This window comes from Anabas testudineus, chromosome 2 (genome assembly GCF_900324465.2).
Source record: "Anabas testudineus chromosome 2, fAnaTes1.2, whole genome shotgun sequence".
Lineage (NCBI taxonomy): Eukaryota > Metazoa > Chordata > Actinopteri > Anabantiformes > Anabantidae > Anabas > Anabas testudineus.
The window spans coordinates 5,616,490-6,152,268 of NC_046611.1; the positions used below are offsets into that span (position 1 = coordinate 5,616,490).

Below are 535,779 nucleotides of genomic sequence, written 5' to 3' on the forward strand. Positions count from 1 at the left end.
TGGCAGCTTACAGTGAAATCAAAGCAAATCAAAAACAAGTGAAAGTAAGAAGTGCTGCTTTGACGTTGATCGGCAGCGGAAAATGAGGTGGCGAGGAGTGATTGTTCCCTGAGGGGTGAATCAGACACTGAGGGGAGAGCGAGTCTAGCCAGAGGTTAGATGTATGTTTTATAGAATTGGTTTGTGCAGTTAAAGTGACCCCGTCTGTGTGGTGTTCACCTGCCACTCAACGGCATAATATAGTTCAGTAGTAATGACCTCCGCACTGTTTCATGTGTGACTCTCCGTGTTTAATCCTTTACTGCTTTATCCCAGAAGTGTAGCAATTATAGAGCCTAAGTATAGGTTGCTGTAAAGCGAAGGACGTCTAACAAGATTCATCAAAGCCACGCTGTTCATCACTGCTGCCAACTTCACAGACATACTGAACCACTTCAAGGTCTTGAAAATTGGATTTATTTACAACAGCAGAAACAAGGTTATAGAACAGCAGCAGAAAAAAAAAAAAAAAAAAAAGTTGTATCTTGGTATCCAAAGACAAAATGAGTTGAACTCTGTTAAAGCCTCTCGGCTTTATCAGTATAAGCTCTCAAACGACAGATATGACCTGAATGGCCATGGCATCAGTGTGATTTGAATGTATAATTCAATGCTAAAACCCTTAAATGACCCAAAAGATGCATTATACTTTATGTGAATAGCAGTGCAAACGTAACACATTTAAAAACTGCATGTGAAGGTTGTTTTAATGTGCCTTATTTGCAACAATTTGTGGTTTTAGTATATTATTATCATTCATACATTTTTTTTTTCAAGTTTTTTAATTTCACCAGCTCTGTTGATAATATCTGAGTGAAGAAACATCAGAGAGACAAATGTTCTGATGATAATGTTAAATAAGATTGTAATGAAGTGTTGACTTGCAATGTCATTGTAGTAAAATAACTCATTTTAGTAATAGTTCCTTCTGAAATGCATGTCTGTTTATTAACTTATACAATATATAACACAATTGTTGTATATAGGTATACACAGACAAATTAAACATTGCTGATGCTAATGTTTACTCACTTTAAACCTGTGTGTCATGTGACTCATCGTGCAGTTTGTCTATATTCTCCTCTTTGTCGTACTTTTATCAATGCAGTTGATTATTCCATTTGATCAAGGTTGCTATCCCTTGGCACTAATTATCACAACATTACCAGTGCAGTTTGTAATTCAGATCCTGTTTGTAGACTAGTAGTTGGATGATCCATACAGAGGAGCTAGTAGTTGAAATGAAAATATCACAATTGTTTCTGAAGTACAAAAAACTTCCTGTAGTGAAAAGCCTAAATATCCTGAATTGTTACTCCTGTTCATACAGTATAGTGGGACAGGCCTTGCAATGGGAGGACTGTGCACATCTAAGTCAATACATACCTGTGTTCCTCTCTGTAAGGTTTTGGATCTGTTCCGCTGGGCAATCCACAAAGCCATTTTGGCTGAACAATCCAATTGTAAGTCCGATATTGCAGGGCCAGATGTGAAATGAGCAAATCAAAAGTAATTTCTGAGTGGACAGTGTGGGCGAACTGAAACCTGTGAAAAGGAAAACAGTTCTGGGAGAGTTAATGCTAAGTGTGATCGGCCACTTGTGTTGTTACAGAAAAGAGTGGGTGAGGAGAGTAATCATGCCTGGTTGAAATCATCGCCGGAGAAGAAGCAGCTAGTCTGTGGTAAGGCTTGGGTGTTTTGATGTATGTTATTGTCCTGGGGAAGTGTAGGAGCCTGGAAAGGCGTGGGTAGAAAACTCTACCCATCAAATACGCTGCGGATCCAGGAGTCTGACAGTCCATTGTTTAATGCAGTTTACATGACTGGTTAATTATTTAGTTGTTTTCCTTTTCATTAACTCAGTTCATGAGCAGATTCTGTTGGTAGAAACAGTCTTTTATTGTTTCAGTGGTGAGGATTTTATAGGCGGGACGGAAAGGAAGCTTGATGACACACTGGAGCCACTGAACTGACATAAACCTGAAACTTTAGAAAACCCCATTCAAAATCAACTAATAACGAAAACAAACTCAGCCCAGTTCAACAGTATGTTGTGTAACATACCTGATGTGTGAAGATTAGTACAGCAGTTTTTATTGAAAAATTATCTCATGTCATTGTCTCTCAATATTTAGTTTTATGTTGGCCTTTAAAGAACATCATTTTCTATGAGCCCTGGGCTAAACGTCACGGCTCGACAGAAAAGGTGTGTGAGTTGATGGGTGGCAGAGAGCTCAGACTTGTCTGGAATAACAGCAAGACAGAGAGGACTCAACACAGCAGAAGTTACTAGATAGCAGAAATTATAGCAACACTGTCGAACTTTTAAACAACACCTTAGGAATAAAGTGTCAGTGAAAATTTATGAATGTGAACAATACCATATTAAATGTTTTCAGCATCATCTGAAAGTTTAATGTCAAAATTGGTGGCTCCAACTTGTGTGTGTTTTCATATAATCAGTTTAATTCAGATTTCTTGGTAATGTAACTGAAATAACAACTGTCACTAGCAGACTAAACATAGACAACTGACCTGGAAACAGCCACCGACAAAAGCTTTCTTTTCAGATGGTAAACAATAAAAAATAATAACACATGCATTCATTCAGTGTATCAAATATAGCTCTGCAGATAAGATCATAATGTTAATGAGCATTGTGAAGATATGAGAGGACCTTATGCTCTTTTGCACCATGTAATTTCATGTGCGGTGTAGGTTTTTTGTCGTTTTAGATCAAGGGGTGAATGTCTGACAATAGAAGCTCCTCTGCAATCTTTTTATTGTGTGAGCCAACCTACTGTATATGCATGGATGGTTGTGTCTGTATGCTGTGATTTTGTATCTAGGTGGTAGATGTGTGGAAAATATCACTTTAAATCAGACCCAGACAAAATCAGAGAGTTCAGCGTCAAACATATCATTAGCCACTGGACCTTGGATATGACATTTGCTCTTGTGTTGTTTGAGCAGAAACACTGTCTTTTTATCTTGCAGTGTCATTTTAGAAGGTCATCATCTTTGTCCACAAAGATTGAACTCATTAAATGATTAAATTCATTGTGCAGACACAAACTGTTCCAGGCGTCATACAACAGCAACTGGCCCCAGTTCCAATTTTCTGGCTGAAATTAGCATTTGAGATCTTAAGACAAAGTAAATATATTCAGGGTAAATAAAACAATACATTTTACACATTCAGATCTTTAGTGCCGAGGTGCTGAACACTGAATGTCCCTTAGTTGTATTCATAAAACCTTCCTGCTGCCTTTCTTCCCTGAGTTTTATTATCAAAGAGCTAATGGGTGATGGGATTTTCAACATCTCCCATGCATCATGTTTTATGAAAACTGCTTGAACACTAACATAGAATTTAATCTTTGAAAATTATAAATTAAGATGGAAACTAAGGGAAATCTTTAGTTCAGCCTGGGCTGTAGAACAGACAGCCATTATAGACTACTCAAAGGCTACTGTGTGACCACAGATAAATAGAAGTGCAAGGCCTTTTATTTATTCAGTATCTGACTTTAAAGGGAATAGTTTGACATGTTGGGAAAATAGCTATCGTGCTTTGAGGTAGATGAAACGACTGATACCACTCTGATGTCTTTAGGTAAATATGAAGCTATAACCAGCAACCATTTAGCTCAACCGATCATTCTGTCAAATTCTGCCTACCACCACCTTTAAAGCTCACTAAATAACATGTTTAATGTTTTTTTTATATATCTGCATGGAAACTGCAGTTTGAAAATGTCACGTAGTGACAGAGCCTTCAGGAAATCATCAGTCTGACTGAAGCCACAGCCTGTTTTAAAATGTATGTTTTGGCCTGAATTAAACAAGCATAATCATTGTCAATTAATTATGTTTAGAAGTGTAGGTGAGTTGTATTAATTTTGCACAGAGCCGGTCTAGTTCGTTTCCTCCATTAAAAGATGTGTTGTTGGTTTACCTTTATGCTGAAGCATATGTGTTAAACTAAAGACAATTGTAGTCGGGCTGCAAGATTATTTTATATCTCTTTTTTTAACAGCTTGGCAATATAAAGTGCTGATAACACAAACTACAAATCCCATAATGCAGCACAACAGCTGCCTTACTGAACCATTGACTATCTGTGATAATTCCTGCATCAATCAAGTGTCTGTTGATGGATACAGACCTAATTTTAAATCAGTGCTAGCCCCTAACAGTGGCCAAGAGAACAGTTGATTCTGAAATCAGAGCCTTTCAAAACCAGTGGGAGGCTGAGTGTATGATTACTGACATTGCCGGTAAAGCTGTGTCCTATTTGTGAAGCAAATGTGGCTGTGGTTAAGGTATATAATCTAAGAAATTAATTGTTTTAATTAGTTATTATTTCAACTTTTATTTAAAAGCACAATTTCTTATTATTTTTACTTTAAAAATTTTTTTGCAACATGTTCATATTTGGAATCTGTATATATATAATTTTCACAAGAGATATTTTTGAAGAGAGCAAATTATTTTAAGTTATTTTAAGTTTAAGTTTATTTATTTGGAATTAATATCGTATCCTGTCTGTTTCAAATCATATTTATATTCAAAAAACGCTTAGTTTTAGTCTGATCAATAAATGTTTCTCCTGTTCAGCCGGTGACCTAAAGTGTGCTTTGAGTTTTGGACTCCTGTGGAATTGAGTTTGACACCCCTGTGCTGAGGTAATGCCAATGCCAGTCATCTCCTGATTCTGGCTGGACCACAGTGAAACTGTGTCCGTCATCTCACCTTCCAACATATCTAGCTGTGGTTTTAATCTGGATAGGTAAGATTCAGTAAAAAGGCTTATTTCTAACTTGAAAACATCTTTAGAACCTGAGCATTTTAACCTTTTTTATCAGCTTCACCTTCTTAGTTATAATTATCCATTGTATTTAAAACTCAGCAGAAAAGCAAAAGAAATCAAAACAAACTCTCCTTTTTGCTGGCTTTACTTTAAATGCAAGTATTGATCTGAAACTCTTACTTACTACAGTACTATGCATCACAGGACCTTGTTCCTCAGTGTACAGTTGCCTGATTTATTTACTACCCATCAGTACGCTCATACTTTCTACTCACAGAATGCCTTGTCATCCCCCTCATTTGAAATTAAACAGCTAGGACCAGAGTCTTGGCTCTCTTGCTGTCTGTCTTTAATGTCCCTGCAGTCCATCATCTGCTCACTTCTGGCAGCACGGTCTTGAAGTTCATAAACTGTGAAGCAAAGGATGGCTGATCTGATGGTCATCACAGCTGAGGCAGAAAGGACCCGGTCAATAAACCCAGGGAGTGAGATGCCTTTTGCAGAACTGCAGAGCGACATTAAAGTGGGGCCGTAAAATCATGCATCCAAACACATTTTACCTTTTGCTCCCTTTCTGTCACTGTGTCTCTGAGTGTGCTTGGGTGTGGTGTGAGGGCTCTTTAGGGCTCTTCAAGGGAGGCTGAACAGTTGTGACAAAAGGCTCTCACAGCTCAGAATTTAAACAGTTATTGGGTTTTTGATTTCTTAATGAAGGCTGGAAGGTTTTTGTCCTTTGTGACTTCATTAGATGAGCTTTTTATACATACAGCCTTTTACAGTTTATATGTAACATTACTGAGATCAGCTCAGAATTGTAGGACAAAAGTGCAGATAAATAATTTAAGAAAAACGATTTAAGATAAATCTTTCTTGGGTTACTGAGACTGTCCCAGCACTGCCACATGTAACATAACTATTACGTGACTACATCATGAGAGCTCAGGAAATCAGTATTCAGGTCTGTGCCATGAGCTGTTATGGGGGTCGCTGTTCAGACATAATGAATGTGTAAGAGACCAGACTTCATGTAAAGTGAATGTGGGAAAAAATTAAGTTCACTTGACCTCAATATATTCCCCTCAGCTCCTGGAAATTGCTTTCGCTTTGGTCCTTCCACTTGATATCTTTTTGCCAATCACAAAGAGTCACAAAGATCCGGCGAGTGTCCCCTCTGTCTGTGCACTGTCAGCGCTGCTGTCATTGCTAAGATTGTGCTTAAGAGCATGATGCACATGTGCCAACTCAGCAGCTGTCACCTAAAAGTGAGGAAGGCCAGAATATGAAAAGAAATGTGTCCTTGCTTTAAACTTTTCAAGTTGCAAGAATTGCAGAACACAGTGGAGTGGCAGTGTGGCCCAGTGGGTAAACAGACTCTTGTCTGTCACAAAACACAGAGCCACACTCAAGTTGCTGTTTTGGGAAGTACTCACTCTGCTGAAGTGTCCTTGAGCAAGACCCTGAATCCCCAGCTGCTGCATGGATGCTAACACTACAAGGGTCACAGCTACATACAGATGGCTGCTAAATTATGCTTGAAACTCTACAACTTCCCTATCAGATATAAAGTCAGCAGTTTTTTTTTGCACAGTGTTTGGGTTTAAAAAGTTAATTTCACTTTTACACAAAACTATGGCCAAACACACCACGTCAAGAATATAATTCAAACAGTTTCCTGCCATTTTATCTATATATATTTTTATATTTAAGAGAATATAAATATTTGAGGTTATATAACATAGAAATGGCTCAGTTAATACTTTTGAATGTTACTATTTGGGAACAGTACTGACACTAAGGTATCAGTACTCATTGCACTACCAATGCAGATTGAATTTTTTTCTGTTGAAGAAATATTGAATCTTAAAAACTGTTATAGTTGATTACATAAGTTACGTATTATACATGTGCCTCTGCAGGTAATCCTTCTCATCAGCTGTGTATTTCTGCTTGATCCTACTATTCCATCTTCACCCATGGTCACTTGGTATCCCTGAAAAATTAATGGTAAGCAATATGTCTACTTTATATTAAGACTTTAAATTTGGTAACGTTCATTGCTAGAATAAATTCATTAGAGCTGCTCTAACAGGTAACTTGACTTTATAAACCCAACAACATCTCAAAATAAAGGAGTGAAGTTTGGATTGCAGTGATTGATGGTTTGTAGGCAGGAGAACAGGGAAGATAACCTTGGACACTGAGTCTAGGTCGCAGTTTGGTTTCCAAAGATGATCTCACTGAAATTCTCAAAAAAAAGAAAAAAGAAAAATGTAAGTCATCTCAATCATCTTTGAAACTTTATTTAAATAAATTACACAGGAAAAAGAGTCATTTTCACACTTTGCCTTGTGTGAAACCTGTGACCTGATACATTAGGAAATCCATCTTGTAATGAGTCGAAGTAGCACTAACTAGATGTTATGGTGAAGAGCTGCCGTCAGTGTAAAGCTCAATGATAAGAGTTTATTTAAATGTCACATATTTCATCCATATAACAGTCACTATGTCTCTTTGTAATACATAATTCACTCCTGAATAAATGAATAGAAAAAACTGTAGCTCATAATGACCTGAATGTAAAATAGATATAACTTGACCACAAGGAATGAAAAACCCTCTAGTGCTTAACTACATTTGCCGGCATGTACCGTTCAAACACTGTGTGATCATTGACAATCTCGGATTGGGTTTCAGAGGTACCTGGACTCTGTAACCCAACAATCTGATGTTTACATGAAGTGTTTTTTTTTACCAGCTAAGCCGGAGCATGTGCTCTCACTCCTTTTTCAAGTGCGCTGACTGAAGCAGCAACGAGCACTGAAGAAAGATTATTTCATTTTCTTCTGCATTGACTGATGACGATTCAGTCTGTTTACAGAGCACTTTTTAAACAATACCCATATGCAGTTTGATCACTGTGCTTTAGAGTGGAAAAAAACATGCTCAGAATAAGGATTTACGTAATCGTTTGCCATTGTTGAATTGTTTTATTCATGACATAATGTAATTCACAACCGCCATCACCGTTACCCATATTGTCCCATTCCACCTTGTCATGTTAGTTAATCACAGAGTGACATCATTGTGTTTCCTCTGTTACTGGCAGCAGTGGCCGGGATGCTCGTGCTCATTACCCAGACATGTTATGACAGCATTTGAAATAAGCTGTTCGGAGGTCGTGGGAGGTTGTGACACCTGATGAGCAGCTTGTCCTTCTCAAGCGCCTCGTAACATACAGGGGTTAGGATTGTAAATGATGCCAACTGTACTTGTTAATGAAGAACGTAGACACTTCTTACACAATATTATGACATTAATTTATCAAAACGAGCCTCTGTGAGGTTGTGAAGGATGTCCTTATTCCTAGCTGGTCGCATAGTGGACACAAAACACGAGAAAAGCAAAAATAAAGGGGTGGACACTGTATTGACTTGTCTTATTTCGTTATAAAGGACATTTTGGCGTGAGTGACATGTAGAAGGATCTGCATAGCATGGTTCACCTTGCGTTCTTACCCAAAGGTTCCCAGTAATTACAAATATGTTTGACAAAATGTTGGGGAAATGTTCAAAAGGTTATTTTTATCAATTTCATTATTTTAAATCAAGTAGGGAAAAATATATGTATCTGCACACAATAGAAAAAAAGACTAAATGCACCAATACATGTACAGTATAAATAAAACTCATATTACATATAATTAGTTGATTTGTATCTTTCTGTTTTTAGCAGCATCTTTTTAGTAACAGTTGTTAACATGACAATGTGATATATATATATATCACATATAGATAACTGTATCCATTTCCTTGTGCATTTCTGCATTGCAAAATTATGGTTAGTACAGGAACAAACATTTAAACATCTTTTTTGGGTATAATTTCCCAGTAGTACTTTTACCTTTGGAGTTTCACAAACCCTGCCAACATTTAGGAGACCCTTATAAATATTTAACATGCTCGACAAGTGTGATCAAATAATACATCGGAATCTTCCATGCATATAGTCTGCCAAAATGAGAAGCTATAATTTCATATATCCAGAATATTGGAATATATATATATATATTTATATATATATATTTATGACAGACATTGTGGAACCAAATAATTTCTCCAGCATAAAAAGCTGCTTTAAAAGATGAAAATTGGATGTTAAGGGGTTATGATTTGACTGGGACTGCCAGATTTCAGACCTGAAACTGTCTCCACCAGTCATTCATTTATTTCTCTCTCCCTTTTAAGTACTTGTGATTTATATAGCACAATAATTTTTATGTTTGCATGCCTGCAACTTTTATTCCTGCTATAATGCTGCTTCCTTTCTTGGCCATGTATCAAGTTAAGAGTAGCCTTATACCACAGTAGTTAAGTAAATAGTTAAATAAAAAAACACATTGCCAGTGCTAACAGGAAAGTGGACATACAAATCTAAATACCCACATGTCCTTTTAAAGGCAACTGTGACATAATGCTTTTCTTTCGGCTGTGTACGAGTACAAGACACTGATTTTGGAGTCGCAGCAAGGACGGCTTTTGTGCTTCCACAATCCAACAGCACTTGCTGTCTGGCTTCTTCAAGTGGAGTGAGGGGCGACAAAGGTGGTTAGCCATTGTTGCATAGACAGGTATAGTAATTACATTCTCCACCATTCAGCCCCTATCTCCGCACTGCACCAGCATGCCCCTCTCAAACTCCATTATATGCTTGCCAAATGGAACAAAGGCCCAACATTGAATGGTTTTGGCACTCAGAAAGAGACACTGACCCCTTTTGGGGTTAGACATCAAATAGTGTCATGGTCTCGTTGGCTGCAGACTATGACTTTTAATTTATGGTTTCAGAGTGCGGTGTCATATCAGCCTCTGGATTATCCTCATCATGGAACAAGTGCACTCGAAAGCCCTCACCCTCCCCTCTGACTGGTCACTTTAAATGTTGCTGTTTTTATTTTTTATGGTCCCACAGCGCTATAGAGTAGATGTTCTCTCTAGTTATTATTTTAAAACATAAACGTTTTACAAAGATCTCATTGGAAAGCAGAACTATGAATGTGATAAACAACTGTAACTGTAGTTGTGGACACATTTCCTTTGTATGTAAACTTCCAGTGACTATACCTTATCACTAAACAGATATAATGTCTGAATGTCCAAATCTCCATCTAAAATGCCCTATGAGTTCATACATCTTACCCTCTCATACCATAGCCTCATTTACACAGAAACGCTGCAGTATCAAGTTAACAAGGTGTCCCTGTCCTTAAGGCGCTTTTGTCTATTTACACTGCACTTTTAAAGGCTGTGAAGGTGCTCCAATGTGCGTTTTGCACAGGTAACCAGCCTTTGGAGGTGTGACATATAACACACACACCTTCAAAACATTACCGGTGAATGTCATATGCTTTTGCAAATCTTCTATGTTTTAGAGATGATTTGGACCCAAAACACAGTTCATGTGCATAGAATGAAATGTAATCACGAACTATTATCGTCACAGATTCAGTTTCCTCTAGTAAACGCTAGAAGCTGGACGAGAAATGCTTCTCGGACCACTACGATGTGCAGCTGTGCAACAGGGGTGAATTAATAGATAAAGTTTGATTTGGAGTAAGACTGGACTGGACTGCCTAATCATACTAATACATGACTGGTTGGGTTATGTCACCAGATAACTGATCACGTTTGTCTGCTGCCTTCATCCAACTAGTTGCACATTGTAGCAGTGCTTTGTCTCCCAGTATGTCTGTTCACTTCAAACTGTTGCTTAAACGTAGCCGAACTTCTGCCTCTGACACTACCCTCCGAGGCAGCTTACACTGTCTAGGTATCTTTTATAAAGCACAGCCAGGAGGCCTATTGGTGCTGTAAAGCTTCCTTGAAGAGGCAGCGTAAAAGGGGCATCATATGAGCATGTCTAGAAACAGCGCCACCTAATGACTGTACGTTTGAAATGCGAAATACGCTGTTGTCTACTATATCAAACTTGTGTTTTGATATAGTAGACTAAGCCACCGATCCACCCTAATCTGTTCTCCGTGTTGCTTCATATACTACATCATCTGACTTCCTGCTTTGGTAGACGCTAAAGGTCACGTAATAAGCTGCTTACACAGATTACGTTAAGTTTTTAATGAGAATAGTCTATTTTTGACATTAAGTGTTACAAGCTATTAGTTTGTACATTTGCCATCATAATAAAAAGTATATTTTAGAAATGTGGTTGCAAATGTGACATTTATGGCAGAAAGAATAAGAAACACACAACATCTCAGAGTAAGAATAATCTGCTCTTGATTGTTTGTCACAGCCAGCTTTTCAGATACGCTCTAAATTACCCTAAATTGAACTGTTAGGGCTCAGCAGACAATTCCTAATGAATACAAGGGCGACACACATCTCATGCACAGTAGCTTGAGAGCGCACAGATGTTATAGTGGAGCCTGAAGTTGCACACATAGCAAGGCACTTGTCTTGTCTGATGAGAGGGCTCATTTGGAACTGCCATTAGTAGACATATGATTTATGGCTCTGTCTGCAGCTCCTACAGAAAGCCGCACTTTCACTTCAGCAACACCAGCCAAGAATAGAGAGTCTCTCACTGCTTCTGTCTTGTTGCTCAAATGCAGCACAGTGAGCTTTAGTGGCACAGATAGGCAGCAGAGAGAAGGTGTAACACAGTTTAGATTTTTTAAAACATGAGATGATAAATGGCAATATAGACACGGGGGTTAATGGCCTATATCGATTCATAACTATTGGGATGTTCTCTGCTGGCATTTTAAAGATATCACAGGTTTTAGAGATTGCCAATGTAAAAGAGAAAAAGTACAGTGCCTTCATTTTTGCGAAGGCTGTGTTTGATGCTTTCTTAATTTAAGAAGCTATTTAGAGAATTAGTGTGGGATGTATTTTAGTGATTTGAACAATGATGACAAAGTGGAGGTGTGATTACGTTTGTAGTTGATTCAGATTTTTATTTAACTTGAAATGCTTAATTGGCGCATGGCCACAATAGGCAGAGTTACAGACCAATGACAAGACATGACATTATTTCATTGTGAATAATTTACCCTTAACATCCTCTGTGTCTGTTGATAATATGCATAATGTGCAAAATATGAAAAAGTAGTTACAAGTCACATAATCTGCTCTTGCTTATAACATACTTTGATGATATTGAGATGTGTTATGTCTTTATGTGTGGGAGTATGAAAGGTTGTTTCTCTATAGCAAATGAATGTACATATATTTTTTCTAATTTAAGCAAAAGCTCATCTGATCAAATATCCTCTAATCTCCTCTATGCCTCCAGTTTTTCTTCCTCTGATTCATCTGATTAGTCACTACATTTTTTTTGTTGTGTCCTATCATTTCCTTCTTTTAAAGTAGCACATACATCTTTTTGAAAGCCTCAGTTTTTTCCATTTAGTATAATTTACAGTATAAGAAGTCAGTGCACTTTACAGATTTGTACTAATGAATTATTGTGTTGCTTCTTCTTCATTTCCTTTGTATTGTACATAATGTTGTCCATCAACAGCACTTTTCAACAAACCCTGAAGGTCAGCTTATGCTGCAGTTTTGTAGTGATGTAGTAGGCGTCTTGTTTTCTCCTGTCCACTAGTGGGCCACATCATGCTTTCCTGCCCTGCCTACCTGCTCACCTGTTTCTCATAGGCAATTAACTTTCCTCAGTTTCTTGATCAGTGTTTAACTTGTTCATGACGACTATAAAAAGCCCTGATCAATGGAGCTCTGATACAAACATTCACTGGTAAATAAAGAGCAAAACCACCATTTTAATTCAGTGGAGTTAATGCGTAAATGTTAATGCACATTTATCTTTGAAAGTCACAACAGCAGTGTAAGAACCTGAGTTGGAGAAAATAGTCATAAATGAATGCTGTCACTGTGTTAGAAGCTTTGTATAGATTTTATTCTGAGCTGAGGGAGAATCCATAGTACGCATTTGAATGTGAAGACAGAGATTGCTGTTGCTGCTGTGATGACTGATTGAGCGTATAATAAAAATCTTAGTAAAGATGCATTTGCTTAACAAATTACATCCGAAAGGGACTTAAAAAACTTTTTCTCTTGGGCTACATTTCCAATAGTTAATACTGGAAATGGAAGGTGTGTTAAACAGACAGGAACTCCTGCTTTGTTGAAGAACAGCGAACAGATTATGCTCACAAGTTACCGTGGAACTTTTTCTGGAACTGAAAACCCAGAGTTAAAAACTGAGACTCGTCGTTATACACGTTCTAGAAAGCCCTGCAGGTTTGTTTGATTTTTGAGTTAAGACTGTTTAATTTTTTTTTTGTCTGCCTCCTGAATCCATTTTTGAGTTCTGGCCCAGGAACCAGTGGTACACACTAGGATGTTGCTCTTGTATAGCATGCATTATACTGAGCCACGAGGAAGCCCTGAGGCAGTGTTATTTCACAAAGCTTTGCAGTAAAAACATCCCCTCAGAGAGCACATAAACCTGGTCACCGGTCACTTTAGTTTTATCTTTTCTTTGTGTTATTTTCTCAAAATGTCAACCAGTGGCTGTTTTGTCCGGCTTTTAACAGAAAAGCTAAATCTGAGCTATTTGTGTTCTGAAAATACCAAACTGATTTTCTGTTTACTTCTCTGACTCTCTGTCATAATTTTCTCTGTCTGTCCTCGCTAAGCAGGAAGTGTTTGCTGATGGCAAACGGCAGGATCGAGGTGTCACTCCTTGCTGTGTTGCTCTTCCATGCCACATCTGTCCATCTGTCAAGCATACAGGCCCATCAATCAAACAGCTGAAAGCAGGTGAGAGCGAGGTACAATGAACAACCATTAATCACTCTGAGACATGGACACTGGTGAGATGTGTCCGGTGGGGGATGTTTAAGTACTATGCTTGTGATTGTGTATGTGAAAGATAGTGGGGTAAGCCATAATGCAAATGTTTCATGTGACGTTCAGACATTATATCTCTTTAGTGAGAAGGTCACTGGAAGTCTAATAGTTGAATTATATGTGTATGTATGTGCATATAATATAGGACGACTTGCTCTAGTTTTTAATGACAGTTTTTGATAAATGGTGACACAATTTCTTTTGGCGTGTGTCCTTATTGATTTCTGTTAATAATCAGTAGTCTGAGTTTAAGAGATTGAATCCATTATGACATCAGTAGGGTTATTTTCTCAGATTTTAGATGGCTCCCTTCAGAACCACAGAACCAACTGTAATCCCAGGATGAGGAGTACTCCAAGGGTGAGTAAAATTAATTTAAGTGTAAAATCAGTCCATAGCCCCTTTAATTTCAAGTGGGATTCAGTTATGTTGGGTACTTTAATATTTTGTCTGTCTGGACATAGGGTTAAAACTGCTTCACTCTTACTCAGCAGTGTTGCTGTTGTCATGCTGTTCATGGCTTAGGCTGCCAGGACCCCTCTCAGGGCTCACTGAATAAATGTGATGGGTTGTATAATGATTAATAGGAAAGACAAGAAGATAAAAACACATTTGAGTTCTGCTGCCATTTAAAAGTTTAGAGTCACTTTGAAATGTTGTTGTTTTACAGGAAAACATAAATTTTTAACTGTGTGAACATAATAGCTAAAGGGTGTTTTAATAATCAGTTTGCCTTTTAAGTTGTTTAACTTTTTATAGCATGTACAATGTGCCATGCCAGTCCACACTTAGGACTGTTTGTTGATAATGGACCTCTGACCACTTAGCTATTCTATTAATAGAGCAGCTATGTTTTAAGCTACGATGGTCAGCTTACCATTTCTGTCAGTGGAAATAGCTAGTAAGTAAGTTCTAACCCCCTGCCTTTTTGTGTTTTTACTATTTGTTCTGTTTTCTCTTTCCATTCTTGTCTTAAACATACACTACCTCTAAAAAGTTTGGATGTACTTTTCCAAAGAAAAACATATTTTTATGCATTTCACAAACAATTAAAAAAATGAATGAGGCCTCTATGCAAAAATGTAGATTGTTCTTTAAAAATCATCTATTAGCATTTGTCAATCATGTACATCAGTCTCCTGGTATGGCTGCTAATTCAAGGTAATCATTTTATAAGGCTAATTGATTATGAGAAAACCCTTCTGCAATTGTGTTGCACAGCTAAGAGCAGTTGTACTAATGAAGCAAACAAGGGCGCATGGCATTCTTTAGGTTAGTTTAGCATCTGAACATCAGCAGTTGTTTGTTTACAGGTTCCAATAGATACCAATAGCCATAAATAAATAACTTTCATTAGAGACCCGTCAGTCTATTGTTGTCCTTAGAAAGGAAGGTTACCCAATGCCAGAAATTACAAGGAAACTTTAAATTTCTTATCATTCTGTTAACGACTCCCTTCAGAGAGCAACACAAACTGGCCAGCAAACAACAGCATCAACAGTGAAGAGAAGACTTCAGGATGCTGGACTTCATACTTACTCATACTTCAGACTGGTCAATACAAACAAAAGACTGAGATGGGCAAAAGAGCACAGACAAACTGAAAGACTGGAAGACGGTGTTTACAGGTTAGTCCAAGTTTGAGGTCTTTGGATCAAACAGAAGAACATTTGTGAGACACAGAACAAATGAAAATATGCTAGATTAGTAATACCTTTAGTGAAGCAGGTGGAGGCAAAGTAATGGTCTGGATGCACTTTGGAGGTGGTAAAATAGGATATTAGTACAGAGTGGAACCTTGAGGAAGAAAAGCTGACAGCTAGAAGTCCTAAGGTCTGCAAGGCTGTAATTGCTGCAAAAGGTGTTTTTTATGATGGCAAAGTTCAAAGAACACATTCATCATTTCCATCAAAATCATTATTTCTAACTCTGACAATGTCAGCATGTCCTGTTTTTCTGCTATATTTTCTATTCAGACTAATTTCACATGTGTTTTCTTGGGAAACTATAAAATATCTAAGTGATCCCAAACTTCTGAGTGGTAGTGTATGTAGAAATAGATTTAGGAAACTAGTACTAAAACACATTCTTTGTATTCTTGAGTATTTGGTAATAAAACAGACTCAGATTCTGATTTCCAACCTTAGAATATTTCTAAGTGATCCAAGACCTTTGGGCAGTAGTGTACACTGAATTATATAAATTATGATTTGACATTTCTGTAATTTCTTTTTTTCAAATTAACATCAAAAGAGAAAATCGTTCATACTTCATGAAACTGCTCATTAATTAAATATATGACGAGTAAATATTGCTTTTAAAAGCAAAAAGTTTATGAAACATAGACTTTTGTGTGATCTCTCCTCTCTTAATTTTATCTGTTGTTTATCTGACTGAAGTGTATGTTTAAGTAGTCCAGAGACAGAAACAGAGACAAACACATGGCTAGTGCGAATAAGCCAGAAACAGTCTGTCTGAATCACGTTTAGGTTTTTTATGCAGCTCTTGGGGATGCTCCCTGCTGCGACGATACAGCATAGCAGCGTGAAATTCATAGCGAAATGTTAACTAACACTTGGGGAGCATTAAAATAATGCACCAGTGGGAATTGACGTAGACAACGCAGCCCTCTGGGGTGCATTCAACAGAGCGCGACTGATGTAGGTGAAAAGTGGAGTTGTTTTTTGAGTGAATAGAGCTGTAGTAGACGTCAGTGGCAATGACTGTAAAGGTATTTTAAAGGGAGATGTGACAGGTGTTGTAGGATCAGTTAACATGTTAATAGTAATGTGGGGGCTCTGTCAGAAATAGTTATTTAATGTCCATTACATTACATTTCATACGTGTGTTTCTCTTGCAGTTTGTATTACATTCCTTATGGCTGGCTTCATTGGTCTAGAAATTTCAAACTCAATGTTTTTCTCTAACAATTTTAAGCCCATCAATCTTCCCAGCTTTACAGTGCATACCTCAATGACTGTCCCTGGTGTCTCCCTCTTGTTCCAACAGAACAGCTCTCTTGGAGCATACAGATCTGTTTTTTGAAGCCAATACAAAAAGTTTGCTGACTGAAAAACAAAGTGAAGCTGAGCTTAGCTAAAATAAATGCAGCTACAGAAGGAACCAGTCAGACCACTAAATAGGGATGGATCGAAATATTTCACTGCTTTATTTCTGTTTTTGTTTTTTGTTATTTATGCTTGCTTTGTGATATTCTAGCTAGACAAACTATGGCACAAAGAAATGCCGGTCACTGACAGTTTTGAATTATAAAAAGGGAACTTTGATCTGATTTGTTTTAGTTGCTGCATTGCTTGACAATTTATTGACTGAAGGAACATGTTAATGAGGCAGAAATTACCACACACAATTTTTGTGGAAATTTAAAAACCTGCATTTGTAATATTGTGTAAAAGATATTAAAAAGCTTTTTATTTGATATTCTGGAACATGTCAAAACCCAATCCTTAGTTTGATTTTTAAATTGGGATGTGTAAAAACACATTCAAACTATTTTAGTAATTACATCTACACTTTACCACTCATGTCTTGTTTGTACTTTAACTGCGATTTGCCATTTTCCTCCTAAGCCACCTGATGTAAACTATGCTCACAAGCCAATTAGAGTAAAAAATGTCCAGGTCATGGTGTTGATTATATAATTTTTGCTATTTTCATCCAGGCAGACTGCTGCGTGTAAGGCTGAAACACATCAAGAATGTAAAGCAGGGTTGTGCAATAATTTGGTATGAGCAGAGGACAGACCTGCCAGAGAAATATTTAATAAATTATAGACACCCTCCAACTTGATGCAACTGGTTGTAGCACAGGGGAAGAATGAGGAGTGACTCAGTGGCCTCAAAAATGTGCAGGAAAATAAATGTCAGTATTGTTGAACATGTTGACTGTTGCAGATGCCCTTTAAAGCTTCAGATTTTAAACATAAATGTGATATTTATGATATGACTTTTACCCCAGAGCGACTGCATCTGTCAACTTGAGCATTTACTGACTTTTTAAACCTATTTCCCATGGTGGTATGCAAGGCCATATTAGCTGAGCTGGTTCAAACGGTGAATTGCTTAATAGTGGTGTTGAGAGAGGACATTAAACAGTTTATTCATGTTAGAAAATGTCTTATGCTGCTCACCTGGACCTTTTGATTCAACTGGCCAGAAAAATTGAGAAAGCCTAAAAATAAGACAGAGACAGGGAGGGAGCATAATGAAGGATAGTTTGATATAGGAATAAATAAAAAGCAAACATAGCACTAACCTGTAGTGTGTAATACCCAAAGGTAGTTAACTCTGGGTAAGAGAGAGGGCAATTAATTTTGTTTATCAGTGATGTATGCCTTTTATATAGGCCCACGAGACCTAGAAAGTCTCTATTATCTGTTTTTATGAGGCATGTTTTATTCAGATGCACATTATGGCTTTGTGGCCTTTGTGTGAATGTCCGTCTGATAATTATATGAATTACACGTGCTTTTAGAACTACAGTGTAGAAACTACAGTACGGTACACTGAGATCACAACTGGCTTTGTATGAATTTGTCTCTATAACCACAGTGTCTCTTATTCAGATGGTCACTAAACATATTTATGCTCAGGCAGCTGTGCGCAGGATGACATAAATGATTAACAAGCAAAAATCCCAAAATTTGTGAGTAGGTGCACAATAACTGTAAATATATGAAAGGACCTATTATCGGGAAGTGTGTATTTCTTCACACACTGTTCTTTATGCTATAAAATTTAAGGCTAACTACAGCAGCTATTTCCTGTTCTCCATTGTATTTAAAAAAAACCTTCTTCTTGTAATCTTGAAACTGAGCACATAGTTAGAAAACAGGAATTTACAATGCCGTTGCTTTATTTCTGTATCTTCTACATTGAAGTGAGAATGCTGATTTATAGCCAGAGACACACAACTGTGATATTTTTGTATGTAATGGAAGTTATAATGTTTAAGACAGATTTAAGTTTCAAAAATTACTAGTCATTAGCTAAACTGCAAATTTCCCAGCAGAACAAAAAGCTTAATATTAGTTGAAGCTTTGGTTATGGCATTCAGTCCATATAAAACTCTTGTACATCATAAACATTCCTCAAACCAGACTTCATAATAGATTTCTATATTTTTAAGCCTGATCTCCGTGAGCAAATCTTTGTGCTTAACAACCTTTGCTTTGAGTCTGGACTTAACAGCTTTGAGCCATGTTGCAGTAGAGCGTAAGAGAGAAGGGGCGCAGGAAGTTGAATGTGTTTGATCGTAACTGTCTTGTCTTCTTACCGCACTCAATTACACATGGGTAATTGAGAATGAAAATGGGGCAGTCTGCTCCGTAAAATCCTCGAATATTACCATTTCTGTAGATAATAAGTTCTTTCAGAATGGTCTTTGAGTTTGTACCATGTAAATACAGTACCAGGCTGAGCAGGACTGATATCAGGAGCCTTTTATTACTTGTAATGTATGCTGAAGAGACAAGGTATTATCAAAATAAATGCTGTGCCAATTTAAAGTCTGGAGAGTGTTTTGGACTTACCATGAAGTGGCACTGATTAAATCTCAATGATCATTTTTAATATCATGATGTGTTCATCAGTATAACTAATTATAACCAGCATGATGTCTTTAAAACATAAATGCTGAGACACAGTGGGAGACAAGCAGTAGTTTAAGATTAACAAAGTGTTTAGGAAGGTAAAGGAGCACAGAAGTTTCATCGAAAAAGTATTTATTTATTTTTAAATCATACCTTTGAATGTATTTGAATTCATTCTTAATATCCAGTTTTTTGTATCACAGTCAAATGTTTTTAGATAAATGTTTATACTGGGACCTCTTCTGATTGATCAAAGATTTCCCAAAGGTCCAGACTAATATTTCTATATTTTACAAAAAATATCAAAAATGTCATGTTTTGCAATGTGACTTGATGTAATTTAGATAGTTAATTATGTAAATGTATTTAAAGAAATTATATATTTTTTTATTAGGAATGACAGCCTCTAGACATGTTTCCACAAAATGATAAACTATAAAGAGAGACTCACTTTGTCCCCAAATTTAAAACAAATAAATAAAAGTGTTGAGTGCTTTTCTTTTTCGTCATACCCAGTGCTTTAAAGTCCTGAATGGTTAACCTTTGGTCATTCCAAGTTTTTCTTTACATCAAAAGACCATTTCTAACTTCAAAGATTGTTTTGATCCCAAGAACAGGATTTTGACCTGATGAAATCAGGATAATAGGCCTAGCCAAAAAACTTGGACAAAATGTAGTCTTGCAGCTATCTTGATCTCCTCAGAAGTTCTTTACCTATTAGACCATTAATTCAACACTTGGGCTCAGCTATAAACCAGCTGTGTATATGTGTAATAGAGAAAAAGGTATGAGTGTATGTACTTGATTGATTTTGTTTAAGTTGTATTCATTATTGGTAGACCTTTGCCATTTCCAATTATCTGAAATCAGCTGATGTCTGCACTCACATTGAAAAAATGTCTTGAGACACATCTGCAGCCTTATTAATAATAAAATAATTTGGGTGTACTTTACATTTACATTTACATTTAGTCATTTAGCAGACGCTTTTATCCAAAGCGACTTACAAGTGAGGAACAAGGCAAGCAAATGTACTGGCACAAGTGAGTGAGATGACCACATCTGATAGACCTACAGTTGTTTCTGCTCACTTCTGCTTGAGAGGAAGTCAAGCAGAACAACAGAAGGAGCCCAGGTGAAGTAACACTTTACTAGTTTGTGGCTGTACGTCATTACAGTTGCTGCTGCATAAGTGAGTTAAAGGCCAAGGAAAAAATGTATTCACAATAATAACAATTTAATTTAAATGGACTAAAGGCTCATTTGAGTTCAGCATTTGTAACTATTAAATTGCTGTAGTACAAAGAATTCTACAAAAAACAACTTAATCATATCAGTATTATATATTTGGCCTTAGCCTCCCCTCTCTTGATTGTCTTCGGCCATTTAAAAACTTGCATCAGTCAACCACTAGTATTAATCGGAAAATTGGATTATTCCATCAGTTGTTTGAGGATAAGGACATTGTCGAGAGGACTTTAAAGCAAAGCTCTTACTGAGCTTTCAGGACAAGTTGTTCTAATTCACTAATTAAACAAGAATGAATGCTCTTCCTTCATAAAATGTCCATTGAACAGTCATAGACCTTATTCAAGGATTTTTTTTGCATCAATCATCAGGTAGTTTCAATGGCTGCCTTTGAGTATTTCACACTACAGTAATAGTACTAGTCACACAGCTACTGCTGCCCTGAAACCCTGCCCTGTGTGAGGCTTGGACTCACAACCTTGTGAATATGAGACTGATGTGCTGCCTACTGCACCAACAAGTCCAAATATGTTTTAACCATTTTCAACTTAGTTTAGGACAACACACTCCCCCACTTTTGTCCTGAAAAAGAAATTCTCACCAGCTATTGTATGGATTGACATGACATTTTGCACCACATTTATTGTCTCTAGAAAATAATGGCATTTTTCTAGGTCTGACATCAAGTCACATTTTCTTTTTTCCAAACATACTGACGCCTGTTAGTGTGTTTATTTGTTAAATGACTAGTTAGCATCTTTAGCATAACTGCAACTTTCATATATTTTCTTGAACTTCAGACATATCTACAGATTTGGAATGGTTGAAACAGATGGCGACTCACCCTCATCCTGGTTTTGTTGGAGTTTTCTTCTGTTAGTAGAGTTTTTCTTCCTCACTGTTGCCTAGTGCTTTCTCAGGAGGGATTTGATGGGTTTTTCCCTTTAATTCTATAAAGTCTTGGCCTTGAGTTAAAGGATTGTAGTAAACATTTTTCAAATGACAGTGAATAGTGCATTTGTGCATTTGTCAGGGGCCATTTTCAGCTACAAATGAATACAACTTTGGTGCTCTAGTCAGTATTTATGGAAGCAGGGCAGTGTTAGTCTTATTAAAAATATGGCCAGTATTTTCTTTTAAGTTGCATTTACTTAGGGATTCTTTGCTTTAAACTCAGTCTGAACTTCAGACTATGCACAGTAAACAGTGCAAGTCCCCGTCCCCTTGGGGATCAATAAAGTATAACACTGGCTTGTTCAAGAACACATCGACAGGTAGCCATGGAAGAAGCAGGAATTGAACCGAACCTGAACTAATGCTGCCCAAAAACACTGCCCCGTGTGAGGCTCGAACTCACAGCCTTCAGATTATGAGACTGACGCGCTGCCTGCTGTGCCAACGAGGCTTACAAAAAAGTTGAAAGACATTACTTACTTGGACAGTATTTTTTTCTAACTTGGACTGACAGTAAAATGTTTTTCCACTATAAAAATCAATGGATATAATGATCCTACAGTGAGGCACCTGTAGACTGTAAAACATAGAAGAAGCAAGAGGAAAAACATGAAATGGCTGGAACCAATTTAGTAAGCCTCTTCATGCACAGCCTACCTGACCTCATTGATGTAACAATTTCACACAAAAATACAATAATAGCACATGACCCAGTCCATCCACTTCACTGTCACTTCACAAAAGTCCCCTCTGGCAACTGATGCAGAAGGTTCAGTGCAAAAGAGCCTATTTCTGCAGAAGCTTTGGCTTGCTACAGCCATAGAAATTCTTAAGTGTGCCTTTATAATGGAAGATTTAATGTGGAGTTTTTACATTTTAGCTGCACCAGAGTAAATGGAACTAAAATTCTTAACACATTTTACAACATTCCCAATTGAATAGGTGTACACAAAGGCATGTAAAATGATTTAACAGCTACATTAACCCCACTCCAAAATGCATAAATTTCATTTCTATGGTACAAGAAAATCCAACCAAATACTGAGTGAACATGAACAGCCACCGCAAGGCTGAAGGCCATGTTTGTTACCTTGAAGGAATTGAGAGAAATGTTCTAGTAAGTAAAAGAAACTCAAACCTCACAATACCAGTTGCTGAATACTATCTGTACAGCAGTTACAGTTCTGCAGTAGTTGTGCAAAGACACAGTGATTCTCTCAAATTTTATTACTATTTTGTGTCTTGTACAGTACTTGATTAAGTTAGTGCTACTATCCTCAGTTCATGAGTACATTGAACTGTATGTAGTCTTAAATGTTTTAAAATCAATAGTCCAGAACCCAAAGGTGACAACATATAATCTCATTTGAAAAGAAAAACTGTAGAACCAGCAACTTTTTACATTACTAAATGTAATGTAATATATAAACCCTCTAACTAAAGCAGTAGTTTGATGTCCTGAGAGATGCCCTTATAGTTTTATCTTGTCTTTGAAAAAAGAAATCAGATTTTAGCCTGATTTTGTCCAAAGCTAAGAAACCTACCTGATGTACCAGCTCCCTGAAGCTCAGTTAAGACATATCACATTGCTTGTTTAACTTGTTCCAAATTCAAAGTGTGACATTGACAAGCTGGTGTTTTGGTCTTTTCCCAGACAACCAAAAAGCAAAGCTATGCTACCAGGCTGCAGACTGTAGACTTTTAATGAACTGCTATCGGCATGATATTGATCTTGTCATCTCTCAGTGAGAAAGCAATAATGTAAAATACAGTTTTATATTTGTTTCCACAGCACGCACTGGTTACTAGAATACTAACCAGTCATTGTTGGGGTTGCTGTCTTCAGTTGCTTTTATTGTTTTTTTCAGTAGTGTCTCTACTATTGTAAAACTCACAGTGGCATAATGGCATGTTTATTGGTGGCTGTGGTTGAAATAACAATACTGGTGGAGTATTAAATAGCACTTGTGGCTCTAACTGTTTCATCCCTTTTGCTCTGACTAATTGTTCTGTTGTTTGAACAGCCTGATACCCTGTTTTGTACACTCACACAAATAAGCTCTTTGATGTCCAGAATGACCTTCACGGCTATGATAGCGGAAGGTACTGTAGCCTGCTCCCCATGGGCCAAACAAACTTATCTAAAGCCAACTCTCGCTCCACAGCCATACAGTATTTTCATGTTTGTGGAAACTAGTCTGTCACAGCTGGATACAGTGATACAGAGACTGCTGCAAAGGATTTAAAAGCCAGAAGCCTGCCCTATTATGAATACAAAATTGAAAATAAGGCTAAAAATCATGCAGGAATCTGTTGTTGTAAACTACTGTAGCAGGGGAGCTATTACCTAGTGCAAACACTTTGTCAAGGCATGAACAAAAGAACTTGAATAAGCAGTGCTGAATATCTGTTGATGTAATAATACTAATAAGACTTAAGGACCAGTCCTGGTTTGCTTTGAAAAGCAGTTGATTTTATTTTGTGACTTCAGTATGACTGGGTTTTGAGTTGCATGAGTTATAAATGCAGCACTGTTTGCTTGGCCTCCTCCCGTTGAATCCATAGTGACCAGAGTTGTAATGAACCTCAGCAGGAGAGGCTTCACAGTAGGTGTGGTTTTGGATGCAGGAGATTATTGCTTACCATTTTGTTGTCATCACTCATTCGGAAAAGGAAATTCTGACTAGGATCGCTCAGCGCCATATGGTGTCAACATTATGCACACAATATACAACACTGACACAATTTCACAGTCTAGTAGAGAACGCTCTGCATCCATAGGCATAGTGCAGTGAGTTGGAACTACACAAGGCATACAGGGTGGGCTTTAAATGTATTGGCTATCCTGTGGTCCAAAAACATGCACATGCACACAAACAAACAAATGCAGAAACTCCTTGTATTGAGTGACAGGTTTGTTCTCATACATGGGCTACAACATAAATTATGAATACAGTCTCATTCTGGTACAGGGTTGTTTACCTTAGTTTTGTCTGGGAACACAAGAGTATACCTCTGTTTTCAGTTCTAAATTGCTGAACCACAGTAAATCAAACACTTACTATATATATTCTTAACTTACAGTTCAAAGTGAGCTATTACTACTTAATCAAAAAGCAAATGAGACTAAGTCCATGTAACTATTCTGTCATTAAAACGGGAAATAATACCCATATTACTTCTCCTAAGTCATAACAATACTTGAATTTGACAGCACACTCGATTATTTCAGCAAAACATTAGCTACAGGCATAATGACTTAGTTCTGCCTTTTATCTTTAAACAATTTAAACCATTTTGTATTGCTTTTACTGTAAGTTTCCTAAAAAATATATTAAATATACTTTGTGAATAACTTATATAGGCACTGCAGTACATGTAAGAATAGAGCATGACAATATGAGTATAATCTGTTTGATTGAAAGTACTTATATATGATATTTATGTCAATCTTGTAATTGTTTTTTTTTTGTTACTTGTATGCTTGTTTTGTGATTGTTGATAAACTACCAGTTGGCAACTTGAGCCTTTAAATCTAAAAATATACAGTGTACTAAGATCACAAAGGATAATGAAAGTATATATTAGCCACATTTTATACTATGTTTACAGTTGGAGCTGGAGCTGCAAGGAAAGCAGTTCTGCAGTAAGAACAAATGCTCTCAATAAACAGTGTTGATGGAAAAAAAAAAACCTATGCTGTTGTCCTGAATTTGAACTTTCAAGGTCTGCTCCAAATCAGTTTATTCTAATTTCACACTGTCATTCTAAGTTGGAAGAAGGAGCCATCAAACACAGCAAGGCTAATATGTTGTTTCTTCTCTAATGGCTGACTGCTTGGTTCAGATCTGGGTGCCTTTTGAAGTTGTGCTTCCCTTGAGTTGATATGTGTGACTAACAACCAACAGCGGGTTGCCACTGAGGAACAGCAATATTGTTAAAAGTAATAGAGGTGTTATCTCACTAATGCACTTCATACTTTACAACTGTTGGAAGGAGGGGGGAGAGGATGGGAGGTTGGGGGCTGAGAGGTGTTGAGGGTAACAACCAATGTCTGTTAGCTCCATTTCAGATGCTTGTGTTATTTTATGAAGCTGCAGCTTGTCTGGCCGTCACTGTTTACTGAGCAGAGATGAATTGCATAACAGCAGCACCGTGCCTAATGAAAATAAATCATAAATGATGACTTGAGAGCCAAACTGAATTATATGGAGCAGCATCAGTCCCAAGCTTTTGTGGGGTCACAGGTTCTTGAACCCAGATCCTCTAGATTTAAAGTAGCTAATAAGTTTCTGGTTTCAATTCTGCAGAGAAATAAGATGTAAATCAGAAATGACTCAGGGGGAAATGGGCCTTGTGGAGTACCAGAGCAAATGTGGAAAGTTATTATAAATGTAGCATGGAATATTTTGGATAACATTATGTAAATCCTCATCTGGAGAAAATACTTTAACAGAAATTTGTTTCTCTCTAAATTCTGGACCTCGCAGTGCTTACAGCCACAGACGAGAACAAACTTGTTAATATTACAAACTCTGCCTCGAACACTGTGAGTCTCCGAATGCTGGCAGACAAGCTGATCTGAAAATCCTAAACACGGATAATTCCAGAAACACCAACCATGTGTCACTAATTATATAAGCAAAACTCAGTATTATGTGATCAGATTTGAATGTTCACCGACTTGGACTGATTACATGTTGATGGAATGCGTACTGTAATTTTTATGGGTCATATTTAGCTTAAACCTTCAATTTGAGCTTGGAAATATGTTTATTAAGTCTTTCTATCATAGCACATGGTAATAGACTTATAGACTTTTCCCTCAATAACTAATCAAGGATATTCAAAGGCAATACAGAGATGCAAGAAAAGAAGACTTCAATTCAGCAAGACACAAATAAAACAAGAATCCATTGAAATAAGTCTGATGGCTGATGGTTGTCTTCCCCATTGAACCTGTGATAAAGGCTCCATTAAATGGAAAGGAACATTAGTTAAGGTGAAATGAGATTAGTTAAAATTAAACTGTGTGTAAATAGAGTGTAATAAAGAATTCATTAAATAAGTAATTAGCTATACAAATGTCAGTACAATATTTGACAGATATTATAAATACATATTTGGTACATATTCCTAACCTAAAGGTTATTAGGTTAGGAAGTTTCTAAAAGAGAAAATTAAATACAAATTAAATAACAGCTTCACTAGAAATAGTTTAATGTGTAGAGCTCCCTGTGATTCAAATTAATTATTCAGCACTATCTCGGTAATTTAAATTTTACTACAATGCATAGACACAAGACAAGATAACAGTGTTTTTGAAATACATAATTAAGAAAAATTTCAATAGACATTTGCATTTGAACTTGATTATACCTGCTGGAAGTGAGTCATGAAGAAATTAGAACAAAACCTGAAAATAAAAAAATTATAAAATAATAATGAATTCTCAATAAAAGAAGAATTAATGCCTAATACTTTGATTTTGACAATATCTTAGGTTGGATAACACCTTCATCGAACATGACCCACATATAGTGGCAAGAAAAAGTATGTGTAATTTCAGGGTTTTCTGCATTAATTTGTCATAACGTGATCTAATCTTCATCTCAGTTAAAAGTATTAATAATTATATTGCCCAAAAATAATAACACAACAAAATTCTGATCTTCTATGTCTATTGAGAACAACCATACTTATTTAATTTCTGCATTTGTTTATGTGTGTGTGCATGTGAATGTTTTTGGACCACAGTGTAGCCAATACATTTAAAGCCCACACTGTATACCTTATGTAGTTGTAGTTGTGTTGATATTTAAAGCACATTATTTTGTTAATACTCTTGACCTACATGAAGATCAGACCACATTTTATGACAAATTAATGCAGGAAACCATGAAATTACAAAAGGTTCACATACTTTTTCACCTAATCTATGCATCAGTTTCTATTAAACTATATAAAAAAACTAATTAGCGGTACATAAAAGTCATTTTTAGTTGCATTTATTAGGACAGTCCACATTTATGACACATTGCTTTTGAGTTTACCTTGGGGCTGAGACCAGCTTACTTTTTTTTTACTTTTTCTAGCAGACTATTCTGCAGGATTAATGATAAAACCCACAAATCTGTATATTCACTGACTACAGAAACACGACTGGTTTGTTTTAGGAATTTAGTTTATGATATTTAAAAAGGAAATTCATGGATTAAAAAAATGTAAATACAAACTTAATTTTTGTAATGCACAGTGGTCATGGTTTGTATTCACTGCAGATATTAAACGACAGGTGTAAGTCCAGCCTCTGGCAAGCCTTAGCACTTCAAACATATTTTATTTAATACTTACTGACATTTCAAATGACTACTTATTTAAATAAATACTCTTTATCCAGGCCCACAGCCTTTTCACTGTAGGCTTCCTGATTAGCTGCCTGTCTGAGACCTCCTGAGCATGGGTGAAGGTGTGTGAGGTGGATGCGGCTGGAGGATCACATCCCTGCCTGAGTATGTTGACTATGATTAATGACTGAGAGGGAGGTTAAAACAGTGATTACTCACCAGCTGGCATGCCTCCACTTTTAACATCAACCTCTCTTCACCTGTGTCTGGAGGGAACTCTCCCATACTGTTGTAATCTGTAAAGAGCTGAAAGGAGAAAAGACGAGATAGTAGCCTCGAGAAAGCGAAAAAGTACCTACCTTGTGCCTTTTTAGCCTTAGTATTTTTAAGTAGCTACAGCCGACCTTTCTTAGCCCTTCATAATTGTAAGAAAAAATTTAACCGAGTTTATCTGCCCTAACCAAACCTGAGTAGTTGACCTAAGTTCACATTTTTGACTAACCAGTTTACTGCCTTTTAGCTAGATCAAGGAGCACATCGTTACCTAACTAATGCTGTTTTGATATCGGTGATATGAAGCTCTATAAAGCCCAGAAGTCGTGTGGGTACTGAGATGAGGAGAATTGACAGACTTTTTCTATAATAAGTCTTGTTCACTTGTTCATCTAAACCTGATCAAAGTGATTGATTATTCCCTCATCAGTCCATTTCTCTGGCTGCTGTTCCCATGACTACCATATTTGTAGCCAGCCCTTTATGTCTGAGCTTGTTCATATCTTCTACATCATTTGGCCATTTACAGATCATGTTAACCCTACCTCAATACTCGGAGTGGAGACCTGTTGGAGATGGATTTTCTTTCTGGTTTTTGTTGACGCCCGGTCTACCTGCTGACTCAGTGATCCTACTAAAAGATAATTGTTTTGTTAGGACAGTGTCCATGGTATATTATGCTTCAGCCTATTATCAATATAATGTCTTTACTGAGTGTGAGTTCTTATCTGACCTTGGATTTACAATACAGTCTTTATTCGAGGTCCACTTTCCACCTTTTTCCAGGGCCATCTCTCCCATCCTCATGTGATTGAAAGACCCAGAAAGAGCTAATAAGTGGCCCTTTCGTTAAGGCAAACACATTTATTTTCATTGTTTTCTTAATGAGCAGTTTCATAATGACTTGGCTCATTTTCCTGCCAGAAGGCAAATCATTTCTCTGGGTCATTTTTTTAAAGGCTAAAAAGGATGCTAACATTAGCGCCGACAATCCATTAGTTATAGCAACAATACCCCTACATGTCGTGAAGTGAGCAAAACATTCTTTTGGTTATGAAAATTAGTTTTCATGTGTTTTAAAAAAAAAACATATACTCCACTCTCACTTTATGTAAAACATTTCACCTGAAGTTACTCCTATTTTTGGATTGCCCATCCATCCATAGCTGGTGAATGTCACCTAGCCTTAGCAGCGATAAGCTAGTAAAAAATTAATGAATGAAATGTGTGTAGTCTAAACCAGATCAAAAAGAAATCAATAAAAATGTTGATATAAAGAGGTGACAGAGCGCAGGACCTGCCATGAAGAATGAATTCATATCATGTCTCCCCACTGACTGCTCCTCTTTCTCTGTCAGTGATTTACACAAAGCGCGACATGTATAAGCTGCAGAGGAGCAGGAGCTGGGAACAACAGCGTAACACGAGTTTGACAGTCGCTCCCTCCCTCCTCCTCTGCACCCATCATGCCTCCCCTCCATCCCTCCTCTGGTCATTCTCAAAGGAGTTGTCCCCTGCCCAGTGGCATGTGGATGTGTATAATGGAGATGGATGGTGGCTGGCTCTGCCACACCGTGGAACAGACGGACTCCTCCCTAAACGCCTGTCTGCCAGCCTCCATCAGTCTCCCTCTGACAACCCCGCGGAATAGAGCCCAGGCTCAATATTGGCCTGCTCAGGTGTTTTTGTGTGTGTGCTCTTTTAAATGACTAACGGAGTTCAAAAATATGTTCACATATTTAAACTTAGTTGAAAATGACAGCTCCTTACCAGAAGTATGGTAAACTGGACAAATTCCAGTTTTCAATGCTGATGTCTTGCAGCTGTTTAGGAAAGAAATCAAGCAGCAAAATCAACATGTACAACAAGAAGCAATGCCAGAGTAATCCAGGGGTAAGAAACTGCAGCAAGATCCCAAAGAGCCTATTTTGCAAGTGATATCCCACAATCCTTTGGGAGCTTGTACAGCTATTGTTGTTGCTCTCCTCCTACACTATGCTTCTCCCTCTTCAACTACTTTCCTGAGCCTATAGCTCTGTGGGGACTTGAACTTTGTGTGATTGTGTGTGTATATGCAGTGGTGTGTGTGTTAATGGTTGTCTACAAAGGCTGTATTATCTTCTGGTTCCTTATGCATTTGTGCCTTTGTGTTTTCTGTTGCGTAGAGTTCATACCAGATGCAGCGAGTTTCAGTCACTATGCAGTCCAAGCACTGACGTGTTTAATTAAGCTGCTGGATCAATAAACTCTCTGATTTCTCCCTCTCTCTTTTTGTGTGTGAGGTATGCCATCTTTTTTCTGTATTTCAAGCAAGACCAGTAGAACCTTTCTTGGATCCTCAATAATACCCATTAAAAATCCATTAAGAGGGAAAGAGTTTTCAGCTTGGTGGATAAAATAACATTTCTGCAAATGTGGTGGTTTTTGGTGTATTGTAATGTAGACAACATAACAAGACACCAAAATCACTATCAATTTCATGAATAGCTGGGATAAGGTGGGTGATATTTTTCTGTAATTTTCTTAGTGTTTGCAAATCAAATACATTAGTGTGTCTCTTTATGTTTCATCAGGGTGTCAAATCTATGCGTTTCTGTTGAAAATGTCAGTCTTTGATATTGGTTCACACAGTTAAATGAAACAAAATGTACATTTAAGCAAATGTTATTCAAACATGAGTAGAATTTAAGAATAAGCTATTAAATGCAGTAGTATAAGAATTGAGTTCAAATGTAAGATTAAATAACAAATAGTAACACTCTCCACTGTGCTACATGTGTTAGAAATCTGTTCCTCAAAGTAGACTTGATTACACCGGCCGGTGTGGACTGGTATCAGCTACATTTCAGTTTGACAGTCAAATGTATAAACGGTAAACATCATATTTCAAACTGAACTAAAGAAACCCAGTTGTTATGTAGATGTTCTACAAGCACACAGTAAAGTAACCCAGTAATAACAAATAGCAGCCAGTTTTCCACCAGCTGCAGCTAAATATAGTGCAGTGACCACTGCGTGTGCTCTAAAACCAAAGTAGACAGTAATTGACATAAAACTGTAAAAATGAACTCTCGTAGTAAGAAGATTCAAAATTAACATGTAAGTCTTAACCTGATTTGAGTTTTCACACCTACAGTGCTTCACCTGGATTTATTCTTTTTATCCAAGCTAATAACTCCATGAAGAATGAAGCAATTTTTATAACATTCCACACTAAATGTTTCACTGAGTTTGATTATAGCTGCCAGATACTTTCCTGCCATTTAGAAACTGATTGTATTCATATAATGAGATTTGGAAGTAGGTGGTGAAGATCAGTGGTACTCCAGGTACTTGCTGCATGTGCTTTGGCTACTAACTGACTGATGATAATTAGTCAACATTAGCTGTGAATGAAAGTACCAGCTGTTAAACACTAAGAAGTCCAATTTGTATTTGTGTAGCTCACTTGAAAATCAAGCACATTTTTTGTATTTTTGTAGACTATTGTAAGGTACAAGAGTAGGCAAACCTTATTTAGCTGAAGCACAGGTGGTGAAGAAATGTTGTCATTCACATACAGTGGGTTAAATACCTACCTGTGTATAATGTTCCTATACTGCATATCTATATATATAGATGTTGCCATCAATAATAGCAACTGTGTTGGCCACGTAAGATGTCTAGATCAGCATTATTTTATTTAATCTGATTTAAAGACAAGTTGTAACAGTATGGAAAAATGATCAGAGACAGTATCAGGTTCGTTCACCTGCTGATAGTAGTAGTATAGTGACATAAACAAAATGGCAGAGAGGTGACACTGGATCATTAGGTTTTGTGTAGAGGGGGTGGGCTGTGTGTATATTGGCTTGATGAAAGTGCAAGTGTGAAGAGCAGCATATGGATATGTACGAGTGTGCACAAAGTGTGAATAGAAGCTGTGCTCTGATAATTAACTGAGATAATTAAATATGAGCAGAGATAAATGCCATTGGATTCTATCTGTGTTAGACCCATATAATATAGACATTCATTTGAACCTGAAAACAGTGTGAATTGAAAAGTGCAGCGCTGCTGTACTGTAGTTGTGTGCACTGTTTTTTACTGTCCTTGTTGAACATGACAATTGCCTGGGGAAAGAAGCTGTGGAGGTGGTGGATGGTCTTGGTTCTGAGGGCTCTTAGTCCGATTTGTCAGACTCAGACTCGGGAGAAAGTTTTGGAAGAGGGGCTACTGGGGGTGAAAAGGGTCAGACGTGATCTTTCTTACACTCTTTTGAACCTGGAGGTATAGATGTCTTTCAGAGTGAGAAATGACTGATGATTTTCTCTGGACAACGCAGCACATGCTGCAGCCTGTGTTTAGATTGTGAAGATGCAGATCCAAACCACAGTGATGGAGGAGGAGACGAATGATTCTGTGATGCCTGTGTAGAATTGCACCAGCGGCACTTGTGACATTTAAAACTTTCTTTTAGCTGCTAGAGAAAGTACACGCGATGCTGGACTTTCTTGGTTGTAGAAATTATTTTCTTCTTTGAGGCTGAGCTTTGAGGGACGGTGGTCCTCAGTGCAACTGTCAGAGAAGCATGGACTCGCTGTGCTTATTATTACAAGTAATGTATTAGTGTCATTGTCCTGGTCTTTCCTTGTCACACAATCTGAACCTTGGGTGATTGTGTTTACATGTTTACATGCACTTAAGTAACCAGGTTACTGATTTAGAGAAATCAGTTACTGTTGTTTACTGGAGAACAAGTCAAAATGCAAATCTACATATACACACAACAGAGTAATCCAGTATCTCTGAGTAACTATACATCAGAAATGCATGCAAAAACAGATTGATGACATTTTTGCAAATAATGTTATGAATAACCTGATTAGTAAACATTCACTGCTCTACTAATTGTGAGGATATCAAATTTGAAACAGGAACATTAGGAGACCAAGAGGCTTATTTGCTCTCCGTCTCTGTTTTCTATCTTTCATTTGCCTGGACAAAGACACTGCTGTTCAGAAAAAAACTTATTTGTACCCGAGGTCAGAAAAGATTACAAAAAGGAAAAAACAAGAGCTTTAAGTGAAAGAATGCCTCAAATAGAGTGAAAGTGAGAAGAGAGAAAGGAGGCATCACTGACTTATTAGACTGGTGGTCTTGGCGCTGGAGCGAGACACAGGCCAATAAAAATGCCGTCTCTTCTGTGGGATTATCCTGGTATTGATGGATCTGACAGACTGCCTCTCGCTCTGGGATTCCTATTTGTGGGCAAAAGCGACTGGTTTCTGTGGTTATATTCAACTGTCCTGGCTCATCACTCCTAGACACTCTGTACGCAGATAGGCTTTTCAGGTTTAGTGGCAGACAAGCTGCCACCCTTGTAGCTGGTTTAGTGCAACTGAAAGAGTGGTGAAAGTAATACAAACATTAGAGGCAAATCCTGTCAGCAAGTTTAGTCAAGAGAAAAGACTAAATTGCTTTGTTGTTGGCTCTGTCTGGGTTTCAGATGTCTGCTTTAACTTAACTATCATAATATTTGACTTGACTTTGTTTTTTTTTTCATTAAAGTAGTTGGGCAGGTCACTTAGAAAATGTAATCAGTCACTCATTACATAAACTTACATTCACTGATTTTTATGTCACATGGAAACCTTACAGCATGCTGCAAACACAACATTGACATAATATTACCTTATTTTCTGAGCACCATATGTAGACCACACAGAGAAGGAGCTTTTCCAATAAAATCTTATTCATTTGGAGTTCTGTTTCTGGCCTCCATCCAACTTTTCCTGGTTGCTGTTTGGTGACTGACAAGAAGAAGGCTATAGTTTATTATTTATTTGCCTGCTGACGAAGAACCTTTCTCACTTGCCCAAAAGGTGGAAACAGGTTGCTGACCTATTAATTTTATAGATTGGTAATATATTAATATTGTTGATTGTACCTTTAATGTAGTCACATCACTTTACTAATTTGGCATCAGTTCGTTAAGTTGCTTTATTAGAGTCTGCTGCTTAGCTACAAGTCTTTAACTTAAAAACAGAAACAAGTAGACAAAAGTTTATTTCACGGTTTATTGCGTGCCATTTCCCATATTCATTGTTCATCAGCTTTTTTGTTGAGTGCTGCTGTCACTGCTGTAAATGACTACCAAGACTAAAATTCATGATTAGTTTAAGCCACAGAAACTGGAAGAAGCTATAAAGGTTATAATTGTTTTTGTTAGGACAGTGTATGCTTAGTAAATGTCTTGTCTTGGTAGTTTTTGTTTGAAAATATTCATCGTTGTTACTGAGGAAAAGATCCATGTTTTTACTACTGCTCCTATTCTGTTTGCAGAATGAGAGCAGATCATCCTGTCAGGATGTATCACAGAGTGAATACATTTTCCAGTGTGTGAATGCATTTTAACCTCTTCTCTGGCTAATGCAGTAAAATCTGTTAATGCAAACATTGCTCAGCAATTTTGCCCCACAAACTTAACTCACTTGCACAGGTGGATCACGTCAGCTGCCAGAGGCCAGGCGAGGACTTTACCAACCATGGTATTTTGGTTGTACCTCTGTATCACAGGGTATCTAGATTGTATTGGAGTTCACGCAGTAATCTCAATGTCAAAGCTCTTGTACAAAATTGGCTTCACAAAGTAATACTCCTTAACTGGTGATTTCTGTATCATCCATCAAGAGCACAAAACCTGTCCTCAAAATGCATCATCATCTCTACTGGGCACTGCTTTTCATCATTGTTATAAATATGTAGTTTCTATGTTTTTGTCAGTTTACAAGGTCTATTTCTTTCCCAAATGAATCGGCTTTGCAATAAGCAGTACAGATAGGCTTTTTCACACTACCCAGAAGCATTTTTTTCATCCACTGATATATGTCACTATAGTATAATTGAAAGCAGCTGTTTCATAGAGTAGGTCATTGCTGCACTGTTTAGCATGTCAGATCTAGTAACCAGGTGTAGAGCCTGGAGGTCAGAAAAATGTGCCCTGTAGTAACCGAAACAGCCTCCCTTAAAGTCCTGTTAAGCTGCCTGGGTCTGTTGTCCATCATACAGACCGAGAGCAGCTTTCCAATTTCTGCCAGACCAATTTCTAGCCATTTTAAGAGAATACTTTATCTTCTATAGTTAACAACGTGCAGCATTACAATGATTTGTGGGTTAAGGCTGCAGCTGTTTAAGACACATTATCTTCTCCTGTTAGTAGTTTACACACAAAACGTCATTTATGCTATAAATGCAAAATGTAATCCTTCCCATGGCTATGCATTGATGTAACTCCATTCAGCGTGAAACTTGTGACTTCACTGGGCAGCTTTTAAATGTGTAATTGCAAACGTTGTGTGTATTCAGTGCAACAACGCTGCAGTAAAAGCTACCAGTAGGAGGGAGACAGACAGAGACTAGGCTTGACAAACGCGACTTGTAAGTAAGCAGGGGAGATTACACTGGTTTCTAAACTCTCCATGGGGAAAATGTTAAGCAGATGCAATGGATGAAGTAATTCAATTTGAGCCCCTGAATAATAGCATCATTTGCCATGGAATTAGCATCCGCCACCATCAATCAGCACAGCGAAAGACTAACACAAGCTGCGCCCACCAAGGACACAAGCTTTCTGTGAAATTCAACTCATTTATCAGGTTAACTTGACTGTAGTCACCAGTCACAGCAGGAGTGTGGTGCAAGTATTTATGCTGATTTTTAATAATGAGTGCATTTTTAGGTCATGTGTATTAGCAGCTGTGAATTTGGGCTATGTTTTCTTCTTCCCCGACATTTTCAGCCTGATTAGGGTTTTAGCTGTATGAAAAAAACACTTGATCTTGCTACCACAAACTTGTGGTAACAGTATAGCATCTTGAGCTGAAAAGTACAATAAATGAACATTTTTGATTATAAAAATCTATCACATCATTGCAGACACCTAGTTTCGACATTTTCTTCGTATTTTCAATAATTGTTTTGTTCTAAAATATGAGTACACACCTTAAATATGAGTGGGGAATATGTAAATAAGCATTGCTTCATTTTAAGGGGTCACTTGGTAAAAATTATGAAGAATTATCTCACATCTTGCTGAGAAAATACAACCAACCTTCAGCTGTGTCCGATTATTCTTGACATCTGTTGGCAGAACAAGTAAATAATTACTATAAAATGTAAATTCATCTATTCCTAACAACTAACAGTTACTTTAAAAGGTGGCAGAGAAAAGATAATTAAAGCCCAGCATGTCAAATTGAAACTGTTTACTAATAAAGCTGCCAGATGCATATTACATCACTTCATCCAATTAAATCATAAACACAACAAAGAAAACTTTTGCAATCAAAATGTGAAACAAAATAAGATGGTGGTTTATTTCATTTTCACTCATGTCAACTACAGTCTGATTATAATACAAACGTAAACTCTAAAACTAGGAAACTGCATAAGGAAAAATAAATCAATTGTACTAGCTTTTTCCATAGCTTGGAGTTACATCTTATTCTTCCTCCGGGAATGGAGTTTGCATGGTTTTGCAGGGATAGCTTAGTTGCATTCAAATGACCTAGATGTAATTTAGTCATGAGATAATAATAAGCCTGCACGATTTGGTTGCACGATGATAATTATTAATTATTGCTAACAAAATTGCAATTTGTAATTTAGTAAACAATATAGTGAGTCTACTTCCTTGATTATCAAGGATAATGAACTTTAATGTATTTCTCAAATCATATGTACAAACTAGCATAAAACATATTAAAATGTATCCTAGGTACTATTGTTTTAAGCTGCCATCATCACATCAATAAAAATCTGAATCTACTTGAAATTCCTAAAGCTTGTTAAATAGACTGTTGTATAAATTAAAAAATACAAAGTCCATGCTACTAAACTCTGTGTGTGCTTTAAGAAAATAAAATTAAACCTAAATAGTCAAGTTTAACTTAACATAAACAAAGGAGATATAGTTAACAGGGACAAACACTGCGTTAAATAATTGGTCGTTCTAGCTCATTCACAGCTCATTTATGCTTCTCTCTGACTACTACTCACCTCACACCCTCAAAACAGACGTTGAAGAAGCCGCAGCCACAGGAGAGATTTTAGACTCACCTCACAGAAAGTTGCTAAACTGGACTAGAAAGTTGGGATCACAGAGTGGACATCTCTTTAAAAGAGACGTAAAGAACAAGCAACCTTAACACAAATAGAGAATATGTTGTATCATAGAAGATATATATCTTATATACATATAAGATTTTATTTTCAATAGAACACAGCTGTGCCCAGTGTCAAGAGTAAACTTTGAATAAAGCCGATTTGGAGGATGTTTTGCAGAACAAAATTATATATAAACACTAATAATCACTATGCACCATGTTGCAAAAATATATGTGAGATGTTTTGGTTTCTTTACTTCCTCCAGTGTTTCCCTGACCTGAACTGCACAGTTCTATGGGGTCGCTATCATAAGTTCAATGATTTCAGAAGGTTGGGTTTGATGCTGCTGAAGTAGACTCTTGATGTGATTTCTGCTAAATTGAAAATTCCTCGCCTCGCTCAACAAATTGGTACCCTTTGAATGGGAAAATTGAACAAATTAGATGGTGCTAGCTGCATTCAAAAAGCAGTAGACATATTCTTTTGTGAAGGATTTATTGCATTGCCGAGAATGCAGAGTTGACACATGTCTCAACACGAGGCCATTATTAGTGTCACTTTCTCACAGAATGTACTGGTGTGCATTGAAAGGTTGTTTTCTGTGCTTTCTTTTGAATTAAATAAAACCCAAAAGCAAAGAGGAGAACACTCTCTGATTTTTCAAGGCAGACCACTCCGTCAATTTTATTTTATTTTTTCTATTCTCCCATTTTGCCCTACATACTAATTCAACAAATCAGAACAAATGACTTTGTAAATTGGACCAATTTGCTGGCCAATTGGTTACAAAACGTTACTGCTGAAATACACTGCATGTTAAAGTACAGATGGCAATTTGTTACATTTGAGACCCACCGATGTAAGTTGCAGAAGTTTTTAAATTAATAGATATATTGGAAAGGAAGGAAAAATAAACTGTGCTGTTGTGCTGCAGCTCATTTCGGCTTTTGTAGCTCTAATATTGTTTGGGTGTTGCAACAAGCTTTTCTAAGGCTTAACTTCTTCTTTCGGTAAGTTTTTAAACTGGGACATAGAAAAATTTTGGACGGCTTTTTATAATAGGTTTTCATTGTGAACAACTAAATGAAAATCAAAGCATGCTTAAAAAACCTTTCCGTATTCCTCTTCTCTGGTGCGGTTGCTGTCACAAGGCACTGTTCTTTTCTGTGCAAGGGCATTCACTTCAGTAAGGACAGCGTGTGTTGTCTTAGTCTCTAAAGAAAAGACAGTGTTGTGTAGAAGCTTGGTGTGAGATGACCGGGTCATCCTTATCACTGCTCGAAGCTGCCAAAACGTCAAAACATCCCCTGAATCCGCTTATGAGGAGGAGGATCAGCACTTGTAAAATGACTGGCACTGCCCTAAGCAAGGTTTTTCAGGACTCAGCAAAAGGCAGCTTACCAAAAACAACTGATGTTCAGATGAGTTCATCATTACCAACGCAGGTCTGAAGATTTCTGGATTCGCTAAGTTTTAATCATGTTCAGTAGTGTACCTCAGGGAAAAGGGCCTATTTTTCTATTTTTTTAAGTGAACATATAGAGCTAATTCGAGGATGGCTGGAAGCTGGGCTGCTCAGCAGGGAGTCCACAAGCTTATTGAAGGATCTATCTAAGAGTGACCCCTACTTGACCGGCAGCTTGAAAAATGTTTTTAAAAGCCCCTTGTGGCAAGACTTCTCCAGCAGTTTCTAAATGATGAATGCATGTCTGCTGGTGGTAAAATAGTAAAATAATAATGCTTTTGAGGGTCATCATTTTTATTCCACATGCCAGTTCGCCAGTATCCTGGCTGACACTGGATCAGACTCTGTCATGGCATGAATCAGATCATCACATGAACAGGCTGGATGAGGAAAAGAGTGCACCAGTTGAGTGAGTTACTCTTCCACATCCAGATAGCTGCTATTTTTACAGTGGACAAGTGGAGAACCATAACCATACAAGCTCTTGACTTTGCATCTCTTTGTGCTTTCACATGTTGCACAGTTTGCTGTCACAGGTCAACAAGTTGAGGCTTGTGGCCTCAACAGTATTAATGAAAGGTAGGAGTTTTGGACAGATCTTCAGAGCTCCTGTTTTGTTGTTTCCCCACCTTTGTGTTAAGTACTTTATTTTAAAAGCTGAGAGCAACTCCTACAATTAGAACCCTGCAAAATGCATTTGATCAGATACACAAAAACTGTGTATGGAGGATGAAACGTGCTATTGCTTATAGATGAAGAGATCAGATGAACCTTCTTTTCCATCCTTTCACATGAAATGCAAAAGACTGTAAGAAGTCCCAGTCAGAGCAGCAGCAAACAGTAATGTTGCACTCGTACATGCACAGACAGTCAGACACACAGACACCTCGTGCCTCACAGTTTGACACAGTGAGTCACATTGAGAGTGCAGAACTTCATTGCAACATTTATTGACACACAGGCAACAGACTCGTATATCATTCACAGTGAGCCGGGCAAAGCAAAACAAGAAAGACACTTCACAAGCTGTTTCAGTGTTGGTTGTCAGGAGAGTTTGCTCTGTGCAACTCAGTAGGGACAATGTGGCTCATGGCAATAACACTCCAAGTTGTGGTTCTGCCATTTTGGTACTAAGTGTGACTGACTAACTTTTGAAAGAAAAACTTTATCAGCACAAGTAGTTCAGGAGAACCTTTTCTCAAGTTTCGCTGACAAAACCCGACTCGGTTTGAGGTGACCAGAGAGATTTTGGTGCCTAATGTTAACTAACCCTAAAATATATACGACATATCTGATGTTGATGGGTGAGTTTGCTGACGTTTTGCCTCTTTTGTACTGTTGTAAAATCACAGAAAAACATAAAGGTATATTTGAATCAGATGCCACAAAACACTCTTCTGTAATGGTCACTTTTGGCCACAGCAGCCACTGTGACAAACCATTGAGCAGCCAGTTTGCTTTTGTTTAGTTGATTTTTGGGAAAGTAACTCTGGGTCAAATTAGCATTTTAGGCAGATGAAGGGGTTCTTTTGCAGTTATATTTTGGTCATGATTCAATGGGAAAAAAAACTTTACTTACAAGTGCTAGGACTAAACCCTGGGTCACTGAAACTGAAGGCAAACATTTATTTGCTGTCTGCGCAGTGGACATTTCTCTGCAGTGTGAAGGATCACAGGTTATTCTTTTCTTGCAAGTGCTTTGTAGAAAACGACAGAATTAATGGCAAAAGTTGGTGCTTTGTAACACAAACTGTAGTCAAGTATGTGTTTTTAACTAATAATTAGCTAAAGTAAATTTAAAACGCTCTCTCCTCGTGAAGCTATGCCTCAGTTCAATGCATTGGCCCTGCACTTTTTAAACATCTAAACATCTCAAATGCTCCGAGTGGTTAGATTCAACCTCCCACTGTGTGAACCACTCTGGAGAGATGACAGGATTCAAGCTAATTGCTTGAATATAGAAACTTGTGTTATTTTATTAATATTTTAGCTGAGTTTCAGTGGCCTAGATCTCTGAATTATTTAAATCATATTAGTTGGGTGGGAGTGTGGGTGAGACCACATTGGGTACAGAAGCAAAAAGCAAAAAATGTCAAGCTCTGGCTTCCACCTATTGATTCAAAAATATCAAAGTAAATGAGTATTTCATTTCTGCTGCAACACAAGAAACAGTTTCTGTTTCCTCACATATAAAAGGTGTCTGTGACAGGCGCTAACAGTTAGTCTTGCTGTTTCCACACTGAAGGGGTTTAATTTGATTTCTGCAAAGGTTTTACTGAAATTGAATTATTTTCATGCAGGCATAATTAAACATTTTATAGAGCTAGGGTGTTTGCTCTTTGTCAACTGAGTTATTTCAAAACTAAATTTGGCCTATAGAGCAAATGTAAGAATCTGTGAGTGATATTTTCTGTGTGAGGGACTTACATTGTGTCTGTGTAATCCTGATATGAAATCACTTGCTGAGCACAAGCAGTGGGAAATGTTGTTTATGCATAAATATGTAATGGACTGATTCCTGTCTGTCCATACCGGTGATATCCTACTGTGTTGTACTTTAAAGGGTCTAGGCCCCTTCATAATTCACTAATGATTTTTAAGCATGACAATGCTAGGAATCAGGCTTTAGGGTTGGCAGTGTTGATATATAAGATGGTCCACAGCTTCTGTCCCTAGCTGAAAAACTGGTACACACATTCAGTCATAAACCTTCTTAACAGATTATTTGGTTTGATGTTTGGTTTATGACTCAATACTTTCATCAGTCTCAGCTGTACTTTATGTTTTAGTGCTAATTAGCAAATTTAACTTGAAGCTGAACATGTAAACATTATACCTGTTAAACAATGACACCTAAAATAAATTCACATAGCTGTTATACAGATTTTATAAAATGTCATTATGATAACACTCATGCTAACATGCTAAAGTAAGATGATGAATTAGCATGGCATTAGCATTCTAAGACACAAAACTATGAGGTTGGGGTTAAAAAACGTCTTCTTAACATCAGTATGCTGACATTGTCTTGTGGACATGTTGGCATGCAAACACATCAAACTAAAACGTAAATATAGTAAACATTGTACTTGATTGATCAGCTTGCTTTCATTGTAATAACTGTGTAAACACTTTAGCAGGCTAACATTTAATTTTCAGCTGCAAGTTTGGTTTGTGATGACAGTTAGCCTTGTTTTCATATCATCACTATAATTTAGGAAACTGCTTTTTCCAATACAGTCTTCAGACACATAAGAACATATCAAAGGTGACATCCAAAAAACAAACAATGCAGAAATCCTACTGTTAAGAAAGACGTCTTTAAAGCCTCACCCACAGTGCTGAGATAAGTTGGATGATGCTTTCTTGTAAAATGAGGTTTGTAATTACCAGTGTTACTGTGACCTGGGGCACAAATGACATGCTAATTATAAATAATTGGAGCTATGCAGATTGAATAACTTGGCACAAACAAGTGTCGTTGTTTACACTAACAGTATGAGAGTCAACAGTCCATCTCATTATGTTGCCAGTAAGCTCGGGGAATTGGCCAAATATTTTGGAAACCGTGACGGTACACAAGTGCATTTTGACCTGTGCAGATAAAAGTTGTATAAATCTGTCACAACATCTATAGACGAATAACTGTAATTTTTGGCAATATTAAATTGTGTTTTCTATTCCAATTATTTTAATGTTTTGTCCAAAATGTGGCTTTGGCTATAAGATAAACCTTCACTTAAAAAAAAAAAACTGCAGGTAAGAATTGCAAAAAGACAACTTAAGACTTGTTACTGTTGCCTAAAAATAATTCAGCACAAGCACATTTCACATTTGAATCAAAATAAATGTCCTTACGCATATATTTCAGAACCTATGGGAGTGAAAGGAAATCCATCTATAGCAGAATTAATGTGTTATTTTTGTAATCTTAGCCTAGATTTGCAAACACGAGCACCAGAGCCAAGAAATCATCAAAAGGAAAAAACTGGAGCTGCTGTCAGAGGAAAGCAGACCAACTTTTGTGGATACAGTGAATTTGCCTGAGGAGATTTTACAGGGATGTGAGCACATTTTCTGGTAAAAATAAAAACTCGGAGCAGTATAATTAAAGAAAGCTCATTTTGGATGGAAGCGCTCAAAGATTCAGAGGGTTCATAAAGTCAGCCTGTGACTCATCAGCTTGCATGGATGAAGCTGTTGTTAACATTGTTTCAAATGAAACGGCATGCTATGATGAAAGATGATAATCTTCACAGGTAAATATTAGATAAATATAGCAGCTATTCATGCTTTGTTTGTCAGTCTATATTGATATTTGTCCTTTTGAATGTGTTAATGTTGTAGATTCTGGTTACGCATCCTTTTATTTTAATAAATTGACATTTTTGAAATTCACTTGCTTTGAATTAAATAATCAGACTTAAGCCAAACACTGACTTGGTATTATGATTTGTAGATCATCTTATAATAAACAGCACAAAATTCATAGTAAAATACTCAAAATGATTATTATTTCCTTTTCATATATTGTCCTTTTATTCCCCACTTCTAAAGCCAATTAAACCATGTTTAAACTCATTGGATTATGTAGGAAAATGTGTTGGGATGTCTCTGTTTTTGAGCTATGATTAACATAGAACTGCAATATTTTCTAACCTTAGCATCTTTGAATAATTAGTTGTCTGCAGTTATGTTAAATGAAAGTTAATTTTATTATGATCTTCCCTCTCTGTTTGTCAGGATAGGTGTTTACATGTTGTGCGCATAATGTTGTAGCTGAATTGAAACCCCTGATCCTCTTTTTTCCACCCACGACTGTCTCTTCTTGTGACAATTGCTCAGCTGTCTCTGTGCTCATGTTACAACAGATCAAACTGAGAGACAAACAGGGCACCAGTGACATGCGAAGAATTCTTCTAGTTTAATTAAATAACTGATTGTTGCCAGATGACAATGGGAATGTTTATAGTAGGAATAACCCTTTACATAAAATAGCCCTGCAGATAATATTTATCACTTATTAATAATTTGTTTACATGCACGCAATCCTAGCCCTCACTGTCGTATCTACATCTATGAATAGCACTGCTCTACCTAGCAATCCAGTTGTCCTTTTTGGTGACATTTATAAAAGTTTCAGTGCAGCAATATGAAACATAACATGCCATGCTCTCATGAATCATTTCTGTCATGGATCATTGCTTCAGAGCTAGACCACAGCGCTAACAGGGGACGTTAATAGGAAGCAGCTCTCTGTCTTCAGTGGGTCTGTGTTTTCATTTGTGACAGACACGCCAAATGGTAAAGCTGATAAACTGGACAATATGTCATACAGAATAAGATTTTTTTTTTTGTAATTAATGATTACAATTTGCTTGAGTGTGCTCTGGCAAATGTGACATTTATTTTACAACCAAACCAAATGGAGCTCAAATGAGAAGTGAGGACATTTTGATAGATTTATGATTTTTTACACGAGGAGAACAGGTTAAGCATGTGTAATAGTGGGGGTTAGAGTTCACAAAATGAATGGATGACCTCTGTTTGAACATCAGAAGGACAGGAGTGTGTGTAACCATACCTTGCAAAATAGACGCAGTCGTGCATTAAGTGTTTTATCACTCCAAGAACAGGGGTGATTTTGGAAACATTTGTAATGTTTCAACGTAACAAGAGGATGGAGACATATTTATAAAATGTGCTAAGAAAGTGGTGATTTTAAAGCTCCACAGTAATAAATCCATATATACAACATCAGAATTTTCACACGTAATAATGTCAATAAATCAATGTTATTTTAACTTCAGATGGCCTTCATCCATGAACACATATTTTCTAATATTTCCTCTGAATGAGTGAGGTGCTGCATTTAGTGACAGTTTGGCATTGGTGGAAGGTGACTGGTGTCCAAAGTGCACCAGGGTTTCATATGTTAAATAAACATGTTGTGTCTGAAATCCCTGTGAACCTTGTCAGTATTAAACCAGTTTTTCTAACATTGCATTTAGTGTCCAAACATAACAAATTTAAATTATGTAGTAGCCACTGTACTACAAGATTAGGTTTTTCTTTTACTGATCCACTATGCTCAGTAACAACATCTTTGTGACTTGCCAAACAACATCATCACATTTACATGAATAGGAAAAAAATCAGTCGGAGTTACCCTTTAAAGTGGATTTGCTGTGGATTGCTCCTGCGTCCAACTTCCTGTTTATCCTCATTTGTTTGTGTCATAAGTTATTAGTTTTGCATTCTTTAATAGACAGTAAACAGAACATCTTTTTTAGTCAGTGTGCTTCAGCTGGTATTCAGTTTGCATCAGTTTGTTGTTTTGCATCTCTTTGTAGTCTTGTTTATAGTCATTTTGTTTCTCACTAAGGTTGTTGTTTTGCATCATTTGGAAATTTAGTGACTTTCATTATTTGGCATTCTTTTACAAGTGTTGGGATGTTTTTATGACAAAATTGCTTTTCGTCATAGTTTGTCTCCGTGTGACTTTTTTGTGTCTCTTTGGGGTCTTCTTCATGTATCCTTGTGGTTTTTCAAGCAAGAGGTGAACTAACCACTTCTCTTGTCCCAGTCTTTTCTAAGAACCTTTTTCCTTGAAGTTTCATATATGCAGTCTCTTCATAATTCAAAAGTGCATTCTGTATTTGATTAGATGTGACAGCAATACTGTCAGTCAAACTGAGTGATGAATAAAATGATCCAATAATTTCTCCCTCTATATATAGAAGCAGTTTTTTAAATGTATGCCTACCTGCGTGTTTTTGTATATGAATGAAAAGAAATTACCTCAGGCTGGCATTAGACTTCAAAAGACATATCTTTTTTCTTGTGAGCACATTTCATACCAAACATGAAACTTCATGGAGTGTCTTTTGGTACAGTAACTACACTCGCTTTACCCATCAGTTGAAAGAAGACACATTAGTGGCCCTGTGAATGGCAGCTAACCATGTATGAGAGAATCACCATCAACTGTGAATGAGGGGAAAAACGCACCCTCATTGCTGAACTTTATCCTCTCCAATTCTGTCTGATCTGTGTCAACTGCTCTGTTGAGAGTATGGCCCGTGAGGGAAACGTTTAAGGAGAAACTACAAGATTCGATTTAGATAGCTGGCCTCCGAACTGCATCCCCAATGCCTTTTATTACAAGAATGGACTTGAGCCTGCTGTACACACAATTACTTTTCTATTTGAGTGTTAGATGGCCTAAAATATATTGATGCAGAATTAACTTCATCTACAGGAAAGCAAATTATCACAAGAAGAACAACTCGTTCTCTCATTTATCTCTCTCAGTCCCAGGTGAAACAAGCATGGATTAATTTTTGCCACTTTCTGCTGTACAGTATGTCCAAGCTTTTCTGAAACACTGCGGTTACACTGGTGTTTAGTTTCTATCAAGATGCTTGGTTTGAAAATAAAAAAGAGAATGAGAGTAAGGCAGACTGAGTGATACTGATTCCTAAGAGGGACACAGAAGTTAAACTTGCTGAAGAAAAATACAGTTGAATAACAAAGAGTTTGAGTTCTCATTTGAAATTTACCATACAGAAGGTAAAAGTAGCAATACACTGTAAAAATAAAAAAAAATAAATGATCACAGAGAATATTGTATAATGAGCATGCCAATAATACTTGAAGTATCAAAATTAAAAGTACTTTATGCACAAAATCGTCCCTGTTTAGAGCATATGTTATATCATGGATTAATATGACGTCCTTAATGTATATTTAGCACTTACCTGTTGTTGTTGCTCAACAAGGAGTTTATGTAAACTTTTATATACTTGTGGGTAGTTTAATGTCTATAATATTTTTTTAAGATGATCATATTTTCGGATGGAATTTTTTAAAAAGCAATTAGTGACATAAGTTGATTATCTAAGAGCTAATAATACTATATGAACCTTGACTAGAGCAGGAGTATGAAGTGGAAACACTTAGTATGAACCCGAGGAGCTTGTAAAAAAAAAGAGTAAATGCACATCATTTATTTACATTCCAGCAGAATATATGCTCAATAGTTTCTACAGATAAGCAGCGAACAGGAGAAATGAAAAAAGCTCACCTGGTTCCCATCAACCATGCAGTACTTTGGGTTTACCATCATGCTACTCCCTGTACACGTGTCTGTTTGAGTAATACTGAAAATGAAAAATATATGAAAATGAAAATTTTAAACAGAAATGTTTTAATACATCATTTTTGCAACTTATGTGTGATAAATGTTTTAGTATTTATATTTAGTAGTATTCATTTCTCATGACAAATTCAGTGCATTACAATGTAATGTGTGTGGCTTAAATAACTTGAGCAGACCTGTGAGTGACATGGAGGCGTTCACAATAAGTCACCCAGCGAGCCCACAGGCTCTTGCATACACTGCGAGGTTTTGCATACATTTTGGGTCATGCGTGGTGTTGAATAACATCTAGTAGTGAGAGTAGGATAGAAGAGTGGAAAACTGACCTTCAACCACAGTTGAGGCTGTGTGAGCTAGTATCTGCTCTGCTGTAGAGTCCTTGAGCAAGGACCTGTATGTGGATTATTATTATTATATATATTTATTATAATTGGTGGTAGTAGTAGTGGCTGCAGAGTAAGCTGAGTTTCCGGGGGTGAGAGCTAGTTTTAGTTATTTCTTTGTACTGTGCAGAGATTATTTTTGTTGGAAAAAAAAACCACTTTATTTTGATGTCCTAAAAAGTCTTAGTGGTTTTTGAATGTGAGTTTAAATTTCAGTTCAAAGTGCCCATGTGGGAATATGATGATGTAACTCTAAAGTGTGTAGTGTGAAAACCTGATACCTCTAGTGCACACAGACTAGAAAAGGAGACATGTTTTGAGCAGTTAAATGCTCAAAATAAGTAATCACATATTTATAGATTATTTTTTCACTTAGAAAGAGGGAGTAGATGGTAGCAGTTTGAACTATTTTCACTTAGTAAGTGAATTGTGGAAATATCACACACAAAAAAAGCATAAGTCACAATGTATTATTTCAGATTGGGTTTCAAGCATGTTGCTCTAAAGAAGGTTAAAAAAAATCATGGTTTAGGTTTGGATTTTAAATTTACTATTTAATCAAAAGTACACTCTTTCCCTAATCAGACCAAACACTGTTAGTGCCTAAACATACCATAAGAATCATTAGTCAAGCTGTGGTCGCTAGGAATTAAAGCTGTGTTGTAGAACAAAGCACTACATTGCCAGGCAGCCTTTTTAATGATTCATTCAGTATATACTCCCTGTGACTGTGTCATAAGTTAATTAATAACAGTTGCTCATTGTGTTGATGAAAAAATGTAATTCAGTTTCATGCTTCATCCAAACGTTTTGTTTTGTTTTGTGTAAATTATTACTGTACAAACAGTATCAGGAATGTAGGAGGCAGGAATCAGATGCTTTTTTTCCATTGTTGTGGAATTTGGTAAGTGGTTAGTGGTAATTTAGCGGTTTCAGATGTAAAGCTCTGCCTGGGAGGAGGCGGAGTTCAAGGTCAAATGAAGCACATGCTCAGTACAACCGTAGTCATTCTTAATGTGCCATTTGGTAAACTATAGGCACTTGTTTTCCTGGCTTCAGATGGCAACCTGAGGGGAAATAAAAGTTCTGTTCTGGTCTTTTTTTCAGTATTTATTGTTTAAACTGAACATGAACTCCTCTTGTCCCACCTTAGGCCTGAATCAGTTCATTTTTTATTGACAAAATGCTGGACATGAATATTAACATGTTTCAAAATGCTCCTCTGAAAGTAGCAGGAACAAAATGTTATTTTAAATTAATTTTGAGGCAGTTTCTTTTGATTTGACATTACAGCGTGAACATCTACAAGTGTGTTTTTTACCCACTGGTAGGCAAATGAGATGGTATTAACTCACATGTCTCATTAAAAATAAATGAGGTTTTGACAGGCTTTGGGGAAAAGACTGTGGAAGAAATGGACTTGTGGATTGAGGTAATTGGGAAGCGCACTACCTGGTACAGTAGAAACTGAGAACTTCCCTGTAAGACCTGTGTTGCCAAACAGCCCAAGTGATTTGTTGTGTATCACATTCACACCTCACCCACCATGTTGAAGAAATCCCAGCATGTTCTCTTGCCTATAGCTGATTCCTCACCACTCTTGCAGGTCTGAGTTGGATTTTAATGAGCTGGATGAGGCTTTGGTTGCAAAAAGTAATTTTTTTTATGTCACCCTGAGATTATTTCACAGTGGGTGCAAATGAATATGATTTGATTAATTTTCATAAAGCGAGTTTTTGAAAAGCTGCTTCTACTGTACAGACAAACATAATTAATAATAATTCCAAAAACAAAAACCACAACAGGTAAACAGTATCTAAATCATTATGTCAACAACAGTCAACATCTATGTTGAATTATTAATCTATCATTTGCCATAATCCAAGTTTAGTTTTAATTCTCTGCTTTTCCTTCTGTGTGGCTGTAGTCATCAGATGTGTGTTTTGGCTCTGGTGTGCAGCAGTGGCAAAGAAAGCCAGTTGGCTGAGAAACTTTTGGGCAACTCTTAGGCACCAGCTGGCTGCTTACAAGACTTGGCCAGTGCAGCTGATAACCAGAGTCGATTTCTAAGATCACAGCATGGTAGCGACGTCAGAGTTTGGATTTTATATCTCAGATATTTGTGTGTGGCCTAACAAATTTCACAAATAACAGTAGAATATCTTCCTCTACATCTGCAGTGATTAACCCTTAGTAAATATTGAAATTAGATGTTTGCTTAATGCACTAACAGGATCAAATAAAGAGCAGCCCAGATGGAGAAAGGCATGAAAATATTTAATGTTGACTAAAGGAGGAGGGCATAAGGATTTTGGAAACACTTTGGATTGTCCAAGGCCAGCATGGCAGACAGACGCAACAGGAACCTTTAAAAGGTTAATTTATTAACATACAAATCTTATTTTTCTAAAGCTGTGTACAATATTACCATACTGAAACATTCAATTCAGTGAGTTTTATATTTATAACACCAAAAGTAGCTTCTAGCTGATCTAATAAGACTAAGGGACATGTTGATGTTACTGTACTTTTCATTGAAAAAGGTCTGAGCGTAGTTGGAGGTGCTAATGGGGAATACACAGGGAACACAAATATTGATATTTGGCTACCTAATGTGGATCCAGTGCTGATGTACGTGGGATATGTCCGTCCAAACTTGTGATTTTCAAGCTTTGCTGGGTTGTATGGTTAAAATCACTATTTATGTAGAACTACCTGGTGGAAGCATTGTTTTGCCACGATGGTTGATGTTTAATGCCGGATGCAGTAAAATTTCACATATGAATTGTGTGATATACAGTAACACAGAAATAGATACAAAAAAATGCAAAAAACACTTTTGTGTCCGTTTTTTTTTTTTTTTTTTGATTATGTAAAACTAAAAAATAACCATTAAATAACCATTACTGTAAAAATCAGTTAGCACCTTGTTAGTCAACAAGAGGAAAATGTTTTTATTTTATTATAAAACATTACTGTCTAAAGTGGTTACCATATTGGTAGAATCAATAAACCGGTTTGGATATTCTCCTTATTTATCACCCTTAACATTTTCTTTAACCACTATAAAGCATCTTTCTTGACCCTTGCCAGATAAATTTACATTACACCTATGTCACTGATACAGTTTTTCTAATGGACGTTAATGTAAAATCTCTAGATTTATTTTACAGTAAATGCTGTTGTCGTCACTGACAGTTTATCATAATTTTCCAGTTTTCCGCTGCCGGATTTCTCCATTCAGTGTGATTTTTAGCCCAGTCAGTTTCTCTGTGTCCTCTACTTCATCCTTACCTATTACAGAGCAGCATTGACAATTTTTTTGCAATTTCCTTTCTCCTGAATGCTTAAAATACAGCAGAAGAAAAAGTACTTTCCCCATATGTCTAAGAGAGAACCGAGGCTTAAATTAGGGAAAGATTCAACAGTGCTCATTGTCATAAAAAAGCTAAAACCAGGTCAATATAATAATAACCATTATGAATTTCAGAGTCATAGTGTTAAAAAATCTGGTTTTCCACCCGTCTTGAACATTTTTCTTTTTCTCCTCAAAGCGGCAACACCTGTGTCCTCTTTCTTCTCACAGCTGTGTATTGCCTGTGGTGATATTAAAGGTCACTTAAAGTCTCTTAAAATCTATCTTTATGTGCTTTTCCTAGTTATTACTTTAACTTTAAGCACAGTGGGCATACCAGATTCATGTTTATTTACCCTAGGGTCAGCTCTGACAGGACCTTTTGTTACTGGTGAGCTTTACAGCCTAGTTGGCAAAAAATAATGCTTCTATACGAACATACTAATAGGTCACTCATCTTTGCCAAATGAAGTAGAGCGGTTTTAATACTGCTTCTGTAGTAAATCTGGATTTATGTTTGGATATATATTTCCACGTTAGTGGAAGAGAAAATTTACAAGCATAAACAGACTGGTCTGGTTTTGGTGTTACTCTTCTTTGGTATGCTGGAAGAGAAGAATGGATGGAAAAAGCCATCAGGATCTGTTGTTTTCATGTTTGTGTGTTGGTAAGTAGAGCAGATTGTCCATTCATTGCACAGTTTATAGTTCAATCCTCAGCCCCTTCTCCATGGCTGCAATAAGACACTCAAGAACTCCAAAATTGGCCATAATTTTACACGGCACCTCCGCTGCTATTGGTGTTTCAATAGGTGAATCAGAGGTGTTGTCAACAGGCTTTGTCCTTATGTTGAAAATCACAGCTTTCTGCCTATTATTCATTAGATAGATAGATACAGTACATGGAGAGAGCCACATCCTCTATTGTCTGAGAGGCAGTTCTGTTTCAAAACGTGGATGTTTATTTCTACAATGAAATAAAAATCACATAAGAGACCAGGGACCATGTTGTCCTTTGCTATAATGCACATAATAATCCATGACCTCCATTCATATACTGCACATCTATTGACATTATACACATTTATGTCAAACATGTTTCCTTGGAATCAATAAAGGCATGTTGTATAACAACATAACAAGTTAATGTAGTTCATATGTCTATCTTACAACAATGTTTTTGACTAGTTCTCCTACATTATCTGCCATTGGAGTGTAATATATACACATTTTTAAACAAACTTAAAATATTAATAGTTATCTTTAGACAGAGTTACACCTGTAATGTAATGTCATTAAGGTAATAATTTCCCTGTACCGTGTATATATATGACAAACAAATATATTGTAGTGCAGTAAGTTCAATAACAAACCTATAATAGATGAATGAAGAAAAATCACATTTCTGGCAATATGACAATAACTGAACATTATACAAGTAAACTAACAGGGAGAGTTTTCATATTAATGGTGGTCATGTAAAATAGACGTAACAACATAATAAAAGCAAACAAAACAAAACTAGTAATATATAATTTCTAGGAGACAGTGTTGGTGTTTGAATAGATTAATTGTGAAGTGCTTTGTTCTATTTAAAAAGAAAATAGCCACGTAAGTGCAGCTCATTTACCATGTACTCAAAGACGGGGTCCTGCTGTTACATCCTGGCAGTTGAAAAACATTCAACATGTATTGGGGGAAAAAACTGTATTATGAAGACAACAATGGTAAATGGTAAAATATACTTCAAAGTAGTTGTAAGAGGAGAGCTACTGTATGACAGCATGTTGTGATAGGGTTACAGGTGGAGGTGGATCACTGCCTCCTGGGAGTGACAGTGTTACGCAGCATGGAGCAGCAACAGCAGTACCAGGGTTCAGTTCTGGTGAACATTTTAGATCTCTCTTGTCGTGTTTCTTTCAGTTCGTTTCTTTCATCACACCAACTGTGAAATACATATTTGCTTTTATATGCTCAGGCTGAGTTACATAATCTGTAGGAAAAACTGTTGCCTCTTTGTGCAAGTCTGAATAAACACCATTTACTATACATACTGCTTTTTGAATCACTAACAGCATCCTGAGATGGGAGATTAGTTTGGTTTAAGTTGCTTCCCCCGCTGTTCATGAATGGCTTGTTGCTAAAAATCATTACCTGATGTTCATGCAGTCAAAGGCACGTAGTGCACGTAGGATGTCTCAGTGCTTTTTCCTATTATTCCAGCTGAGACTCACAGTGAATTAGAAACATCAACACATTTGTGTTATGCAATAATGTGATGTAACCCATTTTAAAATGAAAATCCAACGAAAATTAAATTTTATAATTAAGAAAAAGTAAGCTTCGGCATCTGATATTAGTTTAGTTAAAATGTATTAAAATATAGTTTTATAGCAGGTAAGTACAACAAACCAACAACATGCTGGGAAGTATGCCTTTCACGATGTTGTAGAAAGTTTGATGAGAACATTGGTACCATTTTCATTCCTGTCCAAGCTACAGCTGGTCTTAATTTAAACTGGAATTGGGGCATAGCTCTGTCCAAATAAATGAGGCATTATGTCTTAATTTGTGCATTTCAGATGTGCTGGTAGCCAGATTTTCTTAACTTTGGGTAACTGTTTGTCCCATTTTCCAATCTTTATACTAAACTAGGCTGAAGTGTGACACATTTCTCAGTCTGTTAAACCCACTTCTCTCTTCTTGTGGTCATTTTGTGACTGTTTGTGGTCTGTTTGACTTTGAAAGGACATCTGAGTACTTGGGACAGGAGAACTTGACTGTTGAACCATGTTTATTTTAAAAGATTGCTAAAAGCCTGTTTGTAGGGCGGAAATACTATAACAGTGTACTATGTACTGTATATATGCAAAATCAGTTCCAGACTTTTAAAACCTGGTCTAGCTCTAAATTTAAATGTAAAATAAACATAAAAATATACAACAGCTTATACTGCATCATTTGTACTGTATAAAGGAACATTTTCATTTGAAAAGTAATCCATAGAGGCAAAGCCACATTTTTGAGATACAGCCTTCTGAAATTGTTTAGCATACAAATCCACCATTTCATCACATAATATGTGACATGTTTTTGCCTTGATCAAGAAAGTATTCATGCAGTGCCTTCATTTACATAACATCATGGTGAGTTTTCCCCCAAATCTGGCAGATCCACAATTTTGCAAATAGCTCTTGTTTTATGGTAATAGTGCTCATTACTTTGCATTGATTGGTAGAATAGTTCCACAACTGCAAAACGCAAGCATGCTTTTCTTCTCAAGTGGTTTATTAGAGGCATTTTATCCTGATATTACAATTTGCCATGTGATGATTTCACACACTAATCTTGAGCGTTAGTTCCAAACAGCATTACTAAAGTTGGATGCTATTATACAGGAAGGAAAATATGCAGTAAATAGGATAAAGACATGTAAATTAAGGTAAAGTAAAACAGTCATACAGTACAAAGCAAAGAGGAAATGAAGCAGCTTCTAATGTGAATCAGCCACATTTAGATTTTATAGAGACTTAAATTTTGCTGATAAACACTGATGTTCAGCTTTTTACAGTCTAGGAATTAATACACATTTCATAAATCATAAATATACAATGAATATGGCAAGAAAAGGTTTGAAAACACAACAATATTTAATCTGCAGTTAAACCATGTGGAAGAAGAGCCAAATATAACATTTATTTATATGTAATGAGGATCACAATCTTTGCCTCACTTTAACCAAATACTTTTCCTTATTATACTAAATCTAAATCATCATTATTTCTGGCTTGGTTTGGAATGGTCTAATACCTGAACCACTGGATTTGTCCATTTGGGTGTTTCAGGATGTTGTTAGTTTTTTCTTTGCACACACTTTATCAGGAAACTTTACATAAAACATATTTTTTTCGCTTTCATACCTTTTTTAGATATTCTATTATAAGTAGAAATGGGAGAAAACATGACATTCATCCAACTCTGTACTTTGTCTTGTTTTTTGTAACTCAATCAAATATAAATAGATTTATTTATTCAAATAGTTATAAATATTTAATAGAATAAGTAAAACATGAAAATCCAAAATATAATTGTAAAATATGAATATAAATGTTGATAAAATCCAAAGTTTAGTATTTTCTCACTACAAAACTAAAGTTTATTAGGACTGACAGGGAATAATTTGCAAGATTTACTTTTTTTTACTGGTAAGCAAAACTGTATAATAGATACAAATGTATATAAATGTATAATAATTATTATTATTAGAGAAAAATGTGCAGCATATCATACAATTGTACAACATTGTACTTCAAAAGCAGACAACAAATTGTGTGCCTGCATGTGTATGTGAGCGACTGTGATTTTTAAAAAAAGTTTGAATGGTGGTTCCAGCCAAAGCTTGAAGGTAAAATTGTGAAACAAGTGTATCGAATCCTGCACAAATCCTCTATGAAGTCCCTCATAAGTACAAGGAAAGGTCGCTACACTTTTGTGACCGCTGCACACCGGATAGATTAGTCATGACATTTGCTGGACAGCAACTTATTTGGCAGGTGAAAATGGAAACAAGAATGATGGACGTCAATAGAATATACCAATCACTGTGCCATAGATCCTTCCCTCCCAAAGAGAGACAGGTTGCCATGGCAACGTGGCCATTTGGTCAAAGTGAAGCTCACAACTTTTTTCTTTCTCTGCTCAAAGCATTGGAAATACCAGTGTAATCAAGACTGCTATTTGCCTCCGACGTTCTCTAAATATGAAGAATAGTGCTTGACAAAGCCACTCACTGAGTTAGTTTGTATGCAGTTTTAGGAGGAATCTGTAGTGTAATTGCATTTAGAAGATTTGTACATTTTGCTCTGTAACAGTTGGTGTGGTCTTATGTCCAAATGTCACCACAGTGTAAGACATGCAACATAATACAGTGTCTCATTTTCTACCTAAACCCAGAGACTGATGATAGAAAAGCAACATATTCTTTCAGAATTGTTCTTTCTATTTGCCCATAATGACCACTGTACTCCTGATAGTGTGTTCTTCTGGGGTCATTTTAACCTTACAATAGACAAGAAAGAATGCATTATCAGTCCTGGCTTTGAAACGACAATATTAAAAAAGACATGAAAAATAAGCTGTTCTGTTGAGGAAACAGAGAAAACACACGCAAGAGACCAGATACTAATGCAGCAGTCCACATTCATTTACAGGATACAATATAAATGACATGCTTCATGTGTTGCACGTTAAATGATGCGTCATATAACATGCTGTTGCACTGCAATGAGTGGCGATGAGTTTTTGGGTCCCCTTGAGATCAATCACACAGTAAGTTTAGTACAAATTATGCAACAGTCTGCCAGCTGGGGAGGTAGGGTTTGTGAATCCGTACGTGGTTACTTGAACAGTTGAGTAGTTTTATATTTTGTGAGGTTTTGTAGTCCTGCACTTTGTTTTTCCAGTGCTTCTCAGTGAGGTATTTTAGCAATTTAGTATTGCACAGTGATGAAAGGAAATCTTCCCTTATTTTGCTCAAGTTGAAGTACCAATTTAACAGTGTTAAAATACTCCATGAACATTTAACTACATACATACAAGTACAGAAGTAATGTCAGATTCATTTATTTCGGTCCTTTGCACCATGGCTGGGACTGTACAGAGAATGATTTTAAAGAGAACAATCTAAGCAGGAACAGTAGAGGTCAAGATATTCTGACTTCATTCTCTAGTGTTGGTCAAGCCTCAAAAATGCTGAATCATACAGTATTTCTTTATATGGTAGGTTGTTTCTTGTGATAAGTACAATGGTGGTGTTAAATAGAAAAGTGCTGTCCATTTTGTGTAGAAAACCTTGAATACCATCACATTAATCTTTCTGATACTGAGATTCTCATCTCTCCAGATAACAAGCAGAGATTGTGTCTCCCCTGCAGACGACAGCATCTCTCTCCTATGATTTGAGTGCAGCGTAATGACTCACAATGTATAATGATACCTCATTTAACCAAAGACATTTCTCAGTTTCCAGTCTGTGGACCGAATAGCTTTCACATCTGGTGTACACGACAGGGGACTGCACCAGTTTGCTTGAAGACAAGATAGACTTTAAATTGTGTTTCTGAACCACATCCAGACTAAACAGCAGCTTCTACACTTTAAACAGACCAAACTCTGAGGGCAAATGGCCTCAGGCTGAGAAATAAACAGACTATTGTGAGAAGTTGATGTTAAGAGCTGTTAGTCAGTGTAGTGTAAGAAAACAGTGGCAGTGTAATCTCCTGGCTGGAAATGACAAATTTTGGTTATTTTCTGTTTGTTGTTTTACAGTTTTACAGTTTTGGATTTTCGGTTTAAACCATCGCCCAATTTTGTGCTCTGCCTCTTTTTTCTCTGTAATGCTTGGAGGGCGGAGGTGACACAAGAAAGAAAAGGAAACAGAAAAGCAAATTTCTGTTTAGCTTTCATGACCTTTTTACCACTATTCTGTACTTCTAGAGATAACTGATTTTTCGCCCCACTGTTTTTAGCTGTTAGTGTTAAGACAGACAATTTCATCTCATTTGTTTTTCTCTGAACATGTATCCATTAAGGAGATCCCTGACATTTTGAAATTTAGTAGGCCATTTGTCTTTCTGTGACACATTTTTGGAAGAGTTTTGCTGTGACTTCTAGATGAAGTTCAAACATTAACACCTTGAATTTTAAACATTTTAACACTGACGGATAAAACAAAATGTTCTTTTAACACCATGCTTTTTAATCTACCATAATGATTATAGGGAATGAGGTTTGTAATGGTCCATTTTTCCACTTATGAAAGGCATAATGGTGCCAAAACATCACCAACCACTTTCCTAATTGGAGAAAGAAACTTCAAAATAAAAGCTGGATTTCAAAATTATCTTTTATTCTTTGAGTTTGAGCTGAAACACAGATAAATCTTTATCCACAACAGGACTTTATGTGTTCAATAAAAGACACACAGCCTACTGAGAGCGGCTCTCTGCTTGTGTGATGACTAGTTGAGAGGCAAACATTACGCTTTGATTGGTTTAATTAAATGTGCCAGAGTGACAGCACATTCAGGGATGGTCATTTTGAGAATGATCAGTGTAATCACACACTTGTTGTAATTGGCAATCTGATGCGACAGCAATTTCAATCAAATCACAGGATAGGCACACTGGCAATTTGTTTATCAGATGCGTGTGAATTGAAAGTATTGATGTGTTGATTTTTGTTTAAGGGTGGACCTGATTGTAGCTGGTGTTTAAGTGTAATTTTTGTTGCTCTTTGCTTCACATTTGTGTAATTCAGAAATTGGCTACTGCCCAAGATATATTTTTGTCTCTTCCTCTCAACAATGACAAAGAGGGCAATAACTGAATGAATCTTTAAATGATGAGTCTAAAGCTGTTTCAAGTTGTTGTTGTTTCTCCCATCCCCGAAATGTAAAGATTCAAGATTCAAAACGCCTTTTGATTCCCAGAGGGAGATTGTTTTGCCTTGTTACAATTGCTCTCGAACCAGACAGAAGGAAAGGGAACCACAACCAGAAAAGATCTATCCCAACACAATTACAAATTAACATCAATACAAAAACTCAGTATATACACAGAATAGTGAAAGAGGAATGAAATGGGGACAATAACAACAGACCAGAGCAAAACATAAATAATCATACGTCAGTTCAGTTCCCCACCTCCTTACAGAGGGGGGGTGAGTTGTACAGTTTGATGGCTACAGGCAGAAAGGATCTCTGGTGGAGCTCTGTGGTGCACTTGATGTTGATAAATCTCTGGCTGAAAGAATCCACCCTAACACACTCCTAGAGTTTGTTCTTACATCACAGGTTGCATTCTGGCAGAGTATTGTGTAGGTCCACATTTCAGTAGTGGTTGGAGACTAACATAAAAGTTAAAAAGTTAAACAGAAAAAACAGACTGGAAAACAAACAAACAAACAAACAAACAAACAAACAAAAAACATATACCATATACTAGTGTATTGTGTCTACAGTGCATTTATTGTTATTGTTTCTTTGACAAAATAGGAAATAATATACAGCAGTTTTTACAGGCTGTGTTGTTCTTCTCATGACCAGGACACTGACTGACAAGTTTACAAAACTGCCTTGCCAAAAATGACAAATTACTACATTTACATTTAACGCTTTTTAAGGTAAGCATAAGGAGGTCTTGCCTAAGGTTACTACAAGATAAATACACTGAATTTAATTTGCCTGAAGCAATGGCAGGACATCTGCAGCTGTAAAATGAGTTATGTTTTTGGCTTCAAAGCAAACACAGAGAGAGCTTTATCTAAATGCATAACTGACTTCATGGCAGTGCACACACATGTTGCTACCTTCCCTATTGTTTGTAGCAATTTGCTTCATTTCAGCCACTTCATTCATGGGAAACGTCTCTGCAGTAACTTGTAGTAAGAGACCAGTTATACTGAGATCAAAAGAAATCAAAACAGGTTGAAAATATTTGTGATTTTACAGTAAGTCGTCCTTTATCACCCCTCTCTCACACTTATGCTGTTACTGTTTCACACACTCCCACAGGGCACTGTGTTGACTGTTGGCATGTGGAGGCTGTGTTGCTGTAAGTGAGAACATTGCTATTGATTCCCGTTCACCTCTGCTGACTTTTTAAAGGGAGTTGCATTGATTTGACAGTCACGTCACCCACTGCTCATGTGACAGCAGTTCTGTCCAGAAACAAAGAAATATGCTCTTTTTGCACATTTATTTAGCCATTTAACTGTCTAATGATGTTACACTAAATTAGTTCTGCTTTTAAGCTCCATAATGTATTCCACAGTTTTCCTGCCACTGAATAGCTGGGACATGGGTCACTCTGCCTTTCAGAGTTTCTAACTCATCAATCACAATTTAATTAGTTTGGGTTTCAGTAGACTCCTCCAGAACTGCCAAGAACAGAAAATTCGAGAGAAACAGTGGAAGCTGTGTTGTGAAGTTGGAGAAAGTTTTCGAACATTGGCACAAAATATAGGCTACTGGCAGCTGAATGCATATTTCTGACATACAGTACAGAAGACCAATCCATGCAAGCAATGATTGACTGTGACGACAAGAAGAGACAAAGAGAATGGATGAATAATTTCAGACTTTGCTGCTTTTCGGGATGAGATTTTGAGGATCGACCCACAGGGCCACAGTAAAACCTCTGTGCATTCTCGAAATGGCTTGAACTTCAACCGTGACTCATTTTAGACGCTCACCGAGGACTTGAATGTTGAGCTACAGTTATTAATAATGGCTCTACTTGATATTTTCTCAAATTAGATTACATCAAGTATTAATTAAACTAATTTGGACTAAATTGAATTTGCTCAGCCGTTTCCATAGCAGATAGGAAGTGAGTTGATATGTCCTTCCCTTCTGGGTTTTGATTGACAGATACTTCACTCCTGGACTGGCAACCAAAACAAATGAGTTGGGTCTTTTGCTATCACTTCTACGTACAACGCTAGATACTTGAAGGAGAAACGAAGGAGAAACTTTACTGAAAGTTAATGCTGAACTAAACATCATGCAGTCTGACTTCAACGGTGAGAAAGGAGCACATCAGGAACTTAATGGATAACTACCTAAATATGGTGTAAGTGGCATATTAGTCAAATATGATTAACCAATGCAACTTCTCTTACATTTATGAATTAAAATCATACTTTATTAAAGAATATATGTCCAGTAGGTAATCCATTCTGTAATAAATCTGTTGTGCAATTATTTACAGATGGAATTAATAACATTTTAAGTCAGTGGGAGCTCAACTATGGCCCACAGCTCATTTTTGAGTGGGTTAATCTAGTTATGACTTTAACGCTGAGAAATGTAAGATGGAGTATGACTGAGCATGCATTGTGGTCTGGATACTGCATCCTGCTAGAGACAGAGACATGTTGTAAAGAGTCCAGCACCTTTAGATAATGGGACAGTTCCTTTAACAACTCACCACCTTGGCACAACCCATTATTATGATTAATAATGCCTCCGTCCCTGCAGGCAATTACAGCTATTTGTATATTTCTGTATGTATTTTAGTTGTTGATTTACTAATTTGTGATGTGGAAGTCATTGTCAGAAGGCCAGTTTGAGGGTCCTTTATGATGAATGATAGTATCTATGGGAGCCAGCAGTGTGAGACCGGGTTATGACTAAGGTCACTCCAAATGGAGTTTGTGGGACTGTAGGTGCTTGCAAGTCAGTGTCATCAACATAGATCAAAGAGGCCCCTGAGTGACCGAGCTGCTCTGCCGCCTTTTAACTGCAGCCTACAAAGACAGAAAAGAAGAAGGAGACAGAAGATTGGGGTTTTTTTTTGTGTATTTGCAGGTAAATGAGACCAAATGAGGAAGATAGAGACAGTGGCAGCCTGGATCTCTGTTCGGTGTTTAAGAGAAGTAGTGGACTGGCTTGGCCTTTCTTCAGTGCCTTTTGATTTATCATAAGTGGAACATGTTAACTGCTGCGTTTAGTGTTGCCAGATATAATACCCATCTTCCCCTCCACCTCTACACCACCTTGTGATCATTATGTCATTTGTTTATGATCCACAGCTCTCTCATAATGGCCCGTTTGGCGTAATGCTATCCATCAGTCTTCCCAATGGTCTGCTTTCACATAGACACCTTTCTCCCTCCTCTGTGATGCATTAACACAAAAATGTGTTAAACCAACAATTGACTTTGAAAAAGTGATATGAGGACATAGGTGTGTTTTCAGAAAAGTAGAGTCATTGCTGCAGAAAGGACGATAATGTCTATTTGGCAAGTGCATCTGGCTTTATGTTTTTGCAAAATCCTAACATGAGTGAGAAGGGAAGTTCATTCAGATAAAGCTTTGGGTGATCGACACAATGAGCTGATATTGGCAGTGAATTTAATTCAGATTCAACATGCATTCAAGTTATGTACCTGGCTAGTTGGGACTTGTAAAGGCAGCACAACAATCACAGTGTATTACCAGCTAAATGAAAAATTTACTTTTCTACCTTATCTGCTGCACTTCCATTTTGCCATTTTGCTTTTAGCTGTTTGTTTGGCTTGGACTCACTAAAGACAGCACATTCTTATGTTCCATTTTCACAAACATAGATTTGCAACCTTGTTAAAATTCCTCATTTTATCCAAGAGCCATGACTTGAAAATGTCAAGGTATCACATAAATCACACTGCTATCGCACAGGGCTCCTGAAATGCTGAACATGGACAGAAATAACTTCACATGAGCACAATATCTACTGACATTTGGTGTCTGTAGCACAGACATCAGTGTTTTCCGATAATGACCCACCGAATTAGTTGAGCCTTTGAAAAAGTTATTGTATGTGACAGTACGTGTAATATCAGGGACTGACTGGTTCATTTGCTGTGACATGACCCGACCTCCTTTACAGCCCTTCGACCACTCTGGTTAGTGGAAATGTCATACTGCTCATGTACTGATCACCCGTGCTCAGGTCGCAGTGCTTGGTAGGATGGGACATAATAAAGCAAACCTTTACATGCAGATGAGTGGCAGCAGATAGAAATGTTTAAATAAAGCAAATATACTGAAGACTAGATGATGAAACATTTCTCTCTTTCAGCAAGAAAGAGGTCTTGAACTGAACTTCTTCTTGCACTGCGTAAACTAAGAAGTGACAAATACTCAAATATTGAGAAATGTCATCATAGTTAGCTAACAAGCTGGTGACACCTTGCATATCACACATGAGAGGCTTTCACATTTGGAGCCGACATAACTGTATCACGCTGTCTTGTAACGAGCACCTCACTGAGACTGATGCCTCTGATTGCATGGTAGGAGTGATATGTTTCTTGGCTTCTCATGTTTCCGATATTTTGTAAGTTTCATGTATCAGTGCAAAACGTAGCATGACTTCTATTTACAGAAGTTGGAGCGGAGGATCAGCATGTGTTTTTCTCCAAAAGCAGCTGTTACAACAGGTTTAGCCAAACATCAGATAATAGAGACACATATATATACAGGCAAAAAAACGTCCAACTTGTGATCTGTGTGTTACTACATGTGTGAATTCTTAACTTTTAAGCAGTGATGTGTGTTTCCTAAACTTTTCTCTTCTTCCTTGTCTTCCCTTTGCTTTTGCTGCAGTCGGGTTTCGCACTGACCCCTCTTAGAGTATGTTTTCATCTGGTGCTCTGAGTGCATTTTGGTACAGCGTTGGCCAAGATGTAGTGGACCATGCATGAGTCCATGGACTCTCATTAGGCATCCCTTATAAACTGCCTTAGCCAGCACAGATGGTCATTCACAGAGATGGAAACGGTGGTGGGAGAGTGTTAAGATGAATTCAGATGCCGGTGTGGAATTATAAATGTACACCAATGCTTCCCGTTTGGGGAATACATCCATTGGCTGTTTATGTTGCAGAAGCCAAGTAGAGATATGCTCTCCTCAGAAGGACTTCCTCAGGATTGATTCATGTGCTGAAAAAGGACCCAGAAGGACACAATGTGGCTGCCAGATTACTAGCCCATCAAAGCCTCTCGAAAACATCCTGCCAGCATCTTCCTGTTGGTGGTGCACCCTGTGTTTGTGACTTCTTAGACTTATTCATAAAACACCAGGGCAGCAACTGGCTCACGCCAAGGTGTGTGTACATTCACACTTGGTGGGAAAACACAGCACTGCAACTCTGAAATCTTTTAACTTAGCCTAGACCATGTGGACTACAGAGAAACATGGCAGTAGTCCTGGTGATGATGAGGCTGTTTAGTGCAAGTAAACACGAGAGATCGCCAGTAAGAGCAAGCTGGAGGGGGGCTGTAACAGATGGGCCGCAGGCACACACCTTCATTCTAACTACTTCACAATGTATCACGACACTATGTGGGCGTCTCACACACACACACACACACACACACACACACACACACACACACACACACACACACACACACACACACACACAGTAAAATGGCACTGACAACTCCACACCAAAGTGTTAACAGCTGGAGATGTTATGTGTGGAAGTGGTAACAGTTGTCAGGTTGTCATAAACGCGTTGACATATTGACTCCCTTGACAGGAGAAAAGAGAAAAGCAAAATGCTGCAACTAATGTAAAATTTCAATCTGAACTGCTAAAAAAACAATGAGGTCAGGGCCTCTGAATGTTACCGCTGAGGTCTATTGCTAATTATCACATAAAGATGCAACCAGCCAGTCTTCAGTTTGTTTTAAAAATACAATGTTAGGTTAAAAGGGCTCTTCATATGAAATACACAGCTCAGTAGAAATGAAATACAGTACAGAATTATGGTACATTCTGAGTGAAAAGCCTTGTCTTATTTAGGATTGAGGTAACATTACTGTTAACCGTAAAGTGTTTTTTTACTGAATCTTTCTGTCAAATTGCAAAATGTATCAGCAAAATACGAACAGACAATATATTTAATTTGCTCTTGATAACCTATCCAGAACTAAAGTATAAGTTGTGTTTATATGCACATTTTTAGATCCTCAAAGGCCCTGTGTTAAGAATTTGTTAGATAGTTTGAGTTTTATATGCTATATATAAGAGACACTTTGTGATACATAAAAACTTGCGACGTGTCCTAGTTTTTCTATCGAAACTACTGCAAACTATCGTTCCAGTCTATGCAGCACTTTACACTTTATATAGGGCAATACAAATACATGTTCACAAAATCAGATTTTTACGTTTATGTTTTTTTTTTTGAGTTAGTCAGCCCATTCAAGTATTTATACCATTTTATACAGGATTTCATGATGGCTCATAGAAACATATTTTGTTACCACACAGAGAGAAAGAAAACCATAAGTGAAGATGAGTCCAAAAGCACTTTCCAATGTCTTAACTGTAGAAACTGGCTGTCGTCTGGCAAAATCTGTCACAGATGACAAGAAGCTCAAACAGACAGTCTTAGACTGATTTACATTCTGCTCTCATAGAAGGTTCAAGTTGAACGTTTATGCAAGAAAAAAGCTTCAAGGATAAGGACTCTCTTTTCAAGGATTAATAGAATTTCTGGGAAACTCTCCCAACAAGATGAGTGTGCAGTGTGTTTAGGACATCTTTATCTAAGAAAAAGCCTTTCAGACTGATCCTTTTAGTCCTGGGTGGTCCTAAACAACGATGGACTGTTGATCCCCTTTCTTAGTCTGCATTTGACATGCTACGTTTAAAGCTACACAAGTAAACACTTTCTGTAGGAGTTTGATGTGCACATCATATAGTACTGTTGCACTGTACTCTGTTTGTGCTGCTGACGTACAGTCACTACAGTCGCCCATGAGCCTGCTGTGACAGACAGGTGCTGCTTTGTGATTTAGGCCGACTTGACGAGTTTTAGCAGAGGCCCAGGAAGCTTTAGCATGTGTTCATTAGCGAATGCTGTGGAAGCTTATCATTCTGAATGGCCTCATTAGTGATAGGGATTAATATGCTGCAGGTTCATTAGAGAGACAGGCGGAGGAGTGTGTTGCCAGAATTGCAACAAGGCTGCTGGTCTGCACTAGCCCTCGCCTTTCGTGTTGTTTCAGTTATTAACAGCTAAGCCTCTGAAGAGTTTTGATCGATTTATCGCAGCAGATGATACACTGTGCATTACGGCTGAGGATAAATAATAATGAACACTTGTTGGAGTTTGACACTGCTGAAGGGAAATCAGTTTTTCCTTTTGGTTTAATGCTGGTGCACTGTATAACAAATGATCTTGGTTGTTATTTCAGTATTAACATGAAGCCTCATGTGGACAAATTGCCTTGTTGTTTTAATTGTAATTGCTGCCTTGACACTGGTGGGTAACGATAATAATCACAAACACCACACAGGGAATAGACATTAAAGTTTGGAATATAGCAAAATAATTCATTGGTAGCATGTTATGGTGCTATGAAATCCACCAGGATGTGCGTAGCAATAATGGAAAAACAAAACAATAAATGAATAAATTAGTGTACTTCTAATATACATTCTTATGTTTGTCTTAGCATGCTAATGAAGGTACAAGTGTGAGGCAGCAGTACATGATCCAGGAAATGGGGTACATCTTGGCATTTTCTTGTTACAAGTACCATTTGGCAGAGAAATAAATTTGAGATCAAAACTTTTTTACCCAGTGGATATTGTAGCTACAGCAAAGCCATAAATATTCTGACAGTTAGAATGAGCTATCCATACAGCAAACTCTCTTTTCTTTGCATTGGAATGACTCTGAGCTGCTGGTGGGCTGCTGCATACTTGTCCTGTGCCAGTAGCATGCTGAGAAAGGGACTTGTGCGGCACATTAAATATTAATTGCAGCGCTATCGTGTGTTCTTTTATTTATTAAATATTTCTCTGACTGAGCGAGTCAATGCCTGGTTGGAGTTAAAAAGTTCAGTGGAGCATGTTGTTTCTTGATACAGGGCTTTAAAATGCCCATGGGTCAGAAAAATCTCTACAGATACACTTTGTTCCTTCCGTCTTCACAGGAAACCCAGAGGGAAAACTGCTTTTGTAGCTATACACTGATCTAATGTGTTGACTTACTATATGTTGTGCTTCTGACTTTGACTTCTCTATTCTGTTTTTTATCCATTCTCTTTGGTTGTGCATACAATATTATGATAACCCTAGAAGGCATGAATCCTGTTACATAGTGAACAGCCTAATCCAACATTGGAAATGTATGAAATCCTTTAATTGGAGTATTTGCAGTCATATAAAGTTTCTTTGCATACATTTAAAATGCCACGTTATTATCAACAATCACTGTCAGTCAAGTTTCACTGTAACATGGAAAGTTTGTTCATGAGGTGTCAGAGTAAATATTTACTGCCTTAAACCAAACACATACCAGCATATGTTGTTACCTCTTCTGGGATGAATACAGTTTAAAAAGACGAGATAAGTACTTTTTACGTTACTACAACATAATGATCATCATCATCATTATTACTCTGTAACAAAATACATATGATATATGTAAAATTATGATATACAGAATATACTACAGAGACTTAATGCATGTATTTTATTCTCAAACTGACTTTAATGTAGCTTTTTGGTTGTGTTTCAAATCATTTATTCTTTTAGGTATGTTTACAATAAAAGTTTGTCATGTATTCTATTTATAGGATGTTGTCTGTTCACAAGCAATAATTATTGTAAAAGGACATTTAACTTGCAGTTATTTAATATGTAAAAGTAAAAAAATTTTGTGGCTAAATGATGTACACAGGCAGTTTAGTGTTTTCTTTGTCATTTTACATTTATATGTAGTTTCAATGTTTGTCAGATTAAAAGGTTTTGCTGCTGTAGCCATAAATTAAATTATTTACCAACTTTAGTACTAAAAAGGAGCAAAGCATGAATTCTTCACCTTCCCCTCGTCCCTGTCCTAAATCAAAATACTAATTCATAATTATTAGCTTTGTGTCCCTGTCAAAGTGTAGCAAACATCACAGCTTCCCACCACTGGCAGCAGACATTAGTATGCGGCAGATGTTGCATGAAGTCAGCGTTCCTCTTTCACAAAGACTGCAACAGAGCATCAAAAACAAATTCAAACACAGATGTACTTGACAGCCGACGAGAGAGCAGAATGAGGTTGGAGGAAGCCAGCGGTACCGGGCTCAGCTTGTCTGATATCTGCCTGACTTACAGTAAAATTCGCTGCCCGAGGTGTTGCACCTGTTGTGGAGAAGAAAAAGCAGCTAAAAGGCAGTAGTATTTTCATATGAGCCTTCCATAGATAATCAGCACACGACATATTGTACATGGAGGGATTTATGGATGTGCTACCAGTACGTCCGTCTTTTTGCTTCATCTGTTTTCTCTGCATGATTATGTTCTTCCCCTCTGCATTTCTTTTGGTCACTACAAGGCACAAGTCATTTTGGAGTTGTGTATGCTGTTCAAAATATGCCCTGGCCTTCCGGATAATCCAACTTGATCCAAACTTAATGCGCACTGAGCATCTCTGAGAGATGGAGGAGCAGTATTTGATGCATAATTCTCTGCCGTCAGCATGGAGATGGAAAGCCAAAATGACCAGTCAAAATCATTATGCTGGCTGTGATTAGTAGTGACCTTTTCTTCATAGAGATGCCAAACTACAAGCCAGAGAAGGCGATTCATGCTAGTAAAGAGCTGCCAAGTCGTCTTTCTTCCGATGATTAGGTTATTTTGGTCACGGCCTGTATTTTGATGGAATTTCAGCAACAAACAATTCAAAGATCAAATGTGATTGGCTGCTATTTTCATAAATAAGTCCTTAAGTCTGGGGCTCGGTTTCACTGTGCATCTGTCATGATTGTCGACTTTGTGCCACAACACAGCTATGATTCATACTGTTATTGTTTCAACATTTTTGGGTAACAGCATCCACATGGAAAAATGTGCCAAACATGAATTAAATATAACAGAAATAACAAGCAGGCAGTGGTTGCAATAGCTTTTTTTTTTCTATTTTCTTTTTTACAAATAATAGGAGGATATTGCAGACAAACCTGCCTCTAGATTGAATTTAAATGGTTGTGCTTTATTTATATGGAAATAAACGGCATAATCGTGAATGTTATAAGTTGGCAAATGAGCGAGGGATGAAAGTGCAGCAGTGTCTTGCTTTTCCAGCACGCTGTTGCTTGGCAGACATAATAGCACCACCAGAAACTTTGACCTGAATAACAGCAACATGCATCTCTCCCATTGTAACGTGAACATAATGGATTTCCCCCTTATAACTGTTTTAATGGACTCATTTGCATAAGGAAATGAGTAAATTCAGTATATGTGCTATCTAAAAATAGCAATGAATGAGGAATTTCATTGGCTGTATAAAATTGAATTTTGAAGAAGATGAGTGAATCTGACACCTGTGTCAGTTTTATTTCCCTCTAGCCAACGTAGAACTCAGCATGTCTGACTCACAGGGATGACGGATACATTTTTTATATTTTTCCCATCACAAAGTTAAACTTGCTGAGACATTTAACTGGCTTTCCCCCAGTTACTCATGAAGCTGCGGACTGATGAAGTCTGTTACAAGACTCAGGCCAAAGCTTTACGAGATTTGCAAAAGCTCGGGGAGCTGAGCCTCATGACTGTATTTCTGCCACTGTGTTATTTCTTTTAAATTACACCTTCAACTTTCTTTTGCAAACATATTTATTCTGGGGGAAATAAAACACATATTTATGTTGTGGCATTTGGGGGTGATAAATGACACACAAGTCTTGCATCCATGTGGTCCGAATTAAGGTTTCATTCCATTATAAATTCTGCAGACTCTCATATGATATATTAGCTCAAGGTCAGGCTTTGTAATTTAGTACTCCCTAAACACCACCACCTGAATAGTGATTATCAACCAATAGCTTAACAGCCATAACTAGTTATAGTAGAAAACGTACCCAGACTGATGCTACCTCTACATTTCACTCTCACACACACACACACACACAGTCACTTACGTCCGTCAGAATGTGTAAAACTGTTACCATAGATTTTTTTATGTGTGAAATGTCCTTGAGTCGTACATCTTACTTTCAGTGTCAGATTTTTTTTCACAAACTGCATGGCTAAAAGCAAAAAAAAGATATGTGAAGTTTGGTTTAAAAAAAAAAAACATGATTGGCACTGAATAGGAAGAACTTTTTAAAATTCATAAACAGACTGTTTAGAATCGTGATTTCATCTGACAACAACACTTTGAATTTCAGTCACTACTGAGGAAAAATGAACAAAGTCAACTGCTTAAGCTGGGTCGGAGAAAAGCTCTGTTTGCTTATCTGCATGCGCGTTTGTTATAGCAAACACCACATGAATTATAGAAACAAACACTTTGCATGTTTAACTTTGGAGGGGGGGGGGGTGGATTTCCAGCTGTTCAAGTGAAGTCAGAAAGACCACTGCCAAACAAAACCATTAAGAAAACATGGTTCAGTCAAACACAAACAATCTTTGCGGCAGCCGGATTGCTTGTCTTTTACGTGTGCTGTGTTATTTATTTTAAGGAACGTGAAAGATAAAGGACAGATCTATCCCTTTGGCATGACAAAGGAGAGCAGCAGCACAGATACGTAGTTCATTACTAGCAACAGAAGTTTAGAGGGATAAGAAGGGGACAGAAGCACAGTGACTTTACCATAAACCACAATGTCAGCATGGGCTGGATCATACTGCAAATAAGCTCTTGTTATAAATGAATATTGTTGTTGTTATGTTATGTCCCCACGTTTGACTGTTTATAGACACATGTAACTATTTATCATTACTAATTATTATTGTTCTTATTACATAATTTGAAAGATTTACTTATTAGCTCAGGTGTTCAGTAGTTGTTTTTAATTGTTATATGTAAAATAGTAAAGTATTGGGTCTTTTTTTTACCCTGATGATCTAATAGTTTTGATATTAAGATGTTTACATTGAAGATGTACAGTATTGCATGGTATTGTTATGATAAACTAGGTATTTACATGACTTGTCAATGTAGATATGAGTTTGAACATTAGGTTATCATGTTACTAAAGAGAAAATTTGTTTTGGCGTAAGTCTAATTGTTGCAGTACAATAGTACAGTATATTCTCATGGCCATTGGAACATGACTAACATTTTTATGGTTATGTTTAAACTCTCAGAGGGCTTAGATAAGGTTAGTTAGTATGTACATACTCATTATTAAGGTGGCATTTTTTTTCCTAACCTTAACCATTGTAGTCTATTTTAGTGGGATAAACCTCAGTGTAATTTTTAAAAGAAGGTTTGGCACAGCCATGGATCTGAGACTGATTAAAGGAGATCATTCTTCTTTATTTCAACATCACTCACACCAAGGCTCTCCTGAGCTGCCTGACAGCCTATCCCTGACCCTCCATCAACTACAAAGTACAGTATATTGTGACTCGAGTGAAATGCAGACAGACTGAACAATGAGATGACACATAAATATAGGATGACGGTACAGTTGAGGGAAAATGAGGTAGAGAGGGAAGTTAGGCAGTGTGTCTTATATACACAGCTAATATGGTTTAAGGAAAAATGCCCAATTGGTAAATTAAGGTTAATGGTGCTGGTACGGATGCCAGTGCCCAGTGTAAAGCACAAATAATTCAAGTTATGCTCTCTTTTGGCTAGGTAATACATTAAACCCCAGACTGGTTATCTATGGGTCTCACTGCAATTTTCCACCTGGAACGGCTGCAAGTCTTTTTTGTTCCATCTCATCATGCACTATTTTATACCCTTCTGGGAGTGTTTCAGAAGCAGAATGTCTTGTCGTCTTTTTTGTGTTTGTTGTGTTGTAGCCTACAGATTCTACAGTTAAGTTGTTTTGAACAACATGGATCAAAGATTTGTGGCTGTAATTAATCAATCAGCATTAATCAATGCTAATAATTATTTCTATCGAACTATTATTTCTATAAAGCTTATCTAACTATATTTTTATATACAGTGCATTTAAACAGGGAAACCCGTGTTTCTCCTGTTTTGAAAAGCTACATAGGGTAACGGAATGAGGAAAACTACCTGATTGGTGGATTTAACTTTTCCAGAAGTGGCTTCTGTTAAAAACAGACTCTGTGCCTATCTTTAGCGTGCACATGGTGGTGCACCAGTTGGAATCACAAGTATTGACTGGAGTGGTAGTGATCAGCTCTGGCGACCGTTTTGGATTCAGTCCCATTGGCAAAAGTTAGTCTTAAAAAGCACTGATTAGTTAAGGCACACAACAGATGACTGCTTGCCTACAGTTTGAGACCGGCTGGGGGCCATTTGTTTTATTTCACACTTTTTTCTTTCTCCTTATTTTGTGAATTTCTCTACCCCCAGTGAATGCTACTTGTCATCTTTTGGCAAAATTCACTATTTTAACATCCAAATCGGTTACCCATGTCAATTGTGTGAAAGAGATTCATTTGGGGAAGTGGGGTTCTCATTAGTTATATATGTCTAAGGGCGATTTAATTTAGTTATATTATATTATTATATTAATCATACTAACTCACTGAATAACAATTATGTCAGATATATTATTATTTAGCTACATCAGTGTGAGTGACTGTGTTCTGATGCTGCTGTTGTCACAAGTGTTAGCAAAGCAAAGCGTAGCAGTGAGCTAGTAGGTTCTCCTTTTACCGGCTGGGGATGATCCACACTGTTTCTGGTTTAACTGCAACAATAATTTCATTAGTCTTGCTGTTGATTTCTGTGCTTTTTGCAAGAGAAAATGACTACTTTATAAATTAGAGGTGGTTTAGAGGTAAGAAGTATAACACCTCTGATTTTGTAGTTTCAACAGGAATAGGAACAGAGTGAGACATCTCCTTTGATAAAACCATCAGTTTAAGCAGCAAGATTAAAATTCTTTTCATATCATGTTAATAAATTGAGTTTCAACTTTTAGTTTGGTATCAGGACCTTTAGGATATAAATCAGGTAGCTCTTGTAAACAAACAAATTCAATAATTGATTCAGGTTGAATAATAACAATGCTTCTAGTCTTTTCATTTACAGACACTGGTGCCACACAAAATAAATGTCAGCATAAAGCCCTACTCGATTAATTCAACTTCTTCCCTCAATAACTTGCTTTGTCTTAAACTTTGTGGGTGTCTTTCAGTATTTCTAAGGAGTCTGAGTGACATGAACTGCTCAAGAAATAGTTTGTCACCTTTGTATATATCACTTGTTATCAATATTAATATTATTATTAGTGTTTAACATTAGTATTTTGTATTATTTCTTAAATGCCATAGTGTGAAATGTGATTTAAATATCAATAAACAACGTTATGCCTGCACACACTGCAGACAACCCTCACAGCATTAATAACACTAATAAGGGATTACATTATTTATTGTTAATGAAAAGTAACATTTAAATCTAGCTTAAATTAGATCTGATTTATTCTTTTATGATGAATTGTGTAATGGTACGGTGTGACCTGAAGTACAATGCAACTCAAGCATATAATTATCATGCATAAACATGGTGTATGTGCATATACCATGTTATTACCTAACATGCCTAATGTAACATTATGCATTGAATCTGTAATTGTCCTTCAGAAATGAAATTACACTTAATGGTTGTGGCTGTGTCATGACAAACACTTTACATTTTCAGAATAGCTCATTTTGTTTGTATTTTTCTTCCTCTGCAAATGCAAAACGCAATGGTTCAAAGAACAGGAGCAGTTGTGTTTTCCTCACTTTGTAATTACAAAGAACTGCTTTTGGTGCTGCATTCAAAAATGTCAAAAATATAGCAACAAAAATAACAACACATACAAGCATGACACACACACAACAATTTTAAACTAAACCATTCCAGATCCTTGACGTCTTGTGAACTTTCATTCATTAATTAGTATTAAAATAAAATGTATCACACGTTGCATTAAATCTTAGACTGTAAGATGGTAAAAGCACAATAGAAGGCCTAGCCAAGATAGAAGAGTTCCATTTCCTGATCAAGTATCTGTTTAAAAAGCTTTTACTTTATAATAAGAGGGCATCAAGCATACAGAAAGATTTAATATGCAACATGTATGGCTCATCACATCCTCTTTTGAGAATCAATCTGTTTACAGGTCTGTGTTTGCCAATTAAAACCCATTAGACCTGAATGAAAAAGCAATTTTCCAGTATTTGTAACTAATTCAATTGTAAATCATATTGCAAGGGCAGTTAATTTACACCACCTTCCCTGAAGGCTACTGGTAATTTGCACCCAGCCTCTTCTTTGTGCATACTATGCCACGTTTGAGAAGTTCAGCACAATGGGCATGAAAAGGCAGAGAGGAGAGGGCTTTTGGGTTTAGTTAATTGGTGCAAAGGGGAACAAGGTTGAATGTTTCACACATACCGAAGGTGAAAGCACTTGTTTAGTTCATGAGAAGCTGTGTCTTGGGCTACATGTTATTGAAGAAAGCTGAATATGTTGTTTGTGTAGAACTAGTGTAGAACGACTTAGACCAGATGCCAACCCGTCAAGATACTGTTCTTAGTAGGAACTCTAACATGTTTATGCACAAATGGTGTATTGTTTACCATGTTACCCATCTATATGTACATCTATGAATCCATCCAGTTCTGGTTAAGAGCTTTTCAGTGAGAGCTGGAGTAAACGTTAAGGTAAAATCAAGGGGCTACCTAAGGCATTAGGATGATAGTTTATGTAGGCTATAAAGGCCTGTGCCATTTCACTCTGTGATACACCATATCCTTGAACACGACTGCGACTATACCTTTAAGTAAGTTGTACATACCTCCCTCTAACACTGGTCACATGTTCGCAGGACCACGTAGAACATTCAGCAGCTGGACAATACAAATGATATGTCACACAGAAATGAATGATGACAGATATTATCATGCTTTCATAAAGCCAGGAGAAACGCTGCTATGAGTGAGGCTTCGATTATGAGCAAAGGTAACGATCATAACTAAAAGAATCTAATGCAATCTTTGTGTTTATGACTGGGTTTCTTACAGGGTTTCAGCTGATTTCAGAGTTAAATGATAGGCTACAATTTTAATAAGCACATTTTTAAAATAAAGTACAGTTTTTATGGAATGACTTATATTACTGTCTGTTAGGAACAAGAATCACCTCCACAAATTTTAGGTTTATACACCTTTCATTTAAATTTACATCTTCTTATTCAGTCTCATGTTTTTATGGAACACTATAGAGATAAAAACAATTAGCTCTTTAAATGTTTATATCCAATCCCATAAATGCATCACACAAAAGACTTTGATGTCTCATTTAATAGAGGATTTTACTGAAAAATGTGATAACTGCAGATTAATTCATAAAACAGACTTTTGAAGGATTATAAAAGAATGCATTTTGTTGGTGCATGATATGACCGGAGAGTTTAATTTAAATGTAAATTGTAGACTGAGATACTTGAATACAAAAGCAGACAAAATGGCAGTATGGCTGCATGGAAGCAGACGAAAGTACAAAGCAGGAAACATTTACATTAACAAGATGATGGAATGGGTGCAGTATTTCTGCTTGGTCTTCTGCAGTGTTTCTTCAGCCTTACGCAATGTTTTTAAGACTCAAAATAATGTGCCAATGATATTAATGGCACTGAAGGCAAGACATTTTCAAGTATTTCTCTCATTTCCCCCACAAAAAGCAGCTTAATATCACTCACAGGTGATGTGTATTACAGCCACTTCAGGTCAGAAATCTGCAATGAGATGTAGCGCAGCTGTAAAATCATCTGAGAGATCACAGAACTGAGACTGACTGATCACAGATCACAGAGGCTGACTGTCAGTGTGTGAGCAGATATGTGTTATCAAATCATAACCTGTTGGTCTTGAAGTGTGTGTGAGGCTTCCTTCAATTTCTGTAGCCACCAAATGCAGCACATTTTCATAAACAACATATTTATTCGATAAAAAGAAATAAACAAACAAGAATCTCTCTTCCATATCACAGAAAGGAAGTTGTGATAAGTTGTAATTAATTTCAAGCAACATTAACTACAGTCCTATCTAGATGGCAAAATCTGACACTTGACTTGATAAGCTGTTTCTTTTATTTGTTGGCAAGATGGCGCAGTTCATGGCACATATGGTAGAAGTTTATATTCTTCATATGTTAGCCCAATTACTACAAATGAATGTACTGATTATTATCTAAAGCATCCAAACAATCTTTAGGATTTTTCAATTAATTTTCAACCTGCACACTTGACAACTGTCCAACAGATGAATTTAGTTAATCGCAGCATCAAAACACTAATTTAAAATATTTATGAAGGTTTTAGAAAAAGAAAAAAAACATTTCATCCAACCTTCACAGGTGGGGATGCAAAAATGTATTGTATTGGATTATAATGAAACCAGCTGTCATTACCTGCAAAAATAAAATAATTATTTTAAATGTCTTTTACTTGCATTGTAAACAACTAAAACACTTTATTAAACATATGAAACACACAGAATTGTGAAAGTAGAATTTCAGCCAGGAATCTGGCCACGGTCTAAGTTTGTATTTTAGTTGTAACTGGATCAGTTACAACAAACATATGGTATCCTCCTTATCAACAGCATTTGCTGACATATCACAGGTTATTCTCTTAGACATTTGTTTGGAAAAAAAATGTTTAAAAGTAAAATCTCTTTGTACTCTGCAGTGTTATTACGAGTTCAAGTTCTTTAATGTCGCAGCAGTAATTGCGACAGGTTTACAGTTAGAACAACCTGGACTGGTCTATAGATAGAGTTGTTGCAACATAACATTTTTTGACAAGCAAGAGTAGCATTTATTGTGTGCTCAAGCCCACATCATTTCTCAATTGCATTTTTGACTATAATTTGTTTTAACTAAAGGCAGACTTGAGCTACAAAGGATCCATCATGGAGTACTCCCACTCCAATGAACTACAGCCCCCTTAGTGCTTGTCATGTCTTAGGATATACTGATGTAGGAGGATGATCTTGTTCAGTAAATTTGTAATGTTGATTGCACTCTTCATTACTCACACGTAGCACTGCAGTGATGTGCACCCACTTTGTTTGGGTCTCTGTTACTCCCCCACATGAACACTTGTAAACTAAAACAACATGCACAATTAGCAGGTATATTTATCACAGTACAGTATGTATAATTGCGAAATTGGAACACAGAGTGGGCACTGTACCAAAAAACATACTGTGCCACAAACTGTAACAGAATCTCCATGGGTAGAGGCAGCTATTTAAGGGTGCAACCTGTCACAACCATCTGTTTAAATCACATACAGTATGTTCCTTGTTTGCAGCTTGGGCAGAGGTGATGCCACATAAAGTGAACGGTCACCTGGAAAAGACTACAGACCTGACAGGCTCCACAGAAAAAAAAAGACTTGTTCTTTCTGAACACACATAGTGAGAAAGAAAAAATTATGAGCAGCCTTTAAAACTTAACTTTTGGGAAGACAATGTGCTACAAAACAATTAGAAAATTATCAAGACTCAAGCCCAGTACTTTATAACCATGTTGATAGGTCATCTGTCTTCACATTAAGACAGTAGTATTTATACACCTGGTTGTTAGTGATGGCAATTTTGGAATCCAACACTAAAGGTCACTTAGCTGGGGTTGTCTGTTCTTTGTTTTACCTGCACTGTTGCAAGAATCTGCTCTTGTTTCAGGGATAAAAGCATCAAACTCTGTCTCTTTCACACTTTTTTTCCTTTCTCAGTCAATGCCAAGATGGCCGGTGCTTGTTTTTCAGTCCAGACTCCTTTGTGCCAGCAAGAGCACCTGTAAAATTTAAGAGCTAATGAGACCCATTTCGTGGATGTTCTAATTCCTGTCAATGAGTCATGCTTATCAAGTAATTACTGTTCCAGTTTCATTATAGTCACAGAAACATTATAAGAGCATGAATAAAAGTAAACACAGGCTAATATCATACAGTATATGGATTTTCTTTTTCCTTTCAGGTTGTCAGGGGAGGGAAGTTACTAACCCTAAAATGTACATTCAACCTGTGAATTACGTCTCGGCTTCTCATTTGGCCTTTGCAGCAATCATTGTAATTATTGGCTGTGTGTATTGTAGTTGGGTATTAAAATGCCACAGAGATTTCTAACGGAGATAAAGGCTGCCAACATGCCCGCTAAAGAAAACTAATTAACTCCACTGCATATAGCATTGTACTGCTGTGGCTTTTTATGTATCAGATAGTAAATGGAAAAAATTAATGCAGGTATTGTGACATCATTTTATTAATTCATAACTATAGTAGAAAAAACAACAGGTGGTTAGATTATGAACCAAATGTAAAAAGTTGTTAAGTGTTGCCATGAGAGAAGCTAAATGATTATACTAAAAAATAAATTGACAATGAGTCTCTGCTTTTATGAATTTTCCTGTTACTGGACTGTACACAGCACTTTTACTGTAGGGTAAATATTCTTCAATGTTTTTTTATTACTTAATTAGTTACATAATAGTCTTTTCATAAGAACTTAATTACTATAATATTTGTCCTATGTAAACCCTATAAGTGTGTAGTAAAGTGACTTTGTATTACTACTTGTGCCCTGGTGTGTACATCAAGCTTATCAACCAATTAACAAACTCTAATCCCTTGTGCAGTCTTGGTACTTGACCAGTCAACATAGTCATGAGTAAGTGGGCGAACTTGATTTCGAGGGAGCTCAGTTAGTTCAAAAGTGATGTGTACAGTGGAGGTGGGCCTTTATATCTGTTAATATCTTATTTATGAATAAACTCCTTCACTCAGCACAATTTGCACATGAAAATCTAGGTTTTGTGTTAAAATTTACATTTACATTTTACATTTAATCATTTAGCAGACGCTTTTATCCAAAGCGACTTACAAGTGAAGAACAAGGCAAGCAAACAAAATCTGATGATTTTGTATTCTAAAATTAGAATAGAAAATCAATGACACCTGAATGTTGATTTTAAGTGCAATCAACACTGACTAATTCAAAATAGAAACTTAAACACCCTTTATGTCTATTTTAGTTTAGTTTAGAACAAGCTGAATGTAAGAGCTCGTGTTTTCTCAGGTTAGATACTAAAACACATCCTTTTGCCTCATGTCCACTCTGTTAGAAAGTCTAACAAGTGAAAGAATTATGGAGTTTAGCAGAACAAAAGCCGAGGGTGAGGCCATTACAGTTTAATGTCGGCTGTCCTCGTGAATCAAGCAACCTGTACTGGGGACGATGGGAAAGTGGGGCACTTACGACTTGTCCCAGAGGGTTTTTTCGTAGTTTGGTGTCCCCAAGGTGAACATCCTATTAACCCCTCGATGTTAGTGCTGAGACAGATTGGTTCATTTCAGTGCCAATGGACCAGAAGGATTTTGGAAAGTTACCCAATCACATACATGCATCTTACACAGACAGTGAACATTATGCCTGCTTCTGCTGGCAGCCTGCGCACTTCCTGCAAACTCCCCTAAAAATGTATGGGAGAGACAAAAAAAGGCAGAGAAGGGTGCCCTGCCTTAGGATGGACAGCACAATGGTGCAAGATTCTGGGTTTGGTTCTGGCCAGTGGGGACTCTTCCAAGTTTCCATGTTCTCCTTGTGTTTTCCTTTGGAGGCTCACGTTTCTTTCTTCTTTGTTCTATAAAAAACAACCCTGTACCCTGTATTCCTTGTAATTAATTTATCATCAAATCAAATCTGCAGACTAAAGCTGTAACTCACCCTTCAATCAACTTTAAACAAGTACATACTTAATGGTCCCCTTTAAAAGTTATTGTTATAAAACAACTTTACAGGAATATAAATGGAGAAGGGTGAAGTTTGCTGCCCCTGTCTTGTTTCTTTTGGTTGTCGCCCACACAATAACAATGTGTTCACAATACTGAGCAAAACATTTCAAGTCAAATAAAAAGAATCCTAATGCCACAAACTGAGCCATGTATAAAGCTATCAACCTGTAGTGCTTTCCACTCTGATTCTTAACTGTGTGTATCACAGAGCAGCACTAAATTCAGCAAACCAACTATATAAATATGTCTTTTACTGTTTGTGCCGAAAAGTTCTGTTGTCACCTCAACTTAATCTGAGCCTGTCATCAAAATGGCAAAACAAGCTCCTGCCATCCTTGGCTCATTGTTGAGGAGATGTCACAGCTTGCACTCAAGCATATTCTCGACATTGAGCAAACACGGTTGGCTTTAGAATCGGAGGGTGAGAAACTGTAATGAGAGGGGAGCTCCAAGTTCCCTGCCTCTTCTTACCTTAGCTGTCTGTCAGGAACCTCGTTATCTCAGCTTTCTACCCCTGGTCGGCCTTGTTATCCCTAAATCCTGTCTATTGTCTTATCAGAAAAGAACCAGTGTCATGTTAAAGGACTGGACAGTATCTATTCATAGAAGTCATGACCAAATTTCATCAAACTATCTTGTCTGTAGAGATTAGGTGGTAGAGCTAAAACTACCTGTTGTATTACAGTGGGGGAACATCACTGGGATCTTGATAACACTGTCAGAATCTAACAACGCCCGGACTTTGGATCTTCCAATCCAGTGATCATCAGTCCAGTGTAGCAAGAAATTTCCCCTCTGACATTAGATTAAATGCACTGCTGCGTTATCTGACAAGATCATAACCTCAGGGTCATGTGTAACTCAGCATCTTGTGATTGTCAAAGTGTTGCACCAGTGGTGAGATGGGCCACCCTGCGGGTTAAGGCAAAATTTCTCTTCACATGCGGCCTTGTCACCCTACAGCCTACAGCAGTAACTCGGTGCTGAACATCATTAGTTAAATACATTATTTGCTGTACCCTGTTCAGAAGCAGAACATCCACTGTGTAGGAGTCAGAACACGGCTTTGAGACGTTTAGAGTAACATTAGTGGCTTTGTACTGTTCTTAACTTGGTTTGAGCAGGTTTACATTCAGCACACCCAGTCAGCAGCAGCCTAAGTCCTTGTACAGCTTTGATACGGGAAACATGAGTTGCAAATATGAACAATATTAGTGCCACTTATTATACATAATGCTCTAACAAGCCGTACCCTGCACTACAAAACAATGTCACTTCCTATTTACGTGATAATAATTCAGATTTCCTTTTGTCTTTCTAGGTTCAGCCTCAATTTTTAGGATTAAATCATGTACAGTATGTAGTCATCAAATGCATATTGAAGACCCCTCTGAGTAAGCTAGAAACATTAAACATCTCCAGCTGGAGATGGAATTTTAGTCAGACTCATTGAGTTAGTGGTAATTAGCCTGTTAGCTTTTGCTGTAGTCATCAGTTAGTACTTATGTCTTTAAGCAACAAGGGGTGAAACGGCAGGAGCAGAGCTGTGAAACAATTTTCCCAGATGGAACAAAGGGTGAGAAGTCCTGTCCTCAAAATGCTGTCTTCCTCTTAGAGTACATGATGGATTTTGCCAGTGTGATAGGAAAATAATAGATCTCGAAAGAAGAATTCTGAAGAAATTACAAGAAAACCTGATATTACCTGTAAAAGTTTTATGATTCACCTGCAGTCCACCTGCAGTACCACAGTACTAGACTATATTTCCACTGAAAATGTAAATGTGGGATGTTACTGTACTTTGTGTGTTATCAACTGAGAATGAAAATGTTGCCATCAAACCACATTTTAGGATGATTTCTAAATTGTAAAAGTGGCTCTGTGAACATGTACAGTGCTGTCCCTTGTGCCTCGCCAGCACATGTGTTACAAAACGGGACGGACAGGGACCAAACAGGTATGAACAAAAGTAAATGTATTAACAAAAGGCAGGGGACACAGGGGAACTAACACAAACTAACAGCGTATCAAATAAAAGAGACCCGAAACAGTGGGTACAAACAAACTACACCCTAGCCCTCAAACCCTGACACAATGAACACAAGCTAAAAGACAGACCCTGAAAACGCCATTGGTGGCACAAACTTCCAAACAAACTCCCACAACAAAGTCTGTTTGTTTGTTGGTTTGTCTGTGAGGCACTGTTCTGTTTTTGGTTTGTGGGTTTGAGTTGTTTGGTCTGCGCTCATGCAGTGTTTTTCAGTTGATACTTTGTCCTGTTAGTTTTGTATGTTTTGTTCTCGTTTTCCTGCCCTCTGCAGTGATTTTGGTTTGTTACTTTGTACATCTGCTTTGTCCGTTGGTTTGGTCCACATTAGTGTGTAGTTTCAGTTGTTACTTTGTATGTTGGGTTATGGTTTTGTTTGTATGTTGTTACAGCGTTTTTGGGTCTCTTTAATTTGGTACTTTGTTCGTGTTTGTTAGTTCCCTGTGTCCCCTGCCCTTTGTCAATAAATATATACTTTTTGCTGTTACTCGTTCGTCCCGTTAGTCTGTTCGTAACACAAACAAGTACAAACAAAACCCTAGACAAACATACAAAGTGACAACTGAAAACACTGTGGGAACACAGGCAAAGACATGAACTGGAAACTAACAAACTATCACGAAACAAGATAAGGCACAAACACTAACGGAACACAAACAAACTCACGAACAAGAAATACAAAGTAGCAAACAAAAAACACTGCGGAACGCAGGCTAAACAGGAACAATAATACTAAGCAAGAGGCAGAGGGAGGAAGTGTAACAACATGAGCGTAAGAAGTGGAAGAACTGGTAGAGGAACGTAGAATGCATGGGTTCTCCTCCTAGCCCATTGAGACGGGCTACAAGGGCTTTGCAGAGCAGTCTCCACACCAGTCACTCTGTCTCCTTGGTATCAGAGTGGTACTCGAAAGAAGAGTCACCAAGAACATCATCGAAGTGACAGAAAATGTGCGAGAGGATTGATCCTTGGTGAAGTGCACTACTTGGTCACGAGACCTGAAACACTGATGACTCTCATCATCTTCATTACTGATGTCGTGTCCAACTTACACCACTTGGTGCTTCAAGAACCAACAGTTAATTATTCATCTGTGTTATGTTGCATAATTACAAGGCATTTTCTTCATCTTCAGAAATCAAATCATCATGAGACAAAACAGCTCCTTGAAAGTATGTTTCAGTCTTTAAGAGCCCTCGTGTCCTCTGTGCTGCAGATATCTTGACGTGACTGAACAAAAAGCACCAGTCGTGACTAGTTTTTCTGGTCCCAACTACTGCAATTTGAATTCCTACATGCATGACAGCTATTTATTTTCTGTCTTAAAATGCTTTATTTTGGATGCTTTGGTGTTGGGTTTTGGACTTTTAGGGACGAACAACATGAGGGTATTTATAAGTAAAGTGCATTTCTTTGAAAATGTAATCGAAACAAATCTTTTACACGCAGGTTTAAATTTGTATGCATAGTAGGTTTCATTTCAGTGTTTTGAATATTGGTTGGTTGTGTCTTTAAATACTAGACTGTCGTGCTAAAAATACCTAGAAAATACAATCACTGTCTTGCAAGTATTATCTCATAGTTACTGCCTACCTGTCACAGCTTTTAGTGGCATTTAAATCTCTTCTCAAATATCTTCTAATATTTACAAATGCCTACTGACTGAGTGTTGGTGTGTAGATCCTCTGTAAGGTGGACTTTCCTTTTTAGACCTAAGTGCCACTGCATTGAGAAGTGTTTGCTCTGAGAAGTAGGGAACATTCCAGGCAATTTAAATTAGTATCACTTTCTCCTGACTAAACATCAAGCCAATCATTTGAATAGCACTCAGACAGACCACATATTTGATGAATGCCTTCACTCGGTTTTCATCATAAAATGGATTTAGTACTTAGAAAAGTATTTTGAATTGATTTGTGTGCTTTTTTTTTAATGGTCACATTCATTGCCAACCAACGTATTATTTAATATTTTTAGATTTTGAAAGCCGCCTTCTTGTGAAAAGAGGCTTTAATTAAACAAAAACTCTGCAGGCTTAAGCTGCTCTATCTCTTGAGTGCTTACAGGTCCCTTGGGTTATCACAAATAAACCAGTTGGAAGAGCTCTGTGGACTTCCTTAGTGCTTACAACACAACAGAGGTGAAGTGTGGTAGATGGGCACTGGAGAAATAAATCTTGAAACCAGCATTTAATGTCTTAACACAAAATGCATGGGAGGTCTGAAAACAAAAAACAAAACAAAACGCTAGATTCTTTTATGGAAAGAACGCCCTCGATCCACACAAAACCCAGCAACTTCCAGTCCAATTAAGAAACACATTAATTACTCATCACCATATCATTTACCCCATCACCCTCCTAGTCCATGTCTTGGCAAACGTCTTGTCACAAACAATTAAGCCAATAAAGATGGAAGTTAATTAAATCAAGGCCAGTGATGTGTCGTTTGTTGCAAAGTCATTACAGTCACGCAGCCTGGAGGGTGGAGGTTACTGATGGGTGTCTTTTTTGGGCTTAAGTCAACCACCATGACTCACATTGAACGATGTGAGTTACACGCTGGAGAACTTGATTTAGCTTTGAGGGGATGAAGCGAGGCGGCAGATTTTTATGCTACAACTGATTCCAGTTCACACTGTGAACCAGCTGTCTGTCCTGACCTCACGCCCTTGTGGTACATACATTTTTTTGCATATTTTAGTGTCTAGATTTCATCACCATGTCATTACCAATTTTTCAATAATGGGATACTGTATGGTGTTTCAGTCTGCTGCAGTAAGTGGAGATAATATTTTTAAATCACACACATTGACCAGTGTACTGTTGTTGTTGTTGTTTGAGTGGCCATGTGGTCTTTGATGTGAAGATGGTGAAAATACAAAATACAAAAATACAAAAATCCAAGCAGCTAAATTACACAATACAAGCAAAAATGGGAAATAACAGTTTGATTAGCCAGTGCATAACATTAAATGCTAAACTGCATACACATTTGGACTAGAGTGGTGAGTTTAAGACATTTAGATTTAACAATAAAGCCATAATTTTAACTTCATTTTAAAAATTATACTCATTTTAATATAGTTCCACTTTCTGGCTTCACAGAACCTAAAAACCTCTCTCTGACAGAGATGCAGAAACATGACGTTGTAGCAGAACAACAACAACAACCTCCAAAGTTTGATATGTTTTTTTTGTCTTTTGTACTTTAACATTCATCTGTGTTGTTTTACACAGGAAAATAGGAAAATACATTTTAGTCTGCAGAGTTTAAAAATGGGCAAAGTCCATGAGAAAGTCCATTAAATTTCCTTACTCACTGAAAGTCTGGCTATGCAAATACAAAGACAGGCCATTTTCATAATATCAGTGATACACACATTTTTAACCCACATATCAGTTGTATGCACATATTCTTAATTGGAGCTGAGAAGGATTAATGAATGAATTACATGCTTTAGTGATCCCTGCTGGGAAATGCTGTTTTTGCTCACCCCTCTCTGCAGGAAGGTCAAAGCACAGGGTCAGCTACAGCAAAACACCCTGAGAGCTGATAGGGCTTCTTTTTAAAGGACAGTAAAGTGGACTGGATCTCTGCCAACTTGTTGGACTTGACCCCGAGTTTGTGTGTTGAAGGCTGAACCATAACCCCATGTCTCCATCTTGGCACTATGAAAACATCAAGAACCTGAAGAAAATTCAGTGTCAGTTTCAAAACTGAGATTAATCATGAAGGGAATATAATATACCTTTGTTTTTTAAAGGAAGCTGTCTACAAAGAACCATCTTTCAAATGTCTAAGTGAGACTTCCACCTCATTAAGGCAGGAACTGAACTCCAGGAAGTCTCAGCAGGCCCCCCCTGGGTTTTGGTTACCAGGGTTGTCCACAGGTTGTTCAGCAACATGATGTTTCTGTGTCTCTCTCTGTGTCACCAGGCAGGGGAGCCCCATCTGCTGCCACACAGGGGGATAAGACTAAGAAGGAGAGATGGCACACAGTTTTTCCAAACTCTCTCCCACTTGAGTCTGACTCAGAAAAGCTGGTTTTGACACTGCAAGCGTGCTGGTGAGAATGCATAATGTACACCATCACGTAACACACTGCCTGGCTTTGCTTCTGCTCCCTGTTTCCCCTAAGGCTGACTTTTAACATCTTCTATGTGATTTTTGTCAAACATCAACTCATATAAATCCCCTTTCCTTATATGTTCTTTCCTCAAATTTCTCTTCTGTGAAAATCAGCTAAAGCTGTTGGATTAAATTCTTGTTCAGTATATTTTATGATTATTTTCCTGCTTTGCCTTGTTTTATCATAATCACCTATCAGCTATTGACCTTCTCATGGCATGGTGTTATATTTACTTGTAGCAGTAGTAGTATTAGTATTAATAACATGGGCTATTATGCGGCTGTCTCTCACTCTGGCAGCTATGAGTCTGTCCTCTGTGCCCCAGCTTCCTCTCAGCAGGTGTTTTGCAAGTCTAGAAAAGTGTGTTCCCATGCTATCAAAACCTCACCCCTTGCCACAATAAAAAAATAAAAACTTTCTTTGCAGTACAACTTTTTCTCTCTTCTCGTAGTTTCGGTTCTTAAAAAGACCTGGAGGCTTGCTAATCATGACTAGGATCATTCACCAAGTTTAACCGAGTGTTTTAGTTGCCTAACCTTAAAGCAGTATAATCAATGTTTTTACATCAACATAACAAAATCTATGTTTTTGGCATGATAAAGCAGCCCTACAGTATTTCTCTCAGTATTACAGATCTGAACAGTATGCAAAAAATTCTAGGTTCATAATCAGGTTCATCATCAGGTTAATAATTTACGTCAAGATTCAGTAGAAAAAGTAGAAGTGGTAGTAGAAGAAAAAAATGTTTAATTCATGGCACAATATGAGTGATGAAAATCAGAGGTTTGGGAATTTGTGCTCTATCTGGAGATCTAGGGTTGTGTCCTATCTGATGATTTCTATCCAGCATGCATTTCCAGTATTAGGTTGTTTAAGCTGCATGTCTAATCCTAACTTTAACTGCACCTGATCTTTGTCTAACTTTAACCCAGTGGTTTAGAGTGCACAAACATAATCATTAATACCTTGCTTAGTTTACTCCTTAACTGTTTAATACAACTGTTAGCATTTGTAGTTAAGTGGGTACAACTTTGGAAATATATATATATTTATCATAACCAAACAGTTTTTTATTTGCAAAGTAGCTGCATTTAAAAATAACTTTTACAGGGAAAAGTTGAGACAAAGGCACGAGACAGCTTGCAGGTCAGTGCTGACTTCTCATGAAAGTGAAATCCTCACTCTGGTGTTGTGGCTCATATTTGCAGCGAAGGAACTTGGTCTGTTCTGGACAGAAGTGACATGTGGTGCTGTGGGAGGAAGGTTAAGGCTTCTGAAGCTGCTACTTCTTACTGCTGCTATTTCCCTTAAGATTGTTATAGAGATTTTCTGCTTTTATTTGATGTAGAGAGGGAGGACTGGAAGAAGTGGTGTGGGGTATAACATGCAATAAATGGCCAACGCCAGACTCAGCCTAACATCCACCTGGACACAAGAGGTGAGACATGTTTTTTCAGTGCAAAACAAACTTTAGAACACACCTTCATGTAGACTTAGTTCATACCTCTGTGGGCTCAGTTTGGCCTCTCCAAGGTCTCTGTAGAGCCACGTGTTTCTGAGCTCTCGTTAGGTTGGAGTCAGCCTACAGCACACCTACAGTATACATTGTTCTCACGTACAGGTTTCCAGAGGTTTGGGTTGCTGTTTGTTTGGTAGTTAGTAACTATGACTAAGACTTTATCCAGACAGTGTGAGGATGCTGACAACTTTTCTTATGCCCTTTATGTAACCTTTAGGTAAAGCTGACTTTTCTAACTGCACTCCGTAGTTTCACAATGCATTCACAGTACTTGACAGGCCAAACATGCTCTTTCTTTCTGTATTTTGCTGTGAAAATGATGTTTTTCTTAATCTGGCAACCAGCTTCAAATAGCTCTCATAAGTGCAAATAATAGTGCTGAAAACAGTTGCATACCAATACCAGAGCCTGTTGATATGGATTGAATGGATTAGATAGTTTCATCAAAGAACAAGCTTAGTTTGTGCTCTGAAACAAACAGACACTGTTCCTCTTGTACATAACCTTTGTCTCCCATCAACACAAGAGTTTATCTTTGTAAAAGTTCAGATATTTGAGGTTTAACTTTAATTTTGTTTAATTTTGTTTTAAACTGAAAATTAGATAAATACTTCTGCAGCTGTCCGAAAGGAAGCGTCAGCTACAAGAATGATTTTGATTTGGCAAATTTTACCACAAAACTGACTTTTTCCAGTTTGTCATGGAACTGCTATGGGGGATGCACATTTAATGACTGTAAAACTGATTATAAATGTGATTAGGGCGTAACTGGTCAGTTACACAGTAGAAAACTGCTGCTTGTCACAGGTTAGACAGGAACAAACTTTCCATAAAGAAGATGATGAAAACACGGTTCACACAATAATAACAAATATACTATATAATTTACACTTCCACAGTAATTGTAGCATTTGTCATGTGTGTTTTGTATCTTATCTGTACTCTGTGCTCAGACCCATACACAATAATGGCCATAATAATGTTACTCAGTTTCATTCACGTGACTGGCACATAATAAAGATAATGAAGCTCTTACATAGAAAAGTAATTCAAACTTTATCATTAAATTAAATATGCTCTAAGCTTTTGTTGGTCTTTTGATAGACTACCTCTTTTATTTCTATTAATTTACTTTCATTCTAATATTAGCAGTCTGTTAATTGGCCTGTACTGCGTCTTGATATTTGGTCGCATCAAGTTGGCAAACTCATAGGAGCCTGATGTTCAGCTAGTTGGTCCCATGTAAAAGAAGTCCTCTGTGGCTACTGGCACATTCACAGCGTGATGGAGATACACAGCACAACAACTGCCATCTTACATCAAACATAGTTCCTTGCCATTAACTCATCATATCCTCTCCACGGACGCCCACCCCTGGAGTCGCCATGCATGTAATAAAGATTGTGTCACTCTTTGGCTTGATACGGTTGTCTGAGTCTATCAAGGTCCAGGTTCCTTGGGGAGAAATGAAAAAAGATTGCAAGAAGGAAGCAGATCTATAGTAGCTGGGTAGAATGATATTGAGAGCTCTTTCCCTTTTTCTGTCTAGATATTTTGAGCTGATGTTCCACTTTATAACATCTTAATGACATAAGCGCTGCAAATTCACAGGCATTTTAAGATAAGTGGGGGGGGAGTCATTTAGGAGATTTGAAGCATGATTATTATAAATAAGGATTCTGGAGATACGTGTTGGATAAGGTTGGATCTCTTCATTCCCATTAATATATTTAAATTTATAGCTGCTGTTGAAGTTACAAATGAGGGGAGGAATACTGATAACACTTAGAAAACCTACACTGCTGATACATCTACATATAAGCAGATAGTTTTTATGTGCTTGACCTCCCCTTCTTGCCACACGCCCACAAACCCACTCTGAGACAAAGTTGTTTGCTCTGAGGTTACTTGCCTCATTGGCTACAGGCTAATAGCAGTGACCTCAGCTACAATGAAAGCCTTTAAGTGCCTTGTACTTTTCAAACTCAAATGTTTCACAGACCTCCTCCTTGACACCAGTTTGCTCCAGATGCACATAATACAGTTGGCACTGGCCTAAACCTTATTGAACTTTCCACTTTCCCTCATCCTCTTTCAGCCTCTGCAAAAGGAGGCATACTTGTCGTACGTGTGGGGAGAATGACAGCAATAACACAGATTTAAAGTCAACAAAAAGATAAGAGAGTGATGGTGTTTTGAGCGGCAGGTTGTTCAAATTACAAGAAAAGCTGTCAGAGACAGCTGACAGATCATTAAAAACATGCTGTAGTTCTGTTGCATTATGGTCTGCTGAGGCTGAGCAAAATATAGTGGTGTAAAGTGATGAATCTGGAAACATGCCCCTGTTCTTTATTCTGAGCTGTTGTCAAAACTGCTTTTCATCTTTGATGTTTGAGATACATGAGTTTTTTTTTCTGCCTCGAACTTCAGTTACGAGCCTGAAATAGACTTTACCAAGGTACACTCTGCATCATGTGACTTTTAAGTCTTATAAAGTTTTAAGTCAGAATTTAACTTAAACTAACTAAAAAATAAACATTTTAATATTTGAATGTAACTAACTTAATTTGACCTAAAATTAGTTTATTAAAACATGTCTACCACAGTCGTTACAGCACTCCAACAGATACACAAATAAATCAATGACAAACACCGTATACATGCAGGAAGTAAGTTCCTTGTTCATTCATTATATTTTTCATCTTTCTGAACTGGCTTCATTTACAAGGATGTTACTTAACCGAAGGAAAAAGAGGAACGTTGCCAGAAATCAGATGAAAACAGACCATGATTAGCAGTGTTGGTAGGGGGATTAAACTGGGAACAATTGGAAATTATTAATACAACTTTCAGAGCTGTGCTGTACTGTGACAGAAATAAAGACGCAATGGTTTCATGTGAAGCTCCGATGTTGTTTTGCTTGTTGAAACAAAACCTTCACTGACTAAAAGTCTTGTAATGAGTCTTGGGAGATTATTAAACACAGTAGGTGATGTTAGACTGGATAATGACCTGCACAACCTCAGGCATGTGTTGTTGTGAGGGAATTATGAGATACTTTCAGTTCACATGAAAAAATGTTTAAAAAATGCATAATTGTGCAGATTGAACTGTAATTTATTGTTCAAACTTGTGAATATTACTTTTATCTAAGAGAAAGGAACTTGTCATTAGCTAGTTGTATAAAAACAAATCTGATTGTAACATGAAGCCTGTGTGTTTGAGCTATATCTATCTCATCTGGCCACTATGTTATTAGAAAATGTCATTGGCTGCAGTGGCTCTTCTCAAAAAGAGACTGGAAATCCATCCCTTCACTCTTTTTATTATCTAACATCATGATGAAGTGAGGGCACCCAGGGGAAGTGGTAACAGATATAGCGCTAAGTATCAATAATTCATGTGTTCATATATTGGACAAATATGGGCTCACTATTGTCAGGCAGTTAGATCTAATGTTACTGAAATGGAGAGGAAAGAGCCAGAAGCGGTCTCAAATGGCCCAGTGATCGTTATTCAGCGGCGGTTAATTGTCCTAATTCTGGGAAGGCTAAAATATGCCTCAGCTGACCAATGAAATTAATGTGGAGAGCAAGACATCCTCTGTTGTTTAAGACATTAATTACAAACGTTCAGTGAAAAGGAAATATTTCCATTTGCATTTTCATGGCTTCAGCATCCAGTGAATCTCAAGCTGATGTAGACTGACTGGGTTGTGAGTGAGTGTGTGTGTGTTTTCCTTTGACATGGAAACATGCTAATGGAAATTACCTTTTAACTGACATATTTAGTCGTACCAAGATAACGTCCCCTAAAAGTAATTGATTTTGGACGGTGCTTTTCAATAGCACTTATCCATAATTTACGTGGTTTTATGTCTCCTATTCTCAGCCATGCACCTCTGACAATGTGCTTGTGCCCTTCTTCAGTCAGCAATTCTCCTTCCTGCTGCGACTGGACACGTCTCCTTCTTTTTGAACCCCGAGGGCTGCATGCCTAGAGTTGAAAAAATATTTTCAAGTGTCCAGGACATTCCAATGATGCCACAAATTTATGAAGATGTTGTTTTGAGAGCTGTTTTGACCCTAACATGATGGCAGAGTACCCCGAGGATACCTGTTAATGGATCATATGAAACCCACAAAACATCAGTCACCCCCCGAGAGGGAAACAAGATAGGGGTGCAGAGACTCTCATTTTGATTAGGAGTGCCTCATTCCCTCACTTGTTTCCTACAATGCCTGAGGTCTGAGTTTTGAAAGCGTCGGACCTTCAGTGATCTTCAGCAGTTTGTTTTTAACAAGCAATGACAAACAACATCATCTCCTTTTCCTCTCCGCTGCTCTCACTCTCCAGGCTTTTATGTTTACTCAGCCTTTGAACCAGGCCCTAGGGCAGCCACATTGAAACAGACATGGCCCAGAGGAAGCCTGATTCCTAAAAGGATACCCTCTAATTCTGGCATCTCTTTGTGACAAACCAGCCGAGTGGCCACAAGGAGGGAATATACTACTAATGTATCTCCCATTAATCATCTTCCAGTTTTGAATTCTAAACTTTGCAGGAAAGTTTTTCATTTTTATGTGAAAAATGTGCACATGTATCGCACTTTCTGGAGATTGTTGTCTTTTCAGATAAAAAAAAAGAAACTAAACCTGAATCCTGTTCACTTGTGACCACTAACTACTAAACAGTGTCTATTAGCTCTAAGCAGTTCCACCGAGGAGACATTTCCTCCCTAAATTTCTCATAAATGTCAGAAATACAACTTTTTCCCTGCTTTAATCAGTCTACAGATATGATGCCTCAGATTTATCTTGTGAGTCCTTTGCATGGCCCTTAGTTTGAGAACAACTGGACATTTATTCCATAGACTATTTTAAGGGGAAGACATTGCATAAAGGTTTTATTAGTTATGTTATTGGTTCCTTTTAATCTGACTTCAAACTTTCCTTCTGTCCTCTTCTGTTTCTGATAGATAGTCAGTGAACTCGGTAGAAGAGACTGTGTGTGTGTGGTTGTCTTTTATCGTGAGTGGTGGTGTATAGGGACTACAACCTGGAGTATTTGCATTGAAACCAAAATTAATGTCAATTGGTAACATTTTTCTATCTCTCTTGAGCTTTTTGACTGACATTTAGTGTCACTTGCCAAACAAGATATGAATAAATTTGCCTGCAAATTACATGAAGTGCTTGGCATTTATCAAGGTTTATGGAAAACAAATGTATCTTTAAATTTAGAATAAGTCAAGAGAGAAATTAAATATTCAATGCAATCTCATGAGTATTAAAGCAGTAACCATAAACACTGAAAATATACAACATGCTTGACCTTTTAGCAGTAAAAATCTTTAGTAGTCAACTACTGATGTAGTGGCCTTTAAGTTGTAAATGTACATATAACAATCCAACATGTGTTGCAATCTCATTTGGAATAATTTTCTTTCAGCATTTGTCTGGGAATTTGAGCCAAAAACAACTTTGTATTCACACAAATAACTCAAAGCCTGAGCTACCCGTAAGTTGTCTAAGACAAATCACTAAAGAGCTTATGTACCCTGATGGATGCAGAGCCAAACAATCTAATGCCTCCACCATCATAAATCAAACACTGCACAAAACAGCAAGAAGACAGTTAGTTCCTTAAGCTACAAACTGGCGGTGACATGGTCAATCCCAGCACGGCTAGGTGAACTAGTTTGTTTCTTACTGATAGTCCAACAAGCCCTGCAGTCTAAATGACCATAGTGGTTATTGCAAATAGAATAAGTTTCAATAGGGTCCCTTACAAAAACTAGGTTTTGGGAAAGATGGTGATAAAATAAGTGTAATCATGTTTATGTTAGCTTAGGTTACAATAATAAGCTCTTGCACACATATCAGCCTTTCTGTACCCCCTCATACTGACTAACTTTGCTCCATTAATGGAAGACTGTCATCCTTCATGCAGCTGCTCAGTTCTACTAATACATTTCCATTGTTTCTAAGAATAAGACTTCAGACCCAGACCTGCTCTCATTTGACTTTGGGAAAGGCAGCATCACTCAGTTCTCCTGTGGTACCTGGCCCACATATTATATCAAGACATGTCAGCTTCCAGTGCACATTTATCCATCATGTTTATGGTCTAATTTAGTTCGCCTGTGCATTTGTTTGTTTCCAGTAGTGGAATCTCAGTATCTACATGTTTTGTATTTAGCAACAATATCTAAGGATTTTACTCATATATTTGCATATGTTTGTATATGTTTATGTTTATTTTATTATATTTAACTTAACTTTTTCATGAATGAGAACTTCAGTCAAGATTTTTTTATTCCTCTCTAGGCATGAAAAAAACTATGCAATTAGAATATTTAGTATTATTTATATACCCTTTTTACATGCATTTGACTTAACATTTAAATAAAAGCTATGAAATTAAAAAATAAATAATAATAATTTTAAAACATATTCGAATTCTTTAAAAAAAATGTTGAACCCAGCCCCCGAACGATGAACTGCAGAGTTTCTAGGATTTTCTACAAAGAGACAGAGACTATATATTGTCCATGTCTCTACTAACACTAACTTATGCATATATAAGAGAACAGCTTTTGAATAGCTCTCCACTGTAGTGACCACTATGCATGAAACGGTTCATTTAATTTGTCATATTAGAACCTGAAATAAAAGCAGCCGCTTGACAGAAACTGTGGCTACACAAAAACTCCATTAATTTGTGTAAAATTCGATTCAGAATCCAAGTGAGTGTATTTCAGACACGACTGACAACAGCCCTACAAGCACTGCAGTGCTTCCTGGTCTATTGAGAATACTGTCAGTGAGGAAATTTCTGCCTGTGCCTCATCTGTGATGGATTTCTCCCAGTGTGATCATTGAACATGTGATATGGCAGTTCTGAGAAGAAGCTCTCACTCTTTGATTCTGAGAGACTGAAACTGAAAACCTGACACATTTTCTGTAGAGGTTTTAGGATCATTTTCTGCCATCAAACGCTGCTTCCAGAATGTCTTTGTCTGTTTGGCAAGTTATCTGCACTGCCAAGCACAAAAGAGACTGAGAGACGCAAACTAAATCATCAGTTGGATGTTGAGAGAGATTTTTACCACCATGACTTATGTTTTTCCACAACATTTCTTTGTAAATATATGTAAAATATGTGAGGAAACCTGAACCCTACTTTAGCTTCTTCACCTCAAACTGTTAAGTTCAGTTTGTCTGTGTTGGGCAGTAATAAAGAGCGTCCTGAGCTCTGTTTGTGTGTTCATGCTGATGGATGAGACAGGCCGCACCTTATGTAAAGCAGCTCAGCATTTTTAGTTTAAGTATAACATGCAAAAATATTGTGAGCACAGAACTGCTGAACTTGGATAGGGTCAGCTTCTGTACTGTATGCATGTGTTTCCAAGCCAAAAAATAAAAGAGCAGAAAACCACATTCATAATAGATCATTTTTCCCCTTCAGGGCTAATAAAGATGTATATGTTATTTTTTCATGTCTTCCAGCAGCTGAACAGAGTGGATTTTTTGAGCTATATGTTTCTTACAGAGGCAGACTGTGTGAGATTAAATTAGCTGCAGAGAAGTCGAGTGACTTTTCTAACTTACTTCTCCCTCTCTGATATTTACACACTGTACACACACTCTGAAATGAATTAGAAAACAACTTAATGGAGTGGCTGAGGGCTTCATAAGCAGGCCTAATGACGCTCGCCTACACCAGGCTATTTGGAGATTGAAATCTAATTCACACAGTACCTTAATCTAATTCAAACACCACTACAAAGATTCTCATCATTATGACTGGCATCTAATTATAGATGGGTATGTGGTGATCGACTTAGGCAGAGAATGCTTGGTGAATTAAAAAGTTGTGTGGCATGTAAATCATGCTCCATTTAAGCTTTTCATCTGTCAGAAAAGGATTGTCTAAACAGTTTTGGCTAAATGGTGATAAAAAGCCTAATGTCTAATTTGTCTTTAGTAAAAGAAAATAGATCCAGGCTGATTATAGGGGCTGTCACATTAGCAGCAGGCCCCGGTAGATATGTTGTTATTCACAGCTCAGGCTGAGTCAGAGGAAATGGGATAAAAGGTGGGAAGGCTGTGCAGGTTTTCTTACTGTCACTTGTGAACGATGTCGACTTTTCCCGAGCAGCAACTCGCTGCAACAACAACCAACAGTATCATCCACTTCACTCTGCTCTGTTTTCTTATCTGCTTAAGATTTAGCATTATCTGAAGTCGTTTTCACTGAGGCTGCAGCTCTTTGTGAAAAATGGTCCGGGAAAATAACATGCACTGGATGAATTACAGTTTCTACAGTTTTACATTTTACACTGCAACATTTCATGCTTTATTTTGCAGTTTTCTCCTATTTAAATATCACTGTGGACGTACCATTGGCTCTGTTTATGTTCAGGTACCTTGCAGCTTTCATTTCCTGTGCTTCATTTATCAGACCCTGTGCACATTTACATGATAGATTTAGCCAAATGTCTAGTTTTTATTTTTAGTCTGTGCCAGTTCTGATGTTTTAAGTAAGATAGAAGATTTATGTTCAATTTCCCGTTTTTTGTACAACAGAGTAATCGAAAAATACCACTCAGCTTCTGTAGGAAGTCAACTTATGTCACTTAAAATAAATGTATTGAGGCATTTTCTAATATGAAATGCCTCTCAAAGTTTAATTGAATGTTGCTATTAAGTAAATTTGCCATAAACGGAACATTTAAAAGCCGTCACAGTATAAAAACTGTCACATTAGCCATGTAGCATTACTGTGTAGCAGATGTGGCTACATTAGACAGGGTAACCCAGTAAACACTCACAGCTTCAAACGTTGAATGAAAAATCAAAATTAGTCCATCGTTGAGCTTTAGTCAAGAGCTTCAAGTGAAGCCACGAAGAACTGGTTAGAACTTCACATACACACACACATATATACAAAGAAAACGTTTCTCAGTCAAAAGAGTTTTTGAATAAGGCTGTCGTGGCCGGTGTTTGGATCATCCCTGAGAAGGGACTGGGGTCCCTGAGATGCTATTTTGAGCACCAATTTTAAATGAACCATTCATTGACTGGTTTCCACAAAACAGGAAAATATGAAAAAACAGAAGGGTAAACTTTTAACATACTCTGTAACATACACATATCTGTGTCTGCATGAATATATGCCATATACATGTAGAAATGTTTTTTTTATTTTGTAGAAAATGTAGAAACGTGGATTTTGCATAATATGGGTTCTTTTAACCTGAGGCACCTACATAATGGTAACAGCAGAGTAAGGTAACACTGTGTGTTCATGAGAAGGAGCCACATTTTGCCTAAACCCAACTATAAATGATTTTAATACCACAGTAGTCGATGGTGTACTTTACGATTTAATATTCTGGCAGAAAAAAACAGGTATTTTTATTTGTGCATTTTTTTTATATTTTCAGTATCACGATATTTACAACTACAAGAGATTTGGTGATATGTGACTATAAATATTGACTAGTTATCTCAAATGGATCATTTGTGGCTGATGTATAGATTTAATAATGGCAGACATTTTGACTTGTGTCTGTATTTTTATAGCAGTGAGAATAAACAGGGCCTTTAATGATGTTATTAATTATACTTTTGCTATTTTTGCAGTTACATGTAAAAGTGATGTAGTTCTGTTAAAGGAGCTCTGCACAATCGGTTACAGACAAATTAGGCATGTTAAGGTACATTTAAATTGTACGGACAGATACGGTTAGTGGTATTTCAGCTCTGAGCCATTAAAAACATAAAAATCATCACAGCACCTGTCACAGCCTAGTTTTATAGATGCCCTTGTAGACATGGCTTTTTTTTCTCTCAGCTCACCAAATGCATTAAAACTCATGACAACAAAAGAAACTCTGGAAACATGGCCATTTAGTGACAGCTAAGCCCCTGTAGTGATGCCCGCAAACCAACTTGGGCAAAGTCAAGGACACCTTGCTCAAAGACACCACTGAACAAATAATATTTTTTTGTGTCAAACCCCTTTTTTTGACAAACCCATCAAAAATGTACAATTGCATGCAAACATTTTGAAAATTAGCTTGTAGATGGCATGGGGCCTACAACAGCACTGACCTGCATGATTCTTTTGTGTCAGCAGTGGACACAACGAAGAAAGATGAATGGTGAGTCCATTCTACTAAAATAGTCTCTGGCCTTCTCTCCTGAGTGTGCTGTCATGATTTCTCCCTTTTTGTCTCCGCTGCCTCTTTCTCCTCTCTGTCTCACATTCTGTCTTGTAAAAGCAGTTTTTAGGTTACCTTCTGTCTGAGCCTTTGACTGTAATGACAGTTGTTTTTTTTTTATTATTTATTTTTTGCCTGACCTTGCTGCATTCAAGGTCACTATTGCGTAAAAAGTAATTGATGGGAACAACTCCCTCTGACTCTGGTCTTCTCAACAGGTTCTCTTGGATCAAATCCAAGTATTGCATTGTATTACTGAAAGAAGAACATTTACATGTTTTTTTATTAAGCGTGAAAAGAGTAAATGGGTAAAAATGAGTTGACTATGACTCATCAAAGTTTCTGCTCAAACACTGTTTACAGCACAGGATTCGGATGATTTTGCTTTTGGCTCATGACCAGCTTCAGTAAGCTACACTTCTCAGGCCCCTCTGTGTCTCTTTCTTCCACTTCACAGTAAAATAGATCCCACTCCTTTCTTGAGAGTTGTAATCCATCATTGCAAATACTGCATAAGGAGCCAATGATTGTGATATTATAATGGTAATATTAACATTATGAAGTGTTACAGATTACTGTATACTGGCATAAAGTAGTAAAAGTGAAAAGGGACTGTGTTAGTAGTGTAGTTCATCCTTCCATTTGTTTAGAATTTTCTTTTCTACTGCCATTTATTCTTCTCATTACATGCTACAGTTTACCTGCTCACAAAATAACAATATATTTAAATATGTACATACATTAATAATACATGCTATAAAACTCTTAAGGGTCCAGGTTATTCACTTCAGAACTAAAAGGTTATTTCTTTTCTAGATGCTGAATGTATAGTAAGAGAAAACTGCGTTAAGTTAAATGTGAAATCTGTTCATCTTGCCTGCGTCATCTTGTCAATTTAACGGCTCCAAGAATAATCTGTTTACTCGTTTGTCATTGTAAACAGAGTCTGTAGTTGATGTGTCACTAAACTGTTTCATTAGGAACCAATCAGCTTATTAATGCGTTGATGGGCTCACACACTCACTGTCGGAAGTTCAGTGCACTAGAATGTACATTGTGCTCTGACACACCTTACTTTTAAAATTAGGAGTCTAGGAGAGGCTGAATATTTGGAATCACTTAGCTTTGATTATTATTTGTATGCAGTGGCTGACAGATTATTTTAGTGAAAGAGAGATAGAGACAGCTGAGAAACCGTCTAATAACTCATTGTAAAGAACAGAAAATGCAGAGTAAGGATGTGAAATGCTCTTACCTTGAACCTTTTCTACTGTGTATTTTTGTCTTAAACACATTGAGCACGATGAACAGAATGATTGGAATAAACAGGTGGGAGCTTGATTCAAATATAGCAGTGCCATTATGTGCAGTCCTCCACTGGCTGCTACCAGAAACATTAAAAAAAATATTTATTTATCTCTTATCAGGCAGCTTGTTACCCACACCATTAAAATATTTCTAACTTTGATACATTTTCTTTAAAGTTTTCTTTGAAGATAAAAATTTGGGTGTCAAAATCACACCTGTTGAACATCTGCCAAGCTTCATCCTGAACTACAAATCTGTTATTGAAAGAATGAAACCACACTGAATGACTGAATATGAAACTTCAAATTACTTTTTAAACTTTTAGCCTGTTTTTATTATTGGAAAATGTAAAATATAATTGCAACAGCTCAGATAATGTACATATCTGCTCATATTCTAAAAATGTAAATATTCATTTAAAGCAGGCAAATCCAGTAGCTGCTGTTCAGTCACCACTTGCAAAATATTTCTTGGAGTGAAGGTAATAACCATGATGTCAGGCTCTCTGCTCTGTAACCTCTGACAATGTTTATGCACCAGCTTCTCTGCTCTGCATTTTAAGGTGTTTTTTATTGCAGTGAAAAGCCTTTTGCTTATGTTGATGTTTGGTAACACCAGCCTGCACAACGGGCCAGGAGGTGGGTGGATGTTTTGCCTGCTTTCAGTCTTTGTGCTCCAAATAATGAATCCCATTTCCTTATTCATAATCAGAAACTCTGCTATAAGATTGGAAAAAAAAGCACCATAGTAACCAGCTGCAGTTTTCTTTTACCAAGACTCAATGAGCTATTTATTTTTAAATTAGCCGGACAAAATCTTACGTTTAAAAGCATTTATCTGTGTGCACGTTGTGAATTACAATTAATGTCTTATGTTTTACTGAGGTGTCCCATTAAATTAAATTTGCTTTTTCTTTAAAAATCCTGTCTTCTTCATTAGTTGCCTAGCAACTGTAGAATTGTTCCCCAAAAAGATTTTTTTATTTATATTTTTATTTATTTTCTTTACCTGGCATCAGTGTCTGGGACACCTTGTTCCACATCAACTCACTGTTAGGTAATCGACTGTGTTTGATGCATTTTATCCAATAACCCCTGTGAATTACTGTTTGAACGATTTTGTGTTTGAACTTGTGGCACAGACTAATTACTGTGTAACTGGTGATTTGGCTGAGAACTACAGTTCGGCCGAACTCCACTGTACCGTTAGTGGCACATTTAGTGTTTATACTAGTGAAGCTGCTTTCTTCAGCCATTTTATGATGTGAGCTGAGGAAACCAGGCCAAACTAATCCAACATCTCAAATCAGTCCCAAACTTCCAAATGAGTGATTAAACCTCAGCTGTAGATACTTAAATAATGTTTTTATGATGTGCAAGGATTAACACCAGCATTTACATTTGAAGCTGTTACAAAAAATGTCTTTTAATAAGCAGTTAATATTTAATGAGGAAAAACAGAATCTGATATTTGCCTTTGTTTTAGTGACATCTTTTAAATTAACAATGAATATTAAATTGATTGAATTATGTGCATAAGTTCACACTTTTGAAAGTTCATTTTAACCATTTGTGTTTCACCTAATCGCTCATTCAGAGACTCTCTGACTTTAATTAATATCTGAAAAAGTGTGTTAAAACCCCTTTGTTCCAACTGCGTTTATTGGGAAAATGTAGGAGATTATTAGGTAATGCTCTTGTTTTGCTTAAACTGAAGCTGCCCCATCATTCATAATGGCTCCAATCACACCCACACTATTGTGTTAAAATAATTATTGGTTTTTAACCATGTGAGTAGATTGGTTGTTGCTTTCCAGTTACTGCCATGATGTTTTTTTTTCCCACACACACAATCTGGAGTGATAAATCATTAACCAATTCCTAATTTTCTTTTGCATCTAACTTGTTGTGCAGTGGCTCAAGTTGATCTGTTGACATAATTCCTCATTTTGCCCCATGTTTGTGGAGCGTTATGAGCAGTTTATCCAGTTCTAACAATGCTTTCCTTTTATTCTTCTATTCTCAGTTGTAAGAACATGTGGTTAAATTAAATTCTTTAGAAAGTTGCTCACATGCTGCTTTGAGATCATTTCCTTTGTTAAAGAAATTATGAAGCACTTCTGTCCTTAGAGTGACTGAAACTGAAAGAGCAGTCCTGGATAAATGTATTCGTACAGTTGCTATTGTTATGCTTTATTTGGATTTAAATAATTTGTTTAGTACAAGGTGTAATGATTACTCCCAAATATCTAAATCCCTTCTAAATCCAAAGTATTAGTTCCAAATCTGGCAGACACTGACCAGATGGCATGATAGCTACAGATTTTTATTTTTTTAAATAGCCAATCTGCTCTGAACTAATGGCTTTTGCAGCAAGTCAACAAAATAACAAGTAGAGGCAGAGACAATGGTAAACAGCTGAGATTGGTGAATATAGTTTGACAACTCTAAATCCAGCTGTAAGATTTAATGTATTGACCTTTTCAAAACCTGCAAATAGTGGTCAGACGATGTGGGCACCACATTTTCCCACAACTTTGTGGATTATTTCTTATCAGATAGAGCTTTACAGTTCATTCTTTGACCTTGATTTTGTAAAGATGTGGCTAAACAAATTACATTTGTTATGAAAGTGTCTTAGTATCTGAACCCTTTGTGACAATATTCAAAATATAAAAATCCAGCCAGTGATATTTAATGTATTTGAATGTGTTCCCTTTGTGCAAGTCAAAAAGAGACAGTGCAGTTGCTAATATAAAAGGTTATTAGTTTGGCCAACTAGAATGACATTGTTATCTGGTTCATCTTGAGGTATATCCTCCTCAACAAAGGCTGTTACCTCTGCTTGTCTCAAATTGTCATGTATTGTTGATGAGCTGATGAAGATCAGCTTCATTTTGGCCTCACAGCAACAACACCAGATCTTTTTGAATCAACAAAGTTGAGTCGTGTCATGATTTATATGGAGACTTATATGTACAATATCCGATCATTTTTAATTGCTTAAAGTACATTGTATTGCTGTTAGATACCAACATTTCTAATTAGTTTGATTAAAGACAATAGATCACAAATAAAGGTGAATTAGAGGCTGAATAATCGTGTCTTGCATTTTACATGGCACTATCTCTCTGAAGCTTACTCTGTATTTCTGTTAATTGCTCAGTGTTGTTTGCCTGGGAGAGGGCTGCAGAGAAAAGGGGAAAAAGAGTGAAAGTACAATCACCATCTGTTGTCAAGGTCATTTGCCACACTATAAACACATCCATCATGACCAGAAAATGTTCACAGTTAACTGGAAATGGAGTCGTTAGTCTTGGTGACATTTCACATTCAGTATTTTGGATCATTGTGCAGTATAACAGTGCGGTAAAGACCAGATATAATCACCAGACCAGATATAATCACGTATTTGATCTTTTATTCATTATAGCAACAGCACTGAAGTTTCTTTTCAACTAATAAAAAATAGCATTTTGATAAGTCTGTAGCACAAGTCGGTCTTTATTCTCAGGCACTGTCAGATTCTGGTACAACTTCCTCGCTTGACATTCTCTGTGTAACCTCTATGAGAAACATCTAGTCAACCAGGAGAGCTCTCACAAATCCCCAGCATCCATTCAGTCATGCATACCGTATTTCAGCTTTGTTTCATCTCAGATAACAAAGTGAGGTTACATCGTCTTGGCAGCTAAATGCAGGTTATTTGGTGGTGAAATGTACCGCAAGTTCGTTTTCTGCACTGGAGGAGACATTTTTTGGATTTGATTCATTTTTGTTTTACCCGGCCTTATTAAAACCAGAGCAGTGTTTAGAAATACACAAGGACTGGTGCTTGTTTCATTAAGCAGAGTTTAGTAACCTGCCATCCTGCCTGAATTAGAGATTTTCTTGGCAGGGGGAGTCAAAACAAATTCAGTTCCAGCCTGTGTAACTTTAATTAAGCATGATGGACCTGCCCCTGCTCTTTATCATAATTTTCCTTCTTTTGTGTTCATGTCGTGTTCGTTGCTCTGCCCACGCAGGCAGGAAGCATTTCACCTCACCACAGTTGGACTTTATTGTGCTTGTCATAAGCTTTTTCTATAAGCGGGAACTGTTGATGTTCAACCACTCTCCTTATCTCCTCCAGCTGTACCCTGCTTTTTGATGCTTACACTGTTACAAATGTTTATAAATGACACTGGTTTAGAAAAATTATTGAATCTCGGTTAGATTCATGTTAGTTGAAGTCTTCTTTCAATGCTGTTTGGCTGAGAATAACATTTTAAACATGGCACTGGAAACTGGGATGATGGAGAATAACTTGTTGACTTCTCATTGTGTTATAGATACTGGAGCACAGAACAAATATTTCAATTTGTCATTTGTCTCACTTTCTTGAATTTAGTGTAGATGCCATTTATCAAAGGCTGTTGTAGTAAATACTCATGTTACATTATGTACAGATCTAATCTTTGGTTCAGAAATAGAACAAATGCTTGGGTTTAACTCAAAGGTATCAGTTAGTTCTGTAACACGTTATCAATGTTCTTTATTATTAACAAATAGATAATCAGTAAAATGTGGGAAAATAGAGCTGAAGATGATGTTTTCAAATTGTTCATAAAGATACTGATGTCTCACTCCAACTCTAACTTTTTAGAAGCTGAAAACAAATGCTTGGCACTTTTTGCTTGAAATACCAAGTGACTACAGCCATTAATCAATTATAAAAGCATTTATAATTTTTTTAGCCAGTTGACTAATCCAGCTGTATTATAAATTATACATGTATCGTTTGGGGGCAATGGGGAGTTCTTCTCCTGTGGAAAAGGTTAGACAATATTTCTTGTGGCCCTGGAAGAGCTTTCCAAATTAACTAAATAAATAACCAACCTGAGCTTGGGACACATTTTTAACAGGTCCTGCAGTAAAATCTGGAGATGAAGGGTTGAATTTGGGATTGGTGACATCCAGTGTTTTATGACTCAAACTGAAAAAGTCAAGACATCTCTGCTTCAGTTTTTCAATCTGGTTCTTTAGGGATGTACCATGCAAAGGTTACCAGAGAAGGAGAGGGGTTACCATCACCACTCCCAACCAGACATTTCACCATTCACCAGTGTTTTCCTTAGTTTTGTTGTATTATGTTATTTTTGCTCAGTTTCTTGTTCACTAAAAAATTCACTTTACCTCTAATGTCCACTGCCGCCACTAAAGTATATAACAGAACACATTTAATTACTTTTAAAATCCAAAAAGAAAACATCACCTCGAACCTTACGAACCTTATGAAACCAACTTCTGATGTGGCGTTACTATAGCTTAATGATCAAAATCTTCAAACATCCCCTAATTGACACACATTTAGGCTCAGACAGTTGGCTCATACACTCACTTACACTGTCTCCTATAACCTGCTTTTAAATTTGTAAACATCACCACAATGCCCTGCTTACATTTAGCAACAATGATAAATTGTCCAGAAACTTGCCAGAGGCTCTCTGTTATTGGTTTTTAAAGCAACATGAAGTCCCATCGGAGAGTGAGTCTGACCCAATAACAACAGAAATGGATTTATGATAAAAAGGTGCAGGAAATGCTGCTACGGGAAACCGAGTGATTGAGAGAGAAGCTCTTTGGGGAGGCGAAACAAACTAAAAGCATGGATTTTTGTAGTGCTTCAGATTTTTGTCTGTAATATATGAAGGGTCAGATAGGCGAAAATTGAACAGGCAGTTTCAATAAAAGATTGCTGGCCATCATTATTAGCTGCCATGATAGCTTTTATTGTACCCAGAGAGCTAGTTACCTTTTGTTGTTTCCTCCTGTTTGTGTTGTTGTGTAATAAAAATGTCCATTCAGCACACGTGCACTGATAGTCGTGACATAAAAAAATCACAATACCCAGGAGGATGTTCTTTGCTCTGAATATGAATGTGATGTCCTGTTGGCTGCAGGCAAACGGTACCTCTTTTGGGGTATTTTTGCTGACTAAAAACGTGAAAGTAAGATAAGTAAATTTAATTGGAGTCATGGCTTTATCTTGTTATCTGTACCTGACTACATTTTTCTTTCTGTTTTCTTCAAACACAGCTACTTAAAGTCAAGTAAAAGTTGTTTTTCTTTCTTTTGACCATTAAATCTGTCAAAAATCTTGCATTCAGCAGACATGAGCAACATTACCATTAATTTAGTGTTTTATTGTTTTGCCTTCATGATTAATGTAAATGCGATTTTCACTCTCCATTTAGCTCTGCTCTCGTCTTCACTCATGACAGCTCATGACGTTAATATATGTCTGTTCAGCTGCTAAATGATCCACACAAACTTTGTCTATTGTTGTTAGGTGGTAGGCAAGAACTGTACAGTGAGTCTATCGCAGCCTTTTTGTTGAAAACATCTCCATACTGCATCTGGAAATGTCCCAAAGAGAGCCTAGAGACTGACGTACAACAGTAGATTTGGGGGCAGTAAAATCTAATCAATTAGGTGAATCACTGCTGTGAAGAACTGCGGAATTCAAGTGGGTTCATCACCAGCACTGACTGTCAAATTACACGCAGACATTTGAAATGTTTTTTGGGAAAAATCTACAGTAGGTTTGAATCAAGTGACGAAATGCACCAACAGTGGAGGTTTACTGGTAGCTTCCAGGAAGAACATTTTATAGTAGTGTTTTGAAGCAGAAACCACCGATAGTGTATAATATGTGTGGATAGAGCTGAAATTGACTTAATAGATATGCAGCAGATGGTGTGCGTTTAGTTGTTTAATGTTTAACCATCTACAGTGGTTTTCATGCCTTACAGCCAATTTGAGTTTGCTTTACTTTTGTAACATTGAGCGGAAACTAAAACTGAGGGTTATACTATGCAACCCCTGACTTGGATGCTGATCTTTAGAGGCGATGATCAGGAAAAAATAAGAGGCTTTTGCTGTTAGAAGTCATTGAGTACATGCGTGTCATTAAGACTATCTGCTCTTAGTGCTCTTAGTAAATCCACAGTTTGGTGTCTGAATGAGGACAACATTATCAAGCTGTCACCATTCGCTGAAGCTTAAATCCCAGAATGACAAACCCTGGCTGCCCCTGGATATAAAGCTCTGGTCAGTAAGGAAATAGAGCTGCCATCCACCACTGTCCTCTCACTCACCCTGTGCGCCTGCTTTGTTAATATTAAGTTGATGTGTGCTCATTAATGAACACTCTGCTCCACTGCTTTCACAGCAGTGACACGCAGCTGTGAGGTGGTCAAGAGCTCCAGTTATCGCATGATAGGTCAAAGTACTCGCTGACGAGAATTATATATGCTGTGGCTGTCCAACTGGACTGCCTTTATGTGCTAACGGAGTTGGACTCATGAAAAAAAACGTGGGTTTGACTGAAACCCACCAACACACAAAAATACACAAAGTAAACTTCATTAAACAACTTGCAGTCATGCACCTTTGTAGCACTCTCATTCTGTACTTTACATCCAATTAACACTCAGAGTAACTTATTTTCTAATCTAATCTTCTAATATCTTTTAATTAAAAACAAACAAAAAACAGTGAAACACCATAAAATACACACTTAGACACACATTTGGATGCTCACACATGCTCCTTAACTTCAAGTCATGCGATTCTTCAATGCACGGTCATGCCTTATCCTCTGCTGTGGATGAGTGTGTTGGCATGAAAGTTTGATTTATCCTCGTAATATCCATCAGGTCAGTGGGACCTTGGGAAGGCTCAGCCATAAAATCAGGGCTCTGGCTGGGCCTTTTTTAATACAGTCTCAGTAAAATGGCTGAAGGTCAACGGCACTCTCACTCGATCAGATAGAAACAGCCCCTGCAGCTGGAGCAACTGTTGTTGTATTAAAGTTGGACTGATACTCAGCAATAACGCTGCCCTCAATAACGGATGTTTGTTCACCCAGTAGAAGCAGTGTCTGTGAGATGTTCTTAGTAAAAGATGTCATCCCCACAGTGGAATGTTATTCTGAGGTAAAAGACCTCCGTTCTGAAGTGGGAACACAGTCAGAGACATACTGTATGTTCTGCTAGAAACACAGCTCTAAGTAGAATCAAGACATTGAAAAAGAGATCTGTTTTCCACTTCATGCACATTTTGCTTCATTTATCAGCTTTTAACTTATTTACCCTGAAATGCATGAGTCAAGTCCACAAAAAGGGCTCGAGAGAAGGAATCCGATCCTCCAGATCAGTCAGATGTGCAAATCACTTAGAGACTGAACTGTTGGCAGACTTTACATGACCTACATTTGCCCAAGTTCATTTTTGTAGCGAAGAACAAATGAATCAGCTGCAAAGCTTCTGTCATATATACATATTTTAATGTTATTTACATATTTGCATAGACGTAACAGGCTTTAATTACAGCATTTTACCAGTGCTTTGCTTGTGCTTCTTGCTCAGTTAAACCCATTCGGGAGCAAAGTAGAAGACATTTTTAATTTTAGTTTAAAGTTTTTGAAGTTGAAAATCTAACAACTTTGTTGGTGGTTTGTAAATTGTTTATTAATGTTTTATTTTAGTCAGTTATAACCCAATAGAAGGAACAAACATTTGGTGCCAAAAATTGTGACAGATTCTTTGAAGAAATCTCAGTTTTTAACAAGCCAGCAGCAACAGTTAATTATATAATGTCCAATAAGTTTAAAAGGATAAGTTACCGGAAGTATCAATTCATGTTCACTTGCAGTATCATCAGATTAAATAAACCCCTGCATTTGTAGGGTCAGTGCACTGACATGATCCAACCTTACTGTTTGTCATTAGTCGCTGACAGAGAGAGGTTTGATCCACAGTAGAGATCTGGATGACGAAATAGACGTAAAGGACTTTTATGTTGTAGAAAAAACCAATGAAAATATTGGTTGTCTTGTGAAGGCATTGATTTAAACAAAAACAAGGTTGGATTTTGTTATCAGAAGTTTAACAGTAACCTGAATAAAACCAATTTAACAAAGCACAGAGTAAACACACTTGTAATTTGGTAACATTTATGGGGAAACATCAACACATTTGTGTTTATTTGACTGAATTTTAATTACTTTTCTATACTAAGTGTTTCTCAAGGACACATTTGAGATGACTGATAATATTCTGAAACAAATGTCTATGTGAAAAAGCCCAGCAGCTGTACTGTTTTCACACTCAGTCACTATGTGATGACTTATTGAGGAGTTGCTGTTGGCGGCATTGTTTTGTGTTGGTGAAGAAATTAAATCGGAATTCAAAAAGCAGCGATTTCAGCTGAAAGCCCTGGTGAAAAACAAACAGTGCCGCAGAGAAAGGCGATAGTTGTGGTTAATTGTGCGTTAATTTGCTTCCGTTAATTTTGGGAGCTGTGACAGATGAATAATGCTTGATGTTGCTTAATTATATATACACAGCACGAAGATCTGGCTGTCTTCAAATATTCTCTGAAGCATGATCCTGTGGGAATGAAATAAAGTGCGTAATCACAGCTGCCCTGCTCTCAATCAATCTTATTTTTGTCATAGAAAATTCTTTATGGAACGTGTCAAGTCAGTGTGCTAATTATTTATTTTGTGTTCCGTCATATTTATTTATGGACATTATTCATGCCATCATTAACTATATACCTATAACCTATAACTATATACGAATATTAGAAATTATTTTTAAGATAGACACATATGATTATTTGAAATCTTTTCACAGCTAGTTTTTATTTATGCTTAGGGTATAATCCATACTATACATAGACCAAGTCAGCAGTAAACAGTACCATTACAACTGCAACCCCAAGTAAAAACAACTGATTACTAGATATTATTATACTTAAATCACCATAAAAATAAACCATACATGTAATAACCTAAGATATATAATAACATAAGATCTTCGTAGGAGAAGTTAAACTTTAATGTATAATTTAAAATCCATTATTAAATGTTCATATAATAATTACACATGTGACTTGTGGGGAGTTTAAGTGTTACCAAAGATGTGCCATTCATTATGAGGTTAATCAAACTTTGGAAAATTGTTTGCATAATTAAAAACCAGTTAAACAAATGATAACTGTGATTTGGAGATGGAGATGAGCATTAAGTGTTAGGAGTAGAGAAACTGTCCTGTTGTTAAAGTTTCAAACCCAGCAACATCCAGTGTCATTTTTTCCTTTGACATTAAACACCTGCTGCTGACAGCTGAAACTCAGAAAGCTGAAAAACATCAAAACATAGATGGCACAGTTAACGTTCCCAGAGAAACCATTTGTAAATGAGACAACTGCTGCTTGCTGCTAGCTAATAACTGAGCGTTAGTCTTGTTTCTGCGTAGGAATCATGCTACTTTGAGTGGTCTCTAAAGTAAATGCATATTTCTCCTTGTGTGGACCTGTCAGGCCTGCTTACTGTCATTTACAATGACCTTGTCACTTGCACTCGGCAGATCTTTGAATTAGATCCCACAGCGTCCCCCAGTGCTATCATTACCATTATTAATGGGACATGACACAAGTCATTGCCACACATAACACTCTCCCACAACTGAGGACTAATGGCTTTCCTCTGATGTAATGTTGGCGGTTTCTTAGTTAGTGTGTCAGGAAGTCATGCTGCAGACCTAACAATGCAAGTGTTGAACTTACCGCACACCAGTACAAAATACAATTTCACCTGTAGGTGTGTGGGTTTGAATTAAATGCCCCCCACTAGTAATTTGTTTTAAATGCATCAGCTTTAATATTATCTGGACACTGATTGAAAAGGTGCTGCTGTCCGTGGTGCTGAAATTCATCTGTGGGTGTACCGCTGTGGTCAATATCTCTGTGGGGCATGTTTTGTCTGACTGTAAATCATTCCTGATTACATGTAAATTATGCAGCAGATCCAACATTAAATTGCTCTTTAGACATCAGGTGAAATTTATCACAATAATAAATCCTGAACTTCAACTGAATTTTAACTATATGCCTTGATGGGTTGCGTGTAACTTTGTCATCTGTGTTGCTTATTCAATTACAATAAAATTAAAAGGTAACAACTTTGTTATTCTTCTACAAAAGTAGTTTGAATTGCAAACAGGTATAATATGTATGATTAAAATTCATAAAGTTTTCTTTTATTAAATCTGCCCTCTGTGAAACAGTTTCCTGAAGGGCATTTTGACTACACAGGTTTGTTGGAACATATACAACCTGTCTAATACTGGAGATACATTCAGTACATTTGTTACATCTTCAGGATCATCTACACATTTTGGTGAGGAACACTAAATCGAAACACAAAAAAGCACTACATGGTCTATTCTTTTATTCTGGAGGGGTTTTAATATTAATACTAATACTAATCATACTAATTGTTATAGTATATTTGTTCATTCCTGTTGGATACTAGACTTTAGCAGTTCTACATTTTCAAAAGGTGACAGATCTGGACTGCAGGTGGTCAAGCACACACATGTACAGAATGAAGCCTGGCATTGTCCTGCTGTAGTATCTCCTAGTAAAAATCTAAATATACACACCTGCCTACCTGCCTACCTGGGGATCAATGTTGAGGTTATTACAGTATCTCATAACGATTGTTTCCATGTGAGTGTGAGTATATATACATGTTATGTTATGTTATGTTATGTTATGTTATGTTATGTTATGTTATGTTATGTTATGTTATGTTATGTTATGTTATGTTATGTATTTGGCCAAGGCAGCATTCTGAGAATTTCTTTCCAGTTGGATGGGAAACATTTAAAGGACAATACTGCTGAATTTCAGGATCTGAAGAATTTCACATTGTGCCTCAGGCAGTCATCATCTAGTGAACACTGTGTGAGTGTGTAGGTGGGTGAAGGATGAAGGATCGGGATCTTTTCGTGCTTGTGAAACCCACTGTGTTACTATTCTCATTATAAGCCACATCGTAATGACCCTACAACTCTATTCTGTGGTATGCTAAAGGTCAGATCAACACATTAATGTGCTATCTTCCTGCCTGTGACCCAGATGCAAACTTTGGTTACTTGGATCAAACCCACATAGTGTTCAGTAGCCTGCAGAATATATAAATCAATTTTCATTTAATCACTGTTCATTTAATTAAACCTTGACATTTGTTCAAGCACCCGTTGCAAGGACCATCAAGAGTAGATGAGTCTATAGCTACAGGCTTTATCATAATTTTATCATAACGGCTTTGGTTCAGCAGTTTTTTTTTTTAAGAAACATGCAAGAAACTGCAGGCAAACACTGTTAAGAGCTGACATGCACAGCATGGCCATAAGTATATGGATAGCTTAAGGAAGGCAGGCGGAAAGATCATTGCTCAGACATGATGACGTTGTTTGAGTTGAGTTTATAAGTACAAAGCACTTGGTGAGTGGGAGGAAATCCAGCCATCAATGAATGAGGACAAAACACAAGGGAAAATATTTTGATTTATTATTTTGCACAAACAAAAAAATAAGCATTGGATAGCACAAAAGTAGCAGTGGAAAATTTGTCTTGTGTTCATGAACTCCAGAATAACAAAAAAAGAAACAAAAAAATAAATGCCTGCTTTTGCTTCACTGGTGAAAACAGAACCTGTCGAGATATTTTATAAAATAAAAATCATAAAGTTGCTGCATAAGAAGAGAATAAATGAAGATTGTCTGCTGTTTTCATCTCAGGCTTGACTTTCAAGTTGTCTCTTCCTGTGGGCAAAGAAATGTCCATAACTGAACACAGAATGAAATCTGCATAATTTTAAATAAAAATGTTGAAAATTGAAGCTTTGGATTGGAAATATATTCAAGAGGCGACTTTGAGAACCCGAGCCACCCATCCTTTAAATTTTTAAAGAGGGTTTGGGCCTCTTTCCTGGTGAACCTGGTGACACGGAATAACAGTTATTATAGTTTCTCTGCAATGCCAGATCATCACGCCCTAAAGAGTCATTTGCAGTGATTGCTACTGTCACTGTACATGAACAATGAAGTAGTAGAAGAACAAAATGTCCTGATTAACCTGAAATAATCATTAGGTGAATCATTGGTTTTCTGCACACCTGTAAGCAACAGATGAAATTGCTTGTTAGTTTACATTACATTTAGTTATTTGGCAGACGCTTTTATCCAAAGCGACTTACAAGCGAGCTAGAAAGAAAGCAAAATATCTAAACCAGGGAGACGAACTTGAAATGAAAGTGCTCTAGAACAGTGATTCTCAGCTGGAGGGTTGAAACCCAATTTTAGAGGGTCGCTGTTCTTTGCCTGGGCAAAGAAATATGTTGAAAATTCTGTGCTTTTATTTTGAAAGGGGTGTTTATGCAGGGGTGTGCCGACTATTTACACTCCTCAACATCAGGTGCAAGGTGCAAAGTTTATTTTATTATGCTATTTGAGCATTGCGAAACGCAAGTGTGAAACAAGTTACTTGAGATATGGATTTTCCTACATTGAAAACAGTTGACGTCAAAAGCCCCAGTGTGTTTTGTGCAGTGTGTTGTTGGCACTGTTGGAAAGCATGAAGCTGTCGAAACTAAAGCGACATCTCTCAAAGATGAACCTGGGTACTTTGGAAGATGACTTCAAGACCTGAGGGCATCACAAAAGTGTCTTACTTCTTCATGCTTGAAGCAAGAACGGGCACTTCGTGCATCTAACCAAATGGCACATGGTACTGCTTAGTTAAAGAGGCCCCACACCATTGCAGAGGACCTTATCTTACTTGCAGCCATGGACACACAATGTTTTTCAGTGCTTAACCACTGATAAGGTATTGAGAAGAAAAGTAATATAATTGCCCTTTTTATTTGATTTATTTTGAGTTTGTTATAAAAAACTGGTCCTGAAGAAACTGAAATGTCCCATAGTGTTGGTTGTCATAGGTTCAGTGAGTATTCTCAGTTAAAACTACATCATTTCAGTCAATGTATTTCACATGAAAACACTGAGTCTATTAAGAATGATTGAATGAAAAGAATGTTGCTGAAACCTTCTGATTGTTATGTCAGCCTTCAGATTAAATGCATTTGAGAAGTTAAACATTTTCTTCTATTTCGGTTGCGACTTGCAAAACCACTGCTCTATACAAGCTGTTTCAGTTTCCTGGGGTATAAGTGCAGAGAAAGATTCAGAAGAGTTCTTGTTGTTTGTACTACCAGCAGCAAAGGGGAGAGTTTTGTCTTGATCTGATTTTGTCTTTACTGCACACAGTGTATTCCAGTAGTCATGCTATTCCTTTGTTTCTCTGTGTAAATAATTGGTTGAGTGCTCAACTTCTAATGTGTTTAGTTTTTATTCATAGAGTAAATCACACATGCATTCAAGTACAATGTACAGGTCAGCAGTTAGTTTACTCTCTGTGGGCTACTTGCCCAGGCTCAGGTTCCAGCTTCTGTAAAATGCACATCTCATCATTTGGAGCTTCCTTCCTTTACCTCAGAGCCTAGCTGCCACTCCAACACAGTAATTACCTCGTCCTCCTTTACTGCTAATGAGAAGGTAAAATATGAGCGTCTGGCAACTGCAGTCATTTGCGTCCATAGTTCGCTCCAGGCAGGAGTAGGGAGGAAGAGGGAGAGAGACTAATTTCTACCCACGCCATCTAGCCTCAATCCACCTGTACAAGTTATCCTGTGTAACCCTGGGTCTTTTCAGCACAAATAATCCACATTGTTTCTCACAGAATCATTCATGTTCGAATGTGCCCTGAACGGTTTCTTGTCAGCTTTTAAATTTCTCTAAAAAACAAGCACTAATAGATAAAAAGAACCATTCACTGTGCACCGCCTCCCCACTGTTACACCTGTCAGGCTTCCTGTTCTCTCATGGTATATATGGACTTTACTGTGCTAAGAGGGGCAGGATATATATGTACAGTAGTGTACATACATCCTTTTTAGCAGTAAGCAAAAAAGTTTGATTTGTGGCCAGAAACATCGATTTTCCAGCTAAAATAGCTGGTAGATTTAATAGCTGGTAGATTTATATATATATATATATATATATATATATATATATATATATATATATATATATATATATATATATATATATATATATATATATATACATATATTGCATCATGATAAAGGACTGAAGCCAAAGCTGCATGTCCCCAGCAAAAACTACAGGAGCATCTTCACCAGTTCAACATACAAGACATTACAATAAACATGACAATAAAGAAAAGGCATCAAGGAATCTACAGTAGTCAGTCCTGATGACTTAAATATGATAAAGACAAATGTAAGGTAAGACTTTGATAAGTCTTCAAAGTCTTCCCCTGTTGTTTTAAATACTATTTCGTACATTTTAAACACAGTTTCAAATAATCATACTTTTATTATTTGGCCAACCCTGTCCAGTAATACATGATTTAAGAGTTCCAATAGATAACCTCAGTGTTGTGAATGTGCCTTAAATTTGATTTCTCAAAGGCACCTTTCACCTCCTATCAGCTACAAAACATGAACACTGAAACACAGTCGAAATGAAATGAATGGTTTATGGGCCCGTAAGACTCGTCATTCACCAGCCAATACATATTTCCATGTCATCATGACTGTCTTCTATGCCATTATAATTTTTTATCTGATAGGAAACAAATCAAGGTTTTCCAGTGTCAGGAACAAAAGCCATTTTCATGTTGAAGGTTATAGAAAAGCACTGTGATGTAAGGGAAAAGATTATATTGGTGCCCTTCGGATAGACTCCAATGACACACATGAGGAGACAAAGAATTTCATCACAGCGGCAGTGGTTTTTGAAGACAATCAGAAACATTTTATGCTTTTTGCAGAGTTTCATATTTGCCATAAAATCTTAGAGATCGACTCCAAGCCCTTACCAGAGGGGTAAAAAAAAATCCTTTTAGATTGAAAAACAGCAAGGGACATTGAAAACGTATTAGCAATAATAACAGAGACTGCATTGCTTTGCATTCAGGATGACTATTTTAGTAGAAATGATACAGCCAGGGCATGATGAAATTAAATTCATGTTGGTAGATCATGTATTGCTAATGTTTACTGTTTATACAGTGATGTCCATTAGAAAAACCATTAGCACAGTCATCACAACAATTAACTAAAAACTGACTTAATGCATCAGTTCACTAATTCACTGATACTGGCTATAACGCAATGTATTTAGCACATTATAAAAAAAACAGACTCGTTTCAGTGTCTGTTCAATAAACTTCAGTCTCAGTCTGTAGTGAAGATGTCTGGGAGGTGCTAACACAACCCACAGAAACCACAGATTGGTAAATGCAACATGTCAATATGATGTTATTACAGTAAACCTATTGGCCTGACCTCTAGTTTCAGCAAGAAAGGATTCAGCTCGGCCGATGCAATTACAAGGATTTTATTGGAAAGGTAAAGATGTTACTGCAGCTTTTTCTGCAGCTATGGCACTTACTGTGTATGCTCTTGAACACATGTCACATATGAAATCATGGTTCAATTCCCAGAGGTCATATGAAGGTTAATTCCAAATAGTTCATGGCAGATCGATGTGAATGTTGCTGTCTACTGTATAGACAACAACACATGGACTACTACTAGTACTATGTATGTGAATAGAAATAATAATTACTGACATACATTATTGATCCTCTTGGGGACATTGTGGTGTATAACCAGATATCCATGTATACAGTCAAGTATGTCAACAAAACAAAGCCGGCATGTTTGAACATTCAGTAGGTGCTTGTTGAATGGCAGAACAACCTCTAAAACCTGCTACCCCCGGACATCTCTCATCTCAGGTACAACTATTTTAGTCAAATGTAAATGTTTACCATTAGGTGCTGCTGACATGCTCTTTTTGGTGCCTTAAATTATGCATCTGGAGGTTTTTCCAGATTCCCACTTCTTTTGAGGTAAATTAAAAGTTAACAAGCATATTAGAGAAAAAACAGCTCTTTCCCAGGCTACCTCTAATGTGTTATATACTGTGAAAAGCAACTAAGCAACCTCACCCCACAATGCTTGTAATTAAATGGGAGCTTGTGTCATTGTGTGTTAGCATTGTTCATCTACCAATCAATTAACTGCAAGTACCTCTGTCTGTCTGAGCCTTTTATCATGCAGTGTTTCCCTAATTGACTGAACTTCTAAATATAAGCAATAGCGCGGAAGACGCTTTAGAATGAAATGGATGGATTCAGTAAAAACTGTAAACAGTTGCTTCTGGCTGCTAATAGAAATGTTGCTTTTATACAATTAAAGAAATCTGTCAGTTCAAAGTAAACGTAGCTTCACTTTTCCAATCCAGGAGAACAACATTTGTATTATTCCAATTATTCCAACACTAGGTTTTAGTATAAGGTTTTATAGAATATGTGATCTTAAGCTTATTCCTGTAACAGTAAATGTAACACAAGTTTAGCTTGATCATTGTATTTTTACAACTATAAATAAAAGCTTTATATATCTGCTGTATATAATACTGTATATTTCAGCACAGTTAGGCTCTAAGTTAAATCCCAATGTCATAATGCTAACATGCAGATGTTTCTTTAGCTTGTAGGCTTTCCAACATTTGCTAATTAACCCTGCACTCAAATACATCCCTGAGGGTAATGTAACTTATTTAGTATTTGGGCATAAACCACATTAATGTGCAAATTAAAAATTGTGCCCATTAATTTTAAAATAAGAAAATAAAAATAATAATAATAAATTTGCATTATATAGCAGACATTATCTAAAAAAACTAATTTGCCATGGTGGAAAAGTCAGTAGATCAAGTCTGTAGGCTCCATCCTCTGGAAAGTTATTGCCATTTCAGTGTAGACTGATTGACAGACTGAAAAATAAAGTATGACATTGCTATCCCCAGGGCCATGTTGCTAGCATGGACAAAATGCTTGGCATGATTCAGCTGGGAGAGTTTTGTGTATATACAAGTTGGAAGCTCTGCTGTCATCGCTGTTTATGTTCAGGCCCTTCCTGGACCTGGATCTCCTCAAGTTTTACAACTAAAAACTGCCATTTTTACACTCACTTGCTTTTGTATAGATTTATTGATTTTTAAAGATTTTTGTTTGGGAATTTAGAGGTTTTGCTGAATTTTAATAAATACTGTCCTTATTTAAAAACACTGTAAATGTTCAAGGACGATAGTGAAAATATACCATTTTATTGAATAATTGTCATTACAGTCTTCAACAGTATTTAATCAGAAAATTGTTTAGGCCAATGCACAAACAACCAGAGTCTGATGAAATTGCAATGCTACAAAGCAAACCAGATCAGAAAATGGCATCTCCCTATTCAGATTCCTGTCGCAGCTTGCGTATAAAACGTGCACGCTCTGCATTTTGCTGGTACAGAGGCTAACGACACATAGATAAGGCAAAGCCTGGCTGGTGACATGCTTGGCTTGGGAGGAAAAGCAAATCATTCAGGACAATCTACTCCCACTGCTGCCAGTCACTTCACTGCTGTCGATTCAACACTGGCTGCTCCTGAGCAACACAGTGGCCCGTGAATACTATTTCCATATAATTATTCCTACATAAATGGCAGACCGCTTGCTGTTTCATCAACCTTTTGGACCACACGCTGGCAAATAGGAAAATAAATAAATAAAGTTCTGAAGTAAATAGAGTGAAGGGGTGAGGAAAAGCTAATGGAATCGAGTGTCCTGCAAATGGAAAACAGGAAGTCTTTTGTAGACGTCGTGTTCATTGCTGAATGGGATGACCCATACTTGGAGTCACTTTTCTTTTGTGGAAAGAGAGGTGAGAAGAGGTGCAATCAACAACTGACACAAGCAAGATAATAGGTCGCAGGTATGAGGCAACAGACTAAATACACATTATAAATTCATCAGGCTATCGGGGGAATGCAGTTTGTTGCTTTTCCTCTAGAGCTGTACAGGCCTGGTCTTACACAAAGTACTAACAGTGTAGACTGGGAGTCTACAAGAGTTGGAACAGTGTGATTAAACAGTTGCTGAGCTTTAAAGACAGTTTGCTTTTGGAGCTCTTGTCCCCTCATCAAGACCAGTGACTTTTTCCTGCAGACTCTCTCCTGCTGTGAAGTTAAAAGCATTTGCATTTCACAGCCACACTAGTGTGACTGAAGCTTTTATCAACCTAAATGCCCTTTTGAATTTCTTAACATATCATTTGAGTATAAAGCATCCTTCTCATCTGTCATTCATGGCCAAAATCCTTAACAACGTGGTCCTAAAACTTAGTGACTTTAATTAGACTGTTAGCAGGAATATTTTTCTGCTTATACAGAGAGACATTTTTCTATTCTGTTCTTTTTTAACAAACAAAAGACATCAGTCACTTGAGGCAGCCTTCTCCCCACTTCACTAAATTCACTGTTTCTGAGAGACAAAGTGCAAACAAGCTTACATTTATACAATAGTGGCAAGTGAATCATTACAGCATAAATAATATATAATAGAACCATCTCTATTAATTATATTAATAATTATGCATTAATGCAGCACTTAAGTAAATGTCAGGCTGATTTTTGTGCTCTAATTTCCACTGAGGAAAGGATAAGGAAGTCTTAGTTTGTATAATCACATAGATTTTGATAAACAGTTTTGTTGTAGTACTTAAGGCATGCACATAAAGGTTGATAATTCACTCTCAGTTTTAAGAATTTTAAATTTTACTTCATAATGACAGCAGGAAGATTAACCATATACTGTATTTACACATACCAGATTGTGCCACTGACAGCAGAAATGTGTGCATTCATGCATCATTTGCTGTGATCTTCACACATTTCTCCTGACATTGACCATTTTTTCTTACTTTATATTACAAATCGGATGAATGAAATGCTTTGTTTATTTGCATCTGCTATGATATCATCTTCGGCAGCTACAAAGTCCTTAACAAGCAAATCATATACTTTTCCTTTCGTTAGTTTTACATTTCATGCCATTACATCAGTTTACAAGTGCTAATTAGTCAGTATTAATCCAATAGCCTGAAAAGAATCAATATCAAGACTTGACAGATTGATTCTTACAGTGAGTCCAGCAGCTCTTTAAGCATAATTTCTAATCGCTTATTAGTAGCTTCACTTATGCAGACTAGAATGATACAATGCAAATATTTTTTTCACAGCATTTCACTTATTCATTTATTGAACTTTTGTATTTTTATTTGCTCTATTACTCTTTTATTTTACACATCCAGTAACAGTTATTTTACGTACAAATAGATGAACCTATGTTGCTCAATAGTATAAGAAGCAGAAAAAATTAGCTTCCTCTGATTCTCGGGATCCTAACGTGTACTTGTGGGGTCATAAGATGATGTAGAGAATATATTTATATATGTAAAAAAAGTTATTCTGCTACATAAAACAATGTTAGTAACTTCAACAGTTTCTGTTTATGTTGTTTTCTGCACACTGTGACCTATTATTGCTTTTAAAATACATTTACAGTAACACAGTTGAAGAAAATTGGCTCTGTAGTGTAACTGCTCACCGTTATGTGATATTGGAGTAGACATGCTTCATTTAAAGAGGTAAAAAGGTCAGAGAGCACTACATTAAAGGTATGACTCTTAAGATTTTCATGAAATGAAAACCACCTTTTTTAAGCGGCTTGTTCAGTATTTATTCTATAAAAGCCACTCAGTGTATAGAGTGGTAATTACCACTCTATAAAGCTATATCCATGGCCTACAAAGGATTTATTTACCTTCACACATAGCAGGGACTCACAGGAAACAAAGTACGCAAGTATCCAGGGCAATTTTATCTAATTATCAACATAGCCTCTTCATTCTCTTTACACACTCTCAGGGTTGTATTATATTACTAAAAATGCAAATATAAACCCCAGTAAACAAAGCATACTTCAAAATGTGTTTACAAAACACATTATTTGAAGTAGCTGTGATGTGAAGTAATACACCTGTTGATCTTTACAGTGTTCTTTACATTACACACAATGTTCATGGTTATTGTGGTATCACCAAAAATACCAGCAATGAAATCTTAAAGATTCCAACTTTTAGACATCAGTAGTAATTAAACCTGTGAATACACATTTTAAAATGCCTTGTACAATACGTGTTTCAAAAAGGTGACTGCTAACACATGGAGCAGTTAAGGTCATCACGCCTGCTACTTTAACATCTTTAAAAAAAGGATCTGAGGTTAATAACTGACACAGCCATGAACACTTCATGCTAATAGGAAAGGCTTCTTCTGCAGACGTGGGTTAAATCAAACTAAAAGTTAACACTGAAGTCATACAAGGGTGGCGTACAGACATTGCTATGGTCATCTCTGTAGTAATGACTTAAATCTATTTTGCTTCTGTAAGAAGCTTTTCATAAAATCTGTGGGAATAGCAACATGCAGAACTGTTTCTGGCAGCTGCAGACCATTAAAGTTCAGCTGTTGCTGAGTTGTTTTTTTTTCAGCTGCCAAGCTTTTTGATCGTCCGTACATCGGTTTCTTTTCCATGTACCTTCACCTTTATTAACAGTTTTTTCACTGAGGAGACATGATGTGATGCATGTAAGTTTCTCAGGCCCATTTATGGAGTAAACCATCATTTATCAGCACAGTGAGCCAGATAAGTAATCCACTGGACCAGAGGTTTCTGTTGAAGTTAGATCCATCATGTGACTATACGCCAACCTAACAATGTGCTTAGTCAGTGTTACACATAAATTAGACGATAGATTGTGTTTGGCTTGCATATAGGAGTGATCTCCCTCTTCATCACTCTCTTCTCTTTCCCTGTACGCATTCACACAATTATGTAGTCAGCTCACAAACATCATTCACTACTACTCTTTGCTGGCAGTCATTAGAGTCCCGTGAGCTCTTTTCCTTGTACCTCCTCAGTCGTGTTGATCTCTGTTGCCAATAATCGTTATAATTGATGTTTCCCTTCTAAGCTTCTAATGATGTTTTTACTATTTATGGTTACAGACAGCCAGGTAAGCTGATTCATAATAGTTTCTCCCTGCCATTTTATTGGCATGGTGTTTCTCACATTCACATCAGTAAATTAAATTTGACCGGGCAATACCATATATCACAGCAAACCACTGCACACTGTCTCTTCGTGACCAGGTTTTCTTAAGCTGTTGTCGTAAAGAATGGTTTATTGATCCTCCCTGCTGACGCTTTAATAAGTGCTTTGCATAACAAGTGTTTTACTGCGGGATAAATCACGTGGGCTGGCGGCAGCTGTCAGATGCACAAGTACACACACATATGTAGACACAAAGCGGTGGGAGTATGTAGAAGTGAGTGACCAAGTTGAATCAGGAAACATGTTTTCTTCTTTAATATTAATTAAATTAGTGTGAAAAAGAAATATGTAATTAAGAGTGGAAACAAAAACTAAGTAGTTTATTTAAGGTCTTTCACAGCAAGTAAATATTCATGTGGAGATTATAATGGCCAGATGACGGTGACGATGATGTTAGGCAGTTCCAGTGATGCTTTGAAGCTCCTTTTGGCGAGTCATGACTCACATAAGCACATTCTTCTAATGCAGGGAAAACTCAAAAAGTTTGAGTGTTTTTCAAAATCAAGTAGCTCTTGTCCACACCTACAAACTAATTTTGTAGAGTCCAGGTATGCTAGCAGCTGACTCTAGTTAGCTTTTTTGAGGTCATTAGTCCAAGGGTTCACATACTTTTACCACTAGAGCCATGGTTTAATAAAGACATAAAAGGTCAGGATGTTTTTGTGTTAATTTTTTAGGCACATCATATTTGGTAATTCTCTTTACTTAGATTAAGATCAGCCACTCTATACATATTAGTATTTAGTAATGTCTTCCCTATTACTAGCAAGCTCGACAACGTCAGTGGATATGTTAGGAGCAGCATGAATTCAATCAGGGAGATCCATGGGCCAGTTCGGAGGCCCCTGAGTGAGATCGATGGCTTGAGAAGCAGATCGAGAAGGGGGCAGCTCCCTTGGCACAATGTCATCCCCATCCTGTTGCCACTCCTGTTTAGGGAGCATGACTGTGGGTAAGAGGGGAGGCCAAAAGCACTGCTGCATCCAGGTCCCAGAGGCTCAGTCCAGTCCAGACTACCACAATAATATAATTTTATGTCAGCCACGAGTGAAAGTTTCTCCAACTTGGAGGGGGCTGATTGATGGCTGTTGTAAATCAATGCTGAGCATACTGCATGGGATTTTATAGCTGGGAAAACTGGTGAGGGTTGTATACAACCCTACGCCCAAAGCAATGTGTACCACACAGAAAATCCCTATAGAATGAATTCTCTGGAGAAGGCTCCAGGGTCCAAACAGAGTGGTCTTAAACAAGCCTCTAGGAAGAGCTCTGACCGGTTTTGGGTAAAAGGGACTGTCAGAATTTAAGATCACATGAAAAAAACCTTTTCATCCCCATACACATGTAAAATAAATAAATAAAACAGTTACCCACAAACGGCACAAAATAACTGTATGTGTCATGTTGGTATTATAATTGTTTGCTCCTTTCTTAGAGACTGTACAACACTGAAGTACAGTATGCTAAGGTCAACCATGTTTAACTAAATTACCACAAAACAATGAGTCATTACTGCTGCACAGTGGACTTAATGACCACTATGAGCTGATTGAGTATCAACAAACTGCACAGAGGGCTGTAGGCGGTGTTCAGTAGAGGCCAACTGAGGTTAATATGAACAGGAAAATTGGAAGTTTCTTGAAGAGCTGTATTATAAAATTAGTTTCATGCCATTCATGGGCAAAGTCTCTAATTCACATCCTCCTATGAAAAGAAATGAACTGTAGCACATCCATAGTTGAAAAAATGATAAATCATGTACAATAATGTCATATATACGTATATATGGAGTGATAGAACCTGTTCCTCGTGCTGTGATGGATTTGCTCTTGTTTTTCCCCCTGGAATATCCATGCAAGATAGTAAAAGAAAATTTGTTCTTACTCATAATGTGTAACTTGTAGAGGGATGAAGAGTTACAATACAAATAAACTAGCATAGATAAAACTGCAAACTATTCCTTCAAAGAAGTCTCTTCTAATTGTCTATAACCTTGTTGCATATAAAGCAACTGAGGTAAGAACAAGTATTTAATGACAGAGATTGTTTGTTTCCTCATTTAATTTGGTAAAAATGTTAACAAGTGACTCCAACCTCCAATTGCTCAGAAATAAGAACATTATTGTGCTTTAGAAAAAAAAAAAACACTTTTGAATGTGAGATTGAGTGATCAATCCCAGAACTTTGTAAAGATTCTCAGCCTTCATGAAGTGATCAATAACCACTGGAGAAAACCAAAAATAAATAAATAAACAAAGATTTTGATAGGCTTGTTGATACAGCCATCTGTGTCTAAAAATGAGGACTTATCATTACCTGTCAAGATGAAGAAAAGAGAGAAAATAACAAGTTGTAAGAAAATGAAAGAAAAATAACTAAATGCAAAAATAAAAATAACTAAATTTGCAGAGTATGACTTTGTGCATGGTTGTTTGTGTTTCTTCAAAGAAGAAAAAACAAAAATAACCAGGAAATATATTAAAAAAGGCAACTTTTGATCAGTTATGTAGACCCTAGTGATTAGATAATAGAAGAATATATTATTATTGTTGTAAATAATGTATTTACACACTGCACACAACTAAATAATAACAGTAATTTGTGGCGAGAATTCATTTATTTACCTGATGTAAGCAGGCGTCAGGTGACTCCAGAGGTTCCTGGAACCGTTGTGAAATTCAGATTTATGAGAAGCTAGTGAATCCTATTTTTGAACAGAAGCCTGGCTACAAGGCAGTGAAGTTGAGACAAATGAGTTTCAGGTTTTTCGGATAGTGAGGTTATAAGCCCTTAATTTTACGCCTTTCAGGCTCTTTATTTTACCTCCCAAAATAATTGCCATATTTACTTCAAAAACCAGCTGAAAAATGCAGATAATGCACACTGACTTTAAACACTGTTCAGAGAATGTGTTCTTTGAACTCGCTTGTCCATGTTTAGAGACAATTGCAGTCTAGTTTATATTACACTAATTAAATGTATCTTAGTTTAGGCATCTGCATGTCCAAATGAATTCAATATAATGAATTCATTTGCAATTTAATACATTAAGGCTTGTGATTGTTGTGGAGGCCAAACAAATGGTATTACCGGTGGCATTGTAGTTCAGCAAACTGAACACACAAGATATTAGTTCATAAGCACAATAACATGTCAACAGCTGCAGAAAACAAATTAGGAAATTTAAGTTTGGTTTTTGCTAAGCTACTTATGGTTATCCATCAACTAGCTTACTATAAAACTATAAAGATAAAGCACTGTTAGTTTGAGCCTGTCTCCTGTTAACAGTAACATAAAGAGTCAGAGGCGAAAGTCTAGGTGTTTTACAGAGCTAGTAGATCTGTGTTAGGAGGAGGCCGAGATTTGGTGGAGGGTCAGAATCCAGACGACTTTCCCTTAGCAGAGCAGCATTGGATTCCAGTGTGACCCCTCTATAGTCTTATCTACGTCTTTATTTTGACTTGAGAAGAAGCTGTAACATAAGATTTAAAAATACTTTATTAATTCCACAGGGAAATTGTTTTGCCTTGGTACATTTGTGCTCAACACAGACAGAAAGAAATTGAACCACAACCAGGAAAGATCCACACAAACACAAATACAGAATAACATCAATACAGAAAACTCAATGTATATAAAGGAAGTACTGATCTATGAAAGTCAGTATGACGTCCATGTTTGACTATATGTTTACTAAATGACTGTACTTTTTCTGTGTAGCACAGTGTTGTATCTGGGATACTGGTTAGTCAGTACACTGTATACAGTATTAAAATCTATAATACTCTGCTGTAGACTGATTTCACTGTTACTGGGTGCTGTTGTTTTTTCAATCTCAGCATGTGTGTTGTAGTATTGCTTGGTGTTTGCTTTAAGTGAGTGATTGATATTTAAATGGATCAATCAAGATTGAAACTGTAATTCAGCTCCAAAGAAGCTTTGTCAAGGACGGTGTTGTGTTCAGTTTAAGTATTATTATTATATTCTTTTGTAAGGATGGAAATCCAGATATCCATCGATTTCACTTCAGGTCACTGATCTGTCCGTGACACCTTCTGTCAGAGTATTTGAAGTTAAACAGCAAATCTTTTTAGTTGTAATTTAAACATGGCTACACAGTGGTCTATAGAGTTCAGAGTAAATAAATATACTCAATCAGCATGCAGTGCAGGAGGAGGGTGTAATAAAGCACTGAGATGTGTTTGTTTAATGTGGCATTATTCTCCATGATTGTCCTGAATGTCCTTCTACCTGCTGCAGAGTGTGGCATACATAGGGAAGACACAGAACTGGCTATTGTCAGCAAGTATAGGGCTTTAAATATATGAGTGTACTGTTAAAAGCACTGTAAAGTAGGATACAGTATAGTACTGTTCAGTAAATTAGTAATTTCATTTACCGTCATAAAATACAGTAGTTATAGTGTTATGTGGTAGAGTAGCTGGCTGAGAAAATGAACCTAGCTAACCTGCTGACTTAATATCGATAGGCTATATTAAACAGTCATTACCATTCAGGCTGTGTGATAATTATGGTATTACAGTTAATTAAAGTTATCAGACTCTAGTTCCTCATATATCGATGAATGCTTATCAGGAAATATTAAGTAATAATGTAAGCCTGGGACTGATTTATACTCTGCAGTGTATCTGTTCCAAAATGTTTATTGTTGCTGGATCATAAACAGAGAATGTAAACTTTCAGCTTGTGCTGAACAACCTTCAGACGTGTAATACATACCTGGTGGTTGGGTAAAGGGCATCACGTAAAAGAAAGTTGTGACATCTTCCCGTGTTGTGAGCTGTTTTAAAATACAACATTTCAGTCATGAAGCATTGTCAAGTATCAAATTCACAATGTTAAATGTACTTTATACCAATGTGGCAAGCTGTTTTTTTCTTTTTTTTAAATGTATAATTGGAGCCAGTGGCTACACAGATGTTTTGTCATGTTCTAAATCTAATACTTACTGAAGAAATGACAGTAGGGTATGACTGAAAAGTTCCATTTTCTATGAAAGTTGTGTCAGAGAAGCCAACATACTAAATTACTTCTCTCTTTTGAAGTTATATAGACGCGTCTTGCTAATTCATTCAGAAACTGTAGTTGCATTGCAGCCTTAATCATGATTACATTGCTATGGCAAGCCACACATGATGATGAATGTTATTGTTGGCCAATTTGATGTGTATTTTGCATTTAAGGCTTTTTGCTGGTGTGTTTTTTTCCCTCCATGATAAGGTCATTATTACACCTTGATGAAAATTTAAAAGCTTGGAAAAAATTAAAGACCATTATTGCACTCTTGCAATTTAACCAATTTTATGTTCTTTTCGCTCCATTTGTCACCGTCACACAAGTTACTGCTCTAAAACACACAGACGCACTCACACACCGACCAAGTCATAATCTTTCTTACTGCATCTAGCGATATGAGGAAAGCTGACTTTTCCACATCAAGATGAGTGGGGGGGGGCATTATCAGCTCCAGAGAAAGATAAGAGTTATGTCGGTGGGCCAGGAGTCCTGTGTAAAAATCCAAAGGTCACCCAAGCTTGACTTCACACTAGCAGACATGGAGACACTGAAGGTCAGAAAGATTGAAGGGGTAATCCATTCACAGGGATGACAACCATACCTTCAGTTTCATGTGGGCCCGTTTATTCACAGCACCTTTTTCTTGGCTCTGAAGCTACACTTTGCCAGATTTTATCCCTATATGTGTTTGTTTATGCCAGATAACACACAGGAATTTGGTCTTTGTAGAGAGGAACCACAAATACTAGCCATCCAGAAAGGTGACGAAGAGAATGAGGGAGGAAGCGACAGTGAGTAAAAGTACACCTGAAGCAGAGCCCTGAACCCTGCTAGTATCAAGTAGCATATTAATTCTAGTGGAGCACCCTGGATAAGTGGGGCCCCTGGGCACCACGCACTCCAGATATAATCATGAAGTCAGTGCAGTCGATAATATAATAAAATATACAGTATAATGCTAAGCTCTGAAATGGATGTAAACAATCCAGCAGCAAAGACAAATTGGAAATTGCAAAGGTTTTATAAAAGGAGTTTTTTAAGCTTGTAGATGAGGCATCAGCAATACACCAGGCGTCTTTTTCAGTGAAAATTCGATTTTGACCAAATTGAACCACGCAGGCTCTCCCAAAATTAAGTTCTTGCAAAAATCACTTCAGAGACAGCTCACACATTTGAAGATGTTGTGCATTTAAATCCAGGTATTGTATGGGTAAACAGTTTCTTGTCATTTTCCTGCCTTTTCTAGCAGTAACACAACATCTAACATCCTTTGTGTACCTGCACATAAAGCATGTTTGCACTATTTTGTGGACCCACAATGTGGACCAATCACTCTTTTAGTGAGGTCTGTTTGTGCATCACAGGTCATTCAAAACAAATAACGACACTGAAAGGTCTGACAGTACAGATCTCAGAAGGGTGCAGTTTGTTAGAGAGAATGCAATACAAACCCACACAATTCGTACTAGACAGGACTTCACATCCTCCATCTCCACTTCAGCAATGTTCCACAAAACACAGGTTTTCGGGTGAAAGATGGATGTTGACATCTGATAGCCTGCAATTCCTCACGTTTGAAAAGCCTGGCTCAAGAAGATTGAAGGCAAGTTAAAGTCTGAACCATTGGTCTTATCAAGCTATTTCTTCTCTGTGGTCTTCACTTCTCTGAACACCGGAGCAAGTGAAATACAGGTAAATCCATAACGTTTGCCAACAGTTCTCAGTAAGCCAGAGCTGTCCCCACCGAAAAATAAAATGAAACAAATTCTCAGAGTGCAGCCAAGGAGTGGTGAGCATCCAACTTCTTAATCGAAGAAGTCTTTGTACTGTCTTCATTGACCTGTGACCTTGCACTGAAGTAGTTTGCGGCCAAATGTAAAGCAGGGAAACGAGTCAGCACCTTAAAGATCAAAGACTTTGGCACCCTGCAAATGGTGCATTTCCCTGTCCAGTTTGGGAATAAGTTGGCATTAAATTGGTATTCAAGTGACCTTCAAACACCTACAAATAACAGAACTAGTTGAGGTAGAGTTTGTCCAAGCGGGAGGAGACCACAAGGCATGCCCAGAACATGTTAGGGGGACAATATATCCCATCTGACTTGGGGTCACCAGGAGGCAATAAGGTACCAAGGTACTTTCCTGAGGCTGCAATGGATCGAAGAATTGATGACTCCATAATCCTTAATTACTGGGACTGTGTTACAGAGACTCAGCCCAATAAGCAATCTACTGGTGAAGGATCTTTTCTTTTAAATTCACAGTTTTGCTTCTAATAAGACAAAGTGCAATCAGATAAAGCAAATGCAAAACAGAATACATTTCCCTCTGGTTTAATCCAAACAAAAACTTACCTGCAGGTAAAATAAAAACCTTTAGGAGCCTCTTCAGTCTGGTGAACCACATTCTTTAGTGTCTTTAGTTTCCGGCCATCACCTATAACATCCCTTCCAGCTTGCTACACAGTGTGCAGCCATAAGGAATGAAAAGTTCTCAAGAGGCTAAAACCCCTCGTGGTTTTCTGAGCCTCTCGCCCTATGACCTCACATCGTGTCGGCTGAGCCTAATCTGACAGGATGCTAATAGATCGACTAATTAACATAATGTCCACCCATTAGGAGTGGTTAACCTTTAACTCATCACACTGACAGGGATAATAGGATGAGCGGAAAGAAGCGCACAGATGCTCATGCACTGTGAACTCCTATTATTTACACACTCCACCATGTCTGTGCACATATGCACGCATGGATGCAAGTAGTTTTGTATCTTTCAATTCATCTTTTGTCCATGTCCATGTGTCTAGTGGTTTGTTCCCTAAACCATGCTTTCAGCTTCAGCCACCATTGATGACAGGAGCATGGAGCGGTGAGGCTGTTGTCTTTGCACCTCACTGATCTACAGTTGTGTGTCGCCCACGGTTGTTTCATCCAGACTTGACCACTTTCCACAGCCTTGAACTTTGGTTCGTCCCCTGTGTGTGCATGCACCACGCACACGCAGCCCACAAACACGATGATCCATCATGACGTCTCATTCCACCTCATTTCCTCAGACCCTTGCTTCTTTCTAATTGAGGCGGCAGCGAATACAATTATAGTGAGAATCATCCCGGACTGATGTGAGGACGGATTAACGGGATTAAGAAGATAATCTGTTGACCCTCTGGCCCCAGCGCAGTATGAGGCTGGGAAGGCAATTTGAAGCAGAGAGAAGACGAGATAGTGGGGTTTTAATGAGCGAGCTGACGAAAGCCTCTGACCACCGAGAGGCTCGCCTGGCGTGCCGCTGGGGGATTACTTTCTTCAAGACTCCCTTTCACAATCTCACCTAACCTTTCCCAGCTGCACTCCGGCCCACACACTCGCTGCTGTGTCAGGGATGTTCAGGAACAGCCCTGTGCATGTGCTGAGTCCAAATAGTTAATATTTAATGTGTTTTTAGATTTATCTGTGAAAGTGATGGCGGTTTAGACACATGGTTGACAACTTTTTCTGACTTTGAATTGAACTAACATTAATTTGAATCACAAAAGTCCCTATGAAATGAATAATTTCATTTTATAGTAAAACTTTCATTTAACAGATAAAAGTCACCTCATCCTGCACAATTACACAAATTTCCCTCCTGCTTATCAAAGTTGTAAATGTTTCCTCACAAACACAGTTTTCATAAAAGTTAATAACTGAAGACATTTTCTGGCTTTTTATTTGCTAAAACATTTGCGTCTGCTGGCTACTGCAGTGACTCTTGACACCAGTGTAAATAATATAAGACGGATACATCCAGGTTGAAAAGGTTAGATTTTGTATGTTATAAGTAATAATAGATAAATAAATGACAGGATGACCCCATAAACTGTGTAAACCAGCTATTTTTACAGCTCCTGTGTGAACATGACAACTGACAAACTGTAAAACTAATGGAGCCAGAACAAAGTTTGCAGTGTACACCTAAAAAATACATTTTGTACTTTAATATTACTTGTAGTCCTAGTAAAGTATACTCTGGCAGTGTGTCACGTCTCTACAGTTTTCCTGAAGTATAAACAAATGCTTTGCTGCTCTTGGGCTGAACCTGAAGGCGGGTGCATCAGAATAGCAGCCATCATTGCAAGACACGAGAACACAATCCTGTCAGATGCTGTGTTTTAGAGCATTTAATTAACAAACAGACAATATTTCAGTCTGACAGTGATTCGCCTCAAGTTGTCTGTTCTGATCTTTAGAAACTGAGCAGGATTACTTTTTATCTTTTGTCCTGCAAGTAAAGTATATTTCAAATTTCTTTTCAGCATATGACCTGTCAGGTATAATCCAGTAGAAACCCTTTTAATTTAATAGCTGTGATACAGTTGTTGATCTGTAGCATTTCGGATCAATGGAATGAGATTAAAAAACGATGTTTAATGGATGTTTGATGGGTTTAAGTGATGCCTTTGACTTAAGCTGCAAATCATCTTGCCTTTGCTGTCTAATAGAACTGTCTAATAAAGTAAGAATGAAAGGCTTTCCTTCAGTTTGAGATTTTCATCCTTTGACACCTGTCTTGTACTTTTCAAAGACTAATAAGTACTTAAAGTCCCCGCTTGACAAAATGAATAATAAATGCACACATTGGATGCTCCATTAAAGTGCCAAATATCTTGTGATTGTGTCACTCTCTTTGATTACAAATACACAGACAGGTTAAGCGTTATCATCATCATGCTCCAACTACAACTTTTACTGGTTATCGTACCAACTCACAGTATGACTTTAGCTTTAAAAACAAAAATAAGATGAGTAGTGAAATTTAGGACGGCTGTCAGCTAAACACAGTCACAATTTTAAGAGTTTGAACTTAAGGTCAGACTACATTTAGAAACAGCAAAACGTTTTTGGGGAGACTACAGTCCTGAATTTGTTTCATACAAAATTGTCTACACACAGAAAATAGGGAACATCTTGTGTCAAACTAAATGTTTACATTGAAGCCTTATATTAAATTTTTGATTTGTGATGGGATAATAATGTAAGCAATGTGTAGAAGCTTTAACATAAAAAAGAAAAAAAAACATTCTGCTATTTCTTGTCCTGGGATTTATCCTTATAATTATGACTGCTCGGACTATGGGTCATGCTAACAGAGCTCTTGCTACCTCTGTTGCACTACCTCATTTGCAAAATCAGAATTGCAGCAAAATAACACATCAAGCCAAGCAGCACATTTTAAAAGTTTATCAAATAAACTTCAGCGCTTGTCCAATACTTGTCTTTCTGTTAAATTGAAATGTAAACAGAGGAAGTAGCTTTTCAATGAGCTATTCTAGCTAACTGGATAGGAATCTGGTGCCATCTAAATAAAATAGCTTGCACGTGTGAGACTTTTGGTCTCTATTGGGAAATTGTACATTGATGCTAGAACAGATAGCCTTACACAAGCAAATACTGCACTGCTCTTTTTAGATTGGTTGATTGATTGCGTTGCTGTTATTAATACAGTTTATCTCCCAGTGGTGCATTTTTTCTTTCCACTCAAACTCAAAATAAGATAAGATAAGATAAAGCTTTATTGTCATTGTACAGTCACACTTGGTACAACAGTACAACGAAATTGCAAAAATAACAAGTTATTGTGACGTGATGTGATGTGTTAATGTGACTTTTTCTATCAAGCTAAACTCATTAAGTCGCGGTTGTATTTGAAATGATGTAAAATGAATATGACATAAAGTGTTGAATTTTTGAAGGATAGTTTTTGTTTTACACTCTGAGAGAAGTGTGGTTTGTTGGTTTATTTAAAAAAACACAAGTGTCAAGTTTTGAAAACCTAAATCTAACTGATGAAATGTGATGTGTAAAATACGAAGTCTTCCTCGATGCCTTTAAACTGCTCTTTTGAGTTTAACACGATTTTAGAAAGAAGATTTGAACTTTAACCAAAAAGCACTTTGCTTCAAACTAATTTTGCAGTAGTCGCATAGCAACAGAAAAAGCCACCACCAGCGCTTCCCACAAGCATCTGTTTGTCGCACACAACACTCACAGCCTGTCCAAATACAATTAGCAAAGGGATTTGTAATTGATTTACGCGTGCACGGCAGAAATATTGAGGAGACGGTCAACTTCAAGGCAAACAGATAGTTTGCAGATTAGTAGTTTAACACAGCATATAGCAGGTGTGAATGTGTTTCACAAAGACACAGACAATGTGTAATGTTGTCTGTGATATTTATTACCACTGAGTTCAGAGATTCCTCTTTCTGCCGTGTGCTGAGTCAGAAGGCTGTCCTGGGGTTTTTCAATCACAGCCTGGACACTGTTAGCCAGGACTGACTCACTGTGTTGTAGTTTTCAAGACCACATGACATACGAGACAATAACACGCTAAAGGTTAAATGGGCCTTTTAGCCATTAAGATCAACTCACATCAGACTCACTATATCACACTATACTCACAAAATTAAACCTGTAATTCAAGTAATTCAAAGCATGAGATGGGACTTGACCTTACATTTAGCCCAAACCACGCTTTTCCTGACCTTAAGCTAGTGTTTTGTTAAGGCAGCCTGAACCTTCTGTAATGTGGTCTCATTTTACAGTATGCTGCGGCTGTGCGGCAATAGCATTAAAAAGTCTTTTTAGGAGATAGGTTTACATGGTTTTAATTGAATTGTTATGATTTTCATCTTGTTTCTATGGATTTCATTCTGTTTTACTCTGTTTGAACTGCTAATTCCCACGTGGATAGAGATTTGTTTGCAAGTGAATCCCAATCATACTTTTGTTTTGTTGGTTTGTGAGTAGATGAAATAACCAAAAGAAAGGTCACACAACACATTTCCAAAGGGTAAAACTGCAGATACACATTCAGGTTACTCATTTGTACTTTGTTACTGTTTTAGTTCAGGCTTAAATATGCTGAGGTTGACAGTCTGAGGTGGAAGTCCCTTCAACAACAACATTCAATTTATCTAATTCCACATCACTTTGGTTCCTTTACTCTACACACACCATGTGTGATTTTTCTGAATCAACACTGTTCCACTGGCTCTGCTCTGTGTCATTTGCTGAAAAAACATGCTCACGCGCCACATTAATCATAATAATCCCGCTTTTCTTGTGTTGAATATAAAGTGTGTTTGAGACATTGCTGAGGCACGCATTTTTGTAACTTGTTTTTGCTGCCTCAATTTCACCAAATGTTTTCTTTTGACGTCAGACAGACATTTGAGGCAATGATGTGCATAACTGTTCATCAAGGTGTGTAGCTCCCTTCTACACTGTGTTGCAATACATAGTGCAATATATTGTCAAGGGAGCTGATGCTTTGACGTGCAACATCCACCACCTCAGTCCTCACTTTCAGAACAATACATAAAAATATACTCTTTTCATTAATAAGATCTGTAGTATGGAGGAAAATGATATTACATTTTGAAGGACTGAAACAAAGCGTGCTGTGTTCCAGGTCAGTACTCTGTGCCAAATCCCAAAGGGAAATATAGAATTTATTTTATTTTATCTTGTATATACATACCATTTCTTTAGTTGAGTATCTAAAGAAAAATATATGATATGCAGACAAATCACTGTAGAACTATAACACAGTGCATCACATGTCTGGTCAAAACTAGCCAACATTTATTACTGTATGTAAACTTTAATATAAAGCTTCAAACAAATCATTAAAATAATAAGTTAACATCTCACTGAAACAATAAAAAGTTGTTCAACCCTAAACTGTAGTGGACAAGAAATACTCAGGTGAACTGTAGAAATATTAAAGTGCTGAGTAGTGGGACTGTGAAGAAGCGAGGTAATGCATATTCATTCAGAAAAGATGTGATTCAAAGAGTTTGTCACTTTTTGGAAAAAAAAAACAAACTCCCTTCAATCTTGTTCAGGCGGACGAGTGTGTATATGTGTGTGTTTGAATAAACTTGAAACCACAATTTGTGTGTTCATCCCTCATCGTGGGGATGGACTTGCTTAAGCTTCACAAAGACTGAAACAATGCCTTATCTGTGCATATGACTCCAACACTGGGCCCAGTCTTCAGTACAGCCATTTAACTTGGTTGCTACGGCAACCGGCTGGGCTCTGGTGACAGTGGTGATGATGGAGCGATCACTGACAGTCTGACTTCAAGACAGGCCACAAGTTCTTCCACTTGGTGCAAAACAGTCTTTTTCCCCTGCACAAAGAAAGCTGTATTATGCAACACTTGGCAACAGTGAAGCGTCGGGTCCACACCGGTGACACGTTTTCTGTGAAATGGACTGTTTCTTTTAAACACAGTTGGACATACCCTGACAGCAGTTATGATGTTATTTATTTTAAAGCTGGTGGAAAATGTGCCGGTTTAAAGTAATAGAGTGATGCAAATGTGATTTTTTTTCTTGTTGATATATGCTCCTACCAGTCTGAAAGTGTGATGAATGGAAATGCTCTGTCTTGATAGACGAATGTTAATGTAATTTTTATTTATTTTTACAAGCCCCACCTCAGCTGTCTATTATGTATATCCAAAATGAACACTAAAAATCCCAACTCAGGATTTTAAGTAGACTTTCCCTGCACATATTTGCGTTATAGAAAATAAAAAAGGAAACCCACATGAACCAGAATAGAAGACGCACAACAGACAAAGCCCCTGAACATCCCTTTACTCTTTAAAGTGTCTCATTTTATAAATGCCGAATAGTTAATGTCAAGAGTATTTCGCTCAGGCTTTGGATTAATCTGCATTACAAGGTCTTTTGCACCTTAACTGTCCTGTTAAAGGGCAGGTGGACATTTTACATTACCAGACAGAATAAGAAAAAAAAAAAGTGAACTTTGCTATTTGGATGACTCACTGAGTCGCCCACTTAAAACAATTAAAACTATAAATTTGCCCTTAATGTCATGTGGAAACTAGTCATCACACTGGGAGCCGATGTGGAAATCAGACTTGTTCTAATGCTCTTATTTCTTCTTTTCAAAGATTTTACAGCAAGGGAGAAACGTCTTAATGCAGCAAAAACCCTGTAGTAGATATTAATTCATTTATATGTTATGTTCCTTCCAACCTGTTTCTGACCCAGGCCTCACTGAGAAATGATTATTGCTCTCCATTTTCACACCTTCTCAGTTTCCACTTAGAAAGTTTGACACAAATTGCACCGTAACAAAATCCCGAGAGTCAACAGCTCACCTCTAGATGGCTGTTAGGCAGGTCAGGACTCTACCTTATCTGCCACAGTTACCTTCATTGCATCAGTCTGTCAGGCGACTTTGGGGAATTAAAGCCATGAAGCCCTTTTGACATGTGTCCGTTAGGAGCACAGCAATGTGGGTCACAGCCATAAAATGACTTGTTGTTGTCCCAAATTGAAAAGCTCAGAGGATGCTATGGATTGAAGCAATCAAACATGTTCCCTCAGAAATCAATGAGTGATTATGATTAAATGTGGGGGATGATCTGGCTTTTTATAGCTCAGCAACAACATCTCCACCACTGAGGACTCAATACATTTCAATATCCAGTTTCAGTCCTATTTCACTGTTGTGTCAGTTTTAATTAATCAGATCATTTAGTCTCACGAGGGAAGAGATCTTTCTTTGGTTGGAGTACTCACTACGACAAATATCTTATATCTGCACTGCTATAATTAGTTTGTTACTTTGGTTTGATTGATAAAATCAGACGTAGTGTGATAAAAAGTAATAGTATAGTTTTCAGTTGAATAGGTGTTCACGACAAATCACAAATGTTTATCACCATGTCGCTAAATGAACCTGTCAACAACGCTTAAAGACACTAAAATGCAACATACAGCTGCACAAAGCTTCACGCTGACTGTTCACGAGTCAGCTGACTCCTCAGTGACTGAACTGAATGAATCGTGTACAGTGGTGATGAAAACACCACTGGAGCTGACAGATGAGTTAACTTCACCTCGTCAGTCACGAGTAACCGTTTAACCACAGCTCAAGTCTTGTCGAGTTTGTGCGGTTCAGAGAGTTTCGTGGACTCCACTGGAGTTTAGTGTAAGAATAATAATGTAACTGTGTTCATTTAGTTGTGTGTGTTTATTATTCACAGGGGGACACTTTTCTCTCTCTGTTTTTTTTTTTTTGGTCTGGATTACTGACATAAGGTGATACCAGGGGCCCACATCTAGAAGAGCTCCTGAAATATTAAAGAGGGCCACCAGAATCTGTGGACACACTCCTGCTCAGTCTGTTGAATCCTGGATCCTGTGTCTAAATCTATTTGTCTTAAAGTGTCTGTTCTAACTTTACAGCAGGTTTTAAACAACCAGTGGAGTAAAACATGAACATGTTGGGCTGATTTTTCTTCTTGTCTGCTTTCCACCAGCGGCGAGGTTGGAGACAAGTGATGCTGGGGGGGTCCTCAGCGCAGAGCAGGCACGGTGAACGAGCGGCGAGCGGGAGCGCGCGTATAGGAAGGAAGGGAAGGAAGGAGCTGAAGCAGATCAGTCGCCAGCGCAGCTCGAGACAGCAGATGAACGGAGCCGAGCGTGTGTGTCGCCCTTGTCGTTTTTTACAGCAGCTGAACGCAGCGTCCGGCAGCATGAGAACGATGCTCAAACTCGTCCATCTCCTCGGGGTGCTGGTCTGCGGCAGCCAAGGTAGGAGTGCGTGCGTGGGTGCGTGAAACCATCGAGCTTTGGTGACTTTGTGGACAAGTTGAGTGCATTTGCCATCGTGATCTGCAGCAGGCAGAGGGGGAGCTGAGGAAGAGAGAGATAGAGGAAGAGCTGAAGTGAGAGAGAGAGAGGGAGAGAGAGAGAGAGAGAGGGGTGGATTGTTTAACTGGACGTTGTTTGGTAGTTGAGGCACGTCTTCGGGGCTCAGAATGCTTTCTTAGTGAAAAGGGGGATTATGATGGGGTCCTGTTTTTGGGTGGGTGAGCTGTTGAGATGTTCACTCTGTACTCCCCAGAAGAGAAATGTTACCTTTCCTCGTACAACATGCCTCTTGAGTTGTTTTAATCTTTAAGAGCAGCCTTCAGGCTGCTGCGTTGTGTTGGTGTGTGGCTCTTATTGGCACAGAGCTCCGTCTCACCTGGTTTAGTCCGAAAAATCGATGGCACACAACTTAAGCTGGCATCATACATGGAGGCATGATTCCGTAATGTGACTCATGTGTGCACAGTGCTGCGTCTGTTTTCACCCACTCACGGTCCAGTCTGCCTCGCTGTATACTGTACACTAGTGAAGCGGAGTAGACTGAAGACTGCACGGTGCAACATCTTCCTTCAGTGTCTGCGACTTTTGCGCAGGCTGATCATGTTAAAATCGAGCCGATGCTGCGTTTACAGAGTCTGACATGATTTGGAAAGTTTGAAAATACGAGCTGCATGTGTGACAGCACAGTGACACCGCACCGTCAGCCGCTAATTGGGTTTCGTGTCCGTGGCGCACCTGATGTGGAGGGACCATGATTGTCTCTGCGCGCGCCCGCGAGTAAAATGAAGATGTTACCTGAGCCACTGCTGAAAAGCAGCAGCTGAAAGTGTTTATTCGGTCGCCATTGGCCTGTGTGTGTGTGTGTGTGTGTGTGTGTGTGTGTGTGTGTTTCTTAATGTGTCCTGGTCAGTGGAGCGCGACGCCGCGTCACCGCGTCCTGTGCTCCACGTCCTCACTGTAGATCCGTTTCTTGAGCAGATTTTTCTTCAGGATGAGATTATCTCATTCCTTCTCGTACCAGTTTAAATGCATCTAACGCAGGCTCGTGTCTTCCACACATATTTCAACAAGTTAATTTGCATCGAGCATTAGACGGGTTATCGTATCCCCATGGCGAAAATGTTCCACTACTTAAAAGAAAACAAAAGGTCTGTAGACTATAAACCAAGAAGAAGCAGTTGGTACATGGACACATTTGCAGTGTGGTCACACTGGGTTCCTGGCGCACGACGGCAGGTGGGGGTAGAGCGCTGCAAAGTGGTGCCAAGAGTGAAGCCATAAGCCACTGGTCGTAAAAGCGTGTTGCATCTCATTCATTTAGACTGCTTTGCTGGAGTCCTTCAGGGTAATGGGTCTCAAAGGGGGGTCCTTAAGAAGGGTTCAAACGTTCCCTAAGCAAAAATGGAGAATCAAAGATAAACTTTTACTATACTTAAATATTCCACAGATAACTCCAGTTCGAGACGGTGCAAAAATATGAATTTTAACAGCAGCCTGTGACATTACTGTTTTATACATTTAACACTTGTCCTAAAGACAGTGGCAGGTCATTTAGATTGTTCTCCGGTATTTGGTTTGGCAAGTTGTTTAGAGTGGTTTTGTTATGGTGGTTTGTGAAGCCTCCCTGAATATATATAACACGCCTCAGGACACAGACACAGAGAGTTTCATTATCCACAACATTTTATAAGCTTTGCCGTGTATTGGCAGTTCACATGTCCACTATTTGAATCAATAGACTGTTAGTAGTAGATTAGTAACTGCTGCTATAATGATAGAGGAAGGAGTACTGTATTTCCATTTATTACATTTCATCCCAATAAGGTAAAATGAGATATAGGCGAGTGTTACTGGTCTGTTCATTACTTTGCTACTTTCTCTTTGTTGCAGTTGTATTACATCAGCCTACCAACCAATTTCCATTCTTATCAGGCTTCTCATGATAGGAAAGTCCACACAAATTGACCTATTAGATAATGCAGAGAACCTGCTGTAATGTGAATGATAAAGGTAGTTCTGAGTTGAAGGTTTGTACTCGAGCCTGAGGGATGCTCATTCCACTGTGTCTTTTATCGCTGTGGGGCCTTGGAGCAGACGCTAGCCCATCAATGAAAGGACTAGAGTCAGAAAAAAGGTTTTACTCGCTTTCACCAATTCATGAGGACAGCTTGATTTTCTGACGGGAATCAGCGAGGTGCCCTGACGAGGAGCCACCATGCTAACTCTGCAGATATCCTCTGTTCTACCCCCTCCGGGTCCTAAAGGAAAACATTTGCTTTTGAAGTCCCAGCTCAACGTCGAGCCTGCACTGGAGTATGCCTCCTTGAAGGTTTATGTATTTGGCTTTTACTGATGCTTAGTACAATGAATTATATGCTTGCTTGGGCTCACCCAGGACCCGCTGATGTGATGTTAAGTGGCATAATTAAGATATTTTCTGTATCTCTGGGGGGAAATGTCAGTGGCTCAGGGTTTAAAAGATTTATGCCCTAGTGCTTAAGTGCCTCTCATTGCACCCTGAGCCTGAGCTTAGGCATGTTTTCTGAGGTTTGCTTACAGTATATCCTGTACTTCTGGTAAATGCCTCACATCAGTGACACACACATACTGATATTAGAAGAGTACACTACCTTTATAAATGAATATTTATGAGGTGGCTTGATCCCCCAAATGTTTCCGCCAAAAATTCAGTCCTCCTGCATTTCCTGCCATGATCATGACTTGATACTGGAACAATTCTCCCAACAAAGCAACACCGGTCACAAACTCCTATTAAAGACGTGCAAAGCTGTTCACAAAAGAAATGGCCTGTGTCTTGGTCCTGCAAGGTGAAATTGATTGCATTATTTGATTAATAGACTAGGACAGAGAGCACACATATAGAGAGCCGGTGTATATATGAAAATGGAAATGGCCCCTCGAGGCAGCCGCATATGAGAAATCAATTTAAGGAACGACTAGAGTCAGCAGGCCCCTGAATTGTACAAAGGGCAATCTCGGTGTTATGGATATGCTATTTATTTGCCTGCAAGCTTTTGATTTCTCATGTGTGCCCTTTAACACTCAATCCGCCAAGTTTAGGCCTCAGCATTGAATTGGTACACTGCATATAAGACAGGAGGAAACTGTAATATTCTTAACACCTGGATACATGAAAAGAGCGCTGCCCTGCATCTGTGCTTCAGGGGTTGTTGTCAGCTTGCCGAGAAAGAAATGGCAGAAATAAGACTGAAAGAAAATGAGCAGTCGTTTTAGATATGACATTGCCATCTTTTTTAGACTCCTACCTGCATATGTTCCAGTCTATTTCAAACTTAAAGACTGTGGAACTATTACATTTTTAAAGAGTAAGCTGTGTGACTGAAACTTTGCTCAAATACTTGGGTTCGACAGAGAATAACCTTAAATAACCTTATCATCTGTACATAAGCATGCATGGAACGGCTTCTAGACTACAACTTGCCAAATGATCACAAAGAGACAAAATCACAGTGAGATGCAAAACAGCCACAAAGTGACCAGAGAGATTCCTGAAACAACCACAAAGAGGCTTAAACAACCACAAAATGGTTACAAGAAGACACATATCATATAAACAGATGCAAAAATAATACAAAGAAATGCGGAACAATACATACACAACTACAGAATAACGAAAAAGAAGCACAAAAGAGCCACAAAGACACAGAGAATGACCACAAAGAGACACACAGAAACACATAAGTGATTTTAAAGAGACACAAAATGGCCACAAAGTTCTACATGTTGATGCCCAGGGGTCCTTTGTTACACAGCTCTGCCGTGTACATAATTACTTGAATTGGAAAAAATAAGTAAGGACAGTTTTTCTTAAATTAAATGAACCGTTTTGCTCAAGGGTAGCTGGGAAGGCTCTTAACACAAGCTGTGCAGTCATCAGCTCACAGCTCAGTTAACAGGATTAAAAACAGGGATTAAGAAACCTGTTTGGAAAAGGTGTATACCTTTCTGAAGACGTATTGTCTTGTAATGTCACATTTTGGCTTTTAAGTAACTTGTGCTGTAGCATCGATTCCGAGAGGGGAGATTGTGTTTCTGCAGCAGGTGAACGTTGGCATTTTTCTAAAAACCTTCAGTTATTTGCTATTCATGGAGCAAAAAAAGCAGCATGTTCAATAATGCCCTCTGCCAACCTCTATTTTCACTCAAATTACCCATTATTATCATGGAAGTGAACTAATGTTCTCCTCAGGGAGTGTCTCCAAAACCAGAAGCCAAGAAAATATAGACACACTTAGCAGTCACGGTCGTTCTGTAGAAAGAGTTTGGTGGTGTTCATTATATTATACATCCTGAATCCCAGAAAGGCAAAATTGGGAAGAATGGAGTGAACAACAAGAAGATTTATACAGTCAGAGGAAGAGATTATGTTTAAAAATTCATTCAATTCAAGTGAATCTGATTGCATCTGGTTAAATTGCATTGCCAGAGATTGAATCAAACTCTATGGAGTCGCACTGTGCCAAAATTAATAAAATGTAATTGAATCCTGTCGAGATGGAATCAAATTAGGCCAGAGTGACGTGATTGGAGGAGGCAGCTGCTGCATGTTGCTGTGTGCTCCTGTGGGTTTGTCTACTGTTTTACATCAGTTTGGTGCTAGCCAAGCAGGAGACCCTTTGGCTCCTGCATATGTGTGTCCTGCCAGTCTAAATGCCAGTCTAACTAGCAGGCTAATAGGCAGAGCCAGGACGCCAGAATGACAACAGAATGAGTGGGCTCACTGGCAGACTGATGGATGAAGAAAAGTGGTTGCATGGTCTTCCTCTGCCTCTCCAGTTGCTCACTTCATATCTGTACCTTATGCATTCACCGAGAGACACGTTCACACACTTCTCAGTCTACTCCTCCAAAGCACATTCCCTGATGGGCCTCAGCTCTGTTGGTCTGGGCCTTACTTTTGGGTTTGGGCACTGACAGACATGATTAAGTGAAGAACAGAGGGACAGAGAAATGGCAGAAGAGCTTCAGAACCACTCCAGTTTGAGCTGTGCATGTCGAGTGACCCACTTAGACCATTTTAATAACTAGACTGAAGCCTTGGGGTATGCTTCACAGTGAGCCAACGGAAATCATATGTGAAATATAAATTGCAAAAGTTTTCTATTACATAATACTTACATTAGCATAATTAAATAGTAACATGCTGTCTGCTTACAGTAGTGAGAAGCCGTAGACTTGGTCCAGTTGGCAAAAAAGACTTGAGGAGAACACTGACGTAGTGGGACTGATGTCACTCGTTTGACTCTTTTTCCTATTTTAAAACAAAACAAAACCTGACTACAGCTGATGATTCTACTATATTTATATTATTGAGGTTATAGTGGGCGGTGGAGTTGTACTGGAGGGTGTGATTTTAAGAGGTGTCTCCAATGATTTGGTCCCCTATTTAGTTATCTACATACAATTTGGTGACCAGTTTGAATTGCATTAGATTGTTCAGTCGTACCTATAAAGTGGCCAGTGAGTGTCTATATATGTATTCGGCAGAGGTTGCCAAATGTGGTATCAGATTTGTTGGATTAACGTATAAACTTGCATGAAGGCTATACTGTCAGACAGTTTGATCAACACTGGCGGCATTCATGTGTGAACTTGCTGAAAGATGGAGACAACTGTGAGATGTTACAGAAAATAATTGAGCTGCTGTATAGTTAAGTGTGAAATATTCGTTGATTAGCATATTTGAGCTGTTGCAAAAATAACTATTAGCAATTACTGTTCATTCCCAATGTTTTTATTCATAGGTAGTAATAGTTTTTCCATCTCTTGTACCTATTCTACAGGTCTCCTTTGGCACCATTATTTTGCCGCCCTGGTAGGGGCGCTGTTTGACACCATGGGAAGGATGGTCTGACCTGTGGTTTTGACAACAGACATAAAAACTCAGTTACAGTTTTTGTCAAAAACAAAATTTGGTTGAATTTAGGCACAAAGACAACTGGGTTAGGCACCAAAAATGTGAAAATGGTTAAGTGTAAAGAAAAATTTAACACAGTGAAAGCATGAAATAACTGCTTCAGCGCACAACGTCCCTCGCTGGACTTATTTGTTAAAGTCCTGCAAACTCAACCACCTCATCCTTCTCCCTGCTGGGACTTTGCTTGCATCATTGCTGTAGATGCAGATTGTGTCTGACACTGACACTGGCGTTGTTATGAAACACTGATGGACTTTGTGTGTGAATCTGCATCTGCAGACTTGCCACTGAAGTGTGACTGGAGGCTTTGGAAACTACTGCAGAGTTTGACTTGTAAAAGTAGTTTGACTTTCTGATTTGTCCAAACAAAGAAGTTAGTTGATTTCTTTTTATTTTCCTGATACTGTTCTCTGGTGGCTGTAAAAGAGAACTTTACATTAAATTGGAGTCTGCTTGGTTGTTTTCTTTGCACTTGTTTTCTGTAGCTGGTACTAGACTTAACCAGTATTTTTTCATGTTGTAGTTCTGTACATACAACATCATACATATACAGTAGTTTGTAGAACATGGACTAATTGTACACAAACTTGGGTGTGGCTCTTTAAAAATGTAACAGAAGTTGCCTTAAAGCAAAAGAGAAACAAGAACTTTCCCAAAATTGGACAAATAAATTGACATGGGTAGTGAATTGGCACTGACATTGTGAAGAGGCAGCACAGCAGATGCACTGGAAGAAATAATAAAAAACCCCTTTATGAGTCATCATTGGAGTTTTTCATAGAAGAGGACTGATGCTGTAGTGCATTAGTACTCTTCTGGGACTAAGATGGACACAGACGAATGACAGGAATTGGTGGCTGGATGACAGGTTAACGGGCAGCCGAATGTGCTAATGTTGAGACACAGATAGGACAATAATGAAAAAGAGTCGTCCACTGACAGCAACCGAACAGCATTTTTAAACTTCTTCCTGCAGGATGTGGACCTTGCTTTGATTGAGCATTAGTTAGCGAAGCCAACAGATGCTGGTGAATGTCTGTGTGGTCCATCGCAGTGATTGAAAGAGGGGCTAATTGTGGCTTTGTTGGATAGTGGACACTACTGGCAGAGCGTTTTGAAGTTAGGTGGAAACATCAAACCTTGTGAAAAGCAACTAAAGAAAGTCTTGGTTTCTTGGAAACTTGGAATGGCTTGTTATTGACATTCAGTAGTCATTGGGTGTTGATTGAAATTTGTGTACCGTCAAGTTTCAGAATCAAGTTTGAGTGTCATCATTTTGTTCCCTCATTTTTTTACCTGTAGTTTTAAGTTAGTGTAGTTGCTTGTGTTTACAGTTGAGTCTATTTTTTAATGGTTAAGATAAGAGCGGTGTAGAAAACCATTAATTAAAGCAATGACTGAAACGTAGGTATAATTTTACCTGTTTAATCTCAGTTCTACAACTTTTGATCAGATTTCAAGATCTTCTGTCACGGGCTTGTAGATGTTTAAATTTTCATTCTTCCAGTACTTATATCTTGTCAGTGTTAGGCTAAAAGTCAAAATTGAAAATTCTCAAGAGCTTCCTCAGCAGATTGTGTTTGTCTGGTTGCCAATAAATGTAGAGCACTCAACGAACGCCTGTAAAATAATTGCCATACTCAAACTAACATTTGCATGGTCAGCACCTTATACCCGTAGGCTACCAGGGCAAAATGGTTTAGCTTAGATAAAAACATAGCAACAATCAATAGATTAAATCAGCTCTCAGGAACTAAATGAAACTCATACTGTGGTAGTTAACTGAATGTTGTGAACCAGTCTCTCTCTTGGCTGCTACTCAACCGCTGTGCAATCTGAGTTTCCCTTTGGGCTTACAGTATTAAATTATCTTCCGCTCTATTGTATTGTATTGTATCCATCATATTTCCTCGTTTCCATTCATCCATCCATCCGTTCAGACAGTGGGCCCTTGGCTTGTCATTCCTGCTGGTTAATTTAGGCAAATTGTGATTGATGGACTCTCAAGTGAATAGAGTGTGGTCCAGTTGCTGACCCACCCAAGGAGATCGCCCCGGCTGCCAATCACACCTCACAATGGTCTTGTAGCCGGTGACTGTAACATTGAAGAACTATCCTGGTTTAACCCCCACCCCCCCTCTTCTCCTGCTTCCCAGCATTAAGATGATTTCAGGTTGTCCAGTGTCCTTGTGGGATTTGTTATTCTAGGAAATGATGTAGAGACCATCCTAAAAAGGGATCAGTCTCCTCAGATTTCCTGCCTGGTGGCCAACATCCTTGGTTCTGCGAGGCAGTGGTTGATGAGGAGCAGATAAGAGAAAGTGAGTGATAGATGAGAGAGAAAGACGAGTGGGGGGAGGAAGAGGACACTTGAGATGTGGTCGGGCTGCAGTAGAATCGCTCCCAGTGAGACCAAACAGTCTCTGCTCTACTGATTGGGTCTCTGTGCTAGAAAATGTTCAAACAGAATCTCCGAATGCAACGTGGGCAAGCTTATTTTTGTTTCTATCTCTTCCTTTTTGACTCCTCTCTCTTCCACTTTTTTCCTTTTCGTTTCTTCCTCGTCCTCGTGCGCTCACTCTGTTTCGTGGTCCTCCCACACTAGGCGCAACAGCAGTGTCTGTAGGGGAAAGATATCCTGTTCTCCCCTACGTGGGAAGCTTTTCAAGCAGCACTGATGTCCAGTGTTATTTGCTTGGGAAGCTAATGATGTTTGTTGTTCTGCTGCTCAATATAGTTATTAACACGTATGGATTTTATGTTACTTTACTCTCGTCTGCACTACAGCGGTCAGGAATTTTTAATGTCTAGCTTTTTTGTGGTTGTTCTATCAAGCGTGGTATCATCTCAGACACATAATGATCACCTTGCAAGCACTCATAAGGCACACCAAGCAAACTGTAGGTGTGTTTTAATTACTTTGTATTTCTACACAACTTCCATAATTCCTAGTTGGCCTATTCCCAATGTAGGCACTCTTCCCACCCACCATATGAAGAGTATCCAAGGACGTGTGCCTCCATGAGAATACAGAGAATTTTTCAGTAATGAAACAACTTGCCTTATCTAAACTTATATCAGGTGGCGTGCTTCCTGACGAGCTGAATCTCCAGGTGAAAAACGTTTGCTCACGTGTCGGTCCCAGTCCTTTTTTGCCTTTGAAATCCGTGGGCCCCACATGAGGCACATGGCTGAGGATATTTTTGGATAACCTTCATTGTCCTATCTACAAAAACTCATATTTATTTTCCAGTGTTACTTTGGAATTTTTACAGAAAGGCAGAACACAAGGATCTAGTTACTTTCTTCCTGCACAAAACAAACAGTTAAACAGGTAAAACTACAAATAACTGTTTCTCTAACTGAGCCACATACATGTTGTTTGTTCATGTTTAAAAGTAGTTTAAAAATAAAAACTGATGCTGGAAGAAGCAGACAAGACAGATTTGTGGGAAAAGGTCCAGGGTTGGCCTTCTTTTCATGTGAATGTGTGTGCTTCAGGGCTCAAGTCTTAAGAACGCCTTGTGATCCCACATATGCTTTTTTTTTTTTTTGCCAACAGGTTGTTGTTGATAAATAGTACCATAGCAACCAAAATACAAACACAGCATTTAGAAAAATACGGATTGTAAATGGTGGCAGTTTTCATATTTATATATGTGTTAACAAATATAATTTTGCATCACATAGTGTCAAAAACTCATAATTCAAACGTTTGGTTTTGAGGTAGTTTGTTCCTGCTGCACATGGAACTCCACCACTACTATCTTAATAGCTTGAAATCAATGTTATTGAGGTTATTCTTTAACAGGACGTCTAGAACTTAGTAACACAAGCAGATTAGATTCCTCAGAGCGTGCCATGTTGTAGTGAAGTGAATTCCAGCTAGCTAAACCCTGTATATGGCTCCAAGAACTGAGATTACTTTTATTTCACGCTGCTTTTCATCCATCCTGTTGAGTCTGGAGTAGGCGACCTAAGAAATGATAGATCATCTCAGCACTTGAGGCAAAACCGCAGCCAGAGAAACATTGCAATGCAGCTCCTCAGTCAATAAGCAACAAGAAGCTTTGCTGGAAGCTGCAAAGGGAATGCAGTACTGGCTGTGGCAGTTCTCTCCCCAAGGAGGTGGCCTGAGCCACAAATTAATAGAGCGCTGATCAGGGAGTTTCATTTGGAACCGTCACGCTACATAAAGCCCCACAGAAATGAGGAGTTCACCGAGGTCCCCCTCCGCTTCCCCAAGAGTCCCCAAATAACCTGTGTGATTGTAACACTCTGCCCACTGCTCCAACAACTTTGCACCTCCCTTATTGAAACTCCTGAGAAATGCTTTTCGCCATGCTCATCCTGGTTCAGTTTTCACAACCTATTGTCTCCTTCCCAGGTTTTGGACCTTGTTACCAGTTTATTTTCCAAGGTTGTCGGTTAACAACACCGTGTTTAGCAGAGCATTCCTGAAATACTGTTAGGTTCCATAAAGTAATCCAGAGAAACCTTTAGATGAAAATGAACTTATAAATTAAAAATGTGGCAAAAGAGTTTAGTTTAATCTCACTTGCCCTGATTTATGGCCCTGTACATTTCAAGCACAGTCTCACATTTCAGCATTTTCTTTTCCTCATAAAAACTATTAAACACTCATTTGACAACAGCGTGAAATTCTTAGTGACAAACGTGGAGAGTGGTGCACCCCTGAGGCCTGCTTTACTCTTATCATTATCTTTGCAATGCCCAAGATTAGACACAGCAACGAACCCTCACAACAGCGTGCCTTAGAGCAAGGATTAACACGACGACTAATCACTCAACTCACTGGACACAAAGCATACAGTAGTGATTCATATTTTCTCACAAAGTCTACTTAATAAAAAAAAATGGGTGTATAATATTTGCTAACTAACTAGAACTATGTCTAGAGAATAACCTGATATTTGTGTCACAGTTGCACAATATTGGTTTTAAGAAATTTCAGTGCTTGATGTGTTTAATGATCTTATGATCTTCAGAAAGATGCGTAATCATTACGAAAATCTGTTCCAGTGCTGGAAGTTTAATTACACAATAAACAAAGATTCAAATCAGTACAAGGGTATATTGTCTTTATGTGTATGCATAAGAAAACTGATTTAAGGAATTATTATTAATTAAGTTACAGTCTCAAATGTACTTTTTGTTAATGAGCACAAGTTAACATATAATTATATTATTGTGAATGTTGTAAAGTCTACACTTGTTTTGAACCACTATGTTACTATCAGAACTGAGACCGTGTTAGCATATTAATATTAGCATTTAGTTTAAGTCCAAATGCTTTAAAAAAGTCCATCACCTAAAACACATTTTGCATTGTATTGTTCTTAATCACTTTTACTTTCAGTGGAGAAGTTGCTTCTTCACACTATGATTCTTCTACACTGTCTTGAATTCTGTGTGCCTGACACCAAAAAATGTAACTTAAATAGAAAGGAGCATCCCTAAAGCACTTTTAATATTAAAGGGTCGCTTTAAGGTGGATTATTTCAACAGCTACTATTTTTATTAAGTGTGAACAATAATGACATGACTGAAGGGAATCTACAGTTTGTACGGTCAAGGTTAAGAGACTATTTCTCTTTCAGGGCTCTCACTTGAAATGATCTTTTTAATGTGGGTTTTATGCATGTGAAAATCACCTGAGCACACGCATAAGCAGTTGTGTGACGTATGAAGAAAAAAGGGACATTTCAGTGTGTGATGCTTTGTGTTGTTTGCCAGAGACAGTACAGCGTAACAATTTTCACCACACTGCAGGCTGGCTCTATTGATGTATTGCCTCAGACTGTAGCAAAGAAGTTTGCTTTTCTCTTTCACTTTGGTCTTCCTTCTTCCGAGGATGACTATCTGCTAGCTTTATGAATACTGATCACCGCTCTCTGCTGCTTCCACCTGCGCTGTCAAGAAATCCCAGCAATAGTAAAGGAACAGTCTATTATTGCTCAAGTCGGTGAGAAAATCGTGTGCTTTAATATACAGGTTTTTGCATTTTTATAGTGATCAGTCGATGATTGACATATCTTTCATTCATCTGTCACCTACAGAAGGTCTAGAAATGTGACGCTATAATTTTATATTAACATGATAAGGAAGTATCACTCTGCTCGAAGTTCTCAACCAAGCCCAACCACGTTCCAGAGATTTTCTTCTTTCCAAACACTGGTCCCCTGTGACTGCTCACCTCGCTGTTTTTAGGGAGGCATGTGGCACTTCTACTTTTCCCTTCTTTTTGCACAGAGCTTACATAACAGTTCACTTGAATAACCTGAGAAAACAAGAATCAGAAAGACAAAGACGCTACAGTATCCTAGGGTGCATCGCATCTCCCAAACAAAACCATTTGTTAGGTGGAGAGGTAGCACACTCCGGGTTTGTGAGAAGTTGAAAGCATTTGCTGTGATGAAGCGTGTGGAGCTCGGCATGACGCATGGCCCAGGCTCTAGCGGATGCTGTGTCACTCCAAGGTTGTTTAATAGGAGTGTTTGGCTCGTTATAGATTTGGGCGACGTGACTGTGGAGCTTCAGCACCTGAGTGCTGCATCTTAGCGACAGGAGCTTATTTTGTGTATGTGTGCGGATATGAGCTGATCTCCAGCTCATAGTGTGGCCATAGTGAAGTCAGACACTACACTGTATGTGTGTAAATCAAATATGATTCTTGCGAGGACCTGCTGAAGTAGAAAGTGAGTTATAAAGCGGATAAACTGCAGCTGTGTGTGTGTGTGTGTGTGTTTGTGTGCTTATTTATTTCAACATTTTGCTTACTCTTTGATTTTTGCTGCTTTGGGTTTTGCCCTTTTCTTGCTCAAGGCTGAAGCGTGTTGAGTGAAGATGCAGTGCCTGCATCTGCCTACATCAGCAGAACTATATGCAAAACAACATACACACAAATAGGCAGGGAGAATCACAAACACATACACACATTTAAGATGTCTTGGAATTCCTACATCTCTTAATACACCTACTTACCTGGCTGAAACCTTGATAACTATGAAAGTGTTAATTTAATCGAGCCGTGTGACACATGTCCCTGCAATGACAAGAAAATCAGGTAAGTACAGGATGAAGTTCAAGCGCTGAATCAAAATTAGGACCTCCCAGCTAGCTGGCCATTATAGTCCAATAATAACCTCTTAGCGGGACTCCTACTTTAATAAGTGATCATGAGAAGGCCCGATAGTCCATCAGCAGCACAGAGGGAGGGGAATACACTGAGTGAGCCCATGATCAACATGATCAGCCATCTGCTGATTCCTTCCTGGTTACACTGAGCTGCATAGTTCCTGCAGGTTTGGGAGAAAGTTGGAGAAAGCTGTGAGGCTCTATGTGAAATGTAAATGTCTAAATATGTCTAAATACATGTTACTTTATAATCTGTGCAGCACAAACTAAGAATCAATTAGAATATTTCACAATCCCAGTGAAATCGTGAAGGCTACAAAGTAGTCAGTGTTTGATTTGATATGCTGATTATCTGACAGCATGGGCTGAGTGTATGTTTGTGCGAAACGGGAGGTGTGAGCCATGGCTCGGCATGAACCTTCACAAGGCAGCTTCACATCTGAGCAGCAGGAGAAATCAGCTGCTCCCACCTCTGTTGGAGCATTAAATTTCACTCTCGCCTCGTTTTTTACAACTGTCTTTTAACGCTGCTTCACCTGCTGCTGCTTGTTGAAGAAACAGCTCCTGATGTTCAGATCAAACGCTGCGTTACTCTATTCAGCTCGTAAGGAAATCCATCAAATCAAAAGTTTGTGTAGAACAGAACCGCAGAAGTTGAGTCAAGTGATTCTTGGAAAAAGTTTTCTCTTTTCATCTAACTGCACTTGATGTACTTTGACCCCAGGAATTGACTCAACACTGTGATTGTGTGTATTTCTGTGTAAGCAAACAACTGTTTCCCATTTTGTACAAGTGAGAGTCATGTGAAAAGACCCTGCGTCAGTGTGTGCGAAAGAGAGAGTGGCCATTGTTTGCTGTGCTGGGCAAGTGATGCTATCACTGCTAATCTACTGACTGTGTTATTGTGCCGGGAGCTGCCAGACGACGGCACTGCTCCATGTGAACCTCTGCAGAGGCCAGTTAGACGCATTAGTGTGAGTGGCAGCGTGCATATGTGCACGGCCTGCTGCGTGCGTTTGTACTGTACATGTGTGTCATTTGCATTATGGAGATAATGCTTACTATGATGACCTTGTGGTTATTGTCAGCCAAACTCTGTGGGTGTTTAAACGCCAGAACTGCAGCAGCTAAAACTGAGCTACTAATAGCTATTGTCATTTTGGTGAGTGTTTTTTCCACTGAGTTTGTTACCTCTCTACCATCCAAACCCAAATCTACTGAGTCTAGTGATATAAAACACAGAAACACTGCAACTGCTCAATCAGAGGGAGCTGCAACATTCAAAAAAATTAGACAGTGATGAACAATAAAATGAAGTGGTCAGTTATCTAATTGATTAATCTGCTACCTAACCAGGTTAATTGACCAGAAACCATAATAGTCTTCTGTTTTTTTTATAGTCTGATATGTGTGAGGACGTCATTTACAGCTGTTTGCTCGTCAAAGTTATTCTTTAAATGTTTGTTGGTCTTTGCATGTTACTGCTATTATCAGACAGAATGACAGCATGGAATCATTGGCAGCAGTGTGTGGGTAGTGATGCTCACATGCCCGTGCACAACGTAAACAAAGCCAGAACACTAAAGTATAAATATACTGCTTCATAGTGCCACTAGTAGTAGATGACTCCAAATGATACCTTTAACTGTGCAGTTAGGAAGTTATTTTTCCTGTAAATGTAATTTCCATAGTGGTGTAAAATGTGCTGCATTCAAATCAGTTGGATTATGTGAAACTACTGAAACTTTAAAACACAAAGAAAACAATCGAGTTCCAGTTTTTACATTTTAAAGGTTTGCTGCTTTTTTTGAAAACATAGTTTTCACTATTTCCTGAAATTTAATAGACCAAAATATTTAATAAACGGAATCATTGATGCAACTTTACAGAGTATCCTCCCTGACAGCCACCATCCTGGCACTTAATTATAGCACCACAAAGGTGCGTTGGTGTGTGTGTGTGTGTTTGCAGATTTATCCATGTACTTGCTGACCGCCTGTCATCCACTAGTTCCCTTCCGTGTTCATTGCCTCGTTCAGTCATGTTGGCTAGATGTAAACAATAAATGAGGCTGGTGAGGAAAATCAATGGTGAGGTTGTAAGAGTGAAATGCGTTAATGAGCTCTCTGCTCATCACTGAAATCACTTTGGAGTTGCTGCATCATCCTAACATCAGTCATTCCTATTGCTCAAATTCCTGGTGGAGGTTATTATCATATTATCATCCTCTTTGTTTCATCACACATATTAAAATAAAAAATAGATGGTGGGTGTTCTTTGGATGTAAACTTTAGAAAATCTGTGACTATAACATTGTATAAAAGTATAAACAGCCCAATTTGTAAAGGCTTTTTATGACAGCGAGACATGGTGTGTCTGTGTGTCCTTCAGGCCATCAAATTGGTTGTACAGTATTTTAGTGTGTATTAAAGGCATGTGGCTGATGGCTTTATTTGAGTCTCTGTGTGTGTGTAATTGCACTTGTGTATACATGCGCGTGCATGTGCATAGACTCATGTGAGCAAGTGATTTATGGGCTGTTTTTAATCAGGCGGTAGAAAATGTTATTAGACAGCCTTCTCGCACTCCCTCCGCCTGCAAATGAGCCGGCCCCTGCTGCACCCTGGGATAGCCTCCTGTAATTAGTTCTGGGAACTCACCTGTTACTGAGCGAGACTGAGGTACAGGGAGAAGGGGGGAGTGCAGGAAGGGAGGATGGAGTGAGAGGGTAACAAGCAGACAGATAAACAAACAGAAAGAAGAGACACTGAGAACGAGGGAGGTGGAAAATGTTCAGCAGGTGAGGGAGGTCAGAGGTGAACAAAAGAACCAGAGAGGAGAAGGAGGAGCAAGAGCAAGGATGAGGAAAACAGAGAGAAATAGAAACTGACCTCAACACCCCCACAGCTTTTGGATTCCTAGTCTTCTAACAAGCTAGCCAGCCTCTACCTGACTTATCTAGCATATACTGTATAAGGATTAGCCGTTACTGGGGGAGAAGTACCATCTCACTGTAGGTGAAGGACAAAGACTCCAGAGTTAAACAACATCCACAACAGCAGAACTTTCTGTATTTCTATCACTAACTAGAAGTAAAATAGACTAAAATTAACTGGACTTAACACAATTCTGTATAGTTTGGCTTTTAAAGAATAGAATTTGTGCTCATATTAGGTCTTAACCCTCATCAGTACCATGGAGAACGTGAACGTGGCTTCTACTGGATGTAGCTGTTGTTGGACAATAATGCATGGCTATAATTTATCACCCTTTAGTCTAATAATATATGTTATATTTGTATAGAATTCTGTTGTCCATATGAATAAGTACAAACAGATGGTTAGATGGTTGGTTTTAATTTTAACTGAATCTAGTGAACTAACTATTTGGCTCTACTGCACATTTTTTCACCTTTGCACTGACTGTTTTGATTTTACTTAGCAGCAGTAGGAGGCTGAGTGAACAACGTGGAGCATTTAGCTTCGAAGGAGCCCATTATTTTTCTTCAGGGATTTGTGGAAACGAGTCCCTGAAGAACAGAACTAAAATGTGAATCTTTAGATCAGTCAGAAAGTTGGAAGCACATCCAAATTTAAGCTAATGTTACTCCACAAGTTTATTGTCTGCCACCAAGTGACCAGAGAAATGCCTCTAAATATTAAATAATAATTAAATGATATATTTTAGTTTGACCAAAATCACATGTAACAGTGAAACTATAATTACTTTATAGGGAAATGTACACACATTTGCTATATTCTGATACATGTTTAAATAATTTCAATAAGTATTTCTATCAGTATCACCATTTTTACGTTGCTTTTGGATATAATAAAACTTATCTTACAAATTCGATATTTGTTGCTTCAGCTTTTCCACTTCTCAAAAATATATTTTTCCATTCGCGAGCTAAGCTTGCCACCCTGTCAAAACCATCATGTGACCTGCCTGCTCCCTGGGCCGTCACTGAGGCCTGATGAACTGACTGTAGCTGCTGCCCACAGGCTCTCCAGCGAGCGCGGTCTTGACAGCCAATCACAACAGCAGCCTGTCACTCCCTGCCACAAACACACATCAAATAGACAAAAAACAGTGAAATCATCAGCAGACGTATATTATTTAAATCTGCACATATGCAAACGCAGATGGAGTACAAACACACATACGCTGCAGTTCTCAGATGCTCCTGACAGGCCAGTAAAAACATTATGAAATATTCAGGAAGTCTCTCTGTGGTTTGGGTTCTACCTGCCTCAGCTTTTCTCGCTCCTTTGTGTGTGTTTGTTTGTACGAGGGAGGAAGAGATACTGTCTGTGTGCATGTTGGCATCAGCCGCGTTCAGACTTCTCCTCGTGGATATATTCAGTGTAAATATGTGTTCGTGTAGGAGAGTGTGCTGGCGTTTGTACGTTTGCTGTATCTCTCTATTCGTGCTGTCACGGTTGTGTGTAATTGGGTCTGAGCCAGCCGAACCTTTTGTCTGCGCCTTACCTTGTGCTTACATCATTTATGTTGCTCCTCTAAATAGCCAAGTAGACAAACTTGGAGCCAGACTTTGATCTTCCCTATTTTCAGCTCCAAACATAAACAGCACATTGTTTTCTCAGCATTAAAAGGCAGATACCGATGCCAGTGACCGTTTATCGACCTAGTATGAAAATGACCATAATTACAGGCTTTTGCCTAATGTCATTTATGCTCTTGACATTTTTAAGCGTAGTATTCTGTTCTTGGTCTTTGTATTTCATTCATTTACACCTGCTCTACGTGGATCCTGTCCACTAAGCACAGTTGACTCTTTCATGACATTGATGATTGTAGTTTCTTATGTATTTGATAAGTGCAGGTTATCCTTTGATTGAAGTTTAACTTTTCGACAGGTTAGAGGTGTTATCTCACCGTCCTTCTCGCGTTTGGAAAATTACACCTCTTCTACCCCCAGCTGCCTTTGGAGAAGGTCTTTTGCACAGTAATAACTACATGATTACTCCTTTGCTCTTCTGTTTCCTCCCACTTGACTCCAAAGTTTCTCAGTATCTGACTCAGACAGCTGCCACTGGGGATGCTGTCTGTTGATTACCAGACCGTATCACTATTATAGCACTAAGGAGGAAGCCACCCCATGGATGTTTAGAAGAGCAAATAGAAAAGAGGACTCGTCGAATGACCGCTGTAATGTTCCCTGATTACAGAGAAATAAAATGGACATTTGTTTATATGAACGAGTAGCAAATTATATGGCATTATAAGCCATCATTATTATTCTTACCGAGCTCTTTTGGAACCAGCTTAAAGCTTAGAACATTCTTTATGTGATTTACGATTTATTAGATAATGTGCAAGAAAGGAAAAATGTGAGAAAACCATTTATGATATAATGAGAGCAGGTGTAAACAGGTAGCCTGACTCTATCCAAAGGTAACCAAATCTACCCACCAGCAGCTTTGTAGCTCAGTGGTTGTCATAACTTGTCTGGGACCAGTAGCTTCTTGAAGTTACTGTTTAGCACATAACCCTGTAAAACCACCTCTTGTTACTTTTACATCATAGAAGTTTGAAATCAGCATCAAACACCTCATCTTAGTAAGTAAACAAATAATGGTACGAATAGAGTAGAAATGTTCCTCGAATATAAACGAAAGTTCAAAAGTTATTTATTTACCTGAATTACTTTCTTTAGACGTTTGATGCAGTGTCTTCACAACCCCACCGCTGTGACCTCATGGATCGAAAGAAATGACTGTTGTAGTCAGAAACAAGTGGAAGCCCTGAGGGATCTTTTAACTCATTGACATAAATGTTTTTTTTTTTTCCGTGGATGGTAACAGCTTTATTATATTTATTCCAGATCAGACTAGGATGCAATAATTTGATGTGTTAAAGTCAGTTAGGGAAATCCCTAATAAATATTGGCACACTTACAATTACACACTTGTGCTACATCTAAGTATGTGACCTGTTAACTACAATCAGAAATCGCGTTGTTCCCGTGTCTTGGAGAGGATCAACATCCTGGAGGAGCTGACTGATAGCGTACTGTTTAAAAGCCATCCATGGCAGCTTCCCAGCGCCTGCTGTGCTTTGAAAGCCTATTCCCATTCACCCAGACATATCAGCCAGCAAGAGGCTGAGGGAAAAAAAAAAACCTGTCAAAGAATATACAGTAAATCACAGAGAATAGCAGATTTTTGCAGACCAGTCTGTACTCCTCTGCCAATAGGTAAGGATTTTAAAAATCTGACACGGTGTTTGTATTTGAATTGTCGTAATGGGGTTTCATTCCTCACTGACATCGTCTTTGCAAAAGTCTTTACAAGGACGTCTGTGTGGGAGGTGGTGCCAGAGCACTCCAAAAAGTGAAGATTGAACTTCACTCTTTAAATTCCAGATCTGGATTCAGGTAATTCATCAGCAGAGTCGATGAAAGGGTGCACACACATTTATCCCACTCAAGTGAAACAAAAATAAGAAATATATAGTATGAGCAATACCTGCTGGCTGCAGCTTTATATTTATCATACAGGTATCTTATCTAATTCTTGGTATGAGTATTAAATGGTACGTCAACCTTCCTACAGTAGATAAACAGTTATAGTTTTTTGCCTAAACCTGTTTAAAAAACTGAAATTGTGATAGACTAAACAGAAAACACAATTTATTTGAAGAACTGAAACTGATCTAAAACTGAAAACCAAACAAAAGCTTAGCTAAAAAAAATGTTAAAATTACCTGAGAACAGCCAAAGGAGTAAATACAAGTAGGAACAAGTCATTACAGTCCCAGTTTCTCTGTGAAGGTTTGACTCTTCCTTTAATATCTTTAAGCATTAGAGCTGCACTCATTACATTAGTGTCTAATGAGAGACTGTATAAAAATAGCTCCTTCTAAAAACAGCAATCATTTTCTTAATGTTTTGAAAGTTTCCGCTTTTGAATACCCCATGCATTATCAGTTTTACCATTTGCAAAGCTCGCCTGGAGCTCACCACTGGGTGACACGGTGCCAGGACGGAGGAGCAACATATCCATGTAATGGGATTACACTGTTCTACTATAAAAATGGTAACTGTAATCACTGCAGAAATAGCTCAGTAATCACATTAGCTGGTAAAAATAATCACTTTTGGATTAGAGATTGTCTCATCATAAAGGTATATGTTTGTCCAGGTGTTTAACCGTAGCTACCTGTAGGTCTCCTATTCTGGCAAAATACTTCAGCCTAATCTAATCAAATGATTAATTGTGCAAACTGAATGATTTTGTGGTGCTTCACAAATTGAGCACTTTTCAATTTAGGGCTGTAAGACTGATCTTAAATCTTGTTGCATTTAACAAAGCATCTACTCATGCATCTACCGTGCTTTCACTGTCCATTAGCACTTATGATGCAATGTTCAAAAACCCCTCCTCAAAGTCAGAGTGATGGCCGAACACGGTCCCTCCATCCCAAACACGTGTCGAGTAGCGTTCATTAGTCCCACCAGTCTGAGAGGTTCATAAATCACAACCATCTGGAATGCTCTCAGTGCTGCAGAGCGCCACGCTCGGTGCACAGCTCCCCCCGAACCTTACCCTCCCTCCCAGCCTGTGCTGCTGGCAAACAGCCATTCAGCTCGTGCATCCCATAGTGGTACGTCAGGGCTGAGCCAAGCTAGGAGCAACATAGCAAACAACCTTTAATTCAGTTAAAGATAGACAGAGTTACATGTGCACTTTTCGCAGGCTCTAATGGAAAAGCTGACTTAGAGCGAATAGCGGTCAAAAAGTAGCGCAGATGCTGATTTTTAATCACAGGCGAACCAAGGCTTATATCATTAGCAAAGGCTAATAAGGTTTTACTCGAGAACCCATAAGAGAATCGGTGTTAAATTCCACTTTTTAGTGCCTCATTTAACCCACATTGGTTGTTGCTGAATTGGATCATGTCAGCATATTTTTAAAAGAAAATCTCTCACTTTTCTCTGACACATTATAGAAGTTGATCATAAACACAGCTTCATGAAAATTCATGATAAAATAAACAGCCTTGTTCACTATATACAAGTAATATCTACATTACATTTAGTTATTTAGCAGTCGCTTAAAGTGAGGGGACACACAGGAACAACTTAAGGACACTTAGACATGGACTGGAGGAGCTGGGGATTGAACGTTGATGTCCACCTCTGCGGTTGGTGGACGACCTGCTTCACCTCGTTACCCACAGGTCAGCACAGTGCTGAAATACAAGGCTTTAGCAGCCTGAGCTATCCAAGATGAACCTTGAGTCAGATGTTACAGCTGCATAAAGATGTAAAATATAGTAAAGTCATTAATCACTTATGGTAACACGTTTCCTAGAAGCAGCTGCTATTTACCTGTTAATTATAAGTGAAAAGAAATAAATGTAAAATGTATTTCCACCAAATTACTACAGACTTTTCTGTAAATTAAGTGATGAGCGTGTCTAATTAAGAATTTGTGAAAAATAGGTCTAATATAATAAAGTAGCCACTACCTTACAGTCTGGTAATCAGCATGCAGTTTCTCCTAGTGTCATTTTAGTAGCGCCAGGGTGAAACACGTGCACATATCTCCATAAAACCTGCACAACACTCACTTCCAATTCTGATTAATCTATTATCTTAATTGTACCAGAATTAGCATTAACATGCAGCGCTGGTCTAGTATTAATGGCTGAAGTCACGGGATAAATTATGGTAATTGGATATCGCTTTAAAAGCTAGAAGTGGAAATTATCTGTGTTTGTGAACCTTCTGATTCGTGTGTGACACTAAAACATCCACACGTGTGTGTTCAGCTCAACACCTGTAGCTCACACTGAATGGCTTATTTGCTTGCAGAAACTCAATTCTGGTGTTTGTTATGTGCATTGCATGTTTTGGAAGCCGAGCTTATCATTCAGCAAACAGAGCAAAGCTATCTGACAGTTAGCCTGCACACGTGCACACAAAGACGCACACATCGAGTCTGCTTGATGTAATTTATCCCCGATACATCTTTCCCTGTTGACATTTGTGTGCTCACATTACCTGCTGAGCCACAAACCAAACAACAAAGGGGGAAATCGAATCAGCCAAAACGAGCAAGATTTCAGTATTAAGATTTGAGATGAGCAACAGTGGAAATGTTTATTTGATCTGACATATTTGGATTGTTCCAGTCCATCTGGATGCCATTAAACTGCGTGCAACTTCCAAAGGAGAAGGATACAGCAGCAATAAGACAGACAGAGACATTTTCAGCCACAATGCTTTCCCTGCCACTGCTTACCTCCTCCTCTCTGGGGAAATCACAGACGGGGGAGAAAAGGAGTGATGTTGTTTTCTTTTCACTCAAGTGCTGTTACCCCCACTTTCTCTCCCTCCTCTGTCCACCTGTGCCCTCCTCAGCCTTTCCTGCAGCACAATAATAATCTACCCATCTGCTGTAATCAAACTTTCCCTCTTTCCTCCTCTTCTTCGCCTCTTGTTCCTCACTCTTCAGCGGCCACACTCCTACCATCTTTCATTTGACTTTGCACTATCCTCTTTCCTAATTCTGATTCTCTCCCCTCTGTATCCTTTTCTCACAACCCTTCCCTCAATCACAGCCTCATGATCCCTTCCATCTTCCTCATTATCCCCAACCTTTCTGCTCCCGTCCCTCCAGCTCTCATCTCTGCTTCTCCTAGTTTTGCCGGCAGGACTCCAACAGGCCGTTATTGATCAGCTTAATCGGAGGCGTTAGAATGCAATTCCACCTGTCTTCTCCGCTTCATAGCTCCGTGAGCTATTCGATAACGTTTAGATGCTCGGATGCAGATGTGGCTGCGTTGCTTGTCAATGACAAAGAGGGAGGAGGAAGGGAGGGACGGTGCTAATAATGAGCCGCTGTCTTCACGCTCCCTCAGTCTTTCTTTCCCGCCTGTCTAAACTAAATCTCTCTCTTTTCTTCCCCTCACTTTTTCCCTCCTCAGTCGGTTTTCTCTCCCCTGTCTTTGTCTTATTTACCTGGCTGATTCAGTGCATCCATCCCTGATCCCCTTCTTTCTTTTTATCTGAGCTTGTCTCGCTTCCTTTCTGCTTCCTACAAATATTCCATGTCTCATTGTAGCTGCGAGGGGATGTTTCAAACAGACCTGTATTGATATTCAAATAATTCTTCTCCAGGAGATAACAAATAATAATTGTCTCTCATCCTCGATGTGTAGACTGTAATTCCCATTTTTCTCCCATTTACATTTTGCACGCATGAAATGAATCCCAGACGGGCTCGGATATTTTAGTTATGAAGTTTTTTCCTCTCCATCAGCACTTTTTGTGCACGTACCCTTGAGCAAGATATTTAATCCCCAGATTTAATCCCCGGTTTTGCACAGTGCCCAAAAATACAAGATTAGCAGTGTTTCAAAAAGCTCCCAGGTATGACTGCAGGTTCTTTTTTAATATCACCTTGCGATATATTCATACGACAAGGAGCTGGGAGCTGACCAGTCTGCTGTAACAGTGAGCCAATCATTGAGCTGCTTAAACAAATGCAGAAATTAGAGGGAAAAAAGAAAAAACTCCACAGATTTCATGGTTACTTTGCTATGAAAAGACAAATCCTGCCTACATATGTTCTCAGACTGTGATGTTCAAAATGCTAAAGGCTTATTTTGTGGTGAAGCATTGAAATTCACTTCATCGCGTCCCCACTTTCCCTCGGTTTGTTTTATCTTCTCCTACCTTGCCTGCATAATATTTAGACAACTCCCTGGCATATGTGTACTTGTTGCATTCATTGATGAATTAGACGTTTAATCCCAGCGAAGCATACGCAGAAAAAGTGAGGAGTTTAGTCTTCAGCAGGCGCTGTAGGAAATTCTAATGTTCACAAGTGAACATGGACATTTGCATATGAAAATGGGAGGTTGTTAAAGTGCAACCGATGTTCTCTTATTGTGGATCGCCTGTGTTTTAACAAGCAAACTTCACCTTCAGCATGACTAAAGGTCATTTGTTGAGAAGTAGCAGTACAAATATGCAGTCTTCAGCTACCGCCTCATTTACGAATCTCAGCAGCAGCATCCCAGTCGTTCACGCTAGTGTCTCTACGGTTTGTGTAAGAAATCTGAAAATGAAAATCTTTGTTTATTACTGTAGTCTGAGTTAAATGAGGACTTTTAATGTTAATTAATTTAAATGTGGCCACCTTTTATATAAATGTCTTATTAATACAGAACAGATGTTTAATATACAGGATGTAGTTTGTATTTCTACTATAAGTAGTATTTTTAGATTCAGTGCAGCTCTCTGGATATTTCTGTTTCGCACCTGCTCTTTGTGATTTGTTTCGACTAAAGGAAGTCATGTTTCTTTTCCTGCGACTTGTAAATCGTTCTGTGTTTTCTTGGTCAAAACAAAAACAAATCATGTGATCTTAGTAAATTTGCTTAGGATTTTTTTTTGGAACAAATCGTGAATCAATAAAAACATTTCTGGGTTACTTATCCTGTTTTACAAAGATGAGGGAAAATCTGCTGTTAATGTCAGTCTTAGCTACAGTTAAAGTTTCTCTATGTGATGTTATCCGCTGAAATCACACAGCGCTTACAGCAAGAGCTGTTTGATAGCATTAATGGGCTTAAGGCTGTATTTTTCTTCAGCATACTTCAATACAGACAGTAAACCCATGCAAAATGAATGATGAAACACACTCTGTATTCTGGTTAGAGTCACAGCGGTGAGCTTTTTAGCCTGTAACTTTGATTTCTCAGAGACCCCAGGCAGCCCTCTGAAGTGTTACTGTACTCGGCACGGTGGGAGGGCCGCTCGGTGGGCTGCGTCCTTGCAGCGCAGGAGAAGCAGGTGCGTCAGCTTACGACGAGCCTCACTTTGAGTCTAATTCATGTGAATGCCTGTGAGAAGGCTCTGTCTGCTTGCATCAAAGCACACACGGCCTCTTGTTGTCTCACTGTCTCTGGTGATTAGTCTAGCTCACTCAGTTTCACCAGCACTTAACAACTAGTTGAATGCTTCACTTGACTGTACTGTATGTTTTACCCGACTGTGTGTTATTGTTGTGGATCATGGAGTAGAACAATCCTTAACATGTTGGGCAGAACTGGTGTCACACGTAGAGCTTTTTGAGTTTTTATAGATATAATCCTTTAATGAAATGTAAATGTTTAGACACTTTTCCCATTCTTTATATGACTTTAAATCTTTCAACTCCGTAGCCCTGTACTCTGTGATTTAAAATTCCTATTTGGGCTTCAACCATCTATGGTTTTTTTTATCCATTAATGTGTCTGAGCATACATTTTTGATGATAACTACTGATGTGTGGAGTTAAACAAAGCACAGATTTCCCCCATGTAGCTTTGAAAGTGCCAGCATTTGACAGATATTTGCTAGCTTTGAATTCCAGTGCTTTGCTCTGTTGTTATTTCTAAAATGTTCTCTTTCTGTATTTCCCTACTTTAACTTAAGCTCTTCTTTTTGCCTCTGTACTCTGGCTCTTTGATTTCACACTCCTACTTTTGCACCTTACATTTCTGCTTGGCAGGCAGGCTGGAAGGCGGCAGTGGTGCAGCAGGTTGTCCTTGAACCCAGCATTCTCTTGAAATCATTTGAACTCCTTTCACAATTTGTTACTCTCAAAGAAAAGCACTTCGACTCACTAGTCCTCCTCTCTGTGACTTATAAAAAAAACTTTGTCGAGGGAATTTTGACCAAGCTCTCATCCTCCGTTACAACTGTGCCCTCCTTCACACTCACACTGTAACACATACTGACACTGTTGCTGCTCTGTATAACTGCCGTCTACTACTGTCGACCACTCAGTTATTCCCCCTGGAGCAAAGTGGGGTTCAGTATCTTGCTCAAGGGCACCTCTACGGACGATGTTAAGGGAGCGGAAAGCCTTTCTCACTCAATTTCCACACACAGATTTTCCCAGCTGGTCTGGGACTGAAAAAGCCGACCTTGGTGTAACAAGCTCACTGCTGAACCCCCAGGCCGCTGTCCCACTGTACCACTGTCCCCAGACTGTGACTACAAGGTTCACAGGAAGGACGGCACTTGGTATGTGTATAATGTGTGTGTGTGTGTGTGTGTGGTCTCCACTTGTATTGTTTTTGTTGATGTTTCAGATGAAGCAGATGGCTTGCAGTGCAAGTGTTTTATAACCTCCAAACTACAGTGTATAAATAACACTGGTACAGAGAAGGAACTAATGGGAATGAACAATAACACCTAGACGTTATTGCCAGTCTCCTCATTGTAACACAAAAAGTTGCAGGTTTCCATCGGCCCTCAAGTGTTAGAGAAATAAAATGTGTCATATCAGTTGTCATCTGGAGAAACAGCTAATATTATGCTACTTGGTTTGTCTGAAGGGTGTCGTCTGTTTTCCAGGCTCCTGTTAGTTGCTGTAAACACCTCCTTGCAACAAGAGAAGGGACAGGGGAGTTAGGTTTTTAATTATAGCTGCCCCACCTTTGTCGCTCATATATTAATCCGCTCTAATAGTTAGAAAGCACAAACTTCAGCCTATAGAAAATGGGAATAGGTGGACTTCACTTCACAGTGCATCATTCTTAGTATGCTGCTCCCAAGTGTGCACCAGTGTTTTCATCAAACCTTAAAGGTGTGGGGACGATTCTTTTAGAGCAAACTTGGCACATTTAGGGAGGAAACGAAATAAAAGAGCATATATTTATATATATTTCTCAAACTGTTTCAGATCAGTTTCCCTTCCTTTTCTCACCCACCTGGCTAGAGGTCAGTTTCTCTGTTTTTGTTTTGTCTTTATCTGTGATCCTTCTCCATGTTGTTTCATACCCCTGTTCCCCAGGGCCTCGACAGGTTGAAGATTGCATATCTTCTTTGGCCCAGCTGGTCTCTTCCCCACCCTGGGTAAGCCAGGAGGCAGGGGGGGGGGAGCTGTCCAGCTGCTAGTGCTGAATTGCCCCAGCATCTGATATCTAGCAGCATCGCTGTCTGTGGTGCTAAGATGCAGATTCCTTAACCCTCAGAGACCGAGATGGGAGCAGCTCAGCTTCCTGCGCCCGACTCTGCCTGGTCCTGTCAGTAATGATGGCAGATGGGGACGGGGGCGGATGTTCTGTGATGCTATTTTCATGTAACTGTGTGGATGACATGAGCAACACAGGCGCAATCACTTTTATTTTTTGCATGTGGTGTGTCTTTCTCAATCGAACGAAGGCAAGAGGCATATGGGGAGAAATGTAGGAGGAAAGGCTTAAAGATTTGACAGGGATGTGTGACTCTGACAGGAATACAGCATTTCAAGGCAGGCAGGTGTAACGGGAAAGAAAATGTTTCCTGCCTGAACACTGTGACTCAGGAGATGGTGACACATGTGGCACCAGAACACCTCTCTCACAGCGAGAGCATGGCCATTTGTGTCCCGAGCCAAGAATATATGTCTGTGTGGCGTGGTGAAAAGGTGTTTATCTACAGTACAGTGTGCCGTTTCCTAACCTGAAAAGCAAAAAAAGAAAAACTTAAAGTCGCCGTGTGGCGCAGTGTCCTCGGTTTGACACATCCTTCTGTCATCATATCTGATCTCTCGAGTGAAAGGTTTTAACCTTGTGACACACTGTCAGGAAAACACAGGGAACATTTCAGTGCTGCTCTTCACCTTTATAGGTTTGTCTCCTCACAAGTGTGACTTGTTGAGTGTTTCAAGAAGCACACTGAGCTGTTTTTTGGACTCTGCGACACTGGAAGTAGAAATTGCCAGTTCTAGTAGAAGTCAGTAGATATAAAACAACTTCTCAAATATTTACCAACTTATAGCTACTTAAAGGGACTTAATTTGTACCAGTCTGTTGTGGATATGGTTTGTGGCCACACTGATGCTTCTATACACTGCAAACGAATGGTTTGTTGACTGAAACATCTCCCAGTTTTAGGCATCTGAATCAAACTGGCTTCTTGGAACTATAATTTTTCAGAAAACATGGCTTTTGTGTGTAATCCTTCCTGTCATGAATGTCATTTCCACTGCTGGAAAGAATAAAAGAGTGCCATTGGGAAGAGAGAATGACAGATTAACCCCCTGCTGATAATCAAACTCTTCTAACACACAGGATGCCATTAGCATAGACTTTGATTTACTTTGAACCACCATCAGCTTGTACCAGAAATCAGTTATTTTTAACCACACACACTTAGATTTCTACAAATCACAACCAGAGTCACTTGTGTTGTGTCATGTTGTTGCCACAGCGTCAGCAAAACATCATTTTCAGATGTATTTCCGTCTTCAAGGAAAACGTCAAAGCTGTGTAATCGGCTCAGCTTGTTTGACTCATCTTTTCCCTCCCTCTGCCAAAATCAAAAGTCGCTATGATTACCATAATCGTACAAATCTGACAAGATGTTTAATCAAGATCAAACAAGGGAAGAGATTAGTGTTTTCATTCAGATGTTAGTCTTTTGCACTTCATGTGGATGGATGCGTTTGGCGGCTGAGGTAATCCATGAAAAATTAGTGTTGCCGAGCCGTTTAACGCTGCAGATGAAAAGTCCTCAAAAAGCTATGCTCATGTGCGTTTACACACACACACACACACACACACACACACACACACACACACACACACACACACACACACCTGGTAACGCACACTGTGAATGCTACACAAGTTCAATGAGTCAAAAACAAAAGCTCACAAAATATTTCCTCAGGCAGTGAAAGAAGGTAAAATGAAGAAGGGGAAATTCGTGAAAGTGTAGAAGACAAAGACAGAGCTGAGCAGGACTTCACTAATATTAGAGCTCTTGTTTGAATGTTTAATTATAAGGCTGAGTGGTTTCTAAGCTCGTAACTTTCAAATGAAATCTGGCAGTTGAGTCCAGCAGAGCACACACGAGGCACGTTTTATGTTGTTCAGTACAACTTTATACGGACGCAGTAAATGTCACAGACAAGCGTGACTCTCACTTTAGCAATGAAACGCAACCCTTTAATCATTTTTATTTTATGAGGATTATTTCATTGTGCCTTATCATAAAGCGGCAGATTGATCTGCAGCATTTATTTTCGAAATGACAGCCCCCTGCTGGTGTAGATAAACATGAAAGCAGCTGGTGAAAGTTGGGAAACGTGCAACAAACAGCAACAGTACTGTAGTCGTAAAAATAAGCTCATCAATCAGTGTCATTGCGTCAGATTAAAGGACTGCTTTGTGTTTGCTTCACAGTCCTGTTGCGATGTGATGCTCTAAAATGTGGCGATGTGACTAAAACTGTCTGTTCTCCCAAACAGTTGAGGGTTTTTTTATTCCACCTAATTATTCTTCACTTTTTCAAGTTAAACTTGAAAATCTGCGGTGGGCTTAATGAGTAAAACTTTTTAACCTCATGATTTGAGTTTGGGCTAAGAGAAGCCTTTGCCTGACTTTGTATTGTGGCAGATATTAAACCACTGAGCCATGCGTTTCACTTTTTCATTGCATCTTCATCTCTATATTTTCTGTTTTATTGCAGTTGAGGAAAAAAATCACACTGAGCAAATAACCGAGTCCCCATTGACGGCACTTAATCAACACCCGTCCTCTGTGACTCTACAGTGAAACAAAAAACAAAAAACAAAAGCATTTCAAGAGGGCAGCATGCTAATAAAGACTAGATTTTGTAAAGCAATGGCAGATTGAAGAGTCGTGAGGGGACAAACAACCAGTAAATTCTACTTGAAAGACAGACGAGTGCTTTAAGAGTGTTGTTTACAGGTAACAAAATGGCGAGGTTAAAAAACAGTATTGTATGATTTATATGTACATTTCCTTATTAAATCTTTACACCAGAACAGACTTTTTTATTGTATTAAGTTTGCTCCTTTTGTTTTTGAACTCTGCTGCAACACCTTTACTAATTTCTGGCATCTTCTGGAGAGCCATCCTCTGTCATACGCCTGAACGCCGTCTGTACACAAACACAGGCGTAAACTCTTGACATACAGTGTTCTTCTCTCCTCACGCCCCCCCCACTCGAAGCCTTGCCCATTTCCTCCCTTGCGCCTGCTGGAGAGCTGCTACAGGAAGGTCAAGTGTCGGAGTCAAACATGGCACCAACCTTGGTGGGCACAAGGGCAAGTGCTCACACTCTGCCGAGCTTAAACGCCTGCATGTGGTCACCAGGGATAACCACCCTCCCCTCAGCACACCTCCTCCACCACCACCACCCTCTAAGCCCTCACCCGTCCCTCCTCTCCCGCATGTCATTAGCATATGTGAAGACAATCGTAGTTCAAGGATGCAAGTGAGGCAGAGCGCAGGCATGCATATTTATTTGGCTGCACAAGCTGGGGTGAAAGTGATGGGGAGAGTTTGAGAGCTGACCCTGGAGTGGTGTTCAATTTTCACATTAACCCAGAGACACTCGCACGTAAACATGGCTGTGTAGAGGGGGCGCCAGCCTCTTAACGCTGCAGGTGATTTGTGACCCCAATTACCTATTCACATTTGTGCTTCAGTTGCACCTCATGAGGGGTTACTCATGTTTGTGTGGTTGTTGACATCGTCAATAGATGTGGGCGAAATTGTGTTGCTCGGTTGACACCACTCCCCTTTGTTTGGTGAATAACAGTCTTTGTGCATTTGATCCTGAAAACAGGGCTTTGTCTATGTGCGGCATTGGTTTGAAGTCAATAATTGGAATGATCTTTAACACCAGCAGTAATAGATTATTTCTGAACTGATTTCCCAGTAATCAATAAGTGGTGCCCTTAGAATAAGTCAGTATTCTTTGAACAGTTACTGCAACTTAAGAAAACAAGTGCAAAGTGACAAAAGTAAGTAACTGAGAAAGAAAATCACCAGTCTGACAATATATGCACATTTAATGAAATCCCTGCAAGAAATAAAAGTGGGACAAGCTGAGAAACAAATAAACCGAGGATGACAGCAGGTTCACTGCTGTTCTGTAAAGCTAATATCTCCACAGTCTTCTAAGTTATTTAAAATTTTGAAAATCCCACCTCGAGAGCAAGCGGCTTTGAATCAGAGCCCATTTTAATGTCACTCTAACATGAAAGCAAATACGCAATAAGCTCACCTATGCCCAGCGCTGTACTAAGCGGATATCTAACTTCTGTAGTTGGACTTTGCTTTGCAGCCAGGTGAGCAGCACTTCTGTCAGTCGCTGGTACGCCAAAAGAATTTTTCACCTTCACACACAGTAATTTTCACTCGCATCTACAAGTGAAATGCTTACAGTGTACTGCCCAGCTGCGGAAAAGGAGAGCAGTGCTGCAACACTTCACTCTGACATGAAAAGGAATTAAAGTTCATGATGGAGTCACCGGCAGCAGCTACAGAGACAGCGGACTCTCCTCGTGCAATATGTCACGTAGAGGGCAGTTGGCATTTGGAAATGGATGGAGGGCTCAAAAAAAACAGACCATTTGTTTTGCAGACTCTGGTGGCTTCAGCGCTACAGCCGTTATACCATTCATATCCTCCTCCATGTTCTGCTTCATTCAGCTGCTGTCAAGCGGGTGAACTAGTTCTGCTTTTCTCAAGTGAATTTTTAGACAGCGAGGCATTGTCTGCCACTAGCCTTGAATGACAAAGCATGGGGCGACACCCACCACATCGGCACACTCAAAGGAGGTGAGAAGAAGGAACTTGAATAGACTGGATTGGTAGAAAGGTTTTCAAGAAGGCGCGGCACTATCTCCTGTGGTTCCTGTGATTTAAAAAAAAAAAAAAGAAAAAGTGGTCAGATTGAGATGGAGGTGTAGCACTGAATTTCTTTTCATTTAACAAGTGAATGCTCTCATCCAGTGCACCTTTACATAGGGGCAGGATAATGGAGGAGTAGACGTTTGTGACATCACCCTACTGTCACTGCGAGTACAGCAGCGGTAGATAAAAGCAGCAGCCCCCAAAAAACAGCAAGGCTGCAGAGAGAGCAAGAGAAATAATGAAAATTTTACAATATTTAGCCAAGCAATTTGTCACTAGTGAAGACCGAAGGGGCAGAAGGCAGAACAAAGGCAGAGACACTGTTCATAATGCCTGTATAATGGTACACAATAATAATTTATACTGTACACAGCCCGTTTATCATTTTACCGGGTCGCACTGAGATTGCTGTGGTATAACTATTATTTTCATCCCTCATATTGAAAATTGTAAACGCCACACATTGCTTTGATATTGTTGCTTTATGAAATTTTGTGTTAAAAGTGTTAAACAACAATTTGATATTCACATATCCAATAGAGATGAAATCTTTAGCTGATGATTTTTGTTTATATGTTTGTCTGTATTGTTTATATGCATTATTAAGCAGTAATGCTTAAAGGTATTTTGTGTTGTTTGGAAAGAGGTACATACAAACAAGAGCTCCAGTATGTCCTGTATATTATTCTTTCTTGATTTGCTGTCTATCAAATGTCCTTCAGTGTCACCAGTTTTTTTTAAAACATGTGAATGCTTGTTAAAAATAACGGGTATAGACAAAGTAAATAGTTCATTAGGCACAAATGTTCTCTTTTATGTTTTTATCAGTTTTGTGGTCATCTCACTGCAGTTGTTTTTCTTCTTTTCATCTTTGTTGCTGACTCCTTGTGGCTGTTTTAGCTTTCTTGGGGCATTTTTTCTCTCTTTGATGATTTTATTTCATCTAATTGAGTTGTTTCATTTTCAGATAAGAAATATTAACAGTAACTTCATAAGGCCACCTGACCGTGGGCCTCTGGGCCTATGCCTGGTAGTCCTGTTCTGTAATCCATCCAGACTGTGATTGATTACATTCTGTATCTCAAGCATGCCCTCAGCCTCCGCATGATGATGATCCTGAAATTACTGGAAATCAATGGCTGCCTGGAAGGACTAAAGTCAATGTGAAAACTCATGATCTTGAAAATGGTCAGCAGTAACTTCAAGTACATGATACATAATGGGATAAAACGTCTTTTGAATGACCTTATTAGAAAGAAAAGACAACAGCTGACACCTGTTTATAGTATATTAATATATTTACAGTACAGTTTCCTTCTAACACACATAGTGAAAGTGTTTCAGCTGCAGACACCATTTTTGTGTTGCACTGCCGACAGTCGTGTGCTGCTGCGTCCTTTTGTGAGAAGGCTCTGGGAAAGAGTTTAGTGAACGGACAGATCAATGTCTCGTTGGAGCTGTGACTTCTATAAATGGACAGCAGAAAAATGAAGTGCGAGGGATGTATCTCCACTGTACAGTAGTGGAATATGGTGGAGTGACACAGACTGATGCAGATGGATTCTGTAACACTAGGCACACACAGAAGCATCTTTAGTCAACAAAAAAGAAATTCCATCCCTGCTCAGTGGCCTCCATTAGCCATCCATCAGAAAAAATCACTGACACTATTATAAATCAAGCCAACAAGGTGCACGTAGGCATATGGCCCCGGTGGCCTCACGATATGATGTATATGTGTAGGATATCATTATCCCCTAAGCCCCAACGTTTGTCTGAAAGGTTCTTTGGTCACATGGTTGGTGAGGAGGTGAAGCGTGCAGGCTCAGAGGCCAAGGTGACACTGACAAGCATCAGGGCCTCTCATGTCTGCACGGCCAAGGTGACTTTAAGACCACGAGCACAGGCAGAGAACACGGTGGTTCTGCTCGACTGGTGACCCACCCAGCAGTAATACACTCGTGCTCATTAAGATTGGACAGCCTCAGACCAGAAAGAGACAGAGAGCATGCATGGTGGGAATGCACTGAGTGGGTGCTTTTCTTAAAGGGAGTGAATATGAGGCCTCAGATTACGGGTTTTCTGCTCGATTGCTGACATTCTGAGCGGGTGAAGTCGACCTGTGACTTGCCTGCTGGTGGCTAATATTTATTGTCTTACAAGGACTTTTCCATAGTTACTGTTTAAAAACAGCTCATTTGTTTTTTAGCAGGCTGATGGTACCTACCTACCAGTATTCTTACTGCATTTTTTTATTTGGTCCCTGAATCTGCTTGTCTTTGTGTGTGACAAGGCAATATTGTTTTTGGTTTCACATTTTTTTGGACATGACTGGCCTACTGCACCCTACAGTGTAATAGGCGTCATCTTAAACAATCTAACTTGAGTGCCCTTAGGTAGCTTTTCTAGAGGTTTTTCATGTGAAGCTAAGTTGTCATGGAGTTGTAGATATTTAATTTTCCATTTTTCTGAGGAATTTAATGACTTTATACCCAACATGGGTTAAAAGTTTCTTTTCAAAGCTCAGTCTCGACCTTGGAAATATCAGTTCACAAAACAATGTCACCTCAGAGTCCTTTTGATTGTTCCACATAAGTGCAAATTTGAGGCTAACATGGCTGAGAAGTCCTCAAAGTACTCAGAAAGAACAAGCTACTAAATGGACCTTGAAGTGAGATTGTTCTGTCCACTGCTATTTCCAACAATGAACTGTGTCTCTGAGTTTAAAACTGCAATAACAGTCTGTTGAAGCTGTGGGCAGCAGAAACATGACATATCATCACCCTTTTGAGTTTAATTTGAACATACATACAGAGTCAGTGTGAATATGGCCTTCTGGTTATTGCAAGATTAAATTTTTTCCCCATATCATCTGACGTTAAAGTTGAGGAGTTGATAACTAGTGGAAGAAATGGAGGACATGTGTTACAGTGTGAGCCGTTGCTGCTGTCCTGCTGTGTGTCAGGTGAGGTGAAAGTTACATAAAGTGTGACTGCTGCGTTGTTCTGCCTAACAGAGAAGGAGGAACTTTATCATTATCTCTGGGGAATTTCTGCAAAACACTTTGGTGATGTAGTTGGCACTGATCACACTAATTTTATAATCTTTTTACAAGCTGGTTCTTCATCAGATAGTTACAGATTTGTTAGCACTGTTAGAGATTCTTAACTACACATCAATTGCGTATATTACAGGGTAAAATTGGCTTGTGGAGTTAGAAGGTTGAAGCAATTTTAGTCTGAGGAGCTGCAGTATCTCTTCTGTTTTAGGGGTGTTTAGCAAATGTACTGATAAATCATTTATAGCTTGTGACTTTGTGAGTACAATTTAACATTCATGATTAATTTAAGAGGCATTTAAGCATTACTACTTAATGTTGGATGAATAATTTAGAAATCATCCATATAAAAAGACACAAACTGCTTGTATTAAGGTCTGATTGTATTTGCTTAGGTTTGTTAAAGATAAATCAGAAACATCAAAAAATTCAGTGAGTCAGCCATTTGTGAAGTCTCTGAAGGTTTCTGCTTTTCTCTACTTTGATCGTTGTTTTCCAGCAACTCTGAGCTTTTAACCAGGGCTTTGTACACGAAACCAAAAAGTCTCAAAGTGTGAAGAAGACAGGAAGTATGAGGCAGAACCCGGAGACATTTTTATAAACTTGCAGATGGAGTTTATGGTCACCTTGTAGTGTGCATATAGTAAAGAAAAACATATAAAATTGACAGCTGGTGGATAAATTTGACAACCAGCGAAATAAAAAACAACAATGAAACAAACACCAACAACCAGCTGTCTTACAGCACGCCCTCTCTCTGCTGCTTTCTCCTCGACTTTTCGCCCACGTCGGCTTGTTTCTCCACCGGTGCCCTGCAGATGAGACGGGACAAGTGTGACTGATTCAGATACATTGAGTCGGGGTCCCTTCGCAACCAGGCAGAACCTGCTGTCAAGTGTGTGCAGGATGGATAGGACAAGGAGAGTGAGGATGAGAGACATTTACCATGAACTCCCGGTAAACCTTGCCCTCCCCTTCTGACATTTTACACAAACCCTCCTGCTAATACACACATTTTTACTCACACTCATTTTTGCACTCCGCTGCTTTCTCACCCCTCCAAATAAATCACATCATCACACATCGTCCCCCCCCCCGCCCCACACACACACACAAACAGACACACGTCGACTGTTTTTCAGCGGTTCACAATGTGAGAGCGGTAAAACCGCTAATAGGTTCCGGTGGTTGACTATGTGTGCTGCGTTTGAGTGTCACTTACCGCGATCAGGAGTGACAGTCTGCCCTAGTGGCACCCCTGCCCTGCTGATGGAGTAGGTCAGAGCAGGACAGGTGTCTGTCAGGCCTGGTCAGATGCAAACAGGTAGGGGAGGGAAATATGATGCTCAGGGTATTAGGGAAGAGATATGATGAACCAACGACCTCTACTTTCATATACAAACATTTCACGGACTGATAAGCAGCACTTCCATGAGCTCTGTGTTGAAAGCGTGCATTTGTGGACCGAGACAAAGAGACTCCGCAGCTCTCACTCCGTGTCAGAACCACTTTCATCAGTCCATCTCAGATATCTTGGATGAAGGCTCCGCAGTGGCCTTGATTGTTGATGATCATTGCCAGTGAATCACTTACCGGCTGCAGTTTACTCTCCAACTGTGTAATTTAAAGCACATCAGCAGCAACGCTCAGAAGAGACAAAGGCTGCTGACGCCTAAATGGATTTGAGAATATTTCAAAGAACTTTGGGAACATAAAAAAATAAAAAATAATACGCTCAGTAACTACTGGAGCAATGAGAGTTAAAATCATATGAAATCATTTTATTTGTAATTATCTTCTATCAAAAAACAAGAGCCCAGAGGAGGATGTTTTTGCTTGTATCTTTTCCTTATTAACAGGATTATTAGGTACTTTACGTGTGTTACAATGACACAAATGCTTTGGTTTCAACATTAAGTATAACATCACCTCAGAGTCGGTGAGTAAGCTGAGGGGTAGGACTGCTGTAATAATTCTCATCATCAATATGTCTGATGAATAATTGTTTAGTTTGCAAAATATCACTGTTATTGTCAAATCTTTGAATGTGTTATTTAGTCCAACCAACAATTCAAAGCCAAAGATATTCAAGCTGCAGTTATAATGCAAAAGAAACTGGGTCCTGCAAATGTTTGGCATTTTATATCATATGAGGGAAGATCTGGAGATCCAAGGAGCACATTTTCTGGGATTTCTGATTAGATTTCTGAATGTCTATTCTCACCGTGCATTTTGGAAATCTTGCTGCCTCGAGGTGTGTACAGTATGATCTGTGTTGATGTCTTCTGGTTAAAGGAGGTGATTTCTGTTTCAGACTGATCAGACTCTGAGGGTTAAAAAAATATGCACTGTGGCTTGTGCTGCATGTGTTTTCAATTGTTTCTGGATGTCTGTGGAATGGATGGCAGCTTCAACTGACTTTAGCCTGGTAGTATGATGAATTCAATGTTGGCTCTGCTGTTTTAATTGAGTTGAAGTTAATAAATAAAGCAGCATCATTATCCTTTAAATAAAAACATGCTCCATCAAGATGTGAAGTGCTTTAACATTTAAAGCAGGTATTAATCAACTAAATTCCAAAACAAGCATAGACACGGCTGTCTTTAATGTCAGAGCACAACCATATGGCGCCAGGCGGCACTTTGACCTCTCTTTGCGTTTGAGATGAATCGGCACATTTGGTTGCATGCAGCGTATCCTGGAGTCCCTTAGTCGCTCTTATATCACACCCATCCACAGGGATCGCTTTAATACTGCTTAGCATTAATGAAGATGAATCATCCAATGAAATCAATCAATGATGAAGTCACTGTACTCAAAGTCCCGAGGGGGTGAGAAGAGACACAACAAGGTAACTTGGACCATAACGCGCTTGGATGCACATACAGAGAACACACACACACACACACACACACACACACACACACACACACACACACACAGGTTGTGTTGAGCTGTTTCCCAAACTTATTCGGTTTCATTAAATTTAGTGGCACAAACACATCCCAGCTGCGTACTCGACTGTAATTCAAATTCACACCGAGTCTTCAACCTGTGTTTTTCCAGGACACGAAAACTCTTTCTCTTCTCTCTGAGCTGTGGCTGGTAGTCAGGAGGAATAAGGCATCAGTGTCAGATCAAAGTGAGCTCAAACTGCAGCGAGGGAAAGCAGAAATCTGAGCTTCACCCTGCTGCCATTGTGAGTGTGTGTGTGTGTGTGTGTGTGTGTAGCCTGAACAGTAATATATATATATATATATATATATATATATGTGTGTGTGTGTGTGTGCGTGTAAGCTTGCATATCTTTGAGAAAACTGCTTTCGAAAAGTAACATTTTTGTTTCTTATGTTTTTTGGCACCTCCGTTATACAACATGTTCATACCACTGTGTATGTAATCACATCACATGTGATAGAAAAAGGCTGACTGGCTGCCAGAACAGCAATAACCCGAGCGCAAATGTTTTCTTTTTAAAAGCATTATTTCTGACAAAATCCAATTCGATCTCACACAGGAAAGAAAAAAAATTGATTTCTTTCTTTGGCTTTTCTTTGTCATTTTCCATCTTTTCAGTTGAGATGGAGGATGTGTTTCCTGCTGCACACCAAATGAATCAGATATTTTGTTATATTTGTTTGGTGATAACATATCCTCCTGCACACATACAGGCAATCAAACACAGGGGCACCAAAAGTGGGTTCTGGGGCCACTTGAGCGCCCTTGTGCAACCTCAAACAATGTGAGATGATTTCAGTTCAATATCATCTTATTTACTTGATGGTAACAGTACAATGACAGAAACCTATTGCGGGATGATGTTTTTTTTCTTTATATTGTTATCTGGGCACCAACAAAATAGCCACAGATATTCAGTTTTGCTTTAACAACAAATATCTTTTGTGAGTGGTTCCTGGTTTTTGGCCTGTTTGTCTCTTTGGATTTCTCTGATATTAAAACAGGCTGAAAATCTTGGCTTACACGTTTGTGTGAGTCCACATGCGTCTTAATGGTGCACATAAACAGATTTAGACTGAGCTCACACAGATTTATATTGTTTGAGGAAAAAGTTCTGCCTCGAGCGGTTCATTAGGGATTACTTAAGTAAAACAGCCCAGTAGAGCACCAGACTGCTCAGTTTTCCACGTGTAACGACTAATAACTAATTGTTATTGAATGACTAATAATTATATATATATATAGTTCGGCTCATTGTTTCATTTTTGTCTTCATTAATTAGCTGTTTACTGCTAAAACGCACTTTTGATTCTTATCTGCAATCGTTTTAGTAGACATCCGGAGGGCAGACAGATTAATGGTGTCATTTCTTTGCTCTCGTGTGATGGACTGACTGACTGAGTTATGGTGGTCACCTTAACAGAGACAAAACTACAACAAGCTTGATAAACAAAGCACTGAAGTGTTTCTGCACAGCAAGCCACTGTTGCCCTTATTGATTCATCCACTAAGTCACTTTTTGTAGACATTTAGTGCTCGGCAGGTGCTTAATTCAAACACTGGTTGTTCTCAAATGAGGTTAAATTGCACTTTAATGATTCCCAGGAGGAAACTGGTTAAAGTTTAGGCCCTAATCATTGACCTTCAGGTTACTATGGGCATGTTTCCACTGAGCACTTTACCGTCCTCCAGCTTCTACACCAAGCTGGTGTTAGAGAAAGGGTTCACAATAGAGGGCTGAATTCGCACCAGGCTGAATTCCTCTGCTCTTTACTTGACATACTGTTTACAAAGTCATGCAAAACAAACCCTAAGCAATTAAGTCAGAACTGTGACAAGGAAAATTAGGAGCTCAGAGAGCTAGAACTTGAATGTAATTAAATCATATAATAAAAATAATTTAATGAGTGTGAGGGAGATAAATGAGTGTGAGAGATCTCTTACACACTCGTGTCTCTCATTTACACTGCATTGTTTCACTGATGATGAACTTAGGTTATTAAAGGCAATTAGTCATATCTAAAACAAAGGTTTTCACTCAGATAAATGACAATTTAAACAAATGTTTCAAGCAGACACATCAGATTTTTTTAGTGTGAAAAAGATTCTTATGGTTTGATGTGTTCTGCATGAGAAAACAGTTCCAGGATGAATGAAGCAAAATAAACATGACTGCAGATTGGAGACAGAAAGGATGTGGTAGAAGGCTTCACACAGCTCATATGGCTGAATGAAACCGGATCTTTACCTTTTATTAAAGGGCTTAATAAAATGATGTCAGGTGAAACCTGTTATTCCATATCACCTGTTATTTTAATTTTACATGGGAAGGGTCGGTGAAGAAGTCAATGTAGACTCTAGTTACTTTCCTCAGACGTCTGCACTCAAAACAAAAATCATTTGAGTTGTTAAAAAAAAACAACTATAATGATAGTGTGCCAGGAAAAGTGTTGAGGCTCAACCCCCAAATGCGCCTGAAAATATGAGTTTTACTCAAGTCTTCAAAATATCTTCTTCCATGACAGTGTTCTACCTGCTGTCTTGAAGTAGTACAGATTTCTCCAAGATAAAGACCCCACAGCACCTCAAAGTATGAAAAGGTAAAAACCTTTAAATTTGACATATTGTGGGTTAATCCATTTCAATTTATAATTCTACGCTACATGGTGAGTGGGAAGGAAGATATTTTAGACTCATTAAGCAAGACTTTTTTAACAGGAACAGGACCAAACTACACCACTGCCCTCTCTATGACAAGCTTCCCCTTCAAATTAGTTTTAAAATAAAGAAATTGGTCCATTTAAACTAGTTACAGGGAACATCCATGCCCTTTTGTAACAGCAGTATGAAGGAATGCCAAAGCAATAAATGTTTCAGAACAAGAATTATCATAACGAGTTAAATGTTTGTTTTTATACCTTTTATAAAACACCTTTTGAAACAGTTTAAATTGTCTGAGTGGAAGCTCAGATTAATGGGGATGTGCTGGGTGCAGATTCTAAGCCTGGACAGAAACGTCACTTCAATGCCAGTGACTGAAAAATTTCAAAACTTACCTTTGATCACATCCCTATATTCCCACGGGTGAAAGCTGCCTGAGTCCAACATCAAACACCACACAGAGCTGCACTAAAGAAATATCCTTCCTATAGCAGACACGAAGGAAAGTTGAACATTAGAGGGCAGAAATACCCCAAAAGAAATTGCTACACAGCCCCGTGGACTAAACATGTATATTCTTGGTGATAATTTTGCATCCAATTAGCTCTTACACATATTTGAGAAGTAAGTCGCCAGCATTACTATATGTGCAGACCTCACATAATTCGAAAATAGCTTTGTCCCATTGGGGTCTTTTCTGTAGCTCCACTGGATCAGCACATTTCTTAGCCACCCACTGTCTTGCCAATAGAATACAAGAAGGAGTTTGACATTTATAATCACTTTAAGGTCAGAATATTTGGTGATATTTGCAGCTTATACCAACTTTGTCAACTTTTCTACTAAGAAGAAATTTAAAACCTCAACTATTGAGAGATACAAGAGGAAAACACACAGCTACAAATGCTCCAGGGAAGAATGTGTGAGATTGCCAGCAATGCCAGGGCCATCTCTAGTTTCTGCAAATATTTTTAGAAATGGTAGTAGCAGATAGATCTATGTCAAAGAGTCTTGTTGTGGTCCTTGGTGAAATGTGAAAATGTGGTGGACATTTGTTTGGGAATTAACAGCTGTTGGTATTTAGAAACCAGTTATCATGTTGTGCATGGTGCTGTTTATACTGATCCTGATATAAACTGACTGAAGTTTATTTTCCTCAATACTATGACTGGTTCATAAATAGTTTTTTTTTTTTTTTAGATGAAATTAAGTTTTACATATATACAAAAATCATGGGCCACAGCTAACTCTATACACAATTGTAGAAATCGCTCAACCCATAGTAAAAACGATATATTTTATGTGTTTGTTTACTGGATTTTTTCATAAAATTCCCTCTGCTAATACATTTTTAAACAGCTCTTAGTTTATGGAATAACATGAACATCTGAGGTTTTTACCCTTCAGTTGATTATTTACATTTCTATGCTGATGATGTGATTTTTTAAAAACTCAAATCAAAGTTCTCTCTCGCATAGGACCCACGAAGCATCTCTTGTAGCTGGTGTGCTGGGTCGTTGTTGTCAGTGATAACATTGTGGTTTGGATGAACTAAACTGCTCCTCTCAGTGGTCCTTTGCCATCACTGTTGTAGTATTAAACACAATATGACATTTGTGGAACAGATATAAATGGATATAAAACAAACACATTTAAAAAGTGTGTGAGTAAAAGTTCTGTGTTTTCTGACTTCATCCACTCCACGCGTTCTTTAACTCAAGCGTTAGTGGCCGCTTAGTGTTAACACCTCACTAATAATGTGCAGTCACAAAGAACATATGGACTCATCTCACAGTCTAAGTCATTCATTAAAATCTTTCAAATTTCATTTCCACTGTTCAATCTATAAAGGAATCTCATCTCCAGTGGGATTACCTGGCAGAGTAAAAAGAAAATCCAAAAAAAGGAAGCCACTTCAAACCAAGCACCCGCTGTCTTTATATTAATGGTCTGACTTCTTTCAATTAAAAAGAAAAAGCTAAACAGAAACAACAGATGAGTCTCCATTGGGACTTTTTGTCATAAGTTTTTAGCACAATTTTACAGCTCCATAGTTGACTAAACGGCCTCTTAAACACTTTTTTTACTCTACTCTTACTTTTTTCCCCCACACACACTACAAACAGAAGGGCAGACTCGTGTTTATTAAATATAACTGTCACAGCTGGGAGTGAAGTCAATCAAAATCCCACAAGACTCGTACTGGAAAATTGGCAGCAGCAGCTCTACTGTAGGAATGAGGAGAAGTGATTCAAAAGTTGAGGGAGTAAATGAGTGTTGGGATTGGATTGATTCAGAGTTAGGATGGACGAATGTGTTAACATCACACATTTTCACAGTGGTGTGATCAATTTCTTTTGTCTTCCTGTGAGTTTTTACATTTGTGAGACTCATTGATTTCCGTTTTGCAGTTTTACTGCACTTCCTTATACGATCTAGTATAATACCACCTTAAAATGAAATTTCAGCCTGTTCTGATTCCAAGAGCATCAGATATTGATGCTTTGTCAAGTCCTTTTGCGTTGCCTGTCAACACTAAAAGTACCAATTATTGTTAGTGTAAGACATACAGGGATGTTAACTGGCTGTGTGAGACGTGTGTGTTGTATAAGAAATTTCCAGGAAGTACTTGTATCACTTAACCTAACCCTAACTCAGTTTTCTTTCTGCATAAATGATCTGTTATCTGTAGTGAGATTCTACTGGCGTCTGTATTAGTTGGTCTCCCATCTGGGGGAGTATCTATACAACTGTTAAAGTTGTCCGACAATTTCAATCTCAGAAAAGTTTTTTTTTCCACAAACTTTTCAAAACTTTTCCCCTAAACTTCGAGTTCTGTGAGTTAAAAGATCTAATTTCGTAGCAAAACACTTCATTTTACAGTTGTCTCAAAGTCCTACGTAAGTATTCCTATAGCGTTTCATTGTAGGATTCAACTCAAAAGGCTTTACACATTTGGATGAGTGTTACAGCGCAAACACCCCACATCCATAATCACACACTTGGCAGGCATGAGCTGTAATTTACTTATACTGAGCTCCCTCATTTGCATACAAAGATGTCTCTCTTGCATAGCAGCTGTAATGAAATTAGCATGTAGTGTAAAGGCCCTTGGAGGAGTCTTATTGCGCCGCACCAACATGTTAATACTTAATGCATTCTGTCAACGAACCCCTTGATGGGTGTCTGTGGCACGTCACTGCCAACGTGGAAGGACTCGGTAATCACCTCTGCTTCTACTGTCCCTCAACTTGTGCTTTTTTGTCTCTATCTTTTTTAAATTGAAGTGCAGACTCGTCTCTCTCAGATCCTACTTTCTCCTTCCCCTTCCTGCTTCTCATTCACCACCACATCTTCATCCATCACTACAAAATCTAAAATTTTATTTCGTAAATTTCTCTTCGTCTCTTCCTTTTCTGTTTTCTTGCGTCGTCTGAATCAGATGCTACTTTGCCTTCAGGGATTCTGAGTCGCACTAACTGAGTCCTACTGTAGTTATCAAGGACACACACCTCCCATTACAAAAAGAGCTGAATTGCTTCTCTGTAGAACACAAATTTGACTCAGAAAGGCCACGACTTGCCCTTGGCTGATGTTAACATTAGCCTGAAATGTAAACCTGACCTCCTCTACTGTCAAGAGAGCTGTAATAGCTGACACCTCTGTGTTGGTGTGTGTGTGTGTGTGTGTGTGTGTGTAGACTTAGTAAGTTGCCAGGAATCTTGCGAATGTTTAACAACTTTTTCTCCTGTTGATATTTGATATTTAAATGTCATGACTGAACCATCTCCACATGTGTGCAGCTATACTGTATGATTTAGATTTACAGTGTAGGAATAGTGTATCAAACTGCAAAGAAATAACCAGGTATTCGATCCTTCTAAGATGCAGTCAGGACGACAAAGAGCACAGCACAGCAGGAGAAGTGAAAACAACATTTACAGTGGCTGGTTAAGAGGAACTAAAGAAATATGCTATATTTCTCAGTGTGAAATTCTTTTTGCTGTGAACATACGTTTATCTGTGTTTCATTCTGTAATTAGCATTGTGCTGGATTTTTGCCATGATCATCATTTTGGTCTTCAGATTTCTGATCATTGTTATTGAAGATTTGATTGACCCTCTTTTAGGTTCATCATCTCAGTTAAATGTCTCCTGACTGGATAATTAGCTCCAACAACTGTTTTTCACGATGCGTCTGTCTCCTTTTTCTTGCATAACAGTAGTCAATTAAAGTCTGTATTAATTAGCATTATTTATTTTTTTTTAAGATTAAATTGCACTGATGTCTGCATTCAATGTCATTAAAGCTATACTCCTAATCTACATAAAAACACTACTGAGGAAGCTGTATCCACGTGGCCTTGTTGCTTCAACCTCCAAGATGTAAGTTAAAGTGTCAACTAACGCAAAAGTATAAAAGTACGTAACTGGATTTTAAACTCTGCCAAGACTGTAGTAACGTTACTAATGGTAGTTAATAATGTTAGTTAGTTATGTTGGTTTGCTCTGACCTGTAAGAGACAAATCAACAATGTGCACAGTGTTGCTAGAGAGTCAAGCGAGTATAGTGTCCACAAATCATCTCCGCATGGAATTATTAGCCCAGCAAAATCAATCATTAAACTGGGTCAACAGATGCCAGCTTCAGTCTGCAGTGAATAATATTAATGTGTAAAAGCTCTAAAATAATGAAATAATTGTCTTCTTGAGTCTGACCTGACATAAATGATTGTGATAAATAGCTTGGATCATGATATTCAGCAGAGTAATCAAGATGAGCATTTGTGACATAATCATGCAGTCTTACATCCATTGTATGTCTGATTATTGTTAGATCCTTCAACTGATTATAACCCTTGCTCATTATTTTGATAATATTGTAGTAATGATAAGTAGGTTTCATTAGACTTTGTCATGATGAGATGTCATCAAACACATGCTGTATTCGGAGACAGGGAGGTGGACTGATAGGGGGGAAGGAGGAGTGGAGACGTAGGGGGAGAAAATGTGAAATGACACATTGACAGCTACTCAACAAGACACAATCAGCAGTGCACTTCATCATATTTAAACCCCTGCAAGGTCTCTGCGGAGCTTTACCTACAGCATTGTTTCCATTACGGACCCAATTTTCTACCTCAATCAATAGCAGCTCACAGAACCTAAATACTCAGATTGCTGGGTTGTGACGGAATGAGCTGTTGTCTCAGGTTTCCTTTAATACTCCCTTAGGAAGACGTCAATATCCTCAAAAGTTTGCTTAGCGGTTGCTCTGTTGTAATCCTCCTTCAATGCACTTGAGAAGGAAAGAAAATACGCCAGATGGGTGAAGGATAATGTGTTCTGTGGCCCATTAGTCGAGGAGAGGGTTTGAATACCAGAACCTCTTCTGAATATTGCTCTTCATATGACCTCCACATTAACAGCTCAAATGAATCGAGATACCCTGTGGTGTTTTTAAAGTGATTAGAGATGGCTGGGACCCTATAACCTGAAGACATTTCAAAGTAAGACAGTGATGCTCACATTGCTCTAACCCATTCTAACAAAATGATGATACAACAACTATACTACATACTGTAGTATAGACAGTAGTGTAGATCCTACAACTGCAGTAGCAGCAGTATGACAACTCTTAAATTAGTAAGTTGCTATTAGCACGTTACCAAACTACACCAATTTGATGTGCATAGTAAACATACATTAGCTTTTGTAAGCATGCTCAAAGTTAAGATTTAGTAAACATCACTATATCAGCGCAGCTCTCTCACATATTGAACCTGTTAACACCGCTGAAAAGTCAAGTGGCTACAAATGTAGTTTAAATCAACTTTAAATCAATATTCTTTGTTGAGTGTCCTTTTTAAAGCATTATACATGTGCTAATGGAAGACTACATTTACATTTAGTCATTTGGCAGACGCTTCTAAAGTAATCTATCTAAAGCAGCTTACAAGTCACTAAGTCAAGGAGAAAAACATTTAAATAAAGAAAGAAGAAATGTCTCTGTTTCATGAGGTGCAAGTACCTTTTTTGTGTTAGAGAAAGTCGCGGAAGAGTTCTGTTGTTGGCAGATTTTTAAGAAAAGAGCATGCACAATACGTTGAGTTGCATAGTTCAAAAGGTAGAGTCTGATCCTTCTGATGCTGAAAAGGGCAAATCTTTATGCCCTTGAGACAGATAAAGCTCAGTTGTTCATCAATGATAACAGGTTTCTGGCAGACGTAGTTGGGACAGTCACTGAAGACCTCATGTTAGGTAAAGGTGTGGCTGGGAAGATGAAAACCTCCCTCTTGGAGAGGTGGATTTGAAGATTTCTTTCTCTCACTGAAGCAGAGATGCGTAATGAGGTAGTGGAGTCATCCTATGGATAAATCTGCATTATCTACACTTGTCTCATACAAGAAGCCACTTAGGTGCCCAGAGTGCAGGGATTTGAAGGAGGCTGACATTTTTTTAAATGACCCCTAATGAAGCTTCTTGAATGTGGACTTGGATTGTGTTGATGGAGAGCAATTGGTTTTTTGGAGACGACTACTTTTGGGTGTCCATTTGCTTTCTTAGATGGTATTTGAGAGCACTAGAAATCTCTCTACTGGACCTACTGAGCATATACTGGTCAGAAATTATTGGAATGATGGAAAATTAATGGGAAAATTGCCCATGATGCCAAATTGACAGAACAGTGCTGTAAATAGACTCTAAAGACCTGTAGCCATGGTGGAGGTAATAGTCTACAGGCATTTGGGAATAATTCTGAACAGGGTTATAGTGTCTGGTTTTACACTGTAGTTTGGATGAGGCCACTGGACCTCAGCAGGAAAATTTTAACCAGTTTCTTGCCAACATCACTTGGTTCTAGTCCCCATGTTACATCGTCCCCAGGCACAACAAATCACCAAACATGACTGACAGGCGAAAGACGAATGTCCACCATTATAGTGGAAGCAGCAGGGATGATGGAAAGTTGGAGGGAATAGGAAGTTGTGTCACGGGCCAAGAAAAATCACACATGGACACAAGTGGGAACTGAGTGTTTCAGGTTTAATCCCATGTTTGCTGTCCAGGAAACCCTGAACTTAACGGCTCATTCCCTTACACCTATTTTTCTCTCTCACACAAAAATCATTAGTGATATATGTTCTTACGTATGTGTTTCTTAACACACACCTTCTCCTGTTGCACCTTTTTTAATGTGTTTGTACCACAGGTTTCAGGTGACACTGTTTGCACATGTGTGAACGTGAGCCAAAGGTGTTGCTGAATATCATGTTTGCTCATTTTGGTTTTATGAAGCAGAAAAAGGCACTTCTTGGAACATCTGCAGTTACCTTTGAGTTTGTATTTTCACACAACGTATGAGAAAGCAAAGGAGCAGAGAAAACCACACACTGACAGGAATGGGTTACACTGCATATCAGCTGTCAGCATTATGTCTTTTACTGAAGAAATGAAAGGAAGTGATACTAAAGGTGATCATCTTTTTTCTAAATCTCATTTCTGCTTTGTCATGTTGCATACTCGCTCAGAGATATTACACATTTACTAAATGCAAAAGCAACAAATTTGAGAAACAACTAACTGATGTAGCTTTAAATTTCCATCCTGCAGAGAAGTGCGTGGTCTCTGTCCACAATGTGATGTGAGAGTGATGTTGCCATAGTTACCTGGAGGATAACATAACTGATATGAAAGGAGATGTGAATTAAAGTGACTCCAGAAGATGATACTGATTTTGTTGAATTAAAATGTTTTATTGGATGAATTTTTATCTACTATTAAGAATAAATATTAGAGTTCAAAGCAGTTTGAGTAGAGTAGTTATCAGGCAGAATGAAGCATTAAACATTCAAATAAAACTATGTTTACTTTATTTTCAGTGTATTTTTGTCTATTCTTATTTTGGCTGTTATTTCTCCAAGCACTATTAATTGAGGAGTAAAGCAACAGACTATTACACCTGTCCAGGTGTGTACGACATCTAAGATGGATGTGTTAGATCTGGAAAACAGTTTGCTCACCAGTCTTTTTAACATTCAGCGCATTAGGTGCAGATTTATAACCGATGTATCACCTCCGTTGTTCCACTTCCTCAGATCATTTTGGCTCATTTCAGATCCACTCAGCTCGTTCTCTATATATCATTTGCAGTTTCCCTCACACTCTTCTAAACAGCACAACAAGGACATCAGAAGTATATCGGCAATCATTATGCTGCCTGCCTTGCTTCATTTTACAAGTTTGCTAATTACCACTTGTGCCATAGCCGGTTTCCCCCCGGAGCCCTCTCTCTCCGCTAACTCGGCTCCTCTCCCCTCCATCGATCACGACTCGGAGAAAAGTAAACTTTCCGAGTGCTTATTCTTTTCCACCCTGATGATTCCCAGTTGAGCGGCCTGATTGTGAAAGCGCTAGCAAAGATGCAAATTTGTTCTTGACTAGTGGAGTAAAAATCATTAAGGAGTACCTCAAAACCCAAGAGGGGGAGGAGAGGACAGGTACGGGAGGAGGGATGCACATACACAAACCTGACTCCACTGTGTGAAAGCTGAAGCTGTGGGACTTCAACAACAGTTTTAGATCAAAGATAATATTTGCAAACTATATCTCACAGTTTCCTACTAACACTTTGTAAAACATATTGCCTGATATTCTGCTGATCTGATCACTGAACTAATGATCTCTCTTTTCTTTCTTTCTGTCTCATGCTTTCTTCCCCATGTGGATTCACTGCATTCTCTACAGGTAAGTCAGCCATTGTGCTTGTCATCTACACACACAGCCCTCTAGCCATTGTTTGTCTTTGTATTAGCACTAACCAAATGGCTGTCAGCGCTTTATAGCATCCACACCATCTGCAGTGGAGAATCTGTCTCTCTCTAATGCACGGTAATTGATACCTGTACGCCACATATGGGTTTGACTGTAGAGAATGCAGGTCGTTGTTCACATTCGAGTATGACAGATGTGTGTATCCTGTTACGAAGGTACGGGGATATTTTGGATGCACGCAGAAAGCAATTCATCACTGACAGCTGTTTGTGCTGCAGTAGCTGTGACTGGGAGGGCGTTGGATTGAGGCGCATGACATTTCTGCTGTGTGCATGTTTTGTGGCAGTGTTGTCACATGTAATGAATTTTTATCACCCATGAAGAAAAATCAACAGGGTGTTCGGAGACTGCCTTAACTTTTTCAGGCGATGGAGAGATGTGGGATGATTTTTCTTTTTTTTATTTAGATGCAGAAATAAGCTCATGAATTTTCTATCATGGAGCACTTTGTGATGGATTTTGAAGCAACAGCTGTACATGATGTTTTTTTTATTTAACACTCTTGCAATTGCAGTTTCGTGACAATTGTAAATCAAACGACATGCTGACGACTGAAATGTACAAGCTACTTTTAGATGGTGATGCTGCCATGATGTCTCAGTGTAGACACAGATTTCTAAGGAGATAAGTAGATGACTTTGAAGTTTTGCATAAATGAAACTCATTCAAATAATTTAATACCCTGGAAAATAATTATCATTGATGTATCACATGGTACTTTTAAATCACATTTTAAAAGCCTTAACAGTGCAAATCTTTCTAGTTTACTATTTGCTTTAGTACATGGTGAAGTTGATTTAGCGATTTGCATTTACTCCTACGTCCAGTCTGATTAAATTGATTAAGATCTGTTTTGGGTGTTTTCACCATAAACTGTTAATGTCTGTAAGTTCTAATGTATGTCTAATTTAATTAAATGTTTTTTTACATGGAGTATTACTAAATTAAAATGCAATAAATGGTAATCAAACATTGTAAAAGTACTTCACATAATGCAATCACAAATATTCACAGTAACCTTTGAGTAAATTAGTAAATTTGGTTTGTAGATTCCTGTATGAATACTACAATTCTTAGACTTAGACATGTATTCATTTAATAACTAAAAGTGATGTGTTGTTTAAGACTATAGAATATTGGATGTAAGTAAAAAAAAGCAAAAAAAAAAGTATTTACAAATCCTCATTTTTCATATAAAAGTAAAAAATTGTTGTGTCTCTGTGCAGTTGAATTAAATTAAATGTAATTGCTCTTTGTTTTATCTTTGTTTTAGTTTATTTTAAAGGTCGTATGACCCTGATTAAAAAAATCAGTGTTTATTTGTCTTGACCCATATGGAATTTAAATTAAACACAAACTGAATCTTAAGGGTCATACTAGCAAACGTTGGACTTATTTTCAGTGCAGCTTCTCTGCCTGGCTCACACTTAGTGGTTTATTTAGTCCATTTATTTCCTGTGGTCAAATTAATTTCCCTAAACAGTGATTGATCGTCAGCTAAATGTGTGGCTCTGAGAATGATCAGATTCCTTTTGCTGCTCTCCCTCAGTTAATGGCCGTAGTTATAATGGTAGTAATGGTTGTACAGGCAGCAATATGTTCTGGAGGTATTTGTTGGGCACACAGCTAGAAACACACAACATGAAAATAAGTAAAGGCTGTTGAACAAAAAAAAAGATGCTCATTGGACTCGGATGCAGATGCATTTGCTTCAAAACATCACAAGGTGATCTTAAAACAACATGTAATTTTCTCAATCAGTCAAACCTTGAAGCAGCTTAGAAATAAAATTTCAGTTTTTAGTGTGAAAACATCAATCAATTACACAGACAAAAAAAGCCTGTTTTGAGCCGACATTTGTGAGTTTATGGTCAATACTCATTCAGCCCACTTTGCACTCTCCATTTCTATTGTCCCATACTTCACTCAAACACAGCCAGTGTAATAGCAGATCGCACCAGCCCAGAATTTATTGTCTGCTTTGTAATTTCCTTCCCCAGAAGTTAGAGAGGTTATCTTTTATCGTCAAAGATTGCACATTACTGCACTAAGTGCTTTTTTTACTGCCACATGCTATCATCCAAGCTTAAACTGGCTGCAGATCTATTAAAAGCCTTTTTTAAGAATCGCTTTTTTATCCTCGCTTTCTCCAGAGCTAATGCCATGTGAGCAAGGATTTTGTCACATGTTTATCGTGTGTTAGCAGATGCATAAATCTCAAGTGTTCAGTCATAAAGGGTTCTGATTGCACATTTGATACTGATGTTAGGGGGGGAGGGATAGATGAGAGTTAGCTTGGCAGTCACTTCTCCTCTTGAGACTAATGGTTGTCGTGATAGAAATGTGTAGGAGACAAATGACTTCTGTACCATCCTTGTGATTTTGTAGTCACTTGTTGTATAAAGTATTTCTAGGTCAGTTTAAAGCTGCCGTTCCACATCACTGGGCAGCAGGTTAGCCTGGAGGACTAAGGAACAGCCCTGTTATTAACAACAGGTCCAGACGATAAACTGGACCTCCATACTGGCCAGTATGAGTTTAACGAGCCCTGTTGGGTTGTTGAACAAGCTGCACATTGTAAGTCTTGCTTTCAGCTGATATTCTTACAGAGTCTCAGCTGAATCCTTTTAAAGGTCAGTTGACAGTAAACAAATGAGCACATTGTGCTTAAGAAATTATGCAAAGATCCCTCTGGGATGGTCAGAAAAAAGTTTAACCAGGTCAGATACTGTTTGTATGTTTTTTAAAGCTGCAGTGAAGGTGCAGAGTTGCATTTTCTGCACCGGATTTTAGGCCAAAAACTAAACTGTACTCTAAAACAAAAACTTAGGTACTCATCAAAATAAAAAATGACCTCATTAAGACATGCTTATGAAAATGGAACCCTAACCCACAGCCCCATGTAATATTTTATGTCATGTAATTGGTGGTTTGTGCCAACATGAGTACCACACTCTAATAGTCATGTAATAGGTTAAATTTATTGTTTACAAGCATGTAGTTTGTGTGGAATAAACAAACATGATATAGTTAGATATGCTAGAAAACACATTTTGTTTCATTCTAAGGGTGCCAGGCTAGGTGCTAAGCTAACGGACTACTTTTACAAACCAATCGGAGTAGTATCCACAACCTTTTCATCTTACATATGTACAGTAGCATGATATAATTTATGAACAGCAGATTTGCTGCTGTCAGGAACGTGTCCCATCAGAACTGTACCAAATTCCCTCCCAAAACATATTCAGGTAAGACTATTACAACTCCTACAAGTACAATTTACTCAAAAAGTCTCCTAAAACAGGTTATAGAGTAAATGTGTTGTCAGAGATGTGTCCATGCCCTGGTTGTAATATATATGCTCCTGAAGAGCTAGTCAAGGTTTCAAGATCACCTCTGCTCTGGGGGAGGAAGCCACTCACCATTTTCTGATCCCCAGGTATTGTATTGATTGAGCTCTCAGCTGGGGTGTCGTCTTCTCTGAGTTTTCTGCTTTTCTCTTCTTGGAGACAGAGAAGGTCAATTGCAATGGGGTCTGACTTTGTGAGTTTGGCGCATTTAAAGGAAGGATGATTTGAGGAATGTTTCTGCGGCGAACAAGGGAGACGGATCGAACATAGCAATTTCTGGCATCTCCGCTCTCAAAAATGTAACAAGAAAGAAAATCAACCAGTGAAATAGACAGCATGGCAGTAAAAAGATGGAGAGATGTGTGAAGGATGGAAGGATATAATGAAGGGCAGATTTCACTGGAGAGGTTTCTGGAAATTGGCTGGCTCTTTGGGGTCTGTGACATTTCTTTGAAAGTGCTCTAAGAAGCAAATTCAAACACTTACTCACTCTGTTGGCCTGCTGTTCAGACAATACACTGTACCTTAAAAAAATAAATAATTGAAACCACCTTCCATGCATGTAATCACAAATAAGATTTAATATTTGGTTTTGAATGTCGTCATGTACTGTATAAGTTAACTTGTAGGTATTTTGTAGTGAGAAATAACTAATTTATTTAGGTTCATTTACATATAATGTGTGACTAAAGGAGGAAGTGACCAACATTTGTGTGTCTTCAGGGTTGGGTCGGTCAGCCTAAATACACTATTCCTGCAGCGTTTCCCACACTGTCACATGGGATCATGTGCAGTTTCCTCCTGAAAAGGCAAAACCTGCACTTTTTTTGTCGTCACACTGCACATGGGCCTCTTTGCCGTGGGCGAGGGCTTCCTTCACAAGCGCTCTAAGTGCTAGTTTGAATTGGTCATTTGTTACATTGATGGCGCACTGAAGGCCTCCCATTGATTTCCCATCGATGTGTAGGTGAGCGGTAGATAAGCCAGCAGACGGGAGGAGATAAGCACCTGTCGTTTTCCCTGACAGCTACAGACGCCACAAAGGACAACACAAAGTCAAATGTCTCCCAAAGTCACCCATTGAGGATTGAATAGCCCCCTACTAACACGCACGTACTCTCAAACAAAAGCACTCAACATCTTCGTACGTAGTTCAACCTCTTGCCATTGAGCACTGCAAAGCTGCTATATTGAATTAGCTATCGTCTCTGTCACATTAGAAGTCCTCGTCCTGACAGCACCGTATCAATCAACTGATTCATTCTTATTAGATTAAACTATGGAGGTGTCACATCGTTAATGTGAAAAATGGGACGTTAGAGCAAGAGGATGGAAAATCTATTTCAACAAAGGGCCAAAAGTCAGAGAAGGAACGTCAAACATTACTAATGGTAATGTTTGAAGTTTGAAGGTAACAACATTAATATTGATCGAATGATACCTTAATCTGTTTTCATAGTTGGAAATTAAGGTGTTGGGATTTTTGATAGGCACAAACTTACAAACTTTGACATATTGTGTATGTTTGAAAATCAATTACATGTTGATCAAACACAAAGGTAAGTCCAATTCAAATGTAAAGATCGTAACCTCGGTATTAGGCATTTATTATTTTTACAGAACTCCTGTTATGATCTCGTCATAAATATTAGGCAGACTTTGCCTAAAAATACTTGTCCCTAATATCTTTTCTTTGAGACGTAACCAAAATCTGCTTAGTGCTAAATCACTGAAAAAGGCTATTTTTACTTGATGCATTATTCAGAGATTATCTAATCCAGCATGTTTCATTCTCAGCAACAATAATTTTAGACGAGAAATAAAAATATTTGACTCAGCCGTGTAATTAGTTGTCTTTCTGTTCAGTTCAGAGACTGAGATCACCAAACCTGTTCTTATATGTGTAGACAGTGACTGTGCAAAGTCGAACTGCTTCAGACAAAGACATCTTCACAAATTGAACACAATTGCCTGTCAAAGCAATGAGGTCGACGTGCAAGAAAACCTCAGTCTGAAGTGGTTTTTGGCAGCTTGCATCATAGCTGAAATATGGCCACAGACTTGTGGAACAAAGGCAGGCTCTATACTGTGTTTTGTGCCAAAATTCACAACCCTGTAAATGGCCATTAAAAAGGGTTGTGAATAATGCACAGGGAAGCTAGCCAGTTAGTAGTTTTCTGCGTTGCTGCCTTCTCTGTAGCTAATGGCGATGCAGAATCGTCTAGTCAAACAAGCTCAATCAGAGATAGTTTCCCAGTTTTCTTTGTCAGAATGAAAGATCCAGGGATATGACTTTTTTCCTACACTGATTACGTTCTGTGTCTCATATCCTCTGTCCTTTTTGTCTATTTGTCGTCACTCATTTCCTCCTGGTCTTAAAGACACAGTTGTACTTTATCGGAAAAAACACTGAAGCTGATAATGTGGCGTCTGAAGTCTTCTGCCACACTCTCCCGTGGCTTGTGCAATGCCTGCAGTGGGTGCCCATGTGTCTAATTTCCCCCCCTGGGTGAAGTGAGCAATGTTCGCCCACCCGGGTTTGTGCGAGCGCAAAGGAAGTAGGAGTCAGAGGGTGGTGATTAAAGGAATGGCAGGTTGGGGGAGAGAAAATGGGGTGAGGTTGGTGAAACAGGAAGAAGAAAAATTAGGTGGCTGGAGGGAGCTGCAGTGGGAAGTGTGTTGTGGCAGCAAAGAGGCTTTGGTATCTCCTTAGTGGCCTCTTTTTTTTTTTTCTTTTTGAGCTATATCATCCAAGTCACCAGTCCCCGAGGGGACTTTGAAAGAAGTGATTTGCCTCTTTTTTCCGACTTTGTTCCAGCTGCACACGCTGTTGGTCAGAACCTCAGGGGAATTCAGCACGAGGGAGAGTCAGGCTTTGTTGCCATATTTATGCCCTAGTGTAGAGACATTTGCATTTAGAAATCTATTATTGTCACATATTTATACGCAGTACATATTAAAACTGGATGTTTCCAGATTTTTAATACCTATAATAAAGCTATTCTTGAAGTTCATTGATGTGTTTTAAGTACAGCACTGATGGTTAAAAATGAACCTATTGTTTTCCAAATTGTATTTGTCGCAGTCAAAATGCCAAATGTGAAAATCCCAGTGCTTCACTCTAGCACATTAAAATGTGATAGTAAACTGAACTGAATGCAGTATCAGTAATTGTCTTTTTTCATAATAGAAGTAGTTTAAATATATCATTTAAATGAAATCCTTTGGTGAAGTGAACTTTTTTGACATTTGAGAGACATCATGCATCTCTGTGTGCAGAGAAACCTGGACCATTTGGATCTTTTGCCTCTTTAGTCCCTGTGCTCTCTTTTATAGTAATCACAGACTGACCAGTGTGCTCAACATAATTGTGCAGTTCACTGTCATCATATTATACATCTTCAGGGTATTGGAGTGGAAATGGCCCACACAGTTGCCTCTTACTAAAAGCTGCCAACATGGAAAGTTGCCTAGCACAGCTTTAAATCCTTGTTTGATAGATAATAATTACCGACAGAATCCTCTATATTACAGGGATACAGCACAGCAGTGGCTCAGTGTGGCTCAGAGCAAAATCCAGGACTCCTACGGAGGGTACAAATGTACAAATTGTATACCCGGATCTCACACACAAAACACCCCTTCCTGTTGGTTGCCAGGGAATAAAGGGCAGGTGTCCATGTGGTGGGAACACAGTTGCACTTTTGGCAGCCTCTGGCAGGGTTATTGATGGCTGTTGGTGGCAGCAGTGATAGGATCAGCTCGAGCAGGAGGGACCTGCTTCTCCTGCGAGGCCTGAATCCCCTCACAGCATCACACACACTTAAATTTAGAACTAATATATCCACATACTGTACAGACCATGCAGACGGAATAAGATACATAAACATAACCGAGCTTTGGTTTGTGCGATTTTGTGCATTGCATTCACAGGATAGCTCACTCCCTCTCCTGCTTTTCGGTTTTCCGTGCACACACTCTCCTCGCACCACTAGATAAACAAATCAGATCATGCACACACTTTCAGATAAGCACCACAAATTAAATGATACAACACACGTGGATTTTTAGCCTCTGTCTGCTCTTAAACTTTGTCTAAAAATCCAGATTCTACTCAGCAAGGGTGTAATCAGAGCTTTGGTCCCTCCATATGCTCCACCTTATACTGCCTTTATGATTTCCTCAGCCAGGCTACATCACACTAACTCCCCCACGGCGAGGGTCATTACTGTTGCTGCACTACAGTGATTTGTAGCACAGTATCCACCACCAGCTTTACTGCTGTAATTGTGCAGTTTTAGACTCCAATTAGCATAGGTTTCCATATGTATGGAGAAGATTTACATATATTATGACTATCGGCAAAAGAGTCACCAAGAGCTAATCTGTATATTTTAATAGCCTGTGAAGGGCTTGAGAGGAAGAGGAGTGGTGTGCCAGGGAGGGATGCTGGTGAAAGATGCAGTTTTGATTCTACTTTCTGTCAAATGAATCTTGGCCTCAGGTGACCTAATTAGGCCAGTAATAAATCAAAGCACCCCACAGGCCTTCGCGTTATGTTGGTGTGAGATATGTCAGTGACCCTCAGGGGAGGCCAGGGCAACCTTCATCACTTCCCTGAATCAAGGTTACCACTGAAAATCAAGGACTGTGAGCAAACTATATCAGCTTTTGGTCGGACAGTTACATAATGAACGTAGTTATAAGATGACGGTATTAGTTATTCAGTTAAAAGAATAAATCCTGTTCTATAAGGATTTCGTCTGGTGGTGGGGGGTTGACAGAGCCACTGCATTTTGGTGGAACGCTTTCTTCCGTTTCTTTTTCATTGAGGGAGGTAACGTCTGACAATATCTGTCACAGCTAATTATAAGCTTCACTAATCACTTTCTGTAAATGAACAGTGGTTCAGATGACTCAGTAGCTTGACAGGTATCACTAGCAGTGACAAACCTACTGTGAATTATCACCCGCACTGAGCCACCATTCAGTTCAGTCAGTTTTTCAGTCAATCTGTGCATTTCTTGATTATGTTTGTACTGTTGCTGGTGGAGGTGGAAGTGCAGCACATGGATGCCTGTCGATATTGTGCACTGTAGATACTGTGATGCTCAAGATGGCAAAGATGATTTAAAGTTTTCCTTTCAGCAGATGATAGTGTTAATGTTTTGTTGGAACTGTCTATTCAGCGCCTTCTTTTTTGTAATTTTCAGGACAGAGACATGTTGTTATTGATCCAACATTGCTCAGAGCAATTGCTTCATGTTCAGAGTGCTAAGGTTAAAAATGCATTTACAACTTTTTGCAACAGTGCTTTCAATATTTGAAAAAGGTACCAGAGGGCTCTTAGCAATCAGCATCTGTGTTGTGCTTCTAGCTAAAGACAGATTCCCCGGAGGCACAGGTGCTGATGTATGTGATGCACTTGAAGTGATTATAAGACTTTATAGTAATTTATCACAGTTATTTCATAAAATAGTTCTCAGCTTTATGATCTTCGTTTCGCTTATTATGAAACAGTTTTTAAGTAATCAAAGGTAGGAGCTAGTAAAGGTAAATAAAATCCAAGTGGTTCGACTCAGTGACAGAACAGTCCTTACATGACAAACTAATGAAACCTGCACAGCCGTACTCCCCAAGTCCAAGTCACTTATTGACTCACCTGCCCACACGCGAAGATGCAGACACACACACACACACACACACACACCTTTAATGTGGCTGCAGATGCTATATGGAAACTATATTACCGAGAGGCTGTTAGTGTAGATGGCGTTGCGGTGGGCTGACAGGTGTGACGGCCCTTGTTCCCGGAGGGAAGAGAAGAAGGAGAAGGCAGCTAACAACCCTGATAGGCCAATACCTCAGCCCTTAGTCATCTGGGAAATGTCCAGCTGCTGGTCTTATTGGTGGAGAGATGAAGCTGACAGGCCTTAGAGGATGGTGCTCAGTGGAATGCCTTGTCTTTCTCACTTAGGTTCTCTCTTCCTCAATCTCCTTCTCTGTTTCCATCGTCTTTTTACTCGCCTGAAAAGTCTCCTGGTGGGTTTTTGAGCGGGTAAAGCAGCATTATCTGTCATGTAGATAATATAATCAGAAGCTTAAGTAATTGTCACGTACAGGATATCTCATACACTGCCGCTGCGATTCACAGTGCTAATGCTGCTTTAGTTTGATATTCAACCTCTAACAACCTTGTAGATTTGAATTGTTTCGATTATTTGTGTATTTGTTTGGTGCCATAAACACCAGGGCCCATGTTATCCAAAATCTAAGAACCTATTCCCACCAGTTTTACAAATTAAATTCAGTTTACTCATTACAAGGACACTAATCATCTTGTGAAAATAGTTTTCCTACCTTTGTGGAAGTGCTATGCTGCACTGTTGGAGTGGCTCCTAAGTGATCATTAATCACATTGAAGCTCAGAAAAGAATAGCCACTCAGCCTGAAGTATAGTTTTAAAAGTCTACATGCTATTTAAAAAATAATAAATGAACGTAAAAGGAAAAAGTGCTTTTAAATGATGTAAATGTGGATACACAACGAAAGGTCAGGGAAAAATAAAAACCAATGAATGAAAGTGTCATTGAGATGTTGACAGCTTTTACATTTTTTAGAATCTGATTTATTTATTATATTTTATATGATGCAACCATGCTAGAAAATCAAATGTGTTTGTGTATGTTAAACTACTTTTGTACCCTGAAAAACAAGCCCTGGTGAGGTTGTGTGTTAGTGACAAAGCGATTATAACGTGTGGATAATGGTATCCTTACACATTTTCTTTAAACAAACTCTCCCTGAGGTCACGCTTAAAATACTATTTGCCACATAAATTTCAGGCTTCCACCGGAGATGGATTGTTGTGTAATAGCTGTAAATGTAACTCCCACCGACAACAGTCTGACATACACTCATGCTTTACTCATACCGACCTATTTAACCTCCGGCTACAAGCTCAAGCATCTGACTCTGAATGAAGCACAAGAACAGCAGAAACAATGAATTATGATGAAGTGTCACTGGATGTGTGTCTGCTAATATCACCACCTCAAAAACATTTCCACTGACAACGAATATGTGTATACAAGTGTTGAAAAAAATAAAGGTTTGAATAATTCATACTTAAAGTAAGAGATGCCTCAACAAAAAGAGGAAATGCATTCCAAAGTTGGATATCTCTTATCTTGACACAAGAGTATGTAAATGCACAAGTGCAGACTCAATAGGAGGAGACGTTAAATGACACTGCAGCAGATTGTGTCGTCTTCGCCATCAGCCAAAGCGGGCTTGTTTTCACACAAACACTCTCGTTTCCATAAGACAAACACCCAAGGTCGCAAGCTGGAAGTGGGACGCCATGCCCTTCACCGGGTTGGAAAAACTGTGACTCGCTGCTTAGCTTACCATGTAGCACAGAAATGATGAAAGATGAGAGGTAGGCAAGAAAGAAAGTAGAGAAACAGTGTGAGGAAATGAGAGGAGGGGATGCATTTGCACAGAAACACCAGAGACACATTATGTCCTCGCCTTTTGTGAGCAGAATTGAAATATTTTCATGCTCCAGGATTTCTTTTTTTTATGTAGGTACATCAATATTTGACTGCAAAAAGATTTTTTAACACATGAAGCAGCCATGAAAGATTGATAGGGACTGGATGATTCCTTCACTGCATGTTTTAGCAGCTCCTTTTACAGAGAAAGTGTCTTTTTGAGGCCTTAAGGGAGGAAAAAGTGACATTGAAAATTGAGGCAAAGTGGAGTAGTTGTGCACTTTTTTAGTTTGGCTCTTAAGAGTAAAGTTTAATGCAACTAGTGAGGATTCAACTTAAAGTAAAATGAGACTCTTCAAGTTTCATTTATCAAGATGTGAACCCCCAGTAAGATGCAGCTCCCCCATAGGGAGTAAAAACAAGTGACATCATCTCCCTCCTGTTGCCAGGCCCCTCCCCTGTGGATTTGAGTGACAGCTCCTGGCGGCAGGAGCCCCCGGGCAGCGAGTTTTAAACACAGTACTCGGAGACACACAGTCCCAGAGCCCAGGGCTATGCCAGCTGCCGCGTTGATAGCCTTCTGTGGGGTGCCAGCACTGTTGCTGAGTGGGTGTGTGTGCACGACTAGAGACTTGAACACTTGAACACGTGTGTTTATGCTCGTTATTGTCCTCCGTCTGTGTGTATGAAGTTGGTTTGTGTGCATGTGTTAAAGCAAAAGATCAGGGACGGAACAGTTCAGGCAGTTCAAGGTGTTTACTTTTAATTATTTTGTTTTTTTACCGCCCTTCCCAGCAATGAATGAGGGTTTCTATTAATTATACACAGGAAATGTGCTGTGGGTTTTCACTCAGATATGCCTTTTGTACAGCCCCGCATTTTCTTTCCATTGACGCTGAGCTGATAAACAAGGTATGTTTGGTTCATATTCAGCGGCTGTCAATGGATCGTGTTTAATGTCTGCTATTACGAATGATTAGCTTTGGATTAGCTGCAGCTTTTGTCTCGTCTGCCCGCTTTGTTTTTCCTGTCCCTTTCAAATCCAAGTCATTTGGAGAAGTGCCTCTTTAGAATTGTATTTAAACCCAGTCAAAAACAGAGACAAAGACCTGTGGGGCCCAACTATTGTCACAGCACGGTTTTTGATGGTGAGTCTTTGAAGACCTTGATGGTTAGACATGTTGGCAAACACTGTGCAACTTTACTCAGAGCTGAATGTTGGCTGAATATAAAGCAGACTGCTGATGTGGTCATTGTTTGTGTGTTTGTCAAAACTTGTATAATGACTGTTGTATCCACTTACGGCACAGTGGGTGTTGTATAATTAATTTATTAAATTAAATACTAAATCAATATTAAATCACAGAGTGGAGAAAATCTAAATATATCCTCTAGGCTTATAAAAAAGTAAAAAATCACAATTATAGTTTGTACGTGTAGACGAGCCTTTCACCATGCCTCATTTACTCCTTCAATTACCAATAAATGGTTAATTGCGAGCATTGGTTTGCATATGAACCACTTTTAGTTATTGGTGGTGCATGAGTGAACCTGTGTTGTTATATCACATTTCACATTAAAACTTTCCAATATTAACCTACTTTAATATAAAGAATATATGAAGTACTTTAGGATTTATTTCTCAGCAGGGTTTAAAAAACTTATCTGCTTCAATGCAAGAATAACTGGTGAAACATGACTTTAGGAATTGGCATGATGGGATCCACCAGAGCGAAGGGGGGTCACTCTGCTGGATTTTCTGAAACTACAGAAATTATGTTACAGACCGTAGAAACTTCCATCCCTGTTAATCTTCAGTGGCTTCAGAGAGCACGTTAAACAAGTTACTCACAGTTTTAGTACTTTGTAATACAGTCATCGTCATTTCATAACAGCGACACACCTTTCAGATCAGAAATAGTAGATTCACTCCTTTTTCCCCCTTAAACACGTTCAGCGTGACTGTGCTGCACGTAGTCTGTCGAGGCTGCTGTTTGTTGCCATCTGCGACTGTTGTGATGCATTTCTCACCTGTGTGATTCAGCAGTCATACATGTGAATCCCACAGAGTGAGAGATAACAAGATAACAGCCAATAGGAAATAAGTGTTTTGCATCTGTTCATTTTTCTGAGGTTTATTAGATACATAATAGCTAAAGGCACAGCTCCATAGATCTGTGTAGCTACATGCCATTTGGAAGAACAGATACCCTTGGGTGTTGTTTGATAAGTTGTTCTCTATTGTAAGAGAGATTAGAAGCTATTATTTCCAGAAAGTGTGGTAATTGATACAGCAGGGCTTGTTAGATAAACAATAAGTTGACTTGCTCTCGGCTTGTAGCAAGAGATGGCCAATTTAACTTGTGATACAAATCAAGTAATTGTGAATTTCATCACCTGTTAATGAAACTGCAGATGATGTGGTAAATTGCACCCAGAAGAGACTCTTTCATTTGAAAGTAGTCATAAAGGATTTTTAATTTGAGTGTATTTTGAGGGAAAGATCATCTGCTTCATTAAGGTAAAGATAACTTTCATAGAGTTCCTTTTCATATCACCCAGCGTGCCCTCACCAGTGCATGTTTATATGTAATTACGATTGCAGCCTTAGTTGCTGTGATTTTTATTGAGAGCTAGGCAAGCAGTGGCCTGTCAAGTATTGGCTGTGACGCCCGCTTCCATTCAGCTGTGGCTTCGTCCCCTGTTGTGTGGAGTCAACAACCGAGCTGCTATCATTGCAGGTAATCATCTCCATGCTCTGTTGCATTCTGAGAGACGAGCCAAACACCTTTTCTGAGTAGTGTTAAGGCCACCCAACTGACCGACATGTGGCGATGTAAACACACTCCTCTGTGTCACAGAAGGACGCCATCCTCTCAGCAGGGGGATCCAATTACCTGAGCTGCGATTGGAAGTGAGGGGAAATGCCGGCAGTGGTTAGCACACACATCAGTACCCAGGAGACAGACAGACGCTCGCTTTTCCCAATTGACTCGCATTCGCATACACATACACACACTACCATGCAGAGTTTATTTATGAACTTGCTCAGTGAACCTTTAAGTCCCTGCTGGTTCTTGGTGCGTGGATATGTTTGTGTACATGTGTGTTTGTGTGTGTGAAGCTTTTGCAGTTACTGTATATTTGAATGTGACAAACCATCCATATGTAGCCATGAAGAGAGGGAGACTAACTATAAGCTCGCTAACTGTGCATAACTGGAACACAATTTTCCTTAGACTCTGTTATCAGGGCTAACTACACGTTAGTCTACAAGGAAGGAACCGTTCACAAACGTTTCCTCTGATGCTCTGAATAAGGTTTTATATCTATATATATTTTGAATAGTGAGACGATTCCTCTCAACTACTCTTTTGCTGTTCGTCTGTGTCGATGTTAAATGTATTTGACGATGAGGAAAACACATCTTGTGATGGTTCAGAAAATTTTGCCACGGCAACATTCTGACCCAATTGTTAAGCGAACTAGTCAGTGGACCTAAAAAAATGATGTAAGGTGTATGGAGTGTGGTTTGAATATTTTAATAGATTTACAATAAGCAAAATAAAGTGAATCACAAGTTTTACATGTTTTCCATCTATGTAAATGTCTATAACAGGATTTTGGGATGTTGGAATCAGGTATCTGCAGAACTTGTTCATGAGTCATGTTCCAGAACTGGCAACCAAAACCCAAACCTGTAGGACATCATGTCATCCTGCATATTAGCCTTACTGTTCTCACTTCTGTTTTTAACAACATTGTTAATTTTATTTAAAGAAATAAGTGAATTTGGAAAAGAAACACTTCTCTAAACAGCACACAAATCTATTTTCAGCTTCTCCTTTTTTGGACTTTGGACTTTTCCATATTTTCCATACATTGTATTTTCTGTAAAACTCTTTGCATAAATATTTTTTCACTAAGACATGAAGGTCAAAGAGGAGTCTTGGTCTCCTAGCCTGTTCCTGAACTCTTTCCGTAGCCATAGGTTTCATAGCTGTCGATACTGACATAAATCTGTATGTGTTTATGAGCAATGGACCAAAAACTGTAATAATTAAATGCTGCAGCGTAGTTATAGTGACATAAAATAATGTAACTGGACATTTTTGGTATTAAGTAAGATAAACACAGCGTGAAACACTGGGGTATGGCCACTATAAAGTCTATTTTTACCAAGTGTGCTGTGTCTGCCTGTGAGGGTGAGGGAGGGTGCACCAGGGTTATGTATCCTCTCCTCCTTCTGGGACAGTCATCAGTGGCCCCGGTCCCCACCAGCCCAATTAGGAAAGTAATTCAAGAGCGCTCATTCAGGCCATCAGACCGTCATTTTGCTGAGCTGCCCCGTCTGTGGTCACACTGGTTAAATCATTCACACACACACACACACACACACACACACACACTCAGAATTGCTCACACAGTCACTAAAAGAAAGAGGAACCCACACACATCGTCTTTGACCCTCTGGTGATTATGTAGATTGTGTATGTGTGGATTCCCCTTCTTTTCTCTAATTGCTTACAACAGTAGATAAGACTGTAATTGCAACTCTTGTCTAAAAAAAGAACTTGTGGTGTCAGTCGTCTTCTCTTCTGCTATTATACTGTTGATGGCCTCTTATTTCTACCCAAAATCATCATATATCAGCCAAAACATCTGAGACGCTGCTCACTAATACATGAGGAATTCATTCTTTATATTTGAGGAAACGTGTTTTCTTCTGCTGCCTCAGTTCATTGCAGCATCGTAGTGTGCAGAGCATCAAACATTAAACAGACATTAAATAAGACAAGAACGTGGTGAGACGTAGAAAGAAGAAATGTATTGAGCTAATATTGGGCAAAGAAACTCAATTGTTTAGACCAGTTGTCATTTGTCTAATTCTCATTTTACCTGCGCAGTTTAAGGACGTCTTGTTAGCTCGAAGGCTAAATGGATAAATTCCTAAATACTCAATGACGATGACACTTGTGAAGTTAGCTTCTATCTTATCATTACCATCTCACTCTTCCCATACTGATACTTGCCTATAATTAAAACCTATACATTACTATAGGTACAAACCTTTTGCAGGTTTGCACAAAAACATTCAAAAAAGAAACCAGGTGAGTTGTGGAATAAAAGTTTTATGTGGTCCAGTGAAACAAAAATCTATATCTATCAAAATGATGGAAAGAGGAAAGTGTGGAGAGGGGAAAAAATAAACCACCTCATCACCTGATCTCAATCTGACTGAGCTGCAGTCCACTTGCTGAAAACCAGAATAAAATAGCTGAGCTGAATGCATCCATGTGCGTCTTCCAGTGACTTCCAACCCCTGAACTTTGGTTGATTTGTGTGTCTGTGCTTTCTAGTCTGATGTAAACCTACTTCAAATTGAAGCTGGGACTAAGAGTGGTTGTTGGAGTATTTAAATATCATCAACAGAGGAAAACAACTCAAAATCAAAAATGTCCATAGTAGAATCAAATGTTTATCAAAAACATTCTAACTACATAATAATTAACAGTCTCATCCTAGTAAGGGATATTACATTTATTAAATATTGAACATTAGAAACCTGCACGTATGGAATCATATACAGTATTTAACATAATTTGGGTTTTCTTATACTTCAACATCTCAGCTACTCATTTCTGTGACAGAATTTGCCTCAATTACCTCTGACAGCACAACAGTGCACGCTTTGCATTACCAAAACCAGATGTTCTCTTTTTGAACCTCACTACATTTATAGATGTACACAGTTTTAGAGTTGTGAGCTAGTTTTTAAGTTTCGCTGCTGTTGTTTCAAACTGTCACACTTCCTTCTTAGTGTAAACATGAGGGACAAAAAGTCTTAAAAGTAAGTTTTCTACTCTTCAGTGAGAAGATTTCCAATGTTCTAGTCAGGAACGTCTTTCAAATTTGATGCTTTAGTTTGAGTCACAGCCAAGATTTCTAATTGGGACAGCAGGAGCTGTCCTTGGTGCTGAAATCACAGCTCCAATACAGAGTCTACCTTTGGAAAAAATACTGTACTGTGGCTTTAGTGTAGTATGCACCTACTTAAGCTCAGGATTTATTTGTTTCTCGCTCTACACTAATTTCTGTACAGTAATACATTACAGTATTTGTACACCTTACAAATTTAAAATAAAGCTTTCGTTCTGGAGAGTTATTTCAGCCAATGTGGGAGTAGATTTCAGGTGAATGTAATCTCTGTTTTGGTCTGACTGAAGATTTTTCACGTGGGAAAAGCGATAACATACTTTTGTTCCAAACCTGGCGAACAGTCAACTCTGATTGGCTTCTTTTCTCACTACTGTCACATCTCATCAATTCAAAAGGCTGTAGCCCATATAGGTGTAGCAGCGTAAACTCCAAATACAACTGACAATACACAGAGCGCCTGGTAGATTTCAAGATGGATTAGTTAAAGAAAGGCCATATTGATGATTTTCATTCCCATTTCACAGCAGCCTTTGTCTTTCACTGGCACGCTATTAAAACAAAGTGAAACTAAGTCTGAAGGAACATGTGTGTGTGTGTTTGTGTATATATGTGTGTGTAAGTGCCTGCTTAAATGATGGCGACAGATAAAAGGAGCTTAAGAGGTGGTTTGTGGGAGAAAACAGCAGGTGACAGGGGCTAGAAGGTACCCGCCTGCAGAGAGGAACCATTTGTAGTGGGCAAGAGCAGCATGAGGCCACATTTCTGCACTTGTTTTTCTGCACTTGTTTTTGAAAAACACTACTTGTCTCAATGAAGAACACAATTGTAGAAGAAGTTGGATGTCCACTCATGTTGACAAATGCACATTTATGCACCGCGGAGGCTCTCATGCACCCACACACACAGCGGGAGAAGCATTTTTAGAGATGACCACGCGACACCACACAGACAAAGTCATAGACGGGAGGAGGCTGAGAGTGATCCATCAGTGGGAGTGGTTGGAGTGCACATCAGACAAGCGAAATGACAAAGGCATCTCAGACAGATGAATCAGCCCAGTCGCTGTGAAAGGAGCGTTAAAGAGATGTTCACATTCATCCATCCATTCTGAGCAGCAGCCAGCGGGTCACCCTTCTGTCTCCCACCCCAGTGACTGACACATTCACCCACACACACTTGTATTCACACTAGAGAGGCATGCGCTCATATCAGAGACGCTCACTCAGTCACCCATGCACGCTCTCTGTGTGGTTGTAACATCTGCGTGGTCGCACACATACATTTTCTTTCCACACACCATAATGGAGGGAGCGGAGCTAGCCACATCTTGTTGACATTTTCATAGGCACTAGGAGTAATTTATGTAAGGTTAGCTTGCTCCCAGTGCACTGGGCCTGAACACAGTAAAAGCAAACAGAGGGAGAAAGAGAACAAATTGCTTTTTTTAAATTGCTCAGACAAGGGGTGCTCATTTTGCTCTATTAGGACAAAGTGCAAACACTGCTACAAAGCAGGGGGGAACCACAGAAGTGTGACTAAATCTAATAGAAATACCATTTGCCAACATGGATACCAGTGGGTTGTTGGCATCTGCATGGAATTAGTTTGATCTAGATGGAACGTATTATGATCCTGCACTTAAACTAATCAGAACAAGCATTTACCTTAAAAAAAAAAAAAAAAAAAAAGTCTGTTTGTTGTTTGAGGATTAGACGAAGTAAAGAATAGTGTAAAAATATCATGAGAATGTCACACTTGCTTTTTATATATTGTTAATACAGAACTGTTTTTAACTTTTATATTTTGTTCTCTTTGAGTAGGATTAGCTTAATATTACATAATACTTTTAGACAAAATGTACTGTACACACACATATACAAAGCTATAAATCTGAGGAATATTTCTTATTTTTCATAATCTTTGATCATTTCAACAACTCATGCCTTCTCAAATCAATATTTCATACATTATTTATCATTTTTGATTTAAATACTCATATTTTTGTATTATTTAAATAGCCTGCATGTACTTTACTTGAATGTAAATTTGATTTAATTTGAATTTGATTATGCTCAGTACTTAGCACACCCACCTGAACGTGTTGTTACGTGTATGCTACATTTTCACTTGACCCCATGCTGTAAACACATCTGTTTCTCATTTAATTGCTGGTTACCAATGTGTACTTTTCTCTCATTAGAGTGAGGCATGATTGTAAATAATTACAGAATGCTATGATGCTTACATGGTGCAATGATAGTTGATGTGGCCTTTATGCATGCAGTACTTAGTTCAACATGTCCTCAGGGCTTTTCCTAAAAAAATATATATCGAAAATAATCTTAAATTATAAGTTTTACAGTGCTGTGTGTAATTTGCGGTGCTCACTTTGCCCCTATAGTTTCTTCCTTTTGCGAGCATGATTGTGTTCAGAAGATCCATGGATATCAGTCTTCTGTATTCTTGTAAATAAGTGCTTTGTTTTTGCTCTTGGTCACCAGAGGTAAGGCTAAGGGATCACTAAGGTTTATCCTCTGAGGACCGACCATGATTAACCACATTAGCTTCATGTCATTCGGGGAATTACCAACAGTGATAAACCTTTAAACCGCTGCACTGTGCTAGAGGACAAGTCATAATTACCAAAATAGGAGATCCTTTGGAGACCTGTGGGCTGGGAGCAAAAATGACATCAGGACTGAAATATTCATGGAGACATTTCTCATGTTTATGTCTGTGAACAGGAATCTCTTGTGAGCTCTGCCGTATCTCATGTTCTGATTCATTGAATAAAGCATAAAGGGGAATCAGAAGATTGAATCAGATTGTACTAGGACAGAGTATTTAATATGCTTTTCTCAATCCCTAGTCTTACTGAATGGTCAGTATAGTGAAGCTACTTCTTTGAAAATTAAATGTAGCAAGCAGATAGAGCCATAAAGGATGCTAATTTTATTTTGTTGAAGCAGTTGATACACACTCTCTGTGCTCTTAGCTGGTCGATAACCTTCAGAGTGGCCTGTTTCCCTTGCCTGGGTATCACAGTGTCTGATACCCCCTGTGGAGAGGGGCAGATATTGGCTACCGTGTCCTGTCCATGGCCCTATTTGGGCCAAACCTCAATGGATGGATGTAATCCTGCTCTGCCCATGTGCTTGGTTAGCCTCAGCAAGGCCCCCCTTAGAGAGGGACATTGACGTTGTAGGGTGGCAAAAAGGACATCTGGCTCTCCTTGCATTGGACCATGCTCAGAAATGGAGGTCAACACACTCACTGAGCACACAGTGCAAAAATCAGTGTTCAAGTGAAAAAGGCTTTTTCAAATCAAATTAGACACAACAAGGCTAAAAGTTAATACAGCTGACATAGTTTCTTGTGTTTAGCCTTCACGGAAGAGTAGTTAATTTAGTGTAATAGTACTAGTGTACTAGTACTCAGAAACCTATTCTGTGCTCTGTAATCTAAAGATACATGCAAACATTTGCATGCATGCATGTAGTTCCACATTCAGAGGTATTTGACGTACTGTTTGCAACGCATTGCCACGTGTGGATAAGTGGAAGATTAGCAGTGATGCACACTACTCATCACATCTCATGCTTTCCAGAAGCATGCTAACACACCAACTATGTCGGTGTTAAAATGCACCAGTGATCTTTCTCGCTGAACCCTGAGCACTCAAGCAAAGTTTTAAGAATCTATCAAAGTGTGCGGCACTATCACTGCAAGGCTGTGCAGTGCATTCTGGGTAGAGATGAGCTACTACCAGCTTGGTGATTTATCTTTGCAGGTGATGAAATATACATTTATCAGAGGAGGACATACAGCTGGTCGTGGCGAATGAGGCATTTGTAACGATAAGACTATGATATACTCTGGGTGAAGTTCAAGAGGGCGAGTCCATAACACATTACCTATGATATACTATCTACACTCTGCTAAAATGGAGCTCTGCTGCAGCCAAAGGAAACAGAGTTGGTTTCTTTTTTGCATTTCTTATTGGTATGATTCATTGTGATCAGACAGGCTCATTAGCAAGATCCGAATGTTTTCTCATAATCATTTTCATATTTTGGAGTCAGAAATCCAGCTTTTTGGAAGCCACTGCCGTTGTTTTTGAAATAAAGATGCTGGTGCTGGTGCTTTTAGTATAACTGAAGTTAATAGTTTAAGATGCTGCAAAGCATTGTTTTCTTTTATCTATGACTCAGTGACACGAGCTTCTGGTGTTGCTATAGAAATACTCTAAACACTGTTAACACGTATAAAAAGCATACTGGTAAAAGCCGGCATTACTTTATGTTGTAAACGCAGCGTACTTGGACGATTTCTTCTAATATCATTCATATGAATAGCAAATTTTCAGTTGACTTATGTCTCGAGTTTTGTTCCACATCTATAAAACAGTTGGAAAATCCTTCCCTTAACAAGGATGATAAGTCCTGTTGGATGACCATGTTGCGGTAATCCTTCTCCTGTGGTCCCTTCTTCACTCTGCCCCTCCTGTTTCTTTTCTTCCTCCATCTTCCTGTCATGTTGTCGATTCTCCTCTTCTCCTGGAACACTATGTTCCTCTTCAGCCTCTGTGGAAATATGAGGAATGTTGCTCGGCTGACAACCGCTCTGCATCAGAGAAGACTGCTGCTGTTTTTTTCTCTAAGGTGAACTGTAAAACCCTGTTGGTTGTTTAGTTTTTCCTAATATATTAGGTTTTCATGTATGTTCAGGGTGTCAGAAAGACAGCATTTGACTTAATTGATGTCCATCTTTTTCAATCAGTCATGAATGTGACAGTACTAAAATTGTTAAAAATTATACTTGCGAATAGCTATTTCACCTGCAGCAGCCATTCTAGGAACTGTTATATGCATTAGAGGTGAATTTAAATCGGGGCTTTCATGAAGGAGGGTGGGGAAATGTCAATCAAACATACATTTCAGTTCTAATAATTGTGCGTAGTAATAATTACTGTCTTTCATCACAGTTCTTGCCATAAATGTGTGAAATTATGTAGACACTTGTCAGTGACAGCTGCATTTCACCCATTGCCTCAAGTAGTGAGTAATTGTGAGTCGTATCTTTTATATGGTTTTGCCCCCAGAACTCTGCCAATGCATGTGGGCTTTCTACACACTAGGTGTGGGCCTCCCTGTGCCGCCAAGGTGCCCTATTGTTTTATAACCTTCCACAAAACAAAGACAGCACATCCCTAACTTTAATGGCAGAAACCGCTCTCTATGCTACTTAATCTGAACTTGATTTACGCACAGGTCAATCACGGCAGCTCTCAGACTAATGGCATCTCCATGCACTTTATTTCATTATGTTTAATGGCTCTCTAATTGTGTGCATTTAGAATCGGTGGAGCAAAAAGTACAAAGAGAGGACTGCAAAGACGGACAACCAGGTGTGCACATACATAACAATCTTTGGAAGCATTGGAGTTTCTGTTGCACTGCGATTTAGGTGTTGATTGCAGCCACAGTGAATGACAATCAGTATGCACCAGGATAATTGTCCTAAAATTACAAGACCCCATTGTGAAACAGTCACTCACTATATGTTAAGTGAGAAATGATGACTTTAAATAGAACAGGTAGGAGTTTTATGTTTTTAACCAGCAAAGTGGAGGAACATGTTAAAGAGAAACACGTTGGAGAGTGACATTCACAGACGAGTGTGTAGTAGTTTTTGAAAGATGAGCGTTCGTCTTATATCTCTGTCTTAACTGAAAACAGCACTGAATGCTACCCACTCCAACACCACACTGTATCTTGTTAGTATAAAACTGACAGCCGCCTCAGTACTGGAGCGCTTGTGCACATCTTTTCAGAAGCTAATCGTCTGAGTATAGTGGAGCATCAACAATCGCAGTTAAATTGATTGTCTCGGAACAAGCCAGCTCCTCATGCAAGCCTTCACTCGCGCTGCCACTTTACTGTTCACGCAGATACTGTACATGATGCACAAAGCAAATGATAGACCTGCTGGAAATGTCAGATAAGAACTAAGGCGTCTATCAAGAAGTAATTCCTGATTTCCATAATGGAAGGTTCGTTTTGAAGCTATATTGAATGCTCTATCTTGTTCTAAATGGAAGTAAGTGTCCAGATTTGTACCAAACATAATGGCTCCTTGCCGCTATGTAACATTAATCCTTTCTGCTTTTAATAACCTTTATTTTAGACAATAGGTGATGTGAGTTCAAATCTTTAAGAGTTCTCTTGGTGTTTTTAAATGGCAATAAGAGGCTGAAGAACTAACCAGTGGATTCGTGGTTTCAGTAGTTCACCATTTGTCGTCCACCCATCAAACTGCATTATATTGTTGATTATGGCTCAGTCTGATTGATCTTCTCCCTGTCAAACACAAGCTCTGTTATCTGATTGCTACCATCAATGATTGCGAGCTTTTCCGTAAAAGACTTCGACTCGATAACTACTGTTCTACCACACAATCGGTACAACACTCTATCGCACATGTTCTACTGTCAGCGCTGATGTGTCCAAAACAGCCTGTACGGATGTTGAGAAGACGCTCAAGCAGTCTGATTCACCATTGTTTGGGAAATCTCTAAGTGTTGTACAATTGGTCCCAATTTGGTAAAAATGAGCAGTTTTGTCACAGAGGGGTGTTTGGTCGATCAGATAGGTGCAGTGTAAAGCACTTTAGGAGCTGGAGACTTTTAACAAGACTTGTAACTATATATCTTCTTCCCCACCAAAGTACATTAATTGGTGTTTTTGGCTACTTCAGGGGGGTTCAACACATTGTAAACACATCAATAACATACTATATTATAACCATTGTGCAAATACCCTTCACATGGAGTCATGTTTATGGCCGCCTTCGAATCTTCATTTATTTTTCCACTGTTTTGGGTTCTTCTGTAGGAAATATCTGGTTCTCCAGCAGCTAAATCATTCACTATGCTCACTGGCTAATAGCTTTGTCTGCTATTTAGAAGGTGTACACTACCTGCTCAAATCCTAGTGCTGAAAGTAGCTGTGGCTTCCTGTGTTTAAACCTGTGTATAACATAACAGTCAGTTATTCCGCTCTGCTCTGTCCAGCCTTGATTTCACCGGTCTGCTGTGCTCTCCTACATGCTACACTCTGCCATGCTCTGCACAGCCTTTCACCCTTTAACAAACTACAATACAACTACACTCTCTCAAAAACATTTAGATGCAAATATTTCTGCACCGCTACCAGGTTGTCGTTTGTTTTTTTTCCTGTTTCATTCTGTTTGGATTAGCCATTTCCTGCATATCTGCCCACTAGTGAAATTTCTTTTGGGCAAATAGAGCAACTGTGTGGTCCTCTAATTAGCAAGGACGAGCTGTATCTCACCACTATAACTGCATAATGTGATTTATGCTGCTATGACACTCATTTTCATATGTTTACAAAACTTTAAGCCTAACCATTGTTTGCGACTCGCTGCCAGCAAGCTAGCAGAAAAGCGCTGGTCAATTTCACATAAACACTTTCTTCCATTTATGTTTCTCCATGCATCACTCTCTCCCACTCTGCTCCCACTAACATCAAAGACAACTTGCACAGCCGCACTGTGAGCGGGAGAGCTGTAATGCAATGTTGTAAATAGTAAGCAGAAGATGAATGTGGGGAACATGCATGGCATTATTACACTAATAGTCGCTTGTCTGTTGGGGACTATTTTCAGCACTGCACTGTTATTTATTCCCCAGTGCTTAAAAGTAGGCAAAATAAACTTAATGGAGCAAATACCAGTGAACAAGTCATATTTCATATGTTGCTTCTGTGTCTTTTACTGCAGTGATGGATTACTGCTTTTAAAGGCGGCTGTGTCTTTGTGAGGTGCTTTTGATGTTGGAACAGGGTTGGAGATGCAGTACTCTAAAATAACAGAGAGAACAGTAAAATATAGGTGCGTGGGAAAATCAACATCATTTGTTTTCTTTAGTACGCTGAACTATGGTGCTGTATCACTGAGTGAAAAATGAAATGCCATTTATAATAGAGTGAGGATAATTGAATTTAAAAGTAAAAACAGCAACAGGAGTGCTTATACCGTGTGTGGAGCAGTGGGAGAGTGTGGAAGCATTATTAAAATATCAGAGTTATGACTTTCAACACCTGAAATTTGCACTTCATAAAATGAATAAAAGTTACTACATGGATTATCAACTGTGTGGCTGCAGTTGGAGTGCTACTCTGCATTTAAAGAGTCGGCTGTAGGAGCTTCATTAGCTCCTTTGTCGTGCTCTTTGCTGTTTGACTTTAACACATTTACACTTCAGAAACCACAACCAGCATTACCTGAGTTATTTTAATGTTTGTCAAACTTGCTTTTGATCCTCATCCTAAAATCTTTAGGATGCTAACTTGTATGTAGCCTATACATCAGTTTTGAGTCTTATTAATTAATATTAGCTTTTCATCTAACTAGTGCAACTGAAATAACGTTGTATTTGCTAGCACAAATAAAAACAATTACAGTTGTCCTATATAGGCAACATTTTTCCCTTGTCTCTATCTAAAGTCATTGATTAGTGTTTTTCAAATAATACTAAAAATGCTGAATTGCAGATCAGTTAACATCTTGTAACCTGCAAGTGTGAGCTATATCAACAGTAGCTAATGGTGACAGGGTTTGGTGGAGGCAGTCTATGTGTAATCCACCCACATTCAGTACACATGTATCTTATTAAATAGTAATTCAGCATCATTTTCGTTGAAGCACCCTCGTATCAGTTTGGATACACTGCCTTGTTCAAGAGCACTTTAGTGATGTGGATGCTGCAGTACTGGCCACCCACCAGTCTTGTACTCACTGCAGAGTCACTGTGTTCTTTGAATGCTGCAGATGGAACCAGTAACCTTTTGGATACTGGTCAGCCAACATGTCTTGGCCAATCAGCCTCCCACATACTAAACCACTGATTAAGTCCTCCTGATGCTGTAGCATCTATTTGTAGAGATAAATTCAAAACAAGCCAGGAGAGAAGGAGACAGAAAGACTGAGTGGGCAGAGACTGTAGAGGGAGGAGGCATATTGAGGAAAAGAAAAAAGAGAGCAGAGAGGTGCAGTGAGCAAGCGAGAGCGTGAGAGAGGAATGCATAAAGAGAGAAGTGAGCCTTGGTTTCTAATCCTTCTCCTTAGTCTGTTTTCCCATCTCCAGCAAACAGAGGAGGCCAATCTCATTTACATCCCAGCACACGTTTGCCTCCCAACAGCCTCTAGAGGATTCCTAATCAGACACAATTGGAGAGATGGATTTTTCAAAACGAGTCTTTGATGTGAGGGTTTAACATTAGTTTTTTGATGTAATTATATAATAGGCAGGCCAGCCATGTCAGGGGTAAAGCAGGCACATGTCTCTTCAGAGAAGCAAATCAGAACAATGCAGATATTTTCCACTGGGAACCAACTGTGAACTTTTGTTAGGTAACATAATGACTTGCTTTCTTTGATGTTTTTTGTTATATTTGATATTTGTATTGCTTTTTATAGGTTGGTATAATGTTTCTATTTAAATCTGAAATATCGTATAAACAGCACTATATTGTTTTGGCTCTCCCATAACGACAATACAATACAATAGACTACTATAACACTTATAACTATAACTCCTTGATGATTCCATTCTTCATTATTTTGCAATTAAGGCTCAAACTGGTTTTTAGATATCTTTGGATGCTGTTGTGTGAAGGTGAAGTTGTATGTTTATAATACAAAAAATAAAGTAGTTTCTTTTTATTGTCTATTATTCCAAAGTGACATATTGAAAGGTCGCTGCCCTACATGCTGTAGACTGGGGTTCAAATCCCAGCTGCTTTAGGCATTACCCTGCCTTTGTCTTGTACCTTGTAAGTTGTTTTGGATAAAAGTGTTTGATAAATGACTAAATTTGACAATCTTGTTTTTCTTAATCTCTCTGTGAAAAAGGTATCAACTAGGTTTACTGGCTGTTCCCTAAAATATTAAATAGCACAGAGGAGCTAATATTTTCTACTATTTACCATTTACCACATTTTAGTCTCAGTGCTCTACTATTAATTTCACTTAAAAAAAAAAAAAGTATGATGTGTGTGCTCCGACTCTCAGTCCTCATGTTTTATTAATTGCTTAAACTCTACTGAAGGTTTTCTGATGTCTAAAAAAAAAAGGGCTGTTTTAAAAAACAGTGTTTTGTCTCAGTCATTTTATCATTTCAGAATCAAATATTAGCCAGCATTTAGGTAGTTGTTAAATTACATAGAATTATTTTAATGGTCAGAGAGTGATTGCATGTTGCAGGGCAGTTATAACTATAACATATTATGTATGCAAATTACATTTATTAGGATGCATTTGCATTACAAAACAAAATAAAATGTGTTTTTCAGTAGATTATAAAACTACATGTCACACTGAGGTGGTATTTTCTACATGGAAACATGTGCACATCTTTAGTTAAAATAACTTGTGACTCGACACACTTAATCTTAATCTTTCAACAACCGGCTGCTTGCGTTTCTTATTTGACTGTAACGCTACCCAAGAAATTTCAAAGCAACTGTGAAATAAATGCAGCTCCCAGGTTGCAGATTATAATGAAGACGTGTCTAAGGCAAGGCAAGATGTCTTCACAAACATGGCAGCTCCAACCTAAAATGTAACGGGAGTTTACGTGAATCAAGAAATTAGTGTGATAGAGTTTTGGGTTGAAACAGGATGTTCCGGCAGGTCGTGACATAGAGGATGATCCGTTCAGTAGTGGACAGGTTGTACTACCCTTTACGGATCAATGAATGCGCCGAGACGATCCACTGTAAAATGTATTTCTCTGAAATTCAGTGTCAGATCATACTGTACATTTAATTTTCAAAGAATGAATGACTTCCAGATATTCAGAGTAATTCCTCAAAAAAATATAATTCAGTGTACAAACATGAATTGGACCTCTGCTTTTTAAATAAGTTGTAGATTAAAAAAAATATATAGGTGGACCATTTTTTGCTACAATTATTACAATAAATCATCTTTAGTTGTATAATGTAGATTGGTACAATTGGACAAACTTTATTTAGTCGTGAATATGAAAATAATGACAACAGGTTATGTGAAAGATAGATTCAGGGTACAAGTTCCTTCTATTCCATAGAAAACCGGTGGCAAAGAAACATCCCTCTCAACAAATCAATTTCAGGCACAAAGCAGCTACACTCCCTACCAGAAATCCCAAAGGAAACCAACTCGGAGCAACACAATCTGTTTAGTTAAGATCATTAGAGACAAAAAGCAAAGTTTCTCTGCCACTTTTTCTTTTGATTTGTTTTGGGGGAGCCTGGGAAAACCCAATGTTATTGTTTATTAGCACCATTGTCTTTTATCTCATCAGTGGTCATCTTCCTTGTGCACGCTTTAATCTTGCACTTCAAGTCAAGGCAATTATCCAAATAACTTAACTAATTACTCAGCGGTTACTCAGTGGGAACATAGTTTCAAGGATGATTAATGGCAGATAGAGAGATCTGTGGAAAAAGTTCCAACTAGTAATTGGAACATTCATGGAGCGAGAGCGGCCGCACTTTGTTGTATTTAACCTTTCATTTACCTTAACGCATTTCTCTCTACAAATACAGAGGCCACCAGTCACTTAATTGAAGATTATTGGAACAGTTCACACAAAGAAAGAGAAGCGTATTCTGTTTCTGTTCTGTTCATTACTTTCTTTGTGTTCATTGTGCTCTCCTCAGTGCAAGAATCCATGGTGACAAATGCTGTCGATAAAGCAGCGACCTTGTCCTCCTTCCTTAGTTAGCACTGAGTTCTGCAGGAGTGAGTGTACAAGATGAAACACAGCTTTGTGTCAAATGGTAAAACCAATACATAGTGTACATTAGTAGTTAAAAGTTTTTAGGATCACTCACACACTATTGTTTTGGATTACAGAGTGGGGTTATGAAAAGTTTGGGGAAAAAATACAGCTAAAAAGTTTTTTGTGGAAAAGTTTTGTATTGATTAGAATACACAACACTATTACAGCAGCTTTCTAAATCCACAAAAAGCCATAAATCATATAGGTTTGACTGTGCGGTCCAGTTACAGTTCTTGTTCTTGTTATTTTGGTGTTTTGCATTCAAACATGGCCCAATATTCCTCCCTATACTACCTGTTAATTTCCTGTTGTAGGATAATATTCATATCCGTTTTTCACATTAAGTGTTTGTCCGCTAATAATTATACGTATCAAATACACATAGCACTCCGTGCATCAGCTCGGTCATTGGACAACAGACCATGAGCAATTCTCTCCCTTGATGTTTTGGACCTTCTCCATAATGCATGAGCAGTGCCAGAGGCTGCTGAGTAGCGTGGGCGGAATGAGGATCGACGACAGGGTGACTAACCCAGGTGCTGACATGCCTGCCCTGCTCACGCTGCACCACTGTCCTCATCAGCCAGAGAACATCTTCCTTCTATGAATGTATTTATGTGTGCATTCAGTATATGTATGCACATCTTTTCATTTAGATCTGTGCACCTAGCACCGAGCGAAGTTAGCTTCTTTTTGGTGCAAGGAGACAAAACGACTGCTGTTGTCATAGTGACAACCTGTAAGAATTGGATATGTGAATTTGGTGGAGGTGAGATACACTTTCTATTTTTATCACCTTTCTCTGCCATCATAATGATGCAGTATGACACTGTGCACTGTATGGTAGTTCTACTTTCACACAGGCATTTTGTGTCTTGCTCAAGGGCACCTGGGGCTTGTAACCAGGTTTATCCAGTTGAGGGATGGTCTCTCTAGCCCACACTGCTCAGTTCAATTCAGCTCCATTGATCTCTCTGTCTGCCAGCTCCCTGCAGGCTAACATTTATCAGTTAATTGGGCTTAAAGCCGTTCCTCTTGGCGGGAGCGCATTCTGGCGACAACTCAATATGGCCCAGGCGACTGGCTACGATGCTGCGAGGTTTGAAACAAAGGTCTGTTTCCTTCATTGACTCTTACCTCATGTGCCTAGAGAGGAGCCTTGAAACTTTTGATCTTATCCTGTGACCATAAGGAACACTCAGTTGTGACAGGAAAGCATGATTCTGTGCAAAGCCTTTTAAATCCACGGGTACTCTCGATAGGCTTGCTTTGCAGTTGAGCGTGGACCAGATTTTAAACTGATCTTCTTTGTCTCTAGAAGTGGATGCTTCAATGGTCTCAAAATGCCACTAACATGCTCTATAGTAAATGCACATTTAGTGTATGTGAAGCTGATTAAGATTCAGCACCTCGCCCCTGCTCCTTTCTGAATACCAATCAGATAGCATCACAAAACAGACTCATTGTCCCTGTTATTAGCCCGCTAGTGAAACAGTCACTGTGTCATGTTAGTCATAACAAGCAGGTGAGACTATAGTGTGTGGTTCAGTCACAGTGGCATTTTGACTGCATTTAAATGCACCTAACATTTCAACCACACTTACACTCTAATTGTGCTAACATAAATGCAGGAGAAGCGTGGCTAATGTTAATCTACAGCAGGACACGGCTATCATTCCTAATATTGTTTGGTGCTGGTACAAAGCAGCCCACATGAGATTTCATATCTTTTACCCTTCACGTTTGTCACGGCCACAGCACTGTGTTCGTTTTTAACTGCTGTTTAAAAAGGATTATTTACATCAGTGAAGGTTGTCTTATCCCTTTGTTGCAATATTGACCCTGATCACCACATAAATATTCTGTCACTGTTCCTCTTCCTGAGAGACCGTCAACAATTTTCCCAGCATCTGAAATTATCAGTGGCTAGTGTGGCGAGAATACATTTGTTCAATGGACTCATCAATGATTGATTTGTGGGTGGTGTGGAACATGCAGGCCCCTACGGAGCTCAGATTGTGTGAGCACTTGGCAGAGTTACTACTCCGTCGCCATAGAGACCGCTCACACTTTCAGGGGGCATCAGAGATGACAAGAGAAACAAATACAAATTAAATCAGCTAGAATCAGCCTCGTACCAATGGAGCCCTTGAGACAGGAGGTCAGTTTGAAATGATTGGAGATGTTTTTGGACAGCCAACATATTTGTACTCCAGTTGTCAGCTGCTTGTTGTCTGTCTGCATTCTGTTCATCGCCGAAAAGATGTATTTACAGGAGATAAACATACTTGTACAGAGCGAGATGTACATGGGAGAAGTTTAAATTGATTCCTTTAGCCTCTAGGTGATTTTTAAATCTCCACTCAGTGCTTTTACATGTCCTTAAAGAATAGCCTAACACTAAATCCACTTTTTAGTAAGTAAAATGTGTGTTCATTCATTCTGTTAGATTCATCCTGATCCCATTCTGACGTTTGAACTACCGCTGAAGTTATTTTTCTTTTTCCACTTAAAAAAAAAAGAAAAGAAAAAATTCAATAATTCTTTTCGACTGACCTCTGGAAAATTTGTGAAAACTCCGACTTTGCCTGGGCCGCCAAGCCTGACAGTAATAAAACCTCAGTCCATTGTGAAGTGATTTTCTTTATAAAGACATTGGTGGCATGAGAAAGACTGAATTACCATAAAACAGCTTAAAACCTCTTCTCAAAGCATGCCAAGTAACTGGAACAAATATGCCTCGGACAGCCAAATCACAGCTCTAGTTACTGTAAATCACAATGCCCTAAATGTCATAAAAATATGAGCAGCCTTAGCTTTATGGCTACATAAAGTGTGATGATTCCCTCTGAGGCTAAAACAGCCACGCTGAGGGCTTCTGGTTTTTAAATCCATCAAATACGGATAACTCTGTGAGAACCCCTCATCACCGTGTACTGATGAAGTAACAGCACATGTACAGTGTGCAGAGGTTGATTTAGTTTAATTTGTTCATCTTCATTATTACTTATTATTTAGCTTTTTTATGTTGGAGTCATTTTAATTCAAATGAACATGTGTAACTAAGTCAATTTGCCCAAAAGGTGCTCAAGTACAAGATGCTTGTACTTTGATATACTATACAGTTTCCTTCACTATATATTTAATTGATTTTCACTACCATGTGCTTAATTAGAGCATTTCTCTTGGTAAATTGGTAGATTTTTTATTTTAGATTTGATTTCCTGTGCAGGACATGGGCTGTTTTTACAGAATCTTATTGGACCTTTTGCTTGAGTAAAAGATTTGGACACTCCAATTGTGTTTTAGTTTTTTCCTATTATTTAATCATTTAAATATTTCTTATTAAATAAGGCTGAGAAGCTTTGCAGTTACCTTCCAAATGTTTCCTGTTAACATCCACATACTTTGCTTTTACGCGTTTACAGCAATAGACAAAAATAAAGTAACTGCAATGAATAAATATAAAGCCTTTATATAATTTCTTTATTTGTTTAATGGGCTACTCAAACTTAAAAATGTGAAGTTTTACAGGAAATGCATTTCTGAAGGCTTCCAGACTCAGTGTTTCCAGGTCGATGCACTCAGAAGATTTGATTTGTCTCATTGTGGTTATGTTATTTTCTCCATTAATGGATTAAATCAATAAAATGAATCCAAGTAGATGACAAGAGACAAAGATGGTGATGCTCAAAAGACAAAACAATTTCAGCAAATATCTGAAAAGGAGCATAGGAATTATCCATAGGTTGTATCAGTGTAACAAAAAGACAAATGTGGTGGTTATACATTGAGCCAACCATTGATTGGTTGTTGTTTGAAGCAATCATCGTAGTGCCTGTGCATGGCCATTTCACCGGAATGACTTTGATTTCTCCGCCTCAGTTGCACTGATGTGTCACTTAAAGGAATTGTAATCGTTTTAATAAGTTGTATATGCACCAAGGAAGAAGGAGCTGATTAAGCTACCATCAAGTCCCGCCTGTTGCATAGAGACCATCTCTCTCCATTCATTACAAGACTGCAGTTGTTCTGCTTCCGGGAAACGCAGCCAGGCACACGGAGATTCAGTCTGAGCACTTGTATTTGATGAACAGAAAAACTGTGCTTTACTAATTGTGTCAAATTCAGCAGAAAATGTCCCCAGTAGACCAAGAGGGAATGGTATGATTAGACTTGCAAGCTGTGCTGCCATATTACCAGGATTGTGTGTCATAGTCTCCTCAGGTTTGGCTGGGAAAAAACACTTCACACCAACTGGTTAATACCCCAGCCCACCCATCAACACACACACACACACACGCAGTCTCTCAGACAAACACACGCTCTGATCCCCACGCAGTCTACCAGAATTTTTGAACACTTCCACTTTCTCAGGGATTGCTGGCGTGAAGCAAACCTAAATCAATAACACATCTAGGCTGATCTGGGAGAGAGGGGAGTTGCCGACTGAGACCGTTTTTAACCACAGAGCCAAAGTAGCCTTGGTCTCTTTACCTTCCACTGCGTGCAGTGTTTGTCCTCCCTGCACACTTGCTAAGATTTTTTTGATCAGTCAAGCAAAAGAACAGCCTTTGATCAGTGCACTCTTGTTATTCTGCTTTCAAGTGTGCGTGCATACGTGTCTGAGAGTGTGTATTTGTTTGTGTAAGTGAGAAAATGTTGCCGGGCTGCTAATATTAAACTTCAGTAGTGCTGAAAACATGACCTGTAGAGTTACACCACAACACCTTATTGTCTGCCTGTTACTCATGGAATCCTCATCATAAAACATTAGTTCTTGCTTTAAAATGGAATCTACTGTATGAGGCACGTGACCATCTTAACATCATGGCCATCTTTGACGAAGTGAGCCAAATGTTTGCTTTGTGTCCCAGGAGGTAAGGTACAGGCTTAAAATCTAGACTGAATACACACATAGAAGCAGACAGCCATAAAGCTGGTATAAATCCGCCACAGGTGAAATGCTGGGCAGGCACCTGTTTCCATGTCTGCTGGTTGGTGTTGCTGCTCAAGGTGTCTGATTGATTTTTCTCCTTCAGGCCAACAGCAATTATAGCTCGACTTACAGTGAGAGTGTAGTTGTTTGCCTCAGTGTTGGACGAGAAATCACAAATTGGAATGTATTTATTTTAACACTATGTGTGAGATCAAGTATGTGAACATTGTTTTATTATTAGTACATGTTGAAACATGAAAATTTATTCTTGACCTTGAAAAAACTGCAGGTACAGTAAAAGGCACAGGGCGAAGTGAATTTAAGTCAAACGTGTTTTTAGCATAGAGTAATTAGGGTTTATGCAATCTTTCGGGAACAGGAGGTCGTAAATTTGAGAATATATTAAAGGCAATAATAATTTTACACCTTTATTTATACAAGGAAATTGGCTCAATGAAACTCTTTTACAGCACAGATAACAGCAGCACACAATTAAAACACAAATCAAGTATTGATATGAAGGATCAATATACTGTATTAAAGGAATATGAACACAGATAGATAGCAACACATACATTTCTAATACAGCACTGTTGGTCACAAGACATTATTCAACAATCTAAAATTGAAATAAAATATATTTCTGAGCAAAAAGATGTCAAAATGAATAATACGGTATGTATACAGCGAGACAAAGGTAGTTTATTGTTTAATTATTCCATTCTATTGCAACGTTGACAGTAATGATGATCCTTAAACATGCTAATTGTAGAGTATCTACTGACAGTTGACAAAATAGGACACATTAACAACTGAGTGTATAGTTTATGCTGCTTTTTCTCATTAGGAAGGGATTACAGCTCTGTTTATGTGGTACCCTTTGCAACTGTGATCTGCGCTGTGAATGAATGATAAAGCTGAAAACCTTCAGGCTATCTCCAGTGTATTCTAGGTCGCACTTAACAGTGGCTCGACAAACCGCAGGTATTATTAATGTGCTAAGACAGATTTTTAAAATGTGGCGTAAATGCAAATGGCTGTGGATTTAGGAGATTTTACAGCAACAGATCACGTCTGTCCACAGGCACTTAATACTACAAGTCAGGGAGGATTGTTGGGGCATTAGTGAGGTATCAGTAGCCAAACACACTCATCTTCCCATCCTCTCTTTATTTTGCAGCCTGCTAGCCAGTGGCAGTGCTTGGCCCATCCTCTGTCATCTTTTCTCTCACTTTTCATTCTTTCTGTCACTTTGTCTTTCTCTCTGCTAGGATTAGCTGTAATATCTACCAGGGAGACTGGGCCAATGGAATCCCAACCACACAGGCTTACAGTTGGAAAACAAGCGTTAAAAGACAGGGGGATTAAGAGTGAAACACTGTTAAAGAACAATGTGTGCCCATTGCTGTGTGCCTGTTTGTGTATACAATTGTGCAGGACAGAATGAGACAAAACACGCGGGAGCTGCATGAATAGGTGCAGAGCAGCTAAGTAGTGAGCACAGGGAGAGGAAGGTGAAGTGCTCCATTGCAGAGGATTTTAAATATCTTAAGGAAGTCCAACCTCTTGTGCACCCACTGATTTCCCACCGCACACACACATAGGAATAAAGAACAGAGACACCTGTACGACCAAACCGGTGACACAAAGAACAAAGTGTCAGTTTTACCTGCCCCCTCTCTCGTTTGTCATTCCCTCTTTGCCACAGACTTTTCACCCACACTTGCTACTCCCCTCCTTTCCATTCCTTTGTCATAATAGCCTGCAGATGCTATTCATTTCACAAACTGGGTGTAGGTGGAAGCATTCTACCCAAAGCCGTGCTTCTGTGAAATCACTGCCAATGCTCGTATGCATACATACACAACGGCTCAGTCTTATTTAAGCCGGCAGCCTTCTGCTTCTTTTTTTTTCCACTAGCCCAGGGTTTTGTAGTCTTCTCAAGTATCTGTTGCACTGATGACAACCCAAGTAGCAGCACAGTAAGATAAAGCAAAACCAAACAAAAAAAAAAAAAAACAAACTACAAGGAGCTTCGATTCAGATTTAGGATTGTGAACTAAATGTCATTGTGCTGAGAAAAGGCACAACTGAAAAGATGTTTTGCCTTTTAGATAATTTTGTTTGTGTTACACCATCATAAATTGCTTGGTAGACAGAACAATACGGCACACGTTGCAGTGCCCAAATCAACTGAACGAGCCGACCCACTGAAAAACAACCATAATGAAAGCTTTGTCAATGATACTGCAGAACTATCCTCATCAGTATAATTACGTCTTACTGTATAATGGTCTGTCTGCAAATAAATGATTAGCTCTCAATGGTGATACAGTGTTGGCTTTTTCAGTGCTCAACCTTGGAAGAGAAGAGAGGGCAGGCTGAATGGCTTCTTTGTCTCCCAGTCAAGAAAACGTCAAGATGTAGAACTCGTGGTCATCTGACAAGTGACACTTGGGTTGATGAGAGTCAGTGGCTACTTCGGAATAGCCTCATTTAGCTTTTGTTTTTCTGTTCTTTGTTAAACTGCACACAGTATTAGCTGTTAATTATCTTTGATATTATTTTGTGTTGTCACAACCAAAATTAATGATGAATTTGTTTGTTCATATGACCTCCTCAGCTTGTCTGTCCTATGCATGTTTGGTCCTGATGACATAAATCTTTTAGAATGAATCACAAATATATTCTTACACTGTATATATGAGCATCAATGGAACTGTATAGAAAATGAGCTTTTGCCTTTGGCTGAGTAATGTTGGTTTTAGTCTCCTTCAAACCATTTACTGACAATATAAAAATAGAATATTAACGGATTATCCTTTAAAACACTGATGCATCATTCCTAATTTCATTTATTGCTAGAGCGCTCAAAATGACAGTCTTTCAATCTGTAGTATTCAAACAAGTCCAAGTAGAGAGGATTATTCTGAATAAATTTTATTGTTTAACTACAACTCAAAATGCGGTTTTGGGATTAGTTTAGATATTAATTGTTTCTCAAAAACAAAATAGCACTAATTTCAGCCATTTAGTTGCAAATACAAATGAATTTTGAAGCTAATATGTACAAAAAGCAATTTGAAAGCACATTATACCAGTATGGCTGTGATAATAGTAAACAAAGGTCTATAAAACACTATAACCGTGAATGAAGGCTTGTGTAAACACTGCATGAATAAACAGGAAAGTGAGTAGAGTTTATTAACAAGAATGCATTTTATGATATTACTAAGTGTTATAGACAGTACAGTGGAAACAACCGATACATGTTTTTAAATGTAAATCACAAGCTTTTAAGTAGGTTTTAAGTAGGTGAGTCTTTGTTTCATAGATCACAAAAGTAAAAATGCACTTTTATTATTATTATTATTAATGTTGTTTGTTACAGATTTGAATAAAACTGGGTTCATGTTGAAGAGCAGAGCATACGTTGAAGCAAACATATAATCACACACTAAGTTGTAAAATATATAATGTCCACCTCCTACATAAAGTTGACTGAACCTTGTTTTAATTATTATAATATTTTCTCCATCCACATCCTTACTTTATGCTCCATAGTGGTCGCTGTAGCAAACACCAGTAAATAAAGAAATATGAAGACAGGCAAGAAAGATTGTCCTCTCACAATCAGCTGCACATCCACCAAACAATCAAACAACAACAGCAGAGAAAGTAAGATATGTAACCTCAAAATGCCACAGCAAGAGGGCGCCCAGCTGGAGTCAGGGCAATTTTCACTTATTCTCTAAGGGTTCATTTCTCTTCCCAAAGGTGCACTCAAATGACTCAGTGGATGAGAGGAAGGACACCTGAAGCAGCAGGCGGTGCGATCAATACCCACCAGGCTTTGGCAATACAAGGGGTCAGGGTGTTGAGCAGTTGATTGGTGGAAAGCCCAAAATAACTTGCAGCTTATTACGACATCTGTGACCTCCTCATTGACACAGCACTTGACTAGATTGGAGCAGCATCAACAAATACAGATGCTGGAATGGAGCTATATTGGATTTTCAGCTCCTCTGTCTTTTGAGTTTTATCCATTTTACTTTCTGATTTTAAGATGACATGCACTGCGGCGGTTGATAGATTGTGCTTGTTTAAATTGCTGTGAAATTGTTATGTGTTTTTATGTCCCCTGCAGAGAGGAAAATACACACCTATATTGCATCCCTTTGTAAACCTGCTGTGATGTACAGCATGAAAGTTGACTCACTTCTCAGGATGGAGGGATCCCAGGATTCCTGTATAAACTTGTAACATGAAAAGAGTACACTGTTGTCCATAATGTTTGCTCGATTTTGCTCTACCGGCATAAAGCCCTTTGGTTTTTTAGTGTTTAGCCTTCAATGGCAACAAATAATTCTTTGCCATTGTCAGAGGAAGAGCAAACATCAAAGTCAAGCAGACAGGGAGAAATCTGAAAGAGGGAGAATTAACAACATCACATTTCTGTAGAATTGAATTGATCATTATTTAAATATGGTACTTAGCTCCTCTAATCAATTTTTTATAAGAGCAGTGGATTAAAATCCTGTGGATAATGTGAAACGTGTTTGTGACAGACTCAATGCAGCTTTTTAGCTTATTTCAGCTTGTTTTGGTTTTGCGGCTTAGAGCATTGCTGGTTAGTTTTACTCTTAACACTCTCAGCCTCCCTTTGGGTGGTGGGAAACTGTCAAACGGTCAACTTTCTAATGTATAAACAGCTTGTTTTGTGGCTAAACAGTAGCAAAAAGGCAACAAAGAGCTAGCAAAATTAGTTAGTAAAAAATCTTTTGTGTAAATATGGCAGATGAAAACACTAAACACCAAACAAAAATTTGATCAGCAGTCCTGACCAGAGGTTTTTATTCTGACTAGTGAAACATAAAATTGCTAAGTAGCCGTTTCTCAATGAAGGCATCCCACCTAGCTGTTTATGAACCGGACATGCAACAGCCTTCCCTAACAACCGGCACCCTCGATCCATTCTACCATCCTTAACACTTTAAATAAGTGTCCTGTCCATCTCCGATGACAAGATAAATACCATCTACTTCCCTACCTGACAGAGAAACCTGTCCACCCCAGGGGAGCAAGCATTCACTTTCCTAAAGGGCCGATAAGGATAAGTGATAGTTTGTAAACCAACAGAAGAGCTTAAAGATAGAGTGAAGCTTTTGAGAAATAAGCTTTGGACTTTAGAAGCGAGTCTTTGTCCCCAGATGAAGGGCAGTTATCATTGTAAGTGTTGTGATAGCTGCTGATAAAGCTATGCTTAGCCGGGTTTGCTGGGGGATTATTTTACATTTATCTGCATGTAGTTAATTTTTAATTTATGAGGACAAACACATCCTCCCAGTGCTGGAATACAGCCAGAGCAGAAGTATAAATAAAAATAAATAATAAAAAAAACTTTTAGAAAAGTTTAAAAAAAGACGGACGGTTGCATTTCTGTGATGCACTGTCTTTTTCAGATACCTCCAGCAAAGCTATGTTGGAGTTTGATAACAGAAAATGTTTCAGCTATCTTAAAGCAAGCTGTCAATCTGTCAGAATGGCGGAACAAAATCTTTCCTCCAGTCAAGATCATCTATGTGGAGAAATCTGTTAGAGAAGAGGTGGAGAGAAAGATTTTCTCTATTCACAGTAGCTTCAGTATACCCGAATGCAACTGAGCAGGCATGATTTGTTTTTGGTTGAGGAATCCAACAATTTGAGGCATGTTGACAAAGCATTCTGGGAAATGTAGGAACTCGACAACCAAATTGGAAATCGATACTCACAAAACCACTTCTGGAGTGAGTGAATCATCGCAAATTGATGATTTAAAACAGTATAACAGTGTATGACATTGGGTTTATACTTCATGCAAGTGCTGTGTGAAAAAATACCTCAGTGGCACCTTTACAGGGAAATTGATTATTTCTTGTTCAGTCTCCCTGTAGTACTTTTTATAACCCATCAAACTTTAGGTTCCAAGCTTGTTTTTTTAAATCTATTCCTCCTATATCTAAAGTCAACTCATAAATACATTTTCTCTAGGGCCCGTCTTTGTGCTTTCACTGAAAGACTGTCAAACATCTTTAAAACAGCTCTGCTATTTCAGTGCTCATATTTTTCTTGATTTCTCCTCTTTTCAGAGACACCAGGTAGTCATTGGAGCTTGCTGATGTGAATCAATTTTGCTTCTTTTTATGAATATTAAGCTTCATACTGGCGAGTTAAAAACCCAACTGATATGCCTGGGTGAGAGAAATGTGTCATTTTCAGTTGGGATTGGATAGTCACACAACACCTGTTCAAAATCTCCCGCAACTGTAATGAAGTGCAATTAAGTGTGCCAAATATGGAAGGAGTAGCACAACACACTAACAGCAGATGTGGAGGATGTTAAGATGACTCGTGTGGGGATGCTCTGTTAGTGTCGGAGAAGATTGGGTGAAGGACTGGTCAGCTGTAAACGCTATAAACGGTCATGGTGTGGCTTTCATTAGCTACTAAAGCAGATGTGACGGTGACCAGCAGCAGCTGTCACAGAAGAAGACAGAAGCCGAGAGCTGAGCCAAGATCTGTAGCTAGTGACAATGTCTTAAAGGGTCTGTACCACCACAATGTAAATTATTTGTTGTTTGATGATATCTAATCATGCAGAAAACTTGGGCTTTGTTGATCTACGGTTTAAGAACTCTATCTGTGAACATTATTCAGCAACTCAGTATTACCAGTGGAACAATGGAAACTGCCATCACTGCAGTAGAGAGTAGGGCAGGATTTCTTATTCTCTAGAGAAACCGTATGAACTTGTGTGTTCTGATTTTAAGTAAGCACTTCCTAAAAGATTAATGCTTCTTGTCCTTAACATGCAGTTCCACACATGGTGGGGCACCATCAGAACGTTGTGTCAGCAGCAAAACTAAATACAGTCGCAAATGTGTGTACCGTTTGGAATTTCATGTTTTTTTGCATTTATTTGTCATAAAAAATGATCTGATCAACTGACATGAACAAATATAATGTACCTAAAATAATGACATGAATTCTGATCTTTAATGTGTTGAGAACAATCATGAAAACCTCAAAGTGATGTGTGTATGTGTAAAGTATGTGACCCCCTGGATCTCCCCCCCAATCACTGCCAGCCAGGCCCTGATGCAGCAAAGCAGGCCCAAATCATGATGTTTCCTCCACCATACTTTACAGTTGTGATGATATTTTCATGATGATATGCAGTGTCCTTTTTATGCTGATGTAGTGCCATGTGTTCTTTCCAGATAGTTCAAAATAGTTTCATCAGTCCACAAAACATTTTGCCAATACTGGTGTGGAGTGTCAATGTGATCTTTGGTACTTCAGGTGTGCAGCAACGTTCTTTTTAGTAAGCAGCAGCTTCCTCCATGCTGTCCTGCCATAGACACCCTGCTTGTTCAATGTTTTATGTACTGCAGACTCATGAACACAGATGTTCCAGTTCCAATCCTTTCAAATCTTTGACTGTTTCTCTATATACATTGTGGCAAAGGAAGAAATCTCTGAAAAAAGAGTCTTCAAATCTGGCTACAAAGCCACATTAGAAAATGTAGTTAGTTGTGTGAAGGACACAGATATCACTACATTGAATGCTTGTTGTTTATTTCTATAAATTCACTGCACAGTTATTAGACTTTTTCTGCTTCGAACATATTATTTAATATATTTGGATTTTATCTGTAAAAAGGGTATTGCTAAATTATTCAGCCGTTCTTTAATTTATCACAGATATTTGAGATTTTCAGGTGTTTGCAGTTAAAAAAGATTTCCGTCTCAGGGGGTTGAATTTGACCTTGGTGAGGGGGCACGTTGGAACAGCAGGTCGCTTAGACAGCATAAAGTTGGGAAAAGAGGAAGCAGTTTGGGCAGCAGGTGTAGGCAGGGTGCCAGGACAGAGCTTCTTTGATATTCCCAGCTCATGAGGGAGAGGCTGATGTTGAGAGAGCGATGGGGAGGAGAGAAGCGAAAACTAGGCTAGAAATGAGAAAAAGGGGAGGAGGACAATGACCAGAGAAATGAACACAGGAGGAAAGACAGATAGGAGGATGGGAAAGATGGAGATTTAGTCTAGTTGGTTTGACAGCATCACTGCCTGTGGTGGATAGAGGGAAGGGAAGATGGGGGAGTAAGGAGGGAGAGGAATGATGTTCACTGACCTGTTTCTAATATTATCTCTGCCTTCCCTCTTGCCCTTTCTCCTGTTTTCTCTCTTGTTTGTCCCTCACGTCTTTTGTTTAATTTCTCTCCTGCGTCAGTTATTGTCAGCTATTTTCTTCTGTTTGCTTTAATATTAATTCTTTTTATTTGGACGCCATTCTTCGATTTGTTGTCTTGTCATTCCCGACATGCACTAATTTACTTTTTACTGTCTCTCTCTCTCTCTCGTTATCCCTCCTGCCATTTTCTACCATCTCCTGCCCCAGTCCCACTTTATTACTGCAGAACAATGGCTGTCCACACTCCAGGGGCTAGTTGTCCTTTACATACACATGGGTCATGGAGGTACATAGCCCCTAGACTCTTTTAACCTTCAAATACCTGTTAGCATTGTAAAGGTATCACTTCTCCCATTGTGACAGGAAAATGACTTAATTTGACAATTTTTTAAGTGACATGATATAAATATATTAAACATCCAACCATTGCCAGATGCTTGGACTACAACTTAGGATTGTATCCAATCATATTATTTTCAGTGTCCTAATTCAGACATTAGAGAAATTGTTTTTGCAGCACAGAAAAGAGTAGCTTTTGTTTTCTAGTCTAGGAGTGCAAGCCAACTGATTTTTTTTAGAGTCGCCAAAGGTCCAATATAGAATCTTCCTCCCACATAACTTGGCAGTGACCTGATGGAAGAAATACAACATAGTAAAATATAGTAGTAAATGCTGTAAAATGTCCAGGTGTTGCTTTAATTTCACCCAGGAAGCAGCAAGTGAAAGCAAGCAGCAGTGTGTGTGCGTGGAAGTTTTACACAGGGACCGATTCAAGGGGCGCGGTGCCAAATAAACATAGACAGAAGGCAGCAAGGAGCAAAATGAGGTGAGACAGCAGCACTGATAGAGGATTGTATATGTGTGTGTGTGTGTGTGTGTGCGTATGTGTGTGTGTGTGTTTGCCTGCAACTCTCTCATTAAGGACATCTCTCTTTCCAACCACCCCCTCTGCGATTGGATACACATGCAGTGCACGTGTGCAAAGATACAGTAACCAAACCTGATAGATGCTGGTTGGCTAATTTTGTCACATTAAGGTATCTGAGATCTCCCCCTCGCACATCTTTATTTCAAGTTACAGAGCGAGGAAACTAATTAATGGATTCTAAGTCTCATCTTCTGAGGCCATTAGACCCACAGCTTATTACTATTCAAGCTGACTTACTGCAGTTTTCCATTATGACTTTACTTTCACAATAATCAAAATATGCACTAATTATAAGCCAATGGTTTTGAAATATCTGTAAGCCTACGAAGCAGCAGCAACATCTCAGTATGCGTGCACTAGCACAATAAAGTCTTTTCTGCATGCTGATGTGCATGCTTGTGGGCTTGCCTGCCTCATAGTCGCACAGTGTTGCTGATCAAAACACACAAGCACACACATTGGAGACACAAAGAGTGGAGGATTTGAATTGGGTTCATACCCATGGATGGGTTCTTAAAGAGCCACAGCAACTAGTAGTATGGAAGGAAAAAAAAAGACGAATGTCAATAAATCCATCAAACTAAATGCCACATGCTAAGGAAATGTCATTGGCTGTTTATAATGGGACTACTGAGACATGAGCTACCTGCTTAGGAAGGCATTGAGTATGCACATATGGCTGAGGTGGAAACAAGCTAAAAGATGACACTTTAGGAAGAGAAAGCAGCTGGTGGTGATGTGTAGAAAATATATAATATATAATATATAAAAATACATAATTTATAGAAATGCTCACGTAGCGTTACTGTACTACGTGATGCACGTGAGATGGTCCAACTGATTGGTACCACATGATGTCATTTCAGGTTGACAATGATCTACAAGGCATGAGTGGTCACTGAACTGTCTTCACAGTGTCCTAAAATGTTACTAAGGCACTTTATTTTAGTATTTATTTAGTATATATTCACATTTTTTCACCCATCTGCAACATTCAGATTACTTAAGTTGCAGCCTTACTGAACAGGTGGATGTGGTTCATGTATTGAGATGTCTGTTTCACACCACACACCCCTTCCTTTGCAGCTAACACCTTCATGTCCTCTGCAGTTTTATTGGATGTCACACTGTCCAAGTCCCTAAGCAACACACCTGCTAACTACTACCTCATTAGCTGGTATTAGCTACGCTGTCTATAAACAAAAACAGATAACACCACCTACACACACACACACACACACACTTCTTCTTCTTCGTATAGTACTTTAGTCAGCACAGAGGAATTTCACTCAGCCTCTCCTGGACTCGTTTAACAATGACAGAGAGGCTGTAAGAAGAGAAATGTTTGTGTGTGTGCCTCCTTCAATGTTAAATCATACTGTAGCACTACAGGAAATAAGTGTGTGCACCTGCCTCCACCCTCACCCGTGGCCTTTTTCACATGATGCAAACTGACATCTAGCAGGTAGAAACATTAATATGCAACGTGTGGGTATTTGCGTAGGCGCATTCACTTGTGGCTTTTGAGTGCATGTGGCTATCATCAGCAATGAATCCTGCGCTGAGATGCTCAAGTCGTCCACCGTCACTGTCTTTGATGTCTATGCAGGCTGTCACATCAGCCACAGCGTTCACTCTGAATGTGGATAAATGTTTACAGCAAATGCCAAGCCACATTAGCACTGTGTGTGTGTGTGTGTGTGTGTGTGTGTGTTTGTATGTGTGAGCAAAAGGAGATAGGAGGCTCATAACTACCATGACTGCAGGCATGTACAGTACATAAAAAGATCCAAACCCTTCAGGAATTGAGGTCATTGAGAGTGCTGAAAATGATACAGTGGAATATCAGACCTTAAAGCTGCTGTGAAATTATAAAACATTCATGTGCGAGCCTTGAGCCAGCAGCTGTACAAGGGAGATGGTGAGCAGAGCTTACATGCATCATCTTCAGGGATTATGCACGAATAGACTGTTGAAGCATGTGAACATCACTGCATGGCGTTCTTCATGTTGTTCAATGAACTAGCTGCACGGTAATTTAAATAAATGCTCTTGTAAAAGAGACCACCTCAGGGGCTATTTCAGCAAATAATGATTTTTGATGTATTTGCACAGACTTTTTTTTTACTTTGATTAGCTTAGCTTAGCTTTGTGAGATGAAATCTGTTTCATATAATTTCAACAGAGCAAACAATACTTAGATAGCATCTTCTTTCCCCTAGCTGTAATGAATAGGTCATGTTACATTAGCTTAACTTAGCATGAAGACTGAACAGGAGGGAACAGTTGGCCCGTGCTGATTTTTGTTACCTTCACACAGAGTCAGATTCTCATTTTTAAGCTGAGCCAAAAATGACCCTGACCTAACTTATGAAACCTGTCACCTTATATGATTCACTGAATGTTGCATTAGATTTGTTTTACACGAATTTGAAAGACCTTAACTTAGTAATAAGTCATTTAACAACTCAATTGTAGCCTACTTTTAAGACTTATAAATATTTGCTCACAAAAATAAGTGTGGATATTGGTAGACGTCATTTTCAAGTGTCCTCCAGAGAAATATGGAGTGAAAAGATGCATTTATCCTCACAAAATAAAAACATAAACATGCACTTTGTAGCCAGGTCCTTTTTATTACACAGCCTGACCATAATTGTCTTCTCTGATGCTGGATAACGCTAACGAACAGACCAGCAAAGGGTGCCAGGAGGGCCAAGCCTATTAGAAATCAATTGTTGATGTGAAGAAAGTGCAGGCTGATGAGGTCAGTCCAGCCAGACGTTCTCCATCTGGCTTCCCAATGATTAGCAAGAAAGTGTCAGTGTGGTTGTTGTGACAGAGTGCAAACAGCTGACACCCTGCTGTGCATGTGGAGTGCCTGGAGTCGTTACGAAATCCACACATCTCCAGGGCTTTCTATCTCTGGAAAGAAACACTCTTTGTTGAATTGTTACTCTGATTATATCTTGAAGAGAAGAGACAAACAAGTCTGCGTTTGTTTGGAGACAACAAGCCGACTTAACATGTCTCAAGGGTTCAGCATCCCTTTGACACTAGGATCTGTGGACTGTGTAGTGCAGAGGGAGAGCCGGATAGAGGAGCAGCGCAGTCAAAGGATTAACATTAGAGCTAGTGGCTAAAGCGTTGCCCACAGGTCAGATTAACAGAATGTAAAGCTTGCACCCTTTACACCGCACTTTGAAGTGGGGCTTACATCCTCAGCTTTATCCTGTTTGGAACTGGAGTCAATGGTGAAAGGAAGCATCATCTGAGATTTATTTATTTATTTATATATATATATATATATATTTGACATGTGGGTTTGCTTGAGGTGATGGACAATGAAGGATCACAGCAGTGAGTTGGAGCTGCCAGTGTTTAGGTCGGGACTCCAGCTGTCACAGAGAAGAGCCAAGTGTTAGCTGAGGGCAGGGGAATTATTCCTACGTTAAGTATGTTCTCTGTGTTCCCTTGTGTCCCGTGTGTTCAAGTGATAATGGATTACAGCACACCTTTTAAATCCACTACAAATACTCACTGTAACTTTGTAGATCCTCTTGAACCATCAGAGCCATGAAAGGCGTCAATTTCTTGTTATTGGACATTGTTAGAACTAAAAGGAAGCCAGTCTGAAAAATGGATCCTCTTGATATCTTGAACTATTCTTTTCAATCCTTTATCAACATCTATTACAATTGCAGACTTGTACTTTCAGTGGAAATTATCCCTATAATGCAGTTTGTGCTTTATCTTGTGTGTTTATAGTCATTTGTTCAAGGTAGTAGTAACAGTTAAACTGCTCTGGAGTGATTGGTAATGTTGGTAATGTGTGTGGCATTTGTAGTTTGACAGCATCTATATTGGTCTACATCTGTCTATAGTCCTGCTGCTTTAGTTTGCTGACTTATAGATCACGATTGTGAAAACACGCCTGGTTTCCTGTTTTTATGTTGAGCTGCTAATCAGACATCATGACCCCGCACTGAGACAACTGCTGAATGTGAAATGAGTGCAGCCAAGAAGATGGAAATTCCTACGGACTCTTGTTGGTCCCCGAGGCTGACGTTTCCTGATCCAGACGACACAGTGTCATGACACAGTGTAATAATGGTTTGTCCCTCGAGCTTGATGTACGCCTCTACTGTAAGGTTACTGGAAAGCAAAATGTGTTGAGTTCATGGATGTTGTTTTGAGACACTTAAGTGCAGCTTTGTGAAATAATGGTGATGAAATGCAAAGGAGCTACAGCACAAGGCCTCAGGGGGATAATATGGTGGTTTTCATTTACATCATATGAAGAGGCTTACAGATAAATCTGCTGTGGTGATGGGCAAAATGCTCAAATTATGTTTTAGTCTTTATGTGGTTGAAGTGTAAATGCAGTCATACAGAATGACATGAATCACAGCTTGTTGGACTTTTCCATCAATAGTTGAAAAGAAAAAGCTGCATTGAACACGTGAATAGGAGAAGTGGTCCTTTAATTTGTAAGAAGAGACAAACGCTGGACACACTCCAGTGACAGTGAATTAGAAATGGACTCTGCAGATGACTAATGTAATGTTTGTTTGAACTGTCTGAACATTTGAGTGAACTTTATTTTACTGTAGTGCTTTAAGTTCTTCACCGGAGAGTGCAGCCAGATCTGTGTTAAATTACCCACCTTTCTATTTCTAGTGTTGGATTTTCATCAGTGACATTTAAGCAGCTTTAATGATGCATTTACATTATGTTAGTAGATGGAAGAACCGAATGTTCCATGTTTTCAGTGGAGAGAAGTGGAAAATGTGACATTTTCTTTCATTTGGACTGTGTTCAGCCACAGAATACAAGCAAAAATGCCCAAAATACTACAAAATTCTAGTTACTGAATTTCCTTGTAGCTGCAATTGCTCCATTACTACACAAGAATGAGAAGGTAGATGTTATACACCATTAGATTTATCATTTCTGTACAGTATAACAGAATAACTCTAGTTGTCTGAGTTTTTATTTTTTCATGGTTTAATGGATGCAAAATAAATTGAACGTGCAAATCACCAGCGCATAGACAGAAATATAATGTCTAGAGAACAGGGATGTTGCTTTTTTTTTGTTATTGTTTTCTGGTTCAACATGTCGATGACAAATAAGATTTGATCTCTTACTGATGTGTCACAATTATGTAAGTTTTCCTTTTGCAGTGATTCTCATGTTATAGGTTTTATGGGTTGATTTAATCTGAGCAGAACCTGTTTAATAATATTGCTGCATCGTCTCACATGTGAAACTAAAAGTCATCATATACACAGATAGATTCTCCGTCCTAATGAGCTTTTGTTTTTCTCTTCTTCTCTTCCATGTTCACTGTTTGACTTCTTTCATGTCTCTTCATGCTGACATCATCAGGTAAGAAAGATAAAATTTACATGTCGCTAAGCATCGTTTAACTGCACTGCTGCTGTTAGTTTGATTATGGCAACGCTGGACGCTGGAATTATGTTTGTGTTTAGTTTGAATATTTTCCATTTTTACAACATATGGGGACATGAATCATTGCTGGAACATCTTTGTGAAGTAATCTCATGAATATTTCAGGAGAATTATGGGTGTTTTAGTCAAACAAAAACTCGAAATGACTGCACTGACCTGAATACCAGCTGATTCCTCAGTGCAATAACTAGCAATTCAAAACTAAGGCTACATGCACGGTAAATAGCCATTTAATAATTTATAGTTTGTTTTGCTCTTGGCTGCATTGATAAGCTGCCCGCTTAACATATTGAGATCATGAATAAGTCAAAATCTGATTAACACAAGCACCACATTCTGCATTTACAAGCTGCAAAACCATCATAGAGTGGATGACTTGGAGGTGGGCGTTGGCGCTGATGGGAGCTGTCGGTCAAGTACAAGTTTCAGAAGCGCTGCCTCAGTAGTGCCATAATGTGAGCCACATAACCATATAGCCCTCTAGTGGTTGACCAATACGGGTTCTTCAAAGGCCAATATTGAGGGCCAAGTTATAATGTCGATATGTTTTAGTGTTTCTAAATAAAAAGACTCAATGTGCTTATACTTCAGTTGAAATTGTGAACTGCTCACAGTGCAGGTTGCAGATGTGTTTGCAGACTTTTTTTTTTAATTGGCAGCTGCAGCCATTGTTGCCACAAGCATCAGTAGCTCTATTCTGCACTGTTATTTGCCAAGTCTGATCATTAGCACCACAGGAGCAGCACAGTGCATGTTGAGGAATCAGCCCCACCTTATTGTTTCAGTCACAGCGTCTTTGTGGTCATCAGGGCACATTGTAACAAGAGAGTGGGTTAATGTTGGACTAAAGTTGTCTTATTTTCATGTGTTTGTGTTTGAATTTTTGTTTGTGTTTGCACAGTGTCTCTGTCTTATCTGTTTGCTGCCAAAATTTTGATTTAATGTCTTACAAAAAGAGTGCATAGCCTGGAGGCTCAAACTGTGTGTGAGTCACTGTGTTGTGTTGCTGCTGTGTAGTACTGCATGTGTTTCTCGTACAGTAGTTTTATCCATCGAAAAATTATTCTGTCCAAGAAGAGAGAGGCCCTTCAGAAAAAGTGCAAATCACCTGCTTCGTGCTCAGGTTGAAAATTAAGGTCAATACAAGGTCACAGGAGTTTAGAGTTGTTCATGTAATGGTGTTAAGCCTGAGTGTGGAGGTTAATGAGAAAGTGTAAGTAAGAGGGATGCTCCCAAACAAAATGTGTGTGTTTGTGCACGTGCACGTGTGTGTGCTCGAGCCCCTAATCCTTTAACGGGATTACAAGCGGCATTGTCCTTTGTTCACTTGTTCCTTTCCGCCCACATATGCTGGTACCAGGGATGTCAGAGCCTATATTCAGGATTACACCGTAATGGGTTCTCAATAGTCCAGATGAGAGGGAAGTCTGCTGGTTAGATTTTCACTTTACTGTTTTCTCTTGTATCAGTATAATTTTGCTGGTGCATCACAAATAAAGGCACATAAAAAACTTAATTACTTTTGTAGCCAAACCGACGAGACATGTTCCTCAGTGTGAACATGAGGGGAAGTAGAAAGGAACGGGTGGATTAAGTTTTGTTCTTCATTAACCAGGGACCCAAGACGTTAGCGGACCAGAGCTTCTATCTTTTCCTGTTGGACATTCAACCACACAACTGTGAAAAGATGCAAAAAAAAAGGCATCAGGCATTTTAAATCATTATGAAAGGAATACAAGCATCAAAAAACACCTACAAACTGCCAAAAAATGACCACAAAGAAACACAAACTAATGCTAACAGACACTCAATAATAACACAAAAAATGTAAATGTCATTTACATTTTGTGGTTTCTTGCACTTATGTGACCTGAGTAGGGCTTTTTATATCAGTGCCAAGGGCTCATTGTTTCATAATTCATCCAGGGGTGAGTGTCGAGAGCTGTGTGCATGTGTGTTTAGCAGCTATAGATTAAAGGATCACTGAGCTCCAGTATCTTTTTATTTCAAAGAAGAAAAACACAGCTGTTTCACGACTGGGAGGGGCTAAAACTCCATGTGGAGCGGCATGGGATCCATTAAAATATTCTCAGCTTTCTTCACTGGCCTTCACCAGCACACTCAACCACTCAAGGGGCCTTGCTGATGTTTTTGTTTTTTGTTTTTTAAATAATAGGATTTCAGTGGGTGGTGCCTGCTTTACCAAGCCAGTGATGATAGAGTGAGTTAAATTACTCCCAAAAATAACAATGTGTCAACGCGCCTGTCCACATTTATCCTCGCTGAGAAGTGTTTGTAGCTCTGCTGAGGCTTTTATTATTTAGAAATAAACCAGGAACACATGCAGCAACATGCACAAATAAATGAAAACACTTCCATGTGTGTGTCCTTAGTTATTTAAGAGAAAATGCCGACAGTTTTACATGTTTTAGTTCATTAACTACAAATTGTGTGAAGCCTACTTTATGGTCTTCCATTTCCATTGAATAAGCTTGTTTTCAGATGGATTTTCATTTTCAGGACTTTTATATCAGCACCTCATGAAAATCAGCTTGAAAAGATGTCAAACATGCACTTTGTCGTGTCTTTATTATTTTTATTGTGGTGGGGTAATTCGGTTGCAGGTGCTGTTGTTGGAATGGAGGATGCTTTACTTTGCTGCTTAGTGTTCCTGAATACATCAAACTAACATTTACATTTCACACTGTATTTACTTATTGGATCATTGGATGATTGTGCGCTGCATATAGTGCCTTCAGCAAGTATTCAGACTCCTTCACTTTTGAGATAACGATGACCTTGTCGTCCCTTGAATTTGAAATGGGTGGATGAAATAAGTCAGTTGGCTCATTATCCATCAAACAGCAATTACTAACTGATAATGTAAAGCAATGCTCAGTTTAAAAGCATGAATGCAAAAACAAAACCGACGTGGAGAGAGATAAACTCAGAGAAACTAAACTCTCATCTCTCTAAGTTGTGGATTTAATGGTTTACTTTTAAGTCATTGTAGAAAAAAATCTTAAGAACATATGGCATGATTTCAAAAGAGGTCTGTATTTAATAATGTGTACACACTTGGTTAATAATAGAGTAAAACTACCAGCGTGCTTGTTTAAGGAAATGCACGAGAGTGTTAAGTGTTTTTATATATCTACACGTGGAGTCTTTTGGTGAATAACTATGCAACATACCTCATGCATTTCTTGGCCCACAGAGCAGGTAGCTGTATTTTACAAGCACAGAAAATAATGGATATGCCCATAAACACAGCGCTGTCAGAGGAATAAGTGTCAAGTGGCCACTTAGATAGGCTCTAGATGCAGGTAGATGGAGGGAAAGAGGCAGGTGAGAGCTGCACTGGTGAGGTAATGACAACTTGGTGTTGCAGCCAAAGTCAACAGTAGTGATGGAGGAGCCCAGATTATCCCTGGAATGGTCTCATGTGGATCCATCAGTATATTTGTGCATAAGTGATTGACGCCTAAGCTGGAAGACTTGAGGAGCTGAGGAATGTGTAATACTCAGTGGCTTATGGAGACATAGATTTTTCAGTAGATTGAAAGATCTTAAAGGCAAAGTCGATACAGTTGAAGGCTCTATGTTTGATCCATGTAGAGAGCTGGATAACAGCTAAACCTTGTTATGAATGTTTTCTGATGTTTTGAGTCTGTTTGTATCTGGAATGTTTTTAAACACTGATGCAAAATACACATTTTTCTATATTTCAAAATGTGAACACGTTTGGGAACATGTGACTCATGCAAAACTACCCAACTGATCACACTCCTTCACAAAGACATGACTCTGCCAGATCTGAACACACCACTATAATACACATATTTATAGATTGAACTTGACTTTTATTGTCTGAGACCATAAATAACTGATGTTTAAAAAGAAGGATCATGATTTTTTCAGCACCACAGTAATCCTCTGACAGTCATTTGGACATCCATAGTTACTACTATTACTATTACTACTTCATTCAGCACATACTTTATGTACAAAGGTTTAAAGTTCCTTCAGATTGAACCATGAGGGGGCACGTTTAGAATAAAACTAAATGTGTCATGCGGTTTCCAACGTAAGAAGAATTGGGACACAACAAAGTGATGATGCGTAGTAGATGGGACTTGTTACCACTCTGAACAAGTGAATCATGTAAATGATTTGTTTGTCTATTTTTCCCTCCTCTGCTCATCGTGCCTGCTGCGTCCTACTTTTAGACTTTACTTCGTACCACAGTGAAAACAATCTCCTTGAAATTCTCTGCAGTGTCAGGGGGAAAAAAAAGTTGACTGCATCTTCTGTCAATTAGTGCGTTTCCACCATATGTGACGCTCAGTTATTCTGTTTGAGAGTTCCAGCATGGAAATGTCACATCGTGTCTGGCCATGTGGCGGAGGCTCAAGTTTGTCAACAGTGATCAATAATGCATCAAATTACAACGCACCATAACTTATATATGCTGATAATTACAATTACTGCTGGGGTTTGTGGCCTTTGTCAACTCTATGATCCAATTATCAATTAAAGTTTGTTCATATATGGAGAATTATTGTGTGTGTAATGGTCACATTTATCCTGAATCCAGTTTTTACTAATACGCATTCAGCAACAATAATCCTTTAACAACATGAGGAGTAATATTTTCTGTGTCAGCTATTCAGTCTTATTTGAGGTTTCAACTGAACTTCTACTGTGCACAAACATATTGGTTTGGTATTATTATGGTCAAATCAAAATATCAAGTCAGAAGTCAGTTTTATTAGTTTGTTTTCTTTACCAGTTCCTCAATGTTCATGAGGTAAATAATGAGGAAGACAGAGGCTCAGCTTCATTTAGAGAATCAGTCCATGGATCCTGTTTTGTACAGTAAATGAGTCCTGGATTCTCCAGTTGATGAAATGAAGAAACAAGAAAAATGACGTGGCAATCTGCAACAAAGAAAAAAGCAAACAGAGACTGAGGAGTTATTTGGTCAACACAGCAGAGATGTGTAAAGTCAGAGGTATGTGTATGTAGCAGGAAAAGAGAGGGGAGGCTGTTGTTCTTAACTGAGACAAACTGGAGCTATTAGAGATCCTATTGTTGCCCGGCTGGCCCCTGAAAGAACAGCTTGTCCTAGCACTTATTCGGTGAATAGATGTGGCCAGCACTCTCGCCTATCTTGGCTGATCGCACAGATCAATCTGAGCAGGGAACCTGCAGCAGCTGTATAGGAAGGTGTGTGTGTGTGTGTGTGTGGACTAAACATGTTCAATGATCTCTGTTGTCTTTAACAGTGTTGATAGATGGCTGTACAGTTCAATCTATTATTTTTGCTATTTTCTTAGTTAGATCACCATCATTTGGATGAATTGTCTATTTTCTAATAGAACATAAAGGCCCTGAAAACACATTTCCTGTATCAGCTTCTTTTGATGAAATGGGGTTCACCACGAACCTTTTTGGATGTTTCATATGAGAGATTTCTGTCTTTGGTTCTTACACTGGAAAAAGGATTATGTGAAGCACTGTAGAGGGTTTTTCTAAAACGTTTTCTTTTCTCTTTTGGCCCAGGTGTGTTACACACTGTATCCCCTAATTTCCTGATGGTTTGAATTCCATCCAGAATTGTGTTAAAATGAAAAAGGGACACACTGAATATTTTATTCCCTGCCTCTGCCTGTAATGTAATATTGACTGTTAGTGGAAGGGTTAGAATTTCAATCTAAAGGTTCACTTTACCCGACAGTCTGCATCGATGTTGGCAGAATATTTTCACCAAAGTCTGTATTTATTTTGTTATTATTACCATTTGTTTGTTATTTCTATGTGTGATAAAGCCATCACAGATTTAGTAAAGAAGTAATTGATAAATGATCATTGAACTAGACTCAGCTAAACAAAGTTACATGTTTAGTGTGAACCTAACGATTCACGTTTCATGTTCAGTTGGTGCAACAGGCTCCAGGTTGTAACAAGAATCATCCTTTATCCAACTGTTTACTGTGTTTGCTTCACAATACAATGTGCTAATGATCTATTTTCTTCCTGCTTCTTATTTACACACGTGTGGACACACACACACGGACTCTTCTACCCGTCCACCTGTAGTCATTGCACAACTTCAAAGATGGCTGATTTAGCTAGTGCTATCTCCCACTCCAATAAACAGCTTCCAAAGCAACTTTGAAGTAAGATCAATCTTCCTTTTGCATCTGTCAAACTTCTCTAACATCCACTTTCCAACCAACCAGCCCATCAAGGGAAAATCAAAGCGCCTTCAGGCGTTTGACATGCTGTAAATAGACTGGTGTGGATAAACCGCAGCGTGAATGAGCTCTGAATGGGATGAGTCTATTTGCTGGCTCATAACTATGCAGTTTCATTTCCCCCACAGACCATATAACACAGACCTCCTAATGGTCCTCTCATCATTTCAAATTCAACTCACAGGGTTTTTATCACCCTTGCCTTAATTTGTGTGTGCATAATTGAAAGAAAATGAGATTTATGGGAACCCCTATGTACAGAAGAGAAGACCTGCACTCCCTTTCTATCTCTGTCTTCTGCTCATACACACTCTCACACACACACACACACACACACGATGACCTTGTTGCCTCTTTTATTTACTGCACAATGACTGCAATTTCCAGAGTGTAATTAGAGCCGTTATAGCCTGGCCTTTGGTCTCTGTCATTTAGAGGTGAGCACACGATCGGTCCTTTTCCCTTTCATCCCACAAGTCAGAGAGTTTGCTCCCCACTTCTCGTCTTTCCTCGGCTCAGCCACGGAAGCACACACTCCCCCTATTCGAAGTCAAAAGGAGGACCATTTTCTTCACTCATTTTCATTTGGGCTACTTAATTAATCATTTCCCTGCATTTTCAGCTGAACACCCACAAATTGCCCTGGTCAGAGCCCGAAGACAAAGGGATTTTGTGTTAATTAAGCATACAGCAATTCATTTACACACCATTCCCTTCTTCCCACATGCACACATCCACTAACAGCAACTCCACAGCTGTCACCGCTTTAATTTGTGTGTTCATTTTTCTTTCTTTGTCTTTGTGCTGCCTCTGCCTCGTGCTCCTGGAAGCACTGTACCTTGGCTATAATCACATTTAAGTAAGGAGAGAAAGGATTTGGTTCCAGTTTTGACCAGGCATGTGCTTGATGAAAGGGTTTTGCACAAAGGAGCCTGAGCCAGTGGTGCCTTCTGCCATTTCTCTCATTCGTTTTGTGAAAACATTTTTCCGGGTTGTGTTTCACCCTGAGTGATACTTCATCAATTAACATTGACCAACGGAAAAACAAAACAGCAGTAATATCAGACTTGTACTTACTGCATTCACTTGTTCCCTCATTAATTATAGATACATTTCAGTAGCGTGCATGAAAAATCTGATTCCATCAGGTCCAGACAGTTTATTCACAGCAGTTATTGCACTTGAAAAATGAGCAAAGAAACATCATCAAGGAAGTGTCGTTACCTATTTGCTCTCAGCTTAATTACAACGTGGGTTTTGATACTGGCTAATATTGATTTTTTTTTTCTCTTCCAACTCCAACTGATGCCATAAAGCCTTCACATAACTCCTGAAACCAGCCCGTCAACCTATTCAGGTCAATAGATCTTCTCATTCTCAGTTTGCTGGGAGATTTGGCCAAACCATGTTTTATAATACACTGATACATCAGCTGGTGTCTCACTCTGGAGCTGATGGACGAAAGTGACCTTTCTCTTGTCATACCCAGTGATGACCACTGTATATCAGCTAGATGCAATCAATACACACATGAGCAGGCCTTGAAAAGGCAAGATAGAGATGCACGCACATGGTGCAGTGCATATACTGTATGTAAGGAAATGAGAGATGTAAACAAGTATCAAATAGTTGGAATCACTTCCTGTAAACAACACAGTATTATTCAGATTCAGATTTTCTTTTAGCAGTTACTGTAACAGTTCAACTAGTAAAAGGGCAGCCAGCCATTTTCTTTTTCATAATTCACTTGTTGTTAAAATCAGAATAAGCTCTTATCTCATGTTTCTGACAACAAGAACAAATATTAAACAGACATTATTTTCTCAGTGTCACAGTCTATTACAGTGCAGGGCACCGAAAGAAACAAGCTGCTTTGCCAGGGCCAAGGAAGCAACCACTGACTCCGTCTGGCTTTAAAACAAAGATCTTTGTGGTGGACTTGTCGTCGCCATGGCAACACATATAACTGATTTCAATAGGCATGAGACTTCATTAGTTCTGGGCAAAATGCTACACCGATGGACTGTGTAACTGCACGACTTTTCCCCCCTGAAATTAGATAAAACAAGTGAATGCACACTTCTCCTAATTGCCAGGGAGGAACAGAAGGAGTGAGGGGGGTGGTGGGGTGGTGGTGAAAGGATGGAGGAGAGGAGCAAAAGAAGGTGAAAATTACAATGGTCCTTTTTTTTATTCTGTTTTGCACTGCTCCATCGTGTTTCTGTCAGCAAGACGTGTGGTGTGTTCACCGGTGCAGTGAGGGAGCCTCCAGTGGCGTGACAAGCTTATCTTTATCACCTGTCACTCTGACATTAGGTGTCTCTGCTCAACCCCAAATCCTCCCTGCTTCCCTCCCTGTGACTAAAACACCCTCCATCTCTCCACCTCTGTCTCATATAGTATGTATAGTGTTTGTGTCTGTGTTGGCAACAAAAATGGAGTCCATACCCAGAATTTTAATACAGAAATTGATTTACTGATCTAAATTAGGCATAATAAATAACCTCAACATAATCATAAAGGGCTGTACACAGAATACAGATGTACGGTGCACCATTAGAAACAAGAGCTGTCTATTCAGTAGTTATACATATTTCCCCGACAGCCAAAAAATAGGTGTGTGCAATGTCAGAGAATCTCCTAAAGTCAACAGGGCTCATCCTGCATCTGTGCAGAATTTCATGGCAATCCAATCACTTGCTGTTGGTCTTTCAGTCTGGATTGTGACATAAATAACAAACAGTATAATGAGTCTAATTGCTTGGTTACCAATTAACTGCTGCTGCTAAACTGTGTGTGAATTTAGAAGTGTTTATTTTATTTTTGTTAAACCAAAAACATAGGAGAAATAGTTCAAAGCAAACAATGGGAATATAAAATTTGTCATTTTGGCCCATTCACAGTTCATTCATGCTTTATTCTGTGAGTGGAGGAGGCAAAGCGAGGAGAACATTTACTGACAAATTTTAGCAGCTTACCTGAAGAAAGTCAGTTTAGGCTAAAACAAATCTCTAGATTTGATGCTAGTCACATTTTTGGGGAAAAAAGTTCTAGTCTAGTGACGCAGGAGCTAACTTTGCAAACAGGTAAGTCTGTAAACAGGACCACGCTCCACTGCCTAAACCGTGGGGAACTGGTCATCTCTTTATTACATAGATAACAAGCAAACTGTGCTCTAACAGACAACAGGTTGTCGCATTTGCACACATACATATTTATTTAATTAAATCACAGCTTGCTGCAGTTATAACACTGCAGCGCAGGCTGACATCGCAATTGTGATCACGATTACATTAATTGTGCAGCACTACCTCAGTCTGCCACTGCAGCCTCCCACCAATCTCCCCCCGCAATGGAAGCATTTTAAGAGAAAACCAAATTGGGAGGGACCACCAGAGCCACCAATTGTCTTCACCAGGCATAAGGATGGCAACAAGAAGGGAAGTGGTTCCAACCATTTGATCCTTGAGCTTCATTTTTGTCCCCTACCTCCTATTTTTACCCCTTATATACACTTAAAATCCAATACCCACTTCAAGCTGAGCATGCAGACAAACAACTCACACACTGAGGAGTAAGCAAACCCCCACAGAATGCAATACAGGCTAAATTGAATATTGATTGTTGGTAATTCATGCACACTGACTCTGTATGAAATAGCAGTAAAGAGACAAAGCCTGCTGTACTCCCTGATCTCCTTCAGCTAATTCACAAAGCTCCCCTGAGCAGTTCTGCTTTGGAGTTCATCGTAATCGCACAGCAGCAATCGGATCATAGTCACATTACAAGAATACAGGAGTTTCTAGGAAATATCGCCATCAGGGTGTGATGGCAAAAATGGGGTCATTTTTTCTGAATCTGTCATCTTCACTGTCACATCAAAGAGAAGATAGTCTATAGTGCATGATGGTGGTTAGGGAAATATAACGGGGAGTAGTTAATGAAGCACATTACAGTAGAGAGATGACATGGATTTTGAGGGCTTGAAATTGGCACCACAGATGCTCATCAAGCAATCAGCACTATTTGGATGTAATTTTATGGTAATCCTTTCATTTTCTGAGCCATTTTGCTCATTTCATGGATTGTAGAGGCAACTCTAAAGAGATATTGGGAGAAAATGGCACATGGCACACAATAAATGAGCTTCCAAATTCAAATGAGAGGAATGCATCATGGTTAAAAATGTTACTGAGTCATTTCGGAAATAATTGTGTGTAGCCTATGAATAAATGCACAAGTTCAGTTACCAGAAACAGTGATTGTGTTTATGGAGCATATGGCCAAAGAAAGAGTAGAATACAGTAGAAAAATTAGGGTTTACTTCTATCCAGGCGAGCGCTGTGAAGTATCGTTTCATACTCCCAAACCATCGTCCATTTAAAAATGCATTTAGATTTATATGATGCTTGGCACAGCCCTGCTGCCTCATGATGCATTCACGGGGGCAGAAAAGTTCAAGTCTTATTTTTCACAAAGCACAACAATTTACTTTATATTGATGTGCATAGTGAAAGTGTGTTGTGTAAAAAAAAAAGACACTTCCTGTACATCTGTGTTCATAAAAGCCCACACACAAAACTTTTTTGTTAATTTTGAAGAGGCGCCAGGAGCCATATTGCTCTAATCAACACTTGCCAACTGTACTTGTCACTGATAAATCTAAACCTAAAAAGTTTCAGCACGCAATAACATGCCAAAAAATTAAATATAACAATGTATGTAACTGAAATGCTAGGTTGCCAAGAAAATGGTAGCATGCTGATGATGTTGTTTCGATTCACATAAACATGAATAAATAAAGAGTTCAGCTAAATGTGTACTTCTAGAGTTTGATGAGCCTCCAATATGACAAATCATGCCTTGTGCTGTTATATATTTTAAAGAAGGGCTCTATAAAGGCTAAAAGCCCTGCTTTAGCTCATCATGTTATACTAATATAACCAAACACCTTTGACTCTGTTATTGTGCTTAAATCATTAGACATCATCAGACATTAAAAAAGTATATATTTTACAGATGGTCAAAAAAAAAAAACACCCATCAAAACACTAGGACTAACAGGGAATTGAATCAGAACCCGCTGTGCAGCTAATGCTTGGTCTAATTACACCATCCTCATCAATAGTGACTAGTTCACCAACAGCTTATTAAACCACAGCTGAAAATATTCCCCTACAACTACAGTATTACCCTTTGAGTAATTGTTGCTGAAAGTTACAGTGTCTAGGTGCTTTACTGAATACTGAGACGGTAAATATGTGTGACTCACTTTGAGACACAGTTGAGGCTTAAAGCTACATACAAGGTGGAAGCTGGTATTTGCTGACAGTGAAACAACACTAAAAATAACTGTAATAACAAACTGTATGCATCATGCAGAGTTAAATTAAGTTCTTCACCCCTTCTTCACCCCCTATGCCTCATCTGTAATATCGTATCTATCAGCATGAATCTGAGATCCATGATTTCTATATTTAGTAGCTTTAAGCAGTATTTAATCAAAGTTATTTCTTTTACTTGACAGAAATATTTCTGAAGTCTTTTCCCTGTTGGTCTGTGCTACAATGCAACATCAATATAAATACACACAGAGCACATGTGTGCAAAATCACTGTCTTTTGGTTGATCTACAGCAGAAAGAGTAGATTTTTATAGGGTTAATGTATAAGTTATGTACTGTATTGATTTGACTTTACATAGAAGTCTACTTTGTTGGGGTTGTATGAGCAGTATCTCCTGCACTGTGAATGAATAATAAAGTAGCCCAGTGTACATGGTGTCAGTCGGCACTTCTTATTATATGTTGTATACTATGCTCTAAAGCTGGTGTTTCATTTTCACATCCATCATTAATCTCTTTGTCCTCTTTAAAATGGAATAAAATCAGTGCAGTCTCACTATTCTCAGGTCCCCATTTAAGAAATCAGTCTCATAAATAAACATTGGCATTTGAACAGTTTAATTAAACGAGTAAAAAGCTCGGGTCTGTTGTTCCCCGAGGTTAGCATATCCCAAGACAGCAGAGTCATTTACAGCGAAGCAACATATTGGGGCACTTTCCCCTCGAGTTTGTTTTCCAACAATGACAACAAACTCCAGTGATTCCACAAATAGTTGCTTTTTCAAAGCTGATGTCCATAGGCAATTTGCAGCTTGCTTTCAGAGCAAATTGCTGATCTTAAAAAATGTTCATATACAAGGACTTTGAAGTATGAAATGGTTCTTATCAACTTTTGCCAGCTGTTTTAAAGACATCCGCTCTGTGCATGTGTGTGTTGCATGTAAGGTTTCTAAAAATTGCTTTTCAGTCATGCAAATCCCCATCATTGTGATTCAGTGTGCATCAAAAGCGTACTTACCCGAGAGACATGTAGATGTATCTTTCAAACAAAGTCAGAGAAATAACTTTTGGTCCTGTTTCTAAAGATTTTTTTTTGTTAGCCTTACCAAGACCTATTTAATGAGAGGGATATCATCATCAACTTAAACACTATTAGCTTCCTCGCTTATCGACTCATCAATTTTTTCTTCTTACAGTAAAAGCTAACCAGCTTCCAGTAAGACACAATTTCACATTTCCCTTTGGGTTGCAAAACCAGCATGTGTGAGAAAGCTATTTCAGCAGGTAAAAGATAAGTGTAAGTGAGTGTGCTGAGCAAAGAGTCTCATTCTGGTAATAAATGTAAAATGGGTGTTTAAGACAGGATGGTGGAGATATTTCCAGGTTGTTAGATTATTGGCTGCAGTTGGAACAATTCAATTAACACATGGGTGAGATTAATCAGAGACCCAGCCCTACTCTCTCACACCTTGGTGGTGCAATGTAAACTTAGGCTGCAGCCAGAAGGATTCATTATGGTCGGCCTTAATCCATTTTCAACATCGTGGAACGTGGAAGTGGTCTAAGCCAGAAGTTGGAGAGATTTAATTAAACGGGTTCACTAGATCGCTATCGGAGAGCTTTATCAGAGAGATAAGCATTGAAATCTGTTAGTGTGGAGCATTTTCAGATGCTGTGATTACACTCTGTCCCTGTGTGAACTCTCATCTCTTAAAGGAATAAGTTAACATTATTTGACATTTTAGTGCCTGACAGGCAAAAGTAGATTTCTAAAGTTCTAGATTAAGGATTAGATACAGAGTGATGCAGATTAGATACAGTGTGGTTGAAGCTATGTTAGTTATTGTATGTGTCCAAATATGCAGTTCAATTTTAATATATGAAAAGTAAAAACCCAGCCACTTTATATTCAGTATGTTGGTGTAATACTTAGGTTTTATGCATACTGTAACAATATATATTGTTTTATAGTATTTCATGTTATGTGTTGGATTAAATTTTTTTTTTTTTTTAGGTTTTGTTCGGACAACTATGTGAGTTTTTAGTTAGAACTGCAGAAAAGCAGAGACTGTAGTGGTCCAGCTCACAAACTAACAATGTCGTTAGACTTTCTAATGTTTATCATGTATAATGTTTGTTAAACATTTTAATATGCTAACATTCACTGATTAGATATATTAACCAAAACATCATAACATTTAAATTTTGTTCATCCTAGATGAGGAAGTCAGGAGTTCAGTAAACCTAACTAATCAACATTTTTGGTACAAGAGCACTTCAAGATAATTTAATTATCAGTATAATTGCAAAGACATTTTACTACTTTTGTAAACCTTGTGTAAAGAGAAGTGAGTAGATGCTGTACACCATTAGGGTCCGGTGAATGTATACAGTTTGTTAGTATTGTCCTTTTACTGTGGTAGATGTTGATATTTCTCCTAAGATAAGTGAAAGGTTTGTTCTGTTGGTGGGGTTAAAGAAAAAGGTGGTTAGTAGAATTTTTTCTCTGGGGAAGAGTGTATGCAGTGAATTTTATGGCAGTCTGTTCAGTAGTGGGTGATATTTTTCAGTCTGGAATGAAGGTAGTGCTTCTGCCAGAGGACTGACCAGCAGACCAACATGGCCATGGCTAAAGCTGTGCCACTAGTATGACTAAAATGTTCCCACAACTATGCTTTTTCAAGGAATAACAAAGAAATAATTTGATATCATTGTTTTATATTTAAAAAGAAACCTTATTTAACACCCTTGAACATTCTGATCATTTATTCACCTTTAGGGAAAAACGATGTTTATGACATTTTAAAATAAATGAGAAAACATCAAACAAGTCTATAAAATGCTACTACTTAATGATCAGGAAATTAAGCAATGATTCAACCATTCATGCTACATTATGCATCCTAGTCATAGAAATTTGTGCATTGAGTTCGACTCTGTAAATGTATTAGGTATGATTCTTCTGTTTATTCTGTGCTGTGATATGATGTGACGAATAGCACTGACACATATATAAAACTATGCCAAATGAATTTATCACGGGATAATAAAGGCATGTGGCTTTATTTTTGTTAATGTTTGTGTGAATGGCTTAGGTTGCAGGAATATTCTTTCAGGATGTTTCATCAGTCTGGCTGCCCACCGAAAAGCAGAACACGCCTATTTGGCTTCACTTTGATCGAGTGGGACCCCACAAGAATACACTGAAGATTACTGTTATATTAAAGGATTAATGAAAGAGGAGTCAGCAGGGAGCATCTGTCGGTGTTCGGTCTCGGAGCTGTGATCTGTGTGCATTTGCCAGAGAGTCCAGTTGGCAAATGAACTGTCCTGCGTGACTGACCAGGTGATCGAGATAGTTGAGAATAGAGAAGTAGGTGGACAAAGGGAGGGGGAGGGCTGTGACAGCACACTAACTGGGACCATTGAGTGTTTGAGAGCTTGGCTGAGGTGTGAGATGGGTATCGCACGTGGCTGCTTGGCGGTTTCACTGAGCAGCAGATGCAAGTGAGACACTGACAAATGCTGCTGCTATTAATGTCTTCCCTTAGATATAACTTCTGAGCCAAAAAAGCATGTTAAACTTGTGAAACACTCAAGAACAGATCTTTTTATCTTTGGGATTGTTACTGCTGATTAGACAATACAAGCTGTTTGAAGCAGAAGAAACTCTAAAGGCCATTTTCTACTATTTCTAATAGTTTATAGGCTGAACAATTAATCAGTTAATTGAGAAAATAACCAGCAGATCAATCAATAATGAAATTAATTGTTAATTGCAGCCATAGTTGATAGAGTGACCTTAGAGTCATCAATTAACAAAATAAATGGCTGAACGCTTTGGGAATATCTAAGTTATGGATGTAGACTTAATGAAGAATGAAAAGACATAAAATAAGAACTCAACAATGAGGTCCATCTTGTATAACCGTACATACAGGTGAATGTGAGCCTGTTGTCAAAAGCTTAAATTCCAATTTTCAACACATCCAACAACACCTCAGACTTACAGACAAAAAACTATGCCTGGTTTTCCAGATGTTCTCCAAATCTCTGCCATTGACAGCTGCCATGACAAGATCACAAAGCTTCCGCTTTCAGTCAAAGCGGAATCATACCTTAACCCTAAGCCATCAAAAATGCCATCGATTTCCTGTAATGCTCATTTTTTTTCCCCCTCTTCCTTTTCATTCATCTTTTAAATCCTAACTGTGACGGCTGAAGGCTGTCAGGAGCTGGGGGGAGCTGAGCTGTTGCCAACACATGCATATCAAAGGCACATCATCAGAGTCAGCCATCTGTCCAGCATGGCCTGGTCTCTTCTACCACCCAGATGATGATGTACACATACTGTAATGAGATTACACAATAGTGCTCAAATGATAGGACTTGTTAGCCCAAAAACCATAAAGAGATGAATTGTTAAGTTGGAGGCAATTGTTGTAACAACTTTCTTATCAGTCCGGATACGTATTATGTACCTGTTCTTTAACCCTCAGACATAACAGGCTGCCTTTTCATTAGTTCTATTAGCACCCACAATCTTTGATAGTCAAGTTATTGTGTATTACCTTTGTGCTGCAGTGTATGGCTGGATTTCAGAGCCTGGCACTTTGAATGAAAACCAGTATAATTGTGTGATGTTATACTGCTTTTAAATGGTAGGTGTAGTGCCAATAACCGCTGTTTTGGGCATAATTTAGCCCACAGGAAGACTTCCAGAAACTGGCCAATCTGAATTTAGTAAGATGGGAAGAAGGGGAATCTTAAAGACTCAGGAGCTCAAACGAGCCTTTCAGTTTCAAGTCTTACACTTTTTAAAATCATAAACTCAAGTATGTGTGTATCAGTATCAGCCCCACAATAAAATATAAATGCTAAATCAAGCATAATATGGCCAATTAAAGCACAGCGTTATAGTGTTTCTGTAGAGAAACAGGCCCTAGTACAAAACATGTGTCTGGAACAAAACAAAAATATGCTCAAGCTGAAAAAGAATTTATGCCTCCATCATTATAGCTGAGAAACTATGTTCCATACAGTCTTATGCTAGTTTTTAAACACAGAGTGATAGTGTAGAATTTAAATTTCGGTACTTGGTTTAGAAAATGTGGACAGAAAATATCAGATTTGTCGAAACTGTATCTTCACGAGGAGCATTGGAAACTCAAGAGTTATCCCGCCCTCAACACGTCTCATTAGAATCAAGAATTTAAATAGAAAATTAGAGTTAAGTCATGCAGAGCTGTTAAATCAGTGAGCACAACATCTTAATAAATTCTACAAACAAACAGTCAGCCAGTGAGCAGCCCCTCAAATGAGGCAGATACAGTCTTGTGCTATTAGTTCCTGTTTCATGTAGAGTTTTAACACATTATTCTACCTTTTCTATGGTTTCCTGTACAACCACCTTTTTGCTTCCTTCACAGTGGTTTCAGAAATGAGGGGTGATTTTGAAATGGTTGTGAGATAGCAGAAGGATCCAGACAGCTGCTGACACCAGGGAACAAGGTTCTAATGTCAGGGAGGATGAGAAGATGGTATCTAATGTGGCGTGGTGTCCATAATAGTTAAGGCAAGTTCACCGAGAATGTACCCAGAGTTAAAAGGTACACACAGCGTATTACTGTTTACTGGAAGTGTGGATTTGTTGCTAATAGGGATACCTCCTTTAGCCTTGATGGTGGAAATCTAATTGAAATACAGTGTTATAAAATTAATACGTTCATCACTCCATAAAATATAGACATTAAAGGAGCAGGGTTCAGGAAGCAATCAATATTTAAAAAAGAACAACCAGAGATTGTGCTGATTCATACAGAACCGTTCAGAGAAACATTTAGTTCTTGTTGTACTGAATAGTAAAAGCTCCTTTGTGTTTTGTAATTAACGGCTTTATAACTTACATCTGTTTGTCTCTTCTCCATTTTAACTTTCATTTATCCAAAGTGTTCTCACAGATAAAATAGATTTGACCATAATACACCAGTGATCTATAATTATCTATTATTTTTCTTCATTTGTTTTGGTGCTTTTTTCCAGTTATTAACTGAATGACATGACAAAGCACAACAGACTGGTTTTGGATTTATCTCCACATTTAAAGGTTGTGCATGAGGCTGTAGTAAAAGGGGTATTTGGTAGTTTTCCAAAATTGATTGTGTGGAAAAGCTGATTGTTGAAGCTATCACAGCTATAAGCTATTGGATTTGTTACTTGGACTACAGCAAACCACGATAATGCTACTTTGACTTGAATATCCTCATTCAGACATTAAAACTGTTTCTATTTACTGCTGAAGATTTTTAGTTGTTTTTTATGCATCAAATGTATAAAAATACCAGTTTTACGAAATCCTCAAAGTAATATTTCTGTTGCTTGTCTGGTTGTCTCTTATTGGCTCGTTAAGGAAATGAGAGCTGCAAAGCTGCAAGCTACCTTTCATATTCATGTAAAAAATAAACCAAGTACAACTAAGGTCAGAACACCTCTAAATGCCCTTCAGCAAACTGAGGTTTTTAGTCCCCCTCCTTTGTCTAATCACTTTCACTTTAACAAGAGGAGACATTGTGAAGATTGTGAGTCATTTAACAATTTGATTTCCTTGAGCAATAGTACTCTCACATATTTTTGCTGAAGTGTTCTCTGTGGTGAAGGAGGTGGATGCTTCAAATACAAAGACAAATACGCTTTAATTTATTTTTTTGTTTACACCATCAGACACACTTTTTTTTAAGATTTACTATCCATGAGCTTTACTTTTTTTCTGTGGCCTTGTCAGTGTTTTCTGGTAACTCCTCACTGCAGTCCTTGTTCAGTCCATTAGCAGAACATGGTTGACCTAGTGCATTCTTGGGCTTTATGTCTTTTGCTCATCTTGTAATAATGGAGACTAAATGTGAGGGTCAAAGCACTACTCTGTGATGTTTCAGTGTAGGTCTGCCAGTCTTTTCTCAAGTCAAGTGGCTTGTTTAAACTGACACTGCGGTGTCCTCCTGGTTCCTGAGAGTACTCATAATACAGAAAGCAGCACGAGCACATACCTACAGACAAGGCTGCAAAACCTTTTTATATTAGTTATTTAATTCTTTATCTAGTTAAGTGGATGCATTAAAAACAACATACAGTAGACAGTATTGATATTCCAAAACATTTGAAACCATATTGTGACGGTGATATAAGCTGGCTGCAGAGATTTGCTTTCAGCCACAAAAGCATTAGTGAGGTTGGATGCTGATGCCGGTCAGTAAGGCACAGTGCACAGGCTGTTCCACAAATATCACGGTGTGGCCAGGACAATGAGGTGTTGAATTTTACCCAAACTTTCCACAAAATGTTATAAAATGCTGTAAAAAATATCATTACAGACTGTGGCATAGAGACTTGACATCCAGCCCCAGACTATGACAGGCTTGTCCTTCTGCCTTTTACCTTACAGTGCACATATCTACTGGAGCAAGAAGTAATAATAAATATCCCTGCACCCTGTATGTTTGGGCATTAGGAATCAGCTAAACAGCCATCCATGGTGTTGCTGTCACTACCAGAAACTTCTTCCTTCCTTCAGGTCAAACTTTCCACAAAATTTAATTGAAATCCATCAAGTACATTTTAAGATATGCTGCCAAGTATAAGTACATACCCTTAAAGCAGCCATATCACCTGAGGAGTATTCTTACACATCTAATGTCTCACTGACCCACAGGCCAATACCATATTCATCTACACTAAACAGAATTACCCGCGGTTTCTATCCTGCAGCTTTCCTGCCACATACTGAGGCATCTCATTTATAGCTGTGGGGCTGCTGGTTGATGCAAATGTTAAAACACTGACATACAGTGAAGGGTCGTCATTTTGAGTTACTGAGTTTAATACAATCATTTCACATTCATAAAAGATATGAAATATACCTATCTAATAAAACTCTTGTAATGAATAAGCAGCCATTGTTATAGCAGCAAACTGAACTTTTCCTGTATCTAGAGTAAAGAAAATCCCCAACCTAAACTTTTTCTTTGACTTTCTCCTGTGTTTACAGTGTTTCACAACACTTTCTCTCCTTCTTTCATCTCGGCAGTGAACCCTTTAGCCTCCTCGGCCTCGTCTCCGTCCACTCGTTTCTAGCTGCCTTCTTTCTCCTGGTTCGTGCAGGCTCCCATTTCTTTAACGAGCCAATAAGGGACAACTCGACAAACATTCCATCACATTAGCATGGAGGGCTGGGGTTAGGGATTGTGTTAAACTCAGCATTAGCCAGCCTGCCACTGCTTTAATTACGTTTGCTCAGCACTAGCAACGCTAATGGCTAGCTCCGTGCCACATTTTCTCCTCCGTAGAAGGGCAAATGAGCCAGGTTTCAGCTGGAAGATGTCATGGAAGATTGGAAGACTGAACTGAACAGGTCATATATACAGAGTTATATTCTAATTTCAGATAGCCACCATTTAGATAAAAGACTTCTAGGTTTACAATATGAGAAATGGCACAAAATCATTGAACTGAGGACAAAACCCTGGAGCCGATGATCAAAATTTTTGCAGAAGCACTGAATCTAATTGGAGGTTAAGGCAATGGTGGCTGGGTGAGGAGTGACAATTAGAATATGAAATTTGTATTAATTTCTTTTCATATTATTATTATCATGTTAAACAGTATCAGTCGAGATTCTGTTTTCAGTGTTGTCATCCGGTGATGCCAGTTTCAGGGACATTCAGTATGCAGGCTTTGTTTGAGTTTGTGATACATCAACCTAGTAATCAGGTTTTGTTATTTCTACAGCTCTTTTACATCACTACCCTTTATTTCCACTGTTTTTGCCTTCTTGATTCTGGCTGTTTTCTCTTTCTCAAATTGTCCTCTTTCCGAGTTCCTTGGTGCTGCAGATATTTATCCCTGTGGGTGGGGAAATCACTGAGATATCATCTCTGTCACTGTTACATCTGCTCCTTTCTCACTGCACAGTAAACACGTGTAGCTGCCACAGATTTGGACTCATGGATCCATAATGCATGACCAAACTTTGATTTTCAACTCTTGCTAGGAAGTTCTTTCCGTATGATGAGGATTTTCTTTGTTGCAAAACAATTCTAACCACGGGTAAAGCTCTGAGTTAAACCGGAGGCTCCAAGCATCTGGACTGTGGATCAGTATTAGGCCACATAATATGATCATGATCATGATCGACTTACACTTGGAACAGTCTGTAATGTACTTTTATATCTTTGTCTGCCATGCACTGAAGTTATAATGATTAAATAAGTAGACCGATGACAGGGGGGTATCAAGAACATTAAATCTTAGAGTACGTTCATGTCTACTTGTATTTGTTCTGGACAACAAAGTAACCACAATGATGTTAGTACAAACATAATATGACTTAAGGTGGAATTGATCAACAGTTGCCTATTTTTGCATCTTGGAGGTGCACAGTACAGTTAGCATTCACTTGTTGTATTTTTGTTTGGTCTCCACCAACTCTTCAGCTGCTTTAAACCCTTTTCACATAAAATATGTCATTGTGTATAAAAATGTTTATCGTGGCATCTTTAAGTTTGACTGACTTTCATTATTATACTAAATTATATCGGTGTAAGTTCAGAGCCCCGGCATCACATTAACTAGTGCCATTACCAAGGACGGCTGGTATGCAACCATAGAGGGATCCAAATATATTTCTAGCCATTTATTAATCCAGGGTAGGTCCCACTCATGCCAGAGTGTTTTGTATGTGACCACTAAGTAAATGAAGGCTAAGTGAAGTAAAGCAAAGCACTCCAGTTGAGACAGAGTATTTCTACATCATTTGCGCGATCCCCAGTCTTCCCATCTGGTTTGAGGATTCAGACCATTGCCCAGATTCTCATCCCTTAGGCTACGGCCACTACTGATATTAAAACTGGGCTGAGGCAAATGCCACATACTCATGACATTATGGGATTGTGTCTGGCTCATCTCCCTTGTACCAAATCAACCCCTCCCATCATCTATCTTTCTATATCTTTCCTAATTAAACTCAGATATATTACGGTGTTAGTAGAGCTCCTAAAACATACAGTATGTATAAAGCATTGACGTAAGGTTGCAGAAACATGCAGCAGCTTCTCTGGAGTATAAATAATGCTGTTTGTGATGTGAGAGGTCAGTGTGCTGCAGCTAGTTGGAAAAGATAGCTAACATTTTTTAGTTTTAACTTCACTGTAGATCATTGTCGGTTAATTAAAGGTTAACTCACTAAACTAAAACATGCTGTAGTTTTGTGTATTTTGTGAGGGATCATTTCTGACAGTAAAGTATGTGTACTAAGCAGTGTCACAAGGAAGGAGATGTAAAATGGAAATTAGATTTTGTCCCAGGTTAATTAAAAGATGATCTTCTCTTAAACATCTGGTTGTGAAGTTGTCAAATTCAATGAGGGAAGAGAAGTCAAAGAATTTCCCATGGGAGTTTTCCAACAGAGCGGGTGAAATGAAAAACAGCGTGGAGCTGTGTGTTGGCTTCTGTGCAAGCAGAAGGAAGAGATGTTAAGACAGATTTTGTCAAAATTCTGAGCTGTGCAGTGGTTAAACTCACTAAGTATGAGACTGGAAGTGATTGATGAATTCAGTTTTATCGAACAGACATATGCAGACTTGTACTTTCTTACCTCACTGTGAGGAGCATGATCATTTGATCATTTGGGCTCTGATTTTCCTATGGGGCTTTTTAGATAAGGATGTAACACAACTGTACCATCGTATTTGGAATCATTTTTGAGAAGTCATATCTTTGTACAGGTAACCACATAAAAAATCATATATACTATATAAAGAAGCCGAAGTTAATTTTACATATAACGTTTTAGCATTAAGTATTCATGACTGAGTAGGCAGCAACCAAACTCCAAAATTGAAAACAAAAAACTCACCTAATCAAATTCTAACACTGGCAGAATATGGTGCACTCAAGTAAGACCCCATTGCGCAGTGTAAAAAGCTGATTCCTTTAAGGACCTTTAAGTAATTTTCCACCCACTCACACTTGTTTTTCTCTTTCATAAGGGAGGATTGAAACAAAAGTACTTGTGTCATGGTGCAGGTAGTACTGGAGAAGTCATTAGTTGTTTAGTGAACAGGGATTAATTACAGTTGCTGAGTGCCATTGGTTACCAGCGCCATAGATAAGATCCTGAGCTCCGGAGAGGCTGATTACTGTACATGGATGGTTCCAAGTCATTTAGGCTAACTAATAATACAAGCTGAAATAATAAGTTATTTACCACATGAGGGTTATTATACATTGTCATGACAGAGATACTAATTACTCCCTATATCTGCAACACATAACATCAACTGTTCTTGCACCTGCTTGGATGACGTTAGTGCTCTTCAGGCTACTTTTAGGTTATGTTTCACTTGTTCAAATTGCAGCTCCTAGGTATAAATTAACTTTTTATTTTTGACCACAGTGTCTGTGCTGAGTTTTTTTTTTAGTGCTTAGATTCCTTCATGATTCTGTAAGCTTGAAGAGTCACAGGTGTGGTTATGTTGTTTTTGTTGATGTTGGGCAGAGAAAGGACGAGTGGTCTCTTCATGTTGCTGACATCTACCAGGGTGAGAAGGTGGTAGGTAGTTAGTTAAAACAACCAAAAAGACACCAAATGACAACAGATGTATGAAAAATGACGGCCACAGAATGTTCATATACAGTAGAAACACAAACTACCACAAAGGCACAACAACAATGAAGAGATGCAAATCAACTACAGACAACGTGGCTGTATCAGTCTGCATCCATGAGTGGTGGGAGTCCCATTGTCTCATAATCTCTTCATGGTTGTAGGCAGTTTGGATGTATTGATCCTGTTTCATATTAGAATATAATATTTCTGAAATGTAGACACACAAACACACACACATCCTTTTCCATCTCTCTCGCTTACTGTGGCTGTTTTACACTCAGCAGTCGCCCAGAGCTGCTGACAGGTTTGATACAGATGTGATGACATGTCGTGGCCTGAGGCACATAGCTGGGAATTGATTCTTCTTCTCCTTTATTTCCTTTTTTCCTCCTGCATATCTCTCCTTCATCACAAATCTTCTCTTCTCCTCCTCCTCAGTTTCTCTCTTCATGTCTCTTTGTCTTTTTCCATCGGGAGGTGTCAGCCAGTGCTTATTATACTCTTCTTACACTAATTGGGGGCAGAGGATGTGCAGATTGAGCCTTGATTGCTGCCTTCCCCTTTGCATTTGTACCATCCTCCTCCTGTCCTCTGACACCTACTTCCTCCCTTTTTCACGTGCATATATATATAATACACACACACACACACACACACACACACTCCAAATGCAGGCACTGCATTCATGCTCTGTCTCCCTTTCTGTCAACATCAAACACACTGCAAGAGTGGGCACTGACACAGTTACATGGGTTTGGTGTTGAAGCACCACAGATTATGACTCTATTAACAAGCTATTTCATTATCTCACCCCAACAATAGCTGAATCTGCTGCTTTTCCCCCTCACTGCCCTAATCCTCTTTGTTTTTGGTGGCCTTTTTGAGGTCACATAGTCTTGTATCTGATAAGTTTATAATGACTCCTAATGAGCCATTATTTATTCCTGGCTAATCAGCTGCGTATTGAGTGTGAAGGGTTTGCTGACAAGGCCTGTATCTGAAACAAAGTCTCATTTTTCATGCTGGGAAATTAAAAACAGGGCTCTCTCACTCAAAGTGTTTGTGTACAGTGAGGAATTGATGTTTGTACTAAGTGCTGCTTAGTACAAAAGTGTTGTGGATCCTGATGTTAAGGCATTCATGGTAAATCTTCAGTTTAGTGAGAACTTTTTGTCTTGCACCAAACATCTGCTGTTTGTTAGGCTAGCAAGTGAACACGCCAACAGGCTAAGAAGCACTGACTGCATACAGCTGCAGCTCAGCATAGATGTGAGGGTTTGACAGAGCGAGTCCATATGAGAGCTGTATCATCTCAGTCAAGTTGTGTCTAATGAGAAGAGTTTGTGTTGATGGAGTCCCATACAGCACAGCAGCACATATGGAAAGTAGGGGTGGACAGCAAGTGTGTATTTTGGATCTGACAGACTGGAGATAACTTTGGTTGATGTTGGTTTATTAAAGGATGGGAATCCACCACGGTTTTAATGATAATTAAAATTTTATCATTTTATTGTTCGTTCAGTAAACACATAAAAGTGAGTGTCCATTCACGTGTGTACACCTACATTCACGTGTACCTATGTTCCCACACACAGAGGTGTGGGGCAGTATTTCCATCCTGACTGACATGCACAGGTTGTGCTGTCATGACTTATTTCTTTTTTGTCTGTCTGTTTTCCAGCAGCTCTATTTTCTAAGCAACACCATGGTGACAGAAAAGGTAACAGCCCACAGTTTATGCCGTGAATATCAACACCTGCATTATGCCACCATTGAGGTGAGGAAAATGGGGAATTTATGCAAAGTCAATGCAACACCTAAACAACAGCATACAGGGTGAAAGAAATACAACACCACAATGAAAAAGAGACCAAATCTGTTGGACCTTCAGCACCCCCTGTCCCATTACACGTCTGGGCACAGAGATTAGTCTTACGTTAATAAACCCAGACTTTTGGAACCAGTCGATTATGGAAACAAACAAAGCAGGCCCAAGTGGGACTCATGGGAATCAGGTCAAAGTGACACTTTGGATACAGAGTCCCAGTTGTGCTGTTCAGACGCTCACTTGACAGATGAGTTTTGCTAATTAACATACTCTAGGGACTCAATATCGTATCCAGGTGTTATGAATGATTCTGAAAATGTACATTTCTAGGGAAGGCGTACAGTATGTTGAAACACAGTGTCGTGCAGTAAATTGTCCAGTTTAGTTTCTACATTTTTCTCTGTGGCTCAGTCGAGCACCTTCCTGCTTTTTAATTTGAATGACCTCAGCTGAAAGGGTGAATAATGAGAAATACAGATCCACTTTTATCCTAAATATAAATTAAGGCTGAAATTACATTTTGGTTGCATTCCTCATTTAAACACAACAGAGTTTTTATCAGTGTTAGCTATTTGTGTAACAGAACTTTGAGCTGCCATGCATCAGTTATACATCTAAGCATTATGATGATATACCTTTGATTTCCTTTGTCTCGTTATATAAAACTGACTTTCAATCAGCTTCTTTTCGGTTTGGTTCAACATTAAATCCACCCTTGTTTATATGGACATAATTATAAAATAGGATGATGTAATCAATGCATGTCACTCAACTGAAATTCTCAACATGATTCACTTTGTGTTTTGGGTTGCAGCCAAATGGAAATTTGAGAATGCACTTAACTCATATCTGAAATTAACCAAACACAAGGCCAACCAGTGACCACTTTAAAGTCCCTCAGATAAGTGGCCATTTAATGAAAAAAGTGGTTGTTACACCTACATCCTCAAATTCACTCTGCTTTTGCATTTGTGCATGTGAGTATCTGTTCTTAATTTTTCATCATCAAAGTTTGAAACCAGGATACTTGGTCTGTTTACTGAACTTATGTAAACCACACCCAAATAACTGGCTGCTTTTTAGACATACTACAGTAAGTGCAGATCTGGGCATGGCAGTGTCGGTCTTGGTTGGTTTGTTGTCTGCTGCTTTGGTCCAGAATTGAATATCTAAACAAATATTGGATGGACTATCAATCAAATAGGCCACCAATATGCACAAATATACCACAGATGTCCATGGTGCCCCGAGTTGAATCTTAATAACCTCTTGTAATCCACAGACATTTCATCTAGCACCAACAGCAGGTCAAAGTTGTCATCTATCCAGAGGATTAACTCTGCATTTCACACACTATATTAGCATAAGATTTGGTACAGACATTCATTTATGTATTCATGGTCCTTATAGGAAGACAATCCCCCATTTCCTGACAGCTGGATTGTCATACAATTTTGCATAAATATATTCATGGGGTCCAGAGGATGAATCCCTATGGCTTCACTGATCTTGTGTGTTTTGGGATAAGTTGAAATACAGTTACTATGTTAACATGCAGAACCAAGAGGGTGAGCAATCAGTAACTACTGTATAGACTAACTTTAACCTTTTGTACTTTACTAACTCTGAGTTAGCATAAATAAGGCTGAGACTTAATAGTGAAAATGTGACCCTCTGACCAGTCAAAGCTTCTTTTCCCCTTCTCTCAGTCCTTATTGATCTCTATATTGAGAACGTCTCCTATACAGAGTGAATTAGAGAAGTGACCAAGTGACCGACTTTGATCCGAGATGCCTCCTCCTGCACCGCACATACAGACAGGCTACACATGTACGGACTTTGGAGAAATGTCCCTCAGCACATAAAGAGGAACCTTGCAGAGTGGAGATAGTGGCAGAGACAGCCATGGAGTGACAGTGATAATGGACATCTCCTGGCAGACCAAAGAGGCGTGACGGGCCGCCATTCCCTGCCACCAGCTCCCTGCCACCGATAAGGATGGGGCAGGCAGAAAGACACTGCAATGGACAATCACTTTCTCCCACAGCATATTCACTTGTTCCCCGTGCTAGCCAGATAGCCAGCTGCACTGTATGGGCCGCGAGCTCACTCACTGTACGCTGCTGATTTACGGAATATGTGCATCTGCTGAGTGCTGAGATTTGTCCTGGAAGAAACATAATGGAGTGGAAAGAAGAGAAAGGAAGTATGTGTGTTGTCGTGTGAACTGCAGCGGCAGTGCTGATGCTATTTTTTTATATATTTACAGATGAATACTGCTGTGATTTACTAAAACGATCGAAAAGTTATTCTGCAAAGTAGTTAGACTTTTGACAACCTGACTAACAAATAGCAGAGCTCAAAGTTCAGCATTAGCTAAATCAATTAAACTGTATTTAATCTGTAATTAATCAGTCATTTATCAGTAACTGGCTCTGAAGCTGCACCCTGTCCTTCACTATTATTTCATTTTTTTTTTGCTTCTAACCAATTTTCCTACTAAGTTCAATTAATAAATTAGCCTGGAAAATGAGCATGAATAAATTACCCATTATCATTGTGAATTACGGTGGCAGTGTGATGACAGTTTGGCCTCCATTTTGCCCGCCGACTGCGTCAGTTTCGCGCTCGAAACTGACACTAAAAGCTCACCACAGCTTAGATTCAACACTCAAAACAGACTGGCAAAATATTTAGTATGATAATCAGGGAGAGGCAGACTCAGCTAACAGGAATCTCTGAGAAAAGAGGTCTGTTTCAGAAGCTTGCTCGCTCATCCTGCCTGCAGTTAAATGAAATCAGTTTGCTGAACGTGATGTTCTTAACCTGTATAACAGCTGTGTACACTTACCAACTGATGTTAGTCACCATGGTCGTAAATTAACTTTTGTTATGTGTGTTTTGTGAGAGTGAATTGTGTATTCATCACAGCACTGGTTTCCATCACTTTTGGCTTGTAGCCCCTTAAAACAAATCAATGTTTACCTGCAATCATTCATCACAGGTTCCATGTGTCTGAGTTTTCTATTCTGAGTTTTCATAATAGCAGAAATGTATTTCACAGAAACAAAAGCAAATATTAGAGAAACGCCTGAAAAAATGTTCAGACTATAGTCTCTGGTTGTGTAAAACTTATAATGAAATATGTCATAGCTTTGTAAGACTTCCAGTCATCTTAGGAGTGTATTCAACCCATGGAGGAAACATTCTACTTATATAAGGCTTCTTCATAAAGCCTAGTTAAAGCTTGAGACTGGCAACATTCAATGTTTTTGTTGTCAATACTGTAAATCCTATGAAAAAGCCAAACCACAACTTCAGTAAGAGGAGCAAATATGTTCCGTTTCTCTTCTAAAAAGGCTACGACTTAGCTAATGTCATCAAAACAGGAATGCATTTGTTTTTCTGTATTGACAGAAGCAGAAAGGTTATGTTGGATTCAACTGAAAGAAACTTTGGTGCCTACGGTCACTGAAATAGAGAAACGTGAGACATTATCTGGATGTGACTCACCTGTGTGCTTCTAATAGTTTTAATAAAACACAGAGAAATTAGATTCACCAAGTGGTGGCTGCATGGACGGTATTTATCAGGAGGAGCAGGTCATAGTTGGTTTTGTTGTTTCCATGCCTATTATTTTGTTATGTATAATCAATGTTGCTAGACTATCTTTATTTCTCTGTGCACATCTTCACATGGTCATCACAGGTGTGTATAGGTTTGTGGATCACATGCCCATGTGTGTGAGTTTCAGAGCTAGTTGTAAAGACAAATCGGCCTCAAGACAGAGATGGAGAGGATTAATTCTGTGTCCAAAACAGGAGAGCTTTTATGATGGATAGTCCTCCAGCTAATAGTTTGTTGGCATCGCGACAGACAGCAACAGCAGGCTGTGGTCGAGAAGTGCCGTTTCCTGAGAAGAGTGTGGCCACCACGTGAGCTATGGTTTCGTCTAGAAGTGTTGGATCGTTCCCCTACTCTAAATGGTAATGCCTCCCTAGGGCAGCACAGCATGGTGCTACATATGGAGCTACAGCATGCTCACCAGTGGGTGTGTAGATGTGTGTGGTATCTTCAGTCATGTCGATGGGTGTGTGGGCGTGAATGTTGTCTTAGGACGGGGGAGTAGCAAGCATGGAGAGCAGCTGTGTCCTCTGCATTCAGCTGGTGGTCACTTCACCCAATCAAACTGGATCTCACGCACTGTTGATCCAATCACCTCGGTCGTCACGCGCCATTGAGCCAATCAGCTTGGACGTTGCACTTTTGTCGAGCTTTGGCCGAGCCATGAAGCTGGACTGAGCTCAGCTTTAGACGCTGGGGCACTTGTTGGCACCAGAAATGCTAATCCTAACATGTAAACAGGGAGAGGGGGTCACAGTGCCTTTTGCAGTAAAAAGTATTACCTCACTGTTCTTACACCGTGTTGTACGAGGCTTACAGCTGTTCTTCTCAGTTGTGGGTATGTGCAAACACACACACTGATGCCTCATTTTCAACTGTGTCAGTTGACATGCACCATGATCTATGCTAATTAGAAATTAACGAGACCCTGTCAGATATGAATGAGTCATTAACGTGTTCATGTCAGTAGCATCTGTGAGGCCTGAGCCACACAAACAGAAAACTGATGAAGAATCAGTGGATTAATCTAACTAACATTATCCATCTGCTTGTCTGTTCACTGTTTATATTGTATGTCTATTTTTTGTCTGTGTCGTGATGAGAAAGCATGAATTTTAAAGTTACATCGTTGCCAAAGTCTTTACCATTTACACAGTTTGATCAGAAGTATATGAATTTTGGCCCAGAGTTGTTTACAGGACTCGAACTTAGACAAACTGCTACAACATTCAGTGATTATTTTAGCCAAAAGCATATTTCCCTTATTTCCAACTTGTGGTGATCATTTAGGGAAACCCTATTGTTATTTCAACATGACTGTGCACAAAGCCAGGCTAATTAAGAACTCCAGCTGTGAGCCGGCAGCCCATTATCCCTTGAAACTACTGTATGTTCATATTCGAGGAATCTGCAACATGCCTGCATCCACTGCCAACTGTACATTGGCAGAGAATACAGGAAATAGTGTGTTCTTTATTTAGCAAAGCAGAAAGCTAGGGTGTAGCACATCCAACCAAGGATTACTGAATGGGTGAAGCGGACACAGTGAGGCGATGGGTGCTGGCTCGACTTGGGCCACAGCCTACTTTTGAATTGACTGTCGCAAATGCAGTCAACCGACTTACAAAGACCACAAAGGGAGAAAACAGTTTTAAAAATGTTCACAATGAAATTTAAAAATGTTTTTACAAATCTCTTTAGTTGGCACTGAGATGATCTGGGCTTTACCACCGTTTTGTTTTCTGGTGATAGGGTTGGAGCCAGGTCTTATCAGCCAGCATCAGTGCCCTACCTCACTAATGCTCTTTGGACTAAATGGAAACACATCTCTGCAGCCAGCTTCCACAATCTTGTGGCAGCCATCCTGGGGGCATGCAGGTTATTATGACAGCATACAAATTGCCCATGGATTTAGACTAATAAGCTCACCTATCAGAAATGGGGGTGTTATTTGTGTCCACATACTTTTGGCATTGTAGATGTGAATAAAAGATGATAATAATCAGAACAAAACATATGTTCTCAATCCACAGGAATAGCCAATAGATGTATTCACTCTGACTAAAAAGTACAAAAGAGATATTCTTACCTAATGAGAAGCGTCTCCCATGTTTTCACTTTTCACAGCCAATAAACCTGTTCCGTTGATATCTTCCAAAATTTTACCATGTATTTATTATCTTAAGAACGATATCTGGGCATGTGAAGATATGTAAATACGATGATATCTCCCCTGATATAGAACATTGTTGTGTCTAACTGATTCCCAACAGATTGATGCTGTGCTGAAGTAGTGTAGTCTCACACCGGGACCAACTAGTGTTGTTTCCCATGGATAATGAGATAATATATATGCGTATATCCCAGACTCATTAAGGCTCCAACTCATTAAGTGGACATTGAAAGAACCATACACAGAGTTCTCCAAATTCAAGGACTTAAAATCACTTTATTTCTGCCCCTGTGACCACCACGATCCATATTAGTTTCATACGTTCACTGAGCTTCTTGAACTGTGAAGTCAGAGAATTGAAGAGAGAGGCCCACTCACATTAATGACTCACCTAATCCAAAGGCATGACGTGGAGTTAATGGCTGGTGGTGTGTGTTAGCATTTCAAAACAAGGTCACAGTCTGCTTCTGAGGCAAACTCCAATCAGGAGCATGTGATTTATGAGTCAGCGTAGCTTTACAGGGGTCTGGTGGATGTGTTTTTTTCCCTATTTGGGCCGTAATGAATGGGATCTGGAAGGCGTTAATTTGGTGGCACAGAGGACAAACTGCCTCATCTCCTCTTTCCTTAGTGATGAAAAAAAACTTATTTAAACAAGTCAATTAGTCCTTTATTGAAAGTTTTAAATGGGGAACAAAGTTTTAACAAATTTTAACAAATCAAACATAAACTTAATAAATATATGAACAGTAGTTTCATCTTTATAGAATCAACGTTACATCATGCTGAGTACCCATCTGTTCTTTCTTCCTTTAGAGGTTAAACTGAATAGCTTCATGCGCAACCACTTGCAGTGATGTAGGCGTGTACTCCACAGTCAGTATAGTGTGGTTACAGGTGCAACAGAGCCCACAACACCCCAGCACATCCATCAGTGACCCCGGTTGTCTTGTGACTTTCAGCCTGGTTGGACAGTGAAGCTCTTCTTTTTTAAGCCTGATTAAATTACTTTAGAAGTTCTTTCTTGTGGTTGACATCCTGCAGCTGCAGTTGAGAAAGTAAAAAATAAATAAATAAAAATCAAGTCATTTGTCTGTCTTCGCTGTCTCTGCTATGCTTCCCTTTTATCCTCTGTTCTATGTAGTTCTACGAAGACATGGCATCTTTCTCTTTCTGTGCCAACAGTGTGTATTTCTGTGTGAGTGGGTATGTCTTTGTGTGGCCATTATACAGCTTATTATGCCAGCAGGCCATCTGTTGCCTGCTTAGTACTGGCCGACTGGGAAGGACAGTGAGCATGAGGTTGTCCCTCTTTACATTTCATAGACAGCTAATGTCCCCAGCTTGTTTGACTGCTCTCTCTCTCTCTCTCTGTGACACACATTCAAACAGCCGCACTACGCGTACCTACAGTACGTTTACAAAACACCCACACATACACACACAGGTATACCTGACATTTATTCATGCACACCATGACACAAACCAGACACACACAGAGGACCTAATTGAGCCAGGTCTGGACCAGGTGGGGACTTTCTAAGCAGACGGGCGCACTGTTAGGTCACTGCAGGTGGACAGGGCAAGGCCACAGGCAGACAGGCACGTCTGCAGCCAGCACTGACCCTGCAGTAGCCTGCAGGCAGATGGTCACACATGGCCATGGGAGTTATTAGAAAAGAAGTAAAAAGTGATAAAGTCCAGTTTCTAATCTGCACTTCTTTTATCTCCCTTGCTCTTTGCCTTCCTTTTTTCCCTTCTTCTTCTTTCCTCGGTTATTCATCTCCCATCCTGTACCACCTACACGTCTATTATCTGTCCTGTTTTTAAGTTAACCTTTTCGGGATTGAGTTCTGACTCTTCCAGGCTGTTCCCCAGTGTGCTGCCTCTGCTTGAAGCGGCCTCACAGCTTCACAAAGACCAGTTCATGGCAGTGTTATTTTTCATCTTCAGCAGGAATAAACGTGCATAATTTTCAGTTTCCAATTAAGGCTATAGGGAAGAAAGTCATCTTTCTTAGAAGTTCTCTTTAATCTCTTCATGCACATGCCCTTTCACAAAGAAAATGAGAAAATGAATCATTTCAATTTGCTTTAAGGAATGGATCATTTACTCTGCAATATTTGAAATACTCAAAGTATTAGCCTGGTTTGTTTGGAGGCATACATGACATAGTTTCATGTCTTCTTTCTCTGATGTCAACATATTTGAAATGTCTGTTTTGCCAGCCATAAAAAGGTTCTTTACTCACGCTGTCGGCACTGATGTGTTTGTTATATCATCCAAAGGATAAGAAAATGATTTCTTCTGCAGTGTCTTGTTTTTACTCTAGCATGGTGGATAAAAGGAAAGCAGTGCGGCAGTATCCATCATAATCATACTTACAATGTCTGTACAGTTTTAAAAACAGTTTTATCTGTGATTATGTGTGATTTTCTAGACTTACTGCAAATGTCAGATTTTTACATTTCATCCTTGATTTTGTATTTCTTAATAGTAATTTCCAATACACACAGCACTTTAGATTTGAGAAACGTCAACTACATTGTGTGAATGATCATCTAATGTTAACCAGAACATCACTTAAGACGTTTTCCACTGTTAGTTTTCGTACAGACATAAAAGTAAAGTGTTAAGGAAGTTCACAAGAAAGGTAATTGCTTATGTTGTTATTGGTCTTCTTTTAAAAAGCAGCTACTGTGAGTTACAAGAAACTCTGACTCACTGTGGTGTTTCTAGTTGTAAAACAGGTGGTAATGCTAAATGTCTGTGTACATTGCAGTAACATGACACGATCCACAGTGAATCCCAGACCCACCAGCAAGTCAGAAAAGAGTCCAATGTGTGGTTTCTTTTATATTTTCTGAGCTTCCTCTCAATGCTCTGGTTGTTTTTAAATGCTCGCCAGTGAACCTGAAAACGTCCCAAGCGCTGTAGAGGCACTTCTGAAACAGCCACAACTCCTCCAGCCTGTACGAGACAGACTCCAATTGATGTAGTTGTAGCAGACATCTCCTTCTGCTCCTCTGCAGTCTCCCTTCTACTGCTGCTGCTGGCTACCCAGCTGGAGGGTGGTGGCTGGCGGGGGGGCTGTAGTTTTCTAGCCCACAGAGGGATAAATAAAGCACAAGACAATAGAGTCACTCTCCATGGACTTTGGTCTCTGGGCGATGCTCCAGCCGTACTGGCCAGTCACTCAAATGGAAATTAGAAGCAAGGCGACAGATTGTGAATAGTGCATTTGCTCGAGTCAGCCCAGGCAGATCGATGGGCCAGATTCCGCACGGCAAGGCGGACCAATGGTAGAAATTGGGGTGAAGGGGGCAAGCAGCATGTATGCCTGTGTGTGTGTGTGTGCATAGAGTTTGTATGTGCTTAGACTTTCCATAACCTCATAAGGGCCAGCACGCCCCTGTCCAGTCACACATCCTGTGCCGTCGACTTCACTTCCCAGCGATAGCTCTTTTACTCCTCCGTCGAGCCTTACAGTCGCTCTCAGCCTGCGGACACACAGTCAAGGCTAGCCACTGGAGAAGCTGCCTCTGCTTGCCAGGGGGCTGTCACCAAGCAGAACAGCCTAAACAGGGATATTGTTTCCTTTGTCTCCGAGCCAGAGCACTGTTTTAGTCACCCAAGCGCAGCGGTAAACACATCCGAGGGCCCTGTAGAAGGTTTAAGGAGTAGCGCGATGGGAAAGGATACAAAGCCAGCCCCAATTAAAGACATGGTAATAAAGGTGGCTAGTGGAGAGCCTGTAATCAGTGTTTAGCGGCCTATTGATAAGGGCCACTTGGAGTGTTCGTAGAGATTGCTTGTGCCAAATTTTTCAGTCCTGTGGTCAGTCGGTATGTTTTCTCATTAGTATTTTTTTGAAGGTCCAGGTAATGATTCCACTTTTAGTTCTGTGTGTATCTGGAACAAAGTGAGGAAAATGAGGCAGGTGATTGCTGTGTGTGAAATTCACCTGAGACAACCACACACTGTTCAGTGTTTACCACAGATCTTTATTTCACCAATAGATTGGATCAGCAGAGATGAGGGCCTTAGAGAGACATGGATATCAAGCCATAGAAGAGAGAAGAGAGAGACCACTCTCGCTCATATTTGCCATGCATACATCACTTCTGTGGTGGCACAGATAACCTTCTGCCACCATTATCTTCATGTGCCGCAAGGAGAGCCCAGTGTTTACAGCCCCTCTCATCCCCACATCACAGAAGAGGGGAAAAGGACTCCCCTCCAATAAATTGTTCCTATCAGACCTAGGCATAAGTTGGAGTTGCTGCATCAGATTTAGTGGTGCCACTAGGCTCTAATGAATTCTCCCTGCTCGCCCCCACATGTCCTTTGAGCCTCTGCAGCAAGTCTTTCCAATCGGCTGGGCTGCTCAGTGCAGTGCTATCGATAACGAGCCCTGGGGGGCTTGCCAGTGAGCTCAGTGAGGCCGTGTAATGAAGGAGCCCAGGGCTCTGCCGAGAAAACAGCTGGTGTAATGAGAGTGCGGTGGAAGCTGAGGTTACAGGGGTTCCTGCGGTCAGTGTTAGGGGAGATGCAGCTTGAGTTATTGCAAAGAAAGCTGGGAGCGTTACGAAGGAGGAGTTTGATGGGAGGTATGGTGAATGACAGCTTGGGAGAGTGTAGATATGGTTATGTACATGGACATAAATTATACAAGGGGTTTTCTGTCTGTGGGATGCTGCAATAGAGTGATTCTCTGTTGAGTAATCTTTCTAGCAGCCTAGGATTATTCCATTCTTGTCTTTTCAAGTCTCTGGGACTCTGTCCTTTAAACCTAATGATCAGATAGTGATGAGCAGCTCATGAACAAGCTAGTGGACTGGGACTTCTGATTCACCCTAGTGAGTCGTCTATTGATTGATTGAAATACCTATTAAGAAAACCGTGAACTATGTCATGTCAATTGAACACTGCTAAAGGTAAAGAGGTCTGACGATGCCATAATGCACATTGGTTTACAATTTGTTGGTAAAAAAGCAGAGATACATATAATAGATTTATTCACCTGGGAGAAAACTGAACTCATAGAAAATCGAATCGCAAGACAATTTAAAAAACAAAAAACAAAATCCACATCATATCCACACCAGGCCATCTTGCATATCTCTCTCTCAGCAAATTAAAGTTTCCATTAAAACATCATCGACCTGCAGTTTGTCGTTGCTATAATAATTGCATCCTCAATGTTGAAGCACACAGCACAGCTCTTATCACTGGTGTCACACTTAAAGGTCTGAGAGGTCAGCATGTTAATTTGGAACAAGTTCAACTCGACTCCTGCCGGTTTTAAACCATGAAATATTCTGTACAAACGGGACAAATACACTTCCTGTTCCTGTTCCTGTAGAGCTCCCAAACCTGTACAGTGCACATTTGTGATGTCTCTGTATCCATCTGTTAGTGTCAGATCATTCACAATAACAGATTATGAGTACACAGGCAGTAATTAATTTTGCAGTCACTAATAATTATGTCAACATGTGTAGCTCCATTGCACTCTATTTTGTAGCATATATTTAGCATTCTCTGTCTAAAAAGCAGCCTCCCAGGTCTTTCAGTTCTCAGAGTATGAGATGAAATTATACTAACAGATGATGAAAGAGAAATGCTTGATGCAGATGGATGTTCTGAAATGAGAACCATCGGGGAAATAGTGTACGTAGGCATGATCCTGTGAATTAGGATAAAATGGAAATCCATCTCTGTGGTTGTTATCCATTTAGCACATGCTGAATTGAAATGGGTTAAAGCTGTAATAACCTGGTTAAATCCCCACTGTGCGCTGCCAACAGGCATGCATGTTCTATTTTGACAAGTGTCAGCTTTGCAAATAATCCACAACAATCATCCTGTAAACTTAATTAGAATAGCGTTATCAAATGGTCCCTCAACTGTGAGAGGGGCAAGGTCACCTCATGCTCACTCTACTGGCTTCACTTTGCTTTTGCATTCGCAAGAGAAAACACTTTGGTCTCGTTGCAAATGCGGTCAAAGAAAGAGCTGAATATATTTTTTAACGTTATAAAAAAAGCACAAGGTGAATGGGGCTTACGTGAACATAAAGAAAGGTATTCACTTTTCATGCAGCTGAAGTGTCCAAAATAAGTGCATTCTCAACTCACTGAAATGCAGGACCAAATTCAGGCATAATGGATCTGTTTGCAGTGCATGAGTAAACATTATGTTGTCAGTCTGGAAAGATGTGAGATGCCCATTTAAAAGCCCCCTGAGGCCATGGATCAGCAGGCTGACAGGTCAGACTGCAGTAGCTAAGTATCGTTCACCTTGCATCTTAATTGACCTGATCATAGGGCCCAGCCAACAAGGCAGAGGTCCAAATATTTATGTTCCGCCATGGGATTTCAGAATCCTGGAGGCCAGTTGGACTCTTGACCTAGCCACACATTCAGATCATTTCAGGCCCGGCTGGATTATGAGGGTGAGGAAAACTGAAGCAGGAAAAGTTTGCTGTGGCATTAGTGTTGAACTTTATGCACCGATTGTGAATTAGTTCACTATCTGAGCTCAGAATGTCAGTGCCTTTGCGGTGTGGTTGATTTGGCCTCATTTCACTCATTGATTATTCTAGCCTCATACAAAATTATCATCAAAGGACCAATCTGTATCTTTTGTCAGACACACAAACGTGGTTCTTGAATCAGCTATAGTGTGAAAACACATCTTCCATCCCATCCATTAACTTTCTTTGGCAGTGTTGCCCTTTTTGGATAAAGGGCATGGGGCCATCATTGTAAATAGGAATTTGTTAATTAATCTGATCTTCCACATTTATGGTCCTGGATAAATCAACAATTCTCCTGAAGCTATGATGCTTTTGAGAAATTGAAGTCTGTTCTATGTGAAACAAAAGCCAAATAGAATCAAAGGATTAGTAGACTGGGAGAAACGTATGTTTAAATATGATTGTTGATCATTAAAAATTAACATATCAACTTGTTGAATACACAATAACATAAAGACTCATGTTAGTTTTTGCTTTATTAGCATCAGCTTATCCCATGCATTCCCTCTCATTGATTTTCGGCTTCAGCATGATTTGTCGTGCAGTATTTTATTCCCAGCTTGCTTTGATCGTAAACAGTGGTTTTGATTTGCAATTGTCTGGCCAGTTTCTTTATGTCTATGAACTGAATCCAGAAAAAAGCTGCAGTATGTCGTGACCGCAATCGATACACAACATTGAAACCAGTTGAAACACCGTGAAGAACACGACCACAGTACTGCCTCGACAATCATACGGTACACACAGCACTCTCTTATTGATTTGCATAACATGTATACCCGAGGTTGTGTAATTCCACTTTGGCAGTAGTATGCTCAGTAGTAGTGTACTCATACAGTACAGTCACAGACAGCTACATGATATTATTCCACACTTTCAAGATGGATCTCTGCAGTGAGAAAATTCCCATTAGATATTGTCAGCTGCAGGCGAGGCTGCTGCTGCTTGTTTGGAAGGAGTGATACTCTTCCAGAAGCCTATCCAGTGGCGAAGGAAACTGCCATGAGGGAAGAATGCATGGGACAAGACCCAGTTTCTATGGAAACAAAAGAAATCTAAAAGAGGTGTTGGGGGCGGAAAAGGGGGATGACAGAGGAAAAGAAAGAGGAGGAGGATGTTTTGGAATGCGAATGTTTTTGGAGATAGATGATCATGAAAGGGGTGGCGTGTGTGAAATGCTGCAAATCTGGGCCTCCCCTGTGGAAGCCACTTTTATTTATTCATCAGTTATATGCATGGCACAGCCCTCATAGCAGCAGTTTGAAACTCCATTCATATCCAAATAACGTATCAAACTATTTGCAGAGATATAACCTGCTCTTTCCTGTCCTACTTGTTCTGAACCATATGTTCAGTGCTACGATTTATTTTTATCCTCAACAGAAACAATGCTTTGCTGTGTTAAAAGGCAGGGACTCGGTTCTTCCTCCGTTACCTACAAACAAGCCACTTATGCACAACTAGCATGCACAAACATAGACTGAAGGGCCAAACCCAGCCAAGCTCCAGTGTGCAAGCTGTCATTCACCACATCTCCAGGCTGCATGTATTTCTTAAAAGCAAAAAACAAAACAAAAGAAATAAGGATTCCAGGCAACAATGGCAGTAAAAACAAGCTCAGTATGAATAATTAAACAGGCTGTGCCATTGATAACGATGGCGAAACGGCAGCTCATTAACGCTGAGAAGTGAGACGAGGGATGACTGGAAACCTGAAATTGTACTCTCTTTTTCATTGATAGCTGAAGTTATTTTTGCCACTACACTGTAAGCAGTAGCCTATACAACGCAGTGTGGAAAACCATGAAGTGCTGCAGTCACAATTTAGCAGTCACGTTCTTGAAAGTAAACAGAAATACAGGCGTGCATGCAAACACACAGAGCACTGTTGATACATATGTGATCAACAGAGGGCTTTTAGATTACTGGTTTCTTAGAAGCCTCCCACAGTCCCTGATGGTGCAGCTCCTTTCCAATGCTAATCAGAAATAAAGAGATTGTGTTCTCTGCACTTGTTTCTGGCTTTTCCTCAAACAATTGTTGCATTGCATCAGAGCCACCCAGGATGTCCATTGTCTCCAGGCCGCTGTGGCACAGCTGTGGGACCGCTATACACCCCCACGTGGTCTGACAACAAATACTATTATCAACAACAACAACACCAATAGCAGGGGAAAAAAGCAAGTAAACCCACTGGAGCAACCAGGGACACACTGGCATCTTCTGCAAACCCAGCAGGAATTCCATCTCTAAATGTTAGCATGGGTCTTTGCCAGCGATTGTGTGGAAACAGCCTCCTCTCAGTCTTCAACACAAAGGGTGGTGACAGTCAGCTAACTCAGTGCTCACCCACCAGTCACTGTATACAATTAAATGCAAAGTGGGAAATAGAAAAACAAACAACAGAAGTAACACCAGAGCATTGTTATGATTCTTCTAAGAAATGCATTCATAAAAGTGGAAAATATAGTTCACCGGTGCACTTGAATTAAGCAGTTCCACTCACTTGTTCTTAAGCACTGGATCAGGCTTCTTTTCTTTTTTGTTTGTTTTTTTTTTTTGCTCCCTTTTAGTTTTGCTTTTTTCTGATATACTGTATGGATAATTGACTTCATGGAAATACACTAAAGACAACCAAGGAGAATGCATATTGCACAAACTGACTCAAACAAACAAACATGAATATCCCTCCTTGGATAGAGCCATGAAACACTGTCAGGCGTGCCTTTGGTTCAACATATCCCTCGCCTTGACTCCTGAAACGTAGCTTCACGTGTTAGACATAACACTATCGATCAACTTCTTGTTATCTGTGAGAAAGAAATGTAGCAAAGCTTTTTAAAAATCTCCACGTTGATCTGTCCAAAACTGGCAATGAAGAACATTATGCATTGGTGAAAGTTATGGAAAGTTGGGATTCAAGAACATCCAATATTACAGATATACACTAAAATGAGGTTGGCTTGGACCATGAATATAACTTAGCTAGTTGTATGTAATGTACAAGCCATTTACTACACCTAGAAGTGTATCTGGAGCTTGATGTTTTGTAAGGGTTACTGGGTTGGGTAACGACCACATCAGCAGCATACAGACTGAATGTAGAGCAGCAGCCACTGGTGGTTTACTGCTAGCAGTGTCCTCAGCACAACAGCAATAGTAAATATGCATCTTGGTGGAAAACGCTTAGCGTGCTGCCAGTTGATGTGTAGTGATGGCCACTAAGCTTCTGTCACTGTGACAGCACAGCCACCCAGTCCACCCTCCTACTCTGCTACCACACTCCTGATACTCTTTTGATGCTACCCTGCTGACACACGTCACCTTTTGTTGTGGATCACAAGTAAAAAAAAATTGCTTAAATTGATGGGAAGTATTTTTGGATGAAGCTGTTTCAGCTTGGTGCCAACACTCTTGCCTGCATTTGTGAGTCATTTCCTGTTGGCTATCTGATAGATGCACATACTGAACGAACCCCACAGTGTCCTCTGCAGAGCAAGACCACGGACTAGTGAATGCGGAAACCCATCAAAGTTTAATATCCTCGACAAGGATCAAACAGACCTTGATATATGGTCTGAGAGTGTGTGTCATTAACTCAAATGAGCAGAGACGAGAATCGTGGGGGCATTTTTATGAGCACATTCTACCCTCTCTTCCTTCCTTTCTGATTTAGAAAGCTGACACGAGTCACTTCGCTTTGGCAGTCCATTAAAACCGGAATACCTGCACCAGAACTGAGCTTTCCTTCTCCTTTTGGAGAGTTAAGTTAGCTACGACTAGGGAAATTGTGGTAATTGTCACCACATTTTATTGCACTTCTGTTCACTGTGAAACATTTTATTTGCACACAAACACTGCAAAGTTGTTACATCTGTGCACAAGCGGTGCTCATGACATAAGCATTCACTTTGCCCATGTCTGAAAAGTTTTTTTTTTTTCCCACATGCTCATTTATATTCATTTCCTTTTTGGTATTTTCCCAAGATTCAGTTTAATCAAATTCTGCTTCTCATGTGAACATTATTGAAAGCATTTCATTTGCCAATTAGCCAGCTGCTCCCCAGTTAAATAATGAATATGCTAATTCTAAAGCTCTGGGATATGTTGTCTTTTGAGTTACATTGGCGACAATTACCCAAGCCAGGGATACTCACACTGGTGTAATGTATGTATACTTCTGTGTTTATGCGAATATGTTTGTGTGCACAGGATCATGAGAGTCATAGTTTGTGTGCTTATTGAGGACATATGCAGATGTGGATACTGCAAGAATTTCAGTGAGTGTTTTGCAGAAATATAGGCTTTGCCTTTGGCCTGTGGTTGTCATTGTAGCAAATATGTGTGTTTTAATATAATTTTCACAAATAATGCATGTTTGCTGGTAGTGTTAGTTTTAGAGGAATGATTCCCTCTATGCATATTGATTTGTTTGCCTACCTTTATCTCAGTGGGGCTCTGAGTGCATGTTCCTGACAGTTCTAATTGAAAGCCATGCAGAGCTGAGCCTATGTATGCAGATACACACCGTGCGATCATCCATCAGTGGGGGAGGCGGGGTGAGTGTGGAGGGGAGAGCTGGTGTACTCTTCTATGAGCTCAGTGACAGATTCTTCCTTAATGTGCTCACTGCAATGCTCAGTGCCACAGCAGTGTTTGGAGCAATCATTCAATACACATGTATTGTACTTTCACACACAGTGATCTGTCAGCCTATTAATTATAACTGTCACCTACTTACAATAAGTGACAGCTAAAATGCCCGAGAGCTTCTGTTTGTCTACCCATGCATCCATCCATGATTTATGAACAACAGAATTACTAACAATCAGAAAGTGTCCTCCATTGGCAACATTTCCCATTTAACGTTTGGCCAAATCTAGTTATCTGTTTATTTTAGAAAATGCAGCATCACATCCATAATGACTTGACCTTTAGGCATACCACAGGAAGAGCCTGTCTCCCATGGCAACTGATAAAGGTTTGTGACCAATAATGATCTCACATACATCCAGTGTGCTGTACATGAAAGTGGGATAATTAGCTTTCGGTTTCGCTTTCTCAAGTATAGCTACACATCATTACAGATTATATGTTATGACACTTACGATGCTGGCATCACTGACAACATCACACACCTACATTGGTCGTGTTAGTAGTAGATTAAAAGGTATTTTAGCAGCTTTTATTTCTGAATGTATTTGTGGGCTACATGGAGCAGTGCAGAGAAATATCATACATTCCTGGAAGAACATGTTTGGATAAATAAGGGCTAATCGATAGATGTTCACTATGGGCTTTTTAAAAGAGTTCTACAATGTTCAAGATACCAGCTTATATTGATTGGATTTATGGTGCTCTTCAAAGTCACCGGTTGTAAATTATCCATTAACGTAATGGATCCTTTCATCCATCCCCAGTAAAGGTCTAGAGACTAAAGGGTGGCCGGTCAGTCATCCAGCTGGACAGCTCAGAATGAATTATCTCAACAACTAGTGGATTGATTGCTGTGGAATTTTGGACATTCATGGTCCCCAGAGGATGAATGTAAATGATTTTGCTGATACCCTGACTTTTCATATGGTGTGACATATGTGGGCAGCCTTTGGATTCATTGACATTAAATCTGCTTTAGCTTTGGCACCCTTGGGGATGAGTTACAATGGTGAGGGCTTGACTCTTTGCCATTGTCAGCATTTCAATTGGTCAGTTCAGTTTCATTTGGACATCCACATCAGTTCTCAGCACCAATCTGTGTTTAGTGCTAGATGTGTAAATGATGTGTAGCCGTGATGGAAGGGTCAGCCAGAATAGAGGGAGAGAAAGTTTTGACTAATATTTATACTGGCGTGCTTTGACTCAGTGGTGGCTGGTCCTGGCATCCCAAAATCCTGGTTGGCCAGGCCACTGTGACAGTTCATGGCAGCTTCTGTCAGTAACACATGGACAACCATGAAACTGTGTGTGTGTATGTGTGTGTGTTTGTGAGTGTGAGAAATAGAGGGAGAGAGAGAAAGACAGAATAACAGACGTGATATCCGAAAGGAATCAGAAAAGGTGAACAGCCAATTCATTGCACAATGAAGCAGGAAAAGGGAAAGATGAAAGGCTCTGACTTGAGTAAAATTAAGGTTGATGGGTAGAAAGGGAAATAGAAATACAAAAGTGTGCTGGAGTGGGAGGAATTGGACAAGCTGAAAAGTGAATAATACAGGTTGAGCCTTTGAAGCACTGATCTTGTGATCAGAGAAGAGAATGACATTAGCACAGACTATGACTTCCTTTGGTCTGCAAAGCCTAATGAAAAGAAAATCCTCCATACTAGCCTCGTTCTAAATATAAAGAGATACATTTAGTCATGAATATACGAGATAATTATTTAATATCAATTTATTGTCGTGCTATACATGTACATTGTGTTTTTTGGCTGCAATGAAATCCATATGAAATTGTAATGTAATTTAGCTCCAAAGCTTGCAGCCGCCTAAATGTGTCATCATACGCTGGATATTTGCTGCTGGTTCAGTGTAACTGGGATTTAGAATTCAATCCAATTCATACGTAATTGTGAGCACAGCATTATCCTTTTCAGCAGCACATTTTAGTAAATTAGTGTAATTCAGTTTGCAATGCAGATCATTTCACAGGGAATCCCAGATTTAGTGCTCTGCACCAGTATTGTCATGGGACGTGCCCCCATAATTAGGGAGACTGTTGAACTTAAACCTTCGAATTTCATTGCAGAAAGGCTGAAAAAGACGTTTTCGCCTTGCCCCACTCCCCTTCACATAATCCCCAGAGTCTCCTCTCTCAAGCCTGGCAGGAGCCAGTGACCTCTCCTTTGTGACTGAATTAATCCACGGGCCTGAGATAATGGTCCTCTCACAGCCAGCGGCAGGATGTGGCAGGAGAATAATCAGCCCACCACTATGCCATTTCAATACTCGCAGCTCCCATCACTTTGCCACAGAAAAAAAAAAATGTTGCTCCGCTCATTCTCCAGCGTGCATGAAAAGAGAATTAAGATTATACAGCGCTTACAGGCGTAGCAGACAAACACAGACAAACGACAAATCTCAGGGATCCGTTTTGATGCTTCTCTCACACTCATGATTCTACATTAAGATTCTGGAGACATTCTGCAAGGTGAGGCCTCCCACAGTGTGTTAGGGGTTGTATGTAGGTTTATGGAATATGGTCATTACACATATTGAAAAATCTAACAGATGTACTGCAGAAGAAAATGTTGCTTGCATAAGTTTTAAGTGGGGCTGTTAGTAATCTAATATGGCCACAGTCAGATTCTTTTGAGAGCGAGTACAAATGTACTTTCGGGGCGGTCTGACTGGCAGAATAGCTTTTTGTCAAAGTGAGTCTGACTGGCCAGCTGAGACCAAATAACAGTGTCTGTTCAAAGAGCAGAGAGGAGCTCCCAGCTGGGGATGAAAGCACAGTTGTGTGTATCTGGTGGTAAGAGACAAGAGAATTGTAAATCTTTCATTTGTGTTAAGGACTTATGCTTGAGCTGTTGTTTGGATACTAAACATTTGAGTCTGAACTGGAGAAACAAAACATGTCATGTTGGTTTAAAAGGAAAGAAAAAGCAGTGATAAGAGCTCTTACAAAACATCAAGCTCCACTCAGCTGTTCCTCGGCTTTTGTCCCATAAAAATGAGCCTGAATTTAGTACAGTTACTCAGTGGAAACCTTAGGCCTTCAGTGCATATGGACTTGGAGCCGTTTGACAGGAAACAACATAAGGAACTATGCAACATAAGAGCTGGCAAACCTTTGAGACAAGAGGACCAACCAAGCCTTTTCTTTCCCACACACTGTTCTCCTTCAGTGACACGCTAACACAAGTTAACCAGAACTACAATTATTGTGAATCATTGGTGTAAAGATGTTTATCAACGGCATTAATCCCACACAAACAGCTGGCAGAGAAGAATGGCTGCACAGGAAAATGGATTACGTCTATTTTTATTTCTCCCTGCGTCTCTCTCAGAGTGGAAGAGAAGTGGTGTGCCGGTTTGAAGGAAGAGCAGCATCAAGAACAAACCTCTTTCTTGCTTCATGTTTTAGTAAATCTGACAAGCAAAACGCCTACATACCTTCACTTGGAAGGCTCTTTGTGCTGCCAGTAGTCCAACGTAATTCTTGGTGTTTGAGGCTGCTGCGCCTAGTCATGACACTCATCCTCTATTTGCATTTTGCTTGTTTGATTGTCTGTCCTGGAACTGACATTTGTCTTCATAGATGGCAAAATATGTCATATTAATGTAAAGGACTGGATACAATAAGCTATTTTTTTATGTAGAAATGATTATTCATTCGATTTTTCTTTTTATGGCGACTCCTGCAGACGCACGCCGTATTGCTCATCTGTCTGCTGCTTACAAATGTTGGACCTTCACTCTCCCACAACCTACGAGACTTCCCTCAGCGTGCCAGAAAATCAGATACTGCCTCCAAGGCCTTTAGGTTTTATTACTGAATCACTCTTCACCGAACTCAATCGAGTCACCTCCTCCCCCAGAAGCAGAACGCTTCTCATCACTCGTGGTTTGCCCATCTCGGTGCTCATGGAGGGCCAGTGAAATAATCAGCTGAGCTCAGCTGGCCCATTCGCAAGATCAATATATAGTGTTGGTTTGAATGGCAGGATATTTTGAATTTCACAGGGATCATCATAAGCAAACTTCTCGCCTACCTCTGCATGACTCTTTTCTCTTGACCAAGAAAAAACACATTTTTACTCCGCCTCCATCAGCTCCATCACCTTAGTACGACTAATGCACTTCCAGACTGTTGGGAGAAAACTTCAGAGGAAAAATAAATAAATAAATACAGGTGCAGAAGGCAGGAGAATGTGAGGTGAGATAGCCTTCAAACCACCTCCTAGTTGCTGGTGATGTATCTGTCCATTAAACTACAATAACACTGACATCTTATTAGCCTGTGATGCCACATGTGCCAATGACATTGACCTATGGTTTTAAAACGTCCTTTTTCTGTTGACCTCAGCACACTAAAGTCCACAGTGAGGCATTGCAGAGTGACACTAAAGTGATAGGAGCGGCCTCTCATTAATAAATATTTAATTAGCTTGTCTGTATTCAGAAAAATGGCCAGTCGTTTTAATTGGCTTTATTACCCTAATCATTTGACGGGAACCTTTTCGTCTTGATGGATGACCTTATTAATACGTAGAGGAAACTGCAGCAATCCTTGGAAATGCAGCGGTTCAAGTGACTCATTATATCTGTCAGCTCTGCTCCACTCATTCTTTGCTATTTATGCAACAAGCTTACACCTGATCAACACGTTAACATGGCAAGATGATTGATAGACATCTGGATTGTGAATGCCCGACTATAGTTTTAGTTAAGTTTTCTAAGTCTTCTTTTACGACAGTGTCTCAAGGTAGAAAGCAGATTAACTGTGACAGAGTTGAAAGAATCAACTAACACAGTAGGAAAAGACCGATTTGTTTGTACTTCTTGGTTTGGGATGACTATTATGCCCAGTCCTTAGAGACAACATGTGAGGAAGAATTGAAGTCAAATGAAGCATTGTGTGAAGCAAATCATTGTGAGTGACAAACCTGGATTTATTGCATCCCATGGCTTCACTTTGCTACTTGCTGATGTTGGCGTATGTAGAAAAAAAAAACACACTTGCTGATGTTGCCATATGCAGAAACAGGTTTCAGCCCGAGGAGAGAGAGAGGAAGCGAGAAGAGATGGGAGGAAAGGAATTGGGGAAAGAAATGTTAGGGTGACAGAGATAGGAAAAAAAAAAAAAAGACGAATAGATTAGACACAGGACTTAGTAGTTCCAGTACAGAGGGAATGAGAACAAAGAGAAAAATACCTTAGAAACAGTTGACACTTCTGTATAATTTCCATTGACTCTTGATTCTTTTTTGGGAATAAGGGATTTATCTTGCACTGATGTTTACAGGCCTATTTTTCTTATGTTTCTATAAATACGAACACAATATCGGAGCCAATGGGATTTACTCTATCATGGTGTGATGCTCCACTTTTGTACAATCTGGGATAGAAATCACTTTTGTGATGGAGGATAACAAAGACAAAGGTTATAAGACAATACCCGGGTCATACCGGAATTAGTTTTTTCGAGACGTTGTAAGAGTTCAATGAATATTTTTGCACTTGGTATTTTGCGTACCATCCTCTAAACGTGGGAAGAAGCACGTGTGTCTGGCTGTGTGCACAGGGCACATTAAGATGTCATTTGGGGAATCGCCTCTTCACACTTTCCAGCACATCTAGAAGCTCTGATTGCAAGATAGCAATTGAAAACCTGAGTTGAAGCCCTGGCCTGTTAACCCCCTTTGTTTGTGTCGTGGGTGATGATTGCATTGCCACTCGGGGCCGTGCTTGTTCTCTCCTGACAGCTCACCTACAGTTCAGACTGTTCCTCTGGAAAAAAACAATTCCATAGGTTGTATGTGCAACTGACCTATGTATAGAATTGAGTTTAGAGGACTTGTTGTCCCCTGACACAGCCACAATTATCTGTCCTTCAATAGGTGTTGTGTTTGAATTGTGGACAGGATGGTGTTTCGGAAATATTCCCATTATTGTGTTGTAGTGACTTGAACCGACGTGATCTGTTTGAATAAATCATCATCGGCTCACACTTCAGTTTTTGCATTCAAATAAACGACTGAACTATTTGGAGTTTTTGATCTCAGAGAAAAGGGAGTTGATAATGGACCCTTAAAGGCACCTGGTTCTGATCCTTGTGAGAACAAGAGGAACTGAAAAATAGGCGCTGTGTGACCCTGTTATGGACCTTGCTTCAGGCTTTTTATCATTATCACAAAGACTACCTCTAGAAGTAACGAGAGGTTCAGTCTAAAATATTCATTGGCCCAATAAATACAGGTAGCACAAAAGATTTAGGGACTAATTCAAGTTTAATGTAACAATAATGACTGATGACTTTTATTAAGAAGTAAAAGTAATGCACTTTTTAAGAAAAGACATTTCTCTAGGGAGTCCGAATTTTTATATTTTGACTTTTTTTAAGGTGATTTTCCTTAAGATTAATTAGATTAATTTACTGGTGTGGCCCAAGGGCTGACTGCATAATTTCTCCGATCTACTAATATGATGAGCCACAAATCATAAAATGAAAAAAATTCCAATTGATCAAATTAAATGAAGCCTATTTTGTTTTGTCATAAAAATGGAGACATGTTTTACATTTTCTCAGGCAGTCTGAATATTTTACTTACTGTATGGCAGTGGCCTTAATAAGAAGAAACAACAATAAGAAAAAGAGGGTAACAGTAGCAACACATACACCCGTGTAGGCATATCTTTATTTCTGCAAAGGGTAAGAGAGGGAACGAGGCAGAATAGAAGCAAAACAAGTCATTTTAGCCACCTGCTAAATAAGAACAAGTTGTGTTTTTGTGCTAATTAGCCAAAGATTTCACATCTGTCTGCAACTAACATCTGTGTATTTGCATGCTGCTGCACGTGTGTGTGTGCATGAGTGGAGATTTATGGTTTTTGGATATACATAGAGGTCCATCATAGCCATCACAGCCTCAGGCGTAAGAGGCTTAAGGAAGGAGACATAAATCGCAAAACAGTGGGTGAGCCAAAAGCAGAGACGGAGAAGGTGTGAGGGCGAGAGGGAAGATAATAGGTAGCTGTGGGTTGTGCCTGAGACTGTACACGTGGCCTGATACAGTATGTCGGCACGATTGGATATGGTCGGCTGAGCAGCACTCTCCTCTCCAGCATGAAAGCTTGTTATGCAGCCAGACAGATATATAGGACTGGGGACACAGGGAGCCAGATTGGCAAACAAACAGGCATACTTTGATAGGAACAACTTTAAATGAATCCATAGGCAGAGTTGGCAGCTACTAATTCACAAGAGCGCACAGCATATTATGAGAAATCAGACTTCCTAATACTGTAATATCAAGCAACAACACTGTTCTACTCACAGCGTTCTGTCTGCGCCAGACGAAGCTAATGTGAAAGGAATTTTGAAACAGTTTGTTGCTATGAAACTTAAGTTACTCCTCACACCCCACAAATATTGTTCCTTTGATTTAAAGTGTCGCCTCACAGGCTTGGGTCATCATTAGCGATGGCTCATCACACAACTCTAGTTTAAAATACATTATACTCAATTTCCCAGCATCCTGTGCCGCCAGCAAAAGCCTGAATGGTTATTTTGTCACTTTGGAAAGACTCTGATTGTTTTAGCATTTGAAAGTTGTCCTAATGCTGATGCATTGGACAGATTCAAAACAGATTCAATCCCACTCAGGTAAAGCAGCTGAGTGGTTAACTGAGCCCATTTCATCAACTGAGACAGTAACTAGTCACTGAACAGTAGGAGAGGCATGAAGGGAAATTGCTATTTCATACATCCTCTGCCATCATTCCTTTCATACACCGTCGCTAATAATACAGTTTTACAGTCACCAACTCGTTTGTAACCATCCACCAACATGGAGTTTTCCTTAAACAAAGAAATCACTTACACCTGCACTTTCTACTGTGCCACAGCTCACCTGAGAGATTTCGCAGCTTGAAAGAATGCTGACTGTTTACTGCTTTTAAAGCGGCTTTTGCCAACACCTTTGAAACAATAAATCATACGACATATAAACACAGAGTACAGTAATTAGTATTTTATCTCCTTCCTTCTTTTGCTCTTGTTCTGTCCAGTCTTACTCCTTGTTTTCGTCTCTCTCTGTGGTTCAAGGGGAAAAATTCTCTTCAATTCCTCCACAAAATCACAGACAATTAAAGCAGTGCATTTTTTGCCTCGGGGCCTATCTGCTCTGTGTGCTTTGCACATTTACACACAGAGCTGGCCACCCACCCACGCACACAGAAATAAAGACAGTACACATACACCCCCGCACACTCTTACATGTACAAACAAACACACAAAGGCACGTTCTCTGCGGTGCATTTTATTTGGCCATGGCTTTAATGGGGCTTTTTATGGAGTGCAGGATTACAGAATCTCATCCTTCACTCTCTGCCAGCTGATTGGACACTCTCCACTCTGTCAGTCAAACATTGGATTTAGCCTGCTGCTAAATGCAACGGTGCGTTTAGCCCGCTTTAGTCAGCTCTTGATTTAGTCACACTGACTTAACTGCTGGCATGTTTCACTCGCACTGGGTCCAGATGAGTTACGTTGCAAGACCATGTCAGTCTGCACCTTCTTCACTTAATGACTTCACTTTGAGGAATAAAATGATAAAGTTCGGTTTAGTTTTACAAAATCGAAACTACTGGTGATCAAATTTAAACTTGAAATCCAAAGTAAGTTTGTTTACAGCGTCTACATTGCACTTACTTGATATTAAGGTTAGAAGTAGAATATCTGTAATTTTGGCTTCTCAAAGTTTTCTTTATCGTTTTTCTTTATCTTTTTATCTCAAAGTGGTCATTTAGCAGAGCACTGCATGTTCCTGGTGTAATTTGTGAGACAAAAAAAGGGACAGTTGGGAACAGCACAGTTTCCTCTTCAGTAATATCAGTCAATAATGTACACTTGATGCTATTTTTTGGAAACTGAGCAAGCAGGAAAATTAAATTGATCTGACAGTAATAAAATCAGCTTTTCATTTATTGTGCTAGTTACTACTTAGATCTGCTTTAATAGATTATTTCTGTAACTACTCCTATACTGTACAAACACATACTGACTCATTTTCACCCTATAAAGTTGTTATAATTAATGCATGTGCAAACAGTAGCCTCTTTGTGTGCTGGATGTGTCTGATGTTGCTAACTTTGTCCGACTGCCATTTGGTGCCTGACAGGTGGCATCAGAGCTTTTCTGCTGAAAGCAGATGCCTGCTGTTGTTGGAAATGTCGCTGATGAGAGCTGTAGGAAAGAAACAAAACTGTGGAGTTGCAGCCACGAAAAAAAGTTGAAAGGCACTGATATTATCTGTAGCTTATCATTTATTAAGAGATGTTATATAAGAGAGCGGACTTTATTTTTAACAGGACTGTGTACAGTGAGTCCAGTTAGCAGTAAAAGGCAGTTAGAGATAACAGTGAATGCTAGAAAGTGGTGCAAGTTGGAAAAACAGTGAACTCTTTAGGTAATGTCAGCAACTCAGTATCTGAAATCTATTAACACAAAATATGAGGTAGTAATTAGTTAAGTGGAAACATTTGTCCAGCTTTAATCCCGGATCAAATGGCCAAAATCCAGTGTCTCCCACTTTTGCCTTTGCCGTTAAGATTCCATAACTGACGCTGATGATGATTCACGTTTCAGTGTTGTTAGGCAAACTGGCAGGTCATGTTTGGTATCGACCAACTCTGACACATTACAAATGGCAATCAATGGTTTGGTTTGTTGTCTTACTTTGCTTGTGTCCAGTGCTTCTCAGAGGAGCTAATAATTGGAGCTGATAATTGCTACCAGGCTCATGACATATTGACCCAAACAGGTGAATGACGCTGAAACATCCCATTTCTGAAAATTGATATAATTAGAATGTCTCTTTGCGTCCTCGCCGAGCGAGACAGTGTTGAATAAACAAATTCTCCCTTGTCATATTTCAAATCCAGGCAGCATTCTCATTAAAATGTCACTGTGTATTCGCTGTGGGGACTGTTGTGTATTTCAGCCTAAAAGTGCCAACAGAACGGTTGGTTGTATTTTCCAGGTTGAACTTAATTATATGATTCACACCGATGGCTCCAGCAGCACAAAAAAAAGGCTCAAGCCATTTTTCTTCTTTCTGCTGGGTTTTGTGAGCAACTTATTATGTGATCGATCGCATACAGCATGAACAGCCCGAGATCAATTAATAATTGAAAACCGTTAAACTGCTTGAAGCACTGATTGGAATCTGTCTTAAACCAGAGGCGGTCAGTGTGGAAGAGCGCGAGGTTAAATAGACATGATTAATCAACCTGAGTGTTTCTATTCATTTGTAACAGTGTCTGCATAGTATGCATGATGACATAGTACGTTTTTTTATTTTAATTTCAAATGCTGAAAATATATATTAAAATAACTTAATTAGCACCCGAGCAGAAATGATCAAATACTTTGATAAAGCGGCCATTCAACCCCTATCATGTGCTTATAGATGGCGGTGCCCCTCTACTGCCATCTATAGACAACCTGAATTCATGGCAGATGGCTCCCACTGATAACTGCTGGCTGCAGCCATCTTCCCCTGAGAAGCAGCAGATAATCATTTCATCATTTCCTCATTTATTGACAAGCGCCCTGAGTTTCTACTGTTGCAGAGAGAATTAACATCCTTTAGAGTATTATACGGAGTGTGTCTGTGTGTGTGTGTGTGTGTGTGTGTGTGTGTGTGTGTGTGTGTGTGTGTGTGTGTGTGTGTGGAGTACAAGTTTGATCCTAAGTAGACTTGCAGCTCTGAGGGCTAAGAATGAGGAGCTCAGATGTGACAGGCTCATCAAAAAGCTTGTTTCACACAGTGTTGTGTTGAGAATACGGCTGCATCGAGAGGCTCTGGCCTAAAAATGACCCTCTCCCCACTGAGTTGCCAATCATTACTCATCACATTAGACATCTAGACACACTCTCAGCTCCACCTTGCTGTGCAGCCGTTCAAACACACTTTTCTTTGTCTGTATTTGACTGCCTCCCTGCATTTATCTTCCATTTGACAAATTTATGTCAGCCAAGATTGAGCCACTCTCTCATTCAGCTAACTACCTTTCACGCCTTACAAAACTTCCACCAGAGCCCCCATTGTGTGGCATTATAGTGGTAGTTATAATAGACTGGTGCAGACAAACGGGCGTTGATTGTAGTTTGACTCTGCAAATTGTGTGGCACTGCCACTGCCTGAATGATTTTTGTCCATTTTACTGTGTCATTAAGGTGAATGGTGTCTTTCAGTGACATTTCCAGCTTGCCTATTCTTTACTAGGATCCTTGCTTGACTGGTTTTTGTCACCAAAAGAGAATACCAGCACTATTGATTTACTTACTGATATTTGTTGTTATTTACCCTGCTATTTGTGAGCTTCTTAAATTACCCTCCCACTGTTGTCCAATGCATGTGTCATTGTTGAGAGTGACTGAAAATAATATTATAGTATTGTACTTCAGATTGAAAGGATCCCATTCATTCTGAAACTGATTGACAAGCTTGTCACAAACAGCCATGTGCTTAATACAAGGTATCAGGCTGATCTGCCTCAGAGCTTTGTATAGTATAGAGAAATAGCTGTGACACTTTGAAATCATTTCAAGCTTGAATAAAAGTGTATAAATGTTCTTTTTAGCTGTAACAATGTATTTCTACCAGCAATAGCTGCAAGCAAGAGCATTCTGAGAAACTTCTTCATATAGACAGGAGGATATTTGCATGTATGTAAGCACTGCTTTTCACATAAATGCAGCAAATGGTCATACACAATAGGAAATGGTCTTCAAATAATATGAAAATCTGGTACAACGAAGGAAATTACCCACAATGCTAAAGAATCAAAAGCTTTTAGAAAACAATTTTGTATTATTCTACCTCTCCGATCTATGCTTTGCTTTTGAATTTTTACAAATTAATCTGTTTTCCTTTTCCTCTCTCTGCTTTCTCCCTTTATTCTCTATTATAGCCGCACTGCAGGTGTCCATATCCTTGAACAAAGTGGAGCTAAGTGTCGGAGAGTCCAAGTTCTTCATCTGCACAGGTACAAACGCCACACACTATTTGTTTCTATGTGGATGTACTTTATGTGCGTGTTTGTTTGGAGACTGGTCAGACGTGCAGCAGGGGGTCTTACATCAGCACTTGTGAAGTCTGTTTGTTCTTGGTATGATGGTATACACCACACAATCCATAATGTCCATATGGTGAGTGGCTTTTTGACCCCATGGTGATGGGATCCACACAGGGGGTGCACCTGTCCCTCTTGTCCTCCCTCATTGTCCTCCCTGAACAGTATATCAACACTCCACCATAACAGAGAACATAACGCCGGTGCCAGTCGCTCAGTAGGGGGACAACACACTCTGGCAGGACCAGCCCACCTCCTGCTGGCTGCCTCTTCTCTCCTGCCAAGCCACTCAGCGTGGAGCTAACAGCCAAGGGAGCAGAGGCATACTGGGAGGAGCGTCAGAGAGGTGTGGAGGTCTAACGTGTATAAATGGAATCAAACTGGCAGGAACTGAAAAGCAAAGGTAGAAGCCTTCACTGCAGAAAAGAAGCTGAGAGGCAAAAGAGTGTTGGAAGTGGGAGATAAGTAGCCACCGTCCACTGTCTAAGTGCGTAGGAGGAAGTCTTTGTGTCACTTTTATTTTGCCCTTTTCCACCACGGGCATTCACACCGAGCCTGATTTTTTTTTACCATATTCACATGCAGTTCTGCCAACTGGGATGAAAAGCAGGGCAGAGAAGAGAGAGACAAAAAGCAAAAGCCTGGTGAAACCAAAGTGAGCCTGAAAAAGAAATAAGCAATTTTTAATTTAATGTGACTGTTTGGATTTAAGCTGCCGTATCCCATTGTATGCATCAGGCATACATACTGTAAATATTGATTACAGAAGAAAGGAACAAAAGGCACAGAAAGGCAATTATACTGTATGTTGATTCATGAGTTTGAGTTGTTTGTAAGGAACAGCATAACAGAGAAGTAAATGTGTTGTTCTTGAAAGAAAGGAACCAAGGTAAAATCAATTTTACTTGCTCGATACCAATCTTTCTTGTTTCAGAAGTTTGCCAGGAAGAATTGGCAGCAGGGTAAAATGATGGAACACCTCATTTTTTCCAAGATAGAACAGCAATTTTTTTGTAAAAAAAAAAAGTAAAACCAAGCAGTTTATGGTCAAAATCGGGTTAAACGTTAGTCAACAACGTAGCCTGCAGGAAGAGGGTTGGGTTACTGTACATCTTGGTCTGGTGAGTGTGCTGCATTTTTACTCAGCACATGAAGGACTTGTCATCCTTATTGGCAGTTTCCAAGGTCAAGAATGGCTGCAGCTGTGAAATCCGACCTTCAGACAGTGCAGATTTGAGGTGCACAGCCATAAAATACAGCATATTTGTGTTCCCAATATTCAGCTAAAACATAAAATATATAAAAGACATTTTGTACTATAGATTCAATTTGCTATCAAGGCTAAATATTTTCAAAGTTCACAAACAACTAAATTAATTAGTATACATGAATCAAATAACCTCTAAACATTCTGAGTGAGAATTTTTAAAGCCTCACGTTCTCAAAATGAAAGATGAATCATCGATTCAAAGATTTCTGCTTTTACAAACTCTAAAACGATGTTCTGCCGTGAAGATTTGAAAGTGAAGGAACTGAATGTGTATTAGAAGAGAGATATGAAATGTTTCTGCACTAGTGTACTGTACCACATCTTTGTCGTATATGCTGATTAAAGTTTGTCTCTAAATGCTGTGGATTTAGTTATGCAGGAATGCATGTTGACAAGTTTTGCACTTTCCAGTATTCCAGTATTAAGTTATAGTGTTTTCTGGTCCAGAATCAATACAAAGTAAAGAACCATGGGCTCATCATATACCATGAGGTCTACTCCATATCATTTATACACTAATTCGGTGGACAGTGTCAGTTAATGGTCATTGCTTTAGAGCTATGTCTTGACTTTCAAAACCTAGTTTGAATGTTCTGTATCAACCAGAAAACATGATCAGATTTTTAGATTTAACAATTGGCTGGTTTCTACATATAGTACTACAGGTAGCATATCCAGGTTTGTTAGACTGTGTCGAGACAGAAGCATTACAGGTTGTTTACAGTATACGTGCAAAATATAACCAGATATTCCAAACTAATATGTAAGAAAACATAATTTGATTCTTTATGATACAATATGACCCCAGCAGTTCAGTACAGGTATTCCTTTGTGTTATGTTGCACAGGTCCATGTCTTGTCGAGGGCTCCCAGTGGTGCTCTGCTGGGTTGAAATCTGGTAAACGTAAAGTTAAACCATTTTCACACTAACCAAGGCAACCAGTGATTCCTCATCCACAGCATGTGTACACTTGTTGAGTTTTCCCCTCTTGTACTAGGAAATACAGTGGTATTTTCTCTTGAAAACATTCTGTAGTACATACAGTATTTGAAATCACCAGGATAACACTGTCAGCAGGAACATCAACAAAAGTGACAATCACAGAAAACAAGCACATAATTATAGAAGTAGTTTTCTTCAAGTACTCATCCTTGCATTCAGTTTCAAAATGGTCAATTAAACCTTTTGTGGGAAACACGCAAACAAATGATAGAAAAAATGGAGCTTTTTCTCATGCTAAATTGGTCTCCTGTCAGCATTAAATGAACCTGGTCCTGTGGTGTGACAAATAAGGAGGTGGATAAACTGGTGTTTAGGTGTGTTTGTTTAACCTCCCCTAAGACTGAAGTGGCAGAGAGCCAGAACAAGTGTTGGCTGCAAAAGAAAACCGAGGCAGCTAGAAAAGCAGATTCAGTAGTCAAACGAGATCCAACAGCTCGCTTTTTTCCAGATATGTCTATCGAGATCAGGGTACAGTAGCTCGTCTATCCCAGTGGACCTTCGTTTACCCATTGGCCAGACATTACAGAATAGACAGAGATGGAAAGGGAAACAAAACTGGCAATTTTGACATCATGTCAGGTTACACACATATACATGCTGACCAGTGTGATTTCTGCCCTGCTTAGCTCTCATTTCTTCCCTGCTATCTTCTTCCCCGGAGACCTAAATCAATTACTACCATGGCTCCAGTGCCAGCCACCGTGGGGACGTGGCAGTGTTTTGGCTTATTTTGACGCCAAGGGGCACGTCTAGTCAATAATCTGACTTGTGCAGGAGATCACTTCAATATTTCAGTTCCTTTATATTGCTCCCTCACTGCTGAGGAAGATCATAATCATTGTCTGAAATAGCTGCCAGATACAAAGCTTTGTTCCTTGTCTTAGCCTTACTTAAAGTTTTATTTCCATGTGCATTTCAAAAATTTATGGCCACTCAAACAGATTGAAGCTGTCGGTTTCATCAGCAGATTAGCAAAGGCCGATAATCAATCAGCCAGGTTGTTACACCTTAAAAAATGATCAGCATTGTCTGTCTTCACAAGAATCAGTCAATGAGCGTTTTCCTCATGCCAAGAATCAGTAATAATGCCAGAGCTTATGCAGATTTTAAGAGCAGTGTGACAGAGATTTTCAGCAGCTCTTCATCCAGTTGTAAAGACACACAGAGGGAGGCAGAGGAAAACAGGGCAGCACGTTACCTACTCCTGTCTTCTCAGATCATCTGTGAAGCAAATGGCCTGTCACCATGCTAGCTGCATCAACTTTAACATATTTAGCTGTCTCTGCTGTCAACAGACTGTAAAATGGTAAGAGGTGATAACGTTGTAATGCTACAGGTGTAAAGAGACGCCTGCAGTGATGTTAGACACTTATCTGCTCCCAGCAAGTACCCACATGAACCATGAGGTTCCGGTGGGAAGCCACGTGTGAAGGAAAGCAAAGCACGGAGGAGAACCGCTTCCGCTGTAATATCATTTCAGCAGTGCTCGTGTTTGATTGCCTCGTCAGATCTGTTGGCTTTGAAACATAATGAGCAGCAGATACACATGCCAAGAATGTGATCCTGATGGTTGTTGGAAACGTGATGATGGTCGGTGTTAGCTCGCTCGGCTGTGCGAGTTGCAGCCTGCATGTTTTTCTAAGTGCAGACGTCAAGAGGCAAATTAGCTAATTTATCATCATTTTCTGTCCCTTAATGTACCAGTGTACTGAGAGATTATTATATTGATATAAAACTGTATTTAAATAAGTGCATAAGCTGCACGAAATACAAGCCAAATCCTGCTCCACATTAGCACCATCTCCTCACAGTCACACCTGGGAGCTTGTGAGATTAACCATCACAGCCCTCTGCTGCTGACTGCTGAGCAGATGGAGGTTAAAAGCCTTGCTCAAGGGCATTTTGTGAGTAGTTATACAGGGAAGAGAGAGCATTCAAAATGTCTCATCTTTCTCTGGTGTAATCTCTTCCTAGTGGCATATGTGCCATTATCCTAAACACAGCACTTGTCACAAACTGGTATTACATCTATTGTTTCTTTCTGCTTCTTTGTTTCTTAATTAAACTCGGAGACCTGTCTCAGAGGAAGCAGACAAGTCACTGTCTATATCGCTTGACTGGCCAAATAATGGCCTACCACATTGAAAAGCAAAGGGCACCTGCCAGTGGCACAGGGTCATAACACCTCTAACAGTAGCCAGTAATCAGGATTTAAGCTTGTGATGAGCCTCGCTGCACCATTTATTCCTGTGTTTAGTGTGTGTGTGTGTGTGTGTGTGTGTGTGTGTGTACGTACAAGGTATTACTTGTGGAGATCTAAATCTGACTACACACCTACTGGTGGGGACACAGCTTTCCTTGTGGGTCCAGAGGATTGTTCCCATTAGGAAGTTTAATTTAAGAGTGATGACTTGGTTCAAGGTTAAGATGAGGTTAAAAATTATGCTAGAGTCAGGGTTAGGGATGTCGTGCCTATGGTTCAGGTTAGGGTAAATCTCCAGAAACTGAATGTACAGTAAGTCAATATAATGTCTCCTTAAGCGATGGAAGGCAGATTAAGTGTGTGTGTATTTATACGTGATCTCAAAAACAAGAGTGGAATTTACATCCTACATATGTCCCTCTCCCTTCACAGACTTATTAGCTATGTAAATCCAAGATTATGGCATAATCATATCATTTCAGGCCGTCTGTTCTCTCAGCAAGTTCCAACAACAACAGCATTGGCTGGTCAGCTGTTCAGTAGACCAAAGTAAACAGCGATGCTACAGTATACCACTCACATGTAAAACGTCGGTAGAATATAAGAATAAAATATGACATTAATTCAACAGCAGATCTGTATGAAGCCTAAAGGTGCTTTCAGTGTGGTTTCAATTAAACCTTTTTTTAGATTGTTTTCCCTGCAATAATCAACAGTATAAGACTGATTAAACCTTCGCTAGTCAGTGGGAAGCTGACTGCAAATCAGCCACTGTGGTGCAATCTGTTGGAAAACCCTAGTCTTAGTTTGTCACAGGCATTTTCCCACTATCTCTGTTTCAGATCTTTTATAGAAAAACACTGAACTGACTGAGAATATTTATTTTTTTAAGCCATGTGTGTGCAAAAGTGTAAGCTATACTGTAGATTTAAACATGAAGCAAACTAAGTTGTTGTGAAATGGAAATGAGGCTGATTTTACTGTATGCACACAGATTCCAAGTGAATGTCACTCATGAGTAACCCAGAATTTTCACAAGTGATCTTTATCCTGAAAGGCTGAAGGTTGAAATTATTGAAGCCATTTGCAAAATACACGAGGTCGTTACAAGTCAAGTGGCCGCTTGTAGTGAAGGAAACAATAAATGTTTTAAATACAGTGTAAGTACGAGGATGTACAGTAAAGACTAAAAGATAAATTGAATCATGACATCATTTTGACCTAATGGGCAAAACAAAGAAAAATATGATCTGTTTTTTTTCTCTCTTTCTCTCTGTCTGACCTTGCTCCTAGCTATCGGCGAGCCGGTGAGGCTGGAGTGGTACAACCCTCAGGGCGAGCGCATTGTGCCCTCCAAGCGGATGTCGCTCCACACGGAGACATCACGATCCAGACTCATCATTTACAATGCCATCATCGAGGACGCGGGTATCTACCGCTGCCAGGCCACCGACGCCAGCGGTCACACTGAGGAGGCCTCAGTCGTGCTGGAGATCTACCGTAAGCTTGACAGATAACGTGTGCTCACAGAAACCCAGATGTCCAGATGCTCAGTGTTTTCCTCCTGAGGAGATTTAGGCATGAAGACATGAAGAGAATAAACCTCCCACATTAGTGTTTGATCACAGCGAAAGCCAGCTGATTCATATTCCCACCCTCACTGCAGCCACAAGCTGTCAGAAATGTTAGCAGTTCCTGTGTGCAAGTGCATTTCAGGTCCATGTGTACCTTTGACTTTGTGTGTGAGCTGGTGTGAGAGTGTTACATTCATTCTTGTGATTAAAGTATAATGACAGGTAGTAATGCCATGGGACTCAGATCCTGCCAGGCATAATGAGGGATGTGCTACTGGGTCTAGCCTGCCTTGCTGACCCATCACTATTTCCTGGGCAAAACCTAATGTTACGAGGCAGGGGTGACTCAGTGGTCACAGAGACTGTCCCATCACTGGTCCCATCCTCGCGGTGAAAAGTGAATTAACTGCTATTTGTGCTGTTAAAGTGTCCTTGAGGAAGACATCCAGCTTAACCGTTACCAGCTCATTTCTGTAATTTCCTGTGGATGAGAAAATGTATTTAGGTGTAGTTAGTGCCAAGGACTCCAAGTATATTATGGGCTTTGGGCTTTGGGAGAGTTAGATTACACATCTAAAAAATATATAAAATTGTGTTCGAAGTGAATTTTTATAATAAACTTTGCTACTTTCCAGCCAACAACATCTAATGACAGGATTCAGTATCTTAAACCAGAGTTTGACTCTTTGGTTTAGAAACAGTGTTGAGACCACTGTGTTCGATAAAAGAATAGACAGAATCACCCAATACAATCACCCAGTTAACCGAATAAATACTTTATGAAAAACAGGGAAAGCTCTTGTAGAATAGTTCTGTTCATTGGTCACCTTGGTTCTCTACAGTGTTGTACATGCGTAGTCAAAATTGAGAAGGCACAACAATGATGGCAGCTTGTTTACTTTAACTCACAAGCACAAACGATGAGTCTACTTCAGAAGTCCTTGCTGGCCCCTGTTAATGTGTAAGAGGCAAGAATTTACCCAATACTTACAGCACCTTCTTTCAAAGGCGGCACAGTGACGGGAACTGGAATAACATTATAACACATGCAAGAGGCACACACACAAAAAGATTACATAAGAAAGTGAGTTCTGAGATGTGAATAACCCAAATACCCAGATACTCGAGGACTTTGATCAAAATTCTTCACCAACTATAATTGGAGAATACGTCAAGGTGCAGGGATTTGATTCTAGCACACACACACACACACACACACACACACACACACACACACACACACAGTGACATGTGCACACACTCTGGAAATCATCACCTGCTGTGTGGTTGCCTTTTTCATCCTCTCCCAGCGAACCATTAGTGGAGACATCACAGCCTCAATCACACCTGCCACCACTCAGCCCTCACCTCATTCACCACATAACCAGCTCCCTAAAACCATTGTTTCCATGGCAACTGGGCGTCACTCAGTCGGGCCCTCGGTGTAGATTGCCTGAGCAGCATGCGGATGAAAACCTGCCTTAAGCTCCAGCCAGCCATTCCACTAGTGCACAGCCGGCGCAGCGAGGACTCCTCAGGCAGTGCACAGGCCTGTGCACTACAACATGTTATACATGAAATTCAAGGGAAAGTGTTGACATCACTGTGATGGGCTGTTGTAATGAAATAACTTGGTGTGTCAGATCGGTATGGGGGGGAAAAAAATGTTCATACAAACAAGCACAAGAAATATGCTGCACAGCTCTGGTGATGGCAGTCGACATTTTAACAACAACTGTATGGATTGCCATGCAATTCTGTACAGACGTGATGAATTCTACCCACTTTAATAATTGCCATGACCTTTCCTCTAGTGTTAACCTGAGGTTGACATTTTGGCTTTCGGTGAAATACCTCCACAGCTACAGAATGAATAGCCGTACAATTTAAACAGACATCCAATCCAACCACTGGATTGTTGTGTTCCCACTGTGACATGCCGATCCAATTAGCGTCATCATGTTTTCATGATGGCAACATTCGGAAATGGCTTTGAATGAAGTGCTGTAGTTTGGTGCTTGAGTAATGGTGCTCCTTGCAGTTTGCCCTCACTTAATGGACAAAATCAACAATGCTGCAGAACAAAACCAGCAAAACTGTCCAGCGTAGACCTGAACAAATCTGTGTCTGAGTTGAGAGAGATCTAGGAAAATTGGCTCATCAACGTATTAGACAGTTGTCCTTGAACTGATATGCAGGCGAACAGTGAAAGAGGAACTCCGGAGTAGTGAGTATATTCTCAATTCGCCAGTGTCAAGTGTGCAGTAGAGTGTTACTCTGGAGAGGATGTTTCCCTTACTGATTTTCTTGTAGAGCAGTGTGACTACAAAAGAGACAGCAAATGGATACAAACAGAAGGAACAAGTGACAGCAGAAGTGTTCGAACCTGATAGAGAGACGGAGGAAGTGAAAGAGCACAAGATTTTGGAAATGCATTTTATTCAGAAAGAACACAAGGAAGGGAATTGATAAGAAACCAACAGAGTGAATGACAAAAACATGCAAAGGCATCCTTGAAGTTAATGAAGACACTGAGATGCCAGACACGTTCACAAGCGGAGGGTGCAGTCGGGGAGAGAGAGCTCATTTTAGGGAGCAGCCTGGCATAAATCACACAGCAAAATGCTAATGCGGAAGCCTCACTAACGGAAGAGACTGATATGGGAGCTGTCGTTGATTTATTCACACCTTCGCAATACAGCACGCAGATGAGAGCAGGTGGTTGCAGCCCAAGCAGTGCCAGCCCTGGCACGCTTCAAAGCTGACCATTTGAACAAGAGCAGGGTCCGAAGAAGGATCGTATGCTGTTAATGGGAGAGTGCTGGTCCAAGAACAGTGCCCTCATAAAAGCAATTAGTCCAACACCAAATGTATGTCAGGAGGGAGGACACAACTTCAAACCAACACGGGCTGGGATGAGTCATTGAAGCGTTCCCGAAACCAAGATTGAGTGAATCAAAGGCTGCCTGTGTTGTTGTCTAATTCTACAAAGAGAGGGCCTGCAGAATATCTCAGATCACTGATTCTTTTTTTTTTTTTTTTTTTTTTTTGGTTGATTGGCAGCAAGTAAAACAACTCTTCTGTCTCCTGTGCTTTCATCGCAATCACCTCATCAGTGTCCCAGAAAACAGTCAAAGAGGGATTCAGGTCTTGTTTTGAGTTTGACTGAAAGCTACCCATCCATGTCCAGCGCTTTCACTGTGTCTCATGTGCCTATTTCCACTTCACCTTACATGACAGCTGTGTTTTATAATGTAGTCACAGCCACGCTAGCTGCATGTTTCAGTGGATGGCAGCGTCTGTCAGCAGGTTGGCTCATTGCTTTGAATTCTTTGAATAATACACCTGTAGGCAAGCTACAATACTTAAAAAATTAAACATTATTTTTAGGAAAGGGACTTATTAAATGGTTAAATCTTTCAAAACCAAAGAATATGAGCTGGGCAAGATGATATATCAGCAACTTTGAGTGCTACCAAACCATGAAGTCCAGTATTTCTGTCCTGGAAAGATAGTATATCAGTTCCCATTCTGGGCCTTTTCAGAACAATGTATGCAGGCAACAGCATTTACATCTGTATTATAAACACAACCTTTAAAAGGGAAAAGCTCGCCTTACTAGATGTGATCCCAGATAAAAAAGTGGAAGCTAATGTATTTTAAATCAATGTTTCCAAACTCTAACCCCAAACTCGGTCTGAAGACTGTTAGAGTTAATTGGGAAGTAAAAGCACCGTCGTTTTTTTTTTCTTATTATTTTCCGTTTGATGTTCAGGTCTGCAGTAAATTGTCTGCTCTGAATGCTCAGAGAAAATAAAGCTTGTTCAATCTCCATCTTGTTTGATCTTGCAGAGAGGCTGACGTTTCAGGATGTTCAGTCGCCGCAGGAGTTTCGCCACGGTGAGACGGCGGAGGTGGTGTGTGATGTCATTAGTTCACCAGTGCCTGTGGTGGTTTGGTACTACCAGGACAAAGAGATTACTGAGGAGCACCACAGTAAGTTTCCATGACCTTCTTTCACAGTGTTATTATTTACTTTAATTACTGTTATTCATTTTTCTTGTTTTATTAGTATAATTTAGTTGTACAGCCTGTTAACCACTCCCCCACCACGCTGCCCAAGTTAAATACAGTCTGTAAATAACCAGTGATTACTGGTTGAACGAAGACACGTTCAAAAGGCCACGTCATCATGAAGTTAGTTAAAAGTTGTTGTTTTTTTTATGATTTCCATTAAGAGGTTATTGTGCCATGTATTTTACCTGAGTGATAACCCAGTAATACTACTTTAAAGTTTTGGTTTACATTCTACATGCTGTCACATGTTTGTACTTTAAAGGATAAAAACAAATACAGTGTAAAGAAAGGCATTCATTTTTCTATTACTAATGTAGAAAAATAAATTACATTTAAATTTGGGACCGTCCACATGAATTATGGGACGGCCTAGACAGAATTTTGAGATGTTCTTGGGAGGCGGTGAAACAGTTTTTTTGTTGTTTGTGCTGAAAGATTAAAAGTGTGACTTTTGTAACATAATGTAGAATAATGATCAAATACTGGACGGAGTAACTGTAACAGACACTGTCCAGCATTATCAAACTGTACAACTGATCTTGATTATAAGATCAATAGTGGATTATGACAGTAATAAAAGGTGCAAGCATGCAGCCATCTCCAAAGGATTACATTTCAAATGTAAACCTGCCAAATGCACTTGATTATTGAGAGGACAAATTCTCATGAATCCCAATGTGCTCAATTCTCTCTCTCACTGAAAAGACGCACTAATGTGCCAAAAATGCAGTTCTCTAGGAAATGCTATTTCTCTCTATTGTGTAGATTCACAATAAGACAAGGGTATCAAATTCTATGAATAGAAACCCCATCAGCCCTGGTGGAGGCGTAAAGCTTGGACAGAAACCATGTTAACAAGCGACTCAGAGGATGGATTATAGAGCAGTTGGATGGTGACATTCGATGACGCTGCTTCGCGTGATATCAAGTGCAAACCATCACCCAGTAAATTCTGGGAAAAGGCAAGCTGTGGTAAAGCCAACTCAGCCTTCAGTCGTCTTCTGTTCCATTTGATCTGATGTATGTGCTTTATGGAGCTCTCCCCTGTAATCACACCCTTTTTAGTTGCTTTAATGGTGTTAAATATCAGGAGGGTGGTCTACTCAATTTGGAAAGAAAAGAGAGATAGAGGAGGAGAGGCACTCAGAGGACAGATTCACTTCAGTAATATTCTTTCCTGATAAAAGGCATTTGCAAGAGTAGGAACCAGTAGACTAGTATTCATTATTTCCTCTTCTCCTCCTCCCTGATTTACAACTCTCTACACCACTTCCCCATCCTCCTTCCAGACAAAATGCATTCCTGAACACTGATTAGAAAGGCCGACCCCTTGAATCTGTCACATTTTTTAATTGAAATTCAAATCTTCAGTAGCACAGTAATGATGAAACATGGAGAAGACAGGGCTATTTTTTAATCATTTCACTCTAATTACGATGCATGGTTATAAATATCTTTGCTTGAGAGAAATGAGATAGAGAGCCTCATCACTCCTGGCCAATCTCACGGTGACCACAATGGGAGAGAGTGGAGACTATTTCCAACTGTAATTGCATGAGTGTTTATCTATGTGGACTTTATCAGGTAAATGTGCTGAAGTGAAGATTGACAGCCTAACTGCTGAGGAGTGGAGATGGCAATTTTCTCCCGCTGTTTTCCTAACTTTCTTATCTCGCTTCTCTCTCTATCATACACTGTTGTTCTTTTGTTGTTTCCTCTCGCCACTCTCTCCTTCTGCCTTTGTCTGGCTTTCCGTCTGTCCTCCTCTTCGCCCGTGCTGTGAAGGCAGGTTCCAGGTACTGGCAAACAACAACCTACAGATCCATCAGGTGACCAAGGCTGATGAGGGCGTGTACCGGTGTGAAGCCAGCGTCGAGGCTCGGGGTGAGATCGATTTTGTGGACATCGCTGTGGTGGTCAACGGTGAGTTCATCGAAAATTTCTAATGAGTTGTGAAAAACGCCTGTACAACCAGACAGAGCAAAGGTTAAAAGAGATACTCCAGGAATTTAGAAATGTCTTTCCATGAAGATTAAAGCAGGATAAGGGATCAGCAAGTTTAGATCATAGTTTCGGTAGGCTTAAGAAAGACCCCAGATGCAGCACAGGATTTGTAGTCTCCTTAATAACCCTGATAACTGCAGAGCGGCGATCAAACTGATCTTGGCATAATTACTGATGTAACTTGTCCTCTTAGATTTTGGACCTGTGGGTCTAAAATCAGTCTATTAGAGTCATGATAGTTATGTACAGTGTGTCTCACATCAGTTTTTTTTTTTTTTTTTGGTTACAGAAACTGACAAATGCTAAATCCAAATCTAATCTTCAAAGATTATGGGTGATGCAGCAGATGCTACACAAATGAACAAACATGTGAATCTCGTATTCTTCTAAGGTGTGATAATGCACAGAAACTTGTCCTGATTAGATTAACATTACAGATCGGTAAGCAGCTTGTAGGATATATTTTGTTGTTGTGACATAGCTCAGTAAACAACCGTGTTTCCGTGTCACTGTCAGCATGCATTGTTGAATACAAACACAGCTGAGAACTAAAGGTCTTGTCTGTGGAGCTTTAAAGGAAGCAGAGCACCTAAACCAACAGTGTCCATTTAGATTCTAAGAAGAAACATGCTTCTATTCAAACGGATTAGCATGCATTAGTTTCCTCTGCATTCACACATTTTGTTGTTATTGTTGTTTCCAAATCTCAACACACCACATTGTCTTTACTGTGCAGCCTAGAAGGCATTCAATTCAATTCAATTCAATTCAATTCAATTCAATTCAATTCAATTCAATTCAATTCAATTCAATTTTATTTGTAAAATGCGCCAAATAACAACAAAAGTCACGTAAAGGTATTTTTTACAGTGCGAGGTTTAAGGCCTTACAAAATATTACTGTATACAGAATTATATGGAAAACCCAACAATCCCACTTGAGCAAGAACAAGGGGATAATGGAGAGAAATAAACTCCCCTTAAGGGAAAAAACCTCCAGCAGAACTAGGCTCAGGATGGGCGGCCATCTGCCTCGACCGGTTGTGGTGAGTGGAAGTCTTCAGGTTACTAAGAACAACACAAGGTTAGTTCATCTCAGTCCTTAGTGACGGCAGATGAGAACAGATATAAATCGTAGTCGTATTTCGAAGCTTTGATTAATTAGCACTAAAGTGAGGAGGAGTTGAAAAAATCCTGTATTTTCAAACACCTTTTTAACTGAACACAAAAGTAGACACATTTTAGAGCTTCTTCCCAGAAGAAGTTGTCAGCGTTGACAGGTTCAGCTCCATTAACTCAGATGCTGTACAGTTCGTCACACTTACCGTGGCACTTTCTGCTACCATTGCTATGATTTTTTTATTATTATTATTCTCAGTATTCTTTACTGTGATTGAAAATTTCAATTAGCGATGGCTTCGGGCTCTGTGGCCCAAAAATCGAAGGATGTCATTTTAATTTTCTCATTTGTCCTCATTTACAGCGAGTCACCTGAGACTGCTGAAGTGATTGAAATGTGATTTCACTAAGGCCACGAGCGTCTTGTAACGGTTGAACAGCTGCAATATTGTCTCTGCCTATGTAATTCACTGTCACCTAATGTAATAGCAGAGCGGCCCTCTGCCCAAAAACTATGAATTGCATTCAATTTAGCACACCACTTACTTCACTTCTGAGGAAGATCCAATAAGCCTGCTCAATGAGGCACAACCTATTATTACAGCGACACGACACTTGCCATGTGGTGCTGAGATGGGGCAGGCTGCAGAGTGCTTCACAGAGCATCCTGAAACCAGGACCCTCTCTGAGGGAGCCAAAGCCCGGAGGGACATGCTGTGCAGTGGACTTTACCTCAAGGACACTCCAGCTACACCCAGCTCCTAATATTTGGCAGTAAATTCACGTTTTCTTTTGCAGATTTTTTTGAAATTCATTTAATATTTACACATTGTGGTGCTTTCTATTAATTTAAAAGCAAATACTGCTGGTTTTGTTTATTGTGCTATGTCAGGTTTTTGAAAGTAGGAGTTCCTTTGATCTGAGGTGTGTTCCCACTCCTCAGGGAGTCGCTTTCAGTGCACTGAGGCCTGTGATGCTCATAAAAGCCACGTGTTGCATCTATGCCCTCGCCTATAGACTCAGCCTTTTGGTGAAATTTGTTGTCCTACATCCTCAAACTGACGTTTAGTTCTGAAGTCAGCGGTCGTCCCATAAACATTTAGTTAAGCTTTTGTCATAAAAGAGTGGAGAGCTGGTAGAAAGGTGACAGGGAGATGGAGGGAAACATACTTAAATGTCACCTACTATCATGGGGCAGTCACATATGAGCTGTCCAGAGTGTTTTGTCTCACTCAGCTCCTAATGGTGATACCCAGAGCCTTCAACCACAGCTGCCTCTCATCCTTTCTACCCATGTGTCATCAATATGTAAAGAAGTGGGTAAACTGTGAAGGAACAGTGTAGTGGATGTGCTGAGTGCAAAGTGGCTCCACTGTCTGTCTTCGCACCACATCAGATCACAAACTGATAAATCTTGCATCCAGGTATTTACTTGTTGTGCAGCAGCACTTCCTTTGGTCTCAGGAGTCTACACAGTCCTTAAGGAGCTGTTTACAATGCACAGAGGCCTCTGATGCTCATGAAAGCCATATTGCATCTTTGCCCCAGCCTATAGGCTTAACATTTTACATAAGCAATCCCATGTGAATCCATTGAACATTTCCTGCCCTCGAGCAAGTACAGGTGTAAATCTCTTACTCCGAAGAACTATTTTTCCAGGGGAAGAGGATGAATTTGAATCATACTCACTCTCCACACCACTGGTTGCTCCAGACCAGACTCTACTGTGGGGCAAAGCCGTGATGGCAATGTGGAACGAGAAGAGCCTTTTTTTTTTTTTTGTTGTTGTTGTTTTTTTTTACAAAGAATTTCCAAAGAAACAGGAGCCACAGGGGCTACCAGAGAGTGTACAATATCGACAACAACCTGGACTGGTCAAACAACACAGAGGCCCTGAACACAAGTATATAGAGATGGAGTAGATTGCTAGGAGGCTCAGGTATATCAATGAGCCCAACAGACTACACTGCATGTTTTATCAATCAGCTGAGGTCTGTTGTGCCGGGGGATATGAGATAGGATAAACAAACTGATGGAAAAAAGCCAGAAACAGAGTTTGTCTACACACCCCTGGAGGAAAACTAAAGGAGAGAGGATGAGGACTAAACTGGTGCGGCTACAGGGCATCTTCAGGCTCCACCTTGTCTCCTAAGGTCTAACATGGAACACTTAAAGCACTCTTTGTGCTAAAATCAGACTGGACATCGATTCTTGTCCATACAGCAGCAGTGACAGCCAACAGGGAGGCTGCTGATTGTGGACACTTTTCTAAACAGCAAAAGTTTGACTTTAACAGTCACACTGACTTTGTTCTGTTTATTATTCTGTGCTGCAATAGCAGAATTTCTATAGTGGATCATAAAGTTTCTCTGTCAGGGGACTTGCTTAGAATAAAGAGGTGTGTAGGTCTGACCTCCCATCACAGATTTCAAGCATCTAAAGAGTTCTGAGCTGCCCACCCAAATATACAATATCTTTAGGATTCCCATGATAAGATTAAAACTATTTTTGCTAACAATTACCATTTTGTTAAAGCTACAACATGAAACATTTGTTAATCCAGCTTCCTGTAGCTGTAGGAGTCTCAAAATCAATCCACCCAGGCCACCAAACACCGACGCTGTTTCAAAACCATACATCCAAATGGCAGCGCTGTACTGTGAGTCCATCACAAGAGGCTTTTACAGCAACTCACCACATTAAGATATGTTATGGTACATATGCTTAAACAAATATTTGAAAGAGGTGACATACTGTAGCTTTAAAAATGGAGGCTCTTTGTTGTCATAGTAACATTAGAAAACCCACGGTTACGAAAAAAAAAACCATTTGGAAATAAGACACGAACACTCGTCTCGTACATTAAAGTCTGAACATAGAGCACTGAGGACAGTAGAAGTTAGATAAGAGCTAGATTTACCTAAGAGACACCTGAGGGACAAAAAGCTTTTACGTTAACAGATGAATCCCTCAATTCTGAGTATTCAATTTTTCTCGAAGCTGTCAAGTGAACCTGAGCCAACTTTATTTTAAGGGCACAATTAGCAGAAGAGTTTGTTCAATGTTGCTGTGACAGAAAGAGGAAAAGTTTGTTTTCAGCTTAGTGGAAAACCTTCATACTTTTATTATTACAGCATTAACATTTAAAAAAATGTGTCACATACAGTAATAGCTTTAATCATTTTGTGTCTTTGTGGATCATTTTTGTTTCGAGCTACTCTTGAACTTCATCACAATCTCTATCTTGGGTGATGCACATGTAGTTATATTCAGCTTGTAGCACCAATATGCCATGCGGCTCTTTCTTACACAGCGTATCAGACAAAGTGTCACTTCTGGCTGCTTCAGCCATTGATTAATTCAGACGATGCTTTAACTAGTCGTGCAGAACAACATGTTGTGTGAAAGCTGGGCAGAAATAGCTTACTGTATACTTTTTAGCCTATGAAGTCATAAATATTCATGGGTCACTTGAAAAAAAAGTGGATTCTTGCCTATAAGCATGCTGCGAATGAAACTGACCCACTGCAGCTCTCAGTCTTCAATGTATCATCAAAGCGAACCGTGTGTGGATGATGGTGTATCGACAAAGAGGGCCACCCACTGAATAGCTAATCAGCCCGAGGGCAAAAAAAAACACTGTCTAGAAGGATGCCGAACATTTCAGGAGTTGTGATTAAAAGTTGGCACAGACTAGGTCATGTACGCTTCTATTCTACTGTACAGTATATGATGTGAAGGAATGAGCTTAAAAAAGAATTTCATAAGTGAAGCTATCAAGTGATTTCCAACAGTAACTGATAAGTATGTAAATATTAGTCATTTACAAATTATAGTTTTAACTGTCTACATGCAGCCAATAAGATTAAAAGTAACCTGTACACAATGTAAAGGGAAATATCAAGAGTTACATACTCTCTGACCCTGTGACACAGTTGAGTTTATCATGGTCATATTTGTCCTTGCTGCCTTGACACGCTGTAATTTCTCATCCCTGAGGGGATTCCCATGAAATGACACATATTTCAGGACAAATGCATTCTTCTTCCCCTGAGGAATAGCTATATCAGATAGAGAGATAGAGACATAAATATCAGAATAGCAAACCTAGGTGTCATAAACCTCACCAACCTGGCCTTGCTAAACCCACTGCTGTAAGGTAATATCGTCTCTCTCAAGCTTTTTATTTTTATCCACAACACACTGAGTGCCATTCTGGACAAAATATATGCTGTTATCCTAGTTATATCATATTTAAACAATATGTTCTTCTCTTCTCAGCTTTAGTGCACATTTAAGTGTAGATATTGGGAAGTGTAACCACTTTTCATTTCCAGTGAAGTAGGACAACACATTAAACAAGCTGGTTCTGACCAACGCGTAGTCTACCATAAATCATAAATCCTGGAATCATAGAGCAACAGTAGAGATGTTTCATACACAGGCAGAGGCATTAAGGAAGTTTTCTTTGTACTGTAACTTTGTAAAACCTTTGTAAAGTGCTATGCTAGGTCTTCACTAGTATCTCATTGGCTGTTGGCTCTATGAGTATGAGTCTTATCAATCTTCTCATCAAAACAAGTGTGATTCCCAAAATGTCAAACTATTTCTAATGGGATGCAGTTTTTTTTATAATTAAATATGTTAATACTGTAGGCTACACCTTTCTGTCTGATATTTTTCTTATACCATGATCAAAGATCTCTCTCCTTTCCATTTTGATGACCCTCTAGCCACCGTAATCAGTTTGTTCCTATAGCAACTGATGGTGACACAAAATGAAAATAACTTCCTGATTTCCTCTGTATCCTTCCTCAACACATTCACTTAATTGTTGGTTCACTCACTCACACACTAGACCTGCAATTTTCCCCTTTTCAGCTGTCAGTGAAAACTACCGGCTGTGTCCTTCAAGATTTCCTAAATAATTTTGCAGTAACATCAATCATAACCGCCTGGTGTTCAAGAAGAGAATATAAATACTGTGTTCTCTGTTACATTAGATTGCCAATTATGGATCGTGGCTGGTTTGATTCCAGCTTGTGTGCTAATCTAGTAGGCAAAACAAATCCTTAATAAGCACTCCAGCAAAGGTCTTGTCTCAAAATATTCACCCACTGAATTTCTAGTAGGTGTAATATGGTAATGACATTTACCAAGAACATTTCACAACTTCTAAGCACATGTGATCCCCACTTCATTGGGTTCCATTAGTGCTTAACGGAAAAGTCCTCTAGCTCCTTATGGATGTATTTAAATAGATCTAAATGAGTTTGTATGTAGAAATATGTTTGCAGTGTACGCTTTCGCTGTTGGGGATGTCTGTAAACCTCCCATTATCTCTACCGAGCCTGTGAAGTTTCAGGGATATGACTAATACATGAAGAATTCATAAAGCTTGCCAGATTCTTTTTGGATGCTTAAACCCTGTTGCTGATTTGGTCTTTTGAAGTCTTTCTGCTTGGCAGTGTATCTCATTAACAGGGCTGCTTCAACAAGGCTCACTGATGTGGGAGTGGTATTGCATACGAAGAGGGGGGCACTGGAGAATGGAGATCTATTGGCTTGGAAATCAATGGTTATCATGTCAGGCAGACGCTTGCTCCTCTCACTTGTTGAGTCAGTCCTACTGGAAGGACCTCATAGTGTTTGATTATTACTTGGGCCATTTTTATCCCTGAAAAACTTTCTGCACCGTGATGTGCGTCTCATTCAGGGCTGTGTTTTTTTTTTATATTACTGACAAAAATAGAAGTATTCATTCATAATTCATCATATGGCATTAGCTAAACAATAAATAGACGTCATGAGACCGCAGATGGATCAGACACTGTGGAGTTTAGATGTAATATGCAGACTTATTCACTTACACAATAATACACACTGGTGTCGTTAGTGTAATTGATCTTTTAAGAAACACTGCTGTACAGTACACTGCAGTGGTTGCTTCATTTGCGTTGATGCTTCTTTTGATTGGAATTCCCTATTCATTATCTCAAGTACTGTATGTACATTTTTCCTACCAGCTTCACCACTCTTCAATAACAGCTCTACAGCTATACTTTAAGCCTTGTAGAATATTTAATCTTCATCTTTCCCCATATTGTTTGTACAACAAACACCATGTGGAATAAGTGTCCTCCGAATGACAACATTTGGAGAATCAGTTCAATCCATTAACTCTCAATAACTGCACACAAATATGATGTCTGTTTACAGGTTTGGAATACAAAATAGATCAGTACCTTTAGTGTCTGTCAACCTTTTTTGTTTAATTAGAGGAACACAAATGGTGCTGAAATAATATTGTTGTGCAGCTGCCAGTCACAATAACACATTTAATACAAGTGCAAGCATCTGTTATGTAGGTTTTCATTCGCAGGTTGAGAATCGCTCTGACACAAAAGTCCAGATGTCTTTACAAATGATTTCTCTTAATTTTTATGCTCATAGCTCTCGGTGTGGGTTGTGTTGTTACACTGATTTTTTTTATTAATCCTCATCTTAGATATATTAAATAGCTGAACTGTCAATGAAGCTGAAACAAACATAAAGTTGCTGTGAAAATTAGTATTTGTAGTACAGCACATAAGGAATATTGTGGCATTTGTTTTTAATTGATGTTCTTTTGTGAGACGTGTTTGTAAAGAAAACAATACTTGTCTCATAGTTGTGTGGACTGGAGTGATTTAGAGACACTGGCACTTTAATTGTCAGTTAAACTGTGTATTAACATGGGATGTGTCTCTAGATACATTATCTGGATAATTACATCTGATCTTAGACTTTTTTATTTATCCCTGGCATTAATGAGCATTCTCATTATCTCAGTTCTGCCCATGTTCTAATCAGATGTCATTATGCAAGTGAAGTAATTGGAGCTGGACGATGCTGACAAATACAGAATAGTCCACAAGCTTGATTTATTTTTCATATACTGAGGAAAGTATACAGCTTTTTGCAGGGCCTTGACATATCAGGGAGAGGAGAGCTTACAGGGGCATGTTTGAAGAATTTGTGTAAATGCACAGAGTGCATTTGCACCTGGCTGCACAGTGCTGGAGATCTACATGCACTTGAGCCATTTGGCTACGAGGGCTACACTTTATGAGTTTTTATTACACATTTACACAGTGGAGAGGGTGGTAATGACATGTAACTAAGGTTTGTGGCTGGACTAAAAGCGAGATGTTGCACTTTTCTCCACATTCCCCACCTGTATCTTAGAAAACTTCATATGAGCGTCAGGCTGCACCATAATCTTTGTCACTGTGTCTTTTGTTGATCTGTCTAAGAATAAGTTGCCGCCAGCTCACAAGTTCAGACTCAGCCTCAGCCTCAGGTTTTCAGGTGGCACACGTATTTGAGTTTCTCTTATTTATAAGTGGCACTGTTGCTTCAACAGAAGCAAACTAAAGAAGTAAATGTTCCAGGTCTCTCCAATAAGCTGCTTATTCATGCCCTGAGATTGGACAGGGCTACAGCCCATCAGTAATAGTGGGAGTAGGAGTACAGCATAAGTATAGACTTGAGAATGGACTAAGACGCTTGATAAACATGTTCGTGCCATTAGGCTGTCATTGCCTTGTCACAGCAAAGACAAATAGAGAAAACACCAGGAAACCACTCATGCTCACCTTTTCCTGAATGGCACGATTACAGTTCTGAGCTGTGTGGACGACAGGAATTTGCTGCATGTTCCTGCCACTGAACATAGAACATTGATAAAGTCATTAAGAGCACTGCTGCTAATCCGTGCTGCTTCTGTTTGTCAGAGATTAGCAATATATTTGTATACTGTATCTATTTGGTTACTATATGATCATTTTGTGAGCATATAGGCAATATACATATAAACAAATTTTTTTTTTTTTTTTACCAACATAGCTTAAGAGCAGATAGTGGGAAATATAGAGCTAAACCAATTGTCCCCGCAAAAATTGTTCCAACAAGACAAACCGCATCAAGCTCAAGAAGTAGACGGGGACTGAACAGTTTATTCCCAAAAGAATAAATGCCCTTTCTGTTGCTGTAACACATTTTCTGTTTTACCATTGTTTATACTGTATAAATTTAGTCGAGCATTTCGGAATCAAACATCAGTATTATGGTTTCACATCACTGCGTTCAGCTCCTTTGTGTTTTTACCAAAGCTGGGTCAAAATGTTACTTGAAATCCTCATGGGATTACCAACAGAGGAAGCATTTTCAGTGAGTGCTTACAGGCCATTCACAACAGAAACGTATCCTGTTTTCACTGTATATTCCAAATGCAGCTGTGAGTCTAGATTTCAGTTTATCACTTCCAAGAGTCTAATGAAACTGTTCCTTTCTCTGTTTCTGTGTCTTCAGTCCCTCCAGTGTTGTCAGTGTTCCAGCAGTCCTTCAATGCCACAGCTGACTACCAGGAATCAGTCACCTTTACTTGCATCACTTCTGGATCCCCTGACCCTATGGTTACATGGCACAGGTACTTTCTTCATCCTTAATCCTTAAAGTTGGTCTCTGTTTGCTCAGTGAATACATTTTAAAACACTTGAGAAAGTATCAGAACTGTAAAATGGTAATAGACTCATATCTGTCACCTGAGGCCCAGTGGAACTTTGTTGCTGGTAAAAACTGTTGTTGAAAGTGTGTGTGTGTGTGTGTGTGTGTGTGTGTGTGTGTGTGTGTGTGTGTGTGTGTGTGTGTGTGTGTGTGTGTGTGTGTGTGTGTGTGTGAGAGAGAGAGAGAGAGAGAGAGACAGAATAAGCAGTGTTTGGCGTTTAGTTTAGAATAAGTGGGAAATGTCTGATTATTTTAACCTGACTGATTTTATTAATACTTTGTGTACCTTATTTTGTGCACAGGAACAGTGTTGTGTTGAATTAGGAAAAAGTCCTTCACACAGTTATAAGCAGAGTATTGTTATAGTGTTTGTGGTTGTTATAATTTTACTAATTGGTGATATAGCAGATCAGAAAACATTAGGAGAGTGTTCAAGGTTGATATTTCATGAACCACTTAATTAAAGTGTACTTACAGTACAGACAATAGAGCAACAATGACGACTACACATAGTTATTCCCAATTGATTTATATATTTATTTGCCTGTGTAAGTTCATATTTCTTTGGAATTTGGAGGAATTTATAGTCCTCCCTCAAACATTGCCCACACAATAATGTCACACACCTCTAAGCATGTGAGAAAATTTGCACCTGGAGAGCATTTGACACCCCACTATCCACTCCACAGCTCAACATCAGGTAATTAGCATGCACCCATTCAGCATCCAGTTGTAACAGGCTATTTGCACCGGAACATCTATTGATAGCACTTTAATGGACACCAGAGAAATTCATACTTTTATTCTGCAATGCAGGTTTTTCCCTTCGTACAAATGGTTTGTTATTTTCCATTGAGTACAATTCAATTACCTACTTGACTCCACTGTAAAAATCCACTGGCATGGACAAGTAACTTTCTTGTAATAATGAGTCAACAGCATGGTAAATTTAGTTTGTGTCTTTTAAGCATCATTATTGTTGATGCTGTTAAAACCGATGTATGCATCCACAACATATCTCACTATGTTGTTAAATCCTCCTCAGGCAAGTTTCTGCAAGTTGTTGTTCAAACTGTACAAAATGAATGAAAGTCTCTGACAGGCTGAAAGTACTAAAAAAACACACATAGAAATTATTTCAGAATTAGATTTGTAGTAATGGGCCTAAAACATGCAAAATATGACAGCTTTGCCCTTAAAATGTCAACCTTGTTTACTTTATTCTGTAGGAGAAGTCTGTTTTTCTTTAGCTGCAGTTTCAAGGATGATAAAGGAAAGAAGTAGTAAAGTGGTGGCTGTTAAAATATCACTTAAATATAGCTCTGAATTGAACATAATGACACATAACAGCATTCGAGTGTGAAACGCCCACACTTAGCTTTCACTCTTAGAAATATCATGTTATTATTTCCTGTCTTAAATCATGCTTTGTAGTATCTGTTTTCAGACCAGAGGAGTTAGATTCATCCTCTGGGTTTTTGAATATTAAGAGGTGAGTATCATGGTCACTGCCAGAGGTACAAGTTCAGTATAGTAAAGACACATTAGCATAAAACTGCATTTTACCTGCAGACATGGTGACTTTAATACTTTTACACAGACTATGATTAAAAAATCACAGGAGGTACTTTGATTACTTAAGATTGTCCTAAAAAAACAATCAAATGTGTAGTACAACGTCATCTAATCCAATGTTTTGCTCTAGGTCAGTGAAACACATGAGGTTTTCTGCATTATTATGCATATGCACGGATGCGAACATCGACATCAAGTAATGTTAAGTGGCGGCTGGATAGTGTAGTGGTAAGATCACCGCCTTCTATGTGGGAGGCTGGGGTTTAAATCCTGGCTGTGGCCGACCTCCAGTAGGGGACATTAGTCAGCTTTGAATAAAGTCATCTAGACTAAAGGACTAAATGTAAATAAGTCGGAATATGTGCATCAAAGGTTTAACAGATGTCGAGATTGGGTCTCCACCATCTTAACCCAGTGGTCACATTTTCTAGCATTTATCCTGGTCCCGTTGTAGAGTGGAGTGTGCAGTTAGACTGGGGAGGAGAATGCATTGCTCTTTTATTTTATGTGACGTCTTGAAGCATAATACAGAATGAAAACTGATGTACCGGCGTCTTACCTTAAGAGAGAAGTTGATCATGGCAGAAGGAGAGAGACACAGGTACCACAATACTGCACAGCTGAAAACAACCTCAACCCTGTAGGCCTCATTCATCTTCTTCTCTAGTTTCCAACCTCAACAACAGAAATATATTTACTCAAGAGCGAGTTACATTTGAGCAACACATGAAAATGATTTAACAGCACGCAGAATATAATTTCACAGTGATGATAGGTGAGAGCTGATGTATTGATTTATATTCACTTTCATATTGAGACAGTCCATGTGACAGCTTTGTTCCTGGGTAATTATTTCACTCACTTGGTCTTTTTGCTATCTTAATAGGAAATTGAGTTATGGTTGGTGTGGTAATTATAAAAGGCGAAAGAGAAACTTGTTAATCTGTAGAAAAGGATGATCTTTATTTTACTTGCCTTTTATTATCCACTGAGACAAATTTAGAATGAACGACGCTCACTGAAAGGTTTGACACTGGGATCCCTCCTATTTTCGAGGATGGTTAAAAAGATCCCTGTTGAAGAATTGATCCCAATCGTCTGGCGTCACAGTTTGACTTACAGAGAGTGAGTTTACTCTTTTAAGACCAAAGGCTAAAAATGGGCATCTTACTTTTTAGGAGGGAATGTCATAACACCTGACACAAACATCCTCTTGAACTCATTGATGAACTGATTAGACTTTCCTGTCAATTGTACAGGGTGAGGGTGATACTATTAATACTAGTTTTAATGTAAAACAGTGAAACATTGTGCCAACACTGAGTGCTACATACGGCCACCACTGACTAGACTCGACTCTACTTCACCTTCGGGCAGAATTTGAGGATGGTACCTGGTACTTTCGTTGGTATCTGTTCCTTCTAGGCTCCAAGTGAACTGAGATGATACTGAAAGGTGATGTGACAACACCACAGACTACAGATTAGTGAGCGAGCTAAGTTACTACCACAGTCCCGATCTTCTTGTCGTCTGAACTTTGAAGTATTTCCAAAGATCTCCTGATTATTTTAAGCTGTCTTTTAGCTTGTTGCCTTCAGTTTCTTCTGAAACACAAATTGTCTCCTTGTTCTGCCAAAAAGCCACACAAAGAAACTAGAACAGCATTTCTTTGATGTCCTCCATTGTTCCTGTGTGTGTCGGCAGTTTCGCAAAGCAAAGTACTTCTTAACTACAGTGAAGTGAGTAGAGCTGAGCGTTAAAGTGCAGTGGGAAAATGCTGTTATTTCACTTTATTTACTTTACTGTAGATACTGTAGATGAAACTTTGTGTAAACATGAGAAACATCTTATTAAAATGTGAAGCTGGATTCTCACTCCAGCTGTACTTCAACACTCTGAAACATATCTCCCACTCTGCTGTGTCCACCACCTGTCAGACCTTAGTCTGCATTCTCCTTCATTTCCCTGGTCAATAAGTCCTGCGTGTCAGTCCGAGACGACAGAATTAAACCCACAACAAAAGAATTGGCTTAGGAGTAAACAATAATCACAACACACTTTAGTTCTTCTTTTGATGTCATCCCTCACAGCTATCTCCTACCTCCCGGTTGCATTTCCTGTCAGTGTGAGGTTTCGCTTCGCCCTCGTGCATCTTAGGTAATGGACTACCTGTCAGCAGTCAGTCAGTATAATGACATTCACTGCTGCAGCTTGTGCTGCACTGTCCGTTCCAAAGATGAGGCCTCTCTTCATTTCCTCTTTGGCTCGCCAGAGTTATTATTACTTGGCTTTGGTGTTTCCTGCGTCGACTTTCAATTATCCTCCCTCTCACTTTTTCTGCGATGCAGTGAGGGTGGGGCCCAGGCCTCACTACACGGTATTGCTGCACTTGTGTGTGTTTGAGTCTCGAATTCTCCCTCAAATAATAAGACTGTTTTGTTTTTCATTCACAAACCTATAGTGGGTGAGACCATACAGAAAAGCCTCTACTTACATTTTGAATTATGCATTATTCCAGGCCCTGTGATCTCATTGTTTTTGAATTCAATGTACTGTACACAATAGCTTATGAGGTTAAAAAACGGGGTGCCAGTTTCAGATTGAAGGCATTATCATCCATATTGAATGAACAGGTAAAAATAAAAGTGTTTTCATACCAATGAATATTTCATATTTTAGCTTAAAATAGTATATGGGCGGATAAATAATAAAATGCAAGCTGTAACCTCTAAACAGCTTTACTGAGATGAACTCTCTACTTTTCTTGGTTTTCTTTTATTGAAGGTTTTTTAATAGAAGAAGTAGCAGTAGTACTACAGTAGTAGTAGTAGTAGTAGTAGTAGTAGGAGTAGGAGTAGTAGTTGTTTAGCCAGATACAGTACACGCTTTCACTGCCCAGTACAACCACTGCTGATCACTGCTAGAGGTTATCTACATTCCTCAATGACACACAAATTATAGTTGTTATCGGAGAGAAGAATGATTATTTATTTATTTTGCATGCACACATTGGATTTTTTTTTATTTTTATTCAGGGGTTTAAACCACGTCAAGCCACAATGAGTCTGACCTTTAAAATATCAACTCTGTTTACACTGGATGGATTTAATAATTTCTCATGTTAAAATAATACAGTTTAATGTTAGATTGAAGAATTGTCTACTTTACTTCTGGATTATTTTGACATCTATGGGGTTAAATAAGAGATTAACCAGTCATTTCATTTCTAAATATTGTTAAAACTGTAAACATGAATGTTTCTTAATGTAAATATATTGAATAGTGCAGCTTTAAGAAATAAAGATATTCATGAAATAGAAAGTGAAAATAGCAAATTTGTAAATTAGTTTAACAGTTTCCATTTGTTTTCATTCAGTAATTGAGTTATTCTTCATGTTTTGGCTTCATGTAGAGACATAGAAACATGCATGAGTTTGTCTAAATCTGTGTAAACATGGTAAAAAAGTCAAAATTCCCCCTCTAACTAAGTGATCCCTTTAACCTTACACATTACACGGCTGGTTAAGCAGCTGCAAATAAACAGGCGGGGGAGGCTGCAGACCTGCTTCACACCATTTTGCGTCTGCTATGAAGCTTAAATATAGACATGGATCAATTTAGCAGTTGCTTTTTTTCCGAATAATTTCCCTAGAGAGTCCAATAAGAAAAGGCATAAAGTCAGCACGGTATTCCACACCACAATGAAGTCATTTAGTGAGTGCTGCAGTCCATAACAGAATGTGCACAACAAAAAGTGAGTGCAGACGAGACTCACGTATTTCCGGAGAATATGAATGTAATATTTTAGAGTTAGAGTTAGAGAAGTCGTAGAATGTCAAGAATTTTGACGACAAACTACAAATGATTCGCTGAACTGGAGTTATTTTAATTAAAGTATGATGTGTCTATTGAAAACACTTTTACCATGCTTGAAAGCGTTTCTATAAAAAGTGCTGTCATGTTTTCTCCTGTTTATGTTCTATAGATAGGAACTGCTACAAAGTCAGGCTGCGTTCACTTAGCCTATCTTTTATGGGATCAGCTGACATCCAGAGTGCTAAGATTAGACATCTATAAGATCAAACACGTGCTGTACTGGGAATTTAGTGGAGGTCACTGTCAGGTGTGAGTTGGTTGCTATATTTCCCTTTCTTCTCTCAACCAGGTTGTGTTTCTACTTTTTTTTTATTTGTGCAGGAAAGGGCAGCAGCTGGAGCCGTCGGAGCAGTACATTTTCAACAGGCTCGAAGGTGGGCGTAGCATGTTAACCATCCGCAACATCCGACAGGGAGACGGTGGTACCTACTCCTGCAAGGCCACCAACAAGGCAGGATCTCAAGAAAGAGAACTGTTCCTCAAAGTTTTTGGTAGGTGTATTGAGTAATAATGATAAACTAGAAAAGTGACGACATTTGGCTGAAAAAACTAAGACTCAGGAAGCAACTAACCATATCATCATAACAATGGTACTGTATTCCAGATTGGTGCATTTCCAACGGAAACACTGCCTGGATAAGTGAAACAATAGGAAGCAGTATTGTGCTGTAATTATAAACCCCAGTGAGTGTGACTCATTCAACAATGATGGGAAGGTTTGCTTTGTCGCACTATTTAATACTAGATAATTGCTGGGCAGTTAATAGCCAGCATAATCATGTTGTGTACATTCTTTTATCTTTGTGATAGAAACCTGCTGATGAGCAAAATATTATTAGTGACAATGGCTTCATTCGATGAGTTGATGTTACTGAAGAGGAGCTAATTAATTACCTTTTATTCAACTTGTGTATTGATCAACAACAATGTAGTTGACTAATCAATGCTCTTACATTGTACATGTGGTATCTGCCACAGCCTCAACATAAAATTGAAGACATCTTTGCTACCGTACAGCAAAGATAAAGCAGCTACATAGCTCACGTTGCTACAGTTGTCATAACCCCTTGATGGAAAACAAGACAGTAAATCCCCAATAAGAAGCTTAAAGAGTATGTTAACCCAAATTAAGGAAAAAAGAACATTTACAAAACATTTTAGAAGTACATATGAAGCTTCAACACAGACATGATTTTACTTTAACTGTGTGTAATTGAAAAACCTCACTGCCTCACTGGCACTAGCCATTCATAGGGACGGTGTCTTTAGTATAAAGTAGTTCCAAATTACACATTTCCTCCACTGTGCTGGGTGATAGCATGGTGAAATAATATCCAAATAATGTGCAAGAATATATAAATGAAAACAACTTTCTGTTGTTGTTATTTGGGTGTACTGACCCTTTAATGTAGCATGGAAAATAATGTTAAATGTTTATATGACTTTATAAATTGGTTTTCATTTTACATTATCTGTTATGTTATAGTGCACCAAAGGTTTTAAATATAATGGCACTGCCCATGCCTGTAAGAGTGTTTTATGTTTATTCATAAAGCTTTATTGTAAAGATCTCCACAAATTCCATTTAAGAAAAAATGTTTTTCAAAAGCGCAAATGTCCAGATATGGTCCTGAGTCCACCACAATAACAGCTGCCTCAATATGATGTATTTTTCCTGAAAGGAAATATTTCACTTATTGCTTCAATTTCAATTACTGCGCCTTTTCGATTTATATTTTCATAAACCTGCTGGCTATTTCCTCACAGATCGCTTTGATAGTGCATATTCCCCCTCATGAAAATGTATGGAGGTTTGTGCTCCAGTCATCAACATCCTCGTGTTGATGTGAGATGTGAGAAGCGCTTGTTCTTCAAAATGCACATTTAAATGAAAAAGTTAAGGGGGAGGGAGGAGTTCTACTTTTTATGGTGCAGCAGGGAGATGCAGTTGTAAGTTAATTTTATTGCCCTTGACAGCACAGGCGGGAAGGGAACAGACCGTTTAAGTTGGACAAGGTGTGTCTGCATGTGTTCATGTGCTCTTCAGTCATGTTTACAGTCTAAGTGATTCATATTTAATGTCAGTCGCCAGTTTATTTTTTTTGTTTTTTTACTATATTTCCAAAGAAGACAATGCTGACCTTGACCTTTTAGTAGGTCATAGTTTGGTTCACATTTCAAAAAGACAAACACTGGCTGAATGCTATAAAACTAGTCAATGATTACAAATATTGCAGGCTGGACAGTGGATTACAGGTAATTATAGGTGATAAATGAACTAACATGATTAGATCTTTTGCACAAAATGAGATGAAAGATGTGACAAAATGGGCAAATTTGTTTCTTGAAGAGTTCAGTTTTTATTTTGCATCAGAGGAAATGAGCTACAAAGCTGCACCAGCTGCTGGGTGTTCACATTTACAGGTTGTTTTTCTACATGTAGACCCATGACCAAACAACTGTGGCAATTAATTGCTTGAAGACTGTTCATTCGGGTTTCACATCACCACACTTCAACAACTGTACATCTGGGGGACCCACTGTCATCACAGTGTGCTGTCTAGCTGCTGTGTGGAGTCTCCACAGCCACCCTTAAATAAATGCATCAGTCTTCAGGGTTTATGACAGGTTGTCTTACCCTTTAGGCTCTGGGTCATTTAGTGCCTTAAAGCAAAAATGCACTGTTTATGCTTTCTTGGTTAGTTTTTAGACATGTTTGCAGCACAGCTGGAGGGATACATGTCGGTGCTGAGGAAAATCATTCCTATTTGATCAATTACTGTACACTCCCGTGGTCTCTAAAAGTTAAAATATTCTATCTTGTGGCGATCTCCTGACTTCTCCTCAGTAAACTCTCTCATCAGTTAGTGAGATAACATTGATGATTTCAATCCATGTCCCTGTTATCCCTCATTTTATGACCAAATACATACAAACATTTTACAAAGATATTCTCTTCAGTCACAGCTCTAATGTATATTTAGTGCAGATTTTTACAAATGTTAACACACAGCATGATAACACACTATAGTTATCATGAAGTTCCTTATGGCTGCAAAAAGGTGAGCATGAAGCTGTGTGGCTTTAACACATGCACACCTCACACACAAACCTCTGTGGATTCAAATTCAAGAGTGAAATTCTTCCTGTATTAGTTAGAGGTGTACAGAAGTCTCTTTTATCATTATAGTCACTGCACAAAGTGCTTTTTAGGCCACAGGGAGAAGTGGCCACTAGGAGAAATTGGCTGAAAGGTGGAGAGGTGGCACTTTATCCAGCTCTCAATACATTCATGGTTTACATCAGCTCTGCAAGCTACAGTTACCCATAACAGCCTTCTCTGCATAGGTCTGCAGATACATTTACATTCATCTCTAGAGAAGCGTAACTGTAAGATGGTGACCATGGGAAACATCAGCATGTAGGCATGCTCATATTAACATCAAAGCACTGCCCCGCATCCGCCTCACAGAGCTGCTAATATGGATGCAGACCATATGTTATTCACAGCCTTAAAGGGAAAATCCACCATTTACATTTAGCTGCACTGCCTTTCTCTCTCTCTCTGTTTTGTTTGGTGTATTTTTCATCATTTTCACAGTGAACTACGTACCTAAATGTAGACAACAGTCAACAGTGCATTTTGACAGCAGATAATATTTCAGCTATCTGAAACATCAACTGTAAATGTCAGCTTTTGGGGAAAAAAGAGCAAGGTGCTTTTTTTCTAAACTCTATATTGCAGGAGTCATATAGGGAGAAATTTATCATAGAAGCTGCAGAGATACCATCTATCTGCAGACGGGAGCCTCACAGGCTTCTGCAGCCAGCCTCAGTTTGAATCTTTTAGATGTGTTGTCAGTAGTCTGTGAAATACAGCATCCTTTTTAATGGGTTTTTCATCTTTTGGTTGTTGGCTGAACGCATCATGGTATTGTTCTCTTTCAGTTCTTTTCTATTTGTTGACTAGAGATGCATATTGTAGGCTACTATTCATTGTTCTTCATGGAAAGGTAATTAGATTGAGAGAAGTCAGCAAAAAATAAAAAATAAAAAAAAAAACAAATTACAAAGTTTCTCACTGCAAAACTACTGAATAAATAAGCTGAGTCACACACTGGTGGTTTACGTATATAATGCATAAGTGTCTGATGGTGGGTTTTTCTGTTAAACCCTCAAAACTCTGTAAAGCTATATGAGGCATCAGGGACAACAGGAGAGAATCTATGCTGACATTTGCTTTGTGGATCTGTACAGCTGAAACAACAAATACACACATTATTGATGCCAGATACAGTCAGTAGCATATTTTGTTTTCTGATATGTGTCAGTGGGAGGCATAAGAGCTTTATGTAATGACAAGTATTACCATAGAGGGGATGCAAATGGATTTTAGCTACGTAAGAAGAACTTTTCCTGCATTAACTGTTTGTATGTGGACAATAAGCATGGTTAGAACTTTTCTTATACAAACATTGTGTACATATATATATATATAAAGAGAGAGAGAGTTAAAAAGTTTGGTTGTGTCATAAAGTCATTTTCTGCTCTAACACTGTCACAAGAAGACTCAGCTTGTTTTTGTATGCATAGGGTGTCAGGACTGACAGCGATAGCTAAATGCAACATTTACAAGTATAATTATTATAATATCTATAATTAATATAATAACATGTAATTATGGTTATTAACAAATGCTAGAGTAATATACCCCTGTTTTAATTATGCTGGGTTAAAGAGAAACTTCAAAATCAAACTGACTGTGTAAAATACCCCAAAACCTGGAAGGTCAAATTAATTATGGATTTTTATCTTATAGCACACAAATGCTTCTCAGTTCTTTCTCATTTGGAGTTGAAATGTTTCAGTAATGTGTTATTAATAATGTTCCCTGCAGAGTTTTCACCATGCTAGATAAATGAGACATTTTCCATTTAATATTTGCATGATGAAGGTCATCTGGTCAAAATGGCTGCAGATAAAGGTATCATGAACTACTTCATACCGTTCTTTCCACTAATAACAGTTTTGTATGGGAATGTGTGTTTTGACTGTGTATTACACAGAGTCTACATACATGTGGAAAGATTGTTGTGTGGTTTAATAGACACAGATCAACTAAAGTCCTCCTCACATCTTCATCTATGCAGAAATCATTTTTATAAACCATCTAGTCTTAATAGGAAGCTTTAAAGCTTGTTTTTCTTACAGCAACAAAAACTTGTGTTGAGGTAATTTAATTTGTCTTCCTGGCAGCGTCCTTTTGTCTTGACACACAATACAATCAAGCAGATTGTTTCGCTCTTATTAAAAACCAACATTTCAGGTAAAGCCACTTTTGATCTTCCAAATAAAGTGGTTTAAGTAAAATAAAAGAATTGTTATGTAGTTTATTTAATAGTATACAATCACGAATTTCAGTGAAGGATTTTGCAGGTATTCTTCAAATGTTTGTTGGTGTCTGTGTCTGTGTGTGTGTGCATGTGTGCCGGTGCGATCCCGTGTTTTGTCAAGCTCCTAGAATCCCTGGAGGTGGTTGAAGCCATGTGAAATTGCCAAACCCTCCCCCAGGCTGTGTTAAAAGCCTTCAGTACAGTAGTCACTATTTTTCATTCACTTCACTTTTCCTTTTGGATTTTATGCCATGCTACTTTGCAAGCACCATGTTACAACTTAGGTGCAGTGTATGTGAGAAAAAGAAGCGGTCCTTGATTCATACGACGTGCTCAGTGCTCTTGACATGTGTGGCGTTTCAGAGCTTGCTCAGAGCGACTTATCAGGAGGCGGCAAGCAGGGGGGAGCACCCGACGACACGCTTTTCAGCGCCTATCAAGGTGCTCACTCTGCGTCAAAAGCCAATCACACAGTGCTGTAGAAGCTTTCTTCCAGATAAAAATCGATATTTATTTAAAACAAAAAAGGTGGAACACAGAGAGGTGGAGGCTGTTCTGCTGTGTTTTAAGCTTTAAAACTTCAAAGTCAGTTTCTTTGTGATCTAGGCAAAATATTCTGCACACAATAGGCCAGAGGTCACGTTTTAACACTATACCAAACCTGGCGTGGCTCTGCGGGGTTTAAGTGATCTTGGCCGAGCATGTCAGTAACAAAGTCATGCATCAGCTCTGTGTTTCGTTTACATTTAGTCATTTATCAGACGCTTTTATCCAAAGTGACTTACACGTACAAGGCAAAGACAGGGTAAGCGTAAAGAGGTCTTGACAAAGGACCCCTATGACGTACTTCACTCCTCCCTCACATCTCACTCGTGGCCTTTTCTCTATTCTATTCTTCTATGCTCACTTTTCTAATTTTGTTCTCTTATTCACTTCCTCCTCCCTCCTCATCTGCTACGGCCTCCAGTCCAGCCCCATATCACCCAGCTGAAAAATGTGACAGCCGTGGAGGGCAGCGCCGCCATGATCTCCTGTGTGGCTGAGGGTGAGCCTCTGCCCGACATTTCCTGGAGGAGAGCCAGCGATGGCCAGACCTTCGTGGATGGAGACAAGGTAGAAACTGCCAGAAAGTCCATCTGTCTTTGTTGTGTTTTTGTTTGTGTGTGTGAGTGTGTGTGTGCATCACAAAGCTTTGAGTTGAGTATGCAGCAATTAACTTATAATGAATGTATAGATCATACAGAGAGAAGAACATTTTTACATGTTTTGATTTCTCCTAAGAGTTTGGAAAACATAGTCTAAATATCCCTGCCCTCCTTGACATGTTGACTTTGCATAGATGTAGCACATTCAAGATACAGTAGTTTAGTGCTTCTAACCTGAGTAACTGCTGATCCTTTTAAAACAGAGCTATTAGTGGAAATCACCAAGTGGGGAACAATTCCACCACTTCCTTATATTGTTTAAATCACTTTATAGGACTGAGTAGGAAACATTGTCCTATTTACTGCCCATCCCAAAAAATAAAGTCACCACCTTGATTTAATTAAGCAAATAGGTAAGAGCCTACTATTGGATAATTACTGCATGGATGATTATGTTTTAGCTGCCAACAAGTTATTTAACCCTAAGTGATGCAATGAGTAGCTTCTCATTTCTTAAACAACCATGTCACATGCCACATCCTGTGTTCGAGGGAAATATGTTAATCTGTTTCAGAAGTCTGAAATTATTAACATCAAGCAAAGAAAACATCTAAAGAGATTTATAAACTACTAAAACTGGATTAAGAACTGTTCAACGGAAGAAGGGCATGTGTTTGATGAGTCCAGATTTACCCTGTTCCAGAGTGATGGGTAAGAAAAGAGGCAGGTGAAGTGATGCACCCATCATGCCTAGTTCCTACCGTACAAGCCTGTGGGGGCAGTGCTATGCTCTGGGGTTGCTGCAGTTGGTCAGATCTAGGTTATGTGCCCAAAGAATGAGGTCAGCTGACTACCTGAATATACTGAATGACCAGGTTATTACATCAGTGAATTTTTGGTAAAAATTGAATGCAACTGTGGACGGGAATAAATAACTCCAGATTTGAAACCACTGGATTATTTTACAGACATAAAGTATAGTTGAGGGTGTAGAGATTATTTGACTAGTTCTACAGGAAGTGTTGATGTCAGTATCAGGAGCTCTGAGATTATATGTTTGATGTCCTCACACTTTGAAGCCTTAATTAAGTCTACAGCAAAAGAAATACGGTACTTTCAGACAACCTGTGGTTTCCAGTGCTGCCTGTTTCCAATGTAAACATGACTGCTGCCGTGCTGCCAGCCTACTGTATAAGTAGATAATAGTTATTGATTGTCCTATGACTCATTGTACACAGAAACTACTCTGAGGATAAAAATAAAGCAGGAGTTTGTTTTACTGGTATCTGAGTTCCCTGAAATATGCATCACTTCAGCAGCAGTGAACTGGTAACTGGTAATTATTACATTATTTAATAGCAGGTGGAGGTGGATAGCATGATACAGGTGGTTAGTAGGCTCAGATGTAGCTACTATCAGCTGGTAGGATGTACATATATATATATATATATATATATATATATATATATATATATATATATATATATATATATATATATATAGTGTATAGTGAAAACATTATATTTTCCGAGTGTCACTTGGTTGTTCTCATTAACGAGAAAGCAAAGGTGTCCTTTAATGACCTCTACTGACAGGAGAACGTGCCATTTTTTACTGATGTTTTGGTATTACAGGTTATTTGTGCAGCACGGCCATTCGGCAATACATCTATGATGTTTTTTTCCTATTTCTGTCCTTATGGTAACCATTAAAATGTCTAAGTTTTATTTATATAGACAGAAATAGGCTCTGTGCTTAGTCTGGTTGAGTACTAAAAGAAATAGCTGACATTAACAGGTAATTACTTGTGTATGTCCTCATAAAAATAAAAGCAGACATAATCATTCCCATCTGCTATACATGAAATGTTGCAATTAGAGCCATTTATTGCTAGTAGTGCCACTCGGAGCAGGTCTAAAGGCAGATGCTAAAAACATTACATTCAAGAGTCGATGATTTATTCTCATTTTTCCTTTTGACAACACAGCATAGAGAGAGATGAGCTCAAGTCATATAGAACAAATGCCTGGTTGTACTGTGAATTTGTTTTCTAAGTGACATATAAAGCCTCAAAGACTTATAATTAAAGTTGTACTAAACAATATATGAACATTCACCTTGGTCCTTGTTTTTTTACAGTGTTTAAATCTCTCGACTTTGGTGAGAATGTTATCTCCAGGGAAATCAGCACACACATTTATTTTGATTAGCTCACAGCACAAAGAAGCAGCAAGAACCTTGAAGTTTCCAAAGCAAACACTTATACCTCTCTTTGACTCTGAGGCTTTTTATGTAATCCAACTTAAGAAATTGAAAAGATACTGCGCTTCTGTTGTGTATTTTTCTCTCTGCATCCATTATTCACTCATACATAAGAAGAGTCGCACAAATCATAGTTTGAATGAGCTGTAGTCGCAGTTTCTTGGAAAAGTAATTATTCTTGAATGAGCCCCCATCAATGTCAAAACCATATGTTGTTCCATCACAGCTTTCATGGGAGTAGCAAAAAAATAAAAAGATTTGAAAAAAATTTAAAAATAAAGATGGCAGCCATCCTGTTGCTCAGGAAAAAGGTCACCGCAGAGATAAATGAATGTGTGCATTGGCTCGAATCGCTCTGGTTGATAAATCACATCCGAAAATGAGAGTAAGTGCTTCTCTTCGCACAGCAAATGCAATTATGGAAATGTGCAGTGCAAACCGACATACCTAAACATATGCAAAAGACAAACACGGCTTCAGCAGCACGGGGCATGATGGACGGTCGTAGTCATTTAGGTTTAAGGCAAGATGTTCCCCTCTCAATTTACTCTCCAATCTGCATATCCAGTCTGCACACACTCCTTGCTGAGACACATTATGCTTCAGAGGGCTTAGTTTTGCTCACTGCATAATGTTGCTTCCGTTCTTTTCATTCTTTGTCAACTAACACTTTGACCCTCTGTAAAAGAACATAATGGGATGCAGTTCCTGGAATTTAATTATGAACCGAGGTGGGATTTGAGTCGGTGTATTGTTGCATTCTTCCAGTATTGTTTCTCTTGTGAGCAAGGTTAGCAAGCAGCGCTATAGCCTCTGTTGTATTCAACACTGAAAAGCTAATGACATTAAAAGTCTGCACTTCTGACTCTTGCAAAGATTGACACCCTGCGTGTGATTCAGTAGACTTGAACTTTAGAGCAACTTTTGAACCCTTTTCTCAGCTGCTCACCTGTCAGATATTAAAGTGTATTTCTGTTTATTTGAGCTCTTATCACAAGACATTTCAGAATTAAACCTTGGAAAATGTGGACTTCTAGACCCACTGAGATTATTGTTTTGTTTTCCATTTGATGGCAGCGCAAAATACATCTGAATAGATAATAGCACTGTTTAGTTGATGGTTTGCTGCTGCTTCATGTATGAAACCCCTGGTTGGCCTCTATTTACTTGAACCAGAAAGACATTATTAAATGTCGTTTTGTTGCAGTTGTGAGGATGAGGTGATATAATAATCATTATTTTGGTGCAAATATAAACACCCTGTGGTCAGCACCTACACCAAACTGTGAGAATAAGATACACTTGTCAGAATTAGACTACAGCGTTTTTCCAGCCTTGCTGACATTTACTGCTGACATTTTTAATATCTGACAATTCACCAGCATTTGGGATCAAATAACAACAGAAACAGTCTCTAGAATCCCATTTGAGAGATTGTATTTGAGATTTAGCTTCATATGCTCACTGTAAATTCACAAAAATTCTCGCTTATGGGGTCTTTTGGATCAGAGGGGGGCAGGGTTTCATATCGTTTCTCCTTTCTGACTTCCTTTGCTTCTACTACCTGCTTATCCTTTCATCTCCTTCAATTCCTTTATGCCTTCAACTTCCGAATTTCTTTGGCTTTTATCTCATCACTCAACACAGAATATGTGTGTGAGCCTGCTGTTGTAGGAACATGCATGTGTCTGTGAGTATGCATGTGTCTCGCTGTTGTGTTCACGTCTGGCCGCTTGCCTTGTCGTTCCACTGAGCTGCATATCAAACAGGCTGTGCTTTAGGGGCTGAGTTTGTCTCTAGACACAGACCCTGTCAGCTGGGGGGGCGAGTAATTTCCTGACTCAGAAGCTGCCTCCTGGAAGATTTCCTCTCTCTCTTCATTCTCCTCCTCCCTCACCTCCTATTTCTCAGCATTCCCATTCAACACACACACCCCCAATCCCATTGACCTCAGCTGGCGAGGCAAACAAGCAAAGTGTGCAGTGGCAGCACAAAGAGACCAGAACCAAGCCTCTAAAAGCTGCTTCACCTCACTGGTTGATAGTATTGCGATGATAACAGCAAAGATAAGCCATTTTAGACAGGATAATGCTGAAGCAGGCTACGAGTGACAACATAAAGAGGGTGTGATTCAAAAGAGGAGGCTTCATGGATGAGGCTTATGAGGCTTAGACACATAATGAGCATCAGCAGAGGCAGGGAGGATGGCAGCAGGGCATTAGGAGGGGCTGCTTGTGCATTGATTTAGGTGTGCACAATTTGCACACGTGCAAACTCTTGAATATGTAAATTTGCATAAATAGATGCAGACAAACATACATGTGATAGTACGCAAACATTCTGCCCAGGAGGTCAGAAAGTAGAAAAAGAGCAGCTACATGAATCGATATGTCTTTCCCCATCTCTATTGAGATGCAGTAGGTGTAATTTATTGCAGCTAAATCTAGTTCAGTCAGCTAATACTTAACAACATTTTTAAACCTCACGTCATATGGGGACGGACGGTAGTGACAGGGAAAATTCTCATGTTTCTAATTTACAAGGGTTCACAGTATGAGGCAACTTAAGACGTTTTGTTTTCTTCACTTTGCACTTCCATACTGTACAAAAAAAAAAAAGGTGTCATGTTCTCATCTAAGAAAAAAATGAAATCATGTCCTGGATTTTAAATATGCTTTACACAGAGTATGGACACTATGGAGTGAATAAAAATTGGATTACTTGAAGCTACTTTAACCTAAAGCTTTCCAGCTTAACTACAGCTATAAAAAGCATTATGGTATATCTCTACGTTTATGTTGTTTCTAATTTCCTTATTGGGAACAAACAACACTCATTTGAGTTCATTCCTTCGTTAACTTTCAGGCCTTGAACTAAATACCTTCTCTTCTATTTTTACTCTATTAAAGCTGTTTATCTAAGTTCACTTAACTAATTAACTAATTCAAAGGCAAAAGTGTGGGAAAAACAAGCTTGTGAATCAGATGCATGTTTTATTGGTCCAAAAATAACATATATACCTATGTAGGCATTACAGTATACAGTGTAGAATGTTTTATAGGAAGCTTCTGTGAATGTGTGTGTGTGTCTCTGTGTCCACTTCTCATTCCTTATTTCATGAATGATACACATATCTGCAGTAACTCTCGGAATACAACCTCATTTTCTTGCAGGTACACCATGTGCACAAGTGCTAGTCCATATCAGCATTACTTACCAGCAATCAAGAAACATTGCGGCTATCTTTGATGGCTTCTAGAGCACAATGTAAATGGTGGTATAATGTACACCATGTACTGTTTGGTGGGCACTTATATTGAAAATACCCTGCAGCACTTTCAGATTCTATGAATAATAACAAGAACTCAACTAAAACAGTTTTTCTTATTCAGGGCTGTGGTTTGTCTGCGATTGGAGAAACGTCATCCGCATTCTTCATTACATATGTATATGAAGCCGTAACAGTAAACACAGCAAAGCCTGTAGCCTTTATCCATCATGTGTATCAACTGATTTACTAAATTAAGACCGTTTGATTTTGTCTCTGGAGTGGGACAGAACAAATTTGTATTTAAGGGGAAGAGACACCAAGTGACATTGTTTAAAATGATTTCACCCAGTGTATCTGACCTTCAGCTCGTCCAGTCATGCAGCTCTCAACTGTCCACGGACAGTACTGCTGAAAAGTAGTTTCTTCGGGGTGACAGAGGTTATCTGTTAGGTAGCATTCTGGAGGCTACAGCTGTATCGTGTCTGCAACAAGGATGCTCCTGGGGTGTTTTTTCTCATTACGAGTGAATGTCGATTGCTGGAATGATAGCCTCGTCTGCTGTAATTGACCCGTTGCTTCAAATTGATACCATCTGTCTTCATACAGATGTAATGACCTTGTAATAAATCGACAGTTTATTACATTAACCCTGACTCTGTTTGACAAGTGACGGTTGCCTGCAAGGGAGGTTAAACTGGATCAAGGGGCTGTCATTCAGTCACAAGTGCAAAGTTGGACAAGGAACTTTCCTCAAATTACTCAGCGACAGAGATAGACGTAGCCTTTGTGGATTCCTGGGTGTCATTTTGCTTTATGTTTTTTGATCAGATACTTTAACAGAAGAATATACATGTGTGGGCTGTAACAGCAAAAAAAAGTAATACGGGTCTGTTTCTGTCTTCAGAGTCATGACGGCCGCTTTGAAGTCCGCGGTCGTCACGGCAAGTCGGTGTTGACAATCAGCGGCGTGAGACTCGCTGACTTGGGTCGCTTTGACTGTGAGGCACTCAGCAGGATCGGAGGTCATCAGAAGAGCATGTTTCTGGACATTGAGTGTGAGTATGAAATAGGAGTATCACTGTTGATCTCTGCTCGGGATGTGCTGCGCTGAGCACATAAGTTGCCTTAATCAGACAAAACACCTGTTGTGTAACTCTGACTGTTGGATGGCTGTTCACCTGATGTAACAGCACCCACTCCTCCATCCTCTGCATGTTTTTCTGATATCATGAACTTAATGTGAAAATGAAACATGCAATTTCAACAACTTTGCAAGGGACGTGCGAACTCCTCGCAGACACAGAGTTCAAAAGTTCAACTGTTCATAGTTCTAATAAATAATTTTTCTTACACTGTGGCTGTTTTTCTTTCTGAAGATCATTATGTTATTATACTGCAAACAAGTCAGCCCCCCACCAAAGCCTTGCATCCACCTCACCACACACACAGCCTCCAGAAGGGTTAATTAGTGAGAGGATATCATGCATCGCATTTCGCTTCCCCCCATCGACAGCTCCCCTACTTCCCGATGAGAGCCCCATTCCTCAGTGCTGGTTGTTTGGGGTTATTTGGGGCGGGCTATCCCCTGCCTAATGAGCTCTGAAGCGAGGATCTCCATTTTGGCCTTGGAATGATTAGGTTCATTATGGGAGCAGCTCTGTTGCCTGAAAGAGACCAATAGAAAGTGCATTTCTCAGTAGCAGCGGTGAAGCTCAGAGAAACAACAAAGAGAGAGGGCGGACAAACAAATTTATTCAGAAAGACATTGAGGGGAAAAAATGAATACTGTATCTCTGTTGTCATGTGGAAACCAATTTTCTCCTATTCTGGCTGAGGTGACTTTTGGGTTCATGGATTCTCTTCAAAATCTGTTTTGCATAGTTCTTGAAAAGTTGACATTTTGGAAAAAGTTTGATGGCGTCCTCATGTAGAAAAAAACAAATCTCACATGCATGCACCCACTCTCCAACCATGAGGCAAAGTTGCTGTCATTATACTGTAAACTTGTTTTGCTGGAGCCACAGCTGACAACTTGCATTCAGATATGACTTCCACTCTGCAGAAAGACACAGGCTGGGTGTCTGAGGGTGGTGAGGCTGAGGCAGCCGTTGCCACCGAACTAATGAACTCATTTACTAAGTCACTGCAAGCTGCAGGGGGATAACACGTCCTCGGCTGTGACAGAGAGCCAGGCATCAATCTCTTTAATGGAATCCTGCAAGCGAGCATAAAACAACCATAATGCCTCTCTGACTGAGCTGGACTGACTGGGCCAAAACAAATCCACACGACAGCTCACCCCAGCGATCGTCCATTACTGTCTTTCCTATTTGTTGGGGGAAATGAGCTTCTGTTTGCATCCTTTATTTTTATTCTTGGGGAGAAGATCGTAACAGAGATTTTCCCCTCAACCCGGCATGAGGTGAATACAATTAAGTTTAGGTTTTTCTTTTTAACTTTGCAGAGGGAAGCATTCGTAAAATGTGTTTTCTTCTCTCTTTGAGGTGTTTGTTGGTTAAACCTCAGCAAGTCATTTTTACGTCTTTGATCATCCTGCACAGCTCCACCTTTTGATTTGATGGTTTAATTAGCTGCAACATTTCCAGGCACACAATCACTAGCAACGTAGGTCTTGTTGCAGTGCAAAAGGCTGCTTTACAAACTAAATGAGGCATGTGCTAAAGAAAATATTTGTATTTCTTTGGACAGATATACCTAAGTTCCTGACCAACCACACCATCTATTATTCATGGGAGGGGAACCCAGTAAACATAAGCTGTGATGTGATGTCCAACCCTCCTGCCACCATGCTGTGGAGGCGAGAGCGCTTCACCATCTCTGCAGAAGGAACTGCAAACACACGGGTACACAGTGCAGAGGGAAAGTCTGTGTTGGAGGTGGGTACAAGTCAAAGCAGCAAACACTGAACATGACATTATTGTTACACTACTTAGCAAAGTAGCATAAAATAACAATAATCAATTAAGTAATGTCAGCCATTCTGAATCTGATCATTTGATTGTTGTTCAAATGTTGTGAACTTCAACATATTTGTGCTTTTGGGCAAAGTTACTGATGTTAATTGATCATGTTTTTTTTTTTTTACTACTACTTTCAGAAAATTTTGAAATGACATATTTCATCACCTAATCGACAAGTTGCAGCACTAATTACAGTGAGATAAGGCTCATTAGGTTCATCTATTGGCCATTTTTCTTCAGTATTATTCAATTCTGTTGGGCCAACAGCAGCTTTGAACTCTGACTAAATGCCATGAATTTTCATTGTAGATATGAAATCTCAGCGACAGGCGTCCTCAGACAAATAAAGTGACTATTTGCATGGCTGCCAATAGGAATATGGATGGAATTAAGATCTTTGTACCTAATTTCATCATTTAATTTTTTTATCATTCATTTCTGGTCCTAGGTGACTCCTATGTCTGACAGGGACTTTGGCCGCTACAACTGCACAGCCAGGAACAACATTGGAGTTCGATACCAGGAGTTTATTTTGGCACAGGCAGGTGGGTCTGCAGAACTGCCACTATTATGTGACCCCTTTACTTGAACTAATGAGACTGGTGGCTTAATTTCAAGTCCACAATGTGTGGAGTCAGGGACCACACAGCATTCAACTGCTTTGTAACCTTATACCTCTCTGCTAATAGCAACATCCTTAGTTGCAATTCTCGGGAAGATAAATTCCACTACAACTCCCAACCCCTATTCAGGCAAGCCTAATCTCAAATAGTGCCACCTGATTTACCATAGCCCTCACTATTTAGTGAAGTACTCCCTAATTTACTGTAACGCAGGCTAATACACAATAGTGCAGTCCAATTATCTTTAGTGCAGATTGAATTGCTCTGGCAAAGGAGAAAAGAAGTGAGCAAAAAGCTGACCTAATATGTATTCTTGCAAGAAACAATGAGTTTTGGAGGTTTTTCTGCCATTTGCAATTCTTTACAAACACACACAAACACAGAAAACACATCCTCATGTAGTAAAATTGAGCTGATAAAGGAGATGATCTCAGCACTGTCCTCAAAGCTAAATCTAGTACTGGTAAATAAGTACTTTGGTTTATGACTAAATACTTCAAAAAGTAGCTTCAGCTATATATTATGTATTAGCAATTAGCATGTTAGCGTGGTAAAAGTGTGATGGTGAATAAGATAAATGCAAAACAAAAGTCATAAAGTCACTGAGATCATGTTCTCATGTTTGCAGATGTACCATCGAATCCATACTCGGTGCGTCTCTCTGCTGTTTCCCAGCGGCTGGCAACTGTTACCTTCATGAAGCCGGATTCTCATGGCGGTGTTCCCATCAGCTACTACCTGGTCCAGTACAAGGAGGTGGGCTCCCAGGACTGGAGGGACGTCAAGTCACACAGTGTCCAGAGTGAGTGGTTTTTTACTTTCATGTAAATGAAATGACAAATGATTTTAATGCCTTAATGCTGTATTATATGTATTTTTATCATTTTATTATATTTTATTTTCGCTATTGTTACTTATGAAGCGAAATGTAAGGAACATTAGTCTGCTATTAAGGTGGACCCCATTATGTACCCCATGATCTTCTAATGGCCTAAATCCCACTTGAACACACGTGGGCTATTTCAATCTTGTTTTTTTTAAGACGGAGGTAGATTGATTTTTTTCAGATCAATATGAAAGCTTTCACCTGTTCGCATTTCATGGACCAACACGATTTCCTTGAGGTTTGTTAACACAGTGGAGTGGTTAAAAGCAGTGATCAGTACCAGTGATCCAAAGATAAATTACACACTTTCTGCCCCATGGAAGAAAAACTCACATCATTATCTCTAAATAGCACTTTTAAAAGTGGATTTCTCAGTGCCCCTTGAACATAAACCGATGGTAAATGATCATACTGCAGATTATGCATGCTTATGACAATTTAATGCACTTGCTGCTGACTGTTTTTCTATTAGTACTGTTTTAATGTATTCTTACAACTTTCCAGACAGCTGCTGATTTCTTGTCATGCATGACTCTTATACTTGTTTGAGCTGGAAAACTCACTTCAGTAATAAATCAAAATACACCATTAAGATTTTCCAAACCAATCTTCATGTAAATTTACATAATTCTACTGTAGAACCACAATGGTGCCATAACCACACAATCTTAAAATGCAATCAAAATAATCCACAAACCAACCTACCTACAAACACCATGAACTGCTGTGTTAAATTTGGATTCACGTGATAAATGAGGAGTTTAATGACTCCTCATTTACCAGAATCTGCCATAAAGCTGTTCTACATGATAAATGCACATAGTTGGAAAGATAACTACTGAAAATCTCATTTTTAAGAAATCATCTTTATAATTTTTGTCACACAGTTCAGAACATACAGCTTAGACCAGTGAAGCTGTAGGAGATTAATATCCTATCAAGCTTTAACCAGCGCTTCTGCCTGTTAACCCCACACACATCAACTGACACCAGTCAAGCATGAGTAGAAGCTGTATCGAATGATCTGTCATGCGATCTGTCAAAGCCTTGGTTCTGAGCTGTTGTTGGGCCATGACGGACCTCAAACACCTCGTGGGTAACGTGCCAGCACGCTCCTTCGCTTCTTATGCTTTATGACTACAAATTGATTTCTGAGCCTGTTGGTGGAAAAGTACACCACAAGGTGAAGGATGGATGGATGGAAAATGTAAGCCAGAAGACTAATGCTGGGGTGATAAGCAGGTCTGACAAACCTAAAGGGCTTATCAGTAATATCCCTCATTTAAAAGTCATTACAAAATGGAGACGCAATGAGGTGAATACTGAACAGCAGCTACCACCTTAATTGTATATGTTAAAATGTGCTGCACATGTGGAGGAAGCAAATCAGGGACATGGATGAAGAACAAAGTGAGAAACGTCACAAACAAAACTGCATAAATAAAGCTCAGTTGCAATTTTAATTCAATTAAATGTGGCTCTTTATTCAAGATTGGGACTGGAATATTAAAATAGTGAGCTGGACTAATTACAAGCCAGCTAAGTGGCATCATATAATCATAGAAGCCACTTCAGATATCCTCTACAGAAAGTACTTACACAATAAACTCTTCAACATAATGAGATGCCTGGACTCGTTTCATTTGAATGCTTTTGCCCAAATTGAAATGTCTGCTTATGGCCTGGAAAGTAACCTAGCACGGCTGCAAATTGCAGAATTTGTTTTCAGTTCCGGGACTAAAGAACTGCAGAAGCACCTATTACCATTCAAGTATTTAATTTGTGCAGACTGACAAAAACAACAACTTTTACTGCCGACTCTCTGCTGGCTTTTCTGAATAGTCAAGATTATGTAAATAGACTCCAGTGACTGCAGCATTTAAATAGGAATCTGTAATGTGGTGTGATAATGAGATTTCCAGTTTCATTTAATAATTGATGCAATTTACAGTATGAATGCAACATATTACTCAGTTTTCACTTTGCTGCAGGTTTAATATTCTTCATATTAATGAACTGGGATCTCATCAAATTCACACTCCTATCTAATCTTGAAATATATAGTTTATTATAATTATAATTGACTGTTTAAATGTATTGTCAGTACGTGCCATTTTTATAAATCTCTAAATGATAGATTATAAAGTAAATATTTACAGTTACACTACATGTATATATTATTATTCTGCATTGTTACATTTATGTTCAGTTTACTTTAATTATAGTTTATAATACATATATTATATAGAGAGAGTATATTCTGATATGAAAATATTTGAATACATATTTACTTTTAAGTAGACTACACTAGAAAAATAATAGTCTGCAAGGTCAGACCTGCCTGACAAATTAACAAGCGTTGAACAGAGAGTAAGCAGGGTTTAATCTTTATCTCCCTCACTCTCTATACTTAATTTCTTATTCTTATTTTTGTCCCTGTATTTGAAGAATAAAGAAGAATATCGAACGTCATTGGTATGAACTAGCTAAGTTTTTGGATCACTGAGATCTGAGGTCACATTCTTTAACACTAAATGGAATAAAAAAATGTCTTTGTCTGTGTGGCTTTATGCATCTGGGACTTTTTATATGGAGGTACAAAATGACCTTCATAAATATAAGCTCAGGTTCTTTCCATTGAGTAATATAAAACCATGTCATGAGGGACAGCAATCAGTTTCACAATAAGAATCAAATGTGATTTTTCGCTCGCTTATGTACTGATTTGCTCTGATATCTGCGTGACTGATAGCCGCCATGTACTGTATTTCCAAGTGACATGAACTCCTGGTCCTGTGTCTCTCTAGCTACCGTGGTGCTTACAGGACTGGAGCCAAACACCACGTACGAGGTTCGAGTGGCAGCTGTCAACGGAAAGGGTCAAGGAGAGTTCAGCCACACGGAGACCTTCCAGACTTTACCCATCCGTAAGTCTGATTCTCTGCTCTTTGCACTTCACCACTCATTAGGTTCCAGCTCAACGGGGATCTTCAGTACTCTTCTAACCCAGTCATAATCACTTTAATTCATTATTACAATGGGTTTATAGCAGTTACAGTGGATTCATTGGTAATTATTGGCACATCTTTGCAGTTAAGAAATTATGATGTGCAGTAGATAATATGTATTCTGCTGCCTAAAGTACAACGTTTTTATGAAATGGACAATAAATAGTGATAAAACATCACACATAAAACAGCCATGGTTTTATTTTTGCTATCAGAGAAATAGAAATGGTCTAATTTTATAAAGTAAAATATAGATGTGCAATAAAAATGCAAACATCTATGCAAAGCATCAGCACCTTGGCAAAATAAGACCTATTTGACATTTTATGAAACTCCAGCATGCTTTTATTTGAGGCTGTTCCAACCTCCTCATATTTCAGTCAGATGAATGCAGATTATTGGAGCTTGGGAAAGATCCTATCAAATTTGTGTCTTAATGTAAAACTGCAGCATCAAAATTAGATCCTGCAAGGGTTTTATGATCAGTATTTTATGTATTTTTGAAATCTGGCACAACAGGATTGCAGTAAATCCAGGCAAGACCGTAGAAGAAGTGTTAATATTCTACAGCAGTGCAGCTACTGAGAATGAATGCTGGAAAGAAGACCCAATTAGTAAAATACAGTGAATAATAAGAGCCTCCAGTCAAGATTACTTACAGCCAGGCAGTGGGAGTTGCCTTGTAATATGAATTTAATTCACCTTAAAACCTTCTCTCTCCTTGTACTGCATCCTTATCTCATATCTCATGTTGCCACCTGCTATCCTCTTTGGGAGTGCACACAAGTGCACACACACCCTCTCACAGAACAAACACACAGACACAAAGACACATACTGTAGCTTCGCTTCTTTGCTAAACACTCCTTTTCTCCCTCCTCCAGGTGAGCCAAGTCCACCGGCGGTGCATGGGCAGAGAGGAATGGGCAAGGCCTACAGGCTGGGGCTGGTCAAGCAGGATGATGGAGGGATGCCCATTGTGGAGTATATAGTCAAATACAAGACTGTGAGTAATTTAGAGTATTGTGCTACTGCAATCAGGTCTGTTCTCAGAATCCACCATAATCAGCTCTCAGTAAGGCCTTGACCTCAGTCAAGTTCGAGCCAGATAGAGGAGATAAGAAAAGAAGAATAGTGAAAAAAGGGCTGTCAGATGCTTAACGACCAGAAAAACATATTTAGATTAAAAAACCTAAAGCAAACATCAATTTTTTAGTTTCTTTTTTAAAAAGAGGTGCATCATTCTGTATCTTATTCTTAAAAATAAATAAATAAATCATATCAAAAGACCAAAGCAGAATGTCTCCTTCTAACAAGTCTGACAGAGAGTAACGTCTTCCTCTGTGCTCCATTATCAGACTGGAACTGTGCATCAGTGAGTCAAACATGCTGTGTGTTCCTTTACTACAATGAATGCTGTAGTAGTTTATTTCAATCCTATACAGACCACCCTGCTGCTGTAAATACTTGTTATTGCATCAAAGACATATTAATCCTCAGCTGAAAATAGTACCCAGCAAATACGTGTTTTACTCTGGTTTCAACAATGTTTGCCAAAGACGGCGGTGCCCAGCTGTTTGAGGACATTATTTATCCTTTTTCAGAGATGTAACCATACATGTGTGACCCATTTTCGAAGATTTACATCTTAAGAAGGAACTAGTGAGCTTGGGGCTGAGCTGCACATTCACGTAATGAAGCATGCGCACGTTGTTAGATTTGGTCTTTTTATGGATGTGTTGAAAATAACAATTATTCTCTTTAATGTGATTAAGAAAAAAAACTGTTAAATACAAAATAATGATTTCTTTAAGAGGATGAGAAAATCTAATTATGAGCTCTGAGAAACTGACAGATGAACCAAAGGTTTTATAGTTTCACAACCTGAACAAAATCAGTTGAATTTATTTAAGGTTAACAGTATTTTAGGATTTTTGGATGAGACTAGTGATCATTTTAGGTTTTATTCTTGGCTAAGAATTAATACTCAGCTCGACTGTTTTGTCTCTGTTTGTATCAATAAACTCAGGACGCCCAGAAAATAAGAATATAAGAGTATAATGCTCTTGGATAGTTTCTATTTTTTATTAATTTCATAGAACTTAAAAAGAAGCAGTGTTGATAATAACATTATTATAGTGGCTGCATTTTAAAAACCTATTGAAGCAGGCACTTACTAACTAAATTGACAATCTCACAATTTAGAGGAGAGGTTTTCTTTCATTTTGAAGTGTGCAATTTTGTCTCACATAAAAACATCTCAACATCGTTGGTTGGTCTTTGTGTCAGAACACAGGATGCTTTCCCTCTCAGTCGCGTGTGCATGACTCACTGGTTTGATAGGTTCCTATTGATTGAGCTGGGTGGGCGTGTTTGTGGCAAAATGAAAACGTTCTGCTGGGGAATCTCTACTTTTATGTCCTGGTGTTGCCTTCAATGCGTGCAAATGCGAGTTTGCACCAACTCAGAATTCCCTCATCTATTTAAGTAGTTGATTTTTGTGTGTAAAATAGCAAAAAGTAGTTTAAACTTACAAGATAAGGCTGCGATGGGTCCAGGAGCCAGAAGAGATGGCACTCATACAAAAACTCTCCACAGGACTAAGTGGATTTGAGTTGGTCCAAATCTTCTATCTCCTCATTTCATAATGTGTCCAAGTCGGCATTTCTGTGTCTCATTGAGGAAGTGACAGCAATTTAAAACAATACTGGTGCAGATTAAACCATTGCATCAGGAACACACAACTGCTTCAGGGTAGAAGCAGCCTAGACTCGTTGTGACCCACAGTAGTTGCCTGACATATCAAGCAAATATTATATAGATTAACACCCTGGATCTTGACTTTGTAAAAGCTTATGCTGCACCGTTCTTTGTCCACCTAACACTTGGATGAAAAAGGTGCCAAGAAGCACGAACGTTAAATTCAATACATTTGGCATGCTTTCAATACACAGCTCCCTGACTCTTCAGCTCCAATCCTTTGTTTGCACTTGGTCTCAAGATAAAAAGTGAGGGAGTAGGGAAAGTAAGAATGATCTAAGGAAGGGAAAAAAGGAGTCACGGTGACAGGAAAGTTGTCGGTGAACGTGTGGGAACTTGATGTACAACAGAGGATTACCCTTTCTTCTTACCTATGCAAGTGCATCTGCGTGGGCTTTTCACAAGTGCAGCTCAGTTCCTAATTGCAGTAACTCGCACAATCCCCAGATTAAAAACACAAAGGGTAAGCTGTTGTTCATCACATAAAACAACTTTCTCTACTCTGCCTAGATGCTTGCAGACATAAATGAAATGTAGAGCATCGATTGAAGTTGTAATTTATTCAAGGGTAAGAGACTATCTTTTTTTTTTGCTTCTCTTTGTATTTACTCTTTTCTCCCATTTTTTCTCTCTGCTCAGGATAAAGAGGAACAGTGGATGACCAAGCTAGTGCCAGGAGCAAATGATTTTGCGATGCTTCAGCCACTGCAGTGGAATACACGATATGAAGTGGAAATCACAGCGCGCAACGTCAAGGGTCTGTCAGAGCCGACCTTCTATCAGTTCTTCATGCCACAGAAACCTGACATCACAGGTAAAAGCGTGATAAAGAAAAACTTTGTGTCGTAATGTCCCTTTTCAGTATATACGTTTTTACTTTCCTTTACTGCTTCTAGTTAGTATTGAATTCCTTTGAATGCCCCAGAGAACATTTCTAAACTTTTTGTATCAAGGGTGTGTAATTCCTGCCACTGGAAAATGCGATAACATTCGGATAACCAAAGCAAGGCAGCAAGATGGTCCAGTGAAGATAAAGCAAACGTCAGAAAGCAGCAGGTCGTGTTGCTGCTTTGCTTTCTGGACAAATGAGGAAGCTGTCAATGGAGAAACCTAGTGGCTGTGCCTATCCTGCAATGGATTTCTCTGTGTTTGATTGTTGAATGGCATTTAAATCTCATTGACCAGAGAGAAGCTCAGAAGTTATTTTCTAGTTTCACATTGAAAAAGCTGAACATTTTTCTGCTGTAAATGTTGTAGCTCCACTAAAAACATCTGTATGACAACACAGCGTTCACTAACCTGTCTGCAGGTATAAGAAAGAGTCTGTGTTCTATTAACAACTTTTTAAATGGAAGTTTAACCCCTGATTTGGCTGTTTTTTCAACACTGTCAGTATTTACAGGCAGCACCAGTAGCTGGTGGTGTCCTAAATACCATTTTGTGGCTCTGGAGCTTTGGTAGTAATAGTCCTAAAATATTCTAAACCTAAGGGATGGATGGTATATCGCTGCTATGTCTGCATATTTATAATGTCTTCATATTTTAGTACTCACAGTAATAAATGAACTGAATAAGTTGTCTGCAAGAAGCATTAACAGACTGGATAAGAAACATTAGCTGAGCTCAGTTTGCTAGTTGGGATGTTCTGTGTTTTTGTTCAAACCAAAGTCTAATACAGCATCGAGTTGTGCTGCTGTGGAAGACTAGTTTTAAATGGTATATTTGGCAATACTGCATTTGTCTTGTCATCCTTCAGGTTAAAGTGTTCCCACACAGCTGAAGTCTTTGGCATTTTGCCTTCCCTTTAACAGCCAAGGTGAATTAGACGCGTGATGTTCAGCGCTGTGAGTGAGAGGGATGTCGGGCTCCCAAATACCGTAATTGAAAACCAAATACCTTCACAAACACAAAAGAACAATATTCAGGTCCAGTCCTATCAATCACTGTGCATTCTGCATGAAGAATCAGACTCCTTGTCAGGGTCAGAACTCAAATCTGTCAAATGTGGACACACAGACATGATGCACAGTTTAGATTCAGTGGGAGTTCCACTTTTAAAGCCTGTCATTATCTCCAGTGCCCGCAGTAACAAACGTGTTTCAAAATCATTGTAAAGAAAGAGCTCCTTACAGCTGCAGAGTGTGCCAGAGAATAATCCCTTTTTTACGTTTCCTTCAGTGTCACAGTAAACAGGAACTGTTAATGGCTAATTTGGCAAAGTTTTAATGGTGCCAGTTCGTGTTTACATCCAACAAAACACAGACTAGGATTATCTAAGGTTCACACTTCTTCCTTCTAGCGTTGCAGCCAAGAGCTGTTGAAAGGATATTCATGGTCTCTGTGGCAAGAACTTGCAAAAGAATTGAAAAATGTGTTTTCAGTGACAGACATCGAGTTGTGCTGCACATAAAGAGCATGCATTCTATCCACAGTCAAGTAATATTGTCTATTTCTAATTGTCACAACAGTAGGAACCTACTGACAGAAAATTAATCAGCAATTCTTCTGATGAAACATTTGAGTAATTTCTTTAAAAAGTTCTGTGGCTCCAGCTTTTCAAACATAAGGATTTTCTGCTGCTTTGCTCTGTGTTACTTCATTCAGAATTGACTATATTTAGTTTGTTTGTTTCTTTGTTTGACAGTCAAACAAAACAAGATGCTGAAGATGACTGTTTGGAACTTGAGATAACTTAAAACTATAATTAGATAAAATCAGCACAATTACTGAAATGAAAGAAAATGGAAATTTACATGAGCTGCAGCCGTCGAGTGTCATAATCTTGTGTTTGATTCATGCTGAATTGTCACCACAAACGCTTGTGGCTTGGAAGTGTCCCAAGACTTTCCCATTCAGCCGTGCACAGTGTTCATATCCGCAGTGCGCATTCATTCACACCTGTTTAAATAAACAGTACAAATGTTGCAATCACACCAGGGTTCACTTCAAACAAGCCCAACAGACCAACTGTGAAAGCGCCCTCAGGCTGCAGTTTTCTTCTTTAAAACATCATTCTTTTCTTCCTTCTTTTTATCCCGTGGTTCTCCTGTGGTGCTACTTTGCAATTCTGCACCTCAACACAGCGCACACAGAGTGCTTCTGCATGGCTAGTTGAGCTCATTTCTCATTTAGAAGACCAACATGCAGACAATCATATAAGCTGGTACACAAACATGGACATCTTTTACAGCTCACGGTCTTGATGTGATGTTTTGTAGCCCTGCGCTGCTCATGTTTCTCTTTCTTCGTGGAGTCTTCTAATTAGTGTTCCAGGAAAAACAAAACTATTGGATGTTCAGGACGCATCTCAGTTCCAACATGCATACAAGTAAATGCGCACACGTGAGCAGGAATGCAAACGCGTGCAGCACGCAGCACTGTTACACTTTGAAGGTAGAACACACACAGTTAAAGTCACACAGACACGTGTATTGTCGAAATAAAAATGTTTTATGCACTTCCCCCTGAAGACCGCACATTCACATGGGAAAAAAACAAAGGGAGGCTGTTTTAGTGCTGCTGCTCTCCTTTCCAAGCCTGTTACCACGTCTATTTGTGCTGTTTTGGATCGAGCAAGTGTTTGCCACTGTCATTACTGCACTTGCTAAATGGTCTGTGAGAGTGTGCGCTGCTTTTCAAATAGAAAACAAGACTAGGGGAACGACAAGCTTAAGGCGGGTCACTTCGATTGGCTGTCCTCTCTTGTTAGCGAACAGCGGTGCATCGTGGGAAAGAGCCTGGGAGAGAGAAGGGAGACGGAGAGAAAACGCTTTTGTCTTAATGTGTTTGTTTGAAGAAGAGTAACACCGCTGAGCTTTTTGGCTAAGAAGGCAATAAAGGAGTGTACAGTAGACAGAGAGAGTGATGTGCTGCAGAAACAGAGCAGAGTTGTCAGAGTCGCTCTCAAATGAACCAAACTCACACAAGCATCACTTGCTCATTAGCTCAAACTTTCCTATCTGTCTCTTTCACATGCTCAGGACTTTGCAATTACTCATTTTCAGCTGACACCAGTCCTATACCAATTTACAGCTTAATAATAACAGTTTATGTTTGCTGCATTTTCATTAAGAAAAGTCGTCAATCTCGAAATTTTCCTGCGAAAACGCAGTTTATTTTTTAATACAGTCTGGGAAAGTCGTGCAGGTTAAACAGAGAAATGACTCACATTTTCTGCTACACTGAGTCAAATTGGATATAGAAGAAGTCTGGTCAGTGTTAGCTCAATCAGCAATATTAGATGTGAAATATCTGCCAATCCCAATTTTTCCAATTTACCGCCTCATTTTTTTCCCCTCTCATATAAACACCCTCGCATGCACACTTGATGAAAGAAACTTTGCCTTGTTTTTTTTTTTTTTCTTTCCTCAACGCAGAAAATATGTCCACAATATATATAGATACCTACTATCTCTCACCAACCAATTTCTCTCCTCAATTCCTCCTCAATGTATTATCCATCTGCGAGGTATTGAGTTGGCACTTTTCTTTTTTCCCCCTCATCCTCGTTGCTCCATCCTATTTTAGTTTGTAACAGGCTGCATAACCTTCTTCCCCTCATGCTCGCACAAAACCCTTTAAGGAAAATGCCATTGATTGCAACACTGCCCTTGGTTCCTTTTCAATTTATTCTTCCTCCTTGAAGTCTTTTTTTTGCAAATCAAAGCTTACTTTTCACCTCCTAAATCACTGTGGTGTTCTTCTGCCCTCCCCAATTACATCATTGTGTCTCTAACAACTGCTTCTTTTTTTGCCTTGTCAGCTTTTTGCATCACGCAGTTCACCGCTTCATTGACACTTGGACACATGGCCTGACAGGAGGGCACATTAATATTAAGGAAGGGTCCATAATAGCTTTAGATTATTATTATGTTTAGTTTTAGTTTTAGAAACTAATTTTTTTCATAACGATCGAACAGGTTGATATATATATATATTTATATATATATATATATATATATATATATACAAATATATATATATATATATATATATATATATATATATATATATATATATATATATACACATATATATATATATATATTTCATACAATATCTTAGTCATCACAAAACCTATGAAGTGGCACGATGGCACACGCAATCAACAAATCGATTATGGTGCACTATTATTAACTAAATTATGCAGCAGCACAGTATTGAATTGTGCTCTTACTACTTCTTTACTGTGGAAAAATAAGGCGCAGTGGAGGGCTTGTGTCTGATACAGTGTGGTTTTCTCGTGCTGAGCTTTGTTGTGACTGCAGTATTTTTCTTAGCTCTTTCCTCTCCTTCCAGTCATGCACCATAAAAAGTCGTGATTGAAACAGGCGCCATAGATTTCACTTGCAATAATCTCATCAAAGCACTTGAAGAAATAATCTGGACGGGCTTTTCTCCTCTCCTGAGAGCTCCAGTGAAACTTTTCCTGGAAGAGATGTCAGTAAATCAAAATTGGAAATGAGTGCTTTAATAGCTGTCCATTACATTAATCAACTCCCTCATCAATTTTCAAAATGAAAGTCATTATTTTTAAAGCAGTGTTGTGAAAAAGATGCAGTCTGTTGGTAGTTTAGTGTGTAAAAGGTTTTTCATCTACTTACCAGGATATGTGAGGCAAAACATTTTGATTTTGTTACTAAGTTACTGATGATTTGATGACTTTTCCACCAGCTGCTGCTGAAGAAACTACCTGCAGTTATAAATAAGTAGAACTAGCATTTACCGGTTAGTATTTGGGCAATAAAGAAGCTAAAAGAGAGCCTTAAAAGAAAGCCTCAGTTGAGCTATGTTTACTGAGTCCAGTAAAAAGTCTCTGATGTCTTTACTCTTTAAGGATCCAGATGAAAAAAATAGTAGAAGGATCCCCGGAGCTCTGAAACCGGCACAGTATAAACAAAAAGACCATTACTTCTGAAACCATGTCACTGAAAATATTGTCAAATTAAAACTAAATGTTTATCTAAAATGATCTGTCCAAATGCTTGGTGGATAAAAGTTTAAAGTTTAAGGACACAGCCACTAGTGGCTGTGTCCTGTATGTCTAAGTGACCTTAGACATACTTTTAATCAAAGGTCTCCATTAGTTTCACTGATACCAGAAAAAACCAAACAAAAGGGTAAAAGATCAGTGCTGATGTTCATTTAACTTATTTATTACTGAACAAAGATAATCCTGTTGGGATGAAATTACATTTCGTATCCCAAACTCATTGTCAACCATATTATTTATCATCAGCAAAGACAAGCAGGCGGCTGACAGCGAGAGTAGGGACAATGGCATCTTTCTGAAACAGCCTGTTTATGTCCAGACTTCCCAATGATACAAATCAGAATTAAAACTATTTCTGCATTGTTAGAAAACTGTCATAAAGTCAGTGAGTTAGCTACAACTTCAGCCCCATATTGTTCATCTATATTGCTTAAGCTCACACAACTCGGCACCATTAAAAGTTTGCTGATTTAGCTATTAGCCATTTCTGTTTGCAATTTACTCATGAATGTCCAGACAGCCATCAGTTGATCCCTTGAAAACTGAAGAAAACGTGACGTGATTATTCTCTTATTTATTGATGCTGATTCACAGTGGACACAGATTGAAAATCCTCTTTTCTGGATCATACAGTTGTACATAAAGTAGTTTCGTTTGGAAACTCCACACTGAGCGTGACCTCTGAGAGGACCTGTGTGAGGACTTGAATAGTGACACCTTGTTGAACATCTATTTTTTGTCAGAGATGTAATTACGAGTTGTAAAGTGCATTTCATGCATTTAAATATGTGTCTTGCTTTGCTGTTTAAGCTTGGATTCAACTAAAAAGTTCAAGGTAGAGACACTTGAATTACCCCTGAAATAGGTTGTAACCCCAGACAGCAGTAATTACAGCAAAGTGGACCAAATTTCTTTGAAGTCTTTTAAGGTTGATTGTAAAGGATGCCTTATTCTTTTAAGTTGGGAGTAATTTGCCATGGTTTTTCATTTCCTCTGCACTGGCTCTTGAGTGCACTTGAGCTGCATCACAACTCGACTGCTTCCTCCTTGAAAATGGACAAAAAACAAGGACTCATCCCTCTCTTTCAAACTCCACAGTATTTAATGAATATCTTTAATTCTTACGGTGCCTCCTCAGACAAACTTTCCCTTCAACACTTCTCATCACATCACAAAGTGAGCACTTAGAATGAATCCTCGATCGCATCCACAAATGATTATGTTTATTACCCTGCAGATTAGCACCTGCTACCTTCCTAATCAATGAATGCCCATTCGGTCATCATTAATCAAGTCGCCTCTCCTCAGATCCAATCGAGGGGCAGTCAATCACCTCTCAGGCCTAATGAGTTTATATTGTCAAATTGAGATGTATATGAATTGCTCTAGGTGCCACACAAGCCGTTGGATCTCTAACAATTGAATGATGCAGCTAATGATCTGATATATATCAACAAGCAATCAGGAGAAGGCTGTAAAAGGGTTAATAGAGCAGAAAAATAAGAATTAATGACCACTGTGTCTGAGTTTGTGAAAACTTAAGTCAAACAGAACAAATTAGTTTTGTCCAAGAAGCTTTGAGAAGAATCTGATGGTGATGAGTGAGATTAGAAAGAAGTACTAAAAACATAAACTACTTTATTTTCATTCTTTGTTCTCCACTCTTTTGAGTGTTGTATTGATGTTTCTTGACCGGACATCAAGCATAAATCAGTACTGCATTAGCAGTACAATAAGACGCATAGGTTGAATATTTAAAATGATAATCTACCAAAAGACTTCCACAGAATTTAAATGATGGAGACTGTAATGGTCTGAAATAACATGCATAAAAAAAGAAGGAAGAGAGACGGAGGAAATAAATATAAAGTGTAAATCAGGGATGTTACCAGGAAGCTGACCATAAATCTTGTGAGCAACACTTACTGTATATTGCCAATATTTGCTTTTTGGCATAAACACCCTGAGGCTAAAGTCAGGATATAGTAAAAGCCATGCCCATCAGCTGATCATAAATTTTCAATTCAAAGTCAATTGTGTTATTGTCCTCAGTCCAAAGTACAGAAGCAGTGGCTGTGCCAAGCACAATAGTGTTCTGCTGTCAGTGGAAGGTTCTGCTAGATTGACCTCCACCAGGAGAGCATGAAGTGGGGAATACAGTATGGACAGTTTTATAGATACGGAGGGACAACTGATTCACCACAGAGGACACAGACGTCCTTGTGCTTTTCCAGTGGAACAGTGAACAAACACTTGCTGCTTGTCTGGATCCATTTGATACTGAAACACACCAGTGATTACCATCTAATTAGGCTGGTTTATTAGACAGGACAGTTGACAAAATAACAGTTTGACTCTTCGCCTTGACAACTTAGCATATACACAACCAGTCAAAAGTTTGGACACATCTTCTCCGTCAGTGGTCTGTCTTTGTTTTGTATTATTTTCAAAACTGTACATTCATGAAGAGTCACAAATGACTCTTAACAAGCAGTGTGTGAATTCAAAACCACTCTAAATATAACACATTGTGTTTTATTAAACATATTTTTGACTACAAAATTTCAAATTATGCAATCATTGTTTAAAAAGAAAAGAAAATGTGCTTTAAAATCTTTTTTATTTTTTTTGTTTTCTGCTGGTACAAGATGAGAACAACTCCTTTCTTGACCAGAGCAGCTGGATTTTTTTGTTAAAGGGATTTACACACAGCTTTGTCCCTTGAAGCCCTGCAGGTGGTTTATCACCCCGACCTGTAGCTTATTACAGAGATGGTTTTCACAGAGAGTCTCTCCTCCTGCACCTCCAGTACATCAGGAGAAAAGCGTTGCTCCCATAGAAGTGACCTCATTACTTCTCCTTAGCAACTGTAGCTGGAGGTGGTCACGTGAATACGTATGCAAATAAATGAACACTGGAAATTAAAAACATATTTATTGCATTTTGTGCCCAAATTATGCACAAACGTCACTGTATATGCTTTTTTTTTTTCATTGCAATTTGCTCAATTTCCTCACATCATAAAGTTTTAGGCGTTGGAAGACATTTCAGCTGCTAACTTGAAAACATTTTGACTTGGTTGCACACTTGTTTCATCTCTGTTTATTACATTTAAATTTAAGCCTCTTTTCATGCCTTAATTCCTTATGCGGACATCTGAGCAGTTCCCCGAAAGAAGGCATCTTGTTTCTGGCTCAAAGAATAATGCAGAAGAAAATATCAAAGGCTAAAATACTAAAAGCAGCAAAGACAACGTTGAAGGATTTCCTTTGATTTTATTTCTGTACCAATCTCTATACATGCGTCGCGCTCCATTCCCAAAGTCATAAAGACACCAGTCAACAAGCGACCTTGAGTTCTCACACTGAACACACAAAAAAAAAGTCACACACTCTAATATTTCGTTGGACCGCCATTAGCTTTGATTACAGAGTCCAGAGTTACATACATTTTTCACCAAGCTCTTGTATAGATGATAAGAGAGTTAGACCACTGCCCAAAGTCTTCTCCAGCACTTCCCAAAGGTTAAGGTCTGGACTCTGTGGTGGACAATCCATGTGTGAACAGGGTAAATCTGGACTCATCGGACCACATGACCCATTGGACAGTTCTTAACCCAGTTTTAGTAGTTTCATCAATCTCCTTAGATGTTTTCTTTGCTTGATGTGAATAATTCGACCGTTCTGAAACAGATTAACATCTTTTCCTCGACCACAGGATGTTGTTTAAGAAATGAGAAGCTGCTCACTGCATCAGTTGGGGTTAAATACCTTGTTGCCAGCTAAAAAATAATTATCTTATGGTGACTTTTTTTTTTTTTTTGGACGGACAGTGTAGAAAAATGCTTTCTGAAACAGATCTTGGTGAAACATTTTGTTTTTTTTTGTTTCCAGTGTTAAGAAAACCTCGTTCACAATCCCTCTGACACTTGTAATAAGATTAATAACTGAACTCCTACACATAATCTAAACAGTATGTTATGTTTGGCAAAACTGTTGATACTGATGTTTCACTTGGATGTCAAATATGCAAAGTCGTCTCCAGTTCACTTCATTAATGTGGCACTTTCCTTCACTCTAAAAGAACATTGCCTCTAAAAATAATCCAGGCAGCAATTACTTTAGCCACCACACTATAATTGAGAAAACAATTCAGTAGTATATAAATGTTTCTTCTAGGAGACAAGCTTGATAACGTGGTTTACTTCATACTGTCTGTCTGGAGGGATGTTGGTGGGTGTTTTTTTTTTTTTTTCAAAACATGATTTAATATCTTTCTTTATTCAATATTTCCAATCAGCACTAGACCTCTGCAGGCGAAATGTCACGGCTCAACAAAAGAGTCCATAAATGGGTCAAAGGGGTTGAGTCAAGCTCTGTAATAACAGCAGGACAGAAGGCTGCACAGTGTGGAAGAATTCAGACAAAGGAAATGCTGAATGAGAAAGTGCATTGATACATAAGTTACTGGAAGAGAGGCCAGCCTGGACCTGACGTCAAAACGTCAGCTCCCTATTGTTTCCCTGCAGACTGTATGGTGAAGCAACATTAAATAAACTATGACATTTTGACCTAGATTTAGTTTTAAGGTACAAACTACAACCAACACTGGAGGAAACACAGTAGAAATTAGAAAACATAATAATATAACAGAGAGCACAGTGACATTTAAGGAAACATTAAAGCAACAACCATTTACAAAAATGCAACTTTAAAAAATCTCTGTACAGTCAGAAAAAGCCGTGTGTCTGACGACAAAGCAGAAAACATTTTAGAAAAACATTTAAATGTCATTGTGTTTTCTAAAATTGGTTTTGTGAAATGGTGCCATGTTTAGTTTTTTTGTTTTCTATTTTGTGAATGTGCTTCATCCTGTGTTGCTGTGTTTTGTATTTCAGTGCCAACACTCCATTGCCATCTCTTGTAAATGTTCCATGTTTTTAATGCATTCTCTATTTTTCTAACAATAATAGATGATATGCACATATTCATATATGTTAGTTAATTTAGTGTATTCGACCACTACTTGGATTAAATTAGTCTGATAGCATAGCTGGCAAATTGGCTACAAGAAAACAAGCATGTAATATATAATATCAATCCAACATCAAACTGTCAAGCTGCTGCTAAGTACTTCAGAGTAATACTTCCTATCAGACGAAAGACTGATGTTTATGGATTTCAGTCTTTCAGGGTAAGAGCTTTTACTGGAAAATGAAATTTTAATAAAATCTCTATCCAGACACTCCTAAATACTTTGGGCATTCCTTCAAATTAAAAGATTTCTAGTAGTTTTCAGTTGGTAATAAATATCTCTACTCTTTAATATCATAGGGTCGCAGCCATTTCTGTGGTTTATGTTTGATTAACTAGCTGTTTCACTGTATAATAAGGAATTCAGCCTAGTAATATTATAAATACTCCATTATTATAAAGAGATCAGGGCTGTATGTGGTAAAAAACAAAAGTAAACACTGATACAAAAACATAAGGCAACAGCAGTGTTGTGATGAGAAGGTGGACTGGACAATTATCTGCTTTCTCTCTTGGAATATGGGGATGCTTCAGGAGAGGTGTTGTTTACCATCCCCGAATCTGTGGCTTTAGCAGCCAAATTAACTCAGATAAACTTCCAAAAGGTGAAATACAAAACAGCAGCCTGTGGCAATGAGAAAATATTGATCCAGTCAACAGGTTTCATTTCCACATCCCCAGATTCATGAAGACACAAAGTGCTTTAATTAGAATTCTTTTTGCCACAAGGTTTTTTTTTTTTTTCTGGCTCTCTGGCTTTGACTCGCTGCCAGTCTCCAATGTCTGCAGTCTCAGCTCTAAGTTAAGAACAAAGTCACCGACATGAGTGTCATTTTTGTTGTGACACACTGTTAAAAACTCCACTGCAGTCCACGAGTATTTGGAAGTTGATAAATTATTGTTGTGTTGGCTCAGACCTCCTGCAGCACTGGATTTGAAATGAAACCAGGACCGTGAGGCTCTCAGCTTTAATTTGGTGTGCTTACAGCCGAGACAATGAAGAACTAATGCTGTATCATTGTTGTCTTGCGCATATAAAACCTGGACACTGCTATTGTAATTCTAGCAATGAAAGCAAATATCTTCAGCCACCCTTAAAGCTAAAGTCCACCTTAAATCTGATGCACTCTTAAATGCCGCACTTTTAAGATTTTATACATTAACGTTGGGTTTTAAAAACACTATATGTAAAATGTTTTTAACAGAAATCTAAAAAACTGCCAGCGAACAGTGCTACTGGTCACACAGATCCTGGCTTTTAGTTTTAAACTGTCTCTAGGGAACTTTTCTAACTTTATTCAATATACCCATTTAACTCTTTGTTTTTCCTTCTGAATAGTAACTACTTGGATTTTCCTATCAAAGTGTTGTTTAGTGTAAACGAACCTGAACATGATGCACACAAACACAAACCTGGTCAGACTTTTTTCCTCTTATTTTTTTCTGTTTAGTATGCACGTCTGTTACACAGTTGGAATCTGTAATCACAGTGGTATTAGGATCTTGCAGAGTGTAGTTTGTCAGAGTTTAGTGAGGATTCAACTGGATGCCATACGTCGCTCTCTGGAGGGTTAAAGACAGTTTATATTCTCTGTCAATGCATGTGACCTGAGTTCACCTTTATCTCAAACATACAGTCTCTAGGTGGGAATGTGGGAACCTGACTGAAGACACCTACTCCATTCAACTCACGTTTACATTTTGCTACACAGGAGAGAAGAGACAGCTCAGAGAAACCTCTGGCAGCATTCACTCGTTGTTCACTTGGGGATTTTTTTTTTTTACTTTGAGGTGCCAGACTTCACCACTCAGCTGTCTTCATATTAATGTCTGATCCCCTTTTTAACACACAGGCTACTGAACATCCATATGAGAACGTTCTTAAGTAGGAAAGTTCATTCAGTCTCACTCTTCCATTGCTGATTACTCCTGGCAAGGTCTGACCTCCAGCTGTCAGCACTGATCCTACAGTGGATGTTCAGTTTGCTCAACCCCAGGATCACTTAAGGGCACAACTCTATTCAGCTGTGCCCACTGGGAGCCTCTCTTCACTGCATTGCCTTCATTTTCTCATTACTTTCAATTGAAAGCAGGCCCTGCTGCTTGTTCCCGACTGAGCTGAGAGCTTGATGTGTTTCAGAGCGCAGACTGCTGACCGCTATGAAAGAAACTATTCTAACTTTTAGCTGAAAATTCCTACTTTGCCTCCCATGTGAATCTGTTTAGTGCTGCAAGCTATGAAATAAGAGGTGCCCAGTGGACTCGAGCTGAAGCATCAGTATGGTAATGCTGACGTTTGCTACCTTGAGCTGTAATGTGCTACGATATAGCTAAAGTGCGTACACTAAGTTCTGCATCTGTGAAAACGGACATGTTGACAGGTGGCACATTATAGAGAAGGTACAGTAACATGGCCTGAGGACAAACACAGAAGTGCTGTTGTGTGGTATCAGGCCGATAAAATGCTCATGAATCATTTCTTTCAAGAGATTACTGTTTATTTAAGTTCTTCAACAGATAGGAACCTGCAACGCTTCTGATAATACAAATAAATCACCAAGTAAAGCCTCTCCACCTGTTTCCGAATGCCATAGATCTCCTTTTCCTCATTTATTTTATTCTTTGAAACTTTTATTCCATTTACTGTATATAGAAAACTTTGTAAGGCTGAAATTGATTTGTTACAGAGGAGATTTGGTGGATTCACACTAATAATCAAGATCCTCCGCTGAGGATTGTGTGGAGTCGAGGCGTTGTGGATTAGGATTTATCTACGTGTTGGAAAACGTCCAACTGGCTCCACAGGAATTCACTGACCTTCAGCTTGTTTTGGAAGTAACCATGGTAAAAGTTTTTTTTTTTTTTTTTTTTGAGGTGGGTGTGCTCTATTTCAGTTTCTAGTTTTGTAGACTCACACTTATAGTACAGTACTCTAACCCCCCTTCGCATATAGATTTAAGCAGGGCACTGGAAGAGGCTGACCTTCAGCCAGAGGTCACGCCTCAATTCAGCAGGTACCTGACCTGCAGACACGTCCTTGAGCAAGACGATGAATCCTGACCAGCTCCGCTGATGCTGCTCTCCACATGACCTCTGTGTGTGTCTTGGAGAACAAGTGCAGAACCAAAATTGTTAACAGTGTTTTCTTCTTGTTGTGTGTCATGTGTCTGCGTGTGTGTTTCACTGCCTTAGCAGAATCCCTGTTCAGCGGCCTGGGGCTGGGGGCAGTGGTGGGTCTGGGCCTGGGAGCGCTGCTGCTGCTCCTCGTGCTGGTGGACGTCAGCTGCTTCTTCCTGCGTCACTGCGGCCTGCTGATGTGCATCACGCGTACACTGTGCAGCAAGAAAACAGCCACCAGCGGCAAGGGCAAAGAAATAGAGGAGGGCAAGGCCGCCTACCTGTGAGTCCTTTGTGTTTATATTGCTTCTTTTTTACAGAAACTTTTGTTTTTACTTAATTTCTATACTAGCAGTATCAATGTCACTAATTCATTCATGCTTGCAGAGGGAGCATCTGCTGTGGGTGTATCTTAATACTTGGGGGTTACACTGGGTCACGCTGTCTCTGTGAAAACGAACTGTTTTGTGCTGTATAACAGATCTAAATGGATGAATACAAATCAACAAAACAAATGTATAACAAACATATTAGATCCAACATGTTACACAATTGCCTTTAGACAAAAACACCTTTATATATATTTAAAAGTTTCCAAGGACTTTGACCTAATACTCTAAAAAAGAATCACAGACTGTCAGTAGTTTATTTCTTTATTTTGCAAGTTTCATCTTTCAAACACCAATGAATAGAGCAGCCTTAAACATATTGACATGAATGATAAAAGGAGACTTCTTTTTACCATTTACTGTAGGTACACCTACAACAGCCGCCCAACCACCCTTTCAATCACAGTATGTCTTTGATTATGTCTTATTCACTAACATCAGTGCCCTCCATACAATGTGCAGCGAGTTCACCTTTGAAGTGTCTCATTTGCATGCATCATGTGTACATGTCCATTCATGACGTGCATGTATAATGTCGCTTTATTCAATATTGTGACTTTTGAAACATCCTGCTTTGTTTTTATGTGCATACTATTGTGTTCATAGTGTTCGTTGTGTATAATGTATGCATGCAAATACTCTATGAGTGACCTCACTTCACTGCATGTATATCTGATGAAGATGAGCAAACACACATTTCTCTCATCAGACAGCATACAATTTAAAAGCCTTCCCCCATGAAATTCATAGTACAATCGATTTTCTGATTGGGTCCCAGTACTATGTTATGCAGGGTGCTGCCAAAGAAAGGTTTTGTGAGATAGCACCCACAGAGCCTGATTCATTGGCCTCAGCGGTGCCATTTTTGTGTTAAAACTGTCAGCGTGCCAGCCCAGTGTCTGGGATGCAAAGAGAGGGCATGAAGAAAGAAAGGAGGAGGAACAGGAGGAGGGGGTTGACTTTTGCTGAGTCACTAAGCTCACAGTGCTGGAGGGCTGAGTGACTGGCTGCCCAGACAGCATGCAGAATCTGCCTCAGCTTTATGTTCGAGACGGAGCTGGAGCGGCAGCTCACACGGGCTTTTACAGTCTGTAGGAAGCTGCACACTACGTTACTGCTACAACTTCTTTATGGATATGTAAGATTTGATAATTTAGCACAGTCACATCACAAATACAAGCAGAGTCACAGATATACAGTATGGTGCTGGACAAGTGCAGCAAAATGGTGCAAGACGGTCCTGGCAGGTACAAATAGAAGCTCTATATTTCTTTTACAAGCCAAGTCTTATTGTCAGAGTTGTGTCCATCATTTATGTTGTTTATATATAATATATTATATTATTATATAATATAAGGAATGACTGATCTGAACTGTCTATTTGAAGTGACAACTCAATTTGATGATGCAGTATAGCTCAATTTTAACTAACCTGTCAGGTGTATTTGCTTTAGGAAAAGCCCTGGCTGAAGGTTATAGGGTCCAGAAAATTATATTCACAAGTAATGCACAGAAAATGGATCTGTGTTAACTCTAACACTTGAACATAATGTGCTGCAATTCATAAAAGGTAGTTGGCACACAAGCGGAGAAGCCAATATAAGTCACAAAATGTTGTGGATAAATAGTTGAAACATCCAGTTTCTGTCAATTCAAATACTCACAGCACAAATGCAATGAGACCGAATAAACCTCAAACACCCCTGAGTTTGCAAAATGTCAGTAGTGTGAGTCTTAAGGTACTGGGGGATAAGAAGTGGTAAAGATCAGCAAACTGTGTGTAACAGTATCGATAATGACATAGACAAGAGTTTATACTGTGATAAATAGCATGTGGTAAACTTTAAATCGGGAAGTCGATAAATGGCACGGGTCAGAGGCTGTTTGTGCGAGCTGAGTGGGAGTGTGAGTGTGAGTGGGCACTGGTGTAGGATCAAGAGAAACCTGCAGGTGGCAGGCGGTGCAATTCTGACACTGAACATTTTTAAGAGGTTTCTCGGTTCAGCTGGGTTCAGAGAGTGGACAGTCCTCACTGCATGCTCTCTCAGCAGGACGTGGAACTGACGCTTAGCAGGGAGCGTCAGAGCTGGACCAAGTGATGATGGAGGATGTGTGGGTGTGTTTCTATTAGGAATCTGTGGAATTGTGCCAAGATCAAGGACACACTGGGCTTTGCAGTTGCCTCAGGAATAGTTCAAAGACTTTGCCGTGTTCACAGTGGCCCTCGTGCTTCAGAACTCAATCCTCACCCTCAGTTTTTGAGTGTGTGCTGAGATGCCAGTGGGCCTGATGGAGAAATAGAAAAAGACAGACACACACTGATCTCTGACAGGTTAAAGCTGTGATCAGCTGCAGCACACACACTTATATCTGACCTCAGCTCTGATGTTTTTCAGTCTGAAGCTGTGGGCATTACTAGCTTCACTCGACTGTCAAATATTATATATTGCTGTAGCATTAATGGCTATATAAATATCTGATTTTATATATTTGTCCACTTGTCAAACCTCCCAGCTAGCAGCTCAAGGACTCGATGGGAGGTTAGACCTGAAGATCAAAACTGGCAATTATTATTAGGTGTTATAATAGTTAATAGTTTGGTGCTGAATGAATGAATGCAGTTCCCAGCAGAGTTGCCCAAACATCACTCACCTAAAACAAATAAAGTGAGTGTATTATGGCGTAATGACCGTTTGTAGGATCAGGTGATGCAGGACAGGTTTGCGCTGACGTCAGTAAATAGTGTGTTTACTTCAAAGGTGAGAGTAGAGGCTCGCTGCCTCTGAGAAGCCCAAGTAAAGTCTTCATGCTCTGCTGATTCATGACAGGAAATAGAAGAAAGAGTAGATTATAGTTAAGCCTCTGGCAGCCTGCGGCCTCAGGAAGAGAACATTTCTACAACATTGTCAACACTGAAGAAAAGTTCATTCATGGAATTGACAGGATTTTTTTGACTCTGTTTTTAAGTGCTGCTGGTTCCTTTTCTGTCCTTTAACAATGTGTGGAAGGAAAAAAATAAATATTTTTTTAAAAGGAAAAAGAAATCTTTCAGTGTGTAGCAACAACTGTTAATCAAAGATCAGAGCTTTGTCACATTTTAGAGATGAAACAAGCTGCAGCCTCCAGGGTTCATCTGTTTACTCTTTGAAGACTCCAGTTGTGTCAAGATGCATAAAATCTTTGAAATGTAGATAAGCTTAAACTTTATCTGACATTCGTTTTGTTTTGACCTGTGCAGTTATTTGGGCAAAAATGTTTATTCATTTTTAGATCAGACCAACATTTGTCACCCTGTTTGTTACCCCATCGTCACATTATGAGTAACAGGTGAATGAATCACTGCTAATTAATAATCAATGCATTGACACTGTTTCCAGGAATGGGTTTTTCAAAATATATTTATTATATCTCCATATATCTTGCTTGAAAAATAAAAAAAAAGTTTGTTACTACTGTAACCATCAAATCTACAGTAAAATAAACAAATAAAACTCAGTTCTATTCTACAGTAACTGTTCCTCTAGTCACAGTATGTGTGCATTGTGGTTTATTGTATATTTTTCTTCTTGTGTACAGTATATTACACTAAATTAGAGGAAATGTGTTCTTGCCTCGGCAAGATAAGGATTTCACATACATACATTTAGTTTTTGGATGTTGTGTTGCAGAAAATTATGTTAAAGGCACAGTGAATTAATTAAAATTTAGTGTACCACTTTGGTCACTCATCCATGATTAGGTGCCCTACTGTAATTACTGCTCTCACATTTTGTGCTACATTGCATTTTATTATGCAAGCACGAGCATTTTTCCAGTCTTTTTCATGGTAGTAAAAAATAAAAATTAAAACGACACATCATTACAGGGATATGGGTACCCCCGAATGTGCAAACTTTGTAGGAGACAAGACAGTTTGGGTTATTGACATGGTGACAGCACTTACATGTACAATGCTGGAGCGTCAGGCTCAGATGTCTGACATTTAATTAAGTGTGATTTTGCTGTACTTCTCCCTAACTCCACAGCAAACATAAAGCTTATTTTCTCATGAAGTGAAAAGGCTTTGGAGCGAACACACCTGACTTTGTAGAAGGGAAAAAACGACATACATGCGTTTGGCCTTGTGGAAGACAATCATAAAAACAGGCTGATATCTGTGTGCAGTAACAAGGTCTCTGATTGTTACTGTGTCCATCCGCAGCTCTGTCAAATGTCCTTGACGACAATCATCTCTATCCTTTGGCTAAGATCTTGAATGGCAGCTATGATAAAACAAACGTGCTGAAAGAATAAATGTAAATCTGAAGAGTGAAAACAAACACTTGAGGCATATGCTATGGTTTAAACCCTGGGCCATGTAATTTATCTCTGTGAGACAGGGACTGTAGCGAGCCTTTGTGGCCTGCTGTAGATGGCCTTGTGTTTAATTAACGTCAGCAGAGGAACGAACAAGTCGCCCCTGCTGTGCTTTGGTGTCACTTAGAAGCTTACAGATTATAAACACACATCTGCATACGCACTCTGATGTCCCCCCCGGCCCACCGTCAGGTGCACACAGATGCTGGCTCTGGTAACATAATCAAAGAGGATTGTCAAAACCCAGTAGCAGTTCTGTTTGCTTTGTGTCCCTGACATTGTTTTAAATGTAACTTCTGAGGGTGTGTGTGTGTGTGTGTGTGTGTGTGTGTGTGTGTGTGTGTGTGTGTGTGTGTGTGTGTGTGTGTGTGTGTGTATTTTAGGCAGTGTGACGACAGCAGTGTATGAGGAGTCTTGTGGGGGTGAAAACACATAAAGAGAGGGTAATGTAGGAAATACATCTGTTGCTGTATTTCTCTCAGCATTGGAGGGGAAATCTACATCCTGATTAACTTTGACTTTAACCCACATTAGTTATCACATCTCTGCTGACAGTTCAGCTTTTTATTGAGGCTCAAACTATTTGTATAAAGCAAGATATGTATGAAAAACAAACTAGTCTGCCAGTGACTCAGAATATAGCTGTTGTAGAGAGGAGTTGTCCATCCATCAAGCGAAATCAGGCAGAGTCGGTTTGTCATTTTGAGGAAATGTTTGGAGTGATGGGCCTCTTTTGTTGTTTGTTTTTTCTGGGAGTACACATCAGATGTGGTTAGTGATGTGATGTTAGCTGGTAGCCAGAGGTTGGAGTTTCTCTCTTTCCCTCTTATTCCTTCCTGAATTCTTCAGGCACTTCTCCCCAGTTATTTCTGCATCTGCCTGCACTTCCATCAGTTTTATAAGATTAAAAGAAGTCTGGTTTTATTGTTAAATCTAAAGCATTAGATTTGTTATAGTATACAGTGAGATACTTGAAACTGAGTTTCAAATGCCACACAGTGTTTATGTGTTTATTACAAATTCAGTATTATAATTATAGTAATTGGGCCCCCAGCAAGGCTCAGCAAGAATGATCTAAGGCACCACCCTTTATTTATTCATACCCCCAAAGCGAAACTGGAGATCTTATAGAGAAACTATTGGCCTTCATCAGTTATTATAGATAAAGTTAACATGTAAACAGTTGGGGGTATGTGTGATTTGAACAGCTGCCTGTGGAGAGCACGCTTTATTTACCAAACCAGAGAGCAAAAATAGATTCTGAGTGTAGAAACCGCAGGAACTCAGTGTGGATTGTTACATTTGATTAAACATTAAACAAGTTATACAGACAAGTAAAACTTCGGAAACAGCAACTTAAAGAGTGTATTTTATTCAACAGTTCTTCCATTACCTCCAGCTCCCATGCGCCTATAGCAATCCCCAACAATTTCATGACAAACTGTATTGATATGTTGGCTCAGTAAATTATTCCCTTGAGTTTGAGTTTGTCCCCAGTCAAAAAAGCAGAAACAGCGAGCAGCAGGAGCTTCCCATATGTCGAGAAAACCTCCCCATCTGAACATAAGTCCAATCTAGGTTTGCATGAAGTTAATGGCACATGAAATTGGTTCCACTGTGCAGGAACTCCACCAATCAACCAAAGGGGAACCCCCTCTGGCCAATTGCAATATTTGGGCTTATTAGGTACAGTATCATGCAGGGCTCCTGTTTTACATTCATAACCTCGCTCACTGAAAAACTCCTTTGGAGTTGGTAAACATCTACTGTAGTGTGGCTGTGGGAGGCGACTTTGTGCTGATAAAGATTGTCTTTTAAAATTGACAGTTGTTGTAAAACCGTATTAAGACCACCTTAGACCGCATTAGAACTTTAAAATAAATAATTAAATGGGACATAACTCACTGACTTGAAAACCAACATGCTGTTTCCTGAGTCATTTGGAGACATTTCATAATGTGTATATTTAGCTTTGTTATAAATGTAGACGCTGCTCTAAGTCGGAGAACATGAGACCTTGTACATACAAATGCTTTGTGTTTCATGTCTGAAGGAGGGGATCGAGTCAAAAGAATTGATGGATGGTTTATGTTTCACAGGCAAGGTGACGAACAAGTATCGAATGATTAACAGGAGGTAGAAATAGTACAAAACAAGCGACAGCACAACCCTGTGAACTCAGGAAATGAGTAGCCCTCAGCTAAAGTGTGTTAATACCAGCCTCCTGGCAGCGTGATACTGATCATCTTAAACCACACCAAGCAGGATCAAGTCTGTTTTCTCTGCTTGTGACCCAATCGGAAAAATACACAGTGAATGAAGAAAATGTGAGGTGAAGTCTCACAATTTGCTTTACTGTACCAATTCTGAAAGACACGCTGTAAAAGGAGGGATTTGCAGTGTCAGTGTGCAAGAAGACAATTAAATTGTCTTCACATTTGATACTGTTAGTGTCTCTTGTTATGTGGTTTGTGTTTGTTTAGGTGTTGGAGAAAGCTGTTGGAGGACAATTTGCCTTGACTCATCCGTTGCTGGAATTTCACCACAGGGCTTTATTTCCAAAATAAAATGACAAAAGACAGACAACTGTGGTCTGGGCAACATTCATATTTTTCAATAAATGTGTCCCTGTTGATTTGTCAATAAGTGGTTTTTGGTTAGGCTTTGACAAAACTAACTGAACCGTTCCTTTAAATATATGCCCTGGAGATGTAGCCTGCAATCAACAATGTCCCACCTGGGATGAAGTAGACAGAAGATTAGTAAATAGCTAAATGCCCTAAGTCAGTGTGACTGTAAACACAATTAGAATATAAATATGAATCAGTACAACCAAACAAAAATGCAGCTTCACCAATATTAGAAATTGACACTATTTAAATTTTGCTGTTATTTTATTCTGTTGTCCAGTTTTTGCATTAACTACATTAGGATAAAGTAGTTTTATGTGGCAAATGTAGATAAAAGCTCTCATACATCATGTCACTGGAAACACAGCCTGGTTAGATTTTCATCTTGTGGCCACATCAACATTAGAATAAAGATAAGGTGTCTTTCTCCTGCATTACTTGAAACAAGACTTGTGGAAGATGAGGTGAGAAAAGGCAGTCATCTAATCATGTGGCTTATGCTTGAAAACCTGTGCATGTATATTTTATTGTTTTTTTTTTCTTCCTGCCAAAATGAATCATATCAAAAGCAAATGAAATGGTAGCAGCTCTGAGGTAATGGTGTTCAGGTCAACACAGAGTGAAAAAACAGCACTAAAAAACCTGGCAAGTGTAGAGTCAGGACTGACAGGACAAAGGAAAGCTATTGATATTTTGATGTAATACTGGACAAAATGTTGATTTACTATGGTTGCTATTTGTTTAAGGTCTAATATTTAAATACATAGACAGGATTTGCTGGAGCTATGTTGCAAATTTAGGTTGTAAAGTCACTGATGAGAAACTTTAACTAAAGCTAAAGCTGACATATCCTTGACGACATCACTGTAACGTCACCAGGGTCTTTTTTTGTAGACTTGACAAAGCTCCAAGGACGCCATTACACAACCGTTTTTACCGGCTGAGTAGCGCTCCAAATTACTAATATGTAAAAAAAAATGATTGCATACAACAGCCCCTTGCTAGGAGACCCAACATCCAGCCTGACCAGAGTTAGTTGGTGATAATTTGACACAACACAACTTGAATGTTCTTCTGTATATTTTGAAACAGGTCCCCTTAAAAAGCCACTACCATGAGTAGCTCTATTGACGTGTACCTCTGCCATCATGTGTTCTATCAAAGTATACCTTGGCATTCATCCCTGATGAATAGATCGAGGGAATCAAGCAAAAGGCCTGGAAAGTCATGTTTGGTGGTGACTATTCATGCACTGCTCTGTCCTCTCCCTCGCTTTTCATAAACCGCATGTGCAGCCCTGTAGAGGCTTTTATGTTTAATATCCCTGCTGCCTTTTCATTTCAGCTAAATTCTGTTTTATTAGTCCCAATGGGGGCAACTCATTCACGCACCAAAAGGTCTAAAAGGTGATTACTGGTGGGATCTAAAGCAGGAAAGTACATATTTTGTGGAAAAAACCATTAAGCCCACACTCTCTCATGGCAGTAATTCACTTCTAATTTAGTTAACATTTACTGTATGTGCCTGCCTCATACAAAAACATCCTCTAGATGGTCACTCTAGAGTCTGTGCCTGTTCACATCAACTGTACGTGTGCTCCAAGTTCCTGCAATTATGCTGTAATTACACGCTGAAAATCTGACATCCATTTCTGTGCAATTTGTTTCTTCTTTTTTTTTTTTTTTTATTTACTTCAGGAAACTACCGCTGAAGGAAGAAAATGGAAAAGAGTCTCTCAAGCCGGATACGATTGAAATCAAAGTTCACAGTGACAACAGCATCCACACAAAGCCCGACGACAGCAAAGCGTAAAAGGGTCGGCCCGCTCGCCACCAAAAGAACATTCGGATCACGAGACCAAAACCCAGAGAAACTACAACACTGGAAAATAGTGGAGTAAAATACCATATCTGTTTATAGCAATGCCCCAGTGAATGGCATGTGTAAATACAAATAATAGAGAGAAAATAGAAGGAAGAATGTGTCAACCTCTTAGACACCCTGAGTGATAAATGTATCATGTTCTTACAAACATGGCGTCAATGGAAAGCTCTTGTTGATCAATGATTGTATATTACTGTATTTTTTGCTGTTTATTTGTTGTTTTGTTAATTTTTTTCTTTATACAAACCACAAGACTTTCATCTTTCATGCAGGTAAAAATCATCAGGTATAAATCACGTCTCTGGCCCCACTTCTGTGGCTTCTCTCACACAAATGACACAATCACAAGTACAGGATGCGACTGTGCCCTTAAGCTCACACCACTAAGGTTCTTGTTTTTGTTTATTCTGTTACAGTGAATGCATGGGTAGACCCTCACTGCAGAATATCACCATGATTTAAACCCAAACTCCTGTTTCCATGCCTGAGTGTTACACTACAGCAACCCTGTTTTGCCTTTAATAGCTAGGAAAGGTGTTCGGCTAATGAGAGGCAAATGCTGCAGTGTTGTGTGTAAACCTAGTTGGCTTCAGTAAGAGAAGGTAAACCACTGTTAATGGGGGAAATGTGACCACAGGACCTTATGATTAATTATGAAGGGATGTGTAGGGGAGTAGTGTTGTTTGAAGGGCTGTTGTGGATCATACCTTGTGTTGCAGGAAAGCAAACAAAAACTCCTGACAAAAAGAATGTGTCACAGTCTAGGGAGTACACAGTATAACACCGCACATGTGCATTGATGTCATTGTTAGCCGAGCCTTTTATATTGATGCTGAGTATTACTGACACTCTTCAACTGTCTCATCCTCCACAAACGTGTGCATTGTGGGAGTTTTATTCATCTGTGTTCAAATTGCATACAGCATACTGTTGCCAGAGGGTTAACTGCACTGCAGTTTAGGCTAGAAAAAACGTGACGTGAACGGCGCCCCCACAAATGCCCTGAACGGTGATCATCATTATCTGGAAACACAGTGAATGGTAGGACTCAAGGCATGGGAACAAACGCTGAAGAATAAATCACACGTGTTATGTATGTTTTTAATGATAAAAAATATTGATTTCTTTCTTTCTTTATTCATTCCTGTATCAGATCTGTCTTTTTAAACTTTTACGTTTCTCTGTCTGATCACTGTTCTCTCTGATGTTGTCATGTGCTGTACATAGGTGAAAAAAAAAGAATATTTTACAAAGCTTTTATGTAAATATACTCTAAAGGATGTGTCTTTTTTCAAAATGCAACAGGCTTGGCTTTTCTTTGTGAACGCTCCTCAGATGAAAAGCTGTTTTGTTTTTTTTTTCCTTCTTCTTTTTCTTTTGTTGTGTTTCTTGGTCCAAAGTTCAGTGATGGTGTAATATAGCTTTTTCTAGTCATTTGCTTTTCCCTTAAGAAAATCCATGCCCTAAGGCTATTTCACGGCATTTCAACGGAGGCAGTAATTACGGCATTAGAGTGCCTTCTCTTTTTTCCTCCCCCCTTGTGGCCTAATGCCGCTGCAGCAATGTAGAACATCAAGTGAATTCATGATCACAACTTTGCTGCAATTTTACCACTGAATGTGTCAGAAAATTTCATTTTATTGTGGTGCTGTGATTTCTGGGAAATGTAGTCTTAGGATTGTGGGTTGTAGTCGACGACACTGGGCAGATACAGACGTGTATAACTACCTAGTACAACTAGATGTCAGGTTAATGCTGTTACTCTTGAGTACACAATGCAGTGACAGGCTGCAGAAATCGGGTTTTAATGCCATGTAACACGTCATCATATGATTGTGTGTGTGTGTGTGTACGCTTACATGCATGTGCGGGTGAACATGGATCAGGTTGCATGTATGTCAGTTGAATGTATCGGCACGTACTGTAAGCCAGTCAGTGTGTATGTGAGAAAGTTTGTGTGCACCCATTTTGGTTTTTCACAATAAGAGCCTCCCAATTGCAACTAATACTCTAAATTTAAGATTTCAGAACATAAAATGTTTCTACTCTGGAATTTATTTTGTCATAATTTAAGTGTTATTTTTGTTAACTATTTATATTAGATTAAAATGTATTAATGAATACACTTTTCAGGTCCATGCAGCCCTGCAAGTGATATAGGTAATGATGACCATGTGCCAAGTATGAATGTCCAAGTAGTGTGAGCGTACAAGTGTTTCACTTTGAGTGTGGAGTGAGTTGGCGAGAGCTCTCATGCTGAGTTTCAGAGTGCGCTCTGATAGGTAAAACCTGATTATGTAGTTCTCGACAGTGATTAATTCCCCAGGCTGCAGCACTCCACGCATGTGTCTGCGAGCTCCCTGCCACCGCCACCCCTTACCACTACTCCCCGCCTCTCAGACTCCATTCGTTTTTATCTCAGACCTCGTAGCGCTGGCTTTGTTTTCTCACAGCAAGTCCTTGTACCTGCATATCTCAAATGGATGGTCCTGCCATGGAGTGGTTCCGCTGCCTGTTACGATGACTGTAAATATGGGAGCACAGTGCCTGGAGGCTATACGATTTGTACATGTTCTTTTGTATTTGAATATGAGTGTAAATCCCCGACCCCCCCCTTTCCCCTCTCCTCTCCTTTCCTCTCCTCTCCCCTTTCTCATCCTCCCTTCCTCTCTGTCTCCTCAATCCTTTTTCTGTAGGGGTGTTTGAGCTCAGTGTACAGTATGTGTCCTCCTTGTCCATTGCTCCCTGTGTCCCTTGGACTGTCCCCACTGAGTGTGCTTTGTGCAGGAGGTGGGAACTATTGGTGTCTCTCTGTACGTACCTGTGGAACACTTGTGACTCCTGTCATTTGCTGCTGTAAATAAACATGTCCTGGTAAAAGAGAGTGACATGCTGTTATTCATGTGGCTTCATTTTTGACCAGCTTATATTTGGGTGTCCTAACACAAGGTATCTTAAACTAACACCTTAGGTTAGCTATTGAGCTATCGAGGCCCTGCCTGATAATAACATCTGCCTGCACCTGCCCGAAGCTGTAAAGCTCACTAATTAACACAGTATATCAAACTGTACAACAACCAAACAAAGTGTTAAAAGGATGTTTTTTATAGGTGTTATGTACTACACACTTTTTTTTTCGCACAGTGACTTCTTGCCTTGCAATCTGACAAAAGTGGTTCAAGTAACATACAGTATTGGTGGACCTCGTGACACGGAGTCAGACCCATACTCAGTGTTTCACATCATTTCTATATGCTCAGCTAAGTAAAGCTAACTGACTGAAAATTAGCACAGCAACAAATATGAGAGTGGTACAAGTATGCTCAGATATCTCTTAAAACACTCAAAGTGTGTCCGAGTATTGTTTTGAAATGTTGTTACTTCTAATTAACTTACATCATAAAGGTCTACTGTTACTGACACACACAATTAGAAATCATTTTTGAGGTATGAAGTTAAGATTTCTGCAACATCCTCTTTGTATAACTTTCAAAGCTACAATAATTCAAATGATTCATACTTCATTCTTAAATTTTGAGCAGGATACATTCGTGTGTAATAATTGAAATGTGTGCAAGGCCACAACACAGTTATGTAACACTGACCACTACAGGGATAAAAGATATTGTAGATCCAGATAACGGGGGAACATTTCGTTATAATCCTCTGCAATGTAACTGGCTCTGCTTTAGTCTGGTGCAGCTGTCAGATAAAAGCAGACTAGTCCACAAAGACACAACTTTAATAGCTTTTAATTTGTATCCAGCGGAAGTCAGAAGAGCCCATTTTTCCGCAGGACAGCGTGTTATTTTCGTCAAGGTCGTTCCTAAACCTCCATTGCCCCCGTTTAAAACGGTGACTGAGTTGCATCTAAATCTGGCCTCCTTTCCTTGAAACAGAAGAAGTGCTTTAAGACTGAGAGACTGAGAAGCTCTGCTCAAAGGAGGAATTAAAACAATTCTGAATAGCATGGAGCCACAGTCTTCCTTAACAAAGCTGCCCCCTCTTCACTGCTCATTTGAAGTCAGCAGATAACGTTTCTCAGACGTTTCCCTCCCACGTGAGGGAGGGAGGGAGGGAAGCAGCAGGCTGCCTGTTGGATCCTGGCTGCAAGGGCCTCTGTTAACAAACTTCAACTTCATCTCCCACAGGGGCTCAAAGGAAGCCTGCACATCAAACACTGAGTCTCATTTGGATTGAAGAGATGCAGAGAGGAGTGATATTGGCCGCTCTGAGGGGTGGGGATGGAGGGGTGGTGTGGGCACTGGGTGGAAATGAGTTGAACAATCACAGAAAGTGAAGTGAAGTCGCTTTCCTTCAGTGTGTCACATGGTGGCCTGACAGTCAGGAAGTTAGACAAACAACACAAGTATTGGACCACATACAAACACGCACAAGCAGCACAAGCTGAAGCTGCACACCACATGAAAAGATAGCACAGTAAGCCTTAAGGTAATATTTCTCTCCTAATCTTTCCATTTGCAGAAACTCCCATGATACTGCACGCTGACAGCCCATAATCCCAACTATGAGAGAAGTTTGGGAGGTCTGGGAACGTAGCTCCCTGCCATTGTTGAAGTTTTCCCTCTCATATGCCCACGTGCACTTAAACGCCTCTGCCTGTCACACGCTTGCACACAGAATTCCACAGTGAGACACGTACATACGTACACACACTCAATCCAATTTCTGAAAATTTGCCAACAAGTGAGGGAGAAGAGCTTCCACCTGGGTAAATCCAGCAGAGAGCTTTTTGGCAGGTACAACCCTCTGCTTTTTTTAATCTGCTTGATTTCAGACTCTCCCAGCAGAGGTCTGACTCTCCTCTGGTTTGACAGGCGAGGAGATGGGAACCAGCAGGTGTATGTGTGTGTGTGTGTGCGACTTGAAAATTGTAGTGACTAATTCTCATTCAAGAGTGATGATAAATTTGTCATGGCAGAAAAGTATAAACTGCATCACTGAGCACTTGCATGCATACAAGTGCATGGGCACCGAAACAGCTAAGAGAACGCAGCTTGGTAGCAGTAGTTTTCAAAAACTTCACAGAGGGAGTATCATAGTGGGCTCCCTGCTTTTATCTTTGCACAAATATTCGCTTTACCAAGCCAGTATCACCTTAAAGTTTATAAAGTATGCAGATCAGCTTTCACTGAAGAAACCGAAATGTCACCAGAAGGAAAGTAAATAATCAAAAAATGATTTGAAACTGTTTTCAGAGTGTAAATATTTACTTGATGATGGACTGGATAGTGATAACCTAATACACACTTCCTTTAAGCAAAATAAAATTGTGAAGATCAATTTATAACAACTGAGCAAACTCAACCTGCCTGTGAGATGAAAGGAGCTAACATCATTTTGTCCAAATACTAAATTCAAAATTTAAGACAAAATTGAACTCCACTGTCGCCCTAGTGCTGCTCAAGTGGGGCTGTTGGGTTTTTTTGTATAAATCTGTATACAGTTATATTTTATAAGGTCTTAAACTTTAAACACTGGAAAGTGCCTTGAGATGGCATCTGTTGTGATTTGACGCTATACAAATAAAATTGAACTGAATTGAAAAATGTTTAGATTGAGTGCAGCAGCGATGATGATAAGTGGCCCTGGCTTTTCCCCTGACTGTAGACATTTACTCATCATGCTGTCCTGTTTCATTCTCGCCCTCTTTTAAGAAAACCACATGCACTTTAAATTCTGAGCAGCACAGCAACGGGTGTTCAGAGGAACAAGCCTGAAAGCTTTCTGCATTAGGGAATAGATACTGAAACTGAGTGCAGCCATGTGAACTGTCACTAGAATTACACCTTAAAATACATTTACCAATCTGAAGCTGCAGTCTATATGAGATCATGCACAATTACAAATACACTATATTAAAATTAAAGTTGTCCAAAGTACAACCTCAATGCAACATGCCTCATCAATGAAAATATTACTTTCCAGCAATATAACGCTTGATTAATTTAAGGAAGATTAATAAAGACACATTATGTTTATTCATGAACATGAAAAGTAATGAATTTATTTTGGACAGAGGTCCTCAAACGCCTCATGAAACGTTGAGCAACAGCAACAAGCTAATGGAAAAGTTGCAGCTATGTCTTCGGTAAAAAACTGTCTTTGAAGGAGTTTGTAGCTCGGTGTGTGGTGGAAAATGTGCGGCAACCTGTCAGAGGTGAAGACCTGGGTTTCAGAAAGCTCAGCGGCCTCGTCGGTGCTGCCGAAACACGAACAGGTGAGTTGTTGCTAATTAGCTAGCTAGCATAGGCTAAGTGAGTGAAGCTAACTGAGCTAAGACTTTCTGAGTGGGACTAAATCTTAAAAAAGGTCCTAGAGTTAGTTTCTGCCTTAGAAAGTAATGTTGTTACTTAACTTAAACTGTAATAAGTTATAAGTATATTACTCCCAACACTACTGACAAATGGCACCTGTGATTTCCAGCTGAGGCTTTTCTTCCCTCCATGACACAGATGCTAGGATAAAATATATTATTATAATATTATAAGATTTAAAAAAAAAAATGTTCCATTTGCATTTCACCAGTAAAGTGGAAATATCCATCATTAACTTAATATGTCAGTGTTAAAGTTGACATTTAAAATACCTTGAGCAGAGGAATTGAAGAAAGACACTGTGCTCCTGTATCGGTTTAGCAACAGGGGACACTGATCCTCTTTTAACACACAAACACAATGTGGTAATAACTGGGACTCTGTTCTTAAAGTAGAAACCACATGCACTCGGAAGAGGTGGAGGCATTGTGAGATGCAAGGGTAAGGATGGCTGCATCTGTGCAATACAGAGGGGATATGTTGTATCACAATAAGACAATGAATCCACCTGAGCACTGGGGGTTTTGGACAGGTAGGTGGTTCAGTGTTGTCCAGGGACACTTCAACAGATGGTGAGGAGAGTCGGGGCTTGAACTGGCAACTCTGCGGCCACTGGGTGACCACTCCACCAACTGAACCACATGTGTTTTCCATTTAAGCTTGTTAGCCTTCATTGGCAGCAAACATTTTGAGTGGTCATAGTAGGAAAAACACAGGTGTAGCTAACAACCTTAATGATTGCTGGCTTCCGCTGAGCCATTTAACTCAGCAAGCATGAACAGTACCAGCATCCTGTGGTGAGAACTATGGCACTCTAGTTGTTATCAGTTACAGTACACAGTGCTTTTCCTGCTATGACATAACAAAATGTCTGCTGTGAAAAAAGGTCTGTTACATGAAGAAGCAAAGAGCATCTCTCTGCGAGGAATGGCAACACACGTCTCCACAGATTTGGTTCTGGACCCACTGCACCATGTAGTGGGAGGAAACAGCAAAATGACATTTAGTTAGCACATTTAATTTAAGGTGGATGATGTTTTGACAGGTTGTATATTAAAACACAGGCTGGGTGCTGAGTCACATTGCAAGTCAAGCACTATGATGAAGGATGGATACAAATATTTAAAGTAGCTGCTGAGAGCCGAGCAAGTCCCTCGAGATTTCCACGAGGAGTTGAAAAGGTGAACACACTTGGATGCGCGCCACCTTTTGGTGCACAGAAGATATTTGACTTTTCAGCACATTCTTATAGCTGAAAATGAGGGACATTTCCCTTTAGTATTTCTATTATTAGCATTTCTATCAGTAAGTTCAGCAAAGAAGCATCACTTAGCATTTCTATGAAAGCCATTACATGCCCACGTCCTTATTCATTTGGAGCTACAGCTGAATATGACATAACATGACTTGTCCTGCATTCACATCTGTCCAACTCAATGTAACCCTATTAAATGGTGCAAAAAGGAGCTTCTGGGCAGAGAATTTTAACATCTTCAAGAACTTGCTGACTTATGTTTTATAAATTCAAGATGAGGTCATGCCACCCGCTGTAGCTCATTAAATTGACTTTCGGTGAGGCTCATACAGGAAACACTGAGCTCTAACAACAGGGAGCGCAAATGAAAACATAAATTGCTGAGAAATAAAACGAATCTGCACAATCTTTATTTTCTTATTAGAGGGAACTAAACATGAAGTGATAAAACAGTCCTCATGCTGTCTCTTTCTTCTCCCCAACAAGTAAGCTCTGGAGGAAACTGAGACACAATCCAGATGACAAATGAGAGCTTTATGGCTGTTCGCACTGCAGGCTCAGTGTTCAAGGACACGCTGGGAGGATTTTCCAAGGGAATAGGCCTAAATTACTTGAGGTTGTAACTCTTTCACAGTGATGCAGTGCCTTAAAAGAGAAACATGAGGTGTGTTGAGCTTGTGTGAGAAAGGCCCTTTTGATATTCACCACAGACACAGATAAATACATTAGGATGGAAATCTCGAAGAAGTCACATTCGCTGGTCACTTTATTTCTCTGTGCTGTGATTCGAGGCTCTTTCATTATAAAGCTTGGAGCTGTAGGAGACAATTGAGTCTGTGCATATAAAGCTGAGCTGTGAAACACCCTTTTCGGATGGATGAAAAACCACTTGCTTGCACAATGGAGAAATTTCATTGCACCACTTGGTATGAATTTCTTTGCTCAGTGGAATCATTGAAAGGATTTCATCCCAATAATTGATTATTAAGCAGTTATACACCTAAAATTATGTCATGCAGTTATGGTAAAAGTAGTCTGTTGTGATAATGTTCATTTACAGCTCTGACTTCATGTGAGCTCTGTAGGTATGGTTGCAGAATTTGTGATTTTTCTCCCTTTTATAGTAAAAATAGAAGATTTTACCAATCCATGGTGTTATGCTATAAATCTTTTCTTTTCTAAAGTAAAAAATATGTGTTTAGAAACTAGGTCTGCTGCTGAGTGAGTTTAATGTAAAAGTCATGTGACACAATTAGACATTCAATTACTGATGGTTGCTGCATTATTTAACAAAAGTAATAGTAATTACCCGGCTTTAGTAACATCTGTGAAATATAGTAATGCTTTTTTTTTTTAAATTGGCACTGGTGTTAATAAGAATAGTAAACAACCAAGAATTAAATTAACCCAGAGATTAACATAATAGACTAACTTTATTGAACATCTTTAAATCTTTAATGTTTTAGTAGCAGAGAGGATTTATGTAATAGTAGTGCTAAAATCCAATATTAAAGTTATGTATATTTCAAAAAGCAAAACTGCAAGATACAAGATCTTTTTCTTTACAAGATAAACTTTTTTGGCAGATACCAAGGCCAAACATCTTGTTCCAACATCAATTTTACAAGCAGGCTTTTTTTTTTAAAATGGGACTTGAAAACCACATTCAGTTCTCAGTTCTACTAGATCAGTGTATGTTGTGTCACATGTGTATTTGTTTAGCCTCTGGCCTTGTACTGTATCTTACTAGCTAATGGAGAACTAACAGCTGACAAAACAGCATTTTATCAACAACATTACTGTGTTGCTGAGTTCACTTTGCCTTTACTAAAAATTGATACAAAAACAGAAATGTAGTTTTTTTAAATTTGAGCATCACCAAAGCTTGCTCAGCTCTAAATTCCTAATTAATCCCAAAGTTAAGACAGTTAATGTCAGCTAATCATGTTAATCCATTGCTTTTGGGATTAATCAGCTAGCTCATGTCACTCTTCAGTGAAAATCGTGTTTATAAAATATACACAAAGTGTTTGTTTTTGTTTGTGTGGGTGTGTGTTTTTTTTTCCTGGAGCCAGAAAATAGCCTCAATGTTTGGTCACTGGTCTGTGCTCATACTTCAGTATAAGCACGAAATAAGAAAAAAATTGTTTTTTGAAACTATTTCTTCCAGGAAAGCTATGCCACAGCCAGAAGTGAAGGCCATTCAACCCCAACCTTAGAGCTGAGGTGATACTTTCATCCTAGTTTACCACAGCTTGGTGCAACGAAGGACCACAAGGTAGGACTCCAAACACTCTGTTATACTTTATGTAACACTGGCGTCACTTGTGGGAGTTAGAGAGGTGCTGCTGACTTTTTCCCAGCTATTTCACAGTTAATTTTCACCTCAACAACCTTCAAAAAATACAAAGCAATTTAAATTAACTGAACATTTGCCCTCTATTTATGTAATTTATGTATTTCATTTAGTTTTATTAAGTCAAGCCATTTTGGTCTAGATTAAAACAACATATTCACTGTATTGAAACCATTAGTGACATTTTTATTTTTGAACAATATGTTTGTACAACTATTGGACCCCTATGACATTTGCTAAACTTGTAATAACTTGTGATCCTGTAATTTTCATTTGGTCAAACACTAGTAATAATAACAGCAAAACTATTACCATCTGCCGCAGTTGTTCCTGTATTTGGTGATGTAACTCTTAGTATACATAAACACACATTAATACATTAATATGGCTATTATTCTTGCAAAACACAAAAGCTTTAGTATTGTTATTGAAGCAAGTTGATTTTTACCTCGAAGTTCCCCTACAGTATGTCTAGTCTTGGTACTGTATGTTATAAAGTTTGAATATGATAATTAAAATTAACATCAGATTATCATTAACCAAGAGAAAAGTCAATATTGGTCATTTTTATTTCTGTAATTTCATAGTTGGCAAGTGCTAAATTTCATCCCCATGTTTAGCGTGAGAGTCAGACTCATAATTTTTACTTAATTAATTAAAATGTTCTCCACAATACCTGTGGCCATATCAAAAGTTTCTCACATCACATTTAGATGTTACTAGCAAACTGGTTTGGTTCACTCGATGGCTTTTTTAAACTACTCCAGCTTCCAGACCTACAGCCACTGCTAGGAGATTTAAATCAGAAGCCTTGGACGCAAAAGAAACCCTCAGCCCAAGCTGTTCAATTTACATTTATCTTGCATACATTTCGCTGATGTAGCGGTTTAGTGTTTTGCCCAAGAACACTTTACACTCAGCGGGGATGTTGGGGAGATTTGACATGTGAGCTTGCAATTATGATGCTATCTGTTTTAGCGCTTAGCCATCCTGCAAAGCACATTCGTTGGTCACATATCAGCAGACCATGTGTTACAGTGTCCCTTAAAGCCTATATAGATTATTACCATTTGCAGAAAGCACCATGCATAACTGAACAGAGCCTAAGGATAAAAAATTCTACCAATAATTGAGTGCATGGGAGGGTAAATGTCAAACTATTTGCAAGGCATTCGTGAGCTGTGGTATTCTTCTCTATTAGCCTAATGTGCCAGAGTTACTCCTCTCGGCTTTGTGCAAATTCATATTGGATTTTTATTAAAACTCAAACCAACAGTAATAGATGTGCCTCTGGGGTAGCTTTAAAAATCAATTTGCTAAACAGCACAAAATTACCCCCATAATTGTCTCCTTGGACCGCATTACCCACTGAAGGTGATTCTCATTCAAATGCAAGTAAACTTTGCCTCATCGACCAAGTCATTCCCTCACTTTTGACTCTAGAGCCGTGTATTCCCTCATTATTCTAACAACCCACTCAGATAAACGGGATCCTGCGCACGCCATTGACGGGAAACTCGGAAAGCAGATCCTGTCTGTCAAATGGCCCTCCGGCGATTCCTGCTGCTAATGAAGTGAAATATTCTGGCATCTGAATCTGAAATAGAGCTGTATATTTGGACACATGAATATGAATATAATCAGCTAGACTTGGCTCATTAATGAAGCAAGGAGAGCAACCAGCAGACAGGATTAATTAATTACAGAGTGACATTTATGGATAATAACCTTCTGGTGGATATCACGGCTGATGAATATGCATCAGACTATCAAAGGGGAAGAATCCAGCCAAGATGAAATATCTATATTCAGATCCACGATAGGGTCACTGCTGCGTCGTCTGAGTCAGCAGCGTATCGTGATTTCAGAACATGTGATGCTTGGAATGATTTTTTACAACTCGCCAAGTGATGAGAAAGTGCAACTGCACCCAGTTAGGAAGTGTTAAGTGGCTTCATGTTGGAATTCCATGACACAGCTAGAGAGCTAACTGGAATATGTTTTTCGAGAAAAAGCTGGTGTAACTTTAAACTGAGGTAGTGTTTATTTCTAAGGTTCAGTGTTTTGGCGTTTCTTTGTACAGTGAAGCAGTTTTTGGCATCACGTTGAAGGAACTAAAGCTCAGACGAGCAGACTGGTTTTATTATTTTATGTCTTGTGTCTGGAGCTTGTCAAAGATTTCGAGAAATTTGTTTACTGTGATTTGGTGATGTTTTAGTCTACAGTTTCTACTGAAATACAGTAGCTTCTCTTTAAAAACCAAGTACATTGTGAGCAATGCTTGCAGTGAATGAGCAACTGTAACTGCTTTAATGGGAAATAATAGATTTGGATTGTCTTAATGTGATGAATTAACTTGATGTGTGTGTACATTTGTCAAATCAACATTTCCATATGTTTTGTTTTTCTGTAAATAGTAAATCTCCCACTGCTAATTTATCATAATTAATTAGGTTGTAGCTCTTAGAACAGGTGTGATTGCTATCACATTTCTACACCTGATTTTACCTGATTCAGTACATTGATAGTTCTTAGACACCGGAGAGTGTAACTGACAGATGACAGATGCTCAAAGAACAAACACTTCAATTAAACGATCATCAAATTTACCTTACGAAGGACTGAATGCTAAAAATAACTTGCTCTAACTAACAATGGCAGTCATATGTCCTGGTTTTATATCCAAAAATGTCAAATATTTACAACCATACGGGAACAAATGGACCAGTGATTAGCCAAAGCTCAAATTTAACTTTTAAGGATGTAGCCGAAAACAATGATTGTCAGCCCAAAATTTATAACGCTGACTTGCAGACATCCGATGTAGCAGGAAAAGAACTGTGAGCCCATCTGCTATCTGCACCTGTAGCCATTTTTTAATTAGAATGAGAATCAGAGAATTATCACCTACAGTAACAGCTCCTCCAAACTTTCTTGCAGGTCTTTCCCTTGGTTTTTGACACATTGTTTATATATATGTGTGTGTGTGTGTATGTGTATATATATATATATATATATATATATATATATATATATATATATAGATAGATAGATAGATAGATAGATAGATAGATAGATAGATAGAGAGAGAGAGAGAGAGAGAGAGAGAGAGAGAGAGAGAGAGAGAGAGAGCTTTGCTGTTATTATTTTCTTGCTGCTAAAATATTTCATGTCAGATGAAGTTAGAGGTGCATAATAGGGGAAAAACTGCGCTCAACTTTTAATTACTTTTAAGCAAAGGTTCAGTTAGTTTAATAACATTAAAGGTTGAGTACATGGCATAAACTAGAAACCAGCACTTCCACTAATGCATTTCTGCTGGTGAACAGCACATAATTAACCATCACAGAGAGGCAACACCTTGTCAGCGCAGCAGATGGTAGATAAGAGCATGAAAATATTTGTTAGGAACAAAAGGCTACTGTTGTTTTCATTACTGTTGAAGTCCCTGCCTGAACATTAATGTGATATCCCAGTCTGTAAAACTAATTAAATAGTCATAATCAATAAAGGACTATAAAATGTGTTAAATGTGTGCTAAACAATACATACAAGATTACTACAAGATTAATTGTTTAATGTATGTTCATGTGTCATCTGTGTGGAATCTTTTTACAATAATTTCCAGATTCCTAAAGCAGACTAGGTGTTAAAGTCACTTCAGTGTTGAGTGAAGCCATAGAACAGTGTCAGTGTCCACATCAATGACCTTCTGCAAATGATGATTGATATTGCCCCTCGTATCTCGTTGTCTCCTTCCTCTGCTCTATCAGTCACTTACAAGAAATAATTTGAAAAGATGATCACTGTTCTTTGAGTCAGATAGAGGTTAAACAGAGGAGTATGCATCAAACTGTCCAAAACCCAAAACATTCTTTTTAGTCATTTGATGATCTATAAAAGACCATCTATGAAAGGAGTAGGGTCAGCGTTTGCCTTTAGATCAGCTTCAGTTCTCCTCAGCTGTGCAGTGGGACTTTGAATAATTTCTTCAAAGGGAAAAGCTTCCAGTTCTTTGAGAGATTTGGAATTGGAAATCTGCTCTACACCCTGTGCTCCACAACATCCTGTGAAGGTTCAGTGATATTTTGATGTGAGGATCAGGAAGGACTTGGATGGCTTTTCACTTTATCCTGCTGTTCGTGAAACCTAATTTCAGGACAGATGTCCTTAAATGACTCTTGTGGCAGTTAGCGTGTCTTAACACGATGGTCTTAGATGCACAGGGCCTCATAGCAGTGTTGTCTAGTTTCAAAAAGATCTAATATTTCCATCTGTATAGTAATACTATGCAGCATTTGCAATGTGCAATGGCATTATGCAAGTTAGGTTTGTGCATGTACCATGTATGCAATAGCAAAATTATTAAGAACAGGTTGTTGAAATACAGATAAATGCAAAGAAGTAGCTATTAGTAAAATGTTAGACATTACTTTTCAGTTTTACTGTTACTTTTTATTTTAAAAACATTTATTTAAACTATTTCTTGTATGTACAAAGCATAGTAATACACATGCACTAATGCCCTGTACTACTATTTCAGGCTGTGGCACTGAGGTGTTTATTCTGTGTTTTGCCCATGGTTCCTATCAGTTACAGTATGATAACACTTCACAACATCTGTAGGATGAAGTAGGATTGGTCAGCAATGACTACAGTACCAAAGGTACCAGAGGTTGCAGATAAACACCCAAATACCTACTAACACTAAACTCACCAGTACAGAAGTCCTTTTTTCCCCCAATACATTACCAGTAGTACATAAGAAGTGCATGACTGTGTTGGGCATCTTGAGGACATTCATTCTTTCTTCTCATATGAGAATTCTACCAACCCACACACCAGCCTTTACATTTTGCTTTTACACTTTGCTAGTGCAGTATATTTGGCATAAACTGTATTGCCGTGTCATCACTGTTTCTAACATTAGTAATAATTAATGTTACTGATGCATCTGCAATTAGAGCACCAAGTCTTATTTGTCAGTTGCCTTTTGTTCTGCAAGCCCAGCTTGTTATAGAGCTGACACTCACTGTTAATTATCAGTTTAGCTTAATATAAAAGTCCTCTCCCTTGCTGCGTTGTGCTTTGTGCGATTTGGTTGTTTCGAAGTGAAAATACCTTTCACTCTGTGCTCTTCTTTGCCGTTGTACTTAAACAATCAGCAAACCTTCTCATTTCCACCTTCTTATTATAAAACACACATTTTACTTGGATCATCCAGAAGGAGTAAACCCATTTGTGCACTTTTGCAGAAGATAGTTATCTGTTATTGGGTGTGTTATTGATAATATTTCATCCACATTATCCCATCCAAATAACAACCTGCATACAAGTACTGTATAATACACTTCACATCTAAATATCAGGCTGATCCAAGTGACATTTATCATATATCATTAACATATCAGTTAATTTTTGGGTCTGTCAGTGAGGGCACTGGGTCATTTCAGTTTGCAACCTATACTGGTTTCAGTGTACATCCCTAGAGTCCTCGCCTACAGCCTGTCCCTATGCCTGGCGAGAAGGATGAAGCCTGTCACCTTTTAGTGTGCGCCGAAGGTGAAATGACATTTGAGCACTGTGCCAAATGTGAGTGCAGTCCCCACTCATACGCTGCTGTCAGGAGTGATCACTGTTATTTCAGCTGCCTGTCCAAAGAGGGGTTCCAATGGCTCACCCCCTTTGCTGCATTAAGGTAGTCACGATATGAGCCCTGCATTTGGCCTTGCTTGGTAAATCTGATTAGAGGGGCTGTAATAGCAGGTTGTGTGGGAGAAAGCACTATAGTGTATGAGGAGAGGACATAGCAAACACACCAGCCATCTCTTTGTCTCACCCCCCTTTACCCTCGCTCTCCTGCCCTATCTTAAAAAACAACATGAAAGTGTATTACAGAGTATCATGCTGTCACCTTGGGATGTGTTGGAAAGTAGAATGGACTACTCAATAGACCGCTAAATTGACTTACTTTAATTTTAGAGCGCATGCAACTCACAAAGGCGAAAACACACACATACACACATCCATTACTTAATATGTTATATGGATCATGCTCTAAAATGAAATGCCCACCCTCTGAAAAGGTGACAGATGCTATTTAAATATGAGCACTGATGCACGGCGTAAATATAGATGGCAGTATGTCTCTAAATACACTTGAATTATCCAAGTCTCCCTTTATGTGTGTTTTTTAGTCATATCTCTGTACCATTTGCATAATTAAACCCAATTCTTTATCTGCAAACATAATTAAATATCATCCACATTGTCAGATCAACGAATAAATAACAATTAAAGAGAGAAACAGATTCTGCTGTGGAACATTTAGTTATTCTAACAATAATTGCAAATTGTATTATGATTATATGTGAGTTTTTAAAATTGTTTCTTTTAGGGGTTTTCAATTGCAAAAGAAATTGCAAAGTGATTCCACACTAGCATTAAAAGGTTGCAAATTGCGTTCAAATTGGGAGAAAATATTATAATTGCATCCATTGTTGGCTATAATTTAATGTTTGTAATGGGGCACAGTAACAAAAACGCAAGTTGGGACTGAATGTACAGTTATCAAGCAGATATCCTTTTTGTAACAGGTTTCATGTGGTTTTAGTTAGACATTTTAATTATAGTACTCCAATAAGACCTATTATTGTAATTGCTTCAAATAACGCAATGTTCCCCAAAAAAGAAAAAAGGAAAAACTTTTGCAGCACTTACAGTGAGAAAAATGACAGCACTGGAGCTAAGTGTGGTTTCCAGAGCTGCTGTATCTAAGCACTAACGTGTGGAACATCTGTTGTACCTTTCCCACTTTAATTTAGAGAGACTCTTGAGGTAATGATGGCAATGGTATTTCTAATACATTCAGAATACAGTGGAAACCATGTCTTATGAATAACTGGTATTACTTTAAATCCAAGCAGGGGTAGCTGCTTTTATAATATAGATAAATAAATCCACCTTGTTTCACACATTTCTGTTACAGTAGTATGTAGTTGTGTTTTGTACTGAAATAGGGGCTTAAAACATGGTGTCGTCAAAGCGAGGAGCTTGAGCTGAAATGGACTAGAGAGCATATGTACCCTCTGGATAGAAGAGGGAGATGACTAACAAGAAGCACCGGGGTTTGCCCAGTTCCTGCATAATGTCGATCTCATATGGAGTTTTGATTTACAGTACTGGTGTTTTCATCCTCCCGATCAATTCTATGTTTTCTGGGTTGTTCCTCATTGCCCTGCTTTGTCAGAACTGTAATGTACTAATAGGTCCATTCCTGCTTTGAAAAGTTAATTAATATTCAAAGCATATAACTGATAATCCCATTTTGCTACTGTATAACATATTCTGGACAATTCTTTGGTTTATTGACTCCGAGTATACACTTTTCCATTTTATATTTTATATTTTCACCTTGCCCTTTCAATCTGATAGTTCAAAATTAAGTTTATGTTTATGTAATTCAATTGTAGCCCGAGTAACTTACAATTTAAAGTTTCCACTTTTCATTTTCATTTTGGGCAAAATCATTCTTTGAGCGAGAAGGTCCAAGGAGACTAGGAAATAATTGGGAAGCAACACTCTGTCCACTGATCTTTTAACCTCAATCATTATCTCTCACATTCATATTACCTCCAGTCTCTGTTTGTTCCTCTCTGAATAACTCCCTCCTGCTCTCTGCCCACTTCCTGTCGTTTCACAGCCTCTGCCTTTTCCTCGTTGCTCTCAGTAGGGAGTCACGCTTGGGGCTTTTACTTCAATTTGATCTTCACTTTCATCACAAGTACATTTTTCAAGCTTCAGTTCCTCATCCTATAAATATTCTAAACCAGTTTAGCTGACATGCTAAATATTGCTCTCTCCTCATCGTGTGTGGGTTTCTTTTTTTTTTTTTTTTTTAAGTATTGCTGTTTTTTGAGCAGTAACAAGTTTCTTGTCAGAATTAGATTTCAGTATGTTCTAGAATAATTAACCTTCATTTATCATATCTGGTCAAAGTAAAAAAATAAATGGTTGACAGCAAGACTGGATTTTACGCTGTTGGATCAAAATAGCGAAATGATTACCTCACATTAAAATTGTAATGCCCTGCTTGTTAGTGTTGTCCTTTAAAAGGAAAGATGAATATTCTAGCCTACAGATAAAATGAAGTGCATTGGATGAAGTTTTGCTATTTACTTTATATTGCAGCGTTCTGCATGGAGGTTGTACATGTGTGTCCACAAGACTTTTTTTAACACCCCCTGGAGCATCTGAGTCGCCAAATCAGCATATAACATCTGCTTTGGTTGGCTGCTGGCCAGCTTGAGGTGAGACGAATGCATGCTTGAGCATCCATCCTTTTCTTGTAGTCCATGAGCGTCCTATGGTAGATGGCGCCCTCTCTGGCTCATTTCCCTCCTCGTTCCCACTTTGGTGATGCCTCTCGGGCCTTTTGGTAAGCCAGCAGCCTGCCAAGCCACCCTGGGGTCACACACGGTCACAGCTAATGTGTCAAAGCCAGCTGCTCATCATTGCCCAACCACCTTCTCACCAGCTGTGACTGGATGTAAAGGGTCGTCCAGTTTGGCCTACCGGGGCGCCGAGGTGGCTCACCCAACTCAAACATGTCCTCCACACAGATAAGTGAGAGACTTTGAATCTTCTTCATTTAGTGAAACAACTGAGAAGATGTGGAATTTATTAGGAAGAAACAGAAAAGTCTATCCGTGTGATCTTTCTTTGTCACTTAGAAGTAGATCAGAGGAGATGTGAGATATGATAAGGAAAAGTCAGCTTGAAAAGTTGTACAAAAGGGAAGTGATAAAATCTTTATCATAAAAACCATGTCATGCATGCAATTGCACATACAGTTATGTCTAGGTCTTTATTGCATTTGGAGTGGAAGCATGTGTTCGTGTTGAAGAGTTTTTGGGCCATTTAAAGTCTGATGTATTACTTACTTTAATCTCTAATTTAACACTATTTGGCTTCCTTCTTTATTTAGTAAATTAACTCTGATTGGTGTGCAGTTAAACACCAGCTCAGAGTTAAATGTGTAATATAGAGTGCATGGTGAAAGCCAGTGATTTTTACTGGCAGATAATGTTGAACTACTGAATCCTGTGTTGTAATAACACCTGGTAACACCTGTTATTGCAGATTGACAGCATATTGCATTCACAGCTGTAAAACTCTTACAAAAAAGTGATTTAACCCATTTAGTGCCACATTTTCAAAGTGATTGTGAAATACATCATTCTTTATGAACCTTGCTCTGTGTAAGATTTCATGCTTACATGCACAGACATAATATTTGCTAGTTAGTGTCTTTCAGGGAATGATAGCACCAGACCACTAAACTGTACCATTAAAACAAAAAAAGAGTGAATTGATTAGTCACGTACCAACCGACATGAAATAAACTAGGTTTTTCTGTTTTTTTAAGGAGTTTTTCTCCTGTAAAACCTGCAGACCTAGAAATTATATTTGTCAAAATTCCCCTTTGGGCAGGGACAATAAGTATTGAAAACAATAGTCAGACAAACAACCCCAGCTGCCTAGGATGCCACTCTCAAAACAATCAGCAACAACAAAAGCTAGAGAAAGGCCCCTCACCAGCACTAATTGTTAATAAGGGGGTTTGGCATAATTGATTTTTCTTTCATTCAGTTCCCAGTTTGCTCCTGTTGCGATGGTGTTTGTGTCCCCTGGGTCTAATCTAACGTTTCTGTTTGAACCCACAAATGGTTTTGAAACAAACAACCCTGAGGAGGAGGAGGATGAGGAGGGTGTTGAGCTCAAAGTTGCTTGGGAAGCTCGACAAATCAGATGTATTTCATATGGAAATGTCGGAGTGACTCAGAGACTTTGCTCATGATGTGGCAACAGTGTCGACTTTGTTGAAGTATAATGTCCTGACTGCTACGTGCACCTCTTCATGGATTTATACTCGCTATTTCAAATGAAATGCTTCTACAGGTAGCTAATTTAAATTAGTTTTGGGTTAGTTAGTGACAGTATTTGATATCAGCCACCTGGGGATGTTTCAAGTTTTAAAAACCCATGATATGCATAATGTGCTTTTGTAAGCTGCTTGTTCTAATATGTTATCTTAATGGTGTGAAACTGGAAAATGCAGTTTTGCATTAATGAGCTTTTACAAACAGACGTTGCATAGTGTGAAATAATTGAATACAAAAGCACATTTAAAGTCAGTTAAGAAAATAAAAGCATCAAATATGATGAGGGTGACATATCTAAGGAGCGAAACAGCTTGTATATGCAAACAAGAGACATTACATGGTACCTTCATCAGCCTTAAATCAAAGAGGTCACATTCTTTGAGCTTTATTCATGGTAAAACTGAAACCCATAGCAATCAAATGAGATACACCAGTTGATGTTAATCAACTAGCTGACAACTTCTAGTTTTTCTTCTTTGGACAGTGTTTTGGATGAAAGCGCAGACGTCTTCTTATTTCATGCTATTTTCCCCCAATAAGAAAAGTCTAGAAGAGGCAGCAGTGATGGTTTTCCTTAGGGCCCGTGTGAGCTAGATGCTTCTTTAAATCTATGTTGAATTGTGCTTGAATTCTTTGATAGCGCATTGGGAGATAAGCCAGTGCAACTTATCTTGGAGCTGCCACACATAAACAAGCATGGCTGTACATATGCAACGACAAGCAAGCTAGCCTCTCTTATCTATTCTTGCTATGGTTTATCTCAACATCACATGACTGGGTTGGTTTAAAAATATTGCTTAAACTGGTTATTTTCTCTTGATTTCAGCTATATTTACATTCTCACTTTTTTCTCACATATATTTGTTGAAATTAACGCTCAAGGATTTATCTTGTGTGGTAGTAGAGAAGGAGCTGTTGTTAAAGTTGCTGTGATGCATAACAGTAATCCAACCAAATCCAAAAGTATGATTTGCTTTTGCAGAAGAAACATTCTTAATTTTATCTATGCTCCATGCTTGAAGTACTGTAGTAGAAGCAGATAGATGTGCAATATGAGGTTTTGAAATATATTATTAACCTTCTGAGAGATTTGATTTGGGGAGCTATACCGGCTGCGCTTGAATAGCCTGAGTCATTTGGTGATTTATCCATCTGAATTGTGCCCTGTAATTACAATAATAATTACTATTGCAATTATGACACCATCATTTAATTTAAGTGAGACCTGAAATAAATATAAATGTTCATGGTGTCATAAATTAATTGAGCATATGATAATGTACCACTTTTGATTCCAGCAGTTAATAATTATGCCATTGCATTTTTTAAATATTTGGGTAGAAAACTAGCTTTAGAATCACTGCTGGAGCTCCTCTCGACATGTTACTATGGTGTTTGTATGACACCTAACAATGGCAAGGCCTGGCTTGAACTGGTATTGTTATGGTTAACTTGGATGGTGTACTGGAATATGAACAACTCAGGAGTGATGTCCTTACTAGCTTCAATTTCTGACTTCCATGTTAAATGGAATGCAGATAGACGATAATAAGTTAATAGTGGCCATACTTTTCTCAGGATGTCTTGGGGCAACCGAGTCTTAGTAGGTACTGCAGTCGTCTATGAACCCTAGTGTTGGAGGTTTGATTCCCGGCTCCCCGATCCTTGGCCACAAGTCGAAATGTCCCTGGACAAGACACCGAACCCTGAACTCTTCGCGCCTCAAAGGGGCAGCCTGTCCACAATGCAATTTCCCCACTAATATATATATATATATATATATATATATATATATATATATATATATATATATATATATATATATATTGTGGGGCAAAGTACTCTATACAAATTTCCAATAATTATAAAACTTTAGGCTATATACAGTGAGGGAAAAAATTATTTGAACCCCAGCTGATTTTGTAAGTTTGCCCACTAACAAAGAAATGATCAGTCTCTAATTTCAATGGTAGGTGTATTTGAACAGTGAGACACAACAATGACAAAAAAAATCCAGAAAAATGCGTTTCAAAAAGAGTTATAAATTAATTTGCATTTCCACGAAGGAAAGAAGTATTTGATCCCTTCGAAAAACGTGCTTTAGTACTTGGTGGCAAAACCTTTGTTGGCAATCACAGAGGTCAGCCGTTTCTTGTAGTTGGCCACAAGGTTTGCACACATCTCAGGGGGGATTTTGGCCCACTCCTCTTTGCAGATCCTCTCCAATGTTTGGCAACTCGAACCTTCAGCTCCCTCCACAGATTTTCTATGGGATTAAGGTCTGGAGACTGACTAGGCCACTCCATGACCTTAATATGCTTCTTCTTGAGCCAGTGATTTGTTGCCTTAGCCGTGTGTTTTGGATCATTGTCGTGCTGGAGTACCCAACCACGACCCTTTTCAATGCCCTGACTGAGGGAAGGAGGTTCTCACCCAACATTTGACGGTACATGGCCCCATCCATCCTCCCTTTGATGCGGTGCAATTGTCCTGTCCCCTTGGCAGAAAAACACCCCCAAAGCATAATGTTTCCACCTCCATATTTGACAGTGGGGATGGTGTTTTTGGAGTCATAGGCAGCCTTCCTCCTCCTCCAAACACAGCGAGTTGAGTTGATGCCAAAGAGCTCGATTTTGGTCTTATCTGACCACAACACTTTCACCCAGTCTTCCTCTGAATCAGTCAGATGTTCAGTGGCAAACTTCAAACGGGCCTGTAGATGGGCTTTCTTGAGCAGGGGGACCTTGCGGGCACAGCAGGATTTCAGTCCTTCACGGCGTAGTGTGTTACCAACTGTTTTTTTGGTGACTATGGTCCCAGCTGCCTTGAGATCATTGACAAGTTCCTCCCGAGTGGTTCTTGGCTGATTCCTCACCGTTCTCATTATCATTGAAACTCCACGAGGTGAGATCTTGCATGGAGCTCCAGACCAAGGGAGATTGGCAGTTAATTTATGTTTCTTCCATTTGCGAATAATTGCACCAACTGTTGTCACCTTCTCACCCAGCTGCTTGGCGATGGTCTTGTAGCCCATTCCAGCCTTGTGTAGGTCCACAATCTTGTCCCTGACATCCTTGGAAAGCTCTTTGGTCTTGGCCATGGTGAAGAGTTTGGAATCTGGATTGATTGATTGCTTCTGTGGACAGGTCTCTTTTATACAGGTAACGAGCTGAGAGGGCTGCCAATGTCAGCTCGTTACCTGTATAAGATCCACCTGGGAGCTAGAGATCTTGCTGACGGATAGGGGATCAAATACTTATGTCCTTCATGGAAATGCAAATCAATTTATAACTCTTTTTGAAACGCATTTTTCTGGATTTTTTTTGTCATTGTTGTGTCTCACTGTTCAAATAAACCTACCATTGAAATTATAGCCTTATCATTTCTTTGTTAGTGGGCAAACTTACAAAATCAGCTGGGGTTCAAATAATTTTTTCCCTCACTGTATTTGTTAATGTCCAACATCTTTTATTGACATGTCCCTAATGCTTAATGCTTAATGCATTCAGTAGTTGCAGCTGTTTATCTCACTCAGGAATGTAGAAACCTCTTTGTAAGGTCAGGCTAATCAGCATCTGCATCATGTAACACATTTTGTTAAGACTGAACAAAATGTTGTGGTGAAAAACAAAAACAATATTGTCAATAAGTAATTAGATTTTCCCATTGCTCAAAATGACCTTAATTATTAATGACCAATAAGTTAGCAAGTACTTCACCTGAGAGTTCTGGTTTTCACATCTCATCTTCCCCGGTTTATAGAAACAGATGTTAATATTGCCACAGTAAATATTTCTGAACTTTCCGGGTGTCCCACAGGATGCTTGGCTTTGTATCCCTGTTGTTTGATACTGTACCAGCCAATCATACCCCCCATTTAAAACTGGCTGTCTGTTTGTCTGGATATAAAAAGGATAAGGTATCCTATCCAGAAGCAGAATTTCAGAAGTTAAGAACACAAAGGAACACAAAATGTTTGCAATAATGAATGCATTTTGGGGAAATCAAAGACAGGTCAAAGTGCAACTGGTTTCTCTTTTAAGGCAAGCACAGATGCAAATTAATGAATAACTAAAACAAAAGGTGCAGAATCCACCCCCTGCCTATGAAGACTACATTAAAGACTAACTTTAAACAGATGTATTTTCAGGTGATTCTCTCCTGGGAGCTCACACCTTGTAAGATGAAGGTCAACAACCATTTCTGGAAAATGTAGCACCCTGTGGTGAGCTCATTTTGCTAAAGCTTCTAACATGATTTCTTCTCTCCTTACTCGCCTTCCTTTACCAGCTTGTTCTAATAAACAAAAGTCTCACTGGGTAAAGTAGCATCACTGTTACTAGTCAGATCGCAACTGTGCTTTGTGTTTGCATTTAATTAGATGATTTATTCATTGGATTTAACTAAATAACCCCTGGGAAATCCCTTTTTTCTTTGTACAAGGCCTTAATAACACACAAATGCACTTTTTCAAAGACAGAATGTCGGCCTCTTGTAGTGTAGTGCTCAGCAGTTTTCACAATTATATTTTCTGTTGCACTATATCAATCAAGTTTTTAGGCTTTTTTGACTTATTGCCAATGTACCATTAAAATTAAGTTCTGCACTGTCTTGCAAATTTTGTCAATGCATAATTACAGGCAAAATTATTAGGTTGTTCACTATATCAAACTCCATTTTTATCAATGTTCATTCAGCTGTTAAAACCATTTTCTTCTGGGATTAATAAAGTTTTTTGAATCTTTGAATCTTGAATCAGCACATTTTCTTTCTGTCGTTGTCCTTCTTGCACATTAATTAATTCGTTCTCGATATTGACTGAATCTAAGGTTTTGTTTTGTAATTCCATCATTTCCAGCGTATTTCCTGGAAACTTTTCTTATTCGTTCCAAAAATTAGCTTTTTTGGTACTAACCACCCAGTAAGGATATTTGTTCATTAGAGTTACTAAGTATCTCCCAAACAAAAGATAATCAACTCAATGTCTGGACCTTTTAGGCCTTTTAGGCTGGTGTGAAAGACCTGTATTGAGTTTATGGCCTACTCCACATATCATACATCACTAAAAAGTAAGTGAAACATAGCAATCAGTCAATATAGCTGCTATTATTTACTTAAGTTAACAAACACTGTGTTTTTCTTTTCTTTTTCTTTTCCTATAATGTCAACTCTGCATGTCCAAGACGAGGCCTAGAAAACAACAAATATCCAATAAATGGTCTTGTTGTTTTTGCATACTGTGGGATGTTGTGTAGAGAGAGGCTGTAGCCATATAGTTTGTCACAGTATGTAATAAAAAATACATTAGCCATAGTATACCTAGAGTTGCAGCCAGCTTTTTTTACATTGAAAAAACTCAAATGAGCAACTCATTCACCTTAACAGCCCTTCTTTAAACAATCTTACTCAGCAATCTTGTTTAAAAGTTAGACAGTCTGATGGAGCAACGAATACAGAACATGACAATCACTGCCAGTGGATCGTTTTTATAATTACAGAGGCCAATTGAGTCTGTGCAAAGGCTAGATATTTACTGGCCTGAGTGGGAGTGAACCAGCCGGACAGTGAATAGTTGCTGTCTGTCTCAGACTGGGAGATTAGATTTTCTAATGCATTGTGCACCACTGTAGGCTGTATTAAAAAAAAAAAAAAAAAAAAAAAAAATTCAGTGATCCATGCAGAATGATTTAACTCTTTTTTTTCCATTCTGCTAGAAACAATAATGCATGAAACACTAAAATTAAAATCTAAACAAGTTAAAACACTTGATTTTACAATACAATAATTAAGAGGCATTGGAAAATAATGTAAACAACCTTGAGATGTAGTAAAGAGAAAATAAAGCATCTTTGTGATTTCTAGATCTCGGCTACCTCATAAGTAGTTTGAATTTCCCTCGTCTATTAAAAAGCTTCTCTTTCGTCACTGCTGGCGTGCAGTCTCTATTCATTACTTTTGCTCTTGCGTCCCCTGTGGTCAGTCTCCGCCCCCCAACCGACCCACTCACCCAAAGACGTTTGGTAATAAATAGCTTTAGCTCCAGTATAAGGATGCATCGTGTGTCCCCTAGTGTTTGAAATAATAGGCATTGAATGGATTCGATGTGGTTAATATAGCTGTCAACTTTATATTTTTCATTCAGCACCCTCCTCAGGTTTCATTAACATCCCCAGCCCATATCACCACAGTGGCAGACTATATTTTCAGCGTGTGAGCGTTCATTAAGGAGAAATTCAAATGTTGTTCTCTGGGAAATTGTCAGAACAGATGGTTACTATTCCAGGCCTAGGGATAGGGAACAGACGACAGTGTTTATCTGTTTTGATAACTGACTTTCTGAATTGAAATCATGTGAAGCCATGTTCTATTTTTTATTTTCCCAGCCACATTCATTTTAAATGTTTTGTCCTCAAGTGACGCCTCAGGAAGCTGTGAGAATTTGACTCCCCTAACTTCATTGCATCTTGTTTGAGAAATGAAATGCAGTTGCTATAGCAACTCGGCAGACAGATGACAGTTGGCCAAAGTCGGTTTAACCTGAGGTAGCCTCTCTAAAGAGCAAAGAGATGAGTAGCAGAACTATCAGATTCTCATGAACAGTGGATTCTTCTCGCTTCTGAGGGCCACCCTTCAGCTGGATGATTTAATCAATAAATCTTTTCAGATGGAATTGCCTCTGAAAAACATTCCCCAGCTGAAACAAAACATGTATTGACAATACGAGCCTTTGAAGGCTTTTTAAAGATATACTCAAGAGAGCAACCCTGCATTATCAAGATAATGACTGTGTTACTCCTTTAATCTTTTCATGAGAAATAACTTCAGACTGCACTAAGAAGTATTTATTCTCAATATGTCAGACATACTAGACTGATTGTTTTCTTCATTGGGAGTGTGTGTTGTCAATAAAAAGGAGACATCATTTGTACACTGAAAGCCTTTCATTAAGTGCAGTTGTGTCATGCATTTTAATACAGAAACTCCATTATCTCTGAATGTGTATCATCAGTTTGCAAATGAGCCAATTAAACAACATGAAATACACAATGCTGTTGTACAAACAAATCCAGCCAAAGCTTTTCCTATCGCAGTCTATTCACTTCTCATTGCAGCTCAGCAGGGATTTTTGTGGCTTGGAAACATTGGCCCCATTTTATGGTGCAAAGCAACCACTGTGTATCTTTGCTCGTGTCTAAAGACAACTAAGCATCCGTTTCCTCTGAGCAAGGAGGGACAGAGTTTATATATATATATATATTTTTTTTTATATATGTTTTTTTTTTTTTTTTTTTTTTGCCTCGGTGGTGATCTCGGACGTGAGTAAGACTCAAGCCAGGGCTTAGCCTTCTGTGTTCTATTACAGAAAATAGACGATCCTATTACATCGCTGGTAATCTCACCAGGGCCAGACAAGACGCAGGGGATATTCCATCCACCCCTTCGTCTCTGACCACGAGCACAAGCATTGGCCAGTGACCTTCTGGAGTTCATTTCCTAGCAGCAGATCCACTCCAATAATCATTTCTTTGAACCACCACAATGCACATTGTGAAGCACACAGCAGCTAGTGATGTTGGGAGTTCAAGTGAAGTGCTATGAATCAGAAAAAAATTCACACACTTTAAAATGATAAATAAATAGAACCAGTGGAGGAAATAACTAAGTATAATTACTTATTACTGTACCTTAGCACAATTCGGACTTTGACTATTGATGTTTTTTGCTGTTACCATTTAAAAGATTACTCTTCTCTTTTTCGATTAGAATTTAACCAAGGTCAGGTTAGGGTTAGACAAGTGATTCCCAGACTTATTTTTCATCTTCACTTGCAAAAAAGCTACAGTCATTTCAAATGTTATCACACCTTAGCATTATCAGGTGTTATCATGTCAATAATCATGCTTTGTACCTTCTAGTAGCTGGCCTTGCATGCTTGGACACATGATGAAATTTACATCCAGTAGACCCTTATGGATGTGGAAAGCATAAATTGCAAGCATTAACTGTTTTTTGAAAGCTTAATTGCATATTCAATATCTTTAATATGGTTATATATATAAAACCTGTCTGTTTTGATATGTTGAGCATAACATAAAAATATAGTTTGTTAGTTAGATGTAGTTTCTCAGTCCAACTTTGGTTATCAACTTGTAAGTCTGCTAATGTTCTCCTCTTGGACACTTTAATAAGCTGCCAATAAATTGCCATCTCAATTAAATTGCATGACATAGTGGGATAAGATATTTAATATAAATTTAATATATAATATTTTGTTTTTAGTCAGTTAAAGGAACTGAATTAATTGCTGAACTGTGCACATCCTAGCTCTGTGAGGAGTGTTAGTTATCAGTATTGTTTGCTCCAAGTGTTAATCATCTTAATGTTTTTTTCAAAGCCAGAAATAGTATATTTCAAATAAAACAGAGTGCCAAGTGATTCCCTGGATCGCCCTCCTTCCGGTACCAGATGGCATGGTAAATTACATGTGAAAAAGGAAAATTAAATGTGAAGTTGATATGAATTTTGGCAGCTCTGGAACACGAGCCAGGCTGTGAGTATTTCATAAATTTTGCCTTAAGTTCTTAATAATATTGGTTTGAAAACAGTGATTACATTTCAGGAAAATAGTAAGATTTTCTAACCAGACAGCCCAGCTTGTTTTGCACTATGATTTGATCCAGTTTGAGAGTAGTTAGCTTTCGAAGGTACCATCCTCATAAGCTGGACAGAAAAGACCTATGTAAAATTTTAAAAAATGTCTCAAAATTTCGTCTCATGGGGGAGCTAAACCTTGTTTATTGAGTTTCAAACTCCGTAGGCATCTAGGGGCTATAGATAGAAGCTGTGTTAGTGCTTTGATTTAATTATTATTTTCCTAATCACAGTAACTTGCTGTAATCCTTAAGCAAATTTGTAAGAAACAGACGTGGTGTTTATTTCAGGAAGCTCTTCATCTCGCCTTTTCTTATTACTCACGCTTCAGTAATTCCTTATCGCCTGATCAGGCTGGCAGGCTCCGTTCATTCTGATGGATTTCGTCTGTAATTATTATTGCATCTCGGCCAACAACCTCTGTATTGCATGTGGGGACTGGATTGTTGTGATAGCAGTCGACCTTGTCTGCCACCCCCTCTCACTCTGTGATTATTTGGTGTGTCTGTGTCTTAGGTGGCAATGTTGAATGACCCAATATAAAAATCCAAATCAGCAGGCAGTTGTTGCATTGATTTCAATCTTGCAATACATACCTTTAAGTCATCATGAAGGAATAAGAAGCAATGTGCAGCAGGAAAACGACCTTTCCTTGATTTCCTTTATTTTTTCTTTTTCTTTTTTTTTGGTTAATATAAGAGAATGTTTATTGTTCAGAATACCAGAACGAAAAAAAGTAAAGCTCATCCTCCCTCATAATCTCTGATGTCATGCCAGTGTGCAGCACAACTCCACGGGGAATCAATTAGAAGAAGTGGGAGAGAAGACTTTGATACTAAGTAGGATGACGTTTTTAGGGATGTGAGAGTATTTCTTGGCTCAGCCTCAGTGGTGTTAATGTAGAATCAAAAGCTGCAGCTATAAGCCTGCAAATTCCTCCAACTGTTTAAGGAGAAGCACAAATAGAAGTTTGTTGTTTTAGGTTTTTGGCAATACTTCCTATGTTTGCAAATGTTAATCAGTCAGTCAAAGAACACAGGTATAATTTGAATAGTTCTTTAAATTTCATGTTGTATATGCTAATTTCTGTCAATTTACATCTAGCTGCCTGTCTATCAAACCAATATGTTTCATTTCTGAAAGCTAACATCCCCATCCTCTATTTGAATCAAATCCAAGCAGTTTTCTTGGGAGAGAAAAACTAATTTGTGCTGCAATTCTTACCTATATCCCCATCTGCATTGGGGAGAAATTACAGCAGTAGACAACATGCACTGTGAAATTCATAGCAATGAAAAACCTAACTGCTACCCAATGGTTTGGCCTCCCTCATGTAAGTCATATTATTAGCCAGTTCAATGGACTGGTTAATGACATAGTGGTCTATTACTCTCATGTCTGTAAACAGAGCCACGTGTTGCTGGTGCCAGAAATCTGCCCATCACAAGTTTGTCTTTATGGCAGGAGTCTCCTGAAACAAATATTACAACTGATCTTTTCAAAACCAAATACTGATGTTAGATGAATTTATTTAGCTCTTGTCAGTAACACAGTTAATGTGGTTTAAGTTTTTTAAACCTGAGCAACAGGTTGGCCATCAGTTCTTATTTAGTTGTGATTTTCAATTTATGTTTTCAGTGTATGTGGTTTATTCCTTCTTTTATCTAACTTTGTTTGTACAGCAACCTTTATACTAATTAATGCAGCTAAAAGTGCTTGACAGATAATAAGACAATAAGTTAAAATGTAAATAATGAAACAATTTGAAATTAATGTACACAAGAAACAAAAAGGCTGGAAAAGTAATAATAATGTTTGAAAAAAAGAATAATAATTACATGATATATTAAATTAAAACACAAAATGGTTAAAATATTGTTACAAATAATGTTAATGAGAAGGGAATAGGACATTTTAAAACATTACGATTAAGTAAATTGTAAAATAAATAAAATAAAGAATGATCATTAAGAGTAAAAAACAAAAAAAGCATGTCAAACTATGATTCCCAAATCCCAGATTTGATTTATAAGTTGAGTCATACAGTATAACAAATTATAGAATAATCTTATGAAAATCAGTATATTGATTTCAGCCCTAATACCCAGCTCCACTGAGGGGTGGAATAATATCTGACATATAAACTGTATGATTAGGCAAAGAAAACCGTTATATTTGCTATTTTAAGTTGATCAATTTCCTAATGCATTTTCATTTATACCTTTAATTTGTAGTGGGGATTCACTCGAGGTGCAGAAGCAGAAATAAAAGCATATTCCATTTATTCCCCTCCTGTGCCAAAACCTCACCAGAAAGTAGTTTTTAAAAGCAGATTTTCAGCAAGTTCTCCCAAAGGGAACATCATGCCCTGGAGCTTTTCAGTGTAAATGTCTTTGTAACCACTAGCTTCTTGGCACTTTTGCTTTATTAGACAGTCAACAGTAAAAAGGAGCTAAAAAGATGAGAAAGTAACAAGCAATAAAAGTCCAGGCTGATTTTATAGTGAGAAAATAACATTTATATCGTGCTTGCATTCACCAGCTAAAGGACAGGACTGTCCAGAAATTACCATTTTAGAGAAATGTACCCTGCTTCTATGTGTATGTCACTGTGCAATCATACAAAGTAATTACCTCATGTAATATGCCTTAAGTCAAATTAATTATTTCTCAAATAGCTGAATTGTTTCTTGAAGCTGACGGAACATTCAGTTTAGTCATCTGCTGTCAATTTACAGTATATTTTATTGTGCTTTACTTGTCATTTACAATATGTAGGGCCATTTTAAAGAATGTATCCTTCACAATGGTGGTGATCTATCACCTCTGCCTCATTTTTAATCCCAGGTGACTGAAACATCAGTCAGGATGAGTGAATGTCGATAGAGAGGCACAGCAGGGAGAACGGAAGTGAAGGGAGAGGAAGAGGGGATGCAGATCCAGCCAGGAGTGATGACTTTGAGACAGCGAGAATCTCATCTAGATATGATGACTATCACTCAACAGCATGCTTATGTGTGTGTGCGTGTGTGTGAGATGGTTAGGACACACAGAAACTCCATATAATACATAAATAGATGCTCATTTTTCTACCTGATGGATGCTTTTATCCATAACACTATCGTGGCTGCATGCATTAAGCTGGCACCAGCACACCTCTGAGAGATAGTGACATACTTTATCCACTGATGGTATACGGTGTATATGGGACCAACAGATGGTTTAATGGAAGATGTAACGCAAGCACCAGGACAACAGCCCCCCATGGTGCTTTCAAGGGCAGGTGCACAACAGACACTTAGAAAAGTCGTCCTTTCTCCATCTTTAAAAGAGAAGGTTATCTGATATTCATGGAGCCTAATTAAACAAGTTCAATCCCACAGCACATTTCTTAGTAGTGACATATAGACCTAATTAATTTTCATTTTATTGAAATTTGATTTCAACTCTCTGGCTCTCTAGATTATCAGCTTCTCTCCTCTTTGGAGAATGCAGCGACGTTAGGCTATGTGGCTTAATCCTTATTCTTCAAGATATTTTGTATAACTTTCTCTTTACTTTCAGTGTCCTGAAATTTTGGTAAACTTAGCTGTGGGTGATAATGTCCATAGGTTTGTGCATCTAACCCAGCATCCCTGAGAATTACATTCATAATAGATGAATCCACACCTTACAGTGTGTATACACTGCCAACAGTATATAGTAAGGATGAATTTAGGAATGTGGAGGCTTCAGTGGTCAGTGGATGTGTAGTGTGCTCAAATTTTTGTGTGGGATGTTCTCATAGCCTTAAAACTGCCCTGTAGAGTTTCTTTTTCCCCTTTTTTTTTTGTAAACAAACAGAAGTTATGTTCACATTTGTTGTACTCACTAAAACATCAATGTTTGCTTGCAGTGTTCTTCTTCAGTTTTTGTTGGTGTATTATATTAGCAATATAGCATGTAACCAGTGGCAGGATTTGCTTTGCTTAAAATCTGTGTTTTTTAGTCATGTATTTATTATTAACAGTTTTAGGCTATACAGTCTTTCCCATTCAGCCACTGAAGCTTGCAACTTCTTCAGAGGCGTCTTAGGTGTCTTGATAGCCTCCCTCACTAGTCCCCTGTCCCAGTGACTCCATTTTGGAGGACCGTTTGTGTTTTTGCAGATTTACACATGTGACCTTCCCACATACCACTTTGGAAGGTCCTGTACTTATACTACAATCCTTGAAATACATTCACTGCACTGCACTTAATTGATTAATTCATTGTAACTCCTAAATAAATAAATGTTAAGCATGAATACATTTTATGGGCACAGTGTTTTAGTTTCCAAGTAATAACAAGAGCAGTAATGGTTAATCATCTTTTTAGTCAGTTTATAAGCACAGATATCAGAATTTGCTGACTTTAGCTCAGCTGGTACAAGTGCAGTTGATAGCATAACACCATGTTGCACATATTGAATGTCTTATTATTCAAAGATACTGTGGTCTTTCGTCAATGATAAATTCTTCTTTGAGGTTTGAGTTTGATTTCAGTTTATAAATACGTAGTGTAGTATTAAACAAATAATAAAAGTAGCAAAAACACATATAAACTCCCCTTCCCCCTACAGTTAATTAGTTTTCTGTGTAGTAGTAGTTTATGAGTGAAATATGATTTAATAGAACACCAGAACACAAGCTTGTAAACAAAGGACTGCCCATTACAGTTATTACAATGATAAATTATATCTGTAACTCTGCTGTTATAGTCATTAATCCTGAGGTATGGTCTTCCCATCTGCTCCTGTACAAAATGTGCTTCAGGCTTTCAGATTGTCACCAATTAACACTCACACACCTGTGGTCCAGTACGTCTTTATACTGTAAATTCCTCTGGTCAGACTAACTCATGTAAATGTCATAAAAAGCAATTTGTTTGTCTGAAACGGAGAGTAGATGTTAAAATTCAAATTACACCTCCTGACATACATTGCCACAACCTGCTCTTACACCAAATCTCCAACTGTTTGCACAACTGATTAATTATAATTGCTTATACATAATGGATAATAATGGTAAAATCATAATAAGTTATGAGTAAGCCTGCAGCAGTTTCTAACATTTGACTGTCAGTAGAATTTACTGTGGATACAGAATATACAGAACATGTATTGCTTGCTTGCATGTATTAAATGTTTTTTTTTAATGTTTTTGTTTAATAGTTTCTTACCTGTCCAAACAATCGTTTATTTAAAGTTTAGTTTGCACATATGAAAAATTTGACTATAATAATAATAATAATAATAATAATAATAATAATAAGTAAAATATATTTAAAAAACATTTATTAGACACACGCCATAGTCAAAGGAGGACAGATTTTTAAACACATTTTAAACATTTTTAAACATTTACAAGAACTGTTTAAACATTATCGTGTGCTGTACGAAAAAATACTTCCATAAGCAATCTATGTAAAATACACTAATTTATATGGAGGTGGAGTTTAAATCAGATTTGTACATGCATTATAGGTCTGCATTAGCATTGGGTAGATGGTTTAGACGGTTTCAACCCTGTGAAATCTGTCCACAGTCTGGTCAGGATCAAGTAATTTAGGTCAGTCAATAATGAAACAACTAACTTGTAGGCTAAAGGATCAGACAATACCCAAAACTCTGTTGTTTTTCTTTTAAGTCGCATTGCCATACAAGCTGTGGCAAACCAGAGCAGCAGTATCATTCGAGCCTTATTAGCAATCCAAACAGAGTGCTGCTCACTGCCCAAGTACCTTATAAAAGTTGTTAAAATCCCAATAAAAGTGAGAGGAAACGCAGCCTGGATGCTTAAGTGGCCAGCCTGGACAGTCACCTGCATCTACTCCTGTCTTCTTTTGCTTAATTAAGATGCAGATGTCAGTTAATGAGAGCGGACGCTGCTAATGAGTGATGCTAAATCCAATGGGTCACAGTTGGCACTGTCGCATGTGCTCCTTTTGATCGTGCTGGCTATGTCTCCCTACCTCTGAAATTATACAGACATTATACTGAGCAAAGGATATTTACTTGAATATTTATTTGATCATTGTTTGTCATGTTTCGTTTTTTCTCTGTAGCAGGTTTTTCTGAGTTAGCCACATTTCTGTACCACAGATATTGACAGTTTTAGACCATTTGAAGTCATTATTTTTTCACTAGAACTCTCATCCTGCACAAGCACAGTCAAGCTGCTTCATATGACAGGATAGAAAAACTCATTTCACCTCTCACACACATTGGAATTAAATGTCTTTTCCCTTTTAAAGTGCAGCACAGCACTTTTTCGGCTTTCTACCCTCGCAACTGTGCATTACTCTTTTTTTTATAGAAAACAGTAAAGTTGATGTAAGTATTACATTAAATTTCCAGTAAATATATAAGTGAATGCATGCAGATGAGAAGCCTGCTGCGTCTAAGGTGGATAAATGAGAAAATCATTTTAAGGGAAGTGGGAAAACGGGCGGTTAAGCTTTTCTGCATTCCAGCCACTTCCAGACTGAGCCAAACTGTGAGATGGCATCACGATTCACATGGCGTCCTCCATCACACACACAACTCCCACTATGCCGTTGAGTTCTGGCTAATCCAAGACCTTCATAAAGCATGTGTTGGGCCTTAGCGACACATCTGTCATTCTGACGTCCGCTAGCATGGTCTGGACTGTCGATTTCTAATCCATCTGTGCTCTGCAGAGACAGTCTGCTGCCAACTGGATCTTTGCTAAGCCTTTGGAGAAGCCGACTGAATGGCAGCTCTGCCAACTTCATGAAAGTTTTTATTTATATCTTAACGTTTATTTGACAATTTCCTCATTTTAATGTTTCCTGTTTTTTTAACACTTGCCTGGTTAAGTGAGTATGTTGAAAAATGTTTTTTTATGATGAATCAGATGCTTGTACTGGTTGCTTTGATGTTGCCAGGCGATCAGGAGTCCATGGAAAGAGGGTAACTTTAATCCCAAGCACCATAGGCAGAATAAGGCCAATGACTTTGATCTCGCTCATGCAAAAAAACCCAGTAATTTTCCACTGCAATGCCACTGTGCTGGTAATATTGGATTAAAAACTCCCTCTTTTCTTCGTCTGTCCACTCATGTATGGCCTCAGGTGTGGATGAGGCCTGTCAGGGATGCTTTGGCAAAATGCACAATAGAGATAGACTCAGAGAGAAAGAGAAATAGAGGCAAGCAATTCTGACATATCTTCTTCAGTGCTACGGTGAGTCAATTCAGCAAGAGAGAACAACATTTATATGAGGGTATAAGAACTGAAACGGGCAGTTTGTTGATAGATAACCTGTTGGTGATAAGACACCTTTTACATGCATCGAACCAAGTGGAATGTTTATGGATAAATAATATAATACCAGGCCAGATGTAAGGATTTATGTCTGTATATGCCTCAGGCGTGAGCATCATCAGTGCTTTTCCCAAGCAATCAGAGGTCAGTGAGCTCATTCGCAGCCACTCAGACTCCTGTGAAAGAGCAGGGCAATTATACAGCAGGAAAGTCATAGCTCCATAACAGTGTGAAGTTCAGATAATGAGTCATTACCAAAAATTAACAGCCGTGGTGATGGGCTATCTAATAGCAGATGATGGATCCAGTAATAGGTTTTCAACAAGTGTTCATATTGTTATAACCAGTTTCATTACCAAAAGTATCTCCTGCACATCTTAACCTCGAAACTGACTTGTACTAATTTTAAAAGACAAATGCCTCAATTTTACAGTTATTTACTGGTTGTAAAGACAGGGACTACATTGGAAGCTAAAACTACCAATGGAGATGCTACGTTGCAGCATGGAATGCAACTTTAAGCAAAAAGCAGACAAAGTTAGCAGCTAGCTGTAGTCAAGTATTTGCTAGCTAAAATGGTAATTTGCCAGCAATGTGTCTAATGCATTATTTTTTCCCAAGTGGTAAAATTAATGGAAGTAGCACTTTCCCTATGTTGTTGAGAGATTAACAATGTTATTTCTGTCTGCACATGTGAACATGTGAAACATGTTTAAATAAGCAGACACTAAAGCTAGTATACACAAAATCCCAAGCATGTGATCTCTTGATTTCAGAATAAATCATAAGTAGTGACAGCTACATAAAAACTAAAAACATCCCAAACTCCACATTTTTGTGATTTAACTTTGCAAATGTTGGCACATGTACTCTCTGCCAACCAATTTGCTTACATATTTCTTCAAAGACTTGCACCTTCAGTGAGAGTTGCGCCTATCTATTTAAATATGGCTTTTATCATTGTTTCGTGCCGTGAACAAGTGACAAGTCTTGATGCCAAAATCAGTTTTTGGTATCAGGCCTTCTAAAACAGACGTACATCTGTTAGTGATACATATGTCTGGTGCAATCTAACTCCAAAGCAATGTGAATAGATAGCTTATAGCAGTTAAAGCATACTATGGGTTGTTGCTTTTGACACATTCACAAAGAAAAAGAATAAGACCGTATTTTAAAGGAGAAGAGACTAGAAGGCTTAACCTCAGACACAGCAGGGGTACAGGCGACGTGCAATCTCTCTTCAGTGTGAGCAGCTTTCCTTGTTTGGAATAAGAGATTCTAGGTGGCTGAGGCCAAAAGAAGGCAAAAAGGACATTGACAGAGAGGAAATTGGTGTGGCAGAGTTAGAGACTGTGAGGTGAGAGAGGTGTGACAGACTGCTGCAGAGACAGAGATCAGGTCATATTTCATCACTGTATGAACAGTGGAGAGGGGAATAGTGTTGAAAGGCCATCAGAAAGGCCATGAAGGAGTGTCACTGCAAAGCTTAAGAGATTGTCAACACTTGGTTTGTGAAACTGGTACGCTGTGTTGACCCGTTCACAGAAAGGACAAGGGCTAGGACTTGACAAACAAACAGATGAATTTTCTCATACCTGTGTGAAATGCCAAAGTTAGGCAAACAACCTCAGACCAAGGTGTGTATGCTTTTCTTGTACTTATAAATGCTCATAAGTATGTGTTTCTGCTCTGAAATCTCAGTACAAGAGTCTCTGGGTGGAATTAATTATAAAGAGAGAAACGAAGTTAATAAATGCTTTGGAAAGTACCTCCTACAGTATGTTGTGATTATTGCCAGATCTGTAAATCTTTACAGTGCTGCAAATAATTAATAGAAACAATAATCCACTCATTCAACGAAGCATATTTTCAACTGATTTCAAAGTTCAAATAGCTCTTCCAGTTCTACACCATAATCATAGATTAACTGCTGCTATAAATGTGTGTTTTCAGTGGTCTAGACTCAAATGTCGCCATATTGATTAACAATTTCAAATACAGGCAGCTCTGTCCTACTGCTACATTCTCACTTTTACTTTATTTTTCACAGTTGGGTGTTAAAGTAGAACTCATATATACAGTATATAACAATTAGTGCAGTTTCATTAAAAGGTGACAGATGGTCAGCTTGCTGTCTTTTTTTTTAGTTTGGGGAGTCCACACACCGATCAGCTACTGTACATCTACCTAGTGGTTTGATGGTGTGGTGTATATAAGATTTAAGGTCAAAATGGAAGCAGCAGAAGCCCAATATTTCCCATAATACACCAGTTTTTTGTTAGTCCAACATTCCTAGAGATACAACAGTTGAGAAAGACTTTAATATGCTCAATTTAAAGTGCCCATATTATGCAGAGTCCACTGCATGAAATTTAATTAACTTTCTAAAATTAAAAGTTATTGACATTTTAACTTGAAGTTTCTACATTGACATTTAATTTAAGGGCTAAAAACAGCAGTGTTTAGACAAAAATGTTCTGTAATGCAGAATTTTTTTGATTTGCCCCTGAATACTAGCTCTACCCCTACCCATCTCGGTGGATAGTTTGCTCGACATCTTGCCTTGAAAATAGATGAATTCACGTTCCTTGGAGTTTAAAAATGGTAAATATTTTTTACATTCCATACCAAATATATTAAAACGATCATTGAGGCACACATATACAGCCAAACACTTTGTTTCTCACTTCTTGGAATTATTCTATATGAACTACTGCAAACATGTATTCTGAAGAAACAAAAGCAAACTGTTGAGTGTTTGCAGCATTGTTGAAGTTTTGACTTAGCTGCCTTTCTTCTTCAGCAAAGCCGGATTGGCAATGACGAGAGGCAATTTGTTGGCGAGCAGCAGGTGGTTGGGTTAATTGCCCACGGTGCTGGCTGGAGAGAAAGTCTCTTACTGAGTGTGGAGTGCCTTCTGCACTGGCAGAGCTCGAGTCCGGATAAAGAACAGCAGTAAGCATATTGTCATCTCCCACCTCACCACCCTAATCAGCACTGCTATGCACTCCCATTGTTCAACTGAACTGGCTCGCTTCCCAGAGGAATTCACTCTTCCTCTCTATCCTTTCTCTTCTTTTCCAGTGCCACCCACCACCCACATCCTCTTCTTTTCAGTCCCTTTCATCTCCAAATTTACTTCCTTTCTTTATTTCTCTCTTGCTAATGCTGCTCAATCTCCCTCCCTCCTCCGTCTTTAGCATTGAACTCCCACTTCTCTGGATCAATCCTCCATTTTCCTGTCTGTTTATTACCTTTCCTTCTTCATCCTTTTTCCCAGTGGCACTGTTCCCTTATTTGCTTTTATGTCTACCCCACCACCCTTCTGCCCTTTCTCCCTTTATCTCTTTCCCTCTTCCTCCTTTTTGCCCTCTCTTTTCTTTTTCTTCCCAGAGGAGCGGGATATTGATGTAAACACACACAGAGCTCGAAGTGGTTCTTAAGCTGCTTTGACCGATCTGCAGGGCCCCCTCCATTGTCCCAACAACTGTAGGAAGAGACTTGATTTCCAATAGGCTTATCCCACCAGTCCTCCCAGTGCCGCATCCATAAAAAGATGGTGAGGGGTTTGATTAGATGGCTGTGGGGCTTGGCTGGACTGAGCATGCCTGGCTGTCAGTGTCACAGCTCCACCGTGGTAATGGATCAAAGAGATGTAGGCGGCGGGTGAGAGGCAGCACTGTAATTAAGTATTTGAGACCACGCTGGCAAAAATAGAAGTGGAACTAAAATGATGGTTATGGCAATGAAAGCTGCGGAAAGCAACACAGCGTGGCAAGATTTGACAAAATCAGCACAAACTTTGAATGCTTTGTGTACATACAGTAAAGTCCTTCATAAAAATAGCAATATTAATTATTGAAAATGGTATAGACATTGCTATAACTTCACATAAACAAATTAAGGAGGAGGTCAGCAAGTGACCCAGAACACTAACACAAATAGTTTAATGCACTGTTTTCTAACAAAAGCCATGATAACAGTCCAAAACATTGTCTTTTAATTGAGTTAGGAATTTGATGCCAGAGCTGTCCTCTCCAGAGTTATTACACACTAAAAGATCAGTTTGAGTTAAACAAGTACTTTGTAATGGCTAGAGAACCGTCATTAATAAACATGAAGCAAATGTTGTGGAATGGACATGATGAATAGGAAAGTATCCTGTATCAAAGCTGACCAACCACCTTTGCTTCTATTATAAGTAATATGGCCACTAAAAGTCGCTTAACAATAAAACTCAATTGGTTGTATTAAGCTGTTTGACAGTGTCAGAGATTAGGTTAACCTGCTGTGCTTTTAATTGGACTGAGGCTCTCCCTTATGCATTGATTTAAAAAAGGTTTAAATTCCATGCTGTATGAAAATCTGTGTCAACTCACTTCAACGTTTTTATTAGAGCTCCTGTACAACGTGTACTGCTAACAATTAGCGTTACATTCAAATATTAACATTTTTATAGCTGCAACATTACATTGCTTTAACATATTTGGCATCTGTGCAACCTTTGCTATCTTGACCTTAAAGTCCTCTGACTATATAAGAATCTGCAAGGGCATGCATCATGTAGTTGTAATATAGTTTTAAAAAAGGTAAATTTCAGTATTATGTTTTTATTTTTAGAGACATTAGGATCTGTTTTTCTGCATTACCAGATATATCTGCAGATACCTTCCAACCCAACCTGTGGATTTTCAGTTTTATCAGGGGCCTATAAACAACATTCTGCCCCTGACTGTCTATTTATAGTATAGACTGAAAATGTATTTCGATGCATGTCTGCACAGTGACATTTCTTTTCACAGTAGATGGGTTCTGCTTGTGTATTGATGTTGTTTATATGTCTCTGTATTTTTTTACTTAACACTTTGTCACTGTATTTTCTCCCCAACCTTTCACTTCAAAGTGCCATAAAAGGCACCCGTCATGCCTGACGATCAAAGAGCCACAACCAAAGCGCTGGCTCTCTGTTGTGCTGCTGTCATTTTCGCTCTTTTAGATGACAAAACAACATAGACCTTCAAAACTCATGGCCACTCTTGATGAACAACCAGCAGCTTCACACAGTTGACTAGGGAGATCTCGGCCTCGTCTCAGGTGTTTGATTTCAGTCTTTTAGCGTTTTGATATAAACATGTCACAAAGTTTGAGTTGTCACAAAGATCACAGTCATACAAGAACCTGTCATCCTTTTGATGTCAGGAATAAAAACAAACTACTAAATTTAATCTTCAGATGAAAACAAAGATATGTATACATAATGAAAGTTATATGCTCATGAATAATTGTTATGTCATTTTGAAAATTACCAGGTTTTGTTTTCCATTAAATTGCTACAATAACAGAAGGACATAGTAGAATAATGTGATAACTTTAGTAACTTTCATGATAAACTGGAGTTTATTTAAAGTCACATTGTAATTTAGAAGTTTAAAGTAACTTAATTTAGATAACAGAAAATGAAGTACAGAGAGATGCAACAAAGAACTTGGGTCAAACTTGAACAAAGGCACCAAGTTTAATTAAAACCAAAACTTGAAATGGCTTTTCCCTGCCCCGTGAATATAAGGAAAGCAAGTTATATCATTACCTTTCGAGTTAAAATGGCAAGCTTGTTACAAACATTTGCTTATGTACATTTCTAGCAACCTCTTTTATTATTTCCTAATTTTAATATTTCTATCTGACTTTTCAGCTACTAGATGCTCCTGTGTTTCTCGGCTTGGTGAAATGGTGCATGCTGAGTTAAAATGTCACTATGAGAGTGGTGAGTAAAACAAAACAGTAAAGTTGTGGGCTGAAAATTTAAGCAATCAGTTGAAGCTCATTATAAACCTGAATTTAAATAAGTCATTATGTCTTAAAAGGTTGGTGGCAAAGTTTTTCTTGTATCTTGAATCTTGTGTACAGACATCTCTCTTGAGCTCATCTAGTGGTCATCTGAGGAACTGTAGCTTAATAATATTTGCTCCATCTTTCAGTCGTGGATGGTGCCATGCCTTTGACAACTACTGCTGGTATAGCTGTGGTTTCTCCAATGCCTTAACACCAATAACTGTCAATGCCCTGGGATTGTGATGGGATAGTCTCCTCCTCACATGATTACGTCACCTACTCTGAAGGGCTTTGTATTTATTGGCATTTTCTTGACGCTAAACACTCTGGAAGCTATTGAGGTTTGGCAAGTGAATCATGGATCTTTGAGCAAACATGTCAGATCTCTTTGTCCTGTCCTGTACTACAGATTGTGTTTTAGTGCTGGTAAATAATGTACCTGTATAGGAATATCCTCCTTTCACATGCATTTAGCCATAGATATATATATAAATAATTAATCATCAGGCAGATATAGAACGATTTCAGTTTGGTCATCAGGTGAGTTTGTGCTTTTGTAGTGCAACTCCCTACATGTTGTGGACTTGTGGCCTCAGTGAGGCTGTCAGTGGTGACTGTTCGTGTCAGAGAGGATGTGGATTTTTGCAGCAATGAACATGAATCGTCCATACAGTGAGGAGCCGGCCTGTCAGAGATGCATCAGAGAGGGATTGTGTAGCTCTGACGGAGACACAGAGGATAGAGACATGCTTGAAAGGTTGAGGTATTGAATTTTACTTCCTGACAGCTGAGTGACCTTTCGGCTCTCAAGGGGGATGAGACAGAGATGGATTTCGCAGTCGTCCGCCTTGCTCTCCAGTGCTCCTCCCACAGGGTTAAGAATTAATGCTCCTTTCTACCCCTCTGCTGAGCGAAGCACCCAAGTGCAACATGGCAGTACACAAGAAAAAAAAAGCTATACAAGTACAAGTGGTTATTCTCATATGTGAACTTGAGCAATTAGAGGAGAGTCATATGAATTAGCCTGATACAAGAGCAGCTCATCTTGTTCATTTGCATTGCACCAGCTGCAGAGAGGAGCTTGGCATGTTGTTGAACCTGGCAGCATCAGGACAGTTCAAGAAAGAGGGCAGTGCACCCACACAGTAAATTGCACCCTGTTCTCACCGATGCCCTGTTTCCCACTTCACACGTCAGTAGAACTATTCATAAATTTATGCAGCATGACTGGGCCAGGTCCCATGCTAATGCACTGAATACCAATGAGAATTGTCTTGACTCTTAGGCTATGAGCCTGCTCTCTTCTTCTTTGGTGCCTCTGGGCAGAATTTACAATCTCACATTGCCTTTCTGTGGCTGTAAGGTGAAAATTACAAATCACAGTTTCATCAGGCAGCCTGGCTAACTCTCCACAAAATCACCTGGTGTCTTTAGGAGATATGAGATAAGAATACACCTCAATGGCTTGTTTTATCTGAGCTGTAATGCATCACTTCCCTAAACCAACAGAATGAGCTCCAAGCAGTATTTTTTGCCCCTTAAAGTTCACTGACTCCTTGCTTTGCTGGTGCTGTCCTACTTTGTTCCTGTGGAGTGTCCAGGGTCGGATTGGAGCTGCTTAGGTGGTGTAGTCACGTACTGCTAGTCGTCCTGGCCAAGTGCTGAGAATGATAGAGTTGAAATGACAGCAAGTGATTTTATTCTCCATCTATCTTTCAAGGCATCACACTTGGCGGCCATTGGCATGGCGCCTGTCTATGCTCCATTACTCCAACTAGCCAATGAGCCATCTACATGAAAGGTCTCATTTATTCCGCTTAACTCATTCTTTGTGAAAATATACAGTTGGAGGGGAGTTAAATACTGATATATCAAGAGGCAGCTCACTGGACAAAGACAAAACACAGCCAGTAGAACATCAGAATACACAAAACCTCACTTCACACATACGTTTTCATTTTGGATATAATTGGCAAATCATTGAGGTCAGTGATAACGATTCAATGTCCTGCTCAGGGACACTTCAGCAGGAGAGGTGCTCACCAACACAAGGGACTGAGCCCACATCATCAACTTTAAGGACAGTCTCTGCTCTCTGCTCACTCTCGCTGCTGCATTTACTATTCACTGTATTCAGAGCATTCCTATAAATTCGTAATGAGCATGTCAAAATACTGTTCCGAAAAAGTACTTCTATATTTCATACCTTGTATTTATTTGAAGCTCTTGTCTGCTATAATATCAATAATGTATAAAATACATTTTACACTAGCTGCGAAAAGTCATCTTACACTAATGTCACATTAATATCACATTAAGAACAATGTGATATCTTGTCACACTTTTGTAAGCAATGTAATGTCTAAAAAGGATCCAAATTCGAATCAACAACATATAAACAGCTGCAGAGACATGGCTTTCTTTTTAAGACTGATAGCTTTCACACCAGTCTAAACAAAGGATTTCTGTCATGTTAGGTGAGGAAACCTAATTTTTTCCTGGTTGAAACTCTATTAAATATATGTTGACATATAAGTGGTGTAATTGTTTGCCATTACTAAAGCCCTTGTTTTGCCTGTTAGTGCTGGAAAGGTATTAAAGGTCAAGGCTTGTTGTTGTTATTTTTTTGTTGCTGACAAATCCCATGAAAAGACCAAACCAACAATGTGTTTCTCTGACTTACCTACCTCGTCTGCAGCACTCAGCCTAAAGCCCATTCTTGCTGAAGACTTAAATATTTAAACATGGGCCACAAATATATACAGTAATTTAAGCCTTAAAAAATGAATAGTGGTAAATAGTGCATTTGTTTGGAACTATTTTCAGCAGTGGAATAATACACACATTTAGGCTTGTGACTTCTTTGAAATTAAGTAGTACATATATAAGCTTGGAAAAGTTCCGCCAGAGTGTTTATTTTTTCTGATTTATTCAAATGATCGTTAAACTTTCATTAACTCATCCATTATCTTTTACCACAACAATATCAGCTGTCAATGGGTGAGAGGCGGGGTCCATGCTAGACAGATTGTAAGGCTGACACAAAGTCAGAAAACTATTCCCGCACACATACACACTGCAATTGTCCCCATCATTCTCTGCATGTACACCCTTTATCTCCTATCTGTGTCGGTGGTAGAACAATATGATACAACAATAGAAAACAACAGCTGGAGGCACGACTGTTGCTAGAATAGCTAGTAAAATACCACCTCAAACCACCATCATGCCCTCAAAATAACCTGCCAACCCCTCTGCGACACATTGCCCCTCCACCTCGCCCCCACCCCCCACCCCCACACGGCTTTGGCGGCCACTTTACTCACACCATGAAACATGTCCGATGAAAGGTTAAAAAGAGGGGGCAGCAGGATTGATGGACTGTCTTGGTGAGGGAGAGAAGAGGAGAAGGAAGTGAACATGTTTCAGTTTTATAGTTGTGTAGAAACTGTGTTGGTCTGTGGTCCAGGGGGACATTGCTGAGAGCCCACAGGTTCACAGAGTCAGTGTCATGACCCTGTCTTTCTCCTATCTTTCAGCATGGGTTTCTATCTGTCTGTGGTTCAGACTCAGTCATGCTAGGTCATTTCAAATTATCCAGTGCTTTTCCATGTCGGACACATAGAATAAGGAGATTTATGGGATTAGATTTATTATTTATTGTTCATCTGTGTCAAACCAAGCTGTGTTGTTTATAAAGACTACAAGCAACCTTAATGCTAATACAGCAACTTTCTCTGTAGATGAGTAATGTGCTGAATAAGTTATGTACTATATACTATTTGATCTATGGCCCTATGTTGTTGTGTTTTAAAACATTTAAAGTGCCCATATTATGCCATTTCAGCTTGATAATTAAGTTTTGCAGATGATTATATATTGTAATTTTATAACAACCAAGGTGTGTGCAGAGCATGTCAGAGCTTAGCAGGTAGTAGAGGAGCAGAGCAGGGAGAAGGAGGGATGGGCGGAGCTGATCCTGAGTATCATGCTACAGCACTAAAGTAGCTAAAGTTCAATATTGTTGCTTAAAATTTTTATTCTATTGTTTAACACAAAACATTTGGAAGCAGTAGTTAAAATAATCTTTTCTTTATGTTTTTCTTTCCAAAAAGTGTGAAACCAACAAAAAATACCTTACGTAACTGCTTTCAAGATAATAATAAAATAATATTCAGTTATGCTGGGGGTGAAACACAATTTTAAGACAAAGCAGTTTATGTAAAATCCCTTAATTAAATTTTTTTCTGACTATTGTCTCACATGACGAATGGTACTGTCTTTGTTTCTTGAACTCTCCTTTGTGACAAATTTTTTTTCTCCCCGAAGCCCTGAAACATCTGCAATTACATTTCCCCATCTGTCTCCTCACACAATCACCCATACATCACCATCACAACAATTCCATTAACTCCCACTGTGTTAAATAAAAAGAAAAAAGCAGGGTGCATTCATAAACAAATATGAGATGATGCCATTCAATCGTTCAGAGGAAATGTTTGATGAGGTTAATCCCTCAATGCCATTTGTTTGGAGATGTTATGAAAGAGATTTTATTGTAGGAAGGAAGGAGTCAGAAGGCTGTGTTTCATCCTCTCCTCCTCCTCTGTTTTTTGTTTTTGTCTCTGTGCCCTTGGCACCAGCGAAATTCCCCCACAAGATGGTGAAGTGTACAGAACGACCACAGGGGAAGTAATTACGGCGAGCTTAAAGCACGGAAGTGTTCAAATGAGGAGGAAAAAATAAGTTGATTGAACGACAGAACCAATAATGACCAAATTGGTTCAGACACTAATGGGAATCTCTTGACAAATTACCATTGGGTTTAGTAAGCAGCCACGGTGACGGACACAGACAAGAACACAACATGCATAAATACACACTTACATAAAGTGTGTGTGTTGCCAATTAATACCTATTCTTTTTACTATATTTAAAATAACCTAAAATTGTAAATAATTAGCAAAATTAATGTCTGCGTATCACATTAATTAGCGTCCTACTTTTACAACTTCAAAGAAAATCTTGACCTTTAGAAAATATGCTATTGGAATGAGAAGAGAAAACTTATATTTGTACACTGGAACTTACATTAAATATGAAGCTAGAGCAAGAAAATAGCTTAGCTTAGCACAAATGCTCAAAGCAAAACAGCTGTCCAGAGTTTAAAAAATCTTCCTACCAGCACATATAAAATTTAAACAGATTAGATACAATGCATTAAGAAGATAAGCTATGCTAACTCCTGGAACTAGCTCTAACACACAGCTACAATGTTTGCATCTAATTTTTAGCAAGAAAGCAAGTAAGCATATTTACAAGTATCCTTAATGAATGTGTGCATTGTCAATTTCCATTGTTTTAAATTAGAAAATGCTCTTTAACATATGTTAGCACTTTAAAACGATCGTCACCCCATGAACACGATGCAGGAGGTCTGATTGGCCAATTGTTAAAATAACTACATTATAACAAAGCAGGTAAACTTTCATTTAACACCCCTGAATACCCCTACGTGTCATTAATTTAGACTGATTAGGCTCCTGTTGATGTGGAAGGTGGGTTAAGTGATGCTGGGCATTGCAAGAGGTCACTTGAAATTACATAGCGGTACAATTGGGCCTTTTTCATAGCAGACATTTTGACTAGTTATAGTAGGAAGAGTGTTAGGAGTCATATTAACGAGAGCTCCGTTCTATTCAAGTTTGCCAGTGAGCCGTGACAGTGTGACACACATTAATTTCCGGTGCTTTTCCTACTGTGACATGTCAAAAAGCCTTCAGCTAAAAAGCCCTATTTGTCCCATTTTAGCAGGTGCAACAAACCTAATAGGAGACTGAATGAAATGTCAGTTGAAGTATGTGCACACCCACACAGTGGTGAGAAGGGCTAATTAGCCAAAATTAGTGAAATTACCTGTGTTGGTTGCTGCTTATTAACAGTCAAACAAATGACTAAATTGTTATTTACAATAGCGGGGCGGACGTTTAACTTGTCTGTCTATAAAAGAAGCACAATTGTGACCTGCTGTGATATAAAATAAAAGTGAACTTTAGTACTTCTATATTCATGAAGTTACACAACATAGAGCTTGTGGCTGGATTTAGATTTTTTCATGAGCCCATGGGTGTTTAATATCACACTTTGGCAGCCCTAAAAAGTGAGGATTGATACAAGTAAAATGTGTTTTGCTGCCTCAGTCAGCAAACATTTCCCTGGTGTTTAACTTGGACACACAGAGCTAAATACTTGGCCCCATGTCAGTCGATAAATTAATCATGTCTTCTGTTTCTCAGCTATACACATTGTACATTGCATACAGTTATGTTGATCTGTTGAGTGTTGAGCTGGTGTTTATGTGCTGGATGTCCCTGGTTGTACACCAATGATAGACTATTAGTGTTGCTACTATGGCACTGAAGCGTTTCCTATTTGTAGACCCTGAATTTCCCAGTTAGTCCATGAATTACAACTGACAACCATCCAGTCACAGAGGTTGATAAGTATTCTGGTAGAGCAGCGGCCACTGACAAGGCGTAAGGGACTTATAATAAGAAAAGTTTTAGCCTCATTTGCAAAGAGAACAAACTGATTTCAGTGGGGTTATGTGTGTGGTTTTTTTTTTTTTTGCGTTACAACCTGGTAGTTTTACAACCTTTTAAATATTACAACTACAGTCAGCCTTGAATGCTAAAAAGCAAATTGTAAACCTAACACTTATACCCTGTTGATGACCAGTTTCTAAATTATATCTTGGGAAAAATGTTCATTAACAGTGTTCTTCACCCTTGGGAACATTAAGGCTTAAAAACAGGTATAACATAGATCACACACAATTATGGATTCACTCACATAAAGATGGATAGTTGGCTTAATATAGTGTGCTTCAGACAAGGTGGGATAGGGTACAAATTGGAGACGGATGTACAGTCTGAGCCAAAATCAATAATAAAGACTTTCATTTCCAAACAAGATGAGGCACCTGGAGTTGATGTATAGACATGGAGCTGATGTATGGCTCTGGCCCCTTGAACGTCCATCAGAGAGACAGGAAACCTGACCTGCCACCAACGTATGACAAATGACTGACAAAGCTGATGCTACATTAGCTCCATATTGATAATCAGATCAGAGTCGAGGGAGAGGAGAGAGTAAACAAAAGATCTGTAGGAGAGTAGTCGAGCTTCAACATCTCTTACAGTCTTACAGTAATATTCTTTTACGCTTACAAATGTTGGTACAGTGGAAAGCTAAATCATACTTGTAATATGCATTGCTTTCAGAGACCAATCATGTATTCATGCTGCAGGCATTTTGATCCAGTTACAGTCCACTCTTTTTTGCAGGGCTGAGCAACAGGGATTTTTCAGATGCCAGATATAACCAGGGTGATATTTACCAAGGGCTACAACAGTGGAAGTATTCCTGTGGGCATAAGAAATAGTCTTTTGCTATTGCATAAATATTACCAGTAAAGATTATACTTCCAACTCTGTTTCCTGTCTGACTTTATTTATAAAACATGTTAACAAAGTATTCTTTACTGATGCAGATTAAGATTTTTAACAAGTTCAAACAAATACAGTATTTTTTCTGAGCTAGTGACAAATAAGCTATATTAATATTTTCTGCCACATTTACAAATTATCAGTAAATATAGTTAAGTTCTGCAACTGGTGCAGTTTATTTAACTTATGTTTCAGTCTTCTACAGTACAATTGTTCCCATTAGGTGTATTTTATAGAGGATTATGCTGCACTTTTGCTGCACAGTTGCCTTACTTACTTACTCACAATATTAAAACAATCCAAACAATGCTTTTGTAGTGTGTGTTTCCCTTTTTCTTTTCTCACTAAGTAGATGACAATTTGGTTGCAGCTTTTCAAAGCTAAAACTATAAATGAATTATTTACTTCTGTGACTGCATCAGTATGCTTCTCATAAATGTTTAGGACAGTGGTTGTATCCATTACTGGAGTTATTAAAAAGCTTTTAAGTCAGTCCATTTACTTTTTCAGTTCATTTTTGATTGGATTAATGCAGTAGCTAGTTATATGAATTTAGTGCCACATTAAAACACATTAAATAATGAAAGGCAATAACAACTCAGCAACTATATAAAACTGTATGTTTTGTGTACACACTCATGGTTTTGCATGCATTTGTTGTACACCACTCTGGACCTAATGCAGGTGCATCTCAATAAATTTGAATATCAACAAAAAGTGAAACTTGTATATTATATAGATTCATTATATACAGAGTTTTTTTCTTTTATTTTTCATGGTTATGGTTTGCAGCTGAATCCAAAATTTAGCTTATTAACTCAAAAAACCTGCAAAGGTTTCCTGATTAAATGGTCTCTCAGTCTGGTTAAGGAGGCTACACAATCATTGAAAAGACTGCTGACTTGACAGCTATCCAGAAGACAGTCATTGACACCATCCACAAGGAGAATAAGTCCCAAAAGGCCATTGCTAAAGAAGCTATCTGTTCACAGAGTGCTGTGTCCAAGCATATAATGGAAAGTTGAGTGGAAGGAAAAGGTGTGGCAGAAAAAAGTCCACAAGCAGCAGGACTGACAGCAGCCTTGTTAGAGTTGTGTATTGTGAGGACTTGGCACCTGCCCACACTGCCAGAAGTACCAACGCCCGGCTTAATGACTATGGAATCACAGTGCTAAAATTTAAAGAAATCAACAGTTGGAATATTTGACTCTGTGTGTAATTGATCTATAGTATCTATATTACTACTATAGTAGTCAAGTATCATGTTTTGAACTGGATTACTGAAATGAATTAACATTTTGATGATATTCTAATGTATTGAAATGCACCAGTAAATGTAATTTAATATGATCTTCACATATAGGTAGTTAATTCAGCTCTTTCAAGTTATAATATTATATGTATATAATGTGTGTGTATGATGTATAATGTGTGTGTATATATAATTTAAAAAAGTGCTCCAAAAAGAATTTTAGTATTCACACAAAAGGAGATCATAATTAGAGAACATATCTCAAATCTGAAATCTGATGTCTTTGTGACGTTACACAATAGTGGTGATGTTGAAATAATTTTTACAATGCACACTGTCATTTTGAAGGCGTGGTGGAGTAATTACAGGACCATGGCCACTTTTGTCCATGGTTAATAAAGATTAATAAGATAATTTCTGCATGCAGAGGGAAATTAATTAATGTACAATGTTCTGACCTCAATGTCTGCAACCCCTAACACCCCTAACCACATCAAGCCCTTGAATTATATTTATAGAAGCTCTTTTCGTTTTGTGTATTTAATGATAGGAAATTAGATTCCAGTCTGTGCAGCCACACATATTTTTACAATTTCAGCTGCCACCTATTAAATGTTATGTTATTTGTTTGTTACTGTTCCTTTATTTCAAATTTTTACCTGTATTTATTTTTGTACTGTTTGTTCTTTATGTTGGCTTCAACATGTCACCACACAGAATCAGAATGTTAACAAAGTCTCGCTGAAAGTAAACAGTATCAGAGAAGGTGACAGTGAGTGCCTTTAATCACAGTGAAAACATTTTGAAGCTTGTCAAGACTTTTATACAGCAAGAGATGCAGCATGTAGGCTGGATAGACATTGCAGCTTAAACACAGAAGCGTTAAAGACAAAAAAGAAAAGCGAGGCATTAACTGTTTGAACATTGCAGTATGAATAATATCACAAAGTCAAAACAAATCCCAATACTTTTTATCTGTATTATTGCCTAATGAACTGACTGGAAACTCAATAATTTAGAGATATTAAATCATAATCTTTAGCCAATTATATTGTTTCCATTTGAGAAATGAATTTATCATATGTTCCTTCTGGTTTTGGGTGGATTTGTCTTTACAGGAAAGAAAAAACTAATTTCTTTGACAGGGAATGTGTGATAAAAATCCTAAGTTAGAAATTAAAGGTACCTGGGGGAAATGATGGCAAAGTGATTAAAGTATGGCAATTAAGTTTCTCTTTATTATCCACTGCACTTAGAGTGGAGTGTGGGTCCTGTTCACACCCTGCAGAATGAATGAGGTGTTTCTCTGTTTGAAGTAAATTAAATGATTTTCTTATTTGCACCCTGAGAAGCACAAAGGTACATGTGAGTGTTTGTGTATATCTGTCTGTTTATGCCCCCCTCACCCTAGCCACTTCATACACTCTTAGACACCATATCACTTCCATAATGCTCCCTATCACGTTAAGCCTCTCATCCCCATTCAAACCCAGCGCCTTCTTGCTCTTTTCCCATTTCAATCTGCACTCACTGTAATAGAGTTCGCTATCACCCTCTCCCAATGGGACAACTTTGCCTCCCAGCCAATCTCTTTAGCTGTATGTTTTATATTGTCCATGGGTGTGAGTCATGGGTCAACAATGAAACTGTGAGTACTCCCCTCACCTCTTCCCCACTCTCCATTGGTGCACCGAGACCCTGGTGCCTTGCAGAGCGTGGGCTGCCCCATGTTGGATCGGTGGAGCAGTGCAGTGTCAACAACCTCCTCATGCTTTACAGAGGGTTGAATAACTCTTACCATCCCAGCTGAGATGTGTTTAACTTGGTAGTACTGTGGTAGTTCACACCAGTATAATATGCAATGATAGAGCTGTTGTGCTGTAAACAAAAGACCTTCAGTGTGGCTATCTTTATTAGAATAGAGACTGGGCCAGGATGAAACAAAACTTAGCACTCAAAACATCATCATTATCATCATCATCTTGTAATCATATTTTGTCTTAGTACATGCAGAAATGTACTAGATAAATATCTCTCTCTCTATATATATATAAACATAAAAAAAAACATTACAACCAACTTTGAAGAATCTTCCTTTGCAAATGTCTTATGCAAATCTTACATCTTAGCCCATGAATTTTTAAAAAATAAAATGCAACAAATTCAGTTTCTATGTTTTCATTTCTGAAACCCAGAATGATTCTCTTTTATGGAAAAACTTTTTTGCTAAACTGAATATTTTTGGGTGTTGGACTTAAGTTTAACAAAGTGAAACATTTGAAGGTCTCACCAAGGATTCAGACGTTTTATAAAAAATGATTGACAAATTAACAGACAAAATCAATAACCGTTAAGGGCAGCACTAATCTTCTCAAAGATCTCCCACTTTTCAAGGATACACGATGCAATAGGTTAATAGGTGATTATCCATTACTTCATTTTTCTTTGTGATACATAGGTTCAGGTGAGTTACATCCAAGAAACATATTTTTTTAATAATCTCATTATTAATCACATCCCATTATGATACTAGCACTCAGATTGTTGTTTAACATTAATACAGTTTAAATAATAAGGCTACCAAGAGTACAACGTAAGACCTTAACACAGAACTGTGTGTATGTGTGTGGAGGGACAGCTGCTTGTTCATCCAATGTAACAATAAAAGGTTGCACTGATGTTTTGGAAGCTGCTGCATGTCTTCATAGTGGCAGTGATGAGCCTAACGTCCTCATAATGGTGTTTCCTGATTGCAAAACTTCCTTTGCGAAAGTCACGGCTATCCCTGATTTACATGTGAATCTGTTTTTGTCATCTCACAACAACCCCCATTTTTAAAATGATGCAAAACTGATTGGAGTCTTTCCAGAGGGTGTGTCTGTGTGAGGCAGCAAACCTTGTTGATTGAAAAGATTTATTGTTGTTTGGCAAGGTGTACTGATCAAAACCAAAGGCCATGCTGTGATGTGTTAATCAGACCCTGTGTGGGGAAAGGCCTGTCACTGATGAAAAGACTGAAAGGTGTAAAGTTTTTTACAGTCTAAAAAACTCAAAATAATAAATGTAGTCCTTATTTGACAACATCTTCATTAAGCACTTTGATCTAAAATCTCCATCATTACAGCAACATCTGTGCTGCTTAATGGCCGCTTTAAAGAGTGTTTTTTCAATGTGCAATGCAGATTAGACTCCATATAACAAACAAACCGTGTCCCATCAACTAACTATCCGCCAATTCCCACTGCTGTTTTCAGAATGACATTATAATACAGCAGCCACATATACTGTGTTGCTTTTTCTGCACATATAATGCTCTCTAACACTATCAGTTAACATCTCAACATAATCAAACGAGGTCTTAACATGAATATTATTTTATGAAATCTTTTTTACAGTAAAATGGGGGACGTCTTTAAGAAAGCCAGTCTTCACTTCCCCCACACCTTACAGAGGGGGGAGGAATTGCAATCAATCTGTACAATTCCTCCCCCCTCTGTAAGGTGTGGGGGAAGTGATACTGTCATAACCTTGCTGTGCATATATTGACCCAATTTCATTTATCTATTTACATATTCTGTATATATATTGAGTTTTTCGGTATTGATGTTATTGTGTATTTATGTTTGTGTATTTATGTTGGTGTTGGATCTTTCCTGGTTGTGGTTCCTTTTCTTTCTGTCTGTTTTGAGAAAAATGGTAATGAGGCAAAACAATTTCCCTCTGGGATCAATAAAGTTTTTTGAATCTTGAATCTTGAATCTTGAATCTTTGATAAGTAATAATAAGGAATAGGGAGAAATATTTGTTTTCTAGCCAAATACTTAACTTAACTTAACTTAGCTTAGCACAAAGACTGGAAAGAACTTCAGTAAAACCACAATTTAACTGATTTTTCACAACATTCACATAATGTTTAAGCTTTAGAGGAGATTTTAGGTGGATTTTGTTGCTTGACACAACCAAGATATCTGTTTCTACTGGTTTTCATGCTAATGGGTTTCTTACATTAGCTACATGTTAGTCTCAGGGCCAATGTCGGGCAGTCAGTGAACATCTGTCAGCCTAGTTTTTGCTGTGTGCGTTGCATCCGTTGGTGCTAGTCCAAGCCAGCTGATGCAACATGTTGAATTGGAAGCAAACCCTATCAACAAGAGAGACCAATCTCATTGGCTGTTGAGCTTAGTGAATTAATGCACAAGAATAGAAATGCACCCCAGTGCCAATAAAAATTATTATCAAACCTAGTTGCCTCTAGTTCGTTATTGTCAGCGTGGTGTGCCTTTCCCCTTAGATTCATGAAAGTGGTGTCATTTCATCTCACTTTCAGGAAAAAAAAGTGACAATTGTGTCTTCCAGACACTAAATGTTGAAACTGAACCATAAAGTTTAGTTATAAATGTTTGGAAAAGAATTCTCAAATATCCTCTTGTATTTCCTCACTTCAGTGCTCTGAATAAGCTTTATTCTCCTCTGTCTCAGGAATCCTCTCCACATATAAAGCACAGCACAGTCACTTGGCAACTGGCACATTATTCTATTCTATTAGAGGCTTCAGGATTAATAATTATGGTGTTTAATCTGAAGCATGGCTAGTGTCCAGCCTGGCTCCCACTGCACTGCTGTGTTGTCGTGCATTTAGGTTTCAAGCAGGAGAAGGGGTCGCCCAGGTCTCCAATGCAGCGTCCATTTATAGAATGTCAACAGTTGGAGAAAAAAAAAACAGTGAAGAAAAAGCAGGTTCTTGCCGAGACTCCAAATGAAACAATTTACACACAACTGGGGACCTTGAGTCAAAGTCTCCCGAGCAGGCAGCTAATTAAAAATGTGACCTCGCACAAAGGGGATCATAAACAATTTTTTTATCCCCTTTGCTCTGGTGCCATTTCTTTGGCTATCTCCTTTGTTTTGTCTGTATACACACACTTCATTGTATGAGTCTCAGGGGAGTCTGTCTGTGAAAAATGAATTACTGATTTCACTCTGACAATGTGGCCAAGTAATTTAAAGCAACAACTTCACTATTGAGGTTCAGGCTGTACGTTGTCACGGTCACTAATCAGTTATGTGTCCTAATTAAAGCCACAAGTCAATGCTGCTAAATTTGGGATCTTGACTTGACTTTTTAGGGCATAATGTATTTACCATCCACCCCCTGTACAAAGTATACTACAGTACATAAAAGTTTTTTGGCCTTCCGAAGTTATTTCCTGCTGTAGCTTTCTCACTTTGAAGTAAAGTAATCATTACAGCAGCAGCATAAAAGTGGGTCAGTTGATACATCGACCAGTAGCTTTGGGAGAAATATTGGAATTTTTCTTCCTAAATAATTCACACAGAGACTGATCATACATTGTAAAAAGAGACTGACATTTAATAAATACCTTGATCAAACAAGTGGCTGAAACTCGTGTCTGGTACATGTAAGACTGCTTTGATTCGTCTTGCAGAGACTGCAGGCTTTGTTTATGTTCGCATGTGTGATGTTGAGGATTTGCTGATGCAGTAAAGCCTTGATGAATGGCAATCTTTAAGACTGCTACTTATCCAACAACTAGTTCGGTCACAGTTTGAATATTTTATCTTTTAAGATGTATAGCTGTCAGTTGGATCAGCAGTAGGTGGGCCGGAAATGGTTCAGTGTCTTGCTGAAGGACATTGGGAGAGGATAAATGGCGTTTAATGGATACACGCTGGCTCTCGGCTGGGATATAACCTGTGACCTTTCCAGTGAAGCAAGGTCTCTGTACCCACTAGGCTACCTGGCCACCTCATTTCTTTTTTATAGACAAGAACCAAGGCCAAGAACATGTTTGTGTTACATTTGCAGTCTGTGAGTATGTCAGCAAGAGGTAATGCAGGATTTTAATAGTGATCTGCCCATGATCTCTGCACAGATAAGAGGGGTGACTTTCTGCAAAATGACCATGTCCCATGTTTGAAAGAATAGTTGATCATTACCAGTAGTAGAAAATAAGTAATGTCAAGTTCTCTCATTACTTTAAGTGGTTGTTCCATGCCCAGCACTATTTCCACAGAAATACATTTCAGTATTGTTCCCAACTACTTTTGAACATATAACATAATAACAGTTGCCTATGCTCATATAAAGAGGATCTTCCATTTCAGATTGTTCTGAACCTCTCCATAGTTCACCATTGTACTGTTGTCAGTACCTCGTAACCCTGAGTTTGGCTGTTTTCAGTCTCGGTTTCTAGAGACAGTTTCCTGGAGATTGTGCTCCTCTAAAACCCTTAAGATTGTTGTTTGTATCCAGGTTCAAAATGATCAAAAATACAAATACAAACAGTAAAACTTTACTCTATAGCCCCAATTTCTGATTCCACCCTGACCAAGTGGACCTGCTGTAACTTTGCACAGTTTGTTTCTGTAAGATTATTGCCCACATTTTCCTTGAACTCAACTTGTTTAAAACCTGATTTGATGACTAGGTGCCCCATTTAGAAATTAGATTTTGTTGCTTCTTCACCCAATCTGACCCATGTAAAGCAAACCTGACCCTGACTTGAATAACGGGCTCATTTTAAAAATAAAGAGAGAGGAAGCCCTGACCTGATGAGGACCCTGAGCACAGTCAGAGCCGACACAAATATAATTAGACCTGATGCAAAATGCGGTCAACCCAAACAGAGAGCAGAAACAAACACTGGCAGCACTGATACGATGACGTGTTGTAGTCTTGTAATAATTTTCACTTAACTTATTCCATCAACTGTCTTGTTCATGCTATGAACCAGCTGATAACATACCATGTTATCAGCTGTTTGGGTTTATTGGGATCCATTGGGATCCCGGACTCAGATCTTCAGAACTGAGTGGTTTTATTTTAAGTAGGATAATCTAGGACTGATTCCACACTGAATTATCACACACAGTGATAATGTTGACCTAGACAACTTAATTTTCTAGTTCATATCCTTTGTTTGAGAAAGACAATCAGCCACCTATTGAAAGATTTGCAAAGATTACCAGTCTTTAGGTATTCTGTTGGCACATCTTAGGCACTTAGGCACCTCACCAAGGCTGAATCCCCTGATGCATCATCTTACCCAGCCTCTTGTCACCATCAGTCACAAATATCAAGCAAAATAAAGTGCACTACATGGAATTCTCAATGAAGACAATTAAACCATGATATAAATCGCATTTTACATTTATAGTTGTTAGATTACCTATTAGATTACCTATTTGAGATAACTAGTTAGACGCCCTGTGAATGAAAGTCACAAATTATTAGAGAAGAGTAGGTAGAGAAACAAGTAGACAGTTGTGAAATATCCATAGGTGGTTATTCTAGCCATTTCACCCCCTACCTCATTCTGCACTGCCGTAATAAGACACCCAGTGAGTAGAAAGAGAGGCAGATGGGAAAGAGAAAGCACAGAGCAATCTTCCACAGAGCCAAAGATCTCAGCAACACCCTGAGAGGCTTCACTCTTCAGGTGCTTATTAATCGTGAGAATGAAATGAGGTTAACAGCTCTGAGTGGTTCAGAGACAGCCATCAGCGGTATGGTGTGATTTTGATCCGAATAAAGGGGACTCTTGAGTTTTTGAGATTCTGACAGGCAAAATGAACAAAGACTTGTGAGGTGAGGTATTCATTATTTTATAGTAGTATGTGTATTAAATAAATTTAGTTTCTTTAGTTGACAAAATGCAGTTAAAACAGCTGGATCCTACTCTATTAAGAAACACTGAGTGATCAAGAAGGGACTTCCTTATCATACAGATGTGAAATTTGGAAATTGATTTTTCCAGTGATGATCTTCATGTAGTAACTGTCATAAGCTTTCAGTCATGTCCACTTGTCATGGAATAGTCAAAATTTCATTTTCTTAACAACTTTAAAGGGTGCCCCCTCACCACAAGGGCCATTCAGTTCATGATTTTTAACATGGATTTTTCCAAGGTCAAAAATGACCTTTTAGCCATAGTTTTTGAATCACAGTGGATAAGATGTCCTTGTCCTTGTTTTCAGTGTAAATGGCTTACTGCAGTATGATCAGCTGGCTCGGTGTCTGAAATGAATAGGCTTCTGTTGAACAGGAAGTCTGCAATTGACGGTAATAAGGAGATATTCTGTAACCTCTGAGCTCATGTAAATGTGTTAAGAGAGACTCTGTAATTCATACCATATGCTATCACACAGTATGTGCTGTGCTGTTTTGTAAAGGTTGTCATTGTGCTGCTTCTACTTCTGTTTCCATTATTCTGCATTTAAAAAACAATATTTTTACTGTAATTGTCAAAAAGCCACAGCACAGTAGCAGACAAATTTAAAATTTCCAAAGATCAACCTTACTAATAATAATAATCAATAGTTATAAGGTTGTCGAAGACAAAGTGAATCAAGGTAAAAGGAAAATAAATAATTACATACTTGGATGTTTTTAAAACCCAGCAACAACTCATTAAAAAAAAAAAACCACTAAATATGAACTCCACTGTCTAATTCATGACGGGTTGGTAATAACATTAAAAATCCATGTCTTGGTGTTTCTGTATATAAATAATATATAAAAATATAACTGTATTTTAAACATTTATTTCATTTTTACACCATTTGCCAAATGAGTCACCCTGTATTCTACCTTTACTTCTCATCTTCCTCGCTTAAATTGTCTGTTAATCCAATCAACTTTTCATGGACAAGTCAGCGTTTTTGTGTAAAATCCATATTCAAAGTGTCAGACTGTGTTTCATGCTTTAGTTTTATGCTCTAATGCTTCTTGGTTATTTGTTTTATGTTTCTTAATGCATGACATTAAATGGAATTTAGCTCATCCAGGCATGCCACTAACACTGCACAAATTATTGCTTCATAAATTTGCATTTCATCCCGCTTTGATTTTTATCTGCAAGATGGAATTGAAGGCCTATAATTTTCAAACTCATAAACATCGCTTTTGGATTTAATCAGATTGTATGGCTAATGTTGAATAAGGAATCTAAAATTTGATTTTTGTTTTTGTCTGTCTTTTGTGTTTGTCTGTTTTTGTTTTGATGACAGCTTTGGCACCAGCCATGTTCAGTGCAGTGAGCAAAATCAGGCAGAAAAAAATTGAAAGACTTTTCGTCTTTCATAAAAAGGTTTAGAAACCTACTGTATGTTAATTCCCCTGCATCAATTAATCGATTCGGTAAATAGCTGGTTAGGGTTGCACAGTGAGGAGCCAGATATTTCTCAGATTGTTGAGCTTGTCAATGCCGAGAAACACCACTTAAAATAAAAGTCTGCTGAATGTGTAAATAGGCAGCTGTTTGCAAACACATTAGCCATATAAAAAATTGTGTTTTTACAGCTTGTGCCCACTATGTAACCTGTCTTGCTTTGGAGAGATTAACTTATATTGTCATAAGAAAAACTCTGAAGCTGTTGTTCACGCATCTACAAACATTTGGTTCATTACCATTCTGTATTCCAGAAGATCTTCTAAGTAAAGAGCACTTAGAACAGCAGATGGAATAAGCTTCATTGTGTTATACCAATTAGCATTAGAATGAAGCAAAAGAGACATTTGTTAAAATAATAGTACAGGGGATTATTACTTGAAAATAGAGCCTCTCTATGCAGAGCAGTTTCAAGAATGGTAATAAAAACACTGGAACTGTGTGTATGAAGTTATTATACATTAATTGTGGATCCTGTCATCTTCATAAATGTAGAGGTAGTTCAGCAGCCCAGAACAGAATATGTTTCATGCTAGAAAATGTTCAAGGGCCACTCTGAAGTCTTTCATAGGCTGCAAGTGGCCCCTGAGTGGGACTTTAAGTACCACTGATCTACAGTACCATGTGTCAGCGAGACCATCTGAGCACGTAATTAACTGGAGGAGTTGGCTCTTCTCGCTTGCCGTGATGGCAAGAGTACAAAACTTTTCTTCAGTGCATGTTTGCATAGTGATAAGGAATACTTTATTGAAGGTGTGATATGACCGTTCCCACAGAAGATGGAGGTAGTCTTTGCTTAAATCAAAATCACGTATAACAAATACAGGACATCATATTGCCAGTGCTGCAGGCAAGATTGCTTACGCTCTGTTCTGTGTCTGAACCCATCCAGGAACACATAAGTGAAATAGGGGTCATCACACTCTTCTGTAGTCACACAAAGTTCCCTCTGCGAATCTGTGCCTTTGCGTGAGTGGGCATGCGTGTGTGAAGGGCGGCGAGTGAATGAAAATACGAGGCAGCAAATCTCTGAGCAAATCCTTTGCTGTCTATTTATATATTCTTTTGAAAATCCTGGAGCTCCTCTCTCTTCCACTTTCATGCTTGATGCAGCCTGGAAATGTAGCGCTGTTACAATTCTGCTCACTGGCCTGCTCTATACTATTTTTATGGACAACAACAATGGCTAACCATCATGGCCAACAACCATTATGGCACACATGGTTTTGTGCTACGTCCCCTGTAGCGTTTGATGAGAGGTGCTGCCTGGCTGAAACACTGCAACGAGCACACGGTGATATTTGTTACCTGGATGATGCTTCAGGGCTTCAGTATGGTGGCCGAGAAATATGATCACGCAGGTTTCTGCCCCATTGGCTAAGACGAACATTTCCCCACAGTCTTACGATTAGTTTGCTGGCCTCCACCACCCGTGAGGTGTGATTCTCCCCTTCAGCTGTTTGTCACGGACGTGGAAAGTATTGCCCTCCAGTCGGGTGCCGATGCAGTAAAATGCATCACATGGTGAGTTTGTCAGATCAGGAAGTATGAGCATATGCAGTGCTTTGTGTGTCAGGCTGCTCAACTGAGTGTTAGGACACCTTAAGCCAACCCTGCCTGCAAAGCCCAACAATGGCAGCTTTTTCCTAAATCAAGTCATAGCATTTGCATAGAAATTGGTTCTAGATCAGGAGATGGGCCTCTCAAAAATGCTCCCTCTCTCTCATCCTTCTGCTCTTTCTCTGTCAAACACGCACACACACACACATAAACTCACACAAATAAACAGTCATATAGAGAGTCTGTTCCTTTGAGGCCTAATCACTTTGGAACAACGAGCACTTCTCAACAAAGTCATAGGGGAGGACATGATGAGAAATAGATCTAAGGTGACGCTTCAAGTTTACCAAAAGGGTGAATGACAACAAAAGGATTAAACATCCAGAGACTCTCTGAATGGTGTTCTCTTTTAAGATGATGTCTATGATGCACATGCATTTGGTCTCCCAATCTCTATCCCTATCGTTTTATATTCATACTGCATATTGATTGTATAAGATCCATCAAGTTTACAAACATTTAACGGGAAATATGACACTCAATTTGACGTGGTGCAAGAATAAATAGAGGAAATTGTCTCTGTAGAATTGGGAAAACGATACATGTTTTTAGCAAGTCCTCTAAATGTCAGTTTAAGGACAGATGAGAAGGTTTATACCTTTGCAACAACCAGTTAGCTTAGCATAAAGACTGCAAACAGGGAAACAGCTAGACTGCATGTTAGAAAGATTTAGATGTGTGTGATTTAACCCATATACTAGCCCTGCTAGCAGTAGTTGATATGAAAGTGGAGCTCATTTTGATTAGTTCACAACAGTAAACAATTAGCCGTGCTTTAAAAAAAAACTACATTGATTATTTATATTGTGTGATTGCTGGTTTTGTGTCAGTCACGTCTCCAAAACATGATGATGAAAAGATCTTGTCCATTTTATATGACAAACAAAAATAATAATAATCTCTTCAATAATAGGGTGGGAGTACTAGGACCTTTCCCCTGTGAACAGGCCGAATGCAGAAAAGAAAAACATGCACACGACAGGCTGTGCTGGGGCGACTGTCCAGATGAAATAAGCTGACCATCTGTCATAGCTACTTATTCATATCTAATAACAGTTAGTCTTTTATGTGACAAATGATAAAATCCCCATTTGCAGTTTGAGTCTTAGGGTTTATTAGTTAATAGTGTACTGTATCTCCAGGTGGTTTTCAATGTGATGCTCTGTGTCGATAGCACTGTGCTGCTTTTCTAATTCAAACCCAACCTTGGAGAATGTGTACCTTCCACTGCTGCCCTCATTGCTCAGCTCTGACAGTCAAGGCAGATAAAACAGACTGGTACATCAACCTCCTTAAACCTTTTTGAAGCCTTCCTGAACTTCCACCGCTTCTTTCTGGATAGTGAAAAGGTGTTTTGGAGGAGCCGGGATGGAGGAAAGCTGATAAATGTCAGAGGTTGATAGCTAAACTGTGGACCAAGCAGCAGGGGTCTGGAGAAATGAAGCAGAGAAAATGGCGTTCTCTTGTGGAGACACTCAGGTTTAGTGACAGCTACCACAGCGGGCATCATGAGCTAATGCCAGGCTGCCTGATGCAGGTGTCTGAGCCTAAAGAGCACCTTTCAGTCACATCTGCCATATCAGTGTGTGAGGGCTCCGCAGCCACAGCAGCTCAGCCACGTCAGAGTTGAAGCGGTGCTGCAAGTTAACAGACGGAAAGTTTTCTGCTCGTTTTATGAATGTCATATGTGTGATTTGGAGTGTCAGTACCACTATTTTAAGTTGACAGCTTCAGAAAATAACTCATCACCTTTACGTTGTGATATATGAGCAAGGAGCAGAAATTGTCCCGCTGTCAGAGAAACCTGACAAATGTCTCGCCGAGAAGAAAATCAGGCAGCTCGAGCAACTTTATGGAACATTATCTGCCAAGGACAGTTTGTTTTTGTGGTTAGGAGATGATGTATAGCATTTCACACCGTCATCAGGCAAAGGGGGAGACAAATCTGATCCTGCTTAGGTGTGATAATAAGTAATAAACCATTTTTGCAACATAATGCCCAAACACCTAAACAACAGCTTCAGATCAGATGTTCATAAATAATGAATTCACTCTGCTTTGGAGCATGCGATACATGATACAGTATGTAATAATGATAAAACACGTCACGCCTTCCTCTGTGAATTGTTCCACGCGTGCATCTCTTGAAGATGTGACTTGAAGTGTCATACAATTTGATTTGCATTTGTGAATGAGCAGTGCAGCTGTTACAGAGCTCTTGTCAAGCTGCTGCAATTCTTGCTCATGTAAAGATCATTTTAAGTGTTTGACTGGACAATAGGAGCTTCAAGAGAGTGTGACTGAATTTTTTTATGAATGGGTCATTGTAAGTATTTCTACTCCCACTGGGTACATACAATCGTAGTGCTTTGCATTTAAATTATTCTGTAATTCAACATAAATGCAGATATAACATAACTGTACAAAACAAAGGTATTAATTCTGATCAAATTTGATTTTAAATTTCACTGACTCACAGATACTCCATCAGATTGAACAGATATAATGGGTTCCTAAATAAAAGAACAGTAAGAGATGGAAAGCTTTTATTTATCCCTGGAAGAACAATCTGTGCTATGCAGTATTCACAAGTGAGAAAAAGCCATTGATAGGATTTTGAATAAACCATAAAAAAATCATAGGTCTTTGACAAGTGAGCTTGTCAAGTGTACGATTGTATCTCACATCCAGCTATGCCTTCCTCTATAATTTTAATTACCGGCAGATCGAGATTTTTGTGACTTGGACTCTGAACACAGCCCCACAGAGCAGCCACTTAAATGTTTCCTGGAGTGCAAAATCCACATTGTGTTTGACAAAAGACAGAAATGCTGTCCTCAGATAGACTGAATGTTCTGATTATTTACAACTTTTGACTTTTGAAACTTTGACAGCAGAAAATGAGGGAACATGCTGGCTCTCGCCTGCTGTAATCACCTACATAAAGGTAAGTTAACAGCAAGAAATGTTTTACAGCTCGTTGAAATGAAGAATATAAGTTACAAATTTCATAGACGTCATGGTTTTGTGTGGGCCCTTAAATTTAACAGGGTGTGTAGAGAAGTGCCATGGATGTAGCACATATAATGAAAGAGGGTTCAGGTGAATTCAGTCCAGAATGGATGTCCTCCAGCGCGCTAAAGAAATTCACACCCTGCTCCTGTGCAAACGAGCCAGGATGTTAACACTATTGACATTAGCGGTGTAGGCGAGGGGAGGGGACAGCAGCGAGTGTCCTGAAGTCCCTCCGGCAGTATTCAACGTTTGTCTCTGTGACCCAGAACTACCTACTGACAAAAGTGCTACCTCATTTCAATGCTAATGTGCTGTTATGGGTATTTTCAAAGCGTTGCTGCTATTTATTATGATTCGGCTTACCTGAGAGGCGCCAGTTAATCCTGTAGATCCCCACGGAGCTGCTGTGCACCAAGAGGTCATGGAGATTGTGTTTAAATAGACTCTGCCTCCTTTATTATTCCAAGGGGACGACCCCAGGCCTGTATACAGATGACAGATTCACTATGTTGTCCCTTTTTTCTGAACACCTGTTAAATGACACGAAGCCGGCGATCACAGGATTAACTAAGAGGCTGTTTTATTATAAGACCTCTTGTGATTGTTGTTTCAATTTGTTGAGGAGCATTTTTGATCTTTGATCTTGATTTCTGCAGCTTGTAGCAACCAATCGTAACCTGGAGGTCTGCAAGAAGCCATCACCATAAATGACACTTTATGAGCAGGTTGTATGTGTTGAATGTGGACATTGTGTAATGGAAGAAAAAACAATCTCAAAGGGCCTCCAGCTCTTCACTTTAATAGATATAAGATATTGGAAAATGTTATGTAGCTGTTCATGCAAACAACAGTCGATGCAGCTATAGCATAATGAAATATGTCATCTTATTCTTTCTGTTAGTAAGATGTCAAAGCAAAGTAGAACAATTTAGAAAATTCATGTTCAGTGTAACAATTATATGGTGGTGTGCAGGTTACAAGTGGACGTCCACATGTAGGACAGATACTTTGTGGCTGTAGCTGTAACCTTGTGTAATTATGGTTTTGCTCCGACAAAACATCTTGGTTATTTCTCTCATCTTCTCTCTTTCTCTGTTTGTGTTTTGCAGCTTTGATAAATGGTTGTGTTTTGCCTCTATCATGTAGTAGGTGATGCTCTTTATTTACCTCACGCATGGCAGTTAAAACCAAAACAATACATTTTAAGCAACCATTGTTGCTCACAGTATCCAGATTATGCAGTATAATTTTTGGAAAATATTGATGCCTGTATTTGTTGACAAGATTGACGACTAATGGCGGAGCCTTGTGATGACTTCATTATGAGAAAGCCCCACCACAGTGCTTTCAGCTTTTCAGCGTCTCTATATCTGCAAATGGCAAAAGGTGACGTTAAGGTGAAGGCTGCCTCTGTTTCTATCTTTCATCCCAGACATGTGAAGACGTTCCCCTCCTACCTCATCTCTTCGTTGACATGCTTCATATCGGCTGTCGGATCACGTTTCGAGAGCCCAGTCAGTTTTAATCACACTCTGCTTGTAGTGCTTCCAGCAGCCATCGCTGCATCTGTGGAAAACCAGGGGAAAGTGGCGGTGAGATGAATACCAACCAGGACTGGAGTTTACGACTACACACACTAACAGCTGATCCTAGATTACAGTAGGAGGATCAGAGCAAGGTGGTAGAGAGCAGAAGATGAGGCTTTCTTAATAAGCCTGATTTAACATTTGTTTTTATGTGCAGATCAACTTGGGCTGTGATATCAGAACAGTCTTTACCGCCAGATGGCATTGTGTAATGTTTGGCCCCCATTATTTCCTCGTCTTCTTCGAGGAAGAGCTGGTGTTGCCAGTTTGTACAATTTATGTCTAAAATAATTGGTAGTAAGCTGTTGTCCTGCAGCAGTCCTGTTTGGATTGTGTGGAGCTCAGTGGACTGCATTCAGATGGCTGGTGAATTTTGTTTGTGCCACATGAAAACAAACAACCCAAAATTTTATTTATTATTAGTATATGAATAAATATATTCAATTGTTGTGTAGTCGACAAGCTTTGCTACAAACACATACGAGACCCACTGCTCTAACCTTGTTATTTTGTAAATGGAAACTAAAACTGTTAAACTGTTAAAATGAAAAAACAAAACAAAGAAAAACAAACTGAACATAATGAAAGGTGACGATGCTGTTTTGACCTTTGTTAGAGATCTTCTGCGCCTCCTGAGATCCACAGAGTTCAGATTCTCTGCTCTCTGTACATTTCACCAAGATGTGCCCTCCTCATGTGATAATTGTGCACAACACAAAGGAGGAAGCTGCCATCAGTGAAGCACTGCACGCCTCAGGCTCACCAGGCATCGTCATTAATGACACCATGTCTGTTTTACCACATACTGTATGTATGCTGCTCTGCTTGCGACTGCATTCAAATGTAGCAACACTGACATCTCTTGGCCTGTCACAGGACTGCATGGGTCTAAATGTTTGGAGCGCAAACCGAACAGCTTTTATAGGTTTTATGAGAAAGATTAAATAATGAGAAAATATTATTTCTCTCATGCACCTATAGTGGTTTCTTTGAGTTCAGAATTAAGAGCATCACACACTGTATCAGTGCTGTGGGATCAAAAACTATCAATTTTGGTGGGTTTTAACAGTTTTACAAGAATAACAAGAATCTAAGTGGTTGGAACACTTTAAAAGCATAAATCGGCATGACTGAGTAAATAGGAAAACAATTATTATAATATCAAATAGAAAATAGAGCAGAAATAAGTAATTTGATCAGGAATGAGCTAGATGGGAACTTTATTTTAATAGTATTTTGCAGAGAGACACAAACCTCCATCCCCATACTGGAAGGAGGCTCCTGGAGATCTGGGGATCTCACTTGGTTTGGTTAGAAATCAAACTTTCTTATTCTCTAAAACTACAAATAATAAGATTATTTGACAACTTCTCGTGGAAAAGTGAGTCACTCTTACACATGAGGATCTAACCACTTGGTTTCTGCCGCGTTTGCGTCTTCTGTCATGGGTACGTGTGGCCAGTGGGGGCGCTAGTGATCCTCTGTCTTCTCTATCCGACTAATAAAGGAATCCCCGAAAATGAAACCACGTGTAGTCTGCGCATGCGCACGACATATTATTATTGCCGTCGGCTTCCTCGGGAGATGGTGAGAAAACACAGAAAATCGGTCAAAACGTCACACTGACAGTCATGAAAGTGGATTTGAGTGTTTATTGAAATGAGAAAAACAAAAAGACGTTTGGTAGCGTAGTTGTCATTGAGCAGGAGCATCAGTGTCTTGTAGAACAATGATATGGATGATATATTTAATGATATGACATGAAGCTAACTCTATATAAAACTGTCAAGTTACAGATAATTCATTTGAATTGAACAGTTGTGCTAAATATAATGCACATAATCTTGGTGCTTTATTGTTGCTCAATACATTCATATCATAGACATATACATTCATGGAGTTTAAAGTAATCTCTGTCTTCCTAGCTGAGGCTCTTGGATGGCAGCAGTGTGTGAAGAGGTCCATGGAGGCAACGAGGAGGAGGAGGAGGAGAACCAGGCTGGAGCTGCTGATGAAGCCATGCTTTGGTCCATCCAGGAGGCTCTGGAGAGGCAGACCCTGCAGATAGGAGCATCGGCCTGCGGAGCTACAGCAGTTGTGGACGTGCTAAAGGCCCTCGGTGTTGATGTGACCCCAGAAGAAGCTGACCGATGTGTCCAAACACGCCTGAGGAGGAACGAGTCACCGCTGCCTGACTACCAGCTGTCCCGGAGCGAAGCCGGTGAATTTCCTCATGTATGGTTGATGCACTGGTTAGCTGAAGGTGTCCTGAGCTGTGTACTATCAAATTTAGGTAATCGAAGGAGGATACTGTAGCAGTGTGGATGAGACTGAACATTTAGATATGGATAACAGAAAGGCAATGCTTTTAGATTAAAGGGACTTGTTCATCACCATAAAAACATACTGTTATTAGGCTCAATAAAAACCTGTTAATGCTCGTCCATCGCAGAAGGTCATGTCTACAAATCCTCACTTTACCAACCTATATGACAAAAAAGCATCAGATCCTCACGCCTGAAAAGCTGGAACTAGTAAAACTTATAAATGTTTTACTTGACTAAATGACTAAAACAATTAATTGATGACAACAGCTGCATAATAATTGTTTTTTTCCAGTTAGTAAGAGGAGCAATAAAGGGAGTCGAGGTTTATGTAAAACACTCAGATCTTCCTCTGTCAGTTCAGAGGATACTCAAAGCTTTACTAAAGTTATCCTGATGTTTTCCAGTGTAAAACTTTCTTTGTGCAACTTTTTTATTACAGCACTAACTGGGTGAAAGTAATGTGTCTATAGATGGTGCGTAAAAACCATTAATGTAATCTAAATTGGGAGATATTAAACTATAAACACTTGGCGGGAGCTCATGGCTGCCTCTTCCTGTTCTGTGACATTTCAGGTGATGAAATATTAATACATAAAAGACGACTTTGTATAGGTGCATATCTTAACTCAGCTCCACCAGCAGTAATATTTCAGGTGTCACAGATGCTAGCAGGGACAATAACTTCCCCACTGAATGAGGCTCAGTAACGTCTTGAACCCATAAGCGCAGTTTCCTGCCAGCATGACAGCTGGCTGCACTGCCAACCAGGCAAATTCAAAAGTACCCTCTTGAATTAGACAAAGAGTTTTATGTCTCTCAGAGGAGTGACTGTAATTGACTTTTTCAGCTCTGTTACACAGTTTTTACTTTGACATTTCAGGCGCTTAGCTCAAGCTGTCATCCCACACACGAAGCTCAGAGTGGAAAAGAAACACATTTACTTTAATTGATATTAAACATAACAATTGTGATGTGATCAACAGATGCTGCATTTCTATAAAGATCACATAAGTGGTGAAAAAAAACTAAAATATGTCCCTTTAGGTGCGACTCACTCTCAGCTCATCCAAGGAGCAGAGGAGGCCAGTAAAGGGAGAGTAATGGGTCGCTTCTTCCACTTCCACCCTCGCCGCCGGGCAAAGCTCGTCACCTGGCTCGCAAGGTGGATCAGAGGAGGTGCTGTTCCTGTGGCAACCATGAACATGCAACTGGCTGTTCCAAAGGGAGAGGAGGTGCCTGACGCCTGGCACCATCAGCTCATATTTGGCGTCACAACTAATGCTGTTTTCATGACCAATCCCTTAGATGTAGGTGAGTAAAGGGAGGGAAACAGCTTTGTCTTTCAGGAGAATCATGTCCTCTCATGTTGTCATTTGTTTGGTAAAATCTCTCTAGTAAGCGAGGACGAAGTGCACCAGCGACTCTGCAGCGAGTCTGTGCTGCTGATCCGTCGAGAGGACGTCCTGCAGCGTTTGACACCTGATTGCTGCCTGTCCGGCTTCTCTGAGAACCAGTCTGACCCCCGATGGAAAGCCCTAGATGTTGAGGGTAAGTCTGTTCCTTTTGTTCCTGCACTTGTTACCTTATATGCATCCATGTTTTACACATTTTTTCCTCTTCTCTTCAGGCCAAGTGAGACAAATGGTCCTAGAAGAGGAACAGGAACAAGAGGTTCCTAAGTTAACACACATCACAATCCCGGCAGCATATAGTTCAGGCATTACACTGTTCACCCTGCGACACTCAGAGTTAGGACAAGAACTTCTCAAAGCTCCTGAACTTCCTTTGTTATAAATGGACTGTTGACGTATTTATTGTAATACAAGGAATAAATCAGTTAAAGGTTTATTGATCCCATTGTTTAGGATCAGTGTACATCCGTTTACACAGTGACTATCAGCCAAGCATGTGATTAAACAGCAAATGTCTCGTAAGCACTATTATAATGAACTTTAAACAATCCCTTTTGTGTACTGGCACTGATATGAAATCAGATTTTAAGCTATAAAAGTGTTTCTTGATGAGTTCTGTTTGTGTTATGTTTTCTTATCTTCACCAGATCACTACCTTTACACCAAACAAAACTAGATGAAAGCCAGCATCTGCTCTCTTGCCCTAAGCTCCACATGTGAAGCTCCATTTGCAGAGTGACTGTTTTTCTTGTGCACTGTAAGGAGTTTCTTGTAAATATAGTTTTTTAAATAACGATAGGGCCGTTCATAAAAACGGACAGAAGACTGCCTGTCTGGATTACGGACTGTGTTCTCTATTGCTTTGATTCCAGTGTAACTCATCTACACCTCGCCGCATGCAGACTTTTAACTAGCACTAAAAACAAAGCAGATCCAATCAGTCCCCATTTGGCCACTTTACGCCATCTTCCAGTTAACTCTAGGATTGACTTTCAGGATTTATTGATTTCTTTCAAAAGCAGTAAATGGCAGCGCTCCAGCTTATATTTCAGAGCAGTTATGTGCAGATGCTTATATCAGCAGGCTAAACTCCTGTGATTGCTTCAAAGGCCACATTAGCTTTGATGGAGTTACTGCAGTAATGGTACAGTAGAATAAAAAATCTGTCTTTTAGAAAGGCCAACTCATCACTTGAGCTGTTTTAAGTTGTTATTTGAGATGTAATACTCTATAATTCTGAATAATTATCTAACATATGTCACTCAGCGGTATCACTGCCTATCTTGGACATTTTAATCTGTTAAATACACCATAATGTCTGTCACACACAAGATACATGTGTGACAATTAACTGTTTAAATGTGTGATCCCTTGCACGAAAACAGATGTCTTGTTAGCAGCGAGTGTCAGATTTTTAATTAATTTAAATAGAAGTTTGGAATATTTGACAAGTTGGCAGAACTTAGAGAATGATTTCTAAAAATATGTGTACAAAAAACGTTTTTGTTCTTCATTTGAAGTATTAATCGTCTCAGATTTATGACCCTCTGGTGGTACTCGACCCCTAGGTTGGGAACCGAACTTATTTACAATGGGCTCTTAGCAACAGTGATATGCTATTTACTAATTGATAAGATGTATTAATGAAATTTTATTATATTAATGATGATGATGTTTCAGCATAACAGTTGTGATACTTTATTTTGTAAGTAATATTTTTATTACGAGTACAATAATTTGAAGTATAGTGTAAACACTTAATGTACCTTTGCAAATAATAACAGAATAAACAGCAGCGGATGCTCTAGTCTAGATTATCTTGACTCTACATACATTTTACAAATGTATTATAAAAACATTAAAACTGTGTAAAATCTACTTACCTCCAAAAACACAACACAAAAATAAGACCTGTTGTCTTTTTCCAGTACCTAAGATCAGATTTAGATTGACAACAGATGTTGCTGCTAATTACAGCAGCTAACTACAACTCCCATGATGCACTCGACAGTTACACCTCGAGGAAGTACTCTACCAAAACTTTACCAAACATTATCCTGCGGCACAGATTAAGGTCAGAAACAGAAACACGAACGAAGGATCGATTTACTGTTCATTCTTTTTTATTATTATTCAACACTTTGAGGTAACTTCGTGTAGCTTTGTCGCTGTGTAGCTTCAGTAATGTCGGTGATATATTGAATCCACGTGGTGTGTGTGGGGTGATAACACAGTTTGTGTCCAGGGACAGTGATCAGACTCAGACTGAGACCAGACCAGAGACTCCAGAGTGGTGCCGAACTGGGCTCCGGCTATTTCCTGCATCATAGTCACACTGATCAGCACAGGTGAGTTAAAAACATGCGGACTGTTCGGTTCACCTGTGGGTTTTGTGCTAATGTTGCTCAGAAAACGTTAAGTGCAAGTTAATTAGTTCAGGTTTTTGAAATATTGGAAGAAGTTGCATCAGATGCTAAAACGATGCTATAATCGATCTATAATTTTGTTCTGCAGAGCAGCAGCGTGTGTTTTGATGCATCTGCAGCCACGTTTGTGTTGCATAACGTGGATCAAATGTTTGTTTAAACCTCTCAACAAGTTAAGAATGGAGTTTGGATTCAGTCGTTTATCTCCAGGTTTTTTAATATGCTCGAAAGATTCACTGGAGTTTAGTATTGTAAACGTGAAAAGTAGAATAAGGTCACTTTAAACTAGTGAATGTTGCATAAAAAGTGCAAAAACATGCAACTGACCCATGCATTTAATTTGCTCTGACATGAGTCACATGAACACAGTCCTTTCAAAGTCAGTGATTTCACTAATTGAGTCATGTGTGACCACTGTGCAACACTCACTCCTTTCTACTTTATCTTGTCCCAATTTGCGCTCAATGCACATTTTTGTATCTGCATGTGCATGTTGAGTCCTTGCTGTAGTAAATCAAACAATCAGGCAATCCTCAGAGTCCAGGTCAGTGCAGGCTGGGATGGTTCAAACTCTGACCCCTTTAGTGTTTGAGCTGGACGGTTTGCCCTTTATTCTGGAGTTTTCCTGTTAAAGTGTAAAAGTTTGGTGCTAAAAGTTGGAGTAGTTTGTGTTATGTTACAGTTTTGTGTAAGAAATATATTGAATGTTTTTTTCTTAACAATGGTGAAAATAACAAAAAGCCCTAAAAGCAATTATAATATATAAGTTTTTATCACTTTACATTGATCTAAACGTGTGAGGGACATTGTCTTCTGTCTAGTGACTGATATTCCTTCAAATATAGTAAATAATTAAATTATATTTTGTTATTTCAGCTGCCTAAAGCATCATCAGTACATGGAAGAAACGTTCCACTGTTGAGCTGTAGCTTTAGTGTAATTACAGATGTTACATGTGCACATAACAAATATAATATTTACTGAACAGAACATACATTTGCTTGAGAAACCAAAATGTGATCCGGTCACTGCGTTCGATAAATGAACGGAGCCAGAGAGAGAGAGACACTGCAGAGTGACTGCCCTGCCAAACCGATGCTCCATTCAGTGGTCCGCTGTATTTCAACCTGATTATGGCTTTGTGCTTCTATGCAAATGGGCCCCTGTTCTCAGTAGCTGGTGATTTGGCCTTGCTTGGTGACCATGCCATTTAATTGTTGATTAATTGTCTTGTGTTTTTGTTCTAGTTGATTGGATCCTTGTTAGTGTGGCATTAAAGATAATATAAGACCCCAGGCGTCAGAAAAGGTCAGCGGTCCCTCACAGCTTAGCAAACTCCTTTTGTTGTAGGTCAGTCCTTGCATCCAATTAAATGGTTAATTTACGAACGCTGAGAGTCGGATGAGAAGCGTTTTGTGTTCTGTAGAAGAAACCATGAAGGTTTGAATGGTCTGAGTTCAGTACTACATGTTGGGATCTGTTATTTTGTTCAGGTACCATGTCAGAGCGGGTGCTGGTGGTTGGGAGTGGTGGACGGGAGCATGTGCTGGCCTGGAAACTGGCCCAGTCGCCGCAGATACAGCAAGTCCTGGTGGCACCGGGTAACGCCGGCACTGCCAACTGTGGGAAGATCAGCAACTCTGGTAAACACAAACACTGAGTTCAGTTCAGTTTGACTAGAACTTCAACCTGGAGGAAGATTAATGTAAATAAATGATAAGCTACAACCAGCACCAGGTTTTCCTTATGAAATGGTTCAGTGTTTATTTATTATTTATTTTTGTTTATTTACTGTGTGTCAGTTAATGCTGCATTAAATGTACGACATCCATATCTAGAGTAAAGAAAAGTGTGTTCTCATAAAAATTAACCAATGCACAGACTGAATTAATGACAGAATGTGTTAAATAAGTGACGATGATTATGGTGTCAGGCAGCTTTAAAGTGTAAATGACGTCTAAGTGCGCTTTTTTTTTATCTTCTCTCCCCACGTTCTCTGCAGAGGTGTCGATAAGTAACCACACCATCCTGGCTCAGTTCTGTAAGGATCATCACGTGGGGCTGGTTGTGGTTGGACCTGAGGTTCCGTTAGCAGCAGGTAGGAGAACCCTGACGTGCTTTTTCTTTGTCGTTACTGAATGTCATGTTGAGTCCTTCCGTTTTCTTTAAACGCCTCCTTCAGGGATCGTCGACGACCTGACGGCTGCAGGGGTGCTGTGTTTTGGACCCTCTGCCAAAGCGGCTCAGTTGGAGGCCAGCAAGAGCTTTTCCAAGGCCTTCATGGAGCGTCACAGCATCCCCACGGCTCGATATGGCTCCTTCACTGACCCCCAGGAGGCCTGCAACTACATCCGCACGTCAGTACTGTAGAGACACACAGTATAATATGATGTAGTGAATACATCCTGTGTATGGAGAGGCTGTAACAACATTTATACCAGTTTTAATTTCCAGTAAGTTGTTTTTGTTTGTTTGGCCCAGTAGACAGATAAAAATGTGTCCTAATAACAAATGTAATTTGACTTTTCAGATGGTTTCAGGAGTTAATGATCTAGGATGTTATTTTTTTTTCACATGAGAGCCCTCTCCAAAGAAACTGATCAAACATAAATTGATTTTTACAGACAAACAGGGAAAAAAAACCTGTTCTACAGAGTGAAAGTCATTTATTTGGTCATATAAACTGTCATGGGCAGAACAACAGCTGCCATAATCTTACATCCATATGGATCCCAAACCTATTCCCAAACAGCAGAGTGCTCTGCAAATGTTAAATGGTCCACAAATTTCTTCTTTTTTTATTTTTATCAGCAATGCAGCATCTGTTCCAGGCTCATATGTGAAAGATGTTGATTGTTATTTGACATTAATCATGTTGTTTGGTTGTTTGGGGTCTGCAGGGCTGACTTTCCTGCACTGGTAGTGAAAGCCAGCGGTTTGGCAGCAGGGAAGGGAGTCATTGTGGCCAAAGACCAGGATGAGGCTTGTCAGGCTGTGATGGACATCATGAAGGTTTGAAGCGTTTATCTGAGTGAGAAAGTGTCCAGCGGTATTTAGCTAAACCTTAACTGAAGTAGAAAAACTGCATGATCCCCAGAAAACCATCACCTAGATCAACATCTCTCTTGATTTGTGCAGATTTAACTGCCTCATAATTGGCTTTTGTTTATTGAACATTCAAACTCTTTTCAACAGGACAGAGCGTTTGGAGCTGCAGGGGAAACCGTGGTGGTTGAGGAGCTTCTCGAAGGAGAGGAGGTGTCTGTAAGTAGTTCACTGCACAAACTTTCCCTTTTAAAGCATCGTGAAAATTGACAGGAAGTTGATTCTCTGCCTCTGCGTTTTTAGTGTCTTTGTTTCAGTGACGGTTTCACGGTGTCTCCGATGCCTCCAGCACAAGACCACAAGCGGCTGCAGGACGGTGACGTGGGTCCAAACACTGGTGGCATGGGGGCCTACTGCCCCACCCCTCAGGTACTGTGGTGACATTAAACAGTGAGCTTGTGCTTTACCACCTCATATTCTCCCAGAGATTAATATCCTCAGTTAATGTTTTAACTGCTCAGTAAAGGACACAGTTAACTTGTAATATTTTACTATTATTATTTAATTAATATTTCCTCTTCGTCTCAGTCTGGCACTCCAGTTTTTCCTGGTACAGTCCGCTTGTGTGCAGTTATCTTTAATTAGCTGCTCATAACTTGGCCCCGTCTCTCGATCCTGTGCAGGTGAGTCAGGAGCTGCTGCAGCAGATCAGAGAGACGGTTCTTCAGAAGACTGTGGATGGGATGAGAGAGGAGGGAGCTCCTTACATAGGCAAGTGCTTTTTTTTTTTTTTTTTTTTTTTATTAGTCCCACACATCTGTTTTTATGTTTGCACATAGCGTCGGTCTTATTCCTCCTGCACTTTTCCAGGTGTGCTGTACGCAGGCCTGATGCTGACAAAACAGGGGCCGAAGGTGCTGGAGTTCAACTGTCGCTTCGGGGACCCTGAATGTCAGGTTTGTATCACTGACTGGTGTTTGTCGTCAGATCATCTGAATGTAGATTTATCATTAAATGTTGCTCTTTACTGTCTTTATTTTTTTCAGGTGCTGCTGCCCCTGCTGAAGAGCGACCTGTATGAAGTCATCTTGAACACCATGAATGGCAAACTGGCCTCTAGCACCCCCTTGTGGCACCAGGACAGCTCTGCAGTCACAGTGGTTATGGCCAGTGCTGGTTACCCTGGTTCCTACAAGAAGGGAGTAGAGATCACAGGTAGGAGAGACAGACGAGTGTCAAACGTTGGCCTTCTTTAATCGTCCTCATAGTATCAGTAATAATAACAATGCTGGTTTTCTGTATCTGTGGCTTCAGTATTTAACTGAACAGTTGGTCATTGTCATGATATCAAAGTATTTTAATAGGATCCATCATCACATAAAACCTTCTCTGGTCTGGATCTTCATCCTCAGGTTTATCCCAGGTTCAAGAAACGGGGCTACAGGTTTTCCATGCTGGCACGGGTCTAAAGGAAGGAGGCGTGGTGTCCAGTGGCGGTCGGGTCCTGACTATCACTGCAGTCAGATCGTCCCTGGAGGCAGCTCTGCAGGCGGCCAATCAGGGTGTTGCGACTGTTGGTTTTCCAGGTGCCGTGTACCGCCGCGATATCGGCCACAGGGCCATCGCCCACCTCAACCAACACAGGTGTGTGTGAAAATGGTACAGACTAAAAACACACACAAAGCCACAATAAAACGCTGAATCATTCCCTTCATGTTGTTGTGAACTTTCTTTTTTTCACATTTTATTTTGTGTTTGTTATTCTGCTAATGAATTTCAATAAAAAAAAGTCACTGGCTGTCGTCCTGAACATCCTTTTAATGTGTGTGTGGTCTAATTTGTGAGTCTCTAATGATTTCAGTGTTTCAGTTCTGCTCCATGAAACCTGCTGCAGTAGCAGTATAACTGTAGACACGATATTATACTGGGAATAAAAGTCACAGCCCATCAGTTGAGTGACTGTTTCACTGTGTCTCTGACAGAGGTCTGACCTATAAGGACAGCGGAGTGGACATTGCTGCTGGTAACAAGCTGGTGGACATGATCAAGCCTCTTGCCAAAGCAACCGCTCGAGCTGGTAAATTGTTTCTCATACAAAAACTAAAGGCCGTGCAGGAAACCATATTTCTGTACATGTAAAGAATGATGAGATGTTTATATTTTCCAGCACCGCGATGTGTTGTTGACTGTTGATTTAACATCTCTGTGATTTATCAGGCTGTGAAACAATAACTTGTTTTCTTGGTTGAGTCTTTTCACCGAGTCCCTTTTTGTCATTAGGAAACAAATCGCTGCATCTTTGGTAATTGTACTCATAAATTCTGTGACTTTGTCAGTTGAGATACATTTAGCTACCTTAATACAAACACATTCAAATGATAATGGATGAAGAAGTAACCCAGTCTGTAATTGCTTTTTTCTTCTTTTTCAGGATGCAGTGCAGAACTCGGGGGCTTCGCAGGGCTGTTTGACCTGAAGGCTGCAGGATTTGTTGATCCGATCCTCGTATCTGGGACGGACGGAGTGGGGACCAAGCTCAAGGTAGGAATCGCAACGCCTTTTAAAGGACATATAAGAACCACAAGTCTTGTTTTTCATACGTCTCTTCTGCCGTTTGTTGTCAGATTGTTCAAATAAGTGGCACCAGTCGTAGGAATTAGTCTAACGAAAGCCCTAAAACCTTGACTTAGTCTAAATTGGCTCACATAATTTCCAGATCGGCTAAGAAATAGCCATTTAAAAATTGGATCCAAATTTGGCTTAGAAATAATAGAGCAGCAGGGGAGATGTACTAATCTGGAGACGGGCTTAAAGGCTCACTGTGGCTACTTAAAACCCTAGATACAGATTTCATTAATTTAAAGTGTGAAAGATACATGATTATTTAATGGACACTTTAAAGCCGGTTCAGCTCGTTGATGTGGAGTCTGGAGATTTGAACTTTTATTCTTTTTTACTGAAGTTCAGAGTAAGAAATAAAAATCTTACTGTAAAATTCAGACAAATGTTTTAATTGTCAATTCCTAATGAAATGTACACACACAGCAGTTCTCTCAGCCTTAATCTGTGTATTTGGTTTATATTTTATTTCAGTTTGCTGTGATAAAACTTTTTTTTTCTTTTTAAATAATCAGATCGCTCAGGAGAGCAGGCAGCATGCTGGCCTGGGTCAGGACCTTGTGGCCATGTGTGTAAATGATGTACTGGCCCAGGGCGCCGAGCCGCTGTTCTTCCTCGACTACTTCTCCTGCGGCAGGCTGGACGTGGACGTGGCTGCCTCGGTGGTTGGGGGCATTGCTAAAGCTTGTGAGATGGCTGGCTGTGCTCTACTGGGTGAGAGGACACATAAATATCTGTCTGGCATGGTGCAAATCCCAATATCATATTTCTACTTAGAAAACTTCATGGTTCACTGTCTTAAATCATGTAAATGTAATATTCCTAAATACTAGTACTAGTACTGTATCTTGACTTGATCCTGTGTCTCTTTGTGTCCATGTCCAGGTGGGGAGACGGCAGAAATGCCGGGGGTCTATGCCCCAGGGGAGTATGACCTTGCTGGGTTCTGTGTTGGTGCGGTGGAGCGTGGGGAGTTACTGCCCAGGCTCGGGGACATCGCTGAAGGGGACCTTCTGATCGGAGTGGCCTCCTCTGGGGTCCACAGCAATGGCTTTAGCCTGGTCCGCAAAGTCCTGGAGAAGGCCAACCTCAGCTACAGCTGTGCCGCTCCTTTTGGCAAACCAGGACAGACTGTGGGTAAGTCAGCTCCAGGTCCCAAAGGTTCTGTCTGAGGTACTGCAAATGTTTATAAAGCTGGGGGGAGGCATTTATCCCTGAATTTCAAACATGGGGAGAAAGAGAGGAATATAACAGTGAAATGATGAATAGATACTGAATCAGTCGTAGCTTTGAGGATCCCCTATCAGGTCAACACCGAACATAATGATACACAAGCCTCAGCTCTACTTCTTGTATAGTGCTAGTGGGAAAATGGGAACTCGCTTAAAAGCTGAAGTAAGATAATTATTCCAGCATCTTAGCGTTGTCATGGTAAGAATGTTACCGAGCTGTTAGTGGGATTAAGCTCAAAGCGCCCGTGTGCCTCCAGTGAATACAGCCTCACAGAGCCACTAGCATGGCTGAAAAATACTGATTTTGTATGAATTGCATTGCACATGTAATCATTATTATGCAGAAATGTTCTTATAATAATACCTGTATTAAAAACCCAATGGCATTCTGGTTTTGAGCTAATTAGCAAATTAGATTTTCTGTTTATTTTACTAACTAAAATATTTGTTATTGATAATCAGGGGACATCATCTGGGGCTTCGTGACAGATGTCTTTCTTTTTACATTTCATGTACCACAGCCTTAAAAAAATAATCAGCAGATTAATCTGTGAAGTAATTGTTAACCCTCAACCCCTGAGTGTGACTCTTCAATTCTGTTCAGGGGAGGTTTTGCTGGCACCAACAAAGATCTACAGTCGCCTGCTCCTGCCGATCATCCGCGGTGGCGCTGTCAAAGCTTACGCTCACATCACAGGAGGTGGGCTTCTGGAGAACATCCCCCGCGTGCTGCCCCCGCAGCTGGCAGTTGATTTAGGTGAGATGAAAGAACACGAGAGACTAAATTTTCATTTGCATCCTGAGCGTATAAAAATGTTGACCTCAACAATCTGAGAGTTGGTTCACCTCCACACGAAGCTGCATTTGCATTTTGGAAATACATGTAAATTCTTTAACCGTTTCACAGTGTGATGAGAAAAATAGAAGTAACGTCTGTGGCTTGTATAAACATTTTCATAGATGCATGACCTTCAGTCTAACTGGAATGAATAAACAGCCTGTTTATATTCAGCACACTTCCCCTCCACTTAGTTTTTCTTGCGTATTCTTGTAGCCCTGGGATCATTTTCACTGACTTGAAAATGTAGAGGTCACTTTGCAGTTGTTATTTAAGGCCACAGCTCTCTTGTTAATATTTAAACTTGGTGTTTATGCACGGCTCAGATGCCTCTCGATGGAGCATCCCTCCGGTATTTTCCTGGCTCCACAAGGAGGGGGGTCTGAGTGAGGAGGAGATGGCCCGCACATTCAACTGCGGCCTGGGGGCAGTACTGGTGGTCGCCCCCCTGGATGCTCAGAGGGTGTTACGCCAGCTTCGAGCCCAAGAGGAGGCTTGGATTGTGGGTTCAATAGCGCACAAGCAGCCTGGTGAGACAAAGAAACTGTTCACGCTAATGAAATACAGACGTCAGAAACGGTTTTCAATCAGGCATTTTGTTTACGCAGGTGCCGAAGCTGTGGTGGTTCGTAACCTGAAACACACACTGCTGAATGCAGGAGCAGCCTCGAGTGCGGAGTTGGAGCTCGAACAAAATGGTGGTTGCCATGGTGACAGCAGCACGCCAGGCAAAAGGACCAGAGTTGCAGTTCTCATCTCCGGCACAGGTGTGTTTTAATGTCTAATAAGAACTGCAGGTAGAGTGTATCACGAGTTCGTTTAAATGAACAGTACAGGAACAAGTAACCTCTGAAGCTCTGTTGGACAAGTTGTTCAGTGACCCCAATATCACTGCGATAGGTGTGTTTTTAAGATATAACGAGAAAGAAATAATTTCCCAAAGTTTGGATATATTGCTTTGAAATATGGATCAATAGGTTCTGTGTTTAACGTATAATTTGTTGACCCAGGCACCAACTTACAGGCCCTGATAGAACAGGCCAAACGTCCGTCCAGCTCAGCAGAGATTGTGGTGGTCATCTCCAACAGACCTGGAGTCCAGGGCCTGAAGAGGGCATCGCTGGCTGGCATCCAGACGCGGGTAATTATACTGTTAGTAACAATGATTTACTCAGATGCAGTGAAACAAAAAGGCAGTCGGTTGCAAACTACTTGATTAGTGTGAGTTTGAGAAATGCTGTCAGGACGATGCTGAAACATTTCTGTATTTAACCGACTGTTAATGCCGCCTCTTCATGAAGAGCTGTACTTGTGTGAAATTTGATTATTAGCAGATCCACTTTCCATACAGCTGGTTTAGTTTGTGCAAAGGTTTAAATTACAGAAATGTCACAGGAGTAAAGAGAAGCTCACACTGCAGCTCTGCTAAATGTCAAATAAAAACATACCAGATTTATCAGAGTCGGTCACATTAGAGGACAAACAAACGAGAAGATGTTACTACAGATTTTAATGACATCATCACAGCAGCACTGTACTGAAAGTAAAACCATTAGATCTCTTTGTCGTTTTATTTGCCGTTATCAGGAGTCACAGGAATGAACGACAGCTTCCATCCATGTTTTAAAGAAGAGCAGACAAATGGACAACAACCCTCTGACCTCTGGATGCTACATAAAAGGCTAACTTCTGTGGATGAACTTGTTTCTCTCTGACCCCTAAACAGGTGGTGGATCACAAGCTGTACGGGAGCCGAGCAGAGTTCGACAGCACCATCGATCGCGTGCTGGAGGAGTTTGGGGTGGAGCTTGTGTGTCTGGCTGGATTCATGAGGATCCTTACAGGAACTTTTGTCAAGAAGTGGAACGGTGAGAAAATGTTGATTGGACTAATGTGATTACATTTGAAATAATTCACAGACAGGAACTTTACAGTGATCGTTTGTCTGATTACAGGAAAACTTCTCAACATTCATCCGTCCCTCCTGCCCTCATTCAAGGGTGTGAATGCCCAGAAGCAGGCCCTGCAGGCGGGGGTGCGGGTTTCTGGCTGTACGGTCCACTTTGTAGCAGTAAGTATGACATAGTGAAAACATTTGCACTTGGTGCTTTACAGGGCCCTGTAAAGGTCATGGTGGCTTTTTTTTCTGAACTACTTTTGCATTAGATGTGTTTTCCACCTCAACAATGACAGGTGGGTGGTGGGGTTTTTTTTTTTATTCTGAGAGGAGCCTGTGTCATGGGGTAGGTAACTCCCTCTGGCTATGGACACAGAGCAGAAGAAGTTAAATTATAACCTGCTGAGGCTGAAACACATGTTGATGGGATCACAGCTGGGATAGTGGACAGTCAGTCATAACACGTGAAGCACGGGCACCGCTGTATTCACCATCAACAGCACCGTCTCAGTCAGCTTAAGTTGTTTCACAGCCTTTAGCTCTGTGTGTGTTGAGAGCCGACTTGTTCAATTAACTAACTGCTACAATGCTGCTCAGCAGCTACAGCTGAGGGCAGTCTATCAGAGTATATATGCAGCAAAAGAGTAATCTGACTTTTTCCTCTCTCTCTTTGCTGTGAGCTGATCGTGGGAACATGGTTCAGATTGAAACTGTGTGAGAGTGTCACAGACAGACAGCGCTCCTTTTTACAGCGCAAACTGTCTGAATTTTTAAAAAAATCTGTTGATAAGTGACTGATTTAGACGACTCCTGGAAACTTTGTGTTGGTTTCCGTTAGATTTCAGACAGACACGTAATGATCTCTCATTCATCCAGCTGCTCCTCTCAGCTGAGAGTGATGAGCGTTGGCAGTCTGTTATGCACATGTGCTCTTGCAGAAATAGATTAGAAACCCAGTTATACATTTACATGGCGGAGAAATCTACCTCAGGAAATCAGGTTTCTTCAAACAGTTTAAAGCGTGACATGGGTCTATTGGTTTCTCAGTACTCAGGTTCCTCTACACGTAAACAGGCACCATCAAAGCAAGAGGCAAATACCTGAAATGCCTCTTACAGTCACAGACCACACAGTCATTGTTTTGGTTTTCTGTTTAGGAGGAGGTGGATGCAGGAGCCATCATCGTGCAGGAGGCAGTTCCAGTTCTGAGCAGCGACACAGAGGAGAGTCTGTCAGACAGGATCAGAGAGGCAGAGCACCGAGCCTTCCCTGCTGCTATGGAGCTTGTGGCCAGCGGCACAGTCGGGCTCGGAGAGGACGGACGCATCACGTGGAAGTCGCAGAGTTAAAGAACTTTCCATTACTGCCGTTTACTAACACAACAACCCTTAAAACTGCTGTTGTCAAATGAGAGGCTAACATGCAGCCTGTGTAGTAGAAAACAAGAGATCAGGACATTTGTGGACATGATAAATTTCTTCATGGGAGGCTCAACGCTTGTCAAACGTATGTGTGTGAAATGCAGCTTCTTGGTTAAAGAAGCAGTACATTTGAAACTAATTACATTCCAGTTGTACCTGAACTGAATGCTGTTTAACTGAATTAGGTCTGGATGTAGGAGTACGTTGTTACGTCATCATTAAACCTGCCTGACTGAATGAAAGAACTCATTTGTGGAATGATTCATGTGATGTTTGAAGCTAATTTAAACAGTTGATATCTGAAACAGTTTAATCTTAGTATGTGTGTATAGGAAGTTTTACACCCAATGCTGTTTTCTTGCTCTGTAATATGCTTTAATTCACCACTAGATTCAATGGAATTAAAATTTTCTCTACAGTAAATATATTCTTGCAGATTCCAAAACAGCATGAGGACAAATATGTAAACCCTGATCGTTCTTTGCAAATTCAACATCACTTGAAAGAAGGATATGTGTGTGTTTTCATGTCTGTTGGTGTGACGGATGGAGTAACGTGGCCTGCATGCTTTGTATTGGATCCAGTGGAGTCAGTGCCGGTTCTTAGCTGGTGCATATTTGATTATGGTGTTGTTTGTAGTTTTGTGTTCACAATGTTGTTGTCAGAGCTAGAGCACAGTATACTGTGATGTGTCTTGTGCTGGTGTCAGTGCCACAATGGAGTAAACTGGATTGAGGGAGAATGTAGTTACAGAGAGAGTCCAGCAGAGGGAGCGTTGAGCGGCTGAGGTCATCGGGTCGCGTCGCTTCTCCTCCTTCACTCAATACACACATGAGCTGAGGAGAAGTTGCCGTGTGTCGCTCTCATCAATATCTCCCTTTTCAGGTATAAGTTCTCCCTACTGACTGTTCATATTAATATAAGTATGTGTTATCCGAAGATGTATGTGTGTACATGGGATATTTTTGGTGTTTTGCATTCGTGTATTTTGAAGTAAAGAAGCGAATTACGGGATGCTAGCGATATTAGCAACGGTATGCTAACCTCGCCGTAAAGCCGTCATTTTAGTATCCGCTGGGCGAGCACTGTGTTATATGTAAATGTTGTAGTTCAGCTGTTGAAATATTGTATTACTGAGTGAATATTTGGTTATTGTTGTATGTATTAGCCACATAAGTCATGTATTGTTCAGGAACATGGTCAGTTGCTGTATAATTTGTGGATTTCTGTATGTTTGTTATATGATGCTAAGTTGATGCTTCACTCAATACACACATGAGCTGAGGAGAAGTTGTCGTGTGTCGCTCTCATCAATATCTCCCTTTTCAGGGCTTTTACATTTGGAGGCACCGCTGGGATGAGAGAAGTGAGGCAGGTACCCTGCAATAGAGGGAACTCCCACATCGATCATCCCATAAAATTAACCCAGGTGGTAGGAAGCACAACCGCAGTTGGAGTGAAAGTCTAGCCAAGGAAAGTGTGTATCCTGAGGTGAATAGTGTTCACCAGGGAGCAGCAAAAGTCCACGGTAACTGACAAAACCCTTCTTTCCACGAATTTGGTTGTGGCTCTCCTGCCAAGATGGATCCAGAAATTGAGAACCTGCAGTTTGAGATTAAGGGAGCTCTTTTCCAATTAACCGCAGACCAGCTGATGCAGATAAGTGACTTTCTTGAAATTTCAGGAACAAGTAGAGCAAGGATAGCTGGTAAAACTTGTAATGCCCTTGTCTCATATATTATCAGACATGTTGAACGAGAAGAACTGAGTGAACTTGAGGATGAGGGCATGTCAGAGCTGTTGAGCCTAATGGACATGATAAAAACCTTGCAAGATCCTAACAAAACTAATATGCAAGAAAACACAAAAAACAGGGATGAGCAGGAGAAATTGAAGAGTGAATTAGAGCAGCTGAAATTTATGGTGCAACAGAAAGAAATGGAAATGCACAAACTCACTAACAGAGAGTATATGACCAGCAATCAAACCATTCCAGTTTGCACAACCCCATCTTCTGCTAGCAGTCCATCATGGCGAAAAGACTATAAAATCTCTGGCCAAATCGGTGAGCCTGGACAAAAGGACAGACTTACATTCTCTAGTCTGGCCCGCCAAATTGAGAATGGGTTGAGCAAAGGGTACCCTGAGTCAGAAATAGTGGATGCTGTCATCAGAGCTATTGTACCGGGACTTCAGCTGCGCAGCTATCTAGAAGGTAAAAGTGATCTGTCTCTGCCTACTCTTAGAAGGATCCTCCGCTCACATTATCAAGAACGTAGTGCAACTGAGCTATACAAACAGTTAACTACAGAGGCCCAAGGTAACAAAGAGACCCCACAGAACTTCTTAATCAGAGCCATGGATTTAAGGCAAAAAATACTGTTTGCATCACAGGAAGCAGAATCTAGCCTAAAGTATGACCCTGCATTAGTGCAGAGCATGTTCATGCACACTATACTCACAGGCTTGCAAAATGACAACATAAAAACTGATCTCCAGCCCTACTTGCTGCAACCAGCTACCTCTGATGAGTTGCTCTTAGAGAGGCTCAATATGGCATGTGCGAATGAGAAAGAGAGGCAGGATAAAAAGAGGCAGACTGCACCACAGCGGCACCCTGCAGTCCATGCAATTCAGTCCAGTGACTTAAATGGAGACAAGAAACTCACAAGCAAACAAACCATAACTATGCTGACCCCAGATGTGTTGTCTGACCTAAAAGAAATCAAAGCAGATATAGTACTGTTAAAGGATCTTAAGGCAGAAGTGTCACAAATTAGAGAGTCCATTCAGCAACCAGAGACTGGTCCTAAGCCTCATCCCCCTATTGGCAAGGAGATTGACAATCAGGCAGCCCACCATCAGCACTACTTTCGGCCCCAGTTCATGGCCTGGGATCAAGGACCCCCAGCTTTCCACCAGTCAGGTGGAGCTCCTCCAGGATACCAAGCTGTGGGTGGACCAAGGGTGACAGGGACTGCCCAGTTTCAGCAGAGATTTGCACCACAGAGATACCCAATGCCACGTGGAAGACCAAAATGTTTTGCATGCCAGCAGCGAGGAGAGGAATATTGCCAACATTGCTTCAGATGTGGAAGTAGTGAACATTTTCGTGCAGGTTGTAGGGGATACAGAGGATTTCCTAATGCTGAAAGAGGGACGCCTTTAAACGAGACACGGTTGCCCCCGAGGGACAGGGAGTGACCGGAATAGTCAGACTGTCCCAAAAGTGTACCAGCTGTGGAGGAACTGAAGAACGTAAGGTGTTTCAACAGTGTTCAGTGTGCAAAGCAACATGCTATTGTTCCAAGGAATGTCAGGTTAGTCATTGGCCCGAACATAGGAAGGACTGTAAACTGTTAACACAACCTAAGAAGAGAACGAAACAAACCCAGTCATGTAAGACGATGACCAACAAAAAGAGAAACATTGTGACAAAAGAACATTGTACAGTGACTGAACTTGTAGGAAAAAAATGTGTTGTCCACTGCTACTTACAAGGGAAGAAAACTCAAGTACTGTGGGACACTGGCTCCCAAGTGTCTGCAGTGGATCAGGTGTGGAAAGCTAATAACTTCCCAGACATTAAGTTGAGAGATATAGCAGAGATAGTCGACTCAGATGACCCCCTGCAGGTGGAGGCAGCTAATGGTACAGAGATGCCCTATGTGGGGTGGATAGAAGTGACTTTTAGGCTAGCTGGTGACACTAAAGAGTTTCATGTTCCTATGTTGGTAATGAGAGGCAGTCAACAGCCACATCCTATTATTGGTTTTAATGTCATTGAACGTGTTGTTATTAACTGTCAGAAGAAGCAGACGAACGATGTAGATCAAGAGAAACTGATAAAAACCGTGACAACAGCTTTTCCCAACCTTAAAAGAGGGAAGGCTAGGGCATTTATTAATGCAGTGAACGTTGAAAGAACAAGCGAGTATTTGGTAAGAACAGCCTGCCACCAGATGAACATAGCCAGCCACAGCGCTGTCCAAGTAGAATGTAGGATTCGTACCAGGCCCTTTAAAGAAGACACCACCATGATATTTGAGCCTGATAGCAACCCCCAGTGGCCAGAGGGACTTGAGTTCTGTGACACGTTGGTGCAGGTGAGGAAAGGGGCACAGCCAAACATTATTTTGAGTGTACAAAACCCCACTGACCATGACATTATGTTGACAGGAAAGGTAGTTATTGGTACAGTACAATCAGTTGCATCTGTGTACCCGTTTAGTTTAGCTGGGGAAACACACTCACCTGCTGATATCAATAGCATTCAGACCCAACACACTGAACATCAGGAGAATGGAACAGAGCCTTGGGACCCCCCGATTGATCTAAGTCACTTACATGAGAAACAGAGAAAAATAGTACGTGAGATGTTGAGGGAGGAGTCAAGCTCTTTTTCTCGGTCAGACAATGATATAGGTTGTATTGAGAACCTCCAGTTGGAAATTTCCTTAAAAGATCCAGAGCCAGTAGTCCGGACTTACATGTCAGTCCCTAAGCCATTATATGAGGAAATGAAAGATTATCTGAGAGACCTAATCACGCAGGGATGGATAGAGAAATCCCACTCTTCCTATGCATCACCTGTTGTTTGTGTAAGAAAAAAATGTGGTTCTTTGCGTCTATGCATAGATTACAGAGAGCTCAACCGTAAAACTCACCCTGACAGACAACCCATTCCCAGAGTCCAGGATATCATGGATGGCCTCGGAGGAAACACCATGTTTTCACTGTTAGACCAAGGGAAGGCATACCACCAAGGATTCATGGCAAAAGACAGCAAACATCTAACAGCTTTTGTGACACCATGGGGACTGTACGAATGGGCCAGAATCCCATTCGGGCTTATGAATGCTCCAGCAGCCTTCCAACGCTGCATGGAGGAGTGTTTAGAAGGTCTCAGAGACAAAATTTGTGTCCCATATCTGGATGACACATTAGTGTTTAGCAAAACATTTGAAAGTCACGTCAATGATGTAAGAAAAGTCTTGCAAAGGTTGAGACAGTGTGGAATTAAATTAAAACCTAGCAAATGTGAATTATTCAAAAGAGAAATCCGCTACCTGGGAAGAATAGTATCAGCAGAAGGAAATAAAATGGATCCCGCTGACACAGCTGCCATAAGGGTTTTGAAAGACAAAAACCCCAAAACAATTGGTGAGTTGAGGCAGGTTCTTGGACTGTTGAGCTACTATCGCCAGTACATTAAGGACTTTTCTCGCATCGCCAGCCCTCTCTATGAGTTAACAAAAGGACCTGACCAAGGAACAATCTCACAGCCCAAGGGGAGGAAGTTGCACACTAAGGGAAATGCGAAAGTGGTGCCATCTCACACACCAATTGAATGGACAGACTCACACCAACAAACCCTGGAACAACTGATAAACTGTCTGGTTCAACCCCCTGTCTTGGCATTCCCAGATTTCTCCCAACCATTCATTCTCCACACAGACGCATCCAACAAGGGGCTTGGTGCAGTTTTGTATCAGAAACAGAATGGGAGAATGTGTGTAATTGCATATGGGTCTCGAACACTGTCAGCATCAGAAAAAAACTATCACTTCCATTCAGGTAAATTAGAGTTCCTCGCTCTCAAATGGGCAATTACAGAACGATTCCGTGACTATTTGTACTATGCCCCCTTTTTCACAGTTTACAGCGACAACAACCCCTTGACTTATGTTTTGTCCACTGCTAAGTTGAATGCTACAGGAAGCAGATGGGTGGCTGAATTGGCGGATTTCAACTTTACTATTAAATACCGTCCTGGGAAAGAGAACATTGATGCCGATAGTCTGTCTAGAATGCCAGTAGAGGTAGAGGAGTTCATGAATGAGTGCACAGAGGAGATGTCTTATGATGCAGTGGGAGCGACTGCACAGGCTGTAGAGGCACAGCAAGAGTCAAATGCCGTATGGTCAATGGCCATCTCTGTCCATGGTGTGCTTGATTTCACGGACACTACCATTGTCTCAATAACACCAGTACAACTACAACAAGATCAGAAAAATGACACACATATTGGGCCGGTGCTGCAGAGTAAATTGTCAGGAGTAAGGCCATTGCGTAAAGAACAGAAAAACTTCAGTCCTCAGAGTCTTTGTCTCGTCCGTGAATGGGAAAAGCTGGAGATAGATGAGAACGGAGTCTTGTGGAGAAAGACAGCCCACAGAAAACAACTGGTGTTACCCGACCAACACAGGATCACTGTCTTAAAGGAGCTACATGAGCAGATGGGACACCAAGGTACTGACAGGACAGTATCACTGATAAGAGACCGTTTCTTTTGGCCATACATGCAGCGAGAAATTGAACAGTATGTACTGACCTGTGCTTGTCTAAAGCAGAAGAAACCAAGCCGTGAGACTAGGGCTCCTCTTACAAATATTGTCACCACACAGCCATTCGAACTTGTGTCAGTGGATTTTCTCCACCTCGATAGGTGCAAAGGTGGTTATGAATATATACTAGTGATTGTAGATCATTTCACTCGCTTTGCACAGGCGTACCCTACAACATCAAAATCTGGGAAAACAGTTGCTGACAAAATATTCAATGATTATGCTATGAAATTTGGGTTCCCAGCACGCATTCATCATGATCAAGGAGGTGAATTTGAAAATCAGCTCTTTTCACAACTGAGCAAGTACTGCAACGTGGCAGGATCAAGAACAACCCCTTACCATCCGCAGGGAAATGGACAAGTAGAACGTTTTAATCGGACTTTGATGCAGATGCTTAAGACCCTCACCGAGAGAGACAAGCTGAACTGGAAAGACTCTTTGAATAAGCTCACATTCGCCTATAACTGCACGCGTACAGAAGTAACAGGTTTCTCCCCATTTTACTTACTGTATGGCCGCTCACCGAGGCTACCTGTTGATATGATGTTTAACTTACCCATTGAAGCAGGGAGCTATAGTCAGCGTAACTATGTTGAACGGTGGAAACAAGGAATGCAGGAAGCATATGCTGTTGCTCGAGAGAATTCACAAAAATCTGCCCAAAGAAACAAGAGGATTTATGATGGAAAGGTGAGGAGTTCAGTGTTGTACCCGGGAGACCGTGTGTTGGTGCGAAATATGACTCCTCGAGGAGGAACTGGAAAGCTAAGGAATCACTGGGAGGACAGCATTCATACTGTAGTCCGACAAGTAGGAGAGAATGCCCCCATCTATGAGCTGCGTCCTGAACATGGGAAGGGAAAGTCCAGAATTTTACACAGAAACCTCCTTTTACCATGTGATCACCTACCTTTGGATACTGAGGTGTGCCTGCCTACAACAAATAAAAGGAAGACAAGCCAGACCGACAAAGCCAGCGAAAGTTCCGAGGATGAGGATGAGGATGATTATTACAGCATAGAGATGCCACATCAACCTATCGTTCCGAATCTGGAACCAGTGGGAGAGATGCCTGCAACTGCACATGATGGGATCCCACCTGACCTCAGTACACCTGCAGTGGAACCGTCCCAGGAAGAGGTGGATGATGACAACTCCTTGGAGCACAGGAATGTTCAGGGAACAAACTCAACTGATACTGAAGGGGGACAAGAATCACTCCCCACGGTAAATGTCAGCCAGGAAGAAGAGAAGAACATGAGGTATCAGCGGCCGCAGAGACTTCGTAGGCCACCAAAGACCCTCAGATACGACAAAATGGGAACACCATCCTGTTATACACTAGCTGCACGTCCCCTTTATACAAGGCTTCCAGCTTGGGTATAGTCAGGACAGCCATGTTATGATCAACAACTGTATCTCTATAGAACGTAGGATGACCCTGCCTTGGACAGTTTAAACTGCTGGACTTACAGCAAAAGCCAAGTTTTGTTTATTATGTAGACATTACAACTTCACACTCATCACACACACTCAGAGGCGTAAAGTAAAGCCAAGTTCTGCTGTTATGGACATTGCACGATAAGAGACTTTATCACAATGACTGTGCTTGATTTAGGAAATGTGTATATGTACTCTGAACAATTCTCACATATGTATACGCATTGGACAAGTGTGTTTGATCGAGGAAATACCTGAATGTACTAAAAGAGTTCCAGTCTGTAAATTCACCTGCCACATGGGACTGAAAATGGAAGAACAGAATGTAACAAAAGAGTTCCAGCCTGTAACAAACCTGTTTGAACATGTTCTACCATATTTGATGACTGTTAGGGTTAATGATGTTGAGGACAACATCTATTTTTGATGGGGAGTATGTGACGGATAGAGTAACGTGGCCTGCATGCTTTGTATTGGATCCAGTGGAGTCAGTGCCGGTTCTTAGCTGGTGCATATTTGATCATAGTGTTGTTTGTAGTTTTGTGTTCACAATGTTGTTGTCAGAGCTAGAGCACAGTATACTGTGATGTGTCTTGTGCTGGTGTCAGTGCCACAATGGAGTAAACTGGATTGAGGGAGAATGTAGTTACAGAGAGAGTCCAGCAGAGGGAGCGTTGAGCGGCTGAGGTCATCGGGTCGCGTCGCTTCTCCTCCTTCACTCAATACAAACATGAGCTGAGGAGAAGTTGTCGTGTGTCGCTCTCATCAATATCTCCCTTTTCAGGTATAAGTTCTCCCTACTGACTGTTCATATTAATATAAGTATGTGTTATCCGAAGATGTATGTGTGTACATGGGATATTTTTGGTGTTTTGCATTCGTGTATTTTGAAGTAAAGAAGCGAATTACGGGATGCTAGCGATATTAGCAACGGTATGCTAACCTCGCCGTAAAGCCGTCATTTTAGTATCCGCTGGGCGAGCACTGTGTTATATGTAAATGTTGTAGTTCAGCTGTTGAAATATTGTATTACTGAGTGAATATTTGGTTATTGTTGTATGTATTAGCCACATAAGTCATGTATTGTTCAGGAACATGGTCAGTTGCTGTATAATTTGTGGATTTCTGTATGTTTGTTATATGATGCTAAGTTGATGCTTCACTCAATACACACATGAGCTGAGGAGAAGTTGTCGTGTGTCGCTCTCATCAATATCTCCCTTTTCAGGGCTTTTACATTGGCACCTGTGGAAGCGCAGGACCGACAGTCTCTCGTTTCCAGCTCTTGTGGATAAGCAGGACTCCCCCCTCAAGCCATGTTTGCCCAGTAAACTGATGATCTCCTCTGGTGAGGAACAAACAAATGTTAAACTTGTTTACAGAGTTAAAACTGTTGTTTAAACTTAATTCAAAGAAAATAAACTCACCAGGATTATTCTCAGCTATGGTAACAAGGTAGAACAGTCCTTTACTCGACAGTAGCTGCGACACATTGGGCAGAAATCTGTCTGTCACCTCTCGACCTTGTTTCCCACCAGCCCAGGCAGCCTCTATGCCTCTACTGCCAACCTGAGCAAAAAGAAGAACAGAAAACCGAGTAAACATGATGTAATTCACACCTCTGAACTTCAGATCACTCGCTGAGCAGCAATGAACCACCTCTTCTGAAGGAGTCACCACATAGGGAGGGTTGAACAGGAGCACGTCGACTTTCCCGCTCAGCTGGGGTAGAAGGCCCTCCACCTCGAGGAGAAGGAAAAATTTAAGTGTTTTCCACTTGTTTTGGCCATTAAAAGCTACTTGGTACAATCCCAGCCTTACGTTGTTCTTAAATATGTGGTTTCAGATTCAGATGTTGACGTCTAAACATTTGAGTCTAATAATGAATTTTGCTCACAGATGATCAGAGACGGTGTCTTTGTGTGGTCTAACATGCAGAGGTAGTAAGAACGACATTTAAGTATAAATGTGGAGTGTACTCTTTTCAAGTACTTCAGTTTAGTTACTTTTACTTCACTACAGTTCAGAGGGAAATACTTCACTTTTAAGTTATCAATTACTTTGCAGATTCTGAATAAAATTATTAAAACCAATACGTTATGAGGTATTATTATTAATTAACCGTATCAGTGTTTGGTTGTTGCCCCCTCCCGACTCTGATTGGTGGAGCAGTGGATTCCTGTAAACTGCATTAGAACAAGGACGAGCTAAAGAAACCAGATCTCTTCAGATCTACAGACAGGTGACAAGTTAAAATAAAACCTCCACCTGATGCCTTCACTGTCCCCAGATCTCAACCTAACTAAACACCTAGTGAGGGAAAACTTCTTCTTTTGGAGGATCAGGGTCAGATGCAGGAATATTTTACGTACTAAAAATCTCTTTTTGACACTGTAAATGACTTCTGTGTTTATTTTTAACCTAATAGAAATATTTTAATAATGAAGTCTTACCAGATCTGTGATGACAGGCTGCAGTAAAACATCGTTGCAGCTCGCTGTCTTTGCTGTGCACTGAGCTGCTGCAGGATTCACATCTGTGCAGCTGGAAAAGGAACATAAATAAAAGTAAGGACAGTATGAACAGTGGGGTTTGATCCCATGTATTTATTCACTGCAGGTTAACAACTCTGCACTAAGTGAAATCGTTTCTTTTACATGTGACAGTCACTCACAGGTAAAGAGCTGAAGGTCCAACCACTGATGCCAGAAACGCAGACACCACCCCAGAGCCGCTGCCAACCTCCAGACACACACACGGGCTGCACACGGCAAGAAAAGCGCAAATTAATAAATCACAATTAGTCAAACAAGAGGAAACGTGTTCAGGAAAACGTGTCTGACCTCATGCGTTGCAGTTTCTCAGCATCTTTCTCCAGAGCGTCAATTAAAAGGAAGGAATCCTCCGCCGGCTCGTACACGTCTCTGAAGTCTCCTCGTCCAGCGTGAGAGTAGCTCGGTGTGGGGAAGTTGGAGCACATGTCCCCGTCACAGCTGCAGCCTGTCAGTCGTTAATCATTAGCTAGCTGCCCCGTTAGCCCCCTCCAGGTGTTCCCTCTCCTCAGCTCAGTGTCGGTACCATAAATAAAAATTAGTCATGAAATCCACAAACGGACGATGTTTAGCTTCTGATGCTAACACGTGAACGCTACACTGCCGTGTTTACGTCTTACGTCATAATGACGTTGTCTTCTTCTTCTTTGTTTGTTATGGCGGTTCGCTGATGACGACGTGGCACATTGCCGCCACCAAGCGGTAGGAAATAGGTAAACATCTATCAAGGGTGCTGGATATTATTGTCTCCTCTCTTGCTGCTTCCTGTGATTCTGCTTCTACTTTCTTTGAATTTTGAATGTCTGTGTGGCTGTTTTCCCTTTTTGTTTTAATCATTTGCCTCCATTTAACCCTCTCATCTGTATCCTCTTCTCTCACACCAACTCACTTCATTCGTACATCATCACTGGTCCTTTCCATATCGCTGAGACTCTTTTATCACACATCACATCTGACACTTTTCTCCACCCGTTTCCATCCTGCTCACACACATCTCTACATGTCTTTTCCACACTCCCCGTACCTCTGAACCCTAAGTACCTAAAGTCCTGCACGTCTTGACCTCTGCTCCCTGTAACCCCACTGTTCCACTTGGTTCCCTCTCATTCACCAACATGTATTCTGTCTTGCTGCAGGTAACCTTCATTCCTCCTTTTTCCAGAGCACACCTCCACCTCTCTAGATTTTCCTCTACCTGCTCTCACCACAGATCACAATGTCATCTGCAAACATCATAGTCTGTGGAGATTCCTGTCTAACCTCCTCTGTCAGCCTGTCCATCACCAGAGAAAACAAGAAGGGGCTCAGAGCTGATCCTCGATGCAGACCCACCTCCATTTGGAACTTCTCCAAATGGAGAAGGTTCCACTACTATTTCCTACTACTTCATTTTATGGCTCATCAGCTTTATTCATTTATAGCTGCTACCGCTCTGCACATCTCCTTTGTTCTTAAACACTGGCACCAGTACACTTCTCTTCCCTTCATCAGGCATCTTCTCACTCTCCTTGTGAAACAAACTAGTCAGAAACTCTACTGCCAACTCTCCCAGACTGCTCCTATATACGGAAACACATACATAAATATTGATCAGCTAAGAATTATTGAGAATCTTTGGATTTTGTGGAACTACTTCCACGTCCATACTGGCGTTGAGCTAAGTAATGTATTAATTTTTCCAGACAAACTCAGCCACCTGATCAAAAAGCTGAGGAGGTAACAGAACTAATGCGAAGTCTTGTGAATGGTTTAATTGTTATTAAAGGTCAATGAATTCTGAAGTCAGTGCCTACTGGCAAGAACAGTAGGCACTGACTGAAAAACAGTTTAACAGGTTAGAGGATAGTGTAGATCTCCACTGACTGATTTTTTTAAATGAAAGAGTTAAGTTGTTCAAAAAGAGGATTGAAGTAAAGAAAAGACTGAAATGCTTTGCCAAATACAACTCGTCTAGCCAACCAACATTTTCATCCTTATAGTGTGAGTAAATTCTGAAATTAAGCATCTAAAGGAGAAGAGGGAAATGTTTCAAAAAGACAATTAAAACAGAAGGTCAAATAGGGTCCAAGATGTCGGACAGATGTAGGTGAGTAGTTTATGAAGCTCATCACCAAAAGTGAAAATTAAAGTGTAAACTGAATGCTTTTGTTAGGACAGGGACAAATAAGACGTGGCTGTGGGGCCCTGAATTTAATGGTCAGTGCCAACAGGAAAGAGTGAAATCCTCTAAGGAAGAACATGTCATCCTCTGGGGAGGTAGCTTAGGAGTTAGAGGACTTGTCCAAAGTCTGATGAGTCTGGGTTCAATACTTCTGTTGCTCAATGACTTTTGAAGGTCAGTGTTCAAAGCAAAATATAAAATGCTCACTGTTCAAATAGCTTAAGAAGTTAGAGAGCTGGTTAGAAGTCTGGTGGCTCAAAGGTAAATTGTTATGTGGCTCAGTGACTTTAGAAGTCATTGCTTAAAGGAAAGACACAAATATTCTAAGGAAAAGCTTTTTGATGTCTTGACAAATAGCTCAGGTAGTTAGAGGATTGGATTCCAGTCCTGTGAACACAAGGTCAATCCTTATAAAAGTGGTCAGTAAATTTTGAAGATGGGCAGTAAAGAAAAAACTTAAAACACTGGGATGTGGTCTTTATGCACATTTCAGTTTTCACTTTGGGGACCGACCGTCAAAATTCATTGAGCCCTTTTATAGGGATCGAACCAATCAACTGTGAACACATCCTCCAACTCATTGAGCTATTCGGCCAGGTGGGTGCCAAATTTTTTCAGAGCATTTCAATCTTTGCTTCCGACAATGACCTTAAAAAATCCTGAGCCACTTAAGGATTGAACCCACAGTCACCAGACTTCACGCTGACTTCAGACTTGTCCTCTAAACATGTAAACTGCAGACGCTAGCAGGGTTTAATAATAATAATAATAATAATAATAATGAATACTTTATTGATCCCCTTGGGGAAATTGTGGGTGGACAGCTGCTAGACGGTATGTCAGCGCTACACTACGGGGTTTCAGTGTCTTGTCCAAGGACACCTCAGCAAGTAGCCAGGAGGAACCGGGAATCGAACCTTAAAGCATTTTATTATTTCCTATAGGCTACAGACTTCCAGTATTCAGGCATCACTCAGAAGGACTGAACCCATGTCTACAGGAATTCCAACCAGTCTTCAAATAAGCTGACTGGGGGAAAGGTAGCGAAATCATTCTGCATGTGGAAATTGATGAATGAGCACAGTTATGATTACGATTTTTTTTTTTTTCAGGTACAACAGATCATGAGAGAGAATAATGTTAAGAAGAGCTGGAGACCTGAACTCTTGACCTTTGGCATGAGAATAGTTTTGGTTTTTAGTTAGGACAAGGGAACTGGAAAACCTTTTAGACCAGTTTTTTGGTGAAATGTCAAGCTGGATATACCAAATAAAACAAAAAAAGTATGAAGCTCGGCTATGTTACTTTAGCATAAGCATGCTCAAGGACGTTTGCATAGCTAGCAAACAGGAAGTGTGGACTACCTCTGTGTGACTACTAACACTATATTTACTGAGCTACAGTACAACAACAACACGTAAACTTATATGTCAAATAATATTTCACTGGAAGATGCAGTTTCAGTTTATCTAGGCCATGATGCTAAATAATTAAGCATTAAGATTCACCAAGAGCAGAAACAGGAACCTTTACATTATAAACACATCTGTTATGGTGTGTTAAGTATCATTCATATATGTGTCCCCTTTGATTCTGACATTAACGTCTATAAAAAATATTACACAAGGTTCAATGTCCCTTGTATACATTAATCTAGAGATGAACCTTCAGGTTATAATGGTAGTAGCCCTACTTATGGAATTTATTTGCAATATTCAACATGTTTATTTGGATTATGCTTATGGAGCCAGCACATGACGTAACTTTTGTAATGGACAAACAATCTCTGCGACACATGAACATTAATACCTCTGAGATCAAATTATAGTTTCTCACCTAAAAGCAAAACCTTTTACGTGAGTCTCATTAGCCAGTTTGTGTTGTTTGTGATCAGTCTATAAAGTAACACCTCTACTGCACCGAGGCACCAAGCCAATCTGAGGTGTTAAAAATGCAGTGATGCAACAATGGGATGAAAACAGGTAAACAAGTCAAACAGCGTTGGTTAACGCACCTGTTCAAACTAAGGAGGACTCTAACAAAGTTTTGAAGGTCTGAGCAGTTTTGGGAAAAAACTACTTTTATGGGCAGCATGCTGAGTTTAAGGCTACAGCAAATTTCACATTTCAGCTATTTCAAAGCTGATTTTTGAATACGTCCATTAAGCATAGAAAGTGTTTTTTTTTTATATAATTGGTTTAATCACCTTTTGCAGCAATAACCGGAAGCAAGTCAGTCTAAAAGTCGAGGAGGGACTTTGGACCATTCTTCTTTGCAGCCACGTTGTCTTCGCTTACTGTGGACTGATGAATATCTAAACTCTTTATTATAATTTTATCTTAATTATTTTGAGGTTTACAATTGCCATTGAGAACTTCTTAGCTTCTGTGATTTTGATGTCAACAACTTCAAACCTCAATTTTCAAGCTGTTTCACGTCCACCGATGAGGTCTTTATCTCTAACTATCTGACTATACCCGGTCAATGACTCTTAAAAATACTAAATTCTTTTATGATTTATTATGTTTTGCACTATCCTTAGTGGTCAGCCAAGTCCATATTAGAATATATTTAGGAGAACCGGTCCCTAAGTTATTTTTGGTGTTTATGTTATTTTAATGATGTTTTATTACAAAAAATCTCAGTTTTAAGTGTCAGCTCACACAGTCTTCCAATTCTGTCTTCTCTTTATAAATTAATATGTTAATTGCAGAAACCATTTGTATGGCAATGTTTTTTCTAATTTCTAATAAAAATGTATACTAAAATTTTCCCATTCTCTGTCTTTTTTAATTATCTATACTAATTCTTTTTGTGTTATTATCTTAATTAAATTTACTTTATAATATTTTAAGAAATTATTGTGTACAAATTCATCTTATTACAAGGGTATAACATTTCTTACAGTATTTAATTTTTCTCACCTCTAATTCATTATATTGCCATTGTTGTCTATTAACTTTAGTCTTTCTTTTTCTTTTTGTCACTCTCACTTCTAATATCTAATTCTCTCTGATTTTCATTTCATTTATTCTAATGTTTGTTTTTCAAACCTATTCTCAATCTCTTTAAGTCTCTTCTGATTAATAAATAAATTATTGCTGTGGCTCTTTCTCAAACCAGGACAGGTGATATGAGGGATTATTTAGAAGGGTTCATAAATTTAACCAGTTTGTTAAAGGGTAAAGCAACAATGTGGTGAGTTGCTTACAAGCTTATATGTTGCTCTTATTACTTAAAGTAATAAGAGCAACATAAAGTATAAAGTATTATACATTTAGAAAAAGTAAGAAAATAAAAAGATAATGGAGGGAGAGAAAACAGGAAAGGAGTTGATGAAATTATGACGATGACAAGGGACAGAGGTTACATCATCTCTTAGGATTCTTAGAAATTGGGGGGCGGGGTTGATAAATAAACTGTCTCAGATGGAGTCTGACACACCACCACCTCATCTCTGCTGCTTCTCTACCTGATGGACGGCACTGATAGCCCCCATCTCTGCTTCCCTAACCTCAACTCCTCCTGCAGACGACTGCTGCGACCACCGTCTGAGACTACTCTGCTCTACACCCTGCTTGTGTTTGTCTCTCTGCTGACTGTCACACTCAATTCTCTTGTCATTTTCTCCATCTCTCACTTCAGACAGCTCCACACTCCAACCAACACCCTGCTACAGTCTCTGGCTGTGTCCGACCTGCTGCTGGGACTGCTGGTGATGCCCATCGAAGGCCTGCGTTACATAGAAACATGCTGGTTACTGGGGAGATTAATGTGTGCTTTGAGTCCTTATCTTTTTTACTGTCTTATCTCTTCCTCTCTGGGCCACATGGTGCTCATATCTATAATCCGTTATGTGACTATCTGTGACCCACTGCTACACTCCTCTAAGATCACCATGACTAATGTTAAAATCTGTATCTTTGTCTGCTGGACCTCTTCTGTTCTCTACAATGGGTTAATTCTAATGGAGCACATGGGGAATCCTGACAGGTTCAGCTCCTGCTATGGTGAGTGTGTGGTGGTCGTCAGCTACATCCCAGGAACTGTTGACCTCGTTGTCACCTTTGTTGCTCCCTGTACTGTCATGGCTGTGTTGTATATGAGGGTGTTTCTGGCTGCACTTTCCCAGGTGCGTGTAATTCAGTCACAAGCTGTTTCTACCAATGCCAAAGCAGCGCCAACTACTAGAAAAACACAGAGAAAAGCAGCAAGGACTCTTGGGATTCTGATAGTTGTGTATTTGATGTGTTACTGCCCTTATTACTATCCTGTGGTTGCAGGTGAGGACACCTCCACCAGCTTGTCTTATTACTCTCTAGTGACTTGGATCATGTTGTTGAACTCTTGTTTGAATCCTCTGATTTATGCTCTGTTCTACTCCTGGTTTAGAAAAGCTATCAAGCTCGTCTTTACGCTCAGAATACTGCAGGCTCACTCCCAGGAGGTCCTGGTCATGTAGACAGAGCTGTTTGAGTGAAAGGTTTTTGAGCATCTTAGTCTCACCTCTGACCAGAGTTTGATGAAGCACCACAGAGACAATATGGTCAGGCAAAGAGATTTTTAACACAGTCATGTTGTAAATAGGGCTTTCTTATTAAGACATACATGTGTCAAATGTCTGAGATGCAAACATGCATCTTCATGATTGTTTATATATATTTCACCCAGTTTTGTCTTGACTAAATTTTCATATGCATGAAGTAAGAGGACGAGAGAAATAAAAATGAGCATAAGACATACAAGACATACAAAAAAAATCATAGGAATATCTTGCAAATATATGCTAGTTGATAGTAATGAAGTATGATATTTGTAACAGACTGTCAGACAGGAGGTTTTCATGTTTCTTTGTCAACTCTGATATTATCACTGTTAATGATTTGAATATAGCTTTTATGCACTTTACTGCAAATCAACTCTAATGTAATCATCGCAGCCTATATCACTGTTATGCTTAACTTACTTTAACAGCAGTATTGCTAGAATATTAACTTTGTTTTGCTTTAAAGAAGCCTCCTGTCCCAACAAAACTGAAATGTCACACCAAAAAAAAAAAGGAAAAAAAAAAGTACTCTACCAGACTATACCTTTGCCTTTGTAGACTCATTCATTTTGCAGCTATACCCAGGTGTCTATGTCAATCAGGCCTGTAAAAAAAATGGAAAAGGGCTAGAAAATGGGTCACAGAGAAATTATCTATCCGTTATGCTAACAGCTTTTCCCCCTACTCAAGTGAAAATCTGTTTAAAGAATGAGTAAGATGTTGTGATGTTGCCCCGACTGGATTTTAAGGAGCTAATGTTAGTCTGATTTCCCAAACAATGTAAGTCTCTTATCAGTTTAAATTTCTTCTGTACCCACTAAAAAATATCATTCTGTGCAGGAATCTCTCAGGACACTGAAATATGTTTGCACCACCCTCAGTATGAGGATAAATTGTCTATAAAGTTCCTGCCATATCACATTAGAGGAATAATAAATTATCTGTTGTTTTTTACTACACCTGAAGTAAAGTGTAAGTTTAAAAGCACTGTAATATAATGAAATGATATAAACAACATAACAGAACAGAAACAGATTTATCTGTTTTTATGTCAAGTATAGCTGTAACTACATCAACCTGTATGTTAAGTTGGCCACTAGTTTGTCCCAATACTCCTCATCATCTTAACTCATCATCATCATCTGTTTATCAGGTAAAATAATTTTATCTTCCATCTCCACAGCTGCAGAATAAGCAGTAGAAATATAACATTACAAAATAATTTATGATTTTAATGATTATAGCTTACAAATCAAATACAATCCAGTATCATCAAAAATGAATTTAAATTTTTGGTAGGTAAATAATTATTCATACTGTATAAATATCATTATCTGTCTACATTCATCCACAAACATGGGGAAGGTCATTGACACTGACATAAGATGATTGCTGAGAAAAACTGATTCAAATACTTGGGAGTGAGGTTAGAATTACTTCAATTCAGTTTATTTATATGAATGATTTATAATACCAAGTCACAGGCAACAGTCATCTCAAGGCACTTTACAGTGTAAGATTATAGACAAAACACAGACATCTTATGGGCTACAACTGTTCTAAACGTCCTAAAATCAAGCCACTCGGAAGCATTTTACCTGGGTCAGTTTTACCTGATTATCTGATCCAGTCAATTAGTCCAGAATCTCTTCTCTTGTCACTTCAGATGAAAGTAAATCTATGCAGTTGTTTAACAGGAGATATTAGAGAACTTCATGCTTCGGTCTACAGACAAACTTAATAGGAATGCTGATTTCCTTTTCAAGCAGGACTTAGCAAGTGGTTTCCTGAAAAGGAACATGAGCAATGTCGTGCTGTTGTCCACAACTACATTTGGTTGTAGGAGTAAAAAAACATATGATTATCTTTTAAATAATTCATGCTAGTTGATGGTGATTTTGTAAACAAACAGTAAATTATATTAATCAATAGTCATGTCAATAATGTTTACCTTTATTTCATAACACTGGTAAGGAGGTAGAGAGGCATGTTTCACATGCTGTAACCATAAAAAGAGAGAGTCACCTACTCTGGAGTTGCCCACGGTGGGAGGTGGTGGGCTGGGGTGGGCTTGCTTATAGCACCCCAGTTTAGCCACCATGTATTGGAATTGGAATTTTCCCCGGTGAATGACAGAGTTGCTTCCCTGCACCTTTGGGTTGGGGACAGTTCCCCCACTGTTGTTTGTGCCTACAGGCCGAATAGCATTGCAGAGTACCCAGCTTTGTTTGAGTCTCTGGAAGGGGTACTTTAACATGTGCCAACTGAAGACCCCATCGTATTTATTATACTCATTATACACCATCAAATTTTAATGCACACATGGGCAACCGTAGTGACACCTGGAAGGGTGGAGGAGAACTATCGGTCAGCCTTGAAGAAATTCTTCAATTATTCTGCGCCTCGGGAGAAGGAAGCAGTGTTCTGCCCACACCGTTTACAGTGGAGGTGGGGAGCCGCTTTCCTTGACTGGGGACATTCTCGGGCGGTGGAAGGAATATTTCAAGGATGTCCTCAACCTTACCGACACTATCTGTAGAGGAAACAGAGGTGAAGGACTCAGAGGTTGGTCCATCACTCAGGCTACTACTTAGGTAGTAAGTAACCTCCTTGGTGGCGAGGCACCGGTAATGGATGAAATTCGACCTGAGTACCTAAGTTTTGTGGCTTTCTTGGCTGACACACCTTTGCGCCATCAAGTGGTGGACAGGGACAGTACCACAGGGTGGGTTCCAATTACATTTACATTTACATTTAGTCATTTAGCAGACGCTTTTATCCAAAGCGACTTACAAGTGAGGAACAAGGCAAGCAAACAAAATCTAAGTCAAGAAGAAACAACATCAAAGCAAAGTGCTATGAAAAAAGTGTTTCTGTTTCAAGAGATGTGAATTATAGGGGGATCACACTAACCCTAACCCTAACCCTGGGAAAGTCTATGCCAGAGTACTGGAGAGGAGAATTAGGCTAATACTAGGGTTCAGCATCAACAATGCAGCTGTCATCCTGACCTGGACCAGTTCTATAAGTATTGGGGCCTTATTCAGGAGTGAGGGAAGGATGGACCGTGAGACTGACAGACAGATCTGTCCATTGGTAGCAATAATGCAGTTGCTCAGCTGGCCTGGGAATGCCTCGGTATTCCCCTGGAAAAGATGGAGAAGTTGTCTAGGGAGAGGGACATTTAGGCATCTCTGCTTAGGCTGCTGCTCCCACTACCTGGCTTGGGATAAGTGGACGAAGGATGGATAGTTCATATGCTTTCATCTTCACAACCACCAGATGTCAACCCAACTGAACACTACATTAAGCTTTTCTGGCAGCAAGTGGTTACATTTTTACATTACATTTACATTTTACATTTACATTTTTAGTCATTTAGCAGACGCTTTTATCCAAGGCGACTTACAAGTCAGTACAAGGGTAGGCAGGGTAAGCGTGAGGAGGTTTTGGCTAAGGACCCCTACTGGAGGGAGGCCACAGCCGGTTACCATTCTTGGACAACATCCTTTGTCTGTGTAGGTGTGTCCTACTACATGGATTATTCATTTGCATTTACATTTAGCTATTTGGCAGATACTTTTATCCAAAGTGACTTGCCAGTGAGATACAACGGAAACAAATATCTAAGCCAAGAAGAAAAACTTTAAAGTAAACTGCTTTAGAACGAGCCGTTTCAGTTTCATGTGGTACAAGTGGAATTTGGCAGAAAAGATTAAAGAAAGAGGTTCAGAAGAGTTCTGTTTTTAGCCTTTTGAAAATTGAGGCAGTTGTGCATGCAGAGGTGTGTAGGTCATTCCACCATCATGGAACCACAGAACTGAAAGGTTTTGCCTGGGATCTTTTGAGGTGAGGTAAGGGACCACAAGACGTTGTTTGCTTGCAAAGCCCAAGTAATATAGTGAGCGAGAGAGACTGTAGATGAGGAGGTTCAAGTAAACCGGGTCTGTTGACTTGACCACGTTGTAGGCAACAATCTGGGCTCTGAACTTGAGGTAGGCAGCTACAGGAAGCCAGTGCAGAGATCTGAAAAGTGGTGTAAAGTGTCCTTTTTGGCTGATAAAAATGAGACCTGCTGCTGCATTTTGCATTAAATGTCTACGCTTAGTTTTAAATTTGGTTTTTGCCTGTTCAGACAGTATTTATAGTTTAGAGGTATAACCAACATGAAAACCAAAGACCTGTCTATTGGCAAGAAACAAGTAAAAAAATCAATCAGAGCCATTGCACAAACACTGGTCATAGCCAGTACATTAATTTGGAATATCATGAAAAGGAAAAAAAAACACTGGTTTACTAAGTAACAGACGTCAAACAGGTAGAATAAGAAAGACAACAGCAGTTGACGGCAGAAACATTGTGAGAGACACTTTTGATGGAAGTAACTTACAAGGTAATAGGGAAAGGCAGGGTAAGCGTAAGGTCTTGCCTGTGGGCCCGGTCCTTGTCCCTTACTATCACTTTACCAAAGTGATAGTAAGGGTCCACTTTACCAAAGTGATAGTAAGGCTAAAGTTTGATGGATGACAGATCTTTCATGTATTTTTTGAGAACCACCATAAAAACATCATAGTGCTAGTATATGAACCCTTGCACCAACCAAGTACTTTCTGTAGCTGCTGATCAGACCTGCACATTGTTTAGGAGGAATTTAGATTTTTACTTTACTTTTTTTGTTTGTGTATATAAACATAAACTAAGACATGTATCAGATAATGGAAGAAGAGAAAAATGGCCTGATGAAGTTGAGGATATGATGGTAACAAGGGACAGAAGTTACATCATCTCTTAGGATTCTTAAAAAAAGGGGAGGGTGGTGTAATAGAAAGATAAAATATCTGTCAGGTGAGGAGTTTAGTCACTTGTCCTCTCGCCTCCACCTCATCTCTGCTTCTTCCCTCCCTGATGGATGGCACTGATAGCCCCCACCTCTGCTTCCCCAACCTCAACTCCTCCTGCAGACGACTGCTGCGACCACCATCTGAGACTGCTCTGCTCTACACCCTGCTTGTGTTTGTCTCTCTGCTGACTGTCACACTCAATTCTCTCGTCATTTTCTCCATCTCGCACTTCAGACAGCTCCACACTCCGACTAACACCCTGCTACAGTCTCTGGCTGTGTCCGACCTGCTGCTGGGACTGCTGGTGATGCCCATCGAAGGCCTGCGTTACATAGAAACATGCTGGTTACTGGGGAGGTTAATATGTGCTCTGAGTCCTTATGTTTTTTACTGTCTTATCTCTTCCTCTCTGGGCCACATGGTGCTCATATCTATAATGCGTTATGTGACTATCTGTGACCCACTGCAGCACTCCTCTAAGATCACTATGACTAATGTTAAAATCTGTATCTGTCTCTGTTGGACATCCTCAGTTATCTACAATGGTTTAATTTTAATGGACCACATGGGGAATCCTGACAGATTCAGCTCCTGTCATGGGGAGTGTGTTGTAGTCATCAACTACATCCCAGGAACTGTTGACCTATTTGTCACCTTTGTTGCTCCCTGTACTGTCATGGTTGTGTTGTATTTGAGGGTGTTTCTGGCAGCTCTTACACAGACGCGTGTAATTCAGTTACAGACTGCTGCTATCGATGTTAGAGCAGCTCCAACTGCTAGAAAATCCCAGAGAAAGGCAGCAAGGACTCTTGGGATACTGATAGTTGTGTTTTTAATGTGTTACTGCCCTTATTACTATCCCACATTTCTAGGTGAAGACACCTCCACAAGCTTGTCTTATTACTCCATACTGACGTGGATAGAGTTGTTGAACTCTTGTTTGAATCCTCTGATTTATGCTCTGTTCTATCCCTGGTTTAGAAAAGCCATCAAACTCATTTTCACATTCAAAATACTACAGGCTCACTCACGGGAGGTCATGTTCATGTAAACAAAAAGGAATGTGTCAGCAAATAGTCATTTTTAAATGTTTTGGAAACACTTGTCTCACCTGTGACCACACTCTTCTGCAGCACTAAAAAGACCCTCAGCAGTTTCCCTCTGGAAAAGGCAAGATTTTCTTATTTTGTCACAGAGTCATGTTGTAAACAGTTGTTTTTCATGAATATGCACTTTACTGCTAAGTGAAACACATTGATTTTGCTATATATGACTTTTTACTGCAAATGTGGTCTACTGATTTAAATAAAACACTCAAAATATAATTACATAAATATAACTGATGAACAGGATATTGTTACATACAACAGCTTTGCTTCACTTCCTTCAGTTTTGACTTAATCAAGACATCATAAAAGTAAATTTAATGTAGCTTTTATGATTTATTTTGCCAAGAGTGCTGTAAAGATAACCTTATTGTGTCTTCTTTATCGCTGTGATGTTTAACTTACTTTAATATAGTATTGCTGTCAAAATCACTTCTGTCTTGCTGCAAATTATATCTGCGTAAAGAAATGTGAAAACTAACACTTTCAACAAATCGCATGTTCTGTTGCACCAAACATAAAAAGCAACACATACAAATGTAATTAAATGTTCATTTATGCAGTATAATACTATATACTTACACTTAGTGTGGATTATTCCTTTGCCTCCTCAGACTTATCCTGCTGTGTGAATCAGGTTTGTAATTACAAAAGATGGTTAGAAAACATTTGAGCATCAATGTTCACATGGCCACTTGAAATGGAACAATACGAAAAAATCAGTAGAATAAAATGCCTCTCTCATAGGCCCAGCTATTGCTGTGCTGTGTAATTCTCACTATTCTTTCACTGATCAAACTCCTGTTTGTGTTTCCTTAGGGTTTGTTCCAGGTGTGTGGTGAATTGGCTGTTTTTTCTGATTTACTAACGAGTGCAGGTCTTTATCGTCTGAAATACCTGCTGTACCCACTTAATTATAACACACAAGCAGTCTTCTAATATCAAGATAGATTCTCAATTAAACTATTTCCATCACATCACATAGCAGAAATATTGTGTGTTCTGCTGTAACTGAAGTGAACCATAAGTACAATAAAAATTTTTTTAAATAAAAATAATGACAAGACACTTCTGTCTTGCTTTAAACAAAAGCACATTGCATACATGTTTACTTTTATACCAGTAGTAAATTTTGTATTAAAATAAGTTAAACCACATGACTGAACAGCACAAAGACATGAAATACATAACAATATTCACAATATCTTATTCAGGGAAAAACAAATCTACTCTAACAAGATTATTAACGTCCATAAAATCATAAAATGTCAAACTTGGCCTATGTAAGTACACATTAGGTCTTCAATAGTTAGTATTATAGCTCTGTCTGACCTACTAATATAAATATGTGATGTCTTTTTTAACATATCTATGACATTTTATGAATCAAATGTTGTTCACAGTTCAATAAATGCATCTTTTCTAACAGCCCAAATTTCCCTCTGTCCTCAAACAGACTTTCATAAACTATTTGCATAGAATTTACATTATTCTTAATAATCTGCTTTGATTGGCCTTCGCAGTCAGACCCAGTCAATTAAAATACAACCTAACTCATATTAATAAATGATATTCTTATATGCTGCATCTTGACATTGGGCAATGGATTCTATATATAACCTATAGTTACAGTCTATGAACATGAACGATCTCTTAGGTGATACAGCCAAGATATATAAATTACTTACTAATATTAAAAAAGATGAACATCACTAATTAAAGCTACAAATTAAGCGTTTTAGGCAATAATAAAGCTGGTTGCTTTGATTATTTAAGATTCTTATTAAGGGATTATTATTCATATATGGAGCATTACAAAAGCTTATTTAATGATTAACGAAGTCACTGGTTTAACATGTCTTTGTTACTTTATACGTGTAAATAATATATGAATAAACACAAAAGATAAATGTGAATCAAAGGAGGGAGGGTAAAAGGAGAGGGGCTGACAAAGCAAAAGGTTTTGATGCTGATGAGGGAAAGAGGTGACATCATCTTTAAGGTCTAAGATAAATTTACTCTCCCGTGAGGAGTTTAACCACTTCTCCTCTTTACTCTGCATCGTCTCTACTTCATCCCTGTCTGATGGACGGCACCAGTGGCTCCTTACTCTGCTTCCCCAACCTCAACTCCTCCTGCAGACGACTGCTACGCCCACCGTCTGAGACTGCTCTGCTCTACACCCTGTTTGCCTTTGTCTCTCTGCTGACTGTTGCACTCAATTCACTAATCATCTTTCTCCATCTCCCACTTCAGACAGCTCCACACTCCGACCAACAACCTGCTACAGTCTCTGGCTGTGTGTGATCTGCTAATTGGACTGCTGGTGATGCCCATTGAAGGCCTGCGTTACATAGAAACATGCTGGTTATTGGGGAGGTTAATGTGCGCTGTGACTCCTTTTCTTTTTTACTGTCTGGTGTCTACCTCACTGGGCCACATGGTGCTCATATCTATAATTCGTTATGTGACTATCTGTGACCCGCTGCTACACACCTCTAAGCTCACTATAACTAATGTTAATATCTGTATCTTTGTCTGCTGGGCTGCTTCAATTATCTACAATGGGTTAATTCTAATGGAGCACATGGGGAACCCTGAAAGATTGAGCTCCTGCTATGGTGAGTGTGTGGTGGTCGTCAGTTACATCCCAGGAACTGTTGATCTATTTATCACATTTGTTGCTCCCTGTACCGTCATGGTTGTGCTGTATATGAAAGTATTTGTTGTTGCCGTTTCTCAAGCGCGTGTAATTCAGTCACAAGCTGCTGTTACCAATGCAAAAGCAGCTCCATCCGCTAAGAATTCACAGAGAAAGGCAGCAAGGACTCTTGGGATACTGATAGTTGTGTTTTTAATGTGTTACTGCCCTTATTACTATCCCACATTTGCAGGTGAAGACACCTCCACAAGCTTGTCTTATTACTCCATATTGATTTGGATTGAACTGATTAACTCTTGTTTGAATCCTCTGATTTATGCTCTGTTCTATCCCTGGTTTAGAAAAGCTATCAAACTCATCTTTACACTCAGGGTCCTACAGGCCCACTCACGGGAGATCATGATCATGTGAAAATCTGAGAGCGTCAGTGAATAATAATCTTTCAGTGTTATGATGCACCAAAAGCACACTCAGAAATGGCCTTAGACAGAGAATTGAGACATCAATGTGTCATAAGCACCAAGAAAACATGAAAAAATGAATGTGTTTACTGCACTTTGATTAATATGAGCACAAATTATAAAATAGCATTAGATTATGTTATATAAGATAAATATCTTTCAAGCTATTCATAGTTTGTTGTGATACTGAATAGTAATTGTATATATTCTAATGAAAAAGTCTATTAAGCAATTTTCTTTTTGTTTCTCTGTTGTTTGTTTAGTCTCTTCAGGTCACTATTATTTGAATATAGCTTTTATGCCTCTTGCCAACAGTACCACTAAAAATAGCTAATGTCAGATAAACTTATTGTCCTGCTGCAAAGTGTTGTTGCCTAAAGAAACATGAAAATATGTATATACTGTCCCACCAAAAGTAAATTAATCATACTAAATAAAATGTACTGTACAAGTAAAGGTCTGACACTGCACACTCATATCTTTATCCTGCATCATAGTTTACCCATTTAGAAACTACTCTCTACAATGCTTTATTTACCTTCCAGTCTCTCATCTGATCAGGTGTCTGTGTGAATCAGGCCTGTTAATAAAGAAGAATTATAAAATGTATAGCAAACATTTGAACGTGAATGTTCACATCCTCTCACAACTATTGCTGTTGATTTAACATTGTAATTCTCTGGTTATAAAGTTGTAAAAATAAAAACCTCAGTCATCCCTGAGAGATTAAACCACATTTACAAGACGTGCACAACCTGTCTTTTGTCACACAGTGGCAACACATTGGTATCAAGGTGCAGTATTTACTGCTGCTTTATTGAGAAAACATCTTAAAGCTAATCAGATCAAATGACCTGAATCACATGTTTTTTTACATTTCTATTTCAGTTAAAAACATAGGGTCTGATTACTAAGATCCTAAATAGCAAGTACTATTCCTCAGAATGCATTAATCATGTACTGACCCAGGGTATTCAGCCACAGCGTTGGTTACAACACCACTAGAGTCACAAGAAGTATACACACTCAAAGCCTGCGTGTTCTAGTGCACACGATCAGTGTTTGTGGGGAGGAACAAGTTGCACGTTTATAATCAATCACTACTATAAGTCTCAGGAAACCAGCAACCACATAAAAGTCACCTTTGGCCTTGTTAAGTGTGTCGTGACTTCTCAGAAGATTTATGAAAAGGATCATTCTTCATAACAAGGATTTCAGGACTTGGGGAGAATGCAGCAGGAACAGCTGCTGGACTGAGCCGGACAAAAGAAAATGCAGAGATGCAGCATGTTCTGGCTTGCCGGGTATCGCATGGATCCCTCTTGTGAGTGGATCCAAATCAGCCTGGAGTTGTTGAGTGCAACAGCTAAAATCTTGTATAATCAGACAGATGACGTGTGTATTTTATTTTTGTTCTTCTGTCATTTAAAATATATAAACACACATACACATGGGTTCTCCATGCATTGTTTCATTTCTCCTATGCCTCCTCCTCCACTAAATAACAGCAGCCATCTGTCCAAATCCACATTTTGCGATATATTTTTGATCATTTGAAAGCCTGAGTCCTCTTTATTAAATTAGTTTGCACTGTTTTTTTTGCCGGTGATACCAAGTTTGTACATGTTTTTGTACATACAAACAATAAAACCTTTTACATTTAACAGTAATTTTATCCAAAGAGACCTGAATGTGAATTTGTGACCTCCAACCAATTTTTTTTTTAGACTGCGGAAGCTACTTGGATAAGTAGTGAAACGTTTTGACTTAACAAGACTCAACTTCCAGATGACTCTACGGTGTAGAGTGTCATACAAATATCAGGGTTTAATTAGTTAAATACTGAGTTAAAATCTGGGTATTCCATATTTAATGTATCTAGGTGTAAATAACATTAAATGAAAGGTGAACTTTGGAACTAATATTAACTATATAAAATATTTATCTTTCTTATGCTTTTAACACTATGTCTCATCTTGATGTAGAAGGTAAAAATTATATATACTGTACATAACAACTAAAGGTAAAAGATAAAGGAGGAGGAGAAGTAAGAGTAAAGTTGATGAAATTCAATTTAGGACAATGATTAGAGACAAAAGTTACATCATCTCTCTGGGTTCTTGGAAAAATGAGAGGGTGGTGTAAAAGGAAGATAAATGAACTGACTGGTACAGAGTTTAATCACTTGTCCTTTTGCTTCCAATCATCTCGACTTCACTATCTGATGGACACAACCAGTGGACAACCACTCTGCTTCCCTAACCTCAACTCCTCCTGCATACGACTGCTACGACCACCGTCTGAGACTGCTCTGCTCTACACCCTGGTTGGCTTTGTCTCTCTGCTGACTGTCACACTCAATTCTCTCGTCATTTTCTCCATCTCCCACTTCAGACAGCTCCACACTCCGACCAACAACCTGCTACTGTCTCTGGCTGTGTGCGACCTGGTAGTAGGACTGCTGGTGATGCCCATCGAAGGCCTGCGTTACATAGAAACATGCTGGTTATTGGGGAGGTTAATGTGTGCTGTGACTCCTTTTCTTTTTTACTGTCTGGTGTCTACCTCACTGGGCCACATGGTGCTCATATCTATAATCCGTTATGTGACTATCTGTGACCCGCTGCAACACACCTCTAAGATCACCATGACTAATGTTAACATCTGTATCTTTGTCTGCTGGGCTGCTTCAATTATCTACAATGGGTTAATTACAATGGAGCACATGGGGAATCCTGACAGATTCAGCTCCTGTCATGGGGAGTGTGTGGTGGTTATCAACTACATTTCAGGAACCATTGATCTCTTTGTCACCTTTGTTGGGCCCTGTACTGTCATGGTTGTGCTGTATATGAAAGTGTTTGTGGTTGCCGTTTCTCAGATGCGTGTCATTCAGTCACAGACTGCTGCTACCGATGATAGAGCAGGTCCAACTGCCAGAAAATCACAGAGAAAGGCAGCAAGGACTCTTGGGATTCTCATAATTGTGTTTCTAATGTGTATCTGCCCATTTTTCTATCCCACTCTTGCAGGTGAAGACAGTTCCACCACCTTATCCTATTATTCCATACTGTCTTGGATCATGTTGTTGAACTCTTGTTTGAATCCTCTGATTTATGCTCTGTTCTACTCCTGGTTTAGAAAAGCTATCAGACTCATCTTTACGCTCAGAGTACTGCAGGCTCACTCCCAGGAAGTCCTGATCATGTAGAGAGAGATAAAAATATGAATGGTCAGTTTTAGCCGTCTTAGCTCTGACCACACTGTTCTGAAGCATCATGCTCTCAGACACAGAGCTTCTCATTTGTCTTGGAGAGGTACCTCTCATTAATACACACCTTACTGCTGAGTGAAAGTATTAAAATGCTGTAAAATGGCATCTGTGTCTATCAACAAATGATTAGATTAGATATAAAAATGTAAAGATAAATAATTGAAGAGAATTATTATTATTATCATTATTGCTGTTGTTATTGTTATCATTATCAATCTTTTTATTGCCTATAAAAAGTCAATGCGTTCACTGTACTTTGACAAATGTGTTCATGAATAATATGTGAAAAGACACAATACAATTAAAAACTAAAAAAGTTGGAATACTGCAAAAAAACACATCAGAAATGGCTTTAGACAGAGAAAAGAGACATCAACAGGATTTTTCATAAGCAGCAAGAAATCATGTAAATATAAAATACTGCACTTTGATCAATATGAGAACAAATAATAAAATAATATTATAATAAATTATATAAAATAAAAATCTTTCAAGCTATTCATAGTTGATTGTAATACTGAATATTAAGCAAGTTTTTATGTTTATCTGTCTTGTCCGTTTAGTCTCTTCAGGTCACTATTATTTGAATATAGCTTTTATGCCTCTTGCCAACAGTACCACTAAAAATAATTAATGTCAGATAAACTGTCCTGCTGCAAATTGTTGTTACCTAAAGAAATATGAAAATATTTATATAATGTACCACCAAAAGTAAATTAATCATACTAAATAAAATGTACTGTACAAGTAAAGGTCTGACACTGCCGCTCATATCTTTATCCTGCATCATAGTTTACCCACTTAGAAACTACTCTCTACAATGCTGTTTTTTTCTGCCTGTCTCTCATCTGATCAGGTGTCTGTGTCAATCTGGTTATAAAGTTGTAAAAATAAAAACCTCAGTCATCACTGAGAGATTAAACCACATTTACAAGACGTGCACAACCTGTCTTTTGTCACACAGTGGCAACACATTGGTATCAAGGTGCAGTATTTACTGCTGCTTTATTGAGAAAACATCTTAAAGCTAATCAGATCAAATGACCTGAATCACATGTTTTTTTACATTTCTATTTCAGTTAAAAACATAGGGTCTGATTACTAAGATCCTAAATAGCAAGTACTATTCCTCAGAATGCATTAATCATGTACTGACCCAGGGTATTCAGCCACAGCGTTGGTTACAACACCACTAGAGTCACAAGAAGTATGCACACTCAAAGCCTGTGTGTTCTAGTGCACACGATCAGTGTTTGTGGGGAAGAACAAGTTGCACGTTTATAATCAATCACTACTATAAGTCTCTAGAAACCAGCAACCACATAAAAGTCACCTTCAGCTATGTTAAGAGTGTTCTGACTTCTCAGAAGATTTATGAAAAGAACCATTCTTCATAACAAGGATTTCAGGACTTCGGGAGAATGCAGCAGTTTCAGCTGCTGGACTGAGCCGGACAAAAGAAAATGCAGCATGTTCTGGCTTGGCGGGTATCGCATGGATCCCTCTTGTGACTGGATCCAAATCAGCCTGTAGCTCACTCAACAGCTCCAAACTTGTATAATTAGACAGATGACATGTTTATTTAACTTTTTTCTTCTGTCATTTCAAATATATAAACACAGATAAACATGGGTTCTCCATGTATTCTTTAATTTCTCCTATGCCTCCTCCTCGACTAAATAACAGCAGCCATCTGTCCAAATCCACATTGTGTGATATATTTTGATAATTCGAAAGTACTTCCCTTTAGTAGATCAGTGTGCCCTGTTTTTTGCCGGTGATACTAAGTTTGTACATGTTTTTGTACATACAAACAATAAAACCTCATGGTAAGGGTATATGAACTATGATGATTTCATGCATGTAAAACTACATGAACTCACAAGAATTAACAGTATATAAGGATACAAGACATGTGTTAATACAAGGACAGCACATTCATTAATGTTACAACTTGTTGTTGAGGTGGATTGAGGACACAAGCAGTTCAAGAGAGGGGTGTAGGAGCTGTCCATTAACCTATCTCCAGAAAAATCAAGACCACTTAATCCATCCACCAGGAAGGCACAGTTAATGACCTACTGTAATTGGAGTAATCAAATCTCCTCACACCATCCCCTTCCAATGTTCACTTAACAGGCCAATTCAGGGCAGCTGCGAAGTGAAAACAACCTGAACATTTACATTTACATTTACATTTAATCATTTATTATTTTTATTTAAAGCGACTTACAAGCAACCTGAAGGATAGATTTGTGAACTCCAGTTAATTTTCTACAGACTGAAGAAGGTACTTGGATAAGTTTCTTATCCTTTTAACACTATGTCTCATGTAGATGTAGAAGGTAAAAATTATATATACTGTACATAACAACTAAAGGTAAAAGATAAAGGAGGAGGAGAAGTAAGAGTGAAGTTGATGAGATTCAATTTATGACAATGATTAGAGACAGAAGTTACATCATCTCTCGGGGTTCTTGGAAAAATGAGAGGGGGTGTGAAATAAAGATAAATGAACTGACTGGTACAGAGTTTAATCACTTGTCCTTTTGCTTCCAATCATCTCGACTTCACTATCTGATGGACACAACCAGTGGACAACCACTCTGCTTCCCCAACCTCAACTCCTCCTGCAGACAACTGCTACGCCCACCGTCTGAGACTGCTCTGCTCTACACCCTGGTTGGCTTTGTCTCTCTGCTGACTGTCCCACTCAATTCTCTCTCTCACACTGATCCAGATACTATATATAATTTGAAAATGGTTATAAAACATGTGGCCATGAAGGTTTTATAGTGGCACCCTCAAATAAGACATGTCTGTAATGGAACATTATTAAATATAATATCTTATTCAGGAAAATCAAACGATGTGAATTATGGGTATTCTGAGCATGCACAACTATATCAATCTAAAAATCAGGCATCCCTGCTGTTTTAGCCCAACACACACAACACAACGTGCACTATTCTATCGTAGCCACACAGGGGTGTTACAGGCTCTGGAGGTGACTGTACTCCAGGTGTTTGTATTTGTACAGCAGAAAAATACTTACTTACATACTATAAACATCTTCTGGTTTTTATGGGTGTTTGTTCATAGTGTTGCCTATAGTTGCATTTTAATGAGCTCATATTATTGTTCATAGCCAATTAAATTCATAGTCCACATGAGAACCATTCAGAAGTTCAAGCAATTCTGGATGAGAGTGAAACAATAAGGCTACTGACTGACAATCTCTGAAGGAGCATTAAGGCCAGTGCTTATTTTTCCTTGCACCATCTGTGATGACCTTTGTGAATACCAGGGGACCATGCACATATCTCTTAGCTATGTAAAATGTGCTGGGGAAATTCGAGGTGGTTTAGCAGTACCTGGAATTTACTGTACTGTATAGTGTGTGTACCAAGTACAACATCCATGTTTATAGATGTTTATTTCCACTGTCGGCGTGACGGTCAGTTTCATTCACACAGCGCTGTTCATACACAGTCGTAACTCAAAGTGTTTCACATCCACATAAAAGCTAATTGACCAATTAACAAATAATAAAAAAAAAAAATTAACTAAAGTTTACTTCACAAAATGTCAAATGTAAACTTTGCCTCAGTGGCCTTTACAAACTACTCCACAATGATGTCCCATCTTTAGAACCTCAAATAAGATAGAAGACACATATAGTACTAGTCAAAGTTTGGACACGGATGGAAATTATCGTGTTTTCATGAAAAGATGTATGGTACATGTCTTCAGCTGTGTTACTGTGTTACCATCATTGCAAAAGGGTTTCCTAGTAATCAGTTAACCTTTTAAGTTAATAAACGTCCATTAGTTATTTTAGTAAAATTATTATTTTTACTTTTATGTAACTTCTTCTTTAAAAACAGCTGTTTTTAGTTACAATAGTCAGTATCTGTCCCTAACAGTTGGTAAGAGTCAATGTCTACACTGGAGTTCTATGATAAAATCTGAGAGTGTGGACTGAATGAGCTGTGATGGTGAATGTGTTGACAGGACAATAAACCAGCCAAAGATATTTTGACCTAAAATTTTCATTACAGGCTTATTATTCACATAAAAAAACAGAACATGAAAGAGGATAATTATTAAATTAACAAAGACACTGGCTAAATATTATAATCCCTATATGAAAGTGATAAGTGGAAATAATATCTGCATAAAAACTAAAGATAAATCTGAACGTTAATGGAGGGAAAAAAAGACGAGCTGGTTAAATTAAAGATGATGATGAGAAGGGAAAGAGGTTACATCATTTCTTATTGTTCTCGGAATAAGAAAACTAGAAGGGAGGTGTACGAGGATAAATTAACTGCCTTGTGAAGAGTTTACTCACTTGTCTGTCCACGATGGATGGCACTGATAGCCCCCACCTCTGCTTCCCCAACCTCAACTCCTCCTGCAGACGACTGCTACGACCACCGTCTGAGACTGCTCTGCTCTACACCCTGCTTGTGTTTGTCTCTCTGCTGACTGTCACACTCAATTCTCTCGTCATTTTCTCCATCCCCCACTTCAGACAGCTCCACACTCCGACCAACACCCTGCTACAGTCTCTGGCTGTGTCCGACCTGCTGCTGGGACTGCTGGTGATGCCCATCGAAGGCCTGCGTTACATAGAAACATGCTGGTTACTGGGGAGGTTAATATGTGCTCTGAGTCCTTATGTTTTATACAGTCTTATCTCTACCTCTCTGGGCCACATAGTGCTCATATCCATCATTCGTTATCTCACTATCTGTGACCCACTGCAGCACTCCTGTAAGATCACCAAAACTAATGTGAACATCTGCATCTGTATCTGTTGGACATCTTCAAATGTCTACAATGGGTTAATTCTACAGGAGCACTTTTCTAACACCAACATGAGAACAGCTTGTTCTTTCTCACTAAGAAAAATAAAAACCAAACAAACACACACAGAAAAAGATTTTCAAGCTTGAAAACGCATACAGTATTTATATATATATTTTTTATACTTACCCACCTGGCAGCTACAGTAAGGAGTCTGTGTGAATCAGGCCTGTAAAAACAAATAATTAGAAATTAAAAATAATGAATAAAAGCAAGAAATCAAATTACCAATAATCTTCTTCAGGCCCAGTTATTGTTCAGGAGCAAGGAAGACATGCTCCCTTGGTTATATGTTATTTATAAACCTCTGCAGTTATAGTATGTACATAAGTTAAAAACTATAGGACATAAAATACAATGCACACATTTTTAAAATCATCTCATTCAGGGTAAACATTTAACAAGATTAGGAATATGCAACAACATATCACACCTGACCTACACTCTGTACAATAAGTGTAAAGTTTATCATGTTCCCAGGAGTTAAACCTTTTCAAAGCCTATAATCTAAAGGTTAGATACAAACCTTTTCTAAAGAACAATAAATATTTCTACATTAGAAGTTGTTGTGTTGTTTACTCTAGCATAGATTTATTTAAATTGCAAACTTAACTAACTAGAAAACAAAGAAAGCTAAAATTAAAGCAACGTTCATTGGTAAACTAGGCTTGAGGAACTTCCTGTATGATGAAATAAGGATTCAGAGCGAGGAAATAGGTTTATTAGGCTGGAATAAAAACACTTTCATAACAACTGTTATTAATATATGTAAACTAATAGGTTATTCAAACTTCAGTGAAAGTGAAAAGTGGAATCTAAATAAAACTTATAGATATAGGGAGAGAAAAAGAGATTATGACTATTATGGGGGAAAGAAGTTACATCATCTCTTATTGTTCTTGGAAAACTCGAAGGGTGGTGCGAGAGGACGATAAATTATCTGTCAGGTGAGGAGTTTAGTCACTTGTCCTCTCGCCTCCACCTCATCTCTGCTTCTTCCCTCCCTGATGGATGGCACTGATAGCCCCCACCTCTGCTTCCCCAACCTCAACTCCTCCTGCAGACGACTGCTACGACCACCGTCTGAGACTGCACTGCTCTACACCCTGCTTGTGTTTGTCTCTCTGCTGACTGTCACACTCAATTCTCTCGTCATTTTCTCCATCCCCCACTTCAGACAGCTCCACACTCCGACTAACACCCTGCTACTGTCGCTGGCTGTGTCCGACCTGCTGCTGGGACTGCTGGTGATGCCCATCGAAGGCCTGCGTTACATAGAAACATGCTGGTTACTGGGGAGGTTATTATGTGCTCTGAGTCCTTATGTTCTATACTGTCTAACTTCTGCCTCTGTGGGCCACATGGTGCTCATATCTATAATCCGTTATGTGACTATCTGTGACCCACTGCAGCACTCCTCTAAGATCACCATGACTAATGTTAAAATCTGTATCTGTCTCTGTTGGACATCCTCAGTTATCTACAATGCTTTAATTTTAATGGACCACATGGGGAATCCTGACAGATTCAGCTCCTGTCATGGGGAGTGTGTTGTTGTTATCAACTACATCCCAGGAACTGTTGACCTATTTGTCACCTTTGTTGCTCCCTGTACTGTCATGGTTGTGTTGTCTATGAGGGTGTTTCTGGCAGCTCTTTCTCAGGTGCGTGTCATTCAGTCACAGAAAGCTGCTATCAGTGTTGAAGCAGCTCCAACTGCTAGAAAATCACAGAGAAAAGCAGCAAGGACTCTTGGGATACTGATAGTTGTGTTTCTAATGTGTTTCTGCCCTTATTACTATCCCACACTCGCAGGTAAGGACACCTCATCCAGCTTGTCTTATTACTCCATATTAGCTTGGATCATGATGCTGAACTCTTGTATGAATCCTCTGATTTATGCTCTGTTCTACCCCTGGTTTAGAAAAGCCATCAAACTCATTTTCACACTCAAAATACTGCAGGCCCAATCCCAGAAGGACATGATTCTGTAAAAAGAGATTAAAGTACGAGTGCATGTTTCAGTGTCTCTGACCAGCAGAGGTGAGACACACCACCTGTGGACATACAGCACCACAGAGACCCTTAAATTAATACATATGCAAATGTAAAGATGAATGCAAACGCACATTTCCAAAAAGAACTGATTAAAGTTGTTTCAGTTTTGTCTCAACTAGACTCTCATCAAAGACTAAGACAAATACTAATACTACATTTTGATGAATACAGTATAAATAAAATGCACAAAACATCATAAATATTTTTAAAATAACTTTTGATCATCCCAGTATAAATCAGTGTAACGGTTCTCTGATAAATCTGTCATTTTGACTTTTCAGATCATTATTATTATCATCTAATCAGTGATATTATGGTGTCGTTTTTAATTCAATTCAATGCAGTGTTGTTGTCAAATGCTAACAAAAAGTTGTTGTGAATCAGGTCTTTAAAATAATCTGAACAAAATCAAAAAATAAATACACAGTCTGCTTCCATTGGATCCCATTATTGCTGTGATGCCCTCAAACAAGGCATCCCCCCTGCTGGAGAATTAACTACTTGCACTTGCTTGATGAGGAAAAAATCAGTCATCCCTGCTGTTTTCGCCTGCAGTCATTGAACAAGTACTATTTACATCATTTGTTTATAGTGTTTGATGTTAAACTCAGCAGCACTTCAGGAGCTCAGGTTGTTTTAAGTTACTTCCAAGTGTTGTTGTCTAATCACCTGAAATGTCTGCTGTATGGACCCAAAAGTAACACAGCCTAGAAGCAGCTTTCAGCTATTAGAATGGATTTTTAATAAACGGCACAGAAGGAATTATCAATGTGGTTATAAATCTGTGTTTTACTGTACACCACGTAAACTAGAAGTTCAAAAACACAATTGTAAAATAATATAGTGACAAGATTTTTATGCAAAATCCAACATATAATAAAGCAGTCAAGTCAGAATTAACACATAAAAAATATCTATGCACTCTGGGCATAGCAATATAACTGTTTGGAATTACTATTGATTTTTGTTTGCTCTCATAAACTTACCCATAAGGCAGATGGAGTCAGGTGTCTGTATGAAGCAGGCCTGTAAATCATAAGATTTCTGGTTAGAAAATGGTTATGAAACACTCAGTCATATGATATGTTAATACTGTATATGAAGATTTAAGGTAATAAATGTCTTATCATTAATAGGTAATAATAAAATCAACATCAAACCTGTCCTCATGTTCTCAGCACAAACATTAAAGGCTCAGGTTGGTTCAATAATGTTTAGTTATTGTTTATGTCTATAGATGTATTAAAATACGTGAATGTCATAATAACAAAACTGTAAAACGATGCATTATAACTTATTTTGATCACCTCGCATCACAGCCCCAGTACCAGCACTCAGCCCCAGCACTCAGCCCCAGTACCAGCACTCAGCTGCAGTACCAGCACTCAGCTGCAGTACCAGCACTCAGCCCCAGTACCAGCACTCAGCCCCAGTACCAGCACTCAGCTGCAGTACCAGCACTCAGCCCCAGTACCAGCACTCAGCTGCAGTACCAGCACTCAGCTGCAGTACCAGCACTCAGCCCCAGTACCAGCACTCAGCCCCAGCACTCAGCCGCAGTACCAGCACTCAGCTGCAGTACCAGCACTCAGCCCCAGTACCAGCACTCAGCTGCAGTACCAGCACTCAGCTGCAGTACCAGCACTCAGCCCCAGTACCAGCACTCAGCCGCAGTACCAGCACTCAGCTGCAGTACCAGCACTCAGCCCAGTACCAGCACTCAGCCCCAGTACCAGCACTCAGCCCCAGTACCAGCACTCAGCCGCAGTACCAGCACTCAGCTGCAGTACCAGCACTCAGCCCCAGTACCAGCACTCAGCTGCAGTACCAGCACTCAGCCCCAGTACCAGCACTCAGCCCCAGTACCAGCACTCAGCCCCAGTACCAGCACTCAGCCCCAGTACCAGCACTCAGCCTGCAGTACCAGCACTCAGCCCAGTACCAGCTACCAGCACTCAGCTGCAGTACCAGCACTCAGCCCCAGTGACCACACTCACTGCAGTACCAGCACTCAGCCCCAGAACTCAGTGCAGTACACAGCACTCAGCCCCAGTACCAGCACTCAGCCGCAGTACCAGCACTCAGCCGCAGTACAGCACTCAGCTGCAGTACCAGCACTCAGCCGCAGTACCAGCACTCAGCCGCAGTACCAGCACTCAGCTGCAGTACCAGCACTCAGCCGCAGTACCAGCACTCAGCCGCAGTACCAGCACTCAGCTGCAGTACCAGCACTCAGCTGCAGTACCAGCACTCAGCCCCAGTACCAGCACTCAGCTGCAGTACCAGCACTCAGCCCCAGTACCAGCACTCAGCCGCAGTACCAGCACTCAGCTGCAGTACCAGCACTCAGCCCCAGTACCAGCACTCAGCCGCAGTACCAGCACTCAGCCGCAGTACCAGCACTCAGCTGCAGTACCACCCTCCGAACAGCAGAGGGCGGTGTTGAATAATAAGATGACAGCCAAAGCTAGCAGCGAGGTAGCTAACGTTAGGAAGTAGCTAGCTATGACCCTGAACTACTTGTTCTAACAAACCCAAATGTGTGTACAACTTTAAAAATACTTTTATTTAAATATGTTACGGACACTGTGTCGGACAGGTGGAGCCGTTTTAAAGGTAAGCACCCCGTTTCCATCTATTAACAGCTCTAGTGTGCTAGCATTAGTGAACAGATAGCCCCACCTGCTAACTGTAGCTGCCAAGGTTACTGTATATTAATCATATAATATTAATATGTGTGTGTTTACTTTTCAAATTAGCTTCTTATTTGTGCACATGTATCATAAAATAAGCCGTTTATCCATAACATAGCAAGTAACGTTACCTGATGGAAGCAGTTAGTAGATAGCTAACATTAGCTGCTCCTGCTGATACCAATACAAGCTTTTGTCCTGTACTAACTCAATGTATATATAATATAATGCATTGGCCAATTGGACAGTACATACAAATAATGTAATGTCTAAACGTTTTTGTTTTTTAGCAGTAATCCTAGTTAACAATTTGTTTTTGTTGTACTTCATTCAAAGTAGTAATACCACAGTATGTTTGGTTGATGGTTGTAGTTATATTCTATTACAAGTCAGGTCCTGCATTCAAAATTGAAGTATTAGTATGAGAATGTACTAAAAGTAAAGTACTCATGGAGATTTAAGAACAATATATAAGATTGTTGGATTATAATTAAAGTTGCTTTAATGTATCACGTTAATCATGCAGCTGGTAAAAATGGGACTAATTTGAATTATTTCAGTACTTTTTGTACTCAAGTTAAAGTGACAGGTTGAAAATTTGTATTTTTGGAAGGATCCACTGACCTGTAATAACATACTTTGTAAAAACTGTCTGATTTTCTGTCTCTGTAGAACTCCCAGCTGACTGTGCCCAGGTTGTGGGTGACCCCAGCCCAACAACGATGGGCCTCCCGCCTACCCATGAACACCGTGGTCCTGTTTGTGCCACAGCAGGAAGCCTGGGTGGTAGAGAGGATGGGTCGCTTTCACCGCATCTTAGAGCCGGTAATTTCTTTCAATCGGGGGTTTAAAGGCACGTGTAATAGAAGGCTAATCTTTCTATGTTACCTCCATCAATCAACATAAAGGTAAAGATAAATGGAACAGTAAGACGTTTCTTGTCCTTTCTTGTAGGGACTGAATCTCCTTATTCCAATACTTGACCGGATCCGTTATGTGCAAAGTCTCAAAGAGATTGTTATTGACGTCCCTGAACAATCAGCTGTATCCCTTGGTAGGTTTCATTTTAGGAAAAAAAAGTCATAGCAATTGTCGGTTTAATTAAGTCTTCATGGAGTAATAAACTCATATTTTCTTCTCCTCACACAGATAATGTGACACTGCAAATTGACGGAGTTCTTTATTTAAGAATTTTAGATCCTTTTAAGGTATGTTGGTAAGAATTAAAACTGCTCAGACACTAAAATTACTAACATACTTAATAGGACATTATTTGATATGTGTCTAATCAACAATCATCAATATAACATCAGTATCAACACAATGTGTTACTTCTTCCTCTGACAGGCATTTGTGGAAGAAATGTAAAACTTTTTTAAAACTTCTAGTACCCTTTATTTTGGAAACTAATTTTTGGACCTTCATGTTAAACTTTTTTTGTTTTAAAACACATTGAACATTATGTAGGAGTAGTTGTACTTTTCTACCAGCAGGTGGCACCACATAGTTTGACTATTCATGAAATCATGCAGACTGATGAGTTGTGTCTCTCCAGGCTAGTTATGGCGTGGAGGATCCAGAGTATGCAGTGACTCAGCTCGCACAAACCACAATGCGTTCAGAACTGGGCAAACTCACGCTGGATAAAGTATTCAGGGTAAAGGAATTTCTGCACTGCTTGGTTTTTATTTTATTGCAACACAGTAGTGATAAGTACCTTTAACCCACTGTCTTAACCCTCTCTGGTTTAAAGGAAAGGGAGTCTCTTAATTCCAACATCGTCCACTCCATCAATCAAGCGTCAGATGAATGGGGAATCCGATGCCTGCGTTACGAAATTAAAGATATACAAGTTCCACCTCGTATTAAAGAATCAATGCAGATGCAGGTGAGACACACAGAAGCTTTGCTGTCACTTTAAAACCCTGAAGTGCAGTCAAACCTTTCCTCACAGAAGATAGATCACTTGAGCTTTTTTTTTTTTTACACAACATAATGTAAATAACATCCCTGTATTTCAGGACATATCCTTGTAATACCACATACCACCATACACCTTTCAGAAACTCTACATAGACTGAGTCAAATGCACTTACACCTGAGTGTGGACAGAGTTTATGAAAATCGTCGCACCCAACAACAGGGGGATTTTAGGATTGTTTTGTCTCCTTGGAGGAAAAATATTTGACATCTCTATTTGTTCATTGCTTCCTGTGTAGGTGGAGGCTGAGCGGAGGAAGAGAGCTACAGTGCTGGAGTCTGAGGGCACACGGGAAGCGTCCATCAACGTGGCAGAGGGTCGCAAGCAAGCCCAGATCCTAGCTTCAGAGGGAGAGAAAGCTGAGCAGATCAACAAAGCTACAGGTTGGTGCATTTTACTTTTTACTTAAAGAAACAAATGTTTAACTCGGATTTTTCCATGCAAGAATCATGAGAGCATGTAGGTAATTGAAGGCCTTGTTAACTTAGGACTTAGTCCGTCATTACTCTAAATCCACAAAGCGTTTAATTACGTGCCTGCAGACAGTGTTACAACACTGCACAAGGATTTGAATTCAGACTTCAAACAGATTAAACATAGTTACTGACAATCCTCAAACAGATTGAGTGAATCGAGAGGAATGTTGAAAAAGGAGGTTTAAAGCCTGTATTATACTGTAAGTCCAAAATAAATCTACTTTTGTCATTTTGTAAATGTATCTTGTCTGTAGGTGAGGCCCAAGCTGTGTTAGCCATAGCAGAAGCCAAATCCAAAGCCATTCGTCTGTTAGCAGAGGCTCTGGCTGAACAGGTATAGAATTGATTTTAATGGCTCATTTATCATTAAAGGATCAGAAGCCATTGTGGCCGTTTAGAAATGTTCAGGTTGTCACAGTAACCAGAGATTTGCTTGTTTTTGACAGAACGGAAACGCTGCAGCCTCACTGAGTGTTGCTGAACAATATGTCTCTGCTTTCTCCAACCTCGCCAAAGAGTCCAACACTGTGCTTCTGCCCTCCAATACTGGTGATGTTAGTGGGATGGTCACACAGGTATTCTGTCTTCAACTGGTTAATTACCATTCAGGATTACTCTAAAGATAGTTTGTTTTTGTTCACAAAAAGATGAACAAAGGAGATATATTACATTTACTTTAGAGCTGCAGGAAGGCAGATTTGTTATCCTCTGATAGATCCAAGTTAGCTGTTTCCCCTGTTTCCAGTATTTATGCTGAGCTAAGCTGGTTTTAGCATCATATTTAGCAAACAAATAATGACATTCTCATAACTGCTGACAAGGATGTGAATAAGCATATTTCCCATAATGTCAAGTTATTTCTTTCAGTCATGGGAGAGTAACAAAAGAAAATCGAGAGTGAACACTGTAAACACCGCGGTGCTGGTGGCAGTATTGTTCTTAACCTCAGCCTCATTATTTTCTTATATCAGGGCATACTTTTTCCGCTATCAAATATCGCTTACTTAATGTCTTTGCAACCTGTTCTTGTGCCTTCAGGCCATGACTATTTACAGGACATTATCCAAACCGAGGCTACAAGTTGGCAGCATAAAGGCTGAAACAGAGGAACCCAGTGAAGACACTCCAACCCATTCAACACCATCTCAATAGCAGAGGACACCATTACTGCAGAAAAAAGAAGAGGCCGTTCTCAAAGTGATAGAGTACAATGGCTCTGCTGTGTCTGTCTCGTCCAAAGGGCACTCTATCTGCTGCTGAGCACAGGATGTCGAGACAGAGCAACAGCACTTGATAAACGGAGACAGTGCAGAGCAAGGACAGCTGGGAAAAGGGAGGAACTCAAGTACTATGTTAATTGTGTTGGTCAGGTGTTGTACCTTAACTAAATCTACTGTGCTGTGTAGATAAGGCCAGTATGTTCAGACACAAAGCAAATGAATCTGCAGATTCTCAACAACCTTGTTGCCTGTGAATGAACATTTAGCCGCTGTAAGATCATATGTTTATGTCACTTTTTAGGCCACAATTATGTTGTCCAATGACTCATATTTCTCCCACGTCATTCAGTCTGGTCTCATGTTTAAAATAGCATTCAGTATAATTTCAAAAGCAGATAATTTTATTTATTTATTTTTTTCTATATTGGATGCATCAGTCCGGTGATGATAGTTATGTTTAGGGTTTAATTCAGAGGTGAATAATTCATTTATTTGTTGATGCTGCTGCAAAAAAACCAATAAAAGCTCTACAGTAAATGTCAATGTTTGTTTTTCTGTTTTAGAAAACAGTGACTAACTGTGTTATGGATCATAACATACTGTTTTAATTAGAGCAACTGTGTATAGTTTCCATCACTGCAATTTTGTGCAGTTCAGGCAGTGATGTAATAGAAACCTTTTTTTATTATTTGGTAACACTGACTTGATCTTTTTATTGTTGGCTGATCTCAGTTGTGTTCTTAGTTTTATTTTGAGCTGGTTCACAAAGTTCATCTGTCATGAACTGTGATTCCTGTAAAGGTTTCACATAGTAGTTACTATGTTGACTGGATTGCACTAGTTTAAAGTGTGTTAGTTCCAAAGTATCCCTCGGGAGATAGATTTTAATTCTTTCATACTTGATATACTTTCACATTTGTGAGGCAATAATGTGTGGTAGCAGCAAAATTATTTTTTAAAGAATTCTGTTGAACAGCACAGAGCCTGGCGTTACTTCCTGATAATCCTACACGCCTAACTCGGATGATGAAATGGAGCAAAGCAATGACTGGAATGTGGAATCTTGTTGCACAGATTCAACACATAAAGCGTACTACAAGCAGCCACTTGCCACCATGTGCGTACATGTGTATGCGCGTCTTAATTCTTGAAACGGCTGGCAGTGACTGGTCCAAAAATCGGATGTTTTCTCATTCGACCATTTCCCAGACACACCTCTTTCTCCCTCCTCCTTGTCCTCCAGTCTCTCCACTTCTTCTTTCCTTCCCGTCTTTCCATCTGTGCCCATAATTTATTTTACCGTTGTCGGTAACTGCTTTGCCCTGGGAGAGGAAAGTACAGATATTATAATTTAAACAAAGATGTAACTTCCTTCTGCTGTTCACCTCTTCTTACCCTCCCCTCCACCTCCTTTGGGACACACAGACACACATGCCCTTGGGGCAGTATAGTTAAAGAGGTGTGTAAAGTTTGTCTTTTTTAGGACCTTGAACGACCAAACCAGACACAAAGAACATGAGTAGAAGTGAGAGGTGGAGGGAAAATGCAAAGATGGAGCTTGATGAAGTGTGAAGGAGTGAAGGCAGAAGGCAGAAAAGGTGTTTGGAGCTGCAGGTGTGACACCAGTTTCTGTCTCTGTCCCACACACACTCACACACACCAGTATTGACATTGAAATAATCCTTACTGGGGTGAAGAAAACCCCGAGGTAATTGGGGGTAGCTGACATAAAGCAGAAACAGAAGACAGAGTAAGAGACAGCAAAGGTATTAGCAGCTAATAAAAAGGCAATTTGAGCAGCAGTAAGGCAACTCACACATTCGTCATTGTCTGCTACTGAACGTGCACATTTTATACGTCTGCTCCCATTTCATGGAATTACAAGGATGGAAGGGCAAAGACAACAGGATAACGAATGTGAGGGAAAGGAAAGAGCGATAAGGAATGTGGGAGAATAATCACATTTTGACACGTTTTGACAGAGTATTTCTTTTTTAAAAGCTGTCGAGATGCCAACAAGAACAAAAAACTCCCCAGTGAATTTAAATCATAAAAAAACAGCATGATAGCATGTGTTAACAGAAAGTATGTCAGTACCAAGGCACGGTAAAGCCTGCAATTTCTGTGCCATTATAATCAGCTATAACCCATGAATCATGTCCCTCAGATCTTTCACTCCGCCCACAAGCTACAATCCCTCCATTCTTGTATTTTTTCTCATTCACTCCAGCAGGACGTCTGTGAGCAGGATGCACATTCACTCTGGACAAGAATTTAATACCAGCAGCTCAGCTCCTTTTTAAAACCTGTTCTCTTTTCCTTTTTTTTTAAACAAACTCCATTTTGGAACAGGATTTGCAGGCTTCTTCTTTTCTCTCTTTCATGCTTTACTAGAGATCAGACAGCCTGACAGAAAAGTTGACAGATTTAGCAAGCGGCAAAGAAAAAAGTCCAGAGAGAGGCAGTTTTTTTTGCCCTGAAGGTTTCTGAGAAAGAAACAGAAGACAGAGATAAAGAGGCAGCAATAATCTGAGAGAGACAAGACACACAGAGAGAGAGAGAGAGAGAAGCAGAGGGAGGGAAGAGTGCAGCTGTTCTGTGAAGACAGGGAAAATACAGATAAAGAAAGCAAGAAGCTGCACGTGTGAAGGGCGACGAGAAGAGAGAGAGAGAGGACAACCAAAGCTGGAGAGAAAATGAGAGATAAATGGGACAGCTGGAAAGTGAAAGACAAAGATTAAGGAACCACACCAGTCAGAGATCGAGAACAATATAAGAAGGTGAAGATAAAAGTCAAACAGAGGCAATTCTCATTTCAAAAAGTGAACGGACACCTGACATTAAAATTTACAGCGAGAATGGACGTGCAGCAAGAAAAGAGGAAAGACTTCCTCTGAAGAAAAAGGAAAATGAGGAAGGTGTGTTTGAAACTGTGAAGAGGAGAGTTCCTCATCATGATTTACTCAGCTGATTTTCCAAAATCAAACAACCTGTGCCGGAAGAGCAACTTTGTCCCAGGATAGAATGAAGACAGGAGAAAAGAGAGACCTGCTGAGTCTGTGATACCCTCCTTCTTTTTCCTCCTCTCCACCTCAGACTCCTCAACCTTCCTCTCCTCCTTCCCTTCTGTCACTTTGCATCCACTTACAAATTCACTAACTCCCTCCTGTATCCTGATATCTCCTCTTCTCTCCTTTCCACCTCCTCACTATGTGGATACCAGCTTTGCTCCTATGGATGCTTAATATCAGCAATTTGTGCTCAGGACAAGACTATACAGACTATTACCAAACTGGGGACATGGGCACTGAGGTGAGATGTTCAATTTCTCTATCATTTGTAAAGATGTGTGCTTGGCTTAAAATATTGCTCTACCATTTGACACAGTTTTTAGTTTCACTCACTTATACAGCTTGACGGTCAGTGTCAGTATTTAATCACATAAGCGTGATGAAATAATGGAAGATAAATGAATGAAGTAGCATAATGAATGCCAGTGCTTCACAGAATGCTTTGATGAGTATATTAATAATGCAGATCATATGCTATGTATGTCACTAAATCTCACTATAGGTGATTTTGAAGTGACATTACCACACAGCGCACGTCACTGTTATCATCAAAACGTCAACTAAAGCCTTTATAACAATAGGTTAACTTTATTTATGTATTTATGTAACCAGGGATTATCTTTTTGTCCCTAAAAGGAAGACGAATCCCCACAATGTGATTGTGTAAACATTTTCATCTTCCCACAACATGAGTAATACAAGACCGCACAGTGTCACAGTCACAAATGTTAAATTTACATTTTGGCATGTTCAGCAGAACTGTAGATGCCATGCACCATACTGAAAGTCACATTTATTAGGCCATGCAACTCATGACACGGTCTAGTAAATGCTGAATGTCAGTACAATAGCTATCTTGAGAAATAGCACTGTGGTAAGTATCACATTGTATCTAGACGTTTTAGGGTAATGGCAACAACGGCATGTCCACTTCCGAATATGACTGTCATGTGTTCAGACAAGAAAATGTTCTTCGGGCACTGTCAGTTAGAGCAAGGGCTAATGATTAAATCTGCATATTAAGTTGAAATGCACATCAATTTGGCCCCCCCAGGTGTTGACCAGGGCAGAAACAGTGAAATCAGAATCATTTTTTATAGACAATACAATTACTACAAGCATAAAAAAACGATACTAGAAGGGGTTGGACTGGTTTTCAGTAGAGCCAAATGCATCCAAGATGATATTGTCAGCATAAAACTGGACATGTCATGTCATGTGACTATTTATACAGAGTAAACCAAAGGGGGACTAATATTGATCCTTGTGGAACACCATTACTTATCATTTGGAAAGTTGAAATTTATTTAGCAACAACAGACAAAACATAGAATAAATTAGGTATAAACAGAATCATCAAAACCAATTAAAATATGTGAAAATATGTGAAATAATAAAAGCAAACCCACTGGACAGAGTTGCAAAGAGTGCAGCAGATTGTTTCTTTTGACTCCAGAAAGACGTGAACAGTTGTTACTCAGTGCAGCTAAGCAGTGACCTTGCACATTCAAACAGAGAGGACATCTTAGACATGGTGAAAACATATAATCTGTCAGATGTTTTGGTTTCTGCTGTTAATTGACATGTATCTGTGTAGAATAAACATTCAAATTCACTTAATGAGAAAAACATAGCCTCTGCTCATTCTATTCTCATTCGCCTCTCAGAATCCTAATATACCATAATCATCAAACACAGCCTTGTATACGATTCATTTCCCTTACATGGTGCCAACTATCTTTCCTCATTCTAAAGTGCATATCATCCTTACTCATTCATTCATTGTAAGTCATTTACTGTGATCCATTATTATATGGGAATTACATTTACAATGCAATCCAGGAAACTATTTAGTTTCAAGTTCCATTGAATTCTAACGAGCTCTTCTCTAGAAGCCACTCTGTGGTTATGTCAAAAGTTTCCAACTTATCAGAAACATGACACCTAGCAGTGAGTCATGGTCTATTCATCTATTGACATAAGGATAATTTTCTGGAAAAATGTTTAAGTGCACATGGCGGATATCACCTGCTAAAAATTGTGTCTGTATCTGTCACACATCAGATGTTTATATGGAAAAACAGACTGAGTGACAAATGCATGGGTGTTTGCATGTGTTTGTGTGCCACAAGTATCTTATGATGGACACACCCCAGTGCACTGGACGTCCAACATGATGTCACTCTCCCACAGCGATGACCACATGTCACGTAAGGACCTAGGCTCCACCAGTATTGTGTAGAGATTCTCCACTGCAGAATAAAATGGTTTATTGATCTGCTTAAAAAGCTAACATCAGCAGTTGTTTTGATAAAAGATAAACATCCTTTTAATGATTACTTCCATTATGAAGTCTCGTGTTATCCTTGCAGGCAATGCATGACAGCCAGTGTGATGCAGGCTTTACTGTAAATTATCTGTGGCTGAAATACTAAAGCCTGGCCAAAAAACACAACACTCAGCTGCAAAAATAGTGTGTGTGTGGATTAGTAATACTATGATTAAAGGTAACTATACTATAACATATGCATCTGCTCCAAACATTACCATTGAAAACTTGACTGAAACAGTGATCTGTGAACATAATTGTCCTTTCACATACAGTCACGTTACTTTATTTCTAAATATAGCCATCACAAGAAAAACAACTTTTGTTCATATACAACCACAACTAGTAGCTACAGGTCTAACATTTAGACCATGATGGGTTTAGCAGGCCACTTTCAAAACTTTGGTAGACAACTTGTTTACTAAAAAACCCAAAGTATCAAATTTTAAGGGGGAAATGTTTTTCATTTACCACTAAGAACCAGCAGAAAATGTCAATTACATGCCTTCAAGTTTTGCTGAAATAGCTACTTTATGTTTTAAATGCATTCTTTTTCACCACTGCCATCCAAGTATGTCCAGTATACGGATGTTGAATACAGCTACATAACTCGAAAACCATTTGGAGACAAAGTAAAAAACCAGGAAAATAAATGGTGTCTCCAGTGCCAGTATTGTTTTTTTTTAATTTGCCATGTAGTGAAGTAATTCACCACCTCGATCCAGACTGAAATCTTGTGATCCAGACTGGAATCTTGTGATCCAGACTGAAATCTCAATGATTATTGAATGGATTGCCAGGGATTTTGGTCCAGACATTCATGTTCTCCTCTGGATGAGCTGGAATCATTTTGCCAATCTCCTGGCTTTTCACCTAGTTCCATCATCAGATTTAATCTTTACTTTGTCCATAATTTTCATAATTTCATAATTAACATTGTACCTGAGGAGTATTTGGATGTTAGCATTATTAAGCATCATTATCAAGTACATCAAACACTGATAATGTTTGTCTAAAGCAATGTAATAAGAAAAAACAAAAACACAAACAGTTAGGGGACGTCAAAATATGTTGAGACAGATGGGGGTGGAAACAAACAGATAGCAAGGGGGAGGTTGACTGAAAGTCAGAGAGAACGAGATAAATGGAGAGACTGATAACGACATAGAGATCTGGTTTCTGTTTAGGTAATACCAGCTGTGCCAGCCTGTTCCTTCTGAGCCTGGGAAACTAAACAAGCACTCTCATTCCCTGGAGGAAGAATTCATATGTGACACCCAAACTCCCAGTTGACATTTAGTCCCCACAGATGACAGAGCGGTCTCTATTATCCAGTCTGCTAAACAATTAACCTCTAATGGTTCAGAACAGTCATAACGGCAGAAAAATCATTATGGGGATGATTCATAAAATGAATAGTTTTTAGACCAATGCGTAAACTGAGAGTCTGTCCAATGCGTAAACTGAGAGTCTGTGCGCGAACCTGGTCTGCAGCATAAAACCCTCACTAAACAACAATCATAATAATGTTGGTGTTTGCTGAACTGACAGTCTGTTAGTCTCTAGTCTGTCAAGTCAAGGTAAGCATTTAAAAGGCCTATTGCTGCATCAACCAACAAAGAAGTAGAAATGTAGAAAATACAGAAAACACACATCAAACAAAAACTGAAGTCCCTAGATAAACTAGATTACCGGTATATTGCAGTTTTTGCTCAAGGGCACTACAGCAGCACAGCAGGTAGTTTGAAATTTCATCACTTTGCCTAAGGTGAGATTTTTTTTTAAAGCTACAAGTTTTTCTTGTACAAGGAAGCTGCAAAAAAGAGCAAAAACAAAGAGACTACGGCATAAAGAAACAGATTTTGCCGCTTACTTGTGTACTTGAATGCAACAATAAGTGGGTAGGTGAGGAGAGGACACACATACCCATAATAACTAACAGTAGCCAACAGCAACATGTTACAACACATTGGCAGCTGAGGTATTCACTGTTTATCCAGCTAAAGGCAAGCTAAACTGAAGTCGTAAATGATGCACTATCTAATAGTTTTCCTTCAAAAAACACAACCCAGAACAAATCACGCTCAATCAAAATCTAAAAAGTTTGTTTTTCTAAAAAGTATTTGTATATTTATTGCGTGTGAAAATGGTGACTCATAGTATGAGTCAGATTTCAGATTCTTTGGATCTTTTAGCCTGAATTTACTGATTAGAACAGTTTTTTATGAATACAAAGGAGCATGGCAACAAAAAAATTAAAAGCATATTCCAACAGGGGTTGTTTTGTGTTATTAAAGTCACATTTGTTGAACTGTCTTCCAGGCTCCAGTGTTGTCAGATGACCAGCCCAGTTTGGAGACAGTAACGAGTGTGGATCAGCTGTTACAGCTTCTATACCCTGAATACAGTGTGCTTCAGCACTGCCTGAGGAGGGAATCATGGCACGCCTCCTCCTCGTCTTCCCCCTCTTTTTCCGCCTCTTCAGCAAACCCTTTAACCCACACTAACGATGCTAACAATCTGTGGGGTCAGCCAAGGGAGGAGGCGCTTTACAAAGTCGACGGGACTTTAGATGGTAAGTGCTGGGACGCTTCCTCAAAAATGCAAAAATTGAGTTGCAAACTGATGGATTTTGATGCAAAGCAGACCAAGGCTATCATTTAGATGCAAATACAGTATATGGAGCAAGGCTTGAAACAGTGAATCTCATGCTAAAAGAGATTCTAAGTTTCAATGTTTGATCTGTTTCTCTTGACACTGTAAATTTAATAAGACAAATCATGTTTTTATTGACTGACAAATTTCATTGGATACCAAAACCACGCAATAAATGGAGTAAACAATGCCAGAGCACTGGAAAATAAAAATTAGATACATTATCGGAAAGGTTTATGACTTCCTGCCATTAGTCTCAAACCACTAATAAATGTTGTATTTCCTGTATGTGTTGACAAACAATCCATTTACTTATTCACTTATGGTTTCAGTGATCTTAGAGGAGATCCAACGAACCTCGTGCCAACCCAGAGAGGTGTGTGTCGAGGTCGCCAAAGAATACCCAGAATCCACCAGTCAATTCTACCTCCCTCGCTGTGTGGCGCTGCATCGGTGTGGTGGATGCTGCACCAATGAGGCCTTTTACTGCACAAACACAAGTCACACACTTGTCAACAAGACAGTGAGTGATGCAGCTGGATTTTCTTTTTTTCTTTCCTCTTTTCTCACTCTTATTTACACCTAATAGCACAAATATTCAAATATCCTTCTCTATTTTGCCACTATGTTGTAATTTTCTTTTATTACACCTCAAACTGCCTCAGGAAACTAAACTAAACTAATTTTCACAGTTATGTAACAGACTAATCTGTGTTAGAACCCGCCCTACTGCAGTGGGACTCCCTTTGGCTGCAGCTGGACATCAAGTCAATACAGGGTCATGCATATTTGCGCAAGATTACAACAGTTACACATCAGCTAAAATACTCACAACTAGCAATACTGTACTATAATGACATCAGCAGAAAGAAATATAGGAAATTATACAATGTTATTGAAAATTATAGAACTAAATATTGCTGTTTTCTTACACAATAGCAGTTTTGTACACACACTCAGACACACCTCTAACTTTCGGCTTCTTCCTTCCTTAGTTGATGGAACTGTCCCCACCCAGGATGGATCGCGTCATGGTAACCTTTATCAACCACACCTCGTGCGAATGCCTGTCCAAAAGGCCGCTTCACTCCATCATTAGACGAGCTGCAGCAGATCACCTGTGAGTGAGAGTGGAAAGTGACGTGTGCAATGCTTTTCAAAACGTGTGAGCCATTGTTCTGTGTCCATGCATTCATAATGCTGATGTGTGTGTAGGTGTTCCCCTCCTGACGTTCCCTGTGCCTCGGGGTCATTATGGGATCCAGTCAACTGTATGTGCGTCTCCGCAGATGCCATAAACTACTCTGAAAGAGAGACAGGTACAGCTATACAGCTTCTACTACTATATACTTTCTTTCTTTATTGTCATTGTTATGAATAACAGTATAAATAATAGAATAACAAAGTGTGTCATGGACATTATAAGATAAAGATGTACAGCCTAAAGTGCAGCAATGCAATGTTAAAGGAAAACCTTTTTGGAGGAGAGGAGATGTATGTGCTGCACAATGCAAGGTCCAGATTTGCAGTTATTGTAATGGTGGAGTGTGGTATGTGATGATGGGTGGGGGCAGGGCCAGAGTGGTGGTTGGCTGTTGAGTTGCCTCACAGCCTGTGGAAAGAAACTGTGGGCCAGTCTGATGGTTCTTGCATGGATGGACCTCTATCTCCTCCCTGAGGTCAGCAGTTGAAACAAGCAATATGCAGATGCTTATCATCATTGCACCAAACTGCCAGATTTCTATATGAGGCCTCGTTATTGTTAGTGATGAGGTCTAGCACCGTGGTGTCATCAGCCATCTTTATGATGTAGTTTAAAGCAAGGGAGGCGCAGAAGTTGTGTGTGTTGGACAGAAAACACATCCCTGTGGTACACCGGTGTTGATAGTCACTGCGGATGAGACATGCTTACCAACTCATACACATTATGAGTGGTTTCATAAAAAGTCAATTGTCCAATTGCACAGTGTAGTGCTCAATCTCAGTTTGTGAATAATTGGTTTCAATCACCCTTAAACGGTGCCCAAGATAACTCTGATGAGTTACAGAATGATTTAAGAGGGAAACTACCTCTATTTTACCATATTTTGCTCCTTTTTGTCTAATTTGTTCATGTTTTCATGTAAGATGGTGGATGTTCAGCTCTTGAGGCCTCTGAATCTGTTAAATGACTCACAAGAGGATGCTGCTTCACTTTAAGGGCAGAAACAAAACAAAAACAAAACAAAACAACAAACTTAGTCTCTGCTGAGAATAGCTATACTCTAAGGTTGACTCTATTTTGGTATAAAACAAGTTATGTAGTTATAAAATCCTAGAAAGTACTGAATGTTTTGGAAAATGACAACCAATCAACATATTTGCAACTCAATCTTATATCCTCATAAACCAGGTTTTCAAACAAACAGCATGCCAAGCTGCATGTTCTGTTACAAAAAACAGATTTTATCTCATTGATAAAAAAAAAAAACTTCTTTTGGACAGACTGCACATTCATGAAGGTACATACAAAAGAAAAACAAACAGAACACCAGGTGAAAGTGGAAATCACCTGCTGCAGCACAATTTGGCAGGAGTGAAAAGCTGCACAATCGCTACGATGTGGATGGTACAAATATTCTCTGGACATATTGTGAACATACTCTAAAATCCAAGCCAGATCATCAGTAAATCTTAATGGGGAAATGTGCTTTTATTTTGAAAGGTGTTTTTAAAAAGGTTAGATTATTTGCCTCTTGTTTTGACTGGTAAACAGAAATGACAAAACTGATCTGATCTGAGCCAAAATGAAGCGTCGATGTAATTGTGGCTACACCTTGAGCAGGTTTTGGAATGCAAGCCAGATTTCGGTCAAGAAATATTTCCAAAACTCCACCATCAAAGCCAAATGATGATGAAGATGCCTGGGTGGAGAATGAAATGAATTTCCCCTGAGGGAATGTGTATTCATCTGTAACATGAGAAATGAAGGTGTCATAGTGGCATTTTACTTGTACAATCATGTAGTGAATTACAGCTCTTGTTGTTTCCCGCTACTTTTTTATTTTTCTAATAATAACCTGGCTAACCTTACTAATGAGATGTTTTTGGAGAAAATAAGTGACAATGGGGAAGAGTCCGAATGATGAGAAAGACAAACTAATTTTGGATAATTTCTGAAAACTGTACTAAACAAAACTAAATACCTATTTTATTTATTTTACATGTGGCTTCCAGAAGCACTGGACTCAGGTCTGCTGGCTCTCTGTGGACCCAACAGGGTTCTGCAGGACTCCACCTGTGAGTGCGTCTGTAGAAACGGGCTTACCGAAGACAGCTGCGATCCAGGGTGGAAACTGGACCACAAGACCTGTAAGAAGGATTTTGGTTATTGAAAATACATTCAAATTTATTGGTGTTTAAAGTAGAATTAGAAGATTTCAAAGTTCTCTTTTCTGGTCAAAAATGTTCTTGAACTTTCCAACTTCTTCCTTCCTCGGTTTCATAAAGTCCAATTTACTGTAAGTATACCTAATTCCTAAGAGGAGGGCTGTCATTCTGCAACTAAAAGTAAAGAAAGGATGCTAAGATATAGAAGGAAGTGTTGGGAAGGTTATGCAAATATCAAACAAGTAGGAACATGACCACCAAACATTTACTCTAACAACACTGCCAGATGTGCCAATTCAATATCTGACAAGGTTTGGTTTCATTTAAAAAAAAATCCCCTTTTTTCTCCCCTTCTTATTGTAATCTTGTTCTTCTCTCAGGTGAATGCCAGTGTGAAGGCCAAGGTATGGGAAAGAGGTGTCCCTCTGGCCAGCAGTGGAATGAAGACCTATGTGGCTGTGTGTGCGCAGCAAATTGTCCCAGAAATCAGCCTCTCAACCCTGACACTTGCCTTTGCGAATGCAGAGAGAATACCCAGTCGTGTCTACTGCAGGGCAAGAAGTTCAATCGCAACACTTGCAGGTACGTTTCCAAGAAGGCCGTGTTTCCATGCTAGTGTCAATCCTCCTCAAGTGTCCTTGAGTAAAGCACCACATTTCTCAGCTCTGCACTCTGACCTCCCTGTGAGAGGGACAAGCGAAGAAGGAATGTCTCCTTTGGCGGATAAACTGTCCCAAGTATCCTCTCTGGTTCTCTGCCAACTAGACTTAACTGCTAAGGGTCTAAGCATCAGAAATAAGCAATAACGTTTTGGGTAAAAAACAATCATCTTGTTTTTGTATAAGGGAATTTAATTTATTGCAATAACAATTAATTAGGTACTTCACTGTAACCTTTATGAAAATAAAGTACAATTACAGTTGCAGGAATTGTAATCCTACCACAATCAATGATGTCAAAGATGGTATTTTCCCTCTGCCAGGTCAGAATATTTAGCAATCACTTCTGTTACTGTCTCTAAGTAACTGAAAACACCTACCAACCACTTTTTCATTTATAGTTGTATCACACAGCCCAAACAAACTCGTGACGTTGATGTGTTTTGCTTTCAGGGAACTGTATCTTTGGTTTATTTGGTTTCCAAGTCTGTGTCAAAACAATTTGTTGGAGTTATTAGTTCCTCCTTCCCTACTTCCACAGTTGCATAAAATAAAAAAAATCTATGATGTTATGACATCCAGAATGTACACAAACTACTTTTATAGAGTTTTAAGAGACCATAACGTATGTATGTGGCAAAGAAAGTGAGTAACATGGACTCGAGGGCCACAAGAGGCCTTAGTCTTTTGGTTTATGCTGGTAAATGTGAAGTTCTAAGTTATAATGCACAAGTTCATAATGACCTATTTGAACCAGTGGCTTATGGTGGGAGAACTGGTCAGCCTAATTCAGGGAGCTTTGCAAAAGAAAGGCAGTTAGAGAGGGAGAAAGTATGCAAACTCTCAATGGATGTTACACATTCCAGACCCAAAAAAAGAAAAACTTTCATCTCCCTTTTCTTTTGTTCCTATGTTTTCATGTGGCCTTTATTGGACACATGGTGTAGACCATGGCCTCAGCTGTGTGAACGTTTTTTTCACAGTGTCACAGTTCCCACAGCCAGCATGCAAGAGATCAGCCTTCCTCTGACCCCAGAATCCTGCAGACAGAGAGACTGGATGAAATTAATGACAGTGAGCTGAGCAGCCATCAGACAGGCAGGCGGACTCAGAGGCAGATCGAGTGACAGGCACAGGGAAAGACATATAAGCAACCAAGAACTTCGATAAGATTTCTAATCTGGGCTCAGTTGTGGGAAAGTTCGCAGTCATGAACACACACACATGAAGTGACCTTTGATGACAGAGTTTCCTCAACTCTCTCAGCTAAAGAGAGTGCTAGTCAAACTGAAACTTGGTATGAGTTTTATTTCCTTCATTGGTAAATTACAGCTTCCATTTGGACCCATTTTTTTATTTCCTTCATTGGTAAATTACAGCTTCCATTTGGACCCATTTTTTATTTCCTTCATTGGTAAATTACAGCTTCCATTTGGAGCCACTGATAGTTGCTTCCAAACGTGTTCAAAACCTGTCACCTTTTGCACAGTTTTCTAAGTTGTAGAGAATTTTTTTTAGTTTTTTTTTTTGTTCAATCAAAATCTGGAATCTCTCATTTACAAAAGTATTCAAACTTAATTTAGTACTTTATAGAAAGCCCTTTGGCAGCAATTACAGCTTTGGGTAAGTCTCTGCAGACTTTACACACCTGTATTTGGGCGGTTTATCCTGTTCTTCCTGGCAAATCTTCTTAAGGAATCAGACTGGATCGGAAATGTCTGTGATCTGCCATCTTCAAGTCTCTCCACAGATGTTCTCTGGGGTTTGAGTTTAGGCTTTGTCTAGGCCATTCAAGGACAGTCAGACCTAAAACCATTCAAACATTGTCTTGGCTGTTTCGGCTCATTGTCATGCTAAAAGGTAGACTGTCGCCCCAGTCTGAGGACTTCAAGGACTTTTTTGTATTTGACTGCCAGACACTTGGAGTTCTGCCCAAAGAGTTATTGTCTTATTAGGTCCAACAATCTTTCTGCTCTTAAGAGTCCTATAGAGTGTGGTCTGACAAACTCCGAGCAGGCAGTGGTTACTGTCTGTTCATTTTACCATACCTATTTGAATAGCCACTTGCGGGAAGGTGATCCTTTAAGCCAGTTCTCCCATTTCTGCAGAGAATTTCTAAATTCCTAGTGATGTCCCTGACCACGTTTTTTCTAGTCCAGTTACTAAATTTGTCCAGACTTCAACTCTACAGATAGTAGTGTGCACTAGTGGATCCAAATATCTTGCATTTAACTAATATTAAGTCCACTGTAGCAACCCTCAGCATTCAACAGATGGTTTAACACCCTTAAGACCCCTAGGAAGGGTTACTTATGTCTTGTTTTTTGTCCTATAGTATGAATTGTTGGATCATACACACAGTACACAGGTGTGTACCTTTCTCAACTACAATATGTCCAATCAATTAATTTGTAAAAACTGAACTAGATAACTAATTAGGTCTCACACTTAACATTAGGTTACTAATATCCGACAATTTTGATGGGCGAACACTGCAATGTGAAACTTAATGTGTTTGACAATTAAATCCTGTTTGACAACAGAATAAACTCTTATTAGCATGTTTTAGCACATTAGCTTCTGTGCTAAAACACGAGGAAGATCAAATGACTAAATAACATTAGTGTAGGGTTAGCGTGATGAAATACTTTATAATACTAATTCTAAAAAGCATTTGCTTTTAAGTTAGTAGCTGCAATGAATGAATAGGATGGACATTATGCAAACTTACATGGATTCACGAGTGGTCGGTGCAATCCAATCCAGCTCCTCCACATCTGGACACAGGAGGTGGTACACAGAAGGCCATACACCTACTGTGATTTTGAAGAAGAGTTCCCAGAATTTGGCCTTATTCTTCCTCTCTCTGCAGAAGTGCTCTCAGACACAGAATCGTTTGATGCACACACAAACAAAACTTGGATCAGGGTTTATCCAAAAGGGATGTGGAGATCTGAATAATGAATAGTTTGCATGCCAAGAGAATAATCTTTCCTGTGTTTCCTTTTTATCTCTCCTTTGTTCCTCCTCTTAACCTCACCCTTTCCTTCTTTCCCCCCCGTCTCTCAAAAATCTTTCTCCCTATGCCTCCTTTTATTCCCATTTTTGTCTTCTTTTTCTGCACTTTCCTCTTGCTGTATCTTCTTTCTTATCCATTTTTCTGATTTTCCTCCTTCTTTCAACCTTCCCCTTCTCTTATCCTGCTTTTCCTGTCTTTCTCTCCCATTTCGCCTCTGTCCTTTCTGTCACTAGCTGTTACAGGTTTCCTTGCAGAAAGCCAAGACGTGTGTGCCTAACTGGGTTCTACTACAGCGAGCAAGTTTGTCAGTGCATCCCCAACTACATGAGACCTGAGTGGAATTAATCACATGCAGGCGAAAGAGCAAGATTGCAGATGCGGCTATTTATTGGCCCTTTGAGGCTAGAAACTTTTCAGCCTGAACACAAAGGGTCAAGACGTTAGAGGTTCCACTTGAATAAAGGGCAGGAAGGTGAAACTACACATTTACATGTATTGGATTATAATAGACTACAGGCAGCCCTTGGAGGACTCTTGCTTTGGAACAAAAAGCACAAACAGTCAATTATATAGTGTATATATAATAGATATATATACATATTAAATAAGGAGAGATATTTGACTCTTGGGGACTTTGTCTGACAATGCTCATGTGTTGGCCTTCTTTGCAACACTAATAGCATGATCCTGATAGGAACTAACTGAAGACCATTGAACCATCATGACAGCATAGGTGAGCTGTACCAATCAGACTCTGCCCGAGCCCTCATCCCTGCTGCAACGTGTTTGTGCAAGACGTTCAACCACCGACCTGCTGCTGACGCACTGCTCACGACTTTGTGAAATGGAAAGTGGGATAAGATAATCACAGACTCCAGACTCAATGCTTGTATAAAATGATTAAATAAGCTGTGGGGAACTTCACACTTGTGTCACAAGATGTTTGAGAGGTTGAAGGATTTATTTTGCAGAAATCGTGTAATGTGATTATACGCCCTCTTCTAGTGCAGATGAAATTATGACAATATCTTTTGTTTTTCCATTCAGAGGACTAAAGAATATTTCCAATGTAAGAATGGAGTGAATCTTATATTGTTTTTTGTTTGTGTTTTTTAGGCTACTGACAAAAAATATCTTTTTTTTTTTTTTTAAAGAAAAGTCTTAGCTGGTGCAGGCTTTCTCAGTTTTCTTATTTTTTTCTGAGAATACAGTTGTAGTGCCAGACCCTGTTTAATTAAATGCCAATTTAAACACTCCCAACACTTATTATATCCTCTAGTTTCTACTTGCCTCTAGTATAGTGCTGCTCTTTGAAGATTTTCCTCATACACGGCTGAAGACAGTCATAGTTAAGGGAAATACTTTGTTACAGCTCTACGTCTTCGACTAATTTAACTTTAGACATTCTATGTAATATTATTTGTAAATATTTAAATCTTTTTCATATTTAAAACACTGATAGCATTACGTGTAGTTATAAAATACTGTATTTAAGTCACTATCATAACTACATGTCTTGTAATCAGGCAATGTATATGTCTTTTGTTACCAGCAGCAATTGTAATTATTATGGAGAAATTGAACTATGTGTTTAATTGTTCATATGTCTGCAAAAAAATAATAAAAAAATTATATTCATTTTAACAGGTTGTTCAGACAGCTTAGTTTAAAAACTGATAATTTTCAGGTCAAAACTATACAGAATTTCAAGGTGAAGATTTATGGCAGTGTAGAAATGATTGTGGTATTGTGCTATATGGATGTAGAGAAAAACACTAATTCTTCGCTCATACTATGTTTAATATTTAAAGTAGTTTAAAGTATTGATTAAAATCCTTGTCAGACTGATGTTTGTGTCCCTGTTCTGTTAATGATAAATAGCATAATATTGTTTTTGAGTTAGTTTTTTTTATGAAACTCCACAACAATCATTATATCGTCATTGACTTTCACCAGGATTTTGGAAATTCCCATTTGTCACATCAAGCTGTAGCAGAAACACCTGAACTGAGTTGAATTGAGCAATGATGTAAATGGTATATTGTATGTATTCAACTTTTCATTTGTGTTGTGTGTTATTTATTGACTTCTTTACTCTCAAAAAAAGTTGCCTTAACTGGTCAGTTACATTTTGTGTAAATGTTATTTTCCAGGTCTGGTGGCATGTATGTGCACATTGGTAAAGTTGGATACTGTGTACTGTTTTCTGTATAAACTGTTTATTTCAAGTCAAATTTAGCCTAAAGAGAAGTATGATATATAATAATACATAAAACCAGTTTTAAATGCCTCACTGCTCAATTACAAAGCCAGCTGCATGTTAGCTCTTTGGCAGCTCTGAGGATGAGAAAAGTGAAAATAACCTCCACCCCTCAGCATGCACAGACACACAAACACACACCTGTGGGTGGGAACTTGACACTCTATGTGGTCTCCTGTTTCTTCTACCGTCTCCCTCTTCCTCAGTCTGTGTCTGTCACAATAAACAATATTGATTCAGATGGAAAACAAAGAGATCACTTTTCTGTCTGGCCCCCGCGACCGTCTGCCTCAGTGCTTCTCTGTTTGCATCACTGGTCAATTACAGGCATGGTTACAGTGATTAATGGCTGAACAGTAATTACTAACCTCAAATCCATAAAGCCTCACCTACCAAAAACAAATTGAACCCCTAACTATGTCTGTAAAACTGCGTCAAATCAAGAAATTACACATAAACCCTCTGAGAGCGAACATGGTTAATATCTACTGTGGCTGCTCTAGTAGTGACAGGCTGAAATTGAATTCATTTCATAGTAATACTATATGTTGTACGTATGTTGCCAGAATATTACCCTGATATGTTCATGACGTTCAGGGACACAGAGTCTAAGTTGAGGCTACAGTTGGTTGAACTCCAGGTTTTCAGAAAACAGCTGTGGATTCTGTCCTATTCACATCGGAAAATGGTTAAAATGGTGATTGTCAGAATACTAATGCCAACTTACAGTGTATCAAACATAAATATGCAGCACTGAAGTAGGTTGATAATTAATCTTGTTTAATAGGAGTACTGCACGTTGCTAATCTTCAAACTTTGCACAGTGATGGGGGGGTTTGGTCTTGACAGGCAGCTCTTCTTGTGTTTGTTTCAATCCACATAATGTGCTAAGTGAGCTACTCCCTACATTTACTATTTTCACTACAATCAAGACTGACGCATTTTGAATAGAGTGCAAGTTCACCATTTATATAAACGGCATCTTAAAAACCAGAGAACTGAACATACAGTAACTTAGTTTCAAACACAGAACCCTTTATTGCTGGGTTAGGCACGTTTGTTGTCAATTAAGTGGTCGGATGTTGGCTTTCAGAACTTGGTACTGGTGAGATGACACAAACCAAAGGTTAGTTGAGGTAAGGATTTACTTTATCAGTCTACTGGGTCATAATTTTATTTTTTTCTCTTCCCCTGGAGCCGACTGTTCCACAATCCTGTCTCATCTGATGCAAATGCGCCGACTTATTTTATAACCTACATTTTGAAATAGACTCATCAAATTCCTTTGATGAAAACATTCACTCCTTTGGAACCTATAATAAGCCCAACAGAATATATGCCATTTCAAATAAGTTTTATTTTTCATCAGAACAAAATATAAACCCAGCTCAAACTCCCATTTTTCATAATAAGCTGCAGAAACTCTTCAAATATTTACAAAAGATAGAAATAAAACAAATAAATATAACCTGCTGCGTCCCATTACAGACTCTTGTGGCCTCCCAGTAACACTTAAAACTGTAATGGTTTGTGACCACATCTGTTTCTCTGAAGGAGAAATCCTAATGTTTTAATGGTTTTGACAGTTCAGTAAAGATAAAAATGAAAAATGCATGTTTAAGTTAGAAAATATTAACCAGAACATCTGCTGCTCCGCTAACAGCAAATAATAAGCTTGACCAGACATGATTAGTGCCAGAATCCAACTAAATATCTGTAGGACACTAAGAAGGTTTAGGGTTGATGTTATTGCTAAAGAAAATATAGCTTGATGAATGTAACTGGAGGTGAAGCCATTTCGGTTTGTGTATACAGTGATAAATGCAGCTGTGAATGTATAAATGCGTCTGCTGTCTACTGGTGCATACTGACACCTACTGGTTACTTGTGATGAGGACAAGCAGCACACAACTACTCAAACTCCCCCCACCCTGGGCAACTTTGTGTAAGAAATACAATTAGTATTTAAAGAATAATTAGACATAAAAACTTCCCAAAGAAAAATCTGATACAGCAATCTTACAACTTTTACAAGTTTAGATTCAATCTACATTATTTGTGACTTTAGAATGTTAAAATATCATGATTTTTTTTCCTTTATACAATCCCCATCACTCCGAGAAAAAAAAACAAACTAAATTCTTATTAGAAGAGTGCAAAAAGCAAATAATGTAATTTTATGGCTTACTGATGTGAAAAATGTGTATCCTAGTGATAGCAGGAGCAGCCTTGTTGTCTGGCATCAGTTTTTATTTCACAGCTTTTCAGGAGTCCAGTCTTTAAGCCACAATGCTTACTCTCCATACCAGGTGAAGCAGCTGGAAACAGCACGGCGGTTCCAGAGCAGGCACTTCAGTACTAGCTGTTCTGCTAACAGTCTGACTCGGTTCAGTAGTCTTTGTAATGATTGGCTATTTCATGTGTTCCGGATGCTCCTGGGACTTGCAGGCGCATCCTGCAGCAAAAGCCAGGTAACCCTTTCAGTTCATGATCTCTCCCTCTGATAACTCCTGAAGTGCAAGTCTTCACCCCAAATAAAGAGCAAGTGGTTCAGAGAGAGCGAGTATCCGTTGAGGTATGATCCTTCCAGAACCCATGCAGGTCTACAGGTGGCTCTGTTGAGTCCAGTCTGACTCAACTCTTACCTGAAACTAAAAAGTAGAACATGAAGGACATAGTTACAGAAAAACACATTTGAACAAATTTAACTTCTGTGCTTTCACAATTTATGTTATTAGCCTGCATGTAAGAATATACCTTTTTCTGAAAATTTTGGGAAGCAATTATCATAATTACACAATTTACACCACATCATTACCGAATGAAGACAGTATCAATTCAACTTGAGCTAGTATAGTACTGTCAGACTCACCCTGGTCCTCATCATCAGAGTCAAACCCAAAGAGGTTTGAGCACTTCTGCAGTTGGAGATGACTCTGCAGCTCCTCAGCACTGTTGAAAGTAGCAAAACAATTGGCACATCGTTGTCTCTGCAGAGCTGTAGTAATACCGGTCTTCTCGGGAGGGGGGCTTTTCTGAGACAATGGGAAAAATGAAATCTCCTTCCGTCGTTTTGGCATAGTGATGTACTTCTCATCAAGGTATGCGGTAGGTGGCAGACGCATGTATGGCCTCTTACTATACTTGGCAAGAATGCCTGTACACACTGTGGATTTTAAATCCTCTTTTACCGCTTGTCCGTTCATTACTAAAGAATAACCAGGGCTGCTAGCTGTCGACTGCACTGTTCCTCCAAACGTTGTGCTCTCTTCAGTGGGCGATTGGTCTTGACATTTTTTCTTGACAATTTTTGATTCACTTTCTTTATGACTATTCTTGCGCTTCTGAACTGCTTTGCTGGGGTCAGTGTTTTTTATAGCACCAGGTTTCTTTGACTTTTTCTCAGTTACCTTCTGTGTGTGGTCTGCAGTGACAGCAGGGTGGGAAGCAGCTATGCAGGGATCAGTATGGTCAAGTGTTGGACCTGAGGTCTCCAGCTTTTCTTTCCCCATCTCATCAAGAGTGTTTACTAATGTAGCTGTGGCTTCATCCTGCTGTTGGACTTCAGATTTTGCCTTTGGCTTTTTTACGACAGCTGTGTTACGCCGGTCTTTGCATGGCTGTCTTTCCTTGACTGTGCTTTTGTCCCCCTTTTTATTAACGTCTTTAAACTTCTTATTTGCCTTGTCTGAACATGAATCTTGACTATTCCTTTCTTTCTTTCCTTTTTTTGTAATGTGGGATTTCTTTGACTTTTCCTCGGTTGTCAGTTTCTGAGTTGTCTCTCTCGATGCGGTCGGAGGTGCAGTTGTCTCATTCAAACTGTCGGCTGTAACAGCAGGCACAGGATTTTCAGGGTTGCTCCCTATCGAGTCTGTGTTTTCCACCTGCACTTTTCCAGTGTCTTCAGATGTTTTTATTACTGCTTCTGTTGATTCTTTCAGAGGACGTTTTTTCTTGATCTTCATTCTGTTGCCTTTGTCTTTTGTAGCCTTGTGCTTGTTTGACTTTGTGGAATCTAAAGCAGTTTGGCTACTGGAGCGTTTTTTCAATTTCCGAAGTTTCTTCATTAATTTCTTTGACTTCATCGATTTATCAGGTGATGTTTCTGTAGTTCTCACTACAGGCGCCTTCTTTCCTTCTATTAACTTGTTTAAAGTTTCTGCTGTTTTAAGGTTGCTTGAAAGCTCAGCAGGGCTCTTCTGGTCTTTCTGCAGAGCAGTTCTAGCAGTCTCATTTTTTTGACCAGTGGCAGTGTTTTCATCACGCACAGCTTTATCTGATTTTGGTGGACGCCCTCTTCTTTTAGAATCTTTTGCATTTACTTTGACCTGATTTTTCTTGAATTTATACCTCAATTTGTTATTGTGTCTTAACAAAGAGGATGAGATAACTTTGTGAGTTTTGGAAGCAGCCATGGTTGCATTTGTTACTTTTCTTAATGTTTGTCTTAATCTCAAATTAAGAACAGTAGGCTGAGCTGAGGCATCTTTGTTGGAGAGAGTCTTTAAAATATTTGAATCCTTGGTCTCATTTCTCTCTTTCAACTCATGTTTCAACAGAGATGTACTGACAGTGCTAATAGGATCCTTATGTTTTGTTGATGATGTCTTATGTGTAGCTTGACGTCTTAACTTATGAGCAATCTTTACACTCTCAGCCTTATTTACAGCAGTAGCATCATTTGACTTGCAATCTTGTTGTTTCTTCACAGTCTGTGTGTTATTTTGTTTGTCACCTGTTTGCATATTTGTGTTCTTGTCCGGTTTATCAGATTTGGAAGCATAATGCTCTCGTTCATGAAGGTTGAGTGCCCAAAGGCAAATAAAGAGTTGAGAGCAACCAGGGAGGCAACACACTGCCTGCAGTGGACTATGCCTCCTAGCGTGACGTCTCATTTCCATTCCGGTTTTGAACCTGGCAGTACAGCCCTGATGAGGACAAGGATGCCGAGGAGAGAGTCTGTGCCTTTCAACATGGTGCAGAAAATGTTCAAAACTCCACAAAACTCTCATGCAGATACTACATCTACTGTTTCCCACACGAAATGCCATTTCTAAAGGTTTGACCTCCCCATAGTGATCTTCAAGAGCATGGTAAAGAAGTGCAACACGACTTTTTGTAAACCAAACACATCCATCCACAGGACAGCAAACGTTTTCTTGTGGCTCCCCATTTTTCTCTCCAACATTCCCATTTTGTTTTGTGGCTGTCTTCAGGACCTGCAGAGATTCTCTCTCTTTCATTTCACCGGAACAACCAAAATCTTTCTCTACCTGAATTGAAGATGTAGAGGAATCTACCTCCATGTCATGGTTTTCTGGCAACCCAAGGTTCTTGTATCCATTGCTCCTTTGTTCTAGAGGCATCTTCTGCTGTGTGAGTGGCTGCTTGGCTTCCAAGTTCTTTTTTGCTTTGACAAGCGCTTGCCTTTTGCCAATATGCCCATTTACCTTATGAACTGGAGTTTCACCATTAAGTTGCTTTAATGGATTCTGTTTCTTTTCTTGTAGAAACTCACCATCCACTGGCTTTTCATTAGATCTTAACTTTCTGGATTCAGATGGGCTTGAATCTGGAAGGCTTAGTGATTTAGAACACACAGATTTCTTCAGTCTCATACTACTACGACGAACAGAAGACACATTTGTGGCCTTAGCTTTGGAGGTTTTAGGAGTAGAGATATCTTTGGTCTCAGAGACCCAATTTTGTTGGGCTTTGTTGCCAGCTAAGTCTTTGCTCTTCTTTAGTTTCTCTATATGATCAGACAGGTGCATCATGGCCAGGAGGTCATCTTTAAAAACTGTCCCACAGAACATGCACTCATCTTTGCGATAATGGAACATTGCGTGTGCTACAACACGACTTCCTTTAAAAACCTTGTTGCAGAAAGTACAACAGTACTCCAACTTGGATTCCTCTGACTCTGGTGGTGTTTCCATAGGTTCATCATTTTCAGGTATTTCTGGAGCAATATCCTGAGTTCTCCCTTTCTTTTCTTGCACATCAACAGCTGTGGAGGTCTCATGTTCTGGGACAGACCAGCTGGTGATACTGGAGGTTTTGTGAGGTACTTTTGGTTTACTTCCAGCTTTTGACTCCTTGGAGGAACTATTGCTGGGAGCTTGCCGTTTGTCATTCTCCAGGTCTTGAGCAAGTGTCTTGGGTGGAAGTTCAGTAACCATCTCTGTTACCAATGTCAGAGCCGATATGTCATTTAGACTGTCCTGGTCTATAGCTGTAGAAGTAGCCTGAGTCTCTAAAGTGTTAGTTAAAGTGACTACACTTTCTCCAAAGCTTCTGTCATTTCCACAAGGCACATGTCTAATTAAGTCTTTAGGTAAACCCTCTGTGACATCTGCCTTGGCAGAGCTGCTGTCCAGAGATGATTTCAGTTCCCGTAACCCATCTCTCAGAGCAGTGTCTTGGGACTCTGAGGGCACCAGATGAGAAGGTCCTATGTTTGACATGTTAGCCATGTTGGAGACTAGAGGAATTTCATCAGTTACTTCCACCTGATTGTCATTTGCGGTTATGGTCTGTGAAACCTCGGGTGAAGCTGTGACTTTTGAGATGTCGTCTACAGCTGGAACTTTATCTAAATTTGGAGATTGTGTCACTTTAGCCACCGTCTGAGTCTGTGAAGCAATAGTGACCTTCATCTCAACAGCAGGCTCTTCACAGGGCTCTTCTACTGAAGCTGTAGTTTGAGCTTGCAGGGATTTATCTAACATTGGAGTTTCTGTCACTTGAGCTGCTGCGGAAGTCTGTGATGCAGTGGTAGTTCTCAGTTTGACAGCAAACTTTTCAGAGGGCTCTCTTGCTGAAGAGGTCTTTCGCAAGACCGGTTTTGCAGCTTGAACTTGAAGGACATTTTCTAAATCTTGGGATTTAGCAACATCAGCTGCTACTAGTGTCTGAGAGGCAACTCCACCTCTCATCTCAGTGGCAGGCTTTTCACAGAGCTCTCTTGGTGGTTCTTTAGGAGGACTTCCCTGCACAGAGGAGCGTGTGATTGTTGATACAGAGCCCTGAATATTTAACCCTTTGCCTTTTCCTTTCTGCTGCCGAGCATAACAGTGCAACTGTAGTACAAACATAGCTTCATCCCTTGCTCTAAGAACCACCTCTTTGCCATGTACAGTCTTCACATTTTGGGGTGTGGCAGGAAGTTTCATTGTAGGCTTGTAAAGGAGCACTTGAGGTAGTCCTCGCTGTCTGTTGCAACTGTCTTCATTAAATGTGCCCATTAGTTCATTGTCTGGTAGAGAGAGCTCAAGAATCACTTGTGGAGGTGTTGCTGGTTTAAGACAGTCCAAAGAACTCTCTGAAAGTCTCTGCTGCTTGTCGTTGTTTTCACTTGCCTTTAAGTGACAGTTAACTGAAGGTTTGTACTTCACAATGTTGTTGATCTGACCAGATTCAGCCCTCTTTACAATAGAGGAACGGTGGTGCTTTTGGTGTTTTAATCCATGCTTTTTGATCTTTGGAAGAACTTTATTCTCTTCAGGAGTTCCTGAGTCCTCCAGAAGCCACTTGGGTTTTCTAATCCGCCGTTTGGGTGGATTCTTCTCTGAAAGTCGTGTAATGCGTCTATGTTCTCCATAAGCAATGGCTACATTGTCCTGGATTCTATCTAGCTGCCAAAATGAACGCCTCAAAGGTTTTGACGATGTTTTATTCAGAGTTTGTGAGCCTTTCGTAGTCTTCTTCTTTACAGCATTCAACTGTGTTTGGCCTGGGCCTACCTTGAGTCTTTTGGATGCAGTGTGAGCATCCTCTTTAAGGTGTCGCTTTTTTGCTGCTGGCTGAATTGCCCCTTTACTTCCTTGGCGGCATGCTAATGTGCTTGATCGGAAAGCAGACTCTTTGGCGCAGTAGTTAGGAATCCACTTGTCCTCCATGATTTCTTCAAGGGCAGCACTAACAACCTTCTCATTCATCAGTTTCAAACAATTGGTCCGCAAAGCAATGAGGTTCCAAAACTCTGGGTCAAAATACAGATCCTTCTTCAAGACCTGACGAAAAACAATAAACCAAATATTTTTGTACTGCAATAATGAAAAATGGCAGGCAACAATGTCATGTACCAACTCTGCACTGATCAAATGAACTAAAATCATTATATCTTTAATCTCTGTCATGAATTTTTTTTAAATTTCCTTTACCTGCAGTGTTTCAAAGCGAACATTATTTCCAATGGGACTGTAATCGGCGTGATACTCCTGATCAGGATGCATGTAGAGAAGGTACACCATCTTGTAGGCCTCAAAAGTGCGTTCCAGAAAGAAGACAAGAAGAGCACATGCCCGGCAAATCTCAAGGTCATTGGGCAGCAGGCCAGCAATAGTTTTGTAGATTAGGGATTTGGAGACAACATCACAGGGAAGGCAAGACTCCAGCGCACTAGCACAAAGCTCCACACAGAACTGAATACCATCTTCACCCAGCTGGTAAAATACAAACCAAAGACTTGTTAAATATTGAACATACATACAAATCTTTAATATTTAAAAAAGCAACGCTGGTGAGGTCCACTGTCTCACCTCTTGTAGTATGGCTCTGATGAATGGGAAGATTGAATTAACATTGGTGGCAGATAGCATGAGCTGACGACTCTCCTCCAGTAGAGTTTGATTAGATGTGTTCAATCGACTGTGAAGTTTACTCCATATGAAGATGAGATCACTGCAAAGACGTTAAACAGAGTTAATGTCTGTTCTTAATAATGCAATTTATACTAGAAACATATTTAATCTTACTTACCACAAATAGTACATGTCTCCTCTGTGGAGCTGCTGAGAGAGGAAGGCTCTGGTGAGAGCCAATAACAAATCATCCTCTTCATCACACTCCAAACTACAGATGATGTGAACTGCTTCTTTACCATTAAGGTCATTCACCTGAAAAACAGAGGGCATTGTAAGATTTAGTTTCTGGCCCAAAATAGTTGTCATACACAATTGAGGTATAATTCTGTGACAGCTCAGCAACAGCTACAATTGAAAAAATAGCAAAAAATCTCTCCATTTGACTCCAAGACATGTTAGTCTTTGTCACACAGTGTCACCACCCACCTTTTCATGTAGGCGATCATGCTGAGAAGTTTTGTGAAGCCACGTGAGGTAGACCTGGAGGAAGAACAAATGTTGTCCTGTTGTAGGATGCCGAGCACAACACTTAGCCAGGGCCATAGCCTCACTGATCTGCTCAGAGGATAAAAGGTAGCGCACCCGCAGCTCAAAGAACACCGGCAGCTCAGAGCTGATGCACCCATCGACTGAAGGGAAGCCCATCCAGGAGAGAGACAAATATGGTTTTAGTTTGATAAAGCTAATGCTTCTGAGATTAGCAGGAGACCTGCCAAACTTGAAGAAAGTCTTGAAGTATCACAGAAAAAGCTGAAAATGTTGTGCTCATGTACGCACATGTGGCTGAAAACAGACGTTCTAGATACATGACTCATTTATTAACGTCAGACATATACTTTGAACTACATGCTTACCTGAAAATAAAAACGGACCATTTACAGTAGCTCAATAACAACAATACCAACTGTAAACATGACCTTGATAAAACAAATTCCTGACTGAACAAGAACCTGAAAATAGACACAGTGCTAGATCTTTGTTGACTTAGTGCTGCACACTTAGTGAAAATCACAGAATTATAGTACTGTATTTTCCGCACGATAAGGCGCAACTAAGAGCCTTCAATTCTCTCAAAAGCTGACAGTGCGCCTTATATATGGATCAATATTGAGCCGCAACAGGTCTCACAACTACGGTAAGCAGCCGCCGACTCCATTTTCCCTCGTAGAAGAAGTAGTGCGCGGTGCATGCTGGAATATATGACTGCGTGAAGCGTGCCGTTTCATTTCCATTTGTGTGTTTGTGCAAAGGCCCCAAAATGGCTCCTATTAAGAGACACGCTTATGACGCAGAGTTTGTAATGGGCACAATAACTCTTATCTTCTCAGTTTCTTTGCATCATAAGGCGCACTGTCATTGAACGGTCTATTTTCGAACTTTTTTTTTTTTTTTTTACATATAAAGCGCACCGGACTAAAAGGCACATTAAACGAAACAAAACAGTCAGTCAAACTTTATTCAACGCATTCACCATAACTCCCAAACTTGTTCAGTTGTAACGCGTAAAAAAAACAAAACAACGGCTTTTAAGTGCGCCCTATAACACGGAAAATACGGTAAATGTTTTTTTTTTCCACTTTTCACTGTATAAAAGTTTAGAAAGAAAAAGAAAGGCCACTTTTGTTTACAACACAAATTTGATCCAACAAACACACTGTTAGCAAGAAGCATATTGTTAGTAAAGAAGAGAAACACACCCACTGTGACACAGATGACTGAACATAATACATACAATAATATGTAATAATTATTATAATCAATGTTTTGGTTTATGAATCTAATTTTGTTTTGCAACTGAAATTGTGAAATACACAAAATGGTGGTAAACAGTTCACAAAGGGTTTGCATTTACATGCAGATGACAGTTGTCAGGGGGCACACAGTGTGACATGCATTCAAAATGCAAAATCTTAAATGCAATTTCTTCTACTCTATGGTAAAAATACTTTACCTACCTTCATTCTGAGGTAAAATGGAGTCACTGAGAATTGCCTGTAAGACCAAGCTGGCCCAGGGCCCACCACCCTGAACCAAATGTGCCACTTGAAGTAAGTGAACATTCTGATGCCTTGCGAGGGCCAAATTACATTCCTGGAAAAGAACAAGAGACAAAAACAACAACTTATAATTATTAAAAGCTTCACCAATTTATGTCGCAATAATAATTTCTGTAGTAAAACATTTGGTGCCTACATTTTTAGCCAGTGATTCAAAAACAATTACAAAATCTTAGTCCAAGTAACGTCTATTAGGACAATTATCTGCACTTCTTTCTCACCTGGAATGTAGCAGTGAAGTGTTTTAGTGGCTCCTGATGGAAGTCCTTCTGGTCAAAGAACAGCAGCAACTCAAAAACACTCCTGTGACGGGATCAAATATTTTTTAATTGTTCTTTATATGATCTGTTAGTCAAACTAACAGCTATTCAGTTATTTGTGTGGGTGTATAGATGATGATGCGGCAGAATACAGTTAATTGGGAAACTGAAGGGAACCCTGGTAGACACAGGATGGAGGACTGAGGGATTATGGATGGAGTAGGATTAACAGCTGGCAGCATGCCAGGGGTTTTCCTGACTCACCAATGTGCTTGTGTGAGCTAGCAAACACAATTACCTTTCAGTTCCATGAACATGTCAACCAATGGCCCAGAATATACTAGACTAGTTTGGGTATAGGGGACAAATATATAAAAACAAATGTCTTTTATTGTTATTTGTTTAGATTAATTTTATCAGTGTCTTGTGTGTTTCCCTTTTCCAATGTGTGTATGTGTGTTAACAGATGTTTTATGTGTGCAATAAAGTATTTAATTATATCAGTTACAATCAAACCACTGGGAAACTTGAGACAGTGAATCCAAACTGAGCAAAGCAGGAATAAAAACACAACACATCCAGTCTACATTCAGTATTGTCAAGTCTAAAAAAAGGGTTGTTATGCAAACATTTAAACAATTTGCTAAATTTGGGTAATTGTCTGGTTGTTCAGGAGCAGTAATCCAAGAAAGACATTTTTAACAATGTTCCAGCCAAGGCAGTCTGACAATAACATACTGGGTGTTAAAAATAAATCTTACCCAACTTAAACTGGACTACACTCTGGCACCTCACAAAATTACTAAACTGGCTATATGGCCTCTCTGCTCACAATAGCAAAGATGCAGCTGCAGTAAACGGTTTTGAAGCAGTGATATGATCTTAAACATACTTTGCACATAAGCAAACTGTTTCTGGCTCAGAGACTTTGGCAGGAGTAGAGATATGAAAGCCTGGGCTCACAGCTCTGTCAGTAGCACACTGTGTTTCTACCACATAGTGCAATTTCAGATTGTTGTCTTTAGAGGCATTGTCAGAAGTTATGTAATAATTAATGTGATCACCACAACATGTTGCTAATGTCTAAACTGAGGAAGGATAGAAAGTAGTCTGCCATTTAACCTGAAATATGTTTAGAAAGTGCAAATGAATGCAATACTGAAAACAGTTTCAAATCACAACAATTAGTGTCTTTGTCTCTGCTGTCGTAAATAAAGAGCTACATTAAATAATATTAGTTAGTGTTAATTTTCTCTGTACTTACAAGGCCAGACTACTGAGTGTGTGGAGCACATGGTCACAGTTTGATGTGAAGGAGGTGGAGGCTTGAGTGAAGTAAATGAGAGCTATCTCAATGATCCTGAGCTGAGGCAGTGGCACCTGCCAGCGAGAGGCATACTCCTCCACAAGCTGCACAGAGAAAAGAGAAGCAGACATGAAGCAATATTAGATGTTTTGACTGCAGCTCTTCACATTTACTCATTGTGACAATACTAACCAATTAGAGCCTTCTGATCAACAGAAAAAATAACTGGCATCCATTTTGTTATTGCATCAAAAGTTTAGCAACAAATTTTCATTAACATAATTAACTAAATGAAAATCAGGTTGATCTCAACATGTGACATTTAGTGCCAAGTATTAAATCTCTGTAATGAAAATGTGCTAAGACTGCCCTCTAATGGTAGAGATGCAAGACATCACAATGGGGATGTTGTTATTATACAGTGTTATTCTCTGGTCTTTATCCAGTCAGTGCATATAGTTCCCCTACTAAAATCAAACGGAAGCATGTCAGGAAGCATCACTGGTGCAGAATTCTGCAGCTTATTTGTCTCAAAACACCTTAAGAAACTAACTTCCATGTGTGTCTAAACTCTTTCTCTGTTGTTTTTATACTGAGCTAAAACTTCAATGTGAAGTCTGGATGGCATACCAACAGCATAGTGGCATAAAATGAGAAATATCTGAGATTTGATTTGTCAACAGCAGACAATGCTACTTCCTTCTGTTATGTTGAGCTTTGACCTTATTTAAAGATCGACCGTGACAGTCGACAATTTACAATCAATCCGGACAACTTCTAATGTAAATACATTTTTCCATGAGATGTACTGACTGGCTTTATTCCTCTAACATAACATAGCACTGTTAAACCTTCAGAGTGTGAGGACATCACCCTTAAACGATTTATTGCTGTTAGATTATATCTGCAGTTATATGTCCAGTTGTTGCTGCAGGTTAACGCAGGTCATTAAGCCACATTATGAAGTTATACTTTAAGGCGAATATTTCACATTACAGGCTGTTAATCTCATGCTAACCTCATATTAGAGCTTAGCTAACATAAGCTAAATTCATTCCAAGTCAGATAATTAATCAGCGTGATGTCTATCTGCAGAAAGTTGTGCAGTCGTTATCATAGTTTGGTAAACATTCGCTGTGCTAACTAAGCTAACTTAGAGGCTAACTGGGCAGCTGGCTCAAACGCTCAGTCCAGTTAGCTTGCTAGCCGAGCAGTGAACGACCACTGACAGAATATTACTGATTTACCGACTCGGGCATTTCGATGGCGCCACCTGAATCTGAGCCTTTGCTATCGGGCACAATGTTCAAAAGACGTTACTGGCAATATATTTGTTTTCATAGCGAGCACAACTCGTTATCGATGCTAACGAACCTCACAGCTAACGCTAGCCGTGTAACGAGCCGTTCTGGGGGAGGGGAGTCGGCTGACATATATGCTCCTCTCTTCGACAACAAGCCTGTCATCGACTTCACACACGGCTCCTTACCTTGCAGAAGTCCGAGCAGAACGGTTCACTATCGGCTCGCAGCTCATCACTTGAGTAGCGGCTTAGCAAAGTCTGTAATTGTTTTTCCAGCCCCTCTAACTCGCACACACTGCCCTCCTCCGCCATACTGCCCGTCTAGCCCTGCTCGTAGCAGCTACAACACATACATCGCCACAGTCTACGACTCGCATCCGCGGCGCTGATTGGTCACGGCCAACGTAAAGGGGTTCGCTTCTTTACCGCGCCGGTGTACGCCAAAAGGGGGAGCTCGTGCGGGCGGTGTCCGAGTTGCAGCATCGTGTCAGCCGGTCCGTAGTAATGCCCGCCGACGTGGTGTTCAAGCGGGGTTAGGAGTGGATCATTACATGCGCCACAAACCACATGGCAGACACAAACACAGCGCGTTAATCACTGTTCATACTAGTCCCATTGTACAAACTTTGATTATGTGATTAAGATCGGTCCAACACATAAATGTGAACAAATTAAAATTTAAATATCTCTATTTTCTCTACATCTATTTACATAGTTTATAAAATTGTAATATTTTTATTTAATTATCTATGTATGTAAGATTCCTCTGTATGTATGCTGCATCCATGGATGGATTATCTGACGTCAGGCTCATAAACCTGTGCCTAAACGTAATCCAGAGCTTCTACATTGAGTGAGAGTTACTATTACTTTTCTACATTTCAAAAGAGACAAAAACAACCCTAGATACAGAAAAGACACAGAAAATAGCATCAATCTCTTAAAAATTACCAACAAGAGACACATAGTGATAATGCACAGAATTGGCAGAGAGGAAACATAAAGAGTTGAAGAAGTCAGAAAAGAAGACATGACTAGTAAATCTACATGCAAAATGACAACAAAAAAAAAAAAAGCATACAACATGAAAAGCAAAAATAAAACCACAAAACCACCACAAACTATGCAGCTGTCTCATTTATGGTTGCTTTGCATCTCTTTCAGACTGGTGATCCTGCATGCAGAAAATAGAGAAATGGTCCCCAGTCGATCCATGAGTTAAGCATTAAATTAGCATTTAACAACATTAAACAGATTAGGGTCGACTTTTCCAACCTTTGGAAAATGAAGCCATTTTATTATGTGATCCCCTGAATGTGAATGTATATAAATTGTGTGAATGCAAGAATGCAGGCCGGCCTGCATAACCCACAACACAGAGAATAAAGAAACTAGTAAATAAAGTAATTAGGACAACAGTTGTAACATTTCTTCAGACTTTATTTAATTATACATTCATTAAGGACAAATTATGCAATATAAAATGTCTCCCCCAGACACAGCAGCCATTAAATACTCAAGACAAGTTTACAGTTACATCAAAGGCACTGTGCTGAAACAGGAGAGGAAAAAAAATAACACTACATGAACGTTTAAGAAACTATATTCCACACAAATGAAAAAGCAGCAAGAGTGAGATACACTGAAAACACAGTATACTTATATACAGACATGCTCATCTAATGAGAGAATAAATCAGCTGTGGCTTTCATAGTATTCTTATTTCTAAAGATCAAGGCCACAGAGAAACATTCATGTAAATTTAAGACCAACAAAACCTATTATTCTAGAGTCTGACATACACAAAAGAAGCAAAGTACAAATTTACATGAGATTGCTTTCTGCACTGTTTCAAATGATCAGATATTCTTAAAAAAAAAAAAAAAAAAATCAAGTAACCCAATCACAAGTGGCACGTTTTCCACCTATTATGCCTTAAGACTCAAGTTCAAACATAAAAAAAAATTAATACTTTAAAGTGGGAAAATAAAGAAGCTATCCTAAATCAAAAACTATTTGTTTGCCATTTTTGAGATACATCTATCAATGCAAGTAAAAGAAATGTACTCTGATTTATTTTCAGTCAGCCAGTCACATCTCATCACAGGACTCTGACATGGATCTCTCTCTCCTCTCCCGTACTGTGACGAAGTTGAGCAGGTCGACGGCTGTTACCACCCCGAAAACCATCTGCTTCAGACTGGGAGTGCCGTCTGTCAAGTCTGCTCAAAGAGCAGAAGGAAAGAGCAAGTCATTTAGTGATCAACAGTTCAACAGTTGTTTTCAGTCTTATTAAGCTTTACACTGATTTTTATACAAAAATCCAATTGTTATACTGATGACGTCTGTTTGTCCTGGTTGTATTGAGGTACAACTCAACAAAATAAAATGAACAGCAGCGATAATAATTTTTGTCCACTTGGGGGCAGTGGAACAAACTGTAAACCAATTCTGATTTATCGTCACAATATTTACACATTTTATTAACATCCAGCAACTCGTTATGGTGTTCAACAACTCCTGCAGGAAACGACTCTGCAGCAGCTGAATGCTCCACTGTGTTCTCCAGTTAGTTGCAAACTTTGCATATCTGCATAGGTAAAATGCAGGTGGCTTCCCTGAGGGTCACCTGCTGCAAACAACTTCCTCTTGTGGCTATGAACAATAATGATGACAGGTATAATCCAAACAACAAGTTACAGCCTGGAAAACTAAACATAATTCTGCTTGTTTGCATGAAACTAGACAGAGTACACACACAAAACAGCCATACGCTCATCTCTTCGGGACTCTGCTTCACAGGGCAGCATTTCCCTGAGAGATGAACTCATGTATGAGACAGGAATGATCAGTGGCCAAACAGCCCACTGAGTCACACCAATCCTATCAACTATATATTTGCTTGGGATAAAGACTGAGTGGCAGACTTTTTAACACACTACCACTAAGGGGCGCTAAAGTTAAAGGATTGTTGGCTCTAGTTAAGGAGCAGTGCAGTTTTGAGCAGAAGAAAGGAAATCCCAAAATAAATACATAAACAAATATGTATATATAAATAAAATATGATGCTGTTCTTACACTGGATCTGTTCATGTACCACCAGGGCAAAGTGGTCAATCTCTAGAATGCGAGATAACTTTCCCAAGTTATCAGTCAGACGAATCTGAGGATAAAAATTAGAGAAAAGAAAATCAATAAAACAGTCAACATGACATGAAAAAAAAATCTAACAAATGCACAAAGAAAACACAATTATCAGCTCAACTTAAACATAATTGAGTCTCTACTAACTGACTAACTAAAATCTCTCCACTCCAGTCAGTTCACAGTTCTATCAGGTGAAGATCCACCCCTGAACTGGTTTGTGTTATTGGCTGCTGCCATCAGCCAATCAGAATTAATTTAAATTCAACCTATGACCTATAAATCATTACTCAACATCATGGTGGTATCACTTTTACACATTTGTACAGTTCCCGGTGTACAAGAACCATGAGAACAGGGACATTTAAAGTTGGCGTCTAACCTGTTTGAACTGCTTGTAGAGCACTTTGCTCACGGGGTCGGACAGCTTGATTTTCCCTGCCAGGATCGAGGCCAACATGTTCCCCAAAGTCACCATGCCCAGGATTAACCTGCACAAAAATACACACACAGAGGCTGGGGTTAAAGCCTTGAAATGTATTGGCTCATACTGAAATGTCGACTACCCTGATTATTTGTTGAAATAGTAGACAGACACAAATATTTCATCAGTTCATTGTATGATATTCACCCAGCCTCATCCACAACAGGCGCCTGGTCAAAGCCCTTCTCCTTGAGGATCTTAATGGTCTTCTGACAGCTGACAGTTGGCAGGACAGTGAGAGGGGCCGACAGGTTCAAACCCTGAAGCTTCAGGTTCCACCACCTGGCAGACAGAGACAGATGAGAAGGTTTAACACTAACACGAACAGAGGACATATACAAGAGAAGCAAATTTAGCCCTTTCTTCATTGTGTCACCTACCAGGGTTTCGTCACCATAAGGTCTTCCTCCCTCAGGAAGCCCTTCTCCACCATCCACTTGTCACTAAGGAACTTGGACCTTGAGGATTGAGACAAAAAGAGTTTCAATATCAAATGTTTTTTTAAAAGAACCAATCACCAGATATGTGGGGATTCTCACATGTAGTTGCGGATGGAGTCGGGCAGGATGACCACACAGCGCTGGCCCTCCTTCAGCTCTTTGGCAGCATGAACCGCTGCTGCCATGGCCGTCCCAGAACTTCCTCCTGTTGAAGAAAAGAAACAAAAGGTGGTGACTAACATTTCACCATGACTTTACAAAGACATCTTGAGTTTGTGTTAAGACCAGAGCTCTTACCGCACAGCAGGCCTTCCTCTTTGATCAACATTCGAGACATGTTGAAGGACTCCTCATCATTAGATTTGTACCAGGTGTCGACCACCTGAGAAACAAAACAGTCATTAAGTCAGCATTCTTTAGGAACACATGACAGACATAAATAAAGGGAATAAGATCCTTTGAACTCACCGATCTGTCGAGCACAGTGGGGATGAAGTCGTACCCGATGCCCTCCACCTCATACTGGGTCTTATCAGTCTTGTTAAGCTCCTCAGGCTCAGCCAGGATGGAGCCTTCTGGGTCAACACCAACAATCTGCCGACACACACCACTTATAAACGCCCAGCACTTTCTCTCTAGTATGATTAGACTGACTATAAACAGTTAAAATAGCTCAAGACCCTTTTGACTTGCAGATAGACGACTTACTTTGATGTTGGGGCATTTTTCCTTCAGTTTGCGGGCGATACCTGTGATGGTCCCCCCAGTACCCGCGCCTGCAACTAGCATGTCCAGTTTACCTGTTAGGAAAGGATGAATTAAGAGTCAGTGGTGATTTTCTCGATTGTTGGAGCTTCATGTAAAAACAAAGCTAATCTCAAAGGATTTTAGAACATATTATTTCAGGGTTTTGGTTAAGAGATGTTTGTACCATCACACTGCTCCAGGATCTCTTCAGCTGTGGTGTCATAGTGAGCCAATGGATTGCTGGGGTTCCGGTACTGATCCAGGATGTGCGAGTTGGGGATCTCGTTCTTGAGGCGCCATGCTACACCCACGTGAGACTCTGGTGAATCAAAACGAGCACTCGTGGGGGTGCGAACAATCTCAGCTCCAAGAGCTCGCAAGACGTCCACCTGAGAGAGAAACAAAACATTTTCATTAGAACATGGAATATTATTTGGATATTTATTGGTGTTAAATTACACAGACACCATGATTTGGATTAAGATATTAAATGGCTGTTTCATTTTACACATGACTCCTTTGGAGTTTTGTTATGATGTTTTCATCACAATGTCAAGGCTTCAAAATGCATCAACAGCTTTGTTGGGTCATTGGTTGAAATCAAAGTTTAGAAATATGAATGCACAAGGCGATTGTCATGTTCTTGTATGTATCTGATATTATCAAGATTGCACTGAAAATATTCAGGGCAATCTGATTTGGAGCTACTAGTAGGAATAGTAGGATAGTAGGAACTTGGTTTATGATAGATAATACAAGTGTAAGCTTCGACACAGAGTGGTAGTTTCAGAATGAAACAGCTCACCTTCTCCATGCTCATTTTCTCCGGCATCACTATAATGCAGCGGTAGCCTTTCACAGCTGCAGCCAGAGCCAGTCCAATACCTGCAAACAACACACAAATCAAAAATGTAATTACTGTTGCACAACATCTTAACCTTTAATTATCTTTCTTCTCAAAGCAACACATGTATTCACACATGCATGCAGGTAATTACCAGTGTTTCCAGAGGTGGGCTCTATGATGGTGTCTCCAGGCTTGAGGACTCCGGCTCTCTCAGCATCCTCCACCATCCGGAGGCTGATCCTGTCTTTGACACTGCCGCCAGCATTGAAGAACTCACACTTGGCCACTACAAACACACAACATCGTTTAGAAATCTGAACAATCCTGAAATGTCATTAACATAACATAATGAACAGTCACACTTTCTGTTTTATTTATTAACGTGTCTCGGCTTGATTGTAGACAGACTCACATATTTCACATTTGAGTCCAAACGCTTTGGGGATCTTGCTGATTCGAACCATAGGTGTGTCGCCAATTTTGTGCAGGATGTTTGGAAGAACAGTTGAAGGAGGTGTTCTGGAAACACAAAGCGGGAGAACGTGTTTCAGCAAAGAGGAGATTCAAAAACAGAGTGTGTGTTTGTGTGTGTGTGTGTGTGTGTGTGTGTGCAGAGCAACATCAGGCTCTAATATCAGCGTTACATAACAACACCTGTGTCACTGGTTTGATGAGCTTTATATAAGTGTACTTTGTTTGAACTACTGTTCACTGGTTTAAACAAACACTATAATAATTGTAAATGTAATAAATAAAACTGAGGTAACGTGAACACCAGACAAACCTTGGAACTTGTGTGTGGGGAGAGTCGGCTTTTGAGGCTTCCAGGCTCCATGTGCAGCGGCTGGGAAGGTCAGGCCGAATCCACTTCCTCTCAGGAGAAGTGCTCTTTGTGTTGATCTGAATGGGTCCATTCGCCTCCTCTCTGTCCCCCGCTGTCGCTTTGTCAACCGCGATCAGTGGGAACGAACCCTCCCTGAGTTTTCCTTCTCCGTTTGTGCGGTTGTGCATCTTGGCAGAGTGAGGGCACACAGGGCCCATCACAGGCTCCTTGGATGAGGGAACTGATGGCATGGCTTGAACTGGATATGCAACTATAGGGGACATTGTTTATCATATAGACACAATTGTCACGCTGTGCTTTGCAAAGTATCCAGGTACCATTCCAGGTATCCAAGGCATAATGCAAATAACATTGGAAATTTCATAACTGCAAAGTTTCTCCTCATTAAATCCTCTTGCACGTCTTTTTTCTCTGGGCTCAGTGCCACACGTGTTCTCACGAAAGGATCATATTGCCTTGTTGAACTCAAGTTATCACACTCTGCCCTCTTTTAATACTCTATCTGGCAGCTTTAAATACATAATTTAGTGGCTTGCACTAGAAAAGATCTGTTTATTGTAACTTCCCACACAGTTACTAATGTCTACTACTCAAAATGCAACATGATTAACAGAAAATCTTATTTTAACAAAATATGCCACGGTATGATCTTAAATTTCTTTCTAAATATACTGATAAAATTACTATATAAAAAAAAACAGGAGACAGTAGAAAGTCAACTCCTTTGTTTAAGGCTGAGTCATACCTATCAACAAATAATGCTTCATCATGCTTAAACAGGATCTTTTGCAACACCGTCTAGTATTGCTCTCTCCACACCTTTTGTTTCACCCACAGCTTCAACGTGGACATATTCTTTAATTCAACAGCTTAAACACAGTCGTGATGACCAAAGAATTCAGTCAAACAGATCCTGATGTCACAGCTATGTGAGAAAACAGAAGTGGGATTAAGGAGGAAGCGTGTGGAGGCTCGCGGAGGATTAGCTGATCAAGCTTTAGTTAATGTTGCATCATTCTCTCACTACAGGAAACAAAGAAGGAGAAAAAGAGACGGTGGGGGACAAAAACACTATGCTGAGTCATGCTTAAAGAGTAAAGAGCACATGTTACAAGTGATGACATTACATGTTATTTATGAGGAAACTAATACACACACCAACTGCTAATGAAGGCACTTCTAGATGCAGCACGACAGAACAATATCAGGTAAAAGTCACTAAATTTTAAACCAACCGAACTAGAAATCTGATGCCTCCTAATCCATCAGTGCCTTTGTTAACACGCCCATTCGGCTCAAATGGCAGCACACGAACCTTCACTAATGCAAAGTGCACACACTGGGGCCAGCTTTTAAATCCGGGGCCCCTGTTTGACCCCTCTCTGAGTTCAGAAGATGTCCACACAGTGTGCCGACTACATCTTCTTAAGCAAACATCTCTGGATTGAAGAGTAAACTGTCCTGAGATATGCTGCTCTGAGGTTTGTTACACATTAATGAATAAAATGCTAACTAGATGCTGATGATGCCTCTTAAGAAACCATCAAGAATAAAGTGTTACTATTCTCCCACGTTCTTGCTTAACTTGATCAGTGATCGTGGATTTTCACAGTTGAAGTGTTAATACTGTCTGTAAACCATTTGTTCCCAGCAAATCAAAGTGCTAATTAAGGTTACATTGGCGTCAATTGCTGTGGTAAATGTGGGAAAGAGCAGGTGGTACAGAGGGTGATAACCTTACAGAGTTCAACATTGCAATTTGATCCTCCGTGAGAACACGTGTAGCTCTGAGCCCCGAGTGCTCGGCATAAAAGACTTGCAAGAGGGTTTAATGAGGAGAAACTTTGATTTTTGTTTAATATGCCACATTCGAGCCAAGAATTAAATCTCCAAATACCTACCAGCCTGGAAATAAAAATCACCTGACTGGAGTCTGGCAACATCAAACCCAATTTATGAGAAGTCCTGGTAATATTCTTACCTTATCAGACCTGATTATCTTCTTATGTTTTGTGGTTTCTAATCTCCTTAATTCACTGCACTCACATTAAAGCAGTGATTAAAGTGATTAAAGCACAGTAGCTCTTTCTATCTTAACTTTTTAAAACCAATGTGTTTGTTGGATAATTGCCCTGCCAGCAACAAACACAAACAAAGTAACAGCTGGCTACAACAGCAGACTATAGATATTCACTCATCCATAACAAAAGCTGAACCAAATGTGAACAGCAGGAATGTCAGATAGAGAAACAGCGTAAAACTGCAGGCACTTCACCACATGACCATTTACCTTTATCCACATCTTCTACAATCACCTTTTTTCAAGCATAAAGTAAAAATGAATGCTTTTTTGCTATTAGTTTATTCTAATTTGGATATTTGCATGTTCTGCTGAGATAAAACTGGACATTTTCAGCGTTTTCTGGTGATTTTGCGACTAAAATATTAAATCAAACGATTATTCGGGAAAACAATGGACAAACCAATTATTAGTTCAATAGTGCAATATTAACCCAAAAACATGAACAAATCCTTTAAAAATATTCATTCCTGTCAACATGTAAGGGAAGAATAAAACGAAGCTGAATCTATAAAGAAAAGAATAAGCATCAACTATAAATGCAAATTAACACTAAATGAATAAAAAACACGAATAACCGTGAGGATTCACTACCTTAAATAAGATATTAAGTGTTAATTGTACATAACACAAACACTTGTGCTGACAAATGGTCCAATAAATAAATCTGATCGACGCACTTACAATATTGCATCATATCAGCGTGAGCTCATCGGGCCTCAAATTTAAATCGCCACGTTTTATAAAAGTCTCCTCTCGCTCCTCTTTCAGCCTGCAGCTCCTCTGCTCGTCTGTCGCCACTCACCTGATGAATTTAACGCTCACAGAAATGTGGAAATGATGAGAGAGGGCTCCGGGACTGACGCTCACTCCGACCCGCTCCGCGCTGTGACCGACTTCCGAGACGCTCACGCCGGTTTTGGTGACGACACAGCCAGAGAGGATGTGGGCAAAGTTTGGAGACGCGCTCCGATTGGCTGCGCCGAGGGCGTCTGCCTCGGCCGCTCCACCAATGACAGCAGAGATTTCTCAATAAGGATTTGATAAGATGCCTGCACCGGGTGTTTACCTTTTATTGACCAAACACGCTCTGCACGAACTGAGGCACATGTGACATGAAGACAACTTCTCACGAGTGGTTAGGTCTAAAATATCCTAATAATAAAAAAAAAAGGTGCGTTCAAATACGCTGTAATTTAGATAAAACCTTTAAGTTTTCCTTTTTTATATTATATTATTCAATTTCTTTAATTTCTCACCAACGCATTATTCTAATCACTAATAAACATGCAGGCTGGAGCACCAACAAGTTAAACATATCAGCTGGCACCACAGAAAGGAGTTTAAAAGTTTGCTGCAAGTCAGCTGGTTTTTGTAATCTGATTTACTCAGCTGCACTTCAATCTATTAAGTAATGGAGCTCTAGGCAAACACCTAATAATATTTTCTTGCCTCCAATGCTGCATATTCACTAAGTTTGTGCTAATGAAATGACCTCAATCTGGAATTAGTGTACTGTACTTTGTGTGGACAGGGTACATTCAGTACCCAAAGGTGGTGGAATGTAGCCTAGTGGATTTAAAATAAAATAAGAAAAATCAGGAACTTGAATGTAGTATTTAAATTCTCATTCTACTGCACTAAAACTAAAGCAGCACTGCTACAGATTAAACTTCCAAACTGGATATGATCTCACATCTCATCAAAGAAGCACAGCATAAAAAAAGACGTTCATTTAAGCAAGTGGTGCCAGTGCAGAGTTACAAATGTGTTTTTATTGAGAAAGCGACATAAGCTTGTCTTTAAAAAAAGGGAATAAAAGAAAAAACACTTCCAACAATTCACCAAAAAAAAAAAAAAAAAGAAAATAAAGAAAATAACTTTTCACTGCTGGGGTTAAGAGGGAGGGATTTGGTTGGACATTAGGTCAGTCTTGGCTTCCTTCAGAATCTTCCAGAACGCTCTCGGTCCCTCGACCTCCGCCTCTCCCGGTCCCGTCGTCGATCCCTGGAGCGAGAGCGTCGTTCCCTGGAACGTGAGCGAGAGCGGTGCCTGGTGGGTGAGAAGCGAAGATTGAGTAAAAAAATCCTAAATCATTATTGAATCTATATGTTGCACTAAAGATGTGTATACCTTTTCCTACGGCGACCATACAACTCTCTCCGAAGTTCCCTCGATATGGGTTTCAGGTGCATGAAGTTACAGAAGCCACCTCGAGTGCACTCTCTGCAATAAAACAGTACACCAAGGGTTAATAAAAACTTTCTGGACCTGTATACAGTGAGGAGGGGTCACGAGGAAGAGCTGCACCCTGTTACACATGCTGAGGAGCATGCCAGGCTGCCAAGCAGAACATCTGATCTTTATCTCCCTCCACTCTGAGTTGGTCCAATCACCAGCAGAGTAAACAAGTCCAGATCCAATAGAAAGTCACTGAATGACTCATAATGCCGTTTCCCTCCTACTCTCCAAGGACAAAGTTTATCTTTGAATTAAAAAAACAAAAAGCGAACCTTCACAAAACGCCTGTGTAGCTGGTTTGGTTGCAGTGCTGAGGGACAAATGGAAGGTCCACACAGTAAACAGTGACGCTTTATTTAGCTGCTGGCATGGCCTGATCTACCTACTACATGGGCAAAATAAACAAAAAAAGGAACTGTGCCTACATTGATCCAACTGTTCAATACTTAACGCTCTCATGTCAGCTAAAACTGAACTGGGATTCAAAATAGCACAAACCAGAAGCTGAATTTCAAAGGGGAAGTTTAGTGAATGTTAAATTAATCAGCGTTTGTTATTTGTTCGAGTTTGAGATCAACTCAACTCAAATTCATTACTGTGCTAACTAGCTTGGTGAACTTCACTTGCTTGTTGGCAAGTTTCATTCAACAAGCAAGTAAGTTTCAATCTTTCAGTCTCCTCGCCTCCTGCCAAGCCAGAAGAAACGGACAGTCCAGTTCACGTAAACATTCATATAGTCAATTGATAACTCCAAATCCTTGCCGCATAATGCCTTTTTTAACCAAGACCCATCGATACCAATGCTACAGCTTAAAAAGACTAAAAACAACTTCATTCTCCTAATGAAATCTATTTACATTTACAAAAGGGATACATGCCGGTAAATGGCAGTGAATGTAAAACAATACAATGACATAACAGGCCTCACATATACAAAAAATATTCAAAATATTTATCAGAACCTTTTGTGTATCTTCAGTAAACATCCTCAACTTTTCAGCACGTTTTGTTGAAGTATATATAATAATGTGCCTCTTTTGTTCTGTGTTTTAATGCTTCATCATAAAAAAAGAAGAAGAGGAACGTTTTGGCTGTCAAAGTTATCAGTTCAGTTATCATTCTGAAATTTATCTTACACCATCCTAATCATTTAAAAATGGTTTAAAGGGATATTCCACTGCTTTTTTATATTAACAGACAGTTTTCAGTGCTCCTACAGTTCAGATGTTACTCACCCCATTTCATACTGGCGGCAACAAGCTTCCCTGAAGTCAGTGACTGGAGAGAGCTCAGCGTGGATGGGTTGGGCGTTGAACCACCGGTTGTTCAGGTCCATGACTGCCTTCTCTGCATCCTCCTCCCGACGAAACTACACATGCAGGACACACACAAGTTAGATTATACATAGAGAAACTTATATGACTTAATGGCAACACAGCTGCTCTGAGAATAGGTATATTCTCTGATATAAACTTAGTAACAGTACCTTAAAATGTTTTTTATATTTGATTTGAAGTAATCTAACATGGCTCTTGATGTAAACGCTGTATTAATGATTAATATAATCTATTCAAATAATCTCATTTGCATCAACTCCACCTTATGTAAATTTATTCACCGACCTTAACATAGACGTTGCCGACAAGGTGATCGCCCAAGTTATCACACACGTTCATCTCCTCCACCTCTCCATACTTCTCTTCCATCTCTGTAAACACTTCCTTTGTTTGAAATAAAAGAGAAAATAACCATTAACAAGTCCAGCAACATCTGATTTATATTCAGTTAGAACTAGTCTGTGTTGTTTTAACTTTAAAATAGTCCCACAGCCTCCACAATTTATGATGAGTTACAGCAGTTACAATATCCTGGTTCATAATGATTCAGTCGTGTTCAGCAGCAATATGTTACAAAAGAACAGAACACTTTGTGCAACATGTAGAATAAAGACAAGTACAAACGGTCACTCACCTCGAAGAACTCATCATAATGTTCTTGCATTTCCACATCGCTGACAGCACCTACAAAACGATAACAAGCAACAGTCAAGACAAAGTTAGACAGGTGCTGGGGAAAAAAGTCTTTAAATGGACCTTTAAACAGATAAACTAACTAGCAACATAGCATGATGCTAATTACTGCTCTAGGATGTTACACAACAGTCTCTTTTGGCAATTCCACTACTTTCACAGACAGAGGTAAAGTAGAAACTAGAGCTCACCTCTGTTAGTCTTGTTGTGGAGTTCTACATTTACCAATGTTTTATTTTCTTCACAAAACTGCTTACACGTTTGTGTAACTACATGATGTGCAGAGGAGTCATGATGTAAACCCCCAGATTTTATTTATAGGTAAACTACTGAACTTTACAGTTCATGGCCCCTGGCTATCTCATAATGCGTTGGTGGCATCAGTAGTAGAAAACTGCTTCAGTAAATTAGAAGCAAACATTGTGTACTCAGTGTGGACAAACACAGAAAATTATTTAGCTTACTTAAGTCTTTTGCATCTGATTCACATCAAAAAATTGAAGATCTGAAACCAAAGCTGTTCTGTGAGAATTACCGCACCACACTGACTCAGGCAGTTTGAGTTAGGCCAAGAAAAGACGCATGTGGCCAGTTTTTCAAACTCCAGGAAAAGATGTGATGCACTAGACATCTCTAGAGGACAAATTCCTACACCAAGCCAAATTTATGTGGGGAAGTGTGATGTAATATATTAAGTATAGTCAGTGCTGGAGGGTCCTGCAAATGAAGGGAGAACTTACAGTGTAAACCATCAGCAGACTGGGCACAGATTTGAAGGTTATGAAGGTAAATGTTCAAGAGGGAAATGGTCTGAAATACAAAACGTAAACTTCTGTGATATAAATACAACCAAAATAAAAAGCTGGGGAGGAAAAATGTGATTAGATATTGGCGTGTCAGCAAACTGCTGTCCTTTATAGCTTACATTTTCTTAGTTTTTGAACAGTACTCTGATGTCATGGACTTTTTAACTTTTTTTATATTACAGGTTATTGACAGAAACAGACTATAACAGTAAGATTAGATACTTCAGCTTTAATTTTTATTTTAGTTAGAGACTGTAGTTAACAGCTTCACTGGATTTGATCTATGGATTCAGGTCCAAATATAAAATTATTTTTTTGGTTACTGATTGGTTTAACTGGAAACATAAAAATTAACTGCGACAATCCAGACATTATACATATTTGTACAAGCTGGATAGTATGAGGATGCCCACTTCTGTCTCATCCAACCAGTTTTTTTTTTTTTTAATTCATGCATTATTTGAACAGTAAACTTCAAAATGTACTTTACTGATGCAACCTATATGCTAACCTTTCAATGGATCACATTTACTTGCTGGTATATTAGTCTTCAGCAGTGTTTGTCAAGGTGGACACATGCTGAATCGAATCTCAAAAACTGCTAATTGCTTTTACACAGTACCTTTTTTTTTTTTTTTTTTTTTACATACAACATCGAAGATATAAATGCAAAAAACTGTCAATACCGAAGATAAATCAGAGTGCCAGTATTTCATAATTTAATCTAACAAATGTCACTTCATAGTGATTATTCAAGTAAGGATGCTAAAGTATGTGATAACATATTACCCTTTTGCCTCTTATACTATCCTTTCAAGTTAAGGTAATTCTGTCCATTACAAACCTACCTGTATCAGAGGTTCTGCTTCAGTTCTATTAGGCTGGACATGTTGACTGTACTGTACTATACAACACACAATGTTCTGTTAGTACTGTTTATTTTGTTTGTTTTTTTGCATCAGTGTTGGTTAACACTGTCATTCAGTGTAGGAAGCACCAGAAGGAAAGAATTTGTGATTCTTGTTGGTGTAAGGGGAACCAATGAATAAGAGAAGAAAACCTATATTAGTCCCACAACGGGGAATGACTGAATATTTGCAATTTTGTATATGAAAAATAATAGTGTCCCAACAGGATGTCCAGCTAACAGGGAAAAAGCAGTACCTCACATCTGTTTTTTTATGTGATCACCACTTTCAGGAAGTGGGTTGCTGACAAATGTATAACTTACAGCGAGATGCGTCGGCTGTCTGTGCACTGTTCTGGGGATTACGGTAGATGTTCTGAATCAAGATGGTCTGCAGAGAGAAAGAACAAAATGTTTTGCTGTATGACAGGATTGTTTGATGATTGGATAGTTTTGTGCTATTTCTGATTACATCAACTTCTAATTTAGCTTGATTGCTTCTTTTGACAGTCATGCAGATCCTGTATCCGGTTGATCTGGAATACTTTCACCAATTTGATTAATAACATATAATTTCCAGGAGACAAGAGTTTTCATGCAATGTTCACTGGAACATGATGTGATATCTGTCAGTGTTGCAGAATAAAGATATATTAGGGGGAAATCTCCAGTGGGATTCTCACCTGGCTGAAGGTTGGTTTATTGTGCAATCTTGAGCAGCGGTCTCCATGTCTGCAAGCTCCAATTTTAAAATAGAAAGAGCAATTGACCCTGGAAAAGAAGAAATCGTCATCAACTCAGTTTTCCACCGTTTTAATAGATTTAATTAAGGATAAGGCCAGTGGCATAGTTTGGCGACATAATGCAAAAAGCCAAAACAACGCATCATTCAATTTATAAATATTTCAAAACTTCTATAGCCTAAACATAGTTATATATTCACAAAGTTGAACAAATAGTACAGTGATTAGAAAATATTCATAAGACGGAATAAAACAATGTATTGAACACTATGCTCAACCATTAATTTTGTGCAATAATGAGTATTTAGGGCACCAGGTCATAAAGGGTTCCAAAGTTTGCGGTAATCTCATGTTTGTTTTGATGGGTCAATATTTCACCCACTGCGACAGTTACTGAACCCTTTTTTATTTTTTGCGTGGACAGAGCAAAGAGAGGAATAAGCTTTACTTGAGATTTGTTGATTATTTGCAGACTCGTTAAAAACAATGAGCAGGTTTGTCATGTTCCATGTAAACCCCGTATTCTGAATATGCTCACAGATCAAAAACAGATTAGAGCAAGTAACTCAAAACCGTTAATGTACTAATTAAACATTGTACCACATCCTTCCTCGACAACTAAACGACTCAGTTTGTTTTGGTCTAACTCTGTTTTGTGTAAACCTCCTTGCACGAATAGCACTAAAGCCAAATAACAGACACATCATTATAATAAATGTAAAACAAAATTATCTATATAACTGATTTGTTAAACCTGCAAACAGTTATTTTGCTTCAGTAGGATGTTGCTTGCTACACTCCCACTGGTGAAACTGAGCAGAACAATCCGCCTAAGAGACACAGCTAACGCTAACTGATTTAGCTAAGTTAAGCTTATTAACTGACCATGTTACATGTTACTGGACTGTTAAGTAACTCTAAATGCATGTTTGCAGCGTTGGCATGTGTACCAACAAGCTTCTTGATATAAAGTAAAATGAAATATTTTGGCGCAAAGCAACATCCCACAGTAGCTATATGTTAGCTAGTGTTCCTGCATGAGTTTCATTCAATGCGTTAGCACAGCATTAGCTTCCTCTTGCTAGAGTACGTTTCACTATAACATTCAGATGAACTACGGCTGAACACAAAGCCCCACTAATGATGAAGAAGAGCTCCAGTAGATACACTCTGCATATAACTAAAAGTTTAACTGACAAATACAACATATATTAAATTAAACTTACTTGTCTTTCTCTGTGCCGAAAATGGACGCCAGATACTCCGCCATTTTCGGCTCGTCTGAGACGTAGAGATGTACGTCATTACGTGACCGTTACGTAAGTCGTTCCCAGCCGGCTACGTGCACTGACCCTGAACGCCGCTCGTCGGCGCTGTTGTCCCACAAACACGTGGTGTAGTTTTTATTTCCCTAAAGTGGTTGTGGCATCAGTACTATTAACATTAATCTGTTTTAGTTGTAGTTGTACATTTATATCTAGAATATAGAGAAATCTAAAAGTATCAGAAACCTAATAATAATCCAGAAGTTAAAGAGAAATGCTGTTTAGTACTAAAACACATGAAATCTGTCTATTTTAGTACTTTTTAGTACTACAGTAATACTGTTTTAAATGCAGTACATTGGACTAGACTACTCTACAGTCAGGTGTTTCTGAATACTTTACACTGGACATTCATGGCATTATATTTCACATGAAAAACATAGAGTAAGCTTATACCATATCATATCGTAAAACAAATTGTTGATGACAACTTGGTCATCTGTGAGTTTTAATAGTGAGTAGGCTACATTAGGGTCAGATACTGGTGTGGGCTTAGATTTTACTAATGCTTGTGTATTTATAGTGGGGTAAAACTGTGAATTGAGTGCTTATGTTATATACAGTTTCTAGTAATTTACTTAGAAAAGTCACACTTCTTCTTACAGAAAATGGAAAACAGCTACAGTTAGTCATTTAAATTGGTGAATTTGCATTTCCGTTTGTCATTTTGTCTTCCGCCTTGTTGAATATTTCTCGTTTGGGGGATTTTTATCAAGTGTCTTTTATTTACTTCTACTAAAACTGTCACTATATCTTTATTGAAGATTGATATTTTACATAACCCCCCCGCCTAATGGCATGGGTGTCACATTATTTATGTAGTTTTACTTTGAAGGCATCACTTTCATTTGAGTATTTTTTAAAATAAGTTTATTTTTTCCCCATCAGTGCTCCTATTTTTCCAGAGATTTAAAGAAACACTCCAACTATATGTAAAGTTTTGGAGAGACAGTAGATTTACAGGCTCTAAGTTTGTCCTGGAGCCACAGAAGACTGTTCTATTCACAAGCTACATGGTAACAGGGTTGACCAACTGACAGATAAGCAAACCACAAGCTGATGGTATCGCATGATAACAACCATACACACACGCACATGCACATTAACAGAGTGGGTATTAAAGCTCAAGAGGCCACAACCTCCCAGTCCCCTCTTCAGTGCACTGTATATCCTTCCCTTAAACCACACCACCATGCACAGGGCCGCACGTTTGCAGGAGACGCAGACAGTGAAGATTAAAGAAGCAGAGAGGAAGTCAGCTTGAAGAAGGCGAACCACAGACGGTGCCAAGAAGTGATGAGAAATACGTGAAGGTGCACAGACTGAAACAAGACTCGGAAATTAAAATCATATGTGAGGGAGGGAGACTTGTAGTAAAACACGAGATCTTTGCTAAAGCTGTGCTGTGTCGGGGTCAGCACCTGAAACGGTGGGAACCCCCTGTCTTGACATATTTCACAGCGTTGGATTTGCAAGATTTGCAGAAACAAGACCACCCACCGAGTTACAGTCAACTCCACTACATTCAACACCTCTGGTGTAAAGGGGAAAGAGACAGAGGTAGGAAGGGAGTGAGCACAGTGTAAAGAGAGGAAGCAGCTACGATCACACAGGACTTCTCTATTTTGTTTAAACAAATGATGATGCACCGGCAGAATCAATTCCTAGTTGGACTGGCTGCAACTTGAAGATAACACGAGGCTTTCCACGCGTTCCCATCATGAGTCCAAACCAGTGCTGGATCATCCTGCATGTGTCCATCTTGGCAGGGCTGCTTTTCACCTTAAATGCT

The 535,779-nt window shown here is 39.1% G+C and overlaps 16 protein-coding genes, 2 long non-coding RNA genes and 1 other non-coding gene across 24 annotated transcripts in view; 12 read left to right on the forward strand and 7 right to left on the reverse strand.

Annotated features, from left to right (window-relative positions):
* Positions 1-21,937: 21,937 nt before the first annotated feature.
* On the reverse strand, positions 21,938-22,010 carry trnam-cau. Its single transcript has one exon. It is a non-coding gene; the product is annotated as a tRNA-Met (tRNA).
* Positions 22,011-85,055: 63,045 nt separating this feature from the next.
* On the forward strand, positions 85,056-363,255 carry LOC113163030 (neural cell adhesion molecule 2). 2 transcript variants are annotated; one of them, XM_026361330.1, is made up of 19 exons: positions 85,056-85,088; positions 86,502-86,589; positions 135,590-135,863; positions 287,510-287,584; positions 293,441-293,647; positions 297,574-297,717; positions 299,584-299,721; positions 309,273-309,390; positions 315,240-315,409; positions 321,279-321,424; positions 327,894-328,044; positions 329,699-329,886; positions 330,419-330,515; positions 331,222-331,395; positions 334,287-334,406; positions 335,371-335,492; positions 337,886-338,060; positions 351,464-351,671; positions 360,461-363,255. In XM_026361330.1, the coding sequence occupies exons 2-19, from the start codon at positions 86,545-86,547 to the stop codon at positions 360,573-360,575; spliced, it is 2,667 nt and encodes an 888-aa protein (XP_026217115.1). In that variant the 5' UTR covers positions 85,056-85,088; positions 86,502-86,544; the 3' UTR covers positions 360,576-363,255. The 2 variants fall into 2 exon arrangements, with proteins under 2 accessions (XP_026217115.1, XP_026217116.1); XM_026361331.1 differs by having other exon boundaries at positions 351,467-351,671.
* Positions 363,256-428,039: 64,784 nt separating this feature from the next.
* LOC113163123 lies at positions 428,040-432,530 on the forward strand. Of its 2 annotated transcripts, none has more exons than XM_026361473.1 (6): positions 428,040-428,087; positions 428,426-428,793; positions 429,872-430,138; positions 430,223-430,375; positions 430,455-430,996; positions 432,485-432,530. In XM_026361473.1, exons 2-5 carry the CDS (start codon positions 428,439-428,441, stop codon positions 430,619-430,621), a joined length of 942 nt encoding a protein of 313 aa, XP_026217258.1. In that variant the 5' UTR covers positions 428,040-428,087; positions 428,426-428,438; the 3' UTR covers positions 430,622-430,996; positions 432,485-432,530. The 2 variants fall into 2 exon arrangements, with proteins under 2 accessions (XP_026217258.1, XP_026217259.1); XM_026361474.1 differs by having other exon boundaries at positions 428,426-428,721.
* On the forward strand, positions 432,485-443,962 carry gart (phosphoribosylglycinamide formyltransferase). 2 transcript variants are annotated; one of them, XM_026361471.1, is made up of 22 exons: positions 432,485-432,587; positions 434,159-434,308; positions 434,668-434,763; positions 434,848-435,022; positions 435,566-435,677; positions 435,861-435,929; positions 436,014-436,139; positions 436,394-436,481; positions 436,581-436,666; positions 436,757-436,925; positions 437,123-437,354; positions 437,693-437,787; positions 438,142-438,251; positions 438,845-439,043; positions 439,215-439,466; positions 440,166-440,318; positions 440,726-440,929; positions 441,008-441,166; positions 441,410-441,540; positions 442,126-442,267; positions 442,355-442,470; positions 443,454-443,962. In XM_026361471.1, exons 2-22 carry the CDS (start codon positions 434,164-434,166, stop codon positions 443,643-443,645), a joined length of 3,051 nt encoding a protein of 1,016 aa, XP_026217256.1. In that variant the 5' UTR covers positions 432,485-432,587; positions 434,159-434,163; the 3' UTR covers positions 443,646-443,962. The 2 variants fall into 2 exon arrangements, with proteins under 2 accessions (XP_026217256.1, XP_026217255.1); XM_026361470.1 differs by having other exon boundaries at positions 440,726-441,166.
* On the reverse strand, positions 443,528-454,673 carry n6amt1 (N-6 adenine-specific DNA methyltransferase 1). Its single transcript, XM_026361475.1, has 8 exons — positions 454,351-454,673; positions 454,182-454,268; positions 453,961-454,051; positions 453,167-453,250; positions 452,935-453,076; positions 452,749-452,852; positions 444,232-444,253; positions 443,528-443,626 (listed from the first exon to the last, which is right to left on the reverse strand). Exons 1-7 carry the CDS (start codon positions 454,485-454,487, stop codon positions 444,242-444,244), a joined length of 657 nt encoding a protein of 218 aa, XP_026217260.1. The 5' UTR covers positions 454,488-454,673; the 3' UTR covers positions 443,528-443,626; positions 444,232-444,241.
* Positions 444,568-447,052, forward strand: LOC117152945. Its single transcript, XM_033326302.1, has 2 exons — positions 444,568-444,602; positions 445,047-447,052. The coding sequence occupies exon 2, from the start codon at positions 445,299-445,301 to the stop codon at positions 446,919-446,921; it is 1,623 nt and encodes a 540-aa protein (XP_033182193.1). The 5' UTR covers positions 444,568-444,602; positions 445,047-445,298; the 3' UTR covers positions 446,922-447,052.
* LOC113163126 lies at positions 451,544-452,746 on the reverse strand. Its single transcript, XR_003298873.2, has 2 exons — positions 451,863-452,746; positions 451,544-451,798 (listed from the first exon to the last, which is right to left on the reverse strand). It is a non-coding gene; the product is annotated as an uncharacterized LOC113163126 (long non-coding RNA).
* A 5,022-nt stretch (positions 454,674-459,695) lies between the features above and the next one.
* On the forward strand, positions 459,696-460,682 carry LOC113163122 (trace amine-associated receptor 13c-like). Its single transcript, XM_026361472.1, has one exon. It carries the CDS (start codon positions 459,696-459,698, stop codon positions 460,680-460,682), a length of 987 nt encoding a protein of 328 aa, XP_026217257.1.
* Positions 460,683-465,391: 4,709 nt separating this feature from the next.
* On the forward strand, positions 465,392-466,658 carry LOC113163299 (trace amine-associated receptor 13c-like). Its single transcript, XM_026361783.1, has one exon. The coding sequence runs from the start codon at positions 465,672-465,674 to the stop codon at positions 466,656-466,658; it is 987 nt and encodes a 328-aa protein (XP_026217568.1). The 5' UTR covers positions 465,392-465,671.
* Positions 466,659-468,798: 2,140 nt separating this feature from the next.
* Positions 468,799-469,847, forward strand: LOC113163298 (trace amine-associated receptor 7c-like). The gene is given in 2 exon segments (XM_026361782.1): positions 468,799-468,948; positions 468,950-469,847. Coding segments are annotated over 2 exon segments (987 nt in total). The 3' UTR covers positions 469,787-469,847.
* A 2,042-nt stretch (positions 469,848-471,889) lies between these two features.
* Positions 471,890-473,047, forward strand: LOC113163296 (trace amine-associated receptor 13c-like). The gene has a single exon (XM_026361780.1). It carries the CDS (start codon positions 471,965-471,967, stop codon positions 473,045-473,047), a length of 1,083 nt encoding a protein of 360 aa, XP_026217565.1. The 5' UTR covers positions 471,890-471,964.
* Positions 473,048-477,482: 4,435 nt separating this feature from the next.
* LOC113163301 lies at positions 477,483-482,930 on the reverse strand. The gene is made up of 4 exons (XR_003298888.1): positions 482,865-482,930; positions 481,027-481,066; positions 478,112-478,151; positions 477,483-477,735 (listed from the first exon to the last, which is right to left on the reverse strand). It is a non-coding gene; the product is annotated as an uncharacterized LOC113163301 (long non-coding RNA).
* LOC113163300 (trace amine-associated receptor 13c-like) lies at positions 478,990-479,976 on the forward strand. The gene has a single exon (XM_026361784.1). It carries the CDS (start codon positions 478,990-478,992, stop codon positions 479,974-479,976), a length of 987 nt encoding a protein of 328 aa, XP_026217569.1.
* LOC113163297 (stomatin-like protein 2, mitochondrial) lies at positions 482,487-486,947 on the forward strand. The gene is made up of 10 exons (XM_026361781.1): positions 482,487-482,656; positions 483,406-483,558; positions 483,688-483,787; positions 483,883-483,941; positions 484,289-484,390; positions 484,487-484,621; positions 484,953-485,097; positions 485,445-485,524; positions 485,637-485,765; positions 486,229-486,947. Exons 1-10 carry the CDS (start codon positions 482,615-482,617, stop codon positions 486,340-486,342), a joined length of 1,059 nt encoding a protein of 352 aa, XP_026217566.1. The 5' UTR covers positions 482,487-482,614; the 3' UTR covers positions 486,343-486,947.
* A 1,676-nt stretch (positions 486,948-488,623) lies between these two features.
* Positions 488,624-503,641, forward strand: LOC113163295 (vascular endothelial growth factor C-like). 2 transcript variants are annotated; one of them, XM_026361777.1, is made up of 8 exons: positions 488,624-489,722; positions 494,133-494,385; positions 494,798-494,988; positions 495,461-495,585; positions 495,681-495,784; positions 497,682-497,816; positions 498,215-498,416; positions 501,746-503,641. In XM_026361777.1, the coding sequence occupies exons 1-8, from the start codon at positions 489,621-489,623 to the stop codon at positions 501,855-501,857; spliced, it is 1,224 nt and encodes a 407-aa protein (XP_026217562.1). In that variant the 5' UTR covers positions 488,624-489,620; the 3' UTR covers positions 501,858-503,641. The 2 variants fall into 2 exon arrangements, with proteins under 2 accessions (XP_026217562.1, XP_026217564.1); XM_026361779.1 differs by having other exon boundaries at positions 497,685-497,816.
* A 1,468-nt stretch (positions 503,642-505,109) lies between these two features.
* On the reverse strand, positions 505,110-517,697 carry LOC113163725. The gene is made up of 10 exons (XM_026362605.1): positions 517,536-517,697; positions 516,005-516,150; positions 514,702-514,783; positions 514,379-514,514; positions 512,850-513,052; positions 512,539-512,675; positions 512,319-512,460; positions 511,941-512,222; positions 506,645-511,790; positions 505,110-506,423 (listed from the first exon to the last, which is right to left on the reverse strand). Exons 1-10 carry the CDS (start codon positions 517,659-517,661, stop codon positions 506,407-506,409), a joined length of 6,417 nt encoding a protein of 2,138 aa, XP_026218390.1. The 5' UTR covers positions 517,662-517,697; the 3' UTR covers positions 505,110-506,406.
* Positions 517,698-518,771: 1,074 nt separating this feature from the next.
* Positions 518,772-526,867, reverse strand: LOC113163798 (cystathionine beta-synthase-like). Of its 2 annotated transcripts, none has more exons than XM_026362780.1 (15): positions 526,741-526,867; positions 523,796-524,093; positions 523,424-523,530; positions 523,163-523,297; positions 522,970-523,049; positions 522,349-522,553; positions 522,126-522,217; positions 521,886-522,011; positions 521,715-521,799; positions 521,517-521,622; positions 521,358-521,435; positions 521,125-521,259; positions 520,876-520,984; positions 520,428-520,512; positions 518,772-519,571 (listed from the first exon to the last, which is right to left on the reverse strand). In XM_026362780.1, the coding sequence occupies exons 2-15, from the start codon at positions 524,083-524,085 to the stop codon at positions 519,441-519,443; spliced, it is 1,764 nt and encodes a 587-aa protein (XP_026218565.1). In that variant the 5' UTR covers positions 524,086-524,093; positions 526,741-526,867; the 3' UTR covers positions 518,772-519,440. The 2 variants fall into 2 exon arrangements, with proteins under 2 accessions (XP_026218565.1, XP_026218564.1); XM_026362779.1 differs by lacking the exon at positions 526,741-526,867 and adding an exon at positions 526,620-526,734.
* A 674-nt stretch (positions 526,868-527,541) lies between these two features.
* Positions 527,542-533,938, reverse strand: LOC113164834 (splicing factor U2AF 35 kDa subunit-like). Its single transcript, XM_026364346.1, has 8 exons — positions 533,889-533,938; positions 532,603-532,690; positions 532,244-532,310; positions 530,148-530,197; positions 529,799-529,897; positions 529,412-529,545; positions 528,069-528,161; positions 527,542-527,987 (listed from the first exon to the last, which is right to left on the reverse strand). Exons 1-8 carry the CDS (start codon positions 533,930-533,932, stop codon positions 527,879-527,881), a joined length of 684 nt encoding a protein of 227 aa, XP_026220131.1. The 5' UTR covers positions 533,933-533,938; the 3' UTR covers positions 527,542-527,878.
* Positions 533,939-535,145: 1,207 nt separating this feature from the next.
* The window catches only part of LOC113164935 (B- and T-lymphocyte attenuator-like), a 5,073-nt gene continuing 4,439 nt past the window's right edge, over positions 535,146-535,779 (forward strand). The window contains exon 1 of the mRNA XM_026364497.1: positions 535,146-535,779. Coding sequence (XP_026220282.1) covers positions 535,708-535,779 — 72 coding nt within the window. The 5' untranslated portion in view covers positions 535,146-535,707.

Bases quoted from the DNA above. Each gene is read 5' to 3' on its own strand.
- LOC113163030 (XM_026361330.1), top strand. From the start codon at position 86,545: ATGGCCAACGCCAGACTCAGCCTAACATCCACCTGGACACAAGAG. The intron at 330,516-331,221 runs GTGGGTCTGCAG...TCATGTTTGCAG, and splicing joins GTTTATTTTGGCACAGGCAG to ATGTACCATCGAATCCATAC. The intron at 331,396-334,286 runs GTGAGTGGTTTT...GTGTCTCTCTAG, and splicing joins CAAGTCACACAGTGTCCAGA to CTACCGTGGTGCTTACAGGA.
- LOC113163798 (XM_026362779.1), bottom strand. The intron at 522,554-522,969 runs GTGAGCTGTTTC...TTTCTCTCTCAG, and splicing joins AGAAAATGAGCATGGAGAAG to GTGGACGTCTTGCGAGCTCT. The intron at 519,572-520,427 runs GTAAGAACAGCA...CTCTTTGAGCAG, and splicing joins GGTACATGAACAGATCCAGT to ACTTGACAGACGGCACTCCC.
- LOC113164834 (XM_026364346.1), bottom strand. From the start codon at position 533,932: ATGGCGGAGTATCTGGCGTCCATTTTCGGCACAGAGAAAGACAA. The intron at 529,546-529,798 runs GTCGGTGAATAA...CTGCATGTGTAG, and splicing joins TCGGCAACGTCTATGTTAAG to TTTCGTCGGGAGGAGGATGC. The intron at 527,988-528,068 runs GTATACACATCT...CTCACCCACCAG, and splicing joins TATGGTCGCCGTAGGAAAAG to GCACCGCTCTCGCTCACGTT.
- n6amt1 (XM_026361475.1), bottom strand. From the start codon at position 454,487: ATGTGCTCCAACTTCCCCACACCGAGCTACTCTCACGCTGGACGAGGA. The intron at 454,269-454,350 runs GTCAGACACGTT...TGCCGTGTGCAG, and splicing joins GAGAAACTGCAACGCATGAG to CCCGTGTGTGTGTCTGGAGG. The intron at 453,251-453,960 runs GTAAGACTTCAT...CTTCTCCTCGAG, and splicing joins AGCCTGTCATCACAGATCTG to GTGGAGGGCCTTCTACCCCA.
- LOC113163122 (XM_026361472.1), top strand. From the start codon at position 459,696: ATGGACGGCACTGATAGCCCCCATCTCTGCTTCCCTAACCTCAACTCC.
- LOC113163725 (XM_026362605.1), bottom strand. From the start codon at position 517,661: ATGGCGGAGGAGGGCAGTGTGTGCGAGTTAGAGGGGCTGGAAAAACAA. The intron at 514,515-514,701 runs GTGAGAAAGAAG...GTTCTTTTCCAG, and splicing joins ACTTCACTGCTACATTCCAG to GAATGTAATTTGGCCCTCGC. The intron at 512,223-512,318 runs GTGAGACAGTGG...GTATTTTACCAG, and splicing joins TCAGAGCCATACTACAAGAG to CTGGGTGAAGATGGTATTCA.
- LOC117152945 (XM_033326302.1), top strand. From the start codon at position 445,299: ATGGATCCAGAAATTGAGAACCTGCAGTTTGAGATTAAGGGAGCTCTT.
- LOC113163123 (XM_026361473.1), top strand. From the start codon at position 428,439: ATGGCAGCAGTGTGTGAAGAGGTCCATGGAGGCAACGAGGAGGAGGAG. The intron at 428,794-429,871 runs GTAATCGAAGGA...ATGTCCCTTTAG, and splicing joins CTGTGTACTATCAAATTTAG to GTGCGACTCACTCTCAGCTC. The intron at 430,376-430,454 runs GTAAGTCTGTTC...TCTTCTCTTCAG, and splicing joins GAAAGCCCTAGATGTTGAGG to GCCAAGTGAGACAAATGGTC.
- LOC113163299 (XM_026361783.1), top strand. From the start codon at position 465,672: ATGGATGGCACTGATAGCCCCCACCTCTGCTTCCCCAACCTCAACTCC.
- gart (XM_026361470.1), top strand. From the start codon at position 434,164: ATGTCAGAGCGGGTGCTGGTGGTTGGGAGTGGTGGACGGGAGCATGTG. The intron at 435,678-435,860 runs GTTTGAAGCGTT...TCTTTTCAACAG, and splicing joins CTGTGATGGACATCATGAAG to GACAGAGCGTTTGGAGCTGC. The intron at 439,467-440,165 runs GTAAGTCAGCTC...AATTCTGTTCAG, and splicing joins CAAACCAGGACAGACTGTGG to GGGAGGTTTTGCTGGCACCA.
- LOC113163296 (XM_026361780.1), top strand. From the start codon at position 471,965: ATGAGAGGGTGGTGTAAAAGGAAGATAAATGAACTGACTGGTACAGAG.
- LOC113163300 (XM_026361784.1), top strand. From the start codon at position 478,990: ATGGATGGCACTGATAGCCCCCACCTCTGCTTCCCCAACCTCAACTCC.
- LOC113163295 (XM_026361777.1), top strand. From the start codon at position 489,621: ATGTGGATACCAGCTTTGCTCCTATGGATGCTTAATATCAGCAATTTG. The intron at 494,386-494,797 runs GTAAGTGCTGGG...TTATGGTTTCAG, and splicing joins AGTCGACGGGACTTTAGATG to TGATCTTAGAGGAGATCCAA. The intron at 495,586-495,680 runs GTGAGTGAGAGT...ATGTGTGTGTAG, and splicing joins CGAGCTGCAGCAGATCACCT to GTGTTCCCCTCCTGACGTTC.
- LOC113163297 (XM_026361781.1), top strand. From the start codon at position 482,615: ATGTTACGGACACTGTGTCGGACAGGTGGAGCCGTTTTAAAG. The intron at 483,559-483,687 runs GTAATTTCTTTC...CCTTTCTTGTAG, and splicing joins TTCACCGCATCTTAGAGCCG to GGACTGAATCTCCTTATTCC. The intron at 483,942-484,288 runs GTATGTTGGTAA...GTGTCTCTCCAG, and splicing joins GAATTTTAGATCCTTTTAAG to GCTAGTTATGGCGTGGAGGA.